This window comes from Thermobia domestica, chromosome 1 (assembly GCF_964235325.1).
Source record: "Thermobia domestica chromosome 1, izTheDome1.hap1.1, whole genome shotgun sequence".
Taxonomy (NCBI): Eukaryota; Metazoa; Arthropoda; class Insecta; order Zygentoma; family Lepismatidae; genus Thermobia; species Thermobia domestica.
Window position 1 is genome coordinate 296,421,527 of NC_137454.1, and position 576,716 is coordinate 296,998,242.

The window sequence follows — 576,716 nt, forward strand, 5'->3', positions numbered from 1 at the left end:
ATGAATACGCTGTTTGAATCTAATTTATGCAGGATCTATGCAATCTGTGCCTAAGGGTCTGATTTTAGGTAAGACGAAAAAGAGAAGCTGAGAGGAAATGTTATCATCGATTATATCACCAATAGTAGGTGTTTTCATCACTTCAGAGCTATTCTGAATACGAAGTTGAAAATAATGGTATTAGTGCTTACATACAGAGTCATTTAATGTACCTGTGTACTATTCAGTGACATACTAGATAAAATAAAATCTAAAATAAAATCAATCTACATATTGCAAAAGAAGGCAATACAAACTATGGATACGAATGTGTTCACAATACCGTTCTAGCAAGAGCATGATTATTGAAACAAATATTATTCCATTTGAGTTGTTATTAAAAATGCATTCCAGTATGTACATCTATAATTTATTGGCACAAAATATACACAGCAACTCACGACAGGTAACGACAAGAAAATTTTTCTATGCATATCATACCAGAGAAAAGGACAAAATTGATATACACTAAATTAAAACAAAAACTTGCAGTATCTTAATCTAAATCAATAATAATCAATAATAAGAGATGTAAAATCGATCTGGTATTTAAAATGCCTCCATTAATCTCGTCATTGGTGACTATTTCATTGTGCAAAATTTGAACATACTTTTATATATATTTTTTGAATTACAAGCAGCGAAACAAATGCAAAGTGAAAGAAGAAGAGCTTCGCTCTTCAGGTAAACTGTTCTCTGTAGAATTTGAGGGAAAATAGGGCTGATGAATGGAACTAATACTAAGCAATGAAAGAAAGGAAGAATGCCAAGAGCAGTTGAAAGTACAATTTTTCTCATTGTTAATCTGTTCTGTGCTTTTGAGGAAAAAAAGAGAGTTTCGATATGTCCGAAGGAAGATTTATAGCCAATTTACGCACTTGTTGAAAGTGTATCAAATTAAATTTACCGAGCGAAGTAACTCAAGTGGTAGAGCGTTGGCTTCGCATTCGGGAGGTCGTGGATTCGATTCCCGCTGCCGACCATCCTGACTGGGGTTTTCCAGGGTTTTCCTCAGTCTTACCAGGCAAATGCCGGGATGGTACCTACTAAACAAGCCCTGGCCGATTCCTTTCCAAATCCTTTCCATTGTTGTTGTTGTTGTTGTTGTTTTTAGATATTTAGTATAAAATGGCCTCTGAACTGTATCTTGTGATTGTTAAATAAATAAATATGATTCGTCCGCTCAATTGCTTGATAACATTTTCATTCAAATACGCACAAAAAAAGAGTTTTTTTTTTTTTCTTTCGATACATAACAGAGTATATATAAGAATTTCTTTAGTGTAATGTCTTGGTTCTTGCCAAGTGCGTTTTGTGGTAAACAAACACTGTGTGCACGTGGTTTCTCGAGGTTTATCATTTTCATCCACTTCCTTCATTCATCTCATTTACCATGTCACCATTTCACTCGTTGTTATCATCACCGTCTTCCTTAGCCTCTGAGCATAATTGTGGGACGTTAAACTGAAAAAAAAAAGGTTAACAAAAAATTGGCTACTTACCAATGAATCCTCCCTTGGAAAGCCTAAATACTTTTCAAACGTATCGGAACTCAAAGCTGGTTCCGTCCTCAGAGGCAAGGTGAAAGAGATTGAAACGGATAGGAGATAAAAGGTGTAAAACAAGGAATCATACTACTAAGTAAATAAATGTAACGTAAAGAGTAGATCCTGAAATGTGACGAGCAGAGTGAAGTGCAAAAGGAGTGAACTGAATCGAAGATAGCGCGGTGTCTGTCTTACGTCACTATTGCCCGACTCAAAATATGCATCAAAGTTCCAAATTCTATCAATGTTGCCAGTATCCAGATTCAAAGCAGATTTGTATTTATGAATAAAGAATGATTCTTTAATCGCCCGTAGTTTCTTTGTTTTTGTTGAACCTATTACATTAACCTGTTTTATATTATGTGTATGTTGTTTTAAATGAAACGCCAATCGCAACATACACTCTTCTTGTGACTTTTTTTGATTGTCTAATATGTTCCTTAATTCGAGTGTTAATATTGCATTTCGTTTGGCCTATATATGGGGAGTCACATTCGCATTGAACGCGGTAAATGCCTGATTTATTTAGTGGATCAGCAAAATAACTTTTAAATCCAGTGAGATATTTTTGTAGACTTTTTAGGGGGGAGATAATCAAACACGTAGATCGGTGCAAGAATACGTTGAATTTTTATCGATAAAATAAGGAATTCCGATCAAGTACTTAAATGTAACATTTAAGTACATTTGATATTACCGTTATGCTGATAACAATTACTACTTGTACGTGACGAAAATACACTTGTACAAATATTTGAACAATTCCACAATCAGCTACCTAGGCTAAAGTTCACCCTCGAACGTGAATCTGATAACTGTCTTCCGTTTTTAGACTTACTAATTACCCGATCACACAACAAATTTATAACAAAAGTATATCGAAAACCTAATGTAGGCACTACTTACATACATCAACAGTCAGCTCATCTGCCATTGTACAAAGCCAATATTTGGAAGAATTTCTTTCGCAGGGCATTATTAATTTGTGATCGTCCAAAACATCTTAATGATGAAATACAGTTTTTATGCAAAATAGGACAAAAAAGCGGTTACAAGTTATACACTTTACAAAAGTAGTTTAGTCAAACACATAGATTCGTGCAAGTCCCAAAAAAAGTTACTTCCAAAGAAGCAAAAACATGGATAGGAATTCCCTATTTTCCACAATTATCAACAAAAATCCAACGTATTCTTGCAAAACATAATATATCTGCTTCAAGTATCACCCCAAAAACTCTGCAAAAACATCACGTCAGATTTAAAAGTTATTTTTCTGATCCACTAAATAAATCAGGCATTTACCGCGTTCAATGCGAATATGACTCCCCATATATAGACCAAACGAAATGCAATATTAACACTCGAATTAAGGAACATATTAGACAATCAAAAAAAGTCACAAGAAGAGTGTATGTTGCGATTGGCGTTTCATTTAAAACAACATACACATAATATAAAACAGGTTAATGTAATAGGTTCAACAAAAACAAAGAAACTACGGGCGATTAAAGAATCATTCTTTATTCATAAATACAAATCTGCTTTGAATCTGGATACTGGCAACATTGATAGAATTTGGAACTTTGATGCATATTTTGAGTCGGGCAATAGTGACGTAAGATAGACACCGCACTATCTTCGATTCAGTTCACTCCTTTTGCACTTCACTCTGCTCGTCACATTTCAGGATCTATTCTTTACGTTACATTTATTTATTTAGTAGTATGTATTCCTTGTTTTACACCTTTTATCTCCGTTTTAATCCTTTTCACCTTGCCACTGAGGACGGAACCAGCTTTCCGAGGGAGGATTCATTGGTAAACAGCCATTTGTTTTGTTAATTTGAATTATCCTCTCGTGCGCTCGTATACCTTACTTGTAATTGTAAAAAATATATTGAGTTTTAAGTATACATGTTTACCAGCAAAGGAATATATATTTATTTTTAAAAAATTGTAACGAAATCATGGAGAAAATAAAGATCATATAAAACAAGTTACATTAAATAAGTTAATTTTATCTTTTTCTAAGGGTTGTTAATACAGTATATTCTATGCAAATGTCTATCTATCTATTGTATGATATGATAGCATAGCAAATTAAGAAAGGCACACAAATCGAAAGAAGATTACTAATAGTAAGCAAGACTATTATACGCACACACATACACCTATATATATATATATATATATATATATATATATATATATATATATATATATATATACAGGGTGCGGCACGTAAAACCGGCCCGTAAAGTGAACACATAAAATGAAATGTAATGTATTGAATATGATTAACTACAACACATAAATGAAATGTAATGTATTGAATATGACTACTCACCTTCACAGCAGCCTTCACAGCAGGTGCTGAAAATGTCCTCCGCCCACTACAACACACATGTGAGCACGATTGAGGAGATTCATATATACCCTTGTCAGTTCTTGTGTTGTAATGCTATTGGTGACATCCTGGATCCTGATCTTGAGTTCTTCAATTGTGTGTGAATTTGTTTCGTATACTCTTCCCTTTAACAGTCCCCATAAGTAAAAGTCACACGTGGACAAGTCTGGTGACCGAGGAGGCCACAAGCCTTTGCTGATTGTCCTCTCTGGTGTAAACATCTCATGCACAAGGGACAATGATGCAGCTGATGTGTGGCATGTTGCACCGTCCTGCTGAAAGTAACATAACTGACGCTCCTCTTCGGTCAAGTGTGTATAAAACTCCTCCAGGATTCCCATATACACGTCACTGTTCACTGTCGTCTCAAAGAATATGGGCCCAATAACGCGTGTGGCGGAAATGGCACACCAAACACCAATCTTCTCATCATGCAAGGGTACCTGGTGGATTGCGTGTAGATTTTCTGTCGACCAATACCGGTTGTTTTGGGAATTTACGTACCCAGACAGGTGGAACCACACCTCGTCACTCATGATGAGCATTAGTGGATCCAAGAAACCACTGGCAACATTGCTCAACAGCCATGAACAGAAATGCACCCTCTTCTGCAGGTCAGTTCTTGCACAACACTTATCCGGTACCGTTTTAACTTCAGTCCCCTTAAAACACGTCTGCAACTTCTCTCACTCGCATGAACCTGTTGACTCAATCTCCTGGTTGACTTTCGAGTACTTCTTGTCATTATCTCCTCCACCTGCATCTTTAATTCAAGTGTGCAGACAGATGGTCGTCTGTTCCTGGGAGCATTTTGAACCGATCCTGTACGCCGCCATTTTTCAATCAATTCCTGAATGGTGCTTTTTGCTGGCACAGAACGTCCTGGAAATTTCTCCCGAAACAAATTCTTTGTTTTCACAAAAGATCCAGTGAGAATGAACCCTTCAACAATGGCAACACGCTCGGGTATCGAATACGGCGTTATCACACACTGACACTCGCCCGGCTTAACACAACGAGGCCTTTTTCTCAACTGGTTTCGACAAGTTTCACTGGCTGCGGCTGCACGTGACTGCTGCAGGTCACGTAAGTCGACCCGACCTCGACACGCCATCTCTTGGTAGGAAGGTAGATTATTTAAGTGTTGCCAAAAACACAATATACCAGAATATTACGACGGCCGGTTTTACGTGCCGCACCCTGTATATATATATTCATTATTTAATGTTTCAAATTAATAACCCCGACAAATTGAATTTATATGTTGCAACACTTTACATACAAAATCCGACCTATAGTAAAATTCAAATTAACTAATTTCCCGCGCATAACGATATAATTCATATTTTCAAGTATTCTATTAAATATAGTGGACATTTGATGTACAAGGGAGGCACGTAAAAACAATATATATATATATATATATATATATATATATATATATATATATATATAAATGAAGCTAAAGATACTGATAATACTCTTGGGCCCAAATAACTACAACAACCATTACCTTCAGCGTTACCAATGGAAACAAATGTACGAATAGCTAATGATTTGACGGAAAGTTTTACACGGATAATGATGGAAGGAAACGAAAGTGAAATTAATCTTAGACGGGACCATTGCTCGCTATTGCAGTCTGTCAATATGGTGGAAAAACATCTACTTCATACTTCACATCAATGAATATCTCTACGAATCGTGCCTCGCGATGTCTCAGTTGGTAAATCCGGTTCAAATGTTACATTTCAAATGATTGATATATCTCAAGTTCAAAACTAGGGGGTAGGTTAAAATTAAAGAAAAAATCTTGAAGAAGAGAATAGAGGAATAGATAGAGAGGAGAGAAAAAGCGGCGCCAAAGAAATAATCTAGGATACTTACGATGGCCATTTCATAAATGACACACACTGTGGCAAACCGCAGAGTGGATGATGAAATCGAGGTAAATATTTCGTCAGTTGAAGCTTAGATCTTGAGGCAGCAGAACGTGTGTTTGTGTGCTCTCTAGGGAAAATAGTGTGGCTGTGACAAGTGTTAGAAATGGAGGAAACAGATTTCTTTAATAAGGTGTGTGTTGAAGATCAGAGATCGTACATGAAGATTGAAACTTAACATGGCAAAAACTCTACAGAAATTCAAGCAATTCAGAAAAGGTTTTTAAGGTATCTATACTACAAGAAAACTGGACAATCTGCAATTACTAATAAAATTTCGTATTCCAGACTACTAGGTGAATTTAATTACTCAACTTTTTCGGATAGATGTGTTATTCTACAAGAAATGTGTTTATTTAAAATAGTAAATGGTAAATTCGATAACAGTGAGTTTTTGCAGTATATCAAATTCAATATAAAATCAAGAACTTTAAGAACGAGGAAATTATTATGGTATGCAGCTGCGAAAACAAACACATACAACAACTCACCTTTAATAAGATTATGTTCATTATATAATAATATAGCTAAGAGTATCGATGACATTGACTTAAGTTTGAAAGAAAAAATATTTAAAAAATTATTGAACAGATATTTGTGTGAAATTAAGTTAAATGGAAAACGTAATTAATATAGGATATTACTATATTAACTACGATAATGACATTTGATTATTTTCTTTTTTCATGTTATTGTAATGTACAATATCAATGGTGAGCACATGGATGTGTGCATGTGAAATGTGCGAGATATGTATGTATGTTCGTCCATATATATTTGCATGTATAAATATTGGTGTATGAATATGTTTATATATGTATATGTAAATGTATATATGTATTATGTATGTATGCCTATTTCTAGAATGAGAGCATGAGTTCGTGCTTCATAAAATGTATGCATTGATCTGTGGAATGTCCGTATACTAAGTTATATACTGTATTTGCTTATTGCTAGCTTAATATTCTTAATATTTTCATTTTTAATATTTTCATTTATAAATTTCTGTTTTACTTATTATTATTATTATATAATAATAATGTAATCAATTGTGTACACCTCCTATAATTGGAGAGATCTCTCTGTTGGAGGAAATAAATAAATAAATAAATAAGTGGCCGAATTTACATATACAACAATGCACAGCCAAATATACTTTTATATACCAAAAAATGTGGCCTACTAAAATGCGTAGCCTAAAATAAATATCTCCAATCCCACAGCTAGTCCGTGTCCAGAGCGAGATTTCCACAAAGACAATGGCTTTTTGGAAATCTCACTTCGCGCTGTATCCGGCTGAAACCTTGGAGACCCCGGCACTATTGGAAGGATGGTGTGGTCTCTAATTTAGAATTTCCAAATAAAAAATTTCCGACCCCTCAGAAACTGAGAAGAGTTCGGAGGAAAGAATGGAAAACTAGACTAAAGTCGGTGAGACAGTAGAAATCCTATCAGGGATTTGCCAAATATAAAAAAAATAAATAAAAATAAATTTTGTACTAGTAAGTTATCTGCCAAATCTTACTAGTGGCTCCCACATTCGCAAGGGTGCCAACCTTGAGGTGTCGTTTAATTTCAATAATTACCTAGTTTAGAACTAAGGAAAAATAAGAATATTTGAAGGGGAGGGAAGATGGACATCTGGGTACTGAAATACAAAAGTCTACTGTAATAGATTTACTAGATTATTTGATCCTGTCCACTTCGCCACCTCTACAAATAATAATGAATAATAATGAACTGGGTTTGGTCGGGTGACGTGAAAAAAAATCCAGAGTTGCAGAGTAGTATCATAGATGCAAGTCAAATGCATATATTTAAACTATACCAATTCTGCAGACAGCTATTCTGTTACATGATTAACTGCAAAATATCTGGGATCGTTTGCTATATGGCTATTGTTTGTATTGTCGGCCCGGTTGATCAATTAATCGGTATATTTACTATGGAAATGTCGAGCCACTAAGTGAAAATACCATCCATCGTTTTTACGTATCGCACCACTCTCATATAAAATCTTAACGTGAGAACTAATGCACTAAGAAATTTATTTTATATATATGAGCGTTCTACTATTTAATCATACTCTCTACTATACACATTTATATATTAATAATATTATCATTATTTACTTATTCATTTACTTATTTACTTTTCTCTACGACGTCGATTTATTTTAGACACCCTAAAGGAGTCTAACCAACTACATTAAATCAGCAATTACCATAATCCATTAAATAACCGTGTGATCCTACATGAACTGAATATGAATTTCCTTCGTAACAAACTACGGTATAATTCACTTCAATTCTGTATGCAATGAAAGTTTAATGTTCTGAATAGCATGCAACTATATATCAGAAAACTGTCAACAATGTAATTGCTCACAGAAAGCAACGGGTAAAGATGATTCGTAAATGCAGCCTGGCGACAAAAATAATGCCATATAGACAAAACTTCGAGTTAAGTGGGAACGCGAAGTTTATTATTATTATTAATATTCTGATTACTAATTTATATAAATGATCGTGTTTTTCCAGAGAGATAGCTTGCGATGTGAGTTACCTAAAAATCCATTTTTATGGGTCTAAACTCATATTTACTCATAGTTAATTGCAAAGAAAAGGTCAATTTCGTATAAACCAGATCACTAAGTATTAGAGTGACAGAACACTAGCAACGAATAATATTAAATTCCCCCTAGTAGTACGAAAACAAGCTGTGCCCGACTGAATATTCTTTGCACTGCTAATAATCTTTTTGCACTATTATTGTTAAATATAAGCCATGTACTATGTAATTACGGTACGGACCTACTATGAAATTCTTCACTAAGGAGTAACATACTTACTATACATAAGTTAACATACTTACTAAATAATGTTTTCAGGGTACTATTAATGTCACTGAAAGGACATCGCAAAACTGCTAATGGCAAGGGTCCCTTTCCTGAAGGGAAAGAACCCTAATGAAAAATCGTTCAACCCATTTCGATTGGAAGCTTGAGTCAATTCAGAAGTAAATGAGAGTCCCTGTTCTTACCCACACTGACATAGTGAAATCTAACCTAACTAAACTAGAACCAATGAATACCGCCATGTAATAAAAAAAAATAACCTTTACTACATACACACACGAAAGCTATATCCGGACAGGCCGATCGTAACCTAACAGGAAAATTTTGAGGATAACGGGAGTTATCAAAGGAAACACTAATCTTCGAACTGTTTTGAAAAAAAAATCACACACTACGATGAATCCTGTCCATAAATCTTATCATTCACAAACATGGCGCCACTTGAGTTGAAGTCTATATTTCACCACTTTTTTAACTGTTTCTGATGAAGTTTCATTGAGTTTATGGTCTCAGAAGCTTCCTGAATGGTTCATTTTGTAAATAAAATTAATTTTACCTGGTTTTACTGCATTTTTATCGAGAAATCCCAGTATATATCTGGAACAAGTTGGCGTGTTGTTGCTTGACTCTTGTTCAGGTTGAGAATGAGGATTATCGCGCCTTGATATGAGAGCGTCAGCAAATAGTTCAATCAGAACAGAGAGATTTGGCGGCGGAAAATTATGAAGCGAATGAAAAATAGCAAAAAACTGGATAAAATCGGATCTTGGTAGGATATGGGCACCTCAGAGGGACTAAGGAGTCTAAATTATTCTGCCGAAAATCGGATTGGTGGATAATTTCAAGAATTTCTGTCCAATTGCGGGCCTGTGTTTTCGTATAGCATTAAGATGATAATTTCAATACTCGTCCATCTAAAATGTCCATATACGGGACTCATAATAAAAAAATATATAAATAAAGATATTATTGCCCCAAAATATAATTTCTACTTGATTATTCAAAGCTTCCACATTAATTTTGGTTTGAATAAGGGACAAATGAATATACTACATAGATCGAAGTTATATTTTGAAAAATCACATAGTACAGTACATGCAATAAATGTTGGACCCCTCCAAACAAAAATGTCCATTACTTGCAATGGTACATACAATATTTCTTCTCTAACTTCCATAATGTCCAAATTTCTAAACCATACAGTCCAATACTTCATACATAGTACTTCACCAACTTCTTCTTTACAAGTAAGTCTAATATTAAGCTTGCTAGTTAAGAGTGATATTTTCTTGTTGAATGCGCTATGGCAAGTCTTGACAAGATCTCTTTGGTGCAGAAACGTCTCTTGTCAAAAAGCTTCCTAGATATTTGAAATTATTAACATCTTCCAACACTCTTTGTTCTACACACACGGTGAAGTTAATTTATTATGAAACTAGTGAACCCAAGAAAGATAAATTTCAAATGAAAGTATAGAGGAAGAGAAAGGGTAGGTTTGTTTACGGAGATGTTTCTAAAGGATAGCACATGTTAAAGAATAATTCTTGCAAAATTGCTCTCAATGTCTTTTTCTAATACTTGGTAAATTACGTTTCATTTACTTTTTATTTTTAATAAATTGCAAAATTTTCGATGTTTTTTATTTTTGAAGTAATTTTTAAGATGCATGTGACACAAATTTACCCATTTTTGACAGCCAGTAGCCCATTAGATATGTTTTCAAAACGTTTCCTAAATCTTTTCCTCTGCAACCGCCTTTTGACAGAGTCAAACCAATTTAAATCCAAAATTATTTACTAAGTGATTTATGGTGTGTAAAGTCAAAAAAACAATAGTGCAACATTTTAAACAAACACAACATACATAAAAGAGAAACCAAAATGTCGATATTGAAGTCATTACTTCAATTTTTTGTCTTATGATGCAGATTTGGAACAAATCGGAATAGTCAAAATTCTCTAAATTCGTAAAGATTAATCACAACTTCAATAAATAGTTAATTACAATATAAACCAACAACATTGAAAACAAGAAACGTGTACAGATTAAGAATAACAGAGTACAAAAATAATAAGAAATATACACAATTGTAATAGATAGCCTACATAATGGTCCATTACAAACTATAGCAATATCCTCGTCAGATATAAAACCACCTGTCTTCATCATACATCAAGAACAGTTACTGTCGTTACTCTTATTGCTTTTAAGCTAAGTGTGAATATACTTGTCAGAATTGACAACAGTAAATATAAAACAACTTACCACAATATGAATCAAAATCATTATACTTTCAAGATATATTACCAAAAATACAACCGATTTAAATAGGATATATTAACAACAAGCGTTAAATTTTTGATTCCAGCATCAGCCAACGAAATATATATGGCGTTGTTAAAATTATTCTAATGCTCCTTAGTCAAATAATTATTATTTTGGAATATTCGAATAAGGACCATTCCATATTATTCGAATAGTTGAGTATGAGATTATTGGAATCTTACTACCACAAATCCCAACCCCAGTACATGGATTTTATTAATAATTTCGAAACAAATGAAACAATTTAAATACGTTTCAGAAATGTACAGGTAGTCTGTTCTCTTTCCAAGAAAGAAACTGGAACAAAAGTTGATCCTTCTGAAGTTATTTGAAGAAATGAAAAGGAATATATAGGGATGGACATTTTTCTTAACTGCAATTGTACTAAAATTTTCCATATAACAATCCTCTTCGTAATGCTATATATAAATACATCCCATCCCAAGTTTTTGACAAATAAAGAGAACGATAATAGCGAATTTCTGTTCTTTTTTAACTTACAAAAAAGAAAGAAAAGAAAAGAAAAAGAACAAAGAAAGAAAAAGGAAACTGTTGAACAAATACAAAGTAAAAAATATTTTACCAATGTAAGGATGTAAAAATAATTTTTGTTGACGGATCTTGAAAATATAAAAAATTGACGAATCTTAATAATAAATTCTAACTAAAGCAGCGCCGTTTTCAAGTAATACAGCTTGAAAGATATATGATTTTGATCCATATTGTTGTAAATTATTTTATATCTAATGTTGCTAATTACCACAAGTATGTACACAATTAACTTGAAAGCAATAGTAGTAACAGAACTTGGTATTATGAAGATATGTGGCTTTATGTTTGATGAACATAGTATCGAAATTGTTACACATTAAAGTTTATTGTTTTCGAAGCCTTATTACAGTGTGCCTTATAGTTAGCAACAGTAAAGACAATTATATTTGTAGTCTTCTTTCTTAACCTCAATTGAGGTTTTATATCTTCAGACGCAGACCAAAGTCCCAGTCAACTATATCACCAAGATTTTTTATAAATAATTGGTTTGTGATATAAATAGTAATTTAATGTAAAAATTGATGAAAATGAAGAATGATGGTGAAAGATAATGGATGAATATCAATCTCGTTTGCAAAGTCGAATAATGCTTTAAGAGATTTATTGTTTTATTATTATTATTGCATTTTGTATTTTGTATTTGATTGTTAAATACTTCGTCTCATTATAATGAAGTAAAATTATCAATATACACAGAAAAATAGTGTTACTTCTTCAAATGTATTGTGTAATTGTTAATGAGTTTAAGGTCACAATATAATTTTATTCCATTGTGAATTTACTTTTAAAGAAAAAAAAGCTAATCCTCTGATATTCTTCAGCTCTGTAAAGAAAAAACTGAAGCTTTGTGAATATTTGAACGGAACACGCAATATTTAAACTATTTTGTGATTACTGTTATAATTGTTTCAAGTAGCTGGAAACACTTCATTCGCGCAGTTTACTCCATGTAATTTCATGTTTTCAGGTGAAACGAACAGTTCGGTCTTAATAAACTCATAATACTGAATTTTACTTAAAATTGGTATTTACTTAAATACATAATTTATGAAAAATAGTTCATTGAATAATTTAGGTATATCCGTGTTCCGTAAAAATTTATCTGCTTTTTTATTTTTGTAAAAACTTTGCCAGTTTTAATTATTGGATTAGAAGAAATTTATGATTGATGAATGTGAAATTGTAAGAATATTATATTCTTGTCCTTCAGTACTTTTTCAGACCAATCCGTCTTAATAGATGTAAATTTCAACCTGACAAAACTATCATGTGACTGCGCTTTAATATGGCATCCACTTTAATGCTTTAAAATTACTTCCTATCCTTTTCCTAAAATTCTTCCTCTCCTATCTGATGAAGCATATAGCGAAAGCTTTCATAGTGGACATTTTTGGTCTCGTGTGATAATGTTTTCATTGTTTTCGTACTAAGGTCTTCCGCGCAATGTATATATGACGAATGATTGACAACTTTATAACTTCACCTGGAAATATTGCTATTAGGTTTAAATGTAACGAGTGTATTTGAAAAGTTATCTTTTGATAACTATAGTGCCGAATATTGAGTTTATTTTACAGGTCCTGAGAGGTGGTAATCTTCATAGTCATTTCTGAGAAATAATAGGTGAAAAACCAATCAATTACCCAATCTATCTATAATGATTCTAAAAGAAATCCAGCTTGATATGCAGGAAACGTTAGGTTATCCTGCACCTTTGCAAGGAACTGTGAAAAATTGATTGCAAATTTCAAATGCGGACTTCTGTTGAAGATGAATGCAGTGCGCCTTTAAAGCGCTGACGGAAGAAGACATTGATGCAATTATGATATTGTATTACAGGATGGAAGATTAACCTTTTAGTGTATTATTTACTTGTTCAACTTCAACAGGAAATACTCTCCCCATCTACACAAGTGTTATATAATATATATTATTCTTATGTTACGAAATACAAATAAAGAGGAAAGAAAGGAAAAAAGCAAAATAAAATAGAAAAGTACAATAAAAGAAAAAAGAAAATATGTATGCGTTAAATCCCAAAATCTATATAATCGTAAGGTACAGTCTTGTTTGAAAATTGTTGGCCAACCACCTTGCTTTAGGAGGCCATATTCTTGCAATCATAAGTAGGAAATTCTAATGCTTTGGATTTAAATAAAGAACTCAATTGGCCAAAGAAAATCCACATTAGTCTGATTTAATTCGAATTGTAGGTAAGATTGCGAGACTTTACAAAAAGAATTAGGTGGTTACGTTTTTATGAACAAGACTGTACATATCAAGTGCTACAGAGATTTCAAATTCATATTAAATATAAATTTCTGTGTATGTTATTTTAACATTAATTTTATTAACTCTAAAAATTTTGAAAATTTAAATCTAATTCACCGTACTTTTGTACTGTATTATTGTAAGCAGTAATAATGCAATACAACAGTAAATTTTTGTACAAGGCAGTTCTTGATACGTTACATAGTATCAGATTGCGTGTCCTTATTTTACATGGTCCTGCGTTAAATATTTTCTAAGAATGCCCCATTGTCTAGGACTCCATTAGTTAATGTATATAAAAATATTAACTGCAATGCTTCTCGTCTGTATGTCAGAAACTCATAATTAAAATATCTTAAAAGTTGGTTGTAAGGTACCATATTTAAATAAGAAAATTTATTATATTTATTAAAATAAAGATATCTAAGTATTTCCTTTCGTATGGTTTCTATTAGATTACTTGCGTCTTGTAGATTGGACATCAAACAATAGAGGGATTTCAAGTTCACTTCAAACCAAAATATTATATATATATATAAAAATATATATACAGATACCGTAAAATTCTTGTGTTCTTTATAACCTAGGAATTCTATAACCATCACTCATAATAGAGTTCGTACACTTTAAAACCGACCTCGTGTACAAATTAAAACTTAGCTTACGCTTCTCTCCCTCTCTGTCCCAACTGTCTTCCTTATCTTCCCTTTCCCTACCGCTTCGAGAACTACAAGACTCTCTGTCCTCCATTCTACTCCACTCCAAATGCAAGAACGGAACAACAAAGGTTAAAAAAATAAAATATTTTAAAAAAATAAAAATTACAATACGTATCACGGCCGGTTTTAAAATGTACGCACCATATTAGCAATATGTACTTTAAATGACGTAATGAGATTGTTACATTGATATTTTCTTTTCACCTCCGTTTATGTTTTTATATAAGTTTAACAATATTGAATAATACTACTTTTTCAAATTTAAGTTAATTTTATTTTTGATATTTCATTGAAATATAATATTTATTATATTTTCTTGTAATTTGCTTACAACTTCATCATCTTAATTATTTTATAAATCTTTAGATCATCTGTATACATTAGACATTTTGCATGTTTAACAGTTAATGATAAACCATTTACATATATTACAAAAGAGAGAGATCTTAAGTTCAAACCTTGTGGCACTCCAAAGTTAGAGGTAAAGAGACAGAATTCAAATTGACTACACATCACATATTACTTTCTAGCTTTAAAATATGATGCAACTAGTTTTATAAACGAATATTAAAGTCCGAAATTTGACAATTTATTCAATAAAACATGATTTATTTTGTCAAATGCTTTTGCAAAATCAAAGTAAATAGTTCCAATTCGTTTTTGCGTTTCTACTAAGTTATATACATCTTGGGTAAATATTATCAAATTTGTACCTATTGATCTGTTGTATACTTAACCCGGTTGATTTGAACGAATAAAACTTTTAATGAACCAATAGACGTGCAAAACTTCCAAAGATTTTATCAAGAGCGACTGAAATAAGCTATAATTTTCATCATTACCATCCCATCAAATTATGTAAGATACATAAAGGATATCTGTGTATTTCTACATATTTCTTTAGGATATAAGATGAAAGCAAATCTACTCTACATGACTTTTCTTTTTTTTCTTTTTTTTAACTTTCTTTTTTCTTTCTTTTTTTTAACTATCTAATAGCAATCTCATTCTCTTTCGGGTGATTAATTTGATCTTAACGTGTTATTTATTTCATTATTACCATTAGACTTAAAAATGCATGAAGAAATACCTATAGGATAAACCTGTTTAAAGTATGCTGCAAATCCACCAGCTATAGCTTTCTGACTATCTAATTCTGCGAATGCTTTTTTTCAACATCCACTAAATCACCAGAGGAAAATCACATGAAATGGGATAACTCAAACCAGTCAAGTCTATTCATTGGAGAACGTACATTTTCCATAAAAAAGACAAGACTCTGAGTGAAATGTGTTTGACTGCAATCGAAACGTCCACCAAAGGTAAACTACACATGATGTAATTCGATTTCTAAATGAGGCTGATGACTTTCCTGAAATTCCAAGATTAGACAGTTCAGAAACAATATTCCACACCTTTCAGAAACCATATGATTCATGCGTTCATCAACGTTGTTTTCCGCCATAGATATTCATCCTTGGCTTCTCTCGTTGTGTAGGTCGGTAAGTGTTTCTGTAAACTTTCTGTAGCACTTGTGCACACAGTAATCACTTATAAAGTTCTTGCCACAATCCTTAATTATTCAACGATGAATAGCGGCTGTATTGTCCTTTCCTGGAGAAATGGAATGATGAAAGTGTCTTCGATTGCACTCGATACGGTTTCACGCCCACTACTCCACAATCATTGAACACCCAAGTTTGTCTTTCGGTATGGATAGTGTGCGATCTCCAAAGAACAGACTTGACTAATTTGCGTTTCGCCATCTTGGTTCTTTGGTAGCTTAACGGAGGTTAATTTAAAAAAAAAAAAAAAAAAAAAAAAAAGCTCTCGTACACTACTCAAAAGCACAACATGAGGAAGGGTTTTATTATTATATTTCTTATTTTGTATGTAGTTTTAGGAAGACTTCATACTGTTTGTTTTACTTATTTACTGTTTTGTATAATTATTGTATGACTCCTTATCTTAACTTTTCCTTTTTCTTTTAAGATCTCTGAACATCATTGTATTGTATTCTGAGTTCTGTTTATGTTTTCTATAAACTCCTTTTATTTCCGTGTGTTTACGATTTACTTTCCGATTTGTTTATTATTTCAGCTTTTGGTACCGTGGCATCAAACACAAATCGTACAACTTTATAAAAATTACTCTTCTATCTCGTTTATATTCTTAGCTTTTCCAAGGCAATTCAACCAACATTTCTGAAACTTTTATACATTTCAAGAGAATTGTTTTTCGAAAATCATACCCAATTGCCAAATCACATTTTGATATTCTTACCATTTTCTTTATATCTATGTCTATACACTGGGACGAATTTGCGGAAGTGCAGCCCTGTGCACGGCGGCAAATTTTTTGAGTGCCAATTTCATAATGTTGTCTATTGTGCAAATTAAAATGACGAAAGTTTCTGTATTTGGTAATATTAAACAAAGAAAAGTGAAGTAAAACTAAACTTGAAGAACGTAAAATAAACAAGCCATCTGTAACGCTTTGCAACGGTTATTCAACTATGACATCCAAAATGTCGTATATAGAAACTAAGCCAAAGGTATCTTGAAACAGAAATTATGAAACTATTTTCATGTCTAAAGTATGTGGTGCAATTTTTGAACAGTATGGAAAGGCTATGACGAAGCTGTAAACAGAAGACACCGGTGCAATGGCGGCACTACAGTGAGGCGAGGAGGGACGACCGCTACCCCAATATTTTTTCTCGCTCCATCTTCGTCCCCATTTTTTCTATGTACAACTGGTGAATAATAATAATAATAATAATAATAATAATAATAATAATAATAATAATAATAATAATAATAATAATAATAATAATAATAATAATATGTACAACTGATAATAATAATAATATTCAAATCAATACAAGTGTGATTGCCTTGTCTTCCATTCCCCCCCCCCCCCTTCTATTACGAGCCTAGCACCGCTATTGGAGTATATCCTTCACATTTTAATTGCAAATAGTTCTTTTCAGGTCTCAAACACAAAAGAAGTTTGTAATATTTAATTTTATGCAACCTGTAATGTTTTTCATACGTTGAGGATACATATCCCTGTAGGATAAGAGTGAGGTTTTTTTAATAAAGGGTGAAAAAAACTGATTTTTTTTTAACAATCCAATAAAACCAAGCAGGATGGAACAGTAATAGAAACCTTAAAATTTGCCATTTAAAAACATTCATGGAATTTATCATTTCTTAAAAATAACGTCCTCTAGATGCCGTCCTCCTGTACGAATGCATTCTTGAAATCTGCTTTCGAGACTTATCATTGTCCGCTGCAACATCTCAGCTGGAATACTGTGAATTTCATCCTGAATTCTCTGTTTTAACTCATCCAGAGTTCTTGGTCGTGTCGTGTACTAGAGACCTGCACGGGCCGAATTTTTCGGCCCGAGCCCAATCCAGCCCGAACGTACCTAGGCCCGGCCCAGCCCGGGCCCGAAAAGTTTTGGTGATTTTCGGCCCGAGCCCGGCCCGGCCCGATAATTTTTTCAAAATTCTTGGCCCAAGCCCGGCCCGGGCCCGATAAATTTTAAAAGTTTTTCGCCCGACCCCGGCCCGATAAATTTTTAAAAAAATTAGCTCGAGCCCCAATCTTTCTCAAAATTTAGTACTAAATTTGACCGAACCCTCAGAAACATTTTCTAAACTTTGGTTCACAACCTGACGCTTGCCTCCCGAATGGTACTGGTACCATTGCCTCCTAGAACTTTGCCTGTCATCGAGAGAACAAAAACTCCATTCCCTGTAACAAAAATATAACCTTGTTGATTTTTAGCATAAAGTGAAGATGGCAATATTGTTTAGCGACAGGCAAAACATTCCCACCCCTTCTTTTTATATTTTGAGTTCAGTGTAGGTCAAGGTCAGAGCTCAATTTACCGCATAATGCCTGCAATCCTCTATAGTGGAAGTGGAGCTGCTAAGCAACACAAAATGTAAATAGCTACTGCATTCTTTGTAACATTTTTCACGGACACACTTCTTCAACGTTTGGCTTTATTCCAATTATCGTTTAACGAAGGTCAATAATTATTAAAGAATTGCAATTGATTGGCCCCAGCCCGGCCCGACCTCAAAAGAAATCAGTGTCGGCCAGCCCAAGCCCGGCCCGGCCCAAAGAAATAACAGAGTTGGCCCGCCCAAGCCCGGCCCGTGCAGGTCTCTATCGTGTACACTTTACTCTTGAGATAGCTCTACAAGAAAAAATCAAAAACAGACAAATCTGGCGATCTAGGGGGCCAGAAAACGTTACCGAATCTTGAGATCACACGATCACTGAACAATTCTCGCACAGCTTCCATTGATTGTCGTGCAGTGTGTGATGTTGCAGTGTGTGGTGTTCTTCTTTAGGGCAGATCCAGTCTCTTCAAAGTTATTAATTCAACTTTTTATCGCGTGTTTTGATGGAACAGCACCATGAAGTCCTAAGTTGTAAAATCGTCGAAACTCCCTCTGCGCAGCTTCCAAACTATCATTGTTTTTATAAAACATTTTTATGGCTAACGCACGCTGTTGCCCTTTCCACTGTTACTAAAATGGCAGTCTTTACTTCCTCAAGGTCACTGTCCCACAGTGCTGCTACCTGTTCACGGCTGCCAATACGCATTTCAAAAACTCCCGTTATTCTGTGTAACCCTATTGTAAATGAAAATCCATTTAGAATGCGCTCAAATATCTAACTAATAAGATATAAGTAGTGTAATCGAAATAAGTGAATTATAACTTATATTAAAAGCTACCAATAAACAATATAATATGAATGCTGCACTGCAAATATAATTTCTAATTGTTCTTGAAAAGTTTGCGGATTTAGTATTCGTTTTGAATGTGAAGTATTATTATGGGTCCAATTACCACATCAAATGCCTCAAACATTTACTTTGTTGGTATTATCTTATTTTAGGCCTATTCCTGTCTAGAATATACAGTAGACTACATACGCGACGGCAATGCACGCTTACTGAATTGAACTGAAAAGCCGCTCAGTGAAAACCGCCGAAACCATTGCTGTTGCAGCAACTGAGAGAACCAAGATCAAGAAGTAAAAGAGCGCTTACGTTTCCCAAACATTTCCGCTCCTGAAGTATTACGGCTTCCAGAGAACCACGACTCTGACTCAGAAGAGGTTAGGAACGACTCACTTGCTTATACTAAAGAGCGCTTAGAAGATTCGGTTCGTTCAAGAACGACACATTACTAGATTGGAGGTTATAAAAATTGAGAAAGTAGTGTCCCAAGATTTTGATAATGATATTTATTCAAGAAACACGTACGTTGTAGGGTCTACAAGTTGCGATTATTTTGACATAATTCCTTCGTTCGGTTGGTAACATTTTTTTTCTTTCTTTAATTTCATACTAAACTTTCTCTACAGCTGAATATAATAGCTTAGGCTTTCTCAATCTACATCCCGCTTTTATTCCAATTCTTTTTTAATTACTCTTTATTTGCTCAATATTCTTTTCTGTATTTAACAATAACTTAAGTATATATATATAATCTCAAAATAAGAAATTAAAAACACACTTTAAAATACTTTTCGTTACTAGGTCCTAATTACTTTTTCACATCCCTTCGCGACCACCAGTTTGAGAAATCCCGGCTGGATATTAACAATCAAATTTATTTTTAAATTGAAAATTAGATAATGGAGAAAGATATTTTTCAATATTCAAAATCTTTAATAACTGCTCTCTAAGATCATCATTGTTACTTCATAATTTTCTTTTTAAAAATCAACAATCAAACGATTGCTAAGAAATAAATTTATTTTATTCGTGTGTCAAAGTTAGTGAAATCAGGTAAGTATTTTATTCCCCTATTTTTTTTCTAGTGGCGTTGAAGCTAAAAACGTTACTAGCAATGAGGTAACAGCATATGTACAAGAACTAGCATGAATATTAAATCATTATGCTAGTTTGTAACTTGGCTGTTAAGATTACTTAGGGGCAACAGAGGGAAGGGAAACAGCGCCCTGGAAGAAATCCCTCTATGAAAAGGAAGCTTCGACGGTTGTTTACCTTAATGGTATCTTCCTCAGGTTCCTTTCCCCTTTGTAATTTGCAGGCCATGGGCGCTGAGGGCCTATATACAATTAACTGGCATCTTCTCAGGCCCGGCAAATTCCCGAAAGATGCCTGAATTGTTAATAAATATAAGAAGTTCAAGTATGAACCCTGTTTTTAAACTAAACAGTTATCTTCACATTTTAATATACTGACAAAAATACAAGTATATTGAAGTATAAATATAACAAAATGCTAAATCTAAACATAAAGGTAACCAGTGGCGAAGCGTACTATGAGGCTCTGAGGCCGGACCTACCCTGTTTTCTATCGTATATTTTCTTTATATTTGGTTTCTTATAAAATAAAATCAAGACTTCAATATTTCGTTTTTTCGGTAACAAAATAGTGAATTGGAAACACTTGGAGACCCTTCCGTCTGAGCCTCACCAGCTCGCTAGACAGGTTTACGCGTTATGCTGCTCAGGGAGCGAAGCTATTATCGCTGCGGATTGCAAGCATTGTTGGGAAGGTGCGAAGGCTCGCCTCTGAGAGGTTAGTTTTAGCGTTGAAGACATCTTTCAATGCTAATATGTTTTAAAATGATTACCCTAACACAGAGTAAGAAGTTTCTGTGTAGAATATGTATTCCTATTAGTGATAACTTGTTTCATTTCGGTATATAACTTACTCTCAGGAGTTACTCAGAGTAGCTGTTCTTTTTCTCTGCATGGGACCTGGTCTATATCGTCGTCGGCAATTCAAAACCTGCTATGTGACATTTTCGGCCATTTTGAGATAATAGTACTCTCTGGTACAACGTTTAGATTCTTTTAGACTCTCTAATTTATTATTACTTGAAAAGGTATCAAGTTACGTGCAGCATCAAATATTACTTATAACATCACTTTTATAAAGCGAAAAATCTAACCAGGATACTGTTTTTCGTTTCCCCTGAAAAATTATAAAAATGCACATAGCAGGTTTTGAATTGCCGACGAGTGTAAAGCTACCAAACGCTACCGTACATTATAAAATAATATTTATGTGTAATTTCAGTTGAGTTTACCATTTCATAGAATCAGTGGCGTATTTACGATTTTGTTTCGGGGGCTTTGCTTGTTTCGGGAAGTTCTTTGCTTGTGATAAAGCTTTGGGCTCTTTGGCTTTGCTTGTGATAAAGATCTGTATCCTCGTCCTTTTTGTGAGAACAAGAAGAATAACATCTAAAATTTGTGATGAAACTTGAAGGACTAGTTATTCTTCTTACAGCCTTTGTTAGAATTACTACACAAATTATTACGAATACAGGACAAAATTCAAGAGGACAAACCGCAAAGAAAATTCAGACAAAACGGACTAAATTCAGGCGACAGAATAATAGGCGCAGTTTAATAAAAGAATGATTATTTTTTCTTCAACTGTCATGTATTTAAAATGTTACCTGAAATTCTTCACTTTACAGAAATAACATTTTTTTAAAAATGCCGATCCCCCCCCCCAAAAAAAAAAAGACGTAAGGCTATTATAATAAGTATATATTTCATATTTTGATCTTTGCTAAAAAAAAAGTCTTGATCAGTATTTCAGAAGAGACAATGAGGCTATATGCTACCACACAAAAACGACTTTTTAAAATCAAATAGCATCACAGTTACTTTTCGTAATTAAAATTAATCGTCTTACTGTAATATGCTAAACGTATTTCAAATGTATTAAAGGTATAATAAATAGGAATACCCAGAACTTTTCATATGGGTATGTGTGAAAGTAATTAAAGCTAATCTGTCCTTTTATTAAAACATTTTTACGTTTCATTGAGTTTTCAGCATTTTAAAAGAAAGAAAAAGTTATTTCAGTTGAAAAAATACATATAACATTTTAGACAATTGAAGGGAAAAAATAATCATATAGGATGTGCCATGGAACGTCCAATATATACCTATGATTTTGTCCCTTGGATTTTGTTCTCGTCAGAATTTACCTTGCATTTTGACCGCTTGGATTTGGTTCCCGCCTTCGTTACTATAACCATTTTATACATGAGTTGCGATTTACATACAAACACGCTAGGAGTCAAGCTTTTTGGTGCTGCATTTCCCTAAAAATTTCCTCCTCGCATAGAATTCCCCGTCTCCAAAGATTAGGCAGAACGAGAATTCCCGTTCTGCTTAAAGATAAGATCATTTAAAATATTTTCTACAAAGTACTGGAGGGTTTTAGGCAGAAAGAGAATAAATCTTTTTAATATTGCACCCCTCTAGTTGAGGGGATGTAAGGAATTCATTTCCGGGGGTGTCCGAAAATTTTAGGGGGGTGCTGGGAGGGTGTAGATAAATCACTGGGCTTGTCGTAGAAAGTTGACACTTGCTCCATCTTCTTTCATTTGACAACAGCTTTCAAGCGATGTGCTACTTAACCCTTCCTGCCATTTGAAACTTTTTAGTTGGATTTCACCTGGGACCCTATGGGAGCCCTAGGACAAGACCTTTTAACTTAAAACGTTGTATTTTGAAAATAATGCAGACACTTCCTTTCCTGTTTTCACATTTGTCTCACCGTTTCCGAATTACAGGGGCGGACATGGACTTTTCAATTAAGTTTTTTTTTTTTTTTTTTTTTTTTACATTTTGACCTCCCGCCGTTTTGCACAGGGTTGTCGTAGAGAGTCGAGATTTGCTCCATTTTCTTTCATTTTACAACAGCTTTTAAACAACGTGCTACCTTAACCCCCCGTTGTCATTTGAAAATTTTCGAGTTTGACCCTGTCCAAGACCCTGCAAGGAACCCTGGGGCAAAGTTTTATTTTTTATCTTGAAAGGTGTGTCCTTCAAAATGATGGGATACGGGTTCGACGAGTTTTCCATTTACCCAATCGTTTCCGAACAAATGACTCGGTTCAAACTAATCTGCCACCTTTGTAGCTTTCACATAAACAAAATATGTTGTTGTAACTCACGATATTCTGCCCGGTGGCACTTATAACTTTGGGATTCGTCTAGTTTTAGCATATCAAATGCAAACACAATTGTCTCGTTCGGATATCAGCGGAGCCACTTCGTGACCCTCCCTTGTGAGTAAATTGTTAGTTTTGGTTTAGATACATTATATGTAGTTCTCAAAATATGGGGCGTACAAGAAAATGTTTCATTCAATGAAATATATTGAATTTTTCGGATCAGGGACCATCGTGAGTTACAACAACATATATTGTTTATGTGAAAGCTACAAAGGTGGCAGATTAGTTTGAACCGAGTCATTTGTTCGGAAACGATTGGGTAAATGGAAAACTCGTCGAACCCGTATCCCATCATTTTGAAGGACACACCTTTCAAGATAAAAAATAAAACTTTGCCCCAGAGTTCCTTGCAGGGTCTTGGACAGGGTCAAACTCAAAATTTTCAAATGACAAGGGGGGATTAAGTAGCACGTTGTTTGGAAGCTGTTGTAAAATGAAAGAAAATGGAGCAAGTCTCGAATCACTACCCTGTGCAAAATGGTGGCGGGCCAAAATGTAAGCAAAAACAATTAAAAGCCCATGGCTACCCCTATAAATCGGAAACGGTGAGACAAATGTGAAAACAGGAAAGAAAGTGTGACATTATTTTCTAAGTAACACGATTTAAGTTAAAACGTCTTGTCCTAGGGCCCCACAGGGTCCCAGATATCGAGAACTACATATAGTGTACCCAAACCAAAACTAACAATTTACTCAGTATGATGTGCTTATTCCGTAAAAAATACGAAAAATCGATTTAGAGGCCGTTCAAAAATTTTGTGGCCCCTGATTCAAAAAATTCAATATATTTCATTCAATCAAACATTTTCTTGTACGTCCCACATTTTGAGAACTACATACAGTGTAGTAAAAAAAAAAAAAAAAAAAAACAAAACAAAAAAAACACCTAACAATTTACTCAGTATCATGTGTGTATTCCGTAAAAAATACGAAAATCGATTTAAGGATCGTTCAAAAATGTTGTGGCCCCTGATTCAAAAAATCCAATATATTTCATTCAATCAAACATTTTCTTATACGCCCCATATTTTGAGAATTGCATATAGTGTAGTCAAACCACAACTAACAATTTACTCAGTATGATGTGCTCATTCCGTAAGAAATACGAAAACTCGATTTAGGAACCGTTTAAAAAAATTGTGGCCCCTGATTCAAAAAATTCAATATATTTCATTCAATCAAACATTTTATTGTACGCTCCATATTTTGAGAACTACATATAGTGTAGCCAAACCAAAACTAAAAATTTACTCAGTATGATGTGCTTATTCGTAAAAAATAATGAAAACTCGATTTCTTTTTCGCTAAACAACACAAGGCACTATTTCAAAAAATACATACAGCTGAAAATATTATTTTGTTTGTATATTGTCAGTTTATAATGTGGGTACATTTTTATTCATTTCGCTTTTTCAATGATTTTCATATTTTTCAAATATATTACAGTGATATTGAAACTTTGACAATAATTTTAATATTTTAATATGTTTAACATGTTTGCTATTTGCATATTCATTCATATTCTAATATTTTAAATACAGATATCAGTATATTAAAAAAAAACATTTACTAACTTTTATTGCAATGTTTGGTATTTCTTTACGTCGATGAATAGTTATTGAGTGTATATATTTATTTCATATTATACCAAATAAAGTGATCGAAACGGAACACCTAAAACATTTTACGAAAAGTATTTTAAGAAATAAGAATTTAAATAAATGCTTTCTGTGCGCTTTCAGTGAAAAAAAAGAAGTTATTATACAGGTGTTTAACCATATCTCGCTTCTCACACCAGTGTTTAAAAAAATCTCCCCTTCTCCCTTTATCAACTCGTCGTTGGAGAACCATAGAGGACATTCAACACAGAAAGATAGCATGGTTTCAACATGAGAAAAAACGGAAGATAAGGAAACCCAACTACAGCAGACATTTAAAAGGATCTTATTACTTCATGGAACACTTGGATTGGACATTGCTCATGCAGGAACCTCATCATGTCGTAGTGAGTGAACAAGTTGTTTAACTATTTCAAATAGCCCTTTTGCAGGTGAAAAACCATTCAACGTTTATACACGTAAATCTCACACCATATCACAGTGTTGCCAACTAATTGTAATTTTTTGGTGAAAAACTTAATTTTACTCAAATCTCGTTAAATGGCCAGGAGTTCTCAACCTGTCTACGTGTGTACTTGACAGGTCGTTCCACTTGCCGGGCACCATCTATAATCGCTACTAAGTTATAGAAGTATTTTTTGTGGACGCTCTGTATATTTTGTAAAGACAGTGATTATTATTTTCGATTTATACTTTATTCTGGGACGCAAATAAGTTCTTTCTTCGCCGGGAATTGCTTCTCTCCCACGCAACTAGACAAAGAAGTCTTTCATTGTTTTTTCATATATATATTTAAAACATTGCTTTTTGGTGAGAACATTTCAGTGAGTGACGAATCTTCTCAGTGTTTCTCCCTGACTTATTATATGCACAGTATATATTCTGCAGTTATTTGGAACTGAATTAAGTGCTTTCTTTAATCATTTATGGAAATACTAGCTGACCAGGTGTTCGAGTGACCAGAGTGACGCTAGTCATACTGGTTTTGCAGTTCTTTATCTCTACTTTCTCACGCCCGAGTTATCGCAAGGTCTCGTGCATCGTGGCCAGTGGACTAAAATTGACAAATTATTTTCCGTATTCTGTTTGTATGTGCATACAGCTGAGTTAACAGTGGTTTTTAGAATGAACTGCCAACACTCTTCAGTCAACCATTGCAGCTTGCATCTTAAACTTTTGAGCTCGGGAGTTTGACTCCGGAATTGTGTGCAGCCACCACGCACGTTGCATCGGGAATTAAGTCTGACTTTGTGGTAAGGGTCACAAGCTATTAGCCGGTGAAGGACGTTTTCTTACGGCTAGCCCCAATCAATAAGTCCCAGGTTCATAAACCTTGTGCGCCAAAAAGGATTTAAACGTGCCCTCCAACATCAGCATTCCACTTTGGAAACTGTGATATTTTACTGAAGACTCATCTTAACTCTTCAGGATTGTTTGGCGCAGCAACTGGATTTCTACGTGGGATTATCCAGGCAACTTTTCCCCCAGTGCTAATCACCCAAGTGCGTCAATGGTGTGAGAGAAGCATTTACAGTGAAACTTGAATTATAATAATCTATATAAAAGTGATAAAAAGGGCTACATTGCATTAAAAAGGCAAAGTGTGATTTTAGTGATGAAAATTGTTATATTTAATACATATTCTGTGTTAAGTGTTGTGTTCATTCCTCTTCGTTATTTTTTATATAATAGTATTCTAATAAATAAGTATAGTGTTATTTAATCCAGTGTGTTTTCATTGTGTGTGTGTGAATGATGTTTGTGTGCTTTATGGTCTGGATGACCGTCTGATCGTCCGTGAGGTTTTCGAGACGAGACATCCGAACCTCTCGGGCCCTAATGCTCATCTCATCATCATTGAGACCGACGAGCGATTTGGAAACAATTTGTAACCCCTTCTTGGAGAGGTCCTTCATCGTCCTATCCAGGTAAGTTCAGATCTCAGCATAATACTTATTGGCAGGACCACGGAGGACAGAACCACGAACAGCGACCTGAACCCCGGGTGGTTATTAAGTTTATAGCTTAAAAGTTGTTGCTTCTGTTTTAAAGCACTCACATGGTCGCAATACCCTTTTAACTTGTATTGTTATAACTCATGCTTAATGACTTTTCTGTTTTTTTTTTTTTTTTTTTTTTTTTTAGTTTTGCCCCTTAGGCCCTTTCTAATTTTATTCAATTGTCCTCTCGCCTCACCTCGTTGACATTACTAAGCAATTAATACCAGTTTGCCGTGAATAAATTCAATTCAATTTCTTTTTCGTAGATGCCCTCTCCCTTTCTGATTGTGACGCCCAAGGGTGCTGATCCTGGGGGGCCCGACCCCCCAAAACTCATGTGGACCCTCCTATTGTATTTATAAATATACAATATTAGGCATAATTTGAATGCAATTTGTCTTAAAATCCTACCTTCTGCATCTGAATGCCCCCCCCCAAATTTAGAGAGAAATCGGCGCCCTTGGTGACGCCACTGTCTTGGATTGACGTTGGGTGTGATCCTCCCTCATATCCTTCATTGTGATCGTCTCTTCTATTCTCCTTGATCCAGGATACTTCAAACCACACGCACTTACCTTCATTGTTGTCCAACAAAGACATGGCAACATTGCATTTTTCTTTACCATTGGGCTAGAACCCAAATGATTGGTCCAATTCCGAAAATTCCAACATTTTAGATTGAAAACACACAATTTCCAACAACATTGCTCTCTTATCATTTTTTCGTATCTTCAATAGTTACAGAGATGGCCTATGAAAACGGACTTACGGGACACCCTGATTTATATATATATATATATATATATATATATTCCGTAATTATCGTGTAAAAAGAAATTATACATCTTGAATTCAATACTATTATCCTTGTTTTTATTCCTGATCGAACAATTATTTTACCTCTCTCTTTGCACATAGTTTTGGTCTTTTCTATTGCCACTATAAATGTATTCTAGTAAAGATAATGATTGTGTTCTTCCTAAATCTTTATATTCTTTCTTGGTGAAGTAGTCGTTTGGCTAGCAGATGCTTCTCTTAATTATTTGCTTTACTACCATCTCTGGTGAGAATGAGACGAAGTTTTTAAGACTTACTTCGAAATCTCTGTTAGGAAATCAATAGGCTTACATAAAAATGCATACCTGCAGAGAATGAGGAACAAGAAAAGGAGGAGGTTCAAGTATTCTTCATGCCTTCCTAGCATACTTGTAGAATGTTGATTACAGATGAGCAAAATATTCTCGCACATGGGGCCCGTTGACGGGTAGCAAAATTGGGTTGAGACTTTTCTTTCACCGCCTGTTCAGAACTATTCATTAGTGGAGGAATGCCACTAGTCTCAAGACATTATACAGAGGTAGGTTCACGTTTATGTAAACGAAGTGGATGCTGCAATAGCACATGAGAAACCAAGCAGAGCACTCAGAAGGCAAATATGTGGAGAACACGCTAGCAAATAGTAAAATGCGCCGACTAAAATGCCTCCAAAAGTCACCCCATTCTAGGAGGGATACGTCTCAGCACTTCCCGATATAGGACACAGCTACAGTGAAATTTGAAAACTGTGTTTGGCGAAGGGTTTCACAATTTCCAAGGAGATTGCCAATTAATCAAGCGCAACAAACATGCACCCTCAGAAGAGGTAGATGTGCGCACAGCGGAAAGAAAACAACGCCCCCATTCCAAGCGGATAATGAACATGGTTCGACAAATGCAGCAGATGGTCACACAGGACACTCCGCTGACACAAAGAACCACTGTTACGACAGTGATGAACTCGAAAACAACTGTGCTGAATAATTGCCCAGGATTTATGGCTTAAAGTGAAGTTTAAGCCACGTGTTTACACCCCCCCCCCCCCACACACACAGAGCCAAACCCATCCGTAAACGCAGGGCACATTGCCGACGGCTTTATGAACGGTATTGAGCGAGTGAAAAGCGGATATTTGGTCACCTTCGATGAGGCCTGATCTATTTATCAACTCCCAGGCGGGTTCGAGCCATGTACTATCATCCAAAGGATGCCAAGGACCGACCAAATTGGGTTCGAACTTGTTGCGAAAGTTTTCCTCGTGGCTGATGCCGGTTTTTACCACAAAGAGAAACTTCCACTGCATCAAGTTGCACATAATGTGAATATTAACGCAGTATGTTATCAACAGCATGTTCTGGAGCCAGTATACCGGTGAAACATTCCTTCTTTGTGTGGTGCTGAGGTGTCAAAGGTCTTAATTCATCAAGATAAAGCGTCCAGTCATACAGTTCGTATAACTGTGGCGTACACAGCCTACCAAGCGCGTTAGTTATCCGCACTATCCCATATTCTGATATTGTCAAATCCTCCAATGTTGCACCGATGGACTTTTGTGCCTTTGGGTTACTGAAGCGAGTTGTTTCCTGCCGTCGTCCGCAAGGATGAGTGCAGGAAAGTCTGCAAGGATGAGTGTTTAAAATTAGATCAGATGTCTCTTAAGAGAAGCTTTCCTCCAATGGAAACAGGTGTCGAGCTATTGTCTACAGTCATGCTAAACATATAGAACAAAACCGCTGGAAGAAACATAGCTTACGTCAAAGGTAGATGTTCCAAAATAGTTTCCATAAATGGATCTACTAGAATTTATTCCTAGATATGGTATTCCTAGAATTTATTGTTCCGAAAAGTATATCAGTATCAGCCGTAAAGATCAACGCTAGAGTGTCCCGAAAAATTTTGGTCAAAAAGAGTATATTGACGTAAATCAACAGGAAAACTGAAACAAAGGTATCTTCATAACTAACAAGCCTGTTAAACCCAGAGAAAAACAAAATAGTAACAGTAAAATAATTCAATCACTATCAATTATACTTCTGAGATGATTTGCTTTCCTAGGTAGTTTGTCTTCATTTATTGCAACTCTGAACTCTCCACAGGTCATTTTCACATTGAATTTTACTTTCATAGTTTATTCCAATGTCGACACTAACATCTGATATCAGTAATTATTAATGACTCTGGAAAGTATCTCACAATCCACAATTGTTCCAGAAAAAGTTAAAATAAATTCAGTGAGTGGCACAATCACTTTCGAATAAGTCCCTGTAAACATTAAATTTTCATACACTGTCCATCTACCCAAGAGTGATTCTTTTCTTTCCCACACACTACAATACATTTTGATACTGCGCTGTATGGATAAAAAATTTCATTATCATTAAATCCTTGCGAAATTTATGATTTACTTATTTGTTGAAAAATGACTTTTGAAATTTATCCTAGGAAAGCTTAGTGTAAAGATGCTTAATTTTATTTACATCTACTGGAATTTCTTACATCCCGATCTGAGTGCGGTGGCAAGAACGAATAAGCCTCCGTTTCTGTTAAAAAGGTTAATTTATTGGACGTTGTTGTGCCAACACTGGACACGAATATGTAGTTTACACTGTGAGACTGGATAGTGTGCTTGAATAAAAGTACAGTACTGTATTATGCCTTTCTTTCCTAATGTAATTTTGTGGATATTACCCACTACAGTCTTCAGACACTACAATGTCAGAATTTACGGACAATCGGCAATATTAGATAGCTTCCTTTTCATCCATCAGAACAAGAAATGAGTGTATAAACAACAACATACAGTAGAATCAAATGTGGATACTTTAGCGCAATTATGCAATCCTTAGTTTCTTTCAACCATTTTCTAGATGATAAAATCAATCTCACTTATAACTTCTATTTGTAGAATTTTTCTCTTCTATCTTTCAGTTGAATTCAAGAGCCTTGATTAAGAAAATGTTTTCAAGGACATGGAAACCCTCTTACTGATCATGAGTAGAGACCGGATGTTTAGGCACTAAAAACCTGGAAAATAGGCAGGCAAATAGGCACTAAAAATTTAAAAAATAGGCAGTAAAATAGGCACTAAAATGTAACCCGAAATAATGAAGATAAGTACTCAATACCATTAAAAAATAGATTCAAGTCATATATAATCTTTAAAGAATATAGAAATATACTTGTTTGTTATTAATTTCTTTTATTGTATATATAAAATCGAAGCTTGTTATGAATTCCATATATACTGGGTGAACCTGAAAGATGTGCACATACTTCGGGAGGTAATTCGTGACGTGAAAAGAAGACAAAAAGTCCTTTTGCGTGTTATGGAATTCCGCGTCGTGAACGAGTGACAGGTGGACCAACTTGGAATCGAAAATCGAATCCTGACAATTGGAACGAGACATAAAAGTGTGCACATACTTCGGGAGGTGATTCTTGACATTCAAGAGGACGTTTTGTTTTCATGTTACGAATCACCTCCCGAAGTATGCGCATATCTTTGAAGTTCACCTTATATATATATATATATATATATATATATATATATATATATATATATATATATATATTTATTTATTTATTTATTTATTGTAACGTACCACGTGCCTGTGTTTTTAAACACATAATACACGTATATATGTATTATTTATTTTATATAAATTATATATTTTCCCAATGAAAGATTATTTTGAAGAAAATGCATAGAATAGGCAACATTAGGCAGTAAAAGTCAAAATAGGCAAAATAGGCAAAATAAAATTGGCTTAAATCAAAACTATAATCCCTCATATAAACTTTAAAACTTTATTTTTGATCATATCTTTAATATTAAAGAATAGGCATTTTGCCTAACATCCGGTCTCTAATCATGAGTGTCGAACTATGACGAAAAAAAAAAAAAATCTACAACCTTTAGAATATAGAAAGAATATTGATATTATTTTGCACCTTCATTGCACTCAACGAAGAATTTCGTTGCAGATAGCTTCAGAAGCAAGTTTTGCACAATTAAGTGGATATAATCTTATATAGTATAGATACGAGGACGGATCAATAAGTAACATGCAACAATTTTTTTCACGCGATAATACTGATCTGGGATGTGAAAACTTAATTGTTTTGAGGTTTGCACTGTAATCGGTAACTATTCGATCAGGTGTATCTCTAGCAGTAGAAGCGTGAACTATTGAGCAAATATGGTGTATGTTACAGTCGTCTACTTGCAAGGAACTTATGTGCTGTTAGTTTCTCGGTGTGGGTAAAAAAACAAAACCCACGTGAAATTACTTAAGTAAGTAAATGTATGTATGTAAGTAAGTAAGTAAATGTATGTATGTCTGTCTGTGTCTGTGTGAGTGAGAGGAAGATTGTATGGACTATGACAACATCTCCAGGAAGTACAAATTCTTTGAAGAGTCATGTGAACGTTGCGAATTTCCACGCGTACCAGGCGTCCAATGACAGCATCATACGAACAGAACCGTTACAGTCATTGAAGATTAATTCGTAAGACCGGCGAATCCATCTTCAAACATTGTCGAATATGTTCAACATTTCATACAGTACAGTGTATGATGATGTGCATCACGAACTGAAATTTCGTAGAGTGATTCTTGGTGGGTGCCAAAGAACCTCTCAGTCGTCCATAAGGGTCAGCGAATTATATGCTGTTCTGGAAGGTATCATTACAAGGAAGCCTGTATATAAGTATTTTTCGCCTCTTCACCCTTATTTATTCGTATTCGATATAGGCCTAATATGACTTCGCACACTTACATTGAGCCACCAGAAAGGGGGCGGGGCGTACAGAACCAAATTTTACGGATTGTGCTGATGGCCAATACATATTCTCAAATTCTTCTAGCGCCAGTGGTATTGTAACGAGAAAATTTGATCGTCTGTAGCATCAGCATTGTTTTCAGTATAAATTTCCTTTAAATTTATCTTTCGTGGACAGCACTTTTCTCCCTGCATACTATATTTTACTATCACTTTTTATAATACGCCTCTCCTAGAAATTTACCATGTAGCCCATGCGTAAATATGGGCCTAGTTACAAGTGACGAGTTCTAGGCGTATCACTACACGTCTGAAACAAAATCTCATCCATGGAAGGAAAAATTCAAGGTGACTCAATTTGAGAAGAAAAGTGCTAGTGACTGAATTCTGGAACATGAAAGGGGTTCTACTGGTGGATTTTCCAAAACGCGACGCTACTGTAAATGCTGCATTACATGAAACAATATTGACAAAGTTGCGTCGTGCGCTTTATGACAAGCACTCTAACATTAATGCTGGAAATCAAGTTTCTTTATAGCAATGTGCGAACCACATTGCTGCTTCTGTTTGTAAGAGACTCGAGAAGTCTCGGTTGGAGGTAGTCGAGCACGTGCCATACAGTCCCTGATCTCACCTTCAGATTTTTCTTTTTCGTCCGATGAAGACATTCTTGGTCGGCATACGTTTCAATTCCGGTTGTGAAGTCAAATCGGTTGTGCGCAGATGGCTACATTCCCAAAAGATGAACCTCTTTGAGCAGAGTGTGAATTGTGTTGGAGAGACTTTGTGGCTATATTCAAAAGTAGCTTTAATATGAGACTATAATTTCTAAATGAAATGAAATCTTTCAGTTTTACGTCCCAAGATTATGCCAAGGCTAAAAGAAACTATGATGATGAGAATAAATGAAAAGGTCGAATTAAGAAAGTAGAACACTGGGAAAACCCCGCACACAGTGTCTGTCCATCACGAAGCCCACTTGGCAAGCATTAGAGATGAACGGTCCAGCACTAAAGCACCGCGGCCGAAGACTAATTTGTATGTACTCTTAATGTGTTACCTGTTACACTTTATTCTACATAAATTATTGTGTTACTTATTGATTCGCCCTCATTATCTAAATACGAACAGAATAAAGGTGAAGGAAATCTTGAATGAGGAGTAGATAATCCAATTTTCGTTGATGGGAAGATCAGAATTAAGGATATGAACTAACATTTTTTTTCAAATGTCCCTTTTTAATTCATAAAATTTACATAATATATATATATATATATATATATTTACACATTTTATCTTTTATCAGTTTTTTACAAACAAAAACATTTCTTTCGATAATCAGTCTCAGAAAACAAATACAATATTGTGCAATTTTTAATGACAAAATAACCCAGCTCCCTTATCACTCCAACCACATATCACAAGATATTTTATTATTATTTATACTACGTTATTTAACGCCAATAGCAATAGAGGAAGACTGGATCTTTTGTCCTTTGTTGTTAAAATTTCTCTAATAAAGCAATTACATCTTACTTCGTAAGTAACTATCTTACTGGGTCTATTAGCAATGGAGCTGGGTAAAATATATTGTGCACTACAGAGAGGAAACAACAACAATTTGTTGTACAAAATAGAAAGTGTGCAGATTTAGATTCACGCATAATCCATTATTATTATTAATAATAACCTTACAATTTGCAGTAATAAAGTGTTAACTGTATCACGACATTTCATTCTGGAATTCATGTGATGACATCATTTGATTATTCAGTGTTACATTTTAAAGCTAATAGCTACTAAAAACGTACCTTTTCAAATAATTATTTAACATTACAATTCTTACATTGTTGTATTTTGATATGTTGTAAGTTGACAGCAGTGAACACTGGCATATATTTACTTAGAAATAATTAAATTTAATAGCAGAAAAATTATGTATCCAATTTGATATGCATCCAGAAAATATGTTACTCATCATATGACAGTTTTAATACCATTTTCATTGCTCACCGTTTTAATAACATTTTCAAAGTTTTCAGTAAACCACGCGATCTTTTTCCGTAAAATTTTAGGCGTTGTAAAAAGAGATTTCCTAACCAATGAAAGAGCCTTAAAATTACAAAATAAATGTTACAGAAGAAACATTGTGCTTAAATAAACATTCTTTAGCTTCTCTACAGAAAGAGATTTGGAGTCTCAGATCTTTCTGGCAAGATCTGTTGCGCTTTCTCGCTATTCTATAAAAAATCGCATTAATCTTATATTGATCCTAAATAAAGTTAAACTTTTATCTATTACAGACAGATCTATATGTCCTATTTTTCATTACTTGTATTATTTTCTATTGCATGAGTTGACAAAAATTCGTACATGAGAATTACTATAATGGATATTAGTACCAACCAATGTTCTATTTTTCTAAATCTCTTAGGAACTTATACATATAATTAGGTACAGTTTACGTCAAGCACGTGATGTAAACTAACACACATTATGTATAAACAAAAATGTATTTTCTTTTTCCGCTATCAAAAGGAAATTTCTATTAAACGCACTAAAAGACATCAATGTGCGCCGAAACAAAACTTCGTTCTTATATAAAATTTTAGAGCTTTATATACATAATCATCAGGTTTGTCAATGCAGAACGACCAAAAAAGTTAAGGAATTGAGTTCCACTACATATTTGATTAGCTACTCAGAATAAGAAAAATACCTTAACGAGGCTTGTCTAATAAATGAGGTCCCAAGATCTCAAATAACAGCTTAGTTCCAGATCAGTAGAAAAGAGAGAGATGAAACGTGAGCCTATAGCTCAAGGTTGAATCCGACCACTATGTCTTAAAATTTTAATGCTATCTCACCGGGAATCGAACCTCATGCTCACCGGAATCAAAGCCACAAGATCACCGGGAAGAGCCTGTAAGTTATCACTAATCAAAGTATTACGCACTTCTGTATAAATAATAAACATAACTCATACACAAATACAGATGGAGGAGTTTAGTCCCATGAGAAGAATAGATGTCATGGTAACAAACTTTCATCTAAAATTATTGCTATTTCACATAATCTGCAAACAGACGTTATTACATAATTTAAGTTTGGGAGATTTCAACAATTAGGTTCTTTTTAATAATAAATAAGTAAATAAATAAATAAAGCACGCATAAGAAATGTAGAAAGACTGCTAGTGAAAACTTACGGGTAAAATCACTGGATGTTTCAAGACTTGAAGATTTTTTCCTTTTTTTTAAAAAAAAGAGCTAAATATTTATATCAGCATGAAGGTTTTGAAAGACTAACTGAATGTTCAAAATGGAACTGGGTAGAAACATACAACTACGAATTCTCAATTATATACACACACACAAACTTTGGATTTGACTCAATTGTGTATATCCTTCAAACGCAGGTCGAAATTGAATGCAGTTGATTGCTCCTTGTTATTTTATGATTATGCAAAAGACAGAAAGAGAATAAAGTAGTGTTCTTCATACTTTAATATACAGGATAATTTATGCAAGCAAAACCACATTTGAGAAAACACTATTTGATGTAAAATAAATATGAAAATAAAATGAATTAAATACGTAGGAGTAAGTTCCTTGTTTCTGACTATTCAACAGAATGAAGTTGATTATAGCAAATGTGCTGATATACTTAATTTATAAAAGTACCAATCAGTTAATTCAATGAAAACTATATAAAGTAAAATAAACCACAATTTTGCGTGAACATAAATCTGCATCCACACTTTCATAACAACAGATATAAATATTGAGGAACCATTAAAACGTAATAGATTTTTTAGTGTTGTTGCTATTTCTTCTATAATGCAGCACTATAGTACATTATCACAGTATTCCACATTATACTGATATTATGAGGCACCAAAAAACACAGTCTATATATAATGTGAAAGTGTCTCAACGTTTATTGAAATTTAAGTTAAAACTGTTCTACAAACTTGATATTATTCTTATAAATTATGCTACAAGGTCAAGTTTGCAGAAAACATACAGGTGATCTAAGTCATAAATTTACTGTTAAAATAGCGACAGAGTAACTTAAATATATTGTCTGTGTATGATATGAAGGGGAGGAGGAAAGGAATCCAACGTCTTTCTCACGTATGAGGTGACAGGAAGCAGATTTGTGCTAACAATGCAACCACAATAAAAGCATCTCTCAATTTACATATGATGATGTATATCTATAATATTTATATACATATATATGTATATATATAGTTAATTTATAATTGTTTTATATATATATCTATATTTAAATCTCCTTTTATGACAAGATTTCATAAATTTGGTCAGAGCATTCATCACAAACATAATAAAGTACTAAGTACATCATCAACAATAAAAAACACAGCCTATTTTTTTTTTTTTTAATTAATTCTCTCTTTTAACACGTGAATCAATGGCACGATATTAAGTAACTGCAGAAAGACATACAAATGAATTCATTGCCAGTACATATTTGAATGTGCGATAAGTTCAAAATTCATCTTGCTCGCTAATACACTGAAAAAAAAATACTCTTTTTATTATTAAGGAACATGGCACAAAGAAGAAACTGGAGGAATGCAGATACATAAAGCTATAATTTTCCCACTCATTTTGTTTCAAAGTTTGGAATGAATAGTAAGGAAAGAGCGAAAATAATAATAAAATAACAATAGAACGAAAATATAACCAGGAATGTGAAGATTTGATTTTTCAAACCTACCCCTGCTTGCAATAGATAATGTATTGGCCTTTCCATGAGAAAATGGAAGTAGGGAAATAATTTTAAAATATTTTTTTCTACGTAATTTGCTTTCACAGAGAAAGACCATAAATATTTTACTTTTTTTAAATATTAACACTGACTACAAAAAATATTTTTAAATTAGTTTTCCTCAGCAGCTTTTGAGAATTGCTTCAAGATAGCTTCAATGTGATTGGACATTTGTAATGTGCGAGAGAAATTGTCAGCTTGAAGTGAATCGGTATTCATTTTCCAAGCCTGCATCCATTCATTTGCAACTTCCATTAATTCAGCATTGCCTTCAGCTTCAGTTAAAGCTATTTCCTCATTACTTATCACATACTCTGTATCGTCTAAAGAATCAAATACCATTGCTTTACTTCGAACAAGATTCCGAATGTTATTGCTACCGGATTTTGTACTCGACATAGGATGAACTGTTCCGTATTTGTCTTGGCAGAACGAAGGATTGGAAAACGCCCTACGCGTTGCTGAGTCATTGTGATGCATTTGGGATTCTGACGAGAAATACTGGTCAGATGCTACGGAACTATTGCCATGTTCGCTGAGAAACATGCGTTCATAGCCAGGTAATCCTGCCATGTTCACAGTTTCTGTTGGACCCCAAAGGAGCCCATCACAGTGCAGCCTAGCATCCTCTTGAACCACAGGAGATTCTCCTGAACCGGTGTCTGGTGAAATAAAAGTATGTTTAGCTATTTCAGAACTTGGACCATTTGTGGAATTTATACTATCAAAATATTCCAAAGATGAAGACTGCCAAGGAAAGGCACTACATAAATCATTACCCTGATAATGGTGTATCTTAAGTTTTCGATGGGTATTTGTAATTTCCGAATCGGATGCTGTAAGTTCTTCAGGTTCCACATTAGACGCGACAGATATCCGAGTGTGATCCAGGGAATCTGGGAAGGCCTCGCAATTTTCTGGTACTGGTACTGAATACCGTCGATCGAGAGGAATATGCTTCGATGCTGTCCTAGGAACAAAGACACCAGGTGTAATGTGTGGTTTAGTTTTATTTGTGGCACCGGGCAATTCTTTATTTGAACTATCACACTCCGTTAATGTTATCTCAACGAAGTTACTGCTATTTAGCTGCTGCTGCTCAAAAGAAGTTGAATTTCTCGGTTTGGAGTTTCTTTCTTTTCTTACCTAGAAAGTAAAAAAGAAAAACATTACTTAGCTGTACAACACAAGACATTGAAATATGTTGCCAGATCCACACAAATTTATTATCATTATTATTAGCAATTTCCACGCTCTATTCAATACTTTTTACATTTTCCTACACCAATACAAAAGTCTGAATAAAACTACAAAAAGAATATATTATTTACAACAGCCTTGTGAATTTTAAATTTGTCTCCTCTTTTCTTTCTGATTTTAAAGAATCAATATTTGATGATTTTATCATAAAGGGCGAGTGCAAGTTCCTTTGATTTCAGAGTTCAGTTTACTAGACTAACAATTTCTAATCTCAGAAAACACAATTCTCACCTATTACCTTGTAATTAAAAAGAAGTGTGCATATTATACCTATTTTAATATATATAAAATTCCGTTCGATTGGATTTTGTATACACCTATTTCAGTATATATAAAATTCCGTACAAAATTCCCCGACATCTCAATGTTCATAAATATACTTGGACCTCACCAGATCGAAAAATACATACTCAAATTTATCACGTTTTAGAAGTCAGAAGAAGACAGTCTGGCATAATTGATGTTGGGTCGTTTAGAGGAGTCAACTGTGAGAACATTGCTGATCAGGAGAGAGAGAGAGAGAGAGAGAGAGAGAGAGAGAGAGAGAGAGAGAGAGAGAGAGAGAGAGAGAGAGAGAGAGAGAGAGAGAGAGAGAGACAGAGAGAGAGAGAGAGAGAGAGAGAGAGAGAGACAGAGACAGAGACAGAGAGAGAGATAGAGAGATATTGTGGTTGAATAAATAAATAAAAAATCAACATCTGAAAAAAAAGATAGGTTTAATGTTAATAAAATTAGAGGAGAGAGAGAGAGAGAGAGAGAGAGAGAGAGAGAGAGAGAGATGAGAGAGAGAGAGAGAGAGAGAGAGAGAGAGAGAGAGAGAGAGAGAGATGAGAGAGAGAGAGAGAGAGAGAGGAGAATACCTGATTGAAGTGTCGAATAGATTCTCGGTCTTAGAAGGTTCGGAATGCACTAATTTTGAGGATACTTTGGTATTAAAATTTCAGCAAAAGAAAAACTGAGCACGCGGAAATACATAGGAACAAACCATGCTTCGATCAGGAATGCACTGAACTAGCGGAAAAGAGGAAAACAGGCAAAACTGGGTTGGCTACAAAATCCAAACGATGTAACTACACAAAATTTCCTGAACATCAGGCAGGAAACTTCCAAAATCTTTAGAATGAAGAAACACGATTTTTTCACCAACATAATTTGTTGTTTTCGAGGCAAAGTGATGAAGTTCTTAGCAGGAAGCTACTGAGATGATCAGAAAAGAGAACAGAAACCCAGAGAAAAATTGACAGATTGACATGAGATATATAGTATAAGACAGCTAAAGTCCTATTGTAAATTTGTTCAACGATCTATGTGAATAAGTTTAAACAATAACGTTAAACAAGTTAGAAAAATTGCTGTTATGCAGCAGATTTTAGTATTTCTAGCACAAACCTTGACAATATATGAAACTTGTCAAGATTAGTACAGGGTTATTCTAAAAGATTTATTTATTTATTTATTTATTTATTTATTTATTCCAATACATACAAATCATGATTTGGTATTCGGAAAAAAATACTAAAATAAAAAAATGCACTACTTTTTGTTTACTGCACGAGGTGACTGTCATCCTTGTAGTCTTTCATCACTAGTCGATCATGCGATTTCTCCTTGTGCGATGGATTTTACGTACCTGACGCAGATACCATAAATTTGAAAGCTTGAAATCGGCAAAGTTAACACTTCACGTTGCATACAGCATGGAAATAACTTTGCTCAATTACTTTATGGATAACATACGAATTGTAAAATACTTTATGATGTGTTCTTTCGTTGGAAGATCATCCCTGTTTTAAATTTTCTGAAATATAGACATTAGATTTAGAATAACCCTGTACGTTACTTACAAATACTATCAGAAACTCAACTTTTTTTTTTTTTTTCCAAATTTAAAATTATAAAGTATTTAAATAAATTTACTCTTAACATACATTAAAAATAAAAATGATCTGGCAACATTTAAGAATATAACAAAACAACTTATTTCTAAATCAAAAACATGCTATATAATAAAGCTGACGCTACATGTGCAAGAGTTAAATAAAATGCCGTGCTCTTTCAAAGCAATTGGCCCAAATTCCAACATTCCAAGTATGTTGTAAGTAGCAAAGCAACTTTATTGTGAGATTATTTATTTTCCACTTATTATATTTTCTTCAGAAATTTGAGTCTGTGAGCATAAATTGAGATTTAACTAACAATAATTATTAATATCGTTTAATAGAATTAGAAGTTATCAATTATTCAGTAAGTTTTAAAGAAAATCTTATTCACGTTTAGAAAGCTGATTTAGATTGTTAGTGCACACAACATGTTTTAGTATTCCATTTGTAGTTTTATTGTAAAATTTACAAAGCATAAGCATTTTTGTAATAAGCATCTGCACTTATTCTGGGACCAGGCGCCAAGCAAACATTACTAGTTTGTTGCAAGTAAAACTGACCCATTAACATCCCCTTTAAAATATCGTAACTGACAGAATGACCAGAATGTAACAATCGAAATTACAGATAACTATTCAAAAATTATGAATGTAATGTTAAATCCCGATGTTTTAGGCTGCACACGCTAATACACAATTTTATTATACATATTATACAGTCATGGTAATAAATCAGTAGACTCAATGAGCAATCCCGAAAAAAACTATTTAGCATTTCTACGCCGTTTTTCTCATGAGTTGGATCTAAACAGAAACAAGATACAACGTACCTCTTAAAATAATGAATCTATTTATTTTATTCATTACTACATCTCATTGATATGAGAAGCGATCAGTACTACTAACAATAATAACTAGCTGAACCTGCGCTATTTACACAGCGCACAGTTCTAATATGAACGTGAATCTCCTTCCCACCTCTTACTACATCTGTGCAAGTCCCTTTACGGACGCAAGTAAAGGACAGGAAGACTCAATAGGGAGTGAATTGCTATAGATAAACATATAAATGTAGTATTTTAATATATGAAATGTTGGGGGCAGTTTGTGACAAACTTTAATAAGTGATAGATGATACCAAATGCAAATATTTTTACTTATAATTCCACATCCGAGTACGCCTCATTGTGGGTCCATAAGCCTTCGAAGTTGCCAGCTTGCAATAGGTTTTGTCATTCAGATTGAAGCAAAGTGCCTGAAATATTCACCAATCCGCTACACGTAGGTCCTCTACTGATTGCCTTTCACAAAAGTACCAATCTTAACGTCCTAGTAGCAATATTGAACTAATAGGGTCAAAACGACGCTTAAAATGTAGAATAGGAAAATACTTTTTTTTTTTTTAATTTGAATGAAAACTGGAGAATCTACATAAAATTTGAAATCAACCAGCGAAAACGGCAGGTTTCTAACATTTATGGTTTTCGAAATCTCATTGTCGAAAGGATTGGCTACAAACGAACTTTTCTTGACCACAAACACATATACTTAGCATTTTAATACTTAGATTGGACATACAACAATGTCACGACAGTAACGAAGTTGACATACGAACTGTTCATAATTCGTTCTCCAAATAGTGACAAGAGATCACAAATGATTAACTAACATCCACTTCTATCTACGAAGGTTTGTACAAGAAAATTGTCGCACATGGGAATGCAAAATGCCAGAATAAACCTATGATAAGACATTTTCACAATCAACAAGTTATTGTGTAGTGTGAGGTTACGGTTCACCCTATGTTCGGTTCTTAAATGCAACTGTGTACATTATCGGCACATGTTGCAAAAGCTTCTGTGGCTATTGTTGGCAGTGACAAATGAGATATGGTTGGAACAAGATTGAGCAATCTCTCATAGCACGTCGCAAAACATGCTACTCATATCTTCAAGAGATGTACCCATACTGCCCAAATCGTGTAATTTTTGAAATTATAAACATTAATTGATTCTCTGAAACCACAAAAGTCTTACAGTTTATTATTTTTTCCTCTGAGGCTTAACTACGTATATACCTAAGCAGTGAAGTGATCCTTACAATAAACCTTATGCCGATTATGGAAAGTTTGGACCCTCAAATATGTTAAGTTCCACAAATGGTGGTCACATGTCCACTGTTATTTCCACTCAACTCCAACCTCCCTCATATCTATCATACTATGTGTTCAAGTACAGATAATGTTTTAGTAATACACAAAACAAGTGGGTTTCTCTACTTTTGGGAGAACTGTAGTTACGAAATCTAAAACTCACGTTATCATTAACATTTTACTTCAGAACTAACAAAGAATGTTTGTATTGAGGACAGTGACGTACACAATTTAATTAAGGGAGGTTCACAAGTATCCTCTGGCGTACACAGAATTTAATCAAGGTATCCTAACTCCTATCGTTTCAGCACACGTGCCATTTTTGTACACATACCTTAATATAATTTCTTCCATAATATCCTGTGGAGGGGGAAGGGAGTTAAAATCTGGATTTTCTCTTCGTGTACGCCACTGACCGCGAATATACAGAACAAATTGAAGTAGTTTATTAAAAAATAAGACTACTTACTTCATATATTCCCATATTCATTCTAATCTGAGTTCGTTCAACATATATAAATGAATTATGGACCACAGACAACTATTTACTTAAGCTTTAATCTTATCTTTCATCTTAACTAATTTGAAAAACTAATTTGTTTCAGATATGGTTAAGATACCATGAATAAGGGAGAATTTTAGTATAATTTTTTTCTGTTTCGTGCAATTATTTTTCTTAATTCATTCTGGACGGTTTATGAAACTTCAGATCAACTTGTAATCTAGCAACTCTAAAGCTAGGTAACATGACAACAGCATAGAGGAAACAAAGATGAAGTCTCCGTTAAATTTACGTTTGTAAGATTAGCTACTCATGGAACGGACTCATTCAGATTCCTTTTAATTTTAATTCCATTTCCTTGTTAATCCTTCAAAAAATCCCGTGTAGGTTTGAGATGTAGTTGTTTGTTGTACAAATTCGTGTAGTATATTTACATATAACTAAGTTTACGTAAAAGTAATTAACTGCAATATAGAATGAAAACAAGATAGTTATATGAATCCGATTAAGTGTCACTAATAACCTAATCTGGAAACGTAAAATCAAGAATGTCTGAACGATGTTCTAATGTCTGTAAGTGAAGCTTAAAAAAATAAAATAAATAAATAAATAAAAAATAAAAATAAAATTAAAATAAAATTAAAAGAATGTTATATTCGATCTTAACCCAAGTTACTAATAATGATCAAAGATCCCCAAAGGAAGAACCCGAGAAAAGCCTTGCTAGAAATGAAGTTGTCAAAAAAGAATTACTTAATGTTATCTAATCTGCCTTCGGTAATTATCGTTCTATATTTCCTTCTGATTTTAAACTTTTCTACTGACAGCTTGCGGTTCTCTAGCTTACTCTGTTTCAATGTTTGACAACTTTGTTGCTTTGATTTTTGTTCATCTTTCTGCATCCTCACTTCCTGCAAACATTTGTCCCTCCAGATTGAGTTTAGAAGTTTGTCTCATTGAAATCTATTATTCCCATTGTTTATAACATATATAAGATAAATTGCTTGCAGTTATCTGAGGAGAATAATTGAACAAAATTACACGAACGTAATCAAAGCTTTCATTATTTCATCTATAGGTCTAAATTTATCTCGGTAGAAAGAGGTAGTTAGTTGATTTTCTGCTATGTAATTGATTTCTTGTTAGCAAAAAATGTTACTGACAGTAAGATGGTCAAAGAATATATACGCATACAGTAAAAGATATTTCAATTTATATTATTTTGGATACATGAAATTATTCAATGGTTTCATTCTAATACTGTTCTAATCTGAAATTCGCATCTCTTACGTGTACAATTTCTATGGAAAGTTGGCATATTTCTTTTTCTATGTATGTGTAACGTAGTGTAAGTTATTCCCAATCTTTTATCGTGTAATTTTTCGAAAATAAACTGTAACGGGGCTGATTCTTTTTCAAAATAACAGATTTATCAACTGTTTTGAGAGTGAAAAATTCTTTATCCTTCCTTCAACAAGCATCACTTAAATTGTAAAAAAAAATTACGGCAAATTACGATTAGGATTCGCCTACATTACTAATTTTATTTATTTAAAAAAAAATGATATATGAGTGAACTGAAGGGTTGCTAAGCGAAATAGTCCACAGAAGCATTTATTTAAAGGAAAAGAAGCAAAAGTTAACTTAAAATACCCATGAGGAGTGTGATGGGCATGATCTTCAGAGTTAATGCTTTTCATGGACCGGAGAAAGGGGAAAATACAGTCGAAACTGTTAAAACTAATTGGCAGCTTAAAATAATGTAAGTATACTGTTTAGACAGAAGCATGTTTTAACTCTACACCTGGACGTTTGAAAAAATTTTAAGTGTAGTTTAATCTTTAAGAGTTTGAAAAATGATCAAAGTGGCATGAGCATTATTAAAACGGCGGTAGTTCGTAGTCACTAGTTAGTGAAGCATGTAAAATATATGTAGATTACACAAAACGTATTTTGAAACATTACTATAATTTAAAATTGAAGTACTTTGCTATATAGTCCATGCAAGACTGAAGGACTAAAATGTGCATGTTGAACTATGTGATGCGTTCTCAGTGTACGAATTTCCAATGCCATTATTCCTGGCATTATTCAACACCGGGGTTCTGTATATCTTAATTCATTAGCTTTCCAATTACCCCTCATGTTGAACACTGTTGTCAGGAGCAGAACCCAGAACCACACGCTAACCATGGCTACATGAAACCACCTGGGTAATATACATATGGTAGTTAAATACTACTTTTTTCTTTCCCTTTTACTATTATAACCATACAAAAAAAAAAAAAAAAAAATCCCTTTTAGAAATGCGTACACAATATACCAGAACGTTTGAAGGGTTCTTTGAGATTTTTAGCTACAATCACTAATGGCAAATAACTTGCCAAATTAATCGTCTGACATGGGCCGCTAAACAGAAGGGATCTGTATCAATACAGAGAAGCGTTTCTCTCTCTGAATCCAGTAAGTAATCTTTCTGTTAGCGATTTGATTATAATTAATACTTTCGGTTGCAAACTGACGTTTATTCTTATAATAAAATAAAATAAAACCCTTCTAAGAAGTTTCTTTGTATTTACCAAGAAAACTTCTATGACATATTTCTATTTTTATACTTTTCCGTCCGATTGTATGAGCACGCAACGTTTGTGACAGTCGACCTGAGGTACTTTCGCAGGTACGTATCACTATTATAATAATCGAAAAAGTGTGTCTATAAGTAACAGTAACAACTGGAAGAAAGCATGTATTTTCATGCGTTCTTTTCCTTCCAAAACAAACCAATTTATCATCATAAAAATTCGTGATTGACTCAAAATAATTATCAACATATGCTATTTTGTCTAAGATCAGATAATATATTTATGAAAAATGAAAAGAGAAAATGAATTTTTTCAGTTTAACTTCCATGTTTATGCCTTGAACATTAAGGCAGACAGACGATTAAGGCAAGCGAATGGTGATGGAATAATTTGTGTAAACGGGAGTACCCCAAGTAAACTCATGGACACGATACTATCTACCACAAACTTACTTGGCCAAGCATCGAACCACGGAAACCACACACCAGAGGTAAGCGCTCTACCACTGAGCCACTGTGCCCTCCAAAATGAAAAGATTTTTATGAAAACTAAAAATGGATCAAAATATTGAGAACTTGGCCAATAATTAGTTTTTGAATCAGGGACCCCAAATTTTTTTGAATCGGGTTTTCGTATTGTCTACGGAAAAAGCACGTCATATTGAGTTAACTGATAGTTTGGGTTTGGCTACACTATATGTAGTTCTCCAGATATAAGGTTTACAACAAAATTTTTGATTGAAATATATTGGATCTTTTGATCCAAAAAGAGGTACTTTTTGTTCATAAATACCTTTTACGCGTATCTGTAAATATCAAACAAAAGGTCCAACATTTCGTAGTTTCAAAATGTCCTTACGTGACTAAGCGTTTCATAATGTCCGGAGGATGTTGATTTTTGTTCACATCGCTGTGCAACTATTATTGACCACGTAGTATATTTGACTTCTTTAATATTAATATAATGTTTCTTGGGAAACGAACTCTTAACATAATAAGTAAATCTAAAGTTTTATTACACCAATGAATTAGCTTCTGATTTTAGATTGCTTCTGAAACTGTTACTTGACACGTCTTTACGTTAAAATTCAACTGTTGAGTTTTTAACACACATATTTCATAAGAATAATCTAAATCTTTTAAAGTTTATAATAATGAAAAAAGAGGAAAGTTACCTTTGTGTACCAAAATTGCATTTTCAAATGTATAATTACATGCTAAAAACACGAGTGAACTATTGGCAGTGTGTCTACGTGTAGAGTATGTCTAAATAAAGATACGTGCTATGTGCAACCTAGTATGATATTTAATTATTAGTGGATTATGCCAATTTTAAGAAATGGCAGTTTTCAGTGAGTGCGCAATTATTCTATGACGTGCTATACCCAAGACGCATGTGCTTTTCCTATTTCTCCAATGAAAAGATACCTTTCTTGCTCTAGGAGAAAAACCCACCACCCAAACTATGATTGGGGTTGTAGAAAAAAAAAATAGCTACACTTACAAATCAATTCTCGCTTTGAGGATCGGATTTTGCTCATTCACTTAAAAATGGTAAACGGTAGGTGGGTCAGTTGCTTTATCAAAATAAACAAAATCGAATTTTTGCTTTCTTTCTTTCTTTTGTATGCCTCTCTGCTCAATGTGTAGCTTGAAACGGGGGGAAAGATATTTTGTTTTATGGACCATCCAATATTTTCCACCAGCTGCCCCAGAAGGAATGTTTGGTGGGTCGTACCTTGGAGGAGTCTAGGTCATGCACCTTGTTGATGCTGTTGTTGGAAGCAGAGCGTAAGTCATGGTTGCGCCTGGAATCCTTCTTGTTGCCAGCAAGACTGCCAAGGGAATCCTTATTCTTACCATTTGAAGATAATGACTCCTTGCTGCTTCGAATGTTGCTGCCGCTATTGTGGTTATTGCTCGCTGCAGAACAATCCTTCTCTTTCCCAGCGAACAAACTATCTCTTCTACAGCTCAAACTATTCACTGTCACACACTCGGGCTTCCTTCCTGATTTCCCGAACGATCCCGAGGTCCTTGTGCCCACTTCACTGCTATTCACTTTTGACGCTGGCGACAAGGGGGGTTTTGGTGCACTATATGATTTTGGTGGCAATGGAATCCGACTAGGACGCTTTTTATTGCTTTTATTATTATTACTATTTTGTGATGTCTGATGTTTTTTGGTAGCACAGTCCACCACACGAGGAAGCATCTTCGATGGGGCAGAGTCTAACTGAAACTTTATTACGTCACTATTTCCTGGTGGTGTGGTGGCATCGTGGGCTGATTCAGTACTACTGTTGTTGCACTCATCGTGTCCTTGATGTTGCTGATGCTGCTGGTGCTGCTGGTGATTAAGCGACGATGGAGAGTCAACAATTTCATGAGGTGGCTGCTTCACATTTTGCTGGTGCTTTTCTAGAACTCGTACTCTGGCTCGTGTGCCTTCCAGTTCTATATTTTTCTCCTCCAGCTGCAAAAACAATACATTCAGCATCAGTTTACATCGGTTCAACATGTATTCACTATTCATGAAAAATTCTATCATTGATTTGAAATTATAATGTAAAGAACTGTTGTGCAACCATCTGTAAAAGCTTTGATGATATTCACCTTAGTAGATATAGTTTTAGGTATAATTTATATTGCTTGCGAAGTACAAATTTTTATCACGCCCACCAATATGCTACAAAATGTTTCTTATGAGTGATGATGTCTTTCTGCAATTCTAATACTTCAGTTTCTTGCACCGACCAAAATTATTTATTATTGAGTTATTCCAATGATCTGACAAGAATACATCTCGTGCAAAACTGAGTAAATAACCATCTTTAGGCTAGTCGATTATTTGCCAATATAAGTATTTAACCTTCCGTAGTTTATTAATTATTACAAGAACTTTACAGTGTTCTTCTCTCCTTATATATATCTCAAATTATCAAGTTTTAACACAATTTATACTATATCATCTTCATTTTATTTAACGGTCATATGTCGTAGGCAAAATAATATATTGATTTGTATTGCGTGTTTCTCATCACCGAGGCTATATAAGATGAGACGTACAATTTAAAGTGGAATTTGAACCACTGTAACGCGTTCGATGCATTCATATTAAAGCTATTTGCGATTTCAAACGCGCATATTAACAATGCTTAAATTGTTAGTTCTATCGACAGTGTCCCGAGCTCATATTTCACCAAACACTTACAGGATGAAAACACAACATTTCTTAACAACAATTTACTACATGTGATACGAAATGGTTATTTTCAAGTAGAAATACAATAAAATGACTAACTCAAACGTCACTAAATCAAGACTTCTTCCTCGATTCACACAAAGAATTTTTAAGGATAACGGTAGTCTATATCCTTAGAGGTTTAAATTGTAAAATACGATGAAAAGGCCATCTGATTAATCCTAAAGAAGCAATAACCTTGATAAGATCCTATTTTCAATTATTTGCACCTGATTTCCTGTATCTTTCTACATTCTCTCGAAGATGAACCAATATGCTATTATTACTTGAATCATGCACGGCCTTCGGTTACAGCGGAAATACAGGCGGAATAACTTTCATTACTGTTCTAGGCAAGCACGAATAACAATAGCATCATTTTCTCGTTTTCGAAGGTTATACAGAAGTTGAACTAAATTATCTATAACCTTGGTTGCATTAAAGAAAAAAAATCACAAAGTTATCAATAAACTTAATTATGCGTGTAAAATAAACGTGTTTAATCATAATTTAAGGTTTTAACATAATTAGCTATTTCAAGTAACGAAATTTCGGACATCAGCAAGAACAGCGAAACAGCAAAAGAAGGAACTACAATACCATATTCTAAGCTACTTGACTCAATAAAAGCACTAGATAATACCATGTAAAGAAGATATGTTTAGAATATTTGTATGTATATAACACCGTTCTACAATGACCCAGCATATGACAAGGCCTAGACTGTACCAAACCACCTTGTTTAAATAGACACAAAGAATACTACTAAATAATTGGTATGGTGTGCCAGGCGTTCATTCTCTAGCAAATGCCATATTTTCGACATGATAGCAGTTAGTACTTAGAGAATGAATCCAGAACTCTCAGAGAATTTGGTATAAACAAAATATCTTATCGTTTCTACCCTTATATTTGTATACAATAATACAATAAGTCTTAGTTCATATGTAATTGGAGATTCAACGCAAGAATGGCTGTTCAGAATGTAATGAATTTCCAAACTTACTATGTTCAACTTTAATATCACTTTCAAATCTCAGAGCACAGAGTTTCTTACGCGGTTACAAAAAGAATAGGAACAAATTAAAACGTAGTGTCAATGAACAATCTACCGATCCGATATCCGATCTCTATATCCGATAAGTACAAAATCAACAGAAAAGTCTCTGCAAACCATACTCATATACTCAGTTGTTAGGTTATAATCTTCCTGCATCTCTCTTTTAATTTTTTTTTAATGTTTTCATTGCTTTTCTTATATTATTTGCAATAAATAAATATTTTATGTCATGTAATTAGGTCATTAATTTTTAAATGTTGGAAAAATCCAGGAGTAAAAAATTCATTTCTAATATAACTTTCATAGTAATATAACTTTCATAATCAGTCAAACTTTACTTTTTTTTTTTTTTTTTTTTTTTTTTTTTTTTTTTTTTTTGCTAGCGTATGTAGGAAGATATATGATTTATTTATCTGTTAGTGTTTCGAGTCCTTTTAGCTCCGAAGCTGTACGAAACGTGGATCTATAGCTAAGCTGGAATCTGAACAACTATAATACGTTCTAATTTCAGTGCTTTACCACCAGGAATCGAACCTAGAACCATGTGCAGCAGAAGTAAGCGCTCAATCACTAGACCAGCAAGGAGAGTTGAGCTAAAAGAACCTGAAAATTATGTACATGAGTACGGAGTGCATGGTTAACAGAAGCAACACAGTAAACTAGACTCCTCAGTTGATATATAACATGTACTTCATGAATTTAATCATCGGACTCATAGTAGAGTTTATTCATACCACCTTTTGCTTTCATTCCTTTTGTCACCCGCCGAAGGAGCCCAATATGTTCTGAAATACTGAAAAATTGATATTAAATTTGAGTGGTAAATTTGGAATATTTTCATTACAAAGTTTTTTGGAATTTATATAAATGACTACAACGAGTCACTTTTGAAGTATTTGCGAAGTTGAAGAAATGCACACACTACTGTGGTTTCAGTTTGATGTATCTCATGAATATTTCCCTGTATCCTAATTATATATCAAAATACAGTGTGTTTACGTGATCGCTTACAGCATGCACACACTTAACCTCTGTAATGAGTAGCGCGTCATTAGGCACGATAAAAGACGACACTGTATCGGGGAGAGAGTCCACAAACGCGCTAATGAAAAAAGATTTCTCCGTCCGCAGTAAGTATGTCTAGGGGACTTTTTTTTTAATGCTTGGCATAGTTCTGCTATCTAGTGTGATTTTCTTTTACCTGTGTTCAAGCAGCAGACACACACCCCATTAATGCAGTTAAAATATCAAATATTAGTACAGCTTTCAAGCCATAAAAGTCTCATTGTCAAAGTTTAGAGCAGAAGATATGGCTGTCACACGACTCTTACGTCGTTTGAATCTTTCTAATATTTTCTTCCCTTCTCGAGAAGTGATTCCGAGATGTAGGTATGTCACACCGATATGAATTCACTCGCTGATCAATAAATCTCTTATGTTCACCTTAAGTAATGGGATACATATTGCTACGTTTCATTTTCTATTCCAAATATTTCCATAGATTTTGAACTAAATTTAAATTTCTGGACTAGTGCAACAATTTGCCCGAATGTTCCTCAAACCATTTACAAACGTTTTGAGTCCTGCAAACACAGCAACCGTCATCATGGAAAATGGACCTGTTGACTTCAAGCTGGTACATGTGCACATTTAACTGCATGAGCGAGTGCAAAACATGGTAAAAATCACATAATGAATAACATCTTCCAACTTGAACCACATCCTGTAAAGATTATGAATGAAATACTGTATTAGACTTTCGGTGCTCTCAACGCCATGCACCATTAGGAAATAGACAAAAGCATGACCCGTCGGACAACACTACATGCTTTCAGTCCACTACATTTCAGTATCAGTACTTCGTTATTAAAAACGTGAAACTTCGCACCACAGTAAGAAGTAGACTCTTTCGCAATACTAGACTACTTACATGAAGTTCCCTTTGCAATTCTTTCAGAAGTTGGTTGGGATGGACCTGAAGTCACAGTTCCCAAACCCGAAATAAATTCCTGCAGTCTATTTTCCTTGATCAAGCGTGAGGCTTCATCGGCAGTCTCTGAGTTAGGGTATTTTTTTTCGACCATAATTCAGACAACATTTTGTCTTCAACGCGTGTTAGACTGTAGAAACGTTAGGCAGATTGCTTTGATACACCAATAAATCGGGCAACTTCATTTACTGTGCGCTCATGGGCACATTGTAACACAATGGACCTCTCTCTACCATTCTGTTACAGTTTTGCTTCAGCCCATTTTGACGAGCGGTTTCCATATAACCCACTGACACAATAATTCAACTAATTCCAATGATTATGCGTCAGCGGTACTGGAAATTTTTGGTTTTTATGATTGTCGGAGTATCGAAAGTTCGGGGCCATAAGGCCAGCTCCGTTGAGCAAAGATACGAAAAAATGGAAAGAGAGGAAAACGTAAAGTTGTCTATCAGTCCGTTGTATTGGCCTACTTGAAATCTTTTTAGCCTTTGTACCTTTTCTTTCAGCTAAAAGTTTGCACGAGATTTTCAAAACATTTTCCTATAAGTTGGTTTCGCACTATACCTAAAATGTTCCCTTCTTTTGGAATAAGGAACCTGTCAAATAATGAAATTTTAAAAAGGATAATAACTACGTAGAAAAATAGAATAATGTGGGGAAGTAAAGGAAGTATGCATGGCCTCCATGTCGATAAAATATAATTAGTTTTTTTTTTTTTTTTAATTTAATTAATTGTCTTTGTATCTCATGTTCCATCGTCAAGGAATATGATCTGAAATTATTTACTACGTCAAAAGGCTTGGCGATGGATCATTACTGTTTAACTAAATCTGTAAATCTTTGACACTTATGTTTAAGTTTAATGTGATTCTTTCAACCAACAAACAAAAACAAAACAAAACAAAAAAAAAAAAAGATTGATATAATAGTCTTAAGCTAAATCCTCAAGAATGTTCATCCATTAATTTTTTTTAAAAAAAGAAAAAGAAATACTATTTGATATGACAAAGAGCAGTTGCTTTTTTTTTTTTTTTTTCGTAAATCCAGAATCTAAACGTAAAGACTAATTTAATTTTTTAAAAAGACGCTGTCTTTAAAAGAAACATTAATTAAATTACTTTATTTTTTAAAAAAATAAATTCAAAAAGTAATAATCAGAAGTCCTTCGTGGGATATATGTAATACTATGAGAGACTATCAATTCCTGAGATTTTATGAAAATACTTAGCTTTATTCTACGTAATGAACTGCTAATCAAAAACATAAAATAATCAAGCTGCGATGAAGTTCTATAATGCCCGAATGTTCAACGAACTAGAACGAAGCTAATTACTAAATTATCAACATCAGTTCCGATACTAATTCAATTTACGTTAACTGGAGTTTTTGAATGCTCTGGACGAGAAACGGATTTGCTTTTTATTTACCCCCCCCCCCCCCTTCATATATTTTCCTAACTTCGATGTTTAATTCCTAACTAAACACCATACTATATGACTTTTCAGATATTTCATATCAAAGCACAATGAGCCCTCTTAAATGCAGATATTCTACTCTTTCCTTAGTACTAAGAGTTACACCAACAAAATACTACGGTTTGCATAATCCTTTCTGGACGATCTTCGGTAATTTATAATCATGTTCAAAGTACTTAAACATACACCTTTATTCCATATACTCTTACTCATTGGAAGTGTTTGATCTACATGTAAGGCTTCACACAAACGAAGAATACATGCAATTCTGTTTGCAGCAACTTTGTCTAGGAATAAAGCTTCTAAAAGAGGTGCATATTTAAGTTTCTATGAACATGACTGTATATAATTTATGGCTAGTTACTGGAAGCTAGTGTTTTGAATAAATTTAAATTAAGGTATCCCATAAAGAACTCCGAAGTTTCAAAAATGATTTGTTGGTTGGCTTGTAATTTAGCAATTCTTTTAGCACCAAGGCTACTATATGGGACGTGGACCTACAGTTTAATGTAAAATCCGAAATAAATGAGATTCCACAGAGAATCGAACTCGCGTGTACTACGCACACAATAATAAAGTAAAAAAATAAGCACAACCTTTTTGTTGTACCATACAATTACGCCTTGAGTGTAATCGTGAAACGACAGCCATTAAGCTTTAGCTCACACATTTCTCAGTGTATATCAGCAGTATCACAGTTATCAGACGGGTGTGGACTGAACAAGATTCTAAAGGAAAAAAAAGGTACAGAAAATATATTTCTTTTAGGGCTCCGTAAAGCCATTATATATCAAGATAACATCTAATTATTTTGTCACCTGCGCCACAAGAGAACCATAGCAGCAATTGCTGTAGACTGGTCATTTGTGTGTGGACCGAGGGAGATTGATTGGTTTAATATCTAAAGGCTTGTAATTGGTACACACATTTATTGGAAGACAAAACTGAGGACACTACAATTTCGGAAAAGCGCGCTAAATAAGTTTAATTTACTTTTTATATATATATATATATATATATATATATATATATATATATATATAAAAACACGGAGTTCTTTTCTGGACACCCTTAAATAAAATATTACATGCTTTTTATATTTTGCAAAAAATAAAGTACAAATCTGGTTTAATAAAGCAAGTGAAGACAAGTAAAATCCAAGCTTGCTAGAAGTTAAATTAGAAAACTTAACAGTACTATTTTGCTTTACATAAGATAAACTAGATAAATAATTGGAGAACGCACCATACTTATAAAAGTTATTATGGAATTATATAACTGATTTTAACATTTAAAAGCGAAAGAAAAATCTTTCTAAAACTCAACAAGCACAAATTAATTATTGTCTTCAAATCAAAAATTGATGGAAACAATTTCCTACATTATAATATATTGAAATGGTACAGAGAAATTTTATGTACGTGATATTTTTTATCATTTTAATACTTATTATGTAACGTTTTATTAAATTATTTTTAAAACAACGACAGCGAAGTACAGTTACCGAAAAATATGGAAGATGAAATTATGAAACCTAATTAGGTCTGAAGTTACAAAAGATATTGTAATGTGGACGGAAGCTGATCGAAAACTAACAGTTAATGACCACCTATCAGCACAATTTGAAAAACATATTGCGAGCATTAATTCGATCTAATTGTGTTTTTACTTACTTTGAGATTGAAAACGCTTCGAACATTTGTATTAATAACACGAAGCATGTTTTTGAATGGCTGGTTTTATAACATATTTCAAGAAAAAAGAAATTGCATATTATTGATGTAGTTTACAACTGATAAGTTAATTTGTTCTTGTTACTATTCAATAAAACGAACAAAAAAACTTTGAGTTCAAATCCTACAATAAGAAATAATGTTAAACTTTTCTGACCTCGTGATTTTCTATTGTTATGTTTATTTTATCTTTTTCCATCCTACACTATTAATTTATGACAAATTACAAATTGCGAAAACTTTTTAACTAAGGTGTACAAAAAAACACTTCAAATTCCAAGTGCAAAGCAACGTTTTCAAATTTACTCACGGAGTTCAAGTAAGATATGTCCTGAGTTGCTCTTTCTTGAAGGAAAAAGGAAAAGAAATAAATGAAAGGGAAGAGAATTTGATCCTCAAATAATACACAAAAATAAAATATTAGGAAAACGCTGACAACAAATGTAACCTTCACGTAATCTTTGAAAAGTATTTATACCCTGCGGTATAATTACTTGGTTCAATAGTGTTCTTTTTTTTATCTTCTCAAATATTTAACTAGCATTTTACTAAACATTTATGTATGAAATTTACCTGCAAACATTTGATTACAGCAGACAAATTGTTTTAAATATGGCTATACGAATACCAACTGAAGTTAAAAGATCAAATTTTACATAAATTAGTGACTAAGTTAATGTAAAGTCAGCAGCACAGGTTAATTACATTTGATTAATGCTTGACGATGAAAGCCCTATTTTAGCACCGATGCTATATAAGACAGGACATACTCCTTAAACTGGAATCCGGACCACAACTAGGTTTCTGTCTGAGGCTTAGAACCATCACTAGGGCTGGAATCCGGAACTACGCGTACACAAAGCACGCCCGTTAGCCAAGCGACTTGGCTATGAAGGAAGACTTGGTTGCGTTCAAGTCCCACTCAGGGTGATCACTTTAAGTGACGATTAAAATATATACAGAAGAGCACAGAAATACGCTTGCTACCTACTGAATATCAGTTACTTAACTGCTGTCCTTGAGGAAAGCGGCCACTAATGACAACTGATACAGCTAAATCAACCTCTTTATTAGAATTAATTATTTTGACCTCTAAACTTACTTGGAACTTCAGATCGTCGTTTTCTTCTCTCAGTCTATCGATATCACCTATTATATCCTTTCTTTCACGTACCAATCTCTCCACTCGATTCAACAAGACCTACAAAAGGAAAGACAAAATGTTAATTGAGTGTTTACTGAGGGAACTAAATGTTATATTAAAAGAAATAAAATTACATATTCCTAAAAAATACTTTTGAGATAATTGTCAACTGTTGAACACTAATGTCAATCGTTGTAAGTTAATACACAGATTTACTTCAAAGCTGAGCAACAATTCCTAGTTTTTAATGTTCCATCAGCTTTTAATGTGAGCAAATCGACAGCTGAATGTATACTGAGAAATCTATTTTCAAAACATTATGAACACAAAATTGAATTTAAAAGGAACAGTAGTTCACTGCTATGTTTTATGTATATCCACACATTAAAAAAAAAAGTCTCATTATACTAGTTTGTTGGTCCACTCTTTTTTCTAATATACATTTCAGTTAATTTTAGTTGTAAGAAAATCAGGAAATTAAAAAAGGTACGTATTTTCTTGTTATATCTTACAATAAACCAATCAATAACGAAAACAGAACTGAGTTAATTTCACCTGAAAATGCACACTTGATCACAGAATGTGTGCCCTGAATCTTCTACGTAAAACTTTCTGCTACTTGAAAGATGTTTTACAAGTATTATTTCCTATCAGCTAGAAAACCACACGTATTCTCTTTACTAGAAATCCACAGAATGTTGACAATAAATCCCACATTAATTTCAGTCACTCTGCTATAATGTCCATCGTTTGTTGACTAATACACAATTACCGACAATATTTCGCATTCACGGAGTTTTGTTGCCGAAAATCAATATTTACTTGTTATGACGAAAAAAAAAATTACATTACGACCATTGAGAAATGTCTTAGTGTACTTTTAAGAAATAAACATATAATGCAATAAAATACTCTCTTATTTCATTACTTTTGTTTAATAACCCTACTCTCATTCCTCGACAGTCATCTTTACGACTTTTGATCACTGTTACAAGTACCTTTTTTCTGCAAATTTCGGTTCTCTTGACTTAATTTATGATTATTTAAGGCTTAAAAAAAAAAAAAAAAAAAGTAATGACAACTAAATGAACTATTTTATGACATCATTTAAGAACCCGACTTCTATAAATAATTTTATTTTCGCTTCTTGAACGAAGACATCTTCAGGCTGCATTTAAGATATTTGATGTTAATTTTATGATTAGATTTGCACTAAACATAGTTGGATCATTTTAATGTTTTTTTTTTTTTTTTTTTTTTTTATTGATGTTGATCATATTATTAACATTAAATTTATAATTGTTCAAAACGAAACACTTGCGATTCCGTGAGTTACTAGACGAACTTGATCATTGTATTCAAGAAGCCATGTCTTATTTCTCTTTCATATGGATTTGCTACGACATAATAATAATCACAGTAGTATTTATTCCATTCATTTATCATTTTTACATGCCTATCATGGTAAAATTTACAAAGAGACACTCTTTGAACAACATTAAAAAATATATATATGAGGAGCAATCAAAAAGTTCCCAGAATTTTGTATTAGATCTATTACCATAATACACAGTAAGTATTCATTTACTTAATCGCCTTTTAAGTGGGCACCTTCGGAATATATATTTCGGAATGTATTTTCGGCACGGAATATATATATATATATATATATATATATATATATATATATATATATATATATATATACACACACACTCTCTCTCTCTCTCTCTCTCTCTTGCTCCACCTCTCCTGCGATTACTGGAAACACCGACGAAAGGCCTCTTTTGGCATTTTAAGTTGTTCAGCCGTCGCGTTGGTTTTGATCTCGTCTACGTTGGCGAAACGAAACAGATCCACTTTTAGCTTTGGTAAGAGCCAAACATAAGATTATTTTTAAGATTATCGAACTCTGAATCAGATTTTCTCCAATTTACACATGAATTTGACATTTGCGCTTTGCTCGATTTGTGAAATTTGCACCAATTGATTACTATACACTACTCCGTTCAGCTACACTGTTCGTACACTGTCTGTTATGACCTGTTCATATTTGTCAAATTCATAATTAGGCAACCTAGGGACTGTATTGCACAAGATTCATTGCAGTTGTATCACAAATGCCAAAACTACAACATTCCTCGAAAGTAAGACTATTCATGGCTTTGGATTGATTATTTTAACAAAAGAGACACTGACCAAAGCTTAAAACCCACTTTATTTTAAATTATAATTTGTAACTGTTTCCTCGAACTTTTCATTTCAACTGCTCCTCGTACTTTACCCAGTTTTTTTAATCCTCTTTTACTGATAGAAATATTTATTTTCTTCCAGTATTTCTTTAACATTTTGAAATTTTAGGTTCTGATTTTACGATAGTTTAATACCAAGTTGTACGGAAAGTATACGTAAATACAGTACTCCATTGCTATGTATTAATTTTTCTTAAATAATGAGTTTAATAATTTACTATACAAGGCGATTTATCTTCATACATCCTTGTAATTTTTAAACTATTATTATTATATTATTATTATTATTAATAATAGTAGTAGTAGTAGTAGTAGTAATAATAATACTAATACTAATAATAATAGATTTTACAGGATGCAAATATCGGCATGGCAGCAGCGAGGCTATATGAGACGTGGAACACTAACAACCCAACGATTTTTTTTTAATGGCACTACATCAGATTATTACATACAGTATTTCAAATCTACATATAAAACGGAAACTTGCATCTGTTATTCATTGTTACAAACTAATGACGCTACGATATTACAAACATCCGAATTTTGGAATCCTCTACAACAGTAGTACTACAAGTGGGACGGACAAGGGAATGCGGTGTTGAATACTATGATCATGATACGAATTTCTAATAAACCGAAACAAAGTTACAGAGGATTGAAAAACGGACTTTTTTCAAAAGGTTTCATTTCGATCAAGTCACATTGATGGTTTTCAATACATGTAAAGATCATAATGTCATTTAGGCAACGTAATTTCTCAAACGGTTCCTGAAATACGATGAACATTGTAAAAATTTGCAACACTGCTTACAATTGGGTAATTACGAAAAGTTACCGCAATTACAATTAAAAAAAAAAAAAACTATTGGTGTAATGTTAAAGAAACAAGCGAAAAGAACATTTTTTCAAAACAATATTCCATAATTACGTCATTTTATGCAGATTGGCAATTTCTACGCGTCAGAACGCGTTTCTCGCATTCCCGGAACGGATTGAAATATCGTATTGCTATAAACAGCAATATGATTTTTACGTTTATTGAAAACTAAATGATTGAATGTGATACTTACCTAAGCACTATCTCGAAATAAAGCCTACTGAAAAAAATCAGTATGTCAATCCTCTCTACTTTCTTCCTAATTATTTGAGTTGAGTTGATTTTGAGTTTAACGTCCCGTTCAGCAGCAAGGTTATACGAGACGTGGACCTACTGATTAACGTGGAATCCAAACCACATGAGCTCCCTCCGGGAATCGAACCTGGGTCTCCCACTCCTAATTATTTGAAATACATAATATCACGACCATAGTATTAAACCCTAAGGTACTTCGGGTGTGCATTTCATTTGCACACTGTTACTGTTCTAGAAGCTCCCAAACTTCAGATGTTTATAATGCTGTAGCGCTTTTAGCTTGACACTGAATAACAAGTTTAGTATTCTAAGTTTTCGTTTTACATATAGATTTGAAATAAGAATAATATGACGTAGTGGGATTTGAAAAAAAATATAACTATGTGAGATTAACAACACTAATAATTTGCTGATATTGCAGAATGTCAAATAATGTCCTCCTGCTGATCTATTTGTTACCTTAAAAGTTTGAGGATAAATGATCCATTATATATTCTATATTTTATATATATTATATATATACATATACATATATACAGGTTGAGTCAAAATTACGTGAACAATCTGAAATTTGTTTTGCTTTCTATTACAGGATGACCCATGCTGACAGACTCATATTGGAGCACAGAAGAGTGGTGGCAAGCTTAATAGAAGTTGTGCAGTCGGCAACAGAAGTGCGTCAAAGGTTTGCAGAACAATTTCCAGTTCGACGGTCACCATCTTTTTTAACAACTTATTGCATTTGCCACAAGTTTGTAGCAACTGGATCAGTAGCTACAATTTTTCTGCAATTATTTATGTTACCAAGTTTGTTAGCTATTATACCTTTGGTCGACAATATACATTATGACAAGATTAATTATGAATATCACGGCGTTTTTCATTGAAATTAGAACGCCTGACAAAGCGTTTCGGAGACAAATGTCATTCTTCAATTTGAAGACCGCCACACAGGAAAGTGCTACTTGAATGACAATATAATCGAATAAGAGTTGCAAATACATTTCTATCAGCCTAATGACCCGGTGTGCGAAATGGGAGGAAATTTGCAAATTGTAGGATGCCATTACCTTCACCTCTCCCTAATATGTACCTTTATCATGCAAAATGTATACGGTATGTTTTGACCTCACCACTGTGTTGGACACCCAAGAAAACCATTTGATACCAAAATTAAACATATATATATACAAAAATTGTTATCTCAAAGTTTTCGCAAAATCTGTTCAATTTTGAACTTTCAACGCTCGTAATTTGAGCACGCTTGCAATCAAGGATTTTTCCAGTTGCCTAATTATTTTCTATTTAAAGAGGAGCCGTATGAGCATAGTATCGATATAAAGTCAGAGTGACACCCTGCGACCTTCTCTAGTCAGTGGGGCTTGTGCTTATTTGTACTCTGATTCATTACCTTGAGTCTCTTACTATTCCCGTTGAGACTCGTGCGTACTCGGTCGCAGTCTCACATCCTTCACTGAAGCTCTCGGTCACTAACTTCAATTGCACTCATGCTCACTCTTGCTGGCTTACTTCCCTCAACTGGACTTGAGCTCACAAGCATCAATGGGTCTTGAGCTCATTGGTATCAGTAAAGCTTCCACTCATTTGGGCTTGGGTTCATTTCCTGTTGTGGGGTTTGTGCTCATTCTTATTGAAGCTTGCGTTTGCTCGGGCTCTTATTCTTCAGTTAAGACTAGCTCGGTCAAACATGAACTCGGTTAATCCGGGCTCAGACAATCGTGGCTCTACTGTACGTTGTATTTTTTTCTTTAGTTTTTTGAAGGATAATTACTCTGTGAAGATAACTCATCGTAATTTTGCTGCTGAACGATTCATCTTGATCCTGTAACTAATGATCTCTTCTTCGGTTTCTGTGGAAAATACTGAACCAAAAATAAATTTATAGTTTACACATACACTTACTATTAAGATAAAGTAAGCCTTCATCAATCTTTAGATCAAACTTTTTCCACACAATATTACATTTGAGTTTGTTCTTTAGTGTGTTTTGCAAAATCACACAGAATGATTTAATTTTTATGTTAGATTTTATTTATTTATTTATTTATCTTTTTAGCAAACAGGCAGTTCTCTTTAGATATGTTTCACATATCTATCGGACGAAAGTCTGTGTGTCTCTTCAAACGACGTATCTTCAAAGCTGAACTTTGACCTTTCAACATAGCATAGTCCCGTATGAAAACATCAATGGTGCTCAGACAAGCTGGGAAAACTTACTATTCCGAACAGTGAGTTACAACTTCAAATTCGAAGTAAATTGCATGATGTTTATTGACAGATAAATATCAGAAAACAAGAAATGGAAATAGTGTTAATAAAATCGACACAGTAAAATTATATATTTATTTGCCGGAAGTTATCTCGTTTCCCTCAACATACTGTTCCATAATTATTCATGGCTCCTTTAGCTACAAATAGCATGTGGTATACGGAAAAAACGTATAATACCTGCATAAATCCTGTAGTTTCTGGACTTAACGACCATCTATTTGTAAAATCTTGCAGCAAAATTATAAGCAAAAACGTACGTTTTATACACACATTCTTTCCGTATAAGTGTAATGACGTTTTCTACAGTAACATACATACATACATACATACGAAGTGGTATCGAAAAGTTTCGAGACTAGTTTTGTAACAGCTGGCAGCGGAGAATTGCGCGCACACACACACACACACACACACACACACACACACACACACACACACACACACACACACACACACACACACACACACACAAAAAACGAACAGGGAGCACCGAACTTCGTATAAGTCAGTGTTCCGAGATACATCGTCCTGACAAGGAAGGGTCACGCAGTGGCTCCGCTGAGATCCGAACGAGACAATTGTGTTTGCATTTGATATGTTATAACTAGACGAATCCCCAAAGTTATACGTGCCACCGGGCGGAATGTCGTGAGTTACAACATATTTTGTAACATAAAAGTTACAAAGCTGGCAGAATAGTTTGAATCGAGACATTTGTTCGGAAACGGTTGGGTAAATGGAAAACTCGGACAATACGTATCCCATCATTTTCAAGGGCACGCTTTTTTGGATGAAAAAAGTTGCCCCAGGGTCCTCGCAGGGTCCCAGACGGGGTCCAACTCAAAATTTTCAAATAGCAAGAGGGGTTAAGTAGCATATCATTTGAAAGCTGTTTTAAAATGAAAGAAAATGCAACAAGTCTCGACTCTCTATGACACTCCTGTGAAAAATTGCGGCGGGTCAAAATATAAACAAAAGCTTAATTGAAAAACTATGGCCGCCTTGAACCCAAGCTGGCCGCTTAAAACCTATGTCATTCATAACAGTACAAAACTAAATCTCTATTTTTCTCTATTATATATTTAGAAACAATAGGAAAACTAAAGAACAATTGAATTTCGATTCACTTCAACTATTGTTTCATTCGGTAACAACCAGGGATGTAATGGGGCATATACGGGAGTATACGGCGTATACCCACCTAAAATTTCTATAGTCCAGCGTATATTCACCTTAAATTTACGAAAGCATGAGCGTATATTGGGTGCGTATACGCCAAGTAGTCTTGCGTATACGCTATACTTTTGAAAGCGATCAAGCGTAAGTAGGTGAGCCTGAACTTCTACACAGCAAAGGACTTGCCGCCGCTGTGTATATTTTTATTATGTGGGTCTGTGATCTTTTGCGCTGGCGCCATTACTGTCTGGCCGTAGTGCGAGTTCCCTTTATACTTTTACCGCATGCTTTATATATTTTATTACGTATGTGTGATTTTCCGCTGGCGCCATTATTGTTGGAATTAATTATGACTTCCTTTTATACTTTTACAGCTTGTTTGTATAGCTTATTACGTATGTGCGAGTTTCCTTTATATTTTACCGCTTGTTTTGTATATTTTATTACATATGTGTAACTTTTACGACGGCGCCATTACTGTCTGGTTATGTTGTGATTTTTTTTTTTATACTTTTACTACCCGCTTTCTATATTGTCGCTTGGTAGCCGTGGATGCTAATGGTGTTTTTATTTATAGATACCGGCACAGTTTGTATATTTATTTATTATTGTGACTTAAGTAAGAAGAGAAAGTTTACGTACCTTTGATGACACGGCCGCTATTTTGTTGGCTATTTCCTGGTTGTTTGTTGTTGCAGTTGTATATAATTTATGTTCATATTCTAGTGTTATCTGTAACGAGAATAATTACACTGATTTTTCCATAAATAGGTAAATTTTACTTTTAGGGATGTTTTGTAGTGTTGCAGCGAAAACTAATTAGATTGTTGTTGACTTTAGTCTAGCGTTTCTTTTAGCAGCGAGGTTATATGAGACGTGGACATACTGATTAACGTGGAATTCGAACTACATGAGCTTTCACCGGGAATAGAACCCGGGTTGACCACACCAAAAGTTGCGTACGCTAACCGATTAGCCATGGAGGAGCTCTATAGTGATTAGACTACGTATAGTTAACTATAATATAATTTTTACGTAATGAGACCAAGCCCTAATTATGAATTATACTTTAATTTTTACTAGATTAATTATGAATTTACCTTGCACATTCTTTTATTTATATAATTGGAAATGATCAATATTAATTAACCTATAATACTTATTATATGTATATACTTACGTATGAAGAATTGAGCGTTGCCGATTGTGGTTTTGATGGACGGATTTGTTTTTCCAATATGGCGGCGTTGCGTGATTGTTGAACAGAGGTTCTTCCATAGTAGGACTCTGAAATGCGAATGCGCGCGTTTTGCTTGCATTGTTGTATAGATTGATGGTAATTAAAATTGTGAAGAATTTGGCTGGGCGAAGTTGCATAGTTTAACATATTATTGCATTATGTGATTAATTTATATTATTTTTTGTTTTAGCATGTACTTAATTATTATAAAATTGAAATAATAATAATAGATAACGAGACATTTTGATAAAGAAAGCGGAACCCCACAGTACTACGATATGTACAACTGTGCTGCCATCTATTGGCAATAATTACAACTTTATTTAACAGCCATGTTATATGGGAGACTGATACAGAATGAAGGGGGAGACTTAAGATGAATTACATGAGATTTAGATGTACAAGAAAGAGAAGAGAATAAAATAAATAGAGAAAGCTATTATTGTTTATTGATTTAAAGACCATTTAAGCGTAATATATTAGTTTGTAATGAGGTTATTAAATTAGGTTTAACTGGATACGTATGCACTCTGTAGGATTGTTTATTATTTATTTAGGGTTTTTATTTAATAATATGGTTTGTAGAAGTATATTGAATTGCTATAAAATAGAACAAACTTATATTTTATTTGTATAGATGTATTTAAGATTATATTCGGGTGCAGTTTTAGTATTGGTTTGCGTTAACGTAGTGAATGTGCGGAACGGCACATGATGGATTTGGAATGGGTTGAGTATTACAATTTACACGCTGCTTGGGAATTGTTTAGTATTGGTTTGCATTGATGAATGTTGCACATATTGAGGAAATGCTGAAGATTGTTTTTATGTTAATTGGCACTACGATTTCCATTTGAAAGAATTAGATAAATAATAGTTTGAAAATATTTTAAATTGGATTACGGTATGGAGCATAATATTTAAGTATATTGTATTTACTGCGAACTAGAGTATTTATGTAGCTGCTATTATAGAATTAACAAGTACCAGAGATAATTATATTGTTTTTATTTACCATGTATTGAATTATAAGAATATATATTCCTTATAATATTTGATAACAGTTGGGAAGCTTTATATGGTGATTGATTTTTACGTGTGGAACTGATTTAATTTGAAGCAACAGCAAATACGTTTGACAGATAATTGACGTATTTGCAACTATTGAAATGGGTATAAAATGCTTTATGTATGTAAAAATATTTAATATTTTTTGTTTGTAAAGTATGAGGTAATTTTAACTGCTAATGTATAACATTACAGATAGGGTTTTAAGCTATTTTAGAATGAGCTTAGGAGATAAAATTATTATGGAATGAGACTAGCATGATGCATAGGGAAGATGACATGTGGAATGTTTGGGAAAGTTTTATTATTTTAGGAAATAATATATTAATGAATACAACGGGTAATATTTTTAAGAGAAACCCATATTTTAGTATTGGTGTACTATTGAAAGCATGAATTAACAATTTTGAAGGCATAAGACATAGGCAAAGACTTGTATTTACTGGTGTTATTGTTTTACGTTTACCGGAGAGGATGTTGCTGCCATTATGTTAAAACAGTTTTGAATAGATTTGAATTATTGGAATATAGTATTTTTTTATACTTAGGGACTTATTTATAAATACAACTTACGAAATTAGAATATTATTGATTGAATTATTTACAATGTATATAATTATTTATATTTTAATGTTATTGACTAGTTATTTAAAATTTAGACGAATTGTACTTTTAGTGCTGGAATGGTATATTTATATTGGTATAGATCATGTACTAATACGGAACACATTGATTAGCATACAACTCTGCAGATAATATATTTGCGTAGACGAAATTATGAAAACTGTTGATTTTTAGTATTCAACGCACTTACACGAAAATAATTGTACAATTAGAAATTGTTGAAAGTTTTGAATGGGCAATTATGTATATGCGTGGTGTAGTACAAGTATTTGGAATATATGTATTGTATTGTGTTATTAACTATTGATACAAATAGGCTGAAGGATTTACGTAGTATTTGCGTTTGCGACAATATAAAATGTTATGAGAATGACATGATACCACGTGATTGTCAGACTTGCATTATATAGTAATTAGATTTATGTTTTATTAAGATATAGAGGTACATATTACGCATTAATATAGACACAGATTGATTTATTTTATTTTAGGCATGAAAGAGAAACTCCATATATTGGCGTTAATTGTGGAAAAACAGAGACGTGTGTACACTACAATTTGCCATTAGTATCTGAAAAGTTACACAGAATATAAACCTTCATCCAGCCTATGAGGTGGGTGCTCTTTGACTTGGCTATGGAGGCGATGCAATTCATGCTTAGAGCAGTTAAAATATGGGATTATATATGGGAACTTATATGCGAAAACTTGGTAGACAGAACATTTTTTTTTGTCACTTATTTAAAAAACTATTGTATAGTTACAAGAGAATTTTGAATCGATTTTAATTTATTTAGGAACTACCATATACAATATTATAATTATTTACGGTGAATGCGGTAGCAACACATGATTGCATGAAAATATGTGGAGCCATCTATTGTATAAACTGGAAACACAATTATGACTGTACTCGATAGAGGCAGACGATGATGAATTACACACTTGTAACATTTTGATAACTACATAAAATGTTATGAGAACGAGATGATACCACACGAATGTCAGACCTGCATTATATACTAACTAGATTTGTTTTATTAAGATATAGGTGTACATATTATGCGTTAATACAGACACACATTGAATTATTTTATTTGTACATGAAAGAGAGATACCACATATATGCGTTGACTGTGGAAATGCAGAAGCATGTGAACATTGCAACCTAGCATTGTTATGTGAACTAATACACAAAATATAAACTTTAATGTACTTTATTGTAATATTTATCAAGAGTTTTATTCCCATTCAATGGATGGTAGGATCGTAGAAGGCAATACCTTTTTTTTTTTGTGGCCAGAATTCTAGTTTATATTTATGACACTTAAAATATGAGAGTATATATATGAGAACGTATATGCGAAAAAATTTTGTAGACAGAACTTTTTTTACTTATTTAAGAATGCTGTGTAGTTACAATAGAGAATTTTGAACCCGATTTTTAATTTATTTAGGAACTACCATATACAATATTATAATTATTTACGGTGAATGCGGTAGCAATAACAGATTGCGTGAAAATATGTGGAGCCATCTATTGCATAATATGGAAAACACGATTATGGGTGTATTTGATAGAACTACCCGGTGATGAATTACACACTTGTAACATGTGTGATAACTACATAAAATGTTATGAGAACGAGATGATACCACACGAATGTCAGATTTGCATTATATACTAACTAGATTTGTTTTATTAAGATATAGGTGTACATATTATGCGTTAATACAGACACACAATGAATTATTTTATTTTGGCATGAAAGAGAGATACCACATATATGCGGTGGTTGTGGAAATGCAGAAGCATGTGAACATTGTAACCTAGCATTGTCATGTGAACAAATACACAAAATATAAACTTTATTGGAACTTATACGTTTGTTGTTCGTTTGTTTGTTTATAGCTAGTCATATTGACTTGTACCATTTTAGAGGGTTACGCAGTTTTTAGGGAAGAGTGATGTATAATTGGAGGATTTAAGGATTGTGTGATGTTTCATAGAAGTTTTTATTACATTATAATAATTGCTAAGGTCTTAAGGATCTTTCCAATCCTTAACATTTGCTAGGAAATTAACGAGGAAATTGCAGTTAGTGTAGTATTGTATAGAACTGGAAGAGTAGAAATATGGAAAGAATAATGAATATGTACTGATAAAATATATTATACCTGTATATTGTGAATGATGAGCATGAGGGATGAGGCGAGCTGTGCTAGTATATCACAGCACAGAAGTGTTAGGCAGATGAAGTTTTTTTTTTTTTTTTTTTGCCTAGGGGCTGCTTAAGCTTTAATGTAGACAATGGGAACCCTGGTAGTGGTAGATGGATTTAGTGTACAAATAATGGAAATATGAGTGGCAGATGATCATGAACTTGATAATTTGCGAGGCACTACTGATTAAAGGGGGTCAGGAGGTAGATTGTAGCAATAGAGAGTATAGACCAATGATAGCGTTGGAGGATAATATTAACATGGAGAAGGATGGAGAGCTAAAAGGTACGTAGTATTTTAAAGTAAGGGGTTATGGGTTATAACGAGAGCATATGCATGCGAGACGCAAAGTTTTAAGATGAAAATGGAGTTTAGGAAACTGAATTTGGTTGCACAACGTTGCTGTAGGACTAATCAGTTTGACTCGATATGCAATGCGGAAAGCACATTTTCCCAACATTAATAAGTTTTTGTAAACTGTGTGGATGGTTTTAATTTATGCAGCATTTTTGTAAGTTAGCACAGGACGTAAAAGACTCCTTGTATGTATTTAGAATTGTGTTTGCTTTCAGTATTTAGAATTGTGTTTGCTTTCAGTATTTAGAATTGTGTTTGCTTTCAGTATCCAGGACGTTTGCTGACATTTTTTTTTTTTTAAATAAGTTAACTCTATTGTATGCTTTTTTTGCGATTGTTTGAAGATGTTTTTAACTGAGATGTTTAGTGAATGTGAACATTAACTAAGTTACACTTGAATGTGCTTGGATGAGAGCTTGATTTAGTTTTAGGGAAAGGTAGTTAGGATTTTTATGGATTTTTGATGTTTTACGGAGGAATGAAGATGATAATTTGTGTTTTTTTGTGGCGTTGATTGCTAGTGTTCATTTGCTGCACCACTGAAGAAAACTGTTAATTATTATTTGTAGAGCAGTGTTGATGGATTGGATACTAGATTCTAACGCAAGAAAAGACAGTGTTGGTGGTATATTGAAAGACCTGAAGTTATCAGGAAGTGGCTACATATTGGGAACATAGAGAAGATAGAGATCTGGTGACAGAGCAGATTTTTTGAGGTACTCAATAGTGAAGGAAAATAGGATGGGAGAAACAGTTATATATTGAAATATATGACAGGCGGTTGATTTAAAATCTTGTATATCAGTTTTATATACGAGATAGGAAATTGAAGATGAATTAATGTGTATGCAATTGTGCGGTGTTTTATTCTGTTAAATATTTTTGAGTTAAATAATACAACACATGTTGGTTTGATCTAATTATAATGTTGTGTAACCATGGTAGTTAAGACCGGTAGTTGATTGTTGATCGAATATCTTGGGCGAAATTTTGCTTGATGTATGGGAAGTATTTTGTGTTGTTATGTATGCATGCAGACGTCTTACTATAATACGTTATACGGTTTTACTAAAAGCAAACGTTAATTGAATTGTGCAGTAGGATGATAAGATGGTATGAGTTTTTTTTTTTTTGGTTTGGAAACATTATCGTCTTAGAGGTTTTCCAGCTAACAGGAAAATATACAGTGTGCAGAATGAAAGTAAAAAATTGTGGGTAACAAAGTAAGTAATATAAGAGGTTATAGTTTCATATGCCGATAGTTTATTGAATTAAAGACAGGTGCACTATTCCTTTTGTTACGAACAACAGTACTGATATTTTGAACTATGATTGGTTTTGTTTGAGATTTATTTTTGCGGAAGAGTATGAAGGAGAAGATGAAATGACTGTGTTGGATGGATGTCTATATGAATATGTGGGACGGAGTGGTGTGAAGAAGCCTTGAAGGAAATCAGCAAAAAAAAAAAACCGCAGCTTTGGAAGAGTCTGTCTATATAGATAAGGCATCATTTAATAATGGATATGGTGTTTTACTGCTTTTGCAAAGAGCATTGAAATGTTTTTAGTAATTGTTAGGATGAGTGACATCAGAGAGAGTATTATAGATTTTATCCCGACATCATAGCTTGTAAGTACAGATATAATTTTTGATCAACCTTTGAACTTTTTGGTGATGGCGAAATGTTTTTTGGATTTTTTTTTATACGTTGATATTTACGATAAAACTGTTGAGAACGAGTGATAAATGTGAGATATTTGGTGGCAATCTTGCTCGATAAGTGGATAATATAGTTACTGGTATGTAAAGTGAACTAGTTTTTTGGATTGAAGTTGTGATGATATGAATGTTATGATACAGTTTTTTTTTTTTTTTTTTTGATGTAGGAGCGTGCAAAGGGTTTATTGTTGCCGATAGATATGTTTGTATTGATTTCAGATGAATTTATTAAAATGTTGTTTAGTTTTTCGAAATTTGTAGACTGAGACATATGTTGCGTATTAAACTGTAATTTGATTGGAACATGATTACATCAATTCCTATTGGATTGAGAACATCAATATAGATTTGTGAAATGTGACTAGCAGAAGTAATGAGAATATTTGATATGTTTTGTGATATAAACCTATTGGGTTTTTGGAAGATTATGAATGATATCAGTTATGTAACTTGTGACAAAGGTTTGAAAGCTAGATTTACCCCCACCCCTATTAGTTTTAGATAATATTTTTTATCCAAATTAGTTTGAATATTTCATCTTTGCATTAGTTTTACAATCGACAAAGTTACCCACACCGTTTACTGCGCGTGCTTGAATTTCTATATATTGACATTGAAAGCAATAATTAGAAATCACGATACCTGAACCCCAATAGCTCCGTTGTATTTACTTGTTTTTTAATTAGCCTGTTGGATTCCAACATATCGATAAATAATGCTTTTAAATCCTTTTAAAATATACTTTTGGTTATTTTACATTTAAGACATGGTGGATTACTTCCTTTTGTGACACCTTTTAGCAACGATTGGTGCTATCTTATTTACAGAATACTCCACACTTGAAAAATTTATTACAGTTGTTATCATGAGATAATAGTTATTGAACTTTCGCTAAATATGTTTACAGATAAAGTATCGCGTACAATAGGGAGGAACAAATGCTATTGAAAACTCGCCAAATGTTAAGGATTCTTGTAGACAATCCATGTAGTAAGTTGTAAATATATGTTAAAACTGAAGCCTACATTATGTATTTGATTAGTGCTAGAAATTCCTGTGAATTTTCATTAGACAGGCTATATGTTAAAAATTTAGGAAAGAAAAAAAACACTAACACCAACTTTGCAATGGAAAAGGAGAATAAACTGTTTCACAAACTTCTTCTTCTTATGTCTGAAGTTTCATGAAACTAAAATTTATTTGTACAAATAATCATTGATTTATTTCCTATTTATCTGTATTTTTTCATGTCTATATGACATATATTCAAAGATCATTTACTTATTTAAACAGGTTTTTATGTCGATGTGTTAGGTTATATATTTCTATTGTATTGAATTAGATTCAATCTCCCAACATGACCCTCCTCCTCTTTGCTAAGCGGATAGCGTACATGTTATCGATGGTGACAGACCACAGTCATGTAGAAAATCATCATCATTTTATTTACACTTTTTTTTTCACGTACAATAACTTTGTAAAATTATATAAAATACCCATTACTGTTCAAAGGGGAGGTTAACTAAACTTAATCTACCACCTTTTCCTATCACTTCATTTAACCACTTGTTTTTAAAAAAGAAGACCAGTAGAAACAATTTTCAGTTCAAGTTCTTGAAAACAAACATCTTTTAGTATGTATTAATCTTACTTATTTGACACACAGTTGTTCATTAATTTTACTTATGTACTGTTTAAACAGAAAAGATTTGTTCAAAGATTTGATAATAAATCTATAAGTACGTTAGCCATAGTTCACTATTGTTTTCTTATCGAGACCAAACTTTTATTCTTTATAACAGGTCCGTCCCAATGATTCACATTCAATTTTAACACTTTTGAAAATACAATTTCCTTGAGCATCCAATAAAATAAAATAAAATTATATGGATTACTATGCTGACAAAGTTTCAATGTTTAGTTTTTCAGTGCTAGTTGGTTTCTATAGTTAGACTTTTCTTTATTAGGTATTCATTTATCAATATAAGATCATAATGGCTCAATGGTAAAGGGTTCATTTCCACTGCTTAGGATTTCTGGTTCGGTTACCGTTTACATCAATTATTTCATTTGTCATAGCGGAGCCATAAGGGTTCAGTGGTAAAGCGTTCATTTTCACTGCTTAGGGTCCCTGGTTCGATTACCGATTGTATCAATTATTTTATTTCTCATAGCGGAGCCATAAGGGCTCAGTGGTAAGGCGTTCATTTCCACTGTTTAGGGTTTTTGGTTCGATTACCGCTTGCATCAACTATTTCAACATTAAGTTTGGATTTATTTCTTATAAATTGTGCTGAACAAACAACGTGTTCTCCCACTTCTTCTTCTTCATTTTACCAATTTCATAACCTTTTTAAAGTGATCCGACATATTCGTGGGACTCACAGATTTCATTTATTATTCAAAATAATTTCATAATTAAGCGTACACAGATACCATAGTAACTAAGTAAGTAATTTTTATTTCTAAGAAGCAATTTGCTATTTAATCTTTACAATTATTCAGAGTTCGATTCAATGCTGCACAAAGTATCTAAACTGAACTGAACTAAAGTTCTTTTGTCTTTGGGGATTGCGGCGGGTTAGTGGTAAGGTGCTCACCTTTAGTGCTTGGGGGTCGATCCTAGGATACTCCAATTATTTGAACATTTTATGACAAGTATTTGTGTTTCTCAGGGCCGCTTTTTTATAAAGTGTCTAAGAGTTTTTATACAACAAATCTTCATGACCTAAGTGTAGGGGACTGCATTTCATTTTTTCTTTCATCCAAGTAGATAATGGTATGCCAATTAACATACATGTCATTCTACACTGAAACCCTTTATCTATATTTACCTTAGATAGCTGGACATTATCGTGTTTTTGCACAAATTTCATATAAAATGCTGTGGCATGAAATTTGTCCAAAAACACGATAATGTCCAGCTATCTAAGGTAAATATAGATAAAGGGTTTCAGTGTAGAATGACATGTATGTTAATTGGCATACCATTATCTACTTGGATGAAAGAAAAAATGAAATGCAGTCCCCTACACTTAGGTCATGAAGATTTGTTGTATAAAAACTCTTAGACACTTTATAAAAAAGCGGCCCTGAGAAACACAAATACTTGTCATAAAATGTTCAAATAATTGGAGTATCCTAGGATCGACCCCCAAGCACTAAAGGTGAGCACCTTACCACTAACCCGCCGCAATCCCCAAAGACAAAAGAACTTTAGTTCAGTTCAGTTTAGATACTTTGTGCAGCATTGAATCGAACTCTGAATAATTGTAAAGATTAAATAGCAAATTGCTTCTTAGAAATAAAAATTACTTACTTAGTTACTATGGTATCTGTGTACGCTTAATTATGAAATTATTTTGAATAATAAATGAAATCTGTGAGTCCCACGAATATGTCGGATCACTTTAAAAAGGTTATGAAATTGGTAAAATGAAGAAGAAGAAGTGGGAGAACACGTTGTTTGTTCAGCACAATTTATAAGAAATAAATCCAAACTTAATGTTGAAATAGTTGATGCAAGCGGTAATCGAACCAAAAACCCTAAACAGTGGAAATGAACGCCTTACCACTGAGCCCTTATGGCTCCGCTATGAGAAATAAAATAATTGATACAATCGGTAATCGAACCAGGGACCCTAAGCAGTGAAAATGAACGCTTTACCACTGAACCCTTATGGCTCCGCTATGACAAATGAAATAATTGATGTAAACGGTAACCGAACCAGAAATCCTAAGCAGTGGAAATGAACCCTTTACCATTGAGCCATTATGATCTTATATTGATAAATGAATACCTAATAAAGAAAAGTCTAACTGTAGAAACCAACTAGCACTGAAAAACTAAACATTGAAACTTTGTCAGCATAGTAATCCATATAATTTTATTTTATTTTATTGGATGCTCAAGGAAATTGTATTTTCAAAAGTGTTAAAATTGAATGTGAATCATTGGGACGGACCTGTTATAAAGAATAAAAGTTTGGTCTCGATAAGAAAACAATAGTGAACTATGGCTAACGTACTTATAGATTTATTATCAAATCTTTGAACAAATCTTTTCTGTTTAAACAGTACATAAGTAAAATTAATGAACAACTGTGTGTCAAATAAGTAAGATTAATACATACTAAAAGATGTTTGTTTTCAAGAACTTGAACTGAAAATTGTTTCTACTGGTCTTCTTTTTTAAAAACAAGTGGTTAAATGAAGTGATAGGAAAAGGTGGTAGATTAAGTTTAGTTAACCTCCCCTTTGAACAGTAATGGGTATTTTATATAATTTTACAAAGTTATTGTACGTGAAAAAAAAAAGTGTAAATAAAATGATGATGATTTTCTACATGACTGTGGTCTGTCACCATCGATAACATGTACGCTATCCGCTTAGCAAAGAGGAGGAGGGTCATGTTGGGAGATTGAATCTAATTCAATACAATAGAAATATATAACCTAACACATCGACATAAAAACCTGTTTAAATAAGTAAATGATCTTTGAATATATGTCATATAGACATGAAAAAATACAGATAAATAGGAAATAAATCAATGATTATTTGTACAAATAAATTTTAGTTTCATGAAACTTCAGACATAAGAAGAAGAAGTTTGTGAAACAGTTTATTCTCCTTTTCCATTGCAAAGTTGGTGTTAGTGTTTTTTTTCTTTCCTAAATTTTTAACATATAGCCTGTCTAATGAAAATTCACAGGAATTTCTAGCACTAATCAAATACATAATGTAGGCTTCAGTTTTAACATATATTTACAACTTACTACATGGATTGTCTACAAGAATCCTTAACATTTGGCGAGTTTTCAATAGCATTTGTTCCTCCCTATTGTACGCGATACTTTATCTGTAAACATATTTAGCGAAAGTTCAATAACTATTATCTCATGATAACAACTGTAATAAATTTTTCAAGTGTGGAGTATTCTGTAAATAAGATAGCACCAATCGTTGCTAAAAGGTGTCACAAAAGGAAGTAATCCACCATGTCTTAAATGTAAAATAACCAAAAGTATATTTTAAAAGGATTTAAAAGCATTATTTATCGATATGTTGGAATCCAACAGGCTAATTAAAAAACAAGTAAATACAACGGAGCTATTGGGGTTCAGGTATCGTGATTTCTAATTATTGCTTTCAATGTCAATATATAGAAATTCAAGCACGCGCAGTAAACGGTGTGGGTAACTTTGTCGATTGTAAAACTAATGCAAAGATGAAATATTCAAACTAATTTGGATAAAAAATATTATCTAAAACTAATAGGGGTGGGGGTAAATCTAGCTTTCAAACCTTTGTCACAAGTTACATAACTGATATCATTCATAATCTTCCAAAAACCCAATAGGTTTATATCACAAAACATATCAAATATTCTCATTACTTCTGCTAGTCACATTTCACAAATCTATATTGATGTTCTCAATCCAATAGGAATTGATGTAATCATGTTCCAATCAAATTACAGTTTAATACGCAACATATGTCTCAGTCTACAAATTTCGAAAAACTAAACAACATTTTAATAAATTCATCTGAAATCAATACAAACATATCTATCGGCAACAATAAACCCTTTGCACGCTCCTACATCAAAAAAAAAAAAAAAACTGTATCATAACATTCATATCATCACAACTTCAATCCAAAAAACTAGTTCACTTTACATACCAGTAACTATATTATCCACTTATCGAGCAAGATTGCCACCAAATATCTCTCATTTATCACTCGTTCTCAACAGTTTTATCGTAAATATCAACGTATAAAAAAAAAATCCAAAAAACATTTCGCCATCACCAAAAAGTTCAAAGGTTGATCAAAAATTATATCTGTACTTACAAGCTATGATGTCGGGATAAAATCTATAATACTCTCTCTGATGTCACTCATCCTAACAATTACTAAAAACATTTCAATGCTCTTTGCAAAAGCAGTAAAACACCATATCCATTATTAAATGATGCCTTATCTATATAGACAGACTCTTCCAAAGCTGCGGTTTTTTTTTTGCTGATTTCCTTCAAGGCTTCTTCACACCACTCCGTCCCACATATTCATATAGACATCCATCCAACACAGTCATTTCATCTTCTCCTTCATACTCTTCCGCAAAAATAAATCTCAAACAAAACCAATCATAGTTCAAAATATCAGTACTGTTGTTCGTAACAAAAGGAATAGTGCACCTGTCTTTAATTCAATAAACTATCGGCATATGAAACTATAACCTCTTATATTACTTACTTTGTTACCCACAATTTTTTACTTTCATTCTGCACACTGTATATTTTCCTGTTAGCTGGAAAACCTCTAAGACGATAATGTTTCCAAACCAAAAAAAAAAAAAAAAAACTCATACCATCTTATCATCCTACTGCACAATTCAATTAACGTTTGCTTTTAGTAAAACCGTATAACGTATTATAGTAAGACGTCTGCATGCATACATAACACAAAATACTTCCCATACATCAAGCAAAATTTCGCCCAAGATATTCGATCAACAATCAACTACCGGTCTTAACTACCATGGTTACACAACATTATAATTAGATCAAACCAACATGTGTTGTATTATTTAACTCAAAAATATTTAACAGAATAAAACACCGCACAATTGCATACACATTAATTCATCTTCAATTTCCTATCTCGTATATAAAACTGATATACAAGATTTTAAATCAACCGCCTGTCATATATTTCAATATATAACTGTTTCTCCCATCCTATTTTCCTTCACTATTGAGTACCTCAAAAAATCTGCTCTGTCACCAGATCTCTATCTTCTCTATGTTCCCAATATGTAGCCACTTCCTGATAACTTCAGGTCTTTCAATATACCACCAACACTGTCTTTTCTTGCGTTAGAATCTAGTATCCAATCCATCAACACTGCTCTACAAATAATAATTAACAGTTTTCTTCAGTGGTGCAGCAAATGAACACTAGCAATCAACGCCACAAAAAAACACAAATTATCATCTTCATTCCTCCGTAAAACATCAAAAATCCATAAAAATCCTAACTACCTTTCCCTAAAACTAAATCAAGCTCTCATCCAAGCACATTCAAGTGTAACTTAGTTAATGTTCACATTCACTAAACATCTCAGTTAAAAACATCTTCAAACAATCGCAAAAAAAGCATACAATAGAGTTAACTTATTTAAAAAAAAAAAAAATGTCAGCAAACGTCCTGGATACTGAAAGCAAACACAATTCTAAATACTGAAAGCAAACACAATTCTAAATACATACAAGGAGTCTTTTACGTCCTGTGCTAACTTACAAAAATGCTGCATAAATTAAAACCATCCACACAGTTTACAAAAACTTATTAATGTTGGGAAAATGTGCTTTCCGCATTGCATATCGAGTCAAACTGATTAGTCCTACAGCAACGTTGTGCAACCAAATTCAGTTTCCTAAACTCCATTTTCATCTTAAAACTTTGCGTCTCGCATGCATATGCTCTCGTTATAACCCATAACCCCTTACTTTAAAATACTACGTACCTTTTAGCTCTCCATCCTTCTCCATGTTAATATTATCCTCCAACGCTATCATTGGTCTATACTCTCTATTGCTACAATCTACCTCCTGACCCCCTTTAATCAGTAGTGCCTCGCAAATTATCAAGTTCATGATCATCTGCCACTCATATTTCCATTATTTGTACACTAAATCCATCTACCACTACCAGGGTTCCCATTGTCTACATTAAAGCTTAAGCAGCCCCTAGGCAAAAAAAAAAAAAAAAACTTCATCTGCCTAACACTTCTGTGCTGTGATATACTAGCACAGCTCGCCTCATCCCTCATGCTCATCATTCACAATATACAGGTATAATATATTTTATCAGTACATATTCATTATTCTTTCCATATTTCTACTCTTCCAGTTCTATACAATACTACACTAACTGCAATTTCCTCGTTAATTTCCTAGCAAATGTTAAGGATTGGAAAGATCCTTAAGACCTTAGCAATTATTATAATGTAATAAAAACTTCTATGAAACATCACACAATCCTTAAATGCTCCAATTATACATCACTCTTCCCTAAAAACTGCGTAACCCTCTAAAATGGTACAAGTCAATATGACTAGCTATAAACAAACAAACGAACAACAAACGTATAAGTTCCAATAAAGTTTATATTTTGTGTATTTGTTCACATGACAATGCTAGGTTACAATGTTCACATGCTTCTGCATTTCCACAACCACCGCATATATGTGGTATCTCTCTTTCATGCCAAAATAAAATAATTCATTGTGTGTCTGTATTAACGCATAATATGTACACCTATATCTTAATAAAACAAATCTAGTTAGTATATAATGCAAATCTGACATTCGTGTGGTATCATCTCGTTCTCATAACATTTTATGTAGTTATCACACATGTTACAAGTGTGTAATTCATCACCGGGTAGTTCTATCAAATACACCCATAATCGTGTTTTCCATATTATGCAATAGATGGCTCCACATATTTTCACGCAATCTGTTATTGCTACCGCATTCACCGTAAATAATTATAATATTGTATATGGTAGTTCCTAAATAAATTAAAAATCGGGTTCAAAATTCTCTATTGTAACTACACAGCATTCTTAAATAAGTAAAAAAAGTTCTGTCTACAAAATTTTTTCGCATATACGTTCTCATATATATACTCTCATATTTTAAGTGTCATAAATATAAACTAGAATTCTGGCCACAAAAAAAAAAAGGTATTGCCTTCTACGATCCTACCATCCATTGAATGGGAATAAAACTCTTGATAAATATTACAATAAAGTACATTAAAGTTTATATTTTGTGTATTAGTTCACATAACAATGCTAGGTTGCAATGTTCACATGCTTCTGCATTTCCACAGTCAACGCATATATGTGGTATCTCTCTTTCATGTACAAATAAAATAATTCAATGTGTGTCTGTATTAACGCATAATATGTACACCTATATCTTAATAAAACAAATCTAGTTAGTATATAATGCAGGTCTGACATTCGTGTGGTATCATCTCGTTCTCATAACATTTTATGTAGTTATCAAAATGTTACAAGTGTGTAATTCATCATCGTCTGCCTCTATCGAGTACAGTCATAATTGTGTTTCCAATTTATACAATAGATGGCTCCACATATTTTCATGCAATCATGTGTTGCTACCGCATTCACCGTAAATAATTATAATATTGTATATGGTAGTTCCTAAATAAATTAAAATCGATTCAAAATTCTCTTGTAACTATACAATAGTTTTTTAAATAAGTGACAAAAAAAAATGTTCTGTCTACCAAGTTTTCGCATATAAGTTCCCATATATAATCCCATATTTTAACTGCTCTAAGCATGAATTGCATCGCCTCCATAGCCAAGTCAAAGAGCACCCACCTCATAGGCTGGATGAAGGTTTATATTCTGTGTAACTTTTCAGATACTAATGGCAAATTGTAATGTACACACGTCTCTGTTTTTCCACAATTAACGCCAATATATGGAGTTTCTCTTTCATGCCTAAAATAAAATAAATCAATCTGTGTCTATATTAATGCGTAATATGTACCTCTATATCTTAATAAAACAAATCTAATTACTATATAATGCAAGTCTGACAATCACGTGGTATCATGTCATTCTCATAACATTTTATATTGTCGCAAACGCAAATACTACGTAAATCCTTCAGCCTATTTGTATCAATAGTTAATAACACAATACAATACATATATTCCAAATACTTGTACTACACCACGCATATACATAATTGCCCATTCAAAACTTTCAACAATTTCTAATTGTACAATTATTTTCGTGTAAGTGCGTTGAATACTAAAAATCAACAGTTTTCATAATTTCGTCTACGCAAATATATAATCTGCAGAGTTGTATGCTAATCAATGTGTTCCGTATTAGTACATGATCTATACCAATATAAATATACCATTCCAGCACTAAAAGTACAATTCGTCTAAATTTTAAATAACTAGTCAATAACATTAAAATATAAATAATTATATACATTGTAAATAATTCAATCAATAATATTCTAATTTCGTAAGTTGTATTTATAAATAAGTCCCTAAGTATAAAAAAAATACTATATTCCAATAATTCAAATCTATTCAAAACTGTTTTAACATAATGGCAGCAACATCCTCTCCGGTAAACGTAAAACAATAACACCAGTAAATACAAGTCTTTGCCTATGTCTTATGCCTTCAAAATTGTTAATTCATGCTTTCAATAGTACACCAATACTAAAATATGGGTTTCTCTTAAAAATATTACCCGTTGTATTCATTAATATATTATTTCCTAAAATAATAAAACTTTCCCAAACATTCCACATGTCATCTTCCCTATGCATCATGCTAGTCTCATTCCATAATAATTTTGTTATCTCCTAAGCTCATTCTAAAATAGCTTAAAACCCTATCTGTAATGTTATACATTAGCAGTTAAAATTACCTCATACTTTACAAACAAAAAATATTAAATATTTTTACATACATAAAGCATTTTATACCCATTTCAATAGTTGCAAATACGTCAATTATCTGTCAAATGTATTTGCTGTTGCTTCAAATTAAATCAGTTCCACACGTAAAAATCAATCACCATATAAAGCTTCCCAACTGTTATCAAATATTATAAGGAATATATATTCTTATAATTCAATACATGGTAAATAAAAACAATATAATTATCTCTGGTACTTGTTAATTCTATAATAGCAGCTACATAAATACTCTAGTTCGCAGTAAATACAATATACTTAAATATTATGCTCCATACCGTAATCCAATTTAAAATATTTTCAAACTATTATTTATCTAATTCTTTCAAATGGAAATCGTAGTGCCAATTAACATAAAAACAATCTTCAGCATTTCCTCAATATGTGCAACATTCATCAATGCAAACCAATACTAAACAATTCCCAAGCAGCGTGTAAATTGTAATACTCAACCCATTCCAAATCCATCATGTGCCGTTCCGCACATTCACTACGTTAACGCAAACCAATACTAAAACTGCACCCGAATATAATCTTAAATACATCTATACAAATAAAATATAAGTTTGTTCTATTTTATAGCAATTCAATATACTTCTACAAACCATATTATTAAATAAAAACCCTAAATAAATAATAAACAATCCTACAGAGTGCATACGTATCCAGTTAAACCTAATTTAATAACCTCATTACAAACTAATATATTACGCTTAAATGGTCTTTAAATCAATAAACAATAATAGCTTTCTCTATTTATTTTATTCTCTTCTCTTTCTTGTACATCTAAATCTCATGTAATTCATCTTAAGTCTCCCCCTTCATTCTGTATCAGTCTCCCATATAACATGGCTGTTAAATAAAGTTGTAATTATTGCCAATAGATGGCAGCACAGTTGTACATATCGTAGTACTGTGGGGTTCCGCTTTCTTTATCAAAATGTCTCGTTATCTATTATTATTATTTCAATTTTATAATAATTAAGTACATGCTAAAACAAAAAATAATATAAATTAATCACATAATGCAATAATATGTTAAACTATGCAACTTCGCCCAGCCAAATTCTTCACAATTTTAATTACCATCAATCTATACAACAATGCAAGCAAAACGCGCGCATTCGCATTTCAGAGTCCTACTATGGAAGAACCTCTGTTCAACAATCACGCAACGCCGCCATATTGGAAAAACAAATCCGTCCATCAAAACCACAATCGGCAACGCTCAATTCTTCATACGTAAGTATATACATATAATAAGTATTATAGGTTAATTAATATTGATCATTTCCAATTATATAAATAAAAGAATGTGCAAGGTAAATTCATAATTAATCTAGTAAAAATTAAAGTATAATTCATAATTAGGGCTTGGTCTCATTACGTAAAAATTATATTATAGTTAACTATACGTAGTCTAATCACTATAGAGCTCCTCCATGGCTAATCGGTTAGCGTACGCAACTTTTGGTGTGGTCAACCCGGGTTCTATTCCCGGTGAAAGCTCATGTAGTTCGAATTCCACGTTAATCAGTATGTCCACGTCTCATATAACCTCGCTGCTAAAAGAAACGCTAGACTAAAGTCAACAACAATCTAATTAGTTTTCGCTGCAACACTACAAAACATCCCTAAAAGTAAAATTTACCTATTTATGGAAAAATCAGTGTAATTATTCTCGTTACAGATAACACTAGAATATGAACATAAATTATATACAACTGCAACAACAAACAACCAGGAAATAGCCAACAAAATAGCGGCCGTGTCATCAAAGGTACGTAAACTTTCTCTTCTTACTTAAGTCACAATAATAAATAAATATACAAACTGTGCCGGTATCTATAAATAAAAACACCATTAGCATCCACGGCTACCAAGCGACAATATAGAAAGCGGGTAGTAAAAGTATAAAAAAAAAATATCACAAGATAACCAGACAGTAATGGCGCCGTCGTAAAAGTTACACATATGTAATAAAATATACAAAACAAGCGGTAAAATATAAAGGAAACTCGCACATACGTAATAAGCTATACAAACAAGCTGTAAAAGTATAAAAGGAAGTCATAATTAATTCCAACAATAATGGCGCCAGCGGAAAATCACACATACGTAATAAAATATATAAAGCATGCGGTAAAAGTATAAAGGGAACTCGCACTACGGCCAGACAGTAATGGCGCCAGCGCAAAAGATCACAGACCCACATAATAAAAATATACACAGCGGCGGCAAGTCCTTTGCTGTGTAGAAGTTCAGGCTCACCTACTAGCGTATACCTACAAAAAATTTTAGCATTACATCACTGGTAACAACACATATATGTTTTGTTCTTAATGAACGTTCGTCACGGTTCTCTCAACGTCATTTACTTGAATATAACGAATATGCGATGAACACACAACTCCTCATACTGTTAATGACTTTCTACTCATACTGTTAAACAAAAGTTGAATACTTTCGGGTATTTTTCTAATTTTGTCATAGGTAGTTCATGCATAAAGGACTTGCTGTACCAGTAGGTTGGGGGCTCTATTGTAACGTATTCGCGATGGTTACATTTATATGTCATTCGTTGGTTTGATCGCAATACTTCAAGCAATATGAAATATACAAAAAAAAAAAAAAACATTTGCAAGATTGACGAGTATTACCAATCCATATGTAAGTCATTTCAGTACATCTAGTTGCGTCAAACTTCGTTGGTTTGGTCACAGTATTCCAGAAAATAACATATTTATATACAAACCAGGGGCGGCTTGCCTATAAGTGCTGCAGAGCTGCAGAACTACCAGCTATTTTAGTGGCATAAATGTATTTTCAATTGAGTTGAATTGTGTTTAATTTAATCAAGGTAATAACATGTAATGATGATATTTGGTCTAACGGTGTCCTGAAATTGTACTGCTGGATATGCTTCATATCGTAGTATTACTGGACACACCTTCTGAAGCTTAATAATATTGCAAGAGCTGTGCACGGATTGCCCTATGCTTTAGCATTGAAACCAAAATCTTCACCAGCCGCACTGTATTACGTTTTCCTTGTCTCTTAGATAGGATTTACTAGAGCTGCACTCCCAGCAGCTCAGAACTCACGAATACTTCCGAAGAAGCCGAAGACACACGACGTGATGAACATGAGGCTCCCTTCTCTTGTTTTTGATAACGGTGTTCAGTGTAATTGTTTTTCGCTTTGAAAGTAATAGTATTCCATGTTCAAGTTTGTGCAAATTTTCTGAACAAACAATTTGTGTGACAATTTTAAGGAAACCGTAAACCTTTTGCAATCTTCAATTACCCCAACGACAATAGCTGAAGCAGAACGTTACTTCTCTAATTTTAAAATAGTTAAAACATTTTCGGGAAGCACAATATGTCAGGAAAGAATCAATGCTTTGGTTGCCTTATCAATCGAGCGTGATTTCATATCCATCATGCCGAACTTTAATGATAGAGTAGTAGGACATTTTGTACAGCAGAAGACACGTCGGATAGACTATTTACAAACGATAAAATATTTATAATTCAGCAGTATTAATACAATTTCTACCTGTAGACATTACGTGAATCCGAAATTGTTATGGTATCTGAAAACAGTGTTTCTTACGATATGGGTATGGTATTTTTAAAGTTTGTTACACGCAACGGTGGCGTATTTAGAGAGGAGCTGTAAGGCTCAAGATCCCCGAAATTAATTTAAACTTGTAGGCATCCCAAAGGAAAAATTAAGTGCTTATTCATATGCTGTACAATATGCGCCACTGACACCCAATAAGCAAAACAATAGTGTTTTGGTTGCGATACAGTAAAGTTGTATATATATTTGTTAATTTCAATTATAATTGTCATTTAGGTATAACGATTAGAGTGCTAAAAGATATGCGGTTCGTGTAGATTTTATAATTAATTACTGCAAACGGGAAATTTAATATACAAAAAAAAAAAAAAAAAAAAATGCAGAACTACCTCAGAATATGGTATCGAGCCGCTACTGATACAAACTCATTTTTCACAATGGCAGCCACATTGGATTAGAGATTATATTCTTTGATATTTTGTGGATATCTACTATTAACCATAAACGTAAATATCACATATTGCTTCTCCAGCACCAGTGGTGTGAGCTGGACATGCGTTCGATATATAGTGCGGCATTTTGAACTCAAGATGTCGCGTTTTTTAACATTTCGCATATTTTCGTCACCTACTAATCAACATTAATGCCAAATTTGGTTTTACTAGCTTCAGCAGTTTTGTATGCTTATCCTTTCGATATAGGTTTTAAGCGGTCATCTTGCATTCAAGGTGACAATAGATTTTCAATTAAGCTTTTGTTTACATTTTGACCCGCCGCAATTTTGGACAGGGTTGTCGTAGAAAGTCGAGACGTGCTCCATCTCCTTTCACTTAACAAGAGTTTTCAAACGATATGCTACCCCTCTTGCCATTTGAAACTTTTTAGTTGTACCCCACCTGGGACCATGTGGGGACCCTGGGACAAGACGTTTTCACTTAAATCGTTATACTTTGAAAATAATGCCACACTTTGTTTCCTATTTTCACATTTGTCTCACAGTTTCCGATTTATATGGGTGACCATGGACTTTTCAATTAAGTTTTTTTTTTACACTTTGACCCGTCGCCATTTTGCACAGGGTTGCTGTAGAGAATTGAGACTTACTGCATTTTCTTTCATTTTACAGCTTTTAAATGATGTGCTACTTAACCCCCCTTGCCATTTGAAAATTTTGAGTTGGACCCCGTCTGGGACCCTGCGGGGGACCCTGGGACGAAGTTTTTTTACCTCAAAAAATTTGTCGTTGAAAATGATGGGATACGTGTTGACCGAGTTTTCCACTTACCCAACCGTTTCCGAACAAATGACTTGGTTCAAACTATTCTGCCAGGTATTTTTTTTGTATTTCTTACATTACAAAATATGTTGTAACTCACGATATTCCGCCCGGTGGCACGTATAACTTTGGTATTCATCTAGTTATAACATATCAAATGCAAATACAATTGTCTCGTTCGGATCTTAGCGGAGCCACTGCGTGACCCTTCCTTGTGAGTACAATAGGAGCTATGCAGCTAGTGCTGTTCTGACCATGTGCGTTGCCACGTCTCCAATTTCATCATGGACAGCAAGTTAGAACAACAAATGTACGTGAAATTTGGTGTAAAACTGGGCAAATCCGCCACAGAGATGTTTGACAAGATTCGAGAAGTGAATGAAGTATAAAGGTTAGTATTCAGAAGAAACAATAGAAAAGGTAACTACATCTGTAAACAAAGAATGCTTAAAATATCAGAAGGCTTAAATATAGTTTAAATATCAAAACCTGCTTCAACATAATGAAAATAATACTAATGTAAAGACAAATAAATGAAAGAGCATTTGGCGGGTGGGTATGTAAAGTGCGGTAAGTCAAAAATTAGTGTTTTGGAGCAATCGCATTTCAAAGTTCAGGCATAAATCCAAAGTCCGGTTTTGAGAAAATATTTAGCTGTTGTAGCTCTTCATGTTAATAGGGCTGTTTTTTGGATTTATGTCTGGAACCAAAACCTGGATTTTTGGATTTATATTTGAACTTTCCAATGAGACTTGTCTAAAACACTATTTTGACTTAACGCATTTTACACACCAACCCGCCACTTGTTGTGGTCGAAATTGCTAACATAAGGATGTGAACGCGTATTTCATGTATTATATCTGTGTTTAATGTATTTCGTACGTAAAAAATGTATATTAATCAAAATCATTTTTCTTTAATGAAAATTACTGTTTGGTGTAAAGTACCAGGAACTACACTCGTCAAATAAATAAATAATAAGATATAGGTTTAAAAAAATAGGGTCTTATGCAGAGTCGTTCTGACGTGTGATTAGTGTCATACGAGTTCAAGTAACATATCGTCGGCGGCAATTCAAAACCTGCTATGTGCATTTTGCAGGAGAAGCGAAAAACAGTATCCTGGTTAGATTTTTCGCTTTATAAAAGTGATGTTATAAGTAATATTTGATGCTGCACGTAACTGGTACCTTCTCAAGTTACTTGAAAAGGTATCAAGTTACGTGCAGCATCAAATATTACTTATAACATCACTTTTATAAAGCCAAAAAGCTAACCAGGATACTGTTTTTCGCTTCTCCTGCAAAATGCACATAGCAGGTTTTGAATTGCCGCCGACGATATGTTTCCTGCAGAGTCAGGCCTTTCGTATGACTATAATCATACGTCAAAGCGACTCTACATACGGTCCTTAATTTTTAATTTGAAAACATGGTTTTATTATACTGTTTTTTGTGGGAAGGGGTCTGCAAAACGTATTCTCTAGCCATCAGCGCACATTAATCCAGATTCGGTTATTAGTAAGGTCAGTTTTCAGGTGACGGCTGAACAGCAAAACTGGAATTTATCTGGCTTATATTATACTATTTCTAGATGAATCCGTTTGCGACACAAAACAAGTGAGCATTGTTTCACAGTGTAAACTAAGATTTCCAAACTTTGCGAATTCAATACTGAAAAACTAAGTGCATGTATAAGTAGCGGTTGAAATAATGAGATCAAGGGTACAAACTGTTCCTTGGATGCTGAATCCATATCAAAAAACCTTACTCGCTATCCCTTACTGTTTTTGTTCTATGGCAATAAGGGTTGAAACCAAAAATCTTCATATCAACCACTTCTGATTTGAATGTAGGGTTAACAGAACAGATTGAACCCATTCTTGGGATACGATGTCCATTGAAAAAAAAAAGTATCTTAATAGTATTTACCCCTTTTTGCTCTACGGAAATCAGTATTGAAACCGGAAGTAATAGTAAATTCGAACCACTGCCGGTTTTGGTAGTGTTGTGGACAGTCATGATATGTTGTTTTGAGACGCTGAATAGTTTGCTAAAAACATCTTCTCGCTATGTCTCAGTTTTTATTCTACGGCGACAAAAGTTCGAACCGGAAATGGTTAATTTGAACCATTTCTGATTTGAATAAAGAGTTAACGAAGGAGACGGAATCTATCCTTGAGATGGTGAATAGACTGCAGAGAACTTCATCTCGTCCTCTGATACCTGTCGCAGACGGACGGACGGACAAAGCGGGCACTTAGACGACCTATGCATAGCATAATTTGGAAGTCTAAAAAACGGAAAATACCCCACTTGCAGGGGTTCCAATCAAGGGAAGATTAGGTGATCCGCCCCCTCATCATTTCATTTCACCGGCTCGTCAAACATTTATTTCTTGCCACAAAAATATTAACATCCATTTGACACAATTTTACATACTAGTACATCTGAAATACCCCCCCTACCTCTGGTAAAAAAATAAACTTTATTCGAACCCTACCCACCTGCATCTTTTCAACGAGCAAATGTAATTCCAGTAAATAACCAGAATGATCGTCTACAGCTGAGACGTTAATTTATAGCTTTGGTTCTAGCACAATAAAAGGAGTATTTTTTTTTCAAACACCAGATTTATTCATATTAATATATATATATATATATATATATATATATATATATATATATATATATATATATATATATATATATATATATATATATATATATATATATATATATATATAAAGAGATTCAATTAATATAATTCCAACTAATATGACTGCGTATCTTAAAAAAAAAAAAATCAGGACACAAATCTGGCAATGGATCATGATTGGGCAGTGGAGCTGTTAGGTTTCTTTCTTTCAGCAGATCGATGTTACTCGCTTCCATTTAGTAAATTGAGCGCGCTGTTATTTTCTCCACTTCAAATATGGGGGGGGGGGAAACATTAAATGTTTTTTTTCCGTCAGTTATTCAAAAAAGAATATTACAGAAACCATTGCAGAATATAAAGAAAAACAAAGACTATAAATCTGTTTACACAATTACTGCTCAATAATATATCAAGTTACATGAACTGACTCACTGACATAAAATCTCCGGTACTTTCAGGTTGACGTGGAAAGTTGTCATTTAGCATGCTTATACGCCTTAGGAGAGAAATTAACAGGAAAATTGTTAAGAGTATATATATACACATTTTCAGGAGGTAAAAAGTGAGGAATGAAAAAATGCTGCTTGTTATTTAAATTTTTGAGACGAAAAAGCTCACCATGAGACTCGTACATTCCACATTTCTCAATTTTGCTCAAAGAAGGCGCTAAAGGAATCGATTGGATTAAATAAAATTAAATAAAATAAGTAAATATTATATATATATATATATATATATATATATATATATATATATATATATATATATATATATATATGGATTCCCTTCCCCTCCTCTCCACATTTAACACCGCTTTTTTCTCTGTTCCCGAGTTTAAATTTCGAAAATGTTTCTATTGTTGTGTTTGACTCGTTGAGTACTACAAGAATCAATCAAAATTGCGGGTTCCGTATCAATGCCACCTTTTCAATGCTTGTAAGGATCTCGACAACTTTTGTTTGGATTGTTTTTTCGATACACCAGCTTGTTTCACAATGGCACCCGTTTTAAAATTTAGAACATCTATAACTTCCTTACTATTGATCTTAGATAAAAAAAAAAAAGAAAAGAAAACTTTTTTGAACAAAGTCGTCGTCGTCTTCTACTACTACTACTAATAATAATAATAATAATAATAGTAATAATAATAAATAGGTACGGGCCACTGCACTAAAATTTCTCGCTCCAGTTTCTTAAATTAATAACTCCAGCACACTAACATTTAATGAAGCATTTTCTTGTAAAATACAAGAAAAATTATAAAGCGTTTTTGAAATATTTCGCCCCAAAACACTTCTACTACTCTTTCAGATTTTTCCTTAAGACGACTTATGCAACCGGTCATTACTGAAATATTTGTATATAAAATAAAAAATTGCAGAAATCTTATTTTACAAGTCAAAAACACCTCTCTTGTGTATATTCTCATGGAAGTTATATATGCAACATTATACGAATATTAATGAAATATGTATTTATAAAATATGAACAAAATCGCCCGAGTGGTTTGCGAGAAAGTAGTATCAAACTCATCGCAGGAGTAAACTACACCTTGTACAATCCGCGGCAAAAAACCTGCAACATGAGCATATAAGTTTGTGAAATGACGAAGTCTTTTGCTCCAAAATAAGTGTGCACGGGAGGAGGCCAAAGTTTAACCTGGCGTGATTCGTTCCACTTAGACGTTATGTTCAGTCCCTGTGCTGTTAGGCGTAGTTTCACAGTAAACTTACATCCTCATGTTGCAGGTTTTTTGCCGCGGGTTGTACATTTATTCATTAGAGGAGTAATTTACTGGAACATATAGACTTACTAATGAAATAGTTATGGAATATGAACAAAATCGCATGACATGTTTGAGAAATCGTCCAAAAGAATTCACAAGAACAAACCACCCGTCGTAGTAGTATTTTTTTTTTATTATAATTTTATTCTGCCATTATTGGCAGGTCACTTGCCGCAACCGAGAAGTTTCCATGCTCCACAGGTTTCCGCTAACCTCTTCATCTTCACGTACGATTTTTCTCTTTTGATATCGTCCATTTATTGTAGTTTCCTTCGCTTCTCCCTCTCTTTCCTGCCACCATATCCTCCAGCACATCCCTCATGATATAGTTCCTTCTTAATATCCCAACCAGTTTCCCTTTCTCTTCTTAATATTTAAAGCTGTTCTCCCCCCACTATTTCTAAGAGCCTCTCATTAGTTTTCTACTCAACCCAGCTAATTCTCTCCATTCTCCTTCACACCTACATTTCGAAAGCTTCCAGTCGTTTGTTATTATTTTTGCGTAATGACCATGTTTCTGATCCATACAGTACAATATCAGACACGAAGCATTTTATGAGTCTTTTTCTCAACTCTTGATTCAAAGTCCCGTAAAATCGCATTTTCTTCCTCCTAAAGACCTTTCTCCCTTCCTAAACTTGCTTTTATTTCCATTTCAGATCTCGTATCGTAGTAATAATACTACTACTCAGCAGGAGCGGCTTTAGGATTTTAATTTTGGGTAGGCCCGTTTCCTCGCTTAATGGATACATGCGCACATTTGATTTATTAATGACAGTAGGAAATTACTTTTACAGTAGTGGTTGATATTATTTGTTAAATAATGATTTACCATTAATATAAATAGTGGAAAATATATTTACTCTTTATTGTATCTTTAAGCGTTTATATATATATTTTTTTTTGGGGGGGGGGGTAGGCCCGTGTAAACCCTGCCTACCCGCTGAAGCCGCCGCTGTTACTCAGGTCGCCTGTTCTAGTTTCTCCCTTGCTACTTCTATATTTAACACCAACCCTTTCGTTGCAATCCCCATAGCTTCGGTCTTTTTAACATTTATTTTCATACTGTCAGGTTATCAACGTAATGTTTACGAAATGTGAACAATATCCCCTAAATTTTTAAGAAATGTAAAAAAAAAAAAAAAATCACCTTGATTAAACTACTCGTACATTTTTAAAAGGATAAATGAGATGTCATTATAAGACCATTAATAAAATGTTTGTTTATGAAATATGAACAAAATTGCCTGAGTCGTTTGAGAAAATCGCCTGAAAAACTCACCCTCCAAAGAATAACCCCCCGTTCTCGATTTTCTGAGAGAGATGACTTATACCACAGTATAGGATTCTTATTGGAAAACTGATTTATGAAATATAAAGAAAATCGTTAGAGCCGTTTTTCAAAAAATCGTAAAGATTAATATTCATCCTTCAATAAACTACTCTTAATTTTAGGGGTAGGAAGAAAATTCGACACCCCCTTTAGAATCCCTTAAAAATCTTAAGTTTTAAATCTGGACTCGATACATTCAACGGTATGGCCTCTAAGCGAATGTACGTACATCAGGACGAACAGATGGACTCAGATGTAGAAAAATTACTTTTTTAAATATGTGAGAGCCATGAACAATGTGAATTCGTTGGAATTTCGAATTCGATTTTTTTTACGATCATACTTTTTAATATTTTTTGCCTTTTTTTCGTCGCTGGAAAGTTTTTTTAAAAAAAGTGCGAGTAGCCTACGTACGATGGGCAAACCGGGCTCTGTAGCAAAGCCCTCAGCTAGCCGAAGGCTAGTGTATATAAAATTTATAAAAGTTAAGTGATTGCTGATTGACGATCAGATTATGGAATTCACGAGTATCAATCTTAACACTACTTACAATTAAACAGTTTAGATTTAACGCCATAGTAAGAATAAATAAATTAAAGAAAGATCATTTCCTAAGGTAATTTATTTTAGATTATTTTACTGCAGGGGCGGATCCGGGACCGACTTCTGGAAGGGAGGCAGTGGATTGTCATACTGCTACTTAGAACTACTTTTAAGAGCTTCAAACTCTGGGATGGGTATCGTCCCCCTGGATCCGCCACTGTTCTACTGTATATTATGGGTCAATTCTATTTGTTAAATCACGTCTTATATTTCTTTCTTTTTCTTTTTTTTTTAATGTAAATGTGTAGGGTTTGTTGGAACCGGAACTTGATGGTTAGCGTTCCCGCATCTGGTGAAGAGATTTGGCTCGATTTACGCAGTTCGAATTCCATGTTATGTTCTAAAACTCACGTGTTATAAATCTTTAACCTCTGGGCCCTTGTTTCAACGGTGGGGCCAACTATAAATGTGACGATGTAGCAACAAGCCAGCACATGGCAACGCTATTGTCTAACAGAAAGATATTGTAATTGCTCGGTGTAGAAAAAAATGAAATTTTTGAGTTTTACGTCCCACGGTTATGCCGGTTAGACTAAAGGAGACGGTGATGATGAGTAATGAATGAAATGGTGGAATGAAGAAAGTAGGAGGAAACGGGAGAACCCCGAGAAAATCCACGCACACGGTGTTTGTCCACCACAAAGTTCACTTGGCGGGAGCAGGGTTTGAACCCGAGGTTGCTCGGTGTAGAGTAGGGGTAACTTCTGTAACTATTAATCACATGATTCACGTCCAAATCCCACATCCGCATTTTTTTTTTTTTTTTGTATTGAATTTTGACAGTATTCTTTTACACGAATACAATCTCTCTGTGGTGTGGCATGTGGGTACTATTTTGAATCTAGTTTATCAACATCGGGACTCTAACCTGAGCTCACACGCGCTAAAGATGAACTTCCTGGCCTGTTGGGACGAGAGGAACGCGCATTATCATACACATGTAACTATTTTTGTGTTTGTAAGAACATATAGGCTACAGTCATATGCACACTTTGTACCACAAACACTTAGACATTTGCATGGTATGCGAGCGTGTTGATGTTTCTTCACATTCTCATTTCGTTTTATCGTTTCAGTTAACATTCATCTTGAAATAACATTTTGCATAATTCTAATATGTGGAATTAGTGGTGAGGTTTGAACACTGATCACCTTATTGTCAAACATACACGTTACCAAAGAGTTATACTTGCGCTGAGCCCTATAACGCAAACAAGGACTTGGAGGTTGAAGATCGTATGCTCTAGATTTTTTCCCCCTCCACTTCGAGTATCATCTCCCTAGGGAACAGGGAACACCCCATACTAAATAAATAAATAACTTCAAACAAATCGGATTATTATTGCTGTAATATTGATGTACAGTATAACCCTCCTTTGGGGTTATGGTCGGAACGTAAAAAAAAAAAAAAAAAAAAACGAATTATTAGAAAAAAATACGGATTGAAATAAACAAAATTTGAACTCGAAAACAACTGTACTGTTGTCTACAGTAAAAACTTACGAACAGTAATCACTAAAAACTCCACAGTACAGTACTAAAAACACGCACAACGAAAGAAACGATACAACAGATGACGGAGCACTAAAGCGGATATGCGGTAACAGCAAGTAAACAACAACGCCGCGACAGTAAACGACAATGGACCTCTGAGTCACCGACGAGTCGGGACAAGTTCGGATCGAGCACGGTCGGATCAACCGGAGTGGCGAACCAACCGAGGGCGGACGAGAGGGGTTCTACTGTATTTTGAAACAAAAAATACAAATTGCCTTGTCAACTGGTTCTGTTATAGGCCTATAACTGACTTCTGATTATTCACTGAAGTTTAGAGACTTTTCAGCACATTATGAAATGTGGACTGGTTCTGCTAAAATATTTTGAATAACTTTCTTCTGTTATTCTAATATCCGAATATTCGTTTTCAATATTCGAATAATTATTTGAACCACCGAAATGCCTTCAAATTTTAATGTTCTCCCTTTGGGATTCGGACCCGGGGCCACGTGTACGAAAAGCACGCGCTAGCTACTAGACCAGCGAGGAGGAAAGGCTCTGACAGAGAATGCATCATTGGTTGAAAGAACAAGATTTATGTTCCTATTTGTAAACGCTAAAGTACGCATACAATTACCTAATATACGATAATAGGTGACATTTGCTATAATTTTGTATGGCATGTCCAGTAAACAAATCCCTCGTTTCGATGCTTTAAAAAAGTGTGAACATTTCCAAAGATAACAAAATTTAATAAAAGGATACTGGGCCCGCAATACACTCTCTCATTCCAAATTCTTAAACTAAATCAAGTTATGGTACGGTTTTAATGAAACAAAAGCTACTTTGCGAAATAAAAAGAGAATTGAGGAAATTGCCTCAGTACCGTGCCGTGGGGAGGGCGAACGGGGCAACGGCCCCGGGCGCCGAAGGAAAGGGGGCGCAAAATTCGGGAGAGAAAAGGGAAAAGTTACTTTGAATATATGTATGGGAGCGCTGTCGTATACTCTCGCCCCGGGGGCTAATTTTGTACGGCACGGCACTGAATTGCCTAGAAAAAACTCACCCCTAAAGGAAAATTGCCTCTTCTCGACTTTCCCCTCCCCTACAGAACTGACTTATGTCACAATATGTATAGGGATGCTAATGGTTTACTAATGTATAAAATACATTTTTCATTTACTTTACGAGAAAATTGCATTCTCTTTATTTTCCCTTTTCAGTAAACTTCCCTTAGGGAGGTAGAAAAAATCGAAACCTGAGGAGTCTTATAAAAACCTCAAGTCGAATATTTGGTGCGATGTACACTCATGTCCAAAATAATTGTCGCATATCTATAACTGTCTTCTTGTAAGAATATAATTTGATAATGATTTTGCAGGGTACTTTTAACACTGATATCATGTGTATAATTGGGAAATGTATATTTGTGGTAAATTTCATAGGAAAAGAATTATAAATACGAAAATTAGAATGAGTAAAACAAAAAGTTGCTAAATGGACAAGAAAGTTTTATTTTCGTTTTATTGTTCTTATTTACTGTTCTTTTGACATGAAATTTGTCACATACATGTCTTTGCCGATTATACACATACTAACATTATAAGAAATACCGGGCGAATTCGTTATCAAATTATATTCCTACAACAACATATTTATAGACATACGACAATAATTTTGGACATGAGTGTACATTCACGGTATGGCCTGTACGCGAGTGTACGTGTATCATATCTATTAACCCCGTGGTCAGTGGTGAATTTACGGGAGGAGGGGGCTTTTGAGTTGAATCGTCTTTAAAATTCTTGGATATCTTACAAAAACGAAGTTTGTCTTTCTTGTGCTCATAAAATGCAAGCTTCAAATTGGTGTCAAATCTTTCCTCCAGAGGTTATTGGGTTTCTGTTCAGTGTTAAGTACGGTAAGTGTGGTATGGAAGACAAATGACATTATTGATGTTCAATTAAAGAAAGGCCGTAATTATGCTCCCGTGCGACGCATGGCATTGATTTGTACTCTTATTAATAGCCCCGTGGTGTAGTGATGTGTTACGGGGGATGATGGTGATGTTGGGTTTTGTCCAAAGGCAGGTCTTTGACGTGGTCTCTGGGCAAGGAAAAACCATGGTGACTAGTACCGTATGAGATGAGGGCCGCGTTGGCTTAGTGGTAGAGCTTTCAACTCTGGTGCTTGGGGGTCAAGTGAACTTTGTGGTGGACAAACGCCGTGTGCGTAGGTTTTCAGGGGGTTCTCCCGTATCCTCCCACTTTGTTCATTCCACCATTTATTCATTTTTCATCATCACCGTCTCCTTTAGCCTAGCCGGCATAATCGTGGGACGTAAAACTTAAAGATTTCATTTCCGTATGAGATGATGATGACGTTCTAAGGACAAGACCTACAGGTTAACATGGGATCCGACTCACGTGTGTCTTCACCAGAAATGAACCCGGGACCCCTCGATCACAAGGTAAAGCCTGTGGAAAGAAAAAAGAAACTAACACCGGATCACCATCAATTCACTTCTGGCACATAGTGGTGCTCAAACCCGTATCACTGAAACACATGCAGGTGTGAGTAGGCACTTTGAGAGAGACTTACAGCATTTCTTATTTAGCATCACTAGTGTAGTTTTTCTTCCACGCTGCAGTTACTTGGCATTGTACAGCGCCACAATTACCTCGTGACGAAAATTGGAACTAATTTCGTTTTCTACACCAATCGCTTCTGCATGTTCCCAAATATACTTCTACCAAATTTGGTTGCATTTTGCCGAGTGGTTACGTTTCCAGAGGTTTCTCAACAGTGACACTTATTTTATGATAACCTGAGATATACGTGTATATCGGAACATTTAGGGAGAATAGTTTTTCGGTGTGTAATCATGAAATGTGAGGATCCGTTCAAATCTCGAATTAGATTTTTTTTAAAACGATAATCATACTTCCTTTTGTCGCTCAAAAGCAAAAAGGTGTTATCGAAAGACATTCTCAAAAAGGATATTTTTTTTTCAAACAGAATAAAGTGGTTCTGTTATTTCTATTTAGCTGGGAATGAAAAGAATAAAGTGCCATTTGTGTGTGTGTGTGTGTGGACTTCTTTCTAACAAGTTAATGCTAAAGAAAAGAATTGCCTTTGTTTTCAAATAAATTCAAGCTTTTGTTGAGAATTTCATTCGTTTCGTTCAACAAATCTGCCGCAGATGTGTTCATATTTTTCTTATCCAGAATCCCTCCCTCTGTAAGAAAAGTCAGTTTCTTTCTCGTTGCCTTGGTTCTGAAGAAAAGCAAAAGCATTGCCAACAATCAAAGACCTTTTTTTTTTTTCTTCTTCTTCTCAACAGACGTAAATTTTGAGAACTAATCGTCCGCATTCTTCTTCCATTCTTGTATTACGAAACAAATCTACAGACAATATTGTGTTTTTTCCTCTAATGGTATTGTATATTCGTATTTTTGTGTTTGAAGTATGAACATTCATTTGAAATCTGAGTACAAAGCTTTGTGTAATTGAATTTTCGAATTTATATACGTCCATGAAACTTATAACCAACCTTTTATTTCACATCCTATTGTTATTTGATTGCTACTTTGGTGTGAAATAAAACAAATGTTAAGCCTGGAATTAGTTACTATCACGGTTACAAAACTACACTTCTCGTAAGTTGTGACATATTGTAAATGAAAGAATTGAATACCCGTCCGTAATTTCGTTAACATTAATTTTCTCACAACGCAATGAATTCAAGTCTCCTTCTTTAAAGTACTAATCCAGTAAGTTTTAAAATACCTGTAACAGTACGAGAAGTCCTGTTTTCATTCGGATATCACCTCTAAAAATAAAGTGGTATTTGCAACAGTGCAGTGATTTATGTATGTCTGAAAACATCTTTAATGTTGATGCTGATTTGAAATATTAACTAAAATAAGAAGATACTAAGTCAGCACTCGAAATCTGCAAAACTGAGTTGAGCAACATCGAAGCAATCAATTGCGAAAATGAATTTATTATACGGACTCCGTCCAGTGGAGGTAATGGCAATCGTACAGATATACTAGTATCCAGAGAATAGAGCACATCATTATGAACCAGTGTTTACTGAGTATTTCAAGGATCACTGATTGTTCCTAGCAGTTACTAACATATTACAAGTACTTTTAAATTACCCGAACGTTATGTATATTTATCGTTTACGTTAGTAACAAATTCCCGAAGCACTACCTGGATTCCCGCCCTTTATATTTACTCCTGCTTGAAGTCTCTCCACCTCAAATTTACAATTGAAAAGACACGTATAGAGTAATCTTTTTAAAATTCAGCACCGTTTGGATTCGAAATTTTTTATTTCAGTTATTGTGGCAAAAACTTTTCTATGAAGCAAAAACTTCCTTAGTCAGTGCTAGTTATTTTCTTTTTCACCTTTATTTTCATTCCTTGAAATGCAATATTACATGGTATATCCACCGATCCAGAAGACCCAATCAATCATCAAATATGAAATTTGTTAATTCTGCGGAAGCAAAATCTATATATACAGTATTTTACCTGCAGTTCCCAGAATTTTGAGAAAAAAAAAAAACTCACTGGCAGTTAGTTTGAGGTAGCTTCAATTTAGTATGTAGAACATACTCAAGGGAAGAAAAAAAAAAAAAAAACAGGACTTTAAATATTACTGGCTGTTTAGACCAGCATTACACAAGATTTACTAGGATAGGGATAGGAATTAGGAAGGCTCCGCCATTCCTTTCCTGTGATCTAAATTATTTCTTTCTCCTCTCGAAGCAGAAAAAAAAAAAATGTTCAAATCTCCAATATGCTTCTGAAAACATATTAAGAATCTAGAAACTGTGTCATCGACCCATCTCCAGCTTCTTTCTAACGGTTCATTACGCAATATGATGTTGAAGAAATACGCGAAATCCCGAGAGAAGATTCATCTGGAACTTTAGATTGTGAGAAAAAGGAAGTTGTGGCTGCGAAAGCTAAGAGATTTTCGTACTGCCATCTCCTGCTCGAAACGCACTGGAGAGGAAAAAATGCCTGAGAATACTTTCCATTTCTTTTCTGCTCCACTGGCTCTTGTTGATAGGCAAGCCAACACAATTACACGATAAGAGTTTCTCTACGAATCTACAATGCCTACGTGGTATTTAGACCTGTAATTAGTGCTTTGTGTAATTAACAATTTATACTTTGTGATAGTAAAACGTTAGAAAGATAGTTCTTAAAAATAAATAAACTCTGTACAACTAAAGAACGTAAATAACAATTTATAAACAAACTGTTGATAGTAGTGAAAGGATGACTACGACTTGTATTTTTATCTCAAAACTTTCCACACTTCATGAGACAATATGCAAGTTGTATTTACAAAGTTAAACTTTACATCTGGTGCAACAAGGGTAGTAATTAACAGTCCCTCTTACAAGGAAAATATTTTAATTCATATGAGGATAGTACTAGTTAGTAAGAAATTTGCAGGATTATAAATAGCATTTCAATATGTATATGAAATTTATCGCATAACTTCCATCCATGGCCAGAAAATAATATTTTATTTCTTGGTAAGTTTAATTATAGTCCGAATTTTCTTTTATCATCTGTATTAATAACTATTCCTCTCTCCACTGGGCCTTTCAAAAACTGTTAGTATACATGAATTTTATAATTAAGCTTTGCTATATTGAAATAACTGCTCTCGATTAGCTTAATGACAGAAATGAGAAACATTCAGAATTTTAAAAATAATTCAACTTTATTTTACTGATATACGTACGTTGTAAAATTGGTGTAACTGACGGAGTATTGGAAATAAACATAGAAAAAAAATCGCTAAAGTTGAGACCACAGCATGAATCTGATGAATTTAAGGTAGGTGGATATAAAAAGTCGCATCTGCAGATAACGAGATGAATATAAAACTTACTTTCTATATCGCAATTACGATTTCAAAAATAGTTCCTACCAGGGACGTACGCAGAAAGTGGGTCCTGGGCGGTCAGGATCCGTTCCCAAAATCTCGACTTTTCTGTAAATTTAGTCTAATTTTAGGAGTGATTTTTCAAATTTTAATATAATTTATTCTTATATTGCATTTGGACCCCCTCTCCCGAAATGAATTCTTGTGTACGTGCCTGATTCCTACATCAAATATAAACACACACATTATGAATCATTTGATATATCAATAAAATTCAAGCTAAATATTCAATTCTATATCTCCGTTTCGTAAGCCAACTACGCCAAATAAAATAAGGAAATTCATCCAAACAGAAGTACAGAATCAATGGAAAACATACCTACTCATAGAAATACAGATTTCTCACAAGGAAACTGTCAAACTCGTAATACTATATCTGTCAATTTTGTATTTTTTTATTTTATTTGGTACATTTTACGAAACATGGTAAAATTGGTGCTCCGTGGCGTTCTGATAGTGGGAAATAAAGAATTTTGCATGTAAGTACTGTCTGGGGGGGGGGGGCAACTTTACTCTGAACAGATGGATTTTATGTCATTTACAGCCATATATGGAGTGGAGTACATATTGTACACACATTCCGAACTGCTACCTGCAGTAGTATAGTGGTACAGATTGCAGACAACGTCAGATCGGAGCTCTATTAAGTTACAAAATAAAATGTGTTAAAAGTAATTCATTCCAGATTCGTTTGTAGCTTGCTTTTGTTGTTTTCAATTACTAACACAGTGTAGAATGGAGAGTAAATATTTTCAAATTCTTACATGCTAAAACTGGCAGTACAAACTCTCATACAAAATTAGACTTCGTCTGTATAGAAGGTATTTCTGTTCTAGAATGTTTGGTTTGCACAATTTCGAGAAGAATGACCAAAGACTCTAGTACGTACAATGGATAAAAAATCTTTGACATTGAGTTCAACATCGACCGAATTCAATTTTGTTCTGGCGATTATTTGTTCTAAAAGGGTAACCATTCTTTATTACAAGATGTAATAATCACTCTTTATTGCAGATTAAGTGTTTAGAAGAAAGAAAGAAAAAAAAACTAAAATTATTGCCTTTTCATGAATATCCGCATTTTATATATATATATATATATATATATATATATATATATATATATATAATTCACATCCGGACAGGAACTAACATATATTCCTAAAATGCTATAATGATGCAGATGTCCGCGAACATCCGCATGCCCGCAGATTTCTACTGATTATTCAATTTTCGTGATACTCGAGAAAAAATGTGAAACTGGATGTAATTAATAATGATGGTACACATACGCAAGACATTTATTTCTGTAACACCCTAGTGGCTGTATCAGTTAATGTCTTTGTGGTGGACGAACACCGTGTGCGTGTGTTTTCTCGGGGTTCTTCCGTTTCCTCCAACTTTCTTCATTTCTCATCATCGCCGTCTCCTTTAGCGTAGCCGGCATAAACCTGGGCATTAACTCATTTCATGAGTTAATGTGCACGTCTTCGGCGTGGAAGGTCCGAATTCAATTTCCCATAGGAGCTTATGGATATTTTGAGTTGGATATCAAATGAAAACGTTCGGCAAGAGGACTTCAAAATATAGGATTTTATAAAGGATTAAAAAAAGTAAAAAGATTAAGAAATCGCTTATTACATATAACTTTTCTCGAACGTATTCGACGAAATCTATCATTGGTTTTACGTTGTCGGATTTTTTAAGCAAGTGATAAACTTGTTATATTTGAATGATCTGAATTCAAACGTGGTCACGTGGTTTCACATACATTCGATAGTATAGCTAGAAATTAGAGACTACCTGTGAAGAAAACAGTGCTGTATCTATGTTACAGCATGTTCCACAACGCAAGTGAAGCATTAACCATGGAATAGCGGTACATCCGACTTTCAGAAACACACCATAAAAACTGTCCACTTCACACGTCGTTGGTTTGTTATGATCAAAACACGACACGCCGTAAGAGGTACCGTATTGTTGTTCAGTTTCTATATCAACGGATATATTTTCTTCTTTACTGTGTGTTACAACTTATAAACAGTAATTTATCTATTATTATTGTACTCGGTGTACTTCGACCTGCTTCTTCATCATTTATACTGCTAATTTCCATAGAGCGAACACAGGCAACAGTACTACAGGTACCAGTAATATTAGAAGAATAAAATGGACCGAAATCTTCAAGTTTTACGTTTTATGATTATGCCCTTTAGGTTGAAGAAAACAGGCGACTAATGAAAGTTCAAGATTAGGAAGAAATCGTTGGAATGAGAACGTGGGAGGAAATGGGAGAACTCGAGAAAACCTCAAGAACATCATGATCTACACAAGCTGTTATGGCCTGGGATCGAACCCGGGAATCCTCGCATAAGAGATGAGCATTTATCACTGATCCACAGTGAACGCCAACATGAAAAAGGTTCATTAATTTTTTAAACGAAGGACAAATACTTCTCTGCTATTATTCTTGGATAAATACTTGAGGGCAATTTCCTAATCATCAGTACCCCTTAACCTCTGAACATAATCGTAGGACTATACTATTTTGAAAAGCCCTGTTGTCCTTTCTAGTCTTGCTCTGCACTGACGCAATGTTAGAATTTTTGGTAGGTATAACCTCGATAGAAAGAATTGAATCCTTCCTGGCGATGTGATTCTACTAATTTTTCTCGGGTTATCAGCCAGGTGAAAATATTGACTTCCGACGTTTCGAATGCAGACATTGCATTCATCTTCATTCACAATCTCTGATGATGAATGCAATGTCTGCATTCGAAACGTCAGAAGTCAATATATTTTCGCCTGACTGATAGCCCGAGGAAACTTACTAGAATAAGCACAACAGTTCTCAAAAGTTTAGAATATACTAACCATGTTATACTCAGCATTTCGTAAATTTAAGGTGGGTATATGAAAGACTATAAAAATATTAGGTGGGTATACGCCGCATATGCTCCTGTTGGGGGGGCATGGTGGCTCAGTGGTAGAGAGCTTACCTCTGGTGCATGGGATCACTGGTTCGATCCCCGGTCAAGTTAGTTTGTGGTGAACGATCTCGTGCTCGTGGGTTTTCTCGGAGTACTTCCGTTTCCTCCCACTTTCTCATTCTACCAATTCTTCCATCATCATTAATTTCCTTTAATCATCGTCTGTCTTAATCTAACGGGCATAATCGTGAGATGTTAAACTCTAAGATTTTTTTTAATTAAAAAAAAAAAAAAAAAAAACATTCATGTTGCTCTGTCACTATCAGCCACAAGATCTACCTCAAAAGTTCATTCTATCAACATTATCAGATTTCTGCTGTTAGCTGTAGAAGCAGCTCCGTAGCCAGAACAGTAACGCACGGGACCAAGATAATTTTTGGGAGGGAAGGGGATGACTAATTTACTTTACATGCATACATACCAACAAAGTGAAAGTTACACGGGGCTGAAAATGGTCGCAAGGGAGGAAGAGCTCCGTTTCTTTCGGTACGGACCTGTGTACAGATGTAATAAATAGTAGTGCCATATTCTCCTGGTTTTTGGTAGTAATTTTTTGCTCCTAAATTAGTAAATTAGTAACAATTTTGATAGGTTGAAAGACTGGACAAACAATTTGCATAATTTACCTAAGTGTAAATTCATGGAAATCATAGTGTTGCTTCGTATGTTCCAATCATATCTGACACTAGGAACCGCTTGCTACATTCTCCTGGAGGGAAGAGACCAGAGTAATGGCCTAAGTTCAATATAATTGAAATGCTCTTTTCTCACGTTGGTGATTAAATAGATGATAATAATAGTAGATAATGATTAAATAGATGCATAGTTTTAGACATTTTGTTTTTCCAAACCTAAAAAATATCGATGCTGTACAATAATCATACGAACTAGTAAGATTCAACTGGATGCTGAAGTATACCTTCATCGAATTTATTGCGACAGTAGCAGCACGATGTTTAATAAGATGCAACCTAAACTTATGCATATAACTCACACTTTACTTTATAGCCTACTTTATTATAATATTGTCCGAAGAAAGAACTTACACCAATGAAGAATGAAATAAATTCCTTCGGTTTAACGTACCACGATTATGCCTGTTAGGCTAAGGGAGACTGATAATGTAGGCAAGTGAATGATCGAAGAATTGGTGAAATGGGAATGGAAGAAGAAAGGGAGTACCCAGAGAGAAAACGCATGGAAAACTTATACCAATCAATATACGTATTACATCCACTTGAACAAAATGGCATGGTTTAGGGTAAATTCTTATGCGTAGTTTTCGAGAAAATCAAAGAAAATATGACGCTAAAAAGTGTGTCTTTTGTTGCTTATAATAATAATAATAATAATAATAATAATAATAATAATAATAATAATAATAATAATAATAATAATAATAATAATAATAATAATAGATATTTTTTATCTTTCTGGAACTAGCTATTTATTTATGTACTGTATATACTATATAAAACCTGTACGTAGCAAATTTCGTCTATTGTTTTTTCTCTTCTTCTAAGAGAAACATATACTCTCAACGGTAACGTACACATTATATGCAAGGAATGTCTCAAAATAAATTAATGTAATAAACAAGCTAAATAGATGAATACAGTATTAAGTCAAAGTTTTAGGATGTTGCACCATGTATTTCTCTAACCCTTGTTTCTGTGCTTCTGCTGTACATCTGGCAGTTTAAAAATGGATTCCCTTCTGCATCTCTCAAAACTAAGTGACTGTTATACAGTATATTCAGGTTCTCAGAAAACTAAGAATCGTCAAATATCAAATTTTATGCCTTTAAGTGCTACGGTTTAAAGAAACGTATAAGGGTAGTTGATCTTTTTCATATCTTGCGCCTTCTATTACGTCAAAAAAAAAAAAAAAGAAAAGAAAAAGAAAAAGAAATCTTAAGTTTTACATCCCACGATTATGCCAGCTAGGCTAAAGGAGACTGTGCTTATGAGAAATGAATGAGATGGTGGAATGAAGAAAGTGGAAGGAAACGGGAGAACCCCGAGAAAATCCCCACACACGGTGTTTGTCCACCATAAAGTTTACTTGGCGGGAGCTGGGATTGAACCTAGGACCCCAAGCACCAGAGGTGAACGCTCTATCACTGAGCCACCGTGGACCGCACGTTATTAGTCACTTCTATGCAATTCAAACATGACTATGTGACTTTACTAATTCTGAAATTTCAGAGAATACGTATATTGGTGTAAATGTCACTAAAATTGATGTTATAGTTTTTTTAATCATTGATAACCTTGTATACATTTGGAGTAATTCGGGAAAGCTGCTGCTTCTGGAAAATTATGAAACAAGTTTGAAAATTGTAAAACAAGGACTATGAAGACCTTTTCAATTTTATAACATTTTTTTAAACAACTAATATGTGAAAAACAATCCACTCTTAACATAACACACACTAGTTAAGCTTTAAAAATGTAAAGAAAAAACTACAATCATTCCTTACAAATGGCGCTCAAATACAGTACATTTATTTAATTCACGTATTGTGCAATACCTCGTTCGTGAAAATACCGATTGGAGATATGCAATTATGAAACATGGCGTCAACTTATGAACAATAAAATATTACGGATCATCTCAACTAATTTAATACAGAATTTCAATTGAGCAAATGAATTGTACTTACTTCCGCGACTTTAAAAAATACCATTGTGGTGTTAACTTAGAGTGACATTTACAGTTATTTTGAAAAATGTAAACTTGCAGGATATTTTTTTTTAAATTGTAAATGACTCAAGTATTGCATTTGGATGCACCACATTACTACTACTTTAAAATTTACTTGTTAAAATTGAAAAATTCATTTGGAAATATTAAAAACTACGAGTATTTTTAAACAATATCGAATAGAATAAAATAATCAAGTGTTCGAAAAATAATAACTGAATCAAGTGTTCGAAAAATAATAACTGAATCAAGTGTTCGAAAAATAATAACTGAATCAAGTGTTCGAAAAATAATAACTGAATCAAGTGTTCGAAAAATAATAACTGAATCAAGTGTTCGAAAAATAATAACTGAATCAAGTGTTCGAAAAATAATAACTGAATCAAGTGTTCGAAAAATAATAACTGAATCAAGTGTTCGAAAAATAATAACTGAATCAAGTGTTCGAAAAATAATAACTGAATCAAGTGTTCGAAAAATAATAACTGAATCAAGTGTTCGAAAAATAATAACTGAATCAAGTGTTCGAAAAATAATAACTGAATCAAGTGTTTGAAAAATAATAAATGAATCAAGTGTTTGAAAAATAATAAATGAATCAAGTGTTTGAAAAATAATAAATAATAGATGAGTCAAGTGTTTGAAAAATAATAGATGAATCAAGTGTTTGAAAAATAATAAATAAATCAAGTGTTCCGTAACTTTTACTGCTTTTCTTTTAAAATATTTTTTGCAAAATAACAGAAATTAATACAATGTGATAGTAAGAGCATGCTGTATGGATGTGTAAAAAGAAAAAGTTTCCTTCCTTTGAAGACTGAACAGCATATAATGATGTTCATAATAGATATATACGGATGTTATTTCCTGTTTTATATAAATTGGCAAGGTATATTGTAGTTACACGCTTGCTTTGATATCTAGTTCACAAGCTTAATGTGAATTTTGAAGTTACTTGCGTCGAGATTTGTTTATGAATACGAACTTCTGCAAACGAATACGTGAAATCTGTAAACAAATAAGGAATGCCAAGTACACTACACGGATTTAAAAAGCTCATTTGAAAATTTAACAGTAGCTTTGAATGGACTGTAGAGACCGTAATCTTTCATTTCAGTAATTAAAAACGAAATAACCAGTTAGGGGAATAAAAACAAGAATAACGATAGGCTGGTTATTATTCCTTTTCCCCAGATTTTCGTGTGAATATTTTATTATAAATATTACAACATATAATATAAATCAAGGAATCTTAAATTGTTTTGCCTACTTTTTAATATTATGTTCTATTACCGCGATCTTATAGTTCACATCGTTATGAGTTCTTCTTTAGGTAAAAAAAAAAAAAAAAAAAAAAGTGCAAAGGCTGTAAATGGCCCTTAAAGTTGTAAGTCGTTGTAATCCTACTCCAAATAAACTGATTTTATTAAAATCTTGTTCAATGGATTCATCTTTGTTGAGATCTATTAATATTAAACTAATATTTTTTCTTTTAATTGTTCATTTGAGATTCAACATAGTTTTAAAGCATGAAACTGTATGAGATAGGAATTCACTAAAAATGGGATCCAAACTACTACTTGAATTCTATTCGAGGTTTGTATCCACTAATAATCTGATCCGGCACAAAGCTCGCGTGTTAGTCATTATTGGCTACCATCAGTTAGCACGAATCTGCGACTGATTTTGCTTTTGGGTGTATACTATGAACGTCAGTGTTTAGCTTCGGTTGTTGCAAATTCACTAAAAACAAAGCGCTCTTTTAAAAGTAAATACTTGCCATCAACTCTTACTTGTACCCGGAAATGATTACATCTAAGAAGGCCTACACCAAAATGAAATGGTAATGTGTTAATTTTGATAGGAAAGCTGTGGTTCATTAAATTCGAATCACGTTACATTTATCACGTAACTGATCGTCGACTTTGGACTGGCTTCAGTTTCAATTAACTGGACGGATTTCGATTTGGTCGTAAGTCGGCCAGGTAATTGATTACTATACAGTACAACATAAAAGACTATTTTGATCAATAGTCTGCCGACGATTTGGGGAGTAAGAATTTGTACAAAATTTCGTCGCACGAGCTCTCACGAATTAAGTAAATTAACTGATGTTCATTGATATGTTACTCACGTCCTATTCCTATGAATAATATACATTATATCGCAATGTAACCAATTAGTCGTTATTAATTACATTTCAATTATTTTATAAAATAGTGATGTTCTTTTACTAAAATTGTATAATCGTTGAAACAGCAGTTTTTCTATATTAGTGACATTATTATTATTAGTATTGTTATTATAGGTCTTCGATAATAACCATTTAACCTAACCTTTACAACCGGTCGTACGTGCGGACGGTCGTAGGTTGACAATTAACTGTATTACTGAACAATGGATAGAAAGATTGAGAAACTTATTGTTATGATGTTATTGACTTTCCCGCCATTTGTTCCAACTCACTCACTATCTATAAATAACACAAATATTACAGCTGTTATTTTTATCATAATTGTATGTTTTAAATCATGGAAAGTGCTAATCAAAGTAATATAATACTGGAGCTAAAGAACACATTTTATTACAAACTTCTCTCCTAGCAGGAGTATCAGCCTGTCCTTACCATGTAAAATTACGAAAACTAATTTCAAGGTACGGTGATCTGTTATGGGTGGAAGCTTCGTAAGCAAGCAACACTGTAACAAAGTTTATTTTTTTCCTCCGTGAAAGTTATTATTGCCTCTTTAAATATTACGGTCAGTGCATTTAAACAGTAAACTGAACAATGTTTTGCAGTTATTTGAAACATAAGCAAGCAGCATCATAGTAAATAATATAAAAGTTTTCGGTACTCACCTCGTTTTCCATAACAACTGTTAGTAAGTGTCGTTGGAGTTCGAGAACGTTGTACTCCTTGAGAATGGCAGCTATTTTCACTTTATTAGGCTTCACTCCTTTCACCATCTTCTTAAGCTTATTAGGTACACTAACCACGCCATCTAACCTTCCTAAATGTTCAACTTTGCACTTAGGTTCAACTAATTGACTGGACGGATTATTTGATTGTTCCTTTTCTTGTCTTTCACAACTACCGAACAATTGAATTTCATCGTAATAGTCTTCGGTCGAAGTCGATCTTTCCACTTTCAACCTAGGTTGTTGGATATCACGGCACACTGGCTGAAAACAAGATGGCCTACCCTGACCTCCGATTTGAGCATGACTAGAATTACTAGGAGCTGTCGCTGCTGCTGATAAAGGTTTTGCACAAGTTCTACTAGCCGCCGGCACTACTACTAAGTCACTTCCATTATGCACTTTACCTGGGGTTCCTAACACAACACCTGTTCTTATTTTTGCTAGAGGCACAGATAGTAACCTCTTACACGGACTGTTCGTACTGCTATTGGCACAACTTTCCTTGCCATCACTACCTATGCTGGCCTTTCGACTACCACTAAAACCGACACCACTACTAGCACCACTAACACTACCACAAGCACTTGGTTGATTCGACAACATATCCTTCACAGAAGCACTGCTGTCTCGTCTGGAAGAGGAACTTCCTGTTCTCACAAACTGCAGATGCAAATCATGGATCCGACTGTTAAGCTCAGACTTTTGAGTGACTGCGGCTTTTAATTGCTCTTCCAATTCCTGTTTTTGAGACAACAGTTGTCTCATATCATTCTGCAGCTGAGATACTCGAACTTGGGCCTGAAGAGTTTCTGCTTCCATTTCTGTGACCTTGTCCAAAAGTAGGTCACGCTCTTGGCGTAATCTCTGGACCTCCACGGTGACACTATCCATTGTCCTATGTCCGCCACTAATAGACACAGTATCTCTCCGGCCACCATCACTCCCACAAGGTAAAGTCCGATCCACTGCTGAACTACTATTATTTGCTGCATCATCCATCCATTCTGGCCCAGCAGTCTGAGCCATACCCACACCAACAACTTTCGTGTTGTCCACGATTTCACCTTGTAGACGGCACTGCTCTTCCTCAAGCTTCTGTTGTAAGTGTTCCACTTCTTGGCGCAATCGAAGGCCTTTTCGCTGGATAACGTCCAGTAGATTCCAAAGCTCGTCTTCACCTGACAGCAGCGTACTTCCCACTCCACTAAGTAAGAGTCGAGGATCCGCTTGGGTAACTTCCGGACCAACAGCAGCCGCCGCCGAAGCTCCTGTCTGATGGTTATTGGGCCACGACTCCGGCCACCTAACAACATCTGCAGATCCACTAGACTTTACTACATTTGGGCTAAGCAATGTGCTGGAACTATGATGTTCTTTTGTTTCAGTACTGAACCCAGAATCTTGAACGGTGCTTCCAGACGTTGTTGCACCATCCCCACTTTTAGGTTGCTTCCGAACTAAAAGACGACCATCTCCAAGGACAACTCCTCCAGTTCCACTGCTGCTATTTGCTCTTGGTGCTGATTCCGCCGATGAATCATCCGCCATTGCCCCATCCGGTGGTTTATCTGTAGCACGTTCTTTTGGATGTAATTTTCGACGCACACGGACTCCTGACCCATCTCTCCGAGGGGTCGGCATTTTCGACCGCAAGTGCGGAAATGTGTCCATGACCAGGTCCCTGAATTCCAACAATGCTCCAACTTCATTCTGTAGCTCCTGCAACGAGAAAAATAAGAAGCGAAAATAAGCGAACTGAGTACGCATCTACAAGCATGACTAACCAAGTGAGCATTACGTTAAAACAACTACCCATGTCTTAAAATGTCTCGCCCTTCCTTTAGTCTGTTCGTGTCAACTTATAATTACCACCTTCTGTGACGTGGGATTGTTGTAATTATTTCCTTTGAAAATAACGTTAAATAATACAGTACACGCATTAAATTGAGAATGCTACAGAAACCTATATACGTATATTTTAAATATCAACTTATGTGTATATATCTTATTTATGTTTATTTTATATTTTAACACCAGCTTTATCCCAAAATACTTAAAAGTTTGAACATATGCACAATATCATAGGTTACATTCTTAAGACATTAAATAGAATTCATTTGCCACCAGTTGACGAAAGACTACAGAAAATCTATGACCACTTAATGAGGAAAAAAAGTTCAATTTCCGATTTAAAACAACACATATATTCCACATAATTTTCAATATTCTATCTCTGGTATTCCATTCATTTCATTTATTTTATTTTAATCTTACATTTCAAACGCACTGACTGCGACAAAGTTCAATTAATTTGAGAATTATTGTACAAATATTGTCGTATAACTTTGTTACATTTTATCATTTTATATTTCAATATGAAACAATCAAACACTGTTATAGTTTGTGGTTTCCTTTAAATTTATAATATAACCATTTTCTTTATTATTCCCGTAACATATTCCAAATATCATTCAATTTCAAATCTTTCTCTCTATTCAATTTCTATCACGTAATTTTATTTCTATTGTTTAATAATCATTCGTACCAGAAAGAGAGTCGGCGCATAATCGACGCATTTCCAAATAAAATTTTATGTCGCTGTTCTGATCCATGTCGCGCTAATACTGACTTTTCTATTATATATATATATATATATATATATATATATATATATATATATATATATATATATATATATATATATATATATATAATTCCTCACATCTAGGTTTAGTCGTAGACCCTGTTTGCATTTGAAGCGTAAGTTGAAATAAAATAAATGGAAACGGATGAAATACCAAAAACTGAACTTTTTAAACTATAACATTATTGGGATATTTGTGTACAGCAGAATTAGATTCTATCTACATCAAAACTTGTAAGTATAATAGTGTGTAATGCACAGACACTTGAATTTCTTTCTTTTTTAAAACAAGCTCTCACTCAGTTGTAATTTCAGAAATAAAAATTTCCATGGATTTGAAATACATTCAAGGTATGAGTGTTATATATGGTTCTTTAATTACTTATTTCATAATTTACTTTTCACAATCTCTTCCAGTCTAAAAGAACAGAATTCTGAGGCATAAAATTCAAATAAAAAATAAATACATAAAACGGATCCTTGAGTTCAGCGAAAGGAAGTAATTTACTTTTATTTAACATATAAGATGAGGGTATTGTAACTTTCACTATATATAAAAAATAATTTCCACGAAAAGACATTTTTAATAGCTCACCACCACCCTTTAGACTGAAGGAAACCGGTGAAAATCAGAACGATGAAAGAATCTTAAAATCGAAGACAGCAAGGAGGAAACAGGTACCCCGAGAAAACTGAGGACTAGATGTTCACGATAAGTACACTTAGTCTAGGAATCGAACCAGATGCCCTTTGTACCACAGCTAAGCGCTCTACCTCTAAAACCGCCGTGCCTTTGGTGGCGTGAGTGAGTACAAACTGCTCCTTCAAAGATACAAAGGAACTTCTGTAAATGTACTGTCTAGCATCTGTGGATAGATAGAGATAATAATTCCTCTTGCTTAAATATATATTTCTAATACTGTATGATCCGTATTTATTAAACTAAATTTTGGTAGAAGCAAAAAAGAAGTCGTTCACCCTCTCTGAAAGAAAAAAAGTTGTAATGCGCCGCTATTGTATAGCTGAGCGACGCATTACAAACTGTTCTTGAGAATATTTAAGGGATAGTGGTCCGTACCGGATGATTTAAAACATTCCAAATCTAAAAGAAATTACATTTTTTCGAATCGTTTTTGGATAAACAAACTGAGATAAATATTATAGTAAAGAAGACGTTTTGTGAGTGAGTTTTGTGAGTAAGACGGGTTGGCAAGATGGCGTAGAATGTTTTACATCATAAAGCGTCATGCTCCTTAATTATTTCAACTTAATTATTAACAACAATTTCCATTCTGGACATAATATAGTGCATTACAATTTTTTATAGTGTTTTACATAATTTTTTGTATGTTCTACGCTTCTGCCTTCCTTTTTCAATAACAAACTAGTGTGGAAACAGAACTATCTGAAACAGGCCGATTCGTCCATTTTGGAACGGGCCATCTTTTTACAATTATAATACCAACAAGAAGATTTAAGACAATTTTAGTGAAACAGTCAACTTGGCCTTAGTGCTGTGACTTTAATTTTAAAATCTCCCGCACGGGAGATGCATAGATAGATAGATAGAGTTAAGTAATATGCATTGTAAAAATATGTGTCTTTAAAATTTGTGAGCCTCGGATCGAACATCGACGCTATCCGAACTGTAGTTCGTATATAATATTGTGATTAAAATTAAAACCATCAGATAGTACAATGAATAATATTTTTTAACGCAGAGTAATGGATAATTAGCTGGATGATGATGCCTACATGTATATGTTGATATGTGATCCTAGTGCCTTATTACTAAATTCAGCCCTTGACAATATAAAGTGATAAATATAATAATAATAATGGAATAAATATTGAAAATAAGTGTGGGGGTATGTTTAGTACAAGGGGTCCAAAAGCATGTAAAAACACAAAATTTACAGGAGAAATGAGTGATGCAAGTACTTAGACGTAACATAACGTAACCAAATATAACCTAACCTAACAAACTAACGTAAGCTAACCTGAACTAACCTAAACTCACGTAATATTAGTAGAAATAAGCAAAATTCTATCTTTTTTTGGAAATTTATGCGGGACTCCTACACTAATATAACATAAACTAAACTAACCTAACGTAACCTAAACTGGCCTAACCTAACTTAAACTAACTAACCCTACCCTAAACTAACCGAATGTGAACAGAAATTGCAAAAATTGTAACATTTATTAGAGAAAAGAGCTGGACCCCTTCTGCTAAACATAGGCCTAAGTGTGATTATATGTGATAAGTGTATGCTAATAATAATAATAATAATATGTAAATTGATGAAGAGGCTGATAAAAGAGTAACCGAATTAATCTTTAATTAAGTATATCTAGCACGTTGTTTATCGAATATCATCCAGTAAATAGTACAAGGAATCATATTCTGCATGTACGTTTGATATGGATAGTAGAAAACATAATATCCTTTACTGTGGAAGTCTCCATCAACACGCAGAACCTAAAATGTAAAAAACTACGAAATGTAATAACCCTTCTGCACTGTGGTGAAAGTGGGATACTACAAAGTCTTAGTCTTAGCTACGTACCACTAATTTAATGGTAGTAATGAACCGGGACCAAAAACTGTTCTTTTCGGAACTTCTACTACATCATCAAAATTTTGTCTTATACTCACACTGCTGCGAACTGACAAGGGTAAAGTTATAAAACTGAACTGTCTTATTATTAATGCCAGATTAGATACGCCTATAGATCCAAACATCTTATAGTTATGAAATTTGAAATAATCACTTGCGAACTATGAGGTACAACTTACTATAATTTTAACAAAAGTGTAATAGTGTCTGCTTTGATAACTAAGATCTGTGACATGTCTTTATATCATATATATATATATATATATATATATATATATATATATATATATATATATATAATGGCAGATCCAGGATATGATCAAGGGAGGGGCTAAACCATAGTTTGTGGCTTTATCCAGTGTAAAGTAGGATTGAAGCCCATTTTATCCAGTGTATACCTGAGCGTCAAGGGGGGCTATTGCCCCTATAACCCCCCTTGGATCCGCCCCTGTATATTATATATATATTATACTGTATATATAAAGTATGTCCTATAAATCACATTGCTGTTTTGATGTTTAATTCAAAAATATTACAGTCACACAATTGCAATAAGTATTATTCAAACGTACAGCTACTATGAGGACGTTTGCGCATATGTATTAATAACTTAATTATTTTTTTTTCTTGGATTAGTGTGGTTGGAGGTGGCAAACTGTATCCAGCTGAGATGAAGTCCAGTTTGAGATTTTTCACTCAGTTTTTAATTAATTTTTGGAAAAGACTCATTATATAATGGGTTGAGAATTTTCTTCTTTCTCCTGCTATGGACGTGAGTACAGCTAAAGGAAGTAATTTACTGTTCTTTAATATATACCACCTTCAATCACACAAGCTAAAAAAAATAAAATAAAATAAAAAATAAAAATAAGAAAAAAATAAAAAAAACTTAATCATAAGTGTCATAACTATTAGAACTTTGATTCATGAATACAATCATCATATTTATTACCTCTCTCAGTTTGGTCGATTTGACGCAATAAAAAAAAAATTACAAGGCATATATAGGTTAGCATCCAGTATTCTAAAGAATTCTAGACAATGAAGTGTGTGTTCCCTAATATCATTTAAAAGTTCAATTTATTTCATTTAAAAACGAGAAACAGGGAAGGGACACTTTACTACTAAAAAGTTAGTAATCATGCATATCTTATAGCAAAATTGGTGAGGGCAGCAGACATGGTCTGCATCAGCCAACTGCACCGAATTCAAGCCCCGGTCGTTAATAGGTCCTGTCCTTTATAACTTCGTTGTTGCAGAAGGACGAAAAGCACTCAAACCCGACCTTAAAATTCAAGACTATTTTGAAAATTTCACTTCATCTATTGAAGACCTGGGTGGAGAGAGAACAACAACATATTTTATGAAACTTCTACCCTTAAAATAAATTATATTATATATATTTATATATTAAGGGTAGAAGTTTCTTGCCAACAATTAACATTTTCAATTGAAAGAAAACTTCCCAGTCAAATATATGACACGAACTAGTAGTCTAAAGAATTCTTCGAGTCGTAATAATTTGATTAGTTAAGAAATCGAAAGCCATTGGAGACAAATAAAAAAAGGAGAAAATACACTGTTTAGGATACTATTGATGAAGAAACTGAAGTTTGAAGATTGATGGGAAGCCGAAGAAGGAACATAAGAAAACTAATTTAATATATAAAAACTGAGAAATCTTTAACCTTCTACGGCTGTGCCCTTTAGTGGGTCATCAATGAAAACTATGATGAAATAATTGATAGAATGATGTGGGAGGAAATGAGAGAAACATGAAGAAAATCCACGGACACGCGTTGTTAGCGAATTCACATGGTCTGAGATCGAACCAGTAACTCCACACGCCAGAGGTAAGCACTCTATCAGAGCCTCTATGTCCTCCCAAGAAAGAAAGAAAAAATAATTCATGATCAGCACTAACTCGTACATTAAAGATAAAGAGGCTGGTGGAGATCATGGTGCATGGAAACTTGCAAAATGCAGTACGTGACGTATCAGTGACAGAGTTTGTACTTATGGTAATTCTGATTTCAAGAGCCAACTTTCTACAATTCTTTATTTACACTTAATTCATGTAACGTATGATTCATATATTTCTCCCCTTATCCTGGCTGACTTACTATATCTTCCCTGTATTAGAAAACTTGTGCGAGTGAACTTATTTACTTGCTCTTGTTTTAACGATTGGAGCCAGTCTGACTTGTTCATTTACCAGCCGATAAAAACGTAAAAAGAAACTAAAGAGGTTATTATTTGATAGTAACTAAAATATTCATGTTCAGAAACTTACGTTAGTTGTTACAGAATCAAAGCAAATACATACTAGCTGCATTATTTTATCTTTTTATCACAGGATTTCACCTTATAGGTCAAGTGTCAAAATAAGTTAGTGAACGTGTTTGGAAAGTTATGTTACGTTTTATATTATATATATATATAAAAACGTAATGTAAGTAGTGATTACAGTTTTCTGCATTTTTCAGTAATTTTAATACAGACCCATAAACTTTCCGCACGCATATCCTAGTTTTTCAGGATTCAAAGCTTTAGCCTACTGAAATTCCCTACTGACCGAAGTTACGAGATATTGAATCAAAATGCAATACAATTTATAAGAGAAAAATGTAACATAGTAAACTTCAAAATTCATATTATCAGATAGTCACGGAATGATTGAAATAAAGTCATTTTATATACAGATCATTTCAAACACTATAGAAACGATTGCATCACAATTTACTGATTAGCAATGTATATTGCATATAGACATGAGTTGACTAGTTTGTGTCAATGCAGTTATCAGATATGAGAACTACAGCTTTCAAACTCAAAGTTCCCTATATTCAAATGCGCGCACATTTTTAAGAAAGTGCTTTAGAAGCAGCCTAAATCCTAAATCCACTCTCTTCCCAGTCTGCAAACATCTATGGCTTCAGAGTCCTTCCAACATATTTAAAAAGTTAATATTAAGATACGTATGTTTATCTACAAGACTAACCATGTGTGGTTAGCATCATTACTGGCTTCCACTGACTCAATGGGTAAGTTTTAATTGACCAATTTATAAAGTAATGATAGCACTAGGCTGCATCTACATAATATACACAAAATTTGATAAGTTCTAAAATAGATTTCGCCTTGATGTGGGCTGAAAACTTCGCATCATTGTTCTCATTCGTGAACAGCTTTGTATGCTAGGTTTATATGTTTGTCTCCAATCCTTTCGACAATGAGATCTCGAAAACCACAAGTGCTAGAAACGTGTCGTTTTCACTGGTAGATTCCAAATTTTGTAGATTGTCCAGTTCTAATTGAATATTTAAAAATACATAGCCGTTATTTCTTTATTGCATTTTTAGGGGTACACTGGAAATGTTGAAATTTTAAAAAAGTAAAGCATCTTATCCTACGAGTTATACATTTCAACACCTCATAGTTTTATACAGGGGTTGTATGTCTCTCAGGCATTTGTTACATGACCAAATGATAATGAAAAATTAAAGATAACCATTTCTCCAGTCTAAGATTAATCTTTATTGTTTGGAGTGTTTTGCCCAATGAATACAATATATCACTGACATTGTAATGTATTTGCTTATTACATACTGCATGCAAGAAAAAAAATATTGGTCATACATGATTTAGAAATTCCAACCTGAGGTAAGCTCAAATCTTGCAAACGGTACGAGATACTGAAAAAATAATCGAAAAAAATCTCCCCTTTATAGTACCTCTTGCAGATTTTCATCAAGGCGTCTTTCACTTGTGTCTGTAGAGGGACATGTACAGATATTGTGAGGAATGACATGGATTGATTGATTGATTTTGAGTTTTACGTCCCGTTCAGCAGCAAGGCTATATGAGACGTGGACCTACTGATTAACGTGGAATCCGAACCACTTGAGCTCCCGCCGGGAATCGAACCCGGGTCTCCCACGCCAAAGGCGCGTACGCTAACCGCTTAGCCACGGAGGAGCTCAGGAATGACATGGAGATTGATGCTCATATGTGAATGATGCGCTGTGTAGAGAGCGCAGGTTCAGCTAGTCTATATATTAAAATGCTAGGTATATAATTTGTTAGTGGCCAATCCTTTCGACAATGAGATCTCGAAAACCACAAATGCTAGAAACGTGCCGTTTTCGCTGGTCGATTTGAAATTTTGTGTAGATTTGCCAGTTTTCATTCAAATTTTGAAAAAACGTCTATCCTTTTATTCCACATTTTAGGCATCGTTTTGACCTTATTAGTTTAATATTGCCACTAGGACGTTAAGGTTGAGACCCTTGTGAAAGGCAACCAGTACAGAAGTTACGTACAGCGGGTTGATTTGACATTTCAGGCGCCTTGCTTCAATCTGAATGACAAAACCTATTGCAAGCTGGCAACTTCGAAGGTTGTGGACCCACAATGAAGCGTACTCTGATATGGAGTAAGAAAATATTTGTATTTCATATCATCTATCACTTATTCAAGTTTGCCACAAATTCCCCCCAACATACTGCATTTATATGTTTGTTTATAGCAATTCACTCCCTATAAGAGAGGTAGGGGGCGCGGTGGCTCAGTGGTAGAGCGTTCACCTCTGGTGCTTGGTTCGGGTTCGATCCCAGCCCCCGCCAAGTAAACTTTGTGGTGGACAAACACCGTGTTCGTGGGTTTTCTCGGGGTTCTCCCGTTTCCTCCCACTTTCTTCATTCCACCATTCCACTCATCTATCATCATCACCGTCTCCTTTAGCCTAACCGGCATAACCGTGGGACGTAAAACTTAAAGATTTCATTTCATTTTTCATTTCCCTATAAGAGTTTTCCCGTCCTTAACTTGTGTTCGTAAAGAGACCTGCACAGATATAGTGGGGAGGAGATTCATGCTCATATTAGAACTGTGTACTGTGTAAACAGCGCAAATTCAAATAATAATAATAATAATAATAATAATAATAATAATAATAATAATAATAATAATAATAATAATAATAATAAGAAGAAGAAGAAGAAGAAGAAGAAGAAGAAGAAGAAAAACTGGCCATCGTCAACATGTTACTTATCCATAAGTGATTAAGACGGGGGTTGTTTGATCAAGATCTAATAAAAAATTGAGTTCTTTTTTCTTTTTTTTTCTTTTCTTTTTTTTCTTTTTTTTTAGTTTAACGTCTCATGGCTAAAGGAGACGGATGATTGATGAAAATAAAGTAAATGATTGTGAAAATACTTTTTATACTTTCACTGGTAGTCGAATCCAGGACTATATGCACCAAAGACGCACGTTCTAGCTTTTAAGTAAGCGGGGAAGGCTAGGTCTAACAAGGAAGAAGCATTAACCGTTCACACTATTTAAGCCAATTTGCATCTATAGTGCTTTTAAGTCAGTGAATCGTTATATGATTAAATTTATTTCCAAATATTACTACCTTGTGAAAGATTTATACGTTTCACACACAAGAAGGAAAATATAACCTTCTGATGACCTCGAAGTAACGTTAAATTGAAAGTATGAAACTTAGTAGCTAACAATTAACGTAATTCCTGTATTCATACGTATTCATACGTAACATTTCCACATTTCATGAGAATAAGCACTTATAATTACAGCAGAATCACAAACCCATTATAGTTTTATTGTATCTTATTATCTTCTGCTGTCATCAGCAATTTGTTAAAAGGAGTACTTGCAGAAGTAATTCGTTTGACTTCCGTATTAACTTAAATGTTCACATGATTCTCACGAGTAAGAGTTATAACGAATGAATGATTACCACGTTTCAAGTTTCTAAACTTTGTTATTTATAATTTTTATATTATTCTCCCATTAAGAAAAATGTTAACAGTTATTGCAACGTAAAGCTTACGTATTCCAAACATTTATACATACGCAACACTTTTTTTTATTTTTTTTATTCATTTTGCACAATTTCCTCTAGTGTTGACTAAAATGATACACTTTCTCCATGCTTAGCCTATATGTTTGTTTACCGTGAAGTTCTTATGGAATGTAGACTTTCTCTCGGCCATGTTTACAAATGGCAAAAAAATATTGTATGTTACTGGTAAACATCAACCATGAATGGCAACTTTTTTACAACAAAAAATAACTATCTTATGTAGGTTGTAACAAGTATATTCGAGAACTATTGGCAAATGCTTGACAGAAAGTGAATTTCAAAAGGGTGAGCACCGACTTTTTAACACTGCTTTGTTCTAGTTATTGACTGCAGTTTTAGAAGAGAAAAATTTCTAAAATTTAAAAATGACTATTTATAATAGAAAATTGTATTGTTGATGTGACGGATACATATCTTTCAATATATGAGGAACAAGGATTGCTTCACAATCAGGATCAAGAGGGGGAAAATAACATTCGGATTCAAACTAATGCACAGTACGCCGTCAGTATATAACATGTAAGAGTTTGAAGAAAACTCGAACCTCACACTCAGTATAGGCAATTTACACTGGAAATATTAAACACGAAAGACGCGGAAACAATATTTTAACAGTTGCCTGATTAGATTAAAAAGGAATACCTAGAAAACCGATGATTGCCAGCCACGGGATTAGGTCTAGGGGTTCTGCGTTATTAGATGAGAATAATTTCTGCTGTAGATCTCGTATATACAGATCATAGAAAATCTTAAATGTTAAATACAAGATTATTAGTACAAAATTGGAAGTCTGAAATAAGTGTACAGAACGAAGTTATATAAAAAAACAGTACTACGAAAATATAATTTTACAAATCAAAGAAAAATAATATAGTTCTTCTATGCCTATGTGAATGTAAGTGTGAGTTCTTCACATTTCTATTTAATATTTCTTCTAAATCATTCTTCACGGAAGAACTGCTGAGATCAGAATGGTGCGATAACGGTTAGTTAATGGTTTCCTTATACATAAGCTAAGGGGAAAAAAAGTAAAGGTGGCAGTATTTTTATGATGTTCATGTACTTTCAACAAAAATCTACTACCGCATGCGAAATAAAGCATTCATCACCACAATCCCAACAGCACAATTTTTCAGCAAGTCATCTGAACCTTCTCCGCAATTTCTAGGTTTATCTCTCTCTTTTTCTTTCTCAACGGAAAGAACAATTGAGAAGGCGAACATTAAAGGATGCAAAGTGTTTAATGTTAGCACTGCTCAAGAGATACTTAACGCCAAACTTCTTGTGGCAGTCGAAGCCTAGGTCAACAATGACAACCGCATATTTATAATTTCTGCTTTTCTTGTGTGAATCGCCATTACTGGGAACAGCAATATATATCCTTTCTTTTTCTTGGGGCGTAGATTGCACCATACCAATCAATGCCTGTTATTCACAACTATAATATAGTGAGTAGAACTAGTTACTCATTGTCTGAACCTCGCAATCCCTGAAAGAACTGACAATCGCAGTGGGGAGGATAAACGACTATAAACCCGATTCTCATTCCCGGTTCGATTCTGATTGGAAGGACATATGGTTCGGATCCCAAGTTATACTTTAGATCTATTTCTACTATATGCTATATTGAAGTTTGAGCAGTTTTTCTGCATGTTACACACGCCGTTTCATTTGTGTCAAAAGAACAAAAAATTAATAATCACTCAAGGTTTACATTAATTGGTAAGGACAATATCTGAAACTGTGAAGAAGACGTCGTATCTCTAATGCATTATTTTCTCCAATTAACATATAACGGGAAAGGGCTGATTAACATTTTTATACCAGCATACATTTTACAAACTACTACGAAATATTTGAAAAGAACATTTTTTTTTTCATTACTCTGAAAACTAAAAATGTACTGGACTTGCTGGACTGGACGAAAAATCAATTTATCTACCTGAAACTTCGCAGAAACATTTCCCGTTGCAGTGTTTGTATTGTGGATCCATAGAGAAAGATGCGATCCTGAATTCAAGTCGTGAATTTGACCTTCCTCACACTGGTAAGAGGTGACTGCACAATGTGCTGAGAAGAAATAATGAGGGTCATAACATGACGTCAGATCTCTCAAGTTAAAAAGAGAGAATGCCAACCATCTGTTGTAGATGGAGAAAGAAGGTAGATCTAACAGTTAGTCCCAACGCTTCTGCTCCGCTCGGAGGTTGAACGACCCCTTTTATCCCCGGCCCCCACAGAAAACGCAGTAGTACAAGTAATGAAGCCTTGTGAGTAACCTTCCTCGTTGTCATGGTGATCAAGAGGATTACGTCACGATTTTCCACATACATTCTGATTCATAAACCAGAAATCGATTATTATTTCAAGTCCTTCAATTGCTTCTCTTTAAAACTTTTCCATAAAAAAAACAAGGATTTCAAATGTCTTGTATATACCTATATATAACTACATATAACATTTAGGGATAAGAAACTTAACTATCGAATTAAGGAAACATCTCAACTATTAAACAGTGTAAATGTAAGTTAAATTCATATCAGGCCCCACTTTCTATCTAATACAGAGGTTTTTCTACACTTTTTATTCTCTCCCCAAGTTCTATTTCTCCTGAAAGAGAAAAGTCAGAATGAGTATCCCACGATTATGCACCTAAGAAAGACGGATGATTAATGAAAGTGAGTGATTGTTAAATTTCTGTACTCTCTTTCACATCGGGAATTGGACACGGTACCAAACACCAAAAGGAACACGCGCTAGCCACTAGATCATCGGGTAGAGTCTGTAAATTTGGAACATAATATACAGAATTATACTGTAAAGAAAAATATTTATAAAAACATAAAAATCTTCAACATAGAGAATAGGGTTATAATTGCTGTTCTGCACCAACTAATTAAAGTTGGAAAATAATTATACATCTGTGAATTTTACACCGCTTTCACCGGAATTGGTTGGCTCAAGGTATGGATTTTACATACACACATAGTAACATTAAGACAAAAGTTTATTTATACTAATATACATGTACATTTACACTGATGAAATGTACTATTTATTTGAGCTTTATTGAAGAACAAATGAGATTTCAAGCTCCTCTAGCAAAAAAGTTTGTTTTGTTGCGTAAAAAAAAAAAAAAAAAAAAAAAAAAATGGCGGCAGAAGAGCATCGAACAAGCTCAGTAGTAAAGATCTCACTTAAACTGTAGGTCTCGACCTACATAACCTCACTGCTGACGATGAATTACAAAAGCATTCACATTTTGAGCAAACCACTACTTTATGGATCCAGGAAACAAAGACAGTTGTTCTTTGTTGAATAGACAAAGTTTCAACCTTCAGTTTGTGAATTAATTTTACTATCTCCAATCAATAATAAACTATATTTTAATTTGAAAAATGTACAATTTTAAAAAGAATGTTTTACTCAAAATAAATTTATTATTACTATTTAAATAGCAAACTGATAATTTCCTCTTGGATATATAATTAGCGTACATGTCGTATAGTCACCTTCAATAAAATCAGTGCTGACAGTGTTAAAATATTAAGTATTTAAGAAGTTATATAATGTCATCAAATGTAACGCAGCAACTGATGTTTTAAGGTTTCTAAACAGTAGTTTTAAATTACGAAATTTAAGTCATCACTCCTGATTCCTCCGCCTCATCATTTATTTCATTTGAACGAGTTCTCAATCTCGATGACAAAGGTATTATATCAATAATCCTTTATTACAGGAGGAAAAAGTATTATGGTAATTCGGGATTTAATTTTCAATACTGCCGACACAAAAATCTCTCTCTTGTTCTAGTGAGATTTTTCATAGGTTTATTTCAATGACGTAAAAGATTAAGTTCAATCTACTTGAAGAGGTTTACAATTCTCTCAAATTAACAGTCGAGAAAAAAAAATGTTGAATCAATCCTCACATTTCATTCAAACACTTTATGAAGAAAAAAAAATATAAGCTTAAACTCTCACTTTTATTACATAATCTCTACTCTGTGCACCACGCTAAAACACATGCTTAGTATCTTAATATAAGATTATGCCATAGTTAAAGAGTTCGTACATAAGCGTTATACCGCAAGAATTAAAAATTGTGTTTAACCCCTTTCTGCATGATTTTTTTTTTCTTTTAGCGAAAAAAAAATAATCAGTATTTGAAATCCTCATATGGGAACTTGAAAAATGAATTAAAACTTGAATTTTAGATTTTTCACTTAATTCCGACGAGAAATAAGTGTCATATATGACACACAAGTCACAAAGAACATGCCAGATGACACCAAAATCTCTTATTCATACACGTCAATATCTCACATAGCAGACAAAACAGTCATTTGATGCGTTTGATAAATCACAAAAAAGCTAAAGTGAAAAAAGGGTATGTGCCACATATAGCATGGCATGCGGTAAGAGGTTAAACAACTTTAAAAAAAAAATAGAATTTGAAAATCTTTGAGTTTTACGTCCCACGGTTATGCCGGTTAGGCTAAAGGAGACTGTGATGAGGAGTAATGAATGAAATGATGGAATGAAGAAAGTGGGAGGAAACGGGAGTACCCCGAGAAAACCCACGCACACGGTGTTTGTCCACCACAAAGTTCACTTGGCGGGAACTGGGATCGAACCCGGGACCCCAAGCACCAGAGGTGAAAAATAGAATTTGAATGCTTCTGACACTATTTTTTTCTCGCTGTATTTCTAAGTTTGTTACATTAGACTGTATCATTATGCCATACCGTCTCTGGTTTTTCAATGATTAAAACATACCGTCACTGGAAAGTACATGCTACTTTCATAAACCCATTTTTATACACAATAATTGACGAATAGCTTTGCACATAATATATAACATCGACATTATATTTTTCCTACTTTATTTTTAAAATTAGGTGTCTTCAAAGAAGTTCAAGTAGTTTATATTTTGATGTGCCATATTAGATTGTTTCTTTGTAATATATGTATGTGTATCTTCTTGCCTTAATGCATATAAATGCTGTGTTTTGAGCGTGGGCGGAAAAAAATGAAATGAATTTTTTTAGTTTTACGTTCCACGTTTATGCCGGCTAGGTTAAAGGAGATGGTGAATAGTAATGAATGAAAATGGTGGAATGAAGAAAGTGGGAGGAAATTGGAGAACCCCGAGGAAACCCACGCACATGGTGTTTGTCCACCACAAAGTTCATCTGGCGGGGACAGGATTTGAACCCTGGATCTGAGCGTGGGCGGATTTAGGAGTTATATGCTGATAAGACGGACCTTCCGGGGGTTTGGAATATCCCACAGTCGACTGGGGGAACCCAGAGTTTTCCCGCAGGAAATTGTTAATATCCTCATTCGGTTTTTGAGCATTTTCGTGTATAATTCTCAATAATAAAGCATAAGCGGATTTTTTTTCCCAGAAAGTTGTTGACGGGGGATCAAAGTCTCCCCTTATCCCCCGTTACTACAGAGAAGTTCTCCAATGGTTTTCAATCATCATGTAAACAGAAATGTAATCTTTTGGGCAACATACCGTCACTGCATTTCAACATTTAGATAGCCGGTATGCAGTGTTGGGTAAGTTACTTGTAAAAATGTAACGCGTTACAAGTTACTTTACTTTCTCTGAAAATGTAACGCGTTACTAACGCGTTACTTGCCCCAAGAAAGTAACTGTTACTTTACTTCGAAAGTAACGCGTTACTAACGCGTTACTTTTAGGTTCGAAACTTTGAATATGTGAAACAAATCTTATTACTTCAATTTTCCGTACTACTATTACTACCGCTATTATTATTATTATTATTATTATTATTATTATTATTATTATTATTATTATTATTATTATTATTATAACAACACTGTGTATAAACATTAAAGATAGGCGGTTTGTATTTGAATACTTAAAAAGTAGTTGATTGCCAACCTCGGTAGTCGTGAAGTTTAAGAGCCAAGGACATTGTTCACGAACTTCTGAATTTGGGTTGAGAATCTAGGTTGAGTATTCGGGCTCGAGCCAAACCTTGTTAATAGTTATAAGGCACCGGTCAAATATCTTCAAAACTGGTCGGCCCAGGTTTAGAATTATCAACGACTCGAGAAGCTCGGCTCACAGCTCATTTACTATCGACCCGAGCCGAGAAGTGAGCTTGAGCCCTTAGCTCAGTTGAACAGAACCGAGCAGATGGCTCATTCCAACCAAGTCAGTTGGAGCCGATAGTTCACCCTAAGCGAGCCATCGAGCCGAGCCGAGCTGAGCTTGTTATTTAAAAAAAAAATCTCTTTTGGTCTCGCTATCGAGACGAGACGAGACGAGATGCGAGCAGTGGCCCCTCTCGTGAGCAACACTAAAAATATTCCATATTACTGCTTAGCTTATATTTCTCATGGCTTTCTCTTTCCAGTGTAATCAGGCTATGATTTCAAAACGAGTTAAAACGAGTGAGCCATTTATCAAACTCGACTCGACTCGAAACTCGATGCCAAAAACAGTGAATTGGCTCGGAACTCGACTCGAGAATATAACCTTTGACTCGAGTTGAATTCATGTCTATTTTTAACTTGACTCGTGCCCATCCCTATGCGTTAGAAAAAATGGTTGCTTATTATTATTCTGCTAAACTAATTATGTAATAATAACAAAGTTGTTATGTAAAATTTAAAATACAGAATATAGAGAAACATTACACTACAATTAATAAAATGAGAACATATGAACTGGGGGTGAATCAAAACTAGCCAGTAACTAAAGTCGATACATGCTTTTTAAAGCTAGTTGTTCCAAACTCTATAATCAACGGGACTTTAGGATACGTAAACTGATTTAAAGAACTCTAATGTTACATACCATCAACATTACATCAATAAAGTAGGCCTGCTCATCAGAACAGAGTTTATTCATATTAACCCCTTACTGTATATTGTTAATTATGGCACCCCAGTTGATACATATTTCTCACCGGGATACCACTTTACTTTTAAATTCTGTCCACCATCATCTTCAGCTTTTAAGAAAAAGTGTTCTTTCAAATGTTCGAACGATAAAATATTTTCGTTCTCCATCTTTATAAAAACAACACCAATCAAAGTAAAACAGGCTATCGGTACCATTGCACTCGTAGTTCACTCACTGAATGTATTGATTTCGAGCTGTCAAAATCTACGGCAAAATCTTCCAGGTGCTTGCAATCAGTACACATGATTTCCCTGAGGCTGCCCTCATCTTCCAAAAACAGCAAGTGGCATTATGATCTTATCTGTTTCTTTGTGTGTCAGCAAGGGCACCCATGTTGTGGTTTTCAAGGGGGGGGGGGCAAGTATAAGCAACGTTTCAAATATAGTTTCAAATATTGCTGTAACTAATGTAAAAATTCTATTGGGTTTTCGATATTCCCAAGTACAATTTCCTCTTAGGGGAGCAAGCGCCCCACCTTGCCCCCTGTTGGCGCCCTTGTGTGCAGTGACCGACTGTTGGTCACTGACATACGTAGTTGATGCTGCATTGCTCCATTCGGAAAAATTCACTTACAGGAAAGAAAAATTTGTTTCCGAAAGAAATATACATGTATTGTAGTTAATCATCCGAAATGTAACACGAAAAAAGTAACGCAAACTAGGTACGTTACTTAAAAAGTTGTAACGCGTTACCGTTACAGTTACTTTGGGAAAAATGTAACGCGTTACTAGGAAACGTTACTTAAAAAGTAACGCGTTACTTGCGTTACGTTACTTCCCAAGACTGCCGGTATGTAGAGTCAAAATTGTAATAAAACATACTACCTCTGCTTTTCTTCCACCTCGAACACTGGTTTATCGTTTCTATAATGAATTGCTATTAAAGGAATTATATTTACTTAACGAAAAAAAACTGTCGGAACTGAGGACTAGATGCTCGAACTATAGACCCTTACGTACAGATTTCGACTTCATGTTGAAACTATTAGGCACAGAAACTTGAAATTTTATACAAATGTTGTTATTGCATTTCAAGCCGTAAATAAGACAATTTTTTTTTAAACGCAGCTCCCAAGGGTGGGTAAAGGGGCTCAAATAATTTTGGCGTTCGTCACATCTCCGAAATTTAAGCGCAAATATCGAAATTTTTATATAAATGTTGCCCTTAGACTTTTTTTTTTTTTTTGGTAGAAAAAGAAGGCCCCTACGGTGGGATAAGGGAAGGATTTCGCCAGATCTGCAAAATTATTAGACATTGATCCTTGGAATTTTATACAAATGCTCTTCTTGTACTTTAAGCAGTAGAAGATTTTTCAAAACTCAACTCTTAAGAAAAATAAGGGGGCTTAATTTTTGTTTTTCGTTTGCCAGGTGTCCGAAACTATTAGATGTATTATCTTGAAATTTTCCTATACATGTTCTCCTCACACTCTAGGCTGTAGATAAGATCTTTGAAATGCGGTCTTATGGGGTTGGGGGTGGAGTGGAGGAAGGGAGGCTTTAATATATTTCCCTGTTATCCAGATCTCAAACTATTAGGTGTCGAACCTAGAAATTTTGTATATAAATACTGTACCATAGACTGAGGAGGTAAAAAGTTTAATAGGTCAAAATGAGGCCTTGAACATTTCTTTCGACTTTTACCAGATCTTGGCATAAGAAATTGACATTTTGTACAAATGTTCTCCTTGAACCTTAGGCCGAGGGTGAATTAGAATATTGCGAAATCGCACTCCTGCAGGGAAGAAGCGGGCCTTAAATCTTTCGTTCAACTGCTACCAGATCTTTCGAACTCTTGAGTGTAGAACTTGAAATTTTGTACAAATTTGCTCATTGAATCCTAGCCTGAGGATAGGATGGAGTTTTCCGAAAACTGAACCTAAAAAGGTGGAAAGAGTACTTGGACTCTTTTTCGCTGATCACCAGATCTCCAAAAAACAAGCGCGCGTAGATAATTGATTTTTTTAAACTCCTACTCTAAACTACGGATGAGATAGACATTTATGAAATTCGAGATCTAAGAGGACGGAAAAGGGTGATAAATCTATTCTTGGTCTAGGAAGTTGAAATTTTCTAAGATGGAGCTTTGAATAATTGCACTCCGAGGCGTACATAAATTTACTGAAAAGTTTTACATGGTTATTACGAATTTCTTTGGAAAGGTTCAGCATACAGACATGAAATTTGTATACCACATATTTTGACATACGCAATATGAATATCTCATACAAGACGAAAATTAGGCTACTGACACTGAAGACTTAAGGTTGATTTTTAGAAAATTAATTTGAGGGTAAAAATTTTGAGTAGCAATTTCCATAGAATGGAGAAAATTTTCCGACTCTGGATGCAAAAAAAGCGGTTTTACAACATAATTTTGACAAAATAAGCTCCTTTAAAAATATGCCTACATATTTTAAGATGATGGAAACTGACTTTAAAAAAATCTAGATCCAATTTCCATGAATTTGAATGAATCCAGTATTTCCGGATGCGAGAAAATGACTTGACTTGGCCCTGACGTGATAAAAAGTTATTTAGGAACAATTTAGTGAGCACTTGAGGCCATAATTTTAAAGAAACCAAACTGGCGTTGACAAGTATTTGGAAACAAAAAATGTTTCCCACAAATTTTAGTCTTCCCGTGCGAAGAATTGGTTAGTGCTATGTAAAGAGGAAATAACTCATTAAACTAAATTATATTAATTTTTTCGTGTTATCCTATGTATACTACAAAACAAAAATTAATGAAAGTGAATGACAATACAACAAATCAATTAATGAATTGAGAATGCTTCAATTAGTAGGAATTTTAAACAGTAAGAGGGAACAGGAAAATAGAGAAATCTCACGTCTACAAGTTTACATGCTCGAGATCGAACCTGCAACCCTTCTCACCATAATTATGCACTCTATCACTCATTCATAATACCTTCAACATGTCACTGAAGTTAACTTGTGTTGTCTGTGTTAAGATAATAATCTGGAGATTCCTAATTGCTATTTAGTTTCCGATTAACTGGTCTTCCACAATTGTATGAACACTATTCATATTTTATTTTTGGAAGGATTAAATCAGAGATGATAAAAAAAGTAGTTTGTAAAATATTGTGTTTGACAAGGTATCGAATAATAGCATAAGAAAAAAAAATCCTTGACATTTTACAACAGCCCTATTGTTCTCCCAGTCTCAATTGCAAATAAACTAAAGCAGCAAAGGCCACAAGCATGACTGACTTTGATCAACTAATTGGATACTTCAAGGACGCGTTCGAACTTCCACTGAAAAAGAGACGGAAGGAGGAGGAGTGGATAGATAATGCAGAACACATAGCTACAGATATTACAATGAAACTACACCAAGCTTACGCAATTAAGAGTTTGCCAGTTGATTACGAGGGGAAGTGTGCGCGTTGATACAGCACAACCAGAAAATAAACCACCGCGGTTTAATTCAATGACTCACTAGAAAAGTATTTTCAGTAATTGTCGTTTACTTTAAATCCTAAACTTCTACTGAGTTTATTGGTTAAAGCTGCAGCAACTGCTTTAAAAATTAAGATAAAAACTTACAATGACGGTAAAAAAAGGCAACAAAACTAAACGGTAATTTTTTAAATGTGTGAAAGAAAAAAAAAAGTACCCGGAGAAGAGTCACGCGTAATTTGCCCATCAGAGTTAACTTTAGGTCTGTCACGCCAATGATCTATATCTCGATATTCTCAATTACGGACATTTAATACCTTGGCCTTGTTTTGAAATTATAGGCCTTAGGCCTAATATTTTCTTTACTTCTGATTAAGGACCAAGTTTTGGAGCTTTTCTGCTAAATCCTGGCTATCCTTGCTGTGAAAACTTAATATCCCATTGCTTTAATCCTCATTCTCTCGTACACAAACCCTTTTTTGTAAAATGTTAACATGTGTCCTGGTCGATCATTTTGTCTATTCACCTAAGACTATAAAACGAAAATGTACCATATGCATTTCCTTATTTAAACTGGAATCGAAACTAGTAGACGAGTTTTTATTAAAGAGAAATGTGTGCACCTAGAATCCAATTCGGGACCACGTGTATTAGCCATTGGCCACGAATGAATATATTGCAAAATGTTAGAAAGTAAACAATACTACATTGCTTCCGTGGCCAATGTAAATATGTAGGCGCTGAAATAGAGCAAAGTGGAATGTGAAACCAAATTTCGCATGACATTTCGAGAACGAGGATAGATTGCGGAAAAAATATAAAAATAAGAAATACTACTGATATTACATGTGGTTCAAATTCATCCTCACGAACATACGGAAATGGTTCAATCGAGGGTTAAAGCAATTCTAAAGCCGTATGTATAACGCCTAATGCCACATACACTTGAAAGAATGTAGAATAGAATTTAAAAAAAAGTACTTAATGTAAGTTCATATGGTTTGTTCAGTGTATAAAGATCTTTTTAAGTAAATAAAAAATAAAACTACAGCATTCAAATGCGAAAAGATAAAAAAAATGTTAGCCCCAGTATGTTAGGCAATGTGCTTCGCACTGCTGTCCAGCTAGTTGCTGACTCACCAGTTTCTGATTCAAATGAACATAATACATGGTACTCAATTTTCTTGTGTTGGTAAGTCGCCTTACCACGGTTATTAGCATTATTTTTCCTTTTTCTGGTGGATACAATGATTTATTGCAGTCATACGCTCTAAGACAAATGATAAGCTTTGATATAAAAACAATCCACGTTCAGAACCATTTTCAGAGGATGTTTTCTGATTATAGCATATCAAAGGGGAGGGGTGGATCCAAGTTGGCTTTAGGACTATATTACCTACTAGAACCACAAATACACACTAAAACTCCGCTTTCAATATCTAATCATGCTTTAAAAATGTCACATTGGCATTTCTGGCCCTTTTTTGACCAAATTCTGGATTAACTTTATATTCATTTATTTATATGCAGCAAATGTACAAAACATTAAGCATGATAGATACCGTTATACGATTGCTCTTAATCCTCGACTGGTAAATTTCCTGATATATTCAATGTTACTCGTGAGGATGAGTTATGTATTCCCATTAATCAACTGAATGCAATGTTAGTAGCTTTTCGAATATTTATAATTTTCCGCTCTCTTTTTTTCAGCTCCAGAATTTCACGTGCAATTCCATTTTATACGCCGTCTATATACTGGATGTATCAAAAGTCAGAAGCCATAGGCCAACTCCGTTATGAGTACAGGTACAAAAAATGGAGAGGAAACTTGTAGGAAACATGTGGTTTTCAATCTATAATGGTGGAACTCCTCCGATCGCACTAGCAGTTTGTGCTCCACACTGAGTAGGGTGCCCTATGTGAAGTTAAGAAGGAACGCTGTCAATTCAGCAGGTTGCTTCCTTGGGCCCCCTATCCATACTAGTGCTGTCGAAATCGGTTTTTGAAAAAACCGAAAACCGGTTTTTGAAAAAAGTGAAATTTCATAAAACCGAAATGTCGGTTTTGAAAACCGCATTTGCGGTTTCGGTTTCGAAAACCGCTTTTGCGGTTTCGGTTTCGAAAACCGCTTTTGCGGTTTCGGTTTCGAAAACCGCTTTTGCGGTTTCGGTTTCGAAAACCGCTTTTGCGGTTTCGGTTTCGAAAACCGCTTTTGCGGTTTCGGTTTCGAAAACCGCATCTGCGGTTTCGGTTTCGAAAACCGCATCTGCGGTTTCGGTTTCGAAAACAGCATCTGCGGTTTCGGTTTCGAAAACCGCATCTGCGGTTTCGGTTTTGAAAACAGCATCTGCGGTTTCGGTTTTGAAAACAGCATCTGCGGTTTCGGTTTTGAAAACCGCATCTGCGGTTTCGGTTTTGAAAACCGATTTTCTCAAAAACCGAAAACTGCAGAAGTCACAAAAATTCGAGAGCACTATTATCAAGTAACGACGAGGAAACAGCAAAGAATCTTTCCCATCTTCGGCTCACAGTTGCCAGATGGAGGGAAATTTCCCCCGGCGTAGGGAAAAAATGCTCAAAATTTGCTGAGATGAAAGAAGATATTTTTTCTTAAAATGTCTTAACGTGTAGGGAAATTTTTGTTTAGTATTCTTTTACAATTGGCAGAATAAAAAAAATAAGTTGCAGTCTGTCACAAAGAGGCACGGCTATCTTTATTGGGAAGTAAAAAGATATAGAATAAAATAAGATCGGTGTTCCCTTCACGTATGAACTATTGCAGGTGTCTGGGACTTGCGATAAGAAACCAGTCAACAAATGCAAAACCACAACATTCACATTTATCGGAGTGGCAACAAATCAACAATAAAATTGTGTATTGCGATCTAATTTTTTTCTTTTCTTTTTTTTAAGAAAGGGAGGTGGTGTTTTTTTGTTAACAAAAGAAAGAGTGGCAGTACTATTTAGAAACAAAGTGAAAGAGTAATGATAATATAAAAGATCTCAGTCTAAGTGGATGAGATTTCAAATTGGATTTCATAGGTTGCAGGTGTAGTGATCTTAAATAGGGATATACCTTATTTTTTATTTAGCTTAGTGTTGCCATATTACCCGATTCTTGCAGGTACCACCCGATTGTCAGGTTCTATATTCGTCCCTCGCTATCTTAATCACGAAAAACCACCCGCTTTTTGGGATTGGAGAAAAATCGGGAACTGCTACCGGCTGGTCAGAGCAGAACATTAATGCAACTGTCTACTCTCACCAGTTGAGCCGTGTTCAAGAAAAACTCAAAACCCTGGAGCCACTTCTCAATCGCTAAGGGGTTCTACCGTTACGGGACAACGCTAAGCCCCACATGATTAGAGTGACCCGGGACACCATCCTACGCCGTAAATGGGAAACACTATTGCAACCGCCATACTCCCTAGCAGGGTGGATTGATTTAAATCAATCTGATTTAAATCACGATTTAAATCACTTGATTTTTTAAATAAAAATCGTTGATTTAAATCGAATTCCTAAATAAATTAATTTAAAATGAAGATAAGTGAAATCCCGTTTCTGTTCTGTTATTTCGATTATGGAAGTTAATAATCATAATACAATGAGACTCAAATGTACCGTATAGTATGAAAACAAGTGTCATGCAGAGGATGATTAGGAAAAATCCCGTTTTGAACAGGTAACGGGGCAATTCTTCTTTCTTCTTTTCGTAACATTGGGTTTGGGTTTTAAAATCATTAACTATTCCAACGGGGAAATCACCATTGACATTTAAGACGAAAATTCTTTTTTGTGCGTGTCTGTCTGTTTGTCCTCAGATAATAGGGCGTATTTAGAGGAGTCCTATCCCCTCTCCAATTTTTTTGTTAATTTTATAACTTTAGGCGAAATTTATGTATTTCATGCCGCAAGCTGGTTCTGAGTTTTTAAAAATAGGCCCCTGCCAAATATCAGTAACTTTTGTGAAAAAAAAAGTGTCTTTTTGATAAACGTTGCTGTACTTTTTCCTTAATGCTTGACGTTTTAAATTATATCACCTATTTTTAGGTGATATGGTAGAATCTTCATTATTCAATTTAAAAAGTACCAATAAGGCATTTTACTTCGTTTTTTGTAAGGCTGGAGGCATTTTAGAACACGTTATATATGCTTTCACGCAGCGTTGGCTGGTTTAAACCATGCAAAAAACGAAAAATGTTTGTAAAAGTGTAAGTTTTCGTAAAATCTTCAACACACACATTAGTGGGTTATCGCATGTCACTCCCGCATATTATTCCTATTATATTCAAATTTAAATTCCCCATTCATTACTCAAAGAAATTAGCACTATACTACAAAAGCAACTTTTTTGTAAGGTTATGAATGTTTCTTTTGTGATTTTTTAATAGTTTGTTATTATTGTTATGCAATTACAATCAAAGGAAAATTCTAAATATTGTATCGTTTTAGTAATGTTTACTATTGATAATATACATCAAAATATCGAACTTTGGGGAAGGAGGGTCATACAAACCCCCCGAGAGGCATTTACTGAAATCAGAAATATCTTTGGTATCTATTTATGTATAAATGGGTCAGAGCCAAAGTCGACTCAAATAATTTTTATTTTTATTCACTTTTCTTACTGATATGAAAATTACGTCGTTGTATTTCTTTAACTTGGACTAATCAAAGTCGTAGTGAACTAATTTGGACTAAATTAGTTCTGTACTCTGCAGTATTTTGAAACTGTCCATATGTAATTCTGTATAATGGTTTCAATTGTGCAACTGTTTATCTTTTTGTCCTTCTGAAATGACTCTTGACAATTAGACAATTATATTAAAAGTATGTAAAGATCAGTACAACGTATCAGGAGTCCTTCGTGAGTGAGTCGGCAGACGTATTGCATTTGTGGCCAATTAGTCCAGTTTTTAAGTTCAAATGGAGGACAATTTGTTTCGGATGTAAGAGACGAGAAACGGTTTGGACTCCGCTTTAAGCTTATGTGATCCGTTCCAGCGCAACCCGGTTGTTGCATAATAACACCAAAGTGAAACAAACTTATTTCTGTTCATATGTGATATAAATGCATAGAGTAAATTATTTAATTTAAAAAAAAAAAAAAAAACTGGTTTAAACCAAAAAACCAGGTTTAAACAAAAAAAAATGATTTTTTGGTTTTTTTTCAATAAAAACCATGGTTTTTGCCTACCCTGCAACGCCTTTCTGCGTTGAGGCATAGTGTGTGTTGACGTCATAAATTTAAAAAGATATTTTTTGTTATGGGTATTATTATTATTATTATTATTATTATTATTATTATTATTTGGCGGATTACATTTTGCATTCAGAAGACTGAAATTTTGCACACTCGTTCAGTGCACCCCTTAATAATTTTCAGATGTTTTCAGATCTCTTCGTGGAAACAGCGGGGTCCAGAGGGGCAAAAATGTTTAAAAAAGGATATTTTTAACAAAAAAATAGCTTTTTTCGTGATTTTCCCGTCTCAGATGAAGACATATGAATGGTACCGTTTGAAAGGCTGTTCTATTCTGAAGAAAATGATGTACATACTATGCTCCTAGGATAAATAGGGATGTCTCAGGAAACTGTTACCTGAGATCCTGTTTTATACGGGAATCTGGGGTATTTGGGGAATATTATTTTTCACGGGCTTACTTTTGCACCTACAAGATTGAAATTTTGCACATTTACTCAGTGCTCCCCTCAGTATTTTTCAGATTTGTTTCAGATCTCTGTCCTAAAACAGGGTAAGGGGTCCACAGAGGTAAAATTAAAAAAAAAAAAAAAAGACATTTTAAACAGAATATTCCTTTTTTCGTGATTTACCCGCCCCAGATACATGATGGAGACATTTGAAGGGTACTGTTTGAAAATTTGTTTTATTCTGAAGAGAATAATGTACAAATCATGATCTTAGAATAAATAGGGATGTCTGAGGAAATTTTTATATTAAATCCGGGTCATCTGGGGCATTGTGGGAATGTTCTTAGCTCATTGTTAAATAGTTTCCTCACTCTTACTACTCAAAAGAGAAGCTTGAAATTTTGTACACACATTTAGTACACCCTTAGCATTTCCCAGTTGATTTTGAGATCCGTGCTGTAACACAGAGGTATCCAGAGGGGACCAAATTTAAAAAAAAAAAAAAAAAAAAAAGTTTAAAAAAATGCCGATTACTCTCAAAATTTCCCGCTTCAGGGACATAAGGAAATGTGAATGTTACCGTTTTAAAAGCTGTTCTATTCTAAAGAGAGTGATGTATGTACCATGATCCTAGGATAAATAGGGATGGTGATGTAACTGCTTGACTGAAAGTCTATAATTTACCTTTAAAAAGAGTCATAATTTAAAAGGGTTAAGAAACATTGTTTGGGATTGATATAGGTTAACGATTGGGGACAATTCAAAATTCAACCCCAATACTTTCACTTAAATGGCATAATTAGCATTTAATACTAATTCCTAACGCTTTATCTTCAATTCGCGACTTGTATTATACCAGGAGAAAGATTTGATTTAAATAAAAAAAAATCGATTTAAATCAAAAAAATCAACAAAAATGATTTTTATTAAAAAAATCATGATTTTTTTCCACCCTGCTCCCTAGACAATGCACCGTCCAATTATCCCTGAACCATTTCTTGGACACTCACATTAGAGAACTAAAGTTCAACTCCGTAGTAAAGGTGCAAAATGCACTTGATACCTTCTTTCCTTCACGGCAAACCAAGTTCTACCGCGAAGGAATCCATGCCCATCCCGAACGTTTTCAGAAGGTCGTTGATACTGATGGGTACTATTTTTGATCTTCCAGGTACGTCTTAGGCAGGGGTGCAGCCACGGGGCCAGGCTCCCCAAATGATTTCCTGGCCCCCCTAATGACCAGATGTTAAAACATCATCGTGAGATTACTTCGCTTCAGTCATTTAAAAATAACAATGTTTACATATAATTAATAATTTACGGTAAAATAGAATGGAAAAATAGTATTTTACCATACCGATCACAAAATAGTATGGTATTTCTTCCTTATAGCGATCCGAAAATAGTATGGTATACTTTTTGTGACAGTAGATTACACAATTTACGGCGATTTGTAGACACACAGATACACAGTTTGAAGACAAACGTTTTGACAAGGTACTATAAATTCTATGAAATGAAATGAAATCTTTGAGTTTAACGTCCCACGCCTATGCCGGTTAGGCCAAAGGAGACGGTGATTATGAGAAATGAATGAAATGGTGGAATGAAGAAAGTGGGAGGAAACAGAACCCCGAGAAAACCCATGAGCACGGTTGTTTGTCCACCACAAACTCCACACGGCGCGAGCTGGGATCGAACCAGGGACCCCAAGCACCGGAGGTGAACGCTCTACCACTGAGCCACCTCGCCCCCCACTATAAATTCTATCATAAAACAATGGTACTATACTAAATCGTAAGTACATTATATTATTTATATGCTGTAATTACTGTTTCAAGAAAACTTTTTATCAGATGGAAAATTTGGTGAAAAGCAACGTTTTTATTCAGTTTTTCAGTTTGGATTTCATTAGCTTTTTAAAATGCTATTTCGTGTAAAACAGGAAGTGAGATATAGCTGTTAATAAAATAATTATGTCTTTTTAGTCACGAATAATAAATAAACATTTTTTCAGAAAATCTTAAAATAAATTAAGTGCAATTTCAAAGAAAATCAATCTTATGTATAAAAGTTACCAAAAAAGTTCTGTCGCTTTTTGCGTAGGTCTGCGATAGTTGGCCCTAACTGGCGGCCGGGTTTCGTCGAGTCGAAACATATATCTCGCGTCGGGGTGTTGAAGTACCACCGCGTAGAAGCGACCAGCGAGAACTTCGTCTTGGTTCGCACTTCTTAGATTCTTCGCGGAGAATCGTGAAGGGACAACACGAACTGTCGCCAGTCATGTGCATGCGGTTACTATTATATATTATTTTTTGCTGACGAATTGTTCCTAAAGTGAGCTCCGAGGGTCAAGAATAACCTCTGCCTCAACATCATGACGTGAAAAATCTTGAGATAAGTGCGATAATTGTATGAATTTAGATGACAACTGTCGTCGATCATCAGAAAGTGAGTATGCGAGAACTATGAAATAAAGTAAATAGACACGCGTCATTTTGTTACAAAATTACATGGCGAACACATTTTATCTAATTCCAAACAGTTATCGTCGAATATACACGGTTAAAGGAGCACTGTGATTGACCAAATTAAAAAGATCTTAACGATTTATCCCTTTACAAGCGACGTTTCCTTCATCGCCATCGTAGCGAAGTAGGAAGAACACTTGCCTAGTAATCATAAGGTTGGTGGTTTGAGTCCCCTTCGGGGTAATTTTTTGGTACTTTTTAAAAGTGTTTTTTAGACTCACCTAAATGTAACTAAATCACACATATAGCCGATTTAACATTTTGGGGGAGTAATTTTGTGGTTCATTGGCGTTTTGTCGCATCTCTGCCGCTGGTGGCATAATTTTCAAAACGGTGGAGGGGCCACCGGGGATCGTCGCTGCGGCGCCGCCAATGTTTGGCGTGATGTCGCTAATTGCCCATTTGTGGTCCACCGACGCTTACGGCATGGGGACAATTCAGTGTGAGTGGCAAAACCATTCAGCAGCACCTTCAACTGAGGAAACACTAGAAGTTGGGTCGATGGGTACCACATAACTTGATTTCGGGTCAAAAGGCAACGCAAGAAGACACCTGTGTTTCTTTGCTGTCTCGTCTGAGGAAGGAGCCATTTCTGGACAAGGTGTTGTCATGTGATGAGAAATGGGTCCTGTACGAAGTTCCACGGCGCCGTCATAATTGGTTAGCACTCCATGAACGGTTCCAAGACAGCCGAAACCAGTACTACACCAGAAGAAAGTCCTCCTGTGTGTTGATGAACTGCTCGTGGCATCGTGCATCCGGAACTGCTACCAGCTGGTCATCGCATCAATCCAACTGTGTACTGTCAGCCGTGTTCAAGAGAAACTCAAAACTCCCAAAGGGTCCTTATGTTACAGGACAACGCTAAGCCCCTCGTGGCTAGGATGACCCGGGACACCATTTTACGCCTTGGATAGGCAACACTATTGCATCCGCCATACTCCCTGGACATTGCACCGTCCGATTATCATCTGTTCCCTTCCTTGGACAATCACTTTAAAGGATACCAGCTCAAATCCCAAGTAGAGGTGCAAAATGCACTTGATAACTTCTTCACTTCACGGAACACCAACCTCTACCGCGATGGAATAAATGGCCTTCCAGAACGTTTGCAGAAGGTTGTCGATCTATTCTTGATCTTCCAAATACGTGTTAGGTGACATATGAATGTCCGGAGGTGGTGAGTGAGAAAGCGATAGAACTTTCTTGTTTACCTATATAGATCGGTTCTGTGTATTGAAATAGTTATGCACAAAGGTATAATGTTTGGTCGGAGGCAGTAGTTCTTGGTTAAACATAATACAAACTATCTGTAATATAATTTATGAAATTACTATTATTATTATTATTAATAATAATAATAATAATAATAATAATAAGCTAAAACAGTGTTTTTAGTTTTCCGGAAGGAAACCAAAATTTTCCAGTTTTTTTCAGGCTTCAAAAACACTAGCTATAACACATTTTTTTTTAGATTGTAGCTGCCCCCCTTCAAAAACGACGGGCCCCTCCTACAGAAACCTGCTGGCTACACCCCTGGTCTTAGGTGACATATCGATGTTCTAAGGTGATAGGTCAAAAAGCGACAGAACTTTCTTCGTTAATTTTATACATACTATGTAAAACTACTGTATAAGTTCTAGTATCTCGAGTTCGGGAAGTCGGAATGTCAAAATTCCTTAAGATTCGTGTTCCTCGTGCTCTACTTTACAATATATATAAAAATCAGGTGGGGTCCAGTTTGCTTCCCTGCAACCGAAAAGTACCTTGGAATTGTCATCAAAGAAGTAACTAAAAAAAAAAGTGCAAATGATCCCAGGTCAGTATTTGTAACACACAAGTTCACATCAGTACTTACGGAGTTCTAAACCGTAAGAAAGTGGGAGGAAACGGGAGCAAATAAAAAAAAGTTGAAACACAGACATAAATCAATACAATTGTCTCGATCGATAGATGCTTTCACAATTGTTAAAAGGTGTAATTAAAAACATTGGTTTCGGTTTTGAAAACCGCTTTTGCGGTTTCGGTTTTGAAAACCGCATTTGCGGTTTCGGTTTTGAAAACCGCATTTGCGGTTTCGGTTTTCAGAAAACCGGTTTTCTCAAAAACCGAAAATGTCACAAAAATTCAACAGCACTAATCCATACCAACAATACAGCATTATTGGGAAACATTTTTGTTGTGTAAGATAACCTAGAACACCTATATGCACATCTCCCGTATCATTTTTCCGTGTCTTTACGTTCTGTTCTAACAAGCTTACTGAACTGAAAACGTCACTTTTTCATTTAACATAGGGCATCTTACCAGTGTGGAGCCCGAACGGCTGGAACAATTTTTAAAAAATCCGTTTTGATTGAAACCCACCTATTCCCAACAAGTTTCCTATCTTTCCATTTTTTCGTATTTTCAAGATGATATTAAGAGGAGGAATAAAAACTGATTGGGACATTGGCTAAGAAAGAAATGTATTACGAGGGACGTGCTAGAGGGTATGGTGGCAGAAAAGAGACGGAGGGGACGAAGGAGACTACAATTAATGGACGGTATTAAAACAGAAAAATCGTACGTGAAGACGAAGAGGTTAACGGAAGACCGTGGGGCATGGAAGCTTCTCAGTTGCGGGAAATGACCTGCCAATAATGGCAGAATATACCTAACCTATGATGATTATGATTACTCTGAACAGAGTTGGCCTACAACCCCTGATATGGCCGGTATTTACGTTCCCGATATTATATTTTCAGGAAATACATGATTTTTGTTTTCAGGATTTGATTAAAATCGCCACGCCTACCTTCAAACAAGATAAATCCACACAACAAAGAATTTAAGCTTTAGTGTTACACCACCTAGGCTTGGATCAAACATTACATATTTATAAAACACTAGCAAAATGTCAGTCCTTTGCAAGGAAAGAATACGTTTCATTTTGGAAATAAAGGAATGAATTTGCATTTAAACGGCATCGGAAGTGTCACTGTTCATCTTAGCTATCCCCAAAACAATGGATTCGACACTAATAGCGAGCATTTTAAATTATCTTCCCCTTCTCCTAACTGTAAGCTACACCGCCACAGTGAAATAAAAGCCACCCCAGGCTCGAATCTCATCTATGTTGAAAATTTGATCAAGACTAGTTGGGTAGTTCAAGAGGTACTAAGTCACAAACATAGTAACTTTCAATTTATATATATATATAACAATCTATCCTATTTTCCAGATACTATTATATTAATATCATTTGATATGCATTCCAAAGGAAACAGTCCCACCAGCGTATTTCCGTACCAGCTCCGAGTGCTGTTTAATTAACAAGGCCCACATTATTTTACCAGAATGAAGAATTATATAATTATCTCATTGATGTAAATACCCCCCTTACATGCCACCAACGGGTAAACTCACTTTGTATGGTAATGCGCATCAAACTTTTGTGCTTTAGACACACACACACTGCGGCTGCAGTTTCCATGCAAAAGTTTGCGCGACACGTCGTCAGAGAAACGAAGAGGGGGAGAACTTACGGTAAAACTCTCATTACATTTCTGTCATGTTGTGTATGTTCATAGGTCTCCCTCAAAGGAAAGTAAATACCGCACTGTCTCGTATCGTTTTAAAGTGATTTAGCCGCAGGTGAATTTTCTAGCTTTCAAAGCAGCAAAATTACATCCTTGCTTACATAAAACAGAACGGCAATCACTCTGTTATCATCAGACTACGTAATACTTTTGTTAGTCAATGTGTATGAGATTTGAAGGAATTGTAATTATTTACTCTTCAAGTTTTAATTGTATTGCAAAACTGGTTTCAGTTTGGTCTGTATATTCTATGCCATTGCATGCAAATTAACTTACACAATTTCGACATTTTCTTTCATCTACTAATAATAGTAATAATAAAATCTCCATTTCCTGTTCTTCAAATGAAGTCAGTTACAAATTCTAACTCACTCTATAGATTAATAAACTCAAAATGTTATTTGTGAAGAAACAAGTGCTAGCCATTCGGTTCTATTGCGTGCCAACGTAATTCAGTCAGGATTTCGATTACTTTTCCAATAATATGATGGAACTCCTCCGTAGCTAAGCGGTTAGCGTACACGCCTTTGGCGTGGGAGACCCGGGTTCGATTTTCGGTGGGAGCTCATGTTGTTCGGAATCCACGTTAATCAGTAGGTCCCGTTTTGTTGTTGAAAGGGACACGTTAAACTCAAAATCAACTCATCCCATAATATGATGCACATCATCTCATTGCAGTTATCTTGGTCTATTCCGAGATTTCTCTCTTGATGGATTCTAGAGCTCTGAACCAGTACTAGTAAAATTATTAGAATAATTATTCATTATTCGAACATTTATTCGAATAATATTAGTTACTTTATCAATTTTATTAGAATAATTATTCATTACCTGAACATTTCTTCTAATAATTATTCATTACCCGAACACTTCCTCTTAAATTATTCGTTACCCGAACATTTCTTTTAATAATTATTCGTTACTCGAACATTTCTTCCAGTCATTAACCGAACATTTTTTTCAATAATTAATCGTTATCCGAGCATTTCTTCTCACAGTTAGTCGTTATCTGAACATTTCTTCTGATAATTATTTGTTATTCGTCATCTAATAGATATGATGAAAGACAGGAAGGTATTTTATTTTCGAACGTGATTGTACTTCGTCTTATGTACTCATTTCCACACTGATTTACTTGTCATTGTAGCGAGAGAATCCCGCGTAAACACAAGAACAGAATCAGACCATTCAATGCTGTTTCTATTCTACTATAATCTAATTATACTATCTATAATTTTCTTAAGCGAATTTAAAAAAAAAATCAGGATCAGACAGCTTTCTTCGTGTGTGTACCTTCTATTTATTTTACTGAGACGTGATCCTTTTCATCTATTTGCTAAATTCATTTGATTCAAAAATCAGCTGTGTTGGTTCAATCCGCTTTGGTTCCGTCGAAAGGGATCTGCATCTTTTCAGCGTTCCTATTTTCCATTCAAGTAAAGAATCTGTTTCGGGACTATTCATCTATCACTGCGGAGGTACTAGCTACAGTCCGCTATCTGTAGTAGTATCGCTCACAAGATGATATATGAAACAGGGATGTCTCGTCCCGTAAATATTATAGATATCTCGTTACATACCGATTTTCGAAGATTTCACGTCTCAGTTTGTACATTTATGCTCTGATTTTTACTTTATTTCGTCTAGAAGTTGTCAGAATCCTTCCGCATCACGAAAGGTTCACGAAATTTTGATATAACAACATTTATTATTGGAGTATATCGTGTAATGACTTGCGTATCTTTAAACGTTGATAAATGCTCGTCATTGTGTGTTCATACAATGTTACTTTTTTTTTAACTTACAATTTTTATAAATACTAAACCAGTGTTCGAGAGATCTAAGATTGGAGCGAATAGTGTTACCACCGAGACTTGAGAAATTTTTAATGTCGAAAACGAGACGGGCTTTGCCGTGTTTTAGTCTAGTCTCGAATTTGAAACTATATTTCTCGTCTCATCTTTCGTTTCGTGGACAACACTACTGAAATACGTACGATCAAATTAATATTGTGTAAAATGCGTACGAAAACACATTGTATGAGAGAATTTTACTGAAAAGTACACAATAGGTTTTAAAACAACATTCTTTCTATATCCCATAATATAGTTGAAAACAAACGCAATCTTTAGTTTTACATTCAATGGTTAATCATGTCTTGTAGGCTGAAATAGGTGATGAATGAATATCAATGTTAAAGTGCTGGTGGAATGAGAAAATGAAAATGAAATGAAATTTTGAGTTTTACGTCCCACGGTTATGCCGGTTAGGCTAAAGGAGACTGTGATAATGAGTAATGAATGAAATGGTGGAATGAAGAAAGTGGGAGGAAACGGGAGAACCCCGAGAAAACCCACGCACACGGTGTTTGTCCACCACAAAGTTCTGGTGGAATGAGAAACTGGAGGAACATTTCGATCCAGGGATCTTTCGCATTAGAAGTAAGCATCTACCACTGAATCACCGTGTCTCATAATACTGTTGATTTGTATTATTAAAAGTAAGATTGTGGAACCTCTGTGGTGGAAAAAAAAAAAGGCGAGACATATACCAATTGGTGGATATCATGAGCTGGACAAAATTATAGGTACGTGCAAATCTTCATGCAGAGAGAAAATCTATAAAAATGATTGTTTTCGTAAACATGAATTATGATGCTATAGATAGTCACGTCATCTATTAAGATGAATTTGAAGCTGAAGTATTACCTTATTAAGCTTTCCATTGTAAAATTAACAAACAAGATGTCAGCAGACAGCATGGTTAATTAAATATAGCTCAAAATTATATAAACAAAAATTGAAGTTTGAGTTAATCATATTTCATCTGGTAGTATTATTACTGATATGAAATGTGAAGGTTAAATAAATGCAAGGATAAGGACAAAAAAAAAAAAAAAAAAAAGAGGAAGAAAATGCTATTTTGTGGGACCTTTAATAACTATTTGAGAAAAAGATTCATGAAAGTTTCGTGTAGGGATGGCCTTTTTCGAAAAATCTGTTTTTCGATTTTCGAAAATTTCATTTTTCGTTTTTTTCGTTTTTCGCTTTTTCGAAACATTTTTAGTTTCTCGTTTTCCGAAAAATTATTAGTTTTTCGTTTTCTCGAAAATATTTTTGTTTTACGTTTTCCGAAATATTTAATTTTTCGTTTCCGAAATATTTTTAATTTTTTCGAAAAATTTTTCGTTTTCAAAAAATTCATTTTTCGAAAAAGTATTTTTCAAAAAAATGTGGCCATCCCTAGTTTTGTGTGGACTATTGCATTGTATGGGTCAGAAACATGGACACTATGCGAAAATGCTGAAAAAAAAAACGATTGCTAGCTTTCGAAATGTTGGTGTGGAAAAGAATGAGAAAATTGGCTGGGTCGAGCGGAAAACGAATGAGAGGGTATTAGAAACGGTGGAGGAGAAACGAACAATTTTGGATGATATTATTAAGAAGAGAAACTAGTTGGGACATTGGCTAAGAAGAAACTATATCATGAGGAACTTACTAGAAGATATGGTGGCAGGAAAGAGAGGGAGGGGCGAAGGAGACTACAATTAATGGACGATATCAAAACAAGAAAATCGTATGTGAAGACGAAGTAGTTAGGGGAAGACCGTGGAGCATGGAAGCTTAACTGCGGCAAGCGACCTGAATATAATGACAGAATACCCATGATGATATCTAATATTATCCAAAAATGAGACATATGAATCGAACAGATCACAACAAAGTGATGTTCGATGGTAAATTCTCATGTGTACTTTTCGAGAAAAAATTATGGCGCTAAAAAGTATGTCTTTCGTTGCCAAAAGAATAATATATATATATATATATATATATATATATATATATATATATATATATATATATATATATATATATATATATATATATATATATATATATATATATATATATTATTGTTTGCCTTCTTAGTAGACACACAGCCATACTCCTAACTGTGACACTATCGATAAGCATAAATATTGGTGGTAAGGACCAGGTGTTAAGAATACAACGCACGTTAACTGCTTATGGGGAAAATGTCACTTTTCGATTTTCAAGTTTACTTTAAGCCTTTATCCTATTAACCACGTTCTCTCCACTATAGAGAATTATCTACCATAGAGGAACTAACTTTCAGAAGCTCAAGAAGCACAATTTCAGATGATTCACGATTTTTTGCAACAAAGTTTCTCTTTTTATTATTATGTTCCTAAGTAGTGAAAAACAATAGTGATCTATATTTTTTACCATTGAGCTTTACATTATACTTTACCATTTTTATTAAGTATAAAATCAAGGTTTTCATGAACTTAAAAAGGACCACAGGAGTCCCCCCCCCCTCTCAGGGTTATTTCATTTCTTAATGTATAAAAGCAACATTTCAGTTGAATTTCATGGTCGATCGATAACTAGGAAATCCCATCAGCGCTACCTATCATATACTTTTTGGATTTATGGAACTAAGAAAAGTAAACTGCAAAGTTCATTAATTTTTCTTACGCGACCTAGTGTAACTTAAAACAATAGGATAATGATGGAATTCTGGTCCCTAATATTGCTCTGATTGAAGATAAGTGGTCGAATTTGAATCATCCAATCCTATTAAGGACAGCATAAGGAAAATAACGTGTTGCGCAATCAAATAGATTTATGATAAAAGGAAACTTACCAGCAATCCAATCAAATTTTCATTTACTAGTTTCATAACCCCCCCCTCCCCCCACACACAGACAAAACAATAAAACACGTAAGAATCGTGAGGGAAAATGTTCCTGTACGAATGATGTCAAATGCGTGACTCAAGTACAGATAAAATTACACTAGCTCTTTACGTACCCACATCTTTCTTTCTCTTATCTCGCAGAATCTTTTATACTACGTAATTACACGCGCCTATACTGCTCCCAGTGAATATTCTATAACTGTATGGCTTTAATGAGAGTTAGTTTGCGAGGATCTCAGTGCTCATACATCCCCACTACAAATACTACCAAAACAACCCTGTGCTAGTTCTCTATTAATACTAATCTTGACAATGTGACAACCAACGTGTTTAATTCACTGAGGAGAGGGGGGACGTGTTGCACGCGTGAAATTTAATAAAGATCACATTACAATTCCGCTCAATTAATTGATACATTTTTTCAGCAAAAGAATTCAGTCACTTAATGCACAAACTTATAACTTGCGAATCATAGCAACTGATTCTTAGAAACTGAAGAACGTAATAAAACACAACTTCCTATAAGCTATTCAGCACAAAGTGACAGTACACAGTATATCCTCATCAACGGTTCGGTTCATTATTTTCCTTTTGTCTACCTTTTCACTCTTTCGATAATAAATGGCTAGTTCCAGTGAATAACTGGTTAGGTCGACTTTCTTTGAAAATTGAGATTTTACAGGTATAAGCTTCTTTTGGTGAGTTCTATATTGTGTAAAAGCGACTAAGGCGAATTCATAAAATTGAGGAAGTTACAGCATTTTCTTATGTCAAAATTAGCATGCTAACTGTTGTAAAATTTAACTTTAAACTGCTCTCCTGTAAAATTTACTTTTCTCGACTTAGCCGGCTATTCACTGGAACCAGAGAAGGTACAAGTATTCTTTGTACTTAGAACCAAGGTAATGTCTCTTTGTAGTCAGTAAAATGATACGTTTTTTTGTTTTAGTTTAATTGTAAAATAATACGCGTATTTTTGAGTTTAATACTATCACGGAAAGAGTACCAGCTTAAATTAAAACCTAACATTACTGGTTTATATTCCATTTCAAACAATAAATTCCGTCTCATATACCCTTGGTGTTAAAAATATTGCGTGTTTTTTCGCCCATCGTTTCTATTCTACGTAATGACTTTGGTACAAATGACTACGATTCCTTTATCCGTGAGATCACATAAGGTCCAGAAAGTGGTGTTACATTTAAAACTAGTACAAAGATGTAGTCAAATCATATTGTTTCGTATACTAAGATCTGCGGTTACAGAAATTAAAAAAATACGATCAGTCATAAAATGTTCTGTGAATGGAAAATTCAAAATGTCGCTAATTGTCAAGAGTCAATGGATCGGCGCGGCTTGTAGCATACAATAATGAATTGAATAGTAAATAAATTAGATTTGAAGATTATCATAATACAAATAATACATTAAAGATTAATTCCCACATATACATTTTGTTGCAATTAATACTAATTAGTTTATTTTTCCCTAATGAACAATTCAGTTTTTTTTTCTGTTGGCAAAAATTAATGAGAACGTTTTATCACGGTATCCTTCCTTATTCCAATAATATTTTCACAAATTATTTCACTACGACGAATTTCCATTCTGAATATAAAGAGTACGTCATGGCTCATTACAACTAGATATTCTACCTCACAACTAGAGATACAGAACGTGATTAAATACTGTATTGTGTGCTTAATATACAGACTCAGAATTAACGAAGTACATACTCATTGAAACAACTTACTATGTCAACAAATTCAAAGTGAATAGATCATGGATAGTAGGTTGGTTGATTTCGAGTTTAACGTCCGATTGAACACCGAGGCAATATGAGACGTGGACCTACAGCTTAATTCAACCAGACCTGTATCCAGGGGGGCCTAGGGAGGCGCCCCCCTAAATTTTTCACGGTAGGCTTGTAAATGAACTATAATATGGTGACCAACTATCATAAGGTTGGATCGCCCCCCCCCCCCACCTACATTTTTGGGCTGGCTACCGGCCTGAATCCAACCACATACGATCTCACCGGGGATCGAACCCGGCTCCTGCGTCAAAAGAATGTGCACTAACTAGGACGTTTCAGTGGACCATAGAGTTTATATATAGGTGTAGGGAGCGATGCATCCCTTTATAAATGTTAATGCTCGTATATGTTCACGTAAATATTTATTATTGATTTAGCAAACATACTCATACAGCTATGGCGATCTTTTGATTTACGTCGAACTTCATTGTCGTGGTCTTGTTGGAAATGGTTCAGTCACTTGCTACAACTAAGCATACGCCTCACCTCAAATAAAATTCTTGTTAAATATTCAGATTTGTGGCATGGATTGAAGTCGATGAACAAAAACAAGTTAAATGATCTTTAACATGATACATATCACCAAACATTGAACCGCTGTAAGTCAGCTTTTAGTACTTTCACACGAAACCTCCCAAATAATCTTGCACTACATACAACTTTGTATAATTTCAGTTACCAGCTGGTTTTCCTATAAAAATAAAACAAAACTGACTAAAGTACATGATTAAACTACCCGTCTATTGCTATATCTTCTGATTTACATGCATTTATGTCGCAACATGCAAAGAGTTCTCTCGTAGCACTCCATTGCTTGCGCTCTCCTTTTCGTTACGTATGTTCGCAATTCGTATATTCATATCCTGCTGAAAGCACATTACACTGGAATTAAAAGAAACTCGAAAGTAGTTAAAATTCCAACTGAACATCTTCGAAACCTCGGTATTGTTTAAGGATGTGAACGAAGCAAAATCAATTACACTAAACGTATGTGAACTAATATTTCTACATACGTCATACACTGCGGCTGAAGAAGGTGTAAGAAAATACTATATGCATTAGCACCATTATGAACGTTGGCTGTATGTACACGCAATTATTTTTACTGTTAATGTTTTAGAGCCAACTATTAGTGTATGTGAAATAATAACGCAATATATACGTACCACTATCAGTTAGGTAATAGCAATGATTTTTTTTTAAAAGTAAGTTCCGAAAGATAAGGGAACTTAACGCAAAACTTTTGTCATATCATGGAAAGTCTATCGCTCATTTCCGTTAGAAAAATATACGGTAGAAGTGGAAGTTGCACAAATTGAAGTGACCGATTTACAGGTAACTATATTGGATACGCACGTTCGCGTCTTTCCCCTTTTGCTTTTCCCAGCATCGCAAAGGAAATAAGATCTTTATCAGCCAATACAGTTTCAAACTTCCAAGGCCTTTCATACTATTCCCCCCCCCCCCTACGTTTTCAATCGGAGAAACTTTATCGCATGACAACATGCAAATACAGTTTCCTTCTCTTCAATGCAGTAAAAATAAACTATAGTATGGGGATATCGCAGGTAAAATTAGTCCGTAATTACTCTACGTTGATCGAGAAGTTGACGCAACATTTTGAAAATATATGGGAAACTAAAAAGTAAGGCGAAACTATCAAGAGCTCTTTTCAAAAGGAAAACTTACTGTTGATTTGCGACTGAATTCAATTTAGATTACAGCTTCCGAAAACGAAATTAAAAATGGCTTAGTTACAAAATGAAGATATTCACGGATGAATACTTCATTTGCACAGTATTTATCATCTTCAACATACTGTTTATAGAGGTTGTTACATGTAACCGACAGCTAGAAAGTGTTAGTACAAATGGCAAAAATCATTATCTTTTTCTCTTTTTATTTATTTATTTATTTGTTGCTAATTAACATCCCTTTCTAATATGGAGCTATGTTGGCTGTGAAACTATTTTCAGATGGGACTTAAATCACATGTATTTCTATTATGCGATTGAAAAACTCGCAAGAAAGACAAGAACGTTACTAATTTAGCCATATAACAAAGGAACTAATTATGCTCATTCTTAAGTGTGGAATTTCTTAGTGAAGTGTATGACACACTATGTGGAAGGTATTATACAGGGTGTTAATGAATCATTTCGACAAACTGTAAGAGGCATTCCTCACATCAAAAGAGAGAAAGATCATATGGACCTGTGGGGAAAAGTACATAGTTTCAGAGCTAGGGCTGTCCAAAATTGCAAAAAATAAATAAATAAATAAATAAATAAAATAAAATAAAAAAAATCAACAGGCCCTATTTCAAATGCCATAAACTGTGGATGGTGGTCTTTATCAACGTAAAGGAAGTCAAGCATACGCAATCCAAAAATGCATATTTCATTAATTTTCAGTAGGTGTATAGAGTATTCCATACAGGGTGAAATTCCCAGACATACTATCAACCGAATTTTGAGATATGCCCCGACTTTATGATTGATCCAAAGTAGGCAAAGATAAGCCTTGATAGCAGTGAACACAATCCTTTGGCACGATGTTGGAAGTGTTCAGGATCAGCAGCAGCACAGTTTCTAGTACTCGGGAAAACGCATGCTCCGATGTTTTCTTTCACATTTGTAAGTGAAGAAAACGTGAAATATACCGTGACGAAATACATCGCATCACACATTATTGTAAGCACTAAAGAACATGTAGCTGCCGGTTCCTAACACTTCTGACATTCCTCCGAAGCATTGGATGTTCATTGTTGTCAAGGTTTACCTGCTGTCTACTTTAGGCCCTTCTTGAAATCAGGGTATATCTGAAAACTCTATTCAAAACATATCTGAGAATTACGCCCTGTAGGGAATACACTTTACACCTATTGACAATTGATGAAATATGCACTTTTGGATTGTGTATGCGTGGCTTCCTTTACGCTGATAAGAGCCACCATCCACAGTTTATGGCATTCGAAATAGGGCCTCCTGAAATTTGCCTTTTTTGCGATTTTGGACAGCCCTAGCTCAGAGTATGCACAGGTCCATATGAATTTTTTCTCTTATTTTGATGTGAGGAATCACCTCTTACAGTTTGTCGGTATAGTTCATAAACACCCTGTATATATATACAAGGAATACACTTTTGGAATATATATACGAGGAGCATTTAAAAGGTTCCCGGAATTTTGTTTCTCTCTCTCTCTCTCTCTCTCTCTCTCTCTCTCTTACCACAATAATAAGTACAAATTTACTTAATCGCCTTCAAAGTAGGCACCTTCGGAACATACACATTTGTTCCACCGCTCCTGCAATTGCTAATCCCGACGAAAGGCTTCTTTTGGTATCTTCCGAAGTTCAGCCGTCGCGTTGCTTTTTATTTCTACTACGGTGACAAAATGGGTGCCGATGCTGTTTTCCTTAAAACATTGTCACCGTAAACTGACTTTAAGACTATTAAAGTTGATATCTGAAGCAGATTTCACCAACTTGTATCACGATATACTCCTCCGTTTAGGTACACTACTCGTAAACTGACTGTTATAACTTGTTCACACACACATTCATAATTAGAGAATCTAAGGACTGTATTATACAAGATTCATTGTGAATGCATCATAAATGACAAAAGTACAACATTCCGGGAACTTTTTATGCTCCTCGTATATAAACATTCTTTACTTTCGGCTCCTTAAATTCACAAATATTATGGTATGTGATTAAGAGAGTCAGTTTCGTTTCACATTATAAAACTATGATCGACTTCCAAAATATAGGGGATCTAAACCAAACATGATAGATATACCATTGCATATTCATACAGGCTGGAACTGATCGCAGGGTTTTGTAACCTAGCACTCTTGGAGACAATATAATGTGGTGGGGAACGGCCTGTATTTAACATCTTACATAAAGTTGTACATAGCCGCCAATTAAATCTATTCAGGTCCAGTGCAGTTCGAAACCCACGCTAATAGGAGGTCCTGTCCCTCAATCTTAGTTCCATAGACATAAAACGAAAATTAAAACGTTTCAGAGGGAATAAGAGCAAAGATGGAACCTAGTTTCGGGATTCTGAATCCATATTATAAAACATTCCTCGCTCACTATCTACTTTTCATTGTAGCTTTGGCAGTATGTATCAGAAAAAGGATGAAGGTAGTGATGTATTTAGAAACAGGATTGTTACCGAGTACCTGACACTCGAAGTGAATTGATTAATTGTACGGATAAATATATATATATATATCTATGTATGTATTATACGACACTATAATTAGGCATTAAGCCTATTGTGTTGTTTTCTAAATAAAATAAAAATAAACTAACATACAATAAGGCTAGTTTTGGACGAAAGCAATTATCGTAGCATTTATCGTAGCTAAAATCGTATTATCGATATCCTACCGTGTAAAGTAGCAAATGCTATAGCATTTCCCATACCATGGCATATCCTATGGCGCTTCTTGTCAATAGAACCTGCTCTATTTCGTAGCATTTTCCCCTGCATTTCTGGTCCGACTGCAGCGCCATGGTATGATGAAAGGAAGCGAAAGATTTGTGCCAAATATCCATGCCCTTTGCTTTGTATGGGAAATTGAATTGTAGTAAAGAAAAATGAGTTGGAGTAGGGATGCTATTATTATGCTGATTGAAAAATATGAGGAGCATCCCGATATTCCACTCAGAAGATTGATGCACAATTCATCAGTGACTGAAACCAGAATGAAAAAAATAGGGTTCATTTCATGTGACTATTCTTACATCTCTTTTACCATACTAACGATTATCTGATGCAAGAAAATGATTCATATTTTACACACATTATGAATTCCTATTTATCAATTTACTATTCAAGATTGAGTTCTTGAATAGACAAGCTATCAGCAGCCTTATGTTCAGTTCCCGGTTAGGACTCGTAATAGTTGGATAATTGATTACTTAAAGACTAGTGCTGCCATGAGACGAGAAGTATCTTTTTACTGTAAATTTGAGACGAGACGAGAAGTATGAAATTTTCGACAAGAAATGAGAAATTTCACGAATTTCGTAGGCAACACTAGTTCACCCAGTCTTAGATCTCAAACGCTGTTTCAGTGTTAAATGATTAATAGTATAAAAACTATAAAGAACACAATGAAGAGAATTTACCAATTAGAGGAATGTTTGGAGACATTTTCCTCATTGAAAAAGGTCTATTTGATCTGTTTCTGAATTGAAGAAGGAAATTATGAGTAACTCAGCTAATGATAGTTTCTTCATCAGATACAGGCCTTAGTGTCTGGAGTAATCTTACATGAATATTTTTTGTGCAGTATCAAGTAAATGGTCGTCGTAGGCAATTGGTTACCGCATCCGTTTTTACCAAGGCGGCCCGGGATCGAATCCTCATTTATAATGTGCTTCAATTTCGATCCATACTCTGTGTGATATGGAAGACTTTCCCATATACAGAAGAAATAGCGTGGAATTGGAAGAGGATCAAGAATGAAGACAAAAATTTACAAATTTATATCCTTCAATCGTTTCAGAATTAATATTTTCAGTTAATTTTAATCATTTTCTATTCATTTATGATCAATGTGTTTTTCTTCTCACACAAGAATGTAATGAAATAATACATTACGCACATAACGATTTATAGTATCAGTGATTATGAGAGAGAGAGAGAGAGAGAGAGAGAGAACACAGATTGAATAACACACTCCAAATACTAGAGATTACGCTGAAAGTGGAGAATGAATATGTGCTCAGTTCCATAGCAAAAGCCTGTTTCAGTGCTTCACAGGTTTATCAACTATCGTCTGCTGACTGAAATGTTAGATGTAAGCTGGGTTGCATCAGTCCAGGCGTTCATGGCAGCAGTCAGGACAGGAGAGATACTTTTGCTGCTGGATGTACACTCATGTCCAAAATTATTGTCGCATATCTTTAATTTTCTTCTTGTAAGAATATTATTTGATAATGATTTTGCAGGGTACTTTTAATACTGATACTATGTGTATGATCGGGAAATGTATATTTGTTGTAAATTTCATAGGAAAAGAATTGTAAATACGAAAATTATAATTAGTAAAATGAAATGTTGCTGAATGGATAAGAACATTCTATTTTCGTTTTATTGTTCTTATTTACTGCTCTTTTGACATGAAATTTGTTACATACGTGTCTTTGCCGATTATACACATACTAACATAAGAAGTACCGGGCGAATTAGTTATCAAATTTTATTCGTACAAAAACATATTTATAGACATACAACAATAATTTTGGACATGAGTGTACAATACAGTAAGCTGACGCTTCTGTTATGTGACACGGTTAATCTGAATCGAACACACTGACATTTACATAAATTACTATAATACATTAATTTAAATAGGAATACGTTAATTACCAACATAAAATCAATTAAGAATGTCATTTCATAACTTCTTTTCAAGTTCTGACGAGTATTCTAATATTAGATGTTTCACTTGTACTTTACTACACACGCAAATTATAACTGTTCAGGAGTAGAAAATTGCTGGCAGGTATAAAAACATTTTATGATCTGCCCGGGAGAAGAAAAACAATCCAGGAAGCAAGTCTTAAGAAAATAAAACTATAATGTCAAAAGTCTTGATCTGTGGTGATCCCATTGAAGAGTGAGAACATTCTTCGTTCTATAAGCAAATGTGTCGTTTTTAGGAGTTTAATATTTTTGTAAGCATATTCACGTTCTATACCATTAACGCCATCATTTTTAACAAAAAAGAAAAATATCCCTCACAAATTATTTATTTTTCCTGTAGAGTTCCCGTCCTGAAAATAGCTTATTTCCTGTCTAATCCACGTGTACCACGAGATGGGGAGGAAAGAAAGAAATGAAAGAAACTAGTGTCGACACCGAATAAACAAAGTTACAAGGAAGGGGAGGGTGTACCTACTACGTAATACACCTACATTTCGTTTATATTTCCTGTCCGGTTAGAATCAAAGAACTCCCGTTAATCAATCCACTGGATATGGAAAAGTACGTACAAATTACGTTGAATCGTGAAATTTCCGTGAAGAATGTCACTAAGGTTTTAAGAACATAAAAATATACAGCTGTTAATGAACTTACGCAATATTAGTGACAAGTTTTGTGGGAATACAGTCCCCTACAATATTATCATCAACCTTTGTCAATCCACCGCCGGATGAATGTATTTCCAACTTTTCTCCACAATAATCTATATTGGGTAATCGTTTTCCATGTTACGAATATTTCCTAGATTTCTTCTAATTTTTGTCGTTTGGTAGCCAAATCCAAGATTCCATTTGTCTAATTATGATAAATCTTTGTTGTACTATTCCGGCTTACATAGTTTATCTAAGTGAGGGATTAGTTTTGGCTACCTATCATTTATGCTCTGACTTCATAAAACAGATAATAGAACAAATAGTAGAGCAAAATGTGTGGAAGAATTATTATTATAGATGATTTCGGTATTATATTTATTTTCGACTGCTGGACATAAGAACGAAATCTAACATGATCATCATTGATTTACACAAATCGAAATGGCAGACACACAAGTGAGGGAATACTTTTTTTCCTTTTCTTTTGAACAACCTCTGTTCTTTCTTATTTTTCCTCCTGGGCTGTTGGAGATAACCACTAAATTTGAAACATGGGGGCTTTTTCTACCCATATCTTTGTTTAGTTTATTTTGAATTCAGTACTGACGCTATATGAGACGTGCACCTATAGTTTACCGTGAGATCCCTCCAAAAGTTGTACGAGTAACCATATAACCACAAGGGAGTGGTATCATTCTCTTGAACGAATTCCCGAAGTTTCATTGTGGAGCAGAGACTTCTAAACTCGCGTGTCTGGTTCTCTGGCTTTGGCAAGAGAAAAATCCCGTGAGTATGAGTCCTGTATGCAGATAGCGAGCCAGAGACCGAGTCCACCCAAGCGGGAGCTTTAAGCTAGCCCATATTGCAAAACGGGCAGTCTGCTCCGAATGGGTGAAGGTGGGGTGGACTGGAAATTTGAATATCGCGGAAGCTTTTTGTGAACGACTGGATATAAAGTTAAATATATTTACACAGCTTACCTTTCAATAAACGGGTAAATTGAAGGTAGGTAATTAATTAACTTAATCTTTACTTATTAACACTGCCACATACATCTAAAGTTTTAAATTCATTATTATGTGGAGTTACGTGAAATGGTGAATCAGCGACGTCGAACAGCCAAATGAAGAGAGATTAGCTAATTTTGGGAAAGTGGACAGCACTCTAGTTAACTCAGAATATAAAATAAGTGTCTATATATTTGACGTTTCTATGTTGTAGTTGTCATTTCTGCAGTAACTAAATCTAGTGGCGTATAAGAGGAGGATACAGAACAGGACCATCCCGTGAGTGAAGTAAGTGGAGCAGTCAGGAAAAGTAGCAAGTTCATTCCTTCTATTTCATCCAAAAGACAGAGAGAATGAATCATTTTGTAAGACTCTTTCATGATTGTGATATTAGTGTAACGAAAAGTAAACAGTGGGATATCACTATCATTGATACGAGTAAGTCAAAATTGACGCAAAATAATTTATCCTGAATATGGAATTCTCATCTGCAATATTGTCCCCGCAAATCGACGGGACAGCTCTAAGCATGAAGAACCCCCGACGTGAGACAAAATTACTATGAGGTAGGTGGGGACACACTATCTTAACTGGATTAAATTAATTGAAAATGGGATATTTCAATTTTACGTCCTACGGATATGCCGGATAGCTATTGAAGACTGTGATGATGAGAAATGTATGCAATGGTGGAATGAATAAAGTGGGAGGAAACGGGTGAACTCTGAGAAACCAACGCACACGGTGTTTGTCCACAATAAAGCCCACTTGGCGCGAGCTAGGATCGAACCAGGGACTCCACGTGCCAGAAGTGAACGCTCTACCACTGAACCTCCGTGCCCCGATTAAATTAATTGAACAAGATTCAGTGGCAAGCACACTATCTACGGTAGTGAACTTTATAGTCCGGATACCATTGAAGTTCGTTTAATTTCTAATGTACTGAAACAAAAAAACAGGTTTCTCGTTAAGGTTCTTTCTTCTTAACACTTGTTTTGAAACTTGTCAATTCTTGTAGTCATTTTCAATTGTTCCACATCTGCAAAAACTATTCACTTTTTTCCTTCGAATTATACAAGAAAGTTCATTACTGCTAACTATAAAAAAAAATCTTGTTGAATTGCTGAAAGTACTTGAATGACTGTCTCGGTGGTGTAACTCATGCAACATTTTTTGATAATGTCCTTTCCTCTACACGCATACACATAGTAGTTACAGACTGTGACGATTGGAGAAAACAATGAAATGACTTGCATAATGCAGAGATTCCGGTGAATGGAATGGAATATCTGCTTTTCTTTTGTCCTCCCTCAAATTGTGGAATTGAGTTTGCGGTTTTCAGCCTCCAGAAACAAAGGCACAAAAGAGTGAAGTTTCCAAGCTGCTGACAAGAAACTTTTAGTTTCAGAGGAGAGAGCGCAATAGTATTATTATATTAAAGAGAAAAATGGAAACAGTGGAAAATATCAAGGCCTAGTAAAACCACAAAAGTTTGGATTCGAAAATGAATCAAGTTTGCGCTGCTCTTTCAGAAAGGAGAAGCTCTCTAGCATACATTAAAATAGTTTTCACATTACGTATGTATAGGTAGGCTTAGACATCACTTAGTCATGAAAGCCTTTCCACATAAATTCCAAGGCCGATTATTTCAGCTTTTTGATAGCATCGTAAAAAATTAAAGGGTACTTCATTCCTACTATCAAATCAAATTGCCGTTTTAAATATACGTATAATATAAAATAAACAGAACTCGAATGATTCGTTTGGATTATTATTATTAATTATTATTATTATTATATTTCTAAAGACAGTGAATATCTAGTCTCATGTAGAGCATACGGTAGATCAGTAATAGAGCAGTCACCTCTGGTGGAGAAGATTCGTATTCCGATTTCAAGCCATAAGAGTTTCACGTGGACATCGTGTCCGTGGGTTTACACAGGGTGATACAGATTCTTTTTACATCCCGCTTCTCATTCACCGCTTCTTCCTACATCCTCTTAATTTTACCAATTCTTTCAAACTCGTTCACTTTCATTGCTCACCCGTCTCCTTCAGCCCTATGGACATAATCATGGGACGTAAAACTGGAAACTTCCAGTTTCTCAATTTCATTTAGTCTCATGAATGTTTCGGGATTAGTCTACGAGTAAAGTATGGACGAAGTGGATACATCACATTACTATGTATATATATAGGGTGTTAATGAACTATGCCAACAAACTTTAACAGGTGATTCTTCACATCAAAGTAAGAGAGAAAGTTCATATGGACCTATGGGGAAAAGTGCATACTTTCAGAGCTAGGGCTGTCCAAAGTCGCAAAAAAGCCAAATTTCAAGAGGTCCCATTTCGAATTCGAGAGACTGTGGATAGTGGTCCTTATTAGCGTAAAAAGTCACGCATACGCAATCCAAAAATGCACATTTCATTAATGTTCAATGGGTTTACAGATTATTTCCTGCAAGGTGAAATTCCCAGGCATGCTATCAACCGAATTTTGAGATAAGCTGTGACTTTATGATTGCTCCAAAGTAGGCAAACGATAACCCTTGATAGCAGTGAACACGGAATTCTTTGGCGTGATGTCGGAAGTATTAAGGATCGTCAGCAGCACGGTCTCTCGTACTCAGGAGAACGCATGGTGCGATGTTTTCTTTCACGCTGATAAGTGAAGAAAATGTGAAATATACCGTGACGAAATACATATCAAACGTTATTCCGAACACAAAGAAACAGGAAGCTGCCGGTTTCTAACACGTCTGCTTTCCCTCCGAAGCATTGGATGTCGATTGTTGTCAAGGTTTACCTCCTGCCTACTTTGGACCCTTCTTGAAATCAGGGTATATTTGAAAGCTCTATTGAAAACATATCTGAGAATTACACCCTGTAGGGAATACCCTCTACTTCTATTGACAATTGATGAAATATGCACTTTTGGATTGTGTATGAGTGGCTTCCTTTACACTGATAAGAACCACCATCCACAATTTCTGAAGTTCGAAATAGGGCCTATTGAAATTTGACTTCACGAGTTTGGACAGCCCTAGCTCTGAAACTATCCACGTCTCGCCATATATAAAAGATAGTCTAGCCATAAATACTGTTATATACTTTTGACGCACGCTGTACATCCGGGGGGAGGAGGAAAGAACCACCAGTGTGTTCACGGGAATCTTGAATCATTGTGTGCTTGCCTGTGAAAGAAGCATTGAACTGCAGGTGGAACCATGGAATGGGGAGACTACAAAAACCGTGTTGCCGTGATAGCGTTACATAAAGTTGGACCATCTGAAGTGACATTTTGAAGACAGTACAAAAGCTCCAAATCAGTCGTATGTTTGTGTATCGTACCATTGAGCGCTTCAGTGAAACCGGGAATGTGAAGGATCGTCCGAGAACGGGTCGTCCACGCAGTGTCAGGACTCCAGCAGCCGCAAAAGCGATGGTGGCTCGTGTGCGGAGAAATGCGGCAAGGAAGCAGGGTATCATGGCCCTTGAAATGAACATTTCGAAACGGTCAATGTCCAGGCTTCTGTCCGAGGACCTTGAGCTACGGGCTTATTGCCGAGCTACAAGACATTACCTTGACGTACGACTAAAGAAGCTGAGAGTGGTAAAATGTACACGTCTCCTGCAGCGGTACGCCCAGAATGGTCATCGGAAAATCCTCTTCACCGATGAAAAAATATTCACCATTGAACAGTTGTTCAACCGGCAAAACGATATGGGGCGTTTACACTTGGTCGATTTAGTCACACGACTAAATCGACTCGCTGCATTTGCCACTAAATCAAAGCAACTAGGCCGAATCAGATCGATGGATGTGTTCAATTATTTCAACCACAGAAAATAGAACATCTTTCAATTCAGTTGCCAGTCGATTAATCGCCTTCGATCAACAAGCGATTAAGTTGAAGTCCCGTTTACACGGTCGATTAAGTTGAAAGTGACGTCAATTCAACTGAATCGAACGCAAATCGACTAAGTGTAAACGCCCCAATAGGGTGCATGCATCAACTTCTCAGGAAGCCCGTAAAAATATTCCAAAAGCCCAGTATCCCTACTCAAGTTGACTGGTGTGGTGAGGGTGAGTTATTCCCGCTCTACACAGCTGCATTTTTGCGAAAATGAAGTTAAAATCAGCGCCCGAGTGTATGAAAGCGCAGTTTTGGAGCTTATTGCGAAGAAGTTAAGTGGCACATTGTTCCACAATCAACCTTGGACCTTCCAGCAAGAATTCTGCTTCAGCCCACAAGGCCAGGTCAACTCGAGGGTGGCTTTCAGCGTCATGTCCCTGACTTCATTTCACCTGCAGATTGACCCAGCGGCAGTCCGGACCTGAACACACTAGACTACCGACTGTGGTCAGTGCTGGGCTGGAGAGCATCGCCTGCAAGAGGAGACACCCCACCATTGACAGTTTAAAGCGTTCCTTGTAGGTAGCAGTGGCGGATTTTCTCCTGAATGTCATCCGTTCCGCCATGGACGAGTGGCCACACAGATTGACAGCCTGTGTCCGTGCAAAAGGTGACCATTTCGAACAGTGATTACTACAGTGTGTAGTGAATGTATGTAAGAACAACATACGCAAAGCAAATTAAAATCTCTCTCATGATAGTTACGTTATTCACTTTTCAGTTGTAACAGTATTTATAGCTAGACTAGGTATATATAAAGAGTGAGTTTATTTGTGTTTAACGTTCCGTTCAGCAGCAAGGGCATATGAGACGTGGTCCTACAGATCACGAACCACATGATTTTATAATATTATATATCATTTAAGGACACTTACACCCTCCCCACTTTATAAAAAAAAACATTATAAATATAAAAATATTTTAGAAATTTTCCCCTAACCTTCAACAGAAGCGGAACTTTCGAAAACGCTTGGACATATTTTAAATTTGGTAAGAAAATTTATATACCGAATTACATGTCAAACTTCAGGAGCTCATGAGATACTTTACTCTTGACAAATTTTGAATCCCCTCCTTCCCTGAGGATAAGCATTTTTAACTCAAGTAACAAAAATCTCGCGAGCCAAGTGCTAACATTATTCAGAAATTCATTTCAAACGTCTCGGCAGAGACGGGCAATGCCGAAAGTACTACAGAAATTACTCTTTTTCCACTCAGAAATAGGGGTTTTCGAAAACGATGGAACACGGGATCGCTTATTTTAAATCAGGAGTTTATGTACAGTTTTATCTTCCGTGCATAAGAAGCAGGTGGCACACTAATTTTGATGTAAATTTTAACCCCCTTACAATACGTATTTTAATACAAAGACATATTAAAAAAAAAAAAAAAAACAACCGGAGGTAAGTGCTATCTATGTTTAAAAGTTCCTTTCAAATTGTTCAGCCATTTTCTCGTGATGCAATAGATAACGTCCACATAGAATTATATCCGCATTAAGAAATCATTTCAAAATATCTAATGATTATTCTGTTTCGAACTGATTAAAAAAAAATCAGTTTCCTCTCTAAGTTTCTATTTCAAGATAAGTGAAATTGATAATTACAGATTAAGCTATCTAATGGTTGTTCGCATCACGTATATATGACAAATGTCTTAATTTACAAATGTTGTTTTCTTTAAAAACTTCACTACAGTATTATGTTACCCAATCCTGAGTATGTGTTGCTCCATTAAATAGGAAAAAATGAAATGAAATCTTTAAGTTTTACGTCCCACGGATATGCCGGTTAGGCTAAAGGAGACGGTGATGATGATAGATGAGTGAAATGTTGGAATGAAGAAAGTAGGAGGAAACGGGAGAACAACGAGTAAACCCACGAGCACGATGTTTGTCCACCACAAAGTCCACACGGCGCGAGCTGGGCTCGAACCAGGGACCCCAAGCACCGGAGATGAACGCTCTACCACTGAGAATTTTATGGGGGGAATAATTAGGTTATATTATAGGATAGTTAATTAAATATTTACTTGTAACAGGGCGCAAAATTTCCGGTCACCATTGGAGACTAGGAATTTAGAGCTGGCGATCAGTGTTAAGTAGGAATAGTTTCTTTCTAAACTTACAGGGTTACGCAGTTTCTGTTTCGCATGAAAATAATTGGCACTGAATGAGAGAAAACACGGAATGTTAAGTCTTCACAACGGACACAGAAAGTGAAATCACCACAATGTTGCAATTTGCCCCTCATTTCCCACCCCCAATCGAAAACTTTATTACGAGATTCCCAAATCTGCTTCCAATTGTCACTTTTTGGCAATTTTATTTGTGAATACTGCTTCATGTGAGGGAAGCTTAAGCAGTCTCAACAGAGTTAAAATTGCTTACAGGAATTCACTGAAGACTGACATACTGGATTATTTGCTGACAATTTCCATCAATGCCGCTTCACTTCAATACTTTCATCCAAAAACCGCAATCGACAACTGCTTACACAAACGTGAAGTCTTAAGGTAAGATGTTTCTAACATGAATGTACGAATTGTCCAATTCAAAATTGATTATCCTGAATCGCTCTGGTTTTCAAATTTTATGCCCCGATATAATCTCTTTCTTTGTCAAATCAACGGCCGAGGGAGCAGGACCTCTTACAATTTGTATATGAGAGATACTGGCGACCATCATTTTTGGATTGGTGAGTGCGTCTGACTTTAAAATTTTGCGCCCTGCTTATAAAATACAAATTCTCTACAGACGTTTTCCGGAACACTGTCTCAATAAATTACCGTTTATGAATTTTTCTTCAAAACTGGGACTCATTATACAAGAACAAAATCATCATAGGCACTCTTCACTATATATTAGCCAACAATGATTCACTTGGAACAATTAATTACTCTTTCATAGTTTTTTCGAGTGAAATTAATTACGCCGCGGTGTACTGTTGTTAATAAATTGCCAGTTATATCAAGAAAATTATCATTTGAACAAAGTCACTCCACTATTTTTGCTGTAGTAATTTGTTTTGTGAATGTTTCGTCTACAAATGCACTCCTGCAATAAATACGAGTTTAGCCGTTTTGCAAAACCACCGTAAAATAGTAAATAACACTTATCACCCTCCCTGGAGATTTAAAAAAAAATGAGTTACTACTTTATACAGATGTAAATGAAGTATTTATTTATCAATAACGGGGAAATTCATTAGAGACGTTTTCTTTAGAAAATAGACAGAACAAACCACATCTCTGGTAGTAAACTACTCTTTTTGATATTTTGTCAGAAATTAGAATTATGCAACATTGCAGGATTGTGAATGAAATATTTATTTGTGAAACAATAAAAACTTAGTTGTTTTTGCGGTTTTTTTTTTTTTTTTTTTGTCGAAAATAATCCTACCAGTGCACTATTCTTTCCCGACTTTACGAAGAGAAATGGCTGACATTATATTGTTAACGAAAGATCAATTTCTAACAAATAAAATTAGTTTTTTTTTTCGAGTAAATAACATAGATTTTTACTTTACACCACACGAATATACCCTTATTCTTAAAGAAAGAGTTGGAAGTCGAAAAACTTAAGCACCAATGAAAATGTAGACAAATACATACCAATGAACGAACGGAACAACAGACGGTAGATGTGCAGAAAAACTGACATCAAAATCAAGTTTAAGCACCAATAGAGTCATTTCAGATTTGGCTTGGGGGGAGGGCAAGACCCCTTGATATAAGTAAAATTTCGCGTTTTTCACTGACTTACTACTATTCTATTGATAAAATCTATATAAATGTCAAACTCAGGGGGGCAAATGCCCCTCCCTTCCCCCCTAAATGACGCCCCTGTTAAGCACGTCCAGGTCATGAAACATGTAAATCTGAATATCGAATTCTATTTTGGTCACTATCGTCTCTTCTATTTTCGTTCAGAAGGAACAAGTGAGAAATTTGTAATATGCTGATTGAAGCCTAACAAATCTTGCAAGATACGATAAACAAATCGCTGAAGATGAGTGTTTTTCTGCTTTGTAGGATAGATCAACTCCGTAGCCACTCATTTTTGACTGATTTTTAAAAAGAACCAGAAGGACTATGTGAAAGTCTCTAAAAATATATACACCATATTTGATCAAAATCGAAAAATCTGTGCGAAAACCATTGAGGAACATAGATAGCGCGAGGAAGAAAGGTTTAAATTTACTCTCCCACTTTCGAATGGTTTTAAATCGGAACAGTGGGTATGATCGGTAAACTGCAGAAAAATATATACTATATTGAAAAAAAAAGTCTAATATTTTATTTATGAAAGTTTTCGTGGAGCATATATTTTATCTACTCCCGTGTTTTTTAGTGACTAACTTCATTTAGTGGGATTCACTGGGAAACTCAAGATAAAATATACGCCATTGTATCAAAACAGAAAAATGAGAAAATTATCAAGAATTGTTTTCTTATATTATTTAAATAAGGAAACTTTCAAATTTGGAGGAATTTGCCCCCCGTGACTGATTTCGACCGCAGCCAAAAGTTTCTAATAGTGTAAGTTATTAATAAAAGTTTTTAGCTGTATAATATCTTCAATGGCAAGTAGTTCTTGAAAACAATAATCTTAAACTGTGATTTGAATTATATTACTTCTGTAGTTATATTAAAATGTGTTGTTTAAGAAATTTGTGAATAATATATTGTATATACTTTCTTTTTTGTTAATGTTACCACGGATACAAGCTCCTCAAAGAGCTACGCTCCATATTTCAGGTATTTCCTTCTGATATGTATCTTAATTTACTCCAGCAAGTGGTGGAATCATTTCAACACCAACAACGAAAGAACAACGAATTATGGTTTTGCTTTATGATTTCATAATTTCGTATTGCTAATGGTTAACAATCTAGAAAAGAGATTCTCATTCTGATACATAAATTCTCTCGTCATTTTAGGCAAGATGATGCTTTCCATTTCGCCTGAAACTGCGGAAAATTTTATATTGGAGAAATCAGTGGCAGATAAACCGTGTTAGGCAAGATGGGAAGACGCCCTATACCAAGGATGAGTAGCGGAAGAATACAATGGATGAAGAACATTGCCAACTACTGTACGTGATTTTAGAAAGGATAATTCAAACTTTAGTTAAAGTAATCCGCTAGCAACTGCAATGAGTGCTTTCCTTAATTCTTTCAAAATAATGTGTCAATCAGAAAAAAATATACTAAATATGTTTATGAAACTGTTAAATCAGAATAATTATAACATTTCAAAAATTCTATTTGGTCTAGGAATTAATTCGTGCGGGTGGACAAGAGATGGCGCAACGAACGGAGCGTCCCACAGTTCCATGTATCCACACATGTGTTGCAAACCCCTGTCATCGCGTATCGTTCGTAGTATAGGACAGTGGATTAAAGCGTCAACAACACCAGTTTGTAGTTAAGTGAACATGGCGCAATTTGTGCCTGATAAAGTGTTTTTGCGGGGTGTCCTGCTGCATTACTTTAACATGCAGAAAAGTGCGACTGAAAGTCATCGTATTTTGGTGGAAGTGTATGGTGACCATGCTCTAGCTGAGCGAACGTGTCAGAAGTGGTTTGCACGGTTTAGAAGTGGTGATTTCGGCTTGGCAGACCAAGAGCGAGCTGGACAGCCAAAAAAATTTCAAGACGAAGAATTGACAGCATTGCTCGAGCAGGATTCGTGTCAAACGCAGGAACAACTTGCAGCAGCATTAGGCGTTGATCAAACAACAGTCTCCAAACGCTTGAAAGCCATGGGAATGATTCAAAAGATGTCACATTGGGTTCCACATGAATTGAAAGACAGAGACGTTGAAAGACGAAAAACCATTTGCGAATTGCTGCTTCAACGACAGAGCAGAAAGGGGTTTCTGCATCGAATTATTACGGGTGATGAGAAGTGGATCCATTACGAGAATCCTAAACGAAAAAAGGCCTGGGTGAAACCATGTGAACCAGGTCCATCACAACCAAAACGAGATATTCACTGTGCAAAGGTTATGCTGTGCATATGGTGGGATATGAAAGGTGTGGTGTACTATGAGCTGCTGCAACCGGGTGAAACTATGAATGGAGAACGTTATCGACGACAATTAATGCGTTTGAAGGAAGCTCTGGCCAGAACACGACCAGAATGGGAGAACAGACATGATAAACTTATTGTTCAACATGATAACGCTCGCCCACATGTCGCAAAACCGGTCAAAACCTATTTAGAAAATGTCGGATGGGAAGTTTTACCCCACCCGCCGTATTCACCAGACGTTGCTCCTTCGAACTACTACTTGTTCGATTGCATGAACAACGATTTGATTGGACAGCGGTTTACTTCTTCAGAAGATATCGAAACATGGGTCTCAGACTGGATCGCTTCCAAGGATGAGGACTTCTTTCGCCACGGAATCCGTACGTTGCCTGACAGATGGGCGAAAGTGGTGGCTAGCGATGGACAATATTTTTCTTAAGGTATTTATGTATTGTTTGTACTACAGCTTCAATGTGTGCGTACCAACCGCACGAATTAATTCCTAGACCAAATAATAATTTCTGCCAGGCACGTACGCAGGAAATTATTTCGGCAGAAGCTTTTGGGAGGATTCAAATGCAATACGAAGATAAAATTATATTAAAAGTTTGTAAAATCGATCTTAAAATTTGGCTAAATTTACAGAAAAGTAGAAATCCTGGGGAGGGACCCAGAACCCCATGAGCCGCACCTGCGTACGTCCCCAGTTTCTGCAACATATGAATACGGGTTTGGTAACTGTAAATAAAACAAATAATCTTAAAAAAAAATACACACCTGTAGAGCCACAAGAGACTTGGCCTGTTCGTGAATGAGGTAGTGAAAGGGCCCTGGAACTCTCAATTGAAGGTCCATTGGTGGTTGACCGCTACCTGGGACCTAAAAGTAAACAAGATTATAGAGATATCTAGCTAAAATAAATAAAATAAAAATAAACAAACATTATATGATTTAAAAATATCTATATTGTATTTCTCATTTTTGATTAACTGTGTTTTTTGGTATGAGTGGCTATGAATAATGGTTTCCAAACTTTTGGTTGATGTTTGTGATGTAAACAGGAAAATATATATTAGTCATACCATGGGAGTAATGTCATCAAACTAGTTTTTTTTTTTTTTTTTTTTAATGAGTAACGAAGTTGGAACGGCGTTCTATTTTATAAACAAATGAAAACTAAGATTTTTCGCTCAAACTGTTCGTAGAAATGAAATATTCTTAAATCTGCACCTACAAGAGGGTAAAACGTTGAAGTGCTAAATCTCTACCTGGCAAACGAAGTCTTCAAAATTCCGGTGAAGACAATACTGACATTTTCTGATAGGAAAGAAATTAACCATAAATCTGTTCTTGAGAAACTAACTGCAATTAAGACATTGATTGTTCTGGAATGTCAATGGAAGAATATTCTTGGGAGTTCGATCCAAGCATGCAGCTTATGGTAATTGGATCCTTCTGCACACAGATGCATTGGCTAGTCAAGACAGGACCTGGCCCAAAATCAAGTGTGTGGGTGTATGTCCAATAATCAATCTGTGTCTTTCATTCTCCTTGTGATTATTTTCTATTTCCAAAACGAAGTTATCACTGCAAGGACTAACCTTTGATAACGTTCACGACATCCAAATGTCTGTAACATCAAGTCTTCGGGTTATCTCACACATAGCCTTCTACAAGTCGTTCACGTCAAGTATCTCTGTTGGATCGCGCAACTCATTGTATCGATGTAGGAGGGATACGCCTTTAATAACAAACAGTTCATATCGTAGTCTTTTATTTTTTCTTTTCTTTCGATTGCCGGCAGGAGAGAAGAAAGTATGGTGATTGTAAAAAAAAGTTCACCACCCACCGAAAATTATCTGAGTTAGCCCCAATGTATTAGAGGCCATGACATTTAACTTATCCGCATTGTATTTTAAACTTAAGTTTTCTAAGATTCTCCCGACTTAAGAAAAAAAATCCTTCCTACCCTCCAAAATAAGGGTGGTTTGTTGTAGGGACAAAATTTGCTATTGCTCGAAAACTGCTCTAAAAATTGTATTCATATTCCATACATCAATATTTTATTAACCTTATACTGTTGTCATTTCTCTGCGAAAAATCCAGAAGAGGTGGTATATTCTTGGAGACGAATTCTTTTCGATTTTCTGAATTCTTCTCGATTTTGCCCATATTTCATTAATAACTTTGTAATGTAATGTTGCGTACATTACTTATAAAAATATCCATAAGGAATAGTTCACTTTTTTTTTCAACTTCCTCAATGCGACTCAAGCGATTTTGATTTTTCAAAAACACATTTCATTAGTAACTCTAACATACGGCGTAAGTAATTTCTCATTTTAAAAATCCGTACGGCCTACTTTACTTTCGTGATTGAAATTTCTTCACACCAAGTTTTCCAAAAACGCATTATAATTTTGTTCCTATCTCACAAAAGTTTCGATAATTGCAGCGTACCATAATTTACTTTAAGAAATAGGAGTGAGAAAGTTTAGTGCAGTGACCCTTACGTTTATTTGTTTTATAACATGTTTCATTACTTACTTGTCGGAGTACTGTATAATTTCATCATTTTCCCTAATAGCTTTAAAGAAAAATGTTGAAGAAACTTCTGTCAGGATGCCAGGACATGAGGTTCGAATTTATCGCAAGTTTATTCTTTTCCCCAATAAACTTTTGTTACTCCCGCAAATGTCTTGCGAACAGTGTTCTCCACGAGACTGGAACTGGGACAGTCTTGTCTCGAAAAGATGCCCTAAAAGTGCTGTCTAGTCTTTTTTTTTATTTTTTAAATCCAATTGAAAAAGCTCTGTCTCGTCTCGCATCTTATGACGAAAATTCTGCCTTGTCTCGTGGGAAACACTACTTCCGAACAATACACAAAGAACAGCCATTCTAATACATGATGGTGGTATATAATAACTGCGCAGAGAGAATAGGAGAAGTAAGCGACTATAATTAAAGAATTCTGCAAATGATAGCATAGTAAAAGTATTACTCTAAGAATACTTTTCCTTTTCGCAATGAAAACAAACGCGAAATGAAATGGGAGTGCTTAAAGATACACCAAGGAAAGAGGGGGAAAAAGAATGAAACTACAATCTTCCGCATGGTGAGTGGGCACAGAGCCAATGTACCAAGAAAATTTAAGACGAGTCTGGCATTTATCGCGAAGTACTCAGTGCATGCTTGGTATGGAGAACGGCTGGCTTTCAACGAAGAAAATGAACGTAGTCTTAGTAGATGTCCCGGCGTATAGAAGGCCGAGTCAGCAAAAAATTATCTTGTTTTCCTAGAATTCGGTGTCATTTCCTGGAATTGGGAGGCAAGTTTCGACAAGCCTTTGGTTGCTATGTTCATAGCCTTTTACGGGTAGTACAGAAGCGCGTGGGAAAATTTTGGTTTATTTGAACCCCCGTTACCCCCTACTCCTCTTTAGTTGCTATGTTCATAGCCCCTGGAATTGGGAGGCAAGTTTCGACAAGCCTTTAGTTGCTATGTTTATAGCCTTTTACGGCTAGCACAGAAGTTATCATGATCGAAGCTTCCCAATTGATTGATTGATTGATTTTTGTCTTCAAAGAGCATAAGCGATTTAGCCCCTTGGTCCTATTCCCCACGAGATGTCTGGAGAATATGAACTGAAAGCATGATATTCAAATGATCGAAGCTTCTCAGGAGATTGTATGAAATTGGTCTTAGTTGCTAAGGTAAAGATTATATGTCATGATTTTTTTAAAAGCGTGAGATGAGACACACTATATGAGTCTCATAACGAAACACATACTCATGCAAAATCATGTTGATTACCCCCTTAGCCCTATTCCCACAAAGTGTCTGTAGAAGACGTGATAGTCAAATGATCAAAGCCTTTCATGAAATTGGCTTAGTTGCTAAGGTAAATATTGTATTTCACAATTTTTTTAAAGACGTGAGACATGAAACCAGATATAAGTCTCATAACGAAACACATACCTATACACTCCGTTCCCCCACACCTCCTGCGAATGGATTCCATTGATTGAGCAAATTCTAATAATGGAAACTTCTCATAGCATATCATATTGTTTAAAACGTAGGGTGTGAAGTGTGTTATATGAATATTCACAGGATGATATCTGCTATGCTAAGTAAATTGATATCACTTCCTGTTTAGTTGTTATGTTCATAGCCTTTGAGAACATCATGTTGCTAGAAACAAGATGAAACATGCCTTTTAGGGTTACCATCAGCTATAGGTTCATGAAAAAACACGCCTTTTCTAGTCGTCTTGTATTGGTTAGCTAATTTGAATTCCCAAGCCCCGCCCCCCTCCCGCAAAGACTCTTGAACGTCTACCGGATCTTCATCAGAGTCCTTTCAGTTACCACGATTGAAACCTACCAATTGATTGTGTTTTCAGCTTAAACTGTAGTGAGTGTTTTGTGCTTTAAGTTCTTAGGATTAAATCCTATCAATTGATTGTGTTTTCAACCTAAAACTGAAGTGTATGTGTGTTTTGTGATACCGCTCGTTCTTATTAAAATAGGTAAGTAATATATATATATATATATATATATATGTTCTTTCTTCATTTAGTTATAAAGGCAGTTGAAAGAACAAGTGTATTTATTCAAAGTTCCGTTCATGTTCTAACATTTAAAAAAAAACACACAGACACATATGTGAATGTCTGTTTTGTTAGTCTCTTTCTTCCTCTGTTTTGTTAGTACATTGAACTTCATCTTAAAATGATTTAGTTTCAAGAACAACAGATAAGATGCCATTGTCAAATGTTTTGATGATACGTACTACAACGAGATAACAAGACTGCCCTAGTTAAAAACACATAAGCGAACTTCTATGATGCTTCTAAGAAAAATGATAAGATGGAATTCTTGAATGTTTTCTGGTTCGCATTGCAATTGTCGCAAGAAGTGTCTGTAGACTTGGTATTTTAATTTTGATAATATGATGTATACGTCTGTCTTTCTGCTTGTAAATGAAATCTTTTAAACAATGAAGAGATTTACGTCCAACAATAAAGCCAACAAGGTCTGTCTGTCTTTCTATGTCGGTTATGCTAATGGAGGCGATGGTGATGAGTTGAGTTGATTTTAGTTCAGCGTCCCTTTCAACAGCAAGGCTATATGAGACGTGGACCTACTGATTATCGTTGAATCTGAACCACTAAGTTTTACGTCTTACAGTTATGTCGGCTATGCTAATGCAGGCGGTGATGATGAGTTGATGAGTTGAGTTGATTTTAGTTTAGCGTCCCTTTCAGCTGCGAGGCTATATGAGACGTGGACCTACTGATTAACGTGGAATCCGAATCACATGAGCTCCAGCCGGGACGATGGTAATGAGAAATGAATGAATGAAATGTTGCATTAAATTCCCGTACACGGTGTTTGTCCATCGAGTTTTACGTCCTACGGTTACGTCTACTAGGCTAATGAAGGTGAGGTGATAATGAAAAAATGAATGAAATGATGTAATGAAGAAAGTGGAAGGAAACTGATGAACTCCGAAGGGAAATCCACGCATATGATGTTTGTCCACCACAAAGTTCATAGGGCACGAACTGGGATCGAATCAGGGACCCAAGCACTTGAGGTGAACGCTCTACCACTGAGCCACCGTGCCCTCTGGAACGTAAAATGAAATGATAAGGACGGTTTTCCGGGGACAGTCAATAGCATCTTTTCGTTAAGTTGTAAAGGAAGCAGGGAATTTGTGGTCGCTAAAATTAATGACAAGTATATAGAAAAAAAAAGACGTGATTTGAACACGGGACCTCATGCACCAGAGGTGAACACTCTACCACTGAGGCACTGAAGTTAATTTCATAATTTTCTAATGTTAATAAGAGTGAAATCTAACGTTAAATACACATACACAAGTCAACGAACTGAGAGAGAGTTTCTGTATCTGCAATGTCTACTTGCAAAGAGCAGAAAAATAAGATAACAGAACATGTTTTGTATTTCAATGTTGTTCTCCAGCTATCGCGTCAACATTATCTTAGGTCATGGTTTCAGACATCACGAAGCGAAGATATGTATGTGTGTGTGTTTGTTTTAGGTAATATTAAAACAGTGTTTGAGATCTAAAACTTGACAAAACTAGTGTTGCTTATACATCTCGGATGTCGTTACCTATGTCATATGATGTTGATTGATTTTTGAGTTTAACGTTCCGTTCAGCAGCGAGGCTATATGCACCACAAAGTTCACACGGCGAGAGTTAGGATCGAACCAGGGACCCCAATCACCGGAGGTGAACGCTTTACCACTGATCCACAGAACCTCACGATTTCAACATGGGGCACAAATCTTCAAGTTAAAACAATTGTCTATTCTCAAATAAGAGAACATTTCTCCATTTCTTTAAGTTGATCTAGGAAGTTGAACTTTATACAGTTTTCTCCATATTATAGTCTAAGCTGTATGTGATATTACTTTAAAAGGACGAAAGTAGTTAAAATATTCCCTATTATTATCATCAATTTCTTCTAAAATGCTCAGAATCCCGTCATAGAATTCGTATACTAGCTATGTACACAGGCGTGCATTAAGAAATTTTTTGTTGGGAGAGGTCCAAGCTTTGGGCGACGGGGCTCAAACACTACAAACCTCTGTGTAGTATTGAACGCGTATTATTTTGCACTCGAAAAGACAATAAGTACTTGTAAAATACTTTCATCTATATTGTCATAGCGTCCCTTTCAGCAGCGAGGCTATATGAGACGTGGACACTAAATCACCAAGGACCCCTATCGCATCACAAGTGAACGCTTTACCAATGATTCACCGAGACCCCCCTAGTACTTGTAAAAATTCTTTCATCTATATTGTCATAGCGTCCCTTTCAGCATCGAGGCTATATGAGACGTTGACACTAAATCACCAAGGTCCCCTATCGCATTACAAGTGAACGCTTTACCACTGATTCACCGAGCCCCCTTAGTTCAAAGTACAGTACTCATGTAATAATATTATCTAACATAAAGTTTACTTGTCGAGGGGCTCCCTGGGGGTAATATTCATACACGTAAAATATTTTAAAATAAACAATATTAGTACCGATTCCATAGTTTTCGAAGGTGCTGTATTCAATAAAGACACTTTGAAAATAGTAACATGACATCTAAGGGGTAAAAAAAAAAAAAGTGGTGAGCTCATGGGGCCTCCCTAGGGGGTAATATTCATACACGTAAAATATTTTAAAATAAACAATATTAGTACCGATTCCATAGTTTTCTAAGGTGTTGTATTCAATAAAGACACTTTGAAAATAGTAACATGACATCTAAGGGGTAAAAAAGTGATGAGCTCACGGGGGATGATATTCATACACGTAAAAATAATTTAAAATAAACAGTATTAGTTTCGATTCCATAGTTTTCGAAGATGTTGTATTCAATAAAGACACTTTGAAATCAGTAACGTGACATCTAAGGGGTAAAAAGTGTTGAGCTCCCGGGGGTGATATTCATACACGTAAAATAAACAACATTAGTATCGATTCTATAGTTTTCGAAGGTGTTGTATTCAATAAAGACACTTTGAAATCAGTAACATGACATCTAAGGGGTAAAAAGTTGTGGGCTCACGGGGGTGGTATTCTTACACGTAAAAAATAATATAAAATAAACGATATTAGTATGGATTCCATAGTTTTCCTAGTGTTGATTCCATATCGTGACAGGATTCCAATCTGTGACTTCCCGTGCACTAAAGATGAACGCTGTATCACGTAAGAAAAAGAGATGAAATCTTTTAGTTTAAAATGTCTTCCATCCCTCATTCACACGTTAAGGGGAGCATATGAATAAGACACATGTAGGAACGGTTTTCCGGGGAAAGTCAATAGCATCTTTTCGTTAAGTTGTAAAGAAGATAGCATTGAATTTGTGGTCGCTAAAATTAATGACAGTATAAAAGAAAGAAGTGTAGAGAGGAGGAGGAGGAGGAAATACGGATTTCGCGTTCACTAAAATTAACGATAAAATTCTAAAACAGAATAAGTATAAAAGACCGTGTAATCTACATATCTTCATTAGTCAATACATTTGAAAGAGATTGTGAGCATACATTTGTTTCACTCTTCATCCCATGGAATAGGAAGAAAAGTTAAAAATATTTAAAAGGTATGATGAGAGATTATTTCATTGACATTATAAAGTTCTGTCTTATATAGTATATATTTATATATCTAATATATATTGATTTATAAGTAACAAAATTCATTTCTTTTTTATTTTAGGTTGCATACAAATAAAGATAAGTGTAATCCTTTTCCCTATTCCCGTTGATATTATTATTATTATTCCTTTTTAATTACTTATATATATCACATTTTACTTACTCGTATATTCTTTTAAACGCTTATATACCCTTTCAAAATATTTATATACATATATATATTCCATTTAAATAAGATTTATATATCCTATTATATATCATATTCATATACTATTACATATACCATTTACATATATTGCATTACGTATATATACATCTGAGGAAGAAAAATGGCAAAAGAGAGTACGCAAGATTTACTGAAGGAGATTACGGTCTTCATTAATGACATTGAAGAAGAAGAAGAAGAGGTAATGGGCGTAAATAACGAAACGCAAGTTCTTTTAAGTGAAATAAATGCCATAATCGGGATAGAAGAAGAAGAAGAAGAAGAAATGCAAGAAGAAGAAGAAGAAGACGCAAAAGAAGAAATGGAAATAGATCATCATGAAAAAATGCAAGAAGAAGAAGACGGAGAAGAAGAAAGAATAGAAGAAGCAGCAACAGAAGAAGAAGAAGAAGAAAGAGAAACTATTGAAATTCAAATTCCAGTAGAAAAAGAAGAATATGATGAAGAAGAACTATTACAAATATTGAACAGTGCTAGCAATAGAACGATAACAGAAGAAGCATCAGGCCGTATTAAAGAAATTATAAAGTGGTTACAAGAAGGAACAGAAGAAGACGTCGAAGAAAGGAGAAATGAAGAAGAGCTGCTAAATCTCACGTTTTCCCAAATAATAGGAGAGGATTACAATAAGGAAGAGATGAAGATAGAAGAAGAAGATGATAAGTTTTACACGAATGAACTAGAAAATTGGATTAACAATTTGTTTCCCGACCCCAGAAAAGAAGAAGAAGAAGAAGTAATATATCCCTCAATTATGGAAATATTAGCAGAGGCTAGTGCAGAACACGAAGAAATGGAAGTCGATTTAGACGATATAGAAAAAAGAATGGACGAATTGCTAGCCGTATTTCAAGCACAACGAAATTCAAATATACAAGTAGGATTCGGAAATAACAACCGTAATGATGGACACAATAGATTTCATATAATAGAAGAACGAAGAAGACAATACAGAAGATACAATATGGAGGGTAGAATGCTACGATTCCGTCTAGCCCCCGTGCGTGCAGATGAAAACCCTTTTACGGCAATTGAAGCAAGTCTACGGGCACTAATAGATTATTTACTACGTAATGTGGACCAGCATGATTACGTAGGAATAACAATCACAAACGAGAGAGAAGGACATCGTCCATTTTGGTTGTCATTCAGAGAAGCAAGAAATCTTTCAGCAGAAGTTCTATGGATAAGTTATGAGAAAGTACTGCAAAGTAATGCGGCTTTTCTTATAAATGAAGATTGCATCGTGAATTTTCATCATGTACGTATGCCAAGAGGACAAGGTCCTTTGAAACAACATATTTTGAATACTGAAGAATATGTAAAGGCAAAACGTGGTATTATCACAATTAAGAATAAAGGCACAAGATGTTTAGCACATGCAATCGTCGTTGCCATAGGACTGAAAAAATACAAGGGAAGAAATCAAACTGAATATAATAGATATGTAAAAACTCAAAGTAAATATATCATAGAAAAAGAAGCAGAAGAACTGTGTGAAGCTGCCGATGTAGATCTTAGTCATGGTGGTGGAATTCCTGAAATTCGTAAATTTCAGGAATATTTCAAGGATTATAAAATCACAGTGTATAGGGGATTTTCAGGAAGTGATGTTATGTTTGAAGCACCACCAAGTGATAACGAGAGAACTGCTTTAAATTTACTGTTTATAGATAACCACTACAACGTCATTGAAAGCTTGACAGCATGTTTTAGCTGTATTTTTTATTGCGAAAGCTGTCATAAGAAATATGAAAAAAAGCATGAACATTTGAAACATTGTACAGCTGTATGTTTTCGTTGTCATCAGAAGCCACCATGTGATTTTAAAGAACCCCATATTACATGCAATGATTGTAATCGAGAATTTTATGGCCAGTCATGCTATGACTATCACAAGTCAGCGTCGTATCAAAATGGAAAGCCTTTATGTTCCATTGTGAAATGTTGTGCCCAGTGTTTGAAAATTTATGTAGTGAAAGAAAAACGTTCTCACGTATGTGGAGAAACTTATTGCAACATTTGCTATGATATAGTACCACCCAATCATGAATGTTACATGAAAGTGAATGAAAGAAGAAAATCGAAAAAAGCCAATGAAAAAATCATCATGGAGAAGAAAGCTATGATTCTGTTTTATGATATTGAATGCACACAAGATACGAAAATAGAAGAGGAGGACGCAAACATATATGAACACATACCTAATGTCTTGGTTAGTCAACATGTATGTTACCAATGTTATGAAGATAACAACATCAAGAATGATTGTGTCATTTGTGGAAAGCGAGAAAATATTTTTGACGGAGAAAATGTAATAGAAGATTTTCTAAAACATCTTCAACAACGTCGACCAAACATTAAATCAGTAACCTGTGTTGCCCATAACTCAAAGGGATATGACGCACATTTCATCATTAAGACCATGGTTGAGAAGATGAATTGGACTCCAGAAGTAATCATGAATGGAGCAAAAATTCTCTCTCTTAAAATAGGAAACGTAACCTTCATCGATTCACTAAGCTTTCTTCCTATGTCCTTAAGTAAATTAAGTGGTGCATTTGGGCTTCAATCGTGCAAAGGATATTTCCCACATTTCTTTAATCGACGTGAGAACCAAACCTGTGAAGGGCCGCTTCCAGACATTAAATATTATGGAGCAGATACTATGAAAGTAGCCGAAAGACGCAAGTTTCTCGAATGGTATACCGAACATCAAAACGACACCTTTAAAATGAAAGAAGAACTCATCAAGTATTGTGTACAGGATGTCGAGGTATTACGTCAAGCCTGTATTTCATTTATGAATACATTTGAATCTGAAACTAATGTCAATCCCTTACTTGAATGTATTACAATTGCCAGTGCATGTAATTTGGTATATCGTAGAAATTTCTTAAAGGAAAATACAATTGGTATCATACCAAAGAACGGATATCGATGGAGAGATGTACAATCAGTTGAAGCAGTACAATGGATAGCTTGGGAAGAAAAAACCAGAAACATCCAAATTACCAATGCTGCACGTAGTAAGGAAAAACGAATAGCATCAATGAAAGTAGATGGTGTATGGACAGATCCCAATACAGGAAAAATACACGTCTGGGAGTATGAAGGCGATTTCACACATGGTTGTATCTACTGCTACCCTAACGACAGAGATAAACCCATCTATAACAATACTACAGATACCATGGAATTTCGATATGAAGCAACAAAGAAGAAAATCCAAAAATTAAAAGATTTTGGCTGTGAAGTGCATGAAATATGGGGTTGTGAATTTAAAAAACAATTGGCAGGAAATGAAGAGATGAAGAAGTATGTTAGTAATCATCCGTATACAAAGAAAACACCATTAAAACCTCGTGACGCTTTTTATGGAGGACGTGTGAATGCCATACGTTTGTATCATAAAGCACAAGAATCTGAAGGAGAGACCATAAAATACAAAGATGTTATTTCATTGTACCCATTTATCTCTAAGACTAAGAAGTTTCCAATTCGTCATCCTACTATCTACCTGCCTGGAGATTCAAATATTCCCACCATTGAAGAAGTAGAAGGATTAGTTAAGGTCAGTATTTTGCCTCCAAAACAACTGTTTCATCCTGTACTCCCTTATAAATCAAATGATAGATTGATGTTTCCACTCTGCCGTACATGTTGTGATGAATTAAATCAAGCACCTTGTAATCACAACGATGAAGACCGAGTGCTACATGGAACATGGGTAGCAGATGAAGTAAGAAAGGCATTAGAAAAAGGATACAAAATAATAGATATTCATGAAATATGGGCATATGACGTTGTTCAATATGATGAAAAAACAAAAAGTGGTGGCTTATTTGCAGAATACATAAACACCTTCCTGAAAGCAAAAACAGAAGCAAGTGGATGGCCAGCATGGTGTGAAACAGATGAATTAAAGAAGAAGTACATTCAGCAATTTTATGAAAAGGAAGGAATACGTCTAGATGAGAACAAAATTAAACATAATCCAGCACTTAGAAGTTTAGCTAAATTAATGCTAAATTCATTTTGGGGAAAATTTGGTCAACGTGAGAACATGGGTCATGTCAGCATTATTAATGAACCCAAGGATTTATATGAGAAATTATCATCTCATGATATAGATGTTCATCAAATATTTCCAGTAAATGATGACATGTTATATGTATATTGGCAATACACCGATGACGTTCCTGTTTCATTACCAACAGTAAATGTTGTCATAGCCGCATACACAACAGCACAAGCAAGATTAGAATTGTACAAATATTTAGATCAACTACAAGAAAGAGTATTATATTTTGATACTGATTCCGTCATTTATACGCAAAAACCTGGTGAAAGTACAATTCCAACTGGTGACTTTTTAGGCGATTTAACAAATGAAGTCCTCGAATATGGTAAAGAAGCCTATATTTCAGAATATGTCTCGGCGGGCCCGAAGAATTACAGCTTACGTATTTTTGATCCCAGCACGAAGAAGGAGTTTCAAGTATGCAAGATACGAGGCTTTTCATTAAACTATGAATCTTCAAAACACCTAAATTTTGATGTAATGAAGAAAATGATAGTAGATAATGAAGAGGATGCAGAAGAAGAGGAAGAATCTCGTCCTACTGAAGTAAAAATTACCAATGAGAAAAAAATTTGCCGCAGGAAAGACCATACTATCGTCAGCATGCCCGAAACAAAAATTTATAAGATAAATTATATTAAACGACGTAGAATACCAAATTCATATGATACTCTTCCATATGGCTACACTACTTCCAACAAAAGAAGAAGAGAAATGTAATAAGGCCCTTTATAAATATACGTATGAAGAAAGAATGATCATACTCTTTAACATGGACACGACGTGGAAACATCCCTTTTCATGTATTGTTGCCGGACCAAGTGGATGTGGAAAAACTTCCTTTGTAATACGTTTCCTGTCCAATTTATCACGTATGGTTAATACATCGTTTCGTCATATTTATTGGTACTATGCAGAATGGCAAAATGCATACAGAGAAATTTCGACAAAAGTACAATTTATTGAAGGATTACCTCGAACAAAAGACTTTTTACCTGAAACTGGACCACATCTTATTATTATTGATGATCAAATGTGTGAAGTGAACCGCAATATAGTTGATTTCTTTACAAAGGGTTCTCATCATAGAAATCTTAGTGTACTATTTATTACACAAAACATATTTCATCAGGGAAAAGGAAGCAGAGATATGAGTTTGAATTGTTCTTATCTCGTATTATTTAAAAATCCAAGAGATAAATCACAAATTAAACATTTGAGTTATCAATTAACTCCTGAGAATCCAAAATTTCTTCAAGAAAGTTTCAACGACGCAACAAAGTTACCATATGGATATTTCTTTATTGATTTAAAACAGGATACGCCAGATGAACTTCGTTTTCAAACAAATATCTTTCCTGATGATATTTATCATTACGTTTATGTTCCATCGAAATAGAAGAAGAAGATATGTTTATAATGATTGTTTTAAACTGTGTTTCTTCATTCTGACAATATGTCTCCAAGAGTAAAACACGGAGATCTTCTTCGTACGCTGAGCAAAGCAAATCCTAAACTACGTAAAGCTATACTGGCCAATGCAGACTCTTCAGTGATTCGAAGTATTTGTGAATGTTGTTATAATGTATTAAAAGGGAATGTACCTCTTACAAAGACACAGAAAGCAAGATTAAAGCGATACAAGAGGACGCTTCGATATCTTGTGAAGAAAGGAAACTCCATCCAAAAGAAGAAGAAGCATTTATTAGTACAGCAGCAGGGTGGATTCCTACCGGCATTATTAGCTCCTATTTTAACTGGTGCATTATCAAGTTTACTATTCCGTTAGTACAATGGAACACGCAAAGAAGATGATTTTAGTTCCACCTGAAGTTCTGAATCGTATACAAGCACCAACATCATCATCATCATCAGCCCTGGAGAAACGTGAATCTAATTTGGATCAAGAAATGCAAGAGATTTTACAGTTATCATCGCTTAGTGATGAAGAAAAGTGGAATCAGTATAACAATATTCTTCAAAAATATTTACACTTAATACGAAAACAAGAAGAACCTGTGACTTTCAATTACGTCAACTAAATCAGAGAAGCCTGAAGTAGAAGAAGAAATATTATTATCTATACCCAAAATGTTTCGTAAAAGAGCTGAATTACTACTACATAGAATGAAACATGATGATAATATCACGTGGGATAATAAAGGAACTGTTTACATCAGAGGTGATAAACTAGAAGGATCTCACATTGTAGATTTAATTTCTGATGTGTCGCGACCCCGGAAACACACAAATCCACCGGGATGGGAGAAATTTTGTAATTATTTATCTTCTAATAACACACCTCAAGAACTTATTGGAAATCCAAAACGTTTGTCATATATTTTACGACGAACTAAAGCATCACCAACAGCATCATCGTCAAGGGAAAAAATACCTCTGAAATCGTTTGCAGAAGACGACGAAGAAGCAGAAGAAGAAGAAGAAGAAAAGGAAAAAGTAATATCTCCTATAAGGAAAAGGAAACGTGCCTGTAAACGTCCAGTATGGTCAAGGTGGAAACCGTAAACAAACAGTTAAGCAAGATTTACTACAACCCTTCACATCCTGCCTCGTTTTCAACTGTTAAAAAATTGTGGATAGCTACAAAGAAGAAAATTCCTATACATTGTATAAGAAGATGGTTACTGCAACAAACAACATAGATAAAATCATACGTACAAGAAGAAAAGGCAGCAGAAAAGAATATCTTGTTCATTGGAAAGGATATCCTTCTTCTTTCGATTCCTGGATACCTGCATCATCCGTAAAGAAGATCGAGAAGTACAATGGAACCTGATGGAGATTTTTACGTTACGCTTCCCAGTAATAGTTCTATGGAATATTTTCCTGACAACACCTTAACATCATACACTACGAAACTTCATCAAAGAATGGAATTCCATGAAAAGTGGGAAGTGGCTATTGTTGAAATTCATTATCCTCATTCAATATTAAATATTAATGACGAAAATAATAAAATTTTTTACAAACCTGCAAAAAGTGATGAATGGAAATTTATAACTATTCCTGTACGTTATTACACTGACATATCAGAATTGATAAAGATAATAAATACGTACAACAGATTCACAAATTTACATATTTCTTCAGTCTTGTTATCTCGTTGTAGTACGTATCATCAAAACATTTGACAATGGCATCTTATCTGTTGTTCTTGAAACTAAATCATTTTAAGATGAAGTTCAATGTACTAACAAAACAGAGGAAGAAAGAGACTAACAAAACAGACATTCACATATGTGTCTGTGTGTTTTTTTTTAAATGTTAGAACATGAACGGAACTTTGAATAAATACACTTGTTCTTTCAACTGCCTTTATAACTAAATGAAGAAAGAACATATATATATATATATATATTTTACTTACCTATTTTAATAAGAACGAGCGGTATCACAAAACACACATACACTTCAGTTTTAGGTTGAAAACACAATCAATTGATAGGATTTAATCCTAAGAACTTAAAGCACAAAACACTCACTACAGTTTAAGCTGAAAACACAATCAATTGGTAGGTTTCAATCGTGGTAACTGAAAGGACTCTGATGAAGATCCGGTAGACGTTCAAGAGTCTTTGCGGGAGGGGGGCGGGGCTTGGGAATTCAAATTAGCTAACCAATACAAGACGACTAGAAAAGGCGTGTTTTTTCATGAACCTATAGCTGATGGTAACCCTAAAAGGCATGTTTCATCTTGTTTCTAGCAACATGATGTTCTCAAAGGCTATGAACATAACAACTAAACAGGAAGTGATATCAATTTACTTAGCATAGCAGATATCATCCTGTGAATATTCATATAACACACTTCACACCCTACGTTTTAAACAATATGATATGCTATGAGAAGTTTCCATTATTAGAATTTGCTCAATCAATGGAATCCATTCGCAGGAGGTGTGGGGGAACGGAGTGTATAGGTATGTGTTTCGTTATGAGACTTATATCTGGTTTCATGTCTCACGTCTTTAAAAAAATTGTGAAATACAATATTTACCTTAGCAACTAAGCCAATTTCATGAAAGGCTTTGATCATTTGACTATCACGTCTTCTACAGACACTTTGTGGGAATAGGGCTAAGGGGGTAATCAACATGATTTTGCATGAGTATGTGTTTCGTTATGAGACTCATATAGTGTGTCTCATCTCACGCTTTTAAAAAAATCATGACATATAATCTTTACCTTAGCAACTAAGACCAATTTCATACAATCTCCTGAGAAGCTTCGATCATTTGAATATCATGCTTTCAGTTCATATTCTCCAGACATCTCGTGGGGAATAGGACCAAGGGGCTAAATCGCTTATGCTCTTTGAAGACAAAAATCAATCAATCAATCAATTGGGAAGCTTCGATCATGATAACTTCTGTGCTAGCCGTAAAAGGCTATAAACATAGCAACTAAAGGCTTGTCGAAACTTGCCTCCCAATTCCAGGGGCTATGAACATAGCAACTAAAGAGGAGTAGGGGGTAACGGGGGTTCAAATAAACCAAAATTTTCCCACGCGCTTCTGTACTACCCGTAAAAGGCTATGAACATAGCAACCAAAGGCTTGTCGAAACTTGCCTCCCAATTCCAGGAAATGACACCGAATTCTAGGAAAACAAGATAATTTTTTGCTGACTCGGCCTTCTATACGCCGGGACATCTACTGTCTTTCTCATGAGGGATTGTAATTGTGTTTGGAAGGTCGTAATAAAATGATAAATTTAAAAAGCTTACGTATTTGATTCAAGATGATGTAATTCATTAATTAGACCCTCAGTCAGGGCTTATTTTATATATATAAATATAAACCTATCCCAGAGTTTGGAGCTTTTAAAAGTAGCTCTAAGTAGCAGATTACAACCCACCGCCCTCCCCCCCAGAAGTCCGTCCTGGATCCGCCCCTGCCCTCAGTTGCCAGCTATTTCACCGTACTAGCGTTTTATTTTGCTCCTAGCAGAAGTGTCCGTTTTATGCATGGGAAGGATAAGGGTTAATGAATATAAAGCAGTTAAATACTATAGAAATTGCTCCACCTTCCCCTTTTAGAAGCTGAATTTTCAAAAACAGTGCAACACGCATTTGCTTATTTTTTAACTAAGAGATTGTACACCGCATTTCACACGTTCAACGTAAGTGAATCCTCATTCGGCTTTTCTTGAATGAAGAGTTTGAAATTTGAGTATTATATATATACCCTTCTCTTCCCTTCAGAAGTGGAATCTTCTTTAATGCTGAAAGTTATTTTGAATTAAAAATGTGTGCTGAGTTCCACTTTCTCAATTTCTGGGATTAATCATACTTAGTCATGAAACTCTCATGTCCCTGCTTTCTCGATAACGATTTTTCTGTTCGATTTCACCTTTCTAGCTACAGTAGTATGAACTGGGCACTGATGAGTCTCTTACTCCTTTATACGGAAATATTGTATTTGGCAATTAAGTTACGAAATTTTCACCGTAAAAAATCGTTTAAATATATATCGATCAATTTCTTTCCCATTTTCCATTGCTAACATTTCCAAATAGGAAAAAGAAGAAACAGCATGCTTGGCCATCTTATTAAGCACTCCGATTGGACCACTGTGTTGATAGAGGAAAAGGCAGAAAGAAAACCAGGAAGAGGAAGACTAAGGATAGAATATCTACAGTAGATGCAGTTACGAAGGAGAGACCTTATCAAAGTATAAAACAGCTCTCCCAAGGGAGTGAAAAGTTTTAAAATTTCCACGTTGCCCATCAACCTATGGTTGAGGAGAGAGAGATGATGTTTCCAATGTGAAATATCTGTATAATTGTACCCGGGACACGGCTAACACTAACTGTTTGTTTTGTTGGATATTCGGTATTTATTAACAATTATATTCGAAACTTATTCAATGCCAATAGAAGTAAGTTTGAATTCACGGCTAACACTAACTGTTTGTTTTGTTGGATATTCGGTATTTATTAACAATTATATTCGAAACTTATTCAATGCCAATAGAAGTAAGTTTGAAATGTGGAATTATTTTAGGTTGACTTCTTTCCACGATGTTCAGAAAACCAAAGCCGCTTACCTGAATCATGACAACATATCTAACTCGTTACTTTTATGAATCGAAAGATAACGTGAAACGTGTATCTATACTATTATTTGCTACCGAAATTTTGATTCCTAATGTTTTCGTGTTGGGGACAAATCATTTTGTATTCCATGATATTTTAAGTCGCGTGCAGCAATGACAATGTCCGACGTGAATCAACCCCTGCTAATCAATACCGGAGAACGGAATTTCGCTTCCGGGTCACTGCTGTAAACAGACGAACACGACCCGCGCGCAGCTTTTGAAGGTTGTGTTGTTGGCATCATGCCTTACTGCTTATTTCAATTCACAGATCAATGTGTACGGCAATAAATAACAATGAAATTCTCACTGATTATTACAATGTTTTAACATGTTCGCAACCATAGAGATCCTTAGTAATGTAATTTTTGCCTTGCGTACCATCATTTCGAAGTCCGATTATTTGCCCATCAAGTTCTTATATTATGGTTGTAATCTATTTTCCTCAGCAAAATTAATTCAAAAAATTAAAGTATGGACCTTAAACTAATTTGGAAGGCAAATTAATTGACTCTAAACGTATGACCATGTTGAATATTTAAGCTCTTCTTACGCTTGAAATATGGTTCCATGTAACTAGAATTGTCTTACACTCAAAACAGGCGGAAAAGGCAAAATGATTCTACAATGAATGACGAACTGTAATTTTATTTTCTTAAAATTCAAGACAACTTCCTACAGCTATATAGTCATACATCTTCTACTAACAGAAAATAACGTGGTGGATAGCATAGTTTAGTTTGTTTTATGGCGTGGCAACTCTCCACAGCTCTTAAATCTTTTAAAACAATACATCTTCAAGGACATTAATGTGCTACTCGAAATACACAAACTCCTAGCGGATTTTTCTTTTTTTCGGAGAAAAGAAAGTAACTTTACTCAGAAGCGTATTTTCTGCATTGTAGCCGCTGGATAATAGAATACTACGAAGGAAAGAGAAGGTGTTGCATTCTTAAACAACAGACGACGTGGTTCTTTATGAACATTTCTCATCAAAGATCTCCTCCTCATGTACTGCAACATTTATCACGCGAAGCAAAGTGTGGAGTCTTCGTTCTCGCCTGGAAACGAAAACTTCCCAACATCCTGGCGAGGAACACCTGGGCCTAACCATTATGGGTTGTTTATTGTTCGTAAAAGAGTCGATTTAAACTCTCTGTGCCCAGTTATTTCTCTCCTTATATACTGTACGAGTATATTGTTAAGCATTAAAGTGGATCTTCATTTCTTCCTTAACATTTTCATTTCAGTAGGAAACTATCATCATCATCATAGCTTTGCATTATTAGCCTCCTGTCTGTGCTCTTTCATACCCTTTCTTTTAACTCTGTGTAAAGTATACAAAAGAAAATATAAAATTCTTGAACACCAATACCCCTCATTAGGCCTATAGAGGAAAACCAACTCATTCAATATTGAGCGCTAGATAGAGATACAATAGTTATTACCAGGGTGCGAAATCCCGGGGGGGCGGGAGGGATTTCCCCCCACCAAAAATTTTACACTTCCGTTTCCCCCTCACCAAAATCTGTAAGGGGGGACACCTTAATAGGAATATATAAGTAAGTCTATAATGAAAATTTTCAGACAAACAATAATTTTAAATGCATGCTGTTTTAAAAAACGTAGTTTATTTGTAAAAGGATCAGGTGTTTAACTTTTTCGGTTGTTCGGTTGTTGACGAGATGAAGACCTTTATTCTCTAGCGTACCAGTTGCATGCAAAATTGGTAAAATTTCTCAAACAAACAGATTGGTTTTCAATTTCAGTGGACGAACCTACAAACAGGTTTGCGGATAAGCACTTGCTGTTATATGAACATATGTGGACGAAGAAAATAAACCTTGTTGTCGTTTTTATAAATTAGTGCCTGTAGAAAATGCCGATGCAAAATCCCTTGAAGAGAAAATTATTCAAGCATTTTCCGAAGATGGCATATATATTTTTAATCTTAAAGAAAAACTTGTTGGATTTAGTTCGGACGGGGATGCAGTGTTTACTGGGAGAAACGAAGGTGTTCCTGCTCAAATTAGAAGAAATGTCAACCCGTGCCTAATTAGCGTACACTGCATGGCACATCGAATTGATCTTGTTTCTGAAAGAGTTTTTGGTGTTGTGAATGCTGTTCACAACTTTGAATATTTGTTAGGCGAACTTTACCAGGTGTTCAGTAAGTCATCTACAGCTGCAACACTTAAAAGTATCGCGACAGTCACAGATGCCGCAGGACAAAAATTTGAACGATTACAGTGGTTCGAATTTCACCTTAAACTGTAAGTCCACATCTCATAGCCTCGCTGCTGAAAAGGGTCATTAAACTTAAATCAGCAAATCAATCGTATTATAGTGTTAGTGCTTTTATTTTCTAAAGTTTAACGTTCTACGAATTTTCATTAAGGCTAAGGAAGACGGTCATGATGAGATAGTGGAAGGAAGCGGGAGGACCCCGAGAAAACCCCCACACAATTGTTTGTATACCACAAGCAGAATTTGGCGCGAGTTAGGATCCAGACAATGACCCCACGCACCTGAGGTGAGCGCGGATTTTTGTTGTCTATCAAGTATTTGTATTGAAGTCATATCTGTTATTTATAATAATATATTCTTACTAATGCCTCTTTCACATTATCCGGCGATTTGCCGAATCCGGTTTCGGCCCCTTTCATATTATCCGGCGTTTTGCCGTGGATAAAAAATATGCGAGCAGGGTTGCTGTGCAACTGAAGATACAAAACTCAGTGACTCTTGTCGTGTTGTGGTGGTTGTAATGGACAGACGCAAAATGTGTTTTCTACTCGCCTTGTTAAGACACAGGCAGAAAAAAAAAAACGTCAGAGACACATACGGGCCTGTTTGTTACCGAATGAGAGAACATGCCACATACAGAAAAGATGTGCATTTTTTATTAGAGAAGCGGTATTTTGGAAGACATTTTTCTATACTGTTTCCACAATTGATAAACTTGGGCAAAATAGCGGCCCGGTTCTGGATATTTAAAATACCGTTCCGGTATTCAACTGTTGTGACTGAGAAAATCAGGCTAAAGTCCTCTCGGGATAGTCAATCGTTGAGGTCTATCCGAGAATCTCAAGCCAACATTCAGCCACTGACCCGAAGACTGGTCTGTAGGCATTATTATTGTTATTACTAGCTGTTATGCCCGTTCTTCGCACGGGTCAGATAAAATATCAATGTAAACAAACTGAACAATGAGAGAAGAATTAAGAAACATTTCTAAAATTAGATACATTTTGTGTGAATATGTATCCAACAACGTACGTATTTTCATTGGGAAGGAGGATGGGGGCTGAATTTGAACGTAAACACTATCGGGAGTATCAATATACATCTGAGCGACCTCGATAAATATGAATTCGACACAAATATTGGTCATATTCTACTACTTTTACATGTCCCGGTAAACGCCCCCTGAGACCCCTCCCTGGTCCGAATTGTGAAAAAATCGCCACTGGTCTTCAGCCGATACCGCAAAAACTATGAATGTGACACTAACAACTGTCATTTCTACTACTTTTACATAGAAAGTAAACGCCTCTGTGATCCTCTGGTTCCAATTTTGAAAATACAACGCCTCTGGCTCCCAGTCAACGGGGGCTGTATTTGGAAGTCAGCACCTTGGGAGAATCACCATTCATCTTAGCGACAGCGAAAACTATTGATTTGACACTAATATTGGTCATTTTCGATTATTTTTACATGTCTCGCAATTCTCCAGCCCGGTGACTCCCGGCCCGCATACAATGGTGGCTGAATTTGAAAATCACCGCTAATGAAAGTATCACCATTTATCTCAGACCGCGAAAACTGTGAATTATCGGTCATTGTGGATTATCTTTTACATGTCTCGGTGATCTCCTGGCCCAAGTTCCTTAGCTGATGGGAACTAAATGTGAAAGTAAACGCTATCTTGAGTTTCACCATTGAGCTCAGTGACCCCGAAAGCTATGGATTTGACATTAATATCGGTCATTTTCGATTATTTTTACATGTCTCGAAATTCCTCCACCCCCCCCTCTCTGGTGATCCCCGGCCCGCATACAGATGGTGGCTGAAGTCATCGCTAATGGTAGTGTTACCATTGATCTCAGCGACCGCGAAAACTATGGATTTGACACTAATATCGGTCATTTTCTACTACTTTTACATGTCCTGGTAAACGCCCCCCTGAGACCTCCTGGTTCGAATTTTACATGTCCTGGTTCGAAAAAAAACGCATCGGTTTGATCTGGAGCCTGGACCAAGGTACCCGTGACCAAATTTTGGTAACTCTCGATCCACTCGTATGGTCCTATGCCGCACAAAGACAGACACAAACTCTTTATTTTATTTATATTAGATTATTATTATTATTATTATTATTATTATACTATTTCGGGTTTATTCTTTTGTTTTAAGCGTTCCGACTATTGACTCAAGTCTCTTTAATGCACTGCTCTAGTCTCTGAATTCAGAGGAGTATTCAAGAAATTACAGCCAGATAATTATAAAATATATAAAGTACGATATATTTATCAAATATCACATCATGAATTCTCTCTTGCTTTGCGTAGCAAAATAGTACATAAATATATAGCAAAAGACTGTATTGCTGAAATATTTGATAGTGTATATTTCAATTTTGGGTCACCGCAAATTTATAGAAGGTCATTTGTCCAGTGCTACACGGACATCTCCCAATCTTCTATTACATAGAAAAATAATAATTTATATTGATTTCGACACTTGGGTAATATTGGTCGTTTTCAATTCATTTTACATGTCATCTTTCCCCATATGTTGTATATACAGGTTTGGTTAATTACTCCAGATGTACTGGGCTAGAACATAACCACATACACAAACACACTCCACATAACACACAAAACCACACGCTCCCATATTATAGCAGCCTCTGCTCTTTCCTGGCAACACTTGCTTCCTCCCCCAACACCCATCCGGTAGTTTGCCGCGTATATGTGAAGAGCGTCATTGCTTGTAATGTCCCGCTTGGCTATACACGGCGATTTGCCGCGCCGGATTCTAGCAGGGAGATCCGGCTGCTTTTGCTCGCCGGATGAATGTCCGGCGACCGCCGGACATATGTGAAAAGCTTCATTGCTTGCAATGTCTTTCTACCTCGTCCGGCAATTCGCCGGATCCGGATCCGGCAAATCGCCGGATAATGTGAAAGGGACATAATAATACAATATAGATACATGGTATTATTTAGACTTACAAAGGTGACCGGATATCTGAACGACCAAACTGAGACACTACGTACGTACTTAGCGAAGAAACGAGAATTTCATAAATAATAATAAAGTACTCTGCAGCCCATGGTGATCTATGGCTGGCCAGGTGGAGCGCTTCAAGTTAGTAGTTCTAACGCTTGGTTAGGACATCGGTTCTCAGGGACTATTATTTCTGACTTATAGATCTCTACTGCTATTTTCGCGAATGTAATCTTCAATATAATGGTAAACACAAGGGTACTGTGCTCCCACTAGAGTCTAACCCTGGACCATACGCACCGAAGTGTATGTCAAATGCAGTACATAAGTTACCAATTTTGGTTAAATGTATAAATAACATTAAAGTATTTTTAAATAACAATGACGACTAGTTTGAACATTTATTATTATTATTATTATTATTATTATTATTATTATTATTATTATTATTAATAATAATAATAATAATAATAATAATAATAATAATAATAATAATAATCCACTAATATTTAAATTTTTTGAAGGCTCCACGAAGCATTAGTATGGATCGCTGAACTTCTTTCCCCCCCACCAGTTTCAAATGATTTCGCACCCTGGTTATTACTAGGAGGGTTAACAACCCCCCCCCCCGTATTTGGGAGACACGGCAGATCATCTGTGATGCGAGGGGTCCCCTGTTAGATCCCAAAAAGTCTAAATTTGTGTCCGTGGGTTTTCTCGAAGTTCTCCCGTTTCCTTCCATATTCTCATTCCACGCACATTCACTCTAATCAATTATCAGTTTTCTTTAGCCTACAGGGTATACCGTAGTGCGTAATACTAGAAATTTTATTCTGTCCAGTATGTAGCACAACGTTTTAAGTTTTTTTCGTCTCCCTATTATTATTATTATTATTATATTATTATTATTTTACACAAAATATACTTTTTCTTACATGAACGCATTTTCTAATAGGAACCGAACGAATTTTTACTACACTTACAGAGAATTCGTAGATTATGTAATCCCAGTCCGTTTTATAGCTGTTTTGTATAACAAAATGTTTTACATGTTAAATCTAAGTATTTTTTAAAGTATTCATTTACAATAGCCGTAAGGTCGTACCAAACCCCTCCTCAATTTTTTTTAAAAAAAATATCAAAAGCCCAGTAGTAATCAACACCCATGCTTCTGCACCTCACTGAGAATTGCTAGAATCCGACAAAAATTAGTATTTTATTTATTATTATTATTTATATGTAACGTTTAACACGTTTAACGTTTGAAACTGGAAGATGCGTAGGACAAATGAGGTAGCGACAATTAAAGATCTAATAGATGATTTCGTCAAGGAACTCTCAGAAAAATGTAATCAGACAATAAGTGTGGAAAGACATGGATGAATGCCGAAGGGAGAATAAACTATTGACTAAGTTAGAGAAAGAACTTCGGTTAAGGAAAAAGAAAAAAAATCAACGATTATCATCAAGAAGTGTGTGATAAAAAGGAAAGGGAATTGATCGAGATCAGGAATAGGATCATCGAAGTGTAGGCTGAGAAGAAAAAATTGGAAGAAAACGGAAAATTGGCAAACTTTTACACACACACACACACAAAAAAAAAAAAAAAAAAAAAAAGAGAATCGAAATGAGATGAGATTTCTAGAAAAAAATTACAAGACGAAATAACCTTATTCTTTTTCCCGTCTTCTAAGCGGTTAGCGTACGCGCCTTTGGCGTGAGAGACCCGGGTTCGATTCCCGGCGGGAGCTCATGTGGTTCGGATTCCACGTTAATCAGTAGGTCCACGTCTCATATAGCCTCGCTGCTGAAAGGGGCGCTAAACTAAAATCAACTCAACTCTTTTTCCCGTCTTATCCCGTGGGTAACACTAGTACTTATAATCAATGATTTTAAACAGCCTGTTTGAGAGAGAGAGAGAAAGAAAGAAGCAAAGGATGACACTTTCCGCAATTGGTCTGGAACCAATTTTGGTAGACGATTAAATAAAATCTAACCAAAGCAACGACAATATATTAATTATAATAGTATTTTGTGTTACATTTTCGGTGATTTATAATTGCCTTCAGATTGCCTTTGGTTACCTAGATAGTAGTACATAGGCCCTACTTGGTTTAGATCCATTTTGTCAGCTATTTATGAGGAAAGATTTTTGTCTAACAACTAAATTACAGCTAATTTTGCTAGGATAAGCAGGTTGACGTTTTTATTTTTTTTTTTTCAGTGAAATGAAATTAAAATTCATATTATAATGGAAAAATTAATAACAACTCCAAGTAATTTCATGCGTTTACACGGCTTAAGAAGTTTCTACATAAGCAAGCATAAACATGCAATGAAATACGCATCAATTTCAAGGAGAGCTTATGCTGTTACATAAATTACCTATATCTGCAAAAAGAGTAACACTTTACAAAATGTGACAACTATTATTAACGGATGTTAAATTTAGGTTTGAACAAAAATTACTGATCGATCTAATATAATAATTGGATATCCACTCGTTTTGCTGACTAGATTGCGCGGTTTTAGCATGTAATTCACTGGGCCTTATGCAGAGTCGTTCTGACGCGTGATTAGTGTCATACTAAAGAGTTCACATGAATTAGTCCCAGAAGCGACAGGAACTTATCTGTCCTATGAGCGACCGATTCATTTATATTGAGATGATGGAAGATGACATGATTCCCTCTCGTAAAATATGTTTGCCTCTGGCGTTATTAGGGCCCGAACAACCTTGGTATGAAATATGTACGTGCCAGTGATACTGTTCGTCAAATATATTTTTTCTCTACTATGAGTGTAAATAAACATTATTTTAATTTTGAGTTAGATTTGACATAAAACATATCAAATAACTTAACGAGACAACAGGGATATTTCCATGAAAAGTATATTCCTATGTAATTATTGAAAATCCAGTTGTAATATCCCCTTTCTTCAAAAGCTCTGTTTTCTGTACTCAATTTGATTCAAATGTAATTACTCACTAAGCACAGTAATATATTTTATTTTGGAAAACTTAAACGTGTAACAGTTTCGCCAACTATCTACTTTTTAGACTTCCTAAGACACTGTGAATAAAATGAAAAAAAAATGTCAATGATAAAAGACAGCTTTTGAGATCCCTTACATCTGATTGGCTATTCTCAACCAATCCCACCAAATACAATGCAGTTTGCTCTAAACAATCTAAAAGGTAAACTCTTTAAACTACCTTCCCCCCTATTGTAAGCTACTAAAACGTAAACTAATTGCTTAATTTGCCTTCCTCCCTTGTTTTGACTTATACATAAAAGCTTGTCGTACAGCAATCTGAAATAATCCCTTAAAACTAGACGTACTAAGTCCTGCGAGAGATTTGTAACTTGTGTAATAATTTCTTCGAATACACCGTGTTTTTAGATTTCTTTGATATCCTTACGTGGTGAACACCCTCTTTCCATGGGCGCCCGATGGGAAGGTAAGGATCGCCCCCCTGACTCACGAAAATGTATACGTAATATAGCAAACCACGTATATTAAATGCCAGATATACCAGACGTAATATAGCAACCATGGAGATGTTCCTCCCTAGAAAATTTTCTTATGACGCCCCTATCTCTTTCTGATCTCTTTCTTATGCCATAAACATATTCAGTCTAAACTTATACTCCATATCATTTTAACATTAAATTTAAAGGCTAATGTACTCTAAATATTTAGTTAGTTTTTCCCTTGATATAGTCAGTGTATTCATAAAAATTAATTCAAAAATATAATATTAGGAAAAACGTATAAAAGATTGTTAATGTAATGAGAGCATTCTCACGTATTAAATTCAGGTAGAGTGAAATTTTTCATAATACATTTTGTTAGGTTCTAAATCACATTAGCATGAAACAAGTTAAAGAAGAGAGAACCATATGTTCTTCCATCATCTTAGTATGAACGAATCGGTGACTCATAGAGCAGTTAACAGATCGAATCGGTCGCTCATAGGACAGTTAACAGTTCCTATCGCTAATAGGACTGTCGCAAGTGGGACGACACCGTTCACATATGTTTCCTGCAGTAGTCAGGCCTTTAGTATGGCGCTAATAATATGTCAAAACGATTCTGCATAAGACAAAGTTTTACACTGGCTAACATTTAACTGTTTTCATCCGAAAGAGATTCCATTTATCAAAAATTTATTATGGCAATATTGAACTTCCATGTAATTTCTGGTATGCAGAACTTAAGGACGAAAGTAACTTTCGCAATACTGTGTCACTTCGAGATACAGATCGGTGAAACTTGAACCATGCATAGAAAATATGGTGTCAGTATGGTACATGAAATAACAGACCCACTATAGTTGACCGTAGTCGACCATCACATTTTCTTAGCACAGAATTGCCTGTGGTTCGCAATGCTCCCCTTGCACGTGAAACAATGGTGTGGGCAATTCCACACTTTTGTGCTCTACCACGGCCTTCTCAATCTGTCTTTCGATGGTCGTGGCTATACTCGTCATACTTGAGTCTTCTTCCAGTTTCCCCGACGATTCTTCACCGAATGAAGTCATCCAAATATATGGTCTCGGGCCATGTTGTAAGTAACACTACCACAATGCACTTTAACAGCTCTCTGACACACAATGTATCGTCCCTTTCATTCAATTATTTCACGTTGAGGAAGCAGACCTATTCGGTGCTGCAGTCACACAGGCATCACACCATGCAATGCCTTGCTCCATGTGCACGCATGGAAGTCCTCTACCAACATCTTGTCGGTCTTCCATTTATTTTCAACGACTACGCCATGTTTTATTTTATTTATCTATCTTGTCATTAAGTTTTGCATATATAAACAGCTGTAATAATTCGGAGCTAACAAATATTCAATTCCAAATATATACCAGACAATAACCCTTTCGTCGTAGGAAAATTAACATATTCTGTACCACTTGAAATACTAACGTCATACTACCCTATGACTTACGGGTAAATCAACTGATTGAAACCTTTCAAATTAGCGGAACTTGCAAAATTAATTATGGCATAACTTTCCCCCCTATCATTTAATAAACACATTCCACACTGATTTATTTTTTAATAAAATGTTCTCGGTATGAAACTGTATCCAGTCACTGACGCAATAATAACTTGTTTATGTTGACACATGAAAATATCAGGTCACTTTCTACTCATACGAAAACCAATGTATAATCAATATTTTATATATTACCTCAAGCGTAAGTCGTACGTGTTTAAGTATCCACCCTCGATTTTCACACGATGTTGTGTAAAACTAGTAGTTAACTTCAGTCACAAGGTTTTTTTTTTTTTTTTTTTCAGTCCAATTTGTTTTTAAAAGGCCAGTGGCTTGGGAAATAAGATGATTTAACACTTTTCTGTTTGCCTGTCTTTTTTCTTTCTTTTAACTGTCAGTTATCTGAATGTAGTTCATGGGGAAACAAACGCGCACTTTCGCACACGCATAACTGTTCTTGCAGTGTGACCTAATCAAGTATAGCTGATCATTAATGTGAACCACTTTTTATGTTTTCTTCTAAACCCTCAGAAATAAAATCTTCAGATATCACGGTATTGTCAAAAGTCGCGCTTTGCCTCCGCCTTTCCCCAAAAAACATTTATTTACTTACATATACTAAATTCATTTATTTGTAACCGATTTACAGTCGGCACAATGTAATTGACAATTCTTCTCAGACTTGTGGAATGACTCAAATTAATTGATGAAAGTAATTCAGGTTATATTGAGGAAAAATCCAAGCCAATGATCACAGTGCGAGGCAGATGATGATGTTTGATTTACCACTGGGTGATTTCAACATACAGAGGATGAAAAATACTGTAAAAATACTGGTAATCCATATTGAGCATGAGTAGAGATACGGGTCCGCGGATTCATTTTTCAATTGTAAAGAATCCATGACAAGTAAAATCAGGGGGGTTGCCTCAATTGTAGATATATGAAGTTTATTTTAGAGAAGTGATTACATCAGTATTATAAAAAGTAGTGAGCTTTTTGTGCACGAGATGGAAAATGAAAAATAAAATGAAATCTTTACGTCCCACGGTTATGCACGCTAGGCTAAACGAGACGGCTGATTATGAGAAGCGAATGAATTGGTGGAATGAAGAAGGGGGGAAACGGGAGAGCTCCCGAGAAAACCCACGCACACGGCGTTTGTCCACCACAAAGTCCACTTGGCGTGGGCTGGGATCGAACCCAGGACCCGAAGCACCAGAGGTGAACGCTCTACCACTGAGCCACCGCTGCTCCCGTGCACGAGATGGAGTACGTGTACAAAATCTCAGGGCATAGGAGTCGCAGCGAGTCAAGCCTAACGTCATTCAGCAGCTGACAAAGCTGAAAGTAGTGCAAAAAGTGTTGAAATCCATATAATCAGACGAAAATTATTGCGCTGTGAAGATCAGTGAATTCCCCGCAAAACTGCGCTACATTTTACAATTTCATTTCAATAAATGCGCAAATACTGTGGAGACAACAAGGCGGAAATTTAAGTAGTCATGACGTCACCAATGACCTAAATTCTCTTCACCAAATTGTTACACCGTTTAGAGAAAGCTGGTTAAAAAATAATAAAAAAAAAAAGTCCGACGTTTGGATGCTACATGATTGATTCAAAACCATATACTCGATTGAATTTTGATCTGCGAATCTTTACTGAAACGTAACGTACTCCAGTCATTTATGAAGCGGTTGATCACGAGTAATTAAAAGTGGATAACCTACAACAACAATGTGCAAAAAAGGATTGTTGATCGAAACAAGAATATCTACAGTCTGTGACAAAGCCCACATCGAAGTTCAGGAAGGTTATGCTGTGCGTTCAGTAGAATTGAAAGGGCATTATGCATCACGAAATGCTGCTGTCGGGCAAGACTATAGACTCGGACCTGTACTGTCGACAATTAGTGTTAAGTGAACTTAGTATTTCAAAAGAAATGCCCGGAACTGTCAATTAGAAAGGGCGTCTCATATACCACGCTTCTAACGCTAAATCGCATGCATCTTTAACGACTCGTCAGAAATCGAGATAACTTGACTGGATGATTTTATTCTATCCACCATATATCACGGGCCTGGCATCATCTGCAAAACTAGTAGTTAGTTTAAAAGGAAGCCTATGAAAACTACGTGCCACAATTAAAAAAAAAAGAAATACTAGCTATAACGACCAAATTATGGTGTTGCCGGAAAAATGGCAGAAAGTAGTCTACCAAAATGTTGCATGGTATTTCTGATGTTATTTTCGAATAAGAATAAATTTATTTTTAACCCATATATACCCTTATCTTTTTTTGTTTTGTACTTTGATATATTTTGGAAAATAGACAGTTTTCGACCTATTTTTGGTGAATTTAATTTTCTTTTTGCTGACCTCCCATTGGTTAACTTTAATACTGGGTCGAAAACGACCCGGGGTCATTCCATATCAATACAACAGTGACTTAACCTCACCACCTCAGATGTTAATGAAATTTTGTACAGTCCGCAGCAAAAAACCTGCAACATGAGCATGTAAGTTTATTGTGAAACGACGAAGTCTTTTGCTCCAAAATAAGTGTGCTGGAGAGGACGCCGAGGTTTCTCCTGGCGTGATTCGTGCCACTTAGACGTTATGTTGATTCCCCTGCGTTGTTAGGCTTAGTTTCACAAACATTACATGCTCATGTTGCAGGTTTTTTGCTGCGGACTGTACATACTGGCATATAGACAGACTAAGAAAAATACAAAATTTCTACTTTATATATCAACGGATATTGAAGATAGGGCTATGGTAAGTTTAAAAAGAAAATTCTCCAAAATAGCATATTCAATGAATTTTTAAATTGGAATTACAGCTCCCCTAATTGAGCTAGAGAGCTGGTTGAGGTGTAATTTTACAACACTTTTCATGCTCTTTTCTGTGATATGCATCATATAGGCTAATACACAATTTGTTTATTTTTCTCAAAATCAAAAATGTATTTTTTTTCAAAAAGTACATATTTTAAAATTTTGAAATTAATTCCATGAATAGACAGTATTGTTGTAAAGCACCTGGCAAAGGATACATTTGAGGTGATGATCAGTTCATTGAAAAAAAAAAACGATTTTTCAATCAATCATACTCTGTACGTAGGGTAATAACACAAGAATGCTAAGTTTTACATGATGAAAGAGCATAGATGAGTAACTTTTCAATAAGAAGTAGGATATGTTTATCATTTGTATACATCACTTTCAAGAAGAACATAACTTCCAGTGAGAGTTACAGGATTCAATTTTATCAAAACGACCACTACTAACATCCAGAGAACATTAGCATTTCTCGGATATGAGAACGGTGGGGATGGCCCAGGTGGATGAAGTTATTTTTACTTCATCAAGTTCTCCATTTTTCTTTAAAACACCCGAGCCACCAATTTCCTTCATAGACAGCAGTGACATAGCCTGATATGTCTTCTAATTGAAGTTTATTTGACACTTCCTTTTCCCAACCCTGCAAACCATCTGAAAATTTTAATACAATTTGCCCTCATACTGAATTTAAGCCCCCCTCTGAAAAGCTGTAGATCCCCCGAAACAAATTCCTGCGTAGGTCCCTGATAACCAATGCGCTAAAACGAAGTTTATACAAATGAATGCTGAAATTTTAAAATTGAGGAGTTTGATGCAATAAGGGCGTAAGTCTGAAACATGCAGTTGGAGAAAAACAATGCTGAAAATTGAAGTAATGTTTTTTTTTTTCTTTCTTACATAAAACAATGTAATATGCAGCATTTTATTCCGACATTGAATTGAAATGTTACTAGGAGGCTAAACAAGCATGGCAAAAGCCACAAATGTGTTTGATGCAAAAAGGGCGTAAACTTGCTTACGCCCTTATTACATCAAACTAGAGATGCAAAAAAGCCGGCTTTTTTGAATCGATGGTTTTTTTTCACATAAAAAGCCGGCTTTTTTGGGAAAAAAACGAGAATTTTGGAAATTTTGGCTTTTTTCAACTTCATGATTTTTCTATCTAAATAGCTTTCTTATAGTATATTTTATAGTTAGATAAAAATTCCATGACCTGAATGTGATATTTCGCTCTGAAATTCACCATCAAGATGGATGGAGCACATGTTTTACGAATTAAAGCTAACATGAAGAATGTAGTATTTGAGGGTAATTTTAGAGGCTATTTAACTTTATTTTAACTTTTGAGTTATCGACATCTTTTTTCTTCTCTAGTTTGTCATCCGTGTTTCATTTCTAAGAGCTTTTAGTACTCTAGCTTCTAGCGCAAAAGTTAAACTTGCCCGTTTTTCTATTTATCCGTCAAAGCGTACGTTTTTCAATATATCCGTCAAACCGTACTTCCACATTTCTGTTATACTGTAGCTGTGAAGTGATTTAGCAATAATTTTCCGGACACAACCTTGAATACCAATTTATACAAATAATCAGTAGCGGATTTAGAAAAGTACTTTAGGAGGGCTTTTTTCTGATTGTTTCGTTTCCTAAAAAGTCCTAATTTTATTTGGGAAGTGCTTGAAGTTTATGAGTACAGGCATAACTAATATTTCGTTTCGTTTATATGTTTAGCAATAATCTTCCGGATACAACTTTAAAAATCATTTTATACTGAGAATCAGTGGCGGATTTAGAAAAGTATTTTGGGAAGGATTTCTTACTAATGTTTAGTTTTTTTAAACATTCGTAATTTTTACTTGACGGGAGCTTAAAGTTTATGAGTAAAGGCATAAATAATAGATATTTCGTTTGTTGCAGACATTCCGTAACTTTGGGGAACGGGCTTCAGTCCGAAAGACCGCCCCCTAACCTTCACAAAACCGTCACTGCTGGTAATTAGTAATAATAACGATTTAAAAACAATAAAAAGGAAGTCGCCCAACTCACAGTACACGCACTATTTCTACATTCACAGATGGAATGAAGAAAAGCTTTGTCAGAATGGTCGAATGCTGGTTGAATCCCGGACTTCCCGATAGAAGCGCAAAAGCTAATCACTCAGTCATGTTTGTTGTGCAGTTGTATTTAGCTTAACTTAAATATATTCCGTAGTCTTTTTTTTTTGGGGGGGGGGGGTTCCGTAATGATATGTTGAATCCCTCTTGTTAAAAATTCAGAAAACTTGAGGATTGGGTAAACTGTGATGGTGGTTCTATAAAACTTAACTGTAGAATTTCAAGAATATACAGAACCAAAAGCTCTAGATGTGCAGCCTTTAAGTGTATCATATAAATCTAAGTATTTCTCTTATGTTTTATTTTAATTTTATTTTGTTTCAAAAACAGGGTATGGAATATTTTGAAGTAAAAATACTACATACTATTTTGCTAGTTATTTGTGTATTCTTTAAAAAGAAGTGTTTACTTTTAGGGTTGGCTGGTTTACACCAACTTTTTTTTAATAACTGGTTTAAACCACAAAAATAAAAAGAATGAAAAATGCGAATCGTGTGAACTTCATGGTGACGTTTCCAGATATCAAACTACCTGCAATAGTTTTATTTCCCTTTCACCTTTTAATCAAGGTGTCCCATGTTCAATTCTCGGTCGAACCACAATCCTTCTTTCATGCGTAACCCAAGTAGCGGTTCGGATGTCAGTTTAAGCGAAAGTCTTCTCCTTGATAACCTCGGTATTTCGTAAGGATGTTAAGCCTAAATATACGAAACAAACCAAATTGTATATTTCTACATGCCTAAATGCGTGTTGTTTTATAAAGAAGCCAATATTGCTTAAATATATTGATAGAAATTGGCAAAATTTATCGATTGCCTACGTAGCTTCCAACATTAGCTTGGATTGGACTTTCAATGATATCTACGTACCGGTACTAAATTTGTAATTTAATACCTCAGTTTTAGCGTACTGATTATGGTACGTTGACCTTTAAATTTTACATGCAAAGCAATAACAGGATTTTCCCGTTATTGTCTTACATTTCAAGTAATGACGGGATTTTCCCAATGGCTAGGGCGGGAGATTCTCAACTTAAGAAATTTACTGACCGCACTTCTTTAAGCTTATGGGAGTTCTTCCGGCATAACCCCGCTGTTGCATAATAACATCAAGGCGAAACAAACTTAGGCTATTTCTGTGAATATGTAATATAAATACATAAAGCAAAAAATCTAAGTCAAAAAAGCCTGATTTAAACCAAAAAAGCCTGGTTTAAACATCCCCCCAAAAACGGGGTTTTGGCATTTTCAAAAACAACCACGGTTCTTGCCAACTCTGCTTACTTTTGTATATAGGAGGTTAAAAAATTCTTATTATATACATTGGTTAATCCTGTGGAATTTATAATGTAAATATGTTGAAGAAAAATTGTTTGAAATATTTTTTCGAAATTCATAGTTTATTTTCGATGTTTTATATTATTATCAGCATCAACCACTAATTAAATGATTTTTTGTGTTATAGAGAAGCGATACAAAGTCTGTTTTATCAATTTAAAGCAGTATTTTGAAAAAAGCCCAAAATTTCCGAAGCAAAAAAGCAAAGCAGAAAAAACCGAGTTTTTTTCCAAAAAAGCCGGTTTTTTTCCGAACCCTTGCATCTCTACATCAAACTCCTCAATTAAAAGTTTAGTGTGAGATATTCAAGAAAATTAAAAAGTCCAATTGATAAGCTATAGATGTAATCGAAAAGGTTTCCCTAATTTTTATCAATATATTTACGCAAAGTTAAAAATATTGCTAACTATGAAACAGACATTCAGGCAAGCAGGTAGTTAAGATAGATTTTGTTTCGTTAGCAGGGGCGGCTTCAGGATTTTAATTTTGAGTATGCTAAATGTTTATTTTATTTTTTAAAATATAAATATATATAAGAGTGCAGTAAATATATATTTACGTATTACCTTTCAGATGTTTATATTTTTTAAAAATTTTGGGGTAGGTACTGGCCTACCCGCTAAAGCTGTTTCAGTTCGTTTGGTTTGTTTAGGCTTAACGTCCTTATGTAAAAGCGAGGTTATGAAGGATTTGACATTATTTGAAGTGGCATCTGAACCACTACTCGGTTTCAGTTGGGAGAAATTTTGTGGGCCCATCGGGACCCCTTAATTACAAGGTGAACATTGGATTAAACTAACAAAGATGATTCGAGGTACACTATGTGATCAAAAGTATCCGGAACCTGACTGAAACTGACAAGTTCGTGGCGCACTCCATCGGTACTGCTGGAATTCAATATGGTGTTGGCCTACCCTTAGCCTTAATGACAGCTTCCACTCTCGCAGCCATACTTTCATTTAGGTGCTGGAAGGTTTCTTGGGGAATGGCAGCCCATTCCTCACGGAGTGCTGAACTGAGGAAAAGTATCGATGTAGGTCAGTGAGGCCTGGCAGGAAGTCGGCGTTCCAAAACATCCCAAAGGTGTTCTATAGGATTCAAGTCAGGACTCTGTACAGGCCAGTTCATTACAGGGATGTAACGGTCGTGTAACCACTCCGCCACACGCCGTGCAGTATGAATAGGTGCTCGATCTTGTTGAAAGATGCAATCGCCATCCCCGAATTGCTCTTCAACAGTGGGAAACAAGAAGGTGCTTAAAACATCACTGTAGGCCTCCGCTGTGAGAGTACCACGCAAAGCAACAAGGGGTGCAAGCCCCTTCCAAGAAAAACACGACCACACCATAACATCACCTACGAATTTTACTCTTGGCACTACACACACTGACAGATGACGTTTACCGGGCATTCGCCATACTCACACCCTGCCATCGGATTGCCATATTGTGTACCGTGATTCGTCACTCCACACAACGTTTTTCCACTGTTCAATCGTCCAATGTTTACGCTCCTTACACCAAGTGAGGCGTCGTTTGGCATTTACCTGCATGATGTGTAGTTTATGAGCAGCCGCTCGACCAAGAAATCCAAGTTTTCTCACCTCACGCCTAACTGTCATAGTACTTGGAGTGGATCCTGATGCAGTTTGCAATTCCTGTGGGATGGTCTCGATAGATGTCTGGCTATTACACTTTACGGCCCTCTTCAATTGTCGGCGGTCTCTGTCAGTCATCAGAGGAGGTCGGCCTGTACGCTTTTGTGCTGCACGTGTCCCTTCACGTTTCCACTTCATTATCATATCAGAGATAGTGGACCTAGGGATGTTTAGGAGTGTGGAAATCTCGCGTACAGACTTCTGACATAAGTGACACCCAATCACCTGACCACGTTCGAAGTCCGTGAGTTCCGCGGAGCGCCCCATTCTGCTTTCTCACGATGTCTAATGACTACGGAGGTCGTTGATAATGACTACCTGGCAGCAGGTGGCAGGACAATGCACCTAATATGAAAAACGTATGTTTGGGGGGGTGTCCGCATACTTTTGATCACACAGTGTATGTGAAAACGTTACTATGACATTCACACGATTTGTGGCATTTTTTGTTTACACCGTTTTTTATTTTTTAAAAAAACTGGTTTAAACCAGTCACCCTGTTGTCGCATCAGTGCTATATGTATATTTTTTTACAAACCACGTTTATTTACAGTAACATTTTTGTGAAATTTGTATTAATATTATTTTATTAACTTTTATTATAGAACTGAAATTCAAAAGTATCGTCACTTTAACTTTGCTTTAAGTTAAAGTTTTTAAAGTATGGGCTAATAAGTATTGCCAGCAGATTACAAGTCTGTATGATATGTAGAGTATTAGACCCAGTACTCTACTCTCCACATTTATTCCCACACGTAAAACAAAAAAAACATTGCATACTTGTATTTTTCAGCTAGGTACAGGGTATTAAAACACTAGTGTTAGTTTTGATTTTTTTTTAACAATGAACCCATTTATCATCCCAAATTCATACACTGCCAGGTGCTTTACAGTACTATCTATTCATGGAATTAATTTCAAAAATTTAAAATACGCACTTTTTGAAAAAAAAATTGGAAGTAAAATTTTGATTCTGACTTTGAAAGAACAATTCTGTATCAGCCTATACGATGTTGAACTCCACAGGAAGGGGCATGCAAAATGCTTTAAAATGACCTCAACCAGCTCTCTAGCTCAATTAGGAGAGCCAGAATTCCAATTTCAAAATACATTGAACATAATATTTTGGGTATTTTTTAATATTTTATACAGCCTTATCTACAATACCGATTGATATATACAGATGAAATTTGATATTTTTCTTAGTCTATATGAATAGTACCTTTGTGCAAAATTTCATGACAATCTGAGGTGGTAAGGTCAATTTTGATTTCAAATTGTGGTTGATTTGACCTGGAACGGCTCCCCGAGGGACAAATATATAAGCTACAGCAATAACGAAATACGTAAGTGGGTCGTTTTCAACCAGGGGGGCTTAAATCGGTGAGTAAAATTTTGACTCCAAAGGCTCAATACTTTATAGACAACCTGAAAGTATCACTTATTGTCATATCATTATACTTTGATTTTCGTCCAATCAAACGTTAGCCATGCTTTTGGTGTAAGTAGTCCGATTGGATCCCAACTCTCAAAAGCATTTTCGGTGTTGAGCCAGCATCATGGAGACAATCGAAGAGTTATTTCAAATAAGAGGTAACGGTCTCCGAACCAGAAAGCCAGAAATAATAAGGCTTGTGACAAATGTGCTGACCATGCATTCCAGTTGAGTGTGTGCCACATAATCCACCATAAGCCTTCAATGGGCTGTAGCAGCATGAAGTAATTTTATTAATTAGCAAGCTATACTGAGTTAAATTGTACTCAAAACTGGTCACATCCTTGTATATATCATTCACTTGAGTATACCTAATTCTTTAAAACAAATGTAGTTCTTTTCCTCTTGCAAATATTCCATTTATTTATTTATTTATTATTTATTTATTTATTTATAAGTACAGATGCAGATATAGCACGTTGACCATTTTACCATTTTACACTGAAATATGTAACTTTTTTAAAAAAAGAATTCAACAAGATATATGTAAGGACAGTAATTAAAAGAATAAAAGAGTATAAAGCAAGAAATTAAATGTTTACATAAAAATATTCACAGCTTAATTTTGGAAAATGTGGATTAGACACTTTTTAATAGGTAAAGGTATCTACGGTAGATGAAAGTCTCTTAAAATAAGTCTTTCACCCTATATAAAATTAGCGAACACTTTCTCACTGGTCTGGTTACTGCATCTGCCCTTGGTGTAATGTACCCGGTTTTAACTCCCGGAGCCCTAAAATTTTAAACGAATTATGGTGGTTCGGATATCGTCCAGTGACGACGTCAGTTTTACTTTTTTGGAAGGGCAACTGGAAAGACATGGACAATTTCGGGGACATATTTTTGTGTATTAAGGACAGTTTTATATTACCTGACGTACATTAAAGTACATCATGTCTGGGAGAGGGCAGGGTTAGCCTTTGATAGGGTACCCGCTCCTTATCCCCCACTCTGTCGCCGTCACTGATTCCACTTTAAAGGGGGATGTCCGTGTTTGGGGTCAAAATTTTCCAAAAGTAGCATTTTCAGAATCTACAGTCTTTGAAGTTTTATTGCGGGAAGTTTCAAGTTCATACGACATGAGATTCCCTTCGAGAAATGCAAATTATTGTGTGCTTCCGTTATATGTTCAGGGTTAAATATATCTATTTTTCGTTTTGACGTTCCTTTCAGGTTGTTTTATCATCCCAATCTTCTATATTGATGTAGTAAATATATTTTTGCTTTGTCGTTCCGAAAAGAAAACACAGATCATTTTGCTTACTCTTGTTCACTGTTCTGCGTTCACAGTTCTTTGTTTTCATTATTAGTCTGTGTAGTAAACTTAGTGCTAAAGAAATTGATAACCTAAAGGTATGGGAAAGTAATCAGGGAAGACGTTGGCAACCTGCAGAAGATGATGAAAACAGTGGACAACTGACTTTCATGAACATTCAACTGACAAGAAACCAACGCATATGCTTTGTCCCAAAGGATACAATTTTGGTGTGGGTAGGGTATAAGAGACCAAGCAACTGAAGAACATTATGAACATAAGCATTCATTGCATGCTGCAGTAATGGATGCTATCAAACCTATTTTCAGAGCTCTTTTGGGAAAATGTTTGCATGGGAAAACACAGAACCCCAATGACATTTGCGGGATCAAAAATCCTACAAATCGCAGTGTATGATGCTGTTCTGTGTTTTAATAGTGGCCATAAAGCAAGAACTGGTGTTCTGGAAAATATGGGAATTTCAAGCGGTGAATACACCTCCAAACTACTGCGAGACATGACCAGAAAACGTGTAACGAAACCTGAATTGGCAACTTGAAGCTTACAAAGGAATCAAGAATGAGGAACAGAAGTAGGAAGGATGAAGACGACGGCCTAAGACAAAGGATATGGTTATGGTGCTTTCGGAATGTGATCGTCCTTAATGATGGAAATCCATCGTAAATTTAAACTTTTAATTTCTCAAAATTGCATTTTTGGACATTCATGTACCATTTTATCACGAACTATTAATGCTCAAGTTGCCAAATTTTACACAAATCTTACTTATATGCACCTCTATTTACTGAACTAGAATTATATCATAGTTCCTTTATTTCTCTTAATTACTGTTTGGTAAATATACAAAATCACTACTAAAATTCTTCGAATTTTTAAAAACTTAATTATTCGCTTTGTATGTAACATAGAAAAATAATCCTAGTTCGGTAGCATTACCAGCTACTGTAGGGTGTATAGTATAAAAATTAAACGAATCCCTTCAGTAGTTTCCAAGAAAAAGGTACAAACATTTTTAGGGCTGTGCTAAAAATTTGAGTCCATGCCATATGCGTAAAAGGCAAGATTCAGGGGGGGAAATTAATACAGAGACACAGAATTACTATGCACATCCACCACGTGCAGAACTACTATGCAAAAAAATCAACTTCTGCTACCAATAGCAAGGTGTTGGTTGGCAAATTTCTCGTAAGCAGCCAAAACACGGACATCCCTCCTTAATACTTGAAGTGTTTGTTATGCAGACTTCATGTGTTATTTAATAGGCCAGTGAACACTGCTGGCCCCGGAGTAACATCTGATTTTGGGGCTTGGCGCTCAGTGTTAACCTATAGGCCCACATCTTGCATAACCACGGTGCTAAAAAGAGATTAAACTCCAACCAGTAATAGTGAATTATAAATTTGAGATCGCTATATTTTTAATATTTTAGTGACATCGATTAAGTGTATCCAAAAAAGAGAGTACTTCTGTAATAAGTATACATTGACGACCGTAATCACAAAAAAAGTTTTTTTTTTTTTAACGAATATCCACCCAAACAACAGCTGCTATTCATATTATATATATATATATATATATATATATATATATATATATATATATATATATATATATATATATATATATATATATATATATATATATATATATATATATATATATGTGTGTGTGTGTGTGTGTGTGTGTGTCATACAATAGTTACTTCTGCAACCACCTCGGTTTATGCCCGCTTTCTACAGTCTTTTTTTGTAGAAAAAAGAAATAAGCATTTATGACTGCGATAACGGCATGTGAACGACCCACTTCCAACAGAACGGAAACAGCTGCTGTTTGTAGGCTCGTTACAGCCTTTGTTCTACCGTGGTCACCTTCGCTTATTTTCCGTTCATACAACGCATAAAATAACTTACAATTATACATTTCCTTTTTTTTTTTTTTCATCAAATATTTCAACTCACGCAAGAAATAAAAAAGGTCAATGACAAAGCTCTCAACTAATATACTATCAAATAGGTGAAAGGAAAGATCCATCCCATGCCTTCGCTATCAAATACTAACGATAGAACTTCCACTTCATATAGAAAAAAATTCTAAATAAACTCCTTGCCTCTTTTACGTAAAATTCTGGAGAATAATAGAAATAGTTTCAGTTGCTACAGCCCTACGACAATAACCACACTTTACCAGATGCTATTGCTCATATTTGTTCCCTCAAACTCCAGTTCCTGAAACCTTGTCACCTACCATTAGCTTCTTCTAAATGTACGAAATAGGATAACTTGCATACTAAGTAGATCAGCGTTTCTCAACCGGTGTGCCGCGAATGGGCCGCTGGTGTGCCGCGAGGAAATGAAAACAAAATTATTAATTATATAGGAACCTAATTGCAAGACAGGAAATATGTGTATTTAAATTTCACATTACTATGAACCTCTACAATGAAAAAATACTGTAATTGTAATATATAGAAATCTCAACTTAACGGATTTAGAAGAGTGGCCATATATTGTCTGATGTAGGTTGTATTGACATTTTGACCAGTTGCCCGTTTGCACAGGGTCATCATAGAGAGTTGAGATTTGTTCTATCTTCTTTTATTTAACAATAGCTTTCATACAATATGCTACTTGACCCCCGGTTCCATTTGCCAATTTTGAGTTGGACCCCGCCTGGTACCCTGCGAGTGCCCCGGGGGCAACATTTTTTTCATTCAAAGGGTGGTGGGCTCCCCACACTAATTTGATATGTATTCGCTGAGGTTTCTTACCTGATCGTTTCCGAAAAATCTGACCCGGAAGCTGACTTTGTAATGTATAGTATGGAGCTCAATTTCTAACTTTTCACGCTTATATCTCTGCAACGGTTGCGATCGAGGATGTATCACTTTTCGTGTTATATTCTTTTGGGACAAGGTATCTAACGACCGTAGTCTCGACTCGAAGTCAGAGTTGCACTTGGATAGGTTCCCTCGTGAGTTCTATATTTCATTGGAATTGTTTTCTATTTTTTAATTTGAATGAAAACTAAGTATAATGATTTACGATGGAGGAAAGCCAGTGATCGAGCTTTATTCTTTGTGAGAAGGAGGTCAGTAATCAAAGAAAACAAATACGACGGTATTTTCTATTTAAAAATAATAATAATAATAATAATAATAATAATAATAATAATAATAATAATAATAATAATAATAATAATAATAATAATAATAATAATAATACCTATGAGTGTGCCGCGAGAATTCAAGTTAGACCCGCAGTGTGCCGCAAGTTGAAAAAGGTTGGGAAACGCTGAAGTAGATTGTTGTGAGGTAGGTTTTCTTTTGAACTTTTGAATAGATTACTAATTTTTCATGCCATATTGACGAAACACTGATTACTTGCAGGCATAATCCCATGCTTTACTTCCGGAGGGGCGTCCAATTTGAAATACTGAGTGTCCGGAAAGTCGCGCAACACGAACTTTGAAGGACCATAACTTTTGAGTTGTAAGAGTGAATAAAATAGAACTCCCGCCTAGGGAGCGTGTATCTTAATAGGTATTTTTGAGACAAACCATGGGATGTGGGGTTCGACGTTCATCCTCGCGAATGTCAGAAACATACGATGGTGGAAAAAAAAAATTAAGGCAGTTCTGGTTTTATTTATGAACAAATAGGAGTGTTAATGAGTACGTTGGGTAGGAATGTATCGTTCTAAAAAGAGAACAACACACTGTCACCAAGTGCAGACATCCCACGGCCTGATAAATATCTAATATGGCAATACTGACAGTATCAGATATCAATACATGTAGTTGGCCACGAACTATCCTACAGATAGTTACAAACAAGAAACTTGCTAATTTTTCAGGAAATCATAGCCTGGTGTAGATAATGTTTCTTCGATGATTCGCGAGTTTCTTATTTGTAACTGCATCTATAGGATAGTTGGTGATCAGCTACAAGTGTTGAACCGTCAGTGTTGTCATATTGCGCCATAATGTAAGACAAACCAACTAACAAACATTCAATTTTATATACAAGATTACCTAAAATAATAATAATTAAAAAATAATTAAAATATCCGAAAGTCTTCATTTCACAATGAAATTACCTCAATACGAGGCCGTAGTTATTCATTTAATTATGATTCTCTTTCATTAAATATTAGCTACGACAAATTCAAAATATGAATAAAAATTACACTCACATCGACAGAAATTTGCCAAAGAATTATCTGACAACGATTTAAAGGAAATAGAATATTTTCTTTGGAAAGCTAAGTTGCAAGAAACCGCACGACACAAAGAAGGTAATAAATGGCTCACGTATCGGCGTACAGGTACGCTAACACGTGTTATGTCACTTTCATTAAGGGGAGAGATTATCATCTTCCGCGAATTACTATCATTTCTATTTTTACTTTATTCACAGAATTTGTGCAAAATGTTTACATCGGTTTATAGAGTTTAGGTCTATATTTCAATTGCAATTAGTATTAACAAGTTTAACATATAGAATTGAGTCACACACGAAATGATATGACATTAATTTAAAATATTTGAAAAAAGTAATCGTCCTTCGGTTTCTGAAGAAGCCCATCCTTTACTATGAAGGATATGTGCTGGACATTTTCACACTTAGATCAAAAGAAACTTCTTTTCTCCACCCATTACCAGGATCGTGGCCAGAGTTCTGAGTGTTTTTTTTTTTGGGGGGGGGGGGCACAGTTGCAAATAGAATAACCCATATTATATATATATATATATATATATATATATATATATATATATATATATATATATATATAGAGAGAGAGAGAGAGAGAGAGAGAGAGAGAGAGAGAGATAATATAGGGTGTCTCAGTAACTTTGTTATTAAAGAGCTGCAACAAAATGTAAGAGGAGAAACCGTCTCCAAATATTGAAGATTTTTATTATTTTTTTAAATCGGACGAGTCGTGTGGGCTGTACACTGTTTATGCACCCAATGTTACATAAAAATGCAACTTTACCATTTACCTGGACCCACAACATAACTGAATCAAGTTCACTGCCTTTTACGCTAAATAAGAGTATGATGAATGGGAGCATGTTTGAAATGGGTTCTGACCCTCACCGACAACGTTTAGGAGGTGATACCTGACATCAAGATAAGACGAAAAGTATAGACCAACCTGGGTGCACAAATGTTTCCCTTCGGAGTTATATGACAACGTGAAATAATGAAATTTAAAAGTCCATAGCTCCAATACTATGAGACGTACCGTAGTCGAGTCAAGATTTCACTTAGGAACTAGCATCTGCCCTATCCAAAAAGACATGTTTCAGAATCCTAAGGTACTCATGCAACAAGTTTTATATCTAGAGGCAGTTTGGCTACGGGCATATAATTTGAAGTACTCACCAACTACCTCTATAAAAATTGTTGCGGAAGTACTGTAGGATTGTAAAACGGATATTTGGATAGGGCATACATTAGTTCCTAAATAAAGTATTGACCCGACTACGTAGGATTTTCCAGCGGCATTCAGTTCACTTACAATGACATTAATTATTTCCTCACCGTAGCATAACTTCATTTTGAACTTCTGGGGATAAATAAGTGGCATTTCCTGGTGCTGCATAATTCTTTTAAAAAGGGTCAAAACGTCGTAACAACTCGAATATTTGCAAGAAATTCCCTTTATTTAAACTGCTGTCATCTTCACCGTTACCTTGGAAAGGCAATCCCTGTCGACCCAAATGATCACAATCGCCACTGTACTGTGCATTTTAAGCACTCGCGAATTTCTTCTCTGCATGCGTGGTTTTGCAGTCCAGGACACCTCCAGTTTCTTTGGACCTCTGAAAACAGTCATTCATATTTATGTTTTATGAGTTGCTAGCAACTTCCTTAGCTGCTTCTTTATCAATGGTATCTGAATGAATATTTTCCTCAGCAACAACATGCACCTAATCAGTTTCGCTGCAGATACTTCACCAATTGCTTACTACTTCTTCCATGTGAAGTAAAATATCCAGATTTTATAAATCTCTCCATATTTAACTTAATTTCAAGAACACATATATAGCAAATAAACACTGCGCAGGAGTCGCAGTGGCCCAGTGGTAGAGCGTTCACCTCTTGTGCATGGGGCCTTTGGTTTGATCCCAGCTCGCGCCAAGTGAACTTTGTGGTGGACAAACACCATGTGTGTGGGTTTCCTTGGGGTTCTTCCATTTCTTCCTACTTTCTTCATTCCACCATTTCATTCACTTCTCATCATCACCGCCTCTAGCCTAGCCGGCATAACCGTACGACTTAAAAGATTTCATTTCATTTACCACTACGCACTCCACGTTCAGGAAGAAAACAGACTCTTTACTGCTCAGTCGCAGTGTTGCCAGCGCCAGCAGATAAGGGATTAAATAGTTTACCTATTCCATTCTCTTTTTGCCAGAATCGTTATTAAATATAATAAAAATAAGAAAGTAAATATAACTCAATATCTCCTCGTAAAACAATTAAAATATAAGGTACTCTGTTTCAAAACCCAACAATGGGAGGGTATACTCCTAACCTCTGAGTCGAATAGACCTTTCAGTTTTATCTTAGCCGGTTACAAAACGTGCATTCACATAGATTTTTAGCTCTTAGTACCTCAAGGCGACTGTAAGGCTGGAATCACTCTAAGGGCTGGAAGAACCACGCAATGTTAACGAAGAAGATGCCCGGTCCCCAAAGTTACTGATCTTATATACTCTTACTACCGTTCACTTAACATTTAAGAAATAGCATATAAATGGATTTAAAAAGTAACCTTTTCTTAAAAATATGAATAATTTCAATTTACTGTGGATATTTTTTTCATTTATTGCAGCATAAAAACAATTTGTAACATAATTTTAAATAAATATTTGGGGGGCCAAGCCAAGCCCCCCTTAGCTACGTCCCGGCCCATTACCAACCACAGTCCTAAGTTCCAACTCAGCTATTCAGCATAAAGCCAAAAGTAACTCACATGAAAATCGAATCACTTCATAAATTAGATAAAGTATTCAACTCATGTATCTTCTCATAAGTTATGACTGTCTTTTTGATTTCTTCAAGTCAAGTCAAGAACTGTCCTTTTTTCCTACTCTTATTGAGAAGGAAGGATATCTAGCTGTATAACTACTTTATCCAATGTAGTGATTATTTGTTTGTGTGTGTTTTGGCAAGTCTGCATGTTACAATGGCACTGTGTAACTTTTTTTTTTTAATTTCAATTTTGTAATTTCAATTGTGTAAGGAGAGTTTGTTTGGATAGGTATAGTTGGGAAAGGGGGGAAAGGGAGGCAATATTCAGATTCTGCTGCTCTTCTTTATGATGATGAGGTTGCTGAGGTCACGCCGCATCCATTGAGGGCATACTTGAGCTTGAATGCACTAAGAAATGTCAGTATATCGCACAGACACCGGAAACGACTTGTCGAGATTTGATAAGTTCGGCTGAACTCATTTTTTAATTCCATGGGACACAAAATTCCATTGACATTATATGGAAAACTTCCAAAACTATTAGTAAGAAATAAGCTTCTGTGTGTCGTGATTCCGTTAAACAACGTACATATCTCATAGAAACTTTATATATAGGGGTGCACCTGCAATCCCCTTAGTTGTAAGTATACACTGTCTAAAATGAGAAGCTAGCAGTGAAAATAGCAACACTTTCATAAGGACTCTGTATGATACAAGTATCCATTATATTCCAAGTGTCCATGATTTAAGAAATGAATGATCTAAAGCAACAAGCTAATTATATACTCAAAATTATACCGATAGAAAGCGGCCGTGGCTCAGTTGGTAAAGTGCTGACGTTGAATTCGGAAAGTCGTTGGGTTTGATTCCCGAGACAAACAGTATTTCCAGGGCAATTTCTCATTCATACCACAGATGCTTAAAAGTATTTTAAAAAATCAAATTTAATTCCAATGTACTGATAGTTATTGGTGCACCCCCGTCAGAAAATTCTAGATCCGACTGTTACATACTATCAAACTTATCCAAGCAGTCTCAAAACCAAGAGACACAACAGGTAACAATGTTACACAACTGTCCTCGTCTATGTGCTGACGACAGCATTAACGAGATAAGAAATAATTTTGCATGGAAAACATTTTAAAAGAACATCTTAACACAGTAATACTTTCTTTCTCTTAATCATTCCTTCCGAATGTTATCTCTTGATTCTCTTTTAACACAATAAATTTGCATATAAAAGCTTTCTGATTCCGTCATCAATATTAATGTTGCTGAAATCCCGGTTTGAATGAATGATTATTTCCTGGCCGCTCGTTATCTTCGCTTAAGTCTAATGACTATCGTTAAAACTCTCTCTCTCGTCTTCCAACGAGGTAATGAGTTTTCTCTCTCTCTTCTTAAGCTTCGGTCGTGGCAGAGGAGAAAACGCCACGATTGGAGAAAGATCTTCCTCCACTGTGTCTTCGTTACTACCCAGCAGATTCTATTAACGCAAAGTTATTCAGACTTCTCTACCTTCTCAATTTCTCAGAGCGAAACATTGCCATTTTCGCAATACTTTTTTTTTTCACCACATTGAGAAGTAGTGAATCGAAGTGGAATCACATAATTAAGCACCAAAATGTCATTATTTGATTAGAAATTGAAACCGAGCTCAAAGTAGTGTGAATACTACGTATAACAGATTATGACTGTTGAACTGAAAAGTTGCTAAGACTTGTAATTTTGTTTTTAGAACGATGATGGAAGACGAATAATATAAGTAAACTGATTCAACGTGTAGACGACTATGATCTATATATATTGTAAAAAATAAATAAATAAATAAATAAAAATAAATAAATAAAGTTAATTATATATCGTCGCATGAGAACCAGAGGAACGTAACTCCAAAAATGCTGTTTTCGTTTTCTTCATCTTTGGACATAACATTATTTTGCAAGCCCCACTTGGTGTAAATGTAACGGAACGCCATCTATTCTCCTTGACGATTATCTGTTGTAATGTAACTCAATTACCATCTTATTAAAAACACATCTTTCTAAGAAAATAATATTTGTGTCCTCTCGCCTGTAAACCTACGAAAATGGAATTACGTTCCTCTGGTTCTCATACGACGATGTGTGTGCACATTTTTATTGAAAAAAGAAAATCTAGCTTATACCTTCCTGAAGAGTCTTGTGTTCCAAGGTGTAATCAGATAAAACAAAGGTGAACTTTGTCAAATGACATTTGTAGGTAATAGTAGTGCCTTTCTTTCTTTGTCTCCTCCCGGTTGCCTAATGGCTAGCGCATGCGCCTTTGGTGCACGACGTCCTGGATTTGTTTCCAGGCAGGAGAATCATGAAATTTTAACCCATTAAGGTGGTTCATATTCAACTTAAAACAGTACGTTCGTCTCGCATAGCCTCGCTGCCGGAAAGGAACGCTAAACTTCAAATAAACTTTTTCCAACGCAACAAAATCACCATTTTGTACTTTAAATTATTTCGGCACCGTGGACGGCGTGACGTCATGCTTCCTCATACCTTTTCAGATCCACTTTTACCCCTGATTATGGGAGAAAGTTTACGCGAAGATACGGTGAAGCTTAACACTACTCTGTCCAGGGAGTTCATCCGGAAAGCGTAGCAGATGAGTGACGGTATTCTCATAGGAAGAATAGAGACCGAGTAACCTTTCCCCTCCTAAATTTTCACAAATGATCAACCCCAAGCGCATTAGGCCAAGTTAAATTGAAAATATTAGTGCTTTTGGTTCTGGCGGATCATTCAAAATATTTTGGTAGGTCAATGTTTGGCCAACGGGCCTAGCAATGTCCATCCTTGCACTATGCCCTTAAAGATAGCTAGTTACTGACCTACTTCCCCCCCCAAAAAAAATGAGAATCATACTAGCCTCTATTCAATACATTGGATCTTCTTTAAACTAAAAAAATCAACTGCAGTTACGGGCAGAGGGAAAAATAGTTAAGAGGGAACGCGGGGAGACGTCGTTCCCCCACTCCCAAAAATATCATGGCATCCCTTCACTTCCTAACAAGGGAACATAGCGATTTGGTGAATTCAATTGCTGAAAATGATTGCTAGCACTGGATTCAACACGAAAAGAAACATTAAAAAAAGAAAAGAAAAAGAATGTTTAGTGGTAGATCGTATACAGGGTGCGAGATAAATGAGGGTAAAGTGCGAAGATAGAACGTAGAACATGTCTGGAAATGCCATGTTAATTTTGAAACGAGTACAGGGATTGAGATCAAATGTTAGACATTAGGAATGCATGTAGAGCTCCAACTGAATAGGCGTAATGTGAACAGCATTTTAATTGCAGATTGTATATAACGTTGTGAGAAGAGTCACCAGTGTTACAACCGGCACGTTTTGTTGGAGGGGGTCATTAATATTCAGAACCCTGAATGGGGCAGGTGTCTTTGTGCAAGCTACCACGCCAGCATTCATCCATTGGAACTACTACTCATCCCGTTACACGTTACATTCTTCTTGATGTCCCAGGATTCAATTCTCTCTCTTTCTACCCCTTGTGCGTACAACGTGCTCATGGACCGTACTACATGGTCTCTAGTTCCTCATTCACGTCATCTTTACGACAGTACTATTAACACATTACCATACCGTGGAACAGGTCTCAAGCTTTGGCCCGTATTGATTTCAATAGACGGTATACGTGAAAAGCCATATGTCACATGGCGACTTTTCACATGTCCCCATGATTCACATTACGCCTATTCAGTGAAGCTATACATGCATTCCTCATATCCAACATTTGACTCAATCCCTCTACTCGTTTCACAATTAACATGGCACTTCTAGACATTTTGTGTGTTCTATGTTCGCACTTTGCCCTCATTTATCTCCCACCCTGTATACGGCCTGCAACGAAACACCTCTTTTTCTCTGTTTCTTTTGGTGCTAAATCCAGTGCTAGAAATCATTTTCAGCAATTGTATCCACAAAATCGGAATGGTCTTTTGTAAGAAATTACAATGGGCAAAGATAGGCACGGTGGACGGTGTGACGTCATGCTTCCTACTACCTTTTCAGATTAACTTTTACCCCTGATTATGAGAGAAAGTTTATGCGAAGATACGGTGAAGTTTAACACTACTTTGTCCAGGGAGTTCATCCGGAAAGCGTAGCAGCTGAGTGACTATGAAGTATTCTCATAGCAAGAATAGAGACCGAGTAACTGCAGAAGTAATACTTTTCACTTTCTAGTTTCAATATCGAATATCTACTCTAAAGTGTTTACTATATCCATCTAAGCCATGGAAACGGGTGTGAATATGTTTCGTTCGTGAGATGTCTTAGCAGAATACTATACAGAATTTGCACCATCTTGTTAATTACTTGTAAAAATGAAATCTGAGAAAATTAGCACCCGACTGCAAAATACATGCCTGTCAGATTTCTTTCATTTAGATCATTTTTTAGCATCATTAGTCCGATTCCTTGTACTACTCTCTCTAAATATGTTTTCGTACACATGCTGTGCGATTATCAGAACTGTTTTTCTATAATCGTTATGTCTCCCTCCACGTATTGGAAAAACTAATTTCGAACACACAGACACTTACACACAAACTGTTCAAAAACCGTAAACCAATATTTGCTTCTGTGTACCTACAAAATGACTCGAATAGACATATTTAATACTCTTCCCGAAAGTAAGGATGAAGTTTCAGCTGCGCAACTTAAGCATCACTGTCAACGAAATTAGCTGTTCAAAGAACGAAATGACAACCTCAAAACTTACTTTTAATAAGAATGTATTTTTCTCCACCTTAAGAAAACTTTGACTACCTACCTTACTGCACTATTGACGAACTTACTCTCAATCTTATAATGAGGTTTGGAAAATGTTCAGAAGGTGAACAAAGGGCATAAATCTCGGGCAAAACTGTATCTGCATGGTTTTGGCATTCATTTGAGATTAACGTCCCATGATTATACACTGAGGCTAAGGGAGACGGTTGTGATGAGATGGATGGTGGTGAAATGAAGTAAGTGGGAGTAAATGGGGGAACTCCGAAAAAACTCATGCACACGGTGTTTGGCCGTAAGTTCACTTGGTGCCTGCTGGGATAATTTGACGTTAATTTTCTTCCAATTCTCGATTTAAATACGGTGGTTTAATGACATCACGATATAGCATAAGGAGATCAAATATTGTTATGTATTCCCGTCTAAAGTAACTAACTGTATCTGGATTCTTTATTGTACTAAATACATTGATCAGCCAAAATACTATGACCACACGTTATTTTTTTAAACAAAGTCGCTGGGTTGATGTAACAGGCTAGAGGCACAGCAGAACCTCTTGTCAGACGGTGATAGGAATGTCACCGGATCAGTCAGAGTGAGACTTATGTGAGAATGGGAATGGCAGCCGATATATCAGAGTTTGATAGGGGCCAGATTGTAATGGCCAGACGGTTGGGAACGAGCATCACAGAAAGAGCGACTTCTCGGGTGTTCGCGAGCTGCCATGTTTAGTGCCCTCCAGAGGTAGAAAAAGAACGGTAAAACCAGCACCAAACCGCAAGTCGTGGTGCGTCCACACCTCATTACAAATATCGGACGTCGTTGATACAACAGGGTACACGCAAACTGTGCCACAATTAATAGAAGACTTCACAATGGACAAAGCATGAGTGTGTCCTGAGCGCACACTTCACCGTGTGCTGTTAGGTATGTGCCTCCGTAGACGATGTCCCACACGTGTACTGTACCAATCTTAACCACACTGCATCATTGATAACGATTGAAATGGGCAAATGCCCATCATTATTGGACAGCAGAGCAGTGGCATAGCTTTGCATGGTTCAATGAACCACAATACTTCCTTTACCATTTACATATATTTTTTTTAAACATTATAAAGCTAATAATTTGTTTTTGAGATAATTATACCGGGCATGCGCGCCGACTACGCGGGTGCTCCGGGGCTCCGGCACCCAGACAAATAATCTCGTGGGTGCGGCGCACCCACAAGATTTTTAGTTTGGACCCGGATTTAAACCCGTTTCTCTTGTGTTTAAGTCAGCCGTGTTATCGACCAAGCTAGGGCAGCCCCAAATTATTATTATTATAGTATCGGTATATTTTACTTGATCACAGTAAAACAATTAAGAAAGTGTTCATAAAAATTTTAACTAAAAATAAAATCGAGATTTCCCTGAAAACATAATACGTCCGCCATTGATATGCACCCACAAATTTTGGAAAGTCGGCGCCCTTGATACCGGGTGTATGAAAAGTCCGGGGCCATAGGCCAACTCCGTTATGAGTAAAGAAACGAAACAATGGAAAGAGACGAAAGATGTTAGAAACAAATGATTTGTGACCTAAAATAGTGCAATTTTTCCAATCGCACCAGCAGTTTGGACTCCACACTAATAAGGTGCTATGTGTAAAGTGAGAAAGCAACGTTCCCAGTACATCAAGCTGTTCGAACGGAACGTAAGGACACGCAAAGTATCACTGGTTACGTGCACATTGTTGTGTGAGGGAACCTAAAACTCTTCCAATCAGTTCCCAACAATCTGTATAGTTGGTGTGGTGAGTATTAAGGGCACAGCCTGCTGAACTGGCAATGTTGCTCTGTTGACATCGAGCGCCTCACAAGTGTGAATCCCAAAGCGATGGTGCAACTGTGAAAAAAATCACCATCTTAGATTGCAAACCATCTATTTCCAACAACTTTCCTCTCTTTCCATTTTTTGTATCTGTATTCATAACTGACCTGGTCCATGGCCCTGGACCTTTAATACGTCCGGTACATATTACAGAGAAATATTATACACATATACAATTATTTGAGACACTGTTACAGATATGCAGTGAAATCTAATGAATAAGCTACATACTAAAATTAAATTATACGAAAAATACATGGAAAAGTAAATCCTCATGTTAAGTGAAATTCAAAACTAAACAAGAGATGTGAATATTCCAAACATCAAATATCTCGTACGTTCTGAGGATTGCATTAATTTGTATCCAGAACGTTACAGGGAAAAGCTTTTACTACGGGTAGAGAGCACGCAATGAGGGAGAGAAACAACGAGTAGGTTTACTATTTTTTTTTACTTAAGAAACACATGAATTAATATCCTGGAAGAGATTCTATAACCACGTTTGAAAGAAGGGAGCACTGATACAACAGAAGCTCACACGGTATTCCGGATAATATGACGGGAATATTATATTATAGATCGTTCCAGAAAATGATATTGAATTTGTTCTTATCAGTGTAATTTCAATAACTCATTTATGGAATGATCAGAAAAGGCGGAATTTTAAGATCATCGTACTTATGTCTATGATACACAAACCACCTTCGAAATGCTCTTTCAGTTTTAGTTTGTAGATTCTGAAATACGCCTCGCAAGAAAGTTTCCACTTAAGTAAAGCGTTCACGTCTATTGCAAAGAGTCTTATTTTGATCCCAAGCCACATGAAGGTAGTGTAATAGCCTTTACTACAGATTTTCCCCAGTTTCCTCTCAAATCTACACCATTCTATTAATTGTCCCCTTGACGTCTGATGGGAAATTTACGTCAAGCACAAAACAAGGATGGACTAAGCTCACACGTCTAACGTCACAAATTCTGTGTGTAGCAAACGGGCTGATATACTAAGTCACGAGGTAGTGCATTGAAAGCAGAGTGATATACAATTGCACAATGGAGAACACTAATTTGAGTAATGTTTTCTTTACAAATTCAACCTGGAACATTCTGCACAGCAAGCAGCAAGAAAATATTAACAGTGCGTTTGAGCCAGGAATGATAAATTAACGCACCATTTACTGTTGGTCTCTTATTTCTCTCCCGTGGGCACCGATTAATGTTAGTTCGGATTAGCTCCTTAGAAACACTGTGGAAGCGGACCGTCGAAAAAATGTTCATGCTATTGCAGACAGTAAAGTATACACTATACCACTGTCTTTCACCTTAGCAATTGCAAGGATCTGCTGAACGAGTTGCAATCATAGGTACCACATGAGTTGACACTAGCAAGGAAGACTGGCACCTGGAAGTGTGCAGTTCTCTACGTTGAAGGGAAATCTGAGAGTTTCTTACACTGGATTGTCACTTCAGACGAAAAAAATGGATGGACTATGATGATAGTAGACGTTGAAGATAATAGTCGAATCGTGATAAACGTACAGGATGATTTCCTAAACCAATTCTCTACCCACAGAGAGCTCCCTCGTGGTTCAGCGGTTAGCGTATGCGTCTTTGGCGTGGGAGACTTTGGTTCGATTAACAGCAGAAGCACATGTGGTCCGGATCCTATGTTAAGCAGTTGGTCCAAGTCTCATATAGCCTCGCTGCTGAAAGATCCGCTGAATTCAAATCAAAATCTTCACCCACAGATATTGTTACTAAGTGGCCTTCATGTCCTTTTCATGGGCACGTGAAAACTATCAATGCACACCGTTACAGTGCTAAACTCTATTAAATATACCACAAAGTTGTCCGCATGCATTTAGCAATGGTTAACATATATAGTGTCCTCATGTTACACTTACGATACTATTTGCCCATAAGTAAACACAAAGGATTGTGCAGATTATTTGACAAGGGAACATTCAGATTTGGTGAATTCAAGTGCTGAAAATGATTGCTAGCACTGGATTCAGCACCAAAAGAAACAAAAAAAAAAAAAAAAAAAGGTGTTTTGTGTCAGACCGTATACAGGGTAGAGGTCTGCATGCACTCGGGCCGAGCCCGCGGGCCTAAGCCCGGCCCGAACTCGGGCAAACAAAGCATATGACTTCGGGCCCGGACCGGGCTCGGGGCGTAAATTTTTAAATATACAACCAGATTTCTCGGGCCTTTTCGGGCCTAACTTTGTAAATATACTTTATACAATATTTATTGGACCGTTCTTTCTGGAGAATTTCTACAGCACAACAGCAAAATTAAACCTTTAAGTGCTGTAAATAAAAATACAATTTTGCGTTAATTATTAAGTTTCTGTAATCTGGGCTTATTTCCGGCTCATTTGATTATCACACGAGTTCGGGCCGGGCTCGGGCCTAAATCCTGAAACATATTTCGGACTGGTCGGGCCTCAAATTCACGGGTCGGGCCGAGCCTGGGCTAAAAATTCCAGCTCGTGCAGTCCTCTGATACAGGGTGGGAGATAAATGAGAGCAAAGTGCGAAAATAAAATTAGAAAATGTCTGGAAATGCCATATTAATTTTGAAACAAGCACAGGGATTGAAGTCAAATGTTGAATATGAGGAATACATGTAGAGCTCCACTGAATAGACGTAATATGAATCATGGGGGACATTGAAAAGCCGCCATGTTGGAATTAGCGCAAGAAGAATATCAGGGAAATGGATCATGTGACATGCGGCTACTGACTCTCACCGTCTATTGAAAACAATAGTGGCCAATACAGTTTGAGACCTCTGTTTAACTGCAACTGTTATGGACTTTAAGACTGTAGTTGAAAGGAAAATGGTGACAATGCAGCCCCCCCCCCCTAAAATTTTCACGGTAGACTTACAAACGAACTATTTACAAGTGAACTATAATATGGTTGGATCGACCCCCCTAACTTTTACCGCTCCCCTCTACATTTTTGGGCTGACTACGGGCCTGTGACAACAGTGGGCACCTTTGAGAAACGATAAAGATGGACAGTCTGGCTTGTCACAGCTGTCGCCGGTATTAAAATCAAAGTAGTAGTCGATGTGCCAGGTGCTGTTTGGAAATATCAAGTTTTGTACAGAGCATATTTAATCATAGCTTGGAACCTTGGTGCTGTAGACTGGAAGTGGATGAGTGACTGCACGTTAATGAATTTGTCCCGTTGTCATATTTTGAAATTAGATGACAAAAAAACGGTGGTTGTTACATATCTTACGAAATTCTTATACGGATGAAAGAAGAACACATCCAATGGTTGTATGAGTGATGTATAACAATCGAAGATAAAGAGTCGGGTAAGTTCAACTTTGTCCGGTTTTTGCACCAAGTTTTCATCTTTATTGGTTCTCCATGAATCAACGAGGAACAGCACCTATAGAAGACCAGAAAACATCAGTCATGAACTCTTTCTGGTTGTCCGTCATATTTGCACTTTTACCAGCATATCAACGAATACTGGGAGGATTAGCTGGCAAGTGGCCTCATTCATGTTTGTGGTAGTTCTTTTCACGTCACCTTTACGATAGTATTCGTACATTGCCATAGCGTGAAACGCCTCCTGTTACAGAGGTCGCAAAATGTATTGGCCACTACTGATTTCAATAGACGGTGTGCGTCAAGAGCCATATGCCACATGACCCCTTCCCATATATTCTTCTTGTGCTAATTCCAACATGGCGGCTTTTCAGTTGTTTCCTCATGATTCACATTACGCCTATTCAGTGGAACTCTACATGCATGCCTCATATCCAACATTTGACCTCAATCCCTCTGCTAGCTTCAAAATTAACATGGCATTTCTAGATATTTTCTACGTTCTATCTTCGCACTTTGCCCTCACTTATCTTTCATCCTGTATACGGTCTGCCACTAAATACCCTCTTTTTCTCGGTTACTTTGGTGCTGAATCCAGTGCTAGCAATAATTTTCAGCAATTGAATTCATCAATTTGGAATGTTTCCTTGTGAGTTGCAATACGAAACTCTTTCTCACGCAGGAGCTCCTCCGTGGCTAAGCGGTTAGCGTACGCGCCTTTGGCTACATCTCTGGTGCTTCTTCAGAAGGAAGACCTTTCCTGATGACCAGCGGAGCAACGTAAGGGTTGAGGTGTTCTTTGCATCGCAAACTCCAGACATTTCACCATGGAATCAAACTGCTGGGTGAGCGATGACAAAAGTGAGTGATGTCAGACGGGAACTATTTTGACTAACGCTATTTTAGTTTTCATTTACTTATTTGTTTATTTATTAGCTTTGAAAATTAATCTGGGCTCGGATATTTAATTCGCACTAACTAGTACTTATTCCAGTGGTGCCCACCTCCTCATGTCCATGACGCACTTCCCCTCAATTGTCTATCCGTAGGTGTTCTTCCATGAAAAAAAAATCTATTAAATTTTACACTCCCTCAAACATATTTATATAGAATTTTACCCCCCCAAATATTTCAATGACGCAGTTTGCGTCATAGCCCCCCTACCTTGTGGGCACCCCTGCTTATTCTGTTATCTTCATTCTTGGGTTTCTCATTAATCTCCTTTAGCATACACCGATTAATCGTAAGTTGTTAACCTACTTGCATTGTTCAGAGTTCCATTCCTTATGTATATGTCCTTATGTACTATTGAAGTTAAACTAGTAATATGTTTTGCATAGCAAGCATTCATGTCACCTTCTGATTTTTTTGTCTTCGTGCATAGTGTCAAAATAATAAACTAGTAATAATAAATAGTAATAGTCCACTCGGAAGTTCACGGTTTTAAAATATTAGGAAAAAGTCCGCACTTACGAAACATGACCTAAACACTAATTTTCCTGACTTGGAAAGGCATCAGGTATTTTAGTTCTAACAAACAACGAAAGATATATATATTTACGCCAAACTAAAGCTTGATATTTCAGATGCATTTTTCAATTTATTGGTATAATTCTGGAAAGTTAGAAGCAATGATTTGAGGTTTATGTAAGACAACCAGTGAGCAAATGTCAGAAATATCCAAGTATACAAAAATAATGTCACCAAAGTCCGTAAAAAGGCTAAACAAACTACTTTATGATAAACTGCGTGTAATTTAAACCTGAATAGTTTTTTTTTTTATTTTATATTTACAAATAACGTGCCATAAACAGAGCAATAATAATTTATACAAATAAAATGAAAATGAAATGAAATTGAGTTTTACGTCCGACGAATACGCAGGTTACGCTGAAGGAGATAATAATGAGAAATGAATGAAATAGTGGAATGAAGAAAATGGGAGGAAAAGGAGAGCCCCGAGTAAATCCACGCACATGGTGATTGTCCACTACAAAGTTTACTTAGAGCGAGCTGGGATCGAACCAGGAACCCCAGAGATGAACGTTCTACCATTGAGCCACCGTGGACCCTTACAAAAAATTAATATAACGATATTTGCATGTAATTTTTAAACAGTAGCATCGATTTGATTATTCTTAGTGTTAGTAGATGAATGGACCCTGATCTACCTTAGGCTTTTAGTATATTTTCAGCAGGGGGAGGGAGAAGGGGAGGAACACAAAAAACTTACTGAAAACCACCGATATTAGTGCCCAATGTTTAGTTTTCGATGTCGCTCAGATGAACTCCCGATGCCGTTTAAGTCTAAATGCATCACCTCATTGGCATGCGGTGTAGAAGTAATCGAAAATGAATGTGGGGGTGGATGGGGTGTGTGGGGGTGTCTATATCAGTTTTCGGAGCCATTGACATTAATAGCGACACTCTTGATGCAGTTCAAGTAAAAATTCATCCCTCATGCGTATCTTAAGGGGATCAAACGTTTTCCACAAACTTATTCTCTTTCTCTGCGAAGAACGGGAGTTTCAGCTAGTCTTATTTATATATAAAAATGAATATCCTATACAAATTCATACCGCTGACTTACACTTGTAGGTAAGTATATCAAAGAGACTACTTATGATTCCTTTCGTGTGTATCCTAAAAAGGGGATGGGAGTTCAAAGGAGGCAAAGTAACTTAAAATTTATGCCGAAACTATAGTATCTCAGAAGCCCCTCAAGTAAAGATGAAACTCGCTATACGAACTTCTCATTAAAAATAATTGGACACTTGTCGCAGCGTTTCCGGAAATTCCGCCTCTAAAAGGAACGATGGAAAGGAGCAAAGATTATATGAAATGCTATCAAAGAGCTTCAACTTCTTGTATTCTACCTGAGGACCGCCGGTTACTTCATCAGCTAGTTTGATATAAAGTGTACTAGGAAGTTATCCTAAATTATGCTGGCAACGCAAAACCTAAAGAAAATCTGGTCAGAAGTAGTGGTAAAAACTCCAAGGGGATGTTTGACCGAAATAAACAGGATTTGATTTGTTAGTTTAGCATCCCATTCACCAGCGAGACCATATGAGACGTGGACCTACAGTTTAAGGTGGGATCCGAACCACATGAGCTCCCGTCGGGATTCAAACCCGGGTCTCCCACGTCAAAGGCGCATACTCTAACCGCTTAGCCACGAGGAGGCTCTCGAAATGAACAGGAAACGCAAACTGAATACAATCGTATAAACATCTGTAATTTCTGTGAATGATTTATGAATACTGCACATTAGAAAGAAAACAGTAGTAAAAATATTTCCTATTCAAGCATGTGATTTTTATATCTTGTTTAAAACTACTTTTAAAAAACTGCTATTATTTTTGCTAGCATCTTCAGAACGTTTTCTACTTAGAGCACGTAGAACGGAAATCATCCCGATTTATTCTATTTTGCGAAAAGCTTCTCTTTCTGTCCACAGTGATGAAGGGATGAAACTACTCTATCACTATCGTCGAAAAAGGGATACAAGAACGAAGGGTTGAAAAAAAATACTGAATTCTTCATAAACCTCTCTTCCACTGTTTCTTGCATCTTTCAATCCGAAAACACTCGCTTGCAGCAATACCGCGAGTGGTTAAAAAAGAAAAAAAAAAGTATCGAAAGAAAGATCGTGCTGCCGAACGAGAGTTCGTCTATTCGTGACCTGAAAGCTATTTTCCGTTCCCTCTCTCCACTCGCTCTTTCTCGACTGCCTTTAAATGCTGAACACGAACTGACGATCAAAACTTCGTAAAATGACTTTTGCTGTACAGTTGCTAAAATAATTCTTTAAAATCCGAGTTTAAAAAGAAGGATTATATCGTGAGATTACTCAATAGAATAGCTGATTAACTTAACTGTGTATATTTATGGGTCAGAGCAAGACAACAGCATGAACACCTTGAAATTATTTCAGATATTAACTTGGATATTTTAATCTCTTGTTGAGATCCCTCCCTTTCTTTATTCGATTGTATTTTGTGCTCCAAGGTTCGTGCCTATAGGTAACGGGAATTAATGATATTCTGATTCAATGTTTCATTTGATTACTTCAGTATACGTTAATCTCTACACTCAATTGTCTTGATAGGACTCTATGACTCGTGCATTCACTCTTTCAATACTTCCCAACTTGTATAAATTTAAGAACACTGTTAGGATGTTTGTTACAATCTTATAGAAATCTACACGCACTACTGAATCGGAACTTCACTGGGTGCACCGACATTGCGCAAATTTTCCCACGCTTATCTGTTGACACAGATAAAGCCTTAATGAGCAGGCAACAAAATTGGAAATTGCGAAAAAAATCTTGTGCAACGTTGCCATCATTACCATAAGTATATCGACTAATAAAAACAGTCACCAAAATGCAAGTCGTTTTAACAAAAAAAAAATACAAAGTAATGGATAACAATAGCATTTTCAGTCATCTATATTATATGTGTGCAATGGCGTCGTTAGAGAGGGTGACTGGGGAATGTGTCCCAGTCATTCATTTTCCGTATCATATCTAACTGTAAGATTAAAACTGTAAGAATATAGTTATTGAAAGCAAATAGTTTTGAAATACTGTAAGGAAAACAAACATATATAAAATAAACAATATATATAAATATTTCTAGAAGTTCTCTTGAAATATCGTGAACAGACGTTCGACCAATCAGAAATAAAGATTTGTCTATATCTTCCAGTTTTGGCCAATCAGAAACAAGCACTTGTATACATATTTCAGGTGTGTCTACCACATATCTTAATAACTATCCTTTCACCTTTCTATAAATGATACTTAGATTTGCATTTGCGTCTTAGTTGTTCTTAGGTGCTGTGAGAAACATTTGTTATATATTACCTAGGTATTATCGTATAAATTGTTACAAGAATGAGTGGTCAGTGTATTAGAGATAAATAGGGCCCCTTGGCAAGAAAGCTCGCCCCCTTGAGTGATGCAGCAACTTATATCTACGTGTACCTCCTACATGCAGTTAGAATTCTAAAGCAGCATGTCGAATGTTGTGTCTCGCCGCGGTTTTCAACGAACTTAAAGAGTTCTGGTTTGGCCAATGGCCACCAATTAATATTGCTACCAAAGTGTTTACCATCCTCTTAGGTATTGATTAAGACCAATATCGTCTCTCTATGAATTACCGTTCCCATGATATTGGCCAAAAATGGCCGATTTCCAGAGATTTAAGGAGCATTATTTGAGGAACCGTAAGTCATAGAGAGGTCATATTGGTGTTGGTCAATATCTAAAAGGGTGGTAAATATTTTGGTAGCAAATAGTAACCGGTGGCCACTGTGCAACTGGCCATCAATTAATATCAGTACGAAAATGTTTAATGTTCTATTAGGGATTAACACTGATATCATCTCTCTATGACTTACCGTTCCCGTGATACTGACTAAAAAAGTTCGAATTTCTAGATATTTAAGCAGTCATATCTCGAGAACTATAAGTCATAAAGAGATGATATTTTGTTAATTTTTGCGAGAAAGAGAAGAGGGTGCGGATAAAAAGATTTACCTTTACATCTAGGAACAATTACAGCTATCCTTCCCGCTAGATCTCTCCATTCTTTTAAAGTTCGTTCTGGCAATGCTCTTAGAGCATTCTCAACTGTTTTATCCTGAAGATATTTACCGGACAGTGTACATTAGAAAGGTTTTGGACCTGAAATTGGTTTGTGGGCCTGAAAAGGGCCTCAGTTCTTTAATTACTGTGTATTTGCTTCACTCCCAGAGAGATAACAAAGCGTTTCCGTTAGCCGACTGTCGGCAAAGCGTGTTCAACGTATATGGCCAGAGCAAATGTTGAAAACATTCTCAAGATGGGTGCTGGTCCCTCCTTTGTTTGGACACGAATGAGGTTCGTGAACTGTACGTTTTGCTGTTTTAATGCATCTCTGATGTTATCTATGTTGGTTGTGGTTGGAACACCTTCTTCAGGAAAGCAATGCATCTCAGCAATTCTTCTCTGCAAAGCTTATTCTTCTCCGTTGTGCACTCTCCCAAATGTCACCAGCAACTGTATGTCAGACCTCCTCAGGTTCTGTTAAAACCCCGAACGAATTGCGGATATAATAAACCAATAATAGAACAAGCCAATGAGGAACGAGAATCACAACGAGCCAATCAGGATCGAGAATTAATCGCAAGTTTTAGTGAGGAGGGTAATATAAACAGGAAGCAATAAACTGGAGAAACATAAGTGAAACTTTCAGAATGGAGTTTACATTGACGAAAACAGAAAAAGGTGTACCTTGTGTATTAATGGGAGGCTTTAAGTATCGTTTCTTTCGCCAAGGAAAAAAAGGCTCAAATTGGAGGTAAGTTAATGTAGTACATAATTTTTGCATGTATATAAGCCTATAGCTTGCTAAGTTATGCAAAGCCTACATTAGTATTTTCAGTAGTCAGCTTGACCTATATTTTAGTAAGTTCTGTAAGCCTATATTAGTATTTATGCTAGTCAATAGGATCCATATATACTTTGTTAAAAGATGTAACACACTATTAGTATTAATGTCGGGAAGTTGGACCTATATTTTGTTAAGTGATGTAACCTATATTAATATTTATGCCATTCAGTTGCTTCTATACTTTGTTAAGTAATGGAAAGTTACATTAATATCCATGTCAGTCAGTTGGGTCTATATTTTGTTAAAATATGTGTCTAGTCCCTATTTTAATATTTATGCCAGGCAATTTGTCCTATACTTTCGTAAGTGAATAAGTAAGCCTGCATTAGTATTTATGTCAGTCAATTGGACCTATACTTTGTTAAAAGGTGATGGAAGATATAACATTTTTGCCAGTGAAATAGTGAATACATTTTTCTTTAAATAGTAAGTTTAGAACACGTGATACGATTTAATTATTATTTCCTTTCTTTCAGATGTACTAAGAAAAGCTGTAATGCTAGTATAACAATGGATGAAAATACAAGTGAAGTTTTAGAAAGGAAAGATATTCATAATCATTGTGAAGATGAAGATGGTGTTCAACGGCATTTTCTTAGAGAGAATTGTAAGCGACGAGCCACTGAACAATTGAACGAGAAGCCAAATAAAATTATAAGGCAGGAAGTTTCAAAATTGGAACATCATGACACACTTGATCATAAAGAAATTAAAAGATGCCGAGACGTTATTTATAAAAATCGAAGAAAGGTGACTCCTCGTCTACCCAGAAACACCGTAGAGGCTATACAGCAAATGGTTCAGAAGCAGGATGATATAGCAATTGACGGAGAAAGATTCATCTTTGTTGATGATGAAGCTAATATAATTCTTTTCACGTGTAAGAAAAATATCGAGTAAGTATAATTTCATTTATAACCATTAACTTTGAAATGAGTTTCATTTACAGCATCAAGAAGTAGAATAGGAAGTAGTTGCTTGAACAGAAAAGTTCCTTTTTCCGTCTTATTTCCAAATTATAGTAAAATAGTTTTTTTTTTTTTTTGATTCTCACAAAATATATCGTAACATAGCATTTCACCTAACGATATGACACTACAGTCTTGTTTACTATTTTCTTTTCTGACACTAATCTTATTTTCTTTTCAGTTTTCTGTGTGAGTTCAGCGGGTTAGAAGTATTTGCAGATGGAACTTTCACTTATGCTCCTAAGCATTTCACACAGTTATATACAATACATGCATATAAAAATGGATATTATCTACCTCTATGTTTTGCATTTTTGCCGAAGAAAGACAAGAATACGTATGTGGCCATGTGGAAGATGATAAGAAACTTAGACAGTAGATTCGACTTGAAAATCATTTACGCTGATTTTGAAACAGCTGCTCACGAAGCCATCAAGAATGTGTTTCCAAATTGTGACATTCGTGGCTGCAGATTCCATTTGGGACAAACATGGTGGCGGAGGATTCAAGCCGACAATGATCTGCGACAAGCATATATGGATCCAAAATCTGAACTAGGTATTATTGATATTATTATGGTCTATTATTCTTTATTATTAATTTAATAATACCATGTGGACTTTGTTTTGTTATATATTAATACAGAATACAGTTGAAAATAGAATCTTATTCTGTTTGACTGAAGAATCTTAATTCAGTCACCATTCTTAAAAGCAAGTAAACTGCTGTTCTAATAATGTACGAAATGAAGAAATTATAAAGCCAACAGTAAGATCCATCAATTTCACTACTTTCCCAATGCTTGCTTATTCTAACAAATTATTATTATTATTATTATTATTATTATTATTATTATTATTATTATTATTATTATTATTATTATTATTATTATTGCTTTTCTTACAGGTTCATGGATAAAGGCATTTTTTGGGTTGCCATATTTACATCCAACAGAAGTATCAGATGCCTTTACTCAACTAATATCAATGACGCCGGATGATACAGGGCATAAATTTTCCGATTACGTCCTAGAAAACTACATAGAAGACGGTTGCAAGTAAGTAGCTTCCTTTTGAATTTCATCTATAGTAGCACATGCTTCAATAACTCTTAATACTGCAAAAACTGTTGTCCTAGTTTGAACACAACATTAATGGTTGTGCTGATATGGTATTTTCTCTCAATGCAACTTAATTATAGTGAAATTTTCTTCTGTCTTCATGTAAGACGTAGATTAAAATGCAGGTTTTGATAGTTGTAAACAAATTACGGACCAAGACTATAAATATTTCTTGAATCTAGTGTTATAAATGTTTTAGTGTTTTATATAAATTGTCAATAATTGTGTGCATGAACTAAGGATCTTTTTATTTTATTAATTTTAGGTATCCACCTGTCATGTGGGCGTCTATACCATCCACGATGCGTCGGACGACAAATGGACCAGAAGCTTTTCACAGACATTATAATAGTCAATTTTACTTCCCTGCTCCTGATATTCATACGGTGATTTCTGCTTTGTTAGAGATCCAAACGGAAACTGCCATGAAAATAACGTCCATATTAAAAGGAATTTCAAAGGCCCAAAGACCAGCAGAAGTCAAAAGGAGCGAGTTTGTCATGAGGAAGTATGCTGAGTTCAGGAATTCGCAGAGAAACTATGAGAAGGCACGTATGACATTTTTAAAAGCTGTAGGATTTAAATTTCAAGCATTCAAACTGTAAAATGAAATTTTCTGTAAATAAGTATGTTGCTTTGTAAATATTAGAATGCAATAAAATATATCTCATAAAGGAATAGCTTTATACATTTCATTTCGATGCAAAATTTCACACAATTCCTTAAATCCTGTTGTTGGCAACGTCGCGGCGGAAATTTGCGCAATTTCAGCACTTTCTGCTCCTCGTTAATAAGACATAAATTACTTAGATTATCAACGATCTAATCTTTAGAAAAATTTGCGCAATGTCGTTGCATCGACTTCACTTTGCAAAAACACTTCACTTGAGGGCATAAACAGGGGGTAGAAATGAGGGGAACGCGGGGGACGTCGTCCACCCACTTCAAAATACCCATTTCCTAAATAAAAAAAAAACAAAGATAGGCACGGGGATGGCATGTCGTCATGCGTTCCCCTATTTTTTCTGATCCACTTTTATCCAACAGCTTAACGCAGGAATGTTCATCTTTAATACAATTCTACGTAAGATCTCACTCACACGGGGGCCACACCATGTGGTATTTATGGTAAATACAATATCTAAGTTTTATCGGAGTACTTCTGTTTCTTCTCACTTTAATTGCATTATCAGAAACAGTAACAGGCGTATTCATCAACCGTATCCTTTAGCTTACTGGACAAAATGTAATACAATGGTGGTGGTGTTTGGTTTAAATTCTGGACTCGAAAATGAAATACATTTTTAAATTCGATTTAGGATTTAGGAATTAGATTTCTGGGCTTTCGGCATCTATGACCATTTAGTCCGTCGCGTTTTGAGGGATGACATCCCTTGGCGAGGACACTATCCGGGGAAAAGAAAGGAAGAAAAGATTGGGGAAGGAAGCGGCCTGGGACTTATAAGTTCGGCACCACCCAAGCATTTGCTTGATATGAATGAGGAAAACCTTATTCAGGATTACTGGCCTGAAAGAGCGTTTTTACACTTTTTCGAACCCGGGACCGCTCGCACCGATTTTTAAATTCGAGACAAGACAATTCTCGTCTCGCTTTTGCGAAAAAAAATTTCACGAGTCTTGTGAGCAACACTAATCTCACTTGTTACATCTCAAACACTATTCTGAAGTTATTTGATTGATACATGGAAAAAAGTATGAATTGATAGAGTAATTGTATGAACACAATGAAGATCATTTGTCAACGTTTAAATATATTCAAGCCATTACACAATACAGTCCAATAATACATATTGTTTAAAGTGTTGTCTTATATTGTGGATCTTCCGGTACGCGGAGGAAATCTGATAATTTGTAAACGAAATGAAAAATATCACGACATACATTTTGAACAAAAATGTACGAAACGAGATGGAAAAAGCTTTCTGGAGACAAGGAAATTCTAAGAATAGCTACAAGATTAAATTCTACAAAATTTTGCGAGGTAAGAAACATTTCTCTCTAATCTCGTGGCCACAATGATTTCGATCGAGATTATATCAAACGTGGACTTAGCTTAACATGGGTTCCGAATATGACATCCCCACTGCAAGTATCATTTATTTTCACTTAACGTAGTGCTTTCGTATGACCGAATAATTGATTTCCAGACGAGCATGGAATTTTCAATATTTACTCAACATCGTGAGGCAATTAAACTATCTGAATTACGATACAGCAAACTCCAGTCTACAAAGCCAGAAATAACAGCAATAGGAGATGTGCTAACAATATATAATCCAACTGGAAGTTATTTACCCTTCATGGAATGTACACTCATGTCTAAAATGATTGCCTCATATCTATAACTGTCTTCTTGTAAGAATATAATTTGGTAATGATTTTCCAGGGTACTTTTAATACTGATACTGTGTGTATAATCAGGAAATGTATATTTGTGATAAATTTCATAGAAAAAGAATTATAAATAAAATTAGAATGAGTAAAACAAAATGTTGGTAAATGACAAGTTAGTTTTATTTTAGTTTTATTGTTCTTATTCACTGCTCTTTTGATATGAAATTTGCCACATACATGTCTTTGCCGATTATATACATACTAACATTATAAGAAATACCGGGCGAATTCGTTATCCAATTATATACATACAACATATTTATAGACATGCGACAATAATTATGGACATGAGTGTACATCTTTAATCACTTTTTCATTTGCACTACTTTTACCCCCTATAAAAAATACAGTCATGGAATTTGATTCATGAGGTAAAACAATGTTACGTAATATTATAAAGAACATGGGCAAAACTACTGTATTTTTCATTCATTTCCTTCTTTGATCGTAAACAAGATCATCTATGCAGTACACATGTTTGAAATAAAATAAGAGATATTAAACAAATAATATAACGAGACATAACAAGCAAATTGACAAAGAAATAGGGGCCATGCTTAATCACAATAGAATAAACTCAAATAAGATATTTTAAAATTTAACTCAAACAGAAAAGCTTGTTCCAAGTTTATTTATACATAAGATACGTGGTACTTGAAGCAAATATAAATCTGTAATATTTGTTATCAGAACACTACAGCAAGCTAGAATATAAAATGATCATATTATGAAGTACATTGCCAGTTAGTACATCAATTTTGTTGAATTAACCTTAATACCGAATTTATTAAACTCTGTATTCTACAAATGGAAGAAAAAACAAAATACGAAATCAGTTTTATTAACTTCTAAATATTATTACAGGCTGTATTGTATTCAACTGAAAACTGAGCCCACATTATGCACATGAAGTTGCTAAGCTTGAGTTTTTAACAGTTTTTTTTTTTTAATCGCCATTCAAAAATATAAGAAGTTATATACCATTCGCATAAGCTTTTTCTAACTCAAGAACGGAAAAAACAATTTATAATGTTCTGTCTAAGTCCAAACCTTAATCCCACAATGATTGCTTTCGATGACCTAAATTTAGTTCCAACGGCAGCGCAGGAGCCTTACTCCAGATGGCAAATGTAGAGAAATTATCACTTTACAAACTTTTCACAGCATAAGAAAAGCGCGAGAGAAAGAAGTGGTACAGTACGTGTGGAATCGTACACCTTCTGCCTCTCCTTGCCGGATCTCCAACCAATGGGGGAAGAAAATAATTGCTATTTTCCCCCCTTTCACCAATCACGTACATTTTGCAGATATGACTTGCGATAGTCTCTCTCGCAAGTTAATCATCAGGTTCCACAACTTTTGTGTCGAAATTTTGCGGAAAGCTGTTTTACAATAATTATTTGTGTGTGCAATATATATATAGCCTACAAGCAATTTACAGCCAGTACGTGATAATTCATTTATTTTTTCCCCACTGTGTGAAGAAAGTCTCCATTAAAATATAGTATCACAAACAACTGCTGATATTACAAGCTTTCTGCAATTTATCTTGTAAGAAAGTAAATATAAATTTGTGATTTCTCGAGTATTAAAATCAAGATAACTGGCTCTATTATTTGAGGTGATAGGCCTACTCCAATTACTACTTATATCAAAAAACAGTTAAGGAAAAATGTAACCATAACTGGTTTTTAAAAACTAACATATACATACATACTTTCTTTAATGGTCGAAAAAGCCATTAATAACTTAGAATCTTTAAGCAATGTCTAAGATCTTACTACCAATATTTTATATATATATATATATATATATATATATATATATATATATATATATATATATATATATATATATATATATTAATGCTATTACATTAATTTTATTATTTCATAATAGAAAATATGGGTTTTAAGAGGTACTCACGTACTGCAGACATATACATATAATTCGACAATGAATCCTAGACGCAGAAAAGTACTTACCTGAAAAGAGAGAAAAATAATTACAAGATTAGACAACGGATCTTACTATAACTTACTAGATAAGATATTTACTCCTACAAGTGAATGATAATGAATGCAGTAATATACTAGTTTACGAATATGTGAATATATGAGACTGAATATAATTCTGAGACTAACTGCATAATGTTGCTTAAGACAATGATTGCATATAATAATAAATATGGACGCCTAGTCAAGAATTAACACTATTCAGAGTCGTAGGTATGCGTTAAAAAAGGTAATTAAAAAAAAGAGCTTGTTGAGTCAAAGAAAATAATTCAAAGAATTGTATGATAATCCCAATTTTCCGCAGGGATAGTTAAAATATGATTTTATTATAGTGTAGCCGCAAAGCGCCGACTCAGGATAATAATAATAATAATAATAAAATAAATAAAAAAATTAATAACTCTCAGTTGATAATAATAATAATAATAATAATAATAATAATAATAAAATAGGTAAGACTATTTTTGCACTTCAAGTGATTATTTTTCATGATTTTGACAAAGATATATTTTCACAAATATAGATATTTTACTCCTGAATAAACTTAGCGCGCTGAAATAAGTTAGATAAGATATACCCTACTATAACAAATAATTTCCTAGGATAGAGACTATTAAGTATTTAATAACTATGACCAGGGGTAAAAGTGGATCTGAAAAGGTAGGGGGACGAGAGTTAGCGGCATGATGTCACGCCGTCCCCTGCCTATTTTTGTCCATTGTATTTTTTTTTTAGGAACTGGGGGACGCCGTACATATTTCTTCGAGGTGGGAGGACGGAGTCTCCCCGCGTTCCCCCTCACTTTTATCCCTGACAACTTCAACAGTATCGAACCTATGACAAATCTATGATTCCCATGATAGACACATTACTAGATTAGATATGCGTGAAACGAGCACTAGAATATGATTATTCAATTTAGTTAATATTTAAGGCAAACAATGACTACACAGATAGCGACTGTCTTATAGACAACAAATATATCAAAACAGGATACTCAGATAATATTCCATCTTACTTATAACAATATGTTTGCATCTTCTACACGACACACACACAAATTTTATATATATATATATATATATATATATATATATATATATATATATATATATATATATATATATATATATATATATATATATATACTATATTAGCAACTATTATTTTATAATTTATCTATTTTCTCGGAATAGATTTACCTTTTTATCTATCATTTAATAGTATATTTACCTTAGTTTAAAAATTTCGACAGTGAATAGAAGTTTAATTTGTTGAGGAAACAGAGCACTTAGAATAACACCACATTTCACTCATTTTTAAAGAACTTTTCTACACCTACATTTTTTAAACAAGTATTAAACGCAATACATTTTTACAATAATAACACATATTCAATCTTAGGCATTGGACTGAGCATTTGTATTATTCAGATATCTCTCACTACCTATAGACTTATGCCATTCGATGAAGAGAACAATGGTACAATCCGCGGCAAAAAACCTGCAACATGAGGATGTAAGTTTATTGTGAAACTACGCCTAACAGCACAGGGAATGAACATAACGTCTAAGTGGAACGAATCACGCCAGGATAAACCTCGGCCTCCTCCCGTGCACACTTATTTTGGAGCAAAACACTTCGTCGTTTCACAATAAACTTATATGCTCATGTTGCAGGTTTTTTGCCGCGGATTGTACATACTACGATTAGTTTGTTTTCCAAACAAAGTGGTTACAGGGATGTTCCTATCTTCTAATGGACTGGAATGATACTACCACTGATACCAACTACACATTCAAGTTAGTAGTTTAATGTTGTGCTTTTTGTACTTATTTTATCGATTTTCAAGTAATTAGTGCTTTTCAATGTTTATGCAGTATTCAAATACGATCCCTACATATAATGCTAATCAATTTATAAAATCAACAGTGCATAATCATATTTATTATTATATGGTGGTGCGTGGGATTGCTTTTGAATTTTATGAAGTGATTGGAAACACTTTTCAATGTTTTATATTGTTGAGTTGCAATCGGACTACTAGTAATTTTTTGCCGAGTTTGCACAAACAGCTTGAGTGAAGGAAAAAGTAAATCATTTCAAGAACACAGTTATGTTTACACATTTGTTTACGATACAGCATTCGTTAAGACAAACAAACAAACAAACAAAGTTCTAAAGGCAACCTCAATGTTTGATGAAAAGAATTCTTTATATGGATGACATTCAATTATCGCATTTTTGCCATCGATAATTATTTTTGGTACTTTATAATTTTCACAGAACTTCACAATATTTAATTTTTGGCTCAGCAACATCTCTAATTTACTACAAAATGGGACATTATAATTTTATTTACATATTCAGAACTTCATTTTTTTTTATTGTTCAGATATTAACTTCAAGTATTTTATTGTTTACATTTCAGGTTTTATTTCTTGCATTTAAACTTAGATTTTATATCGAGTTAAATTTTATTCTCATTTTAGTTTATTAAACAAGAAAATATGGAATTAAGTTTACTTGTAAACAATTGTATGTCAAGAATTTAATCACAATGTAAACTCTGTTATACAATCATGCCTGTGAATCTGTCTTAAGCGCTGATGATAGTTTCTCTTACATAACTGAAAAACCCTGCACAGATATACTTTTTTCTAAATTCCGAAATTTGTTCTGGAACTTCCAGAACCCGGACTAGGAAAAGTTTTATTGCTCCACGTGGCTTTACGTCTCGTCCACGAGCTTTTAGATTATCAACGTCAGCAAAGATCCTGATAGCTATAAAATATAAGGTAATATTACAGAGAGTGCAATCCAGTGATACTCAGAAGTTAACATAATATCAATGTCCGCTGCCATCATGAACGTAACTAAAGTTCTGTACTCTTCGTTTATCTAACTTCGATTTAAACAGTATTCACTTCCAAGTTTAACCGCCGAAACGGAGGGTGTAAGGCATAATCGTTACAGAACTAGTAAAGTATTACTAGCCATCAGTACTTCGTCTCCGAGATTATAAACACTCCCAATCAAGACCTATCAGCATTGGAGCTGAAATGACAATCAGAAGCACAGAATGGAATATTTATCATCATCGGGGTCAATCGGGTATATATAAGAGAAATCTATCTGAGCTACGCTTTCCAAGTGCATAAGGCATTTCACTAAAACACACAATTCACATTCAAAATTAAACCGTATTAGAATTCTTTTTAAGTTTGATTTATGAATTTCATTATTGTACCTTTCGCAATACACCCCGAACTAGAACTTAGAAATAATCTCATATTTCAACTGATGTATGCAATTAGGCGTTGTCAGCGTGGTATACGACACCCTTTCTGTTGACCAGTTTCGGTTGTTTCTTTTGAATTCTTAGATGCACTTGTGTTAATTATCGACAATATAGATCCGAGTCTACAATTCCGCATGGCAGCAGCAGCTCGTAATGCACGATGGCCTTCCAATCCCACCAAACAACATAACCTTCGTGGACATCAATGTGGGCTTTGCTAGTCTATGAAGCTTCTAGTTTCGCCCACGGTCCTTATCGAACATTGATGTAGGTTATTCACTTTTCATCACTTGTGATCAACCGCTTCAGAAATGGCTAGAGTTCGTTATTTTTTTAATTCGTAGATGAAAATTTGATTGAGTAAACGTTTTTAATCATAGCGTCGAGCTTCATTTTCTAGCCAGCTTTCTCCAACTGGTTTAAAACAATTTGGTGATGGATGTTTATGTTATTTCCGATGCCATGACTGTTTATATGCAAACCTTGGTCGACTTTTATTAGTTATGATTGGTCGCCAACTGCAAGGAGCATTTTGAGCATCGAAATTTTAAGGACGAAAGCGACTGAACCATCTTTTGGCTGCTGTTTTTCATAACTTACCTTGCTGTAAACAGCATCAATTTTTTCACGTGCCCAAGCTACATCGAAATAAAATTGTAAAAGGTAGCGCAGTCTGGAGAAAAGTTCACACATTTTCACTGCGACTTAACTCACAGCCGATTACAAGAATTCTGACACTTTTCTGAACATCAACTAGCTTCAACTGTCAATTGACGAATGACATTAGGCCTGACTCGCTGTAACTCATATTCCGAGATTTGGGCTTCTGATATTGCCATCTTGTGCGCAAAATATTCATTTCTTTTTAGACAACCTGATATTCTTTAATTTGTATTAGAAATTGAATATATGTATTTCATTCAATCGTGATTAATTTCGTCTTTCAGCAAGAAAAAAAAAATTGGCAAAAAAAAAAAAAAAAAGAAGATTCTTACGTGGAAAAGCCACTGAGCCGATTTTCCATGTAACTTTCCGAAGTACTAAATTCTATTACCCATGTAGACCTAGAATCGAAGAAGGACTATAGTTTAGAATCTACAGCTTAACGTGGGATCGGAACCTCATGAGCTTCCGCTGGGATTCTAACTCGGATCTTCCGTGCCGAAAACTTGTACACTAACCGTACAGCCACGAGCGAGCTAACCGTATGACTATTTATTGTAATGAAATCCAATAAATGATTTTAGATTAGTGGAAAACAAAGTATGAGTAAGTTGGCTTGTCTCATGAGTCTCGTACTTTCCTCACTGTTCGAATTAGTGTACTATGGGAGGTATCAATATACCTACATGAAACCTCGAAAAATACCAATTATACCTTCTTTCTGCAGCTATGAAAACTTTTTTCTTATGGCTTAGTGACAAACAAAAATGGTATGAGGAAAGTTTGTGACATAAGAAGGAACAGTAGCTTTTTGTTGTTTGCGTGTATTATACGAGAACGTTAAACGCAAAAGCTAGAGAACGAAAAAACTTTTTTTTTTTTTTATTGTTGGTTTTTAAGAAAGCTACATAATTTCGACTTCCATTAATTCTGTGTCATACAAGAACAAAATCTTTTCACTTTTATTTTGAATGGACGATGGAAGTATTTACTTTTTTTTTTTTTCGGATGACTAACATCCATACGTAGGAAAATGGGTTATTTTACTTATACGAAAGTATATATTTTGTTTCACATGGATCTTTATTATTTTTGTGTTTTTTCTTCTGTTTCTCATTCTAGAACGAAAACCTATTCCCGAAGCATTAGTAATCATTCCCGAAGCAATAATTACATTTTATTTCGAAATTGTCCGAAGAAATTACGAACGTAATTTTAGAAAATTTCTAATTCTGGAATTAAACCGACCTGTTGCGATACATTCTCAAAGTTTTCTATTAACTAATTCAACTATTAATTTCAAAGTTTCGGACGATGATAAACCAGGAATCTGCACCAAACCAAAAAGTCGAAATGTTGAATTTGATCTTAAGCATTAACTCATCTGATTTCTTGTGAGCATAAGAGCAATTATAGAAATATACGCTAATCGCAAGTAATTTTTAGAAATATTACTTTAAAAGAGTGAATTCTAGTCTTCGGAACTACAGCCAAAGAACGTTACGGGAACTGCACGTCTTTTATATATATTGTACACGAGGGTTGGCAACACTATTAGAATAAACTATAACCACAACACGTAAGAAACAACAATATTATGTGAAAAGGTTAACCAAAGCGAAGAACAATACTTGTAGGTAAGTATATAAAATTCTCTACAACTCCACCTGCTATTGCCTAATGGATATGCGTGAAGGAATGCCACTTTGCCAGTGAGATATTAAAATTACTTCCTTTTATTTAATTTTTTTAAACTTCAGTGATAGTCTCAATGCACGAAAGTTATTTACCAGATGATAAGAGAATTGCTTATTAAAATTTTGCACAGGAAAATCTGAAAAAAAGATCCTCGATAAATCCACACCTGCACTTACAAGTAAATATTACAATATTAAAAACGTATATTAAATTTTAACGTATACTTGTTTTGTTTTTAGCACAGCATATCTTAAAGTTAATAACAAATAAAACAAAAGAATATATCCTTCAAAATGATATCCTGTATAGGGCGACATGCATCCAAGGTATCTATGTTTGCAGTATATTAAGGCTCACTGAGTAAATTCTTGTGAAAATGTAAACTTTTCGTAAAATTAAAAAAGTCATTGTGTGTCAACAGATTTTGTGATCTGGGGCCTATTTCTCAAAACTACTAGTCTTGTAATACTAGTATAAAACTTTCTAAAGTAAAATATTTTACAATTGTATTATACTAATTACAAATTAAGACGTACCAGGATGACCATTTAGAAATGATTTCTACTGTTATTATACTATTTCTACTTCACAGTATTTTAGTTAAAAAAACATGACAAGACTAGTAATTTGGAGAAACAGGCCGCAGATATTCATGTTGAACATTACGTATACTGAAATGGTCCCACGATTCATTTTTGTTTTATTTACCTTTTGTGTGCTACTTTGTTCATGTAATGTAGTGGACCTGTTTGATGCTTCACTAATAATTTCATGTTCGTATCGTAGATGGAGTAAGAAAATTGTTTTAAAGTGGGCCCCCTTGAACGGCGGGGAGCTTCCCTGGGAAGGCAGTTGCCCCCTGCCCTCCCACAAGTTAGGGAACTGGTGGTTGTACCCCTTTTTGATATTTACTTCGTACAAAATTGCAGTGTTTTTAATCTATTAGTTTCGAAACGCATTTTGTATACTGTATATACCTAATAACACGCTGTGATGTATCGTTTCACGCTTATACGAGTAAAAACGTGAAATATCCCCTACTATGAAAAAATACATCGCAGCACGCGTTATTCTGAACGAGAAATTGTGAAACTGACGGTCCCTAACACTCCCGACTTTCCGCCGAAGTTACGTATTCGCTGCTATCAAAGTGTACTTTAGACCCATCTATAAATCAGAGTATCTCTAAGATTTCTGTCAGGAGCATGTCTGGAAACTACGCCCTGTAGGGAGTCCACTGCGCACTCATTGCGCATTGTTGAAATATGCATTTTTAGCTTATGTATGTGTGACTTCCTTTACGCTGATATGGACTGTCGTTCCATGGATTCTCGAGTACGAAATAACGCGTGTTGCAATGTAGTTATTCCCCGCTCTTGGACAGCCTGAAACTATGCACATTTGCCAAAGTTTATGAACTTTTTTCCTTATCTTGATGTGAGGAATCACCTTTTACAGATTAATTGTATAATTCATTAATATCATGTATTATACATACATAGCATAGTTCATACTGTGTGTCAGGCTATGTAGCATTTATTTCATGTGTAATGGCTGGCATTTTTGTCTAATTCAGGGTTCTTCCTTGGAAAATAATAATTCAGTTCCTCAAACGGGAAAATTGACTGTCATTACTTTTGTGACAACCATTTACTTTCCTGAGTTCCAGAAGTAAGCGACCTACCAATGAGTTACCGATTGTGTCACACAGAGTTGGCGTGGGTCAATGAAAACTTGACCCACCACCCACCGTGACCCACTCTGACCCTCCACCCACTGTGACCCACTATGACCCACCCAGAAAACTTGACCCACTGACCCACTCCATCTCTGGTGTCACACCAGAGCATTCCCTTTATATGAAAGATGATTGATTGGTTAGAATTTGCCAGTTTTTTCTACAACTCTATATAAAAATACACCTAATATTTAAGCTGAGCGTAAAGGCTTCTCAATTGCCAATAGATGGGAACGCGTTCTGCTATCCTCTCAGTGTATTTTTCGACAGAGGAACATGTTCCTAATAATTTAGTCAAATTCAGGTGAATGTTGAAATTCTACTCAAAAACAAATTGAATAATCTTCAAGTAATAACCCGTGTACTTTCTAATTCAGGGATGCAAATAACCACTCGCCCCGTGGGTGAGTTTTTAACATTACTAATAAAATACCGAAGGTAAGTAAATGATTTCTATTGTGAGATGGGGGCTAGTAGCTTTTTTCTTGGGCTAGTAAAATTCTGTTGCTTATTTGCATCCCTGTCCTAATTATTCTGTTTCATTCAAGATTAAGAATATTTTTAGTTAATACCGCAATAACAGATTTCTAACAATAATACTCTTTCAATCATGCACTTACACAGGAATTTATTTCGGAACAGGGGGAAGGGGGGTCCAAAGCTTTTCAAGACGATCCAAATGCAATGCGACGATATATTCTGTAAAATTTGTAAAATCACCCATAAATTTAGACTAAATTTATAGACAGTCGGGATTTCGGGAGGTTCGGACACTCCACGACCCACTCACTTCCTGCGTAGGCCTACGTTTCTGGTTTCAACAATAATGAAACAAAATATCAAAGAAATACACAGATCAGTATGTGGTTATTGATTCAGTTTGACTTTAGAAGAAGTTTCAACATCCATCTCTTGAATCTCACCGAATTACTGTGAATATTTATTAATACATTGGGAAGATATGAGAAATGTGCCGCCATCTATTGACGAATAGGTGCACCTTTCACACTCACCTTAAAGGTAAAAACCAAAGCCACTACTCGACTTATCTATTTTGAAGCAATCAGACAACAGATGGATCCACTATAATGCTAATAGTTGAGATTGAGTTTAACGTCCCTTTCAGCAGCGAGACTATATGAGACGGAACCTACTGATTAACATGTAATCCAAACAGCTCTTACCGGGAATCGAAACCGATCTCCTACGACGCTAACCGTTCAGCCATAACAGACCTCTATAATGCTAATAAAAGCATGACAAGGATTATATAAGTCTCAGTATACTTCCTTTGACAATATTTAATTTAAAAAAAAAATTAAAAACTGGAAAATGCCTTCTACAAAATTAAACTTATTTGTTCTCAAGTGAAGTTGAAATTCCACAAGCTAAGACGACTAGAAATAAATTATACTTTGGTGACAAAAGGTTTATTTCAATCGCGAAATACGACTTCCAACACAACGAATTGAGCCAAATGGCCTTCACATATATCACTGAACACATTGTGTAGTTTTCTAAGTGCATGAAAGAAAGAGAGAAAGAAAAATATGAATAACTCTGTAAAGAATACTTCTGTAGATACATATAAAACTATGTACACAGTTTGCTTACGCTACAGATCAACTGACTACCAATGATATAACTTAGTATCGACGTTCTTTAGATAAAGGCGCTGATTAGTTTAACTCAGGGATGCAAATAAACAAAATTTTACTAGCCCAAGAAAAAAGCTACTAGCCCACATTCCACAATATAAATCATTTATTTACCTTCGGTATGATATTAAATACTCGCCCGCACTGATGAACCACTCGCCCGGCGAGTGGTTATTTGCATCCCGGGTTTAACTGGTAGCTGCGTAATGCATTTTACCAATAAAAACATGCATTCCAGCCTTCTTGTTTAATACTAGTATACAGTCAGTTATACCTTGCCCACATATACACAATCCGATTCTTCCTCTACGTAACATGCAACCCTTCATTTTCTCTATATTTCAATTAGATTTTAGAAAGAGGTAGAATTATATTATATTATATATATATATATATAAAATACCTATCCTATAGATTGGTAAAAGAGATGATCAAAGAGATAACAGAACTGCAGTTTTCAAGTCCTTCTCCATTACCGAACGTAAAACTACTTATTCCAGATAGAGCCGGAGTGGTGTAGTCAGTATGATACCCTACTTACAGGACGGGGCTTCAATCCTCTACTGTGCGAGTGTAATTTATTTCCAGTTTGTTCGAATAATATTCGTTACTCGAACAATTATTCGTATAATATTATTTACTCGAACAATTTCTCGCATAATATTAGCTATTCGCATAATATATTCGTTATTTAAACAATAGTTCAGTTCCAATAATTCTTCGCATAATGAACAATCATTCGAAGAAATATTCAGATAATTACTTATCCGAACAATTCTTCGAATAGCGAATAACTACGAAAATTGAAAACTAAAGTTCGCATATTGAAACAGAAGTAAATTATTCCAACTATGAAGAATATTCGAGTAATTTTAACGGCAATACTAGAGACCTAGATTTTCGATATTATGGTTCATGAGATGCTAGAGTAAGGATCTCCTCTAGTGCGACAGGTTTCTGGTTCGATCCTAAGTCATGTGAGTTCGTGGTGGAAAAAAAATCTTGTGTCCGTGGGTTTTCTCGGAGTTCTGCTGCTTCCTCCCATATTCTCATTCCATTAACTGTTTCATAAATAGTAACTTTCATTAAACTTCCACTTTTCCTGCAGGTATAGTTGCTAACGTATCCCTTTTGGTGCATGTGGACCCGGGTTCGATTCCGGTGGAAGAACAAAAAATACTTTCATAATCATCCACTTGCATTAATCATCCGACTCCTTTAGCCTAAAGGGCATAACTGTGGGATACTAAACTAAAAATAATAATGTCATTAATTATCCGTCTTCTTCCGCCTACGGGGCATAATCCTGGGACGTAAAAACGGGGATTTCCGTGAATTTCATTTCCGACAAGCCTCTCAATCAACGAATGAAAGTTACTGTTGAATATTTAACTTAAGCTACAAGAATGCAGCAAGTCACTTATTGCTACGTAATACAAAGAAACTCCATAACTCGGCACTTCCACGTCTCAGAATTATAATACTGAATATGCTTCAGCGACATGTACATATACCAAGAACTACTTTTAACCAGAAAGAAAAAAAGTAGAAACTTAAAATTATAGAAGAATCTTACTCTAGAAAGTCGTGAGCCATGACGAACGTGGGTAATTCGCATCGAAGAAAATGAAAAAACAAATCCAAGAACAATCAGCATCTGTAATTTAACCGTATTCAATGTTACACAGTTGGAAGAGCACGTACTAGAGTGTATCAGATTGCAAACTGCTACTTAAATAATTCGATGATTATTTTTGTGAATCTTGCCATGCTCCCCATATCCTACTAATTACGGAGTTAGTCTCCTGCCCAGTCTTCACAGTAATTTTATTTTAACAAGGTCTGCAAATATTTTTTTTTTTTTAAATAAGGAAACCTGGAAAAAGAAAATTACAGTATACAACATACCCTGAATGAAGGGAGGAAAACTAATTTGAATAATCAATTGTATGTATATAATTCGTGTGCAATTTTGTGAAAGTATCTCAAATTTAAATTGTGTTCATGTGAATTACTGAAAAATACATTTTAAGTACAAGAAGAATTCACACAATAGATAACAGGTTAGGGAATGGAGGAAGGAAATTGTAGTTTTCTACATTTCTCATAAATAAAGCTATGTTGTTATTAAACATTTTGTTAAAAGATTCCTATTATTAGAAATTAAATTAAAATTTCCAGCTTTTACGTTCCACAATTATGTCCTGTAGGCTAATGATTACTGGATGCTAATCTTTACGAAAGAATTCGTGGAATAAGAATGTTGGCGAAAACGGAAGGCACCTTCAAAATAATTATGTCCACACTGGCCTAGGATCAAACCAAGGACCCCTGGCTCAAGAGGTCAGCCCTGGATTTGTTTCACTCCACGTCTATGATAAGAAAAACTCAAGCCAATCGGGTCCCCTGTACGCGCAGTATTCATATTTTCATATACCACAAAGACTTTCATTGGACGATTCCTCTGCACAACCGATAATGTTACCAGCATAATTATGCCTCGATAGTTTGACAAAGAACAATCCTTTTGCATCTTTTCCTCTGTGTCATAGTAGCATTAGCACATATATTCTGCAACATCTCTGCAGATTATAACGTTTTGTAGTCATTTATTTAACTTTCGAATGACGAAGTTATCCCATTTGACGGTATGTAGTTGTATATTTATTTTGTAACATATAAGCAAATATAGTAAGTTCATTGAACACGCTGCAATCAGAAACCTGGCAATTTAAAAATATAAACGAACTCATCGCAATCATCTAATAACGTTAGAATTAATACATTAATCAAGGAAGAGAGATTTGCTAACGTATTTTCTTTTCATTCTTCAAATTACACAAATAACGAAAATTACAATTCCTAGTATATATTTTTATATAAAATTCTGTCGGTCACTTGATTAGAACTTTCGACGAATACGAAATTTATAATTTATGGGAAGTAATGGAGATTGCGCAGCACAGGTGAATAATGATCGATCTCTATTACCATACACAGAAGAGAATATGAGTCGAACAACTGAAGGTCAGGCACGAGCGTATCAGGCAGTGCTACTCTCGGGAGCATCTTGGGTCACGACATGTCAAACAGATGTCTGTCGCATTGCTCTGCAAAGACTGAGGAATCACGCGAACTTTTTTGTTTCGTAGCTCATAGTGAAGAAGTGTAATTCAGAAAATATAGTGTTGTCGTTACGGTAACATGGCAAGCAAGGCACCTTCAAAATAACCTTGAAACCAACCAGTGGAAACCGGGAAAAAACAAATCCTGCACGCTCAAATTATCGGAATACTAACTTATATGACACAGTGTAACATACATACAACAAAAAAAAACTGATGCCAAAGCTCTAATTAGAAACAAGTTAGCAGCCCTTTTCATAACTTTTAACATGAAGTTGAATCTCTCGAAACTGGTAACTAACATTCACGCAATAAGAAACGCGCTAACAACTTTCAAACACATCAATGAATAGAAAGATTAAAGCATGTAAGCCATTTTAACATGTTTTTTTTTTTCAGATAAATAATATAATGCAATGGGTGTCGTGGAAACGAACAAAATGCCATTGCTAATAATTACCTATGGACATTTCTTATAGCATTTCAAGTGACATTTTGCCTTCTATAAATTCATCATCATATGTATCATATCGCTGCATGAGAACCAGAGGAACGTAACCCCATTTTCATAGGTTTACAGGTGACAGGTCAAAAACTTTGATTTCTGAGAAAGATGTGTGTTTAATAGGATTGTAATTGAGCTACATTACAACAGATGATCGACAAGAAGAACAGATGGCGTTACGTTCCTCGGGTTCTCATGCAAGTTTACCTTCATACTACTACTACTACTACTACTAATAATAATAATAATAATAATAATAATAGTAAGGATTACTTTTCTCGGTGCACCATGGACGTTTATGTTTAAAAAGAATTCTATTGGAATCAGCGTCGTCAATTTACTATAAAAATTGCTATTAGAAATTTATCCAAACCTAGGCACTATCACGAGTAGCATGATCGTTAGTTCTTTAAAAGACTAAAAATATATTTTGTGTGTGTCACTTTGCCCCGTCTGTTCGGCAACACTAGTGACCTCCGCACTGCCAACATGAACTTTTTCTTTCTTCAACAGTCATCTATTCGAATATTGGCCAAACTCAACACTGCTTGACTTCAGATGATCTCATATGAAACGGCAGATCAGGCGTTGGTTTTGTCTATTATTGAAACAATGATAAATTTAATCTATGTTATAGCGCTAATATTCCAGATCCAGCAATACCTGCACAAAAAAGTAATTTGTTGCTCGTACCAAAAGGTAAAAAAATGCTCACGCATGCACTTTTTATACTAACTCGATGACTCAGAATCTAATAGAATCTATTTTAAATCTTATCAGTCAATGAGGGCACGAGAAAAATGACCCCAAAGTTTGCATATTTGTTTATATCCCAACTTTAAATCATTTTCCTCGTGACACCATGGATGGATACGTTTAAAAACAAATAATTCCATTGGACTTCGCGTTAGTAAAAATGTGCATCCAATCGCGGGCACTTTTACCATTTGCACACGAACAGTAATTCGTTATTGAAAAATGAAAACTAAATTAACACCTCACTATTATGATCCGAAGTTAAGGGAGCTATAATGGTAAATGACTGAAGAAATCGGGTTGAAATGGGAGAACCCCGAGAAAATTCAAGCATATGGATCTGTCTGCTAAGAAGCACATTTGGTATGAGCAGGGATCGAACCAGGCACCTCACTCACTAGAGGTCACTGCAGCCCTCTTCTTATTCTATTCTTAGTTGTAAACTAGCATTTGATTTAACAGTGAACACACTGTCTGTTGTACAGGGTGGCCCGAAAGTAAGCATACACCCCTGCATCGATCAAGTATAACGTTCTAGTTTATGGGTTTATTTGCTTCAGCTCTTCCGAGCTTAAGATGTAAATAAATAATAAACCAGGGTTGGCAAAAACCATGTTTTTTATCGAAAAAAAGTTTTTTTTTTGGTTTAAACCAGGTTTTATTTATTTATTTATTTTTTGGTTTAAATAATTTGCCCTATGTATTTATATCACATATGGACAGAAATAAGTTTGTTTCGTGTCATGGTGTTATTATGCAACAACCGGGTTATGCTGGAAGGGATCATATAGGGGATCTAAGCTTAAAGCGGAATATAAACCGCTTCTCGGCTTACACCCGAGAGAAACTGTCCTCCATTTGGACTCGAAACCTCGACTAATTGGTCAAAAATGAAATACGTCTGTCGAATCACTCACGAAGGACTCCTGATAAAAATACGTTGTACTAATCTTTACATACTTGTTAATATTGAAGGGGTAATTTGGATAAGGGCGTATCGATCTATTTCCTGTAAAATGAGATACATATTTTCTGCAAGTTTGAGAACGTCCGCATATGTCTAGGTGGTGTTAAGGTAATATCTGCTCAGTAGCGAACGCCTGTCTCCAAAAATAGTGTGTGAATACGTTGGTTAGTTGCATAAGGGTGTTTGTTTTTCTGCTCTCCTGAAAAATTGAAGAACTGCTAGTTACGCTCTTATCCAAATTTATCCCTCAATTGTCAAAGAGTCATTTCAGAAGGACAAAAAGATACAATTGCACAAGTGAAACCATTACACAGAATTACATATGGACAATTTCAAAGCACTGCAGAGTACAGAAGAACTAATTTAGTCCAAGTTAGTTCACTACGACTTTTATTAGTCCAAGTTAAAGAAATACAACGACTTAATTTGCACATCAGTAAGGAAAGTGAATAAAGATAAGAATTATTTGGGTCTATTTTAACTCTGACCCATTTATACATAAATAGATACCAAAGATACTTATTTCACTAAATGCCTCTCGTGGGGTTTGTATGACCTCCTCCCCCTCGCAAAAAAGTGCGGCATTTCGATGTATTTTATTAATAGCAAACATTATTAACACGAAACAATATTTAGAACTTTTCTTTGATTCGAATTGCATAACAATAATAACAAATAATTAAAAAATCACAAAAGAAACATTCATAAACTTATTAAAAAAACAAAAGTTGCTTTTGTAGTATAATCTCTTGGAGTAATGAATGGAGAATTTAGGTCTGAATGTAATACGAATAATACAAGGTGGCCCAAAAGTATGTATACTGTCCCGTACTGACCGGCTCATGGCATTTTATATTATTTACTTATTGTTATCCATTCAGGAAGTGACTTAGTTTCTTTTTGTTCTTAATCTCTTACCTTAAGCTTGGAACAAACAGTAGCAAATAAACAAATTATCTTAAACTGTCATACTTTGTCGGACTGTATACCTAATTTTGGGCCACTCTGTACACTGGAGTGAAACGTGATAACCCACAAATGTGTGTTCATCAAGATTTTATGAACACACACTTATACGAACATTTTTCGTTTTTTGGTTTAAACCAGCCAACCCTGTAATAAACTAAGTCTACCTGATGGATAACAATAAGAATTGATTTAAAAAATCAATGGGCTGATCAGTACAGTACTGTATACCTACTTTTGGGCCACCCTATAGATTAGGAAAATTGAGCATCAACCCGGATGATAGGATTTGATTTTCCGCTAGTGCATAGGCAATATGTTATTGCTTTAGCAATACTAAATGTAGAATTGCCAGTATGGATCTACCGACAAAATACTACATGAAACGTTTAACAAAATTATACGGAGATAAATTATACAGAAAATTAAGTAGATATCGCATGCAGATAGTTATATACAGGAACTCAAATTCACCTGACAATCCTTTTGTCGAACTGATACAAAGAGAACGATTACATCACACACTACATTTATTAGAAGAGGTATACAAAACTATTGCGAAAGTAATTGGTTAAGTGACACAGAAATTTTGTCCAGCCAAGTTAGTTACTCCACTTTTTAAATTATTAGTTATGGTTACCCTCAGTCAACGGCTAATAAGATTACAATTAGCGATGATAAATTTCTCAACCTCATTGTAATTATATCTTTTTGTATATAACATATTAGTACTTACAGAGTTCTTATTAGAAGTTTCTAAAACGAAAGGCTGAAAAGTCCAATGGTGCCATTACATATTATAACAGTGTCTTATTTTCTCTGAATCTTGTATGTTAACACCCCTTCTCTTTCAAAAGGCACGGAGTGTACGTGTTTTCTCTTTTCCCTTAATTGTCGACATAAAGAAAGTGGAACTCTTCATGTAAGTGCAAATTCGGTACCGGTGCTAATACGGTAAGATTAAAGCACATTCAATGAAGTTCACGCAAAGTTAGTGCTTTTATTAACATGAAAATGTAGGGAAAAATAATTATTTTTCTTAGGTCTCTAACATTTTATCTTCCCCTTCAATCTCCTTATAAATTCTTTCGCAGTTTGTAGTGTTACCATTTCCATCGAAGTTAATTTTCTATTATGTTCAATTGTTTTTATTACAGTGAAAAATATTCTACCGCCTTCATTGATTAAGCAAGCACGCTACAAGACAAAGGGAAAAAAAGGCTTGAAAAGGGTAAGGAAGTTTGGAGAAACTTCGAAGCGATTTTAAGCAGCAATTCCAGAGTGTTCATTCGGGAGAGATCAATACAAACTGCTTTTGTCCTAGAAAGGGAATATCATCTCAACTCGCTACTTCCAAATTTCACTTAAAGCGTACCAATCAACAATACACTTAGAATGCGTCAACGCTGAAAGTAATTGGTCACTGATGTTCCTTCAGTATCGCACATGGAGCTAATGTGCCTATTTATGTCGGATGAGTTTTCAAGTGCGCGCACATATTTAATAGGATTCTTTTATGTATGTAGGGAAGCAAATAGTCAATCTTTCCCTAGAAAAGGTAAAAAAAAAAAAAAAAAAAAGTTACAATGAAAGTACGCTTCCTTGATCACATTAAACAAGTATTTATTAAAAACGTACAATAATTACGATTATTCGCTTTTATATATCTCTCTATTAGGATAAATCTATTATGTTAGTATGTGTGTAACTCGAACTAAAGCGATTTCGATATTTTTTATTGCGGCAGATAGCTAAAACTATCATCTCGTCCGAGTTTCAGGATGGAGTCATTCCAATCCGTTAACACCTCCACGGTAACGGTGATCTTAATGGTGGTTATCCATATCTCATACATGGAAATACTATTATGTGCGTTTCGGTGAACCTCTTTACTGTATTTACTAGAATTTGTTCAGGAACTTAAGTGACAAAGTGGTATTCTTCCTCTTTTCTTACAGTGTGAAAGGCAATACATGTTCATTTCATTCCTTCAGAATGAAGGTACAGTGAAACCTGTCTATGTTGGCCACCATCGGTTCCATCGAAAAGTGGCCAACTTAGACAGGTGGCCAACTTACAGAAAATAAGTGTGATTTGTGTATGTTTTTAGAGTAGGATTTCTAGTATTACTTGATTGTAAAATTTTAATAAGCAGTGGCACGACAGCTACTTATAAATATATCTAATGTATATAGAGTAATCATAAAAATATACACTACTAGAAAATATTACTATAGTATGCAAGAGCGCTGATTTCTCTGTAAATTTGGGGAAGGGAGCATTCAGATGCAGAAGGTATATATATATATATATGAAGATTTTAAGACAAATTGCACTCAAATTATACCAAATATTGTATACTTATAAATAAAATAGGGACCACATGAGCTTTGGAGGACCCGGTCCCCCTTGGTCCCCCCAGAATCGGCGCTCTTGATAGTATGTTTAATATATATGCATACCTTTCTCTTCCTGAAAACTAGTCTGGTACATTGGATTGTTCGGATTGAAAACACAATAACACAAACAACCATGAAATAGAAGTGTATTACGCAGTTTATTGAAATTGATATTATAGCACACTGAGTTATTCAGATTGAAAACAAGAAAAGCTAAGTTATAAATTGAGAAATTCATATGCAATTTATATGACTTCTTTCAGTTGTTATTGAATGGTGGTTCATTCTAGACATATTTGCTTTATTCTTTTTGGCAGATATGTACATTCTAATATTGTAGTTAACTACCTCTTGTTAATGAGCTATAAGTGTTTCCCTCGGAGCAAAAGATGTTTTGAAAAAATCTTGAGGGAATTCATATCTCAAAACCTCCGCTACCTTTTGACATGCAGTCAGGTGCCAATAAATGACAATTGAGCTTTAACCTTGAGAATTTTCCGGAATTACTAAAGCTTCCCACTGATGAAAAGAGCCGATATAGCTAATGGTTTTACCAAAATAGACAGGGTAAACAAATAGGCTACGTACAATCATTTCCTGAATTCCTGTACGTGCTTTTTCTTATTCACATCTTCCTTCACCACCCTTTTATGAGGGTAGTGTTCTGGCCATTGACCTCCAAGAACAAATCGTGCGAATCTATGCTTTTTTGTGTCCAGTCACAAATACGGAACATCTGCCTCTCATACGGGAATTCGAAAGAGTTAAGAAAAATAACAAAACTGTATTTGTCGTGGCCAAGATACGCAGGTAAATTTATCATTATCATCATAGGGTAAACATTGCTTCAGTGTGGCCAACTTCCAAGATAGACAGGTGGCCAACTTATAGAGTAGTAACTAACGAATGTCTTATGGGAAAATGCAGGTTCAAGACGAACTAAGCCAAGATAAGCAGGTGGCCAACTTAGAGAGGTGGCCAAGTTAACAGGTTTCACTGTAGTTCGTTCATTTTCAAAATCTCTTTCCATTCTCTACTGTCAATATTCCAAGCGTACAACTTTTCGCCTTTATCTGAAACACTGTTAATGTATACAGGGTCCGGCAAAAAGACCTCCCGTATTTGGAGAGGTTGTTGTGAGAGTTGTGGAGGTGGTATCGATCGATAACTGTATACGTGCCATTTTCAGTAGTGGTAATGGTGTGGGGCAGTGAGCACCGTGCGTTTGTTGTGGACGAGTATATTCCTGATTACTACTCAGCGGGCATTTCGTATTCGGTTCGAACTTGGCTGAGTTCTATTCCTCCGGAACAGTTCGAACTCGGTTCGAACTGGTCCGGAGAGAAAAACTATTCGAGTTCGGGTATCAAACTTTCGAACAGGTTCTAAACTGAGGAGAAAATGCCTGGCTGCCACTTTTTCCGGTGTCGTTGCGGTCCGAGGTTTGCCAGGAGATTTTTTTCTTAGTGCAGAACCTGTTGCTCTGAAGTCTGATACCCAAACTTAAATTGTTATTCTATCCAGAACAGAATCACGTCGCCGAGTAGTAATCACAGAACTACTATTACTAATATACTCCTCCACAATAATCTCATAATTTTCACAGAGCCACGCCATTGTGAAGCTTAAAATGGCACGTATCAAGCTATCGATCGATAGCCCCTCTGCCGCCGTATTCCCACAACTCACACAGCGCCTTCTCCAAATACGGGAGGTATTTTGCCGGACCCTCTTTTATTTTTACAGTGAGTGACTTTATTAGCCTAATTTTCTGTTTATTTGTTAGTCAAATCTTGTAACTTAAATTTCATCATCTTCCACACTAACTACATCTCAAAAATGTTGTATAGATATGTAAATTCGAAGACAGTACAATGTTCACTGTAGCTTATACTTTTACTGTAAAACTATAAATAATTGTTATCGAGCGCCTGCTCCTTATACAACCCAAACCTTCAAGTTTGGTTGGTTGCAGACGAACTAGGCGTTCTGTTGACCATATCAACAAAGTTTGGGCATTCACGAGAGATTATCAAGTGATCTAATGAAACTTTTTTTTTATTTTTTTTTACCAGATTGCAGAGTGACTTCAGTGCTTGTTCGAGACTTTTCCACTGCCTTCCACAAAGGAATTACAGAATGAGTTCTTTCGTAGCATTAAGACCGACCGTGAAATAAATCATTACGATTTGTTAATTAATTAAAATAATTACACATTAGGGTTCCTGCTACAAACATTCCCCTCCTACGAAGATTCATTCAACAACTGATTAAATATAAAAGCATCTCATAATAATAAAAAAAATAACCCTAAAAGAATTTTCTTTTATAAAATACTCTAAAATTATTTTTATGGAGTCAAATGAAGAAATGGACTAAGATTAAAAGCACTAGGAGAGACTGAATATAATGGAAAGCACTTGTCACAGGAAAAGTCATTAACCATAGAGAGGTGTCCAATACTTCTAGTGTGAGTTCTATTCCTCCATTTTACCACTCCAAAATAATCATTTTCCTTTTTCCAGAGTACTTTATAAAAGAAGCGTTTCTAAAGATTCTTTCCTTTATTATTTTACATCTTGATCGTTATGTCTTATAGAACATCTAAACTTACAATTCATTAATAATAATAAAAAAAAAAAAACTTTGCAGGAAGCATTCTGCTAATACAACACACGTTATCTGTGATAAAACGATATACTACCTTCAAAACTGCAATAATTTGTCCTATTTATCAGTAAATACGTAATAACTCAGTTCTCCCATATAAAAAAGGCTACACTCCTAGTCTGGCTGTGAACAATAATAATTTAGTCGATGCTGTCCACAGTTCTTTTTATGAAAATATTCTCCAGAGCAATTAATCACAAATGTAAAATACATTCATATTAAACTAAGACCTGAAACAATTTCATGTATGCGTGACTAATGTCAATATTTTTTTCAACAATTTATTTAATTGTAATTTTATTATTTCCGTTTTATGAAAGTTTATAGTAACAGCAACACGCTATACGGAAAAGTCGTCTCTTTGTTCTTGATAAATTCACTTGACCTTCATCAGGTATTAATTAGCGGTAGATATAAGAAGTCTCTCGTTATTTATTCACGGGGGATGACAAAACAGGCACCGACCGAGAGAGTTTTTTTTCTTTTCTTTTTGCATACAATGCGTTCATCATTATATCGACTGACGAATGAAGGTCAGTCGGAAAGGAAATGACGTCACAATATCTCTCTCTCTCACTATTGATTATTGTTGCTGTTAAAGTAGTCGACGCATGCAATACATTTGCTAATATTGAGAAGAGACATCAGATATCGCTCCGCTACTAGAAAAAAGGCACGCCACTAGAATGATCAATGAATCCCGGTGTAGTGTAGTTTCTCCTCGTCCTTGGAATAGTAGTCGGTCACATTGGTATATTTCTGTTCGCAAGAAGAGAATGAATTAAAAATACTTTGATAAAAGCATACGGAACACAAACTTATAATGTAAACCAGTAATCTCCCCTGTAGTTGATTGAGTAAAATCTTTTAAGTTTTACGTCCCACGATTATGCCGGCTAGGCTAAAGGAGACGGTGATTATGAGAAATAAAGGAAAATAGTGGAAGGAAACGGAAGAACCCCCAGAAAACCCACGCACACGGTGTTTGTCCACCACAAATTTTAGTTGACGCGAGCTGGGATCGAACCAAGGACTCCATGCACCAGAAGTGAATACCACTGAGCCACCGCTGCCCCAGTTAAATGAGTAGTTTACGTACTTCTAAAGGCATGAAGCATTTGCCAGAATTATTAATATTTTGTTAAGTATATTGAACGTTTTGAAGGATGAGTAATGAGTCATTGTTAGAAATTGCAGGGAACAGTATAAAATGTCTTCCAATCTGTTAACTATGTACAAGTACATGCATTTCATACTCAACACTTATCCTGCTAGTTCTGATGACTAAATTTACGGTAGATGATTATTGCATTGTTTCCATGGAGCCTGTCTAGTCGACTACTCGAAAATTTGTTAAATATCATTAAATAATAAAGGATCCCGCTCAGAGCTTATGGAAATCTGGTTTCCGTTATATTTGCTGATATTGCAGTATGTAATGTATTTATTTTTGTGCCCTGATAAGAAGTCTCAAGGGGCACGAAGCCAGAAAATCCCACGTTTTTGGTATATCCGCTGCTTACTATCGCCACTTTAAGGCATACGCTCCCTCGCAAATTCAAAGTAATGATTACGTCGACGTTTTATCTATGAAGTATGAACGAGTCTCATTAGGGTATACTAGGGTTTTGGGGGTCGCTGACTCCGAATCCGAGATCGGTTAACCTCCATCATGTCAGGTCATTTGAAGGTCAAATCGAGAGGGGACGTTGCAGAAATCTGAACAAAAAGTACATAAATGTTTCTTGGGTCGTTGGATCCGATTGTGTAATTTTCTTGAACCAAGGTTATTCCAGGATCTTTTCAAACTTGAAGATCAGTCGAAACATTCTGAAAACGTCAGATAGGTGTTTAGGGTAGCTGGTTCCAAATTCAAGGTCGGTTGTTAATCGAATTTACCATTAATATTGTCCATTTAGTTTTCCTGTTAGTCATTTGCAGTGCCTTTTCCAATAAAGATTTGTCCTAGATCTCACACATCATTCTTCAAGTTCAACCTCCAGTGTTTCACCTTCATTCCCATCGTTGTTCACATTACGATTACCAGCATCTTGCATGTATTCCAGTAGAGCTCGACTAGGGTATTTGAGTTGTTGTTGATGTTGACCACATAGGATATTGGCTACATGTGCACAACAACCTAATGTCCTAACATCGGACTTACAAGTGCAATAATACCCTAATATCGGACCATCTCCTTTCATGGCCGACAATTCATCGTTCACTACAAAGCGTATCCAAAGATAATATCGAGTAGCGTTTCTAAATTTAACAATCCTGGCTCACTCAAACTCTTTTTTTTTTTTTTCAGATTTTCGAACGGCTTTTGAAGTTTGACCTTGAAATGATTCTTCAATAACATTGAAATAACCTTGTCGGGTCAAGAAAATTACACAATCGGATCCAACGACTCAAAAAATCATTGATGTACGTTTTGTTCAAATTTTGGAACGTTTCTCTCAATCTGACTTTCAAATGACCTTGAACCTGACATGACAGAAGTTAACTAACCTCGGACTCGGAGTCAGCGACCCCCAAAACCCTAGTATACCCTAATGAGACTCGTTCATACTTCATAGATAAAATGTCGTCCAAATTATTACTTTGAGTTTACAAAGGAGCGTATTCTTTCAGTGACGATAATAAGCACCGGATTTCTCAAAAACGTGAGATCTGGCTTCGTGCTCATTGAGACTTTTCATCAGGGTACCAAAATACACAACATACTACAATGTCAGCAAATTTAATGGAAACCGGATCACCATAAGCTCTGAGCGGGGTTCTTTGAAAGCTAACATTCCCTCTAGAGATGGAGTGGGTCAACAGGACATGACCGACTAAGCCACTACGACCCACCGACCCATTCTGCTCACTGCGTTGTAGACAGCATCTTCTGAACACTCGTGAATTTGTCTACGTTTTACTTTCAAGGCCGTTTTTTCTTCCTTTTTAATTTCTATTTACTTACCTGAGATGAATATAGTAGATAAGTGAAAAAAGAACTGCAGACACTTTTGGATATTGATATTTGTAGACTGATTATAAAATCCGTGAACAGTGCCGAAATGAAAATGTTGAGTAAAAGACCAGATTTTACTTCAGAACTGGTGGCACATAGGCCCACGAGCATTCTTTTGGCGATTATTTGAACTACTTCCACAGTGAATAGTAAATAGCCCGATTTTAACAGCAGTGTTTGGCACATTTTGACAAACCGAACGTCTCCACTTTTAGAACTTAGCACGGATTTCATTTTCAGTCTACATTTGTAATTGTAACAATAGCAATAGGACTTACTACTTGCTTTCAAGACTTTTTTTTTTTTTTTTTTTTACGTTAGCCTACTTTGATTTGAGATTCAAATTTTATCCTATTATCCTATTTCCCACTGAAAAGTATATGTAATTCAAGAAGGAAATAATTATATATGATAATTAAATTGAAATTTATCTGACAAACACTTCACCATTTTATACCGTAAAGGTCAGAACCACCGGTATTGTAACAGAGCGGTGCTTGAGCGATTGACCTTAGAAATTCAAATTCCGATGAGTGATAATTTAACAGCCTTGTTTTATTACAAACAGTGCTGTAGTCCTGAAATTTTCAGGGGGTATACGCTGTTTTGTGATCTATGATTGTCATAAAGGACATAGAAGTCATTTTTAATGAGCAATGTACACTCATGTCCAAAATTATTGTCGCATGTCTTTTTTTTTTTTTTTTTTTAGGAAAATAATTTGATAAATTCGCCCGGTATTTCTTATAATGTTAGTACGTGTATAATCGGCTAAGACATGTATGTGGCACATTTCATGTCAAAAAAGCAGTAAATAAGAACGATAAAACGAAAATAAAACTTTCTTGTCCATTTAGCAACATTTTCTTTTACTCATTGTAATTCTCGTATTTATAATTCCTTTCCAATGAAATTTACCGCAAATATACATTTCCTGATTATACACATAGTATCAGTATTAATAGTACCCTGCAAAATCATTATCAAATTATATTCTTACAAGAACAGTTATAGATATGCGACAATCATTTTCGTCATGAGTGTACAATGCATGAATTAATTGAATTTGGATATAAAGGATATATTACTATTATATAACGTAAAAGCATTTCATGTTTTCTTGATGAAATTCCTTACTTAAATCACACCATTAATAACAAATGGGTGTAGGTATGGAGAAGGAACCAACTCACTCCGAGAAGGAGCAGAAAAACTCGCGTCCGACGTGCTAGAAGTAAGAAAATTATGTTCAAATTTAACTATATAAAATCATTAGTATATGTTTTTTTTTTTTTTTTTTCAATAGGTTCTGTATTACTCAAAGTTACGTATTAATATTAGCGTGATTAGTTTTAAAATATCGAACAAGTTTGGTTCTCTTCAGCAGAGAATAAGCGAAATATCAGAACTATTGCCCTTCAAAACACTAGGATATAGTCTCAGAACAAAAATACGCCACTTTGCATCGATCTATCCCCATAGCCTAAAACTAACAATTGTATGTTTTGGTCTGATATATAGTCACTATCATTGGAATAATGGCCCGATTAAATAAAAAATAAATATAAATTAAACAAAAATAGAAAGTACTATACGCGTTGAAGCAGAAGCTACACTCTAATGACTAAGATTAAGCAGAGGGTATATGGCGTGTACCGCTGTGTACCCTCGACTACAGCTCTGATTACAAGAGTAAACTCTTGTCAGTGGAGAGGAGGGCGTGGATCATGGGTCAGAGTTGATGGGTTTTGCTGGGTGGTGGGTCTGAATCATGGTGTCACGGTGGGTTAGTACTGACCGACGCCATCTCTGGTTTCCTTTTCACCAATATTGCCATAACTGAAATTTAAAAAGTCTCGCTAATGATATTAGGATGAATTTTCGAGTAGTCGGCTGCATAGATCGACTTATGGAAAAAAAAAAAAGCCTTGGAAAAAATGCAATAATCCTCAACGGCAAATTTGCTTACTTAGGTACAGGGTTGGCTGGTTTAAACCAAGATGGTTTAAACCATGGTTTAAACCAAGCTTTAAACCAGCTGGTTTTTTCAAAAAAACCAACTGGTTTAAACCAAAAAACAAAAAATGTTCCTAAAAGTGTAAGTGTTTGTAAAATCTTGATGAACACACATTTGTGGGTTATCATGTTTCACTCCCGTATATTATTCGTATTATATTCAGACCTAAATTCCCCATTCATTACTCAAAAAGATTATACTACAAAATCAACTTTTTTTTACAAGTTTATTTTGTGATTTTTTTGTAGTTATTATTATTGTTATGTAATTGCAATCAAAGAAAAATTCTAAATATTGTTTCGTTTCAATGTTTACTATTGATAAAATACATAGAAAATGCCGTACTTTTTGTGTGTGTGTGGGGGGGGGGTCATACAGACCCCACGAGAGGCATTTAGTGAAATAAGTATCTTTGGTATCTATTTATGTATAAATGAGTCTGAGCCAAAGTGGACTCAAATAATTCGTATCTTTATTCACTTTTCTTATTGATATGCAGATTAAGTCGGTGTATTTCTTTAATTTGGACCAATAAAAATCGTTGTTAACTAACTTGAACTAAATTAGTTCTTCTGTACTCCGTAGTACTTTGAAATTGTTCATATGTAATTCTGTGTAATGGTTTCACTTGTGCAACTGTTTATCTTTTTGTCCTTCTGAAATTACTCCTGACAGTTATATTAAGAAGCATGTAAAGATCAGTATAACGTATTTTTTTTTATCAGGATTCCTTCGTGAGTGAGTCGGCAGACGTATCGCATTTGTGGCCAATTAGTCCTGGCTCTGAGTTCAAATGGAGGATATTTTCTCTCGGATGTAACTCGAGAAGCGGTTTTTATTCCGCGTTAAGCTTATATGACCCCTTCCAGCATAACCCGGTTGTTGCATAATAACATCAAGGCGAAACAAACTTATTTCTGTCCATATATGATATGAATATATAGAGCAAATCATTTAAACCATAAAAACCTGGTTTAAACCAAAAAAAAACTGGTTTAAACCAAAAAAACCGGTTTTTTTGGTTTTTTTAATAAAAACCATGGTTTTTGCCAACCCTGCTTAGGTAAATGTTGAGTATGGAATGCATATATGCATACTCACTTAACCTATCTTACGACTTGTCATTACCATTCCAGCAGCTTTTAACTATGAATCATTACTAACCCTTCAGAATATTCAATACACTGAACAAAATGTTTCTGGCAAATGCCTCATGCATCTATGACAACTTGTCGGAGAAGTGCCTCAGCAAGAAGCGTCTAAACTAGACAATTAACTACTGGAGATCACTGAATTTACACCGTAAGCTTGTTTCACAAGCTATGGATGTCAGGTTATATAAGTAAACAATGTTAAAGTAATTGGAATAACTTACGTAACGAAATTAACTCTTACTTAAAAGTTATAATTTATTTCAAGATTTATTTCAAATGTTTTTCGAACATTCGAATATGGGGAACATTCGAATATGGGTATATATGGTGGAATTCCATACACAAAGGAATATTAACGCTCTTGTCATAGCGAATATCGGGGTAATGTAGCTCCATTCTTAAATATGTGAAATACCTATCTGATCCCAATCTATTTCTCTAATTTCCAATTTATCATACTCACACACCATTGGGTAACCTACGGCAGAATTTTTCTTCGGACAGAATACCAAAACATACACAAATATATATGCATGCACACCAGTAAAAGAAACAGAACAACGTAATTCTTTTCTTTAGCAATGTTCAAAGTTTCTTGTTTAGTTATCCACTTGAAATTCCAGGAAAGCACTGAAGAGAATGTTCAGTAATTACCAGGGTTGTCCCTTCCTATTTTGTTCTTAATTAGTTTTGCTTCATTGTTTCTTTTAAAAAAATGTGGAACTATTCAAGTCGACGCAAACTAACTACTACTGCAATGTGCATTTAGTTAGTTTAAAAATAAACTGTAACCTCGCTTTTCACCCTGCAACATACATACAAATCATCTATTGTGGGTTCTAAGTCACTTCGACAGGGTAACACACGACTAAAGCCTCCCATTACCTAAATAGCTCCTCTTTGTGGATTTGAAGAAAAGATGGAGAGATGCTGGTGGAACGGGGTTGGGTTGGAAAAGGGAGAAAGAGAGACGTACGAAATACAACAGTGTTGCGTTTTCTCTTCTGCAAGCAGCGAAAAGGCTCTTACTCAAACTGCTGCTCAAAGTTTATAAAAGAGTGAAACGTTAGTTCCACTCGATTTACTCTTAAACGTACAAAGATAACGAATGGTTTCCGGACAGACGATAACTTCTGCATCAGTTCAAGTTGAGAGAGAGAGAGAAGGAGGAGGAGGAAGAATGTGCTCTCAATGTCATATTTCCCCGCAGAGAGATAGAAATTTCATGTGAACTCCCAACAAATGTAGCATATTGAGGAGCTTAGTTTCCACTCAACTGAAATAAGCCTAGTGTAATTTACATATTTAGTTTTATTCTGAAGAGAAAAGAAACCACTATTAGTTAAATGTTATTCAAATCACATTCAATTCAGAGGGGGAAATGGAAACAGAATTCGAACAGCAACAGCATTTTGCTTTGTACAATAGGAGGTTTCGGAATCAACTCCATCAGCCCTTTAGACAAATTGCTGGACTTAATGCCGATTGCACCAGTATTCGCTAAATTTCCTTGAAGTGACTTAATGCTTAAAACTAGGCATTCAAGAGATGTAAAACTAAAATTCTGTGAAGGACTCTGTTTCTTGATGCTAAAGGAAATCAGAATGACTTACACAAAAGAAATATTAATTGATTAATAATTAAGTGAAAATTTGTGCAAAGAAACTACATCTGTCCAGTTTTTGTATATGTGGTATCCGCAGGAGTCTATCAATTCTAATGCTACCACTTCACTAACTTCCGGTCTCCTACGTAATTTCTGAAACGAGTGAACTAAAGAAACTGGTCACCCTCTCTTGCTCTATACTGGCGATGTCTTCGACTAGCTACTCTAGTACCTGTCTTTGTGCAGAATACACACGAAAACACCAACCACTAAGATCCATGGTCATAAAGAGTCATTAAGTAAGGCTAAATAGTATACAAATGTAACAACCATAGTTTCTTCATCTGTAGTTTGCTGCTACTTAGAAACAAAATATATATGTTTTTTAAAAAATTATCTCCAAAATAAAATATTCCTAATGTAATGGTAAATAACAGAAAATATAGTTTCTCAGTTCAATTCAACAAAATATCTTGGTCTTAACATCAAATGTAAATTCAAAATAACATTTCTCAACTTGATAATAAAGCAATGTTTCTTTTGGTGTTCGTAAAGTAAGTAATAGTACCACAACACAAGCCTTATTTTACTACGCAATATTCCAATCACTATTGAGTCATAGTCTTACGAAATTACGTTCTGGCGTTGCCCCAGTGAATGTACCATATTAGCACTTTTCACTTGCAGAAAAGGCATTATGGATTATGTTTCTTGTAAGATTTCTTGTAAGTTTATCTTTCAATCCCAAAAAATTACCTCTGTTACTGTACTATAAGTTATATCTGTTTACTGTAAGTTATAAACATTTATTGAAAAATATTAACATTTATAACTACAACACTCAAACCATTAATAAGCAATTTCACAGAATTTCTAGTTTTTTGTGTTTTTAAAAACACAAAGTTAAACAATATATAAATGGTATGAGTAATTTCAACCAGTTACCAGACTTTCTAATGCACAATAAAACATTCTGAATTTAATTAGCATCTTAGTACGTTTTTAGTATGGAAATACTATTACTTAGTAAATGAGTTCTACTAAGACAATATGCAATTTTCTAAGTTAAAATATGTTATGAATGCATATGCGCAATATAGAATATTCATGTTTAAGGTATTTTTGTACTTAAAAAAATATTTAAAGCATGCATAAGTAGTATTTTGTAATTAACAACTGTATGCTTACTCGAGAGTAATCTCAATTGTATGCAAAGCAGACAAATAAGATTATCATTGGCTCAAGTTGATTTTCTACTAACAGCTCACTGAGAATTCACGCCTTTCTAATGATTTGGTCATTGGTTTAATTTCCCTCATATCCATCAGATGAACCTCAATATAAGATCTAGCTCTCCCACAAGTGATTCTTCCTTCATTTATTCCATATATATATATATATATATATATATATATATATATATATATATATATATATATATATATATATATATATATATATATATACACACACTATAGTTTATTAGAAAGTAATTTGTGAATGTAGACTCTCTTAATAGTCATTATATATAGACCTGTATAGTTAACTTACAACTGATTAGGTCAAAGCGATTTCTTCAAACAATACAATAGAATCTGAAGTCACAAATAACTGCGACAGGAGCCGTGTACTTACTACATATCCGACAAAAAACCTTTGCCATGCATACGTTTTTGATTTTAGAGCTCATATAGGATAGACACCTGTACGGCCCGAATATTTCGGCCCAAACCCAATCCAGCACGGGCTGGGTCCGGAAAATTTTGACCCGAGCGCGACCCGATTTTTTTTTAAATTCTGTCCCAAGTCCGATCCGGCTTGATAAGCCAGCCGCCGCTAAGCAACATCAACTGTAAATATTGCACTATTTGTAACACCTGTCACTCTACCTGCGTGCACACAGACTAACATTTGGCTTTATTCCAATTATCGCTTAACTAAAGTTAATAATTATTAAAGAATTGCAATTAATCAGCCTGAGCCCGGTCCAACTTGAAGAGAAAGTAGTGTTGACCCGCCCAAGTCCGGTCACGTTAAGAGAAGCTATATTTTCTTTCTTCATAGATTAAAAAAATCGTGTATGCATGTATATAGGGGTGCAATAAGTACATATACAGTTATAAGAATCCTTGTTTTCTTTATTAGTAGTTATGTATTATATACTGAGTTCTTGATGATGTAGAGAACTACAAATTAAGCACATCTCTGAGGTTCTCAAAGTTCCGGCCTTCAGCATTTGCACATTTCTGCAGTCTAACTTCTACACTCAGGCACGCGTTTGCACGCTTCTGTTATGAAATTAGTAATGTAGTCAATAGTATGGTTTTCTCGAAAAATATTTTACCTTTGACAATACTACAAAAAAAAAAAAAAAAAAAAAAAGTCCATTAAGGTGAGTTCTGGTGATTCAACTGGCCTTCGTCGACCTATCCATGGTTGGATAATTCGTTATCAAGAAACTCTTGACCTGTTACAGGATAGTGTGGAGGATCTCCATCTTGTTGCAAATAGAATGTATTCCACATATTGTGGAATGTATCTTAACAGTGTCCCGTAGCATGTTAAGATCGAGTTTCATTGAGAAAGATAGGTTCAAAAACACTTTTTACATGAAAGGCTCGCCCGGAATATTGTAACAATGATGATCCTGCGGCGAGGACCACCAAATTCATATAACCGCATAACTTGTTATATACAGGTCCTCAGTCATATTTTTCTCCATTTTATATCACTAAATTCACTCAAAACAGATTATGATGTGTTTAGATTTTATAGTGGCACACAACTATTGAAATAAAATACACCTTTTACTTATGCATACATACTTTATATGATGGTTCATGAACTACTATATCGTTTATTTATAAAACGTTATGACAACTCATCAAATTAACATATTAGAATAAATTTTTGATTCTATTCTTTTTTCGTATCACCATCATCTTCTAACTAGTTATTGCATATTTTAAAATTACACATTGCCCAGAAGTATAATAAAAGATATTTAGAATTACGCTGAAAATACAATTATGCCTATTAACAGCGCCTGAAACTTTAAAATTTGCTTCCTCTGACCAACATACTTTTCGAATGATTCCATTATCTTGTATTTCTGAATTCAACATTGCCTCGCAGAATTGTAATAGACGATCTGGATCCTCTGATAATTCATGAAATAATCTTGGCCGATACATTTTCAAACCCAAACGTTGCATCAGACGCCCCAAAGATTTGCGGAAATGTTTAACTCATAAGAACCTCTCCTCTGACTTTCTTGGATTTTGCATAAATGTCTGCGCGACTAACATTTCATTGTCATATACAATAATACTGATCGGTCAACCACTCTTTGGCGCATTACAGATGGAGCCAGTTTCATCAAGTTTATCGCATAATCTGTGAATTGTTAGTCTACTTGGTGAAGGTTATGAAATTCTGTAGGCCATTTCCGTCGAACCTTTTCAACATTTTCTGGCATCCAGTATTGATTGATCATCCACTTCCGTTGGTCGATAGTTATATCAGCCATGATAATAATCTCAAAAATAATAAAAAGTATCTCTACTTTTGCACCCTATACTTATCACGTCATATTCTCCTCTCTTTTTTTTTTAAATCTATTCGCATGAAAAATACAACGAATCCCCGTTGAAGTCACTAATTGGAAAGATAAACTCCAAGGAAAGTTAAAAAGGAATACGATCTACAAAAAAATGATTTTAAAAAAAGTCCTTTCTCTCGTTCTAAGTGTTTACTTTGACTAAATTCAGCTTTGACACTAAGTAGCTAAAACTTAAAGAAAAATGTGAAAGGCAAGTGAAAGCTAGCTTACTGCCTTGAGATACTTATGTTTCCACACATGTAACATCAAATAAACCTTAAAACGTTTGCTACATCTTCCGTTGATTAGGAAGAAGAGCAGTTATCTCATCAGCATAACCTGCTAACTCTCTCTTTTATTTCATTTCCTGTATCGATTAAGGAAGGAAGGAGTTTTCCACGTTCTTCTAATTCCTCAAACAGATGGAATAAGTGCAAATACGATCAAACGACATAATAAACACGAAATTTTAAAACGAAAATTCGTAAAAGTTCACATTTCTCTTCACAACTTCCAGGTGTTTGGATTCTCTTCTGCGACAAGTTACAATTAGCATTACATATAGACTAATAATCCGAGTTGTAGTCATCAGGATCGCCAAATATCTAGATCGATAAGGAAAAAAGAAACCAACTATATGTCCGTAAAAATATTTTCTTGAAATTTAATGAATAATTAGTTAATATCGTCATTTTATGTAATTAGCAACAATAGAAAGCATATATATAGATATATCAAATAAGTATACTTGAAAGGGATTTGCTGCTGCCAAGAGCCAATCAGAAGAAAAATCTCTCAGCTGTATATACGATTGTACAGTTATCCTGTATCTCAGTGTCTGGTGAAGCCAAAGAGTTTGTTGGTGAAACTGTAACACAATAAATTTTTAATGAAAATATATAGTTTTGCTCAGCAAATAACTAGTGTGTATTGAAAGTTATTTAAACCAAGGTACAATTTGTATTTACCAGTTATTTGAATTTTCTATTTCATCTTTAATACTGTTTGCAGTAAAAGTTATCTTTACTTCAACACGCAATAGGCCCACCTTTTTATTTTTTTTTTAGAAAGTTCGAGATTTTTTTTTTTTTCTCACAACATAACCTTTTGCTGATTTACAATTGTTTGGATTTCTGCATATTCAAAGTGATTTAGTCTAACGTCCCACGATTATGCACCGAGACTAAGGAAGACTATTATGAGAAATGAATTAAATGGTGGAATGAATAAAGTAGGAGGAAACGGTATAACCCTGAGAAAACCCACGCACGCGGCGTTTATCCACCACAAAGTCCACCTGGCGCGAGTTGGGATCGAACCAGGGACCCCACGCGCCAGAGGTGAACGCTCTACGACTGAGCCACCGTGTCCTCTTCTGCATATTCCAACTACACAGAACTCATTAATTTGGAGAGTTTCACAGTGTATCATATATAAATTAATTTGTTTTAACATCGTACATAATAATACCTACCTGTATATTTGTAACTCATTTTATTACATTCATAAGAACAAACTGCACAAATTTTGAATGAATGGTTTAAGGGTTTATATCTGTAACAAAAGTTTTTCGAGAACAGATCTTCACAGATCTTTCAGTTTCGTTAAATCTCCATCTAATATCGATCATCATCAACTTGAATTTTACAGTCTTCTAATTTAATTAAAAGGCAACATTACAAGAAACTTAAAGATTGAATCTCTCATTAAATTCATGTCTATGTGCATCACTAGTTATTTTCCAAATCTATCAAGATTCAACGTTGCAGAAATTGGTCTCGGAATGCCTACGAAATGTCTTGCCCTTCTTACTAATCAAACTCAATGGTTCATTTTAGATTACCCTCTAATTATTCTAGGATTTTCCTAAATATTCCCAACTGGGAATATTTACAAATCGCGCTATCAGCAAACTAATTACTATCTATTTTCACGATATTTATGAGAATATATTCTCACGATTCGCCGACATGGCTTAAAGATATTGCTTATACTAGCAACTAATCAAAATTAAGAGTAATTTAAATGTTTTGAGAACTAAATTAAGGTGTAAAAAGACATTTCCAATCATTAGTTTCTGATGCACGAAGTCCCGAGTTCGATTGCTGGTGAGTAAGTCTGAACGCATTACGATGGATCGAATTCCACCCTAAACTATAGATCATCATCATCATCTCTAGCCTCGGTGCTGAAAAATGGACGATAAACTTCACCAAACAATAAGATAAATTAAACATGCACATACTGATAAATTTGAAATTTTCCGAATACGCATCATGGTGATGAGATAAAAGCATAAAACAACGACATATATTGAAACAAATTTAAAAGAAACTGCTTACTTCAACCACTACTGATTTCTTTCTTCAGACTAAATAAGAAATTACGCAAACTTCTCTTTGCAATAATAATAACAAAGACTTTCTATGTATATTGACTATAATTGCGAAATGTGTATGGAGGACAGCGCTCAAGTTGGGCCAGTCCGAGACAAAGTTCCGCTACAATAAAAATTTACTCTCGAGAATCACGCAGTAATTTCACGAAAATACTACAATACTGCACAATGGAAAAACATTTTAGAAATAAATAAATTTTCTCGTAAAAAAAAAAAAAAAAATGTACCTTTGCCAACTGTCGAGTTCCCTCAAATTTATGTCCAACTTCGACATTGGCAGCAATCATTATAAAACTCGGTAAGTAATAATTCGAAGTGAAAGGAACTGTTCATATCCACAAATGAAATTCAATTAAAAGAAAGACTCTTCGGCCAATTGAGATATTTATTTCTAACAGAATTATTAAAATTTCTCAAGAATATGGCTCCTCAAAGAAAGGCCCTTTCTCCTCGAACCACATGAACTCTCGCCGGGAAACGAATGTGGGCAGAATGGCAAGAACGCCAACTATTTAACAAGAGATGCTGTATCAGTAACTTTCACATATCTAGGATTTACATTAATAGACCAAAACATATACGAAGAAATTAAATATCGACTGAAAGCAGGGAATTCGTGTTATTAAGTCTAATTCTTTTGTCTTGTGAATTCTGCCGAGGAATTTAAAGCTTAAAATATATAAAACGATAATTATGTCTGTTGTACTGTATAGCTGCAAAACACAACTACTTACTTTGACGGAAGAACGCATATAAAGTTTTAGAGAATAAAATTCTGAGGCAAATATTCGGACCCAAGAGGGATGGGAATGGGGAATAGCGGAAGCTTAATAACTAAGAACTGCGCAAATTACACCGTTTACCTAACATTGTTAGGGTTATTAGGTCTAGGAGGCGCACATGGGCAGGTAATGAAGACAGAATGGAAGTAGGAACAGTTTCAAAATTTGAACCGAAAACCCAATTGGAAAAAGAGCATTAGGAAGACCTAGATGCAGATATGAGAACAATATTAAGATTGAACTTGCAGAGATAGGAATACAAAGTAGGAACTAATTAGACCCAGTTAGCAAACGACAGAAGTCAATGGAGAGCTTTTTTTGAATGTGGCACTGAATCTTCGGATTCCGTAGGCCATGTGTGAGCTAGCTGTGTTGGTGAAAAATAACTTCAAAATGCAGATTGTATGAATTGAATTGATTGAACAAGCCATCATTTTTTTTTAACCTTTATTTATTATTTTACATTTTTAAGAACACTGTTGTAGATTTATAAATAATAGTCAATGCACGCACAATGTATTCGATTTGCCGATCATGGCATAGCCACTGCTAGTGGACGCGCCGCGGCTGCCTGAACATTTACTCCGTTCTACTTGTTAAATAACGCGGAACAAGAAGCAACTCTGAAAGATGATCTTGTCATTCTGGTCATATTCGCTCTCAGCTCTCGGCATGAGACCACAGGGCTCTCTCTATATAAAAAGTAACTTTAAATGTAGGCTATAATACCAAGTACTACTGCATTCATTTCTTAAAGGGGAAAAAAAAGTTGTAAGGCTGTATGTCATGAACTAAGTAGACATTTCTCTAAGCTCTTGCCAACATCATTTTGTTGATAAGATGGAACACGATTTTTTTTTCTTTAAAAAGCTCTTCTCGGCGTTGCCAGCATAAAAAATTTATTATTAAGTGTGCTGTTCTCAAACAAGACAACTCCCGAGGACTTCAAGCAATGTTGCACGTACGCATAAGATCTGAAGTGATGCTTATTACAGCATATTTCTACCCAAAAAAATCTGTATTTTACGTCCCACGATTATGTCCTTGAGACTAAAGGAGACGGATGATTAAAGAAAATGAATGAATGTGAAAGAATTAGTAGAATAAAAATTGGGAAGAATGGGAGAACCTCGAGAAAGCCCACGGGCATCCATAAATTCTTATCACCTGGAATCGAACCCGTACAGTTGAACGGTAAGCCACTTTACCTTGACCCCTCCCGTCGAGAGAGAGAGAGAGGGAGAAAAAAAAAACTAGTTGTAGAGTATAATCAAAAACTCCACTGAATACAAATTTAACCAAAACATTTTTTTTTTTTTTTTTTCACGATGATTGATTTTCATCTATAATATTACGGAAGCTGAAATCTAAGTTGTGTTGTGTGTTCCGAAAGTGCCTATTTTCAATGCGATTAAGTAAATGTGTACTTATATTGTAATAATAAAGAGCTACAACAAAATCCCGACAACCTTTTGACTGACCATCGTATATACATTAACCTCTAAAGCAGGGTTTCTCAACCTGTGGTACGTGAGTTACGTTTGGTGGTACATACGGCTTATGGTGGTATAAATAATTAATATGCTTTTGTGGTACGCCTATGGAAAAGCTTAAGAACCCCTGCTCTAAAGCATATATGTATATAAACGCTCAACTTTAATTAAATTAGATTCTCATGATTAAATTATTAGAATTCCCAGATTTGGTGAGGAAGAGCCGGTTTCGATTCCCTGAGGGAGTGGATGTGATTTAAATCCCAAGTTAGGGAATAAATCCACGTCTCATATGGCTTCAGTCCTGAAAGTCGTGTTACATCATGAACGAACATGCATAAATTGAAATCGAGTCAAGTTCTCAATTTATTTATTATCATAAATTTTATTATAGTACAGCTCAGATGACATCAAGTTGCACACAATAAAATGCTTGAGAGTGATTTGTCATCCACAGTTTTCGAGAAAGTTCCGAAAAACTAATTTTTATAATGCTAACAAGTACCGTATGTTAGAATGATTACCAAATAGAACATTTTCTACTAAATTCTTAAAAAAAAAAAAAAATCAGATTGACAAGTGAAAGGGAAGTTTATTATGCTTCTTTTTATTGGTTTATATCAAAAGCAAAATATACGGCTGATTACACGAACTTGTAAGAAATTTATTCCGTTTCTCTTGGTGCTTTTTCTTTCTTTCTCCGTGTTTATCTACGGTCTCCTAATTTCATTTTCGTAAAGCGTCGTCTGACAAGATCCTTTCCGTACATACCAGACTTTGCATAACAATGCGAGACAGAATCGTACACTAAGCAAAGAGAGCAAAAATTATTCCCTGAGAACTGTCTCTACGAGCAAAACATCACAGAAATGAATAAAAAAAACAAGAATGGAATGGAAAGAACTCCCTTAAACGAAAGAATGAAAAGTTTTCGTAGCATGAGCATACGTTAGAAAAAGAAAAAAAAGCAACCCTAGCTTTTTGCCTCCTGAATGCTTGTCAAAAATACTAAGTGTTCTCTGCATGCATATCCTACTGACATACTTCACATAAAGCCATGCTATAAAAAAGTCGTTCATTCCAGTGGATGAATATACACTGAATATCAATGGCTCTGACGTCAGAAGCTATCAAGAGCAAGTTCCTCCCAAACGCTCGTCATATCCTTTTTATTCGTCCTTTCTTGCAGCATTAATGATTACAAATGTCTGGAAATAGAATAATCACGCTTACTTCAACTTCCATCGAACTCGGACGAAGACTGCCCCAGAAGTTTGCAGGCGGCTCGAACTGCTTAGTTTCAATCTCTTGCAACAAATTAAGAATTCAAATGAGTAACTTACAGGTCAACATAGGGAAGGTAGTATTTCGGTGATTGACACGAGAATTTAATGTACTTGGGTCTAAAACACAAACAAACTATTTGCTGAGCAAAACAATATATTCACATACAAACTACATAAGTGTTACAGTTTCGCCAACTAACACTTTGGCTTCATCAGACACTATCTACAAGTTCTAATGTCACTTTTTTTTTTTTTTTTGGGCAAAAATGAGGTTCGTCAAATTTTAACGCCTATAAATGGATATTTTCTTGTGCAAGAAAAACAAATGTTAATATGAATAGTATATAATATTCCAAACTATTTCGTATTGACATTTGCTATTTTTGTATAAATAATTTATATATATATATTATATATATAGACGTTAAAATTGAAGAATATCTCATTTTTGCGAAAAGAGTGGCATTGGCCCTTTTAGACCCAAGCCACAGAAATATATTAATTTGAAATCCTTTTGGTAATACTGGTTGGTACATTACTGTTTATTTACACTACTGCTGCAAAATCCGAATTTTACATGAGTACATTTTTAATGAACAGGGGACTCCGTCCAGTTTACTTTTAATAAACATACCTCAACGATGTAAAAAAAAAAAAAAAAAAAAAAAAAAAAAAAGTCAATATCCTGCCACTGATAATTTTCGGTTTATAGCAGTTTCTGTGCGTACGCATAAGTTACAGAAGGTCATGCATGGGGCCTATTCGACGAATGAGGGGGCGCCACTAAGGAGTTTGCCTACGGGCGCCAAAGGTCATTGTTACGCCACTGCTCGTAGAGAACTTTAAAACTATTTTTCTAACATTGTGCATTGTGTAAAAAGTATCAACGGCTGGCAAATTAACCATACATATAGAGACGAGACTAATAGCTTTTTACTTCTTTTATAAAAATATTGTGAACAATTTGAAATGAACTGCAAGTCAGAAATGTTGCATGCTGCACATTCTAGCTTTGAAACTATGTGTAACTTAAAAATACAATCGGATCAAATCAAACACTTATTATTACTAATTTCTGTTAATCTATGTTATCAATTTTTTATCGGCGATCTGTGCTTATACAGACCAGTAATAGTAGGTTTGTTTTGATCAGATATTTTCATTTAAGAATTACTGTATTTCATTCACATGTTAACAGAACAAAACTCATTGCTCTGCCTCAATTGATGCAGTAATAGAAGTCATTAAGTAAAAGGTGATAGTAAATGATGTTATGTTAGGAACGAAGCTGGAGAAAAAGGATAGGTAGTCTTTAATTTCCATCACGGTTCATTTAACTAAACGCAGGGAAATGGACCACACAGTCAACGTTGTATATATTTTTACGAGCAGAACGACTCTGTAATTTGAATACAAATTTCATCCAAGTTTACGGAGTAAGCAGAGCATGGACAACGACGACAAAAACCTTTTTTTTCGACAAGAATGGGAAATGGAGATGAAACAACATCAACTTTTTTTTCTACTAATTTTACGATTCTAGATCGTTTACTATTTTTATACGAGTTATGACTGGGTCAAACTTAACGCTGTATGCTCAGGACAGAAGCAACATGAATTTCAATCATCCTTTCACTTTCACGACTAAACATTTCTTTCCTTTCTTTTTCTTAATAAACATAAAATTTAAAAATAGTTGGAAAGCTTCAATTAAATGGTCAAAGATTTCTACTTCATACACAAAAGATGGCTAAATGAAACAAGAGGAGCGCCAATCACTAATCATTTTGTTAACAAGGACAGGATAAATAGCGATTAAAAAAAAAAAAAAAGAGTTGATAACCGAAAAGAACGAAGCTGTTGAATAAAAGCCTGTAAACTTACAAATTAGTATGCAGAATCTCATATTTTAATCACCTGCTCGAATTTATTTTTCTCTCTTGATTCGATTATGTTCTCTGCTTAAATCTATCATATATATATATATATATATATATATATATATATATATATATATATATATATATATATATATATATATATATATATATATATATATATATATATATCTATACATATATATATATATATATATATATATATATCTATACATATATATATATATATATACATATACATATATATATATACATATATATATATATATATACATATACATATATATATATACATATACATATATATATACATATACATATATATATATACATATACATATATATATATACATATACATATATATATATATACATATATATATATATATATATATATATATATACATATATATATATATATACATATATATATATATATACATATATATATATATATATATATATATATATATATATATATATATATATATAGGGCCGAATTTAGCATCCCCCTTCGTTCTAAATATACACTATCTAAAGTGAGAAGCTAGCAGTGAACGTAGCAACATTTTCCGAAACTTTCTGCTGTCATGTTCCCGTTTGGGCTTAAAACAAAGGGAAGTTTAGCAAAATCGATAGTTTAAGTTTCTCGATAATTTTCTAAAAAAGTTAAAAGAAAAGGATTCATCGAGAACAGATACTTAGCGTTTCCAGGGCATTTCCTCATTCACACCACAGGTACCTAAAGGTATTTACAAAATTCCAATTCAATTTAAATGTACTGGTAGTTATTGGTGCACCCCCTCACAAAATCCTGGATCCGACCATATATTATATATCTTACATGCCAGCTTCAATACTCGTTATTTCATGTATAATACTACCCCTTGTCTGGAGAAGACTGTTCTCGTACATCGAACAAGGGACAAACAACTAATTAATTGTAAAGATGTGCCTTAGATATCTCTTAAGCCATCGAAATATAACATAGAGAATTCGTATTCTTGCGAAGTAGAATTATCTTAAATATTTCCTACGATGTGAAATGCTATATCTTTTTTCATCCACGTACAAAAAGGAACTCAAAAATGAGCTTGACTGATAAAATTCAATTCATACACAAAATTCAAATTCAAATTTGAAACTGTCCAACTGTAGTTTTTCTTCCGAGATCGCTTTTGCCGCAGGGGACGGAGACAGTTTATATTTTTCGGTGGATAAGCTTCCGGATTTTTTTTTTTTTTTCATATATACACAGCATGGATACACACACTCAAACACCATTCCACATATACATGAAAGAAAGAGAGAGAGAGAAGCCATCATTCTGAAGTCAAGAGTCGACGTCACATTTGAATGCGAAATGTTATATTGCTGCAACTTTTTAAATTACATATGACGCCGTTAGCGTGTGGTTTCTAGAAAATTTTTCCTCTCGGCTAACAAAATATTTGAGCAGAAACCGCTGCGGAGCGGAAGCTGATGAAAATCTCTTCATTCACAATGTTCTTGGTTTTTCTAGCATTTTCACATTTCTGCTATATTGAAAACATACACAACATTTATCTCCTCGAAAAATAAATGCATGATGTAATCTCCTGTATGACGTTGGTACGTATGTATATATATTTCCAACCACCACAAGGACAAAAGACGCGCTATTTCGTGCATAAAAATTAGGTCACATAGCTTTGATAGTAATAAAAAGTTCTCACTTCTTATAAACACTACCAATATCTACTTTCGCTCTGTGTTTTTGTAGTTTTCAGAATAATTATTTTTAAAAAAAAACTTGTTTATATTTACCGTTATTATAAACTTATTGCATTCCTGTTTTAAAAAACGTAACATTCTGATCATTAAATTCACGAATATTTGTTGTTTTAATAGCGTTAATATATTTATATGTTGATGTTTTGTCAAGTTTATGTAATATTTTACGTTAGAAGAGAAGAAATCTTTGCGCGCATGTGTTACACTTCACACAAGTTTATTTTTCCTGTCTCTCTTCAGTCAAAACTTGTGTAGCACAATGGATTTATCTTAACATGTCTCGGAAGTTTCCACAGCCATAAACCAATAATTTTCAAACACACGAAAATATGTGCTTGCTTTCGGCTGTCATTCTCCACGTTAATAATAGTGATTCTCAGCTGTCCTAACATACTGTATCTCCACTAGATAACACTCATGGTTTCTTGTTTAAAAAAAAAAAAAATAAGCCAGTAGCACTTTCACGCTACTATACTACTAGTATTAGGTTCCCAACTCGGTGTTTATTGACAATTATTCACCACATGATTATTTAGCATTATACATGTATTATATTCACACAAAACTATTCACGAAATATTTCGGGAATAACAAAGGGAATTAAGGACTCGGGATAAGATTTTTCATGGAAACAAAGAAACGCCCGCAGGAATTTTTTAAAGAGTTGGAGAAATAAATTACTGACACAAGCAAAGTTACAAATATACAAACCTTGATACATAATATTTAATGTAAAATAATTATTAACGCATATTCCGTAAGTTTATTACCTACAGCAAATATATTACATACTGTAGTTGGCAAATATATTAAATAGTAAGAAAATTTATGTTCTGACATGTGTTTCAAAGAACTGAATCCCTTTCAAAACTTTAGAGGGGGAAAACTGTCTCCTATTGTCCCTTGTTGTGGGCACCTATGTGATTAATGTTTATTTTCTACTTTTTAGTACTTTTGTTGAAATCTTAATATTTTTTGAAAGTTTTTTTTTTTTTAGTATGTTCTTGAAATCTTATTTTTCTTTTAAGCTTTTTTTTTTCAGTTTTTCGATACCCAGATAGTTTAGTTCGATAACTAAAGGTAGGCCCCTAACTTCCTATAAAATGAATTTGCCTACGAAACAGACCTATGGTCACGCATATGCGTTATGGAATTACAAATGAACACACACACACAGTATTAACATTATCATTTATTGTAGAGTTTCATGATTTAACTTCAAAGACTAATGAAATCCTGATAAATTTATATTTAATCTGCGGGAAAGTATGAAACTAAAGAAAAAAGAAAAGAATAATCAAAATCGGTATATCTATGTTTAAGGTATGCATAAAAGCATGCACATAACGAAGTCAGTTAATGATATTAAGACTGTCAGCGGTTGCATGTAATGGTCTATACAAAGACTATAATCAGATTCTAATTAAATTTATACGGAACTACCACGAAAGCATACTCTTTAATAAATAAATAAAATCGGTGCATCTATGTCGAAGTTATGCGTGAGCATACACATATTAAAATCGGTTAATTACAATTCACACACTACATTTATGCAGGTGTTTCATGATCTAGTTCCAAAGACTATCATTACATTCTAATGACATTTACAGTATATAGACCACCTGGAAGGTATATTCTTTCAAACAAAAACAACATCGAAGTCGGTGGAACTATGTTGAAGTTATGCGTGAACAAAGACAGCTTCTTCCTCTCCATAGGGGAAGAAAGCTTCACAGGACAATTTCAGAGAGTTATATGGTAAGCTCTCTTAGGTAACCTTCAAGGATGGCCAATTCCGGAATTTTTACTTTCCGGAATCCGGAAAATAAACTCAGAAAATTACAGATTTCGGAAAAATTCCATGATTTTGAAAAATCCCGGGAAGTGAAATTTACGATCCCGGAATATACATTATCCGGATTCCGGAAAATTTTGGCCATCCCTAAGCTTATAGCGATAATGTTTAAACCTCTACCTATGTGAATTTCCTAAAGAGCTGCCACTGACATGGTCCCGATTACAAATCAAACAAGGTATACTTTGTTGCGATAGCGGAGTTGTATATTTTATACGAATACTATAGCGTCAAACTCGGACGGTCGAGAGCAAAATGTGGTTCTCAACTCACAACAGCAATGTTATACCCTACATTAGTAAAAGAACATTTCCTCATGTAAACCAATGAGTTCTAAAAACACGAAACTACAACAATCTAACGTGTGTTTTTACAGCATTAATATATTATAGTGCGAATCTATAGTGTATAAATTTATGATCACCTTCAAATTGTGTTTGACTATCAGAAAATACATAATTTAGTGGAAAACTACATTGATCAAGGTTCTATTAACCTATGAATCAAAAATAATTCTAATACTCAAAGACTGAATTTACTGCAAAAAAATTTTAGGTTCCAACAGATACGAAATTGAGGACAAAAATAACCAAGGATAAACAGAAGTGCTGTGCCATTTATCAAATTCATCGTCAATAAGCTGTGAAGGCCAAATGTTTACATTATTATTATAAAGCTCACTTCTATCAACAAACAGTTGCTTTGAAACCTTTCACTCTCAATTGGCCACTTGTTTGAGATACTAATCATTTTTCCCAATTCCCAACAGCAAAGCTTTTAACGTGAATCCAGAAAGAGAAAGTTTATCATATAAATTTATAAAAGAAAGAAAGAAAGAAACACCAGTAAAATATGTTCAGCCGATTTCTCTTGATGTAACAAGATTTTTCAAATTCCTCAATCACTATAAATAAAGCCACGATGAGAAAGAAAATTAAATTATACTTATTATAATAATAAACACTGCATGCGTGTATGTATCAAGTAATGTTAACGGATTAATCGAAAGTATTGATGAATGAAAAACGAATGAAAATGATATCTTTAATTCATCCTGCGATTATCCTTTGTATACTAAACAAATTAGGTGAAAAATGCAAGTGAATGATAAAGAAAGAATTGTTGAAATTAAAAAAAGAAAGAAAGAAAGAAACTGATACAAACGAAGACGCACAAGTTCAGAACGAACTCTCATGGCCTCAAATAAAATTCATGATTCTACAGGTCCACCGTATCCCTTCAAAATTAGTTAATATAATAATATTAACCTATTAACTTTTATAATAATATTATAAAAGGTATTAATATAATACCTTTTTATATTATTATTATCTGCAAGCAAGAATGAGAGTATCTTTTTCACCTAACCTATAACATTTCTTTGGATCCAACACTAGATGTATTAGAAAACAACCACCACTACTAAGTACCTTGAATGGAATAAATGAGGCGTGTTCCCAGTAGCATGCGCGAACTCAGAGGCTCATCTCTTGAAAATCCTTTGTAAGCTGTCTAAATAATCGTCCATTTATTTTGAAAATTTATTTTCTAAGGCAATGATTCTCAAACTTCCCAATAACGCGGACCCCCTGTTCATTTGGAAAGTAATCTGCGTATCCCCTTGCAATGCTATCTGAAATTTGACATGGTATTAGAAACATATACTGATTCGAATTACCACTGACAAGTAAAAGATCAAGAAAAATAATGCAATAAGTAGCTTATTCTAAAGATACATAATTGTTTTCTAATGAACGAAATTTTAATTGAAAATTCACTAACTTTCAAGACTGAAAATCAATGTCTTTTTTTCATTTCTTTTTTCTTTATTTTTTATTTTTTTTAAAAGAAAAGCAAATTCACTTGATAATGTTCTCAAACGTGGGGTCACTAATGTGAGGAATGAAATTTTTTTTTTTTTTTTTTTAATTCCATAATTGCATTGAAATCTGGGATAAGTTTTGTCACCATCAATCTTAGGTCCGATTCCATATTAAGACGATTCGCTTTAAGGTTTTAATACTGCAAAGAGCAGAAAAGGTCTGCTCACATAAGTAATTAAGAGGTAGGGAAAGGAATCAAAATGTTACAATGCCTTTTTAGACAACTCTTCATACTCTCAACACACAAGCAACCAAAAGCTACAAAGTCCATTTTCTTTGAAAACTTTTTTCATGAAATATCGTAGGATAGTTCCAATAGCAGTTCGTCTTCAGTGTTAGAGAGATTCATAACTTGTATGTCACAGATTTCTACATTAGTGAAAGAATTTTCAATCCAACCATTACCAGGTTGTAGGACAGGGAAACATTCTCGAAAACTTGCAGCTTTCAAGTGTCCTACAAATGTTTTTTTGCATTTCAACAGTTTTTTCTTTCACCTGAAGCGTCAATGAAATCCTTGAGCACTGGAAATGATGAATAATTATTGTTTTGTACTCCTACTGCCCACAGCTTCAGTTTCTTAATCTTGAAAAGACTTCTTGCATAACAGGTGAGAGTTCCATTTTATTGCGACACATTTCAATTTTTGGGTGTCGCGGACCCCACTTTGTGAACGACTGTTCTAAAGGAAAGAGGAACAACTTCCACAGGCAGGAAGACTGGCTGCCACAAAGCAGTTTGATGTTACTACTAAGTTGGAATGAATTAAACGTCTCCCTCCCTCCCAGTGCATTTCCAATAAATAAAAAAGAAAACCTGGTTAATCAAAACAGGTGCAGTCAGAAACCACACACTTGTCATTGCTTAGCCAATATCCCTGTAGAAAGAAAAGCCTGGAATCTGCAATGTAAAGAGTTCTCAATCGCACGTTGCTCCACCCGATAATCAGAATAGGTCCCCCCCCCCCAAGAAGTGCTAAACATGCCGGAAAAGATGGTAGTAGAAGTCTTTCATACTACAGCTCAGGGAAAATCTGCAACGCCCTTTGAACGATATTTGGGCATGCATTGTCATGTAACATGAGGACGCAATGTCTTCTGAATAATTCTGGATGCTTGGACATAACGGGGCAGTGTATTTCACGGGGTTCACCCTAACGATTCGCAGTGATGGTTTCGCCTTGATGGAGAAAGGCAAGATGGATCAACTCCTTATAGGTAACCACACCAGAAACAATATCTTCTGTATGTGAAAGAGTGGCACCTAATGCAGTAAATTTTCCGGATTATTCCTTACACGCAGAATTGCCTCCAGACCGCAATTATTGTTGATCAGTGCCATGTGCAGGCCATGAGTCCAACTTTTTTTCATCTTACCGATGGCACGGATCCGCCGACCAACAGTGGTATGAAATACGCCTAACTTGTGGCCCGTATTCATAAAAAGAAGGATAAGGTTATACGTGTGAACTGTCAAGGAAATCCTTCAATCTGTATTCATAAAGATTCAAGCACAACCTTTTGCTTTTAGAGTATAAGCACATCATGTTAGATTGATCCTCGTACTTCACATCAAAGTAAAAGGGCATTTGTAAACTTTACCTTTTTATTAAAAAGCATATCCTTCAAAAATTATGAGTGTGGTCAGTAGCAAACTCACCGTTGCAGTTAAATGTTTTGAAGTGTGATGGCGGATGTGGTTTACCTATGGGATGTTAAACATTACAAACCCCGGTTACCTACAATTGTTCGTGATTTTGAACATGTATCCAGTTTTTAAGAAGAAAATTTACTGTGGATTACAGATAGATTTATGGGTGCAAATCCAGAAACTCTGGGAGATGCGTTGTCCTCCGTACATAAAATGAAAATATGTTTACGCTATCTCGCTGTGGTTGACAACATCATTGCTCAAGCATATGAATGGATAAAGTTTCCTTCTACCAACAGTGAGATAATGCAGGCTAAACAGTTATGGCAAAGCAAATTTAGGTTTCCAACAGCAAATTGGTGTACCCACGTAGAAATATTACAACCAAAATTCCACGGAGATGAGTACATAAACTGGAAAGGTAAACTTAGTCTGAATGTATAAGCAACTTGTGACGCCAGATAAATGTTCACGGGTGTTGATGTTAGCTGGCCTGGATCTGTGCATGATTCAGGAATATGGAAAAATTCACACGTTTGGTTACTATTAAGAAACAAAGCGAATGTTGTACTACTTGGTGATAATGGGTATGGGATGGAACCATGTCTCATGAATCCGTTTACAAATCCTGCTACTGGTGCTGAACTGAAATATAACAAACTCTTGAAAAAGGAGAGAGTAATAATCGAACGATATTTTGGCCACATGAAACATCGATTTCCGATCTTACAGTACGTTTGCCGTGCAAAGTTGGAAAATGTTCCAAAAATAATTACTGCGTGCTTTGTGCTAGATAATATTGCAAAAACTTTAGGCGATCCGGATTTCGAACCAGATGAGGAAGTACCAGATGATGATCATGAACTCGATGATTGTGAGCTCTTCGTCGTCAAGGACAAGAAATAAAAGAATTTGAGTGTTATTGTAAACAGCCTGTAATGATTACTGTGGTATAACTAATTACACGTGCACATGAAGTTTAACTTTACAAGCGGTAAATTTATTAACAAATTGTTTATACACCTTACACTAGAACTTCACAAGCAATTTATTTTCATCAGTTACTATAGTCTGTAAGGAAGATTGCTTATGCTGTATCATTCTTTTTTTTTTTTTTTTATAAGCGAGCTATTTGTGTATCTAGATGCTCAATTGTGTTGAACCATTTACTTTAAACAATGAAGATATCTTGCAATACTTGGAAGGATATCCTTCAACTTTATGAATACGTCCTAATCGCACGGACACTTTTATGAGAGTCTGCTTCCACCTGTTTCTAGGACCTCATCCGAATATGGTGTCGGTCGATGTCCACGGGGTTCATTTTGCAATAATGTATTACCGAACGAAATTCGGCCAACCAATGGTGAATGATGCGTTCATTCGCCATTCTTGGCTGAAACCCATTGTTAATGTTTTTTGCGTTTTGCTATGTAAAATACCCCAGTTTGAATTCAACATTTCACAATTTGTACACTGTGTTGCTGAGATTATTTGATAACAACGAAGTCAAATAACGCCACTGCGCTGCAGTTTACAATGGACTATAAGTAACCAGGATTGTTAGCTATTCTTAGCTTTCTAGACCGGAATGTGCAGCTTTGTAGTTTTTTTTTTTTTTTTTTTTTTTAAATCAAACTTGAGACACGCGTCAAATGGCACGTGTAGGCTATTAATTAGCAGAAAAATATGAGTATTAAGAACATATTCAAACTGTTTCACAGTAGTTGCCTGGAAGTTTTAGATATTATTTATATATTAATAATACTGCACTCATTAAATCAATAAATAGATGTTAATTTCAGAATCGTGTTATAAAACAGCACAATGAAAAGTGCTGTTTCAATGAGATTTTTTACACTGAATAAATTGAAAGCACAGAGTATTATATTGAATAAATACATATATTTAAAAGGTTCCAAGTTTATACTAGCGTAATGAGCGGTGAACTAGCTACGTACTATCCACAATGATGTGAACTCACTTTGTACAATTGCGTCCAAAATATATTTCAACATAAAATTTCTTACTAGCAACTCATGTAAAGGAGTATTTTCCTAAATGCCCTTTGACATCACAGTTTGCTGCTCTCCCTCCCAGTAAATTACACAGTAAGGGGATGGTAAGATAACCTAATGTTGATAAAACAGAGTACCGACAGGCAAATAAGGACATCGATAGCGAAGTTGGTAGTTTCGCGGGCATAGAGCGTACTACTCGGGGATTCATGGTTACGTGTACACTCCAAGACTTGTTTATCACCTTCCCCTACTTCACTTCCTCTATCCTTTCTTCTCAGTTTCTCTGATTGTAACGTCGCGCTCCTGCGTCATGCATCGGTCAATTAGAAATGACTGATCTATAATTTTGACATTTTAAGTTATTATTTTACTTAAACTAGAAGTACGATTAAATCTTCATACATCTCACGAATATCCATACACAGGGTGTCCCAAAAGTAATGGTAAAATACATTCCTGGCACCCAAACAAGAAAAGTTTATATGACAGTCCGGAAGTGGACAGGAGCGGAGCTAGACAGCTCCAAATGTGGGGAGACAGGAACTTCACACCTGACAGCGGAATAATGACAGGAGCTGTGGGGGTTCATAAATACATAAGTCATATTGGCTTGACATGTTGTACGTATGTTACATACATGCGCCAGATATTCTCCTTACATCATTTAGGGATTCACCGAATGTCTGTACGCTAGGGGTAATGAAACAATACAGTAAAGATGGAAATCATACAGAAAGAAGTTGTTATCCATGCCACGATTGCATGCGCATCTACAATGGGAGTCAAAGTAAAGATCACTGAGCACGATTACATAATTTCAGGGAGCCATGGAAAGTAGTATGCCAGATAGAAACTTGCAGAGAGAGGGTAGAAATAAAAACAAGTGTAACTAATCGTGTAATGTAATGAAATAAAAAGGCAGAATCCACAACAACGTACTGTATTTGTAACGTAGTACCTAACACAGAGTAGCACTACAAACTACTAGGTTGTACGTGCTAACAATAAACGTACCGCAAAAGAAATGCTGTCTTACATCTATGCAACGTGCTAATCGCTTCAATGCGCTAAGTCGGCAAATTCCTTTTCCTAAGTGTGAAGTTCCTTCCTCCCCACATTCGAAGCTGCCTATCTCCGCCCCTGTCCACTTCTGGACTATATGTAATATAAACTTTTTTTCTTGTCTTGGTGCCAGGAATCTGTGGTTTCATTTTTTACCATTACTTTTGGGACATCTCGTATAATCAGACATACATTTAACAAAGTTAACGAATTAAGTAGGGTACTGGCGACAAACTGAACCCAGCTCTCCTCCTCACCGAACCGATACGCTATTAGTTTTCCTGAGCTTTTAACTCCTTTTCTCTATATTGTGGTAACGAAAACTAATCAATTTCATATAAAGGACACTCATCAGTCTCGTTCCCACTTCTAGCTCCCGACGTAGGCAATTGGGGGCTTATACTTTCTCTTCAGATGAATGTGGTACTTTATTTCTCGGGGCCTAATGGCCGTATCTGAATGAAATTTGATGGGCAAATAGCCTATATTGCCGTAAGATTCTAATGTTTGGACGCCAGGCTCAGCCAGGAGCAGCCCTAACTCGGCAACAGAGGTTGTGTTGCACAGTTTTGCAGCGCCGGGAGTTTCTCAATTGGCTTTTTTTCAACATTTTTTTTCTTCAAAATATTGAAGAATTAAACTTCCTTAGTGCAAGAAATATTAGTATTATTTAGCACTTAATACCCTAGTTACTTAGTACTTAGTTCTTAGTAAAGTATTCTGTGTTATCACTAAGCTCCTATTGTCACTGAGCTATATCTTCAATACTCTGCTGGTATAGACACGAATCTGAACAAGAATACTTAGTTTCAAAAAGTACATCACTTATCACACGCAAAGAAATTGTTATTCAATTTCTGCAATATTTTGACAAAGACAAGAAAAACGAGCGCCGTTAAAAGTTAAGCTGGATTTGTTAACAGTGAAAAACTTTTATAAACAATCGCGCTATCGTTGTCTCAAACGAGAGAACGAAACTGAAAAGAATAGATTCAACATTACAACAATAAAACCATTATTTTTATATTAATGAAAATTGAAGGATGATTTCGTAATTCTTTCGGCTATGATTTGTCGAAAATAACTGATAATCTGTTACACAATCAAGTCAATGGTAATTCTAATATCTGTGTATTAATATGATTATTACTAGACCGTTGACAAAACTGCCATTAACGACAGTTATCAGCAATATGTGTGATAAGCTTAGTTTTGTAATTACGATGATCATATACGTATGCCCAGGAGACGAAGTACTGCAACCCACCCCTCTTGGTGAATGCACCAACACTATGGGCTATTCTGTACTTGTCTAGCACCCCACTATATCGATCTGTCTGCTAGATAATAACTCCCATAGCAACGATGACTGTATGTCCACAACCAACGAAATAACCTAGACTCAAACACAATATTGCAAAAACTTGTGAAATAAGAGAAAAATCCTAATTCTGCATTGCTTTCCTTTAATTATCTGCTAATCACGGCTTCTTATTTTATATTGGTTGGAGGACAAAATAACTTATTTTCTTAGTCCGAAGTGCTTTAGTCAAGTGAATCAAACTGACGGTGAGATGGTAACAGCTATTCATTGAAAAACTGACCACATTTTCTTCCTTCTGATCACTCTTTAGCGAACTCAATGAATTGTTGTGCAAAAGTGTGAAGAAAGATTCTCCGGAGTTCTGTGAATTAGAGCATATCGCCATCCACTGCAATACTACGTTTAACGGTAGGTTGAAGACGGCCTTACATCTGACTTCGGAAGGAAGAAAAGATGTGCAATCCAACTTATATAGCCTGTTTAGAAAGGTGGGAGACAAAATAATAATAATTATATATATATATATATATATATATATATATATATATATATATATATATATATATATATATATATATATATATATATATATATATATATATATATAAAATTCTAGTCTCGTTTTCGAATCGAAATAAATTGAAATCTTTCAGTTTAACGTTCCACGTTTATGTCCTTTAGGCTGAGAGAGACGGGCAAGCAATGATGATTGAAGAGTTGAGTTGATTTTGAGTTTAACGTCCCGTTCAGCAGCGAGGCTAAATGAGACGTGGACCTACTGATTAACGTGGAATCCGAACCACATGAGCTCCCGCCGGGAATCGAACCCGGTTCTCCCGCGCCAAAGGCGCGTACGCTAACCGCTTAGCCACGGAGGAGCTCTGATGATTGAAGAATTGGCGGAATGAGAATGTGTGAGGAAGCACTAGTACCCCGAGAAAACCCACAGACTCGATGTTGCCCACCACAAACTTACTTGACTTGGGATCGAACCATGAACCCCATGCACCAGAGGTGAGCGCTTTACCACTGAGCTATCATGTCTCCCTTAGTCTAGTTTTCGAGACAAGACGAGCAAAAATTTTTCGAGTCTCGTAGTAAGAAACACTAGTTCATCCAAGTATTAGACTGCAAACACTGTACTAGTGTTAGCCTACATGATTTACAATACAGAAACTAGAAATGGATTATGTGATTGGTAAATGTTCATTATGTTCTCATAATGTTTAAAGATACGCAACTCATTACACAATGCACTCAAATAATAAATACGGTTCAAATTTTGTTATATCTCACCCTTCGTTGACCTCTCGTAACACGGGAGGATTCTCATAACTTCTGGACGATTTTTTTCTTTAAAAAAAAAAAAAGGCATAAATTTGACATTTGAATTTACAAAATGAGACGGGAAAATTTCATTTCTTATCTCGTGCGCAATACTATCATGAGCAAGACAACTTCTAATAAATAAAAGTTGAAAAACTATCCTTTCAAATCTAACTACCGAAACTGAGATATCCAATGGCGTACGTAAGGGATGTCCGGATTTTAACCCAACCTTGAGCAAGATCTTATGCAAAAATAAACATTTGCTGTGTTAAGATATGTACACAAACATCTTACATTGTATGAACTTAGGAGCTTTAACTCCCCTTCCTTCTTTGATGAAATTTTCTGTACGTACTGGTTAAACGAACTTCAGAACATAGCTAAATCTATTTCAGAAAGTTTTTAAACCAGTAGAGGGTATATCTAAACATTTATGTTTTATAATAATGTGGTGCTTATACAAATGCGCAACCTATTTTGAATCGTAAAGATATCCAACACGAATCCAATACAGATAATTACTTGTACACGTCATTAATATTCCTCTGATTAAAGCACTTTTTTTTTTTTTTTTTTTTTACAGTGTCAAAGAAACAGAGGGTAAGTTTTAGAAGGGGGCTTGAATGACGCACTTTGCGTCAGGATTTCACTTTGTGGGCACCCATTTACATACAGAGGCGGATCCAAGAGGGGATACACCAACTGGGATAACTAGGATATTTTGATATGAGAGGCAATGGCTTCTTTCTTCTGAGAATTAAACGAACTTTACCTGTGGCCCAACGGTATTCTAAGGGAGCCTGGCCACCTAGTTACGCCTATAAGCTATCGCTGCAAATTTACACAAAGTAATACGGCATTTTTTGTACTTCACAATGGACAATGACATCCTCAATTGCACTTAAGAGTAAAGTCATAACTGACCAGTTCTTGTAAATAAGGTATCTCTAATTGACAATTTGTCCTATTACACTAACTCTTATCTCCCGTTTGTAATTGACTAAAAACAGGTACACAGGCTTGGAAGAGTATACTTCTCCGATGGCCCTAAATAAATTTCATCGAGACACAATTACAGTTTTAAGTAATAAACCATGTAACATTTCATCGGTATAGTGTGAAATTGAGTAATTGTATTATAAGTGATCACAATTTCTACATAGGTGCACCATATATATGAACAACAGTAAGAAGCAGGTTTCATGATCTCATTATGCTTTGCAGGTTTCATAATCTCACCTAGCTAAATCAGAGTAAGTGGGTTAGAACCCGCCTTCGGGACAACGCTCAGACAAAATTTTGTTTGAAGTTATGAAGTTATACTACACCAGATTATTACAAATGTTATATTCGAACAATTAAAAACCGAAACAATTTAATTAGTCTCTCTCCACTTAAAAATATTTCTCATGACTAATAATTGTTATTATTATCTTGACAGAGTATCTAAAAAAAACATTCAATGCACTGATAAGGAACTATTCATTCACACGTTCTCATTGTGCCACTATAGAAGACGCACGACTTTTATACGACCACAGATAATAATTTATTTCCTGTACGATCAAAATTATTTAGTGATATACGACTTCCTGCTTTGATATCAAAGTGATGTTACGTCATCACGACGGCGGAAACAATCTATCCGTCCCTCGGTGAAAGTTCACTTTGAAAAAAAGAAAAGAAAATGAAGGTTGAACACAATTTCCAGTTCCAATAAACATTCCAACCCTTCAAGGCAACAATAACTTTCAACATTTTGAGATAGAAATATTTCTCCCTTTCTCTAGTATAAATTTCCTACATCAGACAATTGGATTTATATTATCATATACTGTAAATAAGTCCAGACTTAATTTATAGACATGAAGCAAAAATTTCGATTCACAATAATTACAATTCTTATTTACATATACGGTACTGTAAAAAAAAAAAAAAAAAAGAAAAAAAAAGAAAAAGAAAAAAAAAGAAAGAAAGAAAGAAAGAAAGAAAAAAATCCGTTTGGTTGAAACTGAATTTCAATAATTTAATTTATATTTAATAGTTTATAGTGAAGATTTTACAGAATAAAGATTATACAACGTGAGAAAAACAAATTGTGCGATTGTTCTTTGGTTCTTTAACGTCCCATGGTTATGCCGGCTAGGTTATACGAGACGATGATGATTAGACATGAATGAAATGGTAGAATGAAGAAAGTGGAAGGAAACTGAAGAACCTCGAGAAAACCCACGCACATGGTGTTTCTCCACCTCAAAAGCTCACTTGACGCGATCTAGGATCGAACCAAGGACCCCATGCACCAGAGGTGAAAGCTCTACCACTGCCTCCTTGGTACAGCACTCCTTTCTGTTGTGAGAAGTCCATGGTTCGAGTCACGCCATATGAGTTTATTGTAGACAACATCGTGTCCATTACTTTTCTCATGGGTTTTTTACGTTTCCGCTCACATTCTCACCCACGAATTCTTTCGTAATCATAATCACTCACTTTTATTAACCACCCTTCTCCTTCAGTCTAAAAGGGTAAGAGTGATACGTAAAACTTGAATTCATCTTCACCTAATAGGCCGTGAGTTTAAAAAAAAAAAGTTTTTAGTTGCTAACTGATTCATATCCTTCAACGAAGTGTTCCCGCTTCAACAAATACCAGTTTTCAACTTCCATAAGCTTTCTCAATGTTACTGATCGCCAATATCCCTGCGCACATCCGTGATTCAGACATTTTCCATACGTGTTCGGTCATAGATGAATATATGCAAAAATTTCAGCTAAAACTGTTTTTTTCCTTTTTTTTTTTAACTAGAGGTAAAGGAATTAATAGTACTTCTTGCTTAATACGAGCCGAAATTAGAAGTTAGTACAAGTTTTTGTTTTTCATTCTCATCTACATTCGGCTAAGTTGTACGCAGAACTGGGGTAACAAGTATTTTTTTTTTTTCGAAATAACCCAACCCCTCGCGAAAAAAAAAATGCTGGTAGAAGCTCCAAAGGGCTTACGTTGACCAGCTCGTAATTTTAAACTGGGCGATATGAGGAGGGGCATTCACTGTAAACCAACTACTAATGTATTTTTAGTTTACGATTTCATTCGTGATTATAAATTTTATTAGGTTAGACAAAATAATTTCTTTTAGGATTAGGAATTAAATTTCTAGGCTTTCGGCATCTATGGGCATGTTAATTCATCACGTACGAGAAATGACATCACAGTGCTGGGAGAACTGGGGAGGAAGAAAGTAATGGGAAAGGAAGCGGCCTGAGACCATCATGTGAGATACCAGATCGGCATTTGCCTGGTGTTAATGAGGAAAACCCCGGAAAATATCACTGGGTGGGTGGCCGGGAAAAGCTTTTACACTTTTTCACCAAATGCCTCCACCAGAGATCGAACCTGGGACCCCTTGCACCAAAAGGCGAGTGTGTTATCCACTACGCTAGCTAATTCCTTTTAAATTGTGCAGCTTAATTATATCACCAAATGAGTTAGAAATTAAATTGAAATGAACTATCTGTTAGAAGTTTCAGGAAGAGTAATTATTACAGACATCCATATTTGATTGAACATGGCTGTACAATATCAATAACTAACTTGATATCATATAATGTTTGTGCCAAAAACTTAATTCATAACCTGCGTACGCGCCTTTGGCGTGGAAGACCCAGACTGAATTCATGGCGGGACTTAATGTGGTTCGGATACCACGTTAAGCTATAGGTCCACGTCTCATATAACCTCGTCACTGAACGGAACGCTAAACTAAAAATCAAACCAAATTAATTCTTAAACAAGATCAAGTATGAGATCGCGTAAAATTCACACACTAATTACTAATTAATCATTGTAACAATTGTTCAGATCTGCAAACTGAGGCCGTATGTTTTTATTTAGACATACTACCGAGAATTCATTAAAACTTTAGAGGTGACGTATTTAATGTCGAGCTTCGTATGCGTAGCACTGACCACTTTTTCCTCGCAATCTGCTCACGAGTATCACGCAAGAACAAAACTATGCAGAAAATGTGAGGTAAAAACTAACATAAAAAGGAGGGAAAATACAGTACAACAGGAATTGGGAATCGCTTAGTTTCGAAGATATATCTAATATTTTACGAAAATTCTTGTGGCAAAATGGGTAGTGTTACAGGAGATATTGTATACAGGAGATCGGAATTTTTAGGATCTAAAACCTTTTACAATATGCATGCACTTATGCCCTCAAAATGGGAAAATATGACCTAAAATATACGCAATATACGCTAAAACAACGCAACTTGACACTACTAAACCATACTGGCCTAAACTACCTAATAACTACTTAACTTTGTAGCCAATACTGTTTATATAGATTGGTAAAATTTGCGAGCAATGAGTAAAACTCTGCTACAATATGGCAAAAAATGATTTTACATAATTTCGGGCCTAAATATTACCTAGGCTAAAATATGGTTCAAATATGCATTTATATGACTGATAAAAAACGTATTGTTTGTGTTCACAAGAGTAAAACATGTTCATATTTAATTAGGTATGTAAAAATATACCAGGAGAAAAATGACATGTCAGAAATCCGAGCCTTAGATATAACATAGCACTCGCTTTAGCAAAAACATTATATATCATCACGATTCTTAGACGAATGGGTAAGGGATCTTTAATTTGAATATCAGGAGCATTTTATTTGGTGAATACAATACTGAAACGTGAACAAACTATTCGACGAGATTCAAATTTAGCGTTGTAATGTAACAGTATCTTACATTTGTATAATATGTAAATATAGTGACTTACTCTCTAAGCATTCAAGGACTGTTATGCTGGAAGATTGTACTTACCTAGAAAGAAAGAAAATACAATATTAATAACAACAAATATATAAATAAGCATTACAGAAAATTAGCAACTAAATTCTTGAAATGCACTCATTTTGAACGGATATACAAATTAGTTTGATATTAAGTGTATTGCACAATACGTTTATTTTTGAAGCACGAAACAGAGGAAGTATGGGTAAAAATATCTTTCATGCACAAGATTGTAATTGCCTCTGACCAATCCTATTTATAATACAAAAACACATCAGTCTGTGTGCAAAGATAGTTTCTAACAGTACACAGTTAAGGTAATAGTGTTGCTAAATGTACTGTCTGATGTCATTAGCGTGCAGGCAAAACTTAAGAACTGCAGTTTTAATTTAATTATTTTAAAACCATATTTAGATTTACGCATTTACATTTGTATTTTTACAATGATACGAGTATATTGTGATGACTTAATGGCTACTTAAAACTGTATGGTTTCAATTTAATTATGTGAAAATAATGACTATACTGAATATGAACGTGCTTTGTTGTTTATTATTAGGAGAACTAGAGCTTTTAATTACGCACGATTTTAACCTATACTGTACGGAGGGTCGAAGGCTTAGACGCAACAACTAGTGATTCAAGAAAGTAAAATGTTAAAAAGGAATTATGGACGAATTCAAACGCACAGGACGAGACAATTTCTTCTAAACTGAAATATGAAAGAAACAAGTCGCGAACGAAGTTTCCTTTTAAAGAAAACAAATAGAACTTACTAATCTTGAACAAAATTTCCTTTTAAAATTAATGTAAATGTTATTAAAGAAAATCCAATCTACTGCTTTCCCCTTTACAAGCTTAAATTACATTGTGTGAGAATAAAACACCTCGTGTAATTGTTCGTTCGCTGTCACAGGTGGGGAAAAGAGGAAAGCAAAATATTTTGAAGTTTCATAAACACTAAGATTGAAAAATGAAATCTGAGTTTTACGTCCCATGGTTATGCCGGTTAGGCTAAAGGAGACGGTGATGATGAGTGATGAATGAAATGGTGGAATGAAGAAAGTGGGAGGAAACGGGAGAACCCCGAGAAAACCCCCACACACGGTGTTTGTCCACCACAAAGTTCACTTGGCGGGGGCTGGGATACTTTAAGATTGAATATATATAAGTACTATCTGGATAAGCTACTTAATCCTAAAATTATCAGACAAGTCTTGATATCACGATAGCTCGGTAGCGGAACGTTTGCATCTAGTGTGAAAAGGTCTTTGCTTCGATCTCAAGTCAGGAGATTTTGTGTAGGATCTCAGACTTCCTTCTACTTCCTTCAATTCATAAACTCTTCATTATCATTTTCTTTAGTTTTTTACAACCTGTCCTATCCTAAAGAGCATAATCGCGGGATGTTGGAGCAAAGATTTAATTTAATTTCTCCGTAAAATATTACTAGTATTGCGAAAAAAGTGCACTTCCGAAAATAATCCCTTTTCGCAATGACTTATTCAATTATACACGTACGTACATGCAAATTTAATGCACATCAACTGAAAATCAATTATTCGCATGCAGCATGTGTATTGTACGATATGCAACTACACGAAAAGCTTTAGTACTAAAAAATTAATAAACTTTCTATTGAAAGAATTCATAATTTATTTCCGCCTGCGTCACACAATGATAGCTACGTATGTTCACAAAGATCAAACAATTTCCGCGTAGACTGAAGAGGGGGCTGGGAGTGGAGAGAATAAGTCAGAAACGCTTTGGACTTAAGAACAAAACCTGATGGCGCAATAGAAATCGGACAGAAGAATATAAAAGAAAGAAAATGAGGGGATTCACTATGCTTATAAGCTGAAAATCACACGAATCTCACAACAATAGGCCTTTGTCGAGTTTCTCCATTAAACAATGTTCTTATGTACAGAAAAAAATATACCAAGCGAAAATTATCACTGAAATTTCTCAAAAGCACATCCATCCGCACACTCACGCAATGCTGTTGTTTCAGAGGAATCTGTGACCTAAATCATTATTATATATATAAAGTCAGTCTGTTTCACATCATAACAGTCATGCACGTGAATAAGCAACCCCTTGTCTCATGTCAGTTCCAACAGGTACATTGTTTCTTCTTTACAGACATTACATAAGACTAACAGTACATCAGTGTCTTTGATAAATACACTTCAATTATCACTTCAGCACTCCCACACACTTACCTACTGCCTTCTAATTACCTATCCTTAATATGTGCTAGTACTTATTGCATACAATTCACATGCAAATTTTCTCGGACGATTTCATTAAAGCTATTCACGAGTCTTTTCTCTTATGTTCCGAGAGACAAATTCCTTCATTTTGAAACCTGCTGTCAAAATGTTTATATATAAACACTTCCTTCTACACATGACAAAGAAATGACTTCGTAAATACTATACTTAGAAGATAAATCTGTTGGGAAGACAGAAAAATAAGGTATTTAAAGAGAGAAAACTCAATTTCACTGGACGTCAAATAATGAAACACAAAACAGAGAATAGATTATTGTTTTAGACCTACAAACTTCCAAAAACAATTATTTATAAACTATCATATACGCTGAACTGTAAATACGTTGAGCAATTATATAGTTCGCTCATACATTGAATTTCTCCGTGGGCTGTAATTTTGAACAGGTTGACAAACTTATTGAGTGTAGCAAATATGTAGCCAGAACAATGCAGCAACTAAAAATGGTATATTCGACTGCGCTATTGGAAAAATTACTAACAAAATCATTGTCCTGTTTACTTTTATTTATTTGTTTTTTTATTTGATACTCAGCTACAGAACTAAGACTTGTACTCCATATTTAGGCCTTACTTGATTACCATAATTTCAACAGCTAAAAGTGTGACACCTAAAAACAATAAATCAAATTGCAGCTGCAGCAAAGGCTAATTTTGTAATCAATTATTGATTTCACAGAAAAACAGTACTAAAAAATAAAAATTAGAAACAAAACAGTGTTACATAATAAACATATATTACAATAAAAACTACAATGTTTTGTAGTGACAAAAAATATCAAAATACTGTCATTTGCGTTATTATTACATAATACGTTACTCTATATAAGAAAGGACAGTATTTTGCATTCGAAATGTGACAATCTAGATTAATCGAAATTTATGTAATCTATTTATAGATTTATTTTGATAATTAAATACAAAATCTTTCAGTTTTACGTCCCGGGATTACGCTAGTTACGCTAAAGAAGACTGTTATGAGAAATACATGAAATGGTTGAATGAAGAAAGGAGGAAACGGGAGAACCCCGAAAAAACCCACGGTGTTTGATAAACCAAAAGCTCACTTAGCGCGAGCTACGATCCATAATTAAATACACATGATATAATTACACTTGGTTGAATAACGATCTAACAGAAAACCGGGTGCAAAGTTATGTACAATAGTCTGATCAAAATATAGATAACTATATATAGTTTTTCGTCTGTAACTTCGAAACTGGGAAAAAAAATCGTGAATATTTATGTAACTTTTTTTCTCTCCAAGATATATAGCAAACTACTCAAAACAACTCTCACAATCTGATGTTTGACGCAAAAGTGGAATATGCACAATCACTTTTGTTAGTCCATCAACCTAACAGAATGTGACTATGTGCTTCAGGATGTTAAAATAAGTTTCAGTTTTCACGTTAGTAAAATTGAAATGTACACTCATGTCCAAAATGATTATCGCATATCTATAACTGTCTTCTTGTAAGAATATAATTTGATAATGATTTTGCAGGTACTTTTAATACTATGAGTATAATCAGGAAATTTATATTTGTGGTAAATTTCATAGGAAAGGAATTGTAAATACGAAAACTAGAATGAGTAAAACAAAATGTTGCTAAATGGACAAGAAAGTTTTATTTTCGTTTTATTGCTCTTATTTACTGCTCATTTGATACGAAATTTGCCACATACACGTCTTTGCCGATTATACACATACTAACATTATAAGAAATACCGGGCGAATTCGTTATCAAAATATATTCCTACAACAATATATTTATAGACATGCGACAATAATTTTGGACACGAGTGTACGTGTTAGTTTACCAGATTTAAAGTAAAATCTCTTCCGAAGAAGAAATATTTTATTGAAGTAGAAACCTTAATATTGTGCAACTTTCTTTTCTATCTTCTTGAATGTTTTACATTAATTTCAGAATGTTTTACAGTAATTTCCAAAGCATACATGAGAATATATTAAGTGTCAATAATACAATCCAAATGCAAGTGTGTCAATCACATACGTGCTGCTATTTCGTTTTTATACTGTGGATTTGGTCTTTCTAATGACCATAAAACGTAACTGCGTGGTATTTCACGGCTTAGGTTGCTGATCAGGTCTTATTGACAATTTCATTGATATACATTGTACTTTACGTTAACGAAGGTCAACATCTACGATATGCAATTGTTTTCTCTATAGTAATTATTTTCTACTTTGGTCCACTAGCTCCCACTATGTTTTCATTTGTAAACTACACGTAACTTCCATTTCAAAGAGTAGTTTATTAATATTACAGGCTCTGAAACATCATGCGCGTAATGCGTAATCAAGCAAGCAGGTTTCGTGGAAAAGGATCTATAATGCTGTGCTGTGAGCTATAAAAAATATTTTACGAGGAAAATTGCGAGAGACTGTTACAATTTTCAGCATTCATGAAACTCAGAACAGAAGAAAAAAATCTGAATCACTCTTCGTGATGTGGCACTTAAAACCAAACATTCGCAACCGTTTTCCACTTATAAACAAATAAATTGACAGTATGAAAGAAATAATTATACATACAGTAGGGAAGGAATATTGTTTTGCGATCCGAATTTCGCCCTATAGCAGCGACTCTCAACCTATGTATTACGACTACCAACGAATGTTTGATGGATCGCGAAGTATTAGATTGAATTCTTACATTCAATTTAATCGATTGTAACGTTAAATGCTGGTCCTGAATTTTTGTGCAATAGTTAATTATTTAGTGACTTCCAAACAGAATTTTACTTATAATTCTCGAATTACTGTCACTGATAGCTTTAAATAAAGCGAAGTACGAATAAAATGTACCTACATATTACTGGGTTCTAGCCCAAACAGCCACAGTGCCGTTCAGTTTCCACTACACCCAGTTGTCTGATGAACTTGTTAAATCCAGAAAAAGATGACTTAGGCATATCTTGAAAGGGAGCACGAGTGGATGCAGTTAGTATGGATCCATACTAGCTGTATCCACTCCTTCCTCTTAAGCGTATTTAGAATATTAATTTCAAGCATGTTTTCACATCTAAAAGTTCTTAATATTAATGAATAATAAATATATAATGTATTAGGACTTACAGGGGTGTAGCCAAAGGAGCCTATCAGGACCAGGCCCCCCTCAAATGATTTCCTGGACCCCCAACATTGACCAATATTAAAAAAAAAAATAGGAACCGCTTGTAGTTCAATTTCAATTACATCCAAACTGGATGGAAAAGATGTAGATAATGGAACGATATTATTCCACACCATTTATAATTTCCTTTTTGTGTGTAATTCTTCTTTAGATTTGTGTCAGCATAACTGCATAATAAACAAATGTACTTTGAAAAATACTCCAGTAGATTACGCAATTTACTATGATTTATATTCGACAGTTTGAAGACAAAAGTTTTAACGAGGTACTACAAATACTGCCATAAAACAATCGTAGTAACTGATTTGTAAGATTATTATATTTTTATATGCTGTAATTAATATTTTAAAAAAACATTTATCATCAAATGAAATATTTGGTGAAAAAAGTTTTTATTCAGTTTTTCATTTTGGATTTCATTCGCTTTTTTTTTTTTTTACTTACAAGTAACACTTCCCAAGTTTAACACTCCGATTTTGATAAAATTCGCCAGGTAGATACTACACATGAAATAAACGAATACGTATTTTTTCTTTTCTGCGGAAAAACGGTTTTAGGGGGCAAAAGCCCCCCACACAAAAGTTTGAAAGTTGACGCCCTAAAGGCAAAAACAAGTGGACCAAAGTGAATGAAATTGTTCACAGATATTGTAGATGTAAAATAAGGCAATATGGGTTTCGTATTTTCCTGGAAAAAAAAAGTTGGGTGGGGCACGGACCCCTCCAAACCTTTGATCACGAAATAACGAAAGTGCTAATAACAGTATGTCAGATGTGTGTAAAGGACATGAAGAATTCCAACGAAACTGTAGGGACAATGCGAAAAAAATACGGGATTTCCTTTTTCTGCGAAAAACCCGTTTTAAGGGGCAAAAACCCCCATCGAAAATTTTGAAGGTTGACGCCCCAAAGGCTCGAAGTGAATGAAATTGTGCACAGATATTTTAGACATAAAATGAGGCAATACGGGTTTCGTATTTTCCTTTAAAAAAAAAAAAAAAAAAAAAATGGGGCACAGACCCGTCCAAAACTTTGATCATGAAATATCAAAAGTGCTAATAACAGTACGTGAGATGTGTGTAAAGAACATGAAGAATTGCAACGAAACTTTATGTAGGGACAATACACAAAAACAAACGAATACTTTTTTTCTGCGGAAAAACTGTTTTAGGGGGCAAAACTCCATCTAAAATTTTGGAATTTGACGCTTGAAAGGAAAAAAAACAAGTGGATCGGAGTGAACGAAATTGTCCATAGATATTGTAGACATAAAATGAGGGAATACGGGTTTCGTATTTATCTGAAAAAAAAACGGTTGGGTGGGGCACGGACTCCTCCAAATCTTTAATTACGAAATATCAAAAGTGCTAATAACAGTATATCAGAAGTGTTTAAAGGACATTAAGAATTGGAACGAAACTTTGTGGAGTGACAATACGCAAAAAATAAACGAATAAGGATTTTTTAATTTTCTTGCGGAAAATTGTTTTAGGGGGCAAAAGCCCCCACCCATATTTTGAAATTTGACTCCCGAAAGGCAAGAAGAAGTAAAGCGAAGTGAATGGAATTGTGTACAGGTAATGCAGACGTAAAATGAGGTAATACGTGTTGCGTATTTTCCTGGAAAAAAGCGATTGGGTAGGGCACGGACCTTCCAAACCGTTGATTACGAAATATCAAAAGTACGAATGAGTATACGTCAGAAATTTCTACAGAATATGGAGAATTGTAACGAAACTTCGTATAGGGACAATTTACAAAACAATAAATTAAACGTGTTTTAATTTGTGCGAAAAACAATGTTGGAGCCTAGGCACCCTCCGGAAAAAAAAAGGTAAATATTACCGTAATAGTACAGGAAGGAGGACCGAAGCAAATGAAATTGTGTGTAGACATTGGATATATAAAATAAGGCCTTTCGTTTTTCTCAAGTGTCCTTATCCGATTTGCTTCAAATTTGGCATATCAACAGTAAACAGGAAATAAATCGACACGTGTTTTTGTTTATGTAGAAAAACATTGTAAAGGTTAAAGGCGCCGCCTGAAAAAGCTATAAAATACGCTATACTGTTTGTCTTTACTGTTAATCTGCCAAATTTGAAGGAATTGGATAGAGACACTTGTGAAACATGAAAAGCATTATTTTACATATCCAATATCTACACACAATTTCGCTCGCTTCGGTCCACTCCTTCCGCCACCCAACGCCTCGGTCCACCCAACAGTTTTTTCTTCTTTCTTCAGGAAAATACGAAACACGTATTCCCTCATCTTACCTCTACAATATTTCGCACAATTTCATTCACTTCGGTCCACTTCTACTTGCCTTGTGGACGACAACTTTCAAAATTTTGGGTGGGAATTTTGCCCCTAAAACAGTTTTTTTCTTCAGAAAATAAAGAACCCGTATTAGTTTTTTTTTTTTTTAAATGCATTGTCACTACACAAAGTTTCATTCCAATTCTTCATGTCGTTTAGGTACTTCTGACATACTGTTAATAGCACTTTTGATATTTCATGATCAAAGGTTTGGAAGGGCCCGTGCCCCACCCAAACGTTTTTTCTGGGAGAGTACAAAACCTGTATTTCCTCATTTTACGCCTACAAAATCTGTGCACAATTTTATTCACTTTGGTAAACTTCTTGCTTTTCGGGCGTCAAATTTCAAAATTTTGAGTAGAGTTTTCCCCCCCTAACAGTTTTTCCGCAGAAAATTAAAAAAAAACGATTGTTTTTTTTTTATTATTATTATTAATGTCCCTACGCAAAGTTTTGTTCCAATTCTTCATGTCATTTAGGCACTTCTGACACTGTTATTAGCACTTCTGATACTTAGTGATCAAAGGTTTGGAGGGGCCCATGCCCCCCACACAACCCTTTTTCAGGAAAATACGAAACCCGTATTCGTACCTACTGGCTACACCACTGAGGACTTACAAAATGCCTAACACTTTAAACTAGGGATGGCCAATATTTCCCAGAATCCTGATTCTGGAAAATTTATTTTCCGAAATCGGATTTTTTCCCGAAATCCGGATTTTATTTTACTTTCCGGATTCCTGCCATACCTAATTTAAACACAGTGCAGAATCTCTTGAAATACCTAATTCCATTGTATGGTGGTGCCAGCGTAGTTAGGGCCGCACGAAGCGGCGAGGAAGACCATGTGCGCGCTTAAATTTTGACGATTTATACTCGCTATGCTTGAACATTTTATGAATAGGCCTATAGAACATTGTTTTTCTTTTTTGGACAATCTTGACTTACTTTTGTTGATAATTTGCTGGACTCGAATAATAAAGCGGCATTTGATACGAAATAATTGTCAGTGAATATCTTAACAACTGCTTCTCAAAGCAACACCCAAGTTCAAAGCCCTGGAAGTTTTCGTGTTATCTCGATCCAATTTCGCTAAAACAAATAATTGGCATTTAGCCATTTGTCTATTACATACTCAACGTAAATTACATCGTAAGAAGCAAAGGACGAGTACTTTGAAAAAGATAATTATAGTCGACTGATGAAGGATAGTCTTCACAACTTGTACCGCGAAGCAGACCGAAAGTTTGTGGCTGGTAGAGAAAACGTCCCCGACGAGGAGCGCAGTGGCCCTAGCACGGCATCAACACATTTGAACACAGCTCGCGTGAAAGTAGCTGATTCAGGACAACAGGATGATCACGTTACGTCATCTGATGGCAGAATTGGGAATGCCGTTCTCAAGCACTCGTCACATTGTGCACGATATTCTACAGACGAGGAGGTGAAACACTTCGTGACAACGTGGCTGAATACGCAAGAACAGGATTTTTACCAGGAGAGAATCTTCAAACTCATCCCACGATACCAAAGCCTTTCAACCGATATGGAGACTATGTCGAAAAATAACCTAATGTATGTACTATCTGTTGTCTGTATTGGTTGTGTGAAATAAAATATACACGTTTCATTTCACGCAGGCCTCATAACCTTACTTTGTGACCACCCCTCGTATAATAGATTAAGGATTTTTACTACTCGAATATTCACATGTTTGGTTCCCGGTATGATATTTCTTAATCAAGGTACAATCCGCGGCAAAAAACCTGCAACATGAGGATGTAAGTTTATTGTGAAACTACGTCTAACAGCACAGGGAATGAACATAACCTCTAAGTGGAACGAATCACGCCAGGATAAACCTCGGCCTCATCCCGTGCACACTTATTTTGGAGCAAAAGACTTCGTCATTTCACAATAAACTTATATGCTCATGTTGCAGGTTTTTTGCCGCGGATTGTACCATGTCATGACTATTTCAAATATAATTTCATGTTCACCTGTCTTTCTATACTGAAAAGTAATGCAATGGTTTTGGTTGGACTTATGCGTTCACGCTCACTATTCTGCAATGATTGAACAGAAGAGCCTGTCTCTTGGTATGGAGGATGTATGATCTCCAATAAACAGAGCTGACTGATTTGCAATTCGGCATATCACGTGGTTCTTCTTTGGTGTCTTAACGGGAGGCTAAAAAACAAACTGCTCTTGTAGAAATAAATTTAACTTAATGTTGAGAATATGCAAGAAAACCCATTTTATACTATATTCTTGTATGAGAAAAAAAACTACTTTTGTTGCTCTGACAATGATTATGCATTTTAATTTCATTGATAGTAAGTAAATACAAACAGAAAAAAGTTGCAATGTTAAAAAAAAAAAAAAAAAAACATGTCGATTTCTTTCAAGAGCCCTTATAACACGTCCTCATTTTCTTTTTAGCTTTTCTTTTATCAACAGCGCCTGTGTTCTAGTTTAAACAAGGATTTTGTCGTTTGACCCATATTTACCAGAAAGTAAAAGAAAATAAGTATTGACTTTTTAGGTGGCTAAAATACCTAGGAGAAAAATAGAACCAAGCTCTGAATGTCTTAGTTTCCCGTGTATTCACTAAACAAAGAAAGAAACTCTAAGATTACTTTCAAAGTGTTATTCAAACTTATATTTCGCTTGCTTTCAATGCAGTGCTTCAATTTCTTTTTTCGGTTCCTATGTCCACCTTTGTGGACAAAAATTGATATAATTTTCCTCATAGTTTCGTTAAATCTGCTCGATTAATTCCTGGCGTACACACACGTAGGTATCAGAACACCAAATACATTTTTCTTTTCGGTAAGCTCAAGTGCAAGTGGCATGTGCTGGTGGTACACACACTTTTGTAAGTCGCAAAAAATATTATTTTCGCCCATACATATATTGTATATTATTGCTGACTTGATAGCGTTCATTAGCTTTGCTTAACCTCGAACAAAAGATGATGAGAAGTTATTTTTAATGTCCACAATTGTGTACACTGGTCTTATATTTGATATTTTTCAAGTCTGTTTTGCTGCAAAATTGTACATACTAGAAACGAAACACGATATACCTGGTAAATGCATTGAAAGAAGTAAAATATATATTATTAACGATATAATTATTTTCATTATTAGAAAATATAGAAAAGTTTCTAACTACACTAATTTCTACTATTAGTGCTAATCATTGATGTAACAAATATTGCAAGCATATAGTCAATGTTTTCGTTCTTTTCGTTTTTAGGAGAGCTAACCACAGATGTTCTAAGTTTGCTTGAGGGTTCAAACATCGACGATTCAGATAATGATGTAGATTTTATACCGGTAGATGACTCCATTAACTAACAGTGAAGATAGCGGTACTGCAAGAGAAGAAAATGGTAAGCAATAAAGTGTTTTATTCCTTCTAAAGAACTAAATTATCTACACGAGGTTATTTGGCCAATCACAGGCGGGTCTACTTACGTTAGTTGTAGTAAGAAATCTTCAAACTCGAATTTTAACCAGCTCAGGATTTTGTACATTTTTGTCCAACCAAGAAAAAAATGTACTATTCAAATTAACAAGGCAGGCCTAATTCAAAATTTTGGCCACTTCGATCGCCAGTAGGCTAGTGTGACATCTTCAAATACGAATTTTAACTAGTTTAGAATTTTCCCTATTTTTTTTTTTTTTTTTTAATTTTTGCACCATCAAATTAGTTAAAATTCGAATTTGAAGATTTCTCACTACAGGTGATCGAAGTGGCCAAATATTGAAATATCCCTCAATCGTTTATTTGAATAGTACAATTTTTTTTCTCGGTTGGACAAAAATGGACAAAATTCTTAGCTAGTTAAAATTCAAATTTGAAGATGTCGCACTACAACTAAATGGACCCGCCTGTGATTGGCCAAATAACTTCGTGTAGATAATTCAGTTCTTTAGAAGAAATAAAACAGTTTATTGCTTACCATTTTCGTCTCTTGCCGTTGTTTATTGTGACACAATATAATAATATGTCAGAAGAAAGGTGTAGTATAGCAAGAAAGGGAATAAAATATATTCTAATTGTTCAGAAATATTTAGATATGTAATTACTTGTTATTGAACCAATGTCCACAAACGTGGACATAGTGTTCTTTTTGTAAAACAATAAAAAAAACAATGAAATTCTGAAAAAGAAATTGAAAAATATTATTTTAAATGATGTAGCATACAAAAAAAAGAAAAAGAAAAAGAAAAAGAAAGAAAGAAAAAGGAAAATGAAAGATGGTTTCAAAAGGTCGGTAGTCTGGGACCGAAGGAGTTAATGTTCCAATAAGAAAAGAAAACATTGCGTGAAACACTAAGTGTATTCAATAAACGTTTTACGAAACGAGAATTAAAACACTGACACAGCTGCATTGAGGTGAGAGGTAAACTAGGGTTTCCGGCTTACCGTACCGGTGCGTTGACCATTACCGTAGGTTATCCAGTACGGGTTCTGACCCGCCACAAAGAATTATATAGACAGTGGATTGTGTAAGCTTAGCAAGAGTTGTGGTACAGTTCATACGATCTAAATATCTAAGCATTGACCACTTAGTGACAAGTTTGTGTAGCTTATCAATGAGCAGGATGTGTAACATAGTTAACGCACCGAAAAATGATAAGGAGACCCGGATTCGATTCTCCACTGACTGAGTTCTGCAGACGAGTTCTAAGAACAGAAAAATTTGATGAAGTCGTGTATTTCTAAACTGAAATATCTATAATCACAACCTATGAAGGGTTATGACTAGTCAAGTGGCTTTTAAGTTGAATAATGAATAATTAGCTATATTGGATTACAGTTATTCCCTGGTTTCCTAGACCAGAGTTCGGTACTTCTTCCAAACAGATCCGTAACTGTTACGCTATACTGGTTGTATACCAAATATTGTGTACCGACAGGGGGTGGGTCCTGGGGGGTCCGGACCCCCCGAAATTTCGATTTTTGTGTAAATTTAGCCTAATTTTAGGAATTTTAATATAAAGTACCCTCATATTGAGTTTGGACCCCCCACCCCGAAATAAATTCCTGCGTACGCTACTGTGTACCGATCACTATGAATCTAATCCACGCCTAAATATATGGGAATATATCTTGTACTTGACATGACAATTCATTAAAAACACCATTTATCTATATTTAATGAGTTCTTGATACTACATTTTTACTAACATAATCCTCTTTGTGTTACTGATTTATCTTTGGCGATACGTAAAACTTCATAATTATGTGAGAGTCAGCCCTGAGAAATCTGGATACAAGCAATGTCAAGAATCTACATACAAGATATGATTCTAAGAATACGCTTCGTATGATCGAACAGGAAAGGAAAAAAAAAAAAAAAAAAAAGATTTAAAAATAGGCACGTCAGACGAATTGATGTTGAGCAGATCATTTCTTCAAACATCTTATAGTAGTTGTCGTCCATGTTCCTACACACTAACAGTTTAGTGACCTGATTTTTAAATGTGGGGTGTTTAGTTAGGCAATCTCAGCTTTTGATCTACTCACGCAAGGCGTTCTCAATGGAAATTAACATGAATGGTTAACAGTCTTGATCGTGGCCTACTGAAATACTGAAAACGCATATACATTAATAATTCTATACATAGAGCTAGGGATTTAAATATAGGCCACACAATGCCAGTATCTGTTTTTTTTTATCTGTTTTTAAGTTGCATAATACACACATTTTTTTAAAAAAAACTGATTTCAAAATTCAATTATTAAATAGTGAACACAACACTGACGTCAACAATAGTGCATAAATGCCCATTATATTTGTCTATAATTTCAAAACTATTGGAGTAATCTTACTACGAATATGTTTCATATGGAGTAGAAAATTCCTTGTAAACAATTGGTCTGAGCGTTCTGAAAATTGCCAAACCAAGTAGGGAGTGGAAACACGTATTCGTTGGCGAATCTACAGTCACGCTTTAAAATAAATATATATATATATATATATATATATATATATATATATATATATATATATATATATATATATATATATATATATATATATATATATATATATATATATATATATATATATATATATACCCATCTTCCTTTCAAAACTAGTTTTCTCGCGCCCATAAGTTACAAGTTTACATTTCGTATCCCCAGAATAAAACTGTCATAGCTTTAAAATTTCAAATTTTTGAAGAAAAAAGTAAAGAAACTACTATATTTTCTGTTTTAGGGAATTGTAACGGTATTTCGCATTAATTATTATACAGTAAACCTTTTTTAAAATATATACAAATTATTACTTATGATGAGTTAAAACCTATTTTGAGTTAAGACAGTCTTAATCTGGATGTGTGATATAGAATTGTATGCACACTGTCATTCTGCTAATGTAGAAGAGATGTGTGGCTAAGACGGCCACTTACCTGAATTTGGTTAACCCTACATTGTCTATGGAGGATGAAACTGTGGACGTTTATACACAGATGCGCGCAGGCTTGTCAGGTTGATTTCTTGACGAGGATCAGGAGCTACTTTCAACAATGGACCTTAACAAGACGTATATTGAACAAGAAAAGCAGATGTGATTAATAAAATGTGCGTGTATTACAGGGAGACTTTAGTTAATTGCAAGTATTGGAGGAATTCAATGAAAGTTTCAAAGAAAGAATCAAAATGTTTGAAACTCAAACTGCACTGGAGATATTTCAAAAACCAGAAGCTGCCACGTTTAATAACTGTCAATTTGAATACTTACATATAGACTGGATATTCTAGACGTGCACTTTAGAAATGCTCCTCGAAATTTTCGAATTTCTGAATGTTATGTTCCATTTAATGGAATTTGAGAGTTTGAATGAACTATTTTCAAAACGAGAGTAATCGACGGAGACTCCAATGAAATTGAATTGAAGGCATAATAATGATGTGTTGCAATATATTCTCAAGTGGATTTCCAATTGAAAAATATGGGATTACAGTTTTTCCATTAGAATTACCAGAGCATCCCTAATTGGTTCGATTATTCACTACCAGATCAACACTTTAAAATGAAAACTTTGAAATTTATAGAGATATCCGACAGTCACTTTAATGCGAAAGAAGAGGATTTGTTCTTAACAACTGTACACTTACACTTCAAAGACAATGGTAAAGGTCAGTAGTATTTAATTATTGTAGCGACAACGAAGTTAAAACAGCCAGTACCTCTCTACAAGGAAAGTGATTACTCTAAGTCTGTGTACTGTAAAATGAGGAAGAAAAGGTGTATTGTAATATTGGAACAAAGTTTAATGAAAACTATCTTAGAAGGTACTTTTACAAGAAGATATGAAGTTAACTGTGTTTCCCGTTCTGCCAATTATCATCCTCCGTTCATGCATACGAATTACTGTATTTTATTTTAAAAAAGGACACTTGTCACAAATGCTTTGTAACAGACAATACATGATCATTGACGGATTCTCATATAAACAAAACACAGGTCGTCGACTTTCTTTCACAAGGGAGATTTTATTTATTTATTTATTTTTAATTATCAACTTTACTTTCCTGCAGTATGTTCTACAATTAGCAAGGATGATTTACAGCACAATACATGTGAGTTCTAATTTCAAACTCGAAGTTATCTAACCTTGATTCTTGAAGTAGCATTGCCTTTTATTCGCCTTAAGTTGACGGAATTCAACTTTCGATTTGAGTTGAGTTACCTATCCTCAGCCTTACAAATGGCTAAGTTATAAGTTCGTCTTTGGGTTTCGTGAATTTCTTAACTAAGCTCTAAGCAATACTATGAATCAGTAGCGTACGGTGAAATTTTATACGAGAAGGACTTAAGAAAAAGTTATATATTATTTAGGCAGTGACAGGTTGGGAGCTGCAATAACTAAATTTTCAATAGAATATACACTCCCTACTTCCATCATTACTTTCCAACTTCTTCAGTAAGGAAGTTTCTTTCAGCTGAAGAGCCGGCACAGTAAAGTAGCCAGTTTTTCAAACATTTTCAAGCAATGGAATAAAATGTTTGATTGCACTGTACCAATGAGTCAATACTACTTGAAGCTTTTCATTTTCTGTAATGTCATTCCCTTTTGTGACTTCCGCAATTCAAATTCAGAAAGTCTAGTTATGGGATAAAGTAAAATATCTAAGACAGACATGTGTATATTTCCTAATTTCAGAAGTGGAGGTACCCGAAAGGGTTGGAACTAATTCCTCAACTTGTATAGATCTGTGTTGTGTGCAAACAACACTTTCAGTTCTGAAATGGTATGAAAACTGTTCTTCCATAATATTCTTCCGGATCAGATGCATTGATATTTTACCTGTAACGCTAGTGAAAATAAATTTTTAGTTTGTTAGTATCGAATCCAATTTTAGCGGCAATACCTATGGCTTCTTCACAACTATTTGAATTCACTGTCTGCATTGGGACGTCAATGATAATTTATTAGCATTGGAGTATAATCAACGTTGACATGTATTCGTAAAACCCAAAACTGAATTATATTTTCTAATTTCAATCGCGTCATGTGTCATTCATAATGTTATGTATACAGGGTTTGTATGATAAGTAATGAGACCAGGTCTGGAAACATTGTTTTATTGATCTGATCTGTACAGGGACTTAAAAACTTTCGAAGTACTCTCCTCTTGCGTCGATGCACTTCTGCAATCGATGTTTCCACGCTGCAAACGCCCCCTGGAAGTCAGCAGCCGGCATGTCCTTTAGAAATGTGGTCACGGCTGCTTGGATGGCTGTGACGTCTGCAAAACGGGTTCCTTTCAAGCGTGGCTTCAGCTTCGGGAAGAGGAAGAAGTCGGCCGGGCTCACATCTGGGCTGTAGGGTGGTTGTGGAAGGACTTCCACCCCAATCCGGGTCAAAAAGGAGGTCACTAAGAAGGCGGTGTGGGCAGGGGCATTGTCGTGATGCAACTTCCACCGGCTAGCGATCGCCGGTCTTTTCCGCTTGACGCTCCTGTGCAGTCTCTCAAGGACTTGTTTGTAGAAGGCGGCGTTGACGGCTTGTCCTTGGGGTACAAACTCCTTGTGGACCACCCCCACATTGTCAAAAAAAACAATCAACATTGTTTTCACCTTTGACTTCGACATTCTGGCCTTCTTGGGGCGCGGGGACGCAGGAGTGTGCCACTCCGCGCTTTGACGTTTCGTTTCAGGGTCGTACTGGAACACCCACGACTCGTCACCTGTTATGACGTCATCTTCAAAGTTAGGGTCACTGTTCATGAGGTTCAACAGTTCCTGACAACAATCAACACGTCGTTGCTTTTGTTCGTCAGTCAACACTCGCGGCACCAGTTTCGCACAGATTTTTCTCATTCCCAATTGTTCCGTCACAATCTTGTGCACTGTTGTGTGGTTCATATCGAGTTCATCAGCAATCAATCTCAACGATAATCGACGGTCTGAGTTCAGGAGATCCCTCACTTTTGCCACAGTTTCGTCCGTAGTCACTGTTGTCGGGCGTCCAGCCCTCTCCAGATCCTCAACGCTTTCCCGGCCGTTCCGGAACGCACTGTGCCAACGAAACACCTGGGCTTTGGATAGGGCTTCCTCTTTGTAGGCCTCCGTGATGAGAGAAAGCGTCTGAGTAGCCGTTTTCCCCAGGCGAACGCAAAATTTGATCGCATAACGCTGTTCGATGGAACCCTCCATGTTTGTTGATTTTCCGCCGTGACAAGAATGTTCACAAGGGCTTTGTCCAAGGCTTGTCCGCGCTCCACTAAGGCTCGGAGCCAACTGACGCGCGGTGCGTTGCTTTGCTCGGACCCCCCCCTACATCCTCCATCACCGACAAACCCGCTCCAGCGACACGCGCGCCGCGGCGCGGCGAGTCTCATTACTTATCATACAGACCTTGTACAGCACAATACAATTAAAGTAACTATACAATATCAACAACTGTACTCCCATACTGTATTCAGAACTGTACGAAATATTCTCAGACTCCCATGGCCGGGACAGTTCCCAAGTTACATCATCTGTCTCCCTGTCCCGAAGGACTTGTTCGGAATTCAAATGTCCCGGTTGCACTTTAAAATATTTGTGCGATATTAGAAAACCCGCTTCTATTCGTCGTTGCTACTCAAATAATAGAAATAATGCTAGAATAATCCTAATAATAATCATCTCTGCCACACTTTTGGCACCAAGGCAAGTGCATAACTATAAATTTTCATAGAGTACCGGTTTTTCATTTAATTTAAACTACTCGCTGAGCAAAAGAATACTTTTTATTAACAATTAATAACTTGTAACATTTTCGCCAACTTCTTTGGCTCTAGCAGACACTATCTTATATAAGACGTGAAGTTGGTAGGCATGGATATTATCCGGTTTTTCAATCTAAAAAATAGGGGAACCATATATTTTATTATATATATGATTCCAAACTTTGAACATATGCAATACTAAGCTACCTGAATTTTTGAACTGAATACACAAAAGGTATGCATGTATACAAGGTGTGTATTTTATTGGAAACTAACTGCCAATAATTAATTTGCCATTAACGCCGAAAAGAACATGATTTGCTGTACTAAAATATTACTCCTTTTTATAAATAAAGAAAAGTTCTAAAATACGAGGAGCATCCGGAAAGTGGTACCCGTTTGCGCCACAAGAAGCGCTGACGACTCGGGGAGCCGCTGGGCAAGGTCAGTGGCTTGTCTGCCTGCTCTGTGCGAGGTTACGTGATGCTAGCAGTGCCCGTGTTGTGTCTGTGCTCGTTTATAATGATTAAACGAATTGAGAACCGCGCCAGTTGTGAAGTGAGGGTCGTGATTAAATTTCTTAATGCACGAAACGTTCGACCTTGTGAAATTCATCGCCAATTAAAGGAGATGTATGGAGACAATGTGATGGACGAGTCGTATGTTCGGCGCTGGTGTCGCAACTTCAACCTGGGGAGGGGGAGTACACACGACTAGGAGCGTTCAGGGATACCATCTGTCATTACAGACGAACAGCTGAGGTCGTAGACGAATGCGTGAGGAACGATCGGCGCGTCACAATTGATGAACTCTGAACATTTCCATCTCTTTACGAAGCTTAAAGACTTTCTGGCGGGAAAAAGATTTGACAGCAATGAACTTAAACGAGGCGTGACTACGTATCTCAATACGCTGGCGGCGGAGGACTATGACGCTGGAATACAAAAACTCGTCACACGGTATGACAAATGCCTCAATTTGCTTGGTGATTATGCGGAGAAGTAGTGTAAAGTATGCTCTTTCCAATAAAAACGTGTATATTTGTTAATATGTACTACTGTGTCTTTATTGCACAAACGGGTACCACTTTCCGGATGGCCCTCGTATTTGGGTGATAGTTTCGATTCCCAGAACCCCTCCATACCGCACGCCCATGCTATGAATAAAAGTAGCCAATATCACGAAGTCACTTACGCTTATGAAGTAATTGGTGGAAGGAGAGTGCGGGAGAAAACAGGAGAACCTCGAGAAAACCCACAGACACGATACTGCCTACTACATGATAGGATTGGACAATAGCTCCGTTTTGATTTTAGATGTTTGAATCAAACTCTGATCTCTCGTAACAACGAGTAATGAGAACCATTCAGTCTCGCTAAAGTTTTCTTTACTGGCAACAGTGTTCTGGAATGAGGAGGAAGAATCAGCTGGAATACGCGAACGTAAACAAACTTTTAATTGCTGCCAGAATAGAGGCAATATATCTGCTGAAACTCCAAGTTTCGAACTGGGGACAACTAATAACCGGATTAATCGCACTTTAGTACCTCTTTGGTGGTCTACAAACCATCCTTATTGAGACCTTTCTTACAGCAACCTCGTTTTACAACCAACACCCTATATTCATTCAAAAGAGAACTATGTCAATAAAATTTTATGACAAACACGCCTAACAGACAATCGTGGTTACGATATTGACATGCATCTAGTAATAACAATACCAACACACATGAACAAGAAGATGGAGATGAGAAACCAAGGAACCCACAAACATTTAATAATAAGAAAAAAACAAGCGTCTTCAAGTAGCGTATAGTACCGTTATTTGTTACTACATGAACAAGATATGAGGACATTGCCTCTGGCGAACAAGTTTGACTACTACAACATACTCGAATACATACATATACATAAAACTAATAACTGCAGCACAGCCGTAGAAAGATCACGTTATGAGTCTGCCGTATTTGCAGATAGGAATTTCACGGAGACACCAGCCTGCTTTGAAACAAGTTAAGGAGTGGACCTTAACAAGAAACTATGCAATGATACTTTAACCTTGGTTAAATATTATCATATCCCACAATGCTGAACCTGTGTTGTTCTTACATTTTTACATTTTATATTTTGAGCGCACATCCACAGTAATTTTAAGATTATGCATTCCTAAACTTATATTTCCGGTATAAAGGTAGTTTTATGCTTACTACGAATAAACAATTTATTAGCGAAGCTATATCACCTCATATACATTTATGTACAGTATATATTTACCATTATTATATGATTAAACTTCAGCTCTCAAAATATATTTAAAAATCATATCTACATAAAAAGATAGGGGAAAAAATTACGTACTTCTTTCATTCATTCTTCGTGGTATTAGAAAGAGAATGTAATGTATGTCTACAGCAGTAACCACAGCAGAAATATATGTAACGACTGAAATAGTCATCAGCAATTAACTAATTACTATATAGAATGAACAAAAATTTACAGGTTATGTAAAAAAAAAGAAAAAAACTCGCCATGCTATGCTTATACTGTTGTCTAGAAAATAATTTATTATCTATTCCCACTTCGGGATTCTTCTGTTTCAATTACTTACATGGTCGATATAATACGGGTATTTAAAAGTTTGTATCTGCAAGAAGCACTGTTTGTTCAGCACGTATACGAAGCAACAGTACGCGAAGCCAAAACAAGTCAGTAAAATTTGATTATCCAAGCTGGATAAGACAGATGTCTAGCTGGAAGCTATCCAGTGATACGAATATAGGAAATTTATAATATTCAAGTAGCAGTGAGGTGGTGGTGAATCACCTGATGTGGAGATAAGATGGTGTTGAGTAAATTAACAATGTGTAGTACGCTATCCACATAGATATGAGGAAGCTCCCATTGTAAATTAAAGAAAGCATGTAAAAAAAAAAAAATCGTTCAACGTAAACGAAAGTTACATTAATACAGCTGTACTGATGAAAACTTCTTGGACATATTCAAGTTGTAATTTGTTACATTAATGATCGGAAACTCTAAGAAAATAAATTAATATAACTAGGCACGCCCGTAGCCAGAAGACTAAAATAGGGAGGACATAGAAAAGGGCGCCAATCCTGGGGGGCAGGGCACCCCAAAGCTCATGTAGGCCTCTCCGCATTATATTTATGAATATACAATATTTGGTATAATTTGAATGTAATTTGTCTTAAAATCCTCATACATGCCTTCTGCATTTGAATGCCCTCCAAATTTACAGAGATAAATCGACGTCCTTGAACAGAGATGATTTTTGGAGGGAATAACAAGTTCACCTGACATCATTCATACATACGTACCGGTATCAACAAAAAGTTTCGGAGGGAAAGGCGAGCTGAACTCCCAGACACCTCTTAGCTACAGATTTGCACTTAGGTAATAAATTACATCTTTAATATGGTCCACGAAGCTTCTTCTAGTAGAGCTGCATTAACGTATTCGTTCATTTATAATAAAGTATTGTATCATTTCTTCCCGAAAACTTAACTCAATATTATCTATATATTAAAATGCTAAGTTTATAAGTTTGTGGTCAAGAAAAATCTGTTTGTGGCCAATCCTTTCGACAATGAGATCTCGAAAAATCCAAGTGCTAGAAACTTGCCATTTTCGCTAGCCGATTCCAAATTTTGTGTAGATTTGTCAGTCATTCAAATTTTCAATAAATAAATAAATAAATAAATAAATAAATCCACATTTTAGGCATTGTTTTGATCCTATCAGTTTAATATTGCCACTAGGACGTTAAGGTTGATACCCTTGAAAAGCAACCAGTACAGGAGCTACGTATAGCGGGTTGATGGACATTTCAGGCGCTTTGCTTTAATCTGAATTGCAAGCTGGCAACTTCAAAGGCTTGTGGACCCACAATGAGGCGTACTCGGATATGGAATTATAAGGGGAAAAAAATGCATTTTGTATCATCTATCACTTATCCAAATTTGCCACAAACTCGCCCCAACATTTTATATATTAAAATACTACATTTCTATGTTTTTCCATAGCAATTCACTCCATTTAGAGTCTGTTTTTTATTTGTGTCTAAATGGACTTCTACAGATACACTGAGAAACGGGAAGGAGATTCACATTCATGTTAGAGTTACGCTGTGTAAACAGCGCAGGTACAGGTGCTATATAATAAAAAGGTTTATACCTAAAATTAAATCAAAGCTCTTAATCCATACTACCTACATCCACTTCCATACTCTCTAAGATTTAACTGTATTCTCATAGGAAATTTCTATTACAAACTGAACCCAATATTTCATGAAGCATATTGTTTAAACGTGATAGGAAAAAGAGTAATTATTTAGATGAAGAACTGAACCATACACCATATGACGCTTTATATTTGATAATTTTACCGAACGGAATGAATAACTCCACAAAATTATATATATAATCTTTTACGAATTCTGAAAATCCATTTCCCTGAGTTTAGTATCCCTCCGGAACCCGTGAACGGAAGAACTCTGCACCACGCAGGTATCGATCTCCATGTAGACACTAATTAAACACGTTTATATGTTGGCACAGAAGTTGAGCTGACGGTTAACTTTGCCCTGTAATTTACTACCCATTTTACTGTCCTTCTGTGTTTATGTTGTTCACTTCCAAATGGCTGCAAAATTAACATTTTTCTAGAGCTTAACACTCCTACATATTATATATATATATATATATATATATATATATATATATATATATATATATATATATATATATATATATATAATGATCCTCTGTAGTATGAGTAGCACCAGGCATTATTAGCAAGAGTACTTTAAATGAGAATAGCGAGTGAAAGAAAATAATTTCCCGACTCAAATCTATCTCTATTTGCAAACAGGTAATAAGTTCTTTATATCTCTGTTACAGCTATTCGCTCTTATTACCTGTCGCTGATTAATGACAACCTACAACAGAAAATATGGAACAATAACATCAAATAAAGAAAACAGAACAATATATTATCTGCTGAAAGGCAATGTAGCTATATCACTTATCACAACTAAAAAGCTATTTTTGTAATAAAAAGTAGAATAAATTATACAAAAAATAAAAACTTGTATTAATCGTTTTTTTTAAATAGTAATAAAAAGTAAAAATATCGATTAAGAAAATTATTTTTTTAAAAAAATCTATTAATACATACCTAAAAGAAAAGCATGAGGAGCGCATCTTGTATCCCTAAAATTTTGGAAACTGACAAATCTAAAAATTTGGTATGGCAGCCTAGGACAATAGTATGTACCCCTAGGTCATTTATCTGGGCGCCCGAGCGCCAGAATCCGGGGCGCAAAATTTGTTTCAACTGTCACCATTACCACTGCTGTCAAATTTATTGTATATGAGAGCATTTTCTATGCTTTTGAGCCAGAAATAAATATTTGTTTAAAAATAATTTTCTTAAAGACTAACTATTATTTTAACTTTTATTATTTCTTTTAACAAAACAAAGTATGCTTTTCTTAAAAAAATACAGTGTACTCTCGAACAAAGGCGCCGATTTCTCTAACTTGGGGGGGGGGGGCATTCAGATATGTATGGTTGCAGACAAGGGTCTAAGAAAGCATATATATATATATATCAGGATTTTAAGACAAATTCAAATTATGCAAAATATTGGATAATCATAAAACTAATACAACAATACATATAACAAAAACACATATGGAAACACACATAACAATAGCAAATACATATAAAAATGCATACTCATAAAAATATATAGGGTGGCCCACATGAGCTTTGGAGGGCTCCCTTGCCCCCTAGGAGCGGCGCCCTTGCTCTCGAATATTCGGCCTATTTCCAAAAGATCTTCGTAATAAAATTACTTTTTTTTTTTTTAACGATGTAATTGACCATTTACCGTACCTAACATCATCCGGCTTGCGTATGTGAAGGGACACTGCCTAGTGGAGGAGAGCTAAAATTGAAAAACGGGAAACGGCCATCTATCAAAGACTTTTTCAAAAAGTAAGAACTCTAAATTTCGACCCTCTGTATCGTAGGCCTGACTTTTCACACTTGCGTAACCATTTATCAATGGATACTACAATAAGTTTAAATATTTTCTTTTAGACCTAAGGTTTACGTTAATGCTTATCTTATTTTAAAATTAAATTTATTCATACTGTAGTGTACATTATTTTCTGTAGCAGTTAAATCAGACATAAAATTTATCTTAAAATGTGTACAATATTTTTAGTCCTGGACTTACTCTATTAAATTTTGTAAAGCATACAAAACAGTACATAAACATTTGTAAATTATTGGCCTATACTAAAAGGTCAGAAAATATGAATAAAATCATGTTTTGGTATAAAAAGTATGTTTTTATTGTATGGGTGAAGAATGAAGTGAGTAATTTGGAAACTCTGGCTACATTCCCGCCACATTACACCGAAAGTCTACTGTATTTCCTTACTTTTAGTATGAGCTTTTTAAGACAACTCATGTTTTTTTAATTATTTTATTACTTTTTGTTATGTTTTTTGAACATTCAATCAGTTTTTGATATCTATACCTTCACAATCTGCATCTTAATTTATGAAGACTACTCCATATTATAGTGTACATGACAACTCCAGAGTTTTTTTGGTTGGCATATCCAAATAGGTATATATTAGGGGGAGAAATATTCTTAACTTAATAAAAATAATACATAGATATAGGCCTACCCTGTATAGAAATGTATACAAGTAACAATGGAGCAATGTATTGTCACCAGTTATATGGCTGTGCAAACTTTCATCATTCTATGACAGGAATGGTCTTTTAAGGCTTTCTAGTACTCACACATGATTTCAGGGGGGCGTCCACGGGGGGATTTAAATTTCCCTTTAAGGGCCATATCTCCGATGGTGCTCAATGTGAATTGCCAGTAGTTTTGCAGTACAACTACCCGTATATTAAAAGTCTTCCAAGAGGAGATGATCTGAAATCAATACTGACACGCCCTGCTTACAAAATTAGAGATATGAAGCATGAAGAAAGAAAGAAAGAAAGAAAGAAAATAATAATAATAATAATAATAATAATCATAATCATAATCGAAGACTAGGTTTCTGATTACTGCAATTTAATTTTTGAATGTATAGCCCTACCTGTTCCACGTTCAGCAGTCATTTACTGACGACATCAGTACGAAGGTTGTGTTCAGTAATTCAGATAACAAGTTATTCAAAGAAATTTTAGTTATTTTATATACCATATATATATCATGAGTTAATGGCCATGTTATGATGCCACAATTATATTTCGCAGCTTAAAAGAACTCGAAACTTTTACCACATTATTTCACAGTACCTTCTTGTTCTACGGTTTTATCAAATTTTAACCGTTTACACTTATTTTCAAAGGTGGCCCCGCGTAGTGTAGTCGCTACCATTCTAGCCTTTAGTGTGAGCGATCCCGGGATCGATTCCCGGTGGAGACGCTAGGTCGAAAAAGTGGAAATGCTTTTATAGGTCAGCCATTCTTTCGGCACCAGGTAGAGGCCGTAGTAGCTGTACCTAACATGATGATTATCCCAGGCCGCTTCAATCCTTCCCCATCCCATTCTTCCTCTCTAATTCCCCGGATAGTGTGATTGCAGAGGGATATCATCCCTCAAACGTGATGGGCTAACGTGAACATAGATGGCGAAAGCCCAGAAATTTAAATCTTAATCCTAACTTATTTTCAGTACCGGTAACGTAAAATTGAGCGAATTTACTCGGTACGACTTCTCTATTTTTGCAAAATGAAAAGCTCTAGTCAAGAGTAAGATAACTTTGAACGCTATATTGGAACAATAGCCTCTATTTCCACCCACAACGGTTTTTAAAAAATGTGGGTGGAACTTCAATGACCTCAAGTGTATACTTTTTTTGCCTCATCTTTTTACAAGAGGAGAAAAATACAAGTCTTAAGACAATGGAGAACAGTGTCCTACTTTCTGCTGAATGGTGACTCTCCTCCCCTCCAATCTCTCCCTCTTCCAGCTGAAGAGGCGATGAGAGGAACAGCGACGGCATAATGAGTTTTTCATCAGGGCAGATGATGATGCTTGTATCTAGCAAAAGGGGAAGAGGAGACAAGACTCGTGATAGATAAAACGTGTTAAGTGTAAATACTTTAGGGTTTTCATATGCAATTTCCGACACTGAATATCTCACGCTTCCCTATCAGCTGCAACTTAAAAAAAAACATGCAAGTCAACATTATTTCCTATCCTGTTATTAAATGCACGCAAACCTGTAGAGCAAGACGTAATGAAAAGTGTACACATCCGCAATTTTAAGGATACATTGTAACCTATGAATATAAAAGTCAATTCCTTTCGTCATCCTTGAGGCGTGAGGTATAACTGGAAAACATGCTACAATTCATTCTTCATTGATTTTAAAAGGGTGTATATGAGAGAACAGATATGAACTAATGTAGAAAAACATACAAATTTACGTCCTTTACATTTTTTTAATGATACTGTATATGGTGCGTTTCAAGCGCTAATCATTGTAGCGTACCACATCAAGATTTAATTGGTGTGAAGTTTTCTACATTAGATACAATATTGTTAACCACTCTTTCTTCACAAAGCGTGTTACTTCTACACCTAAATACCTGATAAGGTCTGACTTCACTCATGCTTATTGTTGAGTGATGTTCGGACCACAAGCGTTTTGAAGTTGAGGTGCCTCAGATGCTGTGAAGCTGGAATAGGAAACTTACGAGTCAAGAGATCATCTTATTGAGACAAATATATAGAAATACTAGAAGTAATGACATAATCCATATTCTGGATAAGAATGTATGTATACGTATGGAGTATAAAAAATCTCTTCATTCCTTCCTTGGAAAGCGACATTGATAGTATTTATACGAGTCACGATTGACATATGACCTGTTCCAGGCATTCTTCACTGGCCAAGTAACAACTGAAGTTCGGAATTAATAAATGTTGAAACTGCTTATATATATATATATATATATATATATATATATATATATATATATATATATATATATTGGCGGATCCAAGGGGGGGCTATAGGGGCTATAGCCCCCCCTTGACGCTCAGATATACACTGGATAAAATGGGCTTCAATCCTGCTTTACACTGGATAAAACGGCAAAATATGGTTCAGCCCCTCCCTTGATCATGTTCTGGATTCGCCACTGTATATTATATATATATATATATATATATATATATATATATATATATATATATATATATATATATACAAGGGCGGATCTAAGGGGGGCTACGGGGCTATAGCCTTGACGCTCAGGTTTACACTGGATAAAATGGGCTTCAATTCTGCTTTACACTGGATAAAACGGCAAATTATGGTTTAGCCCCTCCCTTGATCATATCCTGGATCCGCCAATATTTTATATTATATATATATATATATATATATATATATATATACAGGGTGGGCCATTTTAATTAATCCACGGAAATATCTGAAAAATGATAAAACATAGAAGAAATGTTTGAAGTAAACGTTATATATTGCTAAGGGGGAAAACCATTTCCGCCAAAAGTAACCCTCCCCACCCCCCGGAAATGGGGGTAACGGGGGGTAACTTTGAAATGTCAAATGGGAACATGGGTCGAGTAATACCTCGTTCGAAAGGTCTTGGAAAACTAAGTAACGCTGTACCAAAATTTGTTTCATATGGAGCACCAGTTTCAAAATGGCCGCCATGATATAGTTCGGAAACTTCAGTAGCCGTAGTATGAAAACCATGGGAGGTAAATGAATGGAACAAAATTGAAATACGTAAATATCATAGGGCATATCGAATGATGTGACCCCTGCGATCCCAGCGGCTTCCCTGAAGGGATCTTGTGAGCTAACTTCAAAATTTCAATGTCCGACCGGACAACGGTTCGGGCGTACGCTTGACCTACCCAATGCTGTTTGGAAAACAGACTTCAGGGATAGAGAATTAGTGCACTCAGTTAATGCGGATGGCCACAGTTAAGGGCGCCCATAAGGGCGGCTCTCGCCCCCCTAGAGGAAATTGTGCTTCGGAATATCGAAAACTCAATAGAATTTTTAGAATAGCTACAGCAAAATTTGAAACTATATTTGAAATGTCGCTTTTTCTTGCCTCCCTTGGAAACCACAACATGGACGCCCTTGGCCACAGTTACATTTTGATTAACTATTAGCACTCATGTCATATTGTGAGGTTGAGGGACGAAACAGTGTGTACGTATATCCCCGAAATGCTTTCCGAATAACCAGCTCGCATTGCATAAAAGTTTCTGTGGCGACGGAGATTAGCAAATTCACACGTTTGTAAGTTCCAGCAACTGCATTATTCGACAACTTCTTTCGTATAACGTTCCTTCTGTTTTCACATCAAATCATACTTAGCCATACAGATATGCGTTACCATTCAAATAAAATTTCACCTTTTTTTAGTCACTACAGCGTCATCCTTACAAACAAATGTTTCAATCATACCATACCTATTTGTAAGGTAGCCTTAATTTGCGAATTAAAGTAGAGTTCTCATTTGAACTTTCACTGTTACTTTCCACCCCACTCACATACAGAGCACAGGAAAAGATTATTTTGCAGGACTTGGATATCTCACTATACATTATGGCAATTTTACTCTAACATTTTTATCTCTGTTGTATCATTCTCGAGCCTTGGAACGCCTCCGTGGTTTTCCTATTTAATTTTCGTTATTTTCATTTATCTCTACCCGTATTCATACTATGGGCACTAGACGTTTTCTTAGACACATTCACCATGTCTTGGCGATCATTTTGAAAACGGTGTCTCATGTCGAAAATATTCTTACAGAAGCTGTTTGACATTCATTTGTCTATGTAACATGATGTTACTCGCTTCAAGTTGCTATTTGAAATTTTCAAGTTGGCCCCGGATACCTTTCAGTGGAGTCACCCCGACAACACCTCTCGATGTGCCTTACGTCAGTTACCTACTCCAGTTTTTCTTCTATTGATTTATCTCCAATCGCTTTCATACTATGGATACTAAACCTTTTCTCTGACACTGATACTATGTTTCGGCGGCTTTTTGAGAACACTGCCATTTCACCTCAATCGTTTTCTCCTGCAAGATGTTTGATTTTGCAAGATTTATCGAACGAGGTACCACTCGACTCATGTTACTATTTGAAATCTTGAAGTTAGCCCCCAAGACCCCTTCAGGGAAGCTACTGGGATCACAGGGACCACACCATTCGATATGCCCTATGATATTTACGTATTTCAATTTTGTTCCATTCATTTACCTCCCATGGTTTTCATACTACGGCTACTGGAGTTTCCGAACTATATCATGGCGGCCATTTTGTAACTGGTGCTCCATATGAAACAAATTTTGGTACAGCGTTACTTAGTTTTTTAAGACCTTTCGAACGAGGTATTACTCGACCCATGTTCCCATTTGAAATTTCAAAGTTACCCCCCGTTACCCCCATTTCCGGGGGGTGGGGAGGGTTACTTTTGGCGGAAATGGTTTTCCCCCTTAGCAATATATAACGTTTACTTCAAACATTTCTTCTATGTTTTATCATTTTTCAGATATTTCCGTGGATTAATTAAAATGGCCCACCCTGTATATACACCACACACAATGGCAAAATACAGCGTAATTCAAAATGATGTCAACGATTACAATTTTTCTATTAATCATCCAAATAGCTTCAAATCTTATAGTTAAAACTCACCAAGTTCTTGTGATTAAAAAAAAAATGAAAATAGTACATCACAAATGTTCTATGTGGGACCCCTTTGTTACCCTGCATACATCTATTCGGTATTCCAATTCCGCCCAGACTTGTTTCAACATGTTTGCATCAACAGTTTGCACTGCAGCAGTGATGCGCTCTTTCAGTTCATTCACATCTTGGGGTAGAGGGGGTTTGTAGACAATGTCTTTTAGATGTCCCCACAAAAAAAAAACAAAAAAAATCGCTCTTTTCTAACTTTCCTTGTTGACTTTTGTGGGCTGCCTTGAAAACCGGTTCGAACCCTTTCGACACCTGCCTCAGAAGTGGACGGCCTACCGGGCGATTTTTCTTTACAAATGCATCTGTTGAATTTGTCATGCCACTTACGTATTGAGTTCTTTGATGGTGGATCTTTATGAAATTTTGTGCGGAATTCGCGTTGGACACTAACAACAGACCGACAAACAGGAAATTGTAAAATGCAAAATGCCTCTCCGCACCACAGGCAGCCATCTTGGAACTAATCACTGCCACCTAGCGGATAAATTTTAAACTACTACGCTCGTTCCAAACAAAACTTGAGGATAATATTGAAAGTATTTCCATAGAGATTTCATTGTTGATAGAGTATTATCAATTATCACTTATAGAACGTTTCCTTATCGTTCACATAATTTCAATCACACTATCCTATGTAAGTTAACAGATAGTTACGGGTTAGTATTCGTATTTCTAGCCAGAAAACTGTACTTTCTTGTTTACAAATATATTTTTCTTTTCCTAGTAGACTAGGAAGCACATTCTGTATCATACTTCTGTTTTTTCTTTATTAAAAAAGCCCTAAATTTTGGCAATTTTAAACATTCCAGTTCTATTCATGTATAATTACAATATTGGAGTAACATCACACTAACTTTCAGCTGAAGGTACTTCGTTTTCTCTTTTAATACTACAATGAATTTTCCAAATTATAATCATTCTTACTCAACAAACTGATCAGTTGTAAAATCGTAATGTACTATCACTTATCACCTTACAGACAAGAGATCTTTAGGAATTTCATATTATAACTGGAAATAGAGTGGTTTCTGATAGTCACGAAACGACAAGAAAGTGAAAAATAAAAACTAATGGTGAAAGCACTTTTAATTTAACAGGAATCTGGAAATGGGTGAACATTGCTTTTCGTCATAAATTCCAGGCTTTATTCATACGGAAGAATGGGTTTCTCATTAATTACTTATCACAGATCCATTTCAAGTATTTTACAATGATGACGTGGTTGCAGTCAGACAGTTCCAAATAATGAAGTAGCAGTGTGTGTATTTTTGTTCACAACTCCGAAAATATTGTCATCTTACATTTCACAAAATTGATATTTACGCCTGCAACAATAGTTAAAAAATTTCATGAGGTTACAGTTGGCCTTCAATCTTATATTTACCTTAACTGTTAGTAAAGACGTTATAAAGGGCCAGTGCATTGCGGCGTCATGAAGGACTGAAGTCCTGGATTTATGGGAAAACCCATAAATGTCATAATTACCTATTTGCACTTTCTTGCAGGAAAATGGTATTTTGAGTTTTTGAAGACATTTGCTTCTTAAAAAATCTTTCCGCTGCATGAAAATTCACAATATGATAGCACAATGTGGACAAATTTTACACTTTTTTTCGGCGGTGAAAGTTAGGGGTGGATTATCTAGTTCGATTTTTTAACAACTTAATCAAGTTTTCTCAACTCATTTCCTTCCTAGTATTAAAAAAAAAAAATCATAAGTTCGTTCACGAAAAATAATAAAAGGAGAGATTAAACTTTGCCTAAATCTCCTCACAGATATAGCATCAAATGATGCCACATATTTATCGGGAAAATAATCCGATTTTCTTCCCCCACGAAGAGTGCGAACTGAAGGTAAGTAAAAATAATATTCTGAAGCACTTGTTTTTTACTTACCTTCAGTTCGCACTCTTTTTCGTGAAAAAAAAAATCGGATAATTTTCCCAATAAATATGTGGCATCATTTGATGCCATATCCGTGAAGAGGTTAAGTCTGAAGCCCCTAAGAGAAAAATTTTCTTTGCTTTTACTTACGAGTGATCAATTCTATCTGCAAATATTTACTAGACAATTGATCATTTTATAACTTGTGAAGTGTATCTGGCAATTGCATCACGAAAAAAAAAAAAATAATAATAATAATAATAAATGTATTTAACCGAAAGTCGGAATGTTATGTATTACCTGACAGAATGTAATATCTAGTTGGAACCGCATCAATGTTTTTAAAATGTCGAACAACATATTTCCAGAATATGGGTATTTTCAAGACAGAGACGTTCTCTTACTACTTCTGTTTCCATTCTACTGAAAAAAAAAACAAACAAAAAAAAAAAAAAAAACTTCACAACCTTTGATACAACATGGAAACGCGAACTATATTGCGATCTTCCAGTCAAATTACAACGAATTACTGTTAATATTTAACTGACAGTTAAGTTCTAATGTATCACCGCTATTAATATTTTATATTGTATTTACCAATAATTGCACAGCAGCATATTTGCTATGATTACAACCAAAGGGGGGCTCTGTCCGCAGAGGATTAACTCCAGCATCAGATTGGTTCGTTCTGTCCACTAACACGTAGCAGACTGTTTTCGGGCTCTTTACTTATACCATCGTACAGAACTGGCATGACCAGTCGAATTACTTTCGAGTTTTATATTTTTCACACGCACTTACGCATTTTACTGAGCCTATTTAAATGCCTTTTCTGGTTTGACTATTATGTTTCATTTTAAACTGTTTATATTCAGCTATATTGTGGGCTTCAGTCACGACGTACGTTAGGCTGAGGAATCAACAATAGTATGAGGTTGAGTGGTCATAAACAGGTTGGGGAAAGATTGAGTGAGCTTCGCTTCTACCAGCATCAATTTTATACATACCTTAAAAGAGATTTCTCCTTATATACTTTTATCTACACCTCCTCAGTTCTCCCTACAATCAATAGTTCGTCAGATGTATGTATATTTCATTAAAAATGTAATAAATTTCAGTGAGTTTGACATACGTGTTATGAAAGATGATGATCGGAAGAAGATAAATGACCGATTTCCAAATGCTGTAAAGTTATGACGCTATTGCATAAACAGTTAGGAAATTCATGTTGTCAGCCATTCCAGGAGCCGCTTCGCCTTCCTTTCTACATAACCATCCATCATGAAGACCATAAGGACTGACCAATGAGCTGTCAGACCACTCCAATCAATCAGATTTCACTGAACGCCAACTCGGATGTTCTTTTCTCTTTGCACCAGCCTGTCTCGTTTCAATAATATATTCGCCTATTCTTCCCAGTACTCTGTTTACAGATCATCTATACTATATGACCTAATGAATGTAGAAACGGGAGATACGCATTTACAACATACATATACAGAATTTATTATTACCTATACCACATTCAAATACAATAAAATGAAATCTTTAGTGTTAACGCTCCATGGTAATATATCGCACGCTATAAGGATTAATGATAAATTGTAAAAGAATTGTTGAAATTAGAAAGAACAGAGCACGATTATCGTTACACGTTAAGGCAATAGTGCGTTGTTTCTAGATTTTAGAATACTTTCAATGTTTAAACTTCACTTTCCCTCGTGTGCATATTAGACTTTACCTCATATAGGGTCTATACACTGGACGTCCCAGACAAAATATTCAGTGCTTATAAATCGAAAATTACTAGAGATGAAACAAGAATTGAGAGAAGAATGTCATCGAATGGAGGGCTCTAATAGCCCCACAACAAAGCCTTTGGAAGAGGAGAGGATGAGATATCCGAAAATGTTAAATGAAAAGATATAGTGTACGTCATGTGATACTCATTCAAAAGATAATGGAAGAGAGAAAACATCTTTATGAAAAAGTGGTTTGCATGGGACACTTGCTCACTTGAAATCTTCGGTTGATACGGGACCCTATGGGCCTAACAGAACGCTCCATTCGACGTATCCTCTGACATTATTCTATAAAGGTGACGAAGAAAGTTCTGTCGCTTTTTGTGGAGGTCTGTACTCAATTGGCCCTCACACCGTGAGTCGAATGAGAATGGAGATAAGGCAAAGGTCAGTTGTTGGTGTGGGTATATCTATCATACTACCTGGTTGTGGCAGTTCAGCTACACTGAACTTGCGTAAGGATAAAGTGAACATGGGACCTTCATAGAGTGCCATAAGGGCGCGTATGCTGTACGAGTTCAAACTGGGGTCAAACGCCACTGCAGCGGGGCGGAAGATATGCCAGGTCTTTGGTGAGGGTGTCGCGACTACGCGGACAGTGCAGCGCTGGTTTAAGGACGGTGACGAAACATTCGAAGACGCACCACGTGCCGGAAGACAAACACATGTACAAAATGAAGACCTTCAGGCAGCAATTGAGGCGAACAGTGGCCAGACATGTGGTGAATTGGGAATACAATTCAATGTGAGTGGAGAAACCATTCGGCAGCACCTCCATTAATTTGGGAAGCACTACAAGTTGGGTCGATGTGTCCCACATGATTTGACTTCGGATCAGAAGGCAACGCGAGGAGATACCTGTGTTTCTTTGCAGTCTCGTCTGAGAAAGGAGCCATTTCTGTACAGGGTATTGACATATGAGAATAAGTCCTGTACGAAGCTGCATGGCATCATCATCATCGGTTAGCACCCTACGAACCGGTTCCAAAACAGCCGAAACCAGCACTGTACCAGAAGAAGGTCCTCCTGTGTATTTGGTGGACTGTTTGCGGCATCATGCATCGGGAACTGCTGCCAGCTGCTCAGAGTATCAATGCAACTGTACTCTCAGCAGTTGTGCCGTGTTTAAGAAAAATTCAAAACTCTGGAGCGAGCACTTTTGAATCGCAAGGGAACCTCCTGTTGCAGGACAACGCTAAGTCGCACGTGGCTAGGATGACCCGGGACACCATTCTACACCTTGGATGGGAAACACTTGCATCCGCATACTCCTCAGACATTGCACCATCAGATGATCACTTGTTCCATTCCTTGGACAATCACCTCAGCGGACGCCAGTTCAAATCCCTAGTAGAGGTGTAAAATGCACTAGATACCTTCTTCGCTTCACGGCCCAACAAGTTCTACCGCGATGAAATCCATGGTCTTCCAGAACGTTGGCAGAAGGTCGTCGATGCCGATGGGACTATTTTTGATCTTCCAGGTACGTTTTAGGTGACATATCAATGTTCGAAGGTTGTGGGTGAAAAAGCGACAGAACTTTCTTGGTTACCCTTATAACTCATTTGTTTTCATTTTATCTCCAGCCGTTTGTGATTTATAAGCAAAAGGGTTAAAACACACACACATATATTATATATATGAAGAGTTAATTACTTAAGTCGACTGAAAGTAACAGCAGTACGCGCTCGAATGGTTAAAACTAGATATCGAGTCATAGTACTGTTGCTCTTTATCTTTCATTTTGCTACAGAAAAAATAATTCTGAAGAGACGAAAGACGAATTATATTTTGTGAATTTAGAAACGATCCAAGACACACAAAAATCCATCCTATTGTTTACGTTAACTTCCTTCTAAAATGAACACTTCAAAATAAAACATGCTAACAAAATTATTAAAAACACTGACCAGGCATGTTTTTACAAATTTAGTCAAAAAAAAAAAATGTAGAAGTAGTCCCGTTATAAGAGTGAGACATGAATTTTAATAAAGCTTGTGTTGCAATGACCCAAGCAAAGCATCACAGTGGATATTCTGCGTGGGATACGAGATGAGGGACATAAAACCACAGCAGGAAAGGATTGTAAACGAAACGAATAAAGAATGCCATGCATTACATAATTCCATGCTCCGTTAATTAACATTTCTCGCATCACGTGAAAAGAACACAGTACGAGGAAAAGAAAATAAAACAGAATGATGAGAGAAATACTTCACAGAATTATTCAACCAGAAAGGATGGGGAAAATTAAAACAAGACTAATAATTCTTTTGTTACAAATCCTGTGCATCTGACGGCACTATAGTATAGTAAGTTCCCACCGAACGAGGAAAAACCAACAAATAATGAAAACAATGAAGTATTTTTCTTTACTCTCTGAAATGGGTTTTTAAATGGTTTGTTTATTTGGTATTTTGAGATCCAATTCAGAAATTTTCCCATGAAGACAAATCAAGAATTGTTATGGTAGCTTGTGTTTTTTGTCACCTATATTATTGCAGAATGGGCACAACAAGGTTATTAGAATAGCATCACAAAGAGCACAGTTATTCCTAGATACTAAAAAAAAAAAAAAAAAAATAATGTCAAATTCTCATAATTCTACTTTCCACAGATCTAGTTTATTCTTTTCTTCTTATAGTTGTGATGTCCAGTTTTCCTTTACCAAAGCATAAAGCGCAAGGATAAATACAGATAACTATGTTCATTGTCAAATGTGAGAATAAGGACTGACAAACTCCAAGAAATATTTTTATTTATTTATTTATTAACGAAGCTCCACATATGCTACCAAAGCAATTTGAAAGAAGGTTGGCATTGATACATAAAAAGCATTATTCTAGCATTCACTTATGACAAAACTCTTAAATCAGAATTTTAGAAACGATCCAAAAGAATGGATCAAAAGATTGCGATCTTGGTCGAGAATTTTAGGAATTAAAAAAAAAAAAATGCATTAAAGATTGCGATCTTGACCAATAATTAGTTTTTGAATCAGGGGCCACAAAATTTTTGAATAGATCCTAAATCGAGTTTTCGCATTTTCTATGGAATAAGCACATCATACTAAGTTCAGTGATAGTTTGGGTTTGACTACACTATATGTAGTTCTCCAGATATAAAGTGTATAAGAAAATTTTTGATTGAAACATATTGTATCTTTTGATCCAAAAATTAGTCATGATGGCTAGCTTTCACATTCGAACCTACGACCTCTCGATTTAGAGAAAAGAACGCTAACAGTTCAGCTACATTCATTCGAAATTCCTTAGTGTACAATTCAATCTTAATCAGGAGCCAGTGTCTCAGTATGTTCCACTATTAGGGATGCCTCGTGACAAGATCTGAGTCTGTTTCGTCTCGAATAAGGTATCGTCAGAGTGATGTCTCACGTCGGAAAGTATGAGCTCTTTCAAATCAGTACGAACATTCAATCTTGTCTTATGTCGTTGTCAACCTTATCTACCCGACAATGTTAAGTTGTTACGGTACAGTTTCATTGTTATTCTAACGAAAAACATGTTAGTTTCTGCAAAAATAAGGTTACATCAGTAGAAGTTAAGACATTCTTGTTTAACCTAAGACTAACCGTGTCATTTCTAGATACAAGCCAATAACCTCATATAGTGCTCATTGTGTGATAATGTAAGTGACAAACATAGTTACTACATAACCTCTCTAATTTGTCTTTATGGGAAACTTTCTGAACTAGATCTCACTGTACAAAAACTATTAAACAAGTAATTTCAACGGATAAGGAAAAATCCCCCATTGTTGTAATGTATTTGTTAATTCGTAGTATTGTTTGTAAGGTTGATCCATCATAATACAATAGAAGTACTTGAGGATATTTAATCATTGCCTTGTTATTCGAATTATCACACAAACAGTTTTTATTCCAATAATCATTCAATTGTTTGTAATGTAAATAAACTGTTCGAATGGAATTTGAATTTTAGCAATACTATCAAGAAATTTATAAATGCTATTAGACTAGCCCTAACAGCTCAGTAACAACAATCAGCTTATGACGTAACAAGGGAAACGTCTCAGTGCATCACACTAATTCTTACTAGTAAAACAGACACACTATAGATTTCGCTACAGCCCGCATGCAATTTATAGATTTAAAACAACTGTGACGGTCTAATTACAACTTAAAGACTATATTGGGGATGCTGTAACCCAGTGGTAGAGCACTCAGTTTTAGTGCGTGCGATTCTTGGTTCGATATCGGATCTAGCCAAGTGGTGGACAAAATTCGTATGCACAGGTTTTCTCGGGGTTCTCCCATTTCCTCGTTCCACCATTATCCATTTTATCATCACTGTATCGTAGCCTCGGTGCATAATCTTGAGACGCTAAACTCAATAGATAAATAAAGTATTATTTCAATTTACTTTCAAGATCAAGCCAGGGCCGTAACTACATTTAGATCTGAGTATTAATATTTTCATGACCGCGTGTTGGTTAGCGGCCGAACTAAAATTATCATCTAGGTAATCGTTAAATGTAAACAATTGAAGGTTTTAACGTTCTTAACCTATAGCGTACGGCGGGCCGAAGGCTCGAGTGCAACAACTAGTACTACCACAATCTACGGTGTTATGCTCTTCAAATTTTGTTAACATAAGTAAGCCTTCATATGTCGAAGTTGGAGCAAAGCCATTAAACTATCTTCAAAGTTCCCCGTAGAAAAGAAATTCTTTGCATGCAGTCAACTCCTTCACGGTTGTCTACATTAATGTAATAAATGCGTTTGATATTCCAAGAGAAAAACGAATCTTATGGGGGAAAAACTAGGAAATTACACAACATTAACAAACGTACATACATATACGGGTTGCTCCGTTTATGGGTCCTTTCGCCGCCTCATTGACTTCTAGGGAGAAATGGTTTTATGATGAGTATTCTGTGCCACATGACACTTGAGAATCTTTCTTTCAATCCTGACCACCGATGACCTTAGCGATTATGACATTTAGTTGAGATTAGTGGAACCGTAACATACTTCTTGGGGGAGAATTGGAGCTCCGTTCATTAAATGTCTTCACCAACCTTACACACTTTTTTTTTTTTTTCCATTTTAGTGAATAACTCAAACGCAATGAAGAAAATAGAAATTTAAAGTCACATAATACTTGCAAAAATGCTATACATGAACTAACAATTGTTTTCAACACCTGTGCTCATAGAAATCTATATGGTCAATAAATGGCATATACTACGCAACCAAATTTCTAGTCTTAAAAAAAAATAGAAACAGTTAATTTATTTTTTTTAGATACTACCTTGCTCACTTTCTACATTTTCTTTATATCCTTCACTGTCAAAGTTACTCTCTAAAACTGAAAAACTGGGGGATGAAATTACCAACAGCTGTAACTTTCGCTTCAGCCCAATTATTTACATTTAGTTTACAGCTATTATTATTATTATTATTATTATTATTATTATTATTGAGTTTCGAAATGTGGTGTTGGAGGAAAATGAAGATAAAATGGACAGAGAGAGTAACAAACGAAGATGTTTTAAAACAGATAGGAGAGAAGAGGACACTTCTATCCAGCATCCTTCGTAGGAAAGCCAATTTGACTGACACCATCTTGCGAAGAGATTGTCTTCTTCACACCACCATAGGAGGATAGATGGAAGGAAAGCGTGGAATAGGAAGAAAACAGCTGATCGGTGATTTGAAAAATAGAAAAAAATATTGGGAGTTAGAGAAAGATGAATATCGAGAAACGTGGAAGAAACATTTCCAGGCCCAAATCTAAAATTGAAAATATATAACCTCAGTTCCAGGACCTGACGAAAGGCAGAATACTTAATAATAATACAATGACACCAATTTTATTTGAAGTGGATCGTAAGATTGTAATTGTATAACTTTTAACCTTGCACTTTATTTCTACAAGAGAGACTGTCTTTTTCTTGAAACTATTTTATCAGACGAAAAATCATTTTAAAAGATTTCTAGAAGCCTAGACCTTGAGGAGAAAGTATTTTCTAAAAACATGAGTGGCACCGATTACAACCATCTGTCTGTCTGGGTTTCAAAGTCTTTCAACACTGAAGGACAACGAAAACGGAAATATACTTTTTTAAGGACTGTCATCACATAACCTTCAATGCAAGCACGCTTCCGTCATATTTACAGATCATAAAACCTTGATTGTTTATGTTTTGAATACGAGTTTATTTTTTACCTTGAGGTAAATTTCATATAGCAAAATGCTGGACTAAGTTACATTTTCATTTGATTGCAAGATTTCAAAGTTCTATGGAATAGCCACAAAACAGAAAAAGTTATTACGAACATTTTTATTAATTCTTTGTTAATTAATGCGTCGACAAGCTCACTACTTCTTTCTTTTGTAATATTAAGCAGTAGTTTACATCAATACATATTTCCAAATTTTACCTTGCCTTATTTTGCACGCAAAATATACAATACATTATATACACACACTTACATAAGCGTATATGGTATTATTGAACCACATGCAGCCAGTTCGTTGAATATCCTTACAATAGTTCAAGTGAACAATCCGAAAATCACATCTGAAAAGCACTTTTCGGTGGTCTAATATCTAGTGTGCATGTCTTTCTCGCACTAGTTTCCGATTTCGAGTCCCGATGAAAGAGCATGGAACGCACTGCACTGGTTCAGATCTCATTTTAACTGTAGGTCTCGTTCTATGTAGAATCACTACTAACAATAATAAATATGGTTCTAATCCGTCAACTGAACCAACATGTAAAAATACATGCGAAATGTGATCTAGATTAAAAATAAGACAATTTCAAAATTTTATCTAAATATGTTATACTTTAATTCGTATTAAAACATTGGACCATGTGAATGTTTCAATAATTATCTACCTATTAAAATGCTACAATAGCAATTAAAAGCGCCCCAGCTCCAACGTATAACTATGGCTTTCAAATCTTTCATTTACGGTTATGTGCGATTTCACGTTTAACAGAGACAAACATTTTAAGTACGAGTGCTTTAAATAAATCAGTTAACTAGATCTTTTTCATAAAGTTTATGATATGAAATTGTTGTTCAAAGCCTTTGTATTTTAATAAGTCTTTTCTAAAATCAATGCACATGAATTGTGCTTCCGAGTTCCTTTAAACTATATGTTGTGGAAATTTATATGTTTGTGGCCAATCCTTTCGACAATGAGATCTCGGAAACTACAGGCTCTAGAAAGAAGACGTTTTCACTGATGGATTGGAAATTTTGCGTAGATTGTCCAGTTCTAATTGAATATTTTAAAAACTGCCGTTATTTATTACATTTTTTTAGAATACGCATGGAAGCGTTGAAATTAAAAAAAAACTAAAGCACCATATCCTACGCGTTATACATTCCAACACCACGCTGTTGTATATAGGGGTTGCAGATGGCTCAGGCGTTTATTTCATGGCCAAATAATAATGAAAAAGGAACGATAACCATTTCTCCAATTTAACCAGTAAGATGAATCTTTATTTTTAAAGTGATTTCCCCAATGGACATATATAACTGCGATTATAATTAATTGCGTATGTAATGTATTTGCTTATTACATGAAAGAAAGAAAACACTGGTCATGCATGAATTAGAAATTCCAACCGGAAGTAGGCTCAAATCTTGCAAACGGTGCGAAATATTGAGGTCCCCTTTATGATACGCCTTGCCGATGTTTTTTTTTTTTTTTAAATCAAGACTTTTTTCACTTGTGTGTGTAAAGGGACACGTACATATGTGAGGAATGAGAAGGATATTTATGCACATATGCGAATGATGCGCTGTGTAGAGAGCGCAGGTTCAGCTAGTTTATGCCTCCAATCATTTCGACAATGAGATTTCGAAAATCTCGAGTGCTAGAAACGTGACGTTTTCGCTGGTCGATTTCAAATTCTGTGTAGATTGTTCAATTCTAATTAAATATTTTTAAAAAAGTGCCATTATTTCTTTATACATTGTTTATGAGTGAACTGAGAGTGGTAAAATTTTTAAAAAGCATTATATAATGTGAGTTACACATTCCAACACAACATAGTTGTATATAGGGGTTGTATCCTTCTCAGACGTTTGTTTCATGGCCAAATGATAACATCGAACGAATAACCATTTCTCCAAACTAAGATACCCATTTCTCCAGCCTAAGATACCCATTTCTCCAGCCTAAGATACCCATTTCTCCAGCCTAAGATGAATATTTACTGTTTGCAGTGTTTTATCCAATGAACACCATATATTACTGACATAATTAATCGTGTATATAATGTATTTGCTTATTACATACTGCATGAAACTTTGATCATGCATGAATTAGAAATTCCAACCGGAAGTAGGCTCAATCTTGCAAACGGTGCGAGATATTGAAAAAACAATCGAAAAAAAAAATACCCCTTTATGGTACCCCTTGCCAATTTTTATCAAGACGTTTTTCACTTGTGTCTGTAAAGGAACATGTACAGATGTGAGGAATAACAAGGCGATTCATGCTCATATGTGAATGATGCACTGTGTAGAGAGCGCAGGTTCAGCAAGTGTATATATTAAAATGCTAGAAAAGAATGTTTGTTGTCAATCCTTTCGAGAATGAGATCTCGAAAACCACAAGTGCTAAAAACGTGCCGTTTTGCCTGGACAGTTCCAAATTTTGTGTAGATTTGCGTTCTCATTCAAATTTAAAAAAAAGTCTATTTTTCTATTCCACATTTTAGGTCCTATTAGTTTAATATTGCAAATAGGTTGATATCCTTGTGAAAGGTAACCAGTAGGGGAGCTACATATAGCGGGGTGATATACATTTCAGGCCCTTTGCATTAATCTGAATGACAAAATCTATTGAAAGCTCGCAACTTCGAAGGCTTGTGACCCCACAATGACGAGTACTCAGAAAGGAATTATGAGAAAAATATTTGAATTTCGTATCATCTATCACTTATCCAAATTGTCACCCCCCCCCCACAACATTCTATATATTAAAACAATACGTTTGTCTATAGCAATTCACTCCCTTGAGAGTCTTCTTGTCCTTTACTTGTAATCGTAAAAGGACTTGTACAGATATAATGAGAAATGGGAAGGAGAGTCACGTTCATATTAGAACTGTGTAAACAGCGCACGTTCAGCTAGTTATAGCACAAAAACTTAATTCAAATTTGTGTATCTTTAACACTCAGCGAGTTTTATCATTCACCACCAAGATAAACAAGATATACCCTTTCATACTCTCTAAAAATATTATATATTCGCACATTTTTTTTCTTTATCCTCTTCTGCATCCTCCTCAAGGGTGACAAGAGAAAGTGATAAAAAACTTTCAGGCGACTGTGTGCTCTGCTAACATCTCCACGCGAAGGGAACAGGAATAAAAAAAAAAGGAAAGAGGAAAAAAATGATGTAATATTCGCATAGAATCTGTGATTGATGACGTGATGTTTCCAAAGAACGTAAAAAAAAAACCTCTTCCAGAGCGTTGTCCAGGAGACGAGAAATTGCGATAAAAGGAGATGGAAGAAATCAAGGGCGGAAACTCATTACCGGTATCCACAACGGCTTTCTTTTCATCCTTATATAAGGAAAAAAAGGGGGGGATCTTTCCACGGATGACAGCAGACTAATCGGTCGTCACGGCGCAATACATCACAATTCAGGAGACCTGGAGAACACACCATCACAGCAATGGATGACTGTACCGAATATAGCGTCTGAGAGGCAAAAGAAACTCAAAGAATATTCCCAAGAGTGGCATTTATATCATGGAATGAAATGCAATTTCTATGTTACAAAATTACTGCCTTTCAATCTTTCTACTTTTCGCGATTTTTTCTTTTCAAAATTCTGCATAAACGGGAAAACAAATTTTCCAGTTTCTCTCCGTAATTTTACAAATGTGTTCGTAAATAAGTTTTGAAATCAATTACAGTGCCATAAAAAATAATCTTACATGTAAAGATATACGTATGTTTTTGTGCTACACAAATGCACACTACAGAGGTTGTTCAAGTCTTCATTTGGCCAATTTCGACTTACATAAAAATTTAGAAGAATCCATGGCGCCTGGTCCGTAAGTGCTCGATTTGTTTCCCTTGGTTCCTAACAATAGCCCGACAGCGTAATTTCCACTGTAATAGGCTTCTCTGAAGAACTGGGAGGGGAATCTTGTCCCATTCCCTTTGCACAGTTTTCCAAAGTCCTTCCACAGTTGTCACACGCCGTTTTCCCAAAGCCCGCTTCAGCAATCCAAATCCACAATAGTCCATAGGACTTGCATCTGGAGATTTAACAGGTACCTCAATGAAAGGTACCACCTGTATACCACTTGCTTCCTCCATCTCCCTGTAGAATGCGAGGGACGATCGTGAGGTATTTGATGAGGCCTTGTCCATCTGAATGCGCACCAGATTGGTGTCATTTCCGTGCATTGTTGGAATCTCATGCTCGTAGATCGGCCTCATGATCTGCTCCTGAAAATACTGCGAATTCATTTTGCAGTTCTTCGCCACCCTACGAAACTTCAGTTTACCTCGGTAACAGCCAGTAACGACCATGAACCCCTTTTGGGAAGGATTCTTTACAGACACGGATCCACCTTCTGAAGTTCTTGGCGCCTTTCTCTCGGTACATGATGGCTCTCGGTTTGCCGCAGTCGGAAAGGTAAATCCATGCTTCATCGAGCGTTACGACGTACATCCACCTTTGTTTTGCCAGATGCCGTTCGTACAGCTTCCGGGCGTTACACTTTCGTTCCTTTTGGTGGGCATCCGTGAGAAGATCGCCGCGAGCTTTCATAACGTTTTCCAGCTTGAAGTTCATGGTGTAACGTCCGGCTCACAGTCCCCAAAGACACGTCAAGACGATTAGCCATACACCTTTGTGTTGGCGAATTTTTTTGCATTGTCATTTTGCGAAGTTTTCTCTGCATGGTGGAGGTGTCCTTGGTGCATTCCCGCTTCCTAGGCAGCTTCGTTGGTGATCCAAGTGGTGGAGCTTCGTTGCCCTTGTACTTTTTAATAACATTTTTTATTCCACTTAAACTGATGTTGCAACCATTCTTCTTGCACTGTTTTCTAATGACAGAAACACTAAAGTGGGCGTCATAAAGAGCCGCAACATAGCCTTCCCAAAACCGGCTTAGTTTGGGCGGCATTTTGGTCACAGAGCGGAAACCCACACACTTGAAAACAAATTTAACACAACACTCACAACAATGGTCCTGTTTTGTGCGTTATTGTCGTCCGCGCAGAAAAAACCACTCTGTTCCCAGGAAGCCAGTGCACAACACTGCAGGACGCGACGGGCCAGGTCGGGTGAGTCCATTCTGCCCGGAGGGAGAAGGAACGAAATCGGCCAAACGTAGACTGAACAACCTCTGTATTAGCTTGGTAATTACGGAAAGACTGCAGGCGAACTGGGTTTTTATCATGTCAATTTGATTAATATGCGTGTCTTAAGGAGAGGGTAATTCAAAATTTATACCAAATATAGAGTATTTCAGGAATTCTTCAATTTTGGGATATTAAACACTGTATACGAACTTATTAAAAATATGCTGATATATCCCACAGTCTTCGAAAATTCCGCTACTAAACGCAATTTCTATATTTTCATTTTCCATCTTATGTTCATAAAATGGTAATAGTGAAGAAACGGTTCAAAAATTTTAAATGAGTTGAGGTGGGTTTTTAAGCTGAGTTGAGCTTTTGTTTTCAAATGTGAATATACCGTATACATGTGTAGTATACCTTAAAATAATAAATTACCTATCGTGTCTATTACACTCTTAAGGCCAATCTACACCATAAAAGATCTTGTACAAGATCTTGTAGCTGTCATAAAAAAAATCTTGAAACCCTACCATATTTCCCCGTGTACACATAGTCTTGATAGGGTCATAAAACATTTTTTCCATCTTGCAAGAAGTTCAACAGTGTCCAACTTTTTGGGCCGTCTTGCTTGCTACCTGCTATCGCCCTCCCGCTGACATAAAAGAAAATCCAGTTGCGCCGCTTCCGAAACAATGGTTTCTTTTGGGCTGGAGGGAGAAGAGCCAAAATACACATTTTTACGACTGCCAGGGAAAACAAGTGTCTCTTCTTTTGTTAACAGCTCGGTTCCATGAATGTAGGCATCGAAATAATTTAGCTTCCTCACAGATATGAAAATAGCATGCTGAATTCAGGATGGTACTGCAAGCTAAATTCTGTAATCATAGCAGATTTACCGAAGTTATTATTTTTCACAATTACTAATTTTCATAATAATAATAATAATAATGTTTTTTCCGATAAACTGATTGTCACCAAATAATATTATATATACATATATATATAATGGATTAAATGGAAATTTGAACCGATGTACATAGTTTTCAGGGTTGTACTTGAGCAGAAATCCTTAGGTTTTGCAATTATTCTAATTATGCCTATATTTTGATTGTAGATAGAAGCTGCGGTGGCTCAGTGGTAGAGCGTTCACCTCCGTTGCTTGGGGTATCTGGTTCGATCCGAGCTCGCGCCGTGTGGAATTTGTGGTGGACAAACACCATGCTCCTGGGTTTTCTCGGGGTTCTCCCGTTTCCTCCCACTTTTTTCATTCCACCATTTCATTCATATCTCATCACCGTCTCCTTTAGCCTAACCGGCATAACCGTGGAACGTAAAACTTAAAGATTTCATTTCATTTTTTCGCAATAATTCTGTAAGAAGAATAACTCTTTCTTTTAGTTTTATCATAAATTGTAGATGTTATTCTACTTGTTCTTCTTGGAAAAATAACTAGATACTATTCTCTTATTAGCAGCGTTATTCACATCTATATCAGTAAAAATGAATGTGATTAAAGAAAAAGAAAAAAAAAAGAAAGAAAGCTAACTGCATAGAAATTGAAAATTGTCTGACTCAGTTGCAAGTAAACCGTTTGACATTATAGCTGAAACAAAGATAAAACAAACTTACTTCGGTCTAGTATCAAGTCATTTCAATTGTATTGTTTTCCAGTAGTTCACCTCCAACATGCTAAAGCTCGCAGTCAGGGGCGGCTTTAGGATTTTAATTTTGGGTAGGTCCGCTCCTCACGTATGGATACATATGCACATTCGATTGATTAATGACAATAGGAAATTACTTTTACAGTAGTTGTTGATGCTGTTTATTAAATAATTATTTACCATTAATAGAAAAAGTGAAAATATATTTACTTTTTATTATATCTTTTAGTGTTTATATATTTTCAGTTTTATATATTTTTGGGTAGCCCCGTGTCTACCCGCTAAAACCGCCACTGCTCGCAGTACGTAAAAGGTTCCACAGTTCACAGCCTCAAGACATGTTTGGCCATATATTAAGCAAACAATGCAAAAGGATGCGTAAGACTGCCCTGATCCCCCATTATCTGACCCTATGATTTGATTGAAACTACAAAAAAAATACAAGTATTTTGATATTGATATTGATATTTTGTATTGCTGCTATTTACATTGGCAATATAAATATGAAAATCAAAGTATATATGATACTATTGCATATAGTATAGAATTATGTGTACACTGAGAAAAATCCGTTTTTCGGACAGCGATATGTTGTACAGCGGTGGACACTTCTAAATGGTACAGCCATATGGAGATTTACGGCTAAGGTGTACCATTTAGAAGTGTCCACCGCTGTACAAATATATGGAATCCTTACGATTAGTACGGAAATCTGTACGGAGCATACGTTATCCATATACTACATAGTTACTGCCTTTTTCTCATTTAGACATTATATCATGTCGCTGCAGGGTGTCTGACATCTAACAAACTTCCGTATACTACACATGTATACGTATATTATATACGTCAGCTATATATTTCATACATCCATCTGTATGTGAGATTCTGACCGCCTATGGACAGTTGTTTCTTTCATTATGAGTGACGTCATTGAACAAAGAACAACTGTCGTTTTCTTGCGAGTCGGTTTATGCATATCGTATCATGGCATGGGAGGTCGTAACACCCCTCATTCTATATCTTCTACTTCGTGCTGTTAATACTTTACTACGCAACACGCTCTTATTAGTTTATTATAAGCTTCATATATTTACTAACTACCGAACGATATTTGTAGTCTCGGGCATTAAATTGGATAATAATAATAATAATAATAATAATAATAATAATAATAATAATAATAATAATAATAATAATAATAATAATAATAATAATAATAATAATAAGAAGAAGAAGAAGAAGAAGAAGAAGAAGAAGAAGAAGAAGATGATGAGTCATTTACTGAACGAGGTTTGTTTACAACTAAAAAGAACAAAGGAACGAAACAAAAGCCTGAGTAAGTACAACAGTTATTACAACGTCAATTAAATATTTCTTTAATTACTGATTACTTTAGTATAACTCGCTTTAAGTTTAATATATTAGTAACATGCTAACGTGACTTATGGTTGATGATGAGATAGGTGATAATGGTTGAATAAAGTTGGATGCAAGAGGAGAATCCCAAGCACACAGTGTTTGTCCACCAAAAGCTCACTTGACAGTGGCTAAAATTGACCTATGGACCAAACGAGTAAGAGTTGAGCGCTCTATTGGGTCCAAGTGCTTTTCGTGAAACACTGTGAAGGGAGGGAATCAATTTTGTGAAGATAGGCGAATAGCACAGAGAGTTGGGGCACCAAATGTGATGGAGGGGGAGTTACTATCAGTCAACTTCACTTAGTTTTACTATGCATGCAGATTCACTAGCTTATCTGACCTACTTTTAAGCGCGTAACGTTCCAGTTTTGGATGTTCGAAATCTGAAAATATCGTGTTGATAGGTTTTCGTCATAAATACTTTCAATATAGAAAAGTAATTCACGTGAAATATATTTACGACGTTAGAAGGTCCGTGGCATTATTTACATCTCATAGTTTATAAAAGGTATAAATAATACAATGTATATATGTACTGTATGCTGAGACTTATAACATGAATAAAGGTTTGCAATTTTATTAATAGAGGCCGCGATGGCTCAGTGGTAGAACATTTACCTCTGGTGCATGGGGTTCTTGGTTCGATCCCAACTCGCGCCACGTGAGCTTTCTGGAGGACAAATATCGTGTGCATGTTTTTTCTCGGGATTCTCTCGTTTCCTCACACTTTCTTCATTTCACCATTTCATTCATTTCTCTTCATCACTGCCTCTTTTAGCCTAGCCAGCATAACCGTGGGATGTAAAACTTAGAGATTTCATTTCATTTCATTTTTGGAGTAGTGACTTCGACTTTATTCAGCGTTTGGTTTGGAAAAAATCATCGAAATTAATTTTATTTCTTCGGAAAATTCGATTACGCCGTTTTAGTGTTTTAAGTTCTTCTAATGTCCTTTTAACACGCAACCACCTAGTTATGTTACTGCATGTAAAGTATTGCTTAAATTGGAGCTTTTGTACAGGGCAAAACAAATTGCTCTTCCACTCCAAGTGTACTAGCAACGTGCTCCATGTTACACGTACAATAAACTGCACTGTACTGAAACTGGGAATTGAAGAAACAAAGACCCTACGCGGTAGGAAAGAAGCATGGAAACATCCTTTCTTTTCCTTCGGGACAGATGGCCTAAATCTACACAAAGGTTGCTCTTTTATATATTCCGATGCACATTTCTGAGGATCCATTTCGCTACAGATGAAAGAAAGTATGCAGACATGAATGAGTGAAAAAAATTGTTCGCGCCAAAAGAAAAAGACCAAGGATACAAAATCTTGACACTGACTTCACAAACAATAAAATATAAATATACAGCAATTAATAGGGTCTATAAATAAAATGAAAGCTATATGCACAAACACATCATTTTGATCACTCGTGAAGTTAATGATGTGATAAATTAACAACTTACGTCAGGAATTTTATGACACTTTTGGTTTCCTCTTGCGAGAGACGTGGCCATATGAATATGTGTGTCAAAAGAATATAATTTCTGCTGTCATCGAAATAGCATATTGAATTCATCACGGTACTTCAAGCTAAATTCTGTAATCACAATAAATTTTAATCGAAGTTATCATTTCTCATAAGTAGAGACCGGATGTTAGGCAAAATGCCTATTCTTTAATATTAAAGATATGGTCAAAAATAACGTTTTAAAGTTTTTATAGGTTGTTATAGTTTCAATTTAAGACAATTTTATTTTGCCTATTTGGCCCCTTCCTGCCTAAATAATTGCTTTAGTGCCTAATATTGCCTATTCTATGCATTTTCTTCGAAATAATGCTTTATTGGTAAAAATATATAATTTAGTATCTCAAGAAAGGACTCTGCCTCTTCGAGAAATAAGTGCTGTCTGTAGTAATAAGATGCAGTAAAACTTTGGACTGCTATGTGTACTAATAAAGTGCTGTAAAACTTTCGACTGCTATGTGTATTGATTAAAATGTATAGAATTTGGACTGTTATATGTAGTGATAAAGCGCTGTATAGAATGTATTTACAAAATATACATGGAATACATGTCAACCTTCGTTTTTATATATACATTAAAAATATTAACAAACAGGTATGTTTCTATATTCTTTGGACAATATCTATGACTTGAATTTATTTTTTTAATTGTATTGAGTATTTATCTTTGTTATTTCGAGTTACACTTTAGTGCCTATTTTACTGCCTATTTTTTAAATTTTAAGTGCCTATTTGCCTGCCTATTTTCTAGGTTTTTAATGCCTAAACATCCGGTCTCTACTCATAAGTCATTGTGCAACATTCATCAAAATAGGAAATAAGTAGCAAATAGGAAGTTTAGCTGTTAGTATTTCAAAACTAATAATAATAATAATAATAATAATAATAATAATAATAATAATAATAATAATAATAATAATAATAATAATAATAATAATAATAAATAATAATAATAATAATAATAATAATAATGGGCTTCTAAGAATGGAGTCAACAGATTTTGGTGAATTGGCCTCCGAACCTATGTGGTCAATAATAATAGTAATAATATAGTTGTAGTAGTAGTAGTTCATATTTCTAAAGCTTATATTTCATCTACAAGTGTTTTTCTTATTAGGTATATTGTACGTATAACGAATAACCTATCTCCTTTTGCTTTTCTGGTGGGAATTGACCCCTTTTCATTTTCTGTTGCGAATTATCCGTGACCCGGTTATATATACATATATATATTGCCCACTAGCCCGGTCAATGAAGGGAAAATGTCAGAACAAATTTGTAGCAAGATGAATTATCTACCAATCGTTAGCACACATGTAAAGGTATAATTTCTCAAAATTCTCCTAAATTCTCCCCGATGCTTATCCCGCTATTCCCCTAAACCCCCTTGTGAAGCGTTTATGGCATCACTCATATCTTCGTTACTATATACCCTAGCGCGTTCACTCTTTTTTTCCCCCTAAGATTACGTAGTACAAATACGATTCAGTACAATTTATAGCTGGAAGTAACTGGTTAGGGGATATTTGTAAAAATCGAGACCCCCTCCCTCTGGAAGCGTTTACGGTATCACTCATATCTTTGTTATCGTACAGTCTGGCTTGTTTGTTCGTTTTTATTTTATTTCTAAGACTACTTCTACAAAGAAGGTTCACTAAGATTTTTAACAGGGAGTAACGGTTTGGGAGATATTTGTAATATGAATCGTGAAAACACCTGCTCGCATCGTGAAACACGGGCCAACAGAGCTGGCATGGCGTAACAACTGACTCGTTATCCCATCCCCCTTCTCTGATATTACACTTGTCTCACTTTTAGATGTGATTTAATTAATGGATAGAATAGAAACGTTCGTAATATAATATCATCTTTTGATGTTAAAATATACTTTCAAAAATAATCAAACACAAGCAGGTTTCTAATCCTGAGAGAAATCCATATTCCATGAGGAGTAAAATATATAAATTAGTCCCTAACGGAGCGCTTGTTTAAAGGCTGTAGGAAAAAAAAATATATATAAAACTTCTTTCAAAAGGAAGATTCTGGGTGCGTTCGCCACTCCTCAGTGCCGCCTCTAGAAGGGTGGAGATAAATACGAATTATGAAGCACTGCCGTCCACACTTTTAGTTAGCGAACCAAATATCGAAAAATGTTTCAAGTTTATTTTTCAAACCTGCCCGCCCCCTCAAAAATTCCTGGATCCGCCTCCGGTATCGGCTGTTGCCAATTAATTGCTAATAGTCATAGCGTACCTTTTGAAATGATTTCAAACGTTCTTTGCATAAAGTCCGTTCGCACACGCACCCTTTTACTGTGCGCCCTGGAGCAACTGTTCCACTCGCTCCATTGTAGTTACACCACTGGCCCAGGTCATACTAATATACTAAAAAATGTGATATTTGGAAGAAAAATCATTTTAATATGATAGCAAGGAATCAGAAAGGATTTTAAATTAAAATACGAACTCAAATGGGGAAGCGGTAATGGGTGTTCAAATGTTTTACCGAGAGTATTTTAGAAATCCCTTAAGTAAGGGACGTGAAACTCGGCATATCAACTCCTTGTTATAAATAACTGAAGACATGCTGCAGCGTTGTCAAAAATTTCGATGTTGAAGAGGGAATGAAGGCCAATTTCTTTAATATTTCAAATTTTGCGATTCTTTGTTTAGAAAAAGGTCAAATGTAAGGATTTTTTTAAATTGGAGGTGTGTAATTCTGTATTTGAACTCTCAATTAAAAATAGTGAATATCTGAAAACCACATAAATGTGAAGAAAAATACAATATATAGATAGACTTCATTCAGGTGATTCAGGTAAACCCATTTGTCATCCAGGCAGAACCCTGTAATGAGAAGGTTCACTATTTGTCCACTAGAGCGCAGTGCTGCATGGGTGGAAATGTCTTTCTTGCTTTCAAGAAGTTGATATGTGTAGACAGTAAATAGAAAGATTGGGTTTCAAGATTTTTTTATGATAGCTACAAGATCTTGTACAAGATCTTTTATGGTGTAGATTGGCCTTTACGTGCAAATGAACACAATTCATTAAAAAAAAAAGATTTATCTATTACTGTTGTAAGGCAATAAATACTTCAAATGAGATCTTCCATAAAATTTCATTCCTGTAGTTAATCACGGGTATTTTAAAAATCAATCGAATAAATTTTCGATGCCATTTAAGTTCACGGATCAATCTCTCTTCTGTGTTTATTTTGGCCCTAACAAGAAACGTCGATAAGTTTCTACAAGTGTCAATGATTAGATCTTTTGCCATTCTTATATAGAATCTCGTTAACTCTTGGTGACGGCTCCGCTTCCGATTACAAATTGCTATTATAGTATAAATGTGAAACTCATACTCCCGCTTATCTCAGTACGGGTAGGTGGGCTAGAACATGTCCTGGAGCAGAACACTCAGACAAGAACACGAAGAGAATCTGTTGCGAAAATAGAAGAAAACTATATTTTTTAATTTCCCACAGCTACACTAGAAAAATGAGGCATCATGTAGTATTTTCAAGGCAGAAAATCAGGATATGGTATCCACAAGGATGGTTATTTCACACTTTCCATTGCTAGTATAAAATGTCCTATCGGTTAATCTAAAACTTCGTTAGTAAATAAATAAATATTGAATATCAGATCGAAATATCGTCAACGTACGTTTCCAGTATTTTAAATATTGACGAAATAAACTTAACGACCTAATCTCTGCTTCACAAAGGAAGTCACGTTTGAATAAATTCTTATACTTATCGTTCGAATTAATGTAAAACTAACTTGAAAATTTCAATATTAGTACTGTATATGTTAAACTGAGATGTGGGTGTTGTAGAAAGGGAGGAACAGGTCTGATATGGAGAAAATGACACTAAGGAGATGATTGTTTTTACGGGAGGAAGTAATATGCAAATTTGACCTCGTTGCTCAGATGGAACATCTTATGAGAAAATGGAAATAATATTGTGTGAGCCGTCTTCTGTTCACTTTACTATTTTATATATATATATCCTCTCGTATACCTTAAGTAACGATGCGAGGTAGTTATTTGTGAAGAAAAAAATCTGACAGAAGGCAGCACTCATGACGAGCTCATTTTCGAGGTCTCACGAGAATTGCTAGACTCCGTTTGAATGGCTCTTCCTTCGCTCGTGAAGAAAGCAGCTGCACCTACGCTTCTCTTCTCTCCTCGTGATTTAAGACGGGAAGCTGAAAGTAGCTTCGCTGCTGTATGAGATTAAAACAAGTCATATGACATGATTATTTCTCTTGATAAAAAAATGAAGACGTTCGTAACATCTGATTCAATAATCTTTATTTATTGTACTTCACAAATGACTTTGATAGCGAGCAGTTTGTTTTTAAATAAAATACGTAGGTATTTCCTGTTACTTTTTTTTAAATGGACTTTCCATAGCATTCGACAGATAATAATAATAATAATAATAATAATAATAATAATAATAATAATAATAATAATAATAATAATAATAATAATAATAATAATAATAATAATAATAGGGACTTTCCATTATTGGCAGATTTATGCCGCAAACTAAAAAGCTTTTATGCACCGCGTTCTTCAACTAACCTTTTCTCTTCACGTACGAATTTTCTATTAACATTATCCATCGACTGCAGCTTCTTTCGCTTCCTTCCTCTCCTTTCTTCAACCGTACCTTCGAGCACCTTAACCATGGTACAGCCCCTTCTCATCCAATGCACCAACAGTGAAATTGTTCTGCACCTCCTCCCCGCAACCACTATTTATAACACCTTTTCATTAGTTTTCCGTTCGACGCTGCTAACTCTCTCCACTCTTATTCATACCCACATTTCAAAAGCCTACTGTTTCTTTTTCATCGAATTTCCGCATTATAATTCTGCCCCAGACAGTACAAGATTCCACACGAAAGATTTTATGAGTCTTTTTCCTTAACTCTTTATCCAATGACCTATAAAATAGACCTCCAAAATATTCTTCTATCATTCCTATTCTTGTTTTCATTTTACGTTCGCACTTCATATCACTACTAATACGATACTACTTAGGTGTTGGAAACTAGTCATCTACTATATTTTCTCTTACTTCTATATTTGACACTGGCCGCTTCGTTCCAATCACCATTGCCATCGCCCTTCTAACGTTTATTTTCACCTTATATTCTCCGCAGCCCTTCAAGTTTTCTATTTTATTAATTTCCTTTTCAGATTCCGCAACAAACGCCACATCATACATAAACCATTTACATCTAACCACTCTACCTCCTACAGAAATACGATTTTCACCTTCTTCAGCACATCTTTTAGATAGATATTAAATAACGTTGACAAAAGATATGTCTTTAAAATTCCTCTTCCAATTGCACTTTCTTCTGTCATTTCTTCCAACCCAATTTATATGTTGTACAGGTACTTTGTATAATAGGGCCACATACCACACTGAGGAATTACGAAACAGCCTATATCCTCATGATTTATATCGCTTTAAAAGTACAGAACTGATTACGATACTGTGAAAGGAAACTATATTCTAAAGGGCATTACAATTGTGGAAGGTAAAACACTGAGGAAAAGAGCATTACAAAAGATAACAATTCATATACATGGTGAAAAAGTTAGTAGGAAATTGTAATGCATGAAAACTTTCCATTTGCAGCAAGTGACTTTCCAACGATGACAAAATATTAATGATTATATCATCTCAAGTGCTATCAATCATAAACATTATTTCATGGGAATACCAAGTAGAAATAACACAAATCAACAAAAATTTTAGTCACTATATTCACCACCAACTATCTAAGGTATAGCAATACTCACAACTAAATATCAGACTATATATAACTAAATATCAGTTGTATGTTCAATATGAATATGACCTTAACCAGCTTCCTACATTCGTAATGCCAGGACCTATTAAGCACAATATTCACGTCTTCCACTACTACCCTCGTTATTACCTACAAGAGAATCAACAAGTTTCGTGTTAACAGCCATTACTAACAATCTGTTCCTTAAATTTATCACCGTTATTAAAGATCTCTCCAGTCCTGTTCACCTTGAACACCTTAACTTAATCAACTGGGAAAGAGGTACGAATGTCAGCCAAAACTAAAACACTACAACTTGAAACGGTATTTTATTACAAAAATGTTGAGTTATCAATGTTACTAAAAGACATCGAACCCAAATGAATCATTGAGGTTACTGGTCCTTACAAAGAAGTGAATAATTCAAGGTTACATTCTCCTCTAGATGTTCTGAAAGTGACAAAGATTATATCACAGACTACTACTCCCCCCACCATTTCTTTTAAAATTTCTGGTTGTATTCTGTATTATCCATTCATGGGATATAGAAAAGTCTGGCTCAAATATATGAAATGCATGTCACCAAGATTGGGCAATAAGGAGGAGGCAGGGGCTGGGGGGGGGGGAAATAATTGGAGGACTTGTATAGATAACAGATGTTTTCCAGCAGCTGAGTTTCTCAGTTACATATACAATCGAGACGCACTGAACCAAATCGGTATGAGTGTACACTATATCCCGACAGGCAAACTTCTAACTAATTACCGAATATATAAGTATTAGTGGTATTGTGCTACTGAAGTTACTCTAATATATTTTTCTGTTATTTGGATATCCGCATATTCAATTTCAATATCTGAATAATGAACATGTGCAAGACCCATTATTCGAATATTAATAGCACCAACCTATAGTATACTTAACTAGAGTACGATAAAACCTGCTACTAATGAAAACAGAGAACAAACATCAGTGAAAGTGCATATCTATACCCTCTCCTGTACCAGTTCGAGGCCAAGTAGTAACGGATTCGATGCCAGATGCCACGATTACAAATTCAAGTTGCTGTTGAGCTTCAGTGCTGAAAATTAGGGTAGGGGAAAACTCCACGCCATCACTCAATCTACGCCATTCCTATGTATTTATTTTATTGGAAATTTCAGAACGAATAGGCTATTTGATTACAACAGTCGACAACACACAATGAATTCAGTTTTCCACACGAAGATAAACTATCAAAATTTTATTCTTTAACAAAGCATATGCACGAGGGACATACGCGTTTTTGTTGATGATTGTATGAAGATCACTCTCAATGTCTGGCATCGAAAAAGGCACTTGTTAACAGGAAGAAATGTAAACAGAAAGGAAACCTAACAGAGATTGATCAATGGGAACGTAATAGAAGCATCAGCAACGAGGCTACTTGTCTCCTTAACATTAGAGAGTTCTATATAAAAAAAAGAAAGAAAAAGAGGGGGGAGAGAGAGAGAGAGAGAGAGAGAGAGAGAGATTTAAACAGACGATTAGTGACAGAAACTGCCTTTTACTATTAAACTACGACAAAATGAACTGCATATTTGTTTAGCAAACTTAAACGTTTATATATATATATATATATATATATATATATATATATATATATATATATATATATATATATATATATATATATAATGATTTAGTAAGACTACAACTACGCACACGTCATAACTTTCGTTGCTAATTCCTGTATCAAATTAGCTCTTCAACAAATATAATTACATAGCATTTGTTATTCATACAATACTTATTTCCATGTTGCCGTTTTCGCATGGCTAATACGACTTTAAAACCTTGTTTTAATCCGCGTAGGTTTAATAATAGCAGCGTGGGCACCTCCCGGAGTTGTTAACGACCCACACAAACCTCTCTCGTAGAGTTTTCGAAGAGAAACATTAGCAAAATGTGTCCTAAACACACATGATGATACGTATCTGTCGCCCTTACTTCTCGCATGAGATCTGTAGCTGACTGCGTATTTAGTTCCCAAACCATAACAAAGAATCTAAGAGATCTTGCAAGTGCATGTGCCAGAGCTGATTTAGTCAAGATCCTCTGAAATTATCAAAAAAGCATCACACTACAAGGAAAGCTGCAAGCACTATGTCATGCATTGTCTGTTCCTGCATCATGAAGTTAAATGGAAGATCTTGTCCTTGTGAGGCATAAAATTAGATATGTCTGTTGTAAAAGGATATTAAAATTACTGGTAACAGTTTTAATAATAATAATAATAATAATAATAATAATAAATGACGAAAATAGATAATTACCGCATTGATAAATTAATTACACAAACTAAGCGATTTAATGCCATCATTTTCTTTTTTCCGTAAACATTTTGTTTTTTTCAAATTTAAAACTTTTCTGGTACTTTCTGTACAGCAGAATCGTTCGCGAATGCAATTCAAGACAAAATACGAATTGAGGACATAGAATTTTCAGTGGGTGGTTTAAAATTTTTAACGTCCTTTCTCAGCACTGAGGTCATACGGGACGTAGATCTATAGCTTAACATGAGATCCCGAACTACACATAAGCTACCACAAGTTTTCGGTATTATGAACTGTAAGACAACCTGGCAATAAGAAATTGCGAACTTCAATCTTGAAAATAATATCAGTGACGGAAAAGCATGTGACGATCACACATCAAATAAAATCCGTCCGGTTCTTCATACGCTGTAATGGTATAGTTTTTTTTTTTTTTTTTTTTTTTGTCATGTGGATTTGCATTTAGTCAATAGCTTAGGATAAACTTAGAAAAAAAATCCGAACAAACTGGATTTACGTGGAAACCCTTATCCTCAACATGTCCTGAAAAGTATCCTTAATTTGAGCCGTTTTAAGGAGAATGGAGGAATTCTACTTTTTTCAATTATCTGGAAAATCATCAATTTTTGGAATAAAATAGTTATGAAAATGTTTACTTTATAAAATTCTACATAAAGGTCTTTACACTTTTCTTTTCTTAGAATTAATCGTTTCAAAGATATAGACTGAATACTAAGTCCGAATAGAAACTGGGTCAAGTTTTTAACTTGCGACTGCATATTATCTGAAAAAATATGCACTGATTGGGGGAAAAAAAAGTGTTCGAAATAAAAAGTAAATAGTTTGGAGGGGGGAAATTCACTTATCTGCTTCCGCTCCTCTTCGGGAATTGGGAGGGGCAAATCTGAAATCTCAAATGAAGATTCCCATTTTCTTTCCAGATTCGAATTCTACGAGGAAAAATAAATTTTATTAGAAACTTTTTTCTCGATTCGAGATAGATGGCGCTGTAAGCAGTGAAAACTAATTTCAGTAAGGTTTCTTCAACTGGGAGCTTCCAAGCCTAGGAGGATCCCGAAAACAATTGATTCGGCACTAATCTCGGTCATTTTATTCTTTACCCCGTCCCATAGATTTAAACGGCATTGGAAGTGTCATTATTCACCCCAGCGACTTCAACAGCCATGAATTCGGTAGTAATATCGGTTGTTCTAGATTATTTTTACATCACACCTTTCCTCACTTCCCTCGGTGCTATTTTTAAGATTGTTAAGTCGCATGTGTATGTCCACTTGTGTTTAAAAATGAGTTTACAAACCGAGTTTCATCTTCTTAACATGAGGAGGATGCTCTTTTTGTCATAAATCTTACACCACCTCTTTCCCTTTGAGCCCCGTCCTTCTCTTGGTACTAAAGAACTCTCGTCTCCGGTCTCTTCAAACTTTGGTCTTTTTGATATACAGGAGTATGCTAAGCCGACAGTATTTGCATTCAGTATCTGCATTATGTCTACAACAAATTTATAACACGTTTTATACGTTTAATGTTACTGCTTTTTTTAAAAAGATTTTTTCTCAATTTAAGACTTCCATTTAGTGTATATGGAATACTAAAATAACTAGTACATTAACAAATTTTGTCAAGTGATATAAATTGTGAACAACATAACTTACAGTATATCAATTTAACACCACTTAACGGCTACTGTGCTCAGGTGGAGTAAATATACATCGCGGAGCCATGTGGCAAAGGGATATCATAGCATCAATGACTCGTTAAGATGAAACTCGAAATTGTTTAGCGCGAATTCATCAAAAGTAGTATTTATAATCCATTTCTAGGTTACACTGAAAATCAAAGTATGTAGTTTCAACCAGAAAAACTGATCGTTTACTGATTTTCACAACATTTCAAGGTTACAATAATGTCTTGAGGGGGGGAAAAAAAGCATATTTCAACTAAGTACGTTGGTACGGAATGAAGTAATTAGACAGAATTAAGAAATGCTTTTGATTAAGCAGAACTGAAGTAGGCAAACCTCAATGCTTGGGTGAATATCCATTACGTACGCACTGTCCCTGAAGTGCTTAATTCATACTATATATTAAAATAATTAAACGGTTACGTTTAAAATATATTTCCGTTCGACTCAATAGGATTAGCTATATTATATATATATATATATATATATATATATATATATATATATATATATATATATATGCAGGACATCATCAACCGAAACAATACAATTAATATACAGTAAATTAAATAAGGTTAAAGTTAGAACCTATTCTATTAAAACTTCATGGTGTATTCAACAAATTACACGATTTACACACGTAAACACTTTCAATAGCAAATCCATTACTTATGCACTCAACTGTAGAGTACGCCAATTTTAACTTTCTGTAGCTCCAATATTTGGTATTCGTAAATATCACACAACTGCATTGTTACCTGCGGCACTCAAAAGAATGTTAAAAAATAAAAAAAAAATAAATAAAAAAATAAATAAATAAAGCACTTGGTCTACTCTGAATGTAGTATTTTCTCTGATTTTACCTTAATCTCTTTCAATATTACGTTATGAAATCATTCTCCAAATTTTAATACCGGTATCTCAAATCAGCTATTTCTTGGGATTAGAGAAGAATTTGCTGTTAAAGAAATCTGATTTTCCGGTCTAGTGATAAATAACCAGGGTTTGAGTAGAAACTAAGTAAATAGCAAATAGGCATGCATACCTCGGGACAGGGCGTTTGGGCGCCACCATTTGGGCGCGGACGTTTCGGCGCTGCCGTTTGGGCGCAAAGCCGTTCAGGCGCCAGACGTTTGGGCGCGAAGTACATAGTAAAAATCACAATTTACGACATATAAAGTAAGCTAGGCACTGAAAACTAAGTGCGAATCAAGATATATACATTTCCTACACTTCTGTTTTTATCTCACCTCATTTATCTGTATATTTTCTAAATTAAATTGTTTAATGCGTTTGTGGTATTTGTTGCCTAGCCTCGTCATGGACTGATTTTTCGCTTGTTCACTATTCTTGTACTTCTGATCTAAGGATCTAATTTTTGTATTATATAAAAAAGCTAGAAAATGAAGGAATCACACGAACTGTTAATAATGCCGGGGTGGTATCTAATTTATAGTTCCAGGCCGCTTCCTTCCTTCCCTAACGTGACGGGTTAAATGGCCTTAGATGCCGAGAGCCCAGAAATCTAAAAATCCTAAATCCTAATCGAGTTGAGGGAAAGATGTTAATACAGGGTGTCTAAGACATTGATTTTAAGAACTGCAGTATGCCGTATTTCTGGTATCACTTTTTTATATTAACATTCCAATATAAAAATCAAAACTTACTTTTTTTTTCGTCCCATTGTAAGCATTTAATCTGCATTAAAGAAAATGGCGAAAGGAAAAAAAAGAACGATTTCAAAGTGAAAAATATTTTTAAGTGTATATATATTGGTCATTTAGCCACTAGAAATGTATTTGACATTCACACTTATTGCACAACTACAGTAGAAGACCTGTTTAAATTTTTTAATGGAATAGGCTCACTATGTATGTAATATCTAGTCTGGTCTACTTACCTTTGGCTTGAAAAGTTATCAAATAAAAAGCACTTAACTTTGGCTGAAAAGTAAATTTACAAAATTTAATTGTTAATTCAGTTTTTAGAATTTTGAAATTCCAGCATTTCTAGTACGTAAAACAAAATCCAGTATAATTCAAGGACTTCCAATACAGTAGACACCTTGTGATATCTTGATTCGAACTTAGTACTCAGCGCCTAACATAATGACTTTTTAATTTAACTCGCGCCCAAACGTCTGGCGCCCAAATGGCTTCGCGCCCAAACGTCCAGTGCCCAAATGGCGGGGCCCAAACGTCCGCGCCCAAACGGCGGCGCTCAAATGTCACGTACCGTGCATACCTATACATCATAATATATAAATATACATACATATACATGAAATAGATTATGCATTTTGCAATTTTACGGCAAATTGGATGAAATGTTTGGAATGAATTTCTGAATACAGCAGCCATTTTATATCTCATTTTGAAATCGACTATCCAGAAGTCAAAGAGCGTCTATTGAATAGAATGATGAAATATGGAGCTCATGGAATGTTAGATAACCACACGATCGTGGATACAATGACATATTTTACATAAACGTTTTGTTCATCATCTCTATCTCATATTATATATATTCCCATGTGGAATTTTATTTCCTTCAGCTAATCCCACCGAAGCAAAATTGATGTGTAGAAGACCATCAGAAATATACGCTGATGATTTATACTGACGGACTCAAATTTTGTATTTTGGCGTGGGAGACCCGGGTTCGATTCCTGGCTGCAGCTCATGTGGTTCGGATTCCACGTTAATCAGTAGGTCCACGTCTCATATAGTCTCGCTGCTACAAGGGACGTTAAACTCAAATTTTGTATTTACGAATACGTACGTCACACGGAAAAAAAGTAAAATTCTCATTTTGATCATAGTACACTTGAAGTCTGATGAACAAGATTAGTTGTGTTTAGATGTTATGCCTAATCCTAAGAAATTTTAATTGGAAGATTATGAATTAAAATCATAAATTTCTTCGTACAAAATTACAGGTATTGACCACCATTTCATACTTTTTACAAACCACGAATGTTCCGCAGTAAAGTGAGATATTGCTGTATTGTTAACCTAAGATTGACTTGAATTCTACAATACTGTTATTCTTCATCTCTACCAATTACTCGTTAATAACACAATTATCAACGCTTTACCTAAATACAGAAGTTTAAATTGTTTATAAGGGGGGGGGGATTCAAGCAAAAACAATGATAGTAAAGTGGATCGAAATTTTAAATAGTGAACGTGATTAGACGAATTTTACGAAATACGAAAACACGTTACAAAAAAAAAAAAAAAAAAAAAAAATCATGGAATATCATTTGCAGTTTTAGTTCCCATTCACTTTCTGTTATTTTTGCCACTGTACAACAACTACCACTTTCTCTAGGATGTCGACATAGCATTTTGCTCTTCCAAAAAGAAAAAAAGTCTCCTATACAAAGAGAAAATTATTTTTCTTTCTTTTAAAACGGCAGCATCTTACGAAAACAACGACAATTGCTATCTTTTCTTTCTAATTCGATCCTCTTTTTTAATTTCTTTTTTATTTTAGTAATACAAGTGAATGGTAACCTTTCTCTGCGAACGAAAACAAAGCAAGAAGAAAGTAAATACGAATAAAAGACAAATATTCAATAGAGGTTTTTCTTCTGTTTTCACACTTTTCCGTCAACCAAATGTCTTCTTAGCGTCTACAGACGTAGTTAGCGAGAGCGAGAGCCATATTCGACCTAGTTGTTATTTCTCTGCTTCTTTTCTTAACAAAGTTAATACCCTTAATCACTAACATACAGTTAGGAGTACCTTTCTTTTAATACATAACGTCACGATATTCAAGTCACTGGGTCACAATAGTACCTATAAATTAACTTCGAAGTTATTGAGGTCTAATTTTTCTAATATTCCTAAATAACTGACGTATATTACAAGCAAAACAAAATCAAACATTGTGCACAATGTTTACACAAAATAAATTGTTCAGACTCTTCTCTATGCCTCCCCACAGTTTTTAGATTATACTGTATGAATATTATATGCTTTATCGAATATGTAAGAGGTTAGTTCAATACGTCATTTGTAAAGGATTGAGTGAGGGTGTATCGATTTCTAGTTTGAAAAGCTTCCAATTTACTGTACGGTATTTACTTCGTTAACAAATAAATTAATTTTACTAATGTTATAAAATATGTTACAGTTGATTAGTTAATGTTATTAGCATTAACGTTTCTTCAAAACTATTTCTGTTCTAATTATCACATCTAATCTACTTTTTGTTTGTCTACTCCAACACAATCCAAGCCAAAGTTATTGAATTCAACTGTTTTCCACTTAGTTATTATACAATATCTCACCGGACAAACTGGCACCGATAACTAAATCCTTGGAAGATTTTCTTTTTCTTTTTGAGTAAGTATTAAAATAGTTCTGCGAATATCTAAATAAGAAACGTTTGTTATGATCACATTACTAATTCATGAAAACCTATCTACTATGTTGTACTTCTGCTCAATAATGGGAAGTTTGAATGGCACAATTAGAAAGAATGCTGCATGACAAACACAGTATGTAATGACAGTGTTTATCTTCAACAACCGTGCATACCTAACCCGAGAAACGGGTAACTTTTGAACAGAATCGGAAATTGCTCTAATTTGCAATCTAACTGTAAATTGTAAACCTTCAAACAAAATGACTTGACAAATTGTATTCTATGTATATTTATTAATGGTCTAAATATTTATCACTCAATTATGTGAAATTTAAGTTTACCCACTCTTGGTTCCTCAAGGTTCAAATTATACACTAGTGACCAATTAAGCTATTTTTATTATTTAGGTAACCTTAGTTATTTGGCTTATATATTTAAACAAACAACTGATCCCTTTACTCTTTAAACAAATGTCACTCAATTTATTATATGCTGGAGAACATGTTTATACTAAAATGTTTGCAAAATGGTTAGGTTTTTGTTTCGTTGGCAATGATGATCTGGAACAAGAGGTGTTAAAGAATATAATGGTCACTGAAATGGGTGGGAAGTTTTCGTAACTTTTTTTTTTTTTTTTTACAAAACTTCCGAGAGAAAAAAAAACAATGCGAGTGAGAAATAACTTTTGTTTGTTTGTTAGCTTGAGTCATGAGTAATCATGTAGAAAACAAAACAATACCTCTAAACACAACAAAACTGAATGGTATGAGAATGGCAGAAATGAGAATGCTGAGATGATGTGAAAACTAACCGTGGATAAAACCAGGAATACACGAATAAGGGTTACAGTAAAAACTAGATCAATAGACACAACTGATATAATCTGGCTATTTTTGAGAAGGGACGAAAAACTACATGGAAAAGAATGTTATGAGTAAGGGAAGTACTTAAGTAGAAGTGGACGGAAGTGATAAACGATAACAACACACAGAATTGTTGAAACACAAGACTGACCTGGAGGCAGCTACTCCAAACTGAAACGGGCACAAGTTAATAAGCCTGGAAGTTCGTAGTAATGTTCCAAGACCGGTCGCATGCCAACCAAACCGATGCAGAGGTAGACAGGAGAGGGTACAGAGAGAGAGAGACATGAGTGCATGCACAATGTCTCAAGTTACAACGCTGGAGAAGCCTTTGTCTACAATATTCTCGAGTGAATATCCGGTACAATGCTTCTTTATTGCATTAGTCAAGTTACGACAGGCCTAGCAGAGAGCCGTTAATTATTACTGGTAGGCCTGTAGTTGAATTGTGCAATTCTAGAAAATTAATCGATGAAAGGAATTTCGATCGTAATATAATTTAATTTCTTTTAACCTTGCTCTGAGTATTCCAGTTCATTTATCGTAACGTAACTAGGTGGGACATGTTACGATAGCTGAGTCGTAACGTAATGAGCAAGCTAAGAAAGGAGAAGTAGGGTTGCTACTCTGTTTCATTTTTGATTCCATAAAATAGATTAAAAACGGGAAATGAACAGGCCAGAGTGAACGGATAGACGAAAATTAGGATTAGAGATGTCACATGCACAGTATAAACTATGCTTCATTACATTATAATCATTATCATAGCTATTCTGTCATTATTGGCAGGACACTTGCTGGAACTAAGAAGCTTCCATGCTCCACGTTCTTCCACTAACCTCTGTTTCCATGCGTGATTTTTCTATTTTATACTGTCCAACTGTAGCTTCCTTTGCCCTCACCCTCTCTTTCCTGCCACTATACTCGTCTAGCGCGTCCCTTATGATACAGTTCCTTCTCAGCCAATGTCCCAACCAATTCTTTTAAATTATTTTTAAAATTGTTCTTTTCTCCCCCATAACATCTATCACGCACTTAGTTATCCTCTCGACGCAGCTAATTTTTTTTCAATCTTTTCCACACCCACAGTTTTTTTTCTATCGCTTTTGAGTAATGTCCATGTTTCTGTCCCATTCTTTATTACACGCAAATTAATATTTTATGGATCAAGGCATTTTCACTTCTCGTAGTACCAAAAAGCCAGACCGTTGGCAGAGAATTTTATAAGAGACCTTAAATCTAATACATTCTCAAGAACTAATGTTCACTTTTTCTTCTTCTTCTTCTTCTTTTTTTTTAATTTACAGAGTTATGAAATATGATATTTGAATCTCGTTGAAAACACACTTGCTAATTCGATCAACGGAAAGACAATGAACGCGGTGTCACAAGTGACGACTTTCTCTTCTGTGTAGTGTACTGTAAACTTTTGTTCTTTTCTTTTCTTTTTTTTTAACAAGTGAATAAAGTAAGAGACAAATAACACTAATTGCTCAATGCCTGAAGGACTGGGTTAATGGTTTATTTGCTAAAGTGTGAGTCAGCAACTGTTGTCTGTTTTCATGAGATTTACATTTTCTCCGTACTTTCCAACTAAGCAGAAGAAAAAAGAAACAACATACAAAGTACTACTACATAACATTCAAAGAGAAGGAAGACCAATATTAATGAATAAATTGTATCAACGACAACTGGACTGCACTTTTCAAATAAGGAAAAGTACACACGTACAACAGTACTTGTCTGCTATTTTTTTTTTTTTTTAATTATTTATTTGCTTATGCCGTTTATTTATGTTTAAAGAACAGGAAACAGCCCTCTCGTATACAAACACTTCTGAGCTTATAGGAAGTCCATATAATATACTAGTAGGTTCAAAGAGGATTTAAAAACGAAAAGAGCAAGTTGAGTAAAACTTCTGCAAATAAAAATTCCAGTGTTGACTGCTTACTATTCTACGGGCAACTTTTTTAGTGTACTTCATCGGGGATTAGTGGATAGGAAATAACTGACAGATATATAGGCCGGTGACGATATTTCAAACTGCTTTCGATGCCTAAAATACGTAATTGAAAGTGTAACTTGAGCTCTACAAATTACAAAATGTTACAATAGTATATTAGCGTATAACGAAAAGAGAATCTTCAAAGTGAGAGATACCGTACGATATATATATCTATAGAGAGATTTCAATGTGTATAAATAGTTTACGATGAATGGTATTATATAGTTTACATCTTCAGGTGTAGTTTTCACGAATATTCGATAAAAGCTAATAATGACAATGGAATTTTATTTATTTCAGAGAATAGTGACTGGGACAAATAGCATCGACGCTGACGTTCCCATTCAAACTCAATCATTTTAGAGAAAGAAGACCAACTGTTGTTGATGTGTTTTCCCGTACCTCCCTCGAAAGAGGAGGGACAAGCAAGGGCGCCGATTTCTCTGTAAATTGGGGGGGGGGCATTCAGATGCCGAAAGTATATATATGAGGATTTTAAGACAAATTGCACTCACATTATGTCAAATACTGTATATTCATAAATACAATAGGGGGCCCACATGAGCTTTGGGAGGCCCGGCCCCCCAGGATCGGCGCCCTTGGAAACAAGTTGCTGCGGCCGAGATCTTTCAATTGTTGGATGCGGACAGCGTTGCCACAATTAATTATTTCACGGACTTCGCTGTGCTCTATTTTGTTAGCCATTCTAAGTAGCCTACGTTCTTCACTTGTCAAGACCAAACGACTGAATGACAAATTAGCAACACAGCTGAGGTAATTCACTTCTTTTCCCTAAGCAAAGGGAGGGTTTCCTCCGTCAGTGGGTGGCGGGAGTGAGGCCAAAGTATGTTTCGCATATTTTCCGAGAGCACATCTGAGATAGACAGGCTCTAGCATAAATTTCTCACACCTGAATTCGAAAATATGTATAAGTAACAAATGAAAGATTCGTCACAATTTGGAACATTTAAAATGTTCGTTCAACACTATCATCCTGTATACAGTGCACAGCAAATAAATCCCAAGACATCCTCTACACGTTTTCTCAGCTTTCTTTCACCGTCACTGCTGGAGCAGAGTAAAACATTCTTGTACACTTGAAGGTTAACTCGAAATTTCTGGAACACAAGTAAGACTTACGTATTTTGGTTATGACAGGGTTCTGATTTCCATACGAGAATTTGAAGCGGATACATGTAATTTATGCTCTGGCAACACTAACACCGTTACAATGACATGTTTTACTGAATTCAGACAAAAAAAAAAAAAAAAAAAAACAGTTTACATCAAAACGGAATCATGACCCATTTTGAAGGTTTGAAACAATAGTTGTCACGCCCAAGGCTAACCAATTAAAAACAATAAAAATAAACAAACAAAAACAAACAAAAAAACTGATGTACAACACTTAACCAGGGTTCAATACGACCAACATATTAAGTTCAAAGAAGAAAAATTCATAATGCTACACGACTGTACCGTAATCCGCATTCTTTCAGACAAGAAAATAAATCATTTACCCTTGACGATTTAGAGAGTAAGCATAAACCGTATATTAACAGAGCCTTAAAAATAAAGCTGTTAAAATTTTCCGTTACGGATGAGCAGTAACACTTTTGTAACAAGAATTCTTTTATGCTGCGTATTGAACATAACTGCCATATGGTTCCAGCATGTGATAAATTGATAAAAACGTTAATAGTTTATATCTCACATTTAACCTCTCGAGATTACTCGAAATCTTCTGAGTAAATTTTTATGGAACTTTAGAGTAAATTAAGTAAACTAAATAAACTAATGGATTAATTATGCCAGCATCAGACAAATCTGCTGAATGGATTATGTATATGTCTAAAGTAGGTGTTCTCAATCTATTTCATATTATGACAGCCTGATTAATTAAATTCTCTTGCCAACAACTTCAATTAAGTAATCCTCGTTTTGTAATAAGCAGGGGGTGGGAATTATTGCCCTGAATTTGAGAAACACGTGGTTTTTAATATATATTTATATTTATTTATGTGTATTTCTATTGTCATGTTTCATTTACTAGAATTATTGCATCTATTTCTCCCTCGTGGCTGTCTTGTTTCAACAATTGTAACCCTACCCTTTTTTCTTTCCTTGTAAGATCTCTCTCTCTCTCTCTCTCTCTCTCTCTCTCTCTCTCTCTCTCTCTCTCTCTCTCTCTCTCTCTCTCTCTATATATATATATATATATATATATATATATATATATATATACCACATTGATATATAAACGCTGAAATACATCTTTAATTATTTAAACAACAATTCACTTAACGAATAGTCTAGTTATTCATTTTTTTTCTATTATGAATTTTTTAACACGTATTAACAATGTATTTTAACACATTTTGATATAATTTTACATATACTATATTACATTTTTCAGTAGGGTTTCATATAACCTCAAAAATATTGTACATAAATGATTATTCGAAAACAAATTTTACGTTTTAATTCTAACATTCAAATTTAATTTTTTTCCCTAATCATTGTATTATAAACAATGTGTATTTAATTTTTTAACGGTACATGTTGAACATCTTGTACACGTGTACTATTCTGAACTTCTCATGTATAATTCTTGACAATTCTCAACCAAACTTACAATACGGTAATTTTTTTTTTGTATTTCAAAATATTTTAGGATTTATTTTAAATAAAAAATTGCATCCATTTTGTGTGTGAATGGGAATGAATTTAAAACACTTATTGCGTTGCCTCTTTGAATGGCAAGGCTTACCCGTTGGAACAGGAAATGTATGCTTCTAGGGTCCCCTGATTTATTAATTAAAGCTGACCCCAAATTTGTGAAAAATGTACTTGTTTCTTTACTTAAAAAAAAAAAAAAAAAAAAAAAACATGGTTTCAGTAGCAAAAGCAATGAAAAAATGATCTTTTAATTTTGAATATTTCGAATGCTTTCGTTTACTATTTTATTTTAAATAAATAGTCTAACTTCAAAGGAAATTCAAATATGGTAATCCTATTATAACAATTGTAACTCAACCCTTTCTTTTCCCCGCCTTTTTCTTCCCTTCTAGAGGAAATATGAAAACCCTGAAAAACATGTCTAATTATTTTGAATGGGAAGTCCATACATCAAATTCCATGTATCTACCCTTCAGGGATTAGCAGATATGCGCATTTTACTACAATAACTGCAACCCTTATTTCCTCCTTCCTCGTCGAATTTCCAAAACTACTTCCCTAGTGAAGTCCTTATTCACTGCGAAAGTTTCTAACGTAAACAATTTGGCCTGGGTGTTGATCAGTCAGTGAGTCACTCATGATTTCTTTTATATATGTATAGATATATTATGTTGGTGGATATCTCTCCCCTCCCCCTTTGGCCAAGTCTGAAATTACGCCAGCGTTAATATTATTATTATTATTATTATTATTATTATTATTATTCAGAGTGTCTACTAAAATTCCAAAATGAAATTTTGTGACTTTTTGGTGATTTTTTTTTTTTTTTTTTTTTACTAAACCATAAAATTTCGTACCATTCTCAAGTACGAATTTGGATGCGAATTAGGCCGAATTTTCATGCATGCGATAGAACCATACTTTCCTTGTAATTTGGTAGCGTCTAAAGCCGATCATAGATATTTTTGATGGTGAATTTTGACGTTTTGTAGAACAAAAGTTTCCAGTCTGTACATATATTTGTATAGATAAAAAAAAAAAAAAATCGTGACCGATAGACACCCTATTATTATTAATAATATGTTTAACGTTGTCCCATGTTTATCCATTAGGTCTAACCGAGACTGTGATCATAAGATGGATAATAATGATGGAATGGCGGTAGTGGAAGAACACCAAGAAAACTCACGCATACGATGTTTGTCCATCTCAAAGATATCTTTGCGAGAACTGAGATCGAATTGGGGACCCCGCGCACAAAACGTGAGTGACGCTCTACCACAACCACCGCGATCCAAATTATTATGTACGGATGTATAGGCCAGTGCTTAACTTTTTTTTTGGGGGGGGGGACCCACTACACTCTACTGAACTTCTAGGACATCGCGACACACTTGTTTGATATTTTTATTATAAATAATAATAATAATAATAATAATAATAATAATAATAATAATAATAATAATAATAATAATAATAATAATAATAATAATAATAATATCTTCTAGTTTTTATAATGACTCTATACAGCACTGAGTATTATTGCTACCGCTGGAGATGTTGACTGGTACTTCTGTCTCAATTTTAAATAATTATTATCAAATTCTTCAGGATTTTTAAATTCTAAAATTTCACGACACTCCTTAGAGAACTGCATGACACACTCGCGACACATTGGTTGAGAATCACTGGTATAGGCACTAAGCAAGAAAGACATTTTAAAAAAATTGACACTAAATTAGTTCAAAATATTAACATAAATACATATTCAAAGAAATACAAAATCTAAAATTAAGTTGTGCGTAACGTTCAAATAATTTAGAAACATACTTAATTATTTAGACATCTTCCTTTAAAGAAAGAATGAAATGTTTCATATATGTATATAATAAATAATTTACACTATCACTACATACAGCAGTTCAAAGTTTTACAGTATTTTTTATTTTTTAAAAAAATTCAAAATGCTCTTCCTATCCCAATGGATGTTAACCAAGCATGTTTGAAGCTCATATTTTTCGTGGTGCCATTCGAGGTGGAGCTTAGCCTTGACATAACTAGTTTCTGTAATATTTAAATTTCTAGGAAGCGACAGAAGTATTTATTGAAAAAAAAATATCAATGTAAATATTATTATAATGAAGTCGAGAGTTTTAAGAAAATGCAACTAATATGCAATGTTAGTCATTTAAAGAATACTACAGGAAATATAGACCGGATTGTGAAAATAAATTCTGCTCACATTGAAGCAAAGGACTCCCAATCAAACTTCAGTACGTTCAGTTTTGTTCTAACATTAACATTTGGGATAACATTCTGTCGCTAATCATACACGTACTATTTACTGTAATCTCACCAAAGATGTTCTCGTAACAAAAAAGGTATGTATAGAACAAAAACTGTTTGGATATTTATTACTATACTTTTTAGATTCTAGGAAGTATTGAAAGGTCACATTAGAAATAAAATGGTTAGCAACACTGTTTCTTCTGAGAAACCCTTAGTCACGTCCATTGAGAATTCCACGGTTACTTTCCGCACGTCTTATCACCTCCTGGTTTTCTCGTGCGTTCGCTCTCTCTCGTACACACCGAGAAAAAGGAAAAAATATATGTAGGAGATACAGAAAAAGATAGCATAGGAAAAAATTAATACATATGTTGAATCATAATTAATAATTACTATAACTATCTACTTAGAAATTTCAACGGACTTTCCAAATTTATCTTGCTTTAAAGGCTATGAAGGTATTGGAGGTTTGTAACATTCTTTACAGCTTAAGACCAAACACATTAGAAACTTTATATACATGTATTCATACGGATTCTTTATTCTGCACAGAATAACATGTAGCGGTGTTACGTGTACACCACGCGTAGGAGTTTGGTTAGAATATTAAAAGTGACTGAATGGATGGAAAAACATTGTGTATAAATACAGTTGGGTGCATACTTTCAAGGAAAATTAAGTACACAAGGGACATATCTTCGGATGAGCTGAATGGTTCACCTCCATCAATGAACTACTAACTTTTCGATCCTCAACAACCTGCCCAAAATTTATGATGTTTCATCAAGCAGTTGTTGAGATTATTTTGTCTGTCGGACGGACGAACACACAAATAAAATGTTAAAGATATAAAGGATTGATTGATTAATTGAAAGGGTGTGGCTCTGCGCATCGACAGCGAGGTCTTTTGCACCCTTCTGTGACACACTAAAAACAAGAAAGAAAAAGAATAAAAGAACAATATCCCAGGAAAAGGATAAATTCAGAGTGCAATTTATATCATGATAAAAAGTATCGTTCCCTTTAGCCGATAAAATGTCTAGCATTTAAGAAATGTGTAAACTCAATACACAAACAACGACGGGTAAAACACAAAGATCTATTAATCTTCTCTTCCGGGGCAGCTCTGCAAAGGTAAACACAAGAGGGCTCTCCCTTATTAGTGAATATAAATATATAAAGGAGTTTTGATAAACCAATCCTCTTAAAAACTTAGTTGATATAATATTACAATGTTACAATAAATATTTTAGTACTAATGATGTAAGGTATACGATACGTTTCGAAGAATTTCCTCGAAATCATTCACATTCACTTTTCACAGAAAGCATAGTAAAATATGACTCCATTATAAAATATTGGATATTGAGCAGGCATATCCAAGTCGGACAGTTATACTTAATAGGATCTGCCCGTTACCAATAACACCTAACTACTGGCTAAAAGGAGGTGGAATGAATTAATGATAATTAATGACTACGAACTAATTGATGTCATAAGAATGTGGAAGGAAATTTAAGAATCTCCAGAAAGCTCACCGACACAATGCTGTTCACACAAATTCATATAGCCTGAGATCAAATCAGACTCCTCGCACAAGAAGTGACCGTCCCACCACTTAGCCATCGTGCTATTTACTTGAAGTTTAGTATGGTAACTATATTAGCTCTATTTCTCTATTTAAGAAAGGCCAAGATAACATTTATACGTTATGTTTTGTGGTTATTTTTCTTACTATTTAAAATTGTAAGCATGAATGAGTACTGCATCTTAAAAAACAAATATCGCACTGAAGCAAAATATACTACTATAATAAATTTCCAGTTACTTGTTTTATTACCAAAGACAATTTTTTGTGCAATCATTTTTATTTATTTAAAACAGTTACAACTTTTAGCAAGTCGCATTGCACTGACAATATCAACAATGGAAGGTGGGAAACTTCTGACAGGAAAAACCTGGACACAAATATGTACGAAATTTTGAGGGGAAAAATCTTGATAGGAATATGAATGAAAGAGCATGACTGGTGGCTGGATTCGAACCTGGGACCACTCATACGGACTAAGAAAATCTAAACTACACTATCTGATTATTGTTAAACAAGGTGAAGAATTGAGTCTCCTCTCGATTTAAATCTTTCACATTACAGTCACAGTTCAAATAATACCATGCATACAAATCCGTTAATACATCTGAAGAATGGACATATTACCGGCCAAGCTACATGCATTTGCAACATAACTTGTCGCTTGCACTATTACATTACGGTACATTCTTCATTTTCTCGCATTTTATGATAAGATGTGAGCTATAAAAACACATTTTGAATCTGTTTAATGTATTTCTGAAAAATGACGTGTAAAGATTATCATGCAAGTTCCGGGTTGCTACTATCTCAGATCTCGAAGGAATCACGCGAGTATTTCTCATCAGAAATTACACTGCTTCTTATGCACAAGGAATTGAAGTATAAAAATTATTTTAATAACTGTGCAGTCATGGTCATTACATTTGCATATCAGCCTCGTGGGCACATGATATGTAATCAAAAACAAAACGATAACTGACTCAATGGATGTCAGAGACCTAACAATAAATTATTCCTCCCAGCTTTTTATATTTCTAAGGAGATCTGCTACTGAAGTTATAAGGTAGCAAATAAGTATTACAATAATCAAAAATGTGTATAGCTTGAGTGACTATCTATGCTTTTAAATTCACACAACTGAGTATATCTTTCCAAACAGTAATAAAAATTAATTTTACAAAATAAATTTAAAACAAAAATATTCATATTTTTTTTTCCTCTACAGTGAAATACCAAAATAGGTTAATTTAACTCTCCTCTCTCTTCATATGTGCAAGGTTAATGCGAATATTAGAGAATATAGAAGAAAATAATGCATTGAAAAAAAGGACTGAAAACTTTATTCGTCCTTATATTAATGACTGGAGGAAACAACAGACTTTAAACACACTAATTTCTCTATAGGTTCGAATTCAATAATACACAAAAAGTGAAAAGTCCATGAATGGACCGGGACTCGAACCACGAACTTCGTCTTACCATGCAGCAAGAATGAGAGTGTATGGGTGTTTTCGGTAATATACTGGGTTAACGCATTGGAACGGTACGCCGAAGCTCCTGGTTCGAGTCCCGGTGCAGTCATGAGCCTTTTCATTCTGTGCATTAGGATTGAAAAAATTCGGACCTATGAGTTAGTGTGTTAAAAATTATTTTTTCCTGTATCATTTTAATATAATGATAATGATAACCATCAGAGGTGTTCTGAATATGGACACTGGATAATCCAAGAACAACAAGGAAGTAGCAGTACAAAGCATATGGTCTGAGTCAAAGAACACCGACTTCACGAGTGAGAGCGTATACTAATGTTCGGGGACGGACTGTACAGCGTAATGTTTAACTCATCGAGACGTTACGCCGAAAATCCCAGGTTTGAGTCCCGATCCAGTCATGCACTTTTTCAATCTGTCATTTTTCGTTATTCATTAGTCTAATTCAGAAATTGATTCCAAGTTATAGCCCTAACTAGATAATCAATCGAGTACTTTGATGTGCCAGACATTTTCACGAAAGCCTGTGACCTGAACAATTTTGAAAATAGTAGTACATTATCTGTGGAACAGCAAATAATCGGAATTTTATATTCAATAAAGCTCCAGAAAATAATCAATACAAAAGCGTTAAGTTCCTGGCAAGATAATTTTATAACGGTAGACTTAGACAACTCTCTCAAGGTCATGTTTGATAAATGTTACATAAAGGCAACAACTTCTTCCAAGTTTCAACTGCAAACTCCTCATTCATATCGATAATTCTGCGAAGAATGTAGTTTTCTGACACTATACATTAAATCAGAGCGCCTTATATCAAAAAGATAAATAAATAAAAATCTCACAATTCTTATATACATAATACCCTTAGTCGTCAGTTTATTTTTAGAATTCTGCTCCTTAATTTACAGTTCCTTTCAGTATCATACTTCAATGATCCAGCTAAGCACGACCTGCTCTAGGGCTTAAAATTCGAACAAGGTAATTTTTTGAATATCATTCAAGTAAATTTTATAAATTTCACTGTCGAATCACTTTTCCCTTCATCCTGAGCGAATCAGAAGTAAAAACAAAAGCTACAAAATCTTTAGAGGTTAGTTTAATCTCAATTGTATTTCAGTATTATTTTTCTTCTTTCAAAGAAAATACGAAAAAAAAACTCATTCAAGGCCTAACATCTTATTGGTCAAGAAGTTTTCAAAGAACAATTAAAGAGAAAGGCCATCAGGAGGAGATAGTTTTTAACTGACTGATCTATCAAAGAATACCGAAGTTTCGTTAATCAGGTATATATAGGACACAGAGCGGTAAAGTGTCTACCTCCGGTATGAGCAGTCGTCGGCTCGTTCTTAGACCATGAGAGCTTATTGTTGATAACATCGAGTCTGAGAGTTTTCTCGAGATCTCTCATTTTCTATCCATCAGTTCTTCTCCATAGTACTTCCCTTTATTATTATAAAAAAAAAAAAAAAAAAAAAAAAAAAACTATAGACTTTAGCGTAAAAATATACCCAAAGATGACAAAACTAAACAGTTCACTTCACCAAGAAGCTAATATGTCAAAATATTAAACTGCGTGTAATACAATGGGAGAAGGAGCATAATAACTTGAGATCAAAATTAAGGAGGATAGAATGAAGAAATGAACTCCCGTCACTGCATTCCTGCGTTCAGCCACGTTTGGCATCCTTACTCTCGCGTATAGTACATTGCAAATCAGGCAGGTATGCACATCTTTGTAAGAAATTATGCAACATCACGAATATATTTTTCCTTGATTCCTTCAAGGATTATTTTTTTCTTACATCTTTTAATCTTTAATTAGCACTATCTCTTGAAGTGGCTTTTCTCTCTCTCTCTTTTTTTTTTTAATTTATATGTTAGTGCAGAAAATCCTCGCAGGTAAACTCATGACGATTGCAACATTTCTGCATGATTGTGTATTTTTACAAATTCCAAGAAAATTACCGGAGAATTTTCTCTATAAATAAGTCAGCAACTAAAAACATTGTCATATAATTAATCATAATTCGGAAGAACACAGATACAATATTTATCTACAGTATAGTGAATTCTACTTTTTTTTTTTTTGTGCTTTCCCCACTTGGAATCAAAGCCGAGGCCACGTGCACCATAGACACATACGCTAACTACTAGACCAGCGGGAAAGGCTGAATTCTATTTAAGTTGGTTACGCTGGTTCTACATAAAATGTACAATTATGTTGAACTGGCCACTTTAGATTAACTTCCTTACGTTGTACGTATGATATTGTATGTATCAGTTACCCTTCGTATAATACTAATCATAAATTACTATACACGGTCTCCATTGAACTACTGTAGTCAAGTTACAACAGAAGTTTTGCAATAAAAAAAATCCTCAAGTATTCTATTTTATAACAACTATGAATTACTAACAGAAATGAACTTAGGACAATGCGTACTGAGATATTAAGTTCCTAAAAAAAAAAAAAAAAAAAAAAAAAAAAAGTATTAGAAATGAATCTACGTAAGAGTATATTCATATATTTTACCAACTTTCATTTCGATTCGACAGGTCAATCAGAAACATTCTTTCGAATATAATCTAAGCGTTTTATTATTGTTAGAGAAGCTGAGTAGCATATTTAATGGATATGTATCTAATCAAAGATTAATACAGAATGTTGAATAGAGTCATTATACACACGAGTACTAGATGATAGAATAGACCAGATCACAAACATCGGCACTTTAGAAGTGGGTGCCAACAATTACTTTTGCATGGGAGAAATCATTTTTCTTAAGAGTCTAGTTCCACCAGCTGATTATATTAAAGTTTTTTTTTTTTTCAATTATAATTCTGTGACGTAACTGCCTGGCAACGTATTCAATGCTTTACAAAATATTAGTATATAACTATGATGGGTATTCCCATCACGCTGGAAAAAGAATACACTTCGTGACTTTTTTTCTCTCTTTCTTCCTTTTTAACAGTGAATAGTCTTCTACATCATTTTTCACGGCTCAACCTCCAGGAGCACGTCGCCATCCTTCACCCATAACAGCCGACATTCATTTGGGTTTATTCACCTTGTTACCTCTCGCCTCACCATACCTTTAACCAAATGTCGTTTCTCCCAACAGGTACCGCTAAAGAGGAAGATCTAACGAAAGCGCATCTGCCTTCGCGCATCAATGTAAGATCTACACATTATGCATTCCTACACGATCCACTAGAATCTTCTTTATTAGGCTGAATTTAAGCTGTCGAACACCATTTGCATGCTAAGTTCATGAATACATAAAGAAATACTGTACATACATCAGAGTACCTACAAGAAGCAAAGCGAAGGACTATAAAGACAAGTTCTTCCTTGTCGCGATCTCGCTCATAGACTGTCAAATGTGACAATTGTAATGCCAAGAAGGATAAATAAGCCTCAAGGTCAGTAAACAGCTGCACTTTAAACACACAAACCCTTTACGACTGAATGGATGCATGATTGTTTTACCATAGAATTGCACAATATATATACGCAACCTTCGGCGCCGACTATCATCTTATATTTAAAGCAAGCACATACTCAAAGATATCACCTTAATGACGTACACGGAATTCCACAGCATTACTTTCATATTTAATTCATGACTTCCGACAATCAATGAACAACAATTACAATTTTCAAATATCCTGTACGATTTTTCAAGATTTTTTTTTTTTTTTAAACGAGTTCTGAATATGAATGTCAAGTTCTCAAGCTTAAAGAGCTATTGTTATTCGCTTCCTTCGTACCAACGGTGTCATTTACAGGAGAAACAACATACCCCTCCCTCCCAGAGTTTGATACATACAACAATCAACAGTATAATAATGTAACTATGAACAAGAATTTTAGGAAAACGAAAAATGGATCAAATGATTGCGATCTTGGCTAATCTGGATTACGGGCCCCAAAATTTTTGAACGGCCCCTAAACCCAGTTTTCGTATTTTCTACGGAATAAGCACATCATACTGACGTGAGTTAACTAATAGTTTGGGTTCGGCTACACTACACGTAGTTCTCCAGATATAAGACCTTCAAGAAAATGTTTGATTGAAATATATTAGACCTCTTGACACAAAAATATGAAGAGTTTTACCCATTTTTCCAAGCCAAACCTGAAGTGATGCTAGTGTTTCGTACAAACTAAATGAATGAACTTAATATTTTGGGAGTTAAATTCCTAGAATATAAAGAGCTTCACTTTAGAAGAAAATAATGGAGCAGCTCACAGCTTTATGCCACCAGTCTAGTATCTCATCTAATTGGCATCAGAAATCAAGAATTTGACGGTGACACTATTTTACATCATAATGCTTATACATAACACATTCTCCCCCCCCCCCCTAAAATGTCTGTATAGTTACATGATGAACTGGGCACGAATGCAGACCACAAACGCCGGTCAGCTTACTATATAGCATTTTATACTTTCTTCAAAATTAAGCAGAGAAAGTATACAACCTAACATTATTTGATATTTGCACTATTTTGAAACGTAATAAAAGGCACTAAACTTTCCCGCTCCCATTTCTTAGATTGAATTATGTTATGCCCCAATTATTGATGAAACATTTATTTATGAAATATGAACAAAATTGTAACAAGAGTTTTTCAGAAATCATCATCCGAAGAAAACTCATTCCACAATGGCAACCTACTAGCCCTTGTATATTTTTCTCTTCTTTTCTTTCTTTCTTTTTTTTTCTTTCTTCAGAAGAATGACTTACACCATATTATATGATATTGAAGAAATGTTGATTTGTGAAAAGTAAACTAAATCGTTAGAGCACTTTTAGAGAAAATAGTAATTTTTCACCCTCTAGTAAATTATCTATCCAAAAAACTGTAAAATTTGGATATACTGAATGGGATTAACTTTACAAGAGTCTGCATTCATTGGGACGACAAGATTGACAGATTTCTGAAAAATTACTTTTTTCTTATGAAAAGGCAATTGAACGCATATATCTGTAGAAACTTTTAAAATTTTTTTCACTACCACCATACTTTCTTCTTTCCTAGCATAGCCCGAAAGTTAAAAATTAAGATTAAACCGATGAAATTATTATTATTATTTTAATGTGACTACATTGCGAGGATTCGGTGAACAGCACACTTTTATATAATTATAATGAAGGTCACCTTTATTCTACCTAATACCGTGAGATATATCAGAAGCTTGCTTGATGAGGGCAGTTGCTGAGACGTCCCTTCTTCGTTACAACTGAGCCACATACTACACACACATTCTTCATTTCATGTTCTGAAACTGATGAATGAATGTGTACATACTCTCTTTTATTACTCTACTACCTGAAATGTCAGTTATTCATATGGGGGGATTTATGCAAAACATCTATTAATAAATGAATGAAATAAACAACAACGAAGAGGAAAATGAAATATTTCAGTTTAATGTCCCACGTTTATGCCCTTCACCTAAGGAAGACGGGTTATTAAAAGAAGTGAATGATGGAAAAATTGGTGGAATGAGATTGTAAGAGGAAACCAGAGTATCGAAGAAAACCCAAACACACGAATGTTGTCCACCACAAATTTACTCGACAAGGGATCGAACCAGGCACCCCATACATTAGAGGTAAGTGCTAAGGCGCTGTATCACTGAGCCACGTGCACACCAATAACGAAGAGGAACTTCATTCTCAACTGTTATGTTAGCCTAAACGTACGTGTATATATATATATATATACTGAATATAAAATTCGTGCTAAGTGCCCAAAACGAAAATATTGAGTAAACAGCCGAGATGTTACTTCAGAACTGATGGGACATATAGGCACACGCGTTCTTCTGGGGATTATCTGAACTACTTCCTCAGTTAATATTAGATAACCATCTTTTCACACTCAGTAGTCTTAGGCACATAGGCCACATTTTTACATTAAACCAAACTTTTCCATTTTAGGCACTTAGCACGGATTTTATAATCAGTCTAGGTCTGATGTAGTTAGGTACAGTTATGTCCAAAATGATTGTCACATATCTATACATTTGTTGTTCCAGGAATATATGATAATGAATTCGCCCGGCATTTCTTATAACGTTAGTATGTGTATAATCGGCAGAGACATGTATGTGGTAAATGCCATGTCAAAAGAACAGTAAATAAGAACAATATAACGAAAAAACTGTATTTAACAACATTTCGTTTTACTCATTCTAATTTTCGTATTTATAATTCTTTTCCGATGAAATTTACCACATATATATACATTTCCCGATTATACATGTAGTAACAGTATTAAAAGTACATTGCAAAATAGTTATGAAGTTATATTCCCACAACAAGGTAGTTATAGATATGCGACAATCATTTTGGACATGACTGTACATGTATTTTGAAAGAGATGGTTATAAAATTCGAAATACACAAATGTGTCAAACAATGCCTCAACAAACAATGCAATATATATATATATATATATATATATATATATATATATATATATATATATATAAGCAACCGATTACAAATAATGACAGGTGAAGACATTAATGACAGAAGAATATTTCTGATACTTACAAGTTTGCTTACAAAAAAAGTAGCAACTGAATACATGCTATTGAGAAAGCTAACGCTTTACTATGTAAACATCTATCAAACTCATATTTATCAACCATCATTGTACGCCAATAAAACTTAAAATAATGCCACAGATTTATCGTCACTTGCGTCAATCACAGCATATCGTTAGTAACTGATGGAATTCTTCCTCCTCCATTCTATTTTGCCTGAAGATAAGAACTTCCCGGTAGATCGCATTAAGGAAATTTTATGTAATATTCAGTTTATATCAATGAATAGGCATCCATTTTTCAAAAAGTATATACCAATTTTCTGTATATAAATTATCACTGCGCTTGTGTGGTGGACAGGGAAGACTAGGTAGCACTGGTCACTTTATATAAATTACCGAACGTAATTTTGGAAATTACGAAAAAAAAATACTTTAATAAAAGTATGGGGCTACTACCAGATCCTTACATAAAAAGGAATTATTTATAGTATTGCCAACGAGACGAGAAATAAGATTCTCACGTCTCGTAATTTTATGTCGAAATCTAGTCTCATCTGGAATCTACGAAAGCATTTCTCGTGTCGTGTGTAAATGTGTCCAAAACTCACTAATTTACTCTTAACCTCATCTAGAAGTTACCAGAATCCTTTCGTATCACGTGTGTTACACGAAGGGTGGATATAACAACATTTAAACCATTTTTATTATTGGAATATATTTTGCAATGACTTGCATATCCTTAAACGGTGACAAATGCTCTTCTTTATGTTTGTACAATCATTTTATCGATCTATAGTCTTTGTACTATGAATCAGGTAACACCAGAACAGTTCTTGAGGTATAAGGCTTGGGTGAACTAGTGTTCCCCACGAGATTGGAGAAACTTCCCGTCGTGTCTCGAAAAATGAAATTAAATCTGAGTTTTACGTCCCACGGTTATGCCGGTTAGGCTAAAGGAGACGGTGATGATGAGTAATGAATGAAATGGGGGAATGAAGAAAGTGGGAGGAAACGGGATAACCCCGAGGAAACCCACGCACACGGTCTTTGTCCACCATAAAGTTCACTTGGCGGAGGCTGGGATCGAACCCGGGACCCCAAGCACCAGAGGTGAACGCTCTACCACTGAGCCACCGCGGCCCCCGTCGTGTCTCGAGTTTACAACTTTTGTCTCGTGGACAATTTTATATATTGTATATATATTTATGTCAGCTCATGTAGTTTTATATATAGTTAGGATTATATTTTATATATATATATATATATATATATATATATATATATATATATATATATATATATGTATATATATATATATATATGTATATATATATGTATGTATGTATAATAAAGTTACGTAAAAAGCACATAATTCCTCTCCAAGCACACACTATCTTATTTAGATTAACGTCCCATGATTATGCACAAAGACGAAGGGAGACCGTGACGATGAAATGAATAATTGTGGAATGAGAAAACTGAAGTTGAAAACCTCGAGAAAACTCAAGCACACTGGATATGTTCACCACAAAGTCCACTTCGCGGGAACTGGGATCGAACCCGGGATTCCACGTACCATAGGTTCGGCTCTCTCTAATATTTTGGTACGCGAAGCACACACTGGGGATCTGATAGACCTTGGAGTACTTGGATAATTTTACCTAAGATTTTGAAAGTACTTAATAAAATTTCGAGACTGGAATATGCACCTTCTAAATGGTACTTTTCACTTTCATTTGAAAGTAGGTACTGTTTTGGAACAATCATGTCAATTTCTAGCGTAAAGCAGGCCTATCATTGGTGCTAGAATTCAAATCCACAACTGTAGGGCAGAAGATCAAGAATACACTGTGCTCGCAACATTACAAAGATTTAAGAAAAAAATAACACATACAGAAATTATGAATAATGTTCTCGGAAACTGTGATTAACGACTGAATTTACAGTAAGTTCTCGTCCATTAAATTGGTAAAATTAACTCAGTATAAATTTAAAACATTGTAGAGATTATACAGATCCCAGTGTGTACTTTGCAGGGTTAACAATCTTACTAGATACATAAGAATTCGCCCGAAGCTTTGTGCCTGCATAAAATTAAGGAACCGAAAACATCCAATTAGGGAAGGAAGCTCGCGAAGTCAATCACCAGTTACACCTGTGACCAACTGTAATCTATATTCACGTGAAGTCACTAAATTTGTCAACTAGACTTCTTTTTTAAGGAAAATAAATTACGTTCCTTAATCTTGATTACGCGGAAGAGTATTTTTTTTAATATAAAAAAAGCTCCGTCACACAATTCCTTTCTACCAAGAAACTAGGGCCCGTAGAATAGCATTTGTTTCGATGGGATACTTCCGCGTGAAAAACATAACAAGCATTCCCCCGTCACTTCTGTTGAAACGTATAACAAGCATATTTTTTTCTCTCCTTTTGTTAAGTAAAAAACTTATTTAGAAAAAGGAAACTAGGGAAAAATGTAGCATCACAGTCTTCCTTCTTAAAAAGCAATGCTTATATTTCAACGTACGCGTCAATAATAGTATTAACTATTGATCTATTTACTTAGCATTCTCTATCATACCTTTCTCTTCGCAGTAAGTGTGTTATAAGTTACATGTCAATTCCGTGTTCATCCTCATTGCTAATATTCAAAGCTTATTTGCACAATTATACTTCAAGGATCTGGTTTATTGACAGTAAGAATCCAGAGTACTTTACATAAGATGAACACTCATTAACGTAATGAAGTGATAATTTTTCAGTTTTTGTATACGTGACTAGCCTAATCATAACTTTCAATTTATCATTTCACTCCCTCCCCCGGATCTAATACACTCTTCGGAACCACTGGGTAAAGGGACTGGCCATGCTACTTCTGCTCTATTCCTTACCAGCAAGGGAAGGAAGAATTAGGACAACTTACTGAAACAATTTACGTCAGTTGAAAGAGCTTTTTATGTCTACTCAGCAGTAGTGGAATGGGTCACAGCTTTCGTTCGGGTCATCCGGGTCTGGGTGCCGCTTTTCAGACCCGGCCTAACCCGGGTAGATCCGGAAGCAGCCAAATTATCAGCTTTGCAGCATTACTCCAGAGCTTCATAGTGGATTAATGATCTCCGCATTTCTCGAGCTCGGAACATTCAGTTCAGGAACATTGAAATACTGAAGTTTTGAACTTGACCCTTCACTGTGAAACAACTCGGTAATTCAATTCATAGCTAACGACTTCAAGTATAAGCAGCGCAAGTGTTTCACTTAATTCCTGCCCTCTAGCTCCTCAGCAACAGATTACCTCAAGAACAGTAAATACCATAAGTTTTAATACGTATACATTTTTGATGTGTTTAGTTGGGATCATACGTTCCAAAAGCACAAACGTTAATAACTGGTGCACAAAAACAACTAATCTCCCTGACTTGTGATCATCATTCTTAAATTGGGAACTCATGGGGAAACTAAATCCAATTACCACTTATCGTGATGTGCCACTTCATTTTACTTATGCAAACACGCAAGTTCTTGAATCGTTTTCTCATCATCTTCTGAATATTTTCTTACAGAAGTTCAATGAGGGTAATTCAAAATTGGAGAAACATTCTCATTCATAATTTGATAGATTTTACGGTAACTATATTCTTACATCCTTTGAGCTACTATAACTAAAACATATTTATTTACTAAGCAAATAAGAAATATACACTGCAATCCTCTCGAAACTAGCAGCACTTACTTTTGGTACCATTAATGCTTGTTAAAATTACATTGTTGGGTAATACTGGATATCTCGCTAAATGAATCAACGTTTCACCACTGTATCATCATTAATCACAATTGGAATAGCACTTACCTTAATAGACAGTTCAAATATTAAAACAATATTTATTTAAATGAATGTTAACTAATGACAGCAAACCAACTGTTATTCAGAATTTACCTCAAAATATGTAAAATATATTTCATTTTAATTCTAGAGCCAGTCATGAAACAGCATCGAACATGACCTGCAGAAAATAAAGCCAAGTTTCTTACAAGCAACATAAGAGCCTACAAAATGACTTCCAAGTCACTCTTCATTATCGATTGCATGACCTACATTTCGTATGACAAGAAGCACTAGTCTAAATGTGCACAATACAACAAAGCTACTTTCCACGACCACAATTCTTATGCTGCCCTCATTATACAATGCTAGGAGACTCGAGACGGCTAATGCTATCAGCACTTCCAACACAAAACGTGATATGTGATTTAAACATGAAACAAAGACTCGATTCAGAAGCTGCATCATGCTATTAGTCAAGATAAGTAGTCGTTCAAGCGAAGCGTATCAATTTCATGGGCTCTACATGCATGACCATAATAGTTCAAATCAGAACTAGAATTCACTTCTAATACAACTATGACCTCTGCCAGCCATGGTAGAATGTGGATACATAGACTGTCAAATTCTTTAATTTCAATACAGGATTTCATTGGTCTACTTTTTGAAACTATTATGCTGTTTCTTGTTACTGAGTTATCTTATTCTATTTTAAGAACTAGCAAATCTCCCTACGGAAAAAAAAAAATCGCCTATAGACGTTTAGCAAAACTACTGTAAGTACATATTGCACTTAAGAGATCTGTTATGCCCAAATAGACTAATAATTTGGGAATCGAAGGCCTGACCACCATAATATTCCACATAGGTACTAAGCTTGTGAAGCTCCATCATCATCCCAAATTTTGGTCAATGATCCATCATTCGCATTTTAGTTAAATTTCACGATTTTACTGAGTTTGCAGCCAACCTTGAAGGCCAATAACTCGGAAACCAAAGACATTATATCAAATATTGCATAGTAGGCTCGAATGCGTACTAAGCTTGTTGACATTTATCGTCCATGTCAAATTTAGTAAAGATCGGATGGTTTTTATCGATCGTGATTCAGTAAAATTTCATTATTTCACTAAATACAAAACCAAATTTGATGATCAATAACCCAACAACCCACCATAATATTGATATTTGAGATGCATACTAAGCCCATTAAGGTCCATCACTATGTCAGTTTTGGCTTAAATCGGATGAGTTTCATCGATAGCATGCGATCTACATACGTAAAATACCCTTTCAGTAAGTAAACCAAGGCTTGAGTGCCATATTTCATATATGCACTAGCACAGCCAGTTTTGGTTAAGATCGGAGGTTAATGGTATATCCTATTCTTGCAATTGATTTTCTAGGGAGTGGGACGAAAAAAACAAGGAAGGATTGCTACCCACTGACACAGCTCATATGTAAGACGCAAACAAAAGATTCAAGCTAAACTTGCTATTTGCAAGAAATTAACTAGCCACCAAAGCCTTCAAGGAATTCTCTATTCTTAAGAAATATGTCGATAAATCGATTTACGAAAACTAGTCAGGAAATGAAGGAAGGAAATATCAATAAAACTTTAACAGTTCCAAAATTGCGACTTCCTTTTCTTCTCGCCGCTTCATATGAGCTTCAGAACAACACAATAACTATACATGTTCAAAGTTGTAAACTCCATGTTGAGTTGACATGAGAAACTTTTCCCATTAAAACTAGAAAGTTAATCACGATATTCACGAACACAATGGACTACCAGTTTTACATTAGAAGTATTAATTTGTTAGGTTTCTTGTAATTCAACGTTTTTCGATTCCGCATTTCACTTCAAATCATCATCTCAGTATTTTCCACCCTTACAATTTAGGATAAAGGAGATTATATATAAGTGAATTACTAAAGTAACCTTAGCCACACACTCCAAATCTTATTGTTGAAGCATTTCAATTTAATTCCATAATACACCACGTTTCGAACTCTATGCTCTTACAGAATATATTCACTTAAAACTACAAGCGTGTGTAGTTGAATATAAAACTTCGAAATCAGAGGAAATAGCACACATTTGGTAAATTAATTGCAGTATCAATTCCACTCTCCTGACAGCACAGACAGTAGGCCCAATAGTGGGAAAACAGTAGGTGGGCCAACTGCTACCGTAAAGCTACAAAAGTAGTACAACTGGAATTGGAAGAGAGGTCGAAATGGATAAATGACAACGAATTGTTGGTTGGGCTACACACATTTATACTACATTGGCTACAAGATCACCAACTTTCTGGATTTGGTGAACATAGTAAGAATTTTCCAAAGACGCAAGGGGCAACGGATCCTATACAAAATATTTTAACGCTTCCGTTTTCAATATAAAAAGGAAAATCAATTTGCCTCCTACTGCCAGCTTTCTTAAACCGTTGTGTCACGACACATTGATTTGTCGCGCGGTTCCACAGAGTGTGTTGCGAAATTTTGGAATTTAAAAATTCATATAACAGAAGTATATAGTACATTATATATACAGTGAAACCTCCCTTAACGGACACCTCTCAATAACGGACACCTCTATAATACGGACAGATTTTTTTGTCCCGGCAAAAATATATGTTCTCTTACGGAACAAAACCCTCCCTTTTACGGACACTCTCAGATACGGACGCGGACAGTCCTTTTTTACCCCGAAACGTTTCAATAACCTCTTCATAACGGACAGGAATTATTATTGGTTCTGCGATATTTGACAGTAGACAGAAAAGTCTGTTCCCCACAAGTGTATCTATCATCAAAGAGAACAATTTCAGGCTGAACTTGAAATGCTTCTTTTTTTCTGCCCGCAATAAACTGCTATCTGGTGGAAATCCTAGAAAATCTTCAATAAGCACTAATACTCATGCTGGATTAGTCGTATGGTCAAGAATTCTATGCGGATCTTCCCTTCCCTAACAAATTTAATGCTTTTTCCTCTGGGCCTTCCATCTTTCCCGACAATTTCATAGATAACAAAAGAAATATTGTTTATTTTGCGATAACATTTTTCAACGAGCAATGTTTTCTCTCTTACTTTTTTGGAAAAGCAAAATTTTTCTTTTGTACAAATTGGTGTATCAAACAGTTGAACAATTAAAGGAATTTGCCATTAATCGCGGTGAAATAGAAGTTCTCCAATTGATCCAACAGTTGCAAGCAAATTTCGAACAGAAACTCGTGTCCGTAGGATGTACACGGCAGACAACTACTGCAGACTTTTCCCCAAGAAATTTGGCGAGTTTCTTCTCCACATTTTCAGCATTTAATAATAATACTGCATACTTTTTAAAGCTTTTTTTTTTACTTTCAATATAGGCGGTAAGAGAATTGATGGATTTTTTACAGGGTGATGTCATGTCCTTAAGAAAATTACCATACACGCATTATCGTTTGCAGTATACGAACATATTAACACATTCCCCAACAATACTACTGTATTATTTAACAGAAATGAATTTCTCCTTCATCCGTCCCAGTAATTCAAATACGTACTAAATAGAGTATTTTCATATTGAATTTTACGTATTTACGCTCATACATAATGTATTTACTGTATACTACTGCATACAATTGCCGTTGAGAAAATTAAATTTTTGTAACCTCTCTGTAACGGACACCTCTCAGTAACGGACAAAAATTCCCGTCCCATTGGTGTCCGTTATTGGGAGGTTTCACTGTACTTCTTTTCTTTCAGAGTGCAAGACATATTCTTGGGTCGAAACGTGTACGCCATTTAGAGAAAGTCTTGGCCATCATATACCAACTTGCTTCTCTTTCTTTTCTTGAGATCTAAGGTCACTGCCGAAAATTTGGCTTATGTACCCATCCATTGTTGGTGTCGTCCCACTTGCGACATTCCTATTAGCGACAGGAACTGTTAACTGTCCTATGAGCGACCGATTCGATCTGTTGACTGCTCTATGAGTCACCGATGCGTTCATACTAAGATAATGGAAGAAGGCAAGGTTCTCTTCTTTAACTTGTTTCATGCTAATGCGATTTAGAACCTAACAAAATGTACTATGAAAAATTTCATTCTACCTTAATTTAATACGTGAGACTACTCTCATTACACTAACAATATTTTCTACGTTTTTCCTAAATATTTTTGAATTACTTTCTATGAATACAATGACTATATCAAGAGGAAAACTAACTAAATATTTAGAGTAGATCCGCCTTTGTCTATGATTCTAATATAATTAAAAATTTCATGTTAAAATGATGGGGAGCATAAGTTTAGATTTAATATGTTTATGGCATAAGAAAGAAATCAGAAAGAGGTAGGGGCGCCCGAAGAAAATTTTCTAGGGAGGGGCATCTTCATAGTTGCTGTACCATGTCTGGTATATCTGGTATTTAATATACGTGATTTGCTATATTACGTATACATTTTAGTGAGCCAGGGGGGGTGATCCCTGCCTTCCCATCGGGCGCCCATGGAAAGAGGGTGTTCACCACTTGAGGGTATCAAAGAAATCTTTAAAAAAATGTATTCGAAGAAATTATTACACAAGTTACAAATCTCTCGCAGGACTTAACAGTTCGTCTAGTTATAGAATAAGGGATTACTCGTATTTCAGATTGCTATACGACAAGCTTTTATGTATAAGTCAAAACAAGGACGGAAGGCAAATTAAGCAATTAGTTTACGTTTTTGTAGCTTACAATAGGGAGGAAGGTAGTTTAAAGAGTTTGTTTACCTTTTATATTGTTTAGAGTGAACTGCATTGTAATTGGTGAGATTGGTTGAGAATACACAATCAGATGTAAAGGATCTCAAAAGCTGTCTTTTATCATTGACTTTTTTTCATTTTATTCAGTGTCTTTGGAAGTCTAAAAAGTAGATAGTTAGCGAAACTGTTACACGTTTAAGTTTTTCAAAATAAAATGCATTACTGTGCTTAGTGAGTAATTAGATTTGAATCAAATTAAGTACAGAAAACAGAGCTTTTGAAGAAAGGGGATATTACAACTGGATTTTCAATAATTACATAAGAATATACTTTTCATGGAAATGTCCCTGTTGTCTCGCTAAGTTATTTGATATGTTTTATGTCAAATCTAACTCAAAAATAAAATAAGTTTTATTTGCACTCACTGTAGAGGAAAAATATATTTGATGAACTGTATTACTGGCACGTACATTTTTCGTAGCAAGGTTGTTCAGGCGCTAATAACGCCAGAGGCAAAATATTTCACGATAGGGAATCATATCATCTTCCATCATCTCAATGTAAACGAATCGGTCGCTCATAGGACAGTTAACAGTTCCTGTCGCTAATAGGACTGTCGCTTCTGAGACTAATTCCCATGGACCAAGGCATACCTACAAAGTTTCAAGAACGGTGCTTTTTTGAAGCAATTTTACCTCTACAATTTTGGGAGGAGAAAGTTGGCCTGCACAGTTCAAATATTATTAGCGAGTAAAACAACTGAAAGAACGTGGCTTAGAATTTTCCAACACATTAGAAGTGTTCCGACCAATAACAACGCCAGGAACAGTTGGAAAATATTTATTCGAAAGATGGAGTCAAGTGTTGCAAAAAAAAAAAAAAAAAAAAAAAGTCAAACTTCTATCAGTTGACCCGAGTGCTTGAAGAGGAAATAAACCAAGGATCTTCGGATTTCTCAGCAAGTGAAATTTCGTCAATGAAACATTGCCTTATAACTTGTCAAACGGAACGTTTTCTACGTATAAAGGTGTGTTACACAACAAGGGGAAATATTACCAGAAAATATTGAAAAGTACATAACTGTTCATTGCAACACAAGAATTCAGTAAGTAGCGTGAGGGCTTGAAGCACAATCATTGTTTCAACATAATCAGTCCTTTGCATTAGATTATTCTATGCATGCACTAATTGTTGTACTACAAATCACAATGAATAAATATGCTTGCTAACATCATCAGATAGAGCTCTCTCGTTGCTATATAGTTCGTTTACGTGCCTTCAGTAAAGGAGACCCGGATTTGATTCCCAGCGAGTTCACTGGTGCGAATCCCGCTTTAAGCTGTCATAGCCTCTGTGCTGAAAGAACAGCTAAACCCCAAACGAACCAACATTAGCAGATGTAATAAACTTATTCGAAAGATTGAATAGAATTAGTAGATATTTTCCACTATATTGCATATTTGAGCGCATATTTACGCAACTATCAGTGCATTGCCTAACTGCAGGGATATTTTAACTGATTTTAGTACATGTCCATCCGAAGTCTGGATAGGGCCTATTACAAGTCCCGCTAGCAGCACTAAACTCGTAACATATTGAGCATTGCAAACTGGTATGACATCAGCTATCGATTTCTAGGCACTTGCACGTTTTCGGTAAAAAATTGAGAACGTCAACACAGTCAAAAATCAAGCAACAATTCTGCGTCTCGAAAAAATTTGTCGGGGCACCAAAACAATCCCATATAATACGGGACGTATACGAAACCTACTCTAACCTCAAAACTACACATTTTACAAAACATCCGTTCACTTCGGTACTCTTTGAAACTACGTACATTATTTCGATTACGTAATTTATGTGATCAGTAAAGTAAACTAACCCCTTAAAGAACAATAGAATCCTATGCCTGTTAGGACAAAACTGTATCCTCCAACACTACTTGAAAAAAAAAAAAAAATCAGAAAAGATTTAGCAACTTTTTACAGCTTTTAATGGTTTTACTTTGCAACGCTCTCAGGAAGTTTCCAATATGAGTCTACAGACATGCGGGTACCTACGTAATACATACCCTAATCAAAACATTTACGTACTCGCGAACATTCTTACAAAAGAGTCTTACTTGTTATTGATCCAGATTAAAAATACAGTATACACATAATAGCAAACTACAAAAAATAACATAATTCACCGGATTACGAGTATTTCGAAAATAAAGCACCATAGGTTGGGCACAATCCTGGAAGTGGAATTGTGGTAGCAGCACAGATGTTTAATGCGTAACGATACAAAACTAACAAGTTTATATATATATATATATATATATATATATATATATATATATATATATATATTTGAAACTCAGTAATAAACATTCAATAATTAAAATGTTTTATTTAATTTTAAACGCATATGCTTTCATTTTAATAATATATAACCGGATTCATTTAGAACTTCAACGATGACAGCAGTTATGTCTTTCGAAGCGTAAACATATGAATTTAAATAAAATGTGAACGAACCGAAACGCGGAAAACGTCTCAATTAATAGTAATTTCTAGCTGCTATCAAACTTTAGGAAAATTTGTAAATGTAGAGTTACAGAGAGAACTTTCTAGTTAGAAACGTCGTAAAGGAGCAAAATTAATTTTCTAGGATAAGTACAGTCTACGCTAATAAACAAAAAGGGACTATGTGAGTTCACAACTGTCCTTCTTGCTTCATACAATATCAATCCCAGTCTCATTTAATGCACCGCCCACCGTCATATACATTGAATACAGGTGGAGGCTTGGAGCCATCGATCTAAATACAAGTGGTACAAGGAAGAGCATTATGGGTCTCTTGGGAAGCAACCAAGTTGCACTCATAAGCCTAATTAATGACTCTCATCATCTGCTACGGAGGCTGAACCTGCCTAATGAATGTCACCTGGCGAACAAGATTTGGACAAAATGCTCAGGGTGCACACACACACACACACACACACACACACGACGACGACGACGACATAACACGAAACCCTTACACCACTATCAGTCAGTGACACACATTGCTACTGGAGTATTAATAAGTTTTATTTTTTTTTTCTTTCTTTCTTCAATTGCACATTCAATTACGGAGATTCTTGAGTATATAAGTCTCGGTTAAAAGCCCACAATATGCATGTATAGGAGGAAAAAAACTGTCGTGCTATAACAACTTTCTACAGAAATTCCTCAGAAACATGAAAATGTATACTATCTACATAAGTTGACTAATAAATAAAGATACGAACCCAGTTGTGCACCTATATGCTGTATCATGCAAGCCCATTCAAACTAGATAGTAATATGTAACGCTGGAATTGTGTAAATGAAGACAGAACTTCGGAGAGTCAAATTCTAACAGTAGGTTCAACTATCAACAAAACAAAACACCCCCCCTACAAAGTGGTACAGAGGGACGCATTCAACACTTCTCAGATGCCATACTTAAATTATATAAACGCCCCACTGCTTACTTCAAATTTCCAACAAATACACAAATCAATTATTACTGAAATCCTTCTGGAAATTTTGCAAAATTTGTTGCAAACTAAGAAAAAATATAAAATTCTACAATATTGTTAACTCTGAATGAAAAAAAGGATATTATATATATATATATATATATATATATATATATATATATATATATATGCATACGGTTCACAGATGTCTGTCAGTAATGATTTCAGACTCGTCGAGAGGGGTTTCGAATGAATGAGGGCCGAAAATAGTACTGCGTAAATAGTGGAAAACAAGATTGGATCTGATCTTAGAAAAGCCCTACGAGGAAATTTCGTAGCTGCGTGAGCCTTCCCCAGGGCCACTCTCTGACATCATTACTGGTCGTGGTTTAACCGGGAGAGTCCCAAAGTTACAACATCTGTCTCCCTGTTCTAAGGAAATTACGCGGAACTCCAAAAATCTTGGTTTCTCCTCAAAATATAAGATAATATAATTCATGCGGTGTTAAAAAAAAAAAGCTCTTCCATTAGCCATCGATACTCAATTGATAAGAATAATCAAGTCTCCCACATCCACTTTTGGTGAGTGTTGGCCCAATTAATTCTGATATTTCAGCAAGGAATAAGTGCATAAATATGAATATATAATAACTTTTTCATGAGGCACCTCGGCTTTTAAGTCTAAAAGTATGGGAAACCTAGACACATTGCAATCAATGGACCTCACTGAGCTGAACAATGTAATACGGTGAATCCTCAGGCGTTAATTTCAAGAAAATAATAAAAACTATCTTTCGTAGAATTAAATATTGACATTGTATGATAACTAACCCACCTATTAAGCTGAAACTGATCCTGAAATATATCGTTATCAAACTTTCCATTACAGCACTAGCAAGAAGACAGTAAACATTTGGTTAATGAGATATTGATCAAAACCATGTTTACTTTAATATCATTCACTTAGAACAAGTGACATATCAAGTATTTAGGAGCCCTAATCAGGAATGACGGAAAAATAGACGAAGAAATAAACAATAAATTGCAGCAACAGAAGACTACACCATACCTTAAATTGAAACTTCGTAGGTAGAAAAAAAGACATCGAAATTAACAAAATTATCTGTCTACAAAACAACGTTACAGACCAACGTTAACATACGGATGAGAGTCATGGCCGCTGACAACCAAGCATCACAGTAACCTACAAGTGAAATTATTCCTATTTAAAACAAAATGACACAACTACGCGGTTCGGACATGTTTACAGTATGATAGTGGAAAGGACACCGAGAAAAGTGACCAAGAGGAAGACCCAGGCAAACATGGAAAGAAATATTAGGAAAAATTCTGAAGGGAAGAGAATTCTGAAGGCGTTAAATGATGCAAAAGTCCTTGCCAAATGTCCCAAGTGGAAAGCTCTACGTAAAACCCCTACATCTGATGGTAGAAGAGGACCGATTACGTAAAGTACATTATCGTTCAAAGGTACGATATCAATCAATAGACTACATCGACCTAAACAGGAGACCCGTTGAAAATTTGCTTAGCAGCTACAGTTAATCTTCGGAATCAAATTGTCGCATGTAGCCCTACATATGTTGCTTCAACTACAAAATATCATGACCCTCAGAATCTACCAGTAACTTGTGTACCTTGTGCAAGGGGAACGAACAATTGTTTACTCCTAATGCAATCAGCACAACGCGACTCTTTTAGGAAAATAACTCGTAACATTAGATTTCTGGGCTTTCAATAGCCATGGCAGCCCGTTACGCATAAGGGATGACAACCCTCGGCAATCACACTCCAGGGATCTGGAGAAAAAGAGAAACGGGTAAAGAAGGAATCATTAGGCAAAGCTTCATCCCGACATTTGCCTGGCGTGAATAACGAAAACTCAGAAAAACCTCACTCAGGATGGCCAACCTGAAAAGTTATTACACTATTATGACCGAGTATCCCCACTGGAACTCGAGCGCGGGACCGCTTGCACCAAAAGGCGAGAACGTTAGCACTTACACTTGCGGGGCCACTGATAAGTAACGTGGTGAAATTATGAACTTAGAAAAAGAATAATCTGGGGACAACTGCACAGAGCACGTTCAACATCAAAAAGTCACATCTAGCGAAATCGCTACTAATGTCGCCATTTTGGAACAACAACAACGACTTTAGGCTGCGTATTCATCATCAAATAATTATCACAACAATAATACAAAGAAGTAGTTAGGTATACACTTCATTTTATGATAAAGTTAATCCTCCTAGCTTATAGATTTAGACAAATACCTTAGGCACATTTCTTTGTGATCGTGAAAAAGCAACGCGATATAAATGGAAAACTATTTTCTTCCAACTAAATGGGGAATCTTGCCTCATTATTCATCATCTTCCACTGATTTTTAAATAAATAAATAAAAAATAACAGATCAATAATTAGACTGAAAACTAACATTACTAATGCCTAGTGGAAATACTTACTCCAGATACAGACGCGAGTGTAGTTAGTGTAGATCCCATTTTATGCAGCAGGTCTCCTCTTACTTTGGTTCTGATAGGAGCGTACAATATTATGGAAACAAGAATGAAAAATAAACTACTCTAAAATGATGTTGAGCGAAATATTGCTCTATGGTTATTGGAGAAATTTGAAAACACTTGAAACGCGTGATCTAACACACTTATCAATATTCCATTCAAGAAATAAATAAGCAAATGAACTTCAGTCACATTTGTATTGGATGAAAACTCCTTATTAGTAAATAAATAAGGAGCAAATTATCAAAATATGCAGTTAAGTTTAAATACAAAGGACTTGAAATACGTTATTCCCCAAAGACGTGTCACTGAAAACCTAGAAAATAAATTTTAACACTGTTCATTCACTCTAAATTCGCCAAACTTTTAAATTTTACTTAATAACAAAGGCAAAGAAAAAACGCAGAAAGTAAGTCAGACACTATCTTCAAAACGCTATTATATAAACTAATAATTGTTTTCAAGACCTCTCGTGCAACGGTTGCCCAACTGTTATCCAACCTACTCACCAAATTTGTCAACTATAAGAAAATGCTTGGAGTACGATATTAGTCGGCTATCCCGCAGTACTACTTTGCTAGTTTAGCAAAGCGGTCGACGAAATAACAATCGGTATAAGCCTTAAAACCATGAGCTGATCGCATAACTAATCTCAAAGAATAACCATTGCCAACTCAACTTGCGCTGTCTACTCTCTGCACTGTGCATCATTCTAATATGAGCATGAATCTCCTTCCCACTTCCTCACTACATCTGTACATGTCTCTTTACAGATAGAAGTGAAGGATGGGAGGACTCACCGAGTGAACTGCTATTACACAAATGTAATTTTAATATACTGTATAAGAGTAAAGGTTTGGGGTGAGTTAGTGGCAAGCTTGAAAAAGTGATAGATGCTATCAACTGCAAACTTTTTTCTGATAACTTGTCCCTTTCTCAAATACAAACCTATATCTGAGTATTCCTCGTCTCCATAAGCCTTTGAAGTCAGCATTAAATGAGTTTTGTCATGCATATTAAACCAAAACGCCTGCAATGTCCGTCAACCCGCTATACGAAGCTCTCCTACTGGTTGCCTAACACACGGGTATCAATCTTAGCAACGCCCTAACGACGGAAAGCTCATTTTAAAAGCTCAAAACGACCCCTAAACCGTTAAAAAGAAAAATAATGTTCCTTTCATTTTTCTTTCTTTAAAAAAGATTGCATGACAATTCGCAAATCTACACAAAATTTGGAATCGATCAGCGAAAACGGCACGTATCTAGAGCTTGTGGATTTCAAGGTCTCATTGTCGAATGCAATTGGTTACAAATATGCATAAATAAACGCAGAATTATACTACATATATAGTATATAGCAGATGCTTAGAAGAGACGGTTATTAAGGTACGACATCTGCTCGACCCTTGGCTAACTTCAAGTTATTTTCCTTGTTCATGCAAGCACCATCTTCTCAAAAACAAAATACTTTGGAAACCAATTGTCTATATTTTCAGCAGTTTGTAGCGCAAGAAGAACGAAGTTTTCAACTACAGTCAACGGTATTTAGTATTTTATAGAAACTTATTTGTCACTGAATTAATGACAAGCAGTCAAAATCCAATCTGTCTTAGATCTTCGTGAAAATTCTTTCAACTCTTGATACATATTCTTGCGTTGCAATCAGAGAAAAAAAAAAAAAAAAAAAAAAAGAGAGAGAGAGAAAGGGAACTAAATACAACGTAATTCCTTTCGGAGATACACGGAACTAGCAAGAAGATGAACCTACCATAAACACGCCAAACCATAAGCCATTCCGATAAGAAATTTAATTTACAGCAACTACTATAGGAATACATAAAGTGTACTACCAAGGCCTATGTTTAAACATACACAATTGTTGTTTTAGTCTTTCGCATTACATACACAAATAGGAATGTTTGCACATCCAAAGAAGAGTTAGTAGCAAAGAAAATGAAAAGCATGGACGAAATACACGAACTAATACTCAGTAGACACTGGAATATAAAACAAATCTTGAACTTTAATGACCGCAAGTTAGAAGCCTACTTTTAACTTCAAGAAAGGCTTTTTAAAAAAATCCAATACTTTCAAATATAATAATGAGGTTTCGAGTTCTAAGAACTTGCCTCATATCAACTTCCAGACTGCACTTAACTGAAAGATTGCTCGATCAAATTACTTTTAATATTTGAATATTCTTATTAACATATTCTCGAAATTTGACCTGATTGGACTAAAAAGAACTAAGAACTCATCTCGGGCAAACAGCAACCAAAAGTTGCTTTCCCATCGCAAGATTTTCTTTGTCAATAAAACTGGTATGAGTTCATCAATTTTTACTAGTCTTTATATGCGTAGTTGACGTCACGTGATTAGTCATTTAAAATTTAAAACCATAGAAACGACATTTAAAAACTGTTCTATTGGAGATGTAAGGATGTTGACATACTAAAAACAGAGAGAAGACATTTCCTTACGTATTCCTTTCACTGCCCAAGCTCCACAGCACCATATGTATATTGCACAAAACTATAATCCCCAGTATAACATAAAACAAAACAAAAAAAATCTTTAAAAAAACCTTCGATCTGCATCTTTGCAGCATAAAATTTTAGGCATATACTGCAAATGTTCTTTGCTTAACTTGGCGACCGTACTAATTAATAAACACGTAAGAAATACTACCATAGATTAACGGACAAAATTTCTGAAGGATTAGCTCCGTGTAAAACAGGGGTGCCCACAAAGGGGGGCTATGACGCAAACTGCGTCATTGAAATATTTGGGGGAAGTAAAATCTATATAAATATGCTTGGGGGGGTGTAAAAATTAATCGAAAAGATTTTTTTTCATGGAAGAACACCTATGGATAGACAATTGGGGGGTGCGTCATGGACATAAGGGGGGGCACCACTGTGTAAAGTGCTATTAAAGCATTCCAAAGTATCAAAATACGTGGAAGAAACTATCATCATTATTCGGTACTATGGATTTTTATTTTTTTTATTTTTATTTTATTTATTTATTTATTTATTTTTTTTTTTTTGCAAATGAAATATATTATATAGGAAGGATATCCTCGAACCACAGCAAAAATGAACCCCAAATGAAACATATGTGGCAGTTTCTTATTGAACTCCACTTCGCAATAGAAGCAGTGGTGTCAGTAAGTATATGAAGCAACAGTGGAATTCCTCGATTTGACACTTTTTATTTCACTATTATTATTTCAACTCTCTGCATCTAACGAATTAATAGTGTAATTCGACATTTATTAAGGCACTTCGTTAAGGTAACCCTACTTTTTCGGAGGGGCCGCGATGGTTCAATGGTGCATGGGGTCCCTGGTTCGATCCCAGTTCGCGCCAAGTGAACTTTGAGGTGGACAAACACCGTGTGCGTGGATTTCCTCAGGGTTCCCCTGTTTCCTCTCACTTTCTTCATGCCACCATTAATTCATTTTCATCATTACAGTCTCCTTTAGTCTCGCCGGCATACCGTGAGACGTAAAACCCAAAGACTTAATTTCCTACTTTTACGGATTTTCGTGAATAACTTACAGAAAATGAAAAATAAAAATGTACAAAGCAGCCAGCAGTATCTATAAAATGCTATAAAACTAATAACCGACTCCAAACCTTTCTTATAGAACAAATTTGGGTGTCCAATTTATGACAATTGTTAGGCACCCAAATTCAGACACTATACGCAAGATCTTGAAAACAATAACTTCATACTATATAGTTTCGAAGTTATCTGTTTACTTGTGACATTTTTATATTTCTCATTCTCTACGTTATTCACTAAAATAAAATTGTAAAAAAAAAAAAAAAAAAAAAATAGTGATAAAGATCCTATACTGTTGGGATGTCTTCATAAGTCTGAACAACCACAAGAAACTCCATTTACGTTTACACAGGATATAAATGGGGCAAATGCATTCTTGTATAATAGTAACGTACTGTTCTGTTTTCTTTTTTTTTGGGGGGGGGGTACTAGTGACAAATACTTTAAACCTAATCTGACCGTATTTATTGTAAACTAGCGCAGCAAGACTTAATGCAGAATTAGCCCAAAACTGTTTTTAAAAAATGTAGTGGAGACAGGAAGACAGCCGAATTACTGTAACTCATTCATGAACTCATGTTATATGAAACGTGACTAATGAGCGCTGCAGGAACAAAATTCTAGAAATGAACCCATGTTCATGTATTAATAATAGAAATTGTATTAATAGAATTGATAGAAACCTAAGCGACCAACCATTATTATTAATTTTAGAAAGACAATCTCAGAAATAAACGAAAGTGCTTCTACACAAGCCGTTGATACAGTCAAATGGGTCCTCTGTCACTGAGGATCAAATATTTTTCGCCGCGAATCAAGAGCTAAGATAAATAAATAAATAAAATAAAATATATTTATGGTTTACTAATTAACTTTATACACAACTGGTAATAGCAACTTATACAAAATATACATTGTAGCTGAATTTACTAAATAAGTAGCTTCACATCTGAAAACACCTTGCTCCGGCATAAAACCCCAAAGAAGTTTAAAAACAAGTACTTACAAAGCAGACGAAAGGCGCAGCGCACGGAACGTAATATCCTTGGCTCATTTTTTTTCTCGCTGACTACGTGTCACTTCTGACTGACGGTGTATTGTCGAATGGATAGCGAATAGTAACTCCAAAAACACTGCACTAAATAATTTTTCCTTGTTACTTCAGTAGGATATTGAGTTATTACAGTAACACCACTTTGTTGACGACATCATCATTTCGACACCACAACACAACCACCGCCACTGAAAACACTTGGGAACCTCTGCAGTTCCGCGTTTTCATATTTACAACATTTATGTACTGCTAACGATACTCCCATAGTTAATATCAGGATATATGTATAGCACACAATAGATTTCGTTGTTAAACACTTACATGGTTGTTGATATACTTCCAAAATAAAGCTAAAGTTAGCCTATTAAAACACAAAATATCCTCACTCCTCCGTTCACATCTTCGTTCGCTCGACTGCCACTGTCCCCTATCTAATGCTGCAATGACTCACCTTCAGCCGACTGTGGCGCTGACTAGCGGACCGCGGAGTTGACTCTTACATTCAGGGTTGTCCAACGACGATCACAGTCACTCCCAGAAGAGATCAGCTGTTTTATTGACATGGGATCAACTGAATATATTGTGACGCGCAACGCTTACGATTTGAAAATCCTCAGTTCAAATCATAACTTCGTGAAGTTCGTTTTTATAAATGTACTTTATATATGGCGCATTGTCCGTGAACTCTTAAAATAATAATAATAATAATAATAATAATAATAATAATAATAATAATAATAATAATAATAATAATAATAATAATAATAATAATAATAATAATAATAAAGTAAAATTTTAACCAAAATATCTATATGGGAGTTTTCAAAAGTTACAGTATAAAAGCAACATTTAAGATATTTTTATAATCTATACTAATAAGAGTAAATCTCAGTAGCCAACACTCATGCCAAACTACTGAAGCTGGAAAAGTGAGTGCCAAACTACTGAAGCCCCAATTAGAAAAATCGTTTCATTGCAGTATTCTCAAGTGAGTACAGAAAACACAATTAGAAATTTATCCAAGCGCGACACTTTTTATAGTGGCTTGATAGTTGTTCTTTCACAGATTTTTATAGAAACAACTGACAAAAGACCAAAACAAGGAAGATCAACGGACAGCTGACGAAACAATATTTTTCTTTCTTTTCCGGTTATTCAACTTTAAGGTCAACATATTTCTTTTATGCCTTATAAAATTTGGTGTTTTTATGGTCACTAGTCGCGACCCCAATTTTACACATTTTTCAAAATATTTCGAAACTAAAAATTAATCATAAAATTTAACTATGTAATTATTTAGTATCACTTAGTAGAATAGTTCGTATCGATGATATGTTCGGCATTCTGAAAGAACAAGTATTCAATTCAATATAATTGCATTGGCTTAAATCACGAAACAATGAAGAACGAAGACAATTCCAAAAACTGTTTATTAACAGTAAATAGTAACTACTTTGTGTGGGATTTATTTCGAAGTTGGTTGTCCGCCTGGTTTTCAACAAATGTGCCTAAAGATACCAAATGGAAAGTCTCTGTACATCTGCAGCCATATTCACAATACAAATGCACGTTACTTTCCCACAATCCAACCATGCTGTGACCTTGCGCAAAGTACAGTGGCTCGAAAAAGTATTCGTATAGTCCCAGCTTTCGTATAATTTCAATAGTACTATTCATATCAAGGATGTAAAGTGGGTAATAAAATTACGTGTATTAATGGATACATCTATGAATATATTAACGAAGTGACTTTCAAATAAAAGCTATTTTCTCTCTGTAACAAAAAATAAAAACAAAATAATTCTATTGTACGTGGAAAAAGTATTCGTACAGCTGACATATTTAAGAAAATATTACTAATAATAACATCACTTTTCAATTGATCAATACTTTGTAGGGTTTCTTTCAACAACTATAATTGCCTGAAGTCTTCTGTTAATGTGGATAACTAAGTTCGCTGTATTTTTAGGTGAAATATTGTCACATTCTTTCAATAAAGCATTTTTGAGATCCGCTTTGTTAGAAATAACCTTGTATCTTATTTTTTGGTCAAAAACTTCCCATAAATGCTCTATGAGATTGACGTCTGGTCACTACGTGTAAACTCGTTTGTATATATTATTTGTGTACCCACATTCTAGTATCATGTGTGGTATCTTTTGAATCCTTATTGTGCAAAAATGCGAAGTCATTAGTGGGACCCATTTTTGCAATTTTTTCCCCGATGATTGCTATTTAAAATATTGATATAGTTCTTTTTGTTCATCGTTTCTTCTACAGAACACAAGTTCCCGACATGAACAGCACTCATTGACCGCCAAACAAGCGTAGATCCTCCAGCATGTTTCACTATGGGAGTACGATTTTTGGGATCGATCTCTGTTCTCTTACATCTTCGCATAGTTTTCCTCTCACTTCACCCATGTCAAGGGGCTTATTTACGCCCTTCAGAGCGAATTAAACGCTTCTTGCGATTACTGTTAAAATCCCCCAAGGTTTATTTCTTGAGATACGGCTATTATAGTGTACTGTTTTCAACGCATTCCTTACTGTAGCCAATGATACTTTTACTCGTCGTCTCTGCAGCTCATTTGCAATCTGAGGGGCACTTACCTTTGGATTAATTTTGATAGTATGTACCAGTGGCGGCGATTGGACGTTAAAAGTGGGGGGGCAAGGCATGATCTGAATATTTGTATATCAATCTAAGTTTCCCTATTCGTTCATAACACTTTCATTGACGAAATATTATATAACTAATAGGATACTATCTTTTTTCAGTTAAAATACCGTATTTCGTATTTTATTTAGTAAATTGACAAGATCAACGGAAGTATAAATAGGTACTAGCCTTTTGTACTCTTAAACAACGAAAGTGTAAGAAAAGATTTGATTCATTGCTCACGAACATCTTAAAATTCTTTCTGAAAAATTGAGTGATCAGATTATTTAATAACAAAGTTACAGGGGTTGGACAAAAAATCTAAAACGTTTGTAAAAGTGTGAAAATCATACCTAGTATGGTGTGGGGCCTGCTTTTGTGTCCAAAACAGCTTGGATCCGACGTGGAATGGACGTATACAGTTCCTGAATCGTGACGTGTGGAATTTCGTACCATTGTTCCTCCAAAACATGCTCCAGTTCCTTAAGGGATGCCGGTGGAGGATAATGAGACCGAACACGCCTTTCTAACTCAAACCACAATGGCTCAATGATGTTCAGATCTGGTGATTGTGGGACCCAGAGGTGTAATAGCTCCTGGTAATGCTCCTCAAACCATGATTTCACCGTTTTTGCAGCGTGACAGGGTGCCAAATCATCTTGGTAGATGCCATCACTATCAGGGGACAATATTTGGGCCATGGGTAGAACCTGGTCCCCGAAAATGGCCTCATACGCCTTAGCATTCATCATTTCATGCAGCGTTATGATGGGACCTGCGGAAAACCACGATATCACTGCCCATACTGTAACAGAACCATCCCCATGCTTTACAGTTGGGAGCAGTTAGTCTGTATTATAGGCCTGCGACGGTGTTCTCAATACGTAAACACGACCGGTTGTTGGAAACAAGGTGAAGGTCGATTCATCGGACCACATTACGTGTTTCCACTGCTCATGAGTCCACGCCTTGTGGTCCTTGCACCACTAGGTACTCCTCTTCGCATTTACTGCTGTGACCAGGGGTTCGGCGATAGCGGCCGTGCTATGAATTTTCATTTTATGAAGTTCCCGTCGCACTGTTTTCGACGAAACCGGGTTCTGTAGGCCGGAATTTAGTTCAGACATAATTTTCATTGTAGTGGTCTTCTTTTTAGCTGCTACAATCAGTTTTAATGCCCTCCGGTCCCTATCTGACAGGATTGTCTTTCGACCACTGTTGTGCTTTGCAGACGTCGTTTGCCCATGAATTGTGTATACCCTCGTGACATTGGATGCATGTTTTTCGATACCCCCACAATGTTCGCCACTGTTGCCACTGAAGCTCCAACCAGACGGGCACCAACGATCATGCCTCTTTGGAAGTCTGTCAGGTCGCCCATTTTACCGCACCATTTTCACACCACGACACTCACAGGTGAACGGGTTACTGCTGATGGAAGAGGAAGATCCACATGACACATTAAAAACAAAAAAAAAAAACGATCGACAACCGCAACACGCGTTGTACAGTGGAGGGCCAAACTTACGTGTCCTGTATGAAGTGTTTTTAGATTTTTTTTAGTCTACCCCTGTACAAAACAAATAAACAGAAAGGATAATATTAATCATAGTAAGAATAATAAGGTTTGTTTTGCAAAACATATTGAAACTGGGGATTAATGAACAACTTATATTTTTATTCAACACGTGCATTAAATATATGTTATTACTCTTAGAAAATAAAAGACAGTAAGTACAACAAGCATACACGAAATTTAAATAAATATTTACTCTTGCAGTTTCCCGAAGCATGCTCGTTGCCATTAGGTGCGGTTTTCACTTTCTTGGAATACATCGAAACACAATACATAGAATCACTTTACACTCCAGTTATACAAAATAATCCTAAAACCTAGAATTAACTTGAATTCACTAAATTTAATTGTATATAGGTTTAATATAAATGATTGAAGCGATTGCATAAATTCACTGTAGCTCTAGTAATTGAGATATTATAACAAAATTCAACAGTAACGTAGGAAAACTCAAAAAGTTTTGTTTGCTGCAGGTATACTTCAGATTTCTCCCACGAGAGTGCAGCATGAGCAGTGAGGCAAGGTGACGACAGGCGCCGAGAAAGCATTTCATGTCATGGCCTCCATCTCTCCTGACCTAACCCCATGAGATATTTTTATATGAGGTTATGTGAAAGATTCAGTGTTCACGCCTCCTCTATCAACAAACCTGCCAGAACTGCTCAACAATGCTTTTGAACTCATTAATAGGGACACGCTGCACTGAGTGTGGGAAGAACTTTATTTTCGGCTTGATGTCTGTTGAATCACTAAGGGGCATTTCGAACATTTGTAATTGTTACCAAAACTTTTTCGAGTTTTTCTTTGTGTGAAAAAATTATCGCAATATATACAGTAATACAGTTATTATAGAGCTGTGAAATCGCTCCAATCATTCATAATTACCCGGTATACACTCGTACACCCCTAAACACACCACTTTACTCTTATGTTACACTGCAAAACAATGGAAAAGGTAAAAGTTGTTCCTCATCACTCTCTTTTTAATCAATATTCCTTACTATTAGAAAGAATAAAATATATTTTAGAAACTATCAATTTTTGAGCAATTAAAGAAAAACTTGCGAAAGACTTTTCTTGTTTTGTGAAGTGTTCTCTCAATTAGTTTCAAAGTGGCTGACTAACATATCGAGCCCTTGTAAGAAGTAATGAAAGTACGCTTGAATTGTTGCGCTCCAATAGGTTAATTTTTTAGCCATTTTCCGCGGCAATTAAAACACAATTCCTGTATCTTTCTTAACCCCGCGGGAAGACAAATAACCAATATATGCTCACGGTAAATATTATAAGGCACATTTTTTTTCTATGAACCAGTAATACATACAAAAACTTTACATTTCCAAATGAAACTACGTATATACATTAATGGGTTACTTAAAAAAGTGGGGGGAAATGCCCCCCTTTCAGACAAGAGTTTAGTCTAATTGTGTACCCTGATAATAATTTTTCTTTCATCCTCCGTTGTTTCTCTTCCTTTCTGCCCCATCTTTCTTCGAAATGTTTGTGGTGAACGGAGACCGAGAAATAGGTTGATACTTCTGAGATCAACCTTCTCAAGCACAAATGAAAAGAGTAATCACACTAACAGTGCTTCGCAGGTATCTTTACTACGAACAAAACTACGGTGTACGAATACTTTTTCGACGAGAGTAAGACGTGAAAGCAGCAAACTACACTGAATAGGTAGCGCAACTGGTGAACTAATGATGCAAGATAGTGTGGATGTAAATGCATAAGAATCATATATATGACATATATCATCTCAACTTAATTTACTCGTTAAACAATCGTAAACAGGCGTTCATTCTTTAAAAATAGTAACTGTACGAATACTTTTTCGAGTTACCGTAGTTCCCCCCGCTCGCCAAATAGTTCAATGTTTATAACCGCTTATTAAATAAAAAATAAGCACAACTTCCGCTCTTCTTACATATACATATTATCAAGCACACAAACGAGCAAATTATCCATTTCTTCCCGGTAGATTTCCAAAATTTTGCTGGAAACGAACGACAAACTTTGCAACTTAACCTCTTTGTGCCCTCGAGAAAATTACACAAAGATCTTATAATATTATTATTTTATTTCTGAACCATTTTGAAAAAGAAATAGAAGTGGGAATGATAAGCACTTAAGTCTTGAATACACAAATCATAAGTTGCTACAAAGACGCTGTCAGATTGTATTAGTAGTAGTGGCCCCGTTATATTGAGCCGAGTCAGCAAAAATTTTTGTGACGTCATAGGTCAAAGGTCAATGATCTTGGCCCGGGGTCAATGACCTAGGGGTACCTAGGACCACCCCCTCTAAATTTTGGCAGGGGTACCTTGGCCCACCCCTTAAATTTTGGCAGGGGTACATAGGACCACCCCCCTTAAATTTTGGAAATTGCCAAATTTAAAAATTTGGTATGGTAGCCTAGGACCAGGGTATGTACCTCTATCAGTATTGGGTGTCTATGTCGTTCCCTTTCATGGGTAAAAAATTGCCAAAAATTGAAATTTCGGGGGTTTTTGACCTAATTTATCCCCTTTGATGAGGTGTTATTACCCTATATAGTTATATGGGCGTATACAGGGGTTCATTACCTTTTATAAGACATGGGTATATTTGTGCACCCCTTGAGAAATTTGGGAGGGGTACCTTGGCCCACCCCTTCAATTTTGGAAATTGCCCAATTTCAACATTTGGTATTATAGTACAGGACCCTAATATGTATTATGATAAATTTGGATGGTCCACCTCGTTTCCTTTTAGGGGTACCAAATTGCCAAAATATAAACGTAAGCAATACGTTGTACCACGTGTTTGGTTTTTGGCTCAATTTATCCCCTTTGATGAGATGTTATTACCTTATATGGTTATATGGTCATGTATAGGGGTCCATTACCTTTCATAAGACATGGGTATTTTGTGCACCCCGGGAGGGGTACCATGGCCCACCCCTTAAATTTTGGAAATTGCCCAATTTCAACATTGGGTATTATAGTATTGGACCCTAACATGTATTATGATAAATTTGGGTGGTCCACCTCGTTCCCTTTTAGGGGTACAAAATTGCCAAATTTTAGTACAACCACATGTTTGGTTTTTTGGCTCATTTTATTCCCTTGGATGAGGTCCTATTACCTTATATGGTTATATGGTCATGTATAGGGGTCCATTATCTATTATAAGACATGGGTACATTGGTGCACCCCGGGAGGGGTACCTTGGCCAACCCCTTAAATTTTGGAAATTGCCCAATTTAAACATTTGGTATTATAGTACAGGACCTCAATATGTATCATGATAAATTTGGATGGTCCATATCGTTCCCTTTTAGGGGTACAAAAATTGCCAAAATATAAACGTTGTACCACGTGTTTGTTTTTTTTGGTCCATTTTATCCCCTTTGATGATATTCTATGATTACAGGGGTTCATTTCTTATCATAAGATATGGGCACCCTTCTTAAATTTTGGCAATGGGGGTCCACTGAAATTGTCCAATTGAAGCATAGTACAGGACCTCAATATGTTTCGGTGGTCCTATTACCAAATTTGTTTAGTACAACCACGTGTTTGGTTATTGACTCAATGTATCCTATTTGATAAGGTATTATACCCCTTTCAATTTGGTAGGACCCTTCGGGTGTAGTACAGTCACGTGATCGATGATTTGGTTTTGATGCGCGACGAGGTCCCTGGTCAATGTTCTCTAGGAATTAGGTGGAAACTTTGAACAAGATTCTCGTCTTATATCGCACAGTTCTTTAGGAGAATCTGATAACGTTGTATGTGGAATGGACAATAAAAACACATAGGTCAGCTTAAATTGTATTTTATTTATATTTCTGGTTTCTTCTTTTTCTTTCTTATTGACAATGTTTGTATATTGAGCTGGGTTTCTTCATTAGACCGCCTCCTCTTCTTGATTGTAATGATTTGTTTCCATGTTTTGCAGCATAGCACCCGTTTGCAAAGCTTCGTATTGTGAATTCTGTAAAAAAGAACGAGGAAAAAGATGATTAGTATAGAAATAGATGATGATTAAACAAATACATTTGCAATGATAAATATGATAAAATTACCTGGAAGGTATATTGCAACAGTCTACGATCATTAACCGTGGGTACTGTTGTGAACAAATATTGAATTTCACGCAGAGATTTTCCTTGGGCTTTACAGCACAAATAAAAATAAGCATAATAGCCACATACGGATGAACCAAGACTTTGCATTTGGCTATTATTATATTTATAGTATATACAATGAAGTTTTAAGAATGCAACATGTTGTGGTACATAAGGAGGAAGGCCATAGCTGTCAAAATATTCTCCAACACCGCGATGATCAATATAAATTGCAATCCAATGACTTCCTAGTTTTGTGGATGGATCTGTATTTACAATGATTGCCAGAGGAAGAGAAATCCGTGAGGGCAACTCATCGCTTGCAAATACCCCGGTAAAATGATTTCTGAATAATGGACTACCGTGTAAAGCACTAGCTAATTGTAATGTATTCAACATCGTGAATGGAAATGATACATAACGTATACGTACCTTGTAATTTAAAAGTCCAGGATAATGTTGCGCTGGTGGTCGATCTCTAGGAGTGAGGAAAACTCTCCATACACAATACAGTTTGCAGGTGCTGCTAATTTCTCTTGGAAATGAACTTCCAATCGGATGGCTCCATGTCGTTGTAAATTCCAATAGTGACAATCTCCAGCAGAAGAATCGGGAGTTAGGTCAAATACAAACAGTGTATATCCATTCTTGTAGTCGGCTCTTGAAATTGTATTTCCAGTATTGGTAAAATGTATGCCAGAGCCTGAGAACAATGTGTGGTACGATGAAATGTAGAGATTTTCTTCAAAGTTGGGTTGCAATGGTTTTGAAGGTACAGCTTTTCCATCCACGTACAATGTAAAGAAATTAATGTTTAGATGTTGAAATTCAAATGGATTGGTGGTAATAGTTCCACTGGATGCTTCATTCGATGTAAATCCTACAATAATACGATTTGGCAATGTTCCCATAAACAGGTTATCAATAGTTTTGGATTGTATATCCTTCGGGATGGTAAATGATTTCATTTGAACCCTTGTCAGAGGATACTTTGCCGGTGTAGATTGTAAAATTTTATTGTGTGCCAATTTGACACTAGGGCTGATGCTGACTTTTTTCACCTGCAACGATGCATCTAGAATATTGATTTTTGCATTGACACCACTTTCACCGGCCATGAGACAAAAGTTTGGCTTTGCAGGAATAAGTTTCACACGTAATTCCACTCCATGAATTAAAAATTTATCTTGATTAAAAATGTCACAATGAAGATGTCCAATCATATCGAATTTCATACTTTGTTTTGTCAGTTCATAGCGTTGTTGAAATCCTTTGTTCTCACTTGTGGTTGCGTTCATATGACCAGCCGTATCTTGAAACCACATTGCTGTTTGCAAATGTGTATTTTTAGCTCCATCACTATAATTGAGCAGTTTTTCCATGTACGAACGATATGGATGATTATGTGACGGAAATGAAATCAGTTTATTGTTCAAGTAGATTTGTACTTCACTAAACATAGCATTTAGAAAATCATTGACAGGTGCAATTGCTTTATCCGTATTGATGAAGGAGGAACCATCTGGTTTCACAATTTGTGCTTGGATGTATAATAAGGTTTGTGGTAAATCAATATATTCATCACTGCTACCACTCACTACAAATTCTATTGGTGAATTTTCAGCTATTGAACTAATTGGTTTGTAGCCAATAATACGATTGTCCAGAACACTGGTTTGCGTGGGCAACGTTGAAAAAATGTCCAATTCACTTTTTACACATTCACAGGATTGATGATGTAAGAAAGCCATCGTTGAATTAATCAAAAATATCTGGTGACGATGCCAATGATCTCTTCTTCTTCTTATGTGATAATTTACGTCTCTTTGTAGGATTGATGGTGTTGTTGATCGTTGGAAGGTCAACCTCAAACTGAGAGCAGTCATCCCATTTTCGTTTATGATATCCACTTCCCAGCATAGTTTTCAACTTGTTTTTAGCTTTTTCTTGTAAATTTGATTTTGCCTCTTGCATACGTTGATGAAACGATTCATCCAGCGGTTGATTCGAGATCACAACATCATTAATCATATTGGCACCTGATTTCAATAATTCTTTTCCCACAGTTTTAGCGCCTTGCTTCACAAGTGGTAACACTGAACGAAATAAGCCACCAAGGAAACTTCCAATGCCATGTCCTGCTTGATAGGGACTTCCCACATAGACGTTGCCGATACCGGATAACGCTTGTTTTTGGTAGTATTGCAAATACGGATCAGTCATGACGACGACGACGGAAATGTAGTTTTGTACACACCGTTCCAAAGGTGAATGGCATAGGATGACCTGTGCTATCCCTTATATCGATTTGTATTTGCTCAAAATTCATTTTTTCCACCGGAACATAATGTGCAGGATTAAAGATTTGTACTGCATGACTTCCAAAAGTATGATTCACAGGATCCATGTTGACAATTCGTAGCAAGGGTACCATTGTATCTCCAACAATGACAGATTCAATAATGTCACAATAGACGTACATTTGTGATGGTAAGCCTAATCGTACATCCGGTGTATATTGTCCCTTTTCCATATCTTTTAAATCACTTTTCGGGTCAAATCCAAGCATTAAACTAACACTTGGTGACAATTGTACAGAAGTATGGATTTCCTTTTTGGGATGTCTTATGAGGCATATATTATTAGTTGCGTCATGAGATATAAATAAATTGGTTTCTTTATGATGTATATTAATTGCATGAATAAGATCCCGTATATTGTTATAATAGCGTACAGGGATCGTTACAACCTTCCACGGTTCCTGATCATTACTACTTGATGATTTGTAATATATTTTATTGTTTTTACTGTTAATGTTCAGCAAAGAATGTGGATAATGAATCTCTACAATTGCCACATCCCATTTCTGGCGAAACTCTACACGTCGTTGTAATTTCGTAATATATGAAGTCAATGTATTTTCTGGAAAATAATCCATGGAACTATTACTGGGAAGTGTAACGTAAAAATCTTGATCAGGTTCCATTCTTCTTCTTCTTCTTCAATGAAGTTGCAGGGATCCACGAATTGAATGAGGAAGGATATCCTTTCCACTGGACGAGATACTCCTTTCTGCGACCTTTTGTTCTTGTACGTAATATTTTATCGATGAGGAACATCGAAGGGAGCGGTACTGGTTGTAATTCTTCTCTGTAGAAAACACCATCGATAAGTTGATGATTTAAATCCTCTAGTCGATACACTGGTGGGTTTCTTGGTACAATGGCTTTTACTCTGAATATTTCCCAAGTCCAGTTCTCGAGGTAACCCTTGTCAAAGATACGTTTTGTTTTACTTATACGAACAGTATCACCAACAGATAAATCCGTATCTTGTTTTGAACGTTGTAGCTTTTTGTCGTATAAGTTATGCCACACCTCCAGTAAATTGTCCTGAGAAACGTTTGCAGGTGCCATTTTAATACTGGAATGCCGACTTTCATTGTATGCTTTTACAAGTAAAGGCAATACTTTGATGTAATTGTATGTTTGATATTTGGTAAAGTATTTCCACATACGATGTTTCAATGTCTGATTAAATCTTTCTGCGATGCTGGCTTTAATATCTGGATCCTTTGTTGTAACATGTTGCACGTTGTGTTTCCTGAAAAACTTTTGTACTGTCTTGTTGGTAAATTCAGTTCCTTGATCACTACGTAGTACAATTGGTTTCCTCTCCTGGAAAATCATTTCAAATGCATTCACTATATCCTCGGCACTTTTTGATTTTAGTGGTACAGCCCACCCGTACCGACTAAACACATCAATCACTGTAAGAATATAGCGGTAATTGTCATTATAGTTTTGAAGTGCTTGTAAATCATTTAAATCACATTCCCATTGATCATCAATATTGTTGACAAGATAAAAATCTCTACGGAAACGACGACGTACAGGACGATGTAACGTGTAGGTAGGTTGTTTGTTTAACCAAAGTTTTATTTTGGTTAGAGGTATAGATTTTCCTGTGGCTTGCCATAATTTCTTTGCAGTAGAAAATGATGCAGGATGTGCTGGATTGTAATAAATGGATTTCAACTTTTTGTTCATGGTTTGTACGTTGACCATTGTGGAATGATACGTTTTCTTTTTGGTCGGACTTCTAAAACATCATCATCGTCTTCTTCTTCTTCTTCTTCTCCGGAAGAAAATAATTCAGGTGCCGGTTTTGGTGGTGCAGATCCTTCAGATGCTGATGTACTATTATGCTTGACAATATAGTTTAATCTCCGTGGATTACCAATCAATTCTTGAGGTGTGTTTGACGATGCAAGGTAGTTGCAAAACAATTCCCAGCCTTGAGGATTAGAATGTTTCCTCGGTCGAGTCACATCGCACATTAAATCTACAATATTGGATCCTTGTAGTTTATTATCGTTGATGTACACTGTTCCTTTATGATCCCACGTAATTGCGTCATCTTGTTTTAAACGACGGAATAGTAGTTCGGCTTTCTTACGATACATTTGTGGTATTGCGGCTAAAATTTCTTGTTTCGTGCTATCGTCAACATTCGGGACGTCACCATCAGGTTTCATTGATGTAATTGTAAGTGGTATTGGTTCTTCTTGTTTACGTATCACATAAAGATATTTCTGTAATATTCTATTGTACTGATTCCATTTTTCTTCATCACTTGGATACGATGTATTCAATATGGATTGCATTTCACGATCGAGATTAGATTCTCGATTTTCACTTGCACGGGATGATGATGCATGCATTCGTTGAAGCATTTCTGGTGGCACTAAAACCATCTTCTTGCTATGTTCCATGATGTTTATTGTTTAAACAAAATACTGGATAACACACTTCCTACAATAGGTGCAAGTAATGCAGGTAAGAATCCTCCTTGTTGTACGGCTAAATGTTTCTTCTTTTTATCCAATGATTTTGTATTGTCTACAAGATAGCGGAGCGTGTTCTTGTAACGCTTTAATCTTGACTTCTGCGCACTTGTCAGTGGAACATTGCCTTTTAAGACATTATAACAACATTCACAAATACTATGAATTAATGAAGCGTCTGCATTGGCAATAATAGCTTTACGCAATCTTGGTTTAGCTTTGTGCAGAGCACGTAGCAGATCAGCGTGTTTCACTGTAGGAGACATCGTGACAGACTAAGTCATTCTTTTCACATGCACAATAATTTAAACATGTTTTGTTGGTACGTAAACATAATGATGCAAATCGTCGGGAAAAATATTTGTACGAAATCGCATTTCATCGGGTGTATCTTGTTTAAGATCCATCAGTAAATAACCATGTGGATTTCTTGTTGCGTCTGCATAACTTTCTTGTAGAAACAGTGGATGCTCAGGCATGATTTGATAACTCATATGCTTGATTTGTGACTTGTCACGTGGATTTTTAAACAACACCAAATACGAACAATTTAAACTCATATTTCTATTTGCTTTACTTTGATGAAATACATTTTGTGTTATAAAAATCACACTAATATTTCGATGATGTGATCCTTTTGTGAACATATCAACAATATCACTATTCACTTCTCGCATATGGTCATCAATAATAATCAAATGTGGTCCATCTTGAGGCTGAAAATCTTTCATTCGTGGAAGTCCTTCGTGAAATTCTACTGGAACTGGCATTGTTGCATACACGTCTTGCCATTCTGCATAATACCAGTATATCTTACGAAATTTTGCATTGATCATGGTTGGGAGATGTGACAGTAATCGCTTCACAAAATACGTTTTTCCACACCCACTAGGCCCTGCGAGAATACAGGTAAATGGATGTTTCCACTGTGTATCCATGATGAACACTAACACCTTGTTTCAAAAATGATGCGTATTTAAAGCGAGTACAACAATTCTTGCACTCACTGGTGTGAAAAGGTTAAAACCGTTCATCTGATTATCGAGTAGTTGAAAACCGTTTATTTGTTAATCGAATAGTTGAAAACCGTTTATTTGTTAATCGAATAGTTAAAAACCGGATAAAGTTTAACGGTTAACCGTGAAAGCTGATCACTGTTTGATTTAAATTCTATTTGAAAATTTTTCGTTTGAAATTTGTTTTGTAATTTTTGTTTCAAAAATTTTGTTTAATTTTTTTTTGTTTCAAAATTTTTGTTTCAAATTTTGTTTAAAAATTTTTTCGTTTGAAATTTTTTTTGTTGAAAATTTTTGTTTTGAAATTTTTGTTTTCAAAATTTTGTTTGAAATTTTTTTCGTTTGAAAATTTTTAATTTTTTTTGTTGCAAAATTTTTTGTTTAAATTTTTTTTGTTCGAAATTTTTGTTTTGAAATTTTTCGTTTCCAATTTTTTTTGTTTAAAATTTTTTTATTTCAAACTAAAAACTTTTTGTTTGAAATTTAAGTTTAAAAAATGTTCGAATTTTTTGTTTAAAATTTTTTGTTTGAACATTTTTGTTTCGAAATTTTTTCGTTTCAATTTTTTTCATTTTTTTTTAGTTTGAAAAGTTGAAAAAAAAGTTTTAAATGCCAAGAATCTTTCCTAGAGAACATTGACCAGGGACCTCGTCGCGCATCAAAACCAAATCATTGATCACGTGACCGTACTACACCCGAAGGGTACTACCAAATTGAAAGGAGATACCGTCCATACCTTATCAAATAGGATACATTGAGTCAGTAACCGAACACGTGGTTGTACTTAAAAATTTGAAAATAGGACCACCGAAACATATTGAGGTCCTGTACTATGCTTCAATTGGACAATTTCAGTGGACCCCCATTGCCAAAATTTAAGAAGGTGCAACAATATACCCATGTCTTATGATAGGATATGGACCCTTGTAATCATAGGATCTCATCAAAGGGGATAAAATGGACCAAAAAAAACAAACACGTGGTACAACGTTTATATTTTGGCAATTTTTGTACCCCTAAAAGGGAACGATATGGACCATCCAAATTTATCATGATACATATTGAGGTCCTGTACTATAATACCAAATGTTTAAATTGGGCAATTTCCAAAATTTAAGGGGTTGGCCAAGGTACCCCTCCCGGGGTGCACCAATGTACCCATGTCTTATAATAGATAATGGACCCCTATACATGACCATATAACCATATAAGGTAATAGGACCTCATCCAAGGGAATAAAATGAGCCAAAAAACCAAACATGTGGTTGTACTAAAATTTGGCAATTTTGTACCCCTAAAAGGGAACGAGGTGGACCACCCAAATTTATCATAATACATGTTAGGGTCCAATACTATAATACCCAATGTTGAAATTGGGCAATTTCCAAAATTTAAGGGGTGGGCCATGGTACCCCTCCCGGGGTGCACAAAATACCCATGTCTTATGAAAGGTAATGGACCCCTATACATGACCATATAACCATATAAGGTAATAACATCTCATCAAAGGGGATAAATTGAGCCAAAAACCAAACACGTGGTACAACGTATTGCTTACGTTTATATTTTGGCAATTTGGTACCCCTAAAAGGAAACGAGGTGGACCATCCAAATTTATCATAATACATATTAGGGTCCTGTACTATAATACCAAATGTTGAAATTGGGCAATTTCCAAAATTGAAGGGGTGGGCCAAGGTACCCCTCCCAAATTTCTCAAGGGGTGCACAAATATACCCATGTCTTATAAAAGGTAATGAACCCCTGTATACGCCCATATAACTATATAGGGTAATAACACCTCATCAAAGGGGATAAATTAGGTCAAAAACCCCCGAAATTTCAATTTTTGGCAATTTTTTACCCATGAAAGGGAACGACATAGACACCCAATACTGATAGAGGTACATACCCTGGTCCTAGGCTACCATACCAAATTTTTAAATTTGGCAATTTCCAAAATTTAAGGGGGGTGGTCCTATGTACCCCTGCCAAAATTTAAGGGGTGGGCCAAGGTACCCCTGCCAAAATTTAGAGGGGGTGGTCCTAGGTACCCCTAGGTCATTGACCCCGGGCCAAGGTCATTGACCTTTGACCTATGACGTCACAAAAATTTTTGCTGACTCGGCTCAATATAACGGGGCCACTACTACTGTATTATACTGTACTATAATAATAACTTCGATGCGACTTGGCTTATGTATTGTTGCAAGTAGATGTTTCCAACACCAGCTATTGCGCTACCGTATACAATCAACAGACTTCGTGTATTGTGATTTATCAACACAAGAGAGCTACCTCGTAGCTATCAATCACTATGGTTAACATATGACCCAGATTCAATTCCCAGTGTTAGCTTATGTAACTCGAATTCCATGTTAACCTCTAGGTGATACGAGGGATGTGAAGCTGCAAATCAACCAACTAAACCCAAATCGACACTGAAGTATCCCATATAAACAAAAGTTCCAGTCTCTATACATCATGTGTGGCGTAAGCAGAATTTCATTATAAGGATGTGTTCAAACTCTCAAGTTTATATCGATAATATCTTAAATAATAATAATAGCATTTAAACTTGTATTATTATGCATACATATATCTAATATAAGGTACGTCCATAACAACTTATAAAATTTTGATTTCGGAAGCGAACTATTAAATCTAGACATTCTCTATCCTTTTAAAGTAATGTTGGTATTTGTTATAAGACAGATAGTTCTATCCGAGTGAATACTTTTTTTTTCGAAATAATTTTAGAAATTAGACCAAAATGTTCGAGACATCCAAAATGAGAGGAGACATTTCAAGAACTGTAGAAACTGGCATGTGTCTCATATTGTTTGAAATTTCGTGTTGTTTCCGAGATTAAAGACGTCTCGTCTAGTGTACATCCCTAAGTCCAAGTGTTTTCCCGGACAGGCAAATGACGGATAATATGAACCCATGCTTTTACCTTCAACCTTGCGTATCGACATGTTAAAACAGACAACAGAAGGTTGCCCACTTTTGATTATTTAAATATGTAGTTATTCACGCTATTTCTTAAGGGGAACAATCTGATTACTTGTATCAATAAACCCACCAGCGTAAAACTCATTAAGCACTAAAGGAATGAAATAATTTGTTAATTTGCACTGTTTCTTTTATTATAACAATTCTCGTATGATTGCCATAATCCCATATGGTTTATACAAAGTATTTTTGAAATCCTGTTGTCTAACTCTTTCAATTTGCTACTAGCAACAAAATGTTTCACAGCCCTCTTCACTAGTCTACTTGCTAGTGTGTATATCTTTGGTGCACGTGGTCTCAGATTCGATTCCCGGTGGGAGATTAAAAAAATAAAATGCATTACGCTGATTTAGATTCCACCTGAAACTATAAGTCTATGTCTCATATATCCTCGGTGCTAAAAAGGAATACTAAATTTCAACAAACAAAATGTTCCACTGATGTTCGAATTGTACATTTTTCACAATGTACACGAAACTGAACGATATATTATTTTTTTACTTAACACCATCGTCACTCACACTCTTGATGTTACAAGTTCTACATGGAAATAAGGAATCTACAAACGTAGCTACTTATATGTATATACATAAAAAAAAAAAAAAAAACATTACCCTCCTTTTAGGTTCGCCACAGTCGTAGCCATCGATATACAGGTCTGAGAGCGCTGACGTCACGAGGCTCTTACGTCATAACCGGTAGGGCCAAGTCTTATTAATATGGCACTCTAGCTTGTTTGATGTTTTATTGTAAATTGTGAAAATATAACACATCATTGTAAGCAAAATCACAACAATTGTGACAAACACATTAGAAAATAACGTTAAAAGTAAAAGGTAAATCAATATATCTTTAAATCTTTAAATATAATATAAAATTCATAACTCCAGCAGCATCTTTGATTTCATAGCTTTATCTTAAGTATAAATAAAAGAGATTAATTTTAATATATGTTTCTCTTGCCTTTGTTGTAATTTATCGATAAAGGTCGTAAAAACCATAAGTGATACAACAATTATTTGTTCTTGTACCAGAAAACAAAAGAGTGTGTACTATAACCTGGAAAGATACGACAGATTCATTATTATAAACTGTAAGCATCCAATATGAATCAAAAGTTCTTAAATAGTCTTTAATTAAATATTACATGTCTATACACCCACAAATAATCTGTCTTCAGGAGTGTGCACAATGAAACACTGCAAAGAATTTGTGTAGAATTTTTAGTCTATAAGGCAGGGGCGGATCCAGAGGGGGGCGATCGGGGCAATTGCCCCCCCCCCCAGAAGAGCAAACTTTCTTATTTTTATATACTGTATAAATAAAACCCATGGAGCCCTAAAAGGTAGCAGTATGACAACCCACCGCACCCCCCCCCAGAAGTCGGTCCTGGATCCGCCTCTGCTATAAGGTGCATTATGAATAGTGCATAGAGCTACACCTTATATCCACTCAATTATGTAAATGGATACCGTTTTAAAAATACATGTAAGTTGTTGAATAGCAGCCATAATGTGGTATATCAATTGTATCATGGTTATTTAAATTTTTGAGTGCGTATTTAGTTTGATTTTTCTCATGAATGACTTGGCGGTGTTCAATAAGTTGACTGCAGATATAGAACCTGGTTCCAAATTGACTTTAATTACTTATTCTTCCTTTTTCACCAAGAAACACTCTTAGTACCTAAGATCGTGTTTAATATGTGGTAGGAAGACATAAGCGTTATTACTTTTTAAAAATCACTTTTATTCGAAAATACGCACGTATCTGTAGTAGGTAGTCACTTTGAGTAAAGTTCCATAGCTGGTTCCCCGGATTACTTTCCGTGATGAAATAGTGGCCGCGATTATTTAATATAACACAACCTAAGCTAATTCAACGTACTACTACCAAACTACTTATTAATACTATAGTATCACTGGAATTAATAATAATACGTATATACAAATACATAATAATACAGTAATAATACATAGTAATCATACTAATAGTAAGTCACTATACTAACCATAGAACATAAGGGTTGTTAATTACTAATCATTAAATTGTTTGCACAACACCACTGGCTGTAAGTACTATTTTTTGTATCTGTGGACATAGTGTTCGAATTGAACATTTTCCCAGGGGGGGGGAGATGAGTTTCATCTATATACGCACCGAATCATCATATGTAAACTATATAGAGAGAATGGATAAAGTTATTCCTCCTAGGGATGAACATTGTCTTTCTTCTCCAGAGGGAGGATGAAATTTTGCCAGAGGGGGGAATTCCTGACATACAGTTGTCAATTCGCACTGTGTGTGGAGGGGCCTGAAGAATAAATTAAATTCTATATTGTATTAGGTTCTATACAGTACAGCACAGGGGGTGGGTCCTACAGGTAGTGTTATATGCCGAAATATTCTAAACAGATAATTTACATATCTTGACCTTTCGAATAGCTTGCAGGCAAAAAACGGATTATTTTTATTTCGTGAAGATCGTTTGCCGGTTTCCAAGTTAAAATTTTAGTACCCCATAAAGAAGTTCTAAAATGACGCCAAGTTAATTTTTCAAAATTTGGTTTGGACTAAGCTAAAACTATTTCTTGTACTCGAAGAGGTTTTACAAAATTTCATAATGATCGTAAGAGGTATTTTAACTTGATATTTTGTCGCCTACAAATAATGCCGCCGGACTAATTTGAGGCACTAAATCGCTTTCTTGTACTCGAAAACACATATGCACAAAATATCTTGAAGATAGTTTGTTCAGTTTGAAAAACTCCGCCAAAGTGTTTTGTGGTAGTTGAGCCATAACTAAATCGATTTTCTATACGCTGCAATGCATTTGTACAAAATTTGTTAAAGATTCTTTGTTGTTTTTAAAATATAAGCGAGGCGCCCTAGAGATAAAACACTCGAAAACGCCACAAAACAAGTTCTGTCGAAAGTTGAGACTAAGCTAAATCTCTTTACTGTACTCGAAAAATGTCGTTTTACAAAATTTCATGATGATCGTAAGAACTCTTTCAAGTTAAACTTTTCCACCTCCCAAATGAAGTTCCGAAATCTCCACTGAACTAATTTGAGGAACTTGAAACTTAGCTAAAACGCTTTCCAAAATACATTTGGGAAAAATTTCATTTACATAGTTTGTTCTTTTTGAAATATAATTGAGGTGCCCCTAAAATGAAGCGTCCGAAAACGCCACTAAACTAATTGTGGGTAATTGATCCATACCTAAATATTTTTTTTTTGTGCGAGATTCACAAAATTTTGTGAACATTCTTTGTTGTTTTTGTAACACAAGTGGGGTGTTTCCAATTTGATGCATCCAAAAACGCCACTGAACAAGTTTTTCGAAAGTTGAGACCAAGCTAGATCGATTTCTCATATCAAGAAACGTTTCACTGCCAAATTTCATATAAATTGTTACAACTGTTTTCAATATAATGAGTTTTCAATCTTTCCTCCATTGTAACACGAAAGCCCTACCGATGATGACGTCACATTTTTGTCCACAGGCCTGTATATCGGTGGTTATGCCACAGTTCGGGTAAAAACCTCTACATGTTCTTAAATGTCTTAATATAGAGTTTAGAAAAGAAGTAGTAGACACACAATAATAATAAAAGACATACATATAATTAGCTTCCTCTTCTTTGCATCTCTCGTTTCTGCACAGTACGTACCTGTGAAAAGAAGAAAAGATTTAGTTTCAATGAAGTCAGTATATTTTAACAAATACAGTCATTGTCAAAAGTCTGAGCATACTACTGATTTTTCAATATGTTCCAATTAAAAAGACATTCCACCTTATGCAGAGTCGTTTTGACGTATGATTAGCGTCATACTAAACGTATGACTACTGCAGAAAACATGTTAGTCAAACTCTTCAATATGGCACTAATCACGCGTCAGAACGACTCTGCATAAGGCCCATTGTGTCTATTGAAAACCCTGTTTATTTGTATTGTTTTGTGAAACAAACAGCGTTGTCCATGTAAGGATACGAAAACGCGTGATCCTGTTTACGTTGAGACACATCTATTGAGGAAAATCGTTTTGCAATAAACAAATACTGTTAAATAGAGAACAGACAACAAATATCACGCTTTGTCTGGTTTCAACGACATCTGGCGATGTTTGTCCAACTCTTATCAGTAGTATTAACCACGAACATTTATGTGTATATGTTATTCAATCGTGTCGTAGGTGGAGTTGGGTGCGAATTTGTGCCATATGATCTTGCTGAATCGGTACATTAAAGTGAATTAAGAACGTAAAATTACTATAAAATGTGGAAGAAAAAGTGTGAACTAAGTGCTGAATCGCGTGTCCAAGTGATTATTTTGAGAGAAGAGAGTATTCCTTGCGGAAAATCGCTCAGTGGTCGCAGGTTTCAGTCCGGGCAATGCGTCTGACTCTTGAAGGACAAACACAAACTAGTCGTCCAAAAATAACTTTTAGAAAGAACTAATTCATTAGAATACAAGCAAACGGAAAAGACGTTTAACCGCTCCAGAAGCAGCAACAGAATTCCCAATCAATACCAGATGGGACGGTAGTCTGAAACCTGCAGATTTATGGTCTTAAGAGTGCGATTGTAGTAACGAAATTATTCTTTCGAACAGGAACCATTACATAAATGTAATCTTGGGCAAAAACAAAGACTGGACCGATAAACAATGGAACAGGGTACTCTACACCGACGAATCTAAATTTCAACTTTTCGGATCCCAACGCCAGATTTTTGTTCGTCGCCCTTCCGAAAAGCGCTTTCATTCCATTAGGAACGCGGATTTTGGGCCGTAACTTTATACTACAGCAGGATAACAATCGCAAACATTTTCCCAAGCTATGCAGTAATTATCTACAAAGCATCATCACAAAAATGGAATAGCCGCCACGGTCGTGCGATTTGTTACCCATCGAGCTCTTGTAGAATGAACCTGACATGACAGTCGGTGAACATATGCCAACAAATATTGAGTATCTTAGCTGTTGAAGTTGTCAAAGTTGGATAAATATATCGAACAAATACTTGGGGTTTGTAAAGCTCTTATCAAGGCTAAGGATAATCATTTCAATAAACGCAAACTTTCTGAATAAATTTTTCTGAATGGAAACAGAATCGCGTTTTTTCGTTTCATTATGTGAACAATGAGGTTTATTTTGCAAAGTAAGTCCAACAAACAAAGGTTTGTACGAATACAGTGTATTTTGTCTGGAAAATTCTGAAAAAAAAAAAACAGTAGTGTGCTCAGACTTTTGACAATGACTGTACGTGATGCACACAGTATTTCAATAAAAATTAAACTATTCATAGTATATACTTGTATAATGGAACATGTTAATGGAAACCTGTATTTGATGGTTAAATGTCTTGCTATGTTTAAAATAAGAAAGTCCAGGTGATTTGGTTACATGCTTTGCAATGTTATGCAGCTTCCTGTTTATGAAGGACGAGAGCAATCTATTCTAATCCAATCTGAACTATTAGGTGAGTGCGAAAGAAATGTCCTCTCGAGGTACGTCGTTTCCAAAGAAAGAAACTACAATACCTGGCTAATTAAAATAGTCGCCTTCTGCAACCACACACTTTTGCATTGCTCAGTCAAGATAGGATTCCGTGGCGAAAGAAGTTCGGAGTAGCCTATGTAATGCGAAAATGTTCTCAATTGCATGTTGCGTCGCCCAATCATCAGGTAAGATCTTTCCTCTGAAGAAGTGGTCGAGATGTAGAAGAGGTGGGTGGTAGTCGGAGGCAGAAACGTCAGGAGAATATAAGGTAAGGAAGGATTTCATACTGCAACTCATGGAAAGGCTGAACCGTCCTTTGAGTGATATATGGGCATGAATTGTTGTGCAATATGAGAACATCGTAACTGTGGATGTTGACGGACACGTTTGGGCTGCATTTCATGGAGTTTAGGACTATAACGATCCGCAGTGATGTTTTGCTTCGACGGAGAAAGACAAGATGGATCTCATCCGCCATAACAGAAGAACATCCTCTGTCGTAGGGGTGGTTTGGGACTGTTCTGGCCGTTGACCACGCCAACCATTGTGCTGGACGTTTGCGATATTTCATCGTAAGTGACAATTGGATGCAGGAAATCTTCCATGTTATTCCATACACTCAGAGAGCTGCACACCTCTCATCTTATGTGGCACCCATGAGTCCAATTTCTCTACAGATTCCAGGGACCCACCAAACGTTAGTGGTATAATGTATGCCAAATTCGTCTACAATGGCATGAACACTTTCCCGAGGGTCTGCTTCCATGATGTTCCTGGTGAGCTCATCTGAACTTAATGGTCGGTGCCACGGAGTTCATTTCGCAATGCTGTGTTACCGGAACAAAATCTGACCTAAAAAGCGAATAATACGTTCATTCGCCATTCCGGGCCCCAACGTACATTTTTTCGGATTGCTATGTAAAATGTTCCAGTTTGAATTCGTAAAAATCACTCGCAATCTTGTGTTCTTCACGGTGTATTTTCGTACGACTCTGTTCAACAACCCACTACCTCCTTACTGTCTGAATACCTCAACCTGTTTGTTGGAGTGTATTGAGATAGTTACGTTAGACGCGTGATATCTTTGTCCACCCTTGTTATATGTTCTGTTGCTGAGGTCCGTCTGTCCTACCAGACGTCAAAGCGGGCATTTCACTCGTACCAACCTAATACTAGTAACCTTTGTATCCAAGATAAAAATCCTCACAAAGAAAATCAGATGCAAAATCCGTCATTCAAAGTTTAATGAAGGATAAAAATATTAGGTGAAGTAATTAAGGCAGTTAGCAACTAGAAGATGGCATGCTTAGACAAGAACACACACTCTACTTTAGCCTAAAAGCACAAACGTAGGACGTTAAACTCAAACAAAACACTCATTTTAACCAAGGCTATACTCTGCGACAGGGCCGGATCCAGAATTCTCTGAGGCGGGGGGGGGGGGGCACCAATAACTACTAGTACATTTGAATTAAATTTGAGTTTTTTTTTTTTTTTTTAAATGCCTTTAGGCATCTGTGATGTGAATGAGGAATTCCTATGGAAATGCTAAGTGTCTGCTCTCGATTAATTCTTTTCCTTCAACCTTCAGAAAATTGACTTAAACTATTAATTTTGCAAAACTCACTATGCTAGCTTTTCACTTTAGGTAGTGTATACTTACAACGAAGGGGGTACACGTGCACCTTTGCACCACCCTAAATCCGACCCTGCCCTGCGAATAGGGTTACTGGCGTAAGTTTAAACGTGGCATTGCTTTCCGGAAGGAAACATGTCGGGAAGATTTTGAGAAGATGCATATTGGGGGGATCAGCACTTTTGATCAGAAAAACTGCACCCGTATCACGGAATAAAGCTGTAAACTCCATATAAAAAGGAAGCGAGGCTATCCAAAATTAATGTTCAAATTTTTGGTTAATAGGTGAAATTTGTTCAAAGTAAATACTTAAAAGACTTACCAATATTTTAAATAACGACCATACTTATACAGTATGACTAAAAACACTACACTTTTTGTTTATGTCATATACTACCAGAATATTGCATTTACTACAAAGCAAACAGAACATTTTATACTAACTACAGAAAAAGTTTCGTCCTAGAGTCGATCATGCCACTAGTAAAAAGTGCCCACACGCGAATATATATCTATTTGCGTTTTAGTACTGATTTGAGGATTTTGAACCCAATGAGACTATTTTAAAAATTATCCGTCCATGTGGTCACGAGGAAAATGACCTGAAAGAGTATGAACCTTTGGAGTAGGCTAATGCTTATGCAAATAGTAAAGATGTCCACGCTTCGATACATTGTGAATTGCACTTTTTGTACTAATTTTAGGATGGTGAACCCAAGGAAACTGTTTACAAACATATCCATCGGTGAAGTCAAGGGAAAAGTTACTTCAAATTTGGGTTATTTACAATTATTTTTATCTTAAATTTGAGATAACTTTTCTAAGCACGTCATGAGCATGTATGTTTAAGCGTTATGAGCGCGTATGTTTAAACTAGTTCCATCTGATTAAGCGACCTCAAATTAGTACAACAAGTCCAATGAAAAATGTATTGCAACGTGGGTACTTTTACTATTGGATTGGCATAAGTGGTACTTCAAAGATCCCAATTTAAGGCCATTTTTCTCGTGATTTCATGGATGTTTAAAAAATATTTTCACTGGATTCAGCATCCCCAAATCAGTATTAAAAATGCAATTAGAAATTTATTTAAGCGTTTGCACTTTTTTTTTTTTTTTTTTTTTTTTTTTTGTAGTGGCAAACCATCGTCAATATATTCGGGTCTCTGTTTTTATTCTCTAGACTGGGGTTCCACACCCCCGATTGAGAACCCCCTAGGAGAGTCAGGAAAGGAAGTGAAATAGCTAAATTAAATAGTTGCAATTTAGTAGCAGAAAAGTATTTTTAAAGTTTGTTTTTTAATTTCTTATTTCAATAGATATGTTTTGATTTCTGTACTTATTGTTAAACTGTTATCCTTAATCTGACATAATGTTTACACGCAAACAAAAACTATAAGCGTTAAGCAGCAATAATCAAAAAGTTTATTACAAACCGGAAGTTACTTATAAGGGTCACTGGCAAGATAATGTGATAAAAGGGGGTCGTAATATGAAATAGGTTGAGAAAGTCTGCTCTATATTACAACTAATATTCACCATAAATTACTACAAACGCATTTTTTGAATGTGGGAGACCCGGGTTCGATTCCCGGTGGGAGCTCATGTGGTTCGAATTCCACTTTAATCAGTAGGTCCCGTCTCATGTAGCCTCGTTGCTGAACGGGACGTTAAACTCAAAATCAACTCCACTCCACATTTCTTTGAAGCAGAAGGATATTTCAGATTTGATATGTTACAATGGACATTTGGAGTAACTTTTCGAAGGTACTACAAATGATAACAGGAAACTAGGGACCCAATAGAAGGGAGACTTGTCTTTGCCAGTAAGCTTGGACATTTTTTACGCAGCTTTGAATGTGGGAATTTGTTACCCAGTACAGAAAGTATGAATATTTCCAAACCTAAAGGAGTTAATTTTATAAATTAGCTTTGAAACAAATTTATGATTTCTTTCTTATGTTACAAACGTAAGAAAATAATTTTCTTGGGGAAGGAGGGAATCTTCTATAGGCACTAACAGACTAATATAACAAACTTCTAGATTACAACAGATTATGGGAGAGACTGGAATAGTATCTACCTCATGTCTCAGACTACGGGTTAATAATGTTGGTTCAATACCTAAAATGCTGTCCGAATCGGAAACTGAGGTTGGGACACGCACCATTCAGCTACATATTGTAGTACTTCTTCTCATACAATATACCTATAGGTGATAATTACTAGATACAAAGTTGCAATAGGCAATGCGCCAGATTGTGTTTTAGGAGGTGGGCGCTTAACAATATTTTTATGTATCTTGTTATAGTGATGAGATAAATTATGAGTACTAACCATCTGTTCCACTCAGCGACTAAAATATAACGATACAAGTTTTCCCCACTCCTTTGGAATATACTGTATGTAAGGAAGACAACCTCCTAACTACTCCAAAACAGTGGTTCCCAACCTAACATATGCATATCCGGAAGGTACGCAGAAACTAATTAGTATATGACAGGTAAGACAACTTTAAGGGGGCATGGTGCCTCAGTAGTAGAGCGCTTACCTCTGGTGCGTGGAGTCTTTAGTTCGATCCCGGACAAGTAAGTTTATATGGTGGACAATATCGTGCTCATGGGTTTTCTCGGGGTACTTTTCTTTCTTCCTGCATTCTCATTCCACCAATTCTTCCATCGTCATTCACTTACCTTAAACATCATCTCCCTTAGCCAAAGGGCATAACCGTGGGACGTTAAACTAAAATATTTCATTTCATTTCATAAGACAACTTAACTGTTTACAGTGTAAATCATGTACAATTATTAGAATTAGGATAAAAGTCTTAAAGGAGAATGTGGGAGCTTGATTTAAGAAAAAAATTAGAACGGAAATAGCTTACAACTACCATTTTGGGCCACCCCTCTAATCATAATTCACAGCTCCATGAATCAACTACTCCAATCACATGTAAGCATTTGTTTAGATCTTTCTGAGGGTGGAGAAGATTTATTAAATATAAAGGTAATCGTCAAATAAAATATTTTCGATAATGAGGCGCACGATCTGTAAAAAAGGTTTAAAAGGGGTACAAAAAGGTAGAAAATATTGAAATCCCGTGGACTAACAGAATAATAAACATAAACTAGATTGTTTATAAAGATTGAAAATTGAGAGTTTCTAAGTTTATTATTATTATTATTATTATTATTATTATTATTATTATTATTATTATTATTATTATTATTATTATTATTATTATTATTATTATTGTCGACTGCGCATGAGAATATGAACACAGAACCTTCAGTTGCTAAACGCTTCCATATTTTGTATTCTGTCCGCGAGGATCAAACCTAGGACTATACATATATAAAAACCTGTGCTATATACGACTACTCTTGGGATCTAAATATCATATTACATTTATATAGTGCAGCGTTTCCCAACCTTTTTCAACTTGCGGCACACTACGGATGTTACTTGGATTATCGCGGCGCACTTATAGATATTATTATTTGTAAATATAAAACACAGCGGTATTTTTCCTGTGATTATTGATCTCCTTCTCACAGAGAAGAAAGCTCTATCACTGGCTTTTCCCCGTGGTAAATCATTATGCTTATTTTTCATTCTAATTTTAAAATAGAAAACAATTGCAATGAAATATTGGACTCAGATTTTTAAAAATACGCTTTGCTTTTAACAACTACCCAACCTTTTACTAAGAAGGAAGATCACTAAATAACGAACGAACAAACAAATCTCTTTTACTTTTAAAACACAAATGAAGGTAATTTGTCGAAAAAATTTAACGATATTTTAAATTTTCAAGTTACAAAATAGTCTGCAACAATAAAGAAGCAATAATGGCCATAACAATGATAACAAATACTTTTTTCAACATTACAAATGTACAGAACAGTAACCCGTTATGAAACTTAAAATTGTGTATTCATAGTAGAGGTCCATAGTAATGTGAAATACAAATATACATTTTCCCCTACGTTTTGCAATTTGATTGCTATAAAATTAATAATTTTGTTTCGATTCCTCGCGGCACACCAGCGGCCCATTCACGGCACACCGGTTGGGAAACGCTGATATAGTGGTGCATACCTATTCCAAAGTAGTACGTATATATAGGCGTAGGAGTAGACATCTATCTATCTATCTATCTATCTATCTATCTATCTATCTATCTATCTATCTATCTATCTATCTATCTATCTATCTATCTATCTATCTATCTATCTATCTATCTATCTATCTATCTATCTATCTATCTATCTATCTATCTATCTATCTATCTATCTATCTATCTATCTATGTAGCTTCTTGACATATCCATTGTGCAGCCTACTGTAATCACCTCGAAAAAAGGAAACGGATAATTAATAAAAGTAAATTATAATGAAAGAATTAGTAGAATGAAAATGTAGGAAAAATTGGAGAACCTCGAAAAAAACCACAGATACGATACTATTCACGTTCAAACTAACATGTCCCAGGATCGAATCACAGACTCTGCGTACCAGAGGTGTGCGTTCTACCACTGAACCTTCGCGGTCCTAACAACCAATTCAAGAACACACAAAATTAAAATATCTATTAGTAGGACGTTAATATATCTATACCAATAATGAATGTTGCACTGTGTGATACACGACCGCGGCAGTCTCATTTGAAGCTCTTTACTATACGGACAGAAGTCGATTCCGATATTGTGGAGGCCAAATATGACAAATCAGTTGCCTTGGACAGCCCTGATCATCGTGGCACGGAAGTGTTGCGAGCCCAGCCAACCCCGACCTAGCAGCTCGCTCTGGCGATATACACTTGTAAAGCCTGACCGTGTTGCCAAGGCAACGGGACGCCATTTTCCTCTGACGTCATTCATCGACATTGTGAACCTGTAATTTGGTCTGTTTCAATTCAAACTTGTTTATGTGCTGGCATGTTTGTAGATCCTTGCTAGCCGCTGACTATATTGTAATGAAAGCAGAGGGAGTCAGAATACGTTTTGTAAATTTAATCTTCATCTATTGATGGTACTTTATTATTATTATTATTATTATTATTTATTTATTTATTTATTTATTTATTTATTTATTTACTGTATGCTTTGTCACTTGCAATATCGGCCGATGCGGGTAATTTCACCATTGAAAGCGCTGCAGTGGAAAATAATGCGTAACCAAAGCCGGATGTTGCCCTCATCTCCGAAAAAGAAGAAAAAAAAAGAGCCGTCAGTGCGAAAAATGATGACAAAGTTAGCACTGATTGGGAGTAAACCCAGTATCATTAGGGATCACCTAATCGCAATACCATATGCGCTGGTGCAAAGCTAAATCTCAGCTTATCGCAGTTAACGCACTCAGTTGCCAGTATTTTGTTAGCAAATTGATTCTGTCAAAGGCAGTCTCAATATAGGATGTGGAGGACAGATGCGTCGAATAAAATGTCATTCATTTATATCATGTTTTAATCCCATGGAATTTCAGAAACTTGCTGTCTTTATTTTTCTAATAATAATAATAATAACAAATCTAACAGGAATGGCATAGTGGTTATTTCATTAAGAAGAGTATTTAAAAGAAATAAATGTTAGTAATAAAAATAACATTACCGTAAACTGGGTACACTTTGCTCCACCTTTTTTTTTTTTTTTTTTTTTTTTTAATTTTCAAAATTTTCATTCTAACATAATCTAAGATTAGGGAGGTAATTTAATGATATTTCTCCTTGTTAAAAAGCAATCCTTTGGCTTTATTTTGAAAGCAGTAAAAACTCAGTGTGACCAAGAATGATGATTATAGTTCCAATTTTTTGATGCCATGCAAGAAATTTCATGATTGGGGTAACTTTAGCCCATTTGTCAAAATGACTAATTAATACACGAAAGTATTATTGTAGCACTGTGTTTAAGAAACAGAAGAGAAGAACAGGGTATCATAAACACATTGGTGAAATTATCGATGTTTTTACTCAATTTCAATCGAACGAGAAATATCGTCTGATGAAAATATTTGTATTCTACTTGGGTGAATACGAAACATCTATATATATATATATATATATATATATATATATATATATATATATATATATATATATATATATATAAAACGCTACAAATTTATGAATACTTAACTTAAAATATCGATATTACAAACATAGGGGTGAAATTGCTTTGTTCAATTTAGAGGCAAACAAAAAATATCGTTCAATGAAAATATCTCTAAGTGAAAGAATACTTAACATTCGAAAACAAGAGTACCATATTCTTCATTGCGGTAGAGTACTTTACCGGCACCATACTGCTCGGTTTTAGAAAGAAAATTCTTGCAATTCAGTCACTGTATTATATTCTCTTTTAGAAGCTAATGGGGGGATTAATCTTCCTTATTACATCGCACCATTTGTACACCATTTCATCTTTAATATTGGGCCATTACCAATACAGAAAATATGTGCCAATGTTACCCCACGCAATTAAGAGTTTAAAAGTTTGTGAGTAATTGAACAAACATTTACGGCGTTAGCTTATTAATATTCGCCAATGAACATGTTTTTATATTCTACTTACTTGTGCATTCAGAATATATCACTTTAATGCAATGAACAAAAGTTGTGGAACTTGAAGTATGATAAATATTTACTTGCTAACAACTACTCTTATCTTGCTTCCAACGTTCTAGAAATAAATCACTAGTGCCAATATTCATGTGTTCTCAATGTTGTAATAATGTTGTAATACATTTAAATTTAAAAAGATGTTGCTTCGAAATGAAATGAAATATTTGAATCTAACATCCCACGTTATGCCTGTTAGGCTAAGGAAGATGATGATTAAAGCAAATGAATGATGATGAAAGAATTGGTGGAATGGGAAAGTGAGAGGAAATGGAATACTCAGAGAAAACTTATTTGGCCGAAGATTGAACCAGGTACCCCAAGTACCAGAGGTAAGCGCTCTACCAATGAGCCACTGCATCTCCGAATTTGCTTCGAAATTAGATCAGTATCGTTTAGAATTATAGTTCTGAATTAGTCCTAGAAGCGACAATCCTATTAGCGACAGGAACTGTTATCTGTCCTATGAGCGACCGATTCATTTACATTGAGATGATGGAAGATAATATGATTCCATCTCGTAAAATATGTTTGCCCCTGGCGTTATTAGAGCCCGAACAACCTTGGTATGAAATTTGCACGTGCCAATGATACCGTTCGTCAAATATATTTTTTCCTCTACTGTGAGTGCAAATAAAACTTATTTTGAGTTAGATTTGACATAAAACATATCAAATAACTTAACGAGACAACAGGGATATTTCCATGAAAAGTATATTCCTATGTAATTATTGAAAATCCAGTTGTAATATCCCATTTCTTCAATTGATTCAAATCTAATTACTCATTAAGCACAGTAATATATTTTATTTTAAAAAAACTTAAACATGTAACAGTTTCGTCAACTATCTACTTTTTAGACTTCCTAAGACACTGTGAATAAAATAAAATAAAAATGTCAACGATAAAAGATAGCTTTTGAGATCCCTTACATCTGTGTGGCTATTCTCAACCAATCCCACCAATTACAATGCAGTTCACTCTAAACAATCCAAAAGGTAAACAAACTCTTTAAACTACCTTCCCCCTGTTGTAAGTTACTAAAACGTAAAGTAATTGCTTAATTTGCCTTACTCCCTTGTTTTGACTTACACTTAAAAGCTTGTCGTATAGCAATCTGAAATAACCCCTTATAACTAGACGAACTGTTAAGTCTTGCGAGAGGTTTGTAACTTGTGTAATGTTTTTTTTTTCGAATACACCGTGTTTTTAGATTTTTTTTGATATCCTCAACTGGTGAACAACCTCTTTCCATGGGCGCCCAATGGGAAAGCAGCGGTCGCCCTCTGACTCACGAAAATGTATACGTAATATAGCAAATCACGTATATTAAATACCAGATATACCAGACGTGATATAGCAACCACGGAGATGCCCCTCCTTAGAAAATTTTCTTCGGACGCCCCTACCTCTTTCTGATTTCTTTCTTATGCCATAAACACATTCAATCTAAACTTATGCTCCGTATCATTTTAACATGAATTTTTTAATTATATTAGAATCATAAAAAAAGGCGGAGCTACTCTAAATATTTAGTTAGTATTCCCTTGATATAGTCAGTGTATTCATAGAAATTAATTCAAAAATATAATATTAGGAAAAACGTATAAAAGATTGTTAATGTAATGAGAGCATTCTCACGTATTAAATTCAGGTGGAGCGAAATTTTTCATAGTACATCTCGTTAGGTTCTAAATCACATTAGCATGAAACAAGTTAAAGGAGAGGGAACCTTATCTTCTTCCATTATCTTAGTATGAACGAATCGATGACTCATAGAGAATAGATCGGATCGGTCGCTCATAGGACAGTTAACAGTTCCTGTCGCTAATAAGACTGTCGCAAGTGGAACGACACCTAAAGAAAGATATTGCAGTAAACAAAAACATTCGACATAATGAATTGGAACACATTCACCGAATAGCACTGTATGGCAATTTTGGAATTTACTTGAGTCATCAGTGGAATCATACTATACAGAACATGACTAACTTATACTGGAGTACATTCTATGAATAAAGTTGTACGCCATATTTTGACATTTACTGAGTTGCGACTGGAATAATATTCTACAGAACATATCTGACATAGGCTATATTCTACATATATTGAAAGACTCGTTTCTCGATTGCTCAAGATATAACACTAAAAGATATGACACTAAAGTATACTGGCAATCTCTGCGCGGAGTATTGCTTGACAAGTAAGATGTGTCATAAAGCGTAATTTGGGGAAATGCGTCAATTGTAAAATAACATTGTAAAATCATGTGAATCAATATAGTGTAAAAGATACACAAGAATATTTTTATTTAGAAAAACAAATTCTTAAGAATGTTTAGCTTTATTATTATTATTATTATTATTATTATTATTATTATTATTATTATTATTATTTTATTGCAACCATGTTAAGAGGAAACATGTTTTAATCTCTAGGGTATTAACAAGCTATAATAGTTGTATATCTTAAAATGTGACTTGACTTTAGAGTTTATTATGTAACTTTAGTAGTTGCTTTTTCTTTACTTTTAATTTTTGACGTCTCAGTGTTTGAGGAATTGACATAGACTGCACTGTCGAAGTTTACCTTTTCATTAATTTACGATAAAAAGCTAAGCATTATTTATCTCTTTTTTAATATTAATAATATGGAAGTGTATGACAAAGTGCTGTATTTTTGCTGCATATCTGCTCTAAGCTGTTTTCGACATAAAGTTTATTATTATTATTATTATTATTATTATTATTATTATTATTATTATTATTATTATTATTATTATTATTATTATTATTATTATTATTATTATTATTATTATTATTATTTATAGTTGTAAACTATTTGTATGATAAAAAAGAATTATGAAATGCTTTGCGATTTCCCAATTATTGGATATTAGTACTAAGTTTCTCCAAAATGGCTCATGGTCCAAAACTAATGCTAATAAATTGAATAGGTCCATACATTTGAGCTTCATTAAAATGAGAGCTGGTTAAGAATTTCCATTTCTTTAATGAACCAATATTGCTCACTATCTTTACGTTTCATTGTAAATATCATTTTTGTAGTTAAAACTGTATAGAGCCTTAGCCTAAAGGAAGTGACTATTTGAGCTCTAGACCAAAATTTGACACGATCCCAGAAGTACTTTTTTTTGGTCCTTTACTATTTTGGGTTTTCCACTGATTGTATTTCTATACACTATCATGTTTCAAATGAAGAAAAATTAGATAGTATTCAATATCATAAGGTAGAATATATTAGAAATGACAGTGGTGCCCACCCCCCTCATGTCCATGACGCACCCCCCTTCCTATCCGTAGGTGTTCTTCCATGAAAAAAATTCTTTTCGACTAATTTTTACCCCCTCTCAAACATATTTATATAGATTTTTTACCCCCCCCCCCAAATATTTCAATGACGCAGTTTGCGTCATAGCCCCCCTTGTGGGCACCCCTGGAAAAGATGAATATTGGGGCATTGCAATCTGTATAAGAAAACACACATATATTTTGCCTGCTTCTTTATTTCTTCATTACTTACTAGTTAAAGATGGTATCTTACAGAATTAATTTCTGACACTAATCTAAATTTCAAAAACTAGATCTTAAAAATTAGCATTTCCTACATAGACATATCCTAGACTCCTTATCTATATACGTATATAAATGAAAGTGACTATCTTTGTGACAGTAAAGCCTGGACCATCAGACCCATTTCGATCAAATTTTCAACATAAGGATGACGTTCGGACCTGGGATGGTTTTCATCATTTCATTTTGACGGTGCAACTTAGAGGAGGGGGAGATATTAATGAAAATAAAAATGACCGATATCAGTGTCGAATCCATAGTTGTCAGGGTTGCTGAGACAAATAGTGTCACTTCCGATGCCATTTAAATCCAAAATTCACCCCTTTATGTCCAAAATGAAACTATTTTTCCTGTGCGAAGAACGGATATTCTGCTAGTAACAAAATAAAATTTAAATATAGAAATAAGAATTGCAGTCTCACTCAACCTAAAACCTCTTACCAGGTTAGAATATTCAACAACTGTTACTAATGTCACAGACGTAGGACGTTACATAAAGAAAAAAAATGTAACAATATAGTTTTTTTTTTTTTTTTGTACTTTTATTCGTTTTTCTCTGTAAATAATACGGTAGTTAGCATTCCATTTACGTTAGATGATCTCTGTGGTTAGTTAGTTCTCTTATTTTCAGGTCCTGTGCTACATTACATACAGAGCGCTTGGCCTTCAACGCATGCTCTAACAACATAAGAAACAAAAACCAATGACGGAGCATTGGCCCAGTTAGCAAAAGAAGTTTTCTTTCTTCAACTTCTGTTTTTTCTTAATATCCATTCATCTCACTCCAGCATGTACAGATCATCATTTTCTCAAAATTGGAACAGATGCTTCTTTTCTTTTCTTTTCTTTCGTTTTTTTTTAAAAATAATAATAAAATCAACAAAACGGGTTTGGTTAGAAACGCTATTTTCGTGTTTATTTAATAAAAAGTAATTTTTTTTTGGTTAAATTCACAACTGTAGGCAATAATGTGGACTATAAAAATGAATAATTTTCTTTAATTCTGCAATAACTGCGCGAGTGCATTTTTTTTTTTTTAAAAAAAAGCATTTTACTATTTATGAGTTAACTATTTTTCGAAAGAACTCCTCTTCAGTAATTTCTATACTTGTACCGGTGTGCATTATTGAAGAGAGTGAACCTTTTCCTTTCTCTCACCAATTTCATCCACATATAACAGGAGTAAGCCTCTAATCTAAAACAAAGTATATACTATGTTTTCTAAAATTTGTATATATATATATATATATATATATATAGATATAGATAGATAGATAGATAGATAGATAGATAGATAGATAGATAGATAGATAGATAGATAGATAGATAAATGATCGAAAATGGTCGTCGAATCCATACTTTTCGGCGTCCCTGAGATGAAGAGAAGATGCTGTTTAAATCCACAAATTCAGCCTCATTAGTACTCCTAAGGGGGCACGGGAACATGTAAAGGTATTTGAAAATTACCAATATTAATGTCTAATTCATAGTTTTGGGGCTCCATAAGTTCATTGATGACAATTTTGGTGCCCTTTATGTCCAAAATAAAACGTATTCTCCCCGTACAAGGTATTCGGCTAGTCTGTAATAATAACGAACGGAAGTTTCACATATTCAAACCTTTAGGTATATTTCTTGCTGCTCAAATTTACTCACTTGTGTGGTATATGTGTGTCTGCATAAATAAGATCATCTCTCTTTTTGAGTTATTCAAAAAACATACAAATAATAAAGAGGGGGGATTTTTACCAGAAGTCAGAAAACTAAAAAGTAAAATTAATACCTGTTGCTTTAAGTATTTTTCCTGTTAGCAAAATACATAGTATATGTGCTGCAAACATGTTACAGCAAGTAAGATTACTAGCATCAGACGAAGAAATAGTTTTTAAATTATGTTTTCCAGTTTTTGCTAATATTTTCGAACAAATGATTTTTTACTAATGAGTTTAAATTTTTTTGGAAATTTTACCGACCTCGATAAAATTTTCAACATAAATGAGGTTCGGAATGTTTTTTATTATTATTATTATTTCATTTTGAAGGTTCAACTTGAGGGAAGGGGAGAGGAGAAAATGACACATATTAGTGTCCAATCCATAATTTTCGGGATCGCTGAAATGAATAGTGACACTGCCGATACCGTTTAAATCAAAATTCAGCCCCATAACTTGGAGGAGGGAAAAGATATATAAAAATATTGGAAATGACCGATATTAGCATCGAATCGATAGTTTTCGGGGTCCCTGAGATGAGCAGTGACACTTCCGTCTGTTTAAATCCAGATTCAGCCTCATAAGTACTCTAAGGGGGAATTGTAACATGTAAAGATAATTGAAAATTACTGATATTAATGTCGAATTCATAGTTTTGGGGCTCCATAAGTTCATTGTTGAAGTTTTGGTGTTCTTTGTGTCCAAAATGAAACGTATTCTCCCCGTGCGAAAAATGGGTATTCTGCTAGTCTGTAATAATAATGAACGGAAGTTTCACATACTCAACCCTTTAATATATTGCTCGCTGCTCAAATTTACTCACTGTGCGGTATATGTGTGTTTGCATAAATAAGATCATGTCTCTTTCTTCATATCTCTTCATGTTACAGCAAGTAAGATTACTAGCATCAGACGAAGGAATAGTTTTTAAATTATTTTTTTCCGGTTTTTGTCAATATTTCCGAACAAATGATTTTTTTTTCTAATGGATTCAAAATTTCCGGAAATTTTACATAGCACAAGGAAGATATCTCTATAAAATATATGTTTGATTTAACATATTAACTAAAAATGATTCTGGCCCCGTTATTTTCCCACTTCCCTGCCATCCAGGGGGAACTTCATAAGATTGTTCAAAATAATTTTAATGCGTCTATACTAATTAAGTTAACTAGGATTATATTTTAGTTTCTTTTGTAGCCATAACTCAATTCTATCACGGTGCTATCTTTACAGTGTTTGGATGAGTTGTGCACAAAATTTCACTATTCTAATACAAGAAACATAAGTACTCAATTATCTTAACTCTAAACTAGTAAATACAAAACAGTTTTTATTTTGAAAGCATAATATAAAAAATATTCGAAAATTTCAATTTTTCCCAAATTTTCCGTTTTTTTTTTTTTATCAAGCTCGGGAAAAAACCGTATAAAACTGGTTTTTTACCCAAAATTTTCAGTTTATTTCCAGGCCTTCACAACAGTAGTCTGAACATACAGTGTACCGAGCACTCCTAACGATGAGTCTCCGCAGCCGACGACTCATTCATGTGTGAATGTTAACCCACGACATCGGCAACTACGACTGAAATGAACACGTGACCATCGCCACTGGACCTTGGCGCAGTGGCAGAGCGTTGCATTGTATGATGAATCCCGATACCTTCTTCATCATGACGATGGGAGGGTGCGAATTCGTCGTGTTCCAAGAGAACAGCTCCTTGACACCTGTACTGCGGGACGGAGATAAGCTGGCGGCGGCTTAATTATTGCCTGGGGAACTTTCACGTGAGCATGCATGTGTCTAGTGGAGCTCGAGCAAGGCACCATGACGGCCGAGGTGTATCGCACACTGCTGGCAGACTACGTACACCCCTTCATGACGACCATGTTTCCCAACGGTAGTTGTATTTTTCGACAAGATAATGCACCATTTCACAAGGCCAGGAGTGTGATGGAGTGGTTCGAGGAACACAGGAGCGAGTTCCAAGTGATGTACTGGCTCCCCAACTCGCCGGATCTGAACACAATCGAACACATCTGGGATGTGATTGAACAATGACGTCAGGGCGCATCGCCCCCTCCCTGGAAATTACGGGAATTAGGTAATCTGTGTGTGAATATGTGGTGCCAACTCTCTCCAGCGACCTAAAGGATCATTGCATCTATGCCAAGACGCGTCGCCGTTGTTATCGTGCCAAAGGTGGACATACTGACAATTAGGTAGGTAGTCATAATGTTCTAGCTGATGTGTGCGTATATTTTAACTCGTATATTTTGTCTCGACTGGAATTCGAGTCGAGACAGAAACATATTTTCGAGTCGAGACAGGCGTAAATCTCGACTCGACTCGATTCGTGCGCGTCCCTAATATATACATAGGATCAAAGTCTCGTTTGCGTGATTTTGAGGACAAACTGTATAATATATGTATTATTTGCACATTGAAGACGATGAAATAATGAACAAGGTTAATACTGCTTGCCTGTTTTCCTTGCAGAATAAAATATAAGATACTTATAGATGTATTAGGGATACCTTGTGTCCGCTATGCATTCAATCACTGGAAAGTCTTCTTTAAAATGAGAGTGTATGCTGTTTAATTTATCACGAACAAATCTAACGTGATAACAGGTAATGGCAAATGTGATCCAAAAGTTTGAAATTCAAGCTTTCATTGTTTCTTTGGAAACTTTACCGTCACCACCATGGATAAATTTACCAAAAGAGAGAGATTACCTATCGCAAATTGGGAAGCTTCCATTTATTACAGGCTTCGGCTATTTTTTTTCGATCTTGACGTAGGGTTGTTCGTTTTTCCCTGAAAAATAAAGGACATATTGCATGAATATTGTACGAGTTCGACCTAACTCATACGATCTGAAACAAACTTGACATGATGTAGACTTTGACTTGCTATATAAACCTGTAAAATATTATGCTCTGTACACTTTTGGCTCAAGAATTATGGGCCATGAATTTTTTTAGTTTGGTCAACAATTATAATAAAGATTTGCTTTAGAAACTTAATAAAGAACAGTCTTTCTGGCAAATAGGGAAACTTACACTTGTATAAGTTTACATTGCTCATTAAAGAAGATCATATTTCATAATAACATTATTTACTAAAAAACTATCAGGGGTCACGATGGCTTAGTGAGCCCTCTCCGCTGGTCAAGTGTATCCTGGGTCCGATTAAGGTAGGAGGGCCTTTGTCATAGAAACGTTTGGTAAATCAGTTAACTTTAAAACCTCTTTAGAAGGTGTTAAAGCGTTCACTTCTGATGAACGGAGTCCCTGTTTCGATCCTAGAACGCGCTAAGTGGGCTTTGTAGTGGTCATACATCGTGTGCATGGGTTTCCTCCCATCTTTTCATTCCCCTATTTCATTGATTCTCATCATCACCGTCTTCTTTAGCCTATTCGGTATAATCGTGGATCGTAAATCTGAAAGATTTCCCTTACTAAATAACAGTCAGTGTAAGGTCATTTCTGAAATTGCCTCTTCTATGTATATTTAACATTCTAAGATCTTAAATACAGGCAAAAGACACTCTTATACTACAGACTTTTCTTTCTTTTTTATTCTTTTTTCTTTCTCGTTTTAAAGCATGTCATGATGGTTATAAATAAAATGCTCTACTCAAATGGGAGCCCATGAAGCTTGATATGATGGTGAACACTTGTAGTGAAGATATTTAAAATTCCTCGTGTAAAATCATGCTTGAAAAATGCCTGATATTCACAGCGACATTCTTGCTTTGTCAAGATAAATATATACCTAATCTTTACTTCCAAAGAAGTAAAACAAAAAATATAAATGAAATTACAGTGAAGATAGATTGGTTAATTAAGTGAATACGTACAGCATAGTTACTTGTTCCTAGAAAACATGGAATGCTTGGGTAATTATTGCATTTTGTCTCTCTCTTTAGAACGGAACCTGTGCCAGGTGTCACAACGAATGTAATGATAAACATGTAGAAACATACGAATGTAACCGATACATCTTGTGCAGCGTATATCATGGTGAAGCGCAAAACATAAGTTAGCTTGCGCAAGGCTTTACTAAGTCACGGAAAAAGGGCTTCTTCACGCACCATCGCTAATCATACGTGCTTGGCAGTGTGTCAGTTGGAACTTTTTTTTTTTTTTTTTTTTTTTTTTTTAAAGTGAACTGGTAAAACAATCAACTGGAAGCCACAGTTGAATCGTGAAGGGAAATCTCAAGACATTGCCACTAGAATAGTTAAAGCAGTGTCAAGATTTCCTTCAAATAAATCGCAAATTCAAAGCAATTGAAGTATCCCAGGTCATGGATCAATCATTTAGCTTAGACCTTAAAAATTGAAAAGAATGATGTTGAATTATTAGTAAACCACATCCAACTTTCTCTTCGAATTTGCGTGTATATTCTTGCTTGTCTTTTGCATTAGATCAATATTCACGGCCACATAAACCAACTCATGCTCTCAATATGCCCAGGTTGATGAAGAATTCTATGAAAAATTGTAGTTCCAGATAGGTTCATGTCCTTTCCTTGTTAGAAAGGCTTTAAAAAAAAATAGCACGATTTCCTAAACTGATGTGTTGAACAAAATTCATTAACATTAAGATTTTGTTTGTGAATTTCAAACGTGCGTAGCAATATTGGCCAAAATAAACAGATAGAAAATTATTAAAATAATAATGTTTATAGTCAAATCTTTAGAACATTTTAAAATAATTTGAGTGAGGATAGAAAATGATTCAACTGGCTTATAATTTACGTAAGGTATTTTATAGTTTTAAAAACAAATTAACAACATCAAACACCAAGTTCTTTAAAGAAATAATTATACAAAATTACACCCACAAATTATTATTATTGCTGTAATGTTATATTGCTTGATCCTCGTTACGTGGTAACCCTGAAGAGCCTACAATAGGTACTGGTAAATGGTTATTCAACACATATGCATCCCTATTTAAAATTAACTTGGGATCACATGCACTATAATTTATTATTATTATTATTATTATTATTATTATTATTATTATTATTATTATTATTATTATTATTATTATTATTATTATTATTATTATTATTATTATTCAGCATATGAAAGTGTAATTTCAAAGTTAATACTTCTAATGGGTGCTTGAGTCCCGAAGCACCCACGTAGTCGGCGCCTATGTCTCTATTGCAAACGGGTAATAATAGATCTATTATTTGGGTTTCACTTTTGCGGTACTCATTTGTTTAGGGCTCACTATTGTTTATTTAGGTTTACTTTAGATTTTATTCTCTAAACGATAGCTCCATGCGAACTCTTCATCGTCTGAATTCGGGGTGGAAGCGCTTAATGTATGTTCCAAGAACGGGATTGAGGCTAACGATTGTAACCCTCTTGTAATTGGTACCGTAGCATCATAATCGATCTGTGTGTCATGCTTTCTTTTGAGCCTATGGGTTTCTGCTTCATTTACATTGCAACTCGTCATTTGTCTCTGATTTCTCTGATCTAATATGAGCTCCCACTCCAAAAGCGGTATATAATTTGATTTACCACACTTACAGGTTAATCTATCGCAGCATTTGCAAGAGAAAATATCACATAACTTCTGAGCACCGTGCTTAAATTTCTTTAATTTGGCTCTTAATGGGGTATATCTCATTTCTTAATGGGGTTAATGATCGTTTTGCATTTTGAGTTGTAATTCAAAATCATATGTTTAATTCAAAGTCAAGACAATACAGGAAGAGAGGCTCGCAGCCATATTGTTTCTAGTTTATTTGAATTCAGCAATGTAAGTGCCGCCTTCGGAAAGCCAGTGTTATGTATTTTGCATCCAGATGCGAAAAAGTGATATTCTCTTAAAGTTTGAGAGTTCTGAGGTGGGCTCAACACAAAGGTTTTTCATGTGTTAATATGATAGTTATGAAAGTTAGTTAAGCTCTTAATAGTTATTTGCGTATATTGAAACCATGTATTTCATGTTTTATGTATTAATAGTATTGTCCGGTAAAATGTTATTATTACCTAAAACCATTTTATTTGAACAAAAAATTGGGAACTTTAGGGCCACGGGGGCCCGGTTAAATATTGTTTTAAAATCAATATATTTGACATGGCTTCATTTCGTACCAATGCACAACTTTTGATAACTACTCAATCCTGAATATCTGAAAAAAAAAATTTCGGCCCACCCTAATGCAGACCCATTATTACTAGTAACTGTGCAACAGACAGCCATTCACTCAGGAAGGCACGCATTCGCTCGTGATTGCGATCACTAGCTCAATCAGGAATTTCATTCGTACGAACTGGGACTGTCTATAGGAACCACACTCATACGGGTTAAGTGTTTAATTATTGAGATCAAATTCGATAGCCGGTTTCGAGATTTTGGGGCACCTAAGCTGTTCAGTGCATTATGAAAAACGTTGTGTAACGTTTCCCATTCTCCTGTTGGTTTGCCCGTTTCTGGTAGGGAACATTTCTTCTCATTTTTTTTCAATAACTTACAGTTTCAACTTCTTTCAGTAAGTTGGCGCCCCACTTTCACAACCATACAGTACGGCAGACAATTTTAAAAATAGAGCTAAACGTTGCTATACAATAGCGACTCTGGTGGGAAGTCACATCGCTACAAGCTAAGGAGAAAAAGGTTTACCTAATGTACTCATGCTCCTTATACTGTATACAGCTTTCTGAAGTGTGGTAAAGACTTCTTCCTTCGCGTAAGTGGCTCTCAACCTTTGCGACCTTAGTGACCCCTTGGGTTAATTCGATTGTCCTGAGCGAACCCCATAATCTCAATTCAATCCATTGATGCAGGGAACTTGGACAATAAAGTCTAAGAACCAGAAAAAGACTTCAATTCTTAAAATCAGCCTTGAATATTATATCGGGTGCTCTAAAAATTGCGCCCACGGACTACAGAGCACTACCTAGGTATTCTGCAAGCCAAAATAAAACGAAAACTATATATACCTTTTGGGTCCTGGTCTAGAGACGCGAATTACACTATGTGGCAAAGTCGCAGATATAGAGCCACAGACCTATCAATCCATCAAATAGTTACATCGATTCTTTCCAGATGGCACTTAAAGTTGAAAGATGATGACACTAGCACTACATATTAACGTAACAATCAATATAACTGTTTGATGGATGTTAATATTAAATATATGACGTTGCCAGATAGTACATTTTTGATTCCCCATAGCAGGTAAAGGAGGGTACACCGTTACAGGAAAATATACCAGCATTTTCGATTTATTTTAACCTGTAGAATAGCACTCGGTTGTCTTTGGGTGCCATTTTTAGAACACCCAATATATATAAAGTGAACGGAAATTTTGTTTCCATAATCTGTCTTACATTTGCCACTTGTCTAAACTTTTGATAATTTGTAAAATACATAATGGCTTCCGTCCAATAATAATAATAAAAAAAAAATCTAAGAGATCATTAAATCTCAGAGGACCCCTAAATAGTCTAGCGTCCCTTAATTATCCCTATTTGTTCCAGCGCCCCTGGAGGGTGTTAACACCCACGTTGAGAACCACTTCCTTAGTTTAAAGCGATAAGATTTAAATTTTTACCGATCTGACTTCCCTCAAAAGTCACATTTAAAGAGTGTCATAATAATTATAACTTTCATAATTCAAATCCACAAGTTCCGTTTTAGCCTGGGAAGGAGACCACTAAAAATGTGGTCTTCGGAAGTTACTCATCCCTTTGTGAGTGTATGTTGAATGGTTTTAGAGTCTCTTTCCCGACAAATAGAGTGTGACCAAGTATTCAGTAGGAAAAGAAATACTGAGCTTAAATAATTATATTTGGCAACGAGAGAACATGATCTAGAGCAAATAGCTTCTTTTCCAGCATCACTCGTGCAGCACATAAAGCGAAGGTAGTAAGCCACTTGGCGTGCGTGTGGATGGGACTTGAACGAAGGGAGGAGGATTCGTGACAGGGAAGACCATCATCTCCTGCATAAGAAACAAGGACAGGACTGTTACGACAATCTTTTTTTTCTTATGTTTCGTCCTCTTTCGTTTTTTTTTGTTGTTATTTATTTTTTTTTTAAAGGAAGAAAATTCACGATCTTTCTTACATTGAAATATGTATTGGCAAAGATGTTGCGAATATTGGCTGTGAACAGTGGTGCAAAGAAATGGTTGGCCTCAAAAACTCGAAAAATTACTACAAGAGCTCAGTACTCTAAGAAAGTAATATTCAACCTGAGATACGTTTACCTCCAGGAATGCGTGATAACCTTCTAGGAGCACGTAAAATTATATAAATAATGCATTATACCAGGGTTGGCCAATTTATATTGCACCACGGCCCAAAATAATAATAATCAGTGTTTCAGTGACCCCCCCCCCAGACATGTTTCTCTGGGGGCACTGCCTTCCCCCGAGCTCTGACAGTGCACCCCAAAGAAGAATAGTACCATGTGAAAACAATATGTACCCTTCCGAATACCGTATTTTACGGATTGTAAGACGCACTTTTTTCTCCGAAAAACTGCCTCCAAAATTCAGGTTCGTCTTATAGTCCGTAGCGTCTTATCTATAGTCCGTAAAATACGGTACTAAATATGTCCCCGGAAGATTTTTCTGAAAGAAATAATAATAATAATAATAATAATAATAATAATAATAATAATAATAATAATAATAATAATAATAATAATATAAACATACTTGGAGGCAGAGATGTCGACTCTGGGGGTACTTCGGTGCTCGAGCACCCTAGAATTTTTGTGGAAGCGCAAAACACCCACACAAAGGGAAAAATGAAAAATAAGAAAAGATAAAAGAAAAAATAAGAAAAAATGAAATATTTTAGTTTAACATCCCACAATTATGCTCGCTAAACTAAGGGCAAATGAATAATCGTGGAAGAATTTGTGGAATGAGAGTGTGGGAGGAAATAGGGGTATCACGAGAAAACCTACGGATACGGTGTTGTCCACCACAAAGAGAAAATAATTAAATAAATAAGGGGAAATTCTAATCTTTCGCCTAATTTCTCAAATGATGATTGGGCCCGTTATATATATCAGAGAGAGAGAGAGGAAAGGAGTGAATATAGGACTTGAATTTTTGAAGTCAAGACAAGCATTTCATTGCTATTATGTATGTATTAACAATTAATATTGTGAGCAATTTTGTCATCTCTCAGATCCTGTACTGATGTGAGAAATCATACCTTAATGAAACAAAATGAACATCCCATAATAATGCCCTTTAGACTAAAGCAGATGTGTGGTTAATGAAAGTGAATTGTTCTGGAATTACAATTATTAGTATATTCTTGGTGGGATGAGAATAAGGGAGGAAACGAGGGACTTGTGAAAATCCATAAACATAATATTTAACACAAATCGGCCAGGGATCGAACTAGAGTCGTCTTTTCCATTTTATAAACCAGGCGTTATACAATTGAAGCGCCGTGCACCTCTTTAGTAGTTCTATAGTTAAATATATCGTGAAAGGTATATACCTTAAAAAGCAATTTTTGAGATATTGACCTCCGACTCATCCATGAATGAGTTACGTTTCATCGTGATTTACAAGGTCACGTCTATATTTCATGTTTATAAAAAAAAAAGAAAACAGAAAAAAAAACTAATAACAAGGAGAAGTCAGTCATGAAAGCACAAATGACGTTCGTAGGAAGCGGAAACATACAAATGGCTTGAGATTAGAAATTTCATTTGGGAATTTATCCAAGCATGCATAATAAAGGATTTTTCTTTTTTCCTTTTTGTTCACTTGATTTGCTGACATTCAGCTAACGTCCGGTAACGAATAAAGTATACTGATTACGTGTACCATATTTTTTTGTACATAAATTTTAGTAATCCTTGTCCAGATGATCATTAGACGGCTTATAGTTTCTGTGTTGCGTGTATTCAAATCATGTAGAAAAACAAATAGGACAAAATGTAGTTAATGTTTCGCATTTATATTAATGTAACCATTTTTCTTTCTTTCCTTTTTCCTTTTAATTCTCTTTTTTTAATGTTTAATTTCAAATCTCAGGTTACAGAATGAATTTCGGAAAACGTGTCTCCTAAGAATTATTTATATCAGATAAGTAGAGCACAGCTTCAATCAGGGCCTAAAATTCAACGAAATCCCAGCTCCACACTGGTAACAATTTTATATAGTATAGAAAAACTAGTTTAGTCAGCATTTGTTTAGACATATAATCAGTGTTCTGTCCAGTACATCATGTTTACCTTTCGACCAAAAATATTATTATTATTATTATTATTATTATTATTATTATTATTATTATTATTATTATTATTATTATTATTATTATTATTATTATTATTATTATTATTATTATTATTATTATTATTATTTTATTTAGGAAAATTTTGGCATCCAGAGCAAACAAAATTAAAGGCATATTAGGATACATATTTAATTTTATTGTATTAAACCATAAGATACAAGGAAAAAAACGGTAAGAAAAATAGTCACACTGCAAGAAAAAAAGTCACTTTTTCTTAGATAAGAATTTCACTGTCATTTTTCCGTGATCATCACGCTGTCTCAGTCTGTTTTCTGCCAAGGCAAATACACCGTCATACCAGGGCTGTTCCTTTGACTTCCTACCAACTTCAAAACGCCTTTTTTTTTTTTTTTTCTGGCCAGCATTTCATAACAGCAGGGGTTGGGCTAAAAATCTTCCAACGGACCCATATTTATATTAACGTAAAGATAATTTTTCACAGTAGTGGGAGCTAAAGACAGTCTGTGATTTGTTTTCAATATATTGTAGTCACTTATAAGTCTTTCAACATCGGAAGAAGATGGTTTCGAAGCAACAACTCGGGTTAGACTTGTTGACAGAGCATGAAATGGCTAATTTCCACAGATTTTCATGAGAAATCTTTTAGCGTCCAGACCTTTCAACATACTACACGATGATGCCTCTCTATATTGCATTGCGAACTGCAGAAGATCTGTATCAAGACAAATAACTTTGTGGCATTCTCTTAGGACATCATCAGTTACATATTCTTGCAAAACACGCAAAGGCTCCAAAGCAACAATATTGTCTTCATACAGCAAACGTTGACTAACAAAGTTAATTATGGAATCCAGGACTTTGTAGCGTTCTACAGTAAAATCTCTTTTCTCACTGACATATTTGTTATGGGATTTATTGCGACGTGTGTTACGATGAAGTTGAATACCATGTAATTCTGTATTTCTCCGTTGACGTTCTCTTGCACACGTTCGTTTAAAAACGTTTTTCCCCACCCGCCTAACAGAGGTTTCTCTTTCATACTCTCCAATTGTGCTATAGTTCTTTATTTGTTATTATGTCCAAAAAAAAAAAAAATCCATCACTCTCAAACTTCTGCTGGCAGTTCTTGAAAACATATAGAGCGTCTGTCACAAGACATAGGAGATGAAGGCGATCTACTTCTACCCATTTACGCAGATGACCATTGGCTTCTTACATACATGACTTTCCGTTTTCAAGTAAAGGCAGCTTGGATACCAATTTTTAAGGAGAGTAGTGAGCATACTGAATGAAAATTTTGTCCACTTAACGTCAAAATATTCTGGGTAGTGCAAAACTTATAAATTATTTTCTGAAGCTACAATCGTTAAACCTTTCGTTCACTGCCCTGAAGAGTGATGGAAAGCACACAGTCCGGATGTTGCTTGTATGAGAGATGAAACTTCTTGGACATTCTTGGTGACATCTTTCCATGCTAAATTAATGAGATGGGCAGCACACCAAAGTTTCAACAGAGGCAACGTTTCACCTGAAGCACTCTTTCATCAGTTAACAATTTCCACATTCCTTTGTGTTCTCCTGTATTCATGTTTTCACTATCAGTAACTATCGAAGTCACTCTGGGAAACATTACTCTTTTTACTGATTTTCGTAACGCTGTGCTTCGGCTAAATTTTTGGCGGTTATTGATGTATATCTCTGGTAGTACATATTTTTATAACGGGTTGTAAGGATCGTGTAATTTTTATCTACAAAACAACACATTTCATTATATCGGAAAAGTGTAATGTCCTATTGAAACAACAGATAAACGTGCAGTTAGTTGCATATTTTAAAACTATATGAATGCAACCGAAAACGTTTGAAAACTAAATATAGTTAAGAAGTTCCTTCACCTCAAAATTGGCAATGGTTCTCCCTGTCATCTAGGAGACACTTATACTTATTAACTCTGGCTTAATGTCATATACTGGCAGTTATATGGAATTGAGTAACCCATTGCATAATGAATGTATTGAATCAGTAAGACTTAGTTTGACACACTAAACGCGTTTAAATGCATAATCCGAGAAAAGTAAGGTACTCACATTAATACCACTCCACACTTTAAGAATTATAGTTCCACACTCCTTTTCTACAGTTCCACAAAGTGTGGAGTACTCCACTCAATTTTAGGCCCTGGCTTCAATTAGCGGAACCCAAAACATTTGTAACAAGGGCTTAAAATAGCTGATTTATAGATATTTTCGGGGGAGTTATCTTGCAAAGCAATCCTTCTGAATCGCTACCCCCCACCCCAGTGGCGTAACTAAAAGCTTGGGGGCCCTCCCACAGACAGTGTGGGGTGGGGCCCCTTGTGTACGTCCCATTTCATGATTTGGGGGCCCCTGATGGCTTGGGGCCCTCCCGCAATGCGGGGTCTGCGGAGCCCTTATTTACGCCCCTGCCTCACCCCCTAGTGGTTCTAAGTAGATGTTTGATGGTGAACGAAATTCTCGTATCATATGAGACAAGACGGTTATACAAATAGATAGATGTTTCTACCTGATTTCTTTTAGAGAGAGATTGAGAAATTAATGGACTGCCAGAGTAAGAAAAAATGCCCTTTCATGGTTTCAGTGATAGTCCTAGAAGTTCATGTCTTCACCCCGAATTAAATTTACTCCTTTTATTTGAAATCTTTGTCTATGACATAAAAATACTACGGGTATATGGTATATTGACACATTATATGTGACAGTAAATACAAGAGTATCTACACTATTTTTTCTTCTAACAAAATACAAAGGACTTTCAAAATTTAGTAAAACATCTTTTTCTATACTTGCGAGAATACTATATACACATACATGAACATATGGTTCAAACAAGTTAGGGAATAGAAATACTATAGATGCACTTGCTAATCAAGATGCTAGGAGTATGTGTTGCTATTAAAAGTGTAAGTGACGCTATTCGAAGTTTGTGCGTTATTGTTAGGAATATATCGCCCCTCTCGAGACAAAGGGGTATATCTCATTTTTTCAACTTTTCCAGGAGACAAGTTTAAAGATAAGTTTATTTTATCGTGTTCTGTCAAAATTTTAATTTGTTCTCGTAAGTTATATACTTGACACGAAGGAGATCAAACTAGATTTTAAAAGAAGATAGAATAAATAATGAGAAAATTTTTGAACTTGTCTCCTGGAAAAGTTAAGAAAATGAGATACGCCATTTTGTCTCGAGAGGGATGATATGTTTTACTGTTAGGGGTATTTGTGTCACTTTTAGGAGTATGTATGTCACTGTTAAGACTATTGTGTCACTGCTAAAAGCATTGTATCACTGTTAAAAGTATGTGTGTCACCTTTAGGAATGTGTCACTGTTACAAGTATGTATGTCACTGTTAAAAGTAGTATGTCACTGCTAAGAGTATTTTATCACTGCTGGGAGCATTGTATCACTGTTGAGAGAATGTGTATGACTGTCAAGAGAATGTATGTCACTTTAGAAGTATGTGTGTCACTGTTAGGAGTGTGCCACTGTTACAAGTATATATGTCACCGTTACAATTACATATGTCACTCTTAAGAGTATTGAAGTCACTGCTAAGAGTATTGTGCCACTGCAAGGAGTATTGTATGACTGTTAAGAGCATGTGTGTCACCTTAAAGAGTATGTGTATGACTGTTAAGAGCATGTATGTAACTATTAGGAGTATATGTGTCACTGTTAGGAGTATGCATGCCACCATTAGGAGTATGTTTGTCACTGTTGAGAAAATTGTGTCACTCCTAAGAGTATTGTATCACTGTTAAGAGTATGTGTGTCACTTTTAAGAGTATGTGTATCACTGATAGGAGTACATGTGTCACTGCTAGAGGATGCGTGTCACTGTTATGTGGAGAAGACAAAACAACAATAGACACAATTTGCTACTGAACAGTGGATTTTTTTTGCATACACAGTACATAAATAAATAAATAAATAATCTGTTCCAACAGAATAAAAGCTATTAATTATTATTAGTGACAAAGCACTATTATTAAAGCAACAAATGACATACTTTTTAGCGCCATAAAAAATTCTTTTTCTTGTTTTTCTTGAAAACTACGCGTGAGAATTTGCCCTCATGAATGTCTTTTTGTTGAGTTGATTTTAGTTTAGCGCCCCTTTCAGCAACGAGGCTATATGATACGTGAACCTACTGATTAACGTGGAATCCGAACCACATGGCGTGGTTGTCGTACAACATGATTTTCTATGTTTACAAAAATCATTTTGCTCAATTTTCTCGAAAACAGATCATGAGGATTATATATTCATCCATATCATTTTGTTAAGCTCAATGAGATTTATCGATTACTACGAAGGCAATGCGAAGAAAAACTTGGTTTGCGCATGTGCGAAAAACGGCCGGAAAGAACGACGTCCGTCTTGTCTGGCGCTGTGTTCAGTAGATAGTGAGCAGTGAAAAGAGAAGGTTGTGTTGCAGTTCACTCGTCTGCTATAACAATTGAAAATGAACGCTCCAATTAAAAAAGAAAAAAAATGTGAAATGCTTGCGGTAATACGATTTCTGAGTGCGAAAAAACTTTCGACAGCTGCGATATATCTCGAACTGTGTGGTGTTTTACGGAACAAACGTGAGGATTAAAGGTAGGTAACTAACGTGCACCATGCACAAGGTGACCAGAATTTTCACTTGCGAAAACGGAACGCATACGAATCGGCTACGGGGGGAGGGGGGATATCTGACTTCCAGATTGCATTTTGGGACTCAGCAGTGTTCTCAATTTACAAAATACACAAGTAAGAGTGATAACACACCGTTTCTAATTTTGCGTGTACTACACAACAAATAATGTTCCCGATTGCAAGTTACTTTGTGGTGGACAAACACCGTGTGCGTGGGTTTTCTCGGGGTTCTTCCGTTTCCTCCCACTTTCTTCATTCCACCATTTCATTCATTACTCATCATCACCGTCTCCTTTAGCCTCTCCGGCATAACCGTGGACGTAAGATGTCAAAGATGTCTCAAAGATGACTCAAAGATGTCATGCCGATTGCGAGTTCTACCCAACAATTCTTTTAACTAGTTGAACACTCAGAATTCCCACTCAATTCTCACTTGAACACGAACACTCAATTCCCATTTGAAAATTCAGAAGTTCACGGCTGAACCTTGGCAACAAGTGTTGGTACGGAAGAGAGAATTTGTATTGACAATTTATATTTTGAATAATAATTACGGGACACCAAGGTCATTTTTACTTAAAAACGGGACATTTAGGCGTCTCGTTCGAGAATCAGAAAAAAACGGGACAACGGTTGGAAAAAAGGGACTGTCCCGGCTAAAACGGGACGTCTGGTCACCTTGACCATGCAACAAGAAGTAGGCGCCTATTTGTAGTCGGCAATGAGCTCAGTTGTGCCTTTTCAGACACATGAAACAGTGGCTTGCGTCAATGCTATGAATACTAGTGTATAATCTCTCTACGCATTAAATTTCACTACTTCACTTCGGTATCATTATAGAGATGGGTAAAGACCTTACTATAAAGGTAACCAAGAAAGGTCTGTTGCTTTTCATGGAGATCTGTATTCAATTGGCCCTCACACCTTGACTTCAATGCATATGAAGATAAGGCGAAGGTCAGTTATTGGTGTGGATATATCCAACATAATACCTACTTGTGGCAGTTCAGTTACACCGTGAACTTGCGTAAGGACAGAGTGCATATGAGACCTCTACAGAGCGTCATTAGGGCGTGCATGCTGTACGAGTTCAAACTGGGGTCAAATGCCGCTGCAGCGAGACGGAAGATATGAAAGGCCTTTGGTGAGGGTGTCGTGACTAACTCGGACAGTGAAGCGATGATTTAACAAGTTTAAGAACGGTGACGAAACACTCGAAGACGCAACACGTGCAAGAAGACCAACATATGTATAAAACGAAGATCTTCAGGCAGTAATTGAGGTGAAGAGTGGCCAGATATGTGAGAAACTGAGACTACAATTCATTGTGAGTGGATAAACCATTCCACAGAACGAAAACGAGACTTCTTTGTAAATTTAGATAAAAATTTAATCATACATTGAGAAAAAAAAATTGTAGGTGGCATACTTAAAAAGATAAGTTACATGCGTAATTCCTGTAGTTTTTGGACTTAACGTACAGTAGACGTATAACTGAAAACGCAAGTTTTATAATACTTTCTGTGTGCCCACCCTCCCTCATGTCCATGACGCACCCCCCCTCAATTGCCTATCCGTAGGTGTTCTTCCATGAAAAAAAATATTTTCGATTAATTTTTACACCCTCTCAAACATATTTATATAGATTTTTAAAACCCCCAAATATTTCAATGACGCAGTTTGCGTCATAGCCCCCCCTTGTGGGCACCCCTGGCTATAAGTGTTCCATCTATACTTACTTTCCGTATGAAACAATGTAGGCGGTCAGGATCTCACATACAAAAGGACATATATAACTTATAGCTGACGAAGGTAACATAAGTATATGCATGTGATATACGGAAAACTGTTAAATGTCAGACATCCTGCAAGGGTATGATGTAACACCTAAGGGCAGTGCCTATGTAGCATACGGATAACGTATGCTCCGTACTGATTTCTATAGTAAGCAAGAGGATACCGTATATTTGTACAATATATCGCTGTTCGGAGAACGAATTTTTCTCTGTGTAGATGAAGCAGCAATAACGAGTGAGGAACTTAGGAAAAAGTTATTAGTTTAATGTAGCATTTTGGCGTTAGGCCTATTGACCTGATCTAGATAGGAGACTTCTTTTCTTTGTTAGTACGAGACGTATCCGGAAAGTATCGTTTCGCATTCCCGCCGCTGCTGCGCTTCGATCGGCGTTCCGTGAGTGCGCGCTAGTCGTCCTTGTTCGTCTGCTCTCAACTGACGCCATTTTGGTTGTTCTGCGTAGTGTTGTATGTTTACAGTGCAAGTTTAAAATGTCTAAGACAATTGACGATCCCGTCGACTGTGAGATTCGTTCGGTAATTCGATTTTTAAACGCAAAGAATATGAAACCGGCAGAACTGATGGAATGGTGAGAAAGTGGGTAAGGGTGTTTAATGACGGTCGAACTAATGTCCACGATGAGCCCCAGAGTGGTCGGCCTTCTGTTGTCAACGATGACTTGGTGAGGAAAATCGATGGAAAAAAATCCGTAAGAACAGACGTTTCACTATGACAACGCTTTCAGGCGAATTCCCGACGAAGTGAAACTCGCTGTGGAGCAATGGTTCTCATCGCTGGCGGCATCGTTCTATGAGGAAGGAGTAGATAAATTGATCCACCGCTACGACAAGTGCCTCAACCAGTGGCGTATTTAGGGGGAGGGCTTCCGGGCTTAAGCCCCCCCCGAAATCTTACTTATTATAGTCAAGTATATGAAATATCTTGCAGAATTTTCACATTTTCAGGCAAATCCCTCCCCGAAAGTTACCAAAGCCCCTCCCGAAACAAAATCGTAAATACGCCACTGGCCTCAACAACGTTGGAAACTATGTGGAAAAGTACTGTAAGATATGCTCTTTCTTGTGACAATATTTAAAAAAATGTTTACTATATTTTTTTCCAAAACGGTACTTATTTTCCGGATATGCCTCGTAAATATTGTACTCATACTATGCCGTATTCTTCTTCATCAACAGAATATAGTACTAGATATTCAAACATAATAATTTTACAGGTTGATAGTTTTGAAATTTTCTTTTTCTGAATGAATCTAAGTAGAATACGTACACAATTTGTATATATTTCTTTGATTTATAGAATTTTTAAATGTAAATTTTATACACCCACGCAAAATCACTATTTTAAAGTTTGAAGTAACTTACGTATTGTATGTAATAGTTAGTTACCTTATATCATTGATCAAGGTAATGAAATTTTGTTTTCAAAGAATAATTGATTTTATTAGAAAATGTAAGTCTACTGTAGAGATTTGCTATTAAAATAAAACCCCTATAAAACAGTGTGGTACGCAACTTTACTTAAATGTGTCAATAATAATAGAATAGGAAGGGTGGCCCAAAAGTAAGTATACACCCCTGCATTGATCAAGTATAACATTCTAGCTTATAAGTTTATTTGCTTCGGCTGTTCCGAGCTTAAAATATAAGTAAAAAGATATTAAGAACAAATAATAAAGGAACTAAGTCTAGCTGATGGATAAGAATAAGGAATGTTATAAAAAGCACGGGATGATCATGAGTTGATCAGTACGGGAGTGTTTACCTACTTTTGGGCCACCCTATTATATGCAAATGGGCATTTTAAAGCCCCCCCCAGCTTCCTGCAGCCGAGGGCTTCCAGCGATGCCAGACCGCCCCTACACGAGTACGAACTTCAGGACAGAACTGACCAGTATTGGACATTTTTTTAACAATAATAAGAGCTCTCAGTTCTTTGTGATTGTTCGTGTATTGTAAATAACATTTTTATAGTATTAATTCACATAAATATTTCTCTCACCATAAATTTTTGTTTCCTTTTGCCCATACTGATCTTAGCGATTATGTATGACGAAATAGTTGACGCCAATACCTGTGTTAGCTTCTGAGGCAGGTGTTACTCTTGTATTCACAAGAATACGACAGTTACAATTACTCTTCTCTTAGTTTGTATAATGTAGGAAAATGAATTGGGTGCTCGTGTAGGATTTTTCAGTATTGGATTGAAATTTAGAGTGTCGATTTTTTCGTAAATGTTCGTAACCACCAACAATGTATACAACAATCTTTCAAATCATGTGAAAAATATAGCATAGGAGATACCGTGGGATCCCTTAGAGACCCCAATTAAAAATAAGTAATTTGAGTCGTACAACAATTTTATACAGATACATTTTAACCCTTGACAGGCCCAGCGGGGTCCTTTAGTGAGCCCAGAGGGTGATATTTGGTGATACTGCTTCAACTATAAGAACCAATTTATTCTCGATTTTTTATATGTGCCCTGCATCCTTTTGGGATATATGCTACATAATTAGATCAATGATACGTTCGTTAAAAAGTGCAAATAATAATAATAATAATAATAATAATAATAAATAAGTTGACAAATTAAAATAATACTTGGGGTCCCCAGAAGACACCAGAACAACGTTAACGATTTAGGCTTGGTGCGTTAAGGGTTAAAACTAGGGATGGGCAAAACCGGTTTTTATAAAAACCGAAAACCGGTTTCTATAAAAACCGAAACCCGAAAAACCGACATTTCGGTTTTCTCCAAAACCGGTTCGGTTTTTCACCGAAACTGGTTTCGGTGAAAACTTTTCGAAAACACATAAAACTATTTCCGTGGAAATGGATTCGGTTTCCGGAGAACAACGAAACACCATTCTGGTCAGAAATAGAACAGACTTATAGACAGTGTTTCTTCCAGGCAAGCTTTTTTAGGGGGCACTGCCCCCTGGAGCTTTGAGAGTGCCCCCCCCCTTCCGGAGACCAAAATAATACATCTATAATACAGTAATAATACAATAATACCAGCAGTGCTCCCGGGAAAATTATTTCTAAAAAAATACTGCTTATAGATAGATTCTCACATTCATTTAAGAGATATACTGCATCAAATATCTCTGGGGTCCCAAAAGAACCCCACGGTAGTACACAAGGTTTAAGATATCTTGAATGAAAGTTATCATTAAGTGAGAGAACATTCGTGATACTGATTGTTGTTCTTTTACTACTATTATTGTTTTCAAAGTTCGAACATGTAATATCGAGTGAGCAATACTGAGTACTTCCAATATCTGTTGCAGCTTGCCTTCAATCAAGGTTTGAATAGTGTCAAACCCACAACGAGGGAGTTACAAATAAGACATGAGTTGAGGTTGTGTCGTCTCCAAAAGTGTCGTGATATCTAGTCTCGGAAAGTATTTGTTTTTATTGAAAGAGCTCTATCTCGCTACGAAATTTCTGTCTTGACTCATATCACGAGCAATCCTATCCAAACAAACAATCAATGCAGAAAAATCTTGGAAAATCCACAGTTCAAAGATTGCAGTGGAAGTTTAGATGCCCTAAAATAATCCATGAACTGACTAAGGAGGTGGGCACAAGCGACCTGACATTTGTGTATCACGAGGAGAGTGCAAATGCGTTGATGTTACGTTAAAAAAAATACTACAGGGAATCTTTGTTAAGGTAACAATGCAACATTTGTCTTAACTCTTCTCGCCAGACATTGCCGTATTCAACAATAGCACCAACATTTTATCCGAAATATGCCATATCATCAAACAAGATAATATAAAGATAACCAAGAGAGTTCTTTCGTTTTTCACCCACCACCTTCGAACATCGATATGTCACTTAAGACGTACGTGGAAGATCAAAAATAGTCCTCATCAGCATCGACGACCTTCTGGCAACGTTCTGGAAGGCCATGGATTTCATCACTGTAGAACTTGGTGGGCCGTGAAGCGAAGGAAGTATCAAGTGCATTTTGCACCTCCATTAGGAATTTGAACCGGTGTCCTCTAAGGTGATTCTCCAAGGAATGGAACAGGTGATAATCGGACGATGCAATGTCCTGGGAGTATAGAGGATGCAATAGTTTCCCATCCAATGCGTAGAATGATGTCCCAGGTCATCCTAGCCACGTCGGGATTAGCGTTGTCCTGTAGCAGGAGGATCCCTTTTCGATTCAGAAGTGCTGGCTCCAGAGTTTTGAGTTTTTCTTGAAGACAGCTCAACTGCTGACAGTATACCATTGCATTCATGCTCTGACCAGCTGGTAGCAATTCCTGATGCACGATAGCGCGACCAATTCACCAAACACACAGGAGGACATTCTTGTACTGTGTTGGTTTCGGCTGTTTTGGAACCGGTCCATGGAATGCTAACCAATTATGACGGCGCCGTGCAGCTTCGTACAGAACCCACTTCTCATCACATGTCTACATCCTATCCAGAAATGGCTCCTAGCTCAGATGATACAACAAAGAAACACAGGTGTCTGCTCACGTTGCCTTCTGGCCCGGAGTCAAATTATGTGGGACCAATTGACCCAACTTGTACTACTTCCCAAGTTGATGGAGGTGCTGTCGAATGGTTTCTCCACTCACAGTGTCTGGCCACTGTTCGCCTTAATTGCTGCCTGAAAATCTTCATTTTGTAAATATGTTGGTCTTCTTGCACGTGGTGCGTTTACGAGTGTTTCGTCACCGTCCTTAAACTTGTTAAAACACCGCTGCACTGCCCACGTAGTCACAACACCCTCACCACAGGCCTGGCATATCTTCTGCCCCGCTGCAGCGGCGTTTGACCCCAGTTTGAACTCGTACAGCATACACGATCTTATGACGCTCTGTGGACGTGTCTGACGGTCCCATTTTCACTGTGTTCTTATGCAAGTTCACGGTGTAACTGAACTGCCACAACCAGGTAATATGTTGGATAGACCCACACCAACAACTGACCGCCTTATCTCCATTCTCATTCAACTCACGGCATGAGTTCCAATGGAATACAGACCTTCACGAAAAGCGACAGAACTTTCTTGGTTAGCTTTCCAAATAGTATCAACGACAATTTGCAATATCGGAAAGAATGTTTGAGTCCTATAAAGTCAGCAACATCACAATCAAAATTTATTTTTGAAGCATTAAAATCACTTTTTTTCAACGGTTTCTTCAATGCAATCGTCTCCGTATGCGATCCGTATGGTTGGTGTGACTTTAGCATCATTCAAATCTTGATTAAAAGCAAACAGCAATAAATGATTGAACTACTCAGTTTAGTCCACTTGACATTCCATCTCGAGATTCTGAAAAATAAATAAATGAAAGATGAATCCTAGCGTCCTGTATATGATGGGTCTACAGTTTAAAGTTGAATCCGAACCACCATAATGCTTCAAAGTTTAAAGGATCTCCCGTCAGGAATCGAACCTGAGGTCCGTGCATCAGGCACTAGCAACGAGATAAGTGTCCTGAAAGGCGTATTAACCAATTCTCAATCCTAACTTTCATTCGAAAGGTTTGAAAGAGATCGTTGTGCTCACAATTTTTACGAATAGATTGTTTCTACAACTCAATACATAGAAACCAGCACAACGTGTTAGCCATTTTCATGGATTCTCAGCAACATGCATTATTAACATTTCACAAAAGCTTGACCCATGTCCTAGGATAATATTGGGATGATTTCTTTTTCAACATAGATCTTATGTTTTTGGTGCACGGTCAAGATGAGTTAAGTAAAAAAAAAAAAATCAAATGAGCCGTAACTAACCTAAATTAGTCGACGTAAGTCCTAAAAAGCGACAAAGTTATGAAAGGTCGTTTAAGGCGCATTGGTCATTGCATTCAGACATATGCTATAATACCAAACGAGATATTGTTTTTCTGGTCAATAATGTATCACAAAGTGCACAACCCCACTCTTGAATTGCCGGATTGCATCAATGATTGGTTCCGTTAACGCTGTTGATACCTTAACCATAATCTAGACACGCTGAGATTGTAGCCCCTCCCTGGTTTCCAGGAGGTTTCCAGATTGCTTGGACTCTGCTGAATTGGGTGACACCATGGCTTGCGATGTTGGGACACTTCCTGGCATCAAAAGGGGAGGAATAGTCTTGTCTTAGAATGCTCCTTGGCCAAAACTTTAGGCCCGGTAGACTCTAACTCTTTAGGGAGTCCCTTCCGTTAGTAGGTAACTAGGAGTTACGCTTCGGCTAGGAATTAGTCTTATAAAAAGGAACCTCTCTTTGTATACGTGCATGAAGAAATATTAAGATTTTTATTAAATATAAAAACTTTGTCAAAATAATTTGAAATATGATTGTTTTTTAAAATGTTATTTTGATTTGACCTGCCATAAAACATTAAATCCTCGAACTATGAGAATTGGTTCATATTTTGCCTCACTAGTTATACATTTGAGATCTTTTCTTGGGGTATATGTGGCTCAATTCTACGTTAAGCTGGAGTTCACTTCATATGAGGTTCCAAGAATAGCAACGACGTATATCTCCATCATTAGTTTCGGATACGAATACTTGAGCACACACGTATCAGTATCTCTTCTTTTCGAACTGGAATTTCACCTGTATCCGCAATGTATGAACCAATGATACTCTCAGTGATTATAGAGGAAGCTTCATAGTATGTGTTGATCCGGACACCCTAAATATTAGGTGCATTGTGCTGCCACCTACTGCCAGGTACTCATTACCAGCGACCTCAGTAGTCATTAGACATAGTGAGAAAGCAGAATGGGGCGCTCCGCGGAACTCACGGACTTCGAACGTGGTCAGTTGATTGAGTGTCACTTGGTCAGAAGTCTGTACGCGAGACTTCCACACTCCTAAACATCTCTAGGTCCACTATGTCTGATGTGATAGTGAAGTGGAAACGTGAAGGGACACGTACAGCAAAAAAGCGTACAGGCCGATCTCGTCTGTTGACTGACAGAGACCGCCGACAGTTGAAGAGGGTTGTAAAGTGTAATAGACAGACATCTATCCAGACCATCACACAGGAATTCCAAACTGCATCAGGATCCACTCCAAGTACTATGACAGTTAGGCGTGAGGTGAGAAAACTTGGATTTTATGGTCGAGCGGCAACTCATAAGCCACACATCACGCAGGTAAATGCCAAACGACGCCTCGCTTGGTGTAAGGAGTGTAAACATTGGACGATTGAACAGTGGAAAAACGTTATGTGGAGTGACGAGTCACGGTACACAATGTGGCGATGCGATGGCAGGTTGTGGGTATGGCGAATGCCCGGTGAACGTCATCTGTCAGCGTGTGTAATGCCAACAGTAAAATTCGGAGGTGGTGGTGTTATGATATGGTCGTGTTTTTCTTGGAGGGGGCATGCACCCCTTGTTGCTTTGCGTGGTACTCTCACAGCGCAGCCTACATTGATGTTTTAAGCACCTTTTTGCTTCCCACTGCTGAAGAGCGATTCGGGGATGGCGATTGCATCTTTGAACACGATTGAGCAACTGTTCATACTGCACGGCCTGTGGCGAATTGGTTACACGACCATAACATCTCTGTAATGGACTGGCCTGCACAGAGTCCTGATTTGAATCCTATAGAAGACCTTTGGGAGATTTGGAACACCGACTTCGTGCCAGGCCTCACCGGCCTACATCGATACCTTCCTCAGTTCAGGACTCCGTGAAAAATGGGCTGCCATTCCCCAAGGAATCTTTCAGCACCTGATTGAATGTATGCCTGCGAGAGTGGAAGCTGTCATCAAGGCAATGGGTGGACCAACACCAGAGATGGAGTGGGTCAGTGGGTCAAGTTTTCTGAGTGGGTCAGTGGATCGTGGGTCAACATCATGTGATCCACTGTGACCCACCACCCACCGTGACCCACTGCGACTCACCGACTCAGTATAATCTACCGACGCTCTCTGCTCACTGCATTGTAGACAGTATCTTCTGAAGACTGGTAAATTTGTCTCCGTTTTACTTTCAAGACATTCATTTCCCTTCCTTTTCCATTTATTTCTGTCTACTTACCTGAGGTGAGTATATCTAACCAAGTGAAAAAAGAACTTCAGGCACTTTTGGATATTGATATTTTTAATAGTAATAATAGCAATAGGACTTACACTACAACTTGGCTTTCGAGACCTGTGAGTTTTTAGAGTTAACTACTGGAAAAATACATTTTTGAATCACTGTAATATATAAATTGTTATATAAAAAATTGAATGTAACTATGTGTACCTGATCATCACGGTCAAATTGCAAAGTCAAATGAAATTACTTTTGGTATATTGTTAGGCCTTAATCCAAACTGGGATGTTATATTGCTTTCATTATAATGTATAATATCCTAAGGGGGCAGTGAAAAATCCGAATTTTTGCAAATAATAATAATAATAATAATAATAATAATAATAATAATAATAATAATAATAATAATAATAATAATAATAATAATAATAATAATAATAATAAAATGAGTATCTCGCAAGCCGTTAAACTTATGGAGCTGAAATTTGGTGTATTAACTCTTTATTGAAAATAAACAGAATGTGTCCTAGCATTTTTTTAAATTCTCCTTTATGTGTTTATTTTTACAAAACTTTTCGAAGATTTGTTTCTGAATCTTTCTATATATGGAAAATCGGTAGTGAGTTGGTTTGTAAAAATGATCGAAAATGATCGATGTTATTTAAGAAAAAAAATTCAGAAACAAAAAATACAGTGCTTGGCTTCATATATCCATTGCTTTCTGCTATAATAATTGCTAAAGCTTATGTTTATTATATGGAGCGCTTACAGCGCAGGGCAATCAAGCCATAAAGTTGTGAGAAAAATAGGCAGAAAATTTGTACTGTAAGCTTAATTACGCGGAAATTTTAAGTTTGGATTGTACACATAATTATATGGAAAATTTTACACTGTTTTTTTCTTTTTTTACGTTGGTCTACTTACCTTGATTTGGAACTTTCAAATTTCATCCTTTTTTCCACTGAAAAGTATCGATAATTCAACAAGGAAATAATTTTACTATGATAATTTAATTGAAATTCATCGTAATTTGGCTCATGGCAAACATTGATGTGGTAATTGAAGGGGAAGAAGGAGGGAAATTCCCATTTACCTCTGAATACTTTCCAGGAACCTCGTTCCCTTTCGCTTTCTAGACGGGGAGGGAACTTGGTAATGGTATCAAACCTTCATGTGTAATTGCAAAAATTAAATTTATAAACAAATAAGAAATCATCAGTTTCTCAGGCTTTAATTGATAATTTATTCACAAGATTCCCTATCAAAGGCGTGGTAGATGAAGTTTCTGTTCTACATGGGTCGACATTGCCAACTGACATAGTCGATATGGGAAAGATATTGTATGGTGATAGAGAGATGATACTACTTGCTGAGTATTTCAAACCTGACGAAGAAAAATCGTTATCAGACTTAAGTCTAACAAGTAGATTGTCGATGAGAAGTTGCAGAAATCGGGTGGAAGTATTATCAATTTCCACGACAGAGTGCGAACGGGGATTTCCCCTTATTGTAATATGCCATTACAGTCTAGTGAAATTATGTTTTTAATAGGAGGGTGCCCGAAATTTTTTGCACCGACTGTACTTGACGTTTAACAAAAAATTTCTGGCTGTTCAGATAATCCGTAATTTTATTTGTTATTCTATTTCAAATTAACATGGAAAAACTGTAAAAAAATTCATTAGGAATTATAGTTTTGGGAATTAATACCTTTATTTATATTTTAAATTAGTTATAAGTTTTGTATATGGATATGTAAATGGATTATTACAATTCTTACGGTGTCAGTGCTATCCGAAAATATAGGTTTACTATTGGACGGAACTTTCCAGATCAAATAACCAATCTAAAATTCGACAGAATTTTCAGGACCACCCTTCACCTCTCTTTTAGATACCTAGGTCCTTCTAAAATCTAGTTTGATCCAGATTTTACCAAATTTTATTCGCTTCAAAGCCCCACCGCCAAAATGCTTAGTTTTGATTGGCTGATAAAGCCACGCGATGATATTAGGGCGCAATTATTCCATTCCATGCCGGAACGTCTCATTGAAGACACTGGATTTGATCGTCGAGCTTAAAAGGTCGCAACGGAGTGAGAGAAACTACAAATAAAGGTAATATTGTGACGTTATTAACGTATAGAAAATCACTGGAAGTCCGAGGAGCCATAAACTGTTAAATTTCCTAGTCAAAACTGGACAAAAAAGCAAAGATAGGAACCATAAGATAATGACGCCATGATTTCATCTGCCGATCGATATGGACAGGATTCAGAAGTATTGTGATTTCTGTTTTCTTTTCTAAAACCGGTTCTGAAGATCAGTGTTTCCCATCATATTTCTACCTCCCAATTTTCCTACTAATTGAGGGTTACAAGACCTGTCCATTATAGATTTGTTTATGTAGTTAGTGAGTGATTTTTTTTTAATTACATACATGGCGGTATTTAATTTTGTGGTAGTCAGTCCAGTAATCACAATGCACGTGTAAATTTCAGTAAGGGCTCCTATCTGACTCCCAAATTGGGAGTCCGGCTTCCAGCGGGATGAGTTGAACATGTAGTTTGTTCCGGGTTCCTGCCCCTTCAGGGCAGGGGTCCTATTGTTAGCTAATACTCCGATATGTCCCCTCAGGGCATCGATTAAATAGGTCGAGTAAAGAATATGATTTAGTAAATATAAGGGCCAGTTGGCCCTGTTCATTTCTTTCCTTTCGTTACCTTTCATAGAGCCGATTTAACATGGTAAAATCTGAATGATTTCTGTGTATATTTATTAGTATAACATGTATTAATGTAGTGTGTAGTATGAATGTGGCATGATGTGTCTTGTAGTTCGAGTAGTATGTGTATATTTGTAATGTAGTATCAGTGATAGTGATAATTAAGTGATGAAAGAGTGTGTTGGACAGTGTAGTATTTACTATGCGATAAATTTTTATTTTTCCGTCATTAAGTGAACTCATACACAATATTTAAAGGTGAACGTAATATAGTATAATAATTCCGTGTACAAGGTCACATTCAGTTGTTCAAGGGTTGATTATATCGTCGCTAGCCCTAGTGTCAAAAGTCAGTACTAACCGCCATTCTTCCGTCGAGGTGCTTAGTGATTTAGTTTTCATGAAATTGACCTTTCTTTCCGAAATAAAACCTAGAAGGTATAATTCACAGCCCATATGAATGTACAGTTAGGTCAAGTGACCCAAAATTAATATATTCTGAAAGTTTCAACATTCTGCATAGTCTAGAAATCGAGATATTTAAATAAATAAACAATACGTAAATTTTTAACAGAAGTCGGGCGATATGATGCTAGTTCTTCGCTTTGGAATTATATTAGATGTTCATTTTTCTTCGTGGCTGCAGAAGTCAATTGTTGCTGCAGAAATTTCGTAAACATTAAATATTATCGCGGATAATTCTATTTTCAGTGAACATACGTAGGATTTTTTTTTTCGTTCTTAATAAAGCTACCAGGTATTACATAGTAGTGTGGTAAAAGAGTCTTGGGTTCGAGTGAGGTTGTCGTGCGGTGATCGGAATGGGAAAATGTTTGTAGTGATTATAGATTTTAAAGTGTTATGATGAAATGTGTATATAGGCTGGGCGTAAATAGAGGAAACAGGGTGTTCGTAAGATATAGCGTCGTAGTGAATGAAAAGAATGATGATACGAATATTATATGAATATTATTATGAATATGAATATGAAGTATATGAATATTATAGTAAATGAATATAGAATATAGGACACCCATATAGTTAAATATATAGTAGCCCAGTGAATACTTCGCCGCGTGTTGATATATAGATATTGAATAGAGACGTATAGCTACAAACATCTCAAGTTCTGACCCCTGCACCATAATATCACGCGGACCGGAGGGCGATATATAGTCGGACTACGGTAATACTTTGTAGTTTTATGTGTTATAATAATCATCAACCATAGTAATACCATCTGATAGAATGGGTAGCATCATATAATCGCTGACTAGACATATTGAATATTAAATTGTGAAAGGACAATAGTAGTTATACAACAGGGCTGTAGTGAATTATATTTTCTGGTCGGTTTTAAAAATAGAATGCACCACTCCGTGAGATTTTTTTTTTCTTCACGTTACCTACTCAGGCTAGCTTATAATGTTCATGGAGGTGACATTTCTGATAGGGTTACAGAATCAAAACAATTAGTTATTGAAATTTATTTCGCGTACCCGGATGTCGACCCCTAGTCCCTTTAAGTATTTTCATTTCTTTTCTTAGTTTAATTAGACGAGGGAAATTAACGACATCCCAGACCGTGGCGTGTCTGCGCGGGGTAGCTATCGGTGAGGTTTGGCATAGAAATCACCGATCCAAAATTCAGTTTATTTAATTTTTTTTATTTCGGCAAATCATTAGTTAGGGATATATTAGATAATACTTCTATTCTAGTTTCATTACTGTCCTCGAACCTTCTTAGTTTTTCTAAGGGGTCGAATATTTTTTTTTACTTAGAGATTTCAAAATTTGGGACGCAGTTACCTGGTCCCTTTCCCCCTCTCCTTTTATCCTGCTGGTCTGGGCCGGATACGGGGATCGGATTTCAATCTTACAAGCAAACTCTTGTGGGATTGGGATCTGATGGACACAGAACTTGCATCCTTGGCAGCAGGGCGCCCCCTTGAGTCTACGTATTTGAGTAGACCACCCTTTTTGGCATGTTAAGAATATTTTGGCTATGGATTTTGTTGAGAGCGAAATTCGACTTCTAACTTTGTAGCGTTAGTTATTTCTCACTTAAGTCTTTGGCGCCCCTATTCTTCGTCTTCCTTCTTCTCTATCTCTCTCTCTGTCTTCATTTCTTCAAGTTTTTTTTAATTTTTCAACCTTCCCCCCCCCCGATTTTGAACTTGTTGCTTACAATTTATTTAACTTACAACTCTGATCTGAAATTACCAGCTGAGACGTTGCAAGACACGATTCATGGATAAAGTAGATAGTGATTGGGTCCTCCATCACATTTTGACCTATCGCTGAAATGAACAAAGACTTAGTATTTGACGACACTTCGATTACGTTCTTTCACCGTCGTTCCTCTTAAGTTTTTTTTTGTAATCCGTTGGTCACTCTCCTTTCTGTTTTGGTTTTCGATTACCTTGTAGTTGATCTGGGCCCAGAAATTGTATTTTGGTTTAAATAGTTATATCTTTAGAAATGCTCTGTGTTACGTGCCTGCCTCACAATGTTTTTTTTTTCTCATTTAAGCACTAATTGAATATATGAAAGCTAAAATTTATAGATGCGCGGTATCAAGTAAAAATCGATTTTCTTTTCCATATGTAATGTCGGAAGTCATTTGTTTTGGACAATGTTTGCAACCTTGTAAAAATTTTATTGTTGGGGTGATTAATTTAAATGTGTGCGCATTTATTATAAATATATATATAGAGAGAAATGAATACGTCGAAATGTATATGTAATTAGTATGTGAATATGATTTTAAAGTAAAAGTATGATATTAAATGTATTATGAATATATGTAAGAGCGCTCGTGTCTGTTCCCCCTAAACGTGTATTGGTTGCTATAGTTTTACCAGTGAGTTTTCTGACGAATTTAAGAATGTAGATTTTGTCGAGAATACCGCCGTGCATTTAAGTAATTTTCCTTTTCTTCTGAATTAATGTAAATGATAACCTATGTAATTATGTAATGGCATGCATTGAAAAGTAACGGCAGGTCTAAACGTAACCCATACCATAACGAATATTATTCCTGAACGACTAACCTAAAACCATTGTGGAAAGTGCACCTTGAATCCTTCTCACCTACATGTGTATCCTATGACTTGACCAGTTTTTTTTCTTCTATCCTCAATTTGAACCATCATACTCCGTACACCTGTGGAAGATCGTTTTTTTTTAATTAAATTCGAACCATGCATATAAACATATACGAAAGTGATCCGAATGAAAGGTCTCATGAAGTGTCCCAGTGTTGGATAAATAACTTGAAATTATTTGATTAATAAGTTTGGAAATAGATCGTCTAAGAGGAGAAACATCCTCTAGTGAAAGTTATTTTCTCAAAATTCCCTAGATGGGTAAAGCGTCGTAATGTGCGATTGCAGACATAAACTGTTACGAGTTACAAACCAAATATAGACGATAAATGGTTTTGTAAACCGATAGTTAGATATATATATATATATATATAAATGACCACAAACTAAGTCAAATGGAGCGAAATGTTTTGGACACTATGAGTAGTGCGTGATTTGTGATTTGAACGCTCAAAATCATTAATATTTTATTACCCGATGTGAGGTAGAGACTCATAAGTTCTAATACACCAAAAGGTTTTTTTTTCTTTCCTCTTTGTCCAATTTTTTTTAAGTGAAATAAGTGTCTTCTTTGCATATGTCGCAAATCATAATTTTGTTTTAGCATGCCTAAGATATGATACATGTAATTATTTTTTTTTCTTTTTCATTTGTCAATATGATTGAATATATAAAAACTTACTAAGATTTAATACTATGTACTCTATTAATATATAACCAAGAACTTGTGCTTTTAATATTTTCTTCATAATTATATGTTTGTCTTTCTTTTTCACTATGAATGTAATAAACTATTTGTACCCTTGTAGTTAGTTGGTTTCCTTTAACCATATATACACTGTCCTGAGTGAGTGAGCGAGTGAATGCATGATAGATTTAATATAAGCAATTCTAGTGATATCATTTGTCATATTAACATCTGTAATATATGTGTCATGTTTTAATATATGTGTTAAGGTAAATAACCTAGGTCATGAAGGACCGTCACTAAAGGTTTAAATCGGCTCGAGGAGTGAAGAAAAATAGCAGGATAAGCCTAAATACGACATCTTTCTTCCAGGAAGTTGAGACTTTTATTGATACGACACATAAATTTATATTGAGTTTATAAGTTTGATTTTTTTTTTCCTTGGCTAATTCATATGTGTGGTCGATCCTAGAGGACAGAGTTCAGATGCTGGATAGTTATCAGTCACCGGTCGGAATAACTTTACAAAGAATTAAATTTCACTTTTCTCATTTCCAGGTCTAGGTCTGGGCAACCCCATGATCGTGGTGCCTGGAGCTAGGTCTGGGTGGTATGAGGGAACATGTGTCTATTCCGAAGCATTCCAAAATTGATTAGTTGTTAATAACATTTAGAATGATTCATCTTTCAACGACTTTCCCGACCTTTTACTATATTTCCGGAATTATCCAGTAATCTGTTTCTCATTAAAATACCCTATCTCTTTTCTTTCTTCTTTACCTACCTCCTTCTTTTACCCTTCTACTTTCTTCTCTTTCTTTCCTATTTCTAAATGAAAGAAAACGGAGTCATGATTGAGAGTAGTCGCTATTGGCACGGTCAATAAGTTGTTTCGATGAGTTTTCTTCGGGAGTCCGATATGGAATAATTAACAATAACAAAAGGTTTATTGGAAGTTACTCTATTGGAAAATAATCTGGATTTCAATCAGTAAGTGATCTTTCGTAATCATCCTCGTTTAAAAAGAAAGTTAATATTTAGCGACTACTCCTCTTCTCTACACTGAATTTTCTTCGTTTACATATTTTGTTTTTTTTTTTTTTTGTTTTCTTTCATTATGAACTTACAGATGACTGATATTAGAAATAGACTAAGTGCTCAAACATTGTCTAACTTGTTGCTCATCAATGTGAATGGCCCACCGCTAGACAAGCTCAAAGTAGACGAGCTAGTTATTTCTTGGCTGAAGGATGGACATCATTCCACTGCGGATGATTTACCGCCAAAAAGTTACCAACAGGAAATAAATCTGATTTCAGATTTGTTTTAAGGTGGAAAATTACGAGTTACGGAAAATGTTTACTTGTATTACTAATGGCTTATTTGTGTTATTCAACTTTGTACCTAATTTTTAGTAACTCTCTTCTTTGCTTTAGGTAAACTACTTTGAATAAATATTCATAATAATTGCAATTATGCATATTTGTAACTTAAATTTAACGTGGAGTTTTAGTAATTACACAAATTACAATTATGAGCATGCTTTATAGAGATGCTCTCACAGAGGGTACCCGAGCACCTTTATACCCTATGAACAACTGATTTTTCAAGTCTTTTGTGAGAAAAATACTGTGAACTGAGAAACCATAACCTTTTCCATATTGTATTGGGGTATTTTCCTGCGAATAGAAGTTTCTTGTGGAATGCGTTCAGAAATTAACACTTGCAAGAATACTCTCTTAGTACAAGTATATTTTAAGCACACACTAATTTCCCCCCACTTTGAACTGTTTCGATTTCCTCACTGACAAACACTTTACCATTTTATATCGTAAAGGTCAGATCCACCGTTATTGTAACAGAGTGGTGCTTGAGCGATTGACTAGAAATTCAAACTCCGATTAGTGACAATTTCACAGTCTTGTTTTATTACAAGTGCAAACTCTTTAGTCAGTTCAGAAGAGGCCGTGGATCGTGTTCAGAGTTGATGACGATGGATTTTGGTGAGTTAGAGTAGGTCAAAGTGGATGAGAGTGGTTCATGGTTGGTGATGGGTCACGGTGGGTCAGAGTAGGTCAAGGTGAGTGGTGGGTCAGAGTGGGTCACCGTGCGTGGTGGGTCGTGGGTCAGAGTGGGTCATGGTGGGTCAGTGGGTTGTGGGTCACGGTGGGTCGTGGGTCAAGTTTTCATTGACCCACGCCAACTCTGACCAACACCATATTGAATTCCAGCAGTACCGATGGAGGGCTCCACGAACTTGTAAGTCATTTTCAACCAGGTGTCCGGATACTTTTGATCACATAGTATATATATATATATATATATATATATACAGATGGTGATCAGAAAAATGGAAGCACCTGCAGTTGGCAACACGTCAGATGTATGGGTTGGCAGTGGTGTCGTGGCGCCCACAGCGCCGGACCGCTGGTGGTGGTGTGCTAGGTCGGTCTCCATACTACGTCAGGCGCAGTGGAACAGCAGTGTCCAGTGGCGGCAGCAGACGGAGGTAGTGTAAAATGGGAGACCTCTCAGATTTTCAAAGAGGGGAAATTGTTGGTGCGCGGTTATGTGGAGTGAGTGTGACGGCAGTGGCTACTGTGTTAGGTGTATCGCGTGGGACAGTGTCGAAGGTGATGACGGCCTACACAACACACGGGAAAACCACATCGGGGAAGCGGAACAGTGGGCGGAAGAAAATCATGAGTGATAGGTCACGCCGGGTATTAAAGCGCATTGTCACACAGAACCGTCGTGCCACTGCGGAGCAAGTGACGGAGGAACTCAATCAGTACCTCCCTCACTCTGTTTCGACAATCACAGTCCGCCGCGAATTACATGACATGAACTTACGGGGTTGTGTTGCACGGGCCAAACCGCTCATCAGGGACCATAACGCTTTCGCATGCCGCAAATGGTGCCGCGACCATGCAACTTGGACCGTTGAGGACTTGAAACGTTTGATATGGTCGGATGAGTCATACTTCACCCTATTCTCAACCACGGGCCGTGTTTATGTGTGGAGAGCGCCCAAAGAAGCTTATGATCTGCAGTGTCTCCGCCCAACTGTGAAACATGGCGGCGGCTCGGTGATGCTGTGGGCCGCCATATCATGGTTTTCATTGGGTCCTGTGATCACACTTAGCGGGCGAATCACTGCCAACGATTATGTCGCAATTTTAGGAGACCACTTGCATCCTATGGTTCGGATGTTGTTTCCGGACAATGACGCCATCTTCCAGGATGATAGTGCACCCATTCACACAGCTAGCGTTGTTGCAGCGTGATTTGAGGAACATCGGGATGAAGTTCAACACCTTCCCTGGCCCCCCCCAATCCCCAGATCTCAACATAATTGAACATCTGTGGTCCGTCTTGGAAACACGACTCCGGCGACGATTTCCACCTCCATCCTCTCTCACAGAACTGGCCGATGCCCGGCACGAGGAATGGTGTAAAATTCCACTTGCTACCATTCACGACCTCTATGCCTCCATCCCACATCGCATCAAGGCTGTTCTGAAGGCGAAAGGTGGCCCGACACCATATTAATCTGGTAAGTTGCAATTTTATTCAGATGTTCCCATTTTTCTGATCACCATCTGGATATATATATATATATATATATATATATATATATATATATATATATATATATATATAGTAAAAATTAACATGTTAACGCATACGTCGTTGCTATCTTAGGGACCTGGGTGAAAAGAAACGTTAAAAAATAAACTAACGTTAATCGGAAATATCTCCTATTTTTACGATGATTAACAGGGATTACGATGATTACGAAGGAATCTCAGATAATTACGAAAATGAATTCGAACCAGAGTGCTATGAGTTATCTAAGTCTCTGAATCAGAATATTCATAGTTTCTTGAAATTTCTAAAAAAAAAATGCCGTTTTTTTAATGTGTAAACTTCAAACTATAAGTTTGTTTCTTGTATAAGAACAAGTAATCACGATTTATATACTACAATTTGTACTATGACATTACACCAATAGACGTTTACAAAATAATGCATATATAAAACACATTTCTTGATTGAACAAAAAAATTAAAACAAGAAATAGTATAATTGGGAAGCTGACATATCATTTGAACTCTGCAATTTTAAGTGTTACAGATTAACAATTTTCTTCTAAAAGATTACTCAAGTGTGATATTGGAACTGAACCGTTCCTCGGAAGTAATCTGATTCATGTCATCTAACACGTGTTCGCTTGCTTTAATAGTGCTACCAATGTCACTTTCAACTTCAGTACAGCTAGGTTTCTCAGTTGACTTCATCGAGGTTTCTGAAGATTCACAAAATGGTGAGGATACCTCACCTTCCTCTACGTCCTCTTCTACGTCTTCCGGTATCGTTGGTGTACTTAGCAAATGAGTTATTTCATCACGCTCATTCTCTATATCTGTCAAGCTTTCTTCCTCTTGTTCTTCCGACTGATGGTTGTTCTCAGAGCTCTGTTGAATATTAGGATGAAAATTATTTCTTCCCCAAGAATTGTCGGAGTTTTGGAATATTTCGGATTTCATATTCTTGTTTACGATTTCACTAGGTGAAATATAGCTAGGATATCTCGGTGATTCTTCCATATTTCTTTCAAAAGACATGTTAGGTGTGACATCATAGTTTGTCTCCTCGAAAACATCTAGCTTATTTGCATCTGCAAATTGCATTGGATATGGGTGCTGCTGATAAGGTAGCCCTGACATCCTCTGAAAAGGTACATCCATTGAATTATATCTGTTTGAAAAACAAGGTGCTTGCATATTGGTAAATGTCTGATCTCTTTGAAGTTCAGGGTACGAGTAATTATTTGTATCATTATTAGTATGATGCTGCCAATTTGACTTTTCTGAATCAAATGGTTGATCTTGTGATACCACATTGTTAGTGATATAGTTATGAGGAGATTTAGCTCTAATATATCTATAACATTCTTGTTGATTTTGAAGAAGCCACTCAGGAGACGGACAGTTTTTCATTTGCTTATGTGGAAGTCTGGGATCAAATTTCGAGTCAACACATTTTCTTTCCTGTATTTTATTTACAAACTGCGGAGGACTATTCATATACGGATAGGAAGAGCGAGTCTGATAGGTATAATCGTACGGAATATCTTGATATCCATTATAATCTTGTGCATTGTATCTTTGATGAGCTACAGACTGCTTTTGCTGATTGTAGTATGGCACCATTTGTTGGCCATTATAATAATTGTTCTCATTCTTTTTCTGGTTGCTCATACGATATGGAACGTTGGAATTCTCTATTGAATGAGCAAACTCTATATCCCTTTCAAGGAATGGACCCATATGCTGTTGAGGTAACTGAGGGAAACCTGTGTTATTTTCAAGCGGCCCTCTCTCACATTTACTCATTGATGGTGACATAGGATTAATTCCATAATCAGACAGATATTGTCCTTCCATAACACTCAACGGTTGCCGACAATATGCAGGATTCGCATTTTCATTGTTACCTCTCATTGGCACATTGTTTTGTGTAGAATAGTTGTTTGGGTATCTGCAAGACATGCCTTTAACATTTTGATTTTGCTTTTGGGATATACGGGTGCCATTTCCGAATTTCATTGTCCTGGTTTTGTCTTCCTTCCCAGACATGTTATTTCCATACTTTCTCTGATTCATGGGTGTATTCTTTTTGATATTTGGACTTCTGGAACGGGACAAGTCTTTTGTTATGTCGGATCGCTGTTGGCGATTTTCAGTAGCATATTTTGAAACAACTTGTCTCTCAACGCTGTTAGTGAGAGCGAGTTTACTTTTGTTTGTAAATGACGAAATTGGAGGTTTCTTTTCCAATCCTCGGTTGGAATTATTTTGCAACTTAAATGAACTAGTAGAGCGTTTGGTTTCTTGTAACTGAGATTGCTTACCTATCTTTTCCTCTTTGTGTAATTGTGTTTGTGATGGATGACTTTCTTTTTGGTTTGTTGAAAGCTGTTTAGGAGGAATATTTTGTGGGCTAGTCTTAACAGAATTCTTGTCAATTAGAGAATGAAAAGATGATGTAGACAATCGGCGTACTGGAGGATTAAAGCGGGACACAGATGAAGATCTTCTTGAAATATTCAAGGCATTATCTGTACCCTGTGAAGTCTTTAGTTTGTTGTCTTTCATCTGTGTTATACTTTGTTTTATCGACAAGTTTGTTCGTGATGGATACAGTGATTGTTTTAGAGAAGTTTTGCTAACACTGCGCACAGTTGGAGTCACCTTAGTGCTTTGAGCTCTTGTAGATGGCCCTAAAAGTCTTTTATCCAATGTTGTTGCTGACGGTGCTTCAAGTAGGTTTTCTTTGTCATCCTTTCTCAGTTCTTCCACTCTCTGATGCACTGCTTGTGTTGTAGTTCCTGAGTTGTGTTCGAAACTGCGAATACCTGATTTGACATTTAACATCGCTTCTCTATCTACTACACGGAATTTTGGTGGCACTGATTGGCCACGTGGTCTAATTCTGAACCGGTCATGGCCTATAGTAGACTTCGAAGATATGTTACATTTATCTCCTTCTGTAACTGGACTTGATGTTTCTGTTCTTCCTCCAATGTTAAGTTTTTGGTCTTTACATAATTCTAACTTTCTGTTAGATTCAAGATTTCCATTGTCACTGCCTCCAGAAAGCAGTCTGTTTTTATTGCGAATGCCTGCGCACACCTGTTTCTTTGGAAGAGTGTTTACTTTATTCGTGACTCTTTTAAAGGATGCTTTTGCTCCTCCTAATTTTTGAATTTTATCTTCATTGCGAAGCTTACTATTATCTGCGACATCTGAGTCTACTTTTACGGGCAACTTCCCTTGAGAGTTAGGAAGTATAGGTGTATTCATGTTTCTCAGGTTGGTAGTAGAAGAAGCTTTACCTTTGAATAACTTAGGTCGCGTATTGATGTTAGTCTTCAATCTTGTCTGTTTTGTGTTAGGTACCGCTTTAGACAAAATAAGATCGCTAGTTTGGCATGCAATATCACACAATATTTTATCGTCATTGGAAAACGAACTAGTTTCTGTAAAGTTCTGGATGGGCGTAGATACGGTTCGTTTGTTGTGTGAGTCATTGCCATTTTCAATATTGTCTGTTTTAATTGTTGAATGCTCTGACTTTGTTCCAGATACGACAGATACACCGTCAACCAATGTCTCAAGTTTTGTCTCAGACGTAATATGATAATCTCTCTCGTTATTTTGACTCTCGCATGTTGTAAGGCTTGACGTAATTTGGGGCATGATGTAAGTTTTAGTGTTTATTAACTGAGCTCCATATGATGGGCTATCACTTAGTTCTTCGGTTGTTTGTTGTGTGTCACTAGAAATAGCCATAGTCATGCTTCTTTCGCATCCAGTTTCATCACGACTAAAATTTTCTCTCTCTGACTTCTCGTTTTTTGCTATTGTATAAGAACGAACATATTTGCTCTGTAATTCTGTTGCATTTAAGTCACCATTGTTGCAAATCTGAAATACTTGATCATTAGACAAGGTCAAAGATGAACTGGAAACCTTGTCCTTATATTCTCCCAAGAACGAAAAAATGGAGCTTGAACTACTGTAAAATGATTCCTTGACGTTAGTTAGAAAGAGAAAACTGCTTTTAGATTCTATTTGTGTTATGGTTGACAATTTAGGCAAAGATGACGTTAGATTGTCTATCGCTTCTTGCCATTGCTTGCTGTCTCCTTTGCTAAATAGATTAGATGTTGATAACTCCTTAAACAACTGCTTTACCTGTATTGGTGCTCCTTCTGATTCCAGCTTTAAACGTTCAAAAAATTGCGTCATAGTAATTGCAGACATACCATTACATGCATGTAGTTCACGAATTTTGTCTAATAATGTTAAATGGTTCGGTTGTTCGGAAACGTTTGTTAATGGCAAACTTTGCTTAATAGCAGTTCTTTCTTGTTTAGCAAAGCTTTTATTTTCTTGACCTTTTGTTTCATCGTCTTCAAGGTTATTTGAATTTGACTGTATATCTTCTATCAAATCGGCAATTGAGTCCTTGGGCTGTGTGTTAATATTTTGTTTCAGTTCAAAAGAATTAAACAATTTTGGAAATAAACATCTCTCATTGACTGTTTTCTGGCTTTCATTAATAAAGTGCCTCCCGAAGATTTTATAATGTTCAGGTAGATAGGGAATTATTCCAGTTTCAACTCGCATTACTGTAAAATCTGTTGCTACTCCTTTCGGAATATCAGTTTCTTTTGTTGGATCCACCATATACGCTGAGAAGTCTGGACAACAAGAAATGCTATCATCAGTGTTAGTTACACTTTTACTTCCTGAAGAATGATAGCGGGGCCCATTCTTGCTAGAATTATCATTACCTGGTTGAACGGAGCGAATGCCATAAGATTCATGAAACATTTTGTCAACGTTTGACGCAGTAAATTCCAGCATTTGCTCACTGCTATTGTCATGTACTGTCTCTTCTTGGTCTTCAGCTTCTGATCGACCATTTTGTTTTTCGCGCAAAGACTCGCTGCTGTCTGACTTCACACATGAAGAAAATTCAGAATAAACTGTTTCTTGAACTTTGCCAACATCAGAGAATTGTTGTAACAGATTCTTTACTATATCTGTTGATTCATCTTCGTGCTTTTCGGTTTTAACATGAGACGAATCCTGTCGATCTTCACTCAGTGCATCATTTATGCCAAATATCTCCTTAGTATAATCAATAACTCTCACACTTTTTTCAATATCATTGATTTCTTCTTCTTCTTCATGAAATGCATCAGGTGTTTCAACACCAAAGCCACCCGAGTTTGTTGCTTGCATTTCTTCTGATTTAAATTTTAAACTATCACGATTGCTATCCGAATCTGCAAGGGGTTCTTCAGTGGTATCAAACACATAATGATGCTCATTGTTGTCAATATCATAATCTATGTCGTATGGATCTCCATCTGCAGTATCGAAACTGTTTTGGCTATCTATTTCACTAATGGCGTCTTCAAACTCGGCTTCGGATCCACCTAGCCTGAACTGTCTATTTGATGACAAACGAGTACGAATATTTGGGGAAACGGATGGAAATTTGAGCTGTGATGAAGACTCAGTTAATTCTGAGGCCTCCAAGAGTTCTCCAAATCTTTTGCGTCGATCAGAAACGCTATTTCTTTCATCAGATGTCGAAAATCGAGAAAATGTTTTTGTGTTTTCTTCTGAAGCTATATTCGGCGGATATCTTGGTATTTTATTTGAGTCATCAGGCCAGTGCTTCGTTCTTCGGTTAATAGATGCAGGTGATGATGTTGCTGTTAACTTATGGCTTTGAATCGATAGGTTTTCCTTACTGTTACTCCTTTCTGGACTTCGCTCTAAAACTCTCGTAGGAGACGAAGTATTTTGTTTAGTAGAGCAATTAGGAAGTCTTGTAGGAGAATGTTCTGTTGATTGGGAAGTCAATGTTGAAAATCTTGAAGGAGAGAGGTCATTAGATTTAGAATTCTTTGACATTCTCGCGGGAGACTGTTCATTCAATTTTGAGGCATTTGTTGAAGTTCTCGTACGAGAAGAGTTCTCACTCGTCTTTGAAGTTAAAAAATTTGTTCGATATTTGTCATTCGATTTAGAAGAATAAGCTGAGGGCCTTGTTGGAGATTTTTCACTTGATTTAGAAGCATAATCTGAGATTCTTGTAGGAGATTTCTCATTAGATTGAGAATAAGTCGAAAGCTTCGTAGGAGAATAGTCACTTGATTTTAAAGTGCGATTTGGATTTTTATTTGGAGAACTTTCTCTCGACTTAGAGATGTTTGTTATTCTGATGGGACTAATTTCTGCACGAAGCCTACTGCCTGTTTTCTGACCGGATAACCGGTCAATGCTCTTCTCTTGTGATTGATTATGATGAAGAGTATCTTTGATTCCTCGTTTGGTGATACTGCACTTCTGACTTGATAACAAACGCATCTTTTTTCTACGTGGTGACGTTCTCCGCATCTGGCCTTTTCTAACATGTTTCATCCAACTCTGTGAAAAAGTATCAAATTTTGCTCGATCTTTGGACCAACGGAGGACGACTGGCACAGATGGTTTCTTGCCGATTGGGAAAACATTGCTTATGGGAATAGTTTGAGAGAAAGATAATGCCTCGAACCTGGTTAATGCTAAGCTTGTCTGAAAAATAGGTGGACAATACACACCTTTTCTGGTGGCCGTCACCTCTAATGACTCTCGAGGAAGAGATGGTAGAAGAACACCAGGCAGGTATAATCCTTTCCTTTTTGGTGCTATCCACACAGGGTCTAACAGCAGCACAGAGGGTTTAGATGACACATTTGATTCAGGTCCAGCAATATGATTTTCGTTTTTCGATTTTTCCGCCATTTTTGTTTATTAAAAACAACACTAACTAATATAGCAACTGAATTTTCTGAAAATGCTAAAAGAGTACATTATAATTTTCTTTTCAACGTTAATATCTTACCTTTAATAACAAGAATTTAAGTTAAACAGCCACATGTAAGTCCTTAAAGAAACAGATTCTGAAGAAAATATATTATATTGAAAAACACTTGATAAATTTTTGGAAGTCCCCACTATGCCATTTTAACAACAAAAGAAATTATCACCAGGATACTTACTATATTGACAGAAACAATTAATGTGAAGAATTTTATAATGCTTCTAGAAGACTTGGAAAGGAAATTCATTGTTGTACTAGATAAACCAATTTGTTTTGATGCTTTGACAGTTCATGATTATGATTTAGTTAGAGAGGTCTTGAAGTAGGTCTAACGTTATAGTTCTCGAAATAGAATTTCCAAACACTAGCTCACTATGAAAAGTGAAAAAAATGTACGTATGGATGTAACAATTTAATACGGGTAGTCTAAACATTAGTCAAACATATTTCGAAATTTCGAAATTCGATTAGCGAAGTATACATCAATCGCTACTAACGACTTCGCACTTGCCTCCTTGAACAACAATACACTCCTTTGGACCGTATTCCAAGATGTTGAAAGAGATAATATAATTCTTTTTGTTTTTATTATTTTTTTTTAAAGTATACCTAAGTTCCTGGTAATCTTTAATTTTGGAAACATGTAAAAATCACAGGTCTAAGCCAGGTGAATAAGCAGAATAGTCTTGATAACCAATATGTTTCCAAGAAACTATTTTATTTAAGTCTTACTTTTGGATTACTTTGAAATCAAAGACATAAATTTCGTTAGGCCCACCTGGTTTTCACGGCAATAAAACACAAAAAAATCATTACAATAATGACTAGAGTAGAGTATAATGCAGTAGAGTCAGGTGGGGTAGGGTAGGTTCAGAGATGGAGTGGGTCAGTGGGTCATGTGGTCAAGATATGTGAGTGGGTCAGTGGGCCGTGGATCAACAGGACGAAACCCACTGCGAAACACCACCTACCGTGATTCACACTGGCCCTCTGACCCACAGAACTACTCTGATCCTCAGACCTACTCTGCTCAGTGCATCGTAGACAGTGGGTGATATAAATAAAAAGGAGAAGTTACTCATTATTCCCAATTTTGTAGTAGTTACTCGCATTGGTATCAATAAAAGAGAATTGAGCACTACTCGTCTCGGCTGACCTCGGAGGAGCCCCGCCCTTTTGAAGCAATCACCTCTATTCTCGAGCCGAGTAACTACTCCGCGTTTGATATCAATAAAAATCAAAGACTTCTCTGTAATGTTAGTAACTTCTCCAAATTTGTGGAGCAAGCTAAATAGGTGACTTCGTGCGAACTATGGCACAGTGTATGATTGTTTTGCTACGTAGAAAAACTTATAAACTGCATAGAAATGTTGCAAATGGAGATTACAAAAACAAAAAAAAAAAAAACATTGTAGGTTCATGAAAGAAAATGTAGAGTGGTTAGCACAACATTTTAAAAAGAGAATCAACTTAAATTTGGGGTGGTGTACTACGTAATGAAAAGATGTGGGTTTTCTTGCGTTACGTGAGTAATCCGGGATTCCAGGTCGGAATGTCAGGGGATTCTGGTGTGGCTCAAAATACTGTGTCTGACTACTACAAGTGTAATGGATGAGATTATTGCGAAATCTGAAAATTGATTGTTTCCGGAAGTGTACGTAATATGCAAACAGCAAAGGCAGAGTGGCAAGAACAATATACATTTCCGAGTGCTATCGGAGCACTTGACTATACACACGTGGCAATAAAGAAACCTTATTTTGGAGACGAATACACTAATAGGAAGAGCTCATTCGTGGCTAAGCGGTTAGCGCACATTCCTTTGGCATGAGAGACAAGCGTTCGATTCCCGGCGGGAGCTCATGTGGTTCGGATTCCACAGTGGGTCCCGTCTCATATAGCCTCGCTACTGAAAAGGACGTTAAACTCAAAATCAACTCAACTCAACGTTGATTGGAAAGGTGTATACATGAGAACGTATTTTTTTTATGCCAAGGCGAGAGGGGACACGTATGGTGTGGAAAACGCAATCGGATAGACGTGCTTTATGATGTGACTGGCTAGACTTTTTTAAAAAAAGGAAACAAAGGGGCCAAGTTACAGGTTTTTTCCTTTACGTTGGCCTACTTTACCTTGATTTGAGAATTCCAAACTTCATCCTATTTTCCACTGAAATATACAGATGGTGATCAGAAAAATGGAAACACCTATAGTTGGCAACACGTCAGATGTATGGATTGGCAGTGGTGTTGGCGCCCACAGCGCCGGACCGCTGGTGATGGTGTGTTAGGTCGGTTTCCATACTACGTCAGGCGCAGTGGAACAGCAGTGTCCAGTGGCTGCAGCAGACGGAGGTAGTGTAAAATGGGAGACCTCTCAGATTTTCAAACAGGGCAAATTGTTGGTGCGCGGTTATGTGGAGTGAGTGTGACGGCAGTGGCTACTGTGTTAGGTGTGTCGCGTGGGACAGTGTCGAAGGTGATGACGGCCTACACAACACACGGAAAAACCACATCGAGGAAGCGGAACAGCGGGCGGAAGAAAATCATGAGTGATAGGTCACGCCGGGTGTTAAAGCGCAACATCACGCAGAACCGTCGTACCACTGCACCTCCCCCACCCTGTTTCGACAATCACAGTCCGCCGCGAATTACATGATATGAACTTACGGGGTCGTATTGCACGGGCCAAACCGCTCATCAGGGACCATAACGCTTTCGCACGCCGCAAATGGTGCCGCGACCATGCAACTTGGACCGTTGAGGACTGGAAACGTGTGATATGGTCGGATGAGTCATCCTTCACCCTATTCTCAACCACGGGCCGTGTTTATGTGTGGAGAATGCCCAAAGAAGCTTATGATCTGCAGTGTCTCCGCCCAACTGTGAAACATGGCGGCGGCTCGGTGATGCTGTGGGCCGCCATATCATGGTTTTCATTGGGTCCTGTGGTCACACTTAGCGGACGAATCACTGCCAACGATTATGTCGCAATTTTAGGAGACCACTTGCATCCTATGGTTCGGATGTTGTTTCCGGATAATGACGCCATCTTCCAGGATGATAATGCACCCATTCTCACAACTGGCGTTGTTGCAGCGTGGTTTGAGGAACATCGGGATGAAGTTCAACACCTCCCCTGCCCTGCCCAATCCCCAGATCTCAACATAATTGAACATCTGTTGTCCGTCTTGGAAACACGACTCCGGCGACGATTTCCACCTCCATCCTCTCTCACAGAAATGGCCGATGCCCTGCACGAGGAATGGTGTAAAATTCAACTTGCTACCTTTCACGACCTCTATGCCTCCATCCCACGTCGCATCAAGGCTGTTCTGAAGGCGAAAGGTGGCCCGACACCATATTAATCTGGTAAGTTGCAATTTCGTTCAGGTGTTTCCATTTTACCCTGGTTACCCTAGCAGACATCTGCTACCTTAAATACAAAATGTTAACAGGGTTGCCAGCAACATATGAAATTTCATACCATACATTGCTCAGTTTCATACCATACATACATAATAATCTACATCGATCCAACTATAATTTATACCCACCTAGAATCTAGAACGGTACTACAAAAGACCGAAAATACGAGGTGTTTTAAAAAATAATTTTTCAATTTCAAGTCCAGCTCCCATACCAATTAAGACACAAAAACCGGAAGTGACCTTATAAAAATCGAAATCCAAGTTATGCAATAATGATCTACATCGATCCAACTATATATTATACCCATCTAGAATCTAGGGACGGTACTACAACATACCGAAAATACGAGGTGTTTTAAAGAATAATTTTTAACTTTCAAGTCCAGCTCCCATACCAATCAAGCCATAAAAACGGGAAGTGACCTTACAGAAATCGAAATCCACGTTATGCAATATTGAACTACATCGATCCAACTATAATTTATACCCACCTAGAATCTAGGGACGGTACTACAACAGACCGAAAATACGAGGTGTTTTAAAAATAATTTTTCAATTTCATGTCCAATGAAGACACAAAAAACCGGAAGTGACCTTATAAAGATCGAAATCCAAGTTATGCAATAATAATCTACATCGATCCAACTATACATTATACCCATCTAGAATCTAGGGACGGTACTACAACAGACCGAAAATAAGAGGTGTTTTAAAAATAATTTTTCAATTTCAAGTCCAATGAAGACACAAAAAACCGGAAGTGACCTTATAAAAATCGAAATACAAGTTATGCAATAATAATCTACATCGATTCAGCTATACTTTATGCCCACCTAGAATCTAGGGACGGTACTAAAACAGACCGAAAATACGAGGTGTTTTAAAGAATAATTTTTAACTTTCAAGTCCAGCTCCCATACCAATCAAGACATAAAAACCGGAAGTGACCTTATAAAAATCGAAATCCAAGGTATGCAATAATGATCTACATCGATCCAACTATATATTATACCCATCTAGAATCTAGGGACGGTACCACAACAGACCGAAAATACGAGGTGTTTTAAAAATAATTTTTCAATTTCTTGTCCAATGAAGACAAAAAACCGGAAATGACCTTATAAAAATCGAAATCCAAGTTATGCAATAATAATCTACATCGACCCAACTATAATTTAAACCCACCTAGAATCTAGGGACGGTACTACAACAGACCGAAAATACGAGGTGTTTTAAAAAAATAATTTTTCAAATTCAAGTCCAGCTCCCATACCAATGAAGACACAAAAAACCGGAAGTGACCTTATAAAAATCGAAATCCAAGTTATGCAATAATAATCTACATCAATTCAACTATAATTTATACCCACCTAGAATCTAGGGACGGTACCACAACAGACCGAAAATACGAGGTGTTTTAAAAATAATTTTTCAATTTCTTGTCCAATGAAGACACAAAAAACCGGAAGTGACCTTATAAAAATCGAAATTCAAGTTATGCAATAATAATCTACATCGATCCAACTATAATTTAAACCCACCTAGAATCTAGGGACGGTACTACAACAGACCGAAAATACGAGGTGTTTTAAAAAAATAATTTTTCAAATTCAAGTCCAGCTCCCATACCAATGAAGACACAAAAACCGGAAGTGACCTTATAAAAATCGAAATACAAATTATGCAATAATGACCTACATCGATCCAACTATAATTTATACCCACCTAGAATCTAGGGACGGTACTACAACAGACCGAAAATACGAGGTGTTTTAAAAATAATTTTTCAATTTCATGTCCAATGAAGACAAAAAACCGGAAGTGACCTTATAAAAATCGAAATCCAAGTTATGCAATAATAATCTACATCGACCCAACTATAATTTAAACCCACCTAGAATCTAGGGACGGTACTACAACAGACCGAAAATACGAGGTGTTTTAAAAAAATAATTTTTCAAATTCAAGTCCAGCTCCCATACCAATGAAGACACAAAAACCGGAAGTGACCTTATAAAAATCGAAATACAAGTTATGCAATAATGACCTACATCAATCCAACTATAATTTATACCCACCTAGAATCTAGGGACGGTACTACAACAGACCGAAAATACGAGGTGTTTTAAAAAATAATTTTGCACTTTCAAGTCCAGCCCCCATTCCAATTAAAACACAAAGAGCGGAAGTGACCTTACAGAAATCGAAATCCAAGTTATGCAATAATCATCTACATCGATCCAACTATAATTAATGAGTAACAAGTTTCTGCCTTTTTCCATTTGTTTTTATATTTTTCTTAGAAAACTGCCAATGCAAAACATAAATCACACAAAAAAGTAACTTTACTTCTCAAAAAGTAACTTTTAGTGACAAATTTGGAAAAAAAGTAACTTTTAGTGACCAAGTTGGAAAAAAGTAAATTTTAGTTTAAAAAAAAAAGAGGCTCGCTATGAGCCCTGATCCACTCAATGAATTTACGTGAATAAAAATATAGTTTACAAAAATTAAGCTAGCGCCAAATGCGTTCCTGCATAACATTAGACTCTCTTAATTCAACCGATCTCTTCATTTCTAAACACGTTTTGACTACACCCTTCTAACGTCCGTCCGTTGATACACCACTTGCAGAGCAGGCTCGAAACCAGCTTCACATCTTTGGTGGGCCATGAATATGTTAGGAGGGTCCAAGTCATTAAAAATTGTCTTACAAATATCTAAATTGTGCATTTTGTATTGCGGTCTGGATGGGACATGAAAAATTTAGGGAGGGCCAGGCCCTCCCTAGCCCCCTCTGATTGCGATCTGTTGCAGAGTAGCACTTACCAACTGAATCTGGTATAGGCTTATTACTATATTGTCACATTTTTCCTTATTGAGGAGGAGGTAGGTGAGTGACCCCTCAAGACGTTGCCAATTTCAGTCATCTGCATATGTCCATCAATCCCTTTTCTCGGAAACGACCGCGGAGCCCAGAAGGGTAGATATCAGCGGTCTGTTTTGTCAATTGTTTCAATCGAAACACTGCCCGAAACAATGAGGTCATGTGGTTCTCGAAGCCGTACAGGAGAACGAGGTCGCTTCGTATTTTGAAATGAAATAAATAAATAAGAATATTGCCTTCTTTTCTAAATGCTAAACCTTTTTTAACTTGATGTAATAAATAAGATATGTGATACTGATTGATACAATTGGATTTGGAGGAGCATTCCTTTTCCATCCTGGGGTGTGTGTAAAGAAATTTGGAGGGGTGTTAGGGGGGGTGTTGGGGGGTGTAGATTACTACCTGCAACCTGTTATATCCGCATCTGCAAATAGCGGTTATACTTCATCTGTGTTCCTGAGTCTTTTGGGGAAAAAATAGGGAAGGGAAACATTTGGGAGGGAAAAAATAAACATTTTCTCTGGAGACCGACTGGTTATGATTTACAACATGCTGTTTGGAACAATGTATTTATTCATATGTTTCGTATTTTGTGAATCTGTCGGCAAATCGAACAAAATGTTCTTTTTTTTGTGTCCTGTACGTTTGTTTGAAGCGGTAAAACCTCCAAACTTCTAGATAGTGAAAGACTTGGGCCACAAAAAGTCAACAGAAAGATGCGGGAGAAAATATTTATAAGCTTGTCTAAGTAGCGGCCTAGCTGATTTAAAAGAAAATGAAATTAAATATTTAAGTTTTACGTTCCTCGATTATGCCAACTAGGCTAAAGAAGACGGTGTTAATGAGGAATGAAAGATATCGTGGAATGAAGAAAGTGGGAGGAAACGGGAGAACACCAAGAAAATCACGCACACAGTGTTTGTCCACCACAAAGTTCACTTGGCACGAGCTGGGATCGATCCAAGGACCCCATGCACCAGAGGTGAACGCTCTGCCACTGAACCACTGCGGTCCACCTAGGTGATTCGTCCAAAGGACATGCCTATAATATTTTTGTGGTAATAATACGTTGCGTTTGCCACGAACATTAAAATATTCGTGGAATGAGTGAGCAAATTTTTTTCAGGACTAAGGATGTAAGAATATCTAGAATAATATGGGGAAAAATATTCTTTATGACACAAAAGGACACTAGAAGTGTATTTCATTTCAGTTTCCCAAATTTTGCCCCGAAATAGTGGGTGCCCTAAGTGACTATCCCCAGTTTTTTCGAGGGAGATACCATTGAAGTTATAAATTAAGTGAAGATCAAAAGCATCACAAATTATAGTTCTGAAATTAGAAGGTAATTTCCAATTGTCTTACGCAAAGAAATCTAGTCTAACAGATTTGTCATAATCTAGACCTATCAGCCTTTTGAATGCTTCTCGATGAAATTTCAATCAGTGCGTGTTGTGGAAGTAGGGAGGGGAGCGCAGAACAACAGTCCACATGACATTAGGTCTCTTTAAACAAACGTTCTTTTATTGAAAGTGTGTTCTGCTATCTAAGCTATTAGGATAAGGGAGAGGGAACAGTTAGGAACAGAAAAGGTGCTATAATTTTCATTGTGGATGGATTTTAAATTTCTGCGCTTTCGCCATCTATGGCCATTTAGCCCGTCACGTTTGAGGGATGACATGCCTCAACGAGCACAGTCTCCGGGGAAAGGGAAGGAAGAAAGGGTTGGGGAAGGAAGGAAGGAAGCGGCCTGGGACCTATATATTAGGTACAACACCGGCATTGGGCTGCTGTAAATGAGAAAAACCTAATTCAGGATGATTGGCCTAAAAAAGCTTCTTACACATTTTCGACCGAGTGCACCAAGCGGGAAGCAAACCCGGAACCGCTAGCACCGAAGAGAATTTTCATTGTGTAATACTATACTGTTTTCAATCATTACGCAGGAAATTAAGCTGATCCGAGGTCTACCAGCTTCTGGTAGAGATGCCAAGGAATGCACTTTCCCTGGGAATGTACTTTATGTCTTAGAGCAATTAATTTGGTGGGTCCTATAAACGTATGACCCCATGAATACCATCACCCTCCTCCGAAATATAAACCCGGAACCTTGTGAACGAAGTCCTTGCCATTTAGACTTCACGACTACCGAGATTGGCAGTCAACTAGTTTTTAGTATTCAGATACAAGCAAACCACTTCATATTTTTACATGATGTTATAATAATAATAATAATAATAATAATAATAATAATAATAATAATAATAATAATAATAATAATAATAATAATAATAATAATAATAATAATAATAATAATGTGTTGTTGTAGTATCATTGATAATAATTATTGTCTACGTAGGATACTTGAAGAGAGTATTTAGAACTACACACAGGAACTGGCTCGATTTGGCTCGTTTTGGCTCGACTCGACTCGAAACAAAGTCGATTTGGAGGAAAGTTTTCGAGTCGAGCTGAAATAAGTATGTTTCGAGTCGAGTCGAGTTTCAAAGAAAACTCGCTCGAACTCGCTCGTACCCATCCCTAGTATTTTTTCAACTTTGTACCTAATTTTTAATAAGTCTCTTCTTTCCTTTTCATAAACTAGAAGGTAAACTACTTTGAATAAATATTCATAATAATTGCAATTATGCATATTTGTAACTTAAATTTAACGTGATGTTTTAGTGATTACACAAATTACAATTATGAGCTCTGGAGATGCTCTTACAGACAGTACCCGAGCACCTTTATATGCTATGGAAAACTGATTTTTCAAGTCTTTTGGAGAAAAATACCGTGAACTGAGAAATCATAACCTTTTCCATATTGTGCAGAAATATTTTTCTGCGAATAATAGTTTCTTTCGCAATGCATTTAGAAATTAACACTCGCAAGAATACTATCTTAGTACAAGTATATGTTAGGCACACACTAATTTCCCTTACAAACACTTTACCATTTTATATCGTAAAGGTCAGATCCACCTTTATTGTAACAGAGTGGTGCTTGAGCGATTGACCGTAAAAATTCAAACTCCGATTAGTGACAATTTCAGTCTTCTTTTGTTACAAGTGTAAACTCTTTAGTCAGTAGAAGGGCCGTGGATTATACTGTATGTAAAAGTTGATGACGAGATTTTGGTGAGTCAGAGTAGGTCACAGTGGATGAGAGTGGTTGATGGCGGGTCAGAGTGGGTCACGATGGGTGATGGTTTAGTGGGTCGTGAGTCAAGTTTTCATTGACCCACGCCAACTCTGTAAGTGGAATCTCTGTAGATCATTACTGCATAATTTGGATTTCCATTTCTATAAGGTCACTTCCAGTGTTTGTGTCTTAATTGGTATGGGAGCAGGACCTAAAAGTACAAAATTATTTTTTAAAACACCTCGTATTTTCGGCTTTTTGTAGTACCGTCCCTAGATTCTAAGTGGGTATAAATTATAGTGGGGTCGATGTAGATCATTATTGCATAACTTTGATTTCGATTTCTATAAGGTCACTTCCGGTTTTTGTGTCCTAATTGGTATGGGAGCTGGACCTAAAGTACAAAATTATTTTTTAAAACACCTCGTATTTTCGGTCTTTTGTAGTATCGTCCCTAGATTCTAGGTAGGTATAAATTATAGTGGGATTGATTTTGATCATTATCGCATAACTTAGATTTCGTTCTCTATAAGGTCACTTCAAGTTTTTTTGTCTTTATTGGTATGGGAGCTGGACCTAAAAGTACAAAATTATTTTTAAAACACCTCGTATTTTTAGTCTTTTGTTGTACCGTCCCTAGATTCTAAGTGGGTGTCAATTACAGCGGGATCGATGTAGATCATTATTGCATAACTTTGATTTCGATTTCTATAAGGTCACTTCTAGTTTTTGTGTCCTAATTGATATGGGAGCTGGACCTAAAAGTACAAAATTATTTTTAAAACACCTCGTATTTTTAGTCTTTTCTTGTACCGTCCCTAGATTCTAAGTGGGTGTCAATTGCAACGGGATCGATGTAGATCATTATTGCATAACTTTGATTTCGATTTCTATAAGGTCACTTCCGGTTTTTGTGTCCTAATTGGTATGGGAGCTGGACCTAAAGTACAAAATTATTTTTTAAAACACCTCGTATTTTCGGTCTTTTGTAGTATCGTCCCTAGATTCTAGGTAGGTATAAATTATAGTGGGATTGATTTTGATCATTATCGCATAACTTTGATTTCGATTTCTATAAGGTCACTTCCGGTTTTTGTGTCCTAATTGGTATGGGAGCTGGACCTAAAAGTACAAAATTATTTTTAAAACACCTCGTATTTTTAGTCTTTTGTTGTACCGTCACTAGATTCTAGGTGGGTATAAATTATAGCGGGATCGATGTAGATCATTATTGCATAACTTTGATTTCGATTTCTATAAGGTCACTTCCGGTTTTTGTGTCCTAATTGGTATGGGAGCTGGACCTAAAAGTACAAAATTATTTTTAAAACACCTCGTATTTTTAGTCTTTTGTTGTACCGTCCCTAGATTCTAAGTGGGTGTCAATTGCAACGGGATCGATGTAGATCATTATTGCATAACTTTGATTTCGATTTCTCTAAGGTCACTTCCGGTTTTTGTGTCCTAATTGGTATGGGAGCTGGACCTAAAGGTACAAAATTATTTTTTAAAACACCTCGTATTTTCGGTCTTTTGTAGTACCGTCCCTAGATTCTGAGTGGGTGTCAATTGGAGCGGGATCGTTGTAGATCATTATTGCATAGCTTTGATTTCGATTTCTATAAGGTCAGTTCCGGTTTTTGTGTCCTAATTGGTATGGGAGCTGGACCTAAAAGTACAAAGTTTTTTCTTAAACACCTCGTATTTTCGGTCTGTTGTAGTACCGTCCCTAGATTCTAGGTGGGTATAAAATATAGTGGGATCGATGTAGATCATTGTTGCATAACCTTGATTTCGATTTCTCGAATAAAGTGTAGAACTCCGTATGGTATTAAATTTCAGATGTTGCTGGCAACCCTGTTAATAATTTGTATTTCACGTAGCAGATGTCTGCTAGGGTAACCGGGGTTCCATTTTTCTGATCACCATCTGTATCTGTAATTCAGAAAGGAAATAATTATGTATGATAATTAAATTGAAATTCATCGTAATATGGCCCATGACAAACACTTTACCATTTTATATTGTAAGGGTCAGATCTACCAGTATTGTAACAGAGCGATTGACAGTAGAAATTCAAACTCCGAGTAGTGACAATTTCACAGCCTTCGTAAGGTTCCCATATTTTTTACCAATAGAAAACATTGTTTATTGTTATTAATTTATACATGGTTCGAAAGCTTACACTGTTGTCTATTTTTCAACATAGTCTCCATTATTCCAGGTCGCTCAGTGTTCGCTTGGCAGCCGTCAGAGATGGAAGTGTTGATCGCCGCTCCCGCCAAGTGCGAGGTTCGAGCAGTAATCCGGTTTCTCCACGCAAGGAAGTTACCGCCCGTAGAGATTCATCGGCAGCTGACTGAGGCTTATGTTGAAGAATGCATGTCCGTGCAGCACGTCCGCAAATGATGCAGGGCTTTTGCTGAGGGTCGCACCGAAGTTCACGATGAACGAAGTGGAAGACCGCCGGTGTCGGATGCGATTGTACAGAAGATCAACAGTGAGCTGCTCAAAGATCAGAGGGTCACTGTCCGTGAACTTGTCCTTCCTTCTTCCCCAAGCTAAAGGAACACTTACAGTGTTGCCAACGGCAGCGGTTTCCCGCTAAATCTGGTGGTTTTACGATCGTGTCTAGCGGTAAAAATTGGCTGGCAGCGGTGCAGCGGGAAACCTAGCTTTTTAAAAAAATATTTCCAACGTATTTAAAAACATGCTACTTTTTGATAAAATGTCTTACTGTTGTATTTTTCTTATCTATGTATTGAACGAGTGCATTGCAGATGCTTGCAAATTATTTGTGTATTATAGAAGTGGTATGTGGCAATGTTGCTCTCGGGACGTAGTATGTAGCAACGTTCTCTTTTTTCGAAATCAACGGGACAATCCCGTTTAATCGACACGTATGTTCGTCCCTTTCGTTCATTCACTGGATATGATCGTTCCGAATTAAGCATCCGAGACGGCCTAATTTTGTTCGAATGAGGATTCTGTTCCCGCTACCACTTCCCGTCAATTAATAGTTGTTAGTTGATAGTTCTGTGGTCGGTCGTTTCTTTTTCCGGTTTATGCGGACTTGTGCTACTTTTAGTGTTTCTTCACTACAATTGTCATTGTGTGGTGTAACAATGGGACGAACAAGAGCAGGTTATTCTCAAAAATTTAGAAAAGACTGGCTAATTGATCCAAATTTGAAAAACTGGCTGTTGGAAGTTGAGGAAGATCGTACGATAGCTCGGTGCAAATACTGCAAGTGCAATTTGAAAGCAAAATTTTGTGATCTTATAGCACATAGCAAAACTAAAAAACATGTAAGTGCAGCTGAACCTTTTAGTTCAAATAGACAAAAGAAAATAGAATTCCCGGTGACAAAAGTTTCTTTTGATACTGCTCGAGTCGAGGCAGGGTTAGCTTTATTTACCGCGTGTCATTGTTCTATTAGAAGCATTGACCATCTTAGTGAATTGTGCAAACGCTATTTCCAAGTGAAAGAGGTACACTTACATCGTAGTAAGTGTAGTGCTATGATCAAGAATATTTTATCTCCATACTTTAAGGAGAGCCTTCGGAAAGACATTGGTGACAGTGACTATAGCATTCTTCTTGATGAATCAACAGATATTGGTGTAGTCAAACAGCTAGGATTATGTATCATTTACTATTCTGATGCACGCTCTACTGTCGTGTCTACTTATTTAGGAATGTACGAGTTACAATCGGCTGATGCTAATTCAATTGTGAAGGTATTAAAAGTAGCTTTGAAAGATTTTGGGCTTGATTTGAAGAAACTACGCGGTTTAGGGACTGATAACGCTAATGTCATGGTGGGAGTTAACAATGGTGTGTACCAAATTCTGAAAAAAGAAATCAATCATCTCGTGTTAGTTCGTTGTGTTTGTCATTCTGTGCAACTAGCTGTGTCCACGGCGGCCTCCGAATCACTCCCTCGAAATTTGGAATTTATGATTTCCGAAACTTATAATTGGTTTGCTCGATCACCTCTTCGGCAACAGGTGTACACAGAACTGTACAGAGCTATAAATGAAGGGTCTAATCCACTTAAAATTGTACATGTGTCCCATACTAGGTGGTTATCAATAGAGATAGCAGTGAAACGGATTCTTTCGCAATGGCTGGAGTTAAAAACGCATTTTCAAATAGTGCGGAACAGTGAAAAGTGCTACACATCTGAATTGCTTTTCCAAATGTACAGTGATCCGAATAATGAAGTGTATTTTTTATTTTTGAATCCTATCTTAGCAGAAACCCAACACGTAAATCAATCTTTTCAATCGAACTCTGTTGACCCAAGTAAGCTACTGCAAGATCTTGTCTTGCTTATTGAAGGACTGGCAAAAAGAATAGTTGTACCAAATAGTCCAGTTAATTTGTTAACTGAGAATATTAAAAACTATGTGAGTTCCAAACCTTATCTGGGTTATGATGTTGAGAAAAGAATAGGAGAACTAAAAACGGCTGGTGAACTTACGATTGAAAATGAAAACACAATTAGGGAAAGATGTGCGAATTTTATTGTGAAGCTGGTATCACAGCTTCAACAGCGTTTACCTGCAAATGTTGAAATATTGAAAAATATTTCAATGTTCGCACCAGAAAACTGTTTGAAGGTGTTAAAGGATCCGATTATTCCTTTGGCGGAACTCATGGGCTTTCCTAAGGAAACCATAACAAAAATTGACTTTCAATGGCAAAAACTCACGTTAGTTGAGTGGAAAAGAACGGAAAATTCTACAGCGTTTTGGAGTGAAGTTCAAAAATATAAAGATGCAGCCGGAGAAAACCCTTTTCATGAACTTTCTAATCTCGCTTTGTGTCTCCTTGTTTTACCATGGTCAAATGCAGAGATAGAGAGAGCTTTTAGCCAGCTTAATCTCGTGAAGACGAAACATCGAAATCGAATGGGAAGAGAGATGGTTGACGCTATTCTTACTACTCGTGCAGGGTTGAGACGACTCGGGAATTGCTGCCATGATTTCGATTTACCTATTTCTATATTACAAAAAATTAATACTATGACAAGAGCAACGTACTCCAATCTACAAGTTGAAGACGAAGAATCGGAGGATGAATTAGCCCCATTAATGAATTAGTGGTAAGTACTTCTGTGCTTTAATTTTTTAGTGCATACATTATGATTAATTAAAATATGCAGCTTTTTCAGGTGTAGCGGGATTTTTAGCTATATTTGTAGATCGCGATATTTTTTGGTGGAATTCTGGCGGTTTTGGTTTTCAATTTAGCGGAATTTTGTGCAAACTCGTTGGCAACACTGAACACTTAGGTGGCAAACGCTCCACGAGCGACGACGAAGTCCGAGCAGAGGTCACTTCCTCAACGGATTGGCGGGAGACTTCTTCGACTTAGGAATACAAAAGCTGGAGCACCGTCTTCAAAAGTGTGTTGAAAACAATGGAGACTATGTTGAAAAATAGACAACAGTGTAAGCTTTCGAACGATGTATAAATTAATAACAATAAATAGTCTTTTCTATTGGTAAAAAAAATTGGGAACCTTACTTTTGGTACAACCTCACACACACACACACACACACACATATATATATATATATATATATATATATATATATATATATATATATATATATATATATATATATATATATATATATATAGGGTGTTAATGAAGTATACCGACAAACGTTAAGATATGATTCTTCACATCAAAATAAGAGACGAAGTGCATATGGACCTATGGCGAAAATTGCATAGTTTCAGAGCTAGGGCCACAGAACACTATTCTACAAGTCAATATATATATATATACCTTTCGGTTCCTCGCCTTTGGCGCGGGGGACACTGGTTCGATTCCCGGCGGGAGCTCATGTGGTTCGGATTCCACGTTAATCAGTAGGTCCACGTCTCATATAGCCTCGCTGCTGAACGGGACGTTAAACTCAAAATCAACTCAACTCAACTTTCGGTTCCTCGTCTGGAAAACCATAGATTAGATCTACCAATCCATCAGATAATTACATCGATTCTTTGCAGATGACGTTTAAGTTACTAGAGAAATTCATGAAATACATTTTTCTTCTGCTTGTCACAGATTGTTTATTTATTCATGTACTGTAAAAACTGTACGTAAGACAATACACTGTTAACTATCTTGTTCAAACGGTAATACATACGGTATATCCAAACAGTGACGCTCATACCACTTGAAACTTCTTCTATACTCGTGTGTTACTTTAGAATTTTAATCAGAAAACACTACATTATTCGCCAATAGCATACTTTAAAAAATAAATGTGAATATTATTCAGTAGGTATAGTTTTTAACTGGGACTGAAGCCAGGGGCGACAACTTGAAGGATGCCACAGTGCTCGAGAACTCCTTCCCCTCAACAAAAAGAGAAAATAAAAAGAAGGGAAGAAAAAGAGCGGAGATTCCAATATTTTGCCACATTTCTTAAATAATACTAGGGACCAATATTTTCGTAGAGTGAAGAGGGAGGGAGGTTATAAGGTTTGACATACTTTATTAGAGATGAAAACACGTACAATTCCGGATTTGTGGCGCTGAGGATTTTGAATGAGACAAATTGAATGAGCATTTTTACGTGCTATTACCACCTAAAAATTTTCACACTTCTTATATCACAAACACTCGGTGTTCAGAAGGCGTGACGAGAACTTAAATCGGGAGACTCTAGAACCTTCCTAGTTAAGCAGACATACTCTCATTGTAGAATACACATTTTTCACTGGGGAAAAAAAAGAGAGAAATCTTCATTTTTATTAAAAAAATATCTGAAATTGCATTTTCAGAGGGGTCAATTTTAAAAAATTTCCGAACCGGAGGCAACTTTCTGATTCCCCCGGTAAACAGTGGTGCTATTCAGCCGGTTCGCACCGGTTCGCTAGAACCCGTTGTTAAAATATTTTCAGTTCGCAGAACCGTTTGTTATACCCAGACATATCAGTAAATTTTACACAGTTCTATCTTTATTTTTACAAATTCTTACAATTGCAAGATTAAACATATGATCTCTCATGTCAGAACAAGGTATAAACGTTTATTTCTTAATCTCAACTGCTCAGATATCAAGAATGAGAACTGGGATCACATGGGTGTAGTGGTGAGGGCTATTTATATTTGAAACATATATACCATTATCAACAATTGTTGATCCATTGCTGGATTAAGGTCTTTCCAATACTTTTGACAACCATCTATCTTGGATAATTCGTTTTCAAGTTACTTACAGTACTATCTAATTTCGTCACACACCCGGGAGAGAGAGAGAGAGAGAGAGAGAGAGAGAGAAAACCAGTTGTTAAAAACTTAGAATAGCAGCACTGACGGTAAGTGGTAACTGTATTCCATACCTCGAGATCGCCCGGCTATAACTGTAAGAGCACATCCACTGATTTCACAACCCGCTATCCTAGACTACAACATAGGCGAGACATCATGTACGCATATACTGGTCTTCAACAACACAAAAGTTAAGTCTAACGTAAATTTTATTCTACATCTATTTTTGTTCCCAAAACATTTATGTAACGGACAAAGCTGAATCAACATTTTTAACGTCCCTTGTTACGCATTGAGGCTAAGTGAGATGGTAATGATGAGATGGATGATAATGGTGGAATGAAAAAAGTGGGAGGAAAGGGAGAACCCCGGGAAAAGCACCACAAACCCCACTTGGCACGGGCTGGGATCAAACCAGGGACTGCAAGCACCAGAGGTGAGTAATTTACATCTTTTATTAAACTTATTTATTTAGATGCAGTGAAGTATTATACATTGGAATACATAACAATCTTTTTTCCAAAAAGGAGGACATATACTGTATTATGAATAAATAACAAGGAATCAAATAACAAACAGCAGAAACATTATAGAAAACATTTATTAGGAATGTAAAAATTATGAGTACCGGTATATCATTGTTAATTTTTCATCGACAACAGCTAAATAATTCACGAACTGTTTCCGTTTGATATTTTCAGTTATCTTCCATCGTTCTTTGAACAGGTGAAAATAGTAGTCTGCAAGGGATGGCGTTTGACTTTGAATCAAATATTCCACAGTTTCACCACACAATCAGATTACACTACAAAATGAAAAACCAGGAAATAAAATCATTAGCGAGGAAATATCCTGGATCCCACACGAACTAGAATATGCATGATATGTGTGAAGGTCAACCATATGTCGGGCACCAAAGCACAACTTGAAAGCCGATTTGTAAAGTATCATCTCTATTATAATGCGGACATGTCTTGATAGATATCAGCTTAATTTTCTGTAACTTCATATTAGTTGTAATGACGTCATGTACAACTCGGTACCATGCAGAGCGCTGATTGACATTTAGAACCGTGTTATTGATATTTTTCCAAATCATATCCCAATTATAGTTAGGAAAGTTGTCTTTTCGTTTAACAGTAACATTTTGTTCACTTGATACGAGCTATACAAGATATTGATATTCTGACGTTTGGGAATAGCTGTCTAGAGTCATGTAACTAGAACTGAAGAGTACATCATACAAATACTTTGCAGTGTTGGAAAGGATCGACATATTAAGAGTCTTCATCCCGGCGAAATTAAAATACCGCTAATTTTACAGTAATTATGATATATCTTCAAATAGATAAAAGATAATCGAAATGTGGAACAAGAGCGCCCTAGACAATATTATTTTACATAAGAAACCGTTATCACGACTCACTTATCTGCTTTCGATTTCGAGCCATTTTGAAAATCGGCATTTATTTTCGCATTTCTAAACAGCTGACGGCGGAAAGCCACTAGGTGATTTGTGATAACGGTATCTGACGCAAAATAATATTGTCTAAGGCGCTCTTGTTCCATATTTCAATTATCTTTTATCTATTTGAAGATATCACATAATTACTGTAAAATTAGCGGTATTTTAATTTCGCCGGGATGAAGACTCTTAAGAGGAGGAGTGACCGCGTGGCCTGTGCCCAATAGAGACCCCAGATTTTAGCAAAACTGGGTGTATTGAATTGTAACTCATACATCCAATTAATCAAGAATAAAACAGTGCTTTGGCAATATATATCCAACATGTTCAGACCTCCAGCATTTTTTGGTTGAGTAAGAATGTACATGGGTGTTTTAAAAATGTTACCTCTCCAAACAAACCAGTAAACTGCAGCTTGCATAGAGCGGGGAATGCGACTTGGCAATGGTAAAACAGGACTTAAGTACCAAAGGTGAGATGTAATATATGTATTAACAATCCAAATTCTTTGTTCAAGACACTAGCCACGAAATTTCCACAATTGACATAAACCTTTTTACCTTCTGAAGGGCTACAGCCCAATTTTCTCAAATCATTTGTTGTACCGTGGAATAAAAATTTTCACCTAATATCTTTATCCTATCGACATGGAGGATAGGAAAAGTAATCATTTGAAAATCCCAAGAACCATATGCAATCCCAAGCATTTTTGTTTTCTAAAAATTTATGCATGCTTCACTAGATTTCCCAATATTTTGTATTACATAACTTGATTAAGTTGAGCTTCATCTCGTACTCAGCATAAGAACGCACTGTAAGGTGAAGATCAGCATGGGAAATACCTATTTGCATAGCATGTAATTCACAAATCAATGGTGAAATGTAAATATTAAAAAGAGACATAGAAAGTGGGCATCCTTGTCTAATTAATCTCTTGATTAGTACAAACGGTGTTAAATATACATTCACCTGAATTTTAGATCTTCCAAACATATACAAATTTTTTACTTGGTTAATTACAGCAGGATGAAATCCAAGTTTTTCCATTACTTGATATAAATACCCATGGTTAACCAAATCAAATGCTGTCGAGCTGGTGGGAGTCAAGTGACCTTGACAAATCGAAGATATCGCAGTGCAAAATGTTTCCTTATTTTGGCAACAGATGGGGTTGTCGCTGAAATGCCGTCAAAGCAAATGCACCCGTCCTTTTCCTTCGTTTTTCCCTGCATGTGGTCAACGTTGGACAGCGTAGGAAGGGGATGGTTACGGCTGTAAATGGGACAGAAGAGTGAAATTCTTTTCTTTTGGCTAAAAGAGAAACAGAACTGAAGAAACAAATAAATAAGAGGGACCAACATGATATCAGCCGTCAGCTCCCTGTCAGAGAGCCACTCAAATATCTACAACGGTCACAAACATACCATAGAGAACTAAAGCACTTGTCGCCTGTCTCTTTCTCAAAGGATTCTACCTATGGTAAATAACAGAATAGTGCAGGAAGAATCTGATATAAAATGAAGAACCATGCCAATATTAAAACACACACACACACACACACACACACGGGAGAGTCGATATTCTAATTTATTTAGAGCCTTCGTGGTTAAAAAAAAAACTTGGAATTGAAAGGCAGAAAACCCAGACAAAGATTTGAAATGTATTGACAATGTGAATCATTTTTATAGTGGAATCCATTTCCTTATTTTCTTTTCAAAATATGACCACCAGATTTAACCTCTCTCTCGTCTTCACATTCGAATGGTCCTGGGTTCGATAGCAGTGGATGACCATCCTGAGTTTTTCCTATTATAACAGGAAAAAGCCGCAATGTTACATTCAGCCTTGGGGGCCGGCTTAGAAGGACAGGAGGGAACACATGTCCTGCTTGATGTTGATTTTTATTGGGGGAAATAGACCACTTCATTAACAATAGAATTAAAAGATGTGTCACTCATGTCCAAAATTATTGTCGCATGTCTATAAATATGTTATTGTAGGAATATAATTTGATAACGAATTCACCCGGTATTTCTTATAATGTTAGTATGCGTACAATCGGCAAAGACATGTATGTGGCAAATTTCATGTCAAAAGAGCAGTAAATAAGAACAATAAAACGAAAACAAAACTTTCGTGTCCATTTAGCAACATTTTATTTTACTCATTCTAATCTTCGTATTTATAATTACTGTATTTTCCTATGAAATTTACCACATATATTTCCCGATTGTACACATAGTATCAGTATTAAAAGTCTCCTGCAAAATCATTATTACATGATATTTTTACAAGAAGACAGTTATAGAAATGCGACAATCATTTTGGACATGAGTGTACAAGGATGTAACAGGTGTTTGTTTCAAACATTAAATAAGTTTTCGTATAAATTGAACTTATTTCCTGACGTCATAGAACTAAGAACTGTTGCAGAGCGATGTAAGTCCGGTGACAATACAATATTCCATTCTTACTTTCATACTTTGCAATATATCTATTTATTTTAAAAGCAAATTTTAATATGTTTTTATTTTCAACTTCCTTATCCTAAAATAAATACTAGCCTTTAACCAGCCCTGGTATCCCTGGTTGCATATCACTTTAGGATTTGGAAAAGGTGTCCAACGAATTAAAAAAAATGATAAGACACCTTTTAAAGACATTCTTTTGTTAATAAATTCCCACTAAAAAGTTAAAAATAATTTTGTTTATGCAAGACTAAATAAAAAGAATGGAGTGCGTCATTTTAAGAATTTATAAAGTAACTGTAAGCCTATATGAGAGCGCATCCCTTTTTTTTAGTCACGCATAAACATTTTTTTTAAACTTTTAAGTGCGACTTGATTAATGAAAGAATATCTTTAAAATGTTTATTATTATCTTTTTTTATTATTGTTAATGTTTGCGTCCTTGGCATAGGATGTTTATTTTGGTAAGGTACCGTATGGTACGTTTCTATACTACTAGGGTATATTAAAATTTAGTTTCCTATGCGTTACTACATACATTAAAAAACATTTTTTTAAAAAGAATTACTACCGAATATTACTACCGCTCCGCTAATAAGAGGGAGACAGATTGAGGATACCAAACACCCCTACCGTTGATTGAGAAATATTTAGGTGTCGACACTGATGAGCAACATCTACATATGAATTTGAATGTTTTATGGGCTTTAGACAATTGATTCAGACCGGGAAACATGGGGGACAGAATGTTGGAAGCAAGTAGTCCAGTCCCTAGTTTGAATGCCTGGAATGAGTAAGGACTCTTCCCCCCTTGGTAAAACCTGCCGAAATTGGAAGCAATATCAAAGAAGCACTGCTTCGAAAAAAGAGGGAGCAAACATGCATAAATAGTCAGAGTCGGATTTAGGTTTAGTGGGGCCCCAAGCTGTTGAAGGTAATGGGGTCCTTTATGTGTCCAGATGAACATACGCACCCTACATACAGCAATGAAGAAACTAGAGATAATTTAGGAAGCAGACTGGTAGAAGGAGTCCTATTAATTACACGAACGTAGGCTACACAGCAGGAAGCACTGTTGCTACGTATATATAAATGTTACTTTATTTTTTTAAATTTTCTTATATTTTAGAAATCCAATTTTTCTTTAGATTTTGGGGCCCCCAAGAGAGCGGGGCCCTAAGCTATAGCTCGTTTCGCTTACACGTAACTCCGGCACTGTGAATAGTATACATATACAGGCGCGGATCCAAGGGTGGCTATAGAGGCTATAGCCCCCCCCCCCTTGACGCTCAGGTATACACTGGATAAAATGGGCTTCAATCCTGTTTACTCTGGATAAAGAGGCAAACTATGGTTTACCTCCTCCCTTGATCATATCCTGGATCCGCCACTATATATATATATATATATATATATATATATATATATATATATATATATATATATATATATATATATATATATATATATATATATGTACATGTATGTATGTATATAAATGTGTGTGTCTAGTATGTTGTACGATGGAAGCTGATGAAAGAGCTTTATACCATATTATTCTTGATTTTTTGACAGGTAAACAAAGAATGTTTCGGGAATTAATCTATCCTAAAGATTTTAATAATGTATCTTATTTTTTCTCTTGCATGTATATTCTTAGCCTGCAGGAAGTTTTCATTTCTTTCTTGGAATAGATAAACGAAGACTTTGGTTCGGCTTCTCCTTCACAAATTTTTGTCGAAAGGTTGACTTTATCGCTACAAACACAAATTACTTCTTCTTACAGCATTACTTCTTATACCATCTACAAACACACTGTACTGCTGAAACAGAAACCATCAACCAAAGAGGTCATAAATTTTGCCATTCCTCGTGTTTGAAGTTCCCGTTCTTCACAATGATTTCCTTCCTCCCGCCCCTGTTAAGAAGTTCAAAGTACATTTTCAAAAGGACTGGCTCCCGCTGAGAAGGAAAGGGGGATGAGGAATGACTATAGTGCCATCTAGCAGTTATACGGCCAAGTACGTGAACACGAAAAAATCTGATTTCTGATTTCTGTAGATTCAATTATGAAGGATATAATTTCTCATCGATTGTGAAATGGATGTCTTTGGAAACAGCGAAAAAATAGTACAGTAGCGCACAAATACAAAGATTGTACTCCATTCTCAAAAAAGTCCGGAGTTTTTAGCTCTTTTCCTTACTGTAAAAAAACAGAAGACTTTTCCATCTGATTTTGATCATTTTCTTATGGGAATTTGGATTATAATTATCTGTATTTATAAGAAGAAAATATCACACACAGCGTTCAAATTGCACCTTTAAAATGAGATGCATCATATTTAGTGCGCTACTGAGACATTTTTGCGAAAGAACGAAATGAAACCGTGATTTGCCTAAAAAATGGTTGAGATCCCATGTTAAATTGAACACCAATATTCCGGCCGCTGTGGCGCATTCCTTCTCCCTCTTAAATCTATAGATAGAAGCCCATTTTTACATTTGTTGTAATCAAAATACGCCACTATATCGCGAAGATTCATCAATGCATCAAGGAGTTTATTACCTTCTAGAAATCTTGTTTGCATCGGCTGCAGGATGCTTGAGAGCACTGTTTTTAACCTATTGAAAAAGCATTTTGCTACTATTTTATAGTAAACATTTAACATAGTTAACGCTCTATAATGCTTAGGACGAGTAGGATTTGGTAACTTTGGTACTAATATAATGACACCTGTAGCAAAGGATTCACTAATTACACCATGATGCAATATTTCATTGACAAGAGTAGTAAACTCATCTGCTATAATAGGGAACACCTTTTGACAAAATTCTGCTACTAAACCATCTATACCAGGAGTTTTATAACGCTGGAAACAGTATTACCTCATGGATCTCATATTTGGTATATGGTTGCATTAATGTCTTTATAATTAGATGTCACTGTATAACCGGGCAGAGGCGTAAATTGCAAAACAGGAGTCTTGTTCTGTGATACATTATACAACTCTTGGTAAGACCTAATTTCACTCGGATTAGTTAGTACTTGCTGTGTATTAGAGGTTAATTTTGAAATTAAAGCGCCATTTTTTTACGTTTCTTAGCATGAATAAGATGATATCATGTCATACACTCGTTTTCTACCACAGTGCTATCTTTGCAATAGTAACTGTATTTTTCAGTACACTCTCTCTGCAAATTTTGGGAAGTAGTCGATAAACCACTAGCAGATTGTAAACATTTCATATACAATTGCATCATATGGTTACTGTTGACATTCCTATCTCGAAAGTGATCGATGTAGCCAATTTATTTTGGGTTTCACATATTGCTCCCACCATGTCAGGCTTGTGGTATACCTGTGTCGGTGGTGAAGCCAGACTGACCAGTGCCGACGAAACTGGTTAAGAAAATAAGGATCATTTAGACCAAGGGGGGACATTTTCCAGTAGGATGGTCCCCAGACACAAACGTCTAACCAATATTAAATTCAAGAACTATACCCAATATGATCAGCAAATGGGGCTAGACAGACAGCATATTTAATAATCAATTTAACCAAGTCTGGATTACAATAACAACGGTCAATCCTGGATGCCGCATTACTTCACACGTAAGTAAATATATGGTCCTCTTTACAGTAGATAGCAGTGTTAACCAGCCTATATTAAGAAACAAAAAATGTAGTGCGGGACTATAGGATGGTGTCCCGACATAATCATTAGCTCGAAGTACACAATTAAAATCACCCATGAGCATAATGTTATTAAAGGGCTCAGAAAGCAAATACAACAAATCTTCAGAATATAAGGTCACTCTACTCGTCTTCTCTTGATGCCCCGAATTCCCATATATATATATATATATATATATATATATATATATATATATATATATATATATATACGAGGGCTATCCAGAAAGTAGATTACGTTTTCGTCTGTGTCCGCTAGGGGCGGGGCTAGCGCGGCCATCTTGGGGTCAGAGCGTTGCGCAGCTCAGTCGGCATCTAGCCGTGCTAGTGAGAGGTTCGTGCTGTGCTCCGTTAAGATACTGTGACGGTTTGAAATGTCTACGTTAATTGAAAATCCCGCGAGCTGCGAGGTGCGTGCAGTAATAAGGTTTCTGACAGCAAAAAACTGTAAACCGATAGAAATCTATCGGCAGCTGTGTGAAGTGTATGGGGACAACATTATCACTGAAGGTGGAGTGCGACAGTGGGTCATAAGATTTAAAAATGGCCGAACCAATGTTCACGACGAAGATCGAAGTGGGAGACCCAGCAAAGTGACTGCCGAACTTGTCGAAAAAGTCGATGTTAAAGTCCGTGAAAATCGAAAGTTCACAATAACGGAACTTTCTTTCAGTTTTCCACAAATTTCGCGAAGTTTGTTGCACGAAATCATCAGCGAAAAGCTTGGTTACCACAAGTTTTGTGCAAGATGGATTCCAAAAATCTTGACAGAGGACCACAAAAATCAGCGAATGGCTGCAGCGTTGCACTTTTTGGACGCCTACAATAAGGATGGTGACTCTTTACTCGATCGCATCGTTACTGGTGACGAAACATGGGTGAAACACGTGAACTGTGAAACGAAATTGCAATCAATGCAGTGGGGGCACACAGGTTCTCCCCAAAAACCCAAGAAATGCATGCAAACAATGTCGGCAAGGAAGATGATGGCGACTGTTTTTTGGGACAGAAAAGGTGTGATTTTGGTGGACTTCCTGGAAAGAGGCACTACAATAAACGCTCAAAGGTATTGCCAAACTCTGCAAAACCTCAGAAGAGCAATTCAAAACAAGCGCAGAGGAATGTTGAGCTCTAAGATCTTGTTGATTCACGACAACGCCCGGCCCCACACGGCAAATGTCACGCGTGAAGTTCTTGAATCTTTTCAGTGGGAGTTGTTTCCTCATCCGCCGTACAGTCCCGACCTGGCACCGAGCGACTTCCACCTATTCCCAGCAATGAAGAAGTGGCTGGCTATGCAGCGTTTTGATGACGACGAACAGCTGCAAGAAGAGGTAACGAAGTGGTTGAAGTCGCAGGCGGCCGAATTTTTCGACGAAGGAATTTCCAAGCTCGTACATCGCTACGATAAATGCCTTAATTTGAATGGTGACTATGTCGAAAAGTAGTATTTGTGTGTGGCTTTCATCTGTATATAATAAAATTTGTTTCCTATACTTTGTTGATTTTTTATTCCAAAACGTAATCTACTTTCTGGATAGCCCTCGTATATATATATATATATATATATATATATATATATATATATATATATATATATATATATATATATATATATATATATATATATATATATATATATATATATATATATATTGACAATTACAGTATTTTCCCAATACAACGCTATCCCTCTGCCATCCAACAACATTTTAAGGGAATCAATTTGTAAATCCCAAATTGACCTTCTTTCACTAATATAGCAGTTCCAAAACTATGTAGGCCAAGATTAACATGACTCTTATAACCAGAGATGAAACAATGGTAAAAGACATGATTTCTTGAAGACATATAAAATTTGCGTCATAATCATAAACATTTTTTTAAACAATTCTTTTTAACACTATTTTACATACGGTTTTACATTGAGGGAAATAATACCTGTAATGTATAGTGTTATAAGTAAGAAAACAGAAAAGCAAATGTAATATTGGGACATATCAACGAGTTATTATAAACCCACCGCGGCCCCTCAACATCATCTTAAAAGGCCTCATCCCGTCAAAATTAAAATACCGCTAATTTTACAGTAATTATGTGATATCTTCAAATAGATAAAAGATAATCGAAATGTGGAACAAGAGCGCCCTAGACAATATTATTTTACATGAGATACCGTTATCACGACTGACTTATCTGCTTTCGATTTCGAGCTATTTTGAAAATCGGCATTAATATTTTCGCATTTCTAAACGGCTGAAAACGGAAAGCCACTAGATGACTCGTGATAACGGTACCTCACACAAAATAATATTGTGTAGGGCGCTATTATTTCATATTTCGATTATCTTTTATCTGTTTGAAGATATCACATAATTACTGTAAAATTAGCGGTATTTTAATTTCGCCGGGATGAGGTCTCTTAAGTTTCCATTTCTCAGTAATTTAATTTTAGAAAATGAATGTTTACCCGGCCTTTAAAATTGTAATTGAAAGAAAAAGCCTTAAAGGGACTTTTATATTAGAATATACTCAAAATATGTGTTCGTTACACATATAACAGTAAACTTTGTTAGTGGATGAACCAAATTACGTTAATGTTAATTTTATAGAAGTAAATAACTTACAACTTAGCATTGAAATAAAATGATGTTCAATAATCATTTTTGTTTAACGGAATTATTTGTATGGTAATAGAAGTTTGAAAATAACAATCAATAGAACTAAATTAAGGTTTTAAATACAATTTAATTTTTTTCTCATAGTATTTTATAAAATAGTTCGTGTTAAGTAATATTAATACTACACAATATTTTAACAGGTCCACGATAAACACTGGAATTATGTTTGATTTCTCTATTTTAAAAAAAGAAAGAAATAACTGTATTACTAGCATTTAACGAAAAAATGTTCAAAGGTGAGACATACACCAATCAAAATCTCTCATTGACTTAAGCAAAATTATATACATAAGTATCAACTTCATGTGTTTCTAAAGAAAATCGAGAAAACGAACTGGTTCATATTATTAGCTTTGCTATTTTAAATAATTTACACTCGCTGAGCAAAGTAACGTTTATTTAAAAACAATAAATGTGTAACAGTTTCGCCAACTAACTGAAGAAATTGGCTTCATCAGATACTTTGTTTAACTGGATTTTTTAGTAACAAGTGTATTAAGATTTTTGGCACAATTCTAAGATTTTTTCAATTGAATTTTCATAAAATACTTTGTATCAAGTAATATCAAGGCTGTATAATATTTTAACCGGTCCATGACAAGCACTGAAATTGTTTAACACGTCTCCTTTCATTTCGTACAAATCCACTTAATCACCTGGTATTTGACAGTTGTTTTGTTAGAAACAAAATCAATGCTACCAGGACAAAACTAGCGAAAGTAGTAAAAAGTTAAAAAAGCTCTCTATTTTCAATTTGGAAAACGAAAGTTTGAGTGAGAAATAAATCTTGAACATCACAGTTAATCAAGCACCAATTTCTGCAACAAGAAGAATGTGGACAATTGTTTAAAATCTACCACGCCCTTCTTCTGTTTCAGAGAAATCTTCCTTTAGTTTTTTTTCTTTTTCTTTTCAAGGCTGGAAGAACTCAAGACCTCATTGATTCAGTTGCTCTCGAATCAATTAAGAACATCTACAAACATAGTTGCCATTTTTAGAATTCTGATTTTGCATACATTTCTAATCACAATAAACCCGTTCCAATACTGAAGATAGGCCTAAGTTTTATACAATTGCTCCCAGAAATGATATACATGTTTATTGTTTGCACTATAGATTATCGTAAAATTATAAATATCTTCATATGTCATTCAATTAAGGGAGTCCAGTACATACGCCATCTTTGGTTTTTTAGCCAATTGATTTATATGGGGAATTATTTTTTTAAAAAATAAACTGGAATTTTAATTAAGTGATTTTACTGATTTCTACTTCAAGTCTAGTTAAACGTCTCTTTCTTTTTTCAAAATAAAATTGAAGAGCTCAATTCCAAAACAGCCTGTCAAAAAAAAAAATGTTCCATCATTCTATTTTTGTAAAAGAAAAGTAATCTACGTAAAGGAAAATTGCAATTGCCTACTTTTCGTAAGATAGCGTTCAAATTATCATCTATAGCGAGAGTTTTGTAAGTGTTTTTAGGCATGAGTCAGAAATTAGCTTCGGAGAATACTGTTAACTTAGGACACCTTGGAAAAGAATACTGTTTTATTTTGCCTATAATTAATTTGATTTATGAAGTTTTGGCATGAAACCATGTTCAGTATACGGAGATACTGCAAGGGAATTTAATAGAACCAATATCTCAAAATTGACAAAATTGACTTAGACTCTTTAGGAATCCACCCCTTCAGTTGCATAAATTAAGTATACTTAAATAAAATTTGATTATTAAATATTAAAATTATAAATAATCAAAATTGTAATTTCAATGGACTAAGTAACATTTTAATAAATTTGAAGAAGAAATCACTAATATCAAATCATTAAAGTTCCAGTTCATTTCAAAGAAAAAAAAAACAAATATAATTTCCAATAGAAATCAATGAGCTGGAAAGAGGTCTATAGTCTGTAATTACATCACAGAGGGCCCAAGTCTAGGATGACACATTTTCACGAGCGGTATATTAAAAAAATCGAGAATGAAGAATGATAGAGAAATAAGGCTGTTCATGAGAAAATTTGAGAGAGACCTAAACTGAAAACAATGTTGATATCACGCTACCGAGTTTTCTCCTTACGACTCTACTAAGAGCTCATTGCTACAATAAGGGGTTAAACAATTTTTCGGACTAAAATTTTAAAACATTGGTCGAAAAAAATTTAAGCAAAAATTTTGATTTTTTAAAAAATGTAAACAAAGATTTGAAAGTGATCAGCCATAGAATACGCTCTATTGTTAAAGCAGTTACAATAGGACTAGTACTATATTCTGTGATTGAAACCAATGCCAACCAGATTTTCCAGCTTTGAAGATTGAATAAAGTATCTGGCACAAATCCACAAAAATCCGAAACAGTTCAAGATTCTCGGAATTGTAGTATCGGTTAAAAGCAACAAGACCACGCTAACTACGCAGGATTGCCTTACGAATTCCTGCAGACTATCAGTGAACTTGTGATCATTGACTGTCGCCACCATGCTCTGGAATAGAACCACGAGTAGCTTGATGATTGTCTACTCAAAAGCTCTCCAGCCACACATACAGGAAAAGCTTAAGCAGGAATAAACTCGTTCAGCTCCCGAAATATTGTGCATTCAGCACAATTAAGGTTGAAGAATGGAAGATGAGATAAATTGGTAACAAGTACCATATCAAAAAAGCCGTAAGGAAAACATACACAGAGAGATTAATACGTGAATAGACTGTGGTCAGTAGAAAATTCAGTAGAACTATCGAAATTAAGAACTATAATTCTTGTTCATCTTAAGAACTAGGAAGATGATATGGACCAATTTTAGCCCGGAGCAATTACGGCAAGGGCATATAATTTTTATATACTTCAGTTTTTTTCTTTTACCTCAATTCAGTATAATATGCCTTATTTAGCATAATACCCACACAAGACAAGCATTTAAAAAAAAAGATTCTTTTAGTAGATGTTATAACTAATAAAAAATTGCTTCCACCCGCTACTCGGAGATTTCATAAAACTTTACATGACGTTAGTTTTCAGTACTTACTGTAAGTGTATTATAATGTTCCAAAGCATTATTAAAAACATCACATACAATAAATGATATGATTTACCAGGGACGCTATAATTGCCCCATTTTGTTATGCTATGAGGCAATTATGGCAAAAAAAAAAAAAAAAAAAAACGGGAAATTATGACAACGTTCTCTTTTTGCAAGTATAACATCCGAAGAGGAAAATGTATCAAAACATAGTTTAACGTCCCATGATTATGCATCGAGGCTAACGGAGACAATGGTGCAATGAAAAAAGTGGGAGGAAAGATGAAAACCCTGAGAAACCCCACGCATGTTATTTTAATTCGCCATGAAGTTCACTTGGCGCAGGCTGCGATCGAATCAGCCTGCTCTGACATATACTACTCTGTTTAAGGTCTGCTGAATTTGGAAGTCTTTGCAAACACATGTGACAGATACCTACATTAGAACCTATATTACTACATTTTTCTGATGTTGACGTAATGAAGTGGTATTTACAGTAGAAGACAATGGTTTTCTAGGCATAAATATGAAATTTTCACCAAGTAAAACGGACTCAGATTTTGATTGAGAAGTCACTACTTATGTTGTGCCTTCAGCAAGTCTCTTGGTGTAGATAATGTAGGCTACTAGTATTTAAGTTTTCCAAAATGTGTGGGGACTGTAAATGTTTTAAACAAATTTAGGCCTAAGAGTTTTAGTCTATTTGTGAAATTTCAAAGTTAAATTTTTCTGTAACAGTCGTTTGTACTGTATGATGTTTAATTCGTACGTTCCTTATACATAGAGATAGAAAATATTTAAAAAAAAAAAAAAAACATTTAAATGGCTAAAGCATGCCTATGGCATAATAGCCAAAAAGTCAGTGCAATGTTAATATTAACAGGAGCTAGAAGACTTGTCATAATTCCTCCAAGGTTGGGACAATTCTGGCATTTGGGAATTTTTTTAAAAAAAAAATCTCAAATTTCTCTTATAGCTATTTGAATTTTTTCTCTATTCATGGAAGTAATATAGAAGTAACATAGAATTATTATGGTATTCGGCAAAATTAGAACAAAATATATTATTTTGAGATATAAGCAGTTGAAGTTAAGGTTTACGTTTACTTGCCATAATTATCTCGAGTCGTCTTATTCTCCTTAGTGAATTCTGTTATCTGACACCTACAATTGTAATTTCTTATGGAGTACAATCTGCGATGAAGCATTCAGATTTCTGATAATTAACACGAGTGCACTCGAGTGGTACAATTGGCTGTAAAGCTGAAGCTCACAGTGATGAATATATTGCGAACAAATAATGAGCGGGCAAAGGAAGAAAATTCGCATTGCAACTGCTTGCGACCACAAAATTGTATGTATATACCGAAAACGAAATGTATCGAGTACATCAACGTGTACACCGCCAGCAGCTCAATCATAGCTGGCTTTTTTCACTTATGTGGCTCGTATAGTGAGATCAATTAATAAACTGCGCAGGTTTAAATTGAGTTTCCTGCAAGCAGACAACCATTGTTGAGTGGTCACAGTATCTAGATTACTTAAGATGATTGCTGAATCCGTGAATGTTCCATTGAAGAAATACCATACTGCGAAGAACTAACGACTCAAGAAGAACTTTGCCTCGTGAGCTAACTACTGTTCACTCACGATCCATCAGTTCGTCTTCCAACATATCAGATTTCAGTGTAAGTAAGGTTGGCTTACGAGCTGATGCAAATTTCGGGTTCCTCTGTGAGGCGACTGGATCGCTAAAACGATTACATCTACAGGTGCCAGTATATTGGCTTGGTTTCACATGTCAGCTATGTATGGCAAGTGGCGCTAGCTTCAGATTATCGCTACGGAGAACACGCATTATCATGGGTTGTGCACTGACGGTGCATTAGCTTTTCTTTTGTTCTAATGACTTTGTTTCCGTAATGGTCAATGCATCTGGTCCAAAGATCGTGAAAATGGTTGCTCGACCATCTCCGACAATTATAAAAATTGGAGTGTATGTACAAGTGTTCCTGAATGGCGGCCATCTTTGTTGGTGGTGGAGTGCTAATTTTTGCATTTGCAAGCGTTTACGAAAACTACAGTTGCTTAGGATGTATGAATCAGACGAACACTAAACAAAAACAAATGTTTACAGTAGAGACTGTGGTATGCAGAGAATATACTCTTACTCCTAAATAAATATACAGGGTTGTAAACTAATACATGAAATTGTCAGAAAAAGTACAGAAAATTACATTTTTAAAGGGGCTGTATTTTGAAATAGCATAAAGGGGGGGGAGTCATAAGTTTGTGCTGATTACTATTGCATGTAAAGAGTCTGCAGAAATATCGACAGCTATGGTGATGGTTTCGTCATCAATTCAGTCCTGTACCGTGCACAACTCGACTGTTTGAACGAAGCAATCCAGAAAAAGCGACCAGAATTGGCCAACAGAAAGGGAGTTGTGTTCCATCATGACAATGCGCAGCCACACACATCTTTGATGACTCGGAACAAATTGATGGAACTTGGTTTTGATGCATCCACTGTATAACCCGGACCTTGCACCATGTGACTACCATTTTGTTTCGGCCTTTGCAAAACTCTCTTGGTAATTAAAAAATTGGCCGACCGAAGCACCGCTGAAAATCACTTGGCCAAGTTTTCCGAGACACAAAGCACAGAAGTTCAACACCAATGGAATTAAGAAGCTACACTGAGAAAAATTATTGGGTTGAATGATAGTCACTTTAGAGAAATTTTAACCAACACTTGGGTCATACATGTTTAACGGAAAGTTTCATGATGCGTGAAACATATAGTCTAAAGGAAGCTGATTTACGTGAATAATTTAGTACTACAAAAATTATAACACATATTTGTTATTTACTGTCTGTTCAGTTGAAATTATACAGAGTTATATCTTGACAGCCCACGATTAAAATAGCCCGGCCCAAGCGGAAGGTTACAGAGGAAGAAAATAGCACCACAAAGAAAAAATCATTGCATAGAAGTCACAATGCATGAATAGCGGTGCTGTAATCTTTTTTCCTTATCTCTTCTTGTTATTCTTGTCCTAGCATATAAGAATAACAGATGGTGCGACTATTACTCGTCTAACTGTTGTCGGACTAGTCACAAGTCTAAAAAACGATTATTGTGGCCAATTACAGAAAACATAGAACTTTATCTGATCCTTGGCAGAAATGCCAAATTTACTGCGAAAAGCTTTGAAATAACTACTTACTGGCTGTGAGAAATGCAAATATTCACAAATATATAGTTATTTCTGATATGCTCGGAAGGCGACATCCTTGGTGTTGAATAAAATTCCAAAACACGCTAAAGTGGTAGTCATTTTATGTTGAGTCACCTTTGTAACCAACTGATGGTTTAACATTAACCAGATGTGTTAAATCCCGTTATGGTTAATGTGACATTTAAATGAAATGAAAGGAAATCTTTGAGTTTTACGTCCCACGATTATGCCGGTTAGGCTAAAGGAGACGGTGATTATGAGAAATGAATGAAATGGTGGAATGAAGAAAGGAGGAGGAAACGGGAGAACCCCGAGAAAACCCACGCACACGGTGTTTGTCCACCACAAAGTTCACTTGGCGGGGGCTGGGATCGAACCCGGGACCCTTATCACCAGAGGTGAACGCTCTACCACTGAGCCACCGCGGCCCAAATGTGACATTTACTCTTTAACCTATTATTATTTGTACTCTCTCCCTTCTCCGAGCGACCCCATAATGTGGTCATTTCTTACCCCACGCTTGTTCACTTTTGGTCAAATGCATTATCGGGCTAATGAAATTTACACTTTGTTGGGTCATATTGTACACCAAGTTGGGTTAAACGTATTAACCGGTTATGAGATTTCACACCAATTGGGTCATTGGGTTGGACTCCTACATTTAACTACACGTTGGGTTGAATTTATTTCAACCCAATTTAACTAAACGCTTTGACCCTATTTGGGTCGGAGCAGTTTTAGCCATCTGGTTGGGTTAAAATATGCACCAAGAGGGCCAATTTCAATCCAATCATTTTTCTCAGTGTACCCGAAAATGGCAAAAGGTCATCTATATTATAAAAGAGAACGCACAAATCCTTTGTTAGCTCATCACGCTAATACGGCTGAACCAATTTCTTTCATTTTTGGGGGGTTATTAGGATTTGGACCCTAGATGGTTTTTATCATATCACTTTAATTTTTAATTACCAGTGTCTTGAGATAATTGACCATTCAAGTGTCCATACGTACAAATCCTTTGTTATTAGTTCATCATAGGTAAAAATAAACGTATTTATATGCAACCCGCATGACCGTGTCACTCGGCGGGTTAACATAAATGACAGGCGTTTTAATGTTAACATTTACTGCAATTTGAAAGCGAAAAAGTAAAAATTATCTAAGTAACAAAGTTTATTGCGTTCCGGGGTGACCGCAGCGAAGCGGGTCACTCGGCGGGTTAACATAAATGACAGGCGCTATAATGTTAACATTTACTGCAATTTGAAAGCGAAAAAGTAAAAATTATCTAAGTAACAAAGTTTATTGCGTTCCGGGGTGACCGCAGCGAAGCGGGGTGAACGCTGCTAGTAGATAATAATTGTCAATATGTACTTGATTAAAATTGATTTTCAATAAAGAATTTTTTCGTTCAAAAATGTACCAAAAAACCGCGAAGACTTTTTATATGACCCTTTATGATTTAGACTTAACAGCTAGCTGAACCACATACAACGATGAACACGTTTGATGCAACCAAGTCTTTACTTGTCCGTGACATAATCCATGGTCAAATATTTGAACAGAGTATGTGACAATCATAGTCTAATACATTGTGCTTCTTACGCTTTTTGAATTCCACTTATTATCAAACTTATTTTAACAACTTTATTATTATTATTACAATACAAAACGAATGCAAGTACAACGAAAATTCAAACATTGCAAAACTAATGTACATTTAATTAATGAAATTCGTGTTGTGAAGTTTACGCAGTTCTTGTAGACATTTTACTTACAGAATATATATATGTATATATTTCCATTTACCCTATCATTCGCCTATTTTCTCTCAGAGCTTTGTCTCAGCCTACTAAACCATGGAGTGCCTTCAGTTTGTTGAAGCAAAGTTCTTTGGAAGTTTCTGATATTTATGTTATAAGAGCTACTCGGCTGAGATGACAATGCTACCGCTGACATGGGTCTTCTATTTTTTGCCCTTTGAACGCTATCAGTATTGCTTTTCATCTGTTGAGCCATACAATTGGAGTTTGTTACAATAGGATTTATATCTCCCTTGGAAGAAGAAACATTCTGTTTTTTGTGGCATGGCTGCTTATGTGGCGATCTGGATTGAGACAATGCCACTCTTTGCTTGCCATCTTTGAATACTTTTCTTTCGGAAGGCACTTGGATATTGGGATGATTAAAATAAGTACCATAAGACGTGTGGTGGTGATATCCATTTCTTGACTCTGAAGAACATCTACGTCCCATGAGACCACAGGAAGCTTCACGTATTGGATTTTGGCGCTGTTGTGAAGCCTCAGTTTTCCGGTGAGGTAATGTAGCCTGTTTGCGCTTTGCCCGATCTGGTTGTACCTGTGATTGAGTGCTGCCATAGATTTTAATTAGTCGAGACTTATTACTTTTGTTCTTCGATTTATTTGTATTTTTATTGAATTGTGAACTATCAACTTTTTCGTTGAGATTCACTTTTGAAACTCCTTCCTTTCTTTCAGTTTGGCACTTTGATTTACGTGCTTCTTGTTTTCCACCTTTGCTTTCTTTCGATTTTCCTTTTCTGTTTGAGCTTTCTTCAATAGAAGTCCTTCGAGTGTCAGAATTTACCTCCTCGGAAATGCAACTTTGTATTTTTTCACTTGACGAATGAGGTGTGTAAGGGTATGAACCTTCTAGCCATTTGCGACATAAGTTCTCAGATCTGTCGATGGAATTTGTATTGGATTGTTTGTCAACAAGTGCAATCTCTCGATCTTGGAAAACATTCTCCTCGCAAACTTGAATGTGCATTTGAATGTTATTCTCCAGCTGCTGAAGTTCGTGATAATATTGTAAGTGGTCTCGAATGGTGTATGGAGATTTATTTCTATACTTATTTGTAATTATTGCATTGGTATTTACACAATCAGGATCACATGTTTCAAAAGAAATACGTTGATTTCTTTTCTGACCCCGATATCCAGGACGAAATGTTGCAGGCTTTTGTTTAGAAACGTCGTGGTCTGATGTTTCTGAAGAATTCAAGCTGTTATCCTGCTTTGATCGTAGTTGTTTACTTGCAACAGAACACTGTCGTTGTTTCTCTTTATGTTCTACACACGAATTTTTGGTATTGGGTTGATTGTTATTACAATTTGAATGTTGATGTTGTATTCCACGGATAGATTTATTCACATTTTCAACATCAGCCTTCTTCTTCATATCAGCAGGTTTAGAGTCTTTCACAACTTTCGAAACTTTCTTGCTCTTGTTTCTGTCCACGTTGTTAGTTGTGCTTTTATTTGATTCTTCTCTTTTACTGGCTGAAGTCTTTTGTGAGATTAAATTAGAAGTTTTCCTTTTTTGTGGAATCATGTCTTTATTGAGGAGTGTCTTTGATGAACTGCTAGTGTAATACGCAGAGGAAGTCTGCACAATTTCTGATTGTGAACATCTTTCAAGTTCGTTGAATCTTCTTATAATTCGGTTTATGGTGCTATCTGAAGTGTTTGAAACCGATGGTATATTCCTGATAGAGGAAGTGTTAACAGACCTACCTCTAAATTTCTTTAATTTTGTTGCACTCTTGGAGAACGAAACTTTAAGATGTTTGTTCGAACATACTAATGGGTTTGAAACATTAGTAATATTAAGTGAACTGTTTTGATTTTTTGGAATAGCGGATGTTCCTTTGTCTGGTTCCGAAGCTTTAGATTCATTAGTCTTTCGGCCTGGGGGTTGTTTAAACTGCTGTTTATTCTTTGTTTTAGTCGATTTTCGTTTTAGACTGATTCCATATATCAGTGCTGCATTCTTGAGTGATTCGCTGATAGAGCCTTCAACAAACATTACGTTTTTCTTACGCTTCTTTGCTTGTTTGGAAGTGATAGAACTCTCGCAAGATGTTCTTGTTTTGCCAGTCTTCTTGCGTTTAATCTCTCGAGCGAATGTGTTCTGGCTTCCAACAAAAAATTTCCTCATGCGCACCAACTTGGATATCAATGTCTCCGCACAGGAAAGCACAGTGTTATATTTGGCATACAATTTGTTCTTTTGTTCAACAATGTCCCTTGTTACAATCGTTGACGTATGACTTCTGGACGACGTCGCCCTCATTCGATTTTTACGATTCTTAAGTAGTCGTTCCTTGTTTCTTTTGTACCTTACGTCCATAAGCTGTAATAGATTTATTCTTGCTTGCAATGCACCTATTGCTAATTCTAATGTATTTATTTCTTCTGCATAGTTTTCTAGTTCTTTAAAGTTCTTGTCAAGGTCATTACGCAATGCGTCTCCAGCATCAAAGGGCTCCATTACGATTTGTGTTTCTAAAGGCTTATTAAAATAAGGACACTTCTTACTCGATACACGAGGATCTCTACAGGTAGCCTCGTTTTGCATAGGTTCCATCTCCATTAAGTTAACTAGTACTTCTTTCACATTATTTGCAATTCAACATTACGTATGTCAATAACATTCAGCACAATGCTTTCAATTACGTAGTATCCATTCATCTGCTAGCTATTTTCCTTTTATTTAAACCACACCAAAGAAGAAACTACACAAAAATTTTAATATTGACGCTTTAGGATTGTTCACTCTCTAATATCAAGTATAAACAGCAACACTGATGTTGAAAATTAAACTGAAGAATTGATTTAGGATTTCATTATGAGCAATCCGAAACGTAGAAGTGATCTAAATCTCTACAAAATACGTAGGTTCATTGTTGCTTTTGTAGGATTAACTTGCCTAAATTAGGTTATTGCTATGACAAAAGGAAAATAAATTTAAGTTTTTATGTAATTATTACATATGTATTGTTTGTAATGAAAAACATGAGAATATATTGTTATGATTAGAATAATTGAAGAGTTAACAACATATATGATACACCTCTCTTTCCAGTATTGAGATAACTGTGACTGTATATAAATATGGTGAAGAGTTATTTCCACAAATACATTTTCCTCAAGCACAACAAGTGTGAGACATTTTCTCAAGCACCTTATCTTGATATTGATCATGAACTAAGAATCTATGACAGGGTAAAAATCTCGGCTAATATAAAAAATAAGGGGATGTAATTTTCAAATGTAATAAAATAAATGCAGTATTGCCACTAGTTAAGTAAAATTTTACAATGAAATGTTTTAAATGAAAATTTTACAATGAAATGTCATTTATGCAAAGGAGTTCTGACTATTCCTCAGCTATATGCATACGTTTTCAACTTAAGATTCAATCATAGCACTAAGTTTTCAGTATCCTATTTTTGGATTACGAAGGTCTGACCCATTTAAGATGAAAGATTTCTTTAAATACTAAAAAGACTTGTGAAAAAAGAACAAATAATTAGGACGATATTGTATTAAAATAAATTGAACTTTTGTATGCACGATTGCTTCAGTAAATCATATTGATTTCTAAAGTCGTGTAAAAAGTATAATTCAAATGAAACATACTGAAAGAAATTATAGTAAATTCTCAAATGTTGAAAACAAAAGAATATAGCAATTGGGATCTGGACAAAACTGAGCCACAATGTTAATTTTAAAATTATTTATCCTTATTTTGACGACAATCAAATTTAAGTTGCATGTAATAATTAATATACTTGTATTGTAATAATTACTATCGTGAGTGAAGTGTGAAGAGTACTAATATTTTCGCTGCAGGAGTTTATAGCAAATCAAATCCCAGCTTCCTGTTAGTTTAGTGCAATTTTAAGATGTGTATTAGGAAGTAGAAAAAAAAGGTAGGCACAATAAATAGATGGAATTATTCTTTAAACATGCTATTTTAAAATTAATAAGAATTTATTGGTATTGTTGGATGAAATTATTACAATATTACCAAGCTAGACGCGGGCTTCGTTTGTTTGCATTAATAAGTTATTTGTCCCAGTTCAATTCGGCTTAGGATTGAAAGTGTTAACGTGCTTCATTTGAAGGTTAGAGCAGTTTTGAACTAAAGCCAGGTTTATACTCCTTTCCCAAACGACTTAATGTCCTCCTGTCGCTCAGAAATCTTGTCATATTACTTATTACTGGTAAAGAATAAACAATATGTAATATTATTATTATTATTATTATTATTATTATTAATAATAATAATAATAATAATAATAATAATAATAATAATAATAATAATAATAATAATAATAAACTTTTATGCAACCTATGTATAGTTACAAAAATACGTGACTTAAACAAGAGATGGTTAACTTTACATGTAAAATTTGATTTTTCGAACTATCTGTTGAGAAGAAAAAAGTAGTTACGTGAAAATGTTACATTATGGGGTGTTCCAAAATGAGACACCCGGGGCAGCATTCGTGCTAGAGAGCTCACTTTTGGCTAGTGCTGTTGAATCCCAGTACGTGCAAGTTATATTTCTGCTAAAAACAAACATATTGTGGATGGTTTCCCTTGGGAAATCGGTTTCCTCATTCCATTATCTTTAATTTCGTTCATTCATCATTGTCCCTCATAGCCTTTCAACATAATTGAGGGAAGATAAAATTTATTATATAGTTACTAAACGAATTTAATCCGAGAATCAAGAATAAATACTGAAGGATTTCCAGAATATGCTGGCATATTTGCATATAGTCATTTATAAAAAAAGAATTTCTACATCCAACCCTTTCCTGAAATTTCTTTCATTACCATATACTATATGTTGAGATAAATATCGTTGTATGAAAACTTCAAAAGAACGAAGATTATACCCCTTTGTTTACCCCAGTCCCTTCAAGGAATTGACATATAGAGTTTGCAAAAGCAAATAACAGATTTATTTTATTTTTTACATGAGTGTACATCGATATCTCTGTAATAATACAAATACAATAAATGAAGCTAACGACTTGAGAACGATCTGATGGTCACTACTGGTAAAGCCATAGAACAGTGTTTCCCAGTCTGTAGTCCGTGGGTCCCGGGGAACCGGTAGATATTGAAACGGGGTCCGTGTGTGGAAATTTTTATTTTCATTAAATTTTATCTTATTATGTTCACACACATGGGATCTTTGTACAAAGAATGCTTTTAGGTAAAACTTTCGGTTTGATTTTGCTTTGTGTTTCATCAATGGTGTCTTCAAAGCTCTTACAGAGGACACCACTCAAAATACCTTTAAAGTCCTCTCCCCAATTATAATCTTTAATACTCTTAACGAGTCTAAGGTATGTACTTATTGCAAAGAGTCTCAAAGTGAACACATCAGAGTTTCAGCTCAACAAAAATTTCAGAAAATGTATGCAGTATGAATATTGACAAAACAAACTATTTTAGAGTGGTTTGGGGAAGACACTTTAATTTTATGTTTAGTAGGTCATAGCTCGTTGAAAATTGTGTACAGGAAGACAGTAGCGTAGCCAGGATGTGTGTTTTGGGGGGCCAAAGTGCTGTTCTAGGTACATATAGAAAAATTACAAACAAAAATATATAAACATAAAAATATATAAAAAATTACAAACATCAAAGTACATTGTCGGACCTCTTTGGGGGAGCCCTCTGCCTCCCCTTCCCTACGCCACTGCAGGAAGAAACAATTGGCACAGTTTTGAAGGTTGATCCTTTACTAACATACACAAAAAGTTTCATTTCAGAACATTGTATAGTCAATACGCTGGAAGAAGACAAACACAACATTACAATTTGCCATCTTCCCCCAACTATGCGGTGGAAGATGCCTTATTAATCGGAGTAAGATGCCTCAGAAATTAGGTTGGTGTAACGCGCATATTAAGAAAGGAATAGGCGTAATATATAAAAATATATGATTCAAACATTTATTTACAGTAAACCAAAGCACGTCTGCACTCTTTTACTTTGAAAAAAAAATATACAAAGTGAGGCTAATCTACAGTAAAAGATTACATGATAGAAAATATCTACTGAACTAAAAATTAATAATTATGTAGGGCCAAACAAGTACGCTTACATTCCTCAATATGTAATATTATAAATGAAACATATAAGCATATGAAGTAGCATAGATGACTTTATGTTTGGTTATTTTACACTTTAAGAGGCTTTGTTCATATCCATGACAATGATATACAATGCATTGAAACTAACTTTTGGCAACATTCTACACTACATCTTCTTTCTAGTGTTCTTATTCTTGAAACGAAATCACACATGTTTGGTTGTTTGGTGCATGTTGCATGTAACCATACCTTGCATCCAATGCATTGTAGCCAATCAACCGAACGACCATTAGGATTACAATACCATCAGCCACAAAAAGCACAGTAATCTTCCGAAAGTACTTGAAGTTTACATGGTGGTGTACTTTCTTTTCAACATTAATCTCCATTAGTAGTAGTTTCACAAAAAGAATAGGTTATATCTTTTCTAGTGAGGCCAAGACGATTTCCTTGTTTTAGTTTTCTTGCATTTTTTAAGTGTTTTACTGTGATCTGAGAACATGAGAACTTTAGCTTGGCGTTTGCAGTTTGTCTAAGGTTTAGTGAAGATAGGGCCGGTTAAATAGTCTGAGAAGGATGCTACATTTGTTAGAGTTGAAGATCTATTACTTGCAGATCAAGGTCTATTAGAGAGTATAGATGTACGAATAGATATTGTAGTACCCACTGGAACTTCTAAAGATATGCTTGGCATCGGTTGTTCAAGAGAACTATCATTGGATTCGATTTAGTTTTTTCGAGATCTCTGATGTTAAGAATGAGTGATATCTTGTGTTCTGCAAACGAATTCTGTACTATTGACATCCTCTTCAGAAACTATCACATCTGACATTGTGGAAGCTTCATCGGGTACAGCATCAGAGTTGTACGAATATATTCCACAAGCAGCAAATCCCGTTGTAGCGTTGTTGGGAACAGTTGCATTCTCAAATGCTTCGTAAGTAAGTTTACCCATACGTCATATTCACATTACCTGGGTAAACTGACATACACCACTCTGTGATTTAAGCATTTAAAATTGAAATGATGTTTATCTAAGGAATACGGTTTTCATTGATTTGGAAAAGGTCTATGACAGAATACCACGTCAGGAAGTATGGAGATAACTGAGGAAGAAAAGAGAGTCAGAGAAATGTATTCCGATAATTCAAGGTATGTACAGAGGAGATGCGACCTAAGTAAGAACTAGTGTGAGATTAACACGCCAAATCCTGTTAGGGATGTCAGCCTTAAGCTCGTACCTTTTCAACGTTGCCATGCAAGTTATAACTCAAGATATGAGGGGAAAAGCTTCCTGGTATATATTGCTTGCTGATGACATTGTACGCAACATAAATAGAGAAGAAGTTGAAAGGAAAGTAAAGAGTTGAAGGAAGTCTTTGGAAGATAGAAGCTTAAAATTAGCAGAAAGAAAACGAAATATTTCGCATTCAACGGCGAAGGAAACGAGGAGTAAGAGTACAAGAAGAATGATTGAATGAAAAAAAAAAAATAAATATTTAGGCTCATCTGTTGCTAAGAATGGTGATTTGGACGTGGAAATAACACGCAGAATACAAGAAAGATAATGATATTGGTAGAAAGTATTTGGCGTTCTATGTGACCACAGAATCACGGTAAAGAATAAAGGGAGGATTTCCAAAACAGTAGTTAGGCTAACAATGGTATAGGGAGCAGAAATATGGAAAATAAAGAAAGCTTAGGGAAAAAGATTGAATGTTACCGAATTGAAACTGCTCCGCTGGATATGTAGGATAACCAGAAGAAACAGAGTGAAGAATAAGAGAATAAGAGAAGCAACGAAGGTTGTATAGATGTAGGAGATAGAGAAATAGGTTATAAGAAGATTCAAGAAAAAAGACTGCTGTGGTGTGGCCATCTAATGAGAAATGTAATTGAGAAAAGCGATGGAAATGGAAGTCGAAGGGAAGGGAAGAGGAAGACGAAGAGCAAAAAGGAAGTGGATCGGTATGGTTAAGAATAACTTTAGGAAAAAAGGTATAACGGGAAAGAATTCCGGAACAGGACTTTATTGAGAAGAGTCATAAGAAAGGTGGACCCAACATAAGGAAAAGACGGAAAGAAAGAAGAATAAGGGATTAGAATTAGGAATTAGATTTCTGGGCTTTAGGCAGCTATAGCCATGTTAGCCCGTTATGTATGAGGGATGACGTCCATCGGCGATCACCCAATTCGAGGAAAGGGAAGGAAAGAAACGGCGTGAAACCTGTATGTTAGGTACCATCCCGGTATTTGCCTGGTGTGAATGAGGAAAATCTCACTCAGAATGGTTAGTCTGGAAAAGCTTTTACATTTTCTTGACAAAGTGTCTCCACAGAGAATCGAACCCGAGACCGCTCGCACCAAAGAGGGGGAAAGAAGAAATAAAATAGTCAGTGAAAACAGGATTACATGGGAAAATACTAGTAAATTTGAACCAGAACGTATGTGAGTGGAACTAATATTTCCTAAACCTCGAATAACTTCAATCAATGGATTATTCACCTTACAGTTTCACAATTCAATTGCACTGAGTGTCCCAATGGAAGGTACCCCGAATTTTATTTTAAGTACAAGAGGAAATAAAATATTTACATGTCATACCTGTATGTATAAGAAATGAAATGAAATGAAATGAGGTTATCACAAGAGAAATTAGGTTATCTGGAGAAATAAAAAAATCCGGATGTGGTCATCCCTGTCTAAATTATTGATCGAAAATGAAATAAAATCTTTGAGTTTTACGTCCCACAGTTATGCCGGTTAGGCTAAAGGAGACAGTGATGATGAGTAATGAATGAAATGATGGAATGAAGAAAGTGGGAGGAAATGGGAGAACCCCGAGAAAGCCCACGCACACGGTGTTTGTCCACCACAAAGTTCACTTGGCAGGATCATTCATCGAAACGCAAGAAATGCTAGTGTAAGTAAATTTGAGGTTCGCATTTTTACTAAACTTTCAAAATGTGTTCAATAATTAATAATAATAATAATAATAATAATAATAATAATAATAATAATAATAATAATAATAATAATAATAATAATAATAATAATAATAATAATAAATAGAGTTTTGTTCAACATTGAAAAACTACAGTAGACTTCCACATTTTAGGGGTTTAATATTGTAAGCAGAAGTGATAGTTATTATTTCTGGTTTCAATAGATGGGAAAGGGAGGATGAAACATCCTCTTGCGATGTTGAATCTACATCAGAAAACAACAACTCTCTATGTCTTACCATTTTTTCAATGTATAAATTCAATATTAGAATCGGACGCGACAGATTTCTATAATTTGCGGTTTCAACAAAGGGATTAAAGTCAAACTTGGAACACTAAATTCAAATTAATAATATTGAGACAAGAAGTTGTAGTAAATTCTAATTTTAATACAGGGGGTAACAGCATCTATTTCTGGAAGCTTAAAAATGTACACAAATAGTATTTGGAGCCTTCACGTCTCGAGTATCAAGAAAATGCTATCTCGTCTCGAAAAGTATTATAGTTTCTATTGGAAGAGCTTCTCGTCTCATACCGTGTCACGAAAAGTCTGTCTCGTCTCGTCTCGTTGGCAACACTACATACAGAAATCTCTTGCTATATCTATAACAAGTAATATTGAAACCAAAAATGATTAAATGTTTCTGTTCCTTCTGGTTGGGATAAAGTTATAAGAACGGAGATTGAGCCTATTCTTAGGACTCTAAATTAATATTTTAAAAAATATTGCTATTTATTATCGCTTTTGTTCTATGATTATCAAATATTATGACCGAAAATTCTTATGAATTGCAACACCTCCGGTTTTAGTAGGCTCGTAAAAGCAGAGAAACTGTCTATTCTTGAGAGGCTTTATCAATATCAAGAAAGATATCGGTTTCTCGCTATCTGCTAGTTTTCACTCTATTGCAATTGATTACTGAAACCAGAAATGGCAAGTTTCTACCAAGGCATAACTAGAAAGGGTCAAACCCCCTACAAACCCTACTGCCTCCCCTATAATGCCGTTTGACCATAGGTAAGGTTCTTTCTATTCCCAGAAGTAAGGAGCCATGGCACGGCCCATATTTGTATATTGTGCGCCCCTGTGCTCTATATAATTTCCCGACCCCGAAAACGACAAATATTAGAGTTGAATTCATAGTTTTTGGGGGGTCGCTGAAATGAATAGTGACAGTTTTAATCCAATTTCAAGGTCATACTCCATTCCCCAGCGAGGAGGCGAGATTTTAAAAGTAATCGGAAAAGACAGATAGTGATGAATTCATAGTTTTCGAGGTCGCTGAGTTTAACGGGTATCAATTTTCATGATATTCAAGTTCTTCCTCACCCCCTTTCCATGGGGGGGGCGGGGAGAGAATGACTTTTTTAAAAATAATCAGATAACCTAGCTAATTAGTAACTACTGTAATTAGAGCGAATTAAACACATTAACATATTTTCTCGAGCTTCCGAGCGACTTGGGGGTTACTAGTTTTAAATATTATTTTATTGTGAAATCCTAAGGGGCCGCGATGGCTCAGTGATAGAGCGTTCACCTCTGGTGTATGAAATCCTTGGTTCAATTCCAGCTCGCGCCAAATGAGCTTTGTGGTGGACAAACAGCGTGTACGTGGGTTTTCTCAGGGTTCCCTCGTTTCCTCCCACTTTCTTAATTCCACCATTTCATTCATCCTCCTCATCACCGTCTCCTTTAGCCTCACCGGCATAATCGTGAGACGTACAACTTAAAGATTTTATTTCATTTCTTAAAAATCCAAAATTTTGTCGCCCCCTAAGTTCTGCCGCGCTGTGCTCGAGCACAGAATAGCACTTATCTAAATACGGGCCTGGTATAAAGATTGAAGAAGAAACGTATTCTTGGGATACTAAATTTATTTATTTATTTATTTATTTTTTTAAAAAGGACGTTTCTCGTTATCTTTTACCATTCTTGTTCTGATATCGACAGTTCGACGGATGGACATAGCCGTTAACTATTCAATCAGGCCTTGTTTCCATATTGTAAAATTGAACACATCAACACACTGAGCAAGGCTATGTGATAAAAATATAAAAACAGAAATACGTAACAGTTTCAACACACTAATTGTGTCTATATCAAACTTCCACTCTATCTCTTATATCTGATGAATACACAATTAATGTGTTGAAATTGTTACGTGTTGTGTTTTTAAATATTTTTAACCTTGCTTAGTATGTTGTGTTTAATTTGACATGGACGTTGTATAAAATTTCCCAATTTATGCATATCATAATTTGGAAGTGTAAATAATAAACGAATCAAGTTGGAAACAGAATACTGATAAAAGATAGCAAATAATATTGATTACTAAGTAAGATAAATTAGTTTTTTTTATATATATATATAGATTCTAAACTCGGTTATATATAAGTATAGGAAGTCTTTTAGAACGGCTATGTCCGTTGGTCGACAGGTATCAGAGAAAAACGGTAAGATATACAGACAAGCAGTTTTTTTTTTTTTTACATCGATTAGAATTGCAAAGAATAGCTTCTTTAATCTGCTATTCAAACCGGAAGGAGTAAAAAACAATCCATTCCCGGTTATAACGCTGATAGTCATAGAGAAAAAATACTAACAAACAGCGAAGAGAGGCTTTAGCGTCGAAAGAATATATTCCATTTCCGGTAGCAATACTTCCGGTTTCAATATTGATCTCCATAGACGAAAAACAGTGAGAGCTTCCCAGAAATTATTTTTGACATGGATTCAGCGACCCAAGATAGTTCCATATTAGTTCTTATTCTTCTACTAAAAAGTAGGAAGTAGGGGAAGATGGGGTAATAAGAGACACTTGGGGCAATAAGAGACAAAAGTATTTTAAAACGTTAACAGTTTTCAAGTCTGAAGGAAGAACATACTCTGAAAGTTGTAATCGTTATTTAAGTCGTGGTTCGAATTAATTTCTCAGTCTCATACTTCGCCCTTTTCTCCTTTTATTTTCCAGCTACTTTACGACGACTATGATCACTACCCACGCCTACAATTTCGTTATGCGGTAGCTGGAAACGCAATAAACGAAAAGGTAGACAACGTAAATAAATTTGTTAGGCCACGAATATAATAGGACTAAATATTAACTGTACAAATGATAAATTACTTTTCAATAAAAGAAATATAATGTTACTATAAGAGCACAAACATTACATGCCTTTACATTTGCAATATATTCACCATTAACAATTTAATACTATTGACACGATAGCGGCGTGGCTATGATAATAAATGGCGATGGTGGCTTAAAACATAAACTCACGTGTTTCTTCGGCTAGCCTGTTGACGTTGCATCTCCTCTGTCCTGTATTCAAATATATGCGTAGTTGTTGAAGTTGAAGTCCCAACGTTGAAATGTTAACTGCTACTTCCTCGATGAGAATTCCAAGTTGTCACCGTATTATTAGACGAGTACACTTATGTAAAAGATTTGATGTGAAGAACAACAAACTATCACTTCCACATATAGATAGAAAACTTTGTCACTTTGAGTTTTAATATAGAATGTTTACGTGCACGTCATTGACTATTAGTAAAAGTGAGTATAGGCAGCCTAAATGCTGCTTTCAGAAGCGCGTTGGAACGAACGTCGACGATTGCCTCGTCGATTAGGTGCAGAGCAACTGCCCCTTTGTCCAGTCAACTATTGTGTATAAGTTCTAGGTGCTCGAGCGCCCCGATGATGACGTATACTACCAAGTTCACACTCCTTGGCTGAAGAAGTGCGGCCATTTTAAATAATCAAATCAGCGTTGAGCACCATCAAGAAGTAAAGTGTTTTTGCGACTTTCCCGTTTCTTTCGGGACTAAAAGCGTTCACAAAGAGGGTTGTTGTTTCTGCGTCGTATGTCCATACATGGTTATGAAATCGAACGGAAGTCTACTAACACAGATGAACAAACATTCCAAAGCGTTGACAAAGAGTTTCTAGAACACTTGGGTTTATACGAGGGTTGGTTAATAAAGTTCAAAATAAACCTATCCTTTTTCAATATTTCTTTTAAATCGCAAAAATGAGCTGTAGGGCGGTGACAAAGTATTTGAGAACAAGATCCTGTGACGAATATTCGGACCCAAGAGGAACGGGAATGGGGTATGGCGGAAACTTCATAACGAGGAACTACATAATTTATACGGTTTACCCAACATTGTTAGGGTCGTCAAGTCTAGGAGGCTTAGGTGGGCAGGTCATGTACCTAGAATGGAAGAAAGTAGAAACGCTTTCGAAGTCTTGACTGGAAGACCAATCGGAAAACGACCACTAGGAAGACCTAGGCGCAGATGGGAGGATAATATTAAAATGGATCTCATAGGGATAGGAATACAAAATAGAAACTGGATCCAATTGTCTAAGGATAGAAGCCAGTGGAGAGCTTTTGTGAACGCGGCATTGAACCTCCGGGTTCCATAGGCCATAGAGTTAGTTAATTAGTTAACAGTTTTCAAGTCACATTTCTAATTCTTTGTGTATGTATACTTCGTTACTGGCCACACAATAGAAAATTATTTTATTTTTTGCAATGTACAGAAAGACTGCGAAAAAAATATTTGTTTTAAATTTTCAGTTATTGTCTCTTATAACCACATATGGGGTAATAAGAGGCGCTGCTCACAAGTAAACCTTACGTTTGGGTGAATCGAGTTGCTGACTGAAACACATATGAGAAAGTAGTACTAAATATGGTCAGTATTTCAGTGAAGTTGTAGGTGCGAAGCTCCAGGGGTTTAGGAGATACAGCTACCAGAACATCACATGGAAGTACAGAATAGTCTTCATACAGTTGGAGGTAAAAGCTCTGTAAGACCTCTTGTAACGACAAAAGGTGAATAACAAATATATGGATACATATTAGAACTAGGGGGAAGTTATAAAGTAAGGGTATACCTGACGGCGGCCATCTTGAAATCCGCCATTTTGAATTAAGGTAAAGTTTTTAAAATAGGAATACGGTTATGTGATACATGATTTAAGGCTCAAATTTAATCAGAAAAACAATGGTGACGTTAATTTTGATTTACGCGCAATTGGTAAAAAGTTACAGGGAAATTAAATATTGTTGCAGCATATATATTAGTCCTTTACCCCACCTTGCAAATTTTGTGTTAATGATAATAATTAAATAAAAAGCAGGTGGATAAATATTAGGTCTATGGTAAGAGTTGTCTTGATGGCGGCCATGTTCAAATCCGCCATTTTGAATCAGATACGTATAACAGTGACACCTTATTAATAGCAAATTTTACCATAAATCCAACGGTACAACCATTTTTGCTTTATCATTAACCAGCACAAAATTAAATGGGAATAGAGTAATGCAATAGATGACTTCAGGCTAGAATGCTGGTTAATGATAAAGCAAAAATTGTTATACCGTTGGATTTATGGTAAAATTTGCTATTAATAAGGTGTCACTGTTATACGTTTTGTTTAAAACTTTTATCTGATTCAAAATGGCGGATTTGAACATGGCCGTCATCAAGACAACTCTTACCATAGACCTAATATTTATCCACCTGCTTTTTATTTAATTATTATCATTAACACAAAATTTACAAGGTGGGGTAAAGGACTAATACATATGCTGTAACAATATTTAATTTCCCTGTAACTCTTTACCAATTGCGCGTAAATCAAAATTAACGTCACCAATGTTTTTCTGATTAAATTTGAGCTTTAAATCATGTATGACATGACACTATTCCTATTTTAAAAACTTAACTTTAATTCAAAATGGCGGATTTCAAGATGGCCGCCCTCAGGTATACCCTTACTATATGACTTCCCCCTAGTCCTAATATGTATCCATATATTTGTTATTCACCTTTTGTCGTTACAAGAGGTCTTACAGGGCTTTTACCTTCAACTGTATGAAGACTATTCTGTACTTCCATGTGATGTTCTGGTAGCTGTATCTCCTAAACCCCTGGAGCTTCGCACCTACAACTTCACTGAAATACTGACCACATTTAGTACTACTTTCTCATATGTGTCTCAGTCAGCAACTTGATTCACCCAAACGTAAGGTTTACTTGTCAGATTTCTTTCCTGCTTTGTCTTGTTATTAAACTGGGATTACAGGAGATATGCCTAAAATCTATTCTATTGCCTTATCTTTTTACATGTTTTTATTCTTTCTACTTTTCTGTCAGTGAAAATTAAGATTAGTGAAAGTCGTACTTGCAAGTTGAACGCTTTTAATTACAAACTATATAAATGACAACCTTTCATAATTTGTGAAGTTTTTCACTCATTCTGAACATTTTGGAATGACAAAATTACACATTGTTATCATATAAACCTTTTTTTAATTAAAAAGATTGGGCCTACATCGTAAAACAACTCGTTATGCTACAGTGACTTCTTACACAGTAGGCTATACAAAATTAAATAGGCTAAACCAAAATGAAAAATAGCCTCCGTGAATAATTTTAACAATAATGGAATGGAACTTTAAACCCTAAAACAGAAAATAGGCTAGTCCAAAACTTCTTAAACCAAACATTCTCTCTTTTTAACAGAATGGAGCTTCTTAATAGTTACAAATTCTGTTCTTTTAACAATGAACGGATTATTTCCTAATAAAATTGCAGGACCATAAAAGATAAACACTTTATTCACTTTCTGACTATCATCATGAGAAACCCAGTGGAACTCAAATCTTCAGTTAGTGAAAATAGAAAGACCAAACGACGGTTTCTTATTACCCCGACAAAACAAAACAAAACAAAACAAAAAACGGGGTAATAAGGGATACGCAGTTTCTGGCAATCTCATTTATCAGAGAAAAACTGGAACAATTTCACTTTGAAGTATCACTAATGGTGTACAAATTTATGCAACCAATTTTTTAGAAACATTTATAACTAATTTGTTAAAAAAAATCTTCACGAAAAAGACTGACTGACTTTAGGTACCTAAAGCTTTTGGAGACAGTTTTTGAAAGGCAGAAAATAAGGTAAAGAAGTTGCCTAAAAGTAACGAATTTTTAAAGGCTTATACACAGAAGGATACAATAAGCTGTAGATTTTTTTTTTCGGTTTCCCTGATGATAAACCAAACCCATATTCTCTCTTATTACCCCATCTTCCCCTAGTTAAAACTAGTACAGCTTTCAGCTTCAACATTGTTTCCTATTATTATTATTATTATTATTATTATTATTATTATTATTATTATTATTATTATTATTATTATTATTATTAAAGTATTCTGCCTTTGGCAGGTCCTGGAACTAATTATTTTTTTTTATTTATTTTAGGTTTAGGCCTGGAAATGTTTCTTCTACATTGCTCTATATTCAGATTCCTCTTTTAACTCATAATATTTTCTTCTATTTTTCAAATCAGTCGATCAGTTATGTTCTTCCTATTCCTCGCTTTCCTTCCATCTTTCTTTCTATGCCGGTATGAAGAAGACAACCTCTTCGCAAGATGTGTCCAATCCAATTGGCCTTCCTACGAAGGATGCTGGCTAAAAGCGCTCTCTTCTCTTCTATCCGTTTTAAAGCATCATCATTTGTTACTCTCTTCGTCCATTTTATTTTCTCCATCTTCCTCCAACATCACATTTCTAAGCTTTATAAATATTTCCACTCTAACTTCCGTAATGTCCAAGTTTCTGAACCATACAGACCAACTTTTTCCAATATAGTAATAACGAGCCTCAATTACTCGCTTCGCTGATTTAAAATAAGAAAAAAGTAGTAGTATGTTCCGTCAGTCAGTCACTTTTTACTATTATTGAAGCCCTCTCTGATATCGATCATATATATATATAAATCTTCCTCTCCCCCTCTCCTAAGTTGCAAGGCTCAATTTGGATTAAACGCCATCGGAAGTGTCATTATTTATCTCAGTAACCCTGAAATCTATGGATTCGGCACTAATATCAGCCATTTTCGATCATTTTTATATATCTAACTCTCTCCTCCTCGCTCAAGTTGCGGGGATGAATTTGGATTTAAACGACATCTGAAGTGTCACTGTTCATCTCAGTAACCCAAAAACTATGGATACGATACTAATATTCTATAAGTCATTTTCGATCTTATATATATCAAAGTGAAATGTTAAAAACTATCTCAGGCCGTAACTTCATCTATATTGAAAATTTGATCGAGATTGGTCGGGTGATTCAAGAGCTATTCAGTGACAAACATAGTCACTTTCATTTTTATTACATAGACTGTAAGCAGTGGAGCACTCAAGTACGGAGCGCTCAAGGGGGGATAGTACGAGGTTTTAACCTCCCTTGAGCAAAATATTATATAAAAGTAAATCATTACCATGTCAATATAGGTTTACAAACACCTAAACTACATGAACTTAGGAGGTTGAATCTCGCCTCGTAACGAACTTCTGCGTACGCTACTGATTGTAAGAAATAGAGAGAAACTTTTTTTGATATACAGGATGTTTCGAAAGAACACCGACAACCTTTGGGAGGTGATTCCTGACACCAAGATAAGACAAAAAGTATAGACCAACCTGGGTGCACAAATGCTTCCTTTCGGAATTATAGGCTGCCAGAAACATAAAAAAAGAGCTTTCAAGGTCCATAGTTCCCAAACTATGCGACCTATCGTAGTCGGGTCAAGGCTTTATTTAGGAACTAGTATGTGTCCTATCCAAATATCCAAGTTGCTGAATCCTCCGGTACTTCCGCAACAGTTTTTATAGTGATAGTTGGTGAGTACTTCAAATTTTGTGTCCGTAGCCAAACTCCCTCTATAAAAATTGTTTCGTGAGTACCTTAGAATTATGAAACATGTATTTTTGGATAGTGTGCATATTAGTTCCTAAGTGAAGTGTTGACCCGACTACGATACGTCTATAGTTTTGAAACTATGGACCTTCAAAGTTAATTTCTTTTTGTTATGTTTCCGGCAGCCTATAACTTCGAAAGGAAGCATTTGTGCACCTAGGTTAGTTTAGTCTATACTTTTCGTCTTATCTTGGTGTCAGGAATCAGCTCCCAAACGTTGTCGGCGTTGTTTTGATACACCCTGTATATTCAATCTCGAACCCTGTCCCTCTGTTGTAACCGAAAGTTGTAGACCTACTACTTTTAATCTTAGTTTTAAATGCTCATACTATGGACACCACCCATCGCTTCACAATGCGAAGCGAAACCTACTTATTAATATTTAAGAATTTAGCTACCTAACAAGCTAGTCAATTCAGTATATACCTGTACACACATCTGTGATTTATCAGCAAATTAACTTCACAATCTCACAATATAGGCCTATTAGCTCTCGTCTGAAGAGAATTTTCAGCTTTTATACCTTTCGAAGCGTATATAAAGTTCTCTAAATACAGTTTGCTGCTAATTAAGATATAAAAGGAATGTATGTATATAGGTTTCCCGTTTCTGTACGTGTGGAAGCGTGGACCGTTGCTATAGCAACCGTCTCATAGTCAACAGCACTGAAGAGGGTGGGAAGCGTAAGAGAACAATAGAATCGAGGGCGAAAGGAAGAAATATTTCCTGCAGGATTAACGCACTATTATCTCGGTCGGGTGCCTCAGTCTCTTTCTCTTTGCCAAGCAATGAAATTTCATTTCGCTTTCAAAAGCTCATGGCTCCTTTATCTCTCTCACTCGGATATTTCCCATCCCAATTTTTCCAAATGATTATGGAATATGATTTTAAAAAAAATCGATAGAGGCTGTAAAGAGTACTCCTGTTAATTTTTGTTTTTAAATCTTTTTTTTTTTTTTTTGGTAATGGATGGACTTGATCGAAGCTGGTTTCCGTGTCATTTTTTATTTTCAAAAATTGCTCCAAATTATAACAAGATTAGGAAACGTATGGATTATATATATATATATATATATATATATATATATATATATATATATATATATATATATATATATATATATATATATATATATATATATATATATATACGGTGATACAAATGGGCGTGTATCTCGCTAACTCTACTGTAGACGATTTAGCGTCGCTACTAGAACCGCTATATTGCGGGCTTACATTGAAATTTAAAACTAACGACCAGTGGCGGCGTAAGGCAAAGTGGGGCCCGGGGCCAGTGAAGTAGATCGGGGCCCCTTTTCAAACAATCATGATTTATATACTTCTATTTTTGACATTACACAAATGGGATGACATTCAGCATCCCTGTCTATTTTTTTAATACTTAGAACCGCCTTCATGCTGGTATCTAAAAATAAAACTGGACCACGACTATCATTGCATATTGTTTTCTTTTTTATTCATTTTTAAACAAAAGGACACGATAGAGAAAGGATTAGGGATACAAGTGTAACGGAAACTACAACCCACGACTAAAATAACATAATCTTAAGAACAAACAAAACAATAATCAAGAATTTATCCTACACCTATACTATCCTAGTATCAACGCGTACTGTAATTAGATAGAGTAGTGGAAGTAATGCTCCTAATAATACATTTGGGGACAAAATTACCTACAAAATGTAACAATGAGCTGATATTGCAAAAATTGCAAATAATAATATAATTGATGCGATTTCTAAATGTAAGCTCTTTTCTAGAATTATTTGTTCGGTTCTCGCCTTTGGTGTTTCTCCTCTGCAATTTCTCGTATGAGTCAGTTTATTCATAGTTTCTCCCTCTCGGAAATTGCGCTACCTGGGTTTTATTTGGTTATATTTTTCTTCTACAATTAGACCCATTCACTTTAACATTAGGTTCCTCTCCAGTGATCATACATAATAGTTAAACACTTTTTTTTTTTATCGAACTAGCTGTAAATACTGGCTAGAATAGATTTCTCTCCTGTGTGTCTTCTTCATTTATCTTTCACTAGGTTTCTCTCCAGAGATAATGTACGATCTATTTAGCCCCACTACTTTTGTCGAAGTATCAGTGAATAGTTAAGCACTAGAATATTTCTCTCCTGCTTGTCTATTTTACTACTGTTTCCAGATTTCAAACTTGTTTTATGATTATATTATTTTGTATTTAATAATTCAGTCATGTTTATATTCTGTCACTTATGACTATTTCCATTATCGCTTATTAACGTAGTATTAGAATATATTATAACAAAAAATCCTGAATGTATTGAATAATTGGGGATATATTATAGATTAGATATGTAAGCACAGAATTCTACTACGGGTTATACCATCCTACTTTTCATTACCAGCTATCATCAGTCAACTGACAGATCTTAACGGCTTTTTATTGCTCTTTTGGTACTTTTGTATTTTTATTGCCTTTACTTGAAACATGAAACTACTTTCGACAGTAGTTCCACTACCATATTAGCCTGTGTTCCACCAACATTCAGAATGATACATTCCTTGCTTTGGTAGCAGCGAAAGTCTCAACTATATTATCAGAATCCAAAGTGGGTGCTAGTTCATTTTCGATAGAAATAATGTCCAGATTCATGAATCTTTCTTGACTCCTTGTGGGACGGAAGTATGATTTTATCAATTTCATTTTGCTGAAAGACCTTTCACATGATGAGACAGATACGTGTAGTTTTATCAAAATCTGAAGAGCGGTTGGCAAACTTTAGTAAATTTCAAGTTCCATTGAAGATACATATTTCAGGATGCCTTGTGGGGAAAAGTAGAACTGTTCTTTAGCTTTCTGAGCACGCCTTAGTGAACGGATTATATTCTTACAATCCTGAAATAATTCTAAACCATCCAGGTCATTCGAGTAGAACAAAGCCAAATCATAGCAATATGCTTTTAGCTTTTCCTTGCTCTCTTCATCTAGTGCTGCACAAAGTAGGCCATAGAACACAGGAAACCAAATCTGTCGTTGAGGTCATGCATCTGAGTAAAATGATCATACATTTGTTGTCCCATCTCATCTAGAATTTCATTGATAGAGCGCTTCACTTTGGCCTGTGCAGTCAGGGGTTTATTCTTTGCTTCTCCAGGTATGCATTTCTTTCTCCTGTGTGTATCCACAGTTATGTTCCATGCTCTGCAACTTCCTTCAGTTGCAGATATGATTTTCTTGCCCAGCTCAAGTCTCCTCGTATCAATGGTGTCAACCATGCTCGGTAACTGAATAAGAGTTTGATTGAAACTCATATCCTGAGATTGAAGGCATTTTTGGATCAGATTAATATATGAGAGATCTGCAGACCAGAAATATAGTAAAGCGATGAAGTTAAATGACTGGATGCTTGCAAGAAAAAGACAAGCATTTCCTCTAATATCAAGTGCTTCAGTCAAAGTGTCACGCAGATCTTCCAACAGATCAATTACTTCATCCAGTTGACTAGAAAGTGCCTTCAAAGCTTCTGCTTTTGAACTTCATCTAATGTCAGTTTTACGTTTCAGACCAATTTTTACGTGATTTTGCAGCACATTCCATCGGTGGGTAGATCTAGAGAAGAATACCAAAAACACTCCATTGCTCCAAATAAAGTGTTCGCCGGAACGTTAACGTGCGCAGCATGTAAGCCACAAGGTTCAATGAATTATTGTTACAAGGAACGAAAATGGCCAAAGGGCTTATATTCCGTATCAAAGATTGAGCTCCAGAATATTGTCTGGTCATTGTAGACTGATTTTATCACAAGATTGGCATCTGCAATCTTAATATCAAGCCTATCACGTTGTAGTTACTTCAGTATTTCAGCAGTCTTTCCTATGGCGGAGATAAAATCAATAAATGCTTCCCAAACTTGAACAGAATCACGTTGTATGTCAACAAATCTAATGATTTGTGACAACTCTTCCACATGAGAACAATCAGAAGTTGAATTAAATATAATTCTGAAGTATTTTGAATATTTGAACACTTGTTTTCTTATTGAACATTTTCTTCACTCTAAATTTGTGGGCTGAAATGTAAATTCATACGCCAAATACAAGAGCAGAAATGGGGAAACCAGCTAAACAAAAGGTTTTCGCTCGCTGAAAATTCGACTTGTAAAGGACAATAGAAAAAGACAGATGAGAAAAACAAGTGAATCTGCGACTATAGCGTCTGCACCAAAGAGCTTTCAGTTAGCAACAGAATGTTAGTACCCTCATCAGTGGTGTATTTGCGATTTCGGGGGGAGGGGGGGCTTTGTATGAAAATGTGAAAATTGTGCAAGATATTTCATATACTTTACTATAGTAAGTAAGATTTCGGGGAGCTTAAGCCCCCTAAATACGCCACTGACCCTAATAAAGCATTACGTTCATCCCTTCTTTCTACCCTGCTCTTGAACTGATATGTGAATAAATAAATAAATAAATAAACAGTGATGTTTTCGGAAGCAGGCTAGCAGATGGGGTCCCATTACTTGTATCATAAGACCTTAGAATATAAACAACACAAAATACTTTGACTTTCTTTTATCATATTTTAATCTACACAGCTTTTTCCTTTAAATTTCTCTGAGGTTATTGAACAAAGTGAAACTTTTATTTTATTCATATTTTAATCCACATAATTTTTTCCTTTAAATTTGTTTGGGGCCCCAAGAGAGTAAAACTTTTATTTTATTTATTTTTCACCTACATTCAACATTTTTCTTTGATTTTCTTGGGAGTCCCAAGAAAATGAAACGTTTACTTTATTTTTCATTTATATTCAGAACTTTTTCCTTTAAATTTCTTTGGGAGCCTCCAAGATAATGAAACTTTTATTTTATTATTTTTAATCTACATTCAGTTTTTTTTTCTTTAAATTTCTTTCGGGTCTCCAAGAGAGTGAGGCCCTAAGCTCATAGCTTGTATAGCTTATACAGAAATCCGGCAGTGGTTAGCTTTATTAGACAAATATTTTTGTTGTTTCATCCGTCATTTGGTGTAATATTGATTGACAATTAATTGCGTTTTCTTTTAGGGAAGGTGTGGATTATAAACCTTGACATCTCTTGTACGGCTCATGCTAACGAAGTTCCTTAGTAATTATTTTCTTACCTACCGCCGGGGCCCCCCAGAAAGTGGGGCCCGGGGCGAGGGCACCGCTCGCCCCCCCCCTTAAGCCGCCACTGCTAACGACGGTATCGCATTTGAATCAGAAATCCTAGTTCTGCCAGTTTGAAAATTGCTGTATAATTATGAGGTATTATATGCCATATCTACTAATTTACGAGTTTAAAGTAAGAGGCATGATAGCTCAGTAGTAGAATGTTCACCTCTGGTAGTGAGAGGTCTCTGGTTCGTTCCCAAGCCATGCGAGTTTGTACTGACCAACATCATGTCCACGAATTGCATATTATTCACTTCCGATTATCAACCATCTGCTTTAACTAAATGGCGTAATCATGACATATTAGAAATTTCATTTCATTTCTAATTGATAGTTTGTAAGTGGTATTTTGTAACTGTTAGGTGTTGTTTGTCATCGTTAGAAGACAAACAATAATAGACACAATCTGCCACTTAAGGGTGTGTTTATACCGAAATTTTCTGATTTCATCCGTCCTTTTTCCTCTTTCAACGGGACGGGAAAAGTAAAACAAACACATTATTTTAAATGGAACCTGGTGATACGCATGCTGAAGCAAGCCTCGTGTCTCCTTTGTTTTATCAACAAACATACTTTTTTAAAAAAAAAAAAAAAAATAGACAATCATGTAGACAGCATGTTGATTGGCTAATCTTTCTCTCACACACATATACAGTGGTTCTGCTTGCTCAGTGACGTTTAAAACAGGGTTGCAAGCCGCAAACGTTCAACTGTTTAAGTCTAAGCCTCAGAGAATTCTTTGAAAATTTTTGCTGCCAACCCTAACTTGCCTCTGAGTAAGAACAAATTATCGCTAAACTCGGTATAAATACGGTGTTATATAAAGGATGAAGGGTAATTCGAGATAGGACAATTGAAAAGGAAAGGGTGAAAAGAGAAAACATTGCTATAACCATACCCTAGCAACTTTTTTTTTTTTTTTTTTTTACACGTATAGTACATAAATAAAGAAACAAACTGTTTCAGCAGAACAAAAACTCCCAACTGCATGAGATTGACAGCAAATAACTCGAAACCTACGTGTGAGAATTTACCCTCAAGTATGTCATTTTGCTTCGCTGGATGTGACCTATCGATTGATGATGTCTCATCTTTGGGCTTTTCCTCCCTTAAACAGTAAAATAATATTGTAGGATTTTTAAGCATTAGTATAATGAAAGAAGCAGAATGAAAGTGAGCACCTCCAAGAAAACTTGTGCTTTTGAATAGTGCCTACATACGAGTAGCTGGACCAAGATTTAAATCTACATTACATACGTGCATAAGCACTCTAACACTGATAGTCATCGTGATTCTTGGGACATTAGAACAACAAACAGACGTTTTATTTTCGATGTTAAGTTCTGTTTATCGGCAGGTACTAGAGAACACTTGCCACGAAAAAAAGAGAGAAAATACATAGTTATATACCTTGGTAGTATACAAAATAACACTATATATAAGTTCATTTATAAATAACATGGTTTTATCCAAAACTGCGATTAAAAGTTAAATAAAATAATGTTTTATAATAGTAATAAAATCGTAGGGCACCCATTTAGGTTAAATTAAATGAATTCCTATTATCAAACATTAATAACAAAAATTAAATGCACTTTAAAAACTAAGTTTTACATCCTATTTTCATGTATGATAAGATTACAGCCTTCATTCTTTATTATAGACCGGGTAGATTTTGCATGAACTATGATTCTGATATAAGATGTACACTAGCATGTCAATTTAAGTAAGATGCCTTTGGCGTAGGAGATTTCTAAAACTTGTTAATGTTCTGCTAGCGAGAGTCACTTAGCTTCAGTCTACATCTTATAATTCACGATTTTCTTCTGAAATGTACGACTTACTGTATGTGTTTCACTTTTATTCTGTTCTTGTGCATAATCGTATCTTTGCACTGCAAATTGCTAAGTTTGGTGCAGGTGTGCACCAAAAGATGAACAAGTTAATTAATGATCACTATTTCGAAAAAAAAAAAATCAAAATGAATTTAGTTATAAAACTCATGACAAGCAAACGCAAAAACTTAACAAAAGTTGTTAAAAGGCACAGGCTGGTAGCCAGTCCCAAAATGTAGGGGGGCCCGATCCAACCATATTATGGGCCATCACCATATTATAGTTCATTTGCAAGCCTATCGTGAAAATTTTAGGGGCAGCAAAAATTTAGGGGACCCGACCCCCTAGACTCCGCTGGATACGGGCCTGAAAAGGCAACTGCTACTCCATTATTCTTGATTGTACACGAGATATCACTCTCTGTTACGTTGTGATGTATTGGGCAACTTTCTATAAGAATGCAAATTGTAAACAAAGGCACCTATGAAATCGAGAATAATTCTATTTGCTACTCGACATTCTGACAGTCAATATTATATCGTCAACACTTTTACAACCGAAGAAGGGTACCACGGTGCTCCCTCGCCCTAGGCCCCGCAAAGGCTAAGCCGCCGATAACTACAAGCCTAGGAGAGAAGCGTAAATATGTGCCAACTGTATGAGATAGACCTAATTACATCAAATAACTAATGAACTTTGATTGCTGTGCTTGGTTACCTCAGAGAGAGAGAGAGAGAAAAACAATAAAGGAACCATTGGTTCAAGATCGTTTCCTAGCATTGTAAGAAATCCTGATAAGTCAGGGGTGCCCACAAGGGGGGCTATGACGCAAACTGCGTCATTGAAATATTTGGGGGGGGGTTAAAAATCTATATAAATATGTTTGAGAGGGTGTAAAAATAAATCGAAAAGATTTTTTTTTCATGGAAGAACACCTACGGATAGGCAATTGAGGGAGGTGCGTCATGGACACGAGGGGGGGTGGGCACCACTGGATAAGTTCAACATTTCCTAGATAGAAACCATCTGTAGCGTAGCCAAGGAGTTTAAGGGGCTCGACTACTCTAAGTCTAATAAATAGACTAATATTGTGTATTTGAAGTTCAAACTCATTACAGTGGCTCGGATTACAAATTAAACTGTAGTAGGTCCAATGTCTCTTATATAGCATTGGTGCTGAAAAAGCCCCCACTATACTACAACCGACAAACTGAAAGCGTTAGTTACTAAGTAACGCTACACAAGAACATGCTACTTTTGAACCCAGTAAACGCAAAACTGCATATTTCAAAGTCCAATTTGATATTTTTCATATGAGGCGTTCGCAGCACAAGGAAGTCTAATTGAATTACCAAAATTCTGAAGTGAAGAGACTTGAAGTTTCTATGATACGCTTACGTACATGGAAAAAGTTATCACTGATTTTCACATTGTGAGAGTTATTTACAACATTTGGACATTAATCTTCTAAGCTCTGAAGGAACCTTCAAGTAGAGATCTTAAAGATGAAATGTGTCAAAAAAACAACCAAAAAGTGGACTTGATTCCCTTGTCCACTGAATACACCATATTTTTAAACATTTTTTTTTTTTTTACGTAAATACAAACGAGAACTTACGATGTAGAAAAAAAAAAGAGCTAGAATGAAACTTTTGTTTATGTAATGTAAATGGAAAGTTGTGGAGCAATAAGTAGTGGAAACTCTTCAAACTTGGTGCAAAAAAATATAATAATGATGGTGGTCATTGGGGAAAGAAAAATGAAAATTTAAAACAAATGATACTTTTTTTGTTTTGTTTTGTTAAAAAGGCATCCAGCAACCGAAAGAAAAGATAATACCAAATTAAAAACTGAGATGTAGAGAAGAAAATATAAATAGAAAGAAGACGGTATTAAAAATAACAATAATAAAAAATGCTGTACTCTCATTATTTGCAATTTACTTATTGCCTGGCTTCTGCCGTTCTTTTTTTTTTTTTTTTTCACTAACTCTGCTTGGTAGATTGCATAGACAAAAGCCATCATCCAAGCATTTCTCTCTGAAGAAGTTGAGAAGCTATCTTTCTCTTTTCTTCATGTTTCTGTTTATGGTTGAGTACACTGCAGGAGTAACCCAACAATAACAGTAATAAAAAAAATAATAAAAAAAATAACAAAGATATCAGTAGCTTGTGTAAGATTTACAAAACGAAAATTTATTACAATTGCTTGTTCCACGCTTTCACTATTTGGGCTTTGTTTACTCTGCACTTCTCCAAACAAAAAGATTTCTCCTTTTTTTCTTGTTTCAAAAAAGCAATACTCATATTTTTAAAGTTTCTTGTATTATACCAATCTTACTGTATATTAAATTGCAATCATATTTCCTGATAAAAATACGTCACCTGTAGAAACATTCAACTAGAGCGAACTATTTTTAAGAAGATGTTCAAAGGGATATGAAAAAAACATCAAATTATTTCAAATTCGAAGTATCCAAAAATCATGTGGTTTTAAATATATTAAATCAAGCGAACAAAACTACTGTACATGAAAAAAAAAACGGTGATTAATCTGTAGCACACTTTACCTTTTAAGGCAGCATATTATTTGCATGATCCAATGCAAAGAAACGAAATTTACTCGACCACAAATTAAGCCATCTTTATGGAAGACACGTTTAAGTACAATAGTACACGCACAAAACCACATACACAAGTAACAATTGTAATTATCTGCTCTCACTTAAAGAAGTACCTGATCTTCGTTTGTTTTCACACGTCCAACAAAATCATGTTTAATGTCATTTATTACGTGAAATACTCATTAGCAACATTTGGTTAACATTCAACAAATCTTAAGTTTTTAATCATTTCTGAAGCTGCAGATGGCATGGACATAACGCTTTTTCTTTATTTTATCATCGATTTCTTCTTTTACCATCATCAGATGGATTGTATTTTTGTGTCCGCTTCCTTGCGGGTGCTTCTCACAACTGAAAACCAATTGAAACTGCGTTTTTCTGTGCGCAATCTGTCCAAATACTAAAAGTTCTTTTATTTCAAATTATCCATAAAGGAGTTTCTCCAAATTATCCATAAAGGAGATTCAAAAGTTCGATTTATTCACGATTTTTACCATCGCTTTCAATACAGTTTTCAAGGGGAATGGACTTCTCTTTGAATTATCCAAGTTCGAATTAAAGAGAGTTCCTTGTATTATCATAAGCGGTTTAGATTTGTCGGGATAGTTTTCATAGGAAACAGGAAGAGAAAAAGTGATAAAATAAGAGGAGAAAAGAATAAATAAGCTACTTTCTTTTATTATTTTTGACAACTCTGCATCTAACTGCAAACCACTTACTATAAAGTATACATATCTGTATAACACGTATGTAACAACATGAAGCATCTCTTAAGATAAAATATATCTATTTGGAGATTAAATGTCGTTGCAGATGCTAAAGCCTCTTTCCATATCCCGCCAGTGGAGCAAATTTCGTATCCACTTGGAATGGTATCTCTGTAATATTCCAAATTCGACAATATTCAGCTTCTTCTGAAGATTAACCTCAAGCTTTTCTTTGGCAAAAATCATTAACTATTTATTGCCTCGGTTCTTTTTCTAATCGCTGTTATTCCAAGTCTTCAGTATTTGTATCCTTAGATACGAAAACAGTTCTGTCTGCAAGTCACGAATTTCTCCTGGCTGAAGAAGTTCGTGCCTTGGAAGTTGTGCTTGCGTCGTTTGGATCCAGAGAAAGCGAAAACAAAATTTCTGGACAGGAAATTGCATACACAGTCCACGGGTAATCAGGAAATGTTGAGTAAAATTTTGAAAAGGAACAGTAATAGAAGAGAAAGTGGATTGGGGTAGATAAAGGAATGAAGGGATAAAGAATCCAAAAGCAATAAGAAAAAAAAAAGCTTGAAAATTATCTTTCGGATACCTTATTTTTGCTGAAAGAAAAAAGTGTGTGCCTAAAATTCCTAAGTCTCCTTATAAATGAAAAGTAATGATAGATAATAATAATAATAATAATAATAATAATAATAATAATAATAATAATAATAATAATAATAATAATAATAATAATAATAATAATAATAATAATAATAATAATAATAAATTACTACCTCTGAGTCACTTTAATGTTTGTATTACAAGAAAGCTTCTGAAAATATTTTTTTAATCAATAATAATGTACTGAGCTTTTGAAATGCTGGCATATTTCCATTTCCATTTAACTATCTGATAATTAATGGAATAAGAATAGCTGATAATGAAAACAACAAGAGAGTGAGGAAAGGACGTCGGCAACTTTCCAAAATATTACTCTCGACTCCAGTGTGCAGGACGTAACTACATATTTCATTTGATGATTAATTGCAAATTAAGTTAGATTCGATATTAATGTGTTTATTCCATTAACAATGGATAAAACTTTGCAATGTAGAGGATCACAGTAACCGGATTCATGTTATATATTAATGCGATTTAAAATAATAATAATAATAATAATAATAATAATAATAATAATAATAATAATAATAATAATAATACATGCTTATCTTTCTGCAAATTTAACAAAGTAAAATAGAGAATTGAAATTCCGTAAGTGAATAATGGCACAAAATAATAAGAATGGCATGATAAAAATAAATAAGTAAAAAGACCATAGTCAAAAGGTCGTTCGTTGCATAAGAGATGTTATTCTGGAAAGGAGTAAAAATCAGTTCTAGAACTAGTAATGATCTAAATACTAAGAAAAGTAGCTAAGCTAATGTAAGCAAATAGAAGAGTATAACACTCAGTCAAACGTTGAACCAATGATGTTGGATAAGCAATTTGTCAAACGATAAGAGAAATACCCTATGATCTAGCAAATCAAAAAATTCCAACTAACTAACTAACTCTATGACCTATGGAACCCGAAGGTTCAATGCCGCATTCACAAAAGCTCTCCGCTGACTTCTATCCTTAGCCAACTGCATCCAGTTTCTACTTTATATTCCTATTTCTGCGAGATCAATCTTAATATTGTCCTCCCATCTGCGCCTAGGTCTTCCTAGTGGTCGTTTTCCGATTGGTCTTCCAGTTAAGACTTTGAAAGCGTTTCTACTTTCTTCCATCCTAGCTACATGACCTGCTCACCTGAACTTCCTAGATTTCATTACCCTAACAATGTTTGGTAAACTGTATAAATTATGTAGTTCCTCGTTATGAAGTTTCCGCCATTCCCTAAAAAATTCCATAGATTCTACAAGTCACACCCAAATAAAATTTTCCAACATGGGACTATCTTTTGTTTCTTAATCGCTATTTTCCTAATCGATATGTTCAATATCTTACGTAGGTAGTTTCACTTTCCTATCCAACGATTAGTCCTATCCAATAATTCATTTACATAGACCCAATATTTTTGCTACTAAAATGTTAATAATGTTAAATTTAAGCTCATCCAACAAGTATATAATTAATCACTTTCTGCAGAATATAGTGAGACACGTGATAATACTTCTTGCCTTAAGACGAGGTTTCAGATTACACAACGCCAGTTTTTGGCCACTCGCATAGCACTTGTCAAAGTTGCCATTACAAAAAATGGTGATTTTGACAATGCATCATCCAATATTATAAAAAACCTGTCTGAAACTAGTGAACTAACTACATTTTCAGGTTATGGGAAATTAACCTCTATGGAAACAGTGACAACTTGACACGAACTGCTGCCACTAGAAAATGGGCTACACGTGTCTGTTGTGTCACTTTCTACATTTTGTTGTGGCGTAAGGTCCGGTGTGGATTTTATGCTTAAACTCAGAAATCAGCGAGAATGTATAATTAATTCACTCTTGTTTGAGACAACTCAAATGACAATAGCATAATTGGACGTAATAATTTTGATTTATGTTACTGTTTTTGGTGAATGTGAAATAAGTAAAGAACAAAAAAAGTATACTTCGCTCAATCTTTTCTGATAATTTCTAAATATTTGTGATTAGTGGAGGTGTCTGAAACCAGAGTGAACTAATTACATTTTTGCCGATTTTAAAGTTGAAGCATAAAATTGTGCGTATTTCACATCAAATCTTATTCCACAACGAACCAAGTGTAGAAACTGACGGAACGGTCACTTGAAGTACATTTCTCAATGGCAAAGAAGTCACTATTTCCATAAAGGCTAATCTCAACATGAAAATATAGTTCGTTCCGGTTTCAGACAGCTCATATGTTCTCCTACACTGTCAATACGATGCAAATCAGGGGACTCTTAGGAACAATCGAGGTGGAAAATAGATACTGAATGACTTCGAGATAGTTATAGTTGTGTGCACTGGACACTAGTTATGTTCAAACATAGGAAATTAGATACACGTACGAAAATTGTGTGCATTCTGGAGGTGTAGTTGGAAAAACAGAAACAATTTTGTCATTCAGAAGACAATGATACGCATCAGGTTAACGTTTACAGGAACTTCGAAGTACAACGTTGAGCAATACGAGGTTACTTTTGACTACTAGGTTTACACATGCCGTCGCTCAATATTACGCTCACCATTATGATCCTCTTTCTGAAGGCAGGAAATATGTATTGTATATCAGTGGCGTAGCATGCTTTTCAACTTAGATGTAGAGTTGCCTCCTGCTTTGAAATTAGAGGGCATACCGAATTTTAAGAAAATTTACATCATACCGGATTAGGCTTAAGAGCAATGCATTATAAAGTAAGACACCAAACTATCCAAAAATACTCATAAAATATAAGATTAGCATCTGTAGATCGACCTACAATGTGTACCTATGACTATCAAGACATCGATATTCTGTCACTTTTTTTTTTTTTTTTTTTTTTTTTTTTTGCGAGCAAAGACATCACCACCAATGATGGTATTATTTGAATGGTTCAATGCTTTATAACGTCTGTTCAAATAATTGCCAAGGAACTAATGCTACGAGTTTCCAGCTCTATGTGTTGTTAGTTTAAATTTTCATTCATGTCTTTCTAGATAGAAAGACTTTCATCCATAGTCTTTCTATCTATTTTTCCAGGTACAAAATTGGGCTTGAGAAACCGGTAATCTGCAGATATTTGGTAAGTATGTTCCGCTTTAGGCTTACAAAAAGTGGCAAATCTGCTTAGGGGAAGCTATTACTTATTCTGAATATTTAATGCATTATTATTATTAATATTCTGTATTATTCTTAAATCATTATTGCATCATTCATTGTAATGCATCATTACGTATATTAAGGGAAGCGGCACTACCGCAGCTTCTACGGACAACACACCTCTCCTGCATATGTTTTCCCGAGGACGATTAAATTTCGTCAATTAGCTTAAGTTCGTGGGAATAACGAGGAAATAAGTCACACGACACAATACCTCTTTCTCCTAATCCTCTACCTAACTATAAGGATTACGCATCCTGAAGGTTCATCGCAGTAGAAACAAAATTTCGCAATTTAATTCTGTCTTATGCCAAACCCATTCATTCAGAATTCTTGTTGTCCACATACCGGTACATAAGCCTCACCTTTATATGTATTATGTTGTTGATCTATTTAACACGTTCAGGTCTATAAAAATTTAAGCAAGGAAAGAAATAGCCTATTTTTCGAGCTATTTAGGCTAAAGTTGACATGTGTATTCAAAAGATCATCACAAGTTGATCACTTAAACGGTTACATAGTTATGGTCAGGGATAAGTACGTATATCCTAATGGTCAACAAGGGATATTTTTAACAAATAAATATAAGCTGTTTTATCTATGATATATAAAGGTAACCAAGAAAGTTTTCTCTCTTTTTGTGGAGGGCTGTGTTCAATTGGCTTTCACACCGTGAGTTCAATGCGAATGGAGATAAGGGAAAGGTCAGTTGTTGGTGTGAGTATATCCAACATACTACGTGGTTGTGACAGTTCAGTTACGCCCTGAACGTGCGTGAAAACAGAGTGAACATGGGACCTCCACAGAGCGTCATAAGGTCATGTATGCTGTACGAGTTCAAATTGGGGTCAAACGCCGCTGCAGAGAGACGGAAGATATGCCAGACCTTTGGTGAGGTTGTCGTGACTACGCGGACAGTGCAGCGGTGGTTTAACAAGTTTAAGGACGGTGACGAAACACTCGAAGACGCACCATGTGCCGGAAGACCAACACATGTACTAAATGAAGATCTTCAGGCAGTAATCGAGGCGAATAGTGGCCAGACATGTGAGGAACTCGAACTACAATTCAGTGTGAGTAGAGAAACTATTTGGTAGCACCTCCATCAACTACTTGGAAAATACTACAAGTTGGGTTGATGGGTCCCACATGATTTGACTTGGGCCAGAAGGCAACGCGAGCAGGCACCTGTGTTTCTTTGTTGTCTTGTTTGAAGAAGAGACCATTTCTGGGCAGGGTGTAGAGATGTGATGAGAAGTGGGTCCTATACGAAGCTTCACGGCGCCGTCATCATTGGTTAGCATCTCATGAACCGATTCCAAGACAGCCGAAACTAGCACTGCACCAGAAGAAGGTCCTCTTGTGTATTTGATGGACTGCTCGCGGAATCGTGCATCGGGAACTGGTACCAGCTGGCCAGAGCATCAATGCAACTATGTACTGTCAGCAGTTGAGCCGTGTTCAAGAAAAACTCAAAACTCTGGAGCCAGCACTTCTGAATCGCAAAGGGGTCCTCCTGTTACAGGACAACGCTAAATCTCACGTGGCTAGAATGACCCGGGACACCATTCTACGCCTTGGATGGGAAACATTATTGCATCCGCCATATTCCACGGACATTGGACCGTCCGATTATCATCTGTTCCATTCTTTGGACAATCGGCTTAGAAGACGCCAGTTCAAATCCCTAGTAGAGGTGCAAAATGCACTTGATATCTTCTTCGTTTCACGGCCCATCAAGTTCTATCTCGATGGAATCCATGTCCTTCCAGAACGTTGGCAGAAGGTCGTCGATGCTGATGGGGACTAATTTTGATCTTTCATGTACGTCTTAGATGACATATCAATGTTCGAAGGTGGTGGGTGAAAAAGCGGCAGAACTTTCTTGCTTACCTTTATATTTTTTAAAGTTTTTTATTCCTCTGCATAGTGATATCAATTATAATGTTCGTGTACGCGAATAGTAACATTTCTTATATACTTCACAAATCCATAGATAGCTGAAAAAATATACAAAACAGAGGCTGATTACAAAACTATTATAGTGCAATTTATATTTATAATTATTTTTATTCAAGCTCGTGTAGGTGGTTCCTGTGCCTTTAACACTCAACACGGAAAAACTGAAACATTTTAAGGTATTTTAGGGCGGTTTAAAGAAATGAGGTAAATATGTCCCTTGAACGTGAAAGAGTGAGCTTCTTAATTAGAATAGTATACTTCCCATGCGACTCCAACTTTCGTGTACTATCTATCACCTCCTCCTCTTCTCGTATTATTATTATTATTATTATTATTATTATTATTATTATTATTACCGGTATATTATAACTTAAAGTCAAGCGCAGAAGGTATTTACAGGAAATCAAATACTTTTGACCAGAAATATTGTCATATTCTGGCCAGAACTGAGAAAATGACTGATGTAAGCATATCTAGACAGTTTGGAGTTCTTTGAATATGAGGCATGGACTCTAGGAGAAGGGGAAAATCAGAACAGAAACGTTGGGAATATGATGTTACAAAAAAAAATGTTCAAATTAGATGGGTTGATGAGATACCAATTGAAGGAATGATTGAAATAGTACGAGAGAAAGAAGTATATTAAAAACTATGTCCAGAAGAAAAGATAGCACGATTCGACGTATTATGAGACATGAAGAAATCATGTTGGGGCATGGAGGGAATTTCAGAAGGAAAAATATCCAGAGGGAGACCACGATTCAAAGATAGGGACCAAATAATACAAGACGTAGGGAAGAAAAATACATGGAAATGAAATGTCTGGCTGAGAATGGGGAAGAATGGAAAGCTGCGAGACCCAAGAGATTGTTAACATAAGAAGAAGGAAATACTTCTATTAGAGATTAATGCAAGAAATGGATATTTTGTTGATAACGTATATGAATCTAAGAAATTGAGAAAATTAGCTGGGTGAGAAACACACACAGTAACGAAGTGTCAGCAAAATTAGGAGAGAGATGAACAATTGAAAATTAGGAGTACTGAAGATAGTAAGATTTTTTTTAAATATTAGAACAGTGTTTGATTTTTTTTAAAAGTCTTATTAAGCATGCGGCAGATGGTAAAAGAGGAAAGGAGGAAGAAGATCGCAATTTACTGATGAAATTAAAGGAGGAAATTTTTAATGCCAAATGAAAAGATTGGTAAAAGACTTTAGTGAATAGAATCTTCTCAATTTGCAGAAAGTAGCTATGCCACTTACGCTAGAATATTTATGATAACAAGTACTACAATACTAAAAATAGGTTTTTTGATGCAAAATGTGAAAGTTATCGAAGTTTCAGCATATCTTTGCACAGAACGCAATCTGGTGCGTTTAATCAGAAATTAACAGGATTAGGGAATGATGATTAAAGTTACTTTCGAAAATCAAGAGAAACAAAACAACACAATTTTCCGTTATGTTAGCAGCACGAAAAACCTTATGCGTGGATGAAGATTATTCTGAGTACCCAATTACTATTCAACAAGCGGAGAAAATAATATAATCTATCTATTCAGCACATCGAATACCAAAAGCTGTGATTTAGAACCCTCACGACTTCAAGTAATAATTACATTAGCTGATATGGCTGTCCAGAATAGTTTAATAACGTTCAAAAACTAGAATATTATGAAAAAAAAAAAAAAAAAAAACACGAAGCGCTTCTTCGGATGAAACAACGAGGCTTGTTGTGATTAGGGTGACCATAAGTCTCGATTAATCAAGACTGTTCCGTTTTGAGAACACAAAATATTGTAATTACTTATTGAGCATATATATCACATTATACTCAATTTTTCTTTTAAGTGTAGCACAGTTTATCCCTATTTTCATTATAGCAAGAATAATCTTTATAATTTACTTTTGCACAACGATTAACTTAAAGTATACAATTTGTCAGCAATCCATCAGGATAAAGATTGCAAATAGCTGTATCTGTTTTTAATGTCGCTCCATTTCAATATTTAATTCTATCTGCTGGATTATTTAATTTCTCGACGTTTTCACGGATGTTATTGAGAGCACCACCAAGTTGATCAGCGGCTGAAAACACTATTCAATGGTTAAAAGATAATGATATAGATGACAAGTTAATAATGTTTTAATAAAATAGATCAATATCAAGTCATTTGTGCTAAATAAGATTGAAACTGACAAACAACTACTGACTATCTACTATTGGGGGTGAACTACTGACACATGCTTTTTATTTCTGCTTAGTTAATGCAATTTAGATAATTTCTTAATATAGCACAGCACTTCTCACTACCAATACACAATGTTAGTATAGAAAGTGTTTTCAGCATGAGAAGAAAAGGTTCACAGTAGCCATAATTAAGAATCAGTAGTTACTTTAATCACTATTTTATTGTAATTTTGTAACATAGGACTTAATATTGAACTAGCAATAATTAAAACCATAATGAATACGAGCAATGTAGCATGTGCACCTAGAATTCTTTATTATTACCGTTAGTGTTTGACTAATGAGAACATACGAATAATAGTTGATTGATGCATTCTTGATTCATATTGATGTAGTGTCAATTGCACGATATCTATTAAAACAATCAATGTAATATTGGAATCTCTAATGGTCACATGAATTTAAAATGCCCGCAAAATTGTCATGAAATTATGGTATACACCAAATGTTAATATTAAAACAACAGTAAACTATTACCGATAATTTCTTAATTAAATTTAGGATTCCTTTGTGAAGTAGGTAATGGAGTTGATAGTAAATCAACAACATTGTGGAATGTGATCATCAGCTTTGGCTAAACGACTACTAATTTCATAGACATTGACCGAATTGGCAATAAGTTTTAAAAATTACACACAAAATACATACCAGGAAGGTCTATAGCTGACCAGGGGCAGACTACTAAAAATGATACAAAAGCTAACCTTTTTTTTTTGCCCGTTTTTCGTAAGTGAAAAGAGATAATGAAATGTAACTTACCACAATAATACATACTGTAGATACTGCTATTCTACCCGAAAATACGAATTGAAAGAATTTTCAGTGTTGCCATCCATAGAAATTACAGTGCGACCAGAATGTAAATAACCCAAAAATGTAGGTTAAGGCAGCGACTACAAAAATGAACTCAATAGTAATTGATGACTTATCATGTTGTCTTTGTTCCTTGTTAACTACCTTTTAAATAATATTTGTATTTATTTTGTAACAAACAGAAATTATTAAAATTACACTTTCTGTTTATGACCGCATGTCGAAACCCCATGTGGCTTTCTAGATCTTTTAGTTGAAGTAGCCCTTTAATTGTCCCTCATGTTGAGTGAATACCGAAAACTCTGTATCCTACCACCAACTCTGTATCCTCTGTATCGAACTTGAAACTACATGCACCAAAAACACATGCGCTAAACATTTGGCATAACAGAAAATAAATAATAACTAATAATAATTTGATATAAAACTCATTCAAAGATAAACGTTCATTTATACATTCACAAATAAGATGTAACATTTGCCCTTTACACACAAACTCACCCATTGTTAGTCTACCTTATACATTAATAGAGAAGATTTTAGTTTACAGCCTGAAGGCACTTGCAGCATCATAATCTAATTTACATTGTAATATGCAACTCCTGTCCTGAGCTTATGGTTAATAAACCGATGTGCATCTGAATTCAAGAACACGTGCTCGATTTTCGTTCCTCTCTTTAGAGAAAATATTGCAAATTAAGATTTTGAAGTACGGACACATGGCTTACAATCTGCATAGGATATATATATATATATATATATATAAGTTATATATTTGTGTGTGTGTGTGTGTTTTTTTTCAGTAGAGATTCTAGTAAGACTTTATAATAATAATAATAATAATAATAATAATAATAATAATAATAATAATAATAATAATAATAATAATAATAATATAATGGCATTTCAAATCCAAAATTGATTCGATATTGTATATTTACTATAAAATTATGGATTGGAACTTTACTCTGTTATCAATCGTAACATAAGGCTAAATACGAGCTCCCTCATGTCTGTATGGTGAGCTTACGCGCTTTTGGCGTGAAAGAGCCGCGTTCGATTCCCAATGGGGGCTATTGTGTCCGGATTCCATGTTAAACTGTACGTGCACGTCTCATATAGTATAGGTGCTGAAAGGGACGCTAAACTCCAACCGAACCAATGATGTTGAATACTACTACAGATTTATCATATTTGTTAAACGCTAATTCACTGGATTACACTTTATACCTTTCGATTTTCAATTAGATTGCAGGAACCTGTGCTTTTTCAACAGACGAATATCGTTTGAAGCAATCAGATAAGAAAGTTGACAGATGTCCACTCAACCGTAGACCCAAAACCCCTGATTATGTTTCGATCAGGATTTTTTTTCAAAATAACTATAAACAGTCTTCAAGGTTGATTATGTTATTCACTACCCTTAGTAGAGTTAATTACTATTTGGTCTAGGAATTAATTCGTGCGGGTGGACAAGAGATGGCGCAACGAACGGAGCGTCCCACAGTTCCGTGTATCCACACATGTGTTGCAAACCCCTGTCAACGCGTATCGTTCGTAGTATAGGGCAGTGGATTAAAGCGTCAACAACACCAGTTTGTAGTTAAGTGAACATGCCGCAATTTGTGCCTGATAAAGTGTTTTTGCGGGGTGTCCTGCTGCATTACTTTAACATGCAGAAAAGTGCGACTGAAAGTCATCGTATTTTGGTGGAAGTGTATGGTGACCATGCTCTAGCTGAGCGAACGTGTCAGAAGTGGTTTGCACGGTTTAGAAGTGGTGATTTCGGCTTGGCAGACCAAGAGCGAGCTGGACAGCCAAAAAAATTTCAAGACGAAGAATTGACAGCATTGCTCGAGCAGGATTCGTGTCAAACGCAGGAACAACTTGCAGGAGCATTAGGCGTTGATCAAACAACAGTCTCCAAACGCTTGAAAGCCATGGGAATGATTCAAAAGATGTCACATTGGGTTCCACATGAATTGAAAGACAGAGACGTTGAAAGACGAAAAACCATTTGCGAATTGCTGCTTCAACGACAGAGCAGAAAGGGGTTTCTGCATCGAATTATTACGGGTGATGAGAAGTGGATCCATTACGAGAACCCTAAACGAAAAAAGGCCTGGGTGAAACCAGGTGAACCAGGTCCATCACAACCAAAACGAGATATTCACTGCGCAAAGGTTATGCTGTGCATATGGTGGGATATGAAAGGTGTGGTGTACTATGAGCTGCTGCAACCGGGTGAAACTATGAATGGAGAACGTTATCGACGACAATTAATGCATTTGAAGCAAGCTCTGGCCAGAACACGACCAGAATGGGAGAACAGACATGATAATCTTATTGTTCAACATGATAACGCTCGCCCACATGTCGCAAAACCGGTCAAAACCTATTTAGAAAATGTCGGATGGAAGTTTTACCCCCACCCGCCGTATTCACCAGACGTTGCTCCTTCGGACTACTACTTGTTCGATTGCATGAACAACGATTTGATTGGACAGCGGTTTACTTTTTCAGAAGATATCGAAACATGGGTCTCTGACTGGATCGCTTCCAAGGATGAGGACTTCTTTCGCCACGGAATCCGTACATTGCCTGACAGATGGGCGAAAGTGGTGGCTAGCGATGGACAATATTTTTCTTAAGGTATTTATGTATTTTGTGTTTGTACTACAGCTTCAATGTGTGCGTAGCAACCGCACGAATTAATTCCTAGACCAAATATATATACACCATACTTTTTATCATTATAACACTTTTAGACTTCAGCAATTATATCTATGACTTTCTTAATAACTTCTGAAACCTTCTGGAGCTTTCGTAAATAAACACAAATTATTAAATATTTAAGTTCTATTGTAAGCACTCATGTAAAATTAATTGAACATGTACTATCTATGGATTCCAATAACTATCTCCTATTCAAGCAATTTTACGTCCAACTGTAATTTATTTGTATATCTTGTTAGAACAATTATTACACTAATTATTTTGTTCAAATATGCGAATCAGGAGTCTATTCAACTTTTAGCAACAATAGTAAGCACTGTAATTTAACAAAAATAGATTACATGTTTTTCTTAACAAATGCTTTTGTGGTACGTTGCAGCTTAAAATATAAAATAGTAGTTTAATTAATTTTTAAATCACTCACGTGATATCAACATTACGAACTTAATATCCCACGATAACAGCCATAAATACGTGTTATGGCTGACGAGTGATGATATTATTATTCATTACCTCATGTGGTATTCGGTTGAGCATCACACTTCATGCGTTCAATTTTGATAACAAAAAGTGAAAAATATAAACAGAATGTTTCATTGCATTGGACACGGTAAATAACTTGAAATAAAACAAATATTTAATAACTGAATTACATACTTGCAAAATTAATATTACAATAAACACTTGGTTATTATTCGTGTTGTGCACCCATTCAAGTATTGCGAATAAATAAAGATTTCACCTCCACTATACCATCTTCTTTATGCAAAATCCTTGTTTACGTACCTGCAAAGAGAATAAGAGGAAAACATTAATAAACAAGATATTTCACATAAGCATTTAATGTAATGATTTTTTGGGGTTAGAAACACTATCATCAATAATAATAATAATAATAATAATTATAACAAATGTCAAATACATTTTGCTTATTACAAATTATGAAAAGCATGAAAGCATGTTCGTAGGAACAGAAAGTTCGCTACCAGTTATATATATATATATATATATATATATATATATATATATATATATATATATATATATATATATATATATATATATATATATATATATATATATATATATATATATAAGGGCAAGTCTTATGTCTTGCACTGTTTTCACAACCCAAACAGCAAGCGCGTGTATACGCTATGATTGACCTAAGTACAAGGTAAAAATGACCCAAAAGGTAGTGTGGCAAGCGAACTATCATACTATCGCATTTAGCACGGAGGCCGCCATTCCATTAGTATATCTTCAGTCAGTTTTTAGCAGACCCTAGCAGTAACGATGAGTATTCAATAACGTCTGATACGTAAAATGTAACTGTATGAGTTGGAACTCGGACATAATGCTACGACAACAATCCAAGTAATTTGTCATACAGAAAAAGAAAGTGCAGTGTGCCATAGTACAGCACATCGTTGGTTCCAGAAATTTCATGCAGCTTGAAAAATGCCAAAGTTCTGCCACGGTCTGGCCGCCCCAAGGTTAACAGTTTCTGAGGTCATACGAACGCCACTGAGGCAAATCTATCCACCAGCATAGGACAATTGTCAAATTATCTCAGCACATCCCAGTCCACTGAAGTGCATCACCTTCATGAACTCGGAAAAACCACGAGGAGCCACCGCATTGTATCACATGAGTTGACAGCTCAAATTCAGAGGAGAGTGGGTGCGTGCCGACAACTGCTGCAAAATCTGCCTAATGTCTTTCCTGAAATAGATGGTCGTATGCGGCGAAAAGTTTGTTTTTCCTAAATCCGAAAGTGCAAAAACAGTGGTTGAACAAGGGCCAGCTTCTACGTAGAATCGATAGTCAAACGGGTCATTTCGAGGTTAAAGTCATGCTCTCTGTGTGGTGGAATTTCGAGGAAGTACTTCACTTCGACTTCGTTCCTAACTGTGGTAGTCCCCTCCCACAGAACCATGCAGGTGACGTCACCCAAAGGGTTAGCAACACTGCTGTCCAGTCGGCGAGCCTACGAAGCGGATATACACGGAAAGCAGCGAGAGAGGCTCGACCACTTGGAACTCGACGGTTGCTGGAGCAGGCAGGAGCAAGTAGTGAGCTCCTAATCAAGAAGGAAGAACAGGACGTGCTACATGGCAGAATAAACTTCATAAGTATCTTAGTATATCTGAACAGTGGACAAATATTTAGTTAAATACTTCGAAATATAAAATATTTTAAATTTTGTACTTAAATATTGAGGCCCTCAGCCTAATAAAAATTGTTGTTTATATTCAATTGTTTTCGTTCATCCACCTGCTTGAATCGCATGCCTTTAGCTGTAGCTTTTCTTACATGTGTTTTAACTGCGTTTTAAGTAAGTAATTAGGAAGCGTATTCCTGCTGTTAGCTGCCTTGGCCGACAACGGTGAAATTTTCACTTGTTGTGGGGGTTTGTGGGTCCCCGGATCATTTAATGTGAATATCTCTTCAAAATTCTTTTAATTAAATGAGCCGGCGTCCACAAATTAAAAGATTATGAGACTCATGTCTCGTTTTCTTGCTCGCAAAACGAGATAACACTGTGTCGTACAAGGCTAGCTAAAGGTCGCCATAGTTTCGACCACGTGGCATGCAGAGTGGATGTCGGTAGCGACCCCTCCGATTTCAAGTTCTAACACGCCTTCACGCCTGTTTTGTGACAAAGGAAAGAGTCAATTTGTGCTATTTTATGATCACGTTTTTATTTTCGGCAGAACTATCGTTGGCATTCTGAGTTTAATTTCTACCTTCATTTTGATGTTCCTTGTACTTTTTATCAGTTTTTCCACCAGATCCCATGGAAGCAATTTCCATTCATGAATATTTGTCCATGTTCACATTTTTCTAATGAAGTGTCAGTGCATTTATTTTTGTTTTGTTTTGCTCGTATTTCGCGAGTGAAGTGCCATAAATGTCCGTAGTATGTAAGATTTTAGAGCACGCGAGTGAAGTGTATTTATATGTCCGTTTCATTTAGTACTATCAGAAAGTTTTTGTTTGATCACGTGTTCCCATGCCCCCATGCATGTTGGTCTGACTTGCTTTCATATTGATATCAATATAACTCAACTTTCTTTTAAAAAAATCAACGTAATCTGTACTTTTAGACCATTGATTGTAGATCATTTGTATTCACATGCAGCCCTCATTCTGCAGTTTTTGAGTTTTTTTCTTTCTCGCGAAGTTCAATTTCAGTCTTTCCTTTGCGACGGTATTAGAGTTTTCATGATAATTGTATGTTATTAAGAAGTGGTCAAATCAAGATGGCTATGAGCATGGAAGGGCTTAAAGAAATGATGAAATCGTTAATGAACGATCAGGCAAAAGATATAAACAATCAGCTCAAATCTAACCAGGATGAGCTGACCAGACAGATACAAAGCGTGGAACAAAAACTTTCTGGCTCAATAAAGGATTTAGAAACAAATCTACGTACTGAATTTAGTGCCGCGAATGACGAGATGAAAACGGAATTGTCGTCACTTTGCAACGTCGTTGTTAGTTATGCAAAACACGGAGAAAGGTCTTGAAGAAACACGTGATTGCATTCAGTCTCTTGACAAACGCTGTACGAGCCTTGAAACCGTAACTGCGAAGAATAAGAGTAGTATCGTGGATCTCGAGCGTGATACAGCACGAATTTCAAACGATGTAAAGCACTTCCAAGATATCAAGGCGTTATGTCCTTCTATTACCGATACCGAAATAATTTTAACTGTCATTCCTTTGCTCCCCACTCGATTTCAAACGTATCTAGTCGCAACTCAACATGAACGGTTCCACGACTTTGTAAGTTGCGTACAAAGACTCGAAGCTTTGCAGGGATCAATTAATGAGACTCGTTCCACGTCTCACAACGCGTTACGTTTCACTACATCACGCAGTAATTTCAACACACGACAACACACATCGTCATATGTTCCGCGCGCCAACAACACGCAAACTTCTACTTCTTTGAATAACAATACGTCGTCACGGACGTTTCCGAGTCATGTGAACCGGATTTCGTATGAGCAAAACGAAACCGCGCGTGAAAATCAAAACACTTCGCAGCATTCTCGTAACGCTCAGTCCCGATCGTCACGTTCGTCCCGTAATGGACATCGTGGACGGAACCGGAACCGTAGCCTGCCTTCACATAGTCAGCGTCCGAGCAGGAACGAAAGGCAAAATCACGTGCGCTTTCAATCACCGTCTTCAGAACCGGAAACTGATGATCATGACGAACGACGCAGTTCCTCGGCGTTCCGACCGTTGAGCGACGATGACATGTATCACGAACAACAGAGCCATTTAAACTTGTAAAGAGCTTTCTTGGTTCGGAGGTCAAGAATAGCTATGGCACGGGTAACGATAATGTAAGCAAATCCTCCATTAGAGATAATTTAAGTTGCGAGACAGATTGCAAGAGCTTTTTCGTGAGGCAGTCTCTTCTCAACGTGGACCAGTCAAGTGATACTGTCAATTTTGAAAGTTTAGGTGACAGTGATTCAGAGAGTGATGATGAACCTCATGCTCCATCCACGAAACAATTAGAATTTCTTGAGTGCACGTGCAGTTCAAATATTAAGGTGGAAATTCTTGGGAAAGAGTACACGTGTCTTTTGGATGGAGGCTCACAATGCTCACTTCTTAGTTTAGATATGTGGTCAAATATAAGCAAAATAGTTTCGTCACCACGTTTGAGCCCAGTTTCACATGTATCACTTGTAGGGTTTCATGGTGGAAAGAGAGCACATGTGAAAGGAAAAGCTTGCATTCCTATCAAACTTGCAAAATTGGAAATTATTGTACAATTTTTAGTAGTTCCGAACATCAACGAAAATATCATTTTGGGTCTTGACGTATTGTCACAGTTACGTACCATTCTAGATTACGGTAACTGCACCGCTACATTTCACCATTCGGATTTTTATGCTATTTGCAACCTTCTGCCCGTGGTCAGTGAAAGAAAAGTTCGCAAAACCGTAAACAACATAGTACTACATTCCAGTGTGGCCCCGTCCAATACGGAAGACTCGTTTTTGCAAAAGTTAACTCCCGAGAAGCACTCAGGACAGGATTACGAATTGTGCTATAGTCCTGATGACGTTATCATTGACGACACGGAAAGCATTTTGTGCGCACAAGAATGCGAGGCCATGCTTGTAGCTCACACGCAGAATTGTGCAGACTCTCATACTGACGTTTTCAATGGGAGGGGTATATCTCACGAAAGTCACCCCGAGCTTTTTGCTTACGATGAAGAAATCATGAAAGCAGTAGAGTCATCACACGTTCCTTTAGAATATAAATATAGTCTTACTAACATTCTATTTAAGCACAAACATGTCTTTGCCAAGTTCCCAGGATTGTGTCGCGATTTTGAATACGACTTTAACATCACGCACACGGAACCTATTGTACGAAAGCCTTACCCTGTTGCACACAAATATAGAGATGCAGTCCATCGTGAAATAAACAAGCTGCTTTTCCTTGGGGTTTTAGAGAAAGCTTCGTCACCTCACTTGAATCCTCTTCACGTGGTCCCCAAAAAGACTGCAAATGAAGATGGCACTCCATCTATACGCTTGGTGACAGATCTGAGAGGTGCTTATGCTGTTACCCCCTTGCACCATCAGAGACCAGAAAAGATTGATGAATTGCTAGCCAAATTTAGCGGAAAGAGCATATTTTCAAACCTAGACTTTTCACAGTCGTACCAACAAGTGGGTATTTCCCCAAATTCCAGGCCTTTCACTGCATTTTTATATGGTGGTGTCCAGTATCAGTGGTGCCAGGTACCGAACGGACAAAAGAATGGCTCAACGGCCTTAAATATGTGCCTGCAACATGTACTTGGTGACGAACTCGCTCGCCAGACCATTAGATACATTGATGACTTCTGCCTTGCAAATTCCACGCCAACAGAACACCTGTCGTTGCTAGACGAAGTACTTTCAAAAATTAAACATTCAGGCATGACGCTGAATTTGGCCAAGTGCGACTTTTTCAAGTCTGAAACGCAATTTCTCAGTTTTCAGATCACACCACGTGGATATCGAAAAAATCCCCAGGCCGCTGAAGCCATCAAACGTCTCCCAAAACCTCATAACGTAAAGTCTTTGAGGAGATGGTTAGGCATAATAGGGTGGCGTCGTCGCTATGTCCCAAATTTCTCTATTTTAGCGGCGCCCCTCTTCCAGCTTCTGAAAAAGAATTCACGTTGGCAGTGGACAGAAGCTCACGAAAAGGCATTCTCCCAACTCGTCAATCATGTGGTAGATGATGTAATGTTGTCTTTCCCTGATCATGAAAGGCCATTTTACATTCAAACTGATGGAAATTTGCAAGCAGTCGCTGCAGCTCTCTTGCAATTCGATGAAGAGGGCAATAGACGAGTCATCGAATATTTTTCAAAAACACTTTCACCGGCGCAGTCTAAATTCACAATAACAGAAATTGAGGCCTATGCAATTGTGTGTGCTGTGAAGAAATGGGAGGCATACCTTTTGGGCACCCATTTTATTGTGATTTCAGACCATAAAGCTCTGACTTCCGTAAATAACATATGCTCGTGGAACCCCAGATTAACTCGCTGGTTTATTCAATTACAGAAATTTGACTTTTCAATTCAATTCGTTCCTGGGAAACAGAACGAGTGCATTGATGCATTCACGAGACTAATCCCGTCCCTCGAACAGAAGGTGGTGAGAACGTATGCTCTCAATGTACTTAATGAAGATGTCGCTAGTGTCTCGAGGCGAGAACTCATTAAGATGCAGCGTAGTGACACCGAGTACGCCAAGATCATACAATACATTGAAGCAAAAGCCGCGTCCCACGTGTCCCCAGACACGGCAGTCCCACCGGGCAAGAAAACTTGGGACACATTGTATCGCATATAGGACGGCGTTCTCACAATCAAAGACTTCCGTTTTCCCGAGCAATTCCGCATCTGCCTGCCTTCACAGCTCACATTCAAAGTTATAAAGTCATACCACGACATGGGACACTTCGGAAAAGACAAAGTTTTGTCCAGTATATCCCGCTCCTTCCACTGGCCACGGATGAGAAGAGATATCGCTCGCTATGTACACGATTGTGTCGTTTGCATGCGTACCAAACACCACAAAATTCACACCGCACCTTCCATGGGGTCCATCATTCCATCCACTAAGGGTGAGTTAATTTCGATTGATTTATATGGACCTCTTCCACGAGGTAAACATGGAGAAACATATCTACTCACCGTCATGGATTGCTTTTCTCGCCTAGTACAGGCATATTGTTTGCGATCCGCAAATACGCAGACCATAATCAAGTGCTTGGAGAGCAGGTACTTTCAGCATCTCGGTGTTCCCCTCAAAGTCCTGACCGATAATGGCCCACAATTTGTGTCCCATCAATTCGAACGGTTCCTCAAAAATTATAACATACAACACCTACGCATGACACCTTAGCACCCTTCTTCATCGCCCATTGAACGTGTACATTCGGACATTTCACGGCTATTCCGATTGTTTTGTTCTAAAAAACATTAAAATTGGACACTTTTTGTGTCCCAAATAGTAATTTTATTGAACCATTCCATTTCCTCATCCTCTGGAATGTCGGCGATAGAGATGCATTTCAATGATGACCCTAGTGTTGCCATTGAACGGGTATGGCAAGTCTCTTTGAGAGAACAGGGGTTGAACGACGACGTTTCAGATTGGCGAAAACGTCTTCTAATGGCTGACATCAAGAGACGCCGGAAGATTGATCGTAGGAACGACAAGATCAAAGAAAAGGGAGAAAAATTACCCTCAATCCAAGCTGGTGATCTCGTGTTCTTGCGGTCGAGGCCAGTCAGCAGTGCCATCAATAAGCAAATTTATAAATTCTTTGACGTTTATTTGGGGCTTTATCTTTGTCACAGGCGTGTGGTCAATAAAGTATTTGAGCTATTAGACCTGAAGGACGGTTCGTTGCACGGCACACATTCTGTCGACAATTTGAAATTGTGGAGACCAACAGCACACATGCGGGAAAGGTGGCTGCGGAGCGTGGGACAGACGAAGGTGGGTGACCGAGACGATTGATTAAACACAGTGCACAGGCGGAGGCTCAATATTTTCATTGAAAAAAAAACTATATTCGATAGTGCCTCGAACTTTATCCCAGAAGTGCAACCAGTGTCTCAATTCAAACTCATCGTCCAGCACGAACTTCAGTGTCAACATCCCACGTCAAGCTCAGTAAAAAAAAAAAGTTTTTTTGGTGTGATCTCATTGAACCAAAAAAAAAACTATCCCATTGTGTACTGTGAACAATCTCCCAGAATGTGTGCAAAATAACTACAATAGTGAGCTGTCATCAATCTCCACGGATATACTTTGATCTCCAAATGTCCACCAGGAACACTTAAAAAAAAATCCAGTGTCTCATGTGTGTCTTGTGTTCAAGTGTCCCACTCAGTGGAAATGCGTTACATCGAATGACATAGTGTTTAGAACGCTTATATGTACATTCATGTCCTAAAAAAAAAAGACTGCAGTGATTTTCAATGTATATATCAACCATCGTCTTGTTTTTATATATATAATGTTATTTCGTGTACTCTCTCTCTCTATATATTTTTGTATTCGTCGTCCAATATTCAAGAAGAGTCCAGTCCACATCATTTGAAAAGTTGTCCAACAAACTTTAAGTATCAACAATTCCATGCAGCGTTTGCATCCCATTTTTTTTAAAATCGCCAATCTTAATGCATTTTTTTCCTGTTATTCATAGTTGCACTCCCTTCACTGTACCAGCGAGGCCCAGGAGTCTCAGTGATGGCGCAGTTCCACTTCATCAGATCCAGTCGACCTGTACTTCGTGAGTTCGCCCGTCTACGGAGCACCATCTGTGGTAGTCCCCTCCCACAGAACCATGCAGGTGACGTCACCCAAAGGGTTAGCAACACTGCTGTCCAGTCGGCGAGCCTACGAAGCGGATATACACGGAAAGCAGCGAGAGAGGCTCGACCACTTGGAACTCGACGGTTGCTGGAGCAGGCAGGAGCAAGTAGTGAGCTCCTAATCAAGAAGGAAGAACAGGACGTGCTACATGGCAGAATAAACTTCATAAGTATCTTAGTATAATTGAACAGTGGACAAATATTTAGTTAAATACTTCGAAATATAAAATATTTTAAATTTTGTACTTAAATATTGAGGCCCTCAGCCTAATAAAAATTGTTGTTTATATTCAATTGTTTTCGTTCATCCACCTGCTTGAATCGCATGCCTTTAGCTGTAGCTTTTCTTACATGTGTTTTAACTGCGTTTTAAGTAAGTAATTAGGAAGCGTATTCCTGCTGTTAGCTGCCTTGGCCGACAACGGTGAAATTTTCACTTGTTGTGGGGGTTTGTGGGTCCCCGGATCATTTAATGTGAATATCTCTTCAAAATTCTTTTAATTAAATGAGCCGGCGTCCACATAACGGTAGGACCAATAATGCAGACATTTATTCCGAACAATTGGAATGGATGTATGATGCACTACACCAAAAATAGCCTGCACTGGTGAACTGAAGTACGCCCTATACCACATTTGGCTCGAAAGACGCAACAAAAAGTTCAAGAACTTGATGGTATAGAACTGATGCCACATCCGGAATATAGTCCTGACTTTGCATCTTCAGATCACAATCTGTTTCGGACCATGGTGCACTTCCTGAAATCAAAATACTTTACCAAGCAGCAGGAGGTGGAAACAGCAGGGACTGACTTTGTCTCAAGGAAAGATGTGGTATTGACTGCAATTATTAAACTGACAGGACGATGGTTGTAGGGGCTGTACTTCTAATGTTAAGCTGTATTCATTGCCTGTAATAAATAAGGTATGTTGTGTACCAGAATACTAGATGATTTATTGACTTATTCTTGTATTACGAAGAAAATTATGTGAATTACACCATAAAAAGAAAGAAAAGAAGCGTTGGTAAGCTGGGTGTCAGTTCCTGTATAATATCAATACGTTAAGCACATTTTCATATAATCTAAATTTTGTCTGCTTGGTGTTTAACCAACAGAGAAGAGTTAGAGAAGAAATTAGAAGACTGAAGAAGAGTTTTTCAGAACAAATGAATAAAAATCAGTGGGAAGAAAACAGAATATATGAACTTCGGAGGAGATGGAGAAGAAACTGTACAGATGGATGAACATGGTCTAAAGAATGTAAATATCTTTAAATACTTGGAATCCATTGTGAATAACCAAGAAGTTTAGATGGAGACATAGAGCACAAAATTAAGGTGGGATGGATGAACTGGAAGAAAATCTCAGGTATATTCTTTATAATATAAGGATAAGTACCAATGTGAAAGGAGGCCTCTACAAGACTAGATTGAGATCTGCAATGTCGTACGGAACAGAGACTTTAGGAATTAAGAAGGCCTATGAGAAAACAAAACAAAACAAAACAAACAAAAAACAGACGTGGCTAAATGAAAATGCTCAGACGGATGTGTGGTTTTTGTTTGTTTGATTTTATCGTCCCCTTCAGCAGCAAGCTACACGAGACGTGGACCTACAGCTAACGCGGAATCCAAACCACATGAGCTTCAACCGTGAATCGAACCCGGGTCTTCTGCACCAAAGACGCGTACACGAGGGAGCTCATGGATGTATAGTTCTACCAGGTTGGATAAGATTAAAAACTAGAGAATAAGTGGCAGCGTTGAAGTGACAGATGTCGAAGAAGGTACACGAGAGAAGATTACAGTAGTATGGCCATGTTATGAGAAGAAATAATGATTATGTCGGCAAGAGAATAGGAAAGATGGAAGTAGAACACAAAAGGAGAAGAGAATGACCAAAAAGAAGATGGACAGATTGTGCGAGTATATACAGTACTTGGAAGAAAATGGGTTAATAGAGGATGATGTTTGGAACCGAGAAGATAGAAGTAAATCATCAGAAATGTCGACTCTTAAGCGGGAAAAGAGAGAATAAAAGAATAATAAGAAATGTTTAACGTTCCTTTATTGAAGTTAACGACGAGTCTCAGTTTGACGATGTAACATACAAATAGTATGATTATTTGGAAGTGCATGTTAGAGCAAAAATAATGGTTCCAACTGACCCAGCCCTGTAAGTTACAATGTTCCAAAAGTAAATACATTTATATGGAGTAATTTTTTAAGGTCTTATCGGATTTAGGATGTCGTGAACTCCTAGCGGAGAGTTCATTAAAAATCTGAAATAACTTGTATAGTAAACATAATAATTTACAATTCTGGAATTAACAACAGTGTGATATCAGCGTATAAGGATCAGTAAGAATAAGCAGTCAGTTCATAACAAGATGGTGACAGTGTGTTGTAGCACACAGTACGATCCAAAAGGGTTACAGAAAGAAAATTTTGCATAGCACTAGAAAGAGGTTTAAAAGGTTTAAAGAAGTGTTGCTGATTTAACTCGTAATGGTAAAATGGCAACAAGCAAATATTCAACTGTGCTTCAAGAACTCTGTCGAAAATATGCAGAATTAGAACTGAGTACCAGTACAACATACAAGATAATACGTAAATAACTTGATCAGGTAAACAGAATAAGGTAATAATAGATACAACCAAATGAAATTTCTAGTTTTACGTCTCAAAATTATGCATTATAGGCTAAAAGAGATAAATATCAATGAAAAGGAATTATTATAACATAAATGCTTAGTAGGATAATATTGTAGTGGAGAAACGAGAGAACCTCGAAAAAACCTGCCATCATAATGTCCACCACAAATTGACATGGTATGGGATCGAACCATGGTCCTCTGGCACCAGGAGTCAGGGCTCTAGCACTGAGCCACCGTGCCTCCGATAAAGAATGGAAAACACAAGGGATGAGCATTATGACATTAGCATTTGGGTTTTTCGAAGTGATAGGTAACGATAGCATAATACTAGGTTTAATTGTTTTCAGTTGAGATCACTCTTCACGTGTCATGTGAAGTGAATACAAATAACTGTAGAATTAAGATCGGATTATCTTCATGGACTTGAAGAACATGAATTAATGTGTGATACATCTTTTCCATGCAACTTTTGACATCCATTCTTTTTCGAGGCAGTGATGCCAACCTGAAACGTTATAAAATCCCATCTTAAGAGGCAGAAATTTCCATTTTATTCTTGAATTTTCCACGCTATTCTAATATCAAAATGTTCAAAATTCTTAATACATAATGAAATTAGTGTATGTCAGTCATTTTCTTCAATATATGAGTGAATTATCCAATAATTCCGATTGTTTACATTCATCAAACAACTTAGGAACACATATTTTCTTTCATTGGAAGAGATAATTGATAATGCTGATGAAAATAAGTACATTTTGTTATGAGTTTAGAATTTCCATCACGCTTTTGTGCTATGATCTTCCACTGAACGTAATAAGACTAGATAACCTTCATTCTTCAGTCATTTCATACGGAAATTTTGGAAGTTGGCAGCGCCGTAACTTAGATTCTTTTCTGGGGGCATACGTGTATTTGGGCCCCCCAGAAAGCGTTTTATAATTCTTGGGCCCATTTCCATCTTTCTCTTACTTTTTATGGGCCCCGGATCCTGCGGGCCCGTTAGTTACGCCCCTGGACCCGAATAAATAAGAAAATTTTGTCTTAAAGTGGGCCCCTTCTCGAACAGCGGGGAGCTTCCCTGGGAGGGCAGTTGCTCCTCCTTCCCCCCACAAGTTACGGCCCTGGAAGTTGGACATATTTCGTTTTATCTCCTTCCGTTAATTCTGTTCTTTCTTTCATTTTTTTATTTTTCAAAATACCAAAGTACAATTAACATGAATTTTATAGCAACAAAATTTGACAATTAACATTATTCTCATGTTTTCGTCCATAGACAATTATGTTGGTGTCAATGGAATAGATATATGAAAAAATCCATAAATTCTGCCAATTTTTACGACAATTCCCTTTATCCCATTTCAAGAAATCATTGTCAAAATATTCCACAATACGGGATTTTCTCCACGAGTTGGTATCATTGTTCGAGGACACTTATTGCCTGGTTCAAACCTCCTGACGTTTAAGGCGTGCTCTCTTTTTTCTAATACGCAATTAAAGTTACGCAAGGTTGTCTAATAGTCGATGCTTGGGAGAAATATTATTTGCACTCAAAAATGTCTTTGTTAATGGAATGTTAGTGTATATTTAGGAAAATACAAAATCGTTTCTAAATAATTAGGGGACAAAAGCATGATTCTACGTACAGTGGTTCATTATTTTATTGTAAGATTGTTTCTTCGTATACAAGTCAATCTAAACCAGTGTTTATTCTTTCACTTTATCGGTTTGGAGCATTTACTTTTTCTCCCATTTTTCACGAAAGAAACGTTTCACGTTATGCTTGTAAACGAAACGAAAGGAAATACGACAACTTCGCTCTTACGCGCCATTGGCTTTCGCCAAACGTTAAGAGGTTTGAGCCGAACAGTAGTTGAACTGTGTGCTTCCAAAGGCTGTAAGCACTTCTAATTCCACCACTAAGAATTCGTGGAACTGTTTCTTCCTACTAAACGAGCATCCTCTCTTAACTGCCCCTGAGGTGAAACACTATCCAGATGAATATAATTTAAGTGAGAGATGGATAGATTCTAGGGAATGAATGTAGGCAGTAAGGCTTCCAGCGAGCTTGATACTTCTGGTTCTGAGGAATGTTAAAATAAATATATAGGTTCTCTCGACTAGTCTAAAGGCTAGCGCGTAACCTTTCATTCACCTTGTTCCGACTTGATTCTCGGTGAGAAAGCACAGAAATTTGAACACATTACTCCTGCTCGGATTTTACTTTAAAAAGTAGATTCACGTTTTATCTAGCCTCAGTACTGAGAAGGTACCTTAAACTTTAGCAAACAAACTAACAAATGTATACGCTGAAAATCATTATGATATGGCTTATATATTGACGTCTGGTAGGAAACTGACTTCAGCAACACAACTTAAAGGTAGACTAAAGTCACGACTTGAACGTCATAAACTCTATTCACACCTAGCAAATAGGATGGGGTTTCCAAACAGTTAGGAAGCAGTGAGTTGTTGGACTAGGTCGCCTGATTGTGCACCATAGAGAAGAGATAGTTCTCAGTGTTATTTAGGATATACCAAATATAAGTCAAACGTCAATGAGGTGCATTCGATCGATGGTATCGTACATCAAAATTTTAAAGAACGTTTTACAATCTACATCATGCTGTTATGGCTGCACTTGGACATAACGTTCTCAAAATCCACCAAGAATTTGCAAGCACCCTGTACATCAAATTGTTTCTCTTCTATGAAATCAGCTAGCTTGTTTTCTTCTTAATGTTATTAACGCATTAATGAAAAAATATGATTGGTATTTGTTCATGAGTAGTAGTTTGGCACGATTTCTCCTTTCGTATTGGATATAATTCTGTACACTGTGCAGCTCCAGAATGTTTGCAATAATATTCACAGGAGAAAAAAAAAGTAATGGAAATACCTTTTTCTAGTTGAATGTTGAGTCATATAGCAACTCTCTCCAATCCAATCGAAGTAAGGGAAGTGAAAATTCCTTATTCCGTTCATTCAGTGAATCGAATAAAAGCTTATCTTGCTAATTCTTCTCTTTGTGTTTTTAACATGTAATGCTAGTTCGAAGACTGATTTTCCTGTCAAAGTGTCAAAGTAGAAGATATGTATAAAATTGTATATACAGAACCTTTGCGAAACTTAGTTACACTTATTGGGAAGAAAGTTTTCCACAGGCAAATTAGTGTTGTCAAAGTGTCTTTAAAAGACAACTTTCTTGTTATCCACAGATGTTTTAGATTTATTTAAATGGACTATACGTTCATATGACGTATATGTATATATGAACTAGTGAGAAAGCTTTATCTAAATACGCTAACATCTTTTGAAATATCATTGACATCTTACAGCAACGTGTAAACGATTGACACATTATAACTTTTTTTTTTAAATAAAGAAAGAAGTGACATTTATTCATTAACCTATTAAATCGAAATACACACACAGACATATTCTCATTTATTGGAAAGTGAAATTAATGATGAGTATAAAAAGAGACATATACGTATAGCCACATCACTTTTCATAAATTAAGGGGTAAAAATGTTAAATCCAAAGTGACATGGAAGTTTGGGCGTCATTTAGGAGTTTCAGAAGAACATTTTTTTTAAAAAAAAATGTATATTAATATACTAATAAAAAACATGAAACTCTTGTGTCGATAAACAATCTTGTTCCCCTCCCTCCTGCCGATGAGGAAACCTGAAATGATGTTAGTAAGTTCATCACATGATTGTATTCAACTTGCCTTCTCTAATTCTTTGTCTACTTGGGTCAAATTTCGTAATGTTAAATGTCGTCAAATTAGGAATGTTGAACGACGAAAAAGAGAGAGGAGTTGCATGTTGCGGTGAATGTTTCGCAGTTCTATCAATCACTCTTCTTTCAAATTTGTATGCCTTGTCTTCGATGACAATACAATTCATTAGTCCTACCAAGACTTTATACATTTGCTAGTACAAATGCCTATTCTTCGTACGGGAGGAACAGGGCTACCATAAATTTTAATATTATAGAAATTGCCTCTTTTTACAAGCCGAATTTTTGAAGGTATTGAAAAAACTATGTTCGCGCATTTTAATTAAAAATTTATATACTGAATTTCCCATATCGAACTTGAGTGTATTCTCATATTAGGCATTTGTTGAATAAAGAATCAGAAATTTGAATATAGAAATTGCACTCCATTTTCTCTTTAGGGCGGAAATTCCTTTCTTATTTATAATTATAAATTTATATACCCACTTTCACATCTCTAACTTAAGTAAATCCTCACACTGGAGATTTCTAAATAAAGGAAGGAAAGCTTGAATAATATGCAAATTGACCTCTTTCCCTCTTAGAGGCGGAATTTTCAAAAACGCTTAAACAAGTATCCTTTTTTAAAATAAAAATTTTACATACAGTATTTTATCTCTGTAACTTCAAATAGTCGTGAGATATTCCAGTCTAGGCAAAACATTTTAGCCCTTCTTTATCCAAGCTTAGGATACATATTTCATAAAGATCCTTCCTTATTCTTTGGTTTCATTAGAATGAGAAATATTCTGTCTGAATTTCATGTTTCTACCAATAGTAGTGTGGCAGAAATGTTGATGAATGAACCACTTTTACTTTCTTATATAATAGTATATTATCATCATACAGTATGTGTTCTGCCATTACTGGCAAGTCACTTGCCGTAACTAAGAAGCTTCCATGCTTCACGGTCATTCGCTAATCTCTCGTCTTCACGTACGATTTTTCTGTTTTGATATTGTCCATTAATTGTAGCCTCCTTCGCCTCCTCAGTCTCCTTTATGCCGCCATACCCTCTAGCATGTGCTTCATGACACATTTGCTTCTAAGCCAAGGTCCCAATCAGCTTATCTTCCTCTTTCCAATAATATCTAAAATTGCCCCTTTCTCCCCCACCAACTCTAACATTCTCTCATTCGTTTTCCGCTCGACCCAGCTAATTCTGTTCATTCTTCTCTACACCCACATTTTGAAAGCTTATAATAGTATAGATCACATGAAAATTAAACTTTTGACAACTAAATACAATCGCACTCTTAAAGCATTCACGAAAATTATTTGTTCATTCACGAAGAGATATATTAGGTAAGTAGCTCTTATCTCGGATACCAGCAGGCGAGATGACATTTTTGAAAATTATACCATTTAATATGTACCATCCAACTGCAATTCAATGAATCCTACAATGTTCTTAGTGTTTAACGACACCTTTGTATATTTTAGTACTTTTATGCAGACTTTTGTGTACTTATTAATGAAACGAGTGAAACGAATGTAGTATATCATTCGATTCAACTGGTATTTATATTTCTCTCCGTTTGTCTGTTCTACGATAACCCTCGTAAAACTTAGCCGATTTTAACTATGTTGCTTCCTAATGTATGTGATGTATGTATGGAATCACATCAATCAGGAATAATGGAGCAAAATTGTTTCCATGCTGCAAGTTTAGACACATAATACGCTGTAATCAATCAAGGATTAGTGAATATAATGGGGATAAATTCCTGCAAACTTTCAAGTTTCCTTATGATAAGAAAATAATTTTCCTCGATTAGTTTCACCACAATTATTCGAATTTAATACAATGTGGTAGTATCTATCTATATATCTATATCTATCTATCTATATATCTATATCTATATCTATCTATCTATCTATCTATCTATCTATCTATCTATCTATCTATATCTATATATATATATATATATATATATATATATATATATATATATATATATATATATATATATATATATATATATATTCGATTATTCGATTTTGATAGAATATCGTTTATTCATTCTATGTTCTATGACGTTTCCCCACAATTTCTATAGCTTTTTAAATTGGCGAATAATAAGGAAGTGAATTCTTCTCCCTCAAATTTCAAAAAAAAGAAAGTGAAAATTTGACTATTTTTATCAGACATAGTGAAATTGGCAAAAGGTAAGGAGATTTAAAAAGCTATCTAATAATAATAATAATAATAATAATAATAATAATAATAATAATAATAATAATAATTTATTGCTTGCTTCTACGTACAATACGTAGCATCACTAATATATTTTCTTTGAATTTGTGAAAGCATTAACTACGAAACTAATTTTAGTTAACTTTTAGCATTCCAAATTAGTACTATATCTGCACAAATAAAAAAAAAAGATAAACTGGTCTCTATGTATATAAAAAAGTTTTCCTTATTCCATTAATTAGTTTCTGGTCTGAAAAGTAATCTCTCTCTCTTCCGAGATCAAAGAAGAATGATACCTTTTCCCTAAGCCACACCGCACTAAAACCAATAAGAAAGTTTGCTATTTATACTTTCATATAAGACGTGTATGTCAACGACACAAAGATGACCCATGGAACATAAAAGCTCCAACCCGCCTTTATCACCTACATTGCAGAAGACAGCACGCACAGCTTGTGGGTGCATAGAAAAGGGGTACAGCCCAACACATCCTGTTGCTAATAGTAAGTAAATTGATGTGGCCTACGTTCGGAAGAGTTAGCAAAGTTTGAACCGCCCTTAATTTCCTATAATCTTCCACTGACTCCTGCCCACAACGTTAACATGTCAAACTCTTTTTAATCTTCTTGTATTAAAAGTACGTTTCGTAACGGCTATTCTTCCCATGACGATGATATAATCACAAAACTTACATAATTAGTTTTCGAAAAGTGAAGTAATAACACTTGAGAAGGAAGCTGTAACTATGACAAGATGTTGTTAGAGTTTTAACATCAGTTTTTTTTAACATACATTAGACGTTATCTACAGCTTAACATGGAATATGAATCATGTGATGTGGGAAACCCGGGTTCAATCCCGATGAGAATCTTTATGGTTCGGATCAATTCTCATCAAAAGAATCATTTTTCATAAAAGAAAAGTCTTAATGAATATAGGTCGATTATCACTGCTTTCAACAGCTACAGTTTTCCGAAAATGTGTAAAAATAAACTTAGGAGCTGAATATCTCCTAAACTACTATGCATAGTAGTGGTGTACGCAGAATTTCATCAAGGGGGGATTTCAAGCACTGAATAACATACATTTTCAGGATACGCGTGATTTTTGTATATGTATATATACCTTAATATAGGAAATGTTTATTTTTCCATATCCTCTTGCTCAAGGGGAGGAATAAAAACTCCGAACTTCGCCTCCTTGCGTATGCCATTGACCCTTAGGGTTGAGGTGGCATGCTTTTATCTTTCACCTGTAACTTGGTTTATCCAAAAATACATATTTGAACATTATTCAGTGGTGATGCAAGGGATTTACTCACGACTTAAGGGGTTCTTGGAAATTCTGTGAAATAAAGGTGAGCGAAAATAAGCATTCATAAATTAAGTAATTATCAAAATGTAAAGTGAGCGTTTGTGACAAATTGCTGTGTCGAATATTTTAATGCATTCAAACTTAAGACCAAACTTGACTCTGGTTACGGTAGCGGAGGCCAAATTACAAATATTGATGTTCATTCAAACCTCTTAAGATATCCTTGAAAAACATACTTTCAGAATATATCAAGTGTATTTATATGTAGTCATTACGTTCATGCCAAAAATGATTTAAAATGTACCATAATAAACAGGATTTCTAGACCAGACTAGTAAATAAGCAACTGGTGACAAAGGTTTTAAGATAGTGAAGGGTTTATCTATATGCGTTGTTACATAGCTCCAAGGATAATAGCTAGGAGTTTCGAGAAAATGGTATTTAATTGACACAGATAAGTTTAAAAAAATCAGTCAAATAATGAAGATTCGGTACCTAATCCAAATGTTTTGGAACGATAGTTGTATAAAGGACAGTATCAACTTGCAAAAGGATGGCACGGTGGTTCAATGCTATCAATTCTGGTGGGGAAGATCATCGTTCGAAACTAGGTCGTCCCATGTAAGTAATGCGATGAACAAAAACTGCATACAAGGATTTTTTTTTTAGTTATCTCGTTTCATTTTTCTTTTTATTCATATATTATCTTATCATTCTTACTGATCGTAATAGGTTAAGTTTCAGTAGCAATGGTTATACGTTGTATTTACAAAACATACGTTTGCGTAAGTTTTAAATCTGAGGATCTACAAGGTCATTTGAACGCCTGTGCTCAAGTGTAATGATGCTTCTTACCCAGGGATCAAATAAGTTAGAGGTGATAATATTTATTTTCTGGTTATTTAAATAATTGAAAAAATAAAATCTTCAGTTTGGTTCTGTTCAATAATAACATAAGCAATTGTCATAAAACGTTTCAATTCTACAGAAATGTTTAAATGTGTAACATATATCAATCGACAGATCTGCTTGAACTGAACAAAATGATATGGCTGAATACAAATCCTTATGCGTATTTTTCGAGAAAATCCAGGAAAACTAATTTTCTATAAACCTAAAACTCGTTGTACGATAACAGCGCAACCAATAACAGGCTATAATTTCCATTCTGTTAGAACAGATTACTTATTTATTATTTTATACCAGGGGCAGATCCAGGACGGACTTCTAGGGGGCCGGTGGGTTGTAATACTGCTATTTAGAGCTACTTTTAACATCTTCAAACTCTGGGGTGGGTTTTATTTATATATAAAATAAGAAAGTTTTCTCTTCTGGGGGGGGATATCGCCCCGATCGCCCCTGTTTTATACTATACATGTAAAAGAAAACTCTAATAAATAACATATCTTATGTATTCTTGTATTCTTCTAACGGTGACACAGTATTCCTAACAGTGACACATAAGTCCTTACAATAATTCACACTTTACTTGCAATCAAATAGAATTACAGAAAGCAATTCTTCAAATTTTGTTTATTTGTGATTATACTTTATGCTACTCATTCCTTCAGTACTGTATATGGTGTCATTCAAAAATCATTGTACAAGCATATTTGGCGATGAAATTAATTTCTTAAGAATGTTATTCCGTCATTTTTACGTAATCGTTATTTCACGTATTTCATTGTTCATGTACTGTGCATCATAAGATGAGCATGAGAAAAATTTTGAGACAACTAAATGTCAGTTACTTTCAAGCGATGTCATAATAGAAGCGTAATTGATTGGACGGTCATAACATGAAAGCTAAGTTATTTATGATTCCTTTGTTACTTTTTTTCTTTCTTCTTTCTTTTTTGTACTTCATTTACACGCGTTAATTCAGTTTTTCATATTTTCAAAATTAAGTATTTTATTTCTGAAAAGAAAAAATTACATTTAGTTTTCTTTGTTATATGTACACCTTGTCTCAAAAAGGTTGAGCGCATTCTTTACTGGTGTTTTGAGGCAATAATTTTCTAAGTCCAGCTTCGGGTATCTTCGGGAAAAAGTAAGCCAGGTTCGAACCTCCAAGCCAGCCTTTGCAATCGGGAAAAAGTTTGCAGATGTGTTTTTCTTCTTTTAAATATAATAAGACTTGTTACCAAGTGTTAAAAAAAAGCAACATTGATTGAAATACTTAATGATACAATATTTCGAAACCTTTTTTTTCAATCTCAGCACATGCTTGTTTGTCATTTAGCTCTCCATACGTAATGGAACATTTAAATACGTTAACGAATCTTTCCATATGCAAAAGAATGCTCAAAGTTAAGAAATAGAACATAATTATCGCCTGAGTACTAAAATAAAAGTCAAAGTAGAACAGAAACGGCGTTTGTAATGGATATGAATGTCATAATTATCTTGAGATCCGTTATACATCGCTAGAAGGTTGTGTTAGCTCATTGGTAAGCTGTCGGGTTTCAAATCATATGGTTGAGGGTTCGAATCCCGTCTAGGCTAATCCTTTTTTTAAAATTATATTTTCCGCAATGCATGAAAAATTATATAAAATAATTACATTAGAATACATAAGTTGTGTATATATAACATAATCATTGCAGAACATAGTAATTATTATGTTTAAAATATAACATCTGAGATAATTTTCACAGTAGGTCGGTATTATATATGAGGATGTAAATACAAGTTAAGAAACTCGTTCAATAGCAATAAATAAATCATGTAGTGTATTTATTTGCAGCTATTTGTCATATAGAGGCTAATTCTCAACATTCATAATACAGAATGTCATTTATGTTTTTGAAAAGTTATTGGATGCATAAACAGAAGGTATAAACAGAGAATCCAAAGTCGGAACGCTCGCAAAAAAATTCATGAACCCCAAAGGTCACGTGAGCAGACTGGAATTGTCCTTATGAAGCATGCCACAGCAGAAAGTCTTTACATAGATTTTCAATTCAATTCCTGATATATGCTTTTGCAATGTGGAGGTGGTTATGCCTTGAGTCGCCCTCTCTCGCTCGCTTGCTCGCTCACTCTCTATTTATACAGAATATAAAAGTGGATTTATGTGTGTATTTCAACATAATTCTGATATATCTAGAGCAATTTTAACTATATTTCTTACAGTCTGGAAAAAGAGTACTGTCGGGATACATATCAAAAATGCTAGAAACGGGTCGATATTAGTATCGAATCTATAGTTTCGTGGTCGCTTAGGTGAATAGTTCTACTTTCAATTCAAGTCCAATTAAGCTTCCATTAGCACCCAGGGTGGTTACGTAGCGACATAAAGATATCGAAATCATTCGATATTAGAATCGAATCGTAAGTTTTCAGCGCCGCTAACAGTGCAGCATTTCCCATTAGTCCACATTAGTCCACATTTCACATTAGTCCCATTGCCTAGAGGGCAACATATTTGCAGAGTGCAAAGTTTAAAACTTGAATAATATTTTAATTTTTCCGTATGAAAAAGTTATAAATCAAGAGCAAATATACTATTTCACGAACAATCCTCTTTTACTATTTTAATATGTTTAATAATAGCATAAGAAATCTAATAGTAATTCAGAACATGTTTCACAGTTGTTATTTTTTGTTACATAGTTGTAGCTGTAGCATGTAGTGAGTGGAATTTAACTGTAATAAATTCACTAATTAACCATATTCGAATTAAGTTTTATTTTTAAGTTCGGGATGAAGGGGTGGAGAAATATGTAGTTATTGGGGGCACCGAGCTTTTCTACATTTTACTTTCAAGATCTCCATTTTTCTTTTGTCATTTGTTTCTAATAAAAAAAAGTTCAGTCACTTTTGGATTGTCATAGGATAGTAGGAGTTGGATTTTGGGATGCAGCCTGTGAGATTCTAGAGGAGCTAACTGCTTGAAAAAATATTTTTGAATCATCTGTAACATATGAAATAAGGATATGTATCATAAAAAATTGAAAGTAACTATGTCTGCGTAATCATCACGGTCAAATTGCAAAGTCAAATGAATTGACGTTTGGTATATAATCAGGCTCCATTCCCAACTGGGAAGTTACCATACGCGTGTCACTTTCATTATAATACATATCCTTAGGGGGAGTAGAAGTCCGAATTTTTGCGAAAAATTTAGTATCTTACAAGCCGTTCAACTGAGAGCTGAAATTCAACATATAACTCTTTATTAAAAATAAAGAAAATATGTCCTGGCATTTTTTAAAATTATCTTTTATGAGCGGGGGGACGGGGGTGCATTTTCTATATATTGGAAATTGGTAGTGGGTTGATTTGTAAAAATAATCGAAAACGATTGATATTAGTTGAGAAACAAATTGAGTAATGCAAACTAAAGTTCTTTTTGAATTTTATACCCACTGCTTTCTATTTATAATTGCTGAAGCTGGTGCCATAAAGTTAGAGAAAAATGGCCATAAAATTTGTATTCTAAACTTAATTACATTGGCATTTTCAATTAGTACGGCATGCTTAATTATATAGAAAATTAGTTTCTCTCTCTCTCTCTCTCTCTCTTTTTTTTTTTTTTTTTTTACGTTGGTCTACTTTTCCTTGATTTGAAACTTTCAAATTTCACCCTATTTTCTACTGAAATGTGTCTGTAAGGCAACAAAGAAATATATATATATGATAAATTTAAATTCATTTTAATTTGGAAGATGAGAAACACTTTGCCATTATATATCGTAAAGGTCAGACCCACCAGTATTGTAACAGAGAGGTGCTTGAGCCATTGACGGTAGAAATTCAAACTCCGATAAGTGATAATTTCACAGTCTTGTTTTATTACAAGTGTAACCTCTTTAGTCAATGGAGAAGAGGACGTGGGCCATCGGTCAGAGTTGATGTCGATGGGTTTTGGTGGTTCGGAGTTGGTCGCAATGGTTCAGAGTGGTTCATAGTTGGTGGTGGGTCAGAGTGGATCACGATGGTTGATGGGTCAGAGTGGGCCAATGGGGCATTTGGGTGGTGGGTGATAGTGGGTCATGGTGGGTCGTGGATCAAATTTTCATTGACCCACACCATCTCTGGTTAAAATTGTACTAAAGATAAGAGGGACCGAAGATGTATGTCGGCTATTATGCTCAAATTTTGCTCATGGATAGTACTCCACCAGGAAGCAATAAATCTGAAACGGTTCACGGTATCACCTTCTAGAACTCGAGATGTAGGGGTTTGTCTGATTGGCTAAATTAAGACGTCAATGATTTATCCTTCAACAACCAAGCTTTTTATGATCGTTTCCGTGGGGAAGTCAGGAGAACACGTGCCTAGTAATCGTAATATTGATAGTTTGCGTCCACCCCGGGTATTTGTTTTGTGTTTTTTTGATTCAGCTAAATATAAACAAAACACACATATAGGCATTTTGACATATTTCGGGAGAGTAATTTTGTGGTTCGTTGGCGTTTCATCGCGTCTCTGCTGCTGGTGGTAAAGTTTTCAAAATGGAACTTGGGCCACCACGGATCGTCGCTGCGGGGCCACCAATTTCTGGCGAGAGGTCAATAGTTGACCATCTGTAGTCCACCGACGCTTACAGCTTAGAGTAATGAACGATGTCTTTGCCTTGTAGAGTTCATGACTACCGACGTCGGCAGTCAACTAGCTTTTAGTATTCCTTTACTAACCATCTATTGTTCATGTTTGTACACGGTGTTGTCATAATAATAATAATAATAATAATAATAATAATAATAATAATAATTATTATTATTATTATTATTATTATTATTATTATTATTATTATTATTTGTAGTAATAGTAGTATAATTGATGATAGAATAATTATTGTCTATGTATTGTCTAGGTAGGACTACACACAGGATTTGGCTCGTTTTGGTTCGACTTGACTCTAATCCGAGTCGAGTTGGAAGATATTTTTCGCGCCGAGTCCAAGAGTAGACCTCAAAGATGTCTGTTTCGAGTCGAGTCGAGTTTCAAAGGAAAGTCGTTCGTGCCCATCCCTACTAATGAGAGCTTAATCGGAGTTAAGCGAAATTGAAAGTCTCACTATTTATCTAAGCGACCCCGAAAACTATGAATCTAATATCGATCATTTTCTAGCAATCTTTTATATGTATCCCCCTCCCATTCACCATAGGTAACCCGACAGCAATCTTTTTGAAACTATAAGAAATGTGGTTAAAATTACTCTAGACCAGTGGTTCTCAATCTAATTCCTATCACGATCCCCTTTTATCACACGCTCTTGCCAGCGACCCTTTTATAATTTGTTTTACCTATTTCTATAATGGTAGAATCCATTTTTTTGTTTATAGTGAACAGTGCCATGGAAAATCAGTGCCCGGGGCGAGAGTATAGTACGATGTCACCGTATATATGAGTGACGTCGACAGACTAGCTACGAAGCGCCACCATGGTTGGCACGAAGCTCAATAACATTTTCAAAATAAACCCTACCTTTCCTTAATTTTGAGCACATTTTATTACGTTTTTCCTTCTATTTTACACATGTGCACATGTACTTTCCTAACATGAGTAACACACTTCCTCCGAAATGTGTGGCCCCTTTTTTCGGCGCCCGGCACTGACAGTGGATACAGTAACTGTAATATCTATATTCCCAATGTCGAAGGTGCTGGTTCAAGATGGATGTTAAACTCCTTCATTGAAGAGGCCATTAACGTATCCGATCTAAGCCCACAACTTCTTGACCAAATAATAGAATGATCATGCGACAAGTCTTTGCAACTGTAACGAGGACTTGGACTTTTTTGTAACGAAGACTTGGACAAGTTCTGCCTGATGAGGAGAGAAGAATATCCTGGTCTGGGGATTGCTGCTTTAAAAGTAATAATTCCATTTGCTATATCGCACTTGTGTGAAAGTGTGTTTTTTTATGGTAAACATTAAAACAAAGATAAGAAATCGCTTATCAGTTGAAAATGGTTTGATAATGTTCGTCATGAAGATTGAACCGGACATTGCTGCACTAGTGAAATTACACCATGCTTAGGTATCTCATTAGGTTTTAATTTTAATTGTATTTCAATGTGCAGGTTTTGTTGCATGTGTATTTTTCTAGTATTTCTATATACAGTTCTCATTAGTTTTATATCATACCTCTTTGATTTAAATTCATTTTTAAACAACTCTACTAACTAACTAACTCTATGGCCTATGGAACCCGGAGGTTCAATACCGCGTTCACAAAAGCTCTGCACTGACTTCTATCCTTAGCCAATTGGATCCAGTTTCTACTTTGTATTCTTATCTCAGCGAGATCCATCTTAATATTGTCCTCCCATCTGCGCCTAGGTCTTCCTAATGGTCGTTTTCCGATTGGTCTTCCAGTCAAGATTTTGAAAGCGTTTCTACTTTCTTCCATTCTAGCTACATGACCTGCCCACCTAAGCCTTCTAGACTTGACAATGTTGGGTAAACCGTATAAATTATGTAGTTCCTCGTTATGAAGTTTCCGCCATTCCCCATTCCCGTTCCTCTTGGGTCCGAATATTCGTCTAAGGATCTTGTTCTCAAATACTTTCAGTCTATGTTCTTCCCTCAGAGTAAGCGACCATGTTTCGCAACCATACAGAACAACAGGCATGATTATCGTTTTGTATATTTTAAGCTTCAAATTTCTCGACAGAATTCGCGACAAGAGACTTTGAACCGAATAGTAACACGAATTCTACACCCTTTGAAAATGTTCAGTAGACTTATTTTTTATTGTTCTTTACAGTGTGTATAAAAAATAAAAGTATGCTTATCAGAACAAAATTAAAAATAATATTTAAAAATAATTTCTGGTATTAGATTCTAACTACATTTATCTCTTCCGCCTATCTTCGCGATTCCCTAGGGGCCGCGACTCCCAGGTTGAGATACCCTGCTCTAGGCATACATGAGTTATGTTGGAACATACATACATACACTTTTATGTGTATAAATGCAGATAAGAGAGATATGAGAGAGAGCGATTAAGGAATTGCCGCTTTACTTTTGCGATTCGCGAATTTCTTGCGTGACAGTTTGGGGCTAGCTAGTTTTTTGTCTTGGACCACGATCCGATTTTCGATATGCTCTACCTAAATGCTGTAATGCGAATATTGAGAAGTTATCTGCGATGAAAGTAGCTGCAAATAAATACATTACATAACTTATTTATTGCTATTACACGATTTTTTAAATTTGTATTCAATATTCACACATAACACACCGACGTTCTGTCAATACCTCAGATGTTATATTTTAAAGATAAGAATTACTTATGTCGTGAAATGATATGAATATATATATTCAACTGATATATACAACTGATGATATGAATATATATATTCAACTGATATATACAACTGACGAATTGTAATGTAACTATTTTACATAATTTTCATGCATTGAGGAAAGTAGAATATCATAAAAGAATTTCACCTGAACGGGTATCGAACTCACGATTTTAGCGCTCGGTGGTGTACCACTGAGCTAACAGGACCGCTTTTCGGAAGCTGCTTCTGAAATATAACTGAGCTCATACGTAAATGCTCTTTTCCGTATGGAAATCACAATGACGAAACGAGAGTGTGAATACATAGTCTCGAAATATTGTATCATTAAGTATTTCAATGTTACTTTTTTCTACACTTAATACCATTTCAACATGTTTTATTATATTTAACAGAAGGAAAAACATATCTGTACATCGTTTCCCGATTACTAAGGTTGGCTTTGGAGGTTCGAACCAGCAGCTTTAGTTTACTGTTTTCCGAAGATACCCGAAGTTGGACTTCGAAAGTGTTTGTCTCAAAACAGCTATCATCATATTGCTCAATCTGTTTGGTATATGGTATATGTTTTTATACGTGTAAAGTCAGTATAACAATTCATTCTTTAAACAGCTTTTCGTATGTATTAATATTTCTTTATAAAAACTGTTTTTAATATTATTATTACGGCGCACCATTTTCAGATTTCTTTCGCGAGTCGTTGACCAAGTCGTTCCCCACCAGCGTTGCCAGACTCACAGCTCGGAATTATTCCAAAACCTGATCGAACTTATGCTAGATTCGGTCAAATTATGCTAGATCCTCATAATTACTAATTCAGGAGTTTGAAAAAACGAAGTTGAGATACGATAACGTAACTTAAAATACACAGAGAGCAAGAATGCATGGATAGAACTCAATACTTCACGCACCAAAATTTTAACTCAACTAAATTAATGCAGTCGTTGCCAGATTCAATGGCGTATATGTCGTATAAATGAATGCAAAGTTTTTGTTTACATATTTTGAAAGAAAATTACTTCGCAGCATAAGCGGAGTTGGGAATCGTCTGCTGGGGGGGGGGGCAGATTTTTGGTCGGTCTCGGAGCTGTCATTTCAGGAATAAATATGATCATGAAGTCAGAAATAAAGATGAAGTTGTCAAAAAGTTGGGGGGAGAATGGCCCCCATAGCTCCGCCCACGCGTCGGAGTTAAAGGATTAGAAAACCCTGGGTGGAGCCACAAAAAAGCCCAAAGACGTTTCGAACTTACTTCGAAAAATAAGACTGCCTGTATGGTTTACCGACTGTATGAATCAATGGAAGAGGATACATTTCTGCCGTTCTTTTTCTTCCCACGACCAACTTCTTTCTCATCTCCAGGTTTTACGGCTTTTCGATAAACTTGCTGAAATTGTGCTAGATTTGGGCAGGATGCTAAAAGCAAAATGCTAGATGCTAGAGACATGCAAATTATGCTAGATCTAGCATCATTATGCTAGATCTGGCAACGCTATTCCCCACAATAGGCGTGTCGTGCAAGTAACCAATCACACGTCAGGTACTAGCTTTTACCTATTGCTTCCTTCTCACAGCTCAGAACATTGGTAACTATGGATAGACGTACAGCAGTAATTACTTTATGGAGTTGGAAGGTTATTCTGCAACTGCAGCTAGCAAGCGAGTAGGTGTCCCGGCCTCTACAGGAAGGCGATGGATTCGGAAATATGGTGCTACAGGTCAGACTGATAATTTACGATCTCCTGGTCGTCCGCATGTGTCAACCGAAGCCCAAGATGCGAGATTAGTAAACGAAGCCCGGTTAGACCCACTAAGGACGTCTAGACAGCTAAGGGAAGTTTCTCTCTTTCCTGGTAGTAAGCATACAGCTCTGCGAAGGCTTCTTCATGCTGGGTTACGTGGCCGTGTTGCTGCCGTGTAGGAAAAACTCTCAGGCGACCACAAAATTTACCGTCTCGCGTTTGCACAGGCGAATGTGGGTCTCAATTGGGAAAACGTAGTTTTCTCAGATGAGTCCATATTCACAACATCAAAGGAGGGACGCCGTTTTGTGTATCGTCCGAGAGGCACCCGATATGACCATGGATATGTGGCTGCTTGCAATCGCAGTGGCCATGTATCTATTTTATGTTGGGGTTGGATTTCTAGTCGCGGAGCAGGACAGCTTCATAGAATTGAAGGACATCTGGACAATGCTCAGTACTTAGACATTATCAGTAATATCATGGTGCTATCTGTACGAGTATTTCAGCCTGATGGTGTAATTCAGTTCCAGCAATACCAGTCGCCAATACATACTTCCCGTGTGATTCAGGAATGGTTCGCAGGGCACCCTGAGATTGATTTAATCGACTGGCCGCTCGTGGAGCAGACCTCAATCTCATGCAAAATATGTGGGCAGAAGTGAAGCGTACTCTAAGGGAAAGTTGGCCTGAGGCAGATCCACCAAGAACTCAGGATGACCTGTGGCATCTTGTTTCCGAAGCATGGCTGGAGGTAGGGGAAGGAGATAGATTTGTCACCCATGTAATAGATTCCATGCCCAGAAGAATGGAGCGTGTAATAAATTCAGAAGGGTCTTGGACACAATATTAATGTCCCCGCCTTAACTCCCGAAAACAGCCCTTTTCAG

At 35.4% G+C, this 576,716-nt stretch overlaps 4 protein-coding genes across 6 annotated transcripts; 3 read left to right on the plus strand and 1 right to left on the minus strand.

Moving 5' to 3' along the window:
• Nucleotides 1–34,137: 34,137 nt before the first annotated feature.
• jvl (javelin-like) lies at nt 34,138–394,421 on the minus strand. 3 transcript variants are annotated; one of them, XM_081726897.1, is made up of 6 exons: nt 393,888–394,421; nt 167,389–167,490; nt 108,651–110,432; nt 56,699–56,797; nt 47,830–48,567; nt 34,138–38,863 (listed from the first exon to the last, which is right to left on the minus strand). In XM_081726897.1, the coding sequence occupies exons 1-6, from the start codon at nt 393,933–393,935 to the stop codon at nt 37,829–37,831; spliced, it is 3,804 nt and encodes a 1,267-aa protein (XP_081583023.1). In that variant the 5' UTR covers nt 393,936–394,421; the 3' UTR covers nt 34,138–37,828. The 3 variants fall into 3 exon arrangements, with proteins under 3 accessions (XP_081583023.1, XP_081583027.1, XP_081583031.1); XM_081726905.1 differs by having other exon boundaries at nt 38,683–38,863; nt 47,952–48,567; XM_081726901.1 differs by lacking the exon at nt 47,830–48,567.
• Nucleotides 171,018–206,733, plus strand: LOC145665668 (uncharacterized). Its single transcript, XM_081732847.1, has 3 exons — nt 171,018–171,142; nt 174,865–176,576; nt 206,504–206,733. Exons 2-3 carry the CDS (start codon nt 175,133–175,135, stop codon nt 206,731–206,733), a joined length of 1,674 nt encoding a protein of 557 aa, XP_081588973.1. The 5' UTR covers nt 171,018–171,142; nt 174,865–175,132.
• Nucleotides 229,392–242,061, plus strand: LOC145665683 (uncharacterized). The gene is made up of 3 exons (XM_081732848.1): nt 229,392–229,534; nt 230,104–230,377; nt 242,047–242,061. The coding sequence occupies exons 1-3, from the start codon at nt 229,431–229,433 to the stop codon at nt 242,059–242,061; spliced, it is 393 nt and encodes a 130-aa protein (XP_081588974.1). The 5' UTR covers nt 229,392–229,430.
• A 90,141-nt stretch (nt 394,422–484,562) lies between the features above and the next one.
• On the plus strand, nt 484,563–486,545 carry LOC145680375 (uncharacterized). The gene has a single exon (XM_081750809.1). It carries the CDS (start codon nt 484,563–484,565, stop codon nt 486,543–486,545), a length of 1,983 nt encoding a protein of 660 aa, XP_081606935.1.
• Nucleotides 486,546–576,716: the final 90,171 nt, after the last annotated feature.

Coding starts and splice junctions, on each gene's coding strand:
- LOC145680375 (XM_081750809.1), top strand. CDS start 484,563: ATGGGACGAACAAGAGCAGGTTATTCTCAAAAATTTAGAAAAGACTGG.
- LOC145665668 (XM_081732847.1), top strand. CDS start 175,133: ATGGCAAAAGAGAGTACGCAAGATTTACTGAAGGAGATTACGGTCTTC. Junction 176,577..206,503: donor TGGTGGAATTCCTGAAATTC/GTAAATTTCAGG, acceptor ACCTATTTTCAG/AGCTCTTTTGGGAAAATGTT.
- LOC145665683 (XM_081732848.1), top strand. CDS start 229,431: ATGGAGTTTACATTGACGAAAACAGAAAAAGGTGTACCTTGTGTATTA. Junction 229,535..230,103: donor AAAAAAGGCTCAAATTGGAG/GTAAGTTAATGT, acceptor CCTTTCTTTCAG/ATGTACTAAGAAAAGCTGTA.
- jvl (XM_081726897.1), bottom strand. CDS start 393,935: ATGAGCCAAGGATATTACGTTCCGTGCGCTGCGCCTTTCGTCTGCTTT. Junction 167,491..393,887: donor CTGCGCCTTTCGTCTGCTTT/GTAAGTACTTGT, acceptor GTTTACTTTTAG/GTCCCAGGTAGCGGTCAACC. Junction 38,864..47,829: donor ATGACCTAGACTCCTCCAAG/GTACGACCCACC, acceptor TTTACTTTCTAG/GTAAGAAAAGAAAGAAACTC.